This window comes from Chrysemys picta, chromosome 12 (genome assembly GCF_011386835.1).
Source record: "Chrysemys picta bellii isolate R12L10 chromosome 12, ASM1138683v2, whole genome shotgun sequence".
Lineage (NCBI taxonomy): Eukaryota > Metazoa > Chordata > Testudines > Emydidae > Chrysemys > Chrysemys picta.
The window spans coordinates 39224089-39800804 of NC_088802.1; the positions used below are offsets into that span (position 1 = coordinate 39224089).

General features: G+C 47.4%; 4 protein-coding genes across 19 annotated transcripts; all 4 read left to right on the forward strand.

Annotated features, from left to right (window-relative positions):
- The first annotated feature begins 33880 nt into the window (after positions 1 to 33880).
- LOC101933617 (uncharacterized) lies at positions 33881 to 56757 on the forward strand. 3 transcript variants are annotated; one of them, XM_065563381.1, is made up of 7 exons: positions 33881 to 34408; positions 45105 to 45242; positions 46099 to 46422; positions 48007 to 48321; positions 49096 to 49206; positions 50878 to 50937; positions 52327 to 56757. In XM_065563381.1, exons 2-7 carry the CDS (start codon positions 45155 to 45157, stop codon positions 52380 to 52382), a joined length of 954 nt encoding a protein of 317 aa, XP_065419453.1. In that variant the 5' UTR covers positions 33881 to 34408; positions 45105 to 45154; the 3' UTR covers positions 52383 to 56757. The 3 variants fall into 3 exon arrangements, with proteins under 3 accessions (XP_065419453.1, XP_065419454.1, XP_065419452.1); XM_065563382.1 differs by having other exon boundaries at positions 33889 to 34408; positions 52379 to 56757; XM_065563380.1 differs by lacking the exon at positions 33881 to 34408 and adding an exon at positions 34426 to 36992.
- A 2782-nt stretch (positions 56758 to 59539) lies between these two features.
- On the forward strand, positions 59540 to 101902 carry LOC101933891 (uncharacterized). 4 transcript variants are annotated; one of them, XM_065563383.1, is made up of 7 exons: positions 59540 to 59951; positions 69443 to 69580; positions 70453 to 70776; positions 72993 to 73307; positions 74088 to 74225; positions 75869 to 75928; positions 77356 to 78217. In XM_065563383.1, exons 2-7 carry the CDS (start codon positions 69511 to 69513, stop codon positions 77400 to 77402), a joined length of 954 nt encoding a protein of 317 aa, XP_065419455.1. In that variant the 5' UTR covers positions 59540 to 59951; positions 69443 to 69510; the 3' UTR covers positions 77403 to 78217. The 4 variants fall into 4 exon arrangements, 2 of the variants coding, with proteins under 2 accessions (XP_065419455.1, XP_065419456.1); XM_065563384.1 differs by lacking the exon at positions 59540 to 59951 and having other exon boundaries at positions 69067 to 69580; XR_010591870.1 differs by lacking the exons at positions 69443 to 69580; positions 70453 to 70776; positions 72993 to 73307; ... (1 more) ...; positions 75869 to 75928; positions 77356 to 78217 and adding exons at positions 95817 to 95954; positions 96628 to 96951; positions 97723 to 98037; positions 98817 to 101902 and having other exon boundaries at positions 59698 to 59951.
- Positions 101903 to 104497: 2595 nt separating this feature from the next.
- CD7 (CD7 molecule) lies at positions 104498 to 127687 on the forward strand. 2 transcript variants are annotated; one of them, XM_065563385.1, is made up of 4 exons: positions 104498 to 104745; positions 120749 to 121087; positions 124072 to 124181; positions 125252 to 127687. In XM_065563385.1, exons 2-4 carry the CDS (start codon positions 120775 to 120777, stop codon positions 125366 to 125368), a joined length of 540 nt encoding a protein of 179 aa, XP_065419457.1. In that variant the 5' UTR covers positions 104498 to 104745; positions 120749 to 120774; the 3' UTR covers positions 125369 to 127687. The 2 variants fall into 2 exon arrangements, with proteins under 2 accessions (XP_065419457.1, XP_005297632.2); XM_005297575.4 differs by lacking the exon at positions 104498 to 104745 and adding an exon at positions 116888 to 117156.
- Positions 127688 to 184030: 56343 nt separating this feature from the next.
- SEPTIN9 (septin 9) lies at positions 184031 to 437584 on the forward strand. Of its 10 annotated transcripts, none has more exons than XM_008163849.4 (12): positions 184031 to 184444; positions 224495 to 224551; positions 322790 to 323449; positions 401952 to 402143; positions 409321 to 409449; positions 409832 to 409913; positions 411718 to 411855; positions 422093 to 422210; positions 426662 to 426757; positions 428916 to 429012; positions 432496 to 432547; positions 434575 to 437584. In XM_008163849.4, the coding sequence occupies exons 1-12, from the start codon at positions 184423 to 184425 to the stop codon at positions 434702 to 434704; spliced, it is 1773 nt and encodes a 590-aa protein (XP_008162071.1). In that variant the 5' UTR covers positions 184031 to 184422; the 3' UTR covers positions 434705 to 437584. The 10 variants fall into 10 exon arrangements, with proteins under 10 accessions (XP_008162071.1, XP_042697114.1, XP_008162070.2 ...); XM_008163848.4 differs by lacking the exon at positions 184031 to 184444 and adding an exon at positions 200590 to 200671; XM_065562712.1 differs by lacking the exon at positions 184031 to 184444 and adding an exon at positions 212466 to 212550.
- Positions 437585 to 576716: the final 139132 nt, after the last annotated feature.

Below are 576716 nucleotides of genomic sequence, written 5' to 3' on the forward strand. Positions count from 1 at the left end.
CCCCAGAACCCCTGACCTATCCAACCCTCCCCCTGATCCCTGACTTCCCTGATTCCTCTCCACACCCCCACCCCCTGACAGGCAGCATCCCCCAGAACCCCCGCCCCATCCAACCCACCTGCTCCCTGTCCCTTGACTCACTGAGCTCCCTGCCCCGCCCCACCCCACCCCACCCCAGCTCACCTCCGCTCGGGCTCTGCCTGCTCTCCTGAGCGCGCAGCCGCCCCGCTTCTCCGCCCCCCCCCCCGGCTTGCCTCGAATCAGCTGTCCGCGCGGCAAGCCTGGGAGGGAGGGGGCGAGAAGCGGAGTGGCGTGGCTGTGCACTCAAGGCAGCAGGCAGAGGCAGAGTGGAAGTGAGCTGGGGTGGGGAGGTTCCCCTGCGCCCCCCCCCCCCAGGGTTACCTGCTGCGGGCAGCCCTCTCTGCGCCCCCCTGCCCCAGCTCACCTCCGCTCTGCCACCTCCCCTGAGCGCTCTGCTTCTCCTCCCTCCCTCCCAGTCTTGCCATGCAAAAGTCTGGGAGGAAGGGGGGGTGAAGGGGAAAAGCGGCACGCCCAGGGGAGGAGGTGGGGCCTGGGATTTGGGGAAGGGATTGGAATGGGGACGGGGTGGAGCCGGGAGCCTATGCCCCACGCAGCGCTGCCGGCGTGCTGAAGCTGCAGGGGAGTGGGGGAAGCGGGGGAGGAGCTTTTGCTGCTGGAGAGGCCCCAAGTGAGCGGCTCAATCCGGCGCGGCTGCCCTGTCAGCCGCTTTTGGGTCTTTAAATAGCCGTCCGGGTGGAAATCCTGGACATTTTTAGCTTTTTACAAATTCCCCCCGGACGGCTATTTAATTTTCTCTTACTTAATTGGCCTCTCAGAGTTGGTAAGACAACTCCCACCTGTTTATGCTCTCTGTATGTGTGTATATATATCTCCTCAATATATGTTCCATTCTATATGCATCCGAAGAAGTGGGCTGTAGCCCACGAAAGCTTATGCTCTAATAAATTTGTTAGTCTCTAAGGTGCCACAAGTACTCCTGTTCTTTTTATAGCTCAGTGAATGGTTTATAAAAACTGATGGCTCAATGCATACTTCGTTAAGTGTGCCTGGCCTGACACGGATGGCCATGATGGCTGCAGTTGCAGGCAGGTGGGTGTGTTCTGGGAGGAGCAGGGAGAAAGACCCACATGGCTCCAAGTGTTCCAGTCTAGGGAACTGGAAGGAGGAAGCTGTCTGGGGAAGAGCGTGGGAAGGAGTGTGGCCTATTCCTGCCTGACTTGCAAAGTCCACAAGAGTCCTTGCAAGGTCTGCAACAAGGGCCTCCTCTCAGCGAGCAAGTCTGAAAATGTCTGTTTTCAAAATAAGGAAATTCCCCAGGGAAAACCAAACAAAATCTGTATTGTGGATTTAAGACTGAGCAAGCATAACACTAACCTTTTGGAGAAATGTTTTTTAAAAATTTGCAGTAAACACCCTCTCTTCCCCCCATTCTACCCCAAAATATTAGAGAAACTTGAAAGCCAAAGTTAAGGCCCCACTTATGAAAACAACAGCCACCAGAAAGGATGGACATATGCAGTTAAGCTCACTCAGACAACCTTAACTCTGCCCCTTAAACACTGTCCCGAGACACTCTTATCTCCAAAGATAAGGGGCAATGGAGCTGTACTGCTTTACACCAGCTGAGGACTTGGCCCAAGATTGAACCCATCCTCAGAGAACACAGGTTTATTTTCAAGTCTATGTCTTAAGGAGTGTAACGATACTGCCTCTGGCGGGACACTACTGAGAGTATCAATTAAGGACAAATTGCTTAGAGCAGTCACAGCTGGGGTCCTTTGCACACCAAACCAGCCAAACAGAGAGGACTTCAGTTTTACCCCACTGGCTAACCAGAAGTCATACAAGCAATTCCCTTAGACACTCCAGTTTCCCTGTATCACCACCAGCGCCACTCCTTATGGGGATGAATGGTTATGAAAACCAATACCCCAGTAAAAGAAAAATGGTTCTCTAGATCCAAAAGGCCTAGTCCCAGACCCAAGTTAATATACAAGTTGGGTCTTACCCACAAATCATGCTGTTGGCAATCCTTTAGAATCTAAAATATAAAAAAGAAAGAAAGACAGATGAGAATTAAAATTGGTTAAATGGAATCAATTACATACAGTGATGGCAAAGTTCTTGGTTCAGGCTTGTAGCACTGATGGAATAAACTGCAGGTTCAAATCAAGTTTCTGGAGTACATCCACAGCTTGGATGGGTCATTCAGTCATTTCTTTAGAGCTTCAGTTTGTAGCAAAGTTCCTCCAGAGGTAAGAAGCAGGATTGAAGACAAAATGGAGGGGTTTCCAGGGCATTTTATATCCTCGGCCATGTGGAAGGACACCCCTGTGTTCTTACTATGGAAAATCACAGCAAGATGGAGTTTGGAGTCACATGGGCAAGTCACATATCCATGCATGACTCAGTTCTTTACAGGGAGAGCAGCCATTGCTCACATGCTACCTTGAACGTTCCCAGGAAGACTTTTCATGTGGATTGGAGTCTCCCAAGGTCCATTGTCAGTTAAGTGTTTCTTGATTGGGCACTTAATCTGAAGAGTCCCTTCTCAATAAGCTGGCCAAATGCTTCACTGTTGCTACTTAGAATCAAACACATTGAGATACGAGTACATAGCCAATATTTATAACTTCAAATACAAAAATGATACATGCACACAGAGAGCATAATCATAACCAGAAAATCATAACCTTTTCATGGACATCTCACTCGACAACCTTTGTACAATATTTGCTGCAAATATATAACAGTGGTTTCAACAATGATCTATACGGTTACAGTTCATGTCAATTACATCACAAGGAGTAATAACAAAGGCTGCAGTGGCTGGAAAATGGAAGGTTGGGGATGGCATGGGGTGGAGTTAAGGTCGCCCAGGTGATCGTAACTGGGTTACTACACTATTCAAAACACGTGTCAGGTTTCTGTGCGTGGTTCATTTCTTTTTGTTCCAAATGCAACATTCTTTTAAGGCATTTTCCAAAAAGTTTAGTGCTATTTCGGTGTAACTGTAATTCCCACTTGCTCTTTTATTTGCCTGCAAAGGTAGTGTATACTGAAAAAAATAGCAAACGTCAACTTGAATTTCACAGCCACAAAATCATTAACCGAAATTCAAAAGGAACTCAAAGCTGCAGAGTATCAAAAATCACAGAGTTTAGAGAGTGTCCCTGTTGTGACAGATTTGGAGCTGCCTTCAGTAATTTAGAAGTACTGTAGGTTGACTGAGTTATTTTGACGTATGCATATATTGGGCTATTTCAATAGCAGGGTGGACAGGAAATGCACCCAGGTTTGGGGAGGTGGATCCAGTTATTCACATCTCAGCAAACACCTGAGGAACAATGCAAGGGCCATTTGCTTCAATGAGCTGGCTTCTTTATCCCCCCCCCCACCCTGCCCCATGCCTGCAGGACAGGTTTCCCCAAGAATAAACTAATCCTTTTGTGGGGTGGAGAGAAATCAAAAGGCTCAGGCAGATTTAAAAGGACACATTCCCTCAGGGCCAGGCAGTTAACAGGTGCAGACTGACCCCCAGCAGTGAAGGATCTGGGGTAAGAGACTTGGTATAGGTATGACAGAAATGTGTGCAGACCTTCCGTTGTTTTTAAGATCCTTTTCTCTTAAATGTTTTGGTTGAATGAACAATACTTTGGCTTTAAGAAGGCTGTCTTGGGTCACTGTGACCATGGGTTACAGGCTTCTACAGGGAAGAACTAGAGCAGCGGTTCTCAAACTGTGGGTCGGGACCCCAAAGTGGGGCGGGACCCCATTTTAATGGGGTCGCCATGGCTGGTATTAGACTTGCTGGGACCGAAGCTGAAGCCGAAGCCTGAGCCCCACTGCCCGGGGCCAAAGCCCAAGGGCTTCAGCACTGGGTGTTGGGGCTCAGGTTACAATCCTGGGGCTGAAGCCCTTGGGCTCCCCCCCCCACCTCCTTGGGTGGCGGGGCTTGGGTGTTGGCTCCCCCCTCCCCGGTCGGGCTTCCTACCCCCCGCCCTGGGGTTATGTAGTAATTTTTGTTGTCAGAAGGGGGTCACAGTGCAATGAAGTTTGAGAACCCCTGAACTAGAGGTATCTGAACCCTGTCAGACCTGCAGAGTAAGAAAAGGCTACAGGATGCTGCAGTCCAGGGCTGCATCTGAGAGGGGGAGAATTGCATGTTTCCACCCTGAGGGGGTGAAGGCAGAAGGCTGGAGAGGGGATGCACTCAGAGCCCACATGGGGCAGAGGTGCAGCTAGCCCTGTGATCATGGCACCTGGATTTGCCAATACAGCACAAAGAGGATAAAAATACTTAAAATATGAGAAACTGGCTGGTTTAGTCCACAGTAGAAAAAAAGGAAACTTCAAAGTGGCAAACGTTTCCTGTAACTCTTCTTGCAGTGCCTGGAAACTCTAGCTTTATAAGAAATAATTAAAAGATTTTCAGGAAAAGAGAAACTACAATGTATTTCCCAATAACTTGGTGTGCCACCAAAAATATCTCATTGCAGATGTGACTTTATTGGGGAAGTAAATGGTAATTAATTCTGGCTACTGGATTTAGTTTGAAAGATCTCACTTTATCTATGTTGAACCTTCTAAGACTGTGAATTTCTTTAGCTGGCCTTTTTAAAATGCCTTTCAGATAAGGATCTCAATGGACCCCAGTGAGATAGGAGTGTATCATTATCCCCATTTTGCAGATAGGAAAATTGAGGCACAGATCTTAAGTGACTTGCCCAAGCTGTTGCAGCAGGGCAGGAGCAGAGCTGGGGAAATCATTCAGGAATCAAACTGACTCCCATGATAGACGAGACCTTTGCCCTAGGGAGGCTGCTGGGCATGTGGGTTTTATATGGGGAACCCTCTTTGTCCTGTAAAATTCCCTTGGATTTGTCCTCTTTGTTATTTACACTTCATAGACATGACAGCTCAGTGAGCAGGAGAAAAGGGGTTAAACAGAAAACAATGATTTATACCTGCAGCCCCAGCGGTAGCCAAAGGACAGTGAGTTGCTCAATATTTTCTATATGTATTATTCCCCTACACCTCAATGACGCACGATTCCTTTCTTCTACTATCTCACACATTTATTTTCCTGCAGGGCAAAAGCTTACGTGCCTGTGATTAGCATCATATTGAAACCAAAAGTCGGAATGAAAGACAATAGAGAAATGAAATCTCCTGACCACATTAATTGCAGTGCTCTGCAGCCAACACAAACTCCGTCAGGATCAGAGCTCAACAGGAAATAGATCTTGTCAGCCACAACAAACAAGGAGTGTCAGGAGACTTTGTGAAACCATAAACTGGACCCAAGTTTGCTAAAAATAGCGCAGCCTTATCAAATAGCTTTGGAAGCTTTTTTACACTGGGATTTCTTGGAAACTCTCCCCTGGTTACACTATCATTTGTGCAGTGTTAGCAAGGGGAGGGTGGTGCTAACATAAGGAGGAGGGCTCAGGTATTTTTACCTCTATGCCACCTAGATCCACTTTAGAACTAGTGCAAGGGTGGAAGGTTTCCTGGGCCCAGTGTACATTTCAGTGCACATGGGCTGCTTAAATGAGAAGTTAAAATGTTAACCTCTGTGTACCTGGAGGATGAGTCGTCTTTTATGAATGTTGATTTGCATCAGACACTCCTTGGAACTCTGTGGTTTTGGCTGCATGTGGTGAAGGCAGGCAACATCTGGAGGAAATGCGTAACTCCTCGCTTAACATTGTAATTATGTTCCGGAAAAATGCTGCTTTAAGTGAAATAATGTTAGGTGAATCCAATTTCCCCATAAGAATTAATGTAAATTCTGCGGGGGGGAGTAGGTTCCAGGGAAATGTTTTTCACCAGACAAAAGACTATATATATATATATACATATGCACAGTATAAGTTTTAAACAAACAAGTTAATACTGTACACAACAATGATGATTATGAAGCTTGGTTGAGGTGGTGGAGTCAGAGGGTGGAAGAGGGTGGGATATTTCCCAGGGATTGCCTTGCTGCTAAATGATGAACTAGCACTCGGCTGAGCCCTCAAGGGTTAACACATTTATGTTAATGTAGCCTCACACTCTACAAGGCAGCACGAATGGAGGGAGGAGACACATGGCAGTGGCTGCAAATGTTCCCAGGGGAAACTGAACGTGATGATGAACCCACACTATCCCACTGAAGCGCACCACTCCCTCCACTTTCCAAAGTGCTGGGGGTGGGGTAGGGGTTGCATGTGTGTGTGTGAGACAGAGACATACACTGTGTGTGTATGTGAGAGAGAGAGACAGAGAGAGAGAGAGAGATGCGCATTGCCCCTTTAAGTACACGGACCCTACTTTTTAAGAAGATCAGCAAGTTGAGACAGCAGCTGCTGCCAGCAAGCTCCCTCTATCCTGAGCCCTGTCATGTCCATCCCCCCCGCTCTGTGGAGGTGGGGTACAAGAGTGGGGGACAGGCGTGGAGGGAGGGGGACACCCTGACATCAGCACCCCTCTTCCCTCACCCCGTGCACAGCAAGCAGGAGGCTCCCGGGAGCAGCTCCAAGGCAGAGGGCAGGAGCAGCACACAGCAGTGTGGGGAGGGACACCTGAATTGCCTGGCAATTGATAGCCTGCTGGGCGGCTGCTGCACAGGGAACTTAGGGGAGTGGGGAGCTGATAGGGGGGCTGCCGGCCCACCCTGGTTCCAAGCCCCCACCAGCTAGCTCCAACAGGCTGCTCTTTCTGCAAGTAGTGGGCAAAGCAGGCGGCTGCCAAACAACGTTATAAGGGAGCATTGCACAACTTTAAACGAGCATGTTCCCTAATTGATCAGCGATGTAACAACAAAACAACTAACTGGGATGACTTTAAGTGAGGAGTTACTGTATTATTAAACTGGTGCCCCAATGCCTGATGGCAGCCTGGGCTCGCATGTGTATTTTAGATAAGGGTGGTCTTTTGAAGGATTTATTTAAAAAACTATATGTCTGAAGATCCAAGCATTTAAGGCTAAAGATGAATACTTAGATTATGCATCTAAAAGTCTATGCAAGGATTTTTTAGAGATGTGATTTTATAATCGTCAGCAACCCACTAATGAAATATTTTTAAAGCAAATTTTAAACTAAGGTCCTCTAGACCAGTGGTTCCCAAACTGGGGTTCGTGAACCCCTGGGGGTTCGCAAAATATTACAGGGGGTTCTCAGGAAAAAGTTCCCTAATGGCAGACAGAGCTGTCCCTAGGGACCCTGGACAGCGCCAGCAGCCCAGAGCCCCTTGACTTCCAAGAGCTAAGCAGATCAAAGCAAGCATCTCTATCACACTGAGGAGATTTCAACTTCAAGACTCCTTATAAGAAATTGACAGGGAGGTGGATATTTTTTGCTGTTTTTAAAATTAAATAGGCAACTAGTATTGTTTTTAAAATTATTATGAAGAACAAGTTTAAGCTTTGTTGTAATGTGCGTTGTTTTCCTGGATTGCTCAAGACCTGAATGCTTGTGTAGGAGGAACTCTTTGAGTTGTCCTCTTAAATACCTTCATGCTGTTTCACATCTGATACTCCTTGATGAAAAATAGGAGCCTTGTCTTATAACAGGCTTATTCAAAGTCATGCAAGTTATGAAAGTGAGATCTTGGAAGAGTGTTGCTGTTTTCATAATGTAATAAAAGTACTGTAATGATAAATAATTAATAATAGTGTGTAATAAGCATGTCATAAAAACAAATTTTATATTTCCAAGATCACTGCTTTTATAATTTATACTCAGGTAAAGGAGAAAATCCCTGGAAATATTCATTTTTAGGAGGGAGTTTGTGAGACTTGACATTTTAGTGAAAGGGGTTCACAGGCTGTTAAAGTTTGGGAACCACTGCTCTAGACTAACATGTTCTGAGTAAATATTACAGTAATGCACAACTGTTTTTGTCAGTAAATTCAGAAACTGACAGTATAAACCTGGGGGTTGGCAAATGCCTGCTAAATGGTTTCATTACCACTTGAATGGCTCTCTAACAGTTTTAATGTTGTGCTAATAGGTCTGGCAGGCTGGGGGCTTTTTTACTTTTAAGTACTAGATCCCCTCTGGAAGAAGACTCACCAGGCTGCAGCAGCCAGCTGTGGTGGGAGCCTGCAGGAAGGATCAGAACAGGGATAGGAAGAGGGTGGACATTAGGGCCTTGGCTACACTCAGCTCTGTGAAGCGCAAGTGTAGTCGCGCCGCCAGAATGCGAGAGCTGTCTCGCAGCGCTGTAAGTACTCCACCTCTCCGAGGGGAATAGCTTGCAGCACTGCGAGCGAGCGTGCAGCGTAGCAGGCTCTGATTACACTGGCCCTTCACAGCGCTGTACTCGCTGCGCTCGGGGGGGGGGCGTTTTCACACCCCTGAGCCCAGCAAGTTGCAGCGCTGTACAGCGCCAGTGTAGCCAAGGCCTAAGACCTATGGACGCCCCAAATTTCCGGGTGCCCTACGCAGCCGTGGATGCTGCGTATGCCTAAGGAGGATCCTGGAAGTAGAATAAACAAACACAGAATGCCACTGCAGGTAGTAGTGCACATATTGGAGCTTATCAAAAAAGGGAATGGGAGGTTCTTTATGTACCAAAGGAGGGACTAAAATCAGCCAGAGCACTGCAGTTGTCATACGGTGTGTCCCTTCGATGGAGTCACGCAGCCGTTATGCATCCTGCCCCACTGATTCCCCAAGGGAGGCCCCAGTGCATGGCCCTTTATGAGTTCATCCCCAGCAAAGGCTTCACAGTCCCAGCTGGGAGGTACCCCTGAGCAACAAACCAGGAGAGGAAAGGTTTGCTGGCTGGAAGCCAGAACAATGTTCAGTAGGGAGACAGGAGGCAGACAAACGGGGCAATGTCCGCTTTGTTCTTTGTGGGTCTCTCTTCCAAGTTTTATGGATTTAAGCTGTGGCAGGGAAGGTGAACTATTGTTCTGTTGGTTTGATTTCTGATGGGGTTTTTTTCTGTTGCATAAACATACGGTAAAAATAGACTGTGAACGTAGAGGGTGATTTAACTTAACCTCTGGCCCCGTGAACTTTATCTGCAGCCGCCCAGTCCCTGGACCTGCCATAGCAGATAGAGGCTAAACGGCTGTATTTAGACCGAGGACTTGGAGCAGCTGAATCATAGGGGTGAGAAATACACATTCTTAAACTAAGTGTCTATGTGACAGGCCGCTTTACAGCCCTCCCAGGGCTCTTTACTAATAGAGGGTCATTGGAGAATGCCCAGAGCTGTATTTTTTTATACTAATGTAACAACATAATACCACGCTCTTACACATCACTTCCCATCCAGAGAGCTTCGGCAAAGTGCTTTTCATGAATGAATTTCCCAAGAGCCTCTGTGCAGGAGGTAAGTATCGTTATACCCATGCTACAGATGGGCAAACTAAAATACAAAGATATGTGACTGGCCCAAAGAGACACTGCGAGTCAGTGGTAGAGATGAAATAGACCCCAGGAGTCTATGATCCCAGGATCCTGCTGCAACCACTTAACTACCCATGACAACTGACACCTTGGCTAGGGATAGGGATTGAACCAAGGACCTTTAGAGATGAAAGTATGCGTGTCTACGGCTTGAACTAAGGAACCAGGCCCTGCTAGGGCTGTAACAGACTCACATTTGCTGGGGACTGGACACACTGCCTTACAGGTTGCATTTACTCCCAGCACATTTCACAGGCTATTAAAACATTGCTTGGTCTCTAGCACCCATTGGTTCAGTCATCATCCTGGGTGTCAGATAGGGAGCTGGGAACCTGCGCAGCGTTGGTCCACATCCTCCTCACCCATGGAATGCTGACCCCCCCCTTTCCCCCGATGTGGGGCAGAGATGAGCTTGGTGTAGCTCCATGGAGGAACTCTAGTACCCAAGGTTTACATTTACGCTCTGATTGGTTTATAGTCCCCTAAAGCAGTGAGGTGAGGGGGGGGAAGGTGTTGTCTGTGCTGATTCCTTTTGTAGGTTGTGGTGATTCCTGTTTACCTTGTCTGTGAAAAGGGTAATTAAGCTACTAAAATGATTAGAAGGGAGTGGTGGTTTTGAAGAGGAGGTGTACTGTGTTTGCTCCCTGGTTTCACTAGGCCAAATTAAGGTTTTGCTGTGATGACCAACAATCTAATGTAGCCTTGGGCTTCAGTTTCTGAACATCTGACTGTTTGAGTGGCCTAACTTTTAACCCCACTCGCTATAAGTGTTACAGGTAATAACAGGGTGACTCTTCTGCTTACCTGTCCTGAACAGTGGTCATTTATTTTAGTGGATACAGGATTTTCAGTCCTTTGTGGTGTTTTAACTGAATGATAGAATTAGCAGACAAGGAGAAAGCAGTACATGTGAGCAGATGTACTCACCTTAGGCTCCTACATATGCACAAAACCCACCTCAATTTCAATTCTTGTTTTCTGCGGCTCCTGCAGGCTCTCGGTGCTCCCGAGTAACCCAGATACACCCATATCTTTTAAGCGTTTGGCTTAAGGCATAAAAACATAACATTGGATGAAGTCACTCTCAGAATCTTGCCAGAAAATTGAATTCCAGTGACTTTGGAGAGGAACACTCCTATGTGGACTGAAAACTGGCTTAGATACAATAAACAAAATTATGTAACTGATAGCAAAAATGTTGGAAGGAATATTCAACCTCTTACTTCAGGGTTGAAGCCAATCTCCAACTACCAGAGGTCAGTATGTGACCTATGAGAGGAGTTTCTAATCCCACATCTGCTCCTGTGGAGATTATATTTCCTCTGGTGCTGGCCACAGTTAGACAGGATACCAGACTAGATGGATCTTGGATCTAATCCACTCTGGCAATTCCTATATTCCGATGCGATGATACATCGGGAATGATTGAGTTGGGGGAGTTGCACAGCGGGGTACCACAGGAATCGGGGTTAAAAGTGTGTTCTTTGCTTAGCCTCTTTATTAGTAGTCTAGAAGGGAGGCATGTAAACAGCATGTTAATGCAGTTCATAGACAGTGATCCACTAGGCAGAGTTACAGACACCAAGAGGGATAGAAAAATAATACAAAGGGAGCTAGTGAGATTAGAAAAGGTAAAACACTCGAGCTGGTTTAAAACTAATCTAAAACACAGCTGTTCAGGGAGGAACTCTGGGAGCACTCTGAGCAAACCAGATACACCAGGGCTATCACCTCTGCCCTCTGAGACATACACTGAAAGAGACCTAGAGAGGATAGCGTGTCTCCGACATGAGATTAGAGTGTGATACAGCATTAAAGGCCAATATAACTTATGGCTAGCCTCCAAATTATACATCGAATATTGTTTTATGGTCCCCTGATTACAAGACGGAGATTGTTTTTGCACTCCTTCTTGCCACTCAGACAATCAGCTGGCAGAAGGGATTGGTAAGGATAAAAGAGGGAGATAGTTTGGGGAAGAGATGATTGTGGGCAGCGGGGGAAGGGAACACATGGTTTCCATTTCCTTGAAATCACAGGCTTTAAGTTAAGAAAGGGAAACATTAGGCTGAATGTTAGGAATGTTTCATGATAATACTGTGGACCAAACACCACCACCAAACTCCTTCTCCTGCTGGTCAACTTGTGTTCACCTGCTGCAGCCCAATGGCCATGCATGCATCTCACAGGAGTAGGTCATCTTTGTCCATGGGACAGCTGCAATAGCTAGGTCATATGAGCTCGGGCACATGTCTAGGGGAAGAAGAATGGACTCCACAGCTTGGAGGAGAGGTGCACCCGGCAAAGGAAAGGGCAGAGGGAAGGGCTCCAACAATAGAGACAGAGCTCTGGAGGAGGGGTATGTAAATCCTGGGGGGAGGGAGGGTTGGGAGGATTCTGGGAAGTAGGGGAGATGGCTGGGGCAAGGAGAAAGATGCATTAATCATTCAGTTCCGGCCCTGCCCCAAGCTCACTGCGTGATCTTGAGAGAGTTACTTAATCTCTCTGTAGTTCATTTCCCTATCTGTGAAATGGGGGTAGTTGATATTCCCTTTCTCCCCACCTTGGTCTCTCTTGTCTATTTTGAGTGTAAGCTCTTGGGAGCAGGTGTTGTCTCCCATGGTCACAAGTTTGATCTACATATTGAATACTGTGGCCTACCATGGATAAGGAATTAGTTGGCAGCATTGCTAACGTGGTGACATGGAAGACCTTGGCAATTATAGATCAGTGTCTCTAAGCTCAATGCCAGGGAAACTACAGAAGACCCCGATTAAAGTTAGACTAACATGGGGCTTGGGTAAGTCAAAGCAGTCTGGGGGCTGCAGTGGGAAGAATATGCCTTGCTAACCTGGGATAGCCTCTTTTATCAGTGTTACCCATAGGCATGACGTGCTTGGATTTTCCAAAGGCTGACAAGGCCTCAGAAAAGTCTAATAAAAGAATTACGTGCCAAGTTTAGTCGTGCATGCTGATTGTCTTATAGAAAACATGAAGTCATAGTGAATAGTTGTTTCTCAGAGGGGAGAGAAATAAAGCAAGTTAGTGCTGTTTGCTGGTGATGCTAAATGCCTAGATTTTGTATAAAGTATGAAGAATTGTAAGAAACTCCCCATAGAGTTCAACACATTGAAATCAATACATGGGAAGAACTGGAGCCGTGCATCTGCATGACTCACTGAGGACAAAGACTTTTAGGTCACTGGGGATAGCTTACTGAAGAAAAATCAGCAATTAGATGGGCAAATAAGATGTTTGGGAGAATTAAAGAGGGAAAGAAAATAGCACATGGTACTCTGTGTCCACTCTGGGTCTCCTTTAAGAGATGGAGCAAATGAGATTGGACGTGTCCAGAGAAAGGCAGCAGTAATGTTAGAGCTTTGACAGAATTTGTATATGAGAGATAACAAATCCCAGATTTGTTTACCCAGGAGAGGAGAAGTGTTGGAGAGACTTGGCAGCATTTCAGATTATGTTTATGGGTTTCTGATTATGAATATGAAATTCCGGGTACAGCGAGATGATCACTCCTCTTTTCCCACTCCCAGCATAATGCGAAACAGAAAGTTACCTTGAAATGAAAGGGCAGGAAATGTGGCACAGGTAAAGGGGACTGTTACATTCATTTACGCAGTTCTGTGCAATAACCAGTCATCAGCTCAAATACTATAGCTGGGACTTAAAAAACAGCTGGATAAATTCATGTCCACAAACATTAGTACCTGTCCTAGAGCCTGCCCTTATACAATGTGGCCATAGAGGCTTCGGGGGGAGAAGAGGGTTGTGCCGATTAGGGTTTCAAAGGCATCTCACTGGCCAATTTTAGGCTGCATCAGCAGGGCTGGCGTGGGAGCATAAGGAAAACGCAGTGGCGCTCCCAAAGGAGCAGCAGGGCCCCCTCAATCCCAGTCTCTCCATGTCACTGTAACATGTGTATTGGGAAGGTTAGTGCCAAAGCAGGCCCCTAGTCAGCAGCCCATCCCCCACTGAGGCTGTGGTATGCCAGTGGGCTTATTACCCGGGCCCCTGCCTCAGTCTGTGTGCTGCTGGGTGGGTGCAGTCAGGAGTGGAGACATGGTGAGCCCATGCAACCTGGGGCAGAATTTGGCTTTAAGTTAATAGGGTGACCGGTGTCTGGATCAGGAAATAACGGACAAGAGTTATCCCTGGTGTAAGCCCACGTACTTCAATAGTGTTACATCAGGATGAGCTCTTCTTTCTCAATTGTCAGTGGTGCACTGGGGATGGGCAGAGGTTCCTTTGCCTCTAGAGGCCCATGCACTGGCCACTGTGCAGAGGCAGGAAACCAGTCTAAGCTCTGATCCATTTTGGCCAGTCTTTCTTCTTCCCCTCAAGACTCAGGAATTCACTTTGTTCCCTTGAAGACTTTCCTGACTTTGTTTCTTATTTGTCAATGCAACCTGGAAATTGTGTTCTGTCAATTTTGTTCAGGCAGTTTGCCCGCTAATGGCTGAGTCAGCTGGGCTCTGTGTGGCTGACTGCATAGCTCAGGGGATTACTCATGGGCTATGGAGTGACATATCTAGGTCACCAGGTTCAGCCTTGCTTAGGTCCATAATTCACCAGAAGTTTTTTCTATGTGACAGGCCTTTGCTTGCATCAGTATGAGCTTAGCTTGTGCATGTGAGTTTATTTTCTAGTGGGGAGGTCTCCATATCTCAGCAACCCTCAACTCCACCGACACCTTTGTTGACTGTGTCAGTAGAGATGCTGAAAATAGAATGGGTGTGAGGTGAGAATTCCCATCGCACCCTTAGGGGAGGTCACAACAGGTCAGGGTTGAGGTTTTTTGGCTTGGACAATGTCAGGAAAAGCTTGCACTGTCACTGCACTCTGGCTAAGCAGAAGACCTCACTTTCCAGGCCAGTTAATCCAGCCCCTTTTACCAGCACTAAATTCATTGTTTAAAAAGTCAGTCGCTCTAAAGAAGTGGAGACGCTGGGCCAGATTCTCACTTGGTGGAACTGCATTGTATTCAGTGATGCATATGGTCCAGTGTGGAGTATTTAAATAGCACTTTGATGTAATTCTGAGCAAGTGAGGATTCCTTTCATAGCAAGAACACTGGACCACAATCATAGGAATGCCATAATGGATCAAACAAGTACTCCATCTAGTTCAGTATCTGAGAGAGTGGGATAGCGATGACACAGAAAGCAGGGAATTCATTAATAAGAATAATGTCGTATACATCCACACATAGGCCAGCATCCTTGGCACGACTCAGGCCTAAGCCTTTAAAACATGTCAAACAGCGGATGTTGCGTCCCTCAGAGGAGACATAGTTTGAAAGAGACAGAGCTCTTTGGGCACGGAACAGGCTGGAGGGTCAGACTTGGACATAGTGAGCAAGGAAATGTTCTGCTCATTAATGATGAGTGAGTTATTGGTTTTCCACATGCCATCTTTTGGGTAAATATCATGACAACAATGTGTTAGGTGTAGTGAGTATGTCAGGCCTGACAAGTTGCTGACACAGAATAGTGAACCACCAATGGGCCTGTGTCACAATGTGTCAGGCATATTTTTTGGTGTGATCCTGTTTGTTTGCAAAGGACGTACACAAAGTTCAGTTTCTCTGAACACTGCAGAAACAAACAACAGCAAGCAGTTTGTCTCTTGAAATGAACTTTATTCATTCTCTGCGAGAGGGCTGGACACTGCAGGGCAGGCGGTTTGGGGGCATTCAGGACTGGGGGTGTGACGGGGTCACCCTGCAAGTAGTAACCCAGGTTGGTGGAGACCAGGGTGTGGCTGTGGTGTAACAAGCAGGCTACAGGGTCAGGGTGCTGAACCAGATCTGCTCAGCACACGGACACTCACTGCCTGCTTGTCTGCTGCCTGGCGGTGTCTGGGCTGAGCCACAGCAGCAGAGCATTTAAAGGCACTCAGGGTTACAATGCAGCTGGTGACACAACCTCTCACTGGTCTGGGTTGCACCCCAGAATGTGACACATGTATCATCAATTTCGCCTTCGATCAGCCTGCAAGGCCCCAGATGTTCGCTAACTGCTCCCTCCGAAAGGGGCAACAATACATGATTAGAAGTACTGTATAATTTTATTACGAGGTAAAATAAATCTAAAAGGGATCAATTAAGACTTAAGAAACTATATTGAAAATTAAAGCTATCTAATTGATAATGTGACAGATCCCTGGGCAGCCTGCCCACAGAGTCCAGCAGTTAGTTTGGACCGTGCGTTGTCTATTTCAAATAGAAATGTGATCAGTAGGCAATTTATAACTGACCTTTAACAAAGATATATTGGACAAGGTATTGGTTTTGTGCTAAAGAATCTCATGCGTTTAAGTGGTATATGGAGAAGCCAATGTGAAGTGAAAATCTTTAAGGTGAACCCGCCAAAATTATCAGGCTGTAAGGAAATAGGTTGCTGATTGATCCCAGCAGGTGTTCTGTGTATGTCCCAGGATGTTTTGTACAAACTGGTATTGCCTAATATATCGTGCACAAAATGGTATGGCACAAAATATCGAAGTCCTACCAAAGCAGACCGCTGTGAAATCCAGAAAAAAAAATGAGCATACATCTATCATGACACCTTTAGTGAATCATGAATGAATGGCCTTTGTATCTTTCTTGAGAAATCAGTCATTGCAACCATGAAGCTGAGATGAAGAACCCACTTTCATGCCGGTTCCAACTAAGTAGTTAAGACAGTTCTAAACATGTATGAGATGATTTGGCTAAATGCATCTCCAGAAGTCTGCAGTGTTCACCCACCCAGGAAAAAAGACGCGAAAATGGTTGTCTGCCGTCCGTTGCTTTCATGCAGGGAGGGAGGGAGGAAGTGAGGCTGTACCCAGAACCACCTGCGACGATGTTTTTTGTCCCATCAGGCACTGGGATTTTAACCCACAATCCCAATGGGCGCGGGAGACTGCGGGAACTATGGGATAGCTATGGAATTGCTACCCACAGTGCAACGGTGCAGAAATCGACGCTAGCCCCAGTACTTGGACGCACACCACCGAATTAATGTGCTAGTGTGGCCGCATTCATTTCGACTTTATACAACCTGTTTCTCAAATCCGAATTATCTAAATTCGGATTAATCCCGTAGTGTAGACATACCCTAAGCTAAAACACTGAATGCTTAGAGGGTATGCTGTATATTTGTGTTCAACTAACAAGTTTAATCTTAGCTGTCTCGAAATTATGCTAAATCAGTAAGCAGTTGAGAGTTCTGAGTCTGGGGAAACTCGTTACACTAAGTCTAGTACTATTTGCAACAGGAAACTGCTTACCTAGTCAGCTCTGAGAAACTCTTTCAAAGAATTGAGCCTAGAAATGGCATAGATTTTGTGTCAAGAGGATTGACAGCACCTCAGACAAAGAGAGGAAGAAGCTTTGAACTGGTTTGTAATCTAAACATCATTATCATTAATTGAATCTTTGATAAGAATTTACAGTCCTGTTGAAGTTCCAGAGACCAGACAGTAGTTTCAACATCATTTCCTGCATATTACATTTCAGGATAAGTTTTGTGCATGTACAAGTGGCAAAGCTTGGCTATGAGTATCAGGTGAGCAAGGTAATTCAGAACTGAATTGACATTCTTTGATAATTAAGTAACGTCAAAACTTCTAAATTCTACTTTAGAATTGTTTGGTTCAGCTATCAGGAGCGGTCCTATGACTCCATTGGTACAGACGTGATTAGAAAGAAATAAGGATCTCTCTTTAAGGATCAGTAGTCCAATGTTGCTATCAAAATCACCTGCCCAGAGTACTAAGAGTTCAGATAAATATTTACCTTTGTAAAAAGACATTGTGATAATGTAACACTGACAGACCCCAGCGGGCAGGATCAAAGCAGGGAATCTCCGAAGCTTAGTGCACGAGCATCTACTGCATGAGCTAAAAGCCAATTTGCTGTTAGCTACAGCTGTAGAACAGACTCATTTTATCTCTCTCTTTTTAAGTCATCTTGGTGCCCTAGCTGAGACAGAACACCACCACACCCAGGAGGAGTGTGGGTTACAATAAGACCTTGAATTAATTAAATACACTTTATCAAAAGGTAATAAGTCAATCATCCCATGTGAGTTTTATTTTGACATTGTAAACTATATCTTCTAACCATCTTTATTTGGCTTTCTGTTATTTCTTAATACCTTTTGAAATGCTATTTTGACTAATAAAACACATACGTTTAAGTTTAGTCTGTACATTCTCTAAGGAATAGAGATCCAAAGACCAGTGAAAAACTAGTTGAGGTAACTGGTTAATTAACTAAAATATGTAACTTTATAACATATCTTTCTTAGAGTGGCCAGTAACAGATGCTTCAAAGGAAGGTGCAAGAAACACCAGACCGGACAGTTATGGAATAACCAATCGCTAGGTGAAGTTCTTTCTTGACCCCCATCAGAAGTGATTGATTTCTGCCCAGAAGCATAAGGGCTTCTAGTAGAGCTGCTCCTTTCTGCAAGAATATGTTGATTTTGATTAAATTTAGTTTTAATTTAATTCAATTTCAACATTTTTGGAACCAAATGTTTGGATTTTTCATTTCAAAATGACTTTTCATTTTGAAATATGTTAGAAAAAAATTAAAAAGTCAAAACTGAAATGAAATGGTTCAATTGATCTGAAACAAATATTATTGAAAATCATGGGATGCTTCAAAACTCGACATTTTATTCTGACTCATCATGAAAACAAATTCTGAAATAACAGATTTTCCCAAAAATGGAAATTCCAGTTCCTGCACAGCTCCAGGTTATAGAGCTTAACAACATTTTCCTAGCTAATGTAACTCTGGATTTTATCGTTATCCATATAAATGTCTATTTTTTTTGGTATCCCACTAAGATCTTGGCCTCAATTATATCCTTGAGTCAATGAGTTCCACAGGTTAATCATTCTTTTTGCATAAAAAAAGTTACAACCTCAATGTGTTGCCTTTCAAGTACATTGAATGTTACCTTATTCTTGCAATATGATAAAGTAAATCGAAGTGCACATGCATGACATAGTAACCCTGATTGTTTCCCATGTGTATGAACAGTCCAAATTTTTCCATCCATTCAAGCCAGTGGACTTACGCTAGGTAGGACTCTTGTCCAATTTAGTTTAATTAAAGCTTTGAAAGAAGATTTAAAATGCTCAGTATGCAAAATGACAACTGAAATTCATGGATACCTGGAGTGCTGACCTATACCATTTCTAGTCTGCCTAGCAATATCTTGGGTTAGTTAGATGTTTTTTCTAATTGGTTCCTGCTTGCATTACTAAACCCTAGACCGCTACTCTCTGCTGAAACTGGTAAACACAGTCAGAGTGACTTTAGTCTTTGGAAGCTTGTATTCACTACTGCCACTTTATGGGTTTAAAAAAAAATCACATGGGCTGACTTACTGGAAACACTTTATATTCCTTTGTTAATCAGTCACAAACAGCTTGTTATTCCGAGCCAGACTAATATGAATTATAGAGTTCAAGATAAATGTGTTTTCACTTTTAGGATGGCAAACAGATTAGATCATATTATTTTGCGGTTTTATGGCTCCTTTCACTCAGAAAGATACCAGAGGGCTTCATGAACTAGGTGTACACACAATACCAATGAAGTACAGCCATCTTGGGGGAGGAAGAGGGTAGCAGGTAGGTAGCTAACTGACATGCAGCTCATTGCACAGTATCAGAAGAAGGGCCAAGGGCACTGAGGGAAACAGTGTGATAGGGCAGTGAATGTCCGTTCAGATGGGATGGGATATTGGTTAGTTGGGTCTCATTTAAACATCCCCCATCACCACCGTCCCATACACAGAGTAAATCACATGAAATTTAATTTATCTATTTCTGGAGGATGAAGGGCTGAAAACCCAGACCATGATCAAGACAAATGGCATTCAAGTGTCTGCAGAAGAAGGGGCTTTCCACTTCCTGTACAGCAGTGATGTCCAACCAAGGCAATTGCCCAACATCTTCCTGGTGGCTCCCACTCAATGCGTGTTTCCAGTCTTGCTCAGAAGCACTTTTGCTTATCCACTTTCTGAGGAGTCCTCCTCAAATGCTCCCCATAAGCTATTGTACTAATTTCTGTGATGCCTCCTTGGAAGCAAAAAGGGGGCATGTGAAATGGACCAATAGCAGATGGCTGAGTGAAGGCCTGATACAAAAAGTTGGGTTGAACCTCTTACAAGATGGTATAACAACTACTACAGATATTAAGTAATCTCTCTACTGCCATCATCACTAAAATAAGTCCATTTAATGGATATTCACTATCTAAAAGGATTGTGAGTTCTTCTGTATGATTCTTCTATGTCACCTTCTTTACTGTTCTTAAAATGAATTAAGCAGGGCCATCCTTAGGCATACACGGCTGCGTAGGGCACCAGAAAATTTGGGGCACCACCAGAACCAGGGGTGGCATTTTTGGGGTGGCTGGCCAGGGCGGGTGCCCAGGGTGGCATGCCAAAGAAGGTGCTACGCATGTAGCTCCCCACTCCCGCCCCGGCCCCGCCTTTATTCAAATGTGGAGGCCGGGGAGCATGGGGTTCCCGGACCATGCTGGGCAGGAGGTGGCACTGTCACCCAGAGGACAGACACCCCAACCAGTGGGTACTCCTCGTTCCAGGTAAGCAACCTCGGCCTGGGTCCCACGGAGCAACTGGAGACACAGTTCCCCATGCCCCCCATCAGCACCACTGGGGGAGACCCAGTTCCCCCGGCCCCATTCCCCCCACCATCAGGGCGGTTCGGTATCCTTTGCTGCCTCGTCCTTCCCCCACCCCCGGCTGCGAGCCCAGGCTGCCACAGCGTCTGCCCCGTATGAAGCTCAGTGTGTGTCAGCAATGGGACGGAGGGGACATAGTCCATCAGCATTATAGTATGCTTCATTTTTTAAAACTGGTTTTAATAAAGTGCATGTGGCAAGTTTTCCAATACTGTAAGCTTATGTTTGTGTTGCTAAGAGCAAGTCTGGCATAGGGGTACCAGCTAGGGCCCCATAAATCCTAAAGACGGCCCTGGCATTAAGTTGTAATAAGCAAGCCAAATATAAACCGTAAACATCATGTTAAGTAGAAATGGACAACGAGGAACACAGCTAGCATCCAGATGCAGAACTGAACTTCTCCAAAGTTGGTAATGTTGGATCTCGCCTTTTTCTTTTGGCTCATCTCTAATATTAAGATGAGTTATCTGAGCTAGTAATCTCTACATTAAGGAAATGTCTTTTGCAACTGCAGAGGGAATTGTGCAAAGGAGTCTTGGCTGCTCGGACCCAGACGGGCAGACCACTTTGCTGGGTAAAGCTGGTTGGAGTCCAGCCACTCCAAGCCTGGGGCCCTGATCAAAGATGAGGGGCTCCTAGAAACTACTGCAATATAAACAAATAATAATAATTAGACCTCCAACCCTGCTGACACCACTGCGGCTGAACCTAAACCAATGCCCTATTTTAGTCAAGGCCACACATAGAACTGTCTTGCAAACTGCTAAATCTGTGGAGGGAAGATTGGATCTGAAACTTGAAGCCTTTGCCCCTGGGTTCCTCAAGAGGTTGAATGACAGAAAGGTGTTTAAGGTGCAACTGATAGTGGGATGTTGTAAAAGCTGAACTTGATAGCTCTAAAAATCCCCTTCCATGATGGTTCAAGAAAACATTGCTCGATGCAGAGAAGTAGAAATCATTCCAAGAGTAAAAATCTCAGTATTCTTGGAACGGAAAAACCCGAGACAGGGAATAAGACACAGAATTTTAAGGTAGCTCTCGGAAATCAAATTTGAGTCCCTTTGGAATGGCATACACTTCCTGTGTTCCAAGCCCAGCATCCAAAGCCTTTCACAGGGGCAAAGTTCCTCATTACAGACATTTTGATAGCGTCTCGTTTTATAAGTTGCACAGAAGAAAGGGAAAGAGAGACTTTACACACAATTAAAGGACACACTAGAAGTACTGGCTGAGAGTGGCTGAGAATAAGACTTATTTTATTCTATTCTACACCCTGCGCTCTGTCCTTATACCACGCTCATCCCCCTAGTATCTGAGCACCTTTCAGTAGTGCATTAAGCCACATGGCTATACATCTGTGCACGTGTTGTCATCTCTCATCCTCTCCCTGTGGAGGTATGTGCAGTGGAATGTCTTTTTTTGGAAGGAGTTTTTTGTTTGTTTGATTGTTTTTAATGTACACTATTGCATAGGATCATGATACAGAAGGCATGTCTTTGACCTCACCCCTTGCAGAAGGTGGTGAGGTTTGGGATGATCCTTATTTCCTGGGGGAGTTCCTGGGGGAGTTAATTCTACAGTTTTGGACTGGCCCCTGAGAAACGTCTATCTCCAGCACACACAAACTTTCCCCTTATTGTTGAGAATTACATCATGCCTGAGAAGCAAAGCTGTTGACCATGGTCTTCATCCTGGAGCACTAGGCAGTCTTCTAGATATCTTGGGTGTGGGCTGCGGAGTGCTTCATGGATAAGGACTGAGACCTTGAACCTGATAGGATTGTCTATGGGAAGCTGGTGTAGGGAGCAGAGGACAGGTTTCATGTGCTCATGGTAGCCTATGTTGCTGAGGAGACAGGAAACTCCATCTAGTATACAATGTTGCAACCTAAATGCTGAAGGCTTCATGCCCAGGTATATCCCATTGTTGTAATCCAGCCAAGCGGTGACTTTGTCTGCCAGGGTGGGACAGCATCTCCTAGGCAACCAGGGACGATAGAAAGTGCAACCCGTGGCTCCAGCTACGTGAGAGCTTAGTGTCAGCAAGGAACCCACATCGTGTGTGTACCTTTTGTCAAAGAAGACTGTGGCTGTGAACTCTTCTGAGTGCTTTTCTCTGCCCACTAGCGTTGTGCCCCGGAGAATGGACAGGGTTTAAACCAACACATCTCTATGGTACCAAAGATGACAAGCCATAGTGCTCACTCAAGCGCTTTGTTTATTCCTAGGGTAGGTGCGGCCTAGCCAGCAGCAATGCAGCCTTTCCCCACAGTCAAACCCCAGTGTGGACGGACCACATCTTGGAGTGAGAGTGTAGCTCAGGCAATGTCTCTTGAGTCCTTGGCCACTCTGCTGAGACTGCCAACAATGGGGCCAGTTCACGCCAATAGGGGTAGGTTTGCGGCTGTGGACAACTGCCCACTGGGAACTGGTCTGACACCCCCAAACTCATTCCCAACAGGCAACAGAACAACCTTCCAAAGGAAACAGTTTCCACTTAATACTCTTCTGGGCTGGATTTGACCCCGAGATCCAGGATCTCTGTCTGTCAACGGCCTCTGGATCATTTAGACCCCTGTAGATGGCTAATTGTTGTTTTTCTTTCTCTCCTACATACATGAGATAGAAACAGAGTCTGGGGAGAGGATGAGAGCTCAAATACTCAGGGCTAGTTCTCCCAGTGCAGTGTGGCTTCATTGTGCTGGACCAGAAGCAGGATTCTGGCTGCAGAGCTGGTTTATCCAGCCCTAAGAGATTCACCCTGACATAGAGATTCCTAAAACTCCTCCTTCATGCTGGTGGAACAAGGAACACAGCCAGCAGAAAGGGGGCATGGCAGGGATGTCTTTACACATCTCTAATCCCTGCAGTTTTGGCCACTTGGGGCTATTTGTGCTGGCATACACTGGAATAGCTGGTGCAGAGGTCTGGCTTAGGAGAAAGATTACCCTTAGGACCTCTTTGTCTGTGCAGGAGAAAGAACTTTCTTGGGGGCCGGTCTGAGTCTGTGGAATGAACATTCCCAGGACCTAAGGACCATTACAAACCTCCCCACCTCCCACTCCATGTGCAAATGCAGGCACATTTCTTTGATCTTGCTGTCTCTTACATAAACATATAGCAACCTGTATAATAATAAAAAAAAACCTATCAAAAAAAGACACTCCATTGCACACACTTCTCTCACTGAGGAGAACAAACAACACATGACAGATGAGTAGTCAAATTGCTCAATGCACTATTGGCAGGTTGTCAGATGCTATGGTGATGAGTGCAGTACAGAAACTTGAACAGAATAGCATATACCAGAGGTCAGCAACCTATGGTATGCATGCCAAAGGCGGCAGGCGAGATGACTTTGAGTGGTACTCACACTGCCCGGGTCCCAGCCACCGGTCCTGGGGACTCTGCTGCTGGCCTGGGGTCCTACCGCCGGTCTCCTGCCACCCGGGGTCCCATCTGCTGGCCCCACTCAGCCCACTGCCAGCCCCGGGTCCCGGCCACCAGTCCCGGGGGCTCTGTTGCCTTCCTGGAGTTCTGGCTGCCGGCCCGGGGCTCTGTTCCTGGCCTCGGCCCGGGGCTCTGCAGCCACCCCCAGCTCTGGCCCACTGGCCCCAGTCTGGGGCAGTGAGGGGTGCAGACAGGGGCAAGAAGGGGCGCAGCTCAGCACCCCCACCTTAAAAATTGTTCCAGCGCCACTGTACTGGGAAATTTTTAAGTTCTGATTTGTTGTTTACATCACTATCACATCACATGGAACAGCACAGTGCGTTTGACCTTGTGCGTACTGTCTGTCACGATTTTTTTCCACAATGACTTGCCAAATAAAGATGCGTATCTAGAATAAAAGATCTGCCTGTCTCTGCCAGAACAGTTGAGAGACGCGTAAGCGAAATGACAGAAAACATTAACAAAAAGCAGACAACTGCATTAAAAGACACAGCACTGTTTAGCGTTGCAGTTGCTGAGAGCATGGTGTGACAGGGTCAAGCCAGATGACTACAGGAGAGTGTTAGAGGGCAGATATATTAGTCCCAGATTAAGTAGATCCCTTTTCCTTGGGTAAGGTAACAGGGGCAGTTCCAGAACAAGCAGGAACTTGCTGGAACCAACTAAGGCAGGCAGGCTAATTAGGACACCAATTAAGAAGAAATTGCTAGAATCAATTAGGACAGGCTGGCTAATCAGGGCATCTGAGTTAAAAAGGACCTCACTTCAGTTTGTAGCATGCATGCAATGAGCTGGGAGCAAGAGGCACTAGGAGCTGAGAGTGAGAAGGCATATTGCTGGAGGACTGAGGAGTACAAGCATTATCAGACACCAGGAGAAAGGTCCTGTGGTGAGGATAAAGAAGATGTTGGGAGGAGGCCATGGGGAAGTAACCCAGAGAGTTGTAGCTGTCGCGCAGCTGTACCAGGAGGCACTCTAGACAGCTGCAGTCCACAGGGCCCTGGGCTGGAACCCGGAGTAGAGGGCGGGCTCGGGTTCCCCCCAAACCTCCCAACTCCTGATCAGACACAGGAGGAATTGACCTGGACTGTGGCATCTACCAGAGGGGAAGGTCTCTGGGCTGTTTCCTGACCCACATGGTGAATCTCTGAGGTGAGCAAATCCGTCAATAAGCTCAGGACCCACCAAGGTAGAGGAGGAACTTTGTCACAGTGGATATAAATGACGTTCCACGTTTAGCAGTTGTTGCAAGATATTGTGCTTCTGATGAAATCCAAGAGGAACTTTGTTGCCTAAAACCCCTGCCTGGCACAACGAAGGGGGAAGATATAGCAGAAACTTTGGAAACCATTTTGAAGAACGAGGAGTTGACATCAGAAAAATATTTTGTGTGACAACAGATGGTACTCTTGCCATGGTCAGAAAACAGAAGGGATTTGTAAAGTTACTTGAAGAACAAATTGGCCTCCTGACAGTCAAATTTCACTGTATCATCCATCAAGAAAACCTGTGTGCTAAAATTTCTAATTCAGAGCTTAATAATGTGATGAATACAGTGGGGCAAATTGTGAATGCCCTTGTTGCTCGATCTGCTTTGACTCACAGACAGTTTCAAGCACTGCTAGAAGAGATGGAAAGTCCTTATAATGACATTCCACTTCACAGCAACATTTGGTGGCTAAGTCGTGGCAAGGTTTTGGTGCACTTTGTAAATTGTTTTGATGCAATCAAGGCCTTTTTTTTTGGAAAAAGGACAAAACTACCCCGAACTGGATGATGACAAATGGCTGTGTAAGCTCATGTTTCTAACTGACATCACTGCTCACCTAAACGAACTCAACCTCCGTCTCCAGGGTGCAAGGCAAACGGTTCTGGATCTTTATGAAACCTGGAAAGCATTTGTTGTAAAACTAGCAGTTTTTTCTTGAGCTATTCAAACTTCGACTTTCCGCTACTTCCATCACATAAAAGAGCTATTGACACATTGTACTGTCAGTGTCAGTGAGATTGGAATGTACATGCAAGAACTGGAATCAGAATTTTCTGATAGATTTCAAGATTTCCAGCGATTTGGCCCAATGCTTTCTTTTCTAATTAAACCTGAAAAGTTTAACAAAAGCGACTTGGATTTGTCTGTATTTCAGTGGATGGGTGTTGAAGATTTTAACTGAATGAGCTGCATTTCAAAAAGCTCAGAATAGTGGGCATCAAAGTTTGGAGATTTGCGGAGTGCATTTAAAGCTACCGGGAGAGATCATGGGGCCTCTATTCTGACCTGCTGGATGTCCCTGCCAGTGAAATTTAACTGTTTGAAGAAAATTGCGTTTGCAATGCTTTCAGCATTTGGATCCACATACCTGTGTGAACAGGTATTTTCACACGTGAAATCTGTCCTCTGTCCCTCTCGGAGCCGGTTAAGAACTGATCACTCAGAAACCTGTGTGCAGCTTAAACGTGCCAGACACTGGAAAACTCAGCAAGGAAAAGCAAGGGCAAGGATCACACTAAACTGATAAGATCTGCATTTTAATTTAATTTTAAATGAAGCTTCTTAAACATTTTAAAAACTTAATTTATTTCACATACAACAATAGTTTAGTTACATATTATAGAGAGAGACCTTCTAAAAACATTAAAATGTATTACTGGCATGCAAAACCTTAAATTCGAGTGAATAAATGAAGACTTGGCACACCACTTCTGAAAGGTTGCGACCCCTGGCATATACCTTCCCCTCCCAATCTGCTTTCCCATCTATATTACCAAGAAAGGAACTAGAGTCACTTGGAATAGAAATTTTTATTAAATGCTGTGACCCTGATGCCTGGAGGGACCATTCTGAGATTGCTCAATCAGGGCAACCTGCAAAGAATGGGGCACACAATCCCCCAAATTGGTGGTTTGTTCTAATAATTAGATTGACCAAGCCAGCAACAAAGCAACTTCTACAATACCTTCCTGGTTACCCAGAAGCCCCAAAATACAGTTTCCTTTCAGCAATCCAGCCCTGGGCTCCCACCCAGACAGTCAAGTCAAATATGTGAGGATTACTTGAAAGCTTGTTCACCATATATAAAGTTCTACCAATCCCAAGACATCAGACACATTACCCACCAGGTCAGTGAATATTTCAGACTTTACCCAAATACACACTTACAGCCGATTCTCATTAAAAAGGTCTGAACTACAGTCCTTTTGATTTTCAACTAACAATTTCTTCATCCACATGGGATCAGATGCACTGGAGTTCACTAAGAGATCACAAGACATATCCAAAGTGTCTAGGGACAAGAGTTTGTCTGCCACCCCCCTTCAGAGATCAACTGCACAGCTGTTCTGCCTGGCAGATTCAGCTACCCAGCCTTCCCTCTGAACCTGAGACACAAACTGTTCACTTACAATGTCAGTATGGAGACGTTCCTGTTTTGACAACATTGTCACCCCAAACTGCTGGCCAAGCACAGCCTTTTGGTTGTGGGACTGTTCAAACTCCCTAACAATTTGCAGTCCATCTGAAACCTCCTTCGAGCTATCCATACTGGATCTTTCTAAAGCAAGTTCAGTATGTCCATATCCATCTGAAAGTCTTTGGCCACTAGGGGTACGTCTTTGCAACCCGCCGTATCGGCGGGTAGCAATCGATTTATCTGGGATCGATACATCGCATCTCGTTAAGACGCGATATATCGATCCCCGAACGCGCTCACCATCGACTCCGGAACTCCACCAGAGCGATCATCGGTAGCGTAGTCGACGGGGGAGCCGCGGCCGTCGATCCCGCGCCGTGTGGACCCCAAGTCATTCGATCCAAGATACTTCGACTTCAGCTATGCTATTCGCGTAGCTGAAGTTGCGTACCTTGGATCAATTCCCCCCCACCCCCCCCAGTGTAGACTAGCCCTAGGAATCAACACACCTCTCTCCCTAGAGAAATTGCAAACTATAGATAATGGCCCATCAAGAGCTAGTGGGTGCAATTCCCCGCTGCACTTATTAGGCACAACAATTGACTGACACACTTCAAAGACTTCACTAAGGCCTGGTCTACACCGGGGGTGGGGGGGGGAAGGGGTCGATCTAAGTTATGCAACTTCAGCTACGTGAATAACGTAACTGAAGTCGACGTACTTAGATCGACTTACCGTGGTGTCTTCACCGTGGTGAGTCGACTGCTGCCACTGCCCCATTGACTCTGCCTGCGTCTCTCGCCAAGCTGGAGTACAGGAGTCGACGGGAGAGCACTCGGGGGTCAATTTAGTGTGTCTAGTCTAGATGCGATAAATCGACCCCCACTGGATCGATCGCTGCCTGCCGATCTGGCGGGTAGTTTAGACATACTCTAAGATATTCCTTCCTCTCTGAAGGATCCTGAACAGAAACAGGTTCTTTCTGAGCTCCATTTGCTGTTCAGGACTCTTCAGTGAGGAAGGAATTTCTTTGAAGTGTGTCAGTAAATTGTTGTGCCTAATGAGTGCAGAAGGGGATTGAACCCATTAGCTCTTGATGGGCCCTTATCTATAGTAAACAGTTTCTCTACTGAGAGAAGTGAGCATAGACGACCGGATCAGAAGGATGAGGTGGATGAGGCATTCTTCGGACAACTAACTGAAGTTTCCAGATCACAGGCCCTGGTACTAACGGGGGACTTCAATCACCCTGACATCTGTTGGGAGAGCAATATAGCAATGCACAGACAATCCAGGAAGTTTTTGGAGAGTGTTGGGGACAACTTCCTGGTACAAGTGCTGGAGCAACTGATTAGGGGCCATGCTCCTCTTGACCTGCTGCTCACAAACAGGGAAGAATTGGTAGGGGAAATAGAAGTGGATGGCAACCTAGGCAGCAGTGACCATGAGATGGTTGAGTTCAGGATCCGCACAAAAGGAAGAAAGGAGAGTAGCAAAATACGGACCTTGGACTTTAGAAAAGCAGACTTTGACTACCTTAAGGAACTGATGGGCAGGATCCTCTGGGAAGCTAATATGAGGGGGTAAGGAGTCCAGGAGAACTGGCTGTATTTTAAAGAAGCCTTATTGAGGGCGCAGGAACAAACCATCCCAAAGTGCAGAAAGAATAGCAAGTATGGCAGGTGACCAGGTTGGCTTAACAGTGAAATCTTCGGTGAGTTTAAACTCAAAAAGGAAGCTTACAAGAAGTAGAAATTTGGACAGTTGTCTAGGGAGGAGTATAAAACTATTGCTAAAGCATGCAGGGGTGTAATCAGGAAGACCAAGGCACAATTGGAGTTGCAGCTAGCAAGGGATGTGAAGGGTAACAAGAAGGATTTCTACAGGTATGTTAGCAACAATAAGAAGGTCAAGGAAAGTGTGGGACTCTTACTGAATAGGGGAGGGAACCTAGTGACAGATGATGTGGAAAAAGCTGAAGTACTCAATGCTTTTTTTTGCCTTGGTCTTCACAGACAAGGTCAGCTCCCAGACTGCTGCACTGGGCAACACAGTATGGGGAGAAGGTGAGCAGCCCTCAGTGGTGAAAGAACAGGTTAAGGACTATTTAGAAAAGCTGGACGTGCACAAGTCCATGGGTCCAGATCTAATGCATCCGAGGGTGCTGAGGGAGTTGGCGGATGTGATTGCAGAGCCATTGGCCATTATCTTTGAAAATTCATGGCAATCGGGAGAGGTCGTGGACGATTGGAAAAAGGCAAATATAGTGCCCATATTTTAAAAAGGGAAGAAAGAGAACCCGGAGAACTATCGACTGGTCAGCCTCACTTCAGTTCCCAGCAAAATCATGGAGCAGGCCTTCTATTATGAGATAACTGGCTCTGTGGATATGGGGAAAGTGGTAGATGTGATATATCTTGACTTTAGCAAAGCTTTTGATACGGTCTTCCACAGTATTCTTGCCAGCAAGTTAAAAAAGTATGGATTGGATGAATGGACTATAAGGTGGATAGAAATCTGGCTAGATTGTTGGATTCAATAGGTAGTGATCAACGGCTTGATGTCTAGCTGGCGGCCGGTATCAAGTGGAGTGGCCCAGGGGTCGGTCCTGGGGACGGTTTTGTTCAACATCTTTATCAATGATCTGGGTGATGGGATTAATTGCACCTTCTGCAAGTTTGCGGATGACACTAAAATGGGGGGAGAGGTAGATATGCTGGAAGGTAGGGATAGGGTCCAGAGTGACCTAGACAAATTGGAGGATTGGGCCAAAAGAAAGCTGATGAGGTTCAACAAGGACAAATGCAGAGTCCTGCACTTAGGAAGGAAGAATCCCATGCAGGCTGGGGACCGACTGGCTAAGCAGCAGTTCTGTAGAAAAGGACCTAGGGGTTACAGTGGATGATAAGCTGGATATGAGTCAGCAGTGTGTCCCCATTGCCAAGAAGGCCAATGGCATATTGGGCTGTATTAGTAGGAGCATTGCCAGCAGATCGAGGGAAGTGATTATTCCCCTCTATTCGGCACTGGTGAGGCCACACCTGGAGTATTGTGTCCAGTTTTGGTCCCCCCACTACAGAAGGGATGTGGACAAATTGGAGAGAGTCCAGCGAAGGGCAATTAAAATAATTAGGGGGCTGGGGCACATGACTTACGAGGAGAGGCTGAGGGAACTGGGGTTATTTAGTCTACAGAAGAGAAGAGTGAGGGGGGATTTGATAGAAGCCTTCAACTACTTGAAGGGGGGTTCCAAAGAGGATGGAGCATGGCTGTTCTCAGTGGTGGCAGATGACAGAACAAGGAGCAATGGTCTCAAGTTGCAGTGGGGGAGGTCTAGGTTTTATATTAGGAAACACTATTTCACTAGGAGGGTGGTGAAGCACTGGAATGGGTTACCTAGAGAGGTGGTGGAATTTCCATCCTTAGAGGTTTTTAAGGCCTGGCTTGACAAAGCCTTGGCTGGGATGATTTAGTTAGTGTTGGTCCCGCTTTGAGCAGGGGATTGGATTAGATGACCTCCTGAGGCCTCTTCCAACCCTAATATTCTAACATATCAGAGATCCAGAGGGTTGTTAGAGAGGAGGACATAACAGGGCTTTTCCTTCTCTGATGTCTATAGTTCTGTGAGTTTAGGAGCCATATATTGGATACCCTGCTCTTTGACGTCTCTCTTCTACTGCACTGGGTTTGGTAGTGTTGCTTTTCTTAACTGGCCAAATTAAGGGCTGTTTTAGGAGACATGAAACCTGCTTGTTCTACATGATGCTAGATTATATGTAATCAGCATTTCCAAGACAGCTTGGCATACTGAGTAGTAAGCATTTTGCAATCTGGTCCGTGTTTAGGTGCATAAATGGGAGCTGAACTCTGCTGAAAAATCTGCCTCTGAGAGTTAGTCTGGTTGGCCCTTAGGTAGGTGCACTATGTGGTGGGGAGGGGGACAAGAAGCCTTCCTTCACTATGGCTCTACACCCTCTGTACTCGGGGGAGCTCAGGGTGGGTACTGATAGGCTCCCCCAGGGAACATGGGGTTTCAGGCAGGGAGTCACAGTTCTGCTGTCTCTGGGAACCGGACAGCGAAGCTGGCTGCTCACACTAGGGAACATAGGGTGTGCTGGTTGCTCACAAAGGAAAGGGAACTTCAAAAAGCCCAAACAAAGCTACACTTCTGTGCCAGCTTCCTCTCACTTTTCTAAAGTGTGTCTTTGTGTTTCTGAGAAACATTGTACTAACGGCATTGTACTAACAATGAATTTCTAGTGCTCCCTTTTCCTGTCGTATTCATGGCTAATTCAGCCAGTACTGCCATGTCTGCAGCCTCAAGTTCCTCACGTGGCAGAACAGAATGGGCCCAGAGAAAGAGGGACATTGAACCTTGAGTCTTGTAGTGGCTCAGATTTGCTTGTCCCATCTCTAGTTTTCAGATGATTAATCCGTTTATGGAATTACTCCCCTGCATAGAAATCTCTTAGGGGATGGGAAACTCCTTGAAATGCCAGTTCTAATGGGATTGGGACAAGGCCTATGGAAAAGTCTTTACATTTCACTGGTTGGCTTTATTTTATTGATTGGATTGCAGGATTTGATTGATGCTGGACGAGTGTGCTTCGTGCACACGCTGTGTACTCTTGCTTTTTCTTCCCCCACCCATTGCATATCTCCAGAAAGGACTGATGCTTGGCACTTAGCTTAGGAAGAGGCCTGAACTGAGGATTTGGCGAGAAAATTCTCAGCAATTGAGGCACTTAGTACAAAGGACGGTTGTCCTTTATCCTTTCATCCCTTAGGGCTTAAAATCTGAATTACAATAATTAGCAAATCTGAATGGGTTTCAATCTAATTCTCCATTTTGGGGGTAACCAATGCATGGGGAATATCTAGAGAGAAACATGGAAATAAGGTGTGAGATTGCATCAGCAGCAGGACATAGGTCATTCCAGAAGCCAAGTTCTTCCATCAGCTCTGCAGTAGGTTGAATGTTTATTTCTTTAAATCTATAGAAATGCTAGCAAAGGCACCTATCTATCTGGCCTAAGCTTTCTCCACATAACTCGGGAATATATCCTACATACAGCAGTATAATTTTAAGAGAACTACCAACTACCTGAGAGCACTGTCAATAGTAAAATCCCCCACCTTTGTGATTACCACCTTTAAACACGGGGAGGATTCATCCCCCATGCTGGTGCAGAGCATGGTTTTCATCTCTGTCAAGAAACAGGGTGAAGTCTCCCTCAACCCACAGAGCACTGCGCCACTCAGGCTGTCTCTGTGGCAAGGGACATAGGAGTGGGAGGGGCAGTGGGCCTGGACCATGGCAGATAGGCTTGGGAAAACCCCTGCAATGGCTACTTGGCTGCTCCATATACCTTGGATACAGGGTGAGAGGGGGAGGATTCTATCCTCTCAACCCCGTGCATAGGCTCCTGGACAAAGCCTATTTATCTGGGCGTTGTTTTGGAGGACAAAAACTTGCTCTTGTGTGGCCAAAGGTTGACAGAGTCAGGAGTTGAACCCAGGACTCCCATATTTCCTGTTCTAGACCAAACTCTCCAGCCTCCCTGTTCCACTCAAGGTGTGTTCATCCCCAAACTTCCCAAGCAGCAACTCCTATATATTGGAGTCTGAGTTTGGGATTTCTTTTTCAATCCTCTGCCTTCTGCTGGTGGATACACAACCATGTTGAGTCAGTGTCTGTTGCAGGGGCCCACTTGGGATCCCAGTACTACGTGCTAGGAATTAGCAACCCTGGGCCAGATCCTCCAAGGTATTTAGGCTCCTAAATCAATGAAATCAGTGCAGGTTATACAACTAAATGCCTTTGAGGATCTGGGCCCATTTGCCTGAGAACATGACCATACAATAGTTCACTTTGAAATGTGACAGAATCTTTCTAATGGAATCCACCATTATTACTTAAATCCACCACTCATTGCACTCTTCCATCTCCACGGCACATCGAACCAGATGAGAGTCCAGAAATGGCTGTCCGGGATTTCTTGTTCTATCGTCTCTTGCTGTACATATACGTGGCAGTGCAAACAGCAGGCACGAGAGCAGGGCAACATGTGTTTTGAGTCTACGCTTTGCATGAATCACTCATCGCATTCCCATTCCCTGCATGCTGCCTCGGAAGGTTTCATTGGTCGGGGATGCAGCTGAGATCCACAGGAAACATTTGGTTCAAACCATACGCTGGCAGCCTAAAGCACTGCCGGAGAGACTGCTGTACCTGAGCCTATACTGGTTTGTTCTTTGTCTTTCTAGAAACTGACACCTGCCCCTCTCCCTCACTGAAGTCAGTAGTAGTTAATGCTTAGCTTTTCCTCCAGCGATCTCAAAGCATTTTACAAACACTGGGGATGATTCTGCTTGGGTCTCTGAGTATTTCATTTGAGTAAGGAATGCAGCCTCCCAATGCCTTTGTGAATCATTTTAGAGATGAGTAAACTGAGGCATGCAAGGGCCACATGACAGAGGTGAGGCAATAAGGAATAGAACCCAGGAGTCACTGCTCAAACCCATCGAGCTGCACTCCCTCCCTCAAGAGGACATTGCAGAATAATGCTACATACTGTTTCCATTTAAACAACAATAATACTTGTATAGATAGTGCTGCTCATCCGTAGATCTCAAATCGTCCTGCCATGGCTGGTGAGCATCATTTTACAAATAGAGAAATTGAGACTCAGGGAAGTTCACTAGACTTACCCAGAGTCACACAGCCAATCAGTGGCAGAGCTAGAAAGAAGCCTCCGGGAATAGGGGTCCTAGTCTGATATCCAGTGCGGGTTCAGTCCACCCTACTGTTATTCCCCCACTGCTTAAGGTTATGCACCAGCCAAGCACCCATGTAAGAACCAGTTCTATAAATACAGATAATGTGCTTAATTATGACACTGAGTCATTTCTCCCTTTTTGCTGAGGTTGCGTCCTTCCCACAACTCGACAACCACTGGCATAGCCTCACCTTTTCTTGAACTGTACAATGATTTCTAATTCCTCTACCTGTATCCAGCATTGAAAGATAGTAACAGTTCATATTTAATTAGGTAAAAGTGCTGGCTATAGGAATGAAAGTGAAAGTCCCTTGGTGTTATGACGGGAAATCCAGTGCTTTCATTTCATTTCATTTCATAGCCGAGCTCAAAGATAAAGAACATGAAGCAGGAAAATCCCAGCTTCCACTCACCTGCCACGCTCTGAAAACAACCCCATGGGTGAAGCATCTGCAGAATAAACTGGAGTGGAAAAGTTTATAGCTTACAGCCGAAGTCCTCCTCTTGCAAGATTCCCAGCTGCTGAAAGTGACTTTACGAGGGAACGAAGCAGTCACGGATCGAAAACTTGTTTTGGATGCTTGTCAGCTTTCAGGTACTGTACTAGGTTATTCTTTTCCTAGGTCTGAACAGGTGACAGCCACATTGTTTTTTTCCATTACAAAGCTTGTGGTTTCCAGTTTAAAGAGTCAGGAATTTGTATTGAAATTCTAAGTTATCAGCTGAGGAACTCACTCTTCTAGAACATATGCTGTATAAGGAAGCTCCCTGTTGCTTCTGTTCTATGCAGGTTGCTTAGGATGTGCAAACAATTCTCTGCAACCTTGAGTATTTTCCCAAATGTTTTAATCCCACAGAGATTGCTTTTGCCTGCCACAAAATGAGACTAAGGCTACATATTCATTGCAAAATATTTGTACATTGTTTTGTACTTTGTGATAGCTAAGTCGACACACAAGACACTGTAGTTTTACCTCTTGTAATTACTTGAGATTTACTTCTGCTAGCTACATGGAGGTAAAATTTTTAGTCTGCAGTATGTGTTTATATTGAGATTGCTAGCAATGTAAAAACACACCACCTTGTTTTGCAGTGAAGACACAACCTGTGAAACAGGTGTGCTACAAATGTTCTGCATTTGCGTGCTGCTCAGCAAAACTTTTGCATGATTCTCTCCTGTCTTCACATCATTTATACTTGTGCAAAGTGGGTAAAATATGTTACCCTATAAAACGGTCCCAGTTTACAGCCACTTTACACAGGTGTGAATAACCATACAAGGGGCAAAGCAGTGGACAGTCAGGTCCTGAATCATTATAACACATCCAGAATTTTAATCTTTAGGTGAGTGTCCCCATCACACTCATGCTATTTGTCATATCCTATTAGCGGTGTTTTTGGAATGGGGATGACTCCTTTTCCCAAAGTGGTTATTTTGTAGGTGTTTTGCACAGGAATGGTTTTAAATAGTTTGCCATAACTTTACAATTAAAATTCTTGCAACTCTTGATTTTGATAAGTAGCAGGCACTGAAAGTTACATTACAACATGGATTTATACTGAGATTTGTTGTGACTGCAGCAGGGCTGGAAACAAACCAGTAACAATCTAGTTTGCAGGGATGTATGGACTTGAAATTAACTTTCCACACAGCCTCATCTCTTTTCATTTAAAATCACTTTAAAAGCTGCAAGCAGTAAACAACTCTTGAGTAATATCCAGTGGTTTGAGCAAATGTGCTTTAAAATATTCGGCTGATTTTGCATTCTTTCCCACGGAGTCTAATACAGCTTCCCCATCACCCCAGTTAATTGCTGATTTCGCTGTTTTGTTTGTCTCAGAGCCAAGTTGTGTGTTGTCTTTGTCATCATCTTTTGGGGTGGTAGCACTTATTTTGTAGAGTGATTGACAGGGAAAATTGTTTTCCCCAGTTTAGTTAATGGGTCCCAATTCATTTCCGATGTAACTCAGCAGGAATGACCCTTAAAGTGAATATAAATCCAGCTAGGGTTGCCAGAACGAAGCTGCAGACTTGGTGTGACAATTCAAGGAAGACTTTTCTGGGGCAGGTTATTTTTTTGTTGGCTCGACTTCCTTGTCTTTAATACCTCACATTTTGTTTAATGTTTTCCACTTGTGGAACGGTGTTTATGGATTGAGTCTCACAGCTAGCAGGTACTTAGGTTGGAGTGTGAGGAGTTCAACAATCCCTGAATTCTTCAGCAAGTCTAATTCAGCCACTACTGAAGGGGGTCTGAAATTTGGAGCAAGTTACCTTTTAAAAGGCTGATAGCAGCCTCCATACTTTACAGGTGATCTGCTGGGGTCTCTGTCAACCCCCAGGAAAGCAGAGATCTCCAGATCCACATCACCTATCCATTTGTTGTAGCAGACACCAAAAAGGTCATGGGATGAACACCTGGTGTGTATGTGCAATGGGGGTTGTGAAATGCAGGTGCATTTACCTAGTGTAGAGGGGATCTGGAGCCTGTTAATTGTCTATCACCCTCCTAAACACCATTTCACCTTTGTCATAAGGACATAAGAAAGGCTATACTGGGTCAGACCAATGGTCCATCAAGCCCAGTATCCTGTCTTCCAACAGTGACCAATGCCAGGTGCTTCAGAAGTTATGAACAGAATAGATAATCATCAAGTGATCCAACCCCTGTCGCCCATTCCCAGCTTCTGGCAAACAGAGGCTAGGGACACCATCCCTGCCTAATAGCTATTGATGGACCTATCCTCCATGAACTTATCTAGTTCTGTTTTTGAACCCTGTTAGTGCCTTGGCCTTCACAACATCCTCTGGCAAGGAGTTCCACAGGTTGACTATGTTCTTTCTTTTTTTTTGTTTTAAACCTGCTGCCTACTGATTTCATTTGGTGACCCTTAGTTCTTGTGTTATGAAAAGGAGTAAATAACACTTCCTTATTTACTTTCTCCACACCTGTCATGATTTTATAGAACTCTATCATATTCCCCCCATTAGTCATCTAATTCCAAGCTGAAAAGTCCCAATCTTATTAATCTCTCTTCATATGGAAGCTGTTTCATACCCATAATCATTTTTGTTGCCCTTTTCTGTACCTTTTCCAATTCCAATATATCTTTGAGATGGGGCGACCACATCTGCATGCAGTATTCAAGATGTGGGTGTACCATGGATTTATATAGAGGTAATAAAATATTTTCTGTCATATTATCTATCCCTTTATTAATGATTCCCAACATTTCTGTTTGTTTTTAGCCTGCCGCTGCACATTGAGTGAACGTCTTGTCCTCAATGCCCCTTTGCACAGATGGACACAAATTAGTCACTGATGTAACTCTACTGACATCAGAGGGTTACACCAGGAATGAATTTAGCCCTCTGCTTCTCACACACAGTACTTAGAACTGGTTCCCCGGCCTTGTTCGTGCAAGCCTCCGTGATTTAAGGTGGGAGGAAGTGTGGTTTAGTCATCAGAGTAGCAGTGTAAGTTTGGGACTCCTGAGCTGAAATCCTGGCTCCATGGATGCCAATGGGAATGTTGCTATTCATTTCAATAGGAACCATTATTTCACCTCTGCTTTGTATTCTTCTCTTTGCCATAGAATCACCTTGTGATCCTGAGCAAGGCCCATGGCCTCTTTGTGCCTCCGTTTATTTGCCTGTAGAATAGGGTATTTCACACCTACTTCACAACTGGGCTGTGAGAATTATCTGTATAATATTTGGGAAGCACTTTCGAATCCTGAGTTTTATTTTTACTGAGCCAAACCCTGCAGTCCTAAGTGTTCACTCAAGAAAAATCCCCGACTTCACTGGGTGCTTTGCCAGAGTAAGGGTTGCAGGATGTGACCTTTTATTAACATTGTATCAACATTGTATCTGCCCAGTATGAAAAGACTGATCTCTGGGCCACTGGGTTAATCTGTTTATTTCTGTCTTAATAAACATAGGGCTTGTGTATAGCAAATGAAATGCAAGAAACAAGGCAAAATCAGGGAAAAACGAGAGACACAAAAAGGTTGCAGCTGATGAACAAAATTCATGTACTCATAACCCTTTCCTATCTGAGCTCTGAACTTTCTAGTTAGGGCCAGAGAGTCTGATTCGTTATCTCCCCAACTCCCTTCCTTCTTTGGTTAATTCCCCCCCTTTCCAACTCCTCATTTCTGATGTTTGCTCTTGTGCTTCTGCAAAAGGCAGTTCACAGGGGGCCAAACCCATCACATTAATTTCAGCAGAGCTACCCCAGGGTTGAATTTAGCCCAGGATATAGGTAGCCTCGCCAGAAGGGAGGCTTATCAGAAAAACCCTCCCAAGTTTTCCAGCCCAAGTCTGGAGACACAAGAAATGTGTGTGTGGTTGAGCGAGGGACATGATACAAAATATGAGATATCTCACTTATCTGTCCTATTACACTGCAAGGCTTTAGTCAATAAAAAAAAACCAACAGGAGATGCTTTGGCTAAGCACATCATGCTGTGGCAAAGTACAAGGGTTCGTGGGATTTAGGAATTCAGTTCATGCAGGAGGAAATCTTAGGCTACATCTACACTACGGGGGGGGCGTCGATTTAAGATACGCAAATTCAGCTACGCGAATAGCGTAGCTGAATTTGACGTATCGCAGCCGACTTACCCCGCTGTAGGGACGGCGGCAAAATTGACCTCTGTGGCTTCCCGTCGACGGCGCTTACTCCCACCTCCGCTGGTGGAGTAAGAGCGTCGATTCGGGGATCGATTGTCGCGTCCCCTTACTCATAGACTTTAAGGTTAGAAGGGACCATCATGAACTTCTAGTCTGACCTGCACATCGCAGACCACAGAACCTCCCCCTCCCCCGCCACCGCTCCTGTAATAGACCCTTAACCTCTGGCTGAGTTACTGAAGTCCTCAAATCATGGTTTAAAGACTTTAAGTTACAGAGAACCCACCATTTACATTAGTTTAAACCTGCAAGTGACCCGAGGTTAGTGACACCCCCTCCCCCCAGGGTTTCAGCCAATCTGACCTGGGGGAAAATTTCTTCACGACCCCAAATATGGAGATCAGTTAGGTCCTGAGCATGTCAGGCAGATACCTGGGAAAGAATTCTCTGTAGTAACTCAGAGCCCTTCCCATCCCTCATCATACCATCCCCTCCATTAACTTCTCCAGGTCAGTCTTGAAGCCAGTTAGGTTTTTTGCCACCCACTGCTCCCCTTGGGAGGCTGCTCCAGAACTTCACTCCTCTGATGATTAGAAACCTTCATCTAATTTCAACTCTAAACTTCTTGATGGCCAGTTTATATCCATTTGTTTTTGTGTCCCCATTGACACTTAACTTAAATAACTCCTCTCCCTCTCTGGTATTTATCCCTCTAATGTATTTACAGAGAGCAATTGTATCTCCCCTCAGCCTTCTTTTGGTTAGGCTAAACAAGCCAGGCTCTTTGAGTTTCCTCTCATAAGGTAGGTTCTCCATTTCTCAGATCATCCTAGTAGCCCTTCTTGGCACCTGTTCCCGTCTGAATTCAAGTTTCTTAAACATGGGAGACCAGAACTGCACACAGTATTCCAGATGAGTTCTCAAAGGTGCCTTATATAACAGTACTAACACTTCCCTGTCTCTATTGAAAATACCTCTCTTCATGTGCCAAGTTCGGTAATAAAAATGTTAAATAAGATTGGTACTAAGACCGATCCCTGAAGAACTCCACTAGTAACCACCCTCCAGCCTGACAGTTCATATTTCAGTATGACCCACTGTAGTCTCTCCTTTTATCAGTCCCTTATCCACCTTTCAGTTCTCATATTAATCCCCATCTTCTCCAATTTTGCTAATAAGTTCCCATGTGGAACTGTATCAAATGCCTTCCTAAAATCCAGGTAGATTAGATCTACTGCATTTCCTTTGTCTAAAAAAATCAGTTACCTTCTCAGAGAAGGAGATCAGATTGGTCTGGCATGATCTACCTTTTGTAAAACCATGTTGCATTTTATCCCAATTACGGTTTACCTCTATGTCCTTAACTACTTTCTCTTTCAAAATTTGTTCCAAGACCTGGTATACAATTGAGGTCAAACTAATAGATCTGTAGTTTCCTGGATCACTTTTTTCCCCTTTCTCTACACTGCAAGCCTGAACCACGTTGCTAACTGTGTCAGGCGGTAACCATAGTGGAATCCCCAACCAGTGGCTTTTTACAGTGTAGGTGGGGCCTTACATGTGTCTTTATTCAAGTTACAAAGCTTTGCATTCAATAATAACCACCCTTAATATCAATGCTCTTTAATGATATGCATCTATCTCTGTATTAACATCTTTCAGCCATAGACAGGTAGGAGCTGTTCTCCAGCCCCCTGCATGGCAGTTTTTAATTCTCTACCACACATTAAAAGGCCCCATGTTAGTGACTATGGCTTATCTTTTTTTTTTAGTAAATCCCTTTTTATTGACAAATGGACACGAAAAGTACAGAGCATCTTGTTAATGTTCCGCTGACTTTTGCTGGAATAGCTTCACCTCTGGAGCCTCCTGAGATATGATTAAACATCTAGGATCAGTTCCACATCAGTTGTAAATTGGCATCGTGCCATTGAAGCTACACCGATTTACACATGACACTACTGATTTCAGCGTTTGTTTGAAGCCCTAAATTTGTCTGGGCCTAAACAGGTGCAGCGCCCCCTGAAGTCGATTTAAGTTGCACGCACTTACACTAGGGGCAAATTCCGACCATGGATTTAGTAGCCAAAACTCCTTGTTACCTTGGTGAAGAATTCAAAGGTGACTTATGGCTCCATCTCTCTCTCAGCTTCCCACCCTCAACTGCCATTGATGTCACTGTCAGCCGGCAGTAATCAGCCCCGATCTCACAGAATCAGGCCTGTTGAGTAGAGATGTGCAAACTGTTTCTTAGACTGTGAAAAACAGCCTGAAGCTCAGCCTTGTTCCCAAACCTCTGCCAGTGCTCAGAGGTGCCTGGAGTCTGGAGTGCAGCTGAGAGCTGTGGGGCCTGGGCTGGCAAATGATGAACTTTTCAGGTTCCCTTAGAGAGCAAAGTGCCATGAAATAAATTATGGGGCCCTAATCTTCCCTTCACCTTCATCAGTTAGAACAGGTGTTACCTCCATTGACATTACAGAGTTCCTCCAAGCTTGCACTGGGCTAAAGGTGAGGAAATCAGGCCCTAGCTATGAAGAGCCTAGTCCTGAGCAGCCGCAACTGTTATTGACATCAATGGGAGTTAAGGACCCTGCAGGAGGTGCTCAGCCCAGGACAGGTTGTAAGAGTCACTAAGTTCTGCACCTGGGAACAGACCCAACCTGAAGAACACTGGCACAGCTGATAAGGCTAAAGGCAAATTTAAACATCACACTTCTCTGATACTGATGGAGCAGAAAGTTCAGTTAGTGGCAATTCTAGCTGACTGCTCTGATTTATATCACAGTCTAATTGTTTTATTTGTAGGTATCTGGTATTGCACAATATGTTACCTTAAGGGCAGGATGGAAAATGAGGTCACTTCAAGGCATAGGTGCAAACACTGGGGGCTGAGAGTGACGTGTCACTCAGCCATTGTGCTGTTCTGGTGATAGACCTTTCAGGGCTGCTGCAGGACTCATTAATTCATATTTCTAGTTCCCTCCTCACCATTTTTATCGAGCTATCATTATTGGCATTAATGAAAAGTTTAGTTATTTGCGTGCCTGATTCTACTGGTCTGAATAAAATGCCCCACATGAAAACCTTGTAGAGATGTCCAAATATTTCATACACATTTTGTGAAATCCACACAAAATATACAGAACAGGCCACAATGTCTGTATAGGGTAGTATACGGCTCACAGATCAACAGCAGAGCTGGGAGAAATTGGTAAATGTTGGTCTGTGAAAATCCATGTACAATTTCTCATCAGTTCATTTTTGCAGGATCCCCTTTGCCTCTGGTTTCAGCCAGAATGAAGGTACATTGGCACAGCTGTGAGTAGGCAAAAAAGCTGGTGCTGCAGATCAGTGTTGAGAGCTGTGTGTGGGCCTAGGAATGGAACAGCTGTGCTGCAGGTCAGGGCTGAGGAGCCCTGGCAAAGCCGTGTGTAGATTTAGTGGCAGAATAAGTAGATGTTGCAGGATGGGATTGAGATGCGTTAATGGAGCCTGTGGGAGAAGTTTGCCCAGCATCAGCTTCATACGCTATGTCTGGCTCAGTCTTAAGGGAACCCTTTCCTGAGCACTACATTCAAATCCATGATTTTCATCAACGTGATAGGGAGGACATTGAAAGTGTTCCCAGAGATAAGAATCTGTACCAAAGGGTTTGAGCCATTCAGGAAAGAATGGACAATGTACAGACCTATGCAGAATTAAAAATAAGAGCAAGAAGTAGCCAAGGGTAAGAAAGAGGCAGATCCAAGGTACAAAATCTCCAGTACTCTGCTTGAGTGTATCAGAAAAAACACAGCCTGAAATGAGGGTAGTTGTACAGTGACAGACTGAAAACAAAGATAAAGATTACACAAGAGCCCAAGATAAACAACAAGAAGTACGTAGATAGGTCATGAAGGAGACAACTAATTTCAAGGCCCAGTATCCTGCAAAACACTTAAGCACATAAGCAACCTCACTTATGGGACTAGTCCTATTGAAATCAATGGGTGAAGTTACAAGTCCTGGGTTTAAGGGTTTGCAGGAACCGGTCCTAGTATCACCCCTCTTTGCTCCTCTCTCCTGGCTCTAGGCTGGGTTGTCTAGTTAATTATTAGTTGGTGTTTTTGCTGTAAGCTTCCCTGTACAGGGGTTTTCTATCAGAGCCGTGATAATTTCCTTGCGACAAAACGTGACATAGAGTCTGCGATTTTTTTCATTTTTTGTAAAGCTGGCACATGTAAACTGAAATGGACCACAATCCCAGACACCTTTGAGTGCCTCTGAAATGATGGCTTTGTTCAGGCCAAACTAAGAGGTCACTCCAGTCATGTAGGCTAATCATTCTGGCAAACCTGTGAGTAACAAAAAGACAGATGGGTAGTCTAGAGTTGAAAAAAAATATGGACTGTACCCAGACGGTAAGATTTCAAACACAAAGAATTGTTCATTTCCATTGGATTTAATGGCACTGTTCATTGGGGTTTGACATCAGCCAACTTGATTTTTTAAAATTTGACTCTAATTTGACTAGCTTCTGATAGCCCACCTTTGAAATAGTATGTCCAGAAATGTTTGCTTAAATTCCTTTAAAGACGTTATAACGACATTTCTGTTCCCTGGTTGATGCTTGTAAGGATCTTTATGAGTAATTCCTTAACTGAGCTCAGTGAAGTTAAGTATCTGCCTAATTTTTTTACAGGATCATGGCCAATAGACTATTTAGGGGAAACGGTCAAATTGAGTATGTACAAAATAAATACACTGAAAACACAGATAATTTTTTTTTTAAACTTTGTTCAGTGATAATAACCTTGTAAAAATAGTGGGTCCAAAATTTTCAGAGAAAAGTAATGACAAGTTTCAGAGTAGCAGCCGTGTTAGTCTGTATCCGCAAAAAGAACAGGAGTACTTGTGGCACGAAAGTAAGATTGTTTTCAAGTTAACTGCAGCCCTCTAAATAATGACATTTATTTATATACAGCATCCTTCATAAACTTAAGCGCTATGAAAAAGAGAGGAACTTCCTTAGGAGTTGCTGGTAGCCTGAGACGGGAGGATAAAGCACCTTTAGCTTGCAAAGATTAAAAGTGCAAAACAACATACATTTTGTGCGTTGTTACTTGTTAACTGAACACAGTTCGCCCTCTGGTGGTTTAAAAGGAAAAGTACAGGAATTCCATTATTTATCATCAACAAATTCAGATGAAGAATAAATACGACTTATGTTTCTTATTTTCTGAGAGTTCGATGGGGCCCAGGATAGTGATGGAGGATCCAGCATCTTAGCACCTGAGTCGCTGGTTCAAATCTCACCCAGGGTAGCAGTGCAGGGAAGTTATTAGAGTCTGAAAAATGCTCAGTGGTTTAGTAATGATTCTCAGGCCAAATTCCTGCAGGACAGATGTCCACATGGCAGACACCTGCACCATGACTGCACCACACCCTTGCCACCACTCCAGCACAGACACCAAAGGTTATCTGGGCCATGGAGACAATTACCCCCTCGTCCTTAGAAGTGGTTAATCCACAGCAGATCTGAAGCTACATTCCTCTTGGTTTTAGCATGACAGGGTCAGTAGCAATCCCTACATTTAGGATGCCTAACACTTTCTGGTATAAATGATTCTTGTGGCTGTTTTTATGAGAAGTCCCACACCTCCCTTGTTTGCAGTAGGCCTTTGATATGTGGGGAGGGGGAAACCCCTCAGACTGGAGAAGGGCCTTCCCTCCCCTGCACCAGGAAATTCCATTCAGGTTTTGCTGAGACGTACACTTTTGAAAATCACCATTTCCATGCTCTTGCTTGCATTCCTTTGTGCCCAAGACAGGAGGCCAGGGTGGGCTATGGGAGTGGGCACCAGGGTCAGGGACAGTCTAAGCCAGGGTCACATGGCATCAGAATCAGCAACAGAACCCAAGTGTCCCCACTGCCAACCCCCTTCCTTGACTAGGTTGAGCTGCCTCCCCGTGCTGCCCAGTCATCATCCAATCCACAGGCATTTGCTGTGTTGTACAATGGGTTCTTCTTTCGGCAAGAGGCTGGTGGTCAGGGCCGGCTCTGGCTTTTTTGCCACCCCAAGCAAAGAAAAAACAAAACAAAACCCACGGGCGGCAAAAAATGGCAAAGCAAAAAAAAAACCAACAACCTGTGGCGTGGCCGGAGCCAGGTGCAGGGGGACTCCCTGCGCTGCAGATGTGGGGGGGGCGAGGAGACGGGAGCGGGGGGAGAGAAAGAAGGGGGGCGGCCAGGGCTTCAGCGGGGAGCTGCCACGCAGCCCCTCCCATCCTGCCCCCTGCCGGGAGGGCTGCGCACCACTGTGCTTGGCTGGGAGTGAAGGACGGGGGCTGCCCTGCCAGGCTTGCTGCAGGGCGCACCCCTCCTCCATGCCGCCGCTCCCTACAGGGCAGCCAGAGTGGAACAACAACAACAACAACAACTAAAAAGCAGCCGTGCAGCCCTAGGATTGGGCAGAATGCCGCCTCATACAATCTGCCGCCCCAAGCACGAGCTTGCTCGGCTGGTGCCTGGAGCTGGCCCTGCCGGTGGTGAGGGGTTGTTTTGTTGCTCGTGAAAAGGAGATCAAACAGAATGAGAAGGGACCAGGAATTCTAAAATATGTAAATTAAGTTTATACCCAGGAAATTGATGTCACCTCTTCTGCTCTGATAGAATAATACCAAAACGCTGGACGTCTGCAGCATCATTCACCTCAGGATCTCATGCATCTGGAACGCCTGATGGGCTCCCTCCAGAAAACAGCCGTCTGCCTCCTGTTCCTGTTCATTTCCTCAAGTGCCTCCGACAGCCGTAAGTCACCTCATTTTACTGTGTTTGCCTCTCATCACACAATAATATGTTTTTTATGCTCCAAGGAGAAAGCTGAACTGTTAACAATTAAAACCAGCAACCCAATGAGCTGGGGCAAGGGCAAGGAGGAAACCAAGTTAGGCTACTTAGAAAGAACTAAAGCTAGAGTCTTTCGCAGAGAGGGATCAGCAGCTTGGCAAGAGAGACATTACAGTACTGATAGTCTAAAGGGATACTGCAAACCACAGCATCACCTCTTCTCTCTAACTCCACTCCCACCACAACCAGCGTGGTTTGGAATCAACCAGCAGATCGATTTTAGAGCAATGGTTATATCCCATTTGCTCCCGTGAGCTCTGCAGAGTGACACGCAGCTCAGACAGGCTGGTCACAGCTCCCACCGGCTCAGCCAATAAGGAAGCTCCAATTTGGCTCCCTTGGTAGCACCCCTGTCTACAGAGCCCCAAGATCCCAGGCTGAGGCTAAGATGTGCTAATATGGTAACAGTGCTACTCGCTCCACTGGAAATGCTCTTTGGGTAAAGGAGATGTAAATGCTGGTCATAAGTTGTCTGTCATCTTAGGGCACATTCACCCCATGTGTACTTCCACAGACATCAGTGGAATTACACTAGAGATTAGTTTAGCCCAAATTAAAATTCTTTGCTCAGTTACACCTATTTGCTTATATAGGGTTGCACAGGTGTAACTTGTGACAGAATATGCCCAAATGGTCTCTAATGGATACAAGTTTTCGCCACTTAAACCTATTCTATATTTTAGCAATCAAACACTTGTTTTTCACTTGATGATTTCTGCTTGAGTAATAATTTATTTGTGTTCTTTTTCCCTCTCAGCATTTGCAACCTTCAACTGCAGTGATGTCAAGACAGAATATAACACAACAGCAGTAATTTCATGCATTTGCAACAAGAAGATTACAAACATGGTAGTTAAGCGCTGTGAAAATTGTAAGAATCACAACTCATGCGTAAAAACTATTATTAACACGTGGAAAGGAAATTATTCCAGTGAAAACGGAAGAATTCAGTTGGTGCTACAACACGACGTTTCTGAATTGCACATACAGGAAGCAAAAGCAACTGATCAAGGAGGTTATCAATGGCATCTTTATTCTGACAATGGGGAACGCGATGGATGTACCAACCTTGAGATTACAGGTAAACTCACAGCACAGAGGGGATCATGGACACTATAATAAACCTACTCCAGATTTCAGTTACTTTTTTGAGCATTTTAATAAAGAAGTTCAGTTAGACCATGGGTTAGTTTTCAAAGGACAATTACCAGCACTAGAGGTTTTTGATAAAATAAAGAGGTTTTCAGAATAAATAAAACATTTCAAACACTGAGTTAGGCCCTGCACAGCCCCATTGTCTTAAATGGTTGAAATACCATAAAAGAATGGTGACTGTTTGGTGACCTCTGATGGACAGGTGAAAGCTCAGCGTTTATTGTTCTTGTTCTCAGCACTCCATAATGAGTGAGCTCACCAAGTGTCAAAGTTCTATAGGGACCCGGAATTGAAATGAGTTCTTCTCCCTGTTCCAATGATTTATATAATGTTAGCTTGTTTAGGGCCAGATTGTGGCCTTTACTGTGTATCCACCCAGGGTTAAGGCACGCTGTTCCCTTGTGCCTGTTGCCCATGTCACGGGTACTAGTGCAGGGTGGGAGAGCAGCCACAACAGGTACCATCACTGCTCCCCCTCCCATGAACGTGGCCAGGCAGAGAGTGGGCATTGGTGAGCATTGTAGGGAAGTTTGGTTCTGCCCTTCCGCCCAACATATCACCCAACGCAGCTGCCTCCAGCATGCCAGGGGAAGTAACCGTTACCAGGTAGAGGCCTGGTATAGATTATCCCCCCTCTCTTCCCTCTCCCTTGAGCCCTTAGGAAACTGGGGACCAAATTGTGAGTCTTTAAATTCTAAATCTGCTCCTGGGTCACTGCGGCTACATGCTGCTTTTTGCCCAGGGCTAAGCCACTATTTAGCCCATGTATAGCAGCACAGGAATAGATAAATGCTGGCAGAGAGGGCTGTGATGCATTGGTAGAGCTGTGGAGGAAAGTCTGACCTGGGATCTGTAATGAGACTTTCTGGTAAGCGAGAGGGGAAAGCGGGCACCTTTAGATCCACACAAAATGGGTTAATTCCTGGGTTTCCCTGCAGTCAATAAAGTAAGAGTTTGTTAACCAAGACTGGCCTGAAGCTAGGGTTAACTGAGTTTTCCTGCAATGGCCTTCAAAGGGCACCTACCGTACTGATCAGCAAGCCCCTCGCTGCTGAGGATGGAGCCCGTGGAATGAGGGAGCAGAGTGAGGGGGGCCAGGATCTAAAATTTCCCAAGTGGCAGCAATTGTCTAGGCTGTAGGAAAACTGGGGTTGTGACAGCCATGGCTAGAACAGCAGGAGTCACACAGCTCAGCACTGGACCAGACACAGGGAGCTGAGAAAAGGACTGAGGGCTGTTGAATTGCTGGGTGAGGGAAGCCTGTAGAGCACATGGCTGAACGAGTGAACTTTGACCCATACTTTAGCTATTAATTAGGACCCCTAATCACCCATTGAGGAAATCGCTAGGGAAAGCACCATTCAGATGACTCTAAATGCTTGCACCTGGCAGAAATCATGCAGTTGTTGTGGACCCAATCCTGCATCCAATGATTTCAATGGTGCAGGATCAGGCCCTCAAGAAGCAATGGATATTGCACAAGCCATAATCAACACTGTGTTTCTTTCAGCTCCTGAAATTGAGCCGATCCTCACTATGAACGGAAGAAAGCTCGCCTGTCTGTCATCTATAGGGCATCGACAAAGGGAGGTCCATTGGTTCGATGGACATGGAACTAACCTGACGGGCAGTGCAAGCCTGGTATCTGAGGAAGCAGAAGGTGGTTTAACCAGCCTTACCAGCACTCTCCATGAGAAACCCAACTTAACTGCCTCTGAGTATTGCTGCACTGTGCTGTATGATGTGCACACCAAGAGAAACAAAACCAAGTGCATTAGTGCCCACAAAGCAGTTGCCGATTACCTTCATTTTACTTCAACCCCAGGTATAAGATATAGCAGAAATACTTTGAGTTTCAGCCACAAATCAATCGTGTCCTGATGATGAAACATTAGCAGTTGTCATGTGCAGAATTCTTGCTCCCCAGCTGGAAAGGGGTGACTGGCAGTTCTCAGAGTACTAGTTCTAATGCCATTATTATTGAGCTCCACCAGCATATTGTTCCAGGAATAGCTGTATGCAGGTAAAGCAGAGATTTTTGAATAATATCTCACATGCGTCTGCTTCACATGCTAGATTATTCTAGATTTTTTTATAGGACAAAGGAGTGCGAGCAGTGCATTTTGTACAAGAAAGGGCTTAGGCATCTGACGCCATGAGAGGATTCACGGCTGTGAATCCCACATGGAGATTGGTGGGAAAGTATTTCCCATTGGGGACCTTAGACAGCTCCTCGCTCAGCGTGCTGGCTTTTGCAGATCCCTTTCTTAGGCTCCTAACTGTCCCCAAGCATACAGAGTTGGTTGCCTAACTCTGGGCTGTGATTGCACTGGGTAACAAGATGCCTGAGTGTCTTTGTGGATCTAGCCTGTAGCTGCTTATGTTTTATTGGAAGTCAACGGAGGCTCCTAAATCACTTAGGCACTTTTGAAAATTTTACTCCAAGTAAGCTGAAAACAAGATCACAAAAGTTACCATCAACATCTGCCGAACGTGCCATAGGACCCACAAGTAATCCTGCTGGGAATTACTGCTTTAAACAAACTACAGCTTTGGTTGTCACCATAATGTTTTTGAGTCCACCTGTTTTTTTTTCCAGATCAGGAAATTCCGAAGACCATGAAAGAGCACATTCCCATCATTCTAGTGCTCATCGTTCTGGTTCTCTGCTGTTTTGCAGCTGTTCTATACTACAGGCACCGCCATCAAGGTACAGTCTGACACACATTAAGGGTGAAGCCTGTTTGATCTTCACCTGCTGAGTTTCAAAAAGTCACTTGCTAGGAGCTAGTACCACAAACTCAGCTAATCCACACTTAATGGTGGTAGCCTGGAAGAAACATATGGGGAGTGTCCATGCCAGCCTTTGTAAATGTGTTAGCTACCACACGTTAATTGGTAACAAAAAGGTTTGAGATTAAAATGTCTAGTACAGACCAATCCCATGAGTTTAGAAGAGGGAGGAATGCTGCTGCTTACGGATATGTCTACACTGCAAACGAAAAGCTCTTTGTCCAGGTTAAAATAGCAGTGAAAACATGGCAACTTGGATTAGCATCTCAAATTCAACCCCAGGCTCCCCTGGGGTATGTCTACACGGCAGCTGGATGTGAGCCTCCCAGCCTGGGCAGACAGACTCACACTAGCTGGGCTCAAGCTCACACACTGAAATTAGCCATGTGGAGGTTGTAGCTCCATCAAGAATCAGGCCGGTCACCCGAGCTCACACCAAGGGGTCAGGTGGGCTCGAGAGCCCGAGCCACAATGTCCACACTGCTCTTACTAGCACAAGTCTGCCTACCCAGGTTGGGAGGCTTGTGCCTAGCTGCAGTGTAGACATATCCCTTTAGGCCTGCACTCTAGCTGCTATCCCAAATTAAAACCAGAGTTGCTGCATCTTCACCGCTATTTTAATCTGAGTAGACAAATCCTTAATCTCCTCTTGAGTTTACTAGCTTGATTTAGCCAGTATTTGTGTGCACTTGAACCCCTCCATGCTACAAACCAGGTAGAGTCCATTCCAGCCCATACGTCCTCATGACTGAAACCCAACACTTAATGCTACACCCAGGAACGTAATAGGAAGTTTGCATGATCCTTGGTGGAGACTGATTCCATACAAATGAACAAAGGCAAACCTGTAACACCCAACGGACCTTACCTTGCACCCCCTAAAGAGAATGAGAAATTGTAATGGAGACAGCAGGAGAGTAGAGTGTCCCTGCTCGTCCTCCAGGCAATCAAGGGTATCTTTTTCCTGCACTAAAGTACCCTGTGCTTTTCAGTCATATCCATAGAATGTGTCCTACCATGCAAAATAATGATGTTGGAGAGGTGTAACTCCCAGCCCCAATGGTCTAATTCTGCCCCCAGTAAAGTCCAGCCCCTCCATTAACAGAGAAATATGTCCCAAGGAGATGTTTCTGAGTCCCACTGAAAGTCAGTGGGACCAGGGCTCCTAAGTAACATAGGCATATTTGAAAATGTTTCCTTTTGCCATTAGTCTCAAGCCAGGCAAAAGATTAATCTCTTGCTAAATTTCAGATGGCATTTAAAGTAAAGCATTGGGTAGCAGTGCCAAATCCAGCCCAGAGAAAGAATTTCAAAAGCACACAAGACAGCACTGCCCCGGTATACAAATAACCAGGGAACCATGCAGAGGGCTGCACCAAAACACGTGACTGGCCCCAGTCAAAATCAAAACGTAGTCCTTTCCTGTGTCTGAGCTCACAATGGGATGTTGCCTCTCATTCATTGTCTTGGTCAACACGGTGAAGGCAGCACTGCTAAAATGGCTTTTCAATGATGCAATATAGTTCCTGACATTAAATGGTTTCATACATTTTCTAATGCCAATCCCTTTCACCTTTCATTTTCCTAGCAATGGCCAGAGGGAGTTTTGCAGACCTATTAAGGACCCTCCTTCCAATTTTGAGACAACGTAAGCCTTTCTATTGTTCATACTTTATCTAATCATGGGTCAAGTTCATCCAGTGTGTAATTCAGCTGAAATTAGTGGCGTTGTGCCAGGGTTGAATTTAGCCCAATATCTATGTGATGTGATTGCTTTGTTACATTTTAGTGCCCTTCATAATGAAAAGCTGATAAGAACCCAATGTCGTGCCTTGCATGGACTGGTTATATGTGCTTCTCCCCTGCAGCCCTGCCAAACACACCTCAGTTCTGACCTGCAGCAATCCAAGTGAATATATTCCAGGAGCACACATAGCTGTGTACCTAACTCCTGATCTGAAGCACCCACTGCCAGTCCTGGGACACCATACAGCTCAGCTGATGGACCCCGGACCTCCTTTTTCAGTGCTGCCACCCTCCCCCAATTACTCCTTAAAACCGCCACACAGCTCTACCCACGCATGTTAAACCTACCAAAACTCAGCTTCTGCCCCTCTATAGTCATCTGCATTGTCCTGTTCGCTTCCAATCCTGGCAACCCACCCAGCTCTCCCATTGCACCTCGTCACTGGCAGCGTGAACCAACAGACTACAGACAGAAGCCAGGTTTGCCCTGTAAAGTTTGGCCAGCATAGCTATATTGGTTGGGGTGTGAAAAAAAATAATCATACCTATTCCGGCAAAACAGCTATGTAGCTGCAGCTTATTCTGGCAAAGGGGCAGTTTTGCCTGGATGGTTTATGTTGTTCGGAGAGATGGTTTAACTATTCAGACTGGAATAAGATGTACGTTTTTAACAGTGAAGGTAACTAACCATTGGCACAAGGGCCATGGTGGATTCTCCATCACTAACCATTTTCAAAACACTGTTGGATTTTTTATTTTAATTTAAGATATGCTCTAGTTCAAAAGGAATTATTTTGAGCAAGTTTAATGGCCTGTGTCACACAAGAGGTGAGACTAGATGCTCACAATGGTCCCTTCTGGCCCTGGAATGTAGGAATCTATGTACTATAACGGCAGAGAATGCCTCTTGTCGGAACACGCTGGGTCTCCATCAGGGCTTTGCCAGTGCAGTTATATGGTATTGGCAAAGCCTTTGTAGCGTACACCAGCCCCTAGGGAACCACTGTGACAGAATCCCCCTCGGCCCTAGAGACAGTTCCACTAGGTCAGAGCTGAGGTACCTTGGCAGGGCCATGCAGGGGAAGCTGGCACACCACAGTCTGTGCTTTGCCTGTACTGTATCCAAACAGATACACATGGGCCTGATTCTGATCTAATTGACACCCATTTTACACTGGTGTAATGTCACTGACTGTCATGGATTCTTATTTACTCTGGTGTGAGAAAGAGCAGGAGCAAGCTTGCGGTCACCCAGCTGCCACTAACCTGACTTCACATTTCTTTTGTAAAGAGGGAATTGCATCGATGGTGTTCTCACAAGAGTTTCCCCCCGATTTTTACAGATGAAAAAGCAGAAGAAAAGGCACTTAACCAAGAATGTGACGTGTGAAAATAAGATGGCTCCTGAATGAAAACGATGATCCAGCCTGCACCAATGCAGCTGAATTTAAGCAAAGCAGTAGATACAGAAACTCAGAGATTCAGTACATACACGCTAAGCAATCAAACAATGTGAAGCAACTAGCATTTTAAAGACTTTTTTTGTCAGACATCCCCTGTTTTGGAGACTGGTGGCTACATTCTCCTCTCAGTTTCACTGGTGTAACTCAGTGGAAAACGTGGCCTGATAATTTGAGCAGCGTTCTTTCCCTCCCTGAAACACGGATGCTTTAAGGCCGTATTTTCCCCAGTTTTGTTGGAATCAAAGCTTTGTTTCCTACCTTAATAGCCAGCCCTTTGGGATGGGCTAATACGGCAGCTACATGGATGGAACATTTCATCCCCTGCATTATGTACCATTATTAACCTGCAGCCATCAGGACAGAAGTGCTGTGCACGATCACAAAGATCGTGTGATGCGAGTGCCAATCTAATTCACCAACCAAATGCTGTGTTGTGAGGGGACTCTGGAACTGGGAAACAACCCCTGACTCAGCACCAACTTCAATTACTTGAAAGACTTGTCTGATGAATAGACACACTGAAGAGAAAATGAATGTAAATAGGGCCCCAACTTCACAGTTAGATTGCAGAAGTCAATTGCACTGATTTTCTTCCGACACATGATAAAAAATATAGAAAGAACATGGGGAATCTTTTGTGGGCTGACAGTTACCTGGATTATTTCATCCTAAAGAATGAAAGTGTGCTGTTTGTCAAGGCTTTTAATCAGGTAATTAAAATATGGATTTAGGACACTAACTTTAGGCATCCATTGAAAAAAATCTTGGCCATGGATTTTATCCAAATGTCTTGCTATGCTGAAAGACACAGAGATACCTGCCTTCCTCCCTCTTGCTGAAAAGCTGTGGGAGATTCCCACAGGGCCAGATTTTAGTAATTTTTTCCAAACGCTCTCTGGGGAAAGGCCAGGCCTTTTGAAACCCTTGTTTAAATAATCTTAATTGAAAGTTGCACCAGTGGTTGCTGGTTATTGTAGTACCCACCAGGCTTAAACAACTTCTCCCCAAGCAGACATACAGCTGCCTAGAATGCCAGGGAACCTTGTCCTAGATAACTAGTGCATGTTTGGGAGATGCTGGTTTGTCGTCCTCTGAAATGTTCACTATTAGTTGCTATTAGAGGTAAAACACTAGCCTTGATGGGCCGCTGGGCTGAGCCTATATTCCTGTGACACTTCAGTTACCCACCAGCGACACAAGGGCCTGCACATGGATGTGTTAGAACCTGGAGGTGGGAGGATTTGTGAGACTATTCGTCCTCCTGTCACTGGGTGCCTCCATCGGTGCCCAGTGTACCGTACCTCCAGGCCAATTTGTGTCGTCTCACAGTCACACACACATGCCTGGCCGTTACCCTTTCACCGGGGGTATATTTATTCTTTCCTTACACACTGTGAGGATTTCAGTGCAGGGTTATAGCAAGAGGAGGCTTCCATGCCACCTTCACTCCTCAGCCCAGGCGCACCCTCTGAGCTCCCCTTGCTTCCTGTTCCTCCCACTTACAGCCTCCCAATTACATCGTTAGCCCAGGGGCTCATAATCCCCCGACACAAAGTGTCTAATTGGCTTCAATTAATCCTGCGCTCTTGCCAGTGCTGCAGCAAACTCAGTGACCAGGGTGCTATTAGTAGTATCCTGTCACACCTCCTCTAGCTGAGTTTTAAACCAGTTATTAGGCCCAGGACCTAACTTCTTCAGGGCAGGAAGCTGCAGATACAAAATTCCATCCAAACCTATGCAAACAGCTGGCAATCCCATGACCAGGTATCCATTGGTTTAGTCTCAGGAATCTGTTAATCAAAGAGGTGGATCTTCTTATCATTGCTATGCTGATCCTCTCTCTGTTAATTAAGGCCAAAGTTGTATCTGCAATTATACTGTATTTTACGTACATAGAATGTCATGTGTATAGAGCCAAAGGTAATGCAGACCAAAGTCTGACACTGTCCTTTCAGATTCTGGAGCATCAAACCCATAATGGCAATTCCAGTTGGCTCTTTTTGAATCTTTCAGTTGGTCTATGTTGGTTTCTAGTGCTGGGCCAGACACCAGTAGCCCAATAATGAAACTATTGCTCTGTGCCAATAATACGAGTATTGTTCTGTGCCAAAACTTTTTTGCCAGCAGAATCAGTAGAAACCAGATAGAAATTTTCTAATGGAATTTCCATTAGTGACATTTTAAAAATGTGAACCAAAGTTATTCTTTTGTCATTCAAGTTGCCACAGGAGCTTGTGTTCCAGAATTAGCTCTAGCATTGTCTCTGTCCGTGGATAGCATTTTCTTTCTTGACATTTTTTCTTCCAGAAAGGCTCCAAGCTGGCACCAACTTGCCCCAACGCTCCTCACAGCTCCTTCCCACTTACTTCTCCCATTGCCTCCCCCCCCCCCCCCCCCCCGCAACCGCTGCGGGCATGGCCCAGGCCAGACAGGGCTGTGGACACTTACTGCCAAGCAGGTAACTGTGGCTGTGGGCGAGGAAGGGACAGGCTGCTAGCCCATGATTGTTCATGGAGGAGTCTTGATTTCCCTTCACCTGTATCTCACAGAGCAGGGAGCTGAGGTGATATGTGGCGGGAGGGTCATGTGGGGTCATGTGCCCGCCCCAGATTTCTGCCAGGGTGGGAGTGGGGCTGAGCGGGGCATGCCTGAGAAAGGCACCTAGCACTCCCACTGACCTCTGCTAGGAGTTGCCCATAGCAGGGAAGAGAGACGGGGCTGGCAGTCCACCTATATGCAGCTATAGCTATGCAAGACACCTACAGTAGGAGACAGACAATGGAATATTTTTTAGTTCCTCGGAGCTTGCTATTCATACCAGAAACAAGGGCAATAATCAAAGGACATCCCCTAATAGGTCGCCCCTGTATGACGTTCAAGTCCCCGGTGATAATCAGACGCTTGTACGACCAAGGCCATAATATGCAACTTCCAAAGTATAGAAAGTTTTGAACTAAACTACTTGGCTCTGTGCCCCTTTAACCAATCCTGTAAATAACTATAATCAAAACACAAATGTAAGTTTTATAATCCAATGGATCAATGCATTCTGCTAAAATGAGAATTGCTGGCTGTGTTGTCATTTTAGCACCCAATCTACTCAATGATATGAAAGTTTTTCACATAGAAATTAAAGAGCCATTAAATCCACTTACTGGCAAGTGGAAAATTATTTCTCTAAGTTTTTAGTCTCTGGATTCTTTCTGTCGGCTGACTGAAGAGAAGGTTTTAACCAGACAGGATTTTGAAGTCACTGTTTTGATTTCTATCTTAATTATTATAGTTGGAAAGAAGACTAAAAATTGTTTAAAATGGTTTAAAAATTGTATATAAACAAGGTTTCAGGATTCTTTTCTGGCACTTGAGGCCTTTAGTATGAAGGACGGTTGTGCTTTATCCTTCCATCCCTTAGGGTTTAAAATCTGAATTACAATAATTAGCAAAGCTGAATGGGTTTCAACCTAATTCTCCATTTTGGGGTAATTAATGCATGGGGAATATCTAGAGAGAAACATGGAAATAAGGCGAAAGATTTTAAAAGAACCACCAACCACCTCTGAGCACTGTAAATAGTGAAATCCCTCACCTTTGTGATTACCACCTTTAAACACCACGGGGGAGGGGGAAGAGGAGTCTCACAACATCCACTGAAGATGATCAGATGCAAAGAAAGTGATTAAGCTCCCACCCTATGTGGAAGGCAGGGGTGGGGGAGTAAGGAGTGCACTGCTTAGGCACTCACTCGTCGCCCCAACGGCCGATTGCCACGCCTCTATGGAGCTCTTCTCTGGCCCTCTCCACTAGCTTCTCTGCTGGCCGCTCACCACGCCTCAGGTAGGGGCAGCCCATCCTAGAGGCAGGTGCACGCGTCTTTCTCCAACAGGCCGTCTAGACTCCGAATTAGTTACCCGTCACAGTCATTATCATCTGCCTTCAGACGCCCCACTATCATCGCGAAAACCTGTCTTGGTGTCATCAGGGAAGAACAGACCAACAAGGGATTGCCTCAGTGATCCTCTCTCGAGGCTCTATACGAGCTAAGAGATAGAGGTCCTGAGCAACCGACAGAAGGGTGATATATGTATCTCATACGTATCTTGTACCCCATCTGGTATTGATTTGGGTCCTGGCTTCACACCACGCATTCACTAGGTTACTGTACATGTAAAAGAATAAGTTTCAGTTAATGTTTACTCACTTCCCTGTCCCCACTTTGTAAACATCTCCCCAAATAAACATTTTCTGTTTGGTTTACATAAGCCTGTCTTCACTTGTATTATTATCCATCATAGGAAGAGGGAGGGAAATTACATGGTAGAGGGTGATATCCAACCAGATGATAGATGCTGGTCTCAGAGTAAAGGACTGAGAGCTCATTTATAGTTAGGGGGCTCCCTGCTTCCTTATCCATTCTAGTTCTTGTACCTAACACTCTCCACCGGCCACCCTGTTAGCCACTTGCCATATCTCTCCACCAGCTGCTCACTCGCCAAGATGTCTTCAGACACCCCCCACACACACACACACACACTTAACACAGCTCTCAGTGATCCCAGCTGTTAGTGGGGGAAGCCTCAGTGCTGGTACACACTAGGCTATTTCTTGTAATTGAGAGAGTGTCCCAAAGTAGATCTAATACTTAGACATAGATACCAGTGATTTCAGCTCTTCAGCATGTCATAAGACTCTCAATTGAGTCTAAATTAGCTCTTTTATTATACCATGGAGAGAGAAAGGATCAAGTGATGGCTAGGACTCTTAAACAACACCCCACACTACCTGGTACAAGTACTTGTCCCCACCCTCTCTCAACACATTGGGCTTTGGAACCCATGCCCCCTGCCTAGCGAGTGCCGTTCTGTTGAGGGTGAGTCCCTCCATTGGGGTCTGCCAGGTACAGTTCTGCTGCCCTCGGTTCACACAACAAGGATAGCAATGCTTTTTTACTCCTGCCCCAATAACAAGGAGATTGGGGATCCAACACCAGCCACAAGTGATCATTTGGGCAAGCAGTCCCATCACACTGAGCACCTAGGCAGGGTGGGTGTGTCCATGCAAATGAGATCAGCTTCTGAAGTCTTTTTCCACAGCTCACCACTAGATGTCAGGGGAGAGCTCATCCAGACTTTGTTTACACTCACACACACAATTCCATTGACGTCCGTGTGGATGTGTTCCAGGAAAAGGCAACCCGTTTGCTGACTCGAGTGTCTGTTCACTTCAGTATAAAATGTCCACTTGCTTTAAAACGTGCCAACCGGGATTCATCCCCCCCATGCCAGTGCAGAGCATGGTTTTCATCTCTGTCAAGAAACAGGGTGAAGTCTCTCTCGACCCACAGAGCACTGTGCCACTCAGGCTGTCTCTGTGGCAAGGGACATGGGAGTGGGAGAGGCAGTGGGCCTGGGCCATGGCTTGGGAAAACCCCTGCATAAGAGGTGCATAGTGGGTCACTATGACTAGCACAGCTCACTGGCTATCTGGCTGCTCCATATACCATCCTCTCAACTCCATGCATAGGCCCCTGGAAAAAGCCTATTTATCTGGGCATAGCGTTGGAGGTCAAGAACTTGCTCTTGTGTGGCCAAAGATTGACAGAGTCAGGAGTGGAACCCAGAACTCCCACATTTCCTGTTCTAGACCAAACTCTCCAGCCTCCCTGTTCCACTCCAGGTGTGTTCATCCGGAAACTTCCCAAGCAGCAACTCCCAGCTTGGGATTTCTTTTTCAATCCTCTGCCTTCTGCTGGTGGATACACAACCATGTTGAGTCAGTGTCTGTCTCAGGGGCCCACTTGGATCCCAGTACTACGTGCTAGGAATTAGCAACCTTGGGCCAGATCCTCCAAGGTTTTTAGGCTCCTAAATCAATGAAATCAGTGCAGGTTATGCAACTAAATGCCTTTGAGGATCTGGGTCCATTTGCCTGAGAACATGACCGTACAATAAGGCACTTTGAAATGTGCCAGAATCTTTCTAATGGAATCCACCATTATTACTTAAATCCACCGCTCATTGCCACTCTTCCGTCTCCATGGCACATTGAACCAGATGAGAGTCCAGAAATGGCTTTCCGAGATTTCTTGTTCTATCGTCTCTTGCTGTACATATACGTGGCAGTGCAAACAGCAGGCACGAGAGCAGAGCAACATGTGTTTTGAGTCAACGCTTTGCATGAATCACTCATCGCATTCCCATTCCCTGCATGCTGCCTCGGAAGGTTTCATTGGTCGGGGACGCAGCTGAGATCCACAGGAAACATTTGGTTCAAACCATACGCTGGCAGCCCAAAGCACTGCCGGAGAGACTGCTGTGCCTGAGCCTGTACTGGTTTGTTGTTTGTCTTTCTAGACACTGACACCTGCCCCTCTCCCTCACTGATGTCAGTAGTAGTTAATGCTTAGCTTTTCCTCCAGGGATCTCAAAGCACTTTACAAACACTGGGGATAATTCTGCTTGGGTCCCTGAGTATTTCACCTGAGTAAGGAATGCAGCCTCCCAATACCTTTGTGAACCATTTTAGAGATGGGTGAACTGAGGCATGCAAAGGCCACATGACAGAGGTGAGGCAATAAGGAATAGAACCCAGGAGTCACTGCTCAAACCCATCGAGCTGCACTCCCTCCCTCAAGAGGACATTGCAGAATAATGCTACATACTGTTTCCATTTAAACAACAACAATACTTGTATAGATAGTGCTGCTCATCAGTAGATCTCAAATCGTCCTGCCATGGCTGGTGAGCATCATTTTACAAATAGAGAACCTGAGACTCAGGGAAGTTCACTAGACTTACCCAGAGTCACACAGCCAATCAGTGGCAGAGCTAGACAGAGGCCCCAGGGAATAGGGGTCCTAGTCTGATATCCAGTCCGGGTTCAGTCCACCCTACTGTTATTCCCCCACTGCTTAAGGTTATGGCACCAGCCAAGCACCCGTGTAAGAACCAGTTCTACAAATACAGATAATGTGCTTAATTACGACCGAGTCATTTCTCCCTTTTTGCCGCGGTTGTGGCCTTCCCACAACTCGACAGCCACTGGCATAGCCTCACCTTTTCTTGACCTGTACAATGATTTCTAATTGCTCTACCTGTATCCAGCATTGAAAGATAGTAACAGTCCATATTTAATTAGGTAAAAGTGCTGGCTATAGGAATGAAAGTGAAAGTCCCTTGGTGTTATGACGGGAAATCCAGTGTTTTCATTTCATTTCATACCCTGAGCTCAGGGATAAACAGCACGAAGCAGGAAAATCCCAGCTTCCACTCACCTGCCAGGCTCTGAAAACAACCCCATGGGTCGAAGCATCTGCAGAATAAACTGGAGTGGGAAAGCTTATAGCTTACAGCTGAAGTCCTCCTCTTGCAAGATTCCCAGCTGCTGGAAGTGACTTCACGAGGGAACGAAGCAGTCAGGGATCGAAAACTTGTTTGGGATGCTTGTCAGCTTTCAGGTACTGTACTAGGTTATTCTTTTCCAGGCTCTGAACAGGTGACAGCCACATTGTTTTTTCCATTACAAAGCTTGTGGTTTCCAGTTTAAACTGTAAATTAGGAATTTGTATTAAAAATATAAGTCCTCAGCTGAGCAACTCACGCTTTTAGAACATATCCTGTATAAGTTCTTTGTTGCTTGTGTTCTATGCAGGTTGCTTAGGATGTGCAAACAATTCTCTGCAATCCTGAGTACTTTCTCAGATGTTTTAATCCCACAAAGATTGCTTTTGTCTGCCACGAGATGAGACTAAGGCTATGTATTTATTGCAAAATAGTTGTACATTGTTTTGTACTTTGTGATAGCTAACTTGACATGCAAGACACTGTAGTTTTACCTGTCTGTAACTAGTTGAGGTCAAACACCCCGACCTGGGATTTACCTCAACTAACTACATGGAGGTCAAAATTATAGTCTGCAGTAGGAGTTTACATTGAGATTGCTAATCATGTAAAAACACACCACCTTGTTTTGCGGCGAAGACACAACCTGTGAAACAGGTGTGCTACAAATGTTCTGCATTTGAGTGCTGCTTAGCAAAATCTTTGCATGATTCTCTCCTGTCTTCGCACCATTTATACCTGTGCAAAGGAGGTAAAATAATGTTACCCTATAAAACGGTCCCATTTTACAGCCACTTTACACAGGTGTGAATAACCATACAAGGGGCAAAGCAGTGGACAGTCAGGTCCTGAATCACTATAACACATCCAGAATTTTAATAGTCAGGTAAGTGTCCCCATCACACTGATGCTATTTGTCATATCCTGTTAGCAGTTTTTTGGGGGAAGGGATGACCCCTTTCCCCAAAGTGGTTATTTTGTAGGTGTTTTGCACAGGAATGGTTTTAAATAATTTGCCATAACTTTACAATTAAAATTCTTGCAACTCTTGATTTTGATACGTAGCAGGCACTGAGCATTACATTACAGCATAGATTTATACTGCTAGTGTACCTACTTCTAAGGTCCAAGGAGATCTGTTGTGATTGCAGCAGGACTGGAAGAAAACCAGTAACAATCTAGTTTGCAGGGATGTATTGACTTGAAATTAACTTTCCACACAGCCTCATCTCTTTTCTTTTAAAATCGCTTTAAAGGCTGCAAGCAGTAAACAACTCTTGAGTATCTTCCAGTGGTTTGAGCAAATGTGCTTTAAAATATACGGCTGATTTTGCATTCTTTTCCATGGAGTCTAATACAGCTTCTCCACAGAATCCCGTCACCCCAGTTAATTGCTGATTTTGCTGTTTTGTTTGTCTCAGAGCCATGTTGTGTGTTGTCCTTTCTCATCATCTTGCACGTTTCCTTTTAGGGCGGTAGCGCTTATTTTGTAGTGTCATTGACGGGGAAAAGTGTTTTCCCCAGTTGAGTTAATGGGTCCCAATTCATTTCAGATGTAACTCAGCAGGAATGACCCTTAAAGTGACTATAAATCCAGCTAGGATTGCCAGAGCGAAGCTGCAGACTTGGCGTGGCAATTCAAGGAAGGCTTTTCTGGGGCAGGTTATTTTTTGTTGGCTCGACTTCCTTGTTGTCTTCAATAGCTCACATTTTGTTTAGTATTTTCCATTTGTTGTACGGTGTCTATGGATTGAATCTCACAGCTAGCAGGTACTTAGGCTGGAGTGTGAGGAATATCTCCACAATCCCTGAATTCTTCAGCAAGTCTGATTCTGCCACTACCGAAGGGGGTCTGAAATTTGGAGCAAGTTACCTTTTAAAAGGCTAATAGCAGCCTCCATATTTAACTGGTGATCTGCTGGGGTCTCTGTCAACCCCCAGGAAAGCAGAGATCTCCAGATCCACATCATCTATCCATTTGTTGTAGCAGACACCAAAAAGGTCATGGGATGAACACCTGGTGTACATGTGCAGAGGGGGTTGTGAAATGCAGGTGCATTTACCTAGTGTAGCGGGGGGATCTGGAGCCTTCGTTATTTACTTTCTCCACACATCTCATGATTTTATAGCCCTCTATCATATCCCCCCTTAGTCATCTCTTTTCCAAGCTGAAAAGTCCCAATCTTATTAATCTCTCTTCATATGGAAGCTGTTCCATAACCCTAATAATTTTTGTTGCTCTTTTCTGTACCTTTTCCAATTCCAATATATCTTTTTTGAGATGGGGCGACCACATCTGTGCGCTGTATTGTGGGCGTACCAAAGATTTATATACAGGCATATCATATTTTCGGTCTTATCATCTATCCCTTTATTAATGATTCCCAACATTCTGTTTGTTTTTAGCCTGTCGCTGCATATTGAGTGAGGTCTTGTCCTCCATGCCCCTTTGTACAGATGGACACAAATTAGTCACTGATGTAACTCTACTGACATCAGAGGGTTACACCAGGAATGAATTTAGCCCTCTGCTTCTCACACACAGTACTTAGAACTGGTTCCCCGGCCTTGTTCGTGCAAGCCTCCGTGATTTAAGGTGGGAAGAAGTGTGGTTTAGTCATCAGAGTAGCAGTGTAAGTCTGGGACTCCTGAGCTGAAATCCTGGCTCCATGGATGCCAATGGGAATGTTGCTATTCATTTCAATAGGAACCATTATTTCACCTCTGCTTTGTATTCTTCCCTTTGCCATAGAATCAACTTGTGATCCTGAGCAAGGCCCATGGCCTCTTTGTGCCTCAGTTTATCTGTCTGTAGAACAGGGTATTTCACACCTACTTCACAACTGGGCTGTGAGAATTGTCTGTATAATATTTGGGAAGCACTTTTGAATCCTGAGTTTTATTTTTACTGAGCCAAACCCTGCAGTCCTAAGTTTTCACTCAAGAAAAATCCCCCTGACTTCACTGGGTGCTTTGCCAGAGTAAGGGTTGCAGGATGTGACCCTTTATTAACATGGTATCAACATTGTATCTTCCCAGTATGAAAAGACTGATCTCTGGGCCACTAGGTTAATCTGTTTATTTCTGTCTTAATAAACATAGGCCTTGTGTATAGCAAATGAAATGCAAGAAACAAGGCAAAATCAGGGAAAAACGAGAGACACAAAAAGGTTGCAGCTGATGAACAAAATTCATGCACTCATAACCCTTTCCTATCTGAGCTCCGAGCTTTCTAGTTAGGGCCAGAGAGTCTGATTCGTTATCTCCCAAACTCCCTTCCTTCTTTGGTTAATTCCACCCCCTTCCCACCCGTCATTTCTGATATTTGCTCTTGTGCTTCTTTGAAAGGCAGTTCACAGGGGGCCAAACCCATCACATTAATTTCAGCGGAGCTACCCCAGGGCTGAATTTAGCACAGGGTATAGGTAGTCACGCCAGAATTGAGGCTTATCAGAAAAACCCTCCCAAGTTTTCCAGGCCAAGTCTGGAGACACAAGAAATGTGTGTGTGGCTGAGTGAGGGACATCATACAAAATATGAGATATCTCAGTTATCTGTCCTATTACACTGCAAGGTTTTAGTCAATAAAAAAAAACAACAGGAGATGCTTTGGTTAAGAAAATCATGCTGTGGCAAAGTACAAGGATTTGTGGGATTTAGAAATTCAGTTCATGCAGGAGGAAATCTTACTCATAGACTTTAAGGTCAGAAGGGACCATCATGATCTTCTAGTCTGACCTGCACATCGCAGCCCACAGAATCTTCCCCCCACCCCCTCATTCCTGTAATAGACCCTTAACCTCTGGCTGAGTTAGTGAAGTCCTCAAATCATGGTTTAAAGACTTTAAGTTACAGAGAATCCACCATTTACACAAGTTTAAACCTGCAAGTGACCCGTATCCCATGCTGCAGAGGACGGTGACACCCTCCCCCCCCCCGCCAGGGTTTCTGCCTATCTGACCTGGGGGGAAATTCCTTTGTGACCCCAAATATGGAGATCAGTTAGATCCTGAGCATGTCAGGCAGATACCTGGGAAAGAATTCTCTGTAGTAACTCAGAGCCCTCCCCATCCCTCATCATACCATCCCCTCCATTAACTTCCCCAACTCAGTCTTGAAGCCAGTTAGGTTTCCCCCCCGCCCACCTCCCCACACTGCTCCCCTTGGGAGGCTGCTCCAGAACTTCACTCCTCTGTTGGTTAGAAACCTTCATCTAATTTCAACTCTAAACTTCTTGATGGCCAGTTTATATCCTTTTGTTTTTGTGTCTCCATTGGTGCTTAATTTAAATAACTCCTCTCCCTCCCTGTTATTTATCCCTCTGATGTATTTACAGAGAGCAATCATCTCTCCCTCAGCCTTCTTTTGGTTAGGCTAAACAAGCCAAGCTGTTTGAGTCTCTTCTCATAAGGAAGGTTCTCCATTTTCGGATCATCCTAGTAGCCCTTCTTGGCACCTGTTCCAGTTTGAAATCATCTTTCTTAAACATGGGAGACCAGAATTGCACACAGTATTCCAGATGAGTTCTCAAAGGTGCCTTGTATAACAGTACTAACTCTTCCCTGTCTCTATGGGAAATACCTCTCTTGATGTGCCAAGTTCGGTAATAAAAATGTTAAATAAGATTGGTACTAAGACCGATCCCTGAGGAACTCCACTAATAACCTCCCTCCAGCCTGACAGTATGACCCACTGTAGTCTCTCCTTTTATCAGTCCCTTATCCACCTTTCAGTTCTCATATTAATCCCCATCTTCTCCAATCTACCTAATCATTTCCCATGTGGAACTGTATTAAATGCCTTCCTAAAATCCAGGTAGATTAGATCTACTGCATTTCCTTTGTCTAAAAAATCAGTTACCTTCTCAGAGAAGGAGATCCCAGGTTGGTCTGGCACGATCTGCCTTTTGTAAAACCATGTTGCATTTTATCCCAATTACAGTTTACCTCTATGTCCTTAACTACTTTCTCTTTCAAAATTTGTTCCAAGACCTGGCATACAACTGAGGTCAAACTAAAAGAGCTGTAGTTTCCTGGATCACTTATTTTCCCTTTCCCTACACTGCATGCCTGAACCATGTTGCTAACTGTGTCAGGCAGTAACCGTAATGGAACCACCAACCAGTGGCTTTTTACAGTGTAGGTGGGGCGTTACATGTGTCTTTATTCAAGTTACAAAACTTTGCATTCAATATTAACCACCCTTAATATCAATGCTCCTTAATGATATACATCTATCTCCGTATTAACATCTTTCAGCCATAGACAGGTAGGAGCTGTTCTCCAGCCCCCTGCATGGCAGTTTTGAATTCTCTACCACACATTAAAAGCTCCCATGTTAGTGACTCTGGTTTATCTTTTTTTTTAATCCATTTTTATTGACAAATGAAAACAAAAAGTACAGAGCATCTTGTTAATGTTCCGCTGACTTTTGCTGGAATAGCTTCACCTCTGGAGCCTCCTGAGATATGATTAAATATCTAGGATCAGTTCCATATCAGTTGTAAATTGGCATCGTGCCATTGAAGCTACACCGATTTACACGTGACACTACTGATTTCAGCATTTGTTTGAAGCCCTAAATTCATCTGGGCCTAAGCAGGTGCAGCGACCCCTGAAGTCGATGTAAGTTGCACCCACTTACACCAGGGGCTAATTCCGCCCATGGATTTAGTAGCCAAACCTCGCTGTGACCTCGGTGAAGAATTCAAAGATGACTTATGGCTCCATCTCTCTCTCAGCTTCCCACCCTCAACTGCCATTGATGTCACTGTCAGCCGGCAGTAATCAGTCCCGATCTCACAGAATCAGGCCAGTTGAGTAGAGATGTGCAAACTGCTTCTTAGACTGTGAAAAACAGCCTGAAGCTCAGCCTTGTTCCCAAACCTCTGCCAGTGCTCAGAGGTGCCTGGAGTCTGGAGTGCAGCTGAGAGCTGTGGGGTCTGGGCTGGCAAATGATGAACTTTCCAGTTTCCCTTGGAGAGCAAAGTGCCATGAAATAAATTATGGGGCCCTAATCTTCCCTTTACCTTCATCAGTGAGACACAGGTGTTACCTCCATTGACTTTACAGAGTTCCTCCAAGCTTGCACTGGGGTAAAGGTGGGGAAATCAGGCCCTAGTTATGAAGAGCCTAGACCTGAGCAGCCGCAACTCTCATGGACATCAACGGGCGTTAAGGACCCTGCGGAAGGTGCTCAGCCCAGGATAGGTTGTAAGAGTGGCTAAGTTCTGCACCTGGGAACAGACCCAACCTGAAGAACACTGGCACAGCTGATAAGGCTAAAGGAAAGTTAAATGTCACACTTCACTGATACTGATGGAGCAGAAAGTTCAGTCTAGTGAAATGATTTCCCCTAAGAGCTATTGGCAATTCTAGCTGACTGCTATGATTTATATCACGGTCTAATCATTTTATTTGTAGATATCTGGTATTGCACAATATGGTACCTTAAAGGCTGGATGGAAAATGAGGTCACTTGAAGGCATATGTGCAAACACTCGGGGCCGAGTGTGATCTGTCACTCCCCCATTGTGCTGTTCTGGTGGTGGACCCTTCAGTGCTGCTGCAGGACTCATTCATTCATATTCCTGGTTCCCTCCTCACCATTTTTGTTGAGGTATCTATTTAAAGGACAAGTAGATCTTGGCATTAATGAAAAGTTTAGTTAAGTGCGTGCCTGATTCTACTGGTCTGAATAAAACGCCCCACGTGAAAACCTTGTAGAGCTGTCCAAATATTTCATACACATTATGTGAAATCCCCACAAAATATACAGAACAGGCCACAATGTCTGTATAGGGTAGTATACGGCTCACAGATCAACAGCAGAGCTGGGAGAAATTGGTAAATGTTGGTTTGTGAAAATCCATGTACAATTTCTCATCAGTTCATTTTTGCAGGCTCCCCTTTGCCTCTGGTTTCAGCCAGAATGAAGGTACATTGGCACTGCTGTGTGTAGGCAAAAAAGCTGGTGCTGCAGATCAGTGTTGGGAGCTGTGTGTGGGCCTAGGAATGGAACAACTGTGCTGCAGGTCAGGGCTGAGGAGAACTGGCAAAGCTAGGTGCAGATTTAGTGGCAGAATAAGTAGATGTTGCAGGATGGGATTGAGGGGCGTTAATGGAGCCTGTGGGAGAAGTTTGCCCAGCATCAGCTTCATACGCTAAGTCTGGCTCCGTCTTAAGGGAACCTTTTCCTGAGCACTACATTCAAATCCATGATTTTCATCAACGTGATAGGGAGGACATTGAAAGTGTTCCCAGAGATAAGAATCTGTACCGAAGGGTTTGACCATGCAGGAAAGAATGGACAATGTACAGACCTATGCAGAATTAAAACTAAGAGCAAGAAGTAGCCAAGGGTAAGAAAGAGGCAGATCCAAAGTACAAAATCTCCAGTACTCTGCTGGAGAGTAGCAGAAAAACACAGCCTGAAATGAGAGTAGTTGTACAGTTACAGACTGAAAACAAAGATAAAGATTACACAAGAGCCCAAGATAAACAACAAGAAGTACGTACATAGGTTATGAAGGAGACAACTAATCTAAAGGCCCAGTATCCTGCCAAACACTTAAGCACATAAGCAACCTCACTTATGGGAGTACTCCTACTGAAGTCAATGGCTTTTTTTCAGGCCAAACTAAGAGGCCACTCCAGTCATGTAGGCTAATCATTCTGGCAAACCCGTGAGTAACAAAAAGACAGATGGGTAGTGTAGAATTGAAAAAAAAATGCGGACTGTACCCAGACGGTAAGATTTCACACACAAAGAATTGTTAATTTCCATTGGATTTAATGGCACGGTTTATTGGGGTTTGACATCAGCCAACTTGATTTTTTTTTAAATTTGACTCTAATTTGACTAGCTTCTGAACTAGAAATAGTATGTCCAGAAATGTTTGCATAAATTTCTTTAAAGACGTTATAGGACATTTCTGTTCTCTGGTTGATGCTTGTAAGGATCTTTATGAGTAATTCCTTAACTTAGCTCAGTGAAGTTAAGCATCTGCCTAATTTTTTAACAGGATCATGGCCAATAGAAAAGTTTAGGGGAAACAGTGAAATTGACGATGTACAAAATAAATACACTGAAAACATAGAGAAGAATATTTTTTAACTTTGTTCATTGATAATAACCTTGTAACAATAGTAGGTGCAAAATGTTGAGAAAAAAGTAAGATTGTTTTCAAGTTAACAACAGCCCCCTAAATAATGACATTTATTTATGTACAGCATCCTCCGTATACTTAACTGCTGTGAAACAGAGAGGAACTTCCTTAGGAGTTACTAGTAACCTGAGACGGGAGGATAGGGCAATTGAAATGCGCAAAGATTAGAAGTGCAAAACAACATACATTTTCTGCATTGTCACTTGTTAACTGTTTAAGAAGAAAAGTACAGGAACATAATTATTTAGCATCACCAAATTCAGATGAAGAATAAATACAACTTATGTTTCTCATTTCTGAGAGTTCGATGGGTCTCAGGATAGTGCTGGAGGATCCAGCAGCTTAGCACCTGAGTCACTGGTTCAAATCTCAGCCAGGGTAGCAGTGCAGGGAAGTTATTAGAGTCTGAAAACTGCTCAGCGGTTTAGTAATGATTCTCAGGACAGATTCCTGCAGGACAGATGTCCACATGGCAGACCAGGGCCGGCGCAACCCATTAGGCGACCTAGGTGGTCACCTAGGGCGCTACAATTTGGGGGGCGGAGACCACGGCAGGCGGATCTTCGGCCATCCCAGTCGTCATCGGTATTTCTGGGGCGGGACCTTTCGCCGCCTCTGTCGGGGGCGGCATTTTGGGGTGGGACTTTCCACTGCCTAGGGCGGCAGAAAAGCTGGCGGAACTCCTGTAGCAGACACCTACACCATGACTGCACTGCATCTTTCCCACCACTCCAGCACAGACACCAAAGGTTGCCTGGGCCAGGGAGACAATTACCCACTCATCCTTAGAAGTTTAATCCACAGCAGATTTGAAGCTACATTCTTCTTGGTTTTAGCATGACAGAGTCAGTAGCAATCCCTACATTTAGGATGCCTAACACTTTCTGGTATAAATGATTCTCGTGACTGGTTTTTTTGAGAAGCTCCCATGCCTCCCTTGTTTGCAGTAGGCCGTTGATATGTGGGGAGGGGGAAACCCCTCAGACTGCACAAGGGCCTTCCCTGTCCCACACCATGAAATTCAATTCAGGTTTTGCTGAGATGTACACTTTTTAAAATCACCATTTCCATGCTCTTGCTTGCATTCCTTTGTGCCTAAGACAGGAGGCTAGGGTGGGCTGTGGGAGTGGTCACCAGGGTCAGGGACAGTCTAAGCCAGGGTCACATGGCGTCAGAATCAGCAACAGAACCCAAGTGTCCCCACTGCCAACCCCCTTCCTTGACTAGATTGAGCTGCCTCCCTGTGCCTCCCAGTCATCATCCAAATGCATTTGCTATGTTGTACAATGGGTTCTTCTTTCGGCAAAAGGCCGGTGGTGAGGGGTTGTTTTGTTGCTGGTGAAAAGGAGATAAAACAGGATGAGAAGGGGACGGGAATTCTAAAGGCTGTAAATTAAGTTTATACCCAGGAAATTGATGTCACCTCTTCTGCTCTGATAGAATAATACCAAAACGCTGGACGTCTACAGCAACTTTCACCTCTGGAGCTCAGACATCTGAGACGCCTGATGGGCTCCCTCCAGAAAACAGCCGTCCGCCTCCTGTTCCTGTCCGTTTCCTCAAGTGCCTCCCACAGCCGTAAGTCACCTCATTTTACTGTGTTTGCCTCTCATCACACAATAATATGTTTTTTATGTTCCAGGGAGAAAGCTGAACTGTTAACAATTAAAATCAGCAACCCAATGAGCTGGGGCGAGGGCAAGAAGGAAACCGAGTTAGGCTACTTAGAAAGAACTAAAGCTAGAACCTTCCACAGAGAGGGACCAGCAGCTTGGCAAGAACAGACACTACAGTACTGATAGTCAAAAGGGATATTGCAAACCACAGCATCACCTCTTCCCTCCAGCTCCACTCTGGCCACAACCAGTGTGGTTTGGAATCAGCCAGCACATCGATTTTAGAGCAATGGTTATATCCCATTTGTCTCCTGTGAGCTCTGCAGAGTGACACAGGGCTCAGACAGGCTGGTCACTGCTCCCACTGGCTCAGCCAATAAGGAAGCTCCACTTTGGCTCTCCTGGTAGAACACCTGTCTACAGAGCCCCAAGATCCCAGACTAAGGCTGAGACTAAGATGTGCTAATATGGTAACAGTGCTACTCGCTCCACTGGAAATGCTCTTTAGGTAAAGTAGACTTAAATACTGGTCATCAGTTGTCTGTCATCTTAGGGCACATTCACCCCACGTGTAATTCCACAGACATCAGTGGAATTACACTAGAGATTAGTTTAGCCCAAATTAAAATTCTGTGCTCAATTGAACATATTTGCTTATGTAGGGTTGCACAGGTGTATCTTGGGACAGAATACGGCCAAATAGTGTCTAACGGATACAAGTTTTCTTCACTTAAACCTATTCTATAATTTAGCAATCAAACACTTGTTTTTCACTTAATGATTTCTGCTTGAGTAATAATTATTTGTGTTCTTTTTTCCACCTGCCTCCCTCAGAATTTGCAAGCTTCATCTGCAGTGATGTCAAGACTGAATATGACAAAACAGCGGCAATTTCATGCATTGGCAACACAAAGATTACAAACGTGGTAGTTAAGCGCTGTGAAAGTTGTAATGAACAGAACTCGTGCTTAGAAACTATTATTAACACGTGGAATGGAAATTATTCCAGTGAAAACGGAAGAATTCGGTTGGTGCTACAGCACAACGTTTCTGAAGTGCAAATACAGGAAGTAAAAGCAACTGATCAAAGCAGTTATCAATGGTATCTTCATTTTGACAATGGGGAAGGCAATAGATGTACCAACCTTGAGGTTACAGGTAAATTCACAGCACAGAGGGGATCATGGACACTATAATAAAGCTACTTCAGATTTCAGTTACTTTTTTGAGCATTTTAATAAATAAGTTTTGTTAGACCATGGGTTAGTTTTCCAAGGACAATTACCAGCACTAGAGGTTTTTGATAAAATAAAGAGGTTTTCAAAATAAACAAAACATTTCAAACACTGAGTTAGACCCTGCAGAGCCCCTTTGTCTTAAATGGTTGAAATACCATAAAAGAGTAGTGACTGTTTGGTGATCTCTGATGGTCAGGTGAAAGCTCACCGTTTATTGTTCTTGTTCTCAGCACTCCATAATGAGTGAGCTCACCGAGTGTCAAGGTTCTAGCTCAGGGGTCTCAAACTCAAATGACCACGAGGGCCACATGAGGACTAGTACATTGGCCCAAAGGCTGCATTACTGACACCTCCCCGCCACCGCCCTCAGCCCTGCCCCCAGTCCACCCCTTCCATGAGGCCCTGCCCCTGCCCCGCCTCTTTCCACCTCTTCCCTGCCCCTATTCCAACCCCTTCCCCGAAATCCCCACCCCAACTCCACCCCCTCCCTGCCCCCAGGGGGGGCAGGAGGGGTGTGCAATGTGGTAGGGGCTCAGGGCAGGGGGTCGGGGTGCAGGAGGGGTGCGGGGTAGGGCAAGGGGTTGGGGTGCAGGAGGAGTGCGGCAGGTGGCTCAGGGCAGTGGGTTGGGATGCAGGAAGGGTGTGGGGTGTGACAGGGGGTTCAGGGCAGGGGATCAGGGTGCAGGGTGTGGCAGGGGGCTCAGTGCAGGGGGTTCGGCTACAGGAAGGGTTCGGGGAGGCGGGCTTTGGCCCTGCGCGCACCAGGGGCAGGGCAGGCTCCCTGCCTGCCTGCCCGCCCTGCCCGGCCAGAACCTGGGGGAGGAGAGGCGCAGGGTTGTTGCTGTTCCTTCAGGCACTGCCCCCAGCAGCTCCCATTGGCCAGGAACGGGGGACCGCGGCCAATGGGAGCTGCTGGGGGCGGTGCCTGAAGCAACAGCAACACACAGACCCTGCGCCCTCTCTTCCCCACGTTCCGGCCACTTCCCGGAGCAGCGCAGGGGCAGGGCAGGCAGGCAGGGAGCCTGCTCTGCCCCCGGTGCACGTCCATCCGGAGCCTCTCTAGGTAAACGCTGGGTGAGGAGCTTGTGGGCTGCAGAAAATAACCTCGTGGGCCGCGTGTCTGAGACCCCTGTTCTAGCTCAATAGGGACACAGAATTTAACTGTGTTCTTCTCCCTGTTCCAATCATTTGTATTATTTTAGCTTGTTTAGGGCCAGATTGTGGCCTTAACTGTGTATCCACCCAGGGTTAAGGCACGCTGTTCCCTTGTGCCTGTTGCCCATATCACGGATACTAGTGGTGGGTGGGAGAGCAGCCACGACAGGTACCATCACTACTCCCCCTCCCATGAATGTGGCCAGGCAGAGAGTGGGCATTGGTGAGCATTGCAGGGAAGCTTGGTTCTGCCCTTCCCCCCAACATATCACCCAATGCAGCTGCCTCCTGCATGCAAGGGGAAGTAACCTTTGCCAGGTAGAGGCCTGGCATAGATTACGCCACCCTCTCTTCCCTCTCCCTTGAGCCCTTAGGCAACTGGGGACCAGATTGTGAGTCTCTGAGTTCCAAGTCTGCTCGTAGGTCAGTGCAGCTACATGCTGCTTTTTGCCCAGGGCAAAGCCACTATTTAGCCCATATATAGCAGCACAGGAATAGATAAATGCTGCCAGAGAGGGTTGTCAAGCCCTCCGCATTACACGTTCACCCGCAATACAAAACAATTAGAGAAATCAATCAGATGTAATCGGACACCCATACTTACACGTATGGTCTAAGGTGCAGTTGTGACCCACCCTAGCACCAGATCCTTTAGCTCCGTCCCCACAGAAATCCAGCCAGGACTGTTGTTACAGAGCTCTAGGGCCAATTCATCCTCGACTGAACTTCAGTGGAGTTACCCACACATGCCAAGGCTGAATTTGACCGATAGGTTAGCTGTTAATTAGGACCCCTAGTCACCCGTTGAGGAAATCGCTTGGGAAAGCAACATTCAGATGATTCTAAATGCTTGCAAATGGCAGAAATCATGCAGTTGTTGTGGACCCAATCCTGCATCCAATGATTTCAGTGGTGCAGGATCAGGCCCTCAAGAAGCAATGGATATTGCACAAGCCATAATCAACACTGTGTTTCTTTCAGCTCCTGAAATTGAGCCTGACTTCACTAGGAATGGAAGAAAGCTCGCCTGTCTGTCATCTATAGGGCATCGACAAAGGCAGATCCATTGGTTTGATGGCCACGGGACTAACCTGACAGGCAGTGCAAGCCTGGTATCTGAGGAAGCAGAAGGTGGTTTAACCAGCCTTACCAGCACTCTCCATGAGAAACCCACCTTAACTGCCTCCGAGTATTGCTGCACTGTGCTGTATGATGTGTACACCAAGAGAAACAAAACCAAGTGCCTTAGTGCCCACAAAGCAGTCACTGATTACCTTCATTTTACTTCAACCCCAGGTATAAGATATAGCAGAAATACTTTGAGTTTCAGCCACAAATCAATCGTGTCCTGATGATGTAACATTAGCAGGTGTCTTGTGTAGAATTCTTGCTCCCCAGCTGGAAAGGGGTGACTGGCAGTTCTCAGAGTACTAGTTCTAATGCCATTATTATTGAGCACCACCAGCATATTGTCCCAGGAATAGCTGTATGCAGGTAAAGCAGAGATTTTTGAATAATATCTCACATGCTTCTGCTTCACATGCTAGATTATTCTAGATTTTTTTATAGTACAAAGGAGTGCGAGCAGTGCATTTTGTATAAGAAAGGGCTTAGGCATCTGACGCCATGAAAGGATTCACGGCTGTGAATCCCACATGGAGATTGGTGGGAAAGTATTTCCCATTGGGGACCTTAGACAGCTCCTCGCTCAGCGTGCTGGCTTTTGCAGATCCCTTTCTTAGGCTCCTAACTGTCCTCAAGCATTGCATACAGAGTTGGGTGTCTAACTCAGGGCTGTGGATTGCACTGGGTAACAAGGTGCCTGAGTGTCTTTGTGGATCTAGCCTGTAGCTGCTTATGTTTTACTGGAAGTCAACTGAGGCTCCTAAATCACATAGGCACTTTTGAAAATTTTACTCCAAGTAAGCTGAAAACAAGATCACAAAAGTTACCATCAACATCTGCCGAACGTACCATAGGACCCACAAGTCATCCTGCTGTGAATTACTGCTTTAAACAAACTACGGCTTTGGTTGTCACCATAATGTTTTTGAGTCCACCTGGTTTTTTTTCCAGATCAGGAAATTCTGAAGACCATGGAAGCTCAGGAAATTCCAAAGACCATGGAAGAGCACATTCCCATCATTCTAGTGCTCATCGTTCTGGTTCTCTGCTGTTTTGCAGCTGTTCTATACTACAGGCACCGCCAGCGAGGTACAGTCTGACACACATTAAGGGTGAAGTCTGTTCCATCTTCACCTGCTGAGTTTCAAAAAGTCACTTGCTAGGAGCTAGTACCACAAACTCAGCTAATCCACACTTAATGGTGGTAGCCTGGAACAAACATGTGGGGAGTGTCCATGCCAGCCTTTGTAAATGTGTTAGCTACCCCACGTTAATTGGTAACAAAAAGGTTTAAGATTAAAATGTCTAGTACAGACCCATCCCATGAGTTTAGAAGAGGGAGGAATGCTGCTGCTTAAGGATATGTCTACACTGCAAACAAAAAGTTCTTTGTCCAGGTTAAAATAGCAGTGAAAACATGGCAATTTGGATTAGCAGCTCAAATTCAACCCCGGGCTCCCCTGGGGTATGTCTACACGGCAGCTGGATGTGAGCCTCCCAGCCTGGGCAGACAGACTCACACTAGCTGGGCTCAAGCTATAACACTGAAACTAGCCATGTGGATGTTGTAGCTCCAGCAAGAATCGGGCCGATCACCCGAGCTCACACCCAGGAGTCAGGTGGGCTCGAGAGCCCGAGCAATGTCCACACTGCTCTTACTAGCACAAGTCTGCCTACCCAGGTTGGGAGGCTTGTCCCTAGCTGCAGTGTAGACATATCCCTTTAGGCCTGCACTCTAGCTGCTATCCCAAATTAAAACAAGAGTGGCTGCATCTTCACAGCTATTTTAATCTGAGTTAGGAGTGTAGACAAATCCTTAATCTCCTCTTGAGTTTACTGGCTTGATTTAGCCAGTATTTGTGTGCACTTGAACCCCTCCATGCTACAAATCAGGTAGAGTAGAGTCCATTCCAGCCCATACGTCCTCATGACTGAAACCCAACACTTAATGCTACACCCAAGAACGTAATAGGAAGTTTGCATGATCCTTGGTGGAGACTGATTCCGTACAAATGAACAAAGGCAAACCTGTAACACCCAACGGACCTTACCTTGCACCCCCTAAAGAGAATGAGAAATTGTAATGGAGACAGCAGGAGAGTAGAGTGTCCCTGCTCATCCTCCAGGCAATCAAGGGAATCTTTTTCCTGCACTAAAGTACCCTGTGTTTTACAGTCATATCCATAGAATGTGTCTTACAATGTGAAATAATGATGTTGGAGAGGTGTAACTCCCGGTCTAATTCTGCCCCCAGTAAAGTCCAGCCCCTCCATTAACAGAGAAATACGTCCCAAGGAGATGTTTTTTGAGACCCGCTGAAAGTCAGTGGGACCAGGGCTCCTAAGTAACATAGGCATATTTGAAAATGTTTCCCTTTGCCATTTCAGATGGCATTTAAAGTAAAGCATTGGGTAGCAGTGCCAAATCCAGCCCAGAGAAAGAATTTCAAAAGCACACAAGACGGCACTGCCCCGGTATACAAATAACCAGGGAAGCATGCAGAGGGCTGCACCAAAACACATGACTGGCCCCAGTCAAAATCAAAACATAGTCCTTTCCTGTGTCTGAGCTCACAATGGGATGTTGCCTCTCATTCATTGTCTTGGTCAACACGGTGAAGGCAGCACTGCTAAAATCTGTTTACAATTATGCAATATAGTTCCTGAAATTAAATCATCTAATGGTTTCGTACATTTTCTAATGCCAATCCCCTTCCCCCTTTATTTTCCTAGCAATGGCCAGAGGGAGTTTTGCAGACCTATTAAGGACCCTCCTTCCAATTTTGAGACAACGTAAGCCTTTCCACTGTTCATATTTTATCTAATCCTGGGTCAAGTTCATCCAGTGTGTAATTCAGCTGAAATTAGTGGCGTTGTGCCAGGGTTGAATTTAGCCCAATATCTATGTGATGTGATTGCTTTGTTACATTTTAGTGTCCTTCACAATGAAAAGCTGATAAAAACCCAATGTCGTGCCTTGCATGTGCTCCTCCCCTGCAGCCCTGCCAAACACACCTCAGTTCTGACCTGCAGCAATCCAAGTGAATATATTTCGGGAGCACACATAGCTGTGTACCTACCTCCTGATCTGAAGCACCCACTGCCAGTCCTGGGACACCATACAGCTCAGCTGATGGACCCCGGACCTCCTTTTTTCAGAGCTGCCACCCTCCCCCAATCACTCCTTAAAACCACCACACAGCTCTATCCATGCATGTTAAACCTACCAAAACTCAGCTTCTGCCCCTCTATAGTCATCTGCATTGTCCTTTTCGCTTCCAGTCCTGGCAACCCACCCAGCTCTTCCATTGCACCTCATCACTGGCAGCGTGAACCAACAGGCTACAGACAGAAGCCAGGTTTGCCCTGTAAAGTTTGGCCAGCATAGCTATATTGGTTGGGGTGTGAAAAAAAATAATCATACCTATTCTGGCAAAACAGCTATGTAGCTGCAGCTTATTCTGGCAAAGGGGCAGTTTTGCCTGGATGGTTTATGTTGTTCGGAGAGATGGTTTAACTATTCAGACTGGAATAAGATGTACGTTTTTAACAGTGAAGGTAACTAACCATTGGCACAAGGGCCATGGTGGATTCTCCATCACTAACCATTTTCAAAACACTGTTGGATTTTTTATTTTAATTTAAGATATGCTCTAGTTCAAAAGGAATTATTTTGAGCAAGTTTAATGGCCTGTGTCACACAAGAGGTGAGACTAGATGCTCACAATGGTCCCTTCTGGCCCTGGAATGTAGGAATCTATGAACTATAACGGCAGAGAATGCCTCTTGTCGGAACACGCTGTGTCTCCATCAGGGCTTTGCCAGTGCAGTTATATGGTATTGGCAAAGCCTTTGTAGCGTACACCAGCCACTATGGAACCACTGTGACAGAATCCCCCTCGGCCCTAGAGACAGTTCCACTAGGTCAGAGCTGAAGTATCTTGGCAGGGCCATGCAGGGGAAGCTGGCACACCACAGTCTGTGCTTTGCCTGTACTGTATCCAAACAGATACACATGGCCTGGTTCTGATCTAATTGACACCCATTTTACACTGGTGTAATGTCACTGACTGTCATGGATTCTTATTTACACTGGTGTGAGATAGAGCAGGAGCAAGCTTGCGGTCACCCAGCACCACTAACCTGGCTTCACATTTCTTTTGTAAAGAGGGATTTGAATCGATGATGTTCTCACAAAAGTTTCCCCCCGATTTTTACAGATGAAAAAGCAGAAGAAAAGGCACCTAACCAAGAATGTGACGTGTGAAAATAAGATGGCTCCTGAATGAAAATAATGATCCAGCCTGCACCAATGCAGCTGAATTTAAGCAAAGCAGTAGATACAGAAACTCAGACATTCAGTACATACACGCTAAGCAATCAAACAAGGTGAAGCAACTAGCATTTTAAAGACTTTTTTTGTCAGACATCCCCTGTTTTGGAGACTGGTGGCTACATTCTCCTCTCAGTTTCACTGGTGTAACTCATTGGAAAACGTGGCCTCATAATTTGAGCAGCATTCTTTCCCTCCCTGAAACACTGATGCTTTAAGGCCGTATTTTCCCCAGTTTTGTTGGAATCAAAGCTTTGTTTCCTACCTTAATAGCTAGCCCTTTCGGATGGGCTAATACAGCAGCTACATGGATGGAACATTTCATCCCCTGAATTATGTAGCATTATTAACCTGCAGCCATCAGGACAGAAGTGCTGTGCACGATCACAAAGACATTGTGATGCGAGTGCCAATCTAATTCACCAACCAAATGCTGTGTTGTGAGGGGACTCTGGAACTGGGAAACAACCCCTGACTCAGCACCAACTTCAATTACTTGAAAGAATTGTCTGATGAATGGACACACTGAAGAGAAAATGAATGTAAATGGGGCCCCAACTTCACAGTTAGATTGCAGAAGTCAATTGCACTGATTTTCTTCTGACACATGATAAAAAATATAGAAAGAACGTGGGGAATCTTGTTTTGTGGGCTGACAGTTACCTGGATTATTTCACCCTACAGAATGAAAGTGTGCTGTTTGTCAAGGCTTTTAATCAGGTAATTAAAATATGGATTTAGGACACTAACTTTAGGCATCCATTGAAAAAAATCTTGGCCATGGATTTTATCCAAACGTCTTGCTATGCTGAAAGACACAGAGATACCTGCCTTCCTCCCTCTGGCTGAAAAGCTGTGGGAGATTCCCATAGGGCCAGATTTTAGTAATTTTTTTCAAACGCTCTCTGGGGAAAGGCCAGGCCTTTTGAAACCCTTGTTTAAATAATCTTAATTGAAAGTTGCACCAGTGGTTGCTGGGTATTGTAGTACCCACCAGGCTTAAACAACTTCTCCCCAAGCAGACATACAGCTGCCTAGAATGCCAGGGAACCTTGTCCTAGATAACTAGTCATGTTTGGGAGATGCTGGTTTGTCTTCCTCTGAAATGTTCACTATTAGTTGCTATTAGAGGTAAAACACTAGCCTTGATGGGCCGCTGGGCTGAGCCTATATTCCTGTGACACTCCAGTTACCCACCAGCGACACAAGGGCCTGCACATGGGTGTGTTAGAACCTCGAGGTGGGAGGATTTGTGAGACTATTCGTCCTCCTGTCACTGGGTGCCTCCGTCGGTGCCCAGTGTACCGTACCTCCAGGCCAGTCTGTGTTGACTCACAGTCACAAACACATGCCCAGCCGTTCCCCTTTCACTGGGGGTGTATTTATTCTTTCCTTACACGCTGTGAGGATTTCAGTGCAGGGTTATAGCAAGAGGAGGCTTCCATGCCACCTTCACTCCTCAGCCCAGGCTCACCCTCTGAGCTCCCCTTGCTTCCTGTTCCTCCCACTTACAGCCTCCCAATTACCTTGTTAGCCCAGGGGCTCATAATCCCCCGACACAAAGTGTCTAATTGGCTTCAATTAATCCTGCACTCTTGCCAGTGCTGCAGCAAACTCAGTGACCAGGGTGCTATTAATAGTACCCTATCACACCTCCTCTAGCTGAGTTTTAAATCAGTAATTAGGCCCAGGACCTAGCTTCTTCAGGGCAGGAAGCTGCAGATACAAAATTCCATCCAAACCTATGCAAACAGCTGGCAATCCCATGACCAGGTATCCATTGGTTTAGTCTCAGGAATCTGTTAATTAAAGAGGTGGATCTTCTTATCATTGCCATGCTGATCCATTCTCTGTTAATTAAGGCCAAAGGCGTTTCTGCAATTATAGTGTATTTTACGTACATAGAATGTCATGTGTATAGAGCCAAAGGTAATGCAAAGCAAAGTCTGACACTGTCCTTTCAGATTCTGGAGCATCAAACCCATAATGGCAATTCCAGTTGGCTCTTTTTGAATCTTTCAGTTGGTCTATGTTGATTTCTAGTGCTGGGCCAGACACCAGTAGCCCAATAATGAAACTATTGCTCAGTGCCAATCATACGAGTTTTGTTCTGTGCCAAAACTTTTTTGCCAGCAGAATCAGTAGAAACCAGATAGAAATTTTCTAATGGAATTTCCATTGGTGACATTTTTAAAATGTGAACCAAAGTTATTCTTTTGTCATTCAAGTTGCCACAGGAGCTTGTGTTCCAGAATTAGCTCTAGCATTGTCTCTGTCTGTGGATAGCATTTTCTTTCTTGACATTTTTTTACTTCATGGCAACACTAATTACTTGTGCTTTATTTCTGTAAGAAATCCTTTTGAATTAATTTTGCAGTAACAGTGATAAGAATATTATATATTTTTTCCATAAGGTTTTGAACTTTCATAGGGCTGGAAAAGGCACATTGGCCAGTGGGCTAGGTCTCAAATGTTCCCATCCTGACAGTTACGTATTTACTAAAGCCATGGCAGTGCTTTCTTTATGTCCAACACAGAGGTTAACGCTGCGTGAGATCAGGGCTCAGATTCCTGCCTGAGTGTTGGCGTGTTGTCTCCACTGGGTGCTCGTGCACCCGCACAACTTTATTAGTTTTTCCCGAGGTGCGGGGGAGCTGCACCAAATGAAGCCTCAATCCTGCACTGTGACCCATGTAGGCAGACTGCAGCGCTTGTGCAAAGCCCAGCTGATGTCAATGGGCTCCACGTGGACACAATGAGATCACAATGCAGGACTGGGACCTGAGAGATGAGCATGTTGAATTGATGCACTCTGAGCCAGAAATGACCCATAACTCTTGATGGTGGTATGTGTATGTGTGGGAATTTAAAGGTTGGGGAGGGCACGTGACCACCCCATGTGTTGCCTCTGTCCCCTTTCCTGCTCCCCCTGGGCCTTCCAGAAATGCTCCAAGCCGGCACCAACTTGCCCCAACTCTCCTCACAGCTCCTTCCCACTTATTTCTCCCATTGCCTCCCTGCTGCGGGCATGGCCCAGGCCAGACAGGGCTGCGGACACCTACTGCCAAACAGGTAACTGTGGCTGTGGGCGAGGAAGGGACAGGCTGCTAGCCCATGATTGTTCATGGAGGAGTCTTGATTTCCCTTCACCTGTATCTCACAGAGCAGGGAGCTGAGGTGATATGTGGCGGGAGGGTCATGTGGGGTCATGTGCCCGCCCCAGATTTCTGCCAGGGTGGGAGTGGGGTTGAGCGTGGCTGAGGGGGGCATGCCTGAGAAACGCACCTAGCACTCCCTGACCCCTGCTAGGAGGTGCCCATAGCAGGGAAGAGAGACGGGGCTGGCAGTCCACCTATATGCAGCTATAGCTATGCAAGACACCTACAGTAGGAGACAATGGAATATTTTTTAGTTTCTCGGTGCTTACTTCTCATACCAGAAACAAGGGCAATAATCAAAGGACATCTGCTAATAGGTCGCCCCTGCATGATGTTCAAGTCCCCGGTGATAATCAGACGCTTGTAGGACCAAGGCCATAATATGCAACTTCCAAAGTATAGAAAGTTTTGAACTAAACTACTTGGCTCTGTGCCCCTTTAACCAATCCTGTAAATAACTGTAATCAAAACATAAATACAAGTTGCTTTGTTTTATAATCCAATGGATCAATGCATTCTGCTAAAATGAGAATTGCTGGCTGTGGTGTCATTTTAGCACCCAATCTACTCAATGATATGAAAGTTTTTCACATAGAACTTAAAGAGCCATTAAATCAATTCACTGGCAAGTGGAAAATTATTTCTCTTTGTTTTTAGTCTCTGGATTCTTTCTGTCTGCTGACTGAACAGAAGGTTTTAACCAGACAGGATTTTGAAGTCACTGTTTTGATTTCTATCTTAATTATTATAGTTGGAAAGAAGACTAAAAATTGTTTTAAAATGGTTTACAAATTGTATATAAACAAGGTTTCAGGATTCTTTTCTGGCACTTGAGGCCTTTAGTACGAAGGATAGTTGTGCTTTATCCTTCCACCCCTTATAGGGTGACCAGATTACAAGGGTAAAATATCGGGACGGGGGCGGAGCCAAAAAAGGGGGCGGGGCCAAAAAGGGGGCGGGGCCAAAAAATTAAGGGGCCTGGGGCATTAGCAGGCCCCGCGCGCTGCCCTCCCCGCGGAGCCTCCCACCCCCTGGCCCGCCACGGACATATGCGGGGCAGCGCGGAGCGGGCAGGAGCCGGGTGGGTGGCAGGGGCCGAATCCCCGCTGCTGCCAGGGAGCCCCGCGCCTCTCCCTCCCGCTCGCGGCTGTGGCTCCCTCCCGACGCGACGCGCCCCCCCGCTGCCCCGGGAACATGCGGCGCGCGTCCCCCGCGCCTAGTCTCCCTCCCGCCGGGAAGGAGCAGCTGGATGTGCGCCGCATGTGCGCGGGGCAAGCCGGGGGGGGGGGGCGCGTCCGGCCAGGAAGGAGCCGCGGCCCTGAGCGGGACGGAGAGGCGCGGGGCTCCCCAGCAGCAGCGGGGATTCAGCCCGCGCCACCCACCCACCCCCCGCCCGCTCCGCGCTGCCCCGGCCCGGACCCACCGCGCTGCCCCGCGGGCTGCAGGGCTGGAGCAGCCTCCAGGCTGCACTCCCGGCCCCGGGTGAGGCAGCCCGCGGGAAAAGAAGCCCTCTGGCGCGGCGGGGGGGCTCACAGCTGAGCCCACCGTCTCCCTCCCTTGCCCGCCCCCCTTTGCCCGCCCAGTGCCCGGGTGCTGGAGCTGACTTACCAGCTCCAGGATCCAGGCACCGCCGCCGCCAGTCCCTCCCTCCAGGCTTGCACCGCCATGCTGCAAGCCTGGGAGGGAGGAGGAATGCTGGGGAAGAGGCGGGGCCAGGGCGGGGATTTGAGGAGGGAGCCAATGGGGGGAGAAGGGGGCGGAGCCGGAGCGGAAGGGAAAATTTCTTCTTTGTCCCGCGTCCCGACCAAACATCGGTCGGGACGCGGGACAAAGAAGCAAATATCGGGACAGTCCCGATAAAATCGGGACGTCTGGTCACCCTAACCCCTTAGGGTTTAAAATCTGAATTACAATAATTAGCAAAGCTGAATGGGTTTCAATCTAATTCTCAATTTTGGGGGTAACCAATCCATGGGGAATATCTAGAGAGAAACATGGAAATAAGGTGAAAGATTTTAAGAGAACCACCAACCACCTCTGAGCACTGTAAATAATGAAATCCCCCACCTTTGTGATTACCACCTTTAAACACCGGGGGGGGGGAGGGGGAAGAGGAGTCTCACAACATCCACTGAAGATGATCAGATGCAAAGAAAGTGATTAAGCTCCCACCCTATGTGGAAGGCAGGGGTGGGGGAGTAAGGAGTGCACTGCTCGGGCACTCACTTGTCGCCCCAACAGCCGATTGCTACGCCTCTATGGAGCTCTTCTCTGGCCCTCTCCACTAGCTTCTCTGCTAACCGCTCACCATGCCTCAGGTAGGGGCTGCCCATCCTAGAGGCAGGTGCGCGCATCTTGCTCCAACAGGCCATCTAGACTCTGAATTAGTTACCCATCACAGTCGTTATCATCTGCCTTCAAATGCCCCGCTGTCATCGCGAAAACCTGTCTTGGTGTCATCAGGGAAGAACAGACCAACAAGGGATTGCCTCAGTGTTCCTCTCTCGAGGCTCTATACGAGCTAAGAGATAGAGGTCCTGAGCAAAAGATGGAAGGGTGATATATGTATGTCATACTTGCCTTGTACCCCATCTGGGATTGATTTGGGTCCTGGCTTCACACCGCGCATTCACTAGGTTACTGTACTTGTAAAAGAATAAGTTTCAGTTAATGTTTACTCACTTCCCTGTCCCCCCTTTGTATACATCTCCCCAAATAAATATTTTCTGTTTGGTTTACATATGCCTGTCTATCACTTGTATCATTATCCATCATAGGAAGAGTGAGGGAAATTACATGGTAGCGGGTGATAGCCAACCAGATGATAGATGCTGGTCTTAGAGTAAAGGACTGAGAGCTCATTTATAGTTAGGGGGCTCCCTGCTGCCTTATCCATTCTAGTTCTTGTACCTAACACTCTCCAACAGCCACCCTGTTAGCCACGTGCCACATCTCTCCACCAGCTGCTCACTCGCCAAGATGTCTTCAGACACCCCCACACACACACACACTTAACACAGCTCTCAGTGATCCCAGCTGTTAGTGGGGGAAGCCTCAGTACTGGTACACACTAGGCCACTTCTTGTAATTGAGACACTGTCCCAAAGTAGATCTAACACTTAGACATACATACCAGTGATTTCAGCTCTTCAGCATGTCACAAGACTCTCAATTGAGTCTAAATTAGCTCTTTTATTATATCATGGAGAGAGAAAGGATCAAGTGATGTCTAGGACTCTTAAACAACACCCACACTACCTGGTACAAGTACTTGTCCCCACCCTCTCTCAACACATTGGGCTTTGGAACCCATGTCCCCTGCCTAGCGAGTGCTATTCAGTTGAGGGTGAGTCCCTCCATTGGGGTCTGCCAGGTACAGTTCTGCTGCCCTCGGTTCACACAACAAGGATAGCAACACTTTATTACTCCTGCCACAATAACAAGGACACTGGGGATCCAACACCAGCCATAAGTGATCATTTGGGCAAGCAATCCCATCATGCTGAGCACCTAGCCAGGGTGGTTCTGTCCATGCAGACAAAATCAGCTTCTGAAGTCTTTTTCCACAGCTCACCACTAGATGTCAGGGGAGAGCTCATCCAGACTTTGCTTACACTCACACACACAATTCCATTGACGTCACTGGGACGGCTCGTGTGGATGTGTTCCAGGAAAAGGCAACCCATTTGCTGACTCGAGTGTCTGTTCACTTCAGTATAAAGTGTCCACTTGCTTTAAAACGTGCCAGCCGGGATTCATCCCCCCATGCCGGTGCAGAGCATGGTTTTCATCTCTGTCAAGAAACAGGGTGAAGTCTCTCTCCACCCACAGAGCACTGTGCCACTCAGGCTGTCTCTGTGGCAAGGGACATGGGAGTGGGAGAGGCAGTGGGCCTGGGCCATGGCTTGGGAAAACCCCTGCATAAGAGGTGCATAGTGGGTCACTATGACTAGCACAGCTCACTGGCTATCTGGCTGCTCCATATACCATCCTCTCAACTCCATGCATAGGCCCCTGGAAAAAGCCTGTTTATCTGGGCATAGCGTTGGAGGTCAAGAACTTGCTCTTGTGTGGCCAAAGATTGACAAAGTCAGGAGTGGAACCCAGAACTCCCACATTTCCTGTTCTAGACCAAACTCTCCAGCTTCCCTGTTCCACTCCAGGTGTGTTCATCCCCAAACTTCCCAAGCAGCGACTCCCAGCTTGGGATTTCTTTTTCAATCCTCTGCCTTCTACTGGTGGATACACAACCATGTTGAGTCAGTGTCTGTCTCAGGGGCCCACTTGGGATCCTAGTACCACATGCTAGGAATTAGCAACCTTGGGCCAGATCCTCCAATGTATTCAGGCTCCTAAATCAATGAAATCAGTGCAGGTTATGCAACTAAATGCCTTTGAGGATCTGGGTCCATTTGCCTGAGAACATGACCGTACAATAAGGCACTTTGAAATGTGGCAGAATCTTTCTAACGGAATCCACCATTATTACTTAAATCCACCACTCATTGCCACTCTTCCATCTCCACGGCACATTGAACCAGATGAGAGTCCAGAAATGGCTTTCTGGAATTTCTTGTTCTATCGTCTCTTGCTGTACATATACGTGGCAGTGCAAACAGCAGGCACGAGAGCAGGGCAACATGTGTTTTGAGTCTACGCTTTGCATGAATCACTCATCGCATTCCCATTCCCTGCATGCTGCCTCGGAAGGTTTCATTGGTCGGGGACGCAGCTGAGATCCATAGGAAACATTTGGTTCAAACCATACGCTGGCAGCCCAAAGCACTGCCGGAGAGACTGCTGTGCCTGAGCCTCTACTGGTTTGTTCTTTGTCTTTCTAGAAACTGACACCTGCCCCTCTCCCTCACTGATGTCAGTAGTAGTTAATGCTTAGCTTTTCCTCCAGGGATCTCAAAGCACTTTACAAACACTGGGGATGATTCTGCTTGGGTTCCTGAGCATTTCACCTGAGTAAGGAATGCAGCTTCCCAATACCTTTGTGAACCATTTTAGAGATGGGTGAACTGAGGCATGCAAGGGCCACATGACAGAGTGTGAGGCAATAAGGAATAGAACCCAGGAGTCACTGCTCAGACCCATCGAGCTGCACTCCCTCCCTCAAGAGGACATTGCAGAATAATGCTACATACTGTTTCCATTTAAACAACAACAATACTTGTATAGACAGTGCTGATCATCAGTAGATCTCAAATCGTCCTGCCATGGCTGGTGAGCATCATTTTACAAATAGAGAACCTGAGACTCAGGGAAGTTCACTAGACTTACCCAGAGTCACACAGCCAATCAGTGGCAGAGCTAGAAAGAGGCCCCAGGGAACAGGGGTCCTAGTCTGTGCTCCAGTCCGGGTTCAGTCCACCCTACTGTTATTCCCCCACTGCTTAAGGTTATGGCACCAGCCAAGCACCCATGTAAGAACCAGTTCTACAAATACAGATAATGTGCTTAATTACGACACTGAGTCATTTCTCCCTTTTTGCCGCGGTTGTGTCCTTCCCACAACTCGACTGGCATAGCCTCACCTTTTCTTGATCTGTACAATGATTTCTAATTCCTCTACCTGTATCCAGCATTGAAAGATAGTAACAGTCCATATTTAATTAGGTAAAAGTGCTGGCTATAGGAATGAAAGTGAAAGTTCCTTGATCTTATGATGGGAAATCCAGTGCTTTCAATTCATTTCATACCCTGAGCTCAGGGATAAACAACACGAAGCAGGAAAATCCCAGCTTCCACTCACCTGCCACGCTCTGAAAACAAACCCATGGGTCGAAGCATCTGCAGAATAAACTGGAGTGGGAAAGTTAATAGCTGAAGTCCTCCTCTTGCAAGATTCCCAACTGCTGGGAGTGACTTCACTAAGGAACGAAGCAGTCAGGGATCGAAAACTTATTTTGGATGCTTGTCAGCTTTCAGGTACTGTACTAGGTTATTCTTTTCCAGGCTCTGCACAAGTGACAGCCACATTGCTTTTTCCATTACAAAGCTTGCTGGTTTCCAGTTTAAACTGTAAATTAGGAATTTGTATTAAAAATATAAGTCCTCAGTTGAGCAACTCACGCTTTTAGAACATATCCTGTATAAGTTCTTTGTTGCTTGTGTTCTATGCAGGTTGCTTAGGATGTGCAAACAATTCTCTGCAATCCTGAGTACTTTCCCCGATATTTTAATCCCACAAAGATTGCGTTTGTCTGCCACGAGATGAGACTAAGGCTATATATTTATTGCAAAATAGTTGTACATTGTTTTGTACTTTGTGATAGCTAACTTGACATGCAAGACACTGTAGTTTTACCTGTCTGTAACTAGTTGAGGTCAAACACCCCGGACCTGGGATTTACCTCAACTAACTACATGGAGGTCAAAATTATAGTCTGCAGTAGGAGTTTACATTGAGATTGCTAATCATGTAAAAACACACCACCTTGTTTTGCAGCAAAGACACAACCTGTGAAACAGGTGTGCTACAAATGTTCTGCATTTGAGTGCTGCTCAGCAAAATCTTTGCATGATTCTCTCCTGTCTTCGCACCATTTATACCTGTGCAAAGGAGGTAAAATAATGTTACCCTATCAAAATGGTCCCATCTGACAGCCACTTTACACAGGTGTGAATAACCATACAAGGGGCAAAGCAGTGGACAGTCAGGTCCTGAATCACTATAACACATCCACAATTTTAATCGTCAGGTAAGTGTCCCCATCACACTGATGCTATTTGTCATATCCTGTTAGCAGTTTTTTGGGGGAAGGGATGACCCCTTTCCCCAAAGTGGTTATTTTGTAGCTGTTTTGCAAAGGAATGGTTTTAAATAATTTGCCATAACTTTACAATTAAAATTCTTGCAACTCTTGATTTTGATATGTAGCAGGCACTGAGCATTACATTACAGCAGGAGTAGGCAACCTATGTCACGCGTGCCGAAGGCGGCATGCAAGCTGATTTTCAGTGGCACTCACACTGCCTGGGTCCTGGCCACCAGTCCGGGGGGCTCTGCATTTTAATTTAATTTTAAATGAAACTTCTTAAACATTTTAAAAACCTTATTTACTTTACATACAACAATAGTTTAGTTATATATTATAGACTTATAGAAAGACACCTTCTAAAAACATTAAAATGTATGACTGGCGCGCGAAGCCTTAAATTAGAATGAATAAATGAAGATTCGGCACACCACTTCTGAAAGGTTGCCGACCCCTGCATTACAGCATAGATTTATACTGCTAGTGTACCTACTTCTAAGTTCCAAGGAGATCTGTTATGATTGCAGCAGGGCTAGAAGCAAACCAGTAGCAATCTAGTTTGCAGGGATGTATTGACTTGAAATTAACTTTTCACACAGCCTCATCTCTTTTTATTTAAAATCAATTTAAAGGCTGCAAGCAGTAAACAACTCTTGAGTAATATCCAGTGGTTTGAGCAAATGTGCTTTAAAATATTTGGTTGATTTTGCATTCTTTCCCACGGAGTCTAATACAGCTTCCCCACAGAATCCCAGCGCCCCAGTTAATTACTGATTTTGCTGTTTTGTTTGTCTCAGAGCCATGTTGTGTGTTGTCCTTTCTCATCATCTTGCACGTTTCCTTTTAGGGCGGTAGTGCTTATTTTGTAGTGTGATTGACGGGGAAAAGTGTTTTCCCCAGTTGAGTTAATGGGTCCCAATTCATTTCAGATGTAACTCAGCAGGAATGATCCTTAAAGTGAATATAAATCCAGCTAGGATTGCCAGAGCGAAGCTGCAAACTTGGCGTGGCAATTCAAGGAAGGCTTTTCTGGGGCTGGTTATTTTTTGTTGGCTCGACTTCCTTGTTGTCTTCAATAGCTCACATTTTGTTTAGTATTTTCCATTTGTCGTACGGTGTCTATGGATTGAATCTCACAGCTAGCAGGTGTGGAGTGTGAGGAATATCTCTACAATCCCTGAATTCTTCAGCAAGTCTAATTCAGCCACTACTGAAGGGGGTCTGAAATTTGGAGCAAGTTACCTTTTAAAAGGCTAATAGCCGCCTCCATATTTAACTGGTGATCTGCTGGGGTCTCTGTCAACCCCCAGGAAAGCAGAGATCTCCAGATCCACATCACCTATCCATTTGTTGTAGCAGACACCAAAAAGGTCATGGGATGAACACCTGGTGTGCATGTGCAGAGGGGGTTGTGAAATGCAGGTGCATTTACCTAGTGTAGCGGGGGATCTGGAGCCTTCGTTATTTACTTTCTCCACACCTCTCATGATTTTATAGACCTCTATCATATCCCCCCTTAGTCATCTCTTTTCCAAGCTGAAAAGTCCCAGTCTTATTAATCTCTCTTCATATGGAAGCTGTTCCATAACCCTAATAATTTTTGTTGCTCTTTTCTGTACCTTTTCCAATTCCAATATATCTTTTTTGAGATGGGGCGACCACATCTGCACGCTGTATTGTGGGCGTACCAAAGATTTATATACAGGCATATCATATTTTCGGTCTTATCATCTATCCCTTTATTAATGATTCCCAACATTTCTGTTTGTTTTTAGCCTGTCACTGCACATTGAGTGGATGTCTTGTCCTCCATGTCCCTTTGTACAGATGGACACAAATTAGTCACTGATGTAACTCTACTGACATCAGAGGGTTACACCAGGAATGAATTTAGCCCTCTGCTTGTCATGCACAGTACTTAGAACTGGTTCCCCGGCCTTCTTCGTGCAAGCCTCCATGATTTAAGGTGGGAAGAAGTGTGGTTTAGTCATCAGAGTAGCAGTGTAAGTTTGGGACTCCTGAGCTGAAATCCTCCATGGATGCCAATGGGAATGTTGCTATTCATTTCAATAGGAACCATTATTTCACCTCTGCTTTGTATTCTTCTCTTTGCCATAGAATCACCTTGTGATCCTGAGCAAGGCCCATGGCCTCTTTGTGGCTCAGTTTATTTGCCCGTAGAACAGGGTATTTCACACCTACTTCACAACTGGGTTGTGAGAATTGTCTGTATAATATTTGGGAAGCACTTTTGAATCCTGAGTTTTATTTCTACTGAGCCAAACCCTGCAGTCCTAAGTGTTCACTCAAGAAAAATCCCCCTGACTTCACTGGGTACTTTGCCAGAGTAAGGGTTGCAGGATGTGAACTTTTATTAACACTGTATCAACATTGTATCTTCCCAGTATGAAAAGACTGATCTTTGGGCCACTAGGTTAATCTGTTTAATTCTGTCTTAATAAACTTAGGGCTTGTGTATAGCAAATGAAATGCAAGAAACAAGGCAAAATCAGGGGAAAACGAGAGACACAAAAAGGTTGCAGCTGATGAACAAAATTCATGTACTCATAACCCTTTCCTATCTGAGCTCTGAACTTTCTAGTTAGGCCCAGAGAGTCTGATTCGTTATCTCCCAAACTCCCTTCCTTCCTTGGTTAATTCCCCGCCTTTCCAACCCCTCATTTCTGATATTTGCTCTTGTGCTTCTGCAAAAGGCAGTTCACAGAGGGCCAAACCCATCACATTAATTTCAGCAGAGCTACCCCAGGGTTGAATTTAGCCCAGGATATAGGTAGCCTCGCCAGAAGGGAGGCTTATCAGAAAAACCCTCCCAAGTTTTCCAGCCCAAGTCTGGAGACACAAGAAATGTGTGTGTGGTTGAGCGAGGGACATCATACAAAATATGAGATGTGTCACTTATCTGTCCCATTACACTGCAAGGTTTTGGTCAATTAAAAAAGCAAAAGCAGGATATGCTTTGGCTAAGCAAATCATGCTGTGGCAAAGTACAAGGATTCGTGGAATTTAGGAATTCAGTTCATGCAGGAGGAAATCTTATTCATAGACTTTAATGTCAGAAGGGACCATCATGATCTTCTAGTCTGACCTGCACATCACAGCCCACAGAACCTCACCCCCCCTCCCACCGCTCCTGTAATAGACCCTTAACCTCTGGCTGAGTTAGTGAAGTCCTCAAATCATGGTTTAAAGACTTTAAGTTACAGACAATCCACCATTTACACTAGTTTAAACCTGCAAGTGACCCATATCCCATGCTGCAGAGGATGGTGACACCCCTCTCCCACCAGGGTTTCTGCCAATCTGACCTGGGGGAAAATTCCTTCGCGACCCCAAATATGGAGATCAGTTAGATCCTGAGCATGTCAGGCAGATACCTGGGAAAGAATTCTCTGTAGTAACTCAGAGCCCTCCCCATCCCTCATCATACCATCCCCTCCATTAACTTCCCCAGCTCAGTCTTGAAACCAGTTAGGTTTCCCCCCCGCCCACCTCCCCACACTGCTCCCCTCGGGAGGCTGCTCCAGAACTTCACTCCTCTGATGGTTAGAAACCTTCATCTAATTTCAACTCTAAACTTGTTGATGGCCAGTTTATATCCATTTGTTTTTGTGTCTCCATTGGTGCTTAACTTAAATAACTCCTCTCCCTCCCTGTTATTTATCCCTCTGATGTATTTACAGAGAGCAATCATCTCTCCCCTCAGCCTTCTTTTGGTTAGGCTAAACAAGCGAAGCTGTTTGAGTCTCTTCTCATAAGGAAGGTTCTCCATTTTCCGATCATCCTAGTAGCCCTTTTTGGTACCTGTTCCAGTTTGAAATCATCTTTCTTAAACATGGGAGACCAGAACTGCACGCAGTATTCCAGATGAGTTCTCAAAGGTGCCTTGTATAACAGTACTAACACTTCCCTGTCTCTATTGGAAATACCTCTCTTGATGTGCCAAGGTCGGTAATAAAAATGTTAAATAAGATTGGTACTAAGACCGATCCCTGAGGAACTCCACTAATAACCTCCCTCCAGCCTGACAGTTCCCCTTTCAGCATGACCCACTGTAGTCTCTACTTTTATCTGTCCCTTATCCACCTTTCAGTTCTCATATTAATCCCCATCTTCTCCAATCTACCTAATCATTTCCCATGTGGAACTGTATTAAATGCCTTCCTAAAATCCAGGTAGATTAGATCTACTGCATTTCCTTTGTCTAAAAAATCAGTTACCTTCTCAGAGAAGGAGATCCCTAGAATCTATGAATCTATGAATCTATGAATCCCAGGTTGGTCTGGCACGATCGGCCTTTTGTAAAACCATGTTGCATTTTATCCCAATTACAGTTTACCTCTATGTCCTTAACTACTTTCTCTTTCAAAATTTGTTCCAAGACCTGGAATACAACTGAGGTCAAACTAATAGAGCTGTAGTTTCCTGGATCACTTGTTTTCCCTTTCCCTACACTGCATGCCTGAACCATGTTGCTAACTGTGTCAGGCAGTAACCGTAATGGAACCACCAACTAGTGGCTTTTTACAGTGTAGGTGGGGCCTTACATGTGTCTTTATTCAAGTTACAACACTTTGCATTCAATAATAACCACCCTTAATATCAATGCTCCTTAATGATATGCATCTATCTCTGTATTAACAGCTTTCAGCCATAGACAGGTAGGAGCTGTTCTCCAGCCCCCTGCATGGCAGTTTTGAATTCTCTACCACACATTAAAAGGTCCCATGTTAGTGACTCTGGCTTATCTTTTTTTTTTTAATCCATTTTTATTGACTAATGGACACGAAAAGTACAGAGCATCTTGTTAATGTTCCGCTGACTTTTGCTGGAATAGCTTCACCTCTGGAGCCTCCTGAGATATGATTAAACATCTAGAATCAGTTCCACATTAGTTGTAAATTGGCATCGTGCCATTGAAGCTACACTGATTTACACATGACACTACTGATTTCAACGTTTGTTTGAAGCCCTAAATTCATCTGGGCATAAGCAGGTGCAGCACCCCCTGAAGTCGATGTAAGTTGCACCGACTTAGACCAGGGGCAAATTCCGCCCATGGATTTAGTAGCCAAACCTCGCTGTGACCTCGGTGAAGAATTCAAAGGTGACTTATGGCTCCATCTCTCTCTCAGCTCCCCACCCTCAACTGCCATTGGTGTCACTGTCAGCCGGCAGTGCTCAGCCCTGATCTCACAGAATCAGGCCAGTTGAGTAGAGATGTGCAAACTGCTTCTTAGACTGTGAAAAACAGCCTGAAGCTCAGCCTTGTTCCCAAACCTCTGCCAGTGATCAGACATGCCTGGAGTCTGGAGTGCAGCTGAGAGCTTTGGGGCCTGGGTTGGCAAATGATGAACTTTTCAGTTTCCCTGGGAGAGCAAAGTGCCATGAAATAAATTATGGGGCCCTAATCTTCCCTTTACCTTCATCAGTTAGACACAGGTGTTACCTCCATTGACTTTACAGAGTTCCTCCAAGCTTGCACTCGGGTAAAGGTGGGGAAATCAGGCCCTAGCTACGAAGAGCCTAGTCCCGAGCAGCCGCAACTCTCATTGACATCAACGGGCGTTAAGGACCCTGCGGAAGGTGCTCAGCCCAGGACAGGTTGTAAGAGTGGCTAAGTTCTGCACCTGGGATCAGACCCAACCTGAAGAACACTGGCACAGCTGATAAGGCTAAAGGCAAAGTTAAATGTCACACTTCACTGATACTGATGTAGCAGAAAGTTCAGTCTAGTGAAATGATTTCCCCTAACAGCTATTTGTAATTCTAGCTGACTGCAATGATTTAGATCACGGTCTAATCATTTTATTTGTAGGTATCTGGTATTGCACAATATGTTACCTTAAAGGCTGGATGGAAAATGAGGTCACTTCAAGGCACAGGGGCAAACACTGGGGGCCGAGTGTGATGTGTCACTCCCCCATTGTGCTGTTCTGGTGATGGACCCTTCAGTGCTGCTGCAGGACTCATTAATTCATATTCCTGGTTCCCTCCTCACCATTTTTATTGAGGTATCTATTTCAAGAACAAGTAGATCTTGGCATTAATGAAAAGTTTAGTTAAGTGCGTGCCTGATTCTACTGGTCTGAATAAAACGCCCCACGTGAAAACCTTATAGAGATGTCCAAATATTTCATACACATTATGTGAATTCCACACAAAATATACAGAACAGGCCACAATGTCTGTATAGGGTAGTATACGGCTCACAGATCAACAGCAGAGCTGGGAGAAATTGGTAAATGTTGGTCTGTGAAAATCCATGTAAAATTTTTCATCAGTTTGTTTTTGCAGGATCCCCTTTGCCTCTGGTTTCAGCCAGAATGAAGGTACATTGGCACTGCTGTGTGTAGGCAAAAAAGCTGGTGCTGCAGATCAGTGGTGAGAGCTGTGTGTGGGCCTAGGAATGGAACAACTGTGCTGTAGGTCAGGGCTGAGGAGCACTGGCAAAGCCGTGTGCAGATTTAGTGGCAGAATAAATAGATGTTGCAGGATGGGATTGAGATGCGTTAATGGAGCCTGTGGGAGAAGTTTGCCCAGCATCAGCTTCATACGCTAAGTCTGGCTCAGTCTTAAGGGAACCCTTTCCTGAGCACTAAATTCAAATCCATGATTTTCATCAACGTGATAGGGAGGCCATTGAAAGTGTTCCCAGAGATAAGAATCTGTACCGAAGGGTTTGAGCCATGCAGGAAAGAATGGACAATGTACAGACCTATGCAGACTCAAAAATAAGAGCAAGAAGTAGCCAAGGGTAAGAAAGAGGCCCCGCTCTCCGCGACCGGCCGGAGCGCCCCGTCGCGCCGCCCCCCTCCAGGCACCGCCCCAAGCCCATGCTTGGTGGGCTGGTGCCTGGAGCCGGCCCTGGAAATAGTATGTCCAGAAATGTTTGCTTAAATTCCTTTAAAGACGTTATAAGGACATTTCTGTTCCCTGGTTGATGCTTGTAAGGATCTTTATGAGTAATTCCTTAACTGAGCTCAGTGAAGTTAAGCATCTGCCTAATTTTGTTTACAGGATCATGGCCAATAGACTGTTTAGGGGAAACGGTGAAATTGAGTATGTACAAAATAAATACACTGAAAACACAGAGAAATTTTTTTTTTCAACTTTGTTCAGTGATAATAACCTTGTAAGAATAGTGGGTCCAAAATTTTCAGAGAAAATAAGATTGTTTTCAAGTTAACAGCAGCCCTCTTAATAATGACATTTATTTATGTACAGCATCCTCCATATAGTTAAGCGCTATGAAAAAGAGAGGAACTTCCTTAGGAGTTGCTGGTAGCCTGAGACGGGAGGATAGAGCACCTTTAACTTGCAAAGATTAAAAGTGCAAAACAACATACATTTTGTGCGTTGTTACTTGTTAACTGAACACAGTTCGCCCTCTGGTGGTTTAAAAGGAAAACTACAGGAATTCCATTATTTATCATCAAATTCAGATGAAGAATAAATACGACTTATGTTTCTTATTTTCTGAGAGCTCGATGGGTCTCAGGATAGTGATGGAGGATCCAGCATCTTAGCACCTGAGTCGCTGGTTCAAATCTCACCCAGGGTAGCAGTGCAGGTAAGTTATTAGAGTCTGAAAAATGCTCAGTGGTTTAGTAATGATTCTCAGGCCAAATTCCTGCAGGACAGATGTCCACATGGCAGACACCTGTACCATGACTGCACTACACCCTTGCCACCACTCCAGCACAGACACCAAAGGTTATCTGGGCCATGGAGACAATTACCCCCTCGTCCTTAGAAGTGGTTAATCCACAGCAGATCTGAAGCTACATTCCTCTTGGTTTTAGCATGACAGGGTTGGTAGCAATCCCTACCTGTAGGATGCCTAACACTTTCTGGTATAAATTATTCTTGTGGCTGGTTTTTTGAGCCGCTCCCATGCCTCCCTTGTTTGCAGTAGGCCTTTGATATGTGGGGAGGGGAAAACCCCTCAGACTGGAGAAGGGCCTTTCCTCCCCCGCACCAGGAAATTCCATTCAGGTTTTGCTGAGATGTACACTTTTGAAAATCACCATTTCCATGCTCTTGCTTGCATTCCTTTATGCCCAAGACAGGAGGCTAGGGTGGGCTATGGGAGTGGTCACCAGGGTCAGGGACAGTCTAAGCCAGGGTCACATGGCATAAGAATCAGCGACAGAACTCAAGTGTCCCCACTGCCAACCCCCTTCGTTGACTAGATTGAGCTGCCTCCCCGTGCTGCCCAGTCATCATCCAAATGCATTTGCTGTGTTGTACATTGGGTTCTTCTTTCGGCAAAAGGCCGGTGGTGAGGGGTTGTTTTGTTGCTGGTGAAAAGGAGATAAAACAGGATGAGAAGGGGAGGGGAATTCTAAATGCTGCAAATTAAGTTTATACCCAGGAAATTTATGTCACCTCTTCTGCTCTGATAGAATAATACCAAAACACTGGACATCTACAGCATCTTTCACCTCAGGAGCTCAGACATCTGAGACGCCTGATGGGCTCCCTCCAGAAAACAGCCGTCTGCCTCCTGTTCCTGTTTGTTTTTTCAAATGCCTCCCACAGCAGTAAGTCACCTCATTTTACTGTGTTTGCCTCTCATCACACAATAATATGTTTTTTATGCTCCAAGGAGAAAGCTGAACTGTTAACAATTAAAACCAGCAACCCAATGAGCTGGGGCGAGGGCAAGGAGGAAACCAAGTTAGGCTACTTAGAAAGAACTAAAGCTAGAGTCTTTCGCAGAGAGGGATCAGCAGCCTGGCAAGAAGAGACATTACAGTACTGATAGTCTAAAGGGATACTGCAAACCACAGCATCGCCTCTTCCCTCTAGCTCCACCCCCACCACAACCAGTGTGGTTTGGAATGAGCCAGCAGGTCGGTTTTAGAGCACTCGCTATATCCCATTTGTCTCCTGTAAGCTCTGCAGAGTGACACGCAGCTCAGAAAGAACAAGAGTACTTGTGGCACCTTAGAGACTAACAAATTTATTAGAGCATAAGCTTTCGTGGGCTACAGCCCACTTCTTCGGATGCAAATAGAATGGAACATATATTGAGGAGATATATGTACACACATACAGAGAGCATGAACAGGTGGGAGTTGTCTTACCAACTCTGAGAGGCCAATTAAGTAAGGGGGAAAAAAAACTTTTGAAGTGATAACACCTGTTTTTCACTTAATGATTTCTGCTTGAGTAATAATTTATTTGTGTTCCTTTTCCCCCTGCCTCCCTCAGAACTTGCACCCTTCACTTGCAGTGATGTCAAGACAGAATATAACAAAACGGCAGCAATTTCATGTTTTGGCAAAAATAAGATTAAAAACATGGTAGTTAAGCGCTGTGAAAACTGTAATGAACAGAACTCGTGCTTAGAAAGTTTTATTAACACGTGGACAGGAAAGGATTCCAGTGAAAAGGGAAGAATTCAGTTGGTGCTACAACACAACGTTTCTGAATTACACATACAGGAAGTAAAAGCATCTGATCAAGGAAGTTATGAATGGCATATTTATTCTGATTTTGGGGAAGACTATGGATGTATAACCCTTGAGATTACAGGTAAACTCACGGCACACAGGGGATCAGATCCCCCCTCTCTTCCATCTCCCTTGAGCCCTTAGGAAACTGGGGACCAGATTGTGAGTCTCTGAGTTCCAAGTCTGCTCCTAGGTCAGTGCGGCTACATGCTGTTTTTTGCCCAGGGCAAAGCCACTATTTAGCCCATGTATAGCAGCACAGGAATAGATAAATGCTGCCAGAGAGGGCTGTGATGCATTGGTAGAGCTGTGGTGGAAAGTCTGACCTGGGATCTGTAATGAGACTTTCTGAGAAATCAATCAGGTGTAAACAGACACCCAAACCAACCTGGCAGAAACTATTTTTGTTTATAAACTCCCTGCCATCTCCAGAATCTTTAGTGATTCCTCGATCCACTTTTCTTTTATTGTCACTTTCCCTTTTCCCCAGTATGGTATAAGGTGCAGTTGTAATCCACCCTAGCACCAGATCCTCTAGCTCTGTCCCCACAGAAATCCAGCCAGGGCTGTTGTTACACAGTTCTAGGGCCAATTCTTCCTCGACTGAACTTCAGAGGAGTTACCCACACACGCCAAGGCTGAATTTGACCCGTAGGTTAGCTGTTAATTAGGACCCCATTGAGGAAATCGCTAGGGAAAGCAACATTCAGATGACTCTAGTTGCTTGCAAATAGCAGAAATCATTCAGTTGTTGTGGACCCAATCCTGCATCCAATGATTTCAGTGGTGCAGGATCAGGCCCTCAAAAAGCAATGGATATTGCACAAGCCATAATCAACACTGTTTCTTTCAGCTCCAGAAATTGAGCCTATCCTAACTAGAAACGGAAGAAAGCTCGCCTGTCTGTCATCTATAGGGCATCGAGAAAGGCAGATCCATTGGTTCGATGGCCACGGGACTAACCTGACGGGCAGGGCAAGCCTGGTATCTGAGGAAGCAGAAGGTGGTTTAACCAGCCTTACCAGCACTCTCCATGAGAAACCCACCTTAACTGCCTCCGAGTATTGCTGCACTGTGGTGTATGATGTGCACACCAAGAGAAACAAAACCAAGTGCCTTACTGCCCACAAAGCAGTCGCCGATTACCTTCATTTTACTTCAACCCCAGGTATAAGATATAGCAGAAATACTTTGAGTTTCAGCCACAAATCAATCGTGTCCTGATGATGAAACATTAGCAGTTGTCATGTGCAGAATTCTTGCTCCCCAGCTGGAAAGGGGTGACTGGCAGTTCTCAGAATACTAGTTCTAATGCCATTATTATTGAGTACTACCAACATATTGTTCCAGGAATAGCTGTATGCAGGTAAAGAAGAGATTTTTGAATAATATCTCACATGCTTCTGCTTCACATGCTAGATTATTCTAGATTTTTTTATAGTACAAAGGAGTGCGAGCAGTGTATTTTGTACAAGAAAGGGCTTAGGCATCTGACGCCATGAAAGGATTCATGGCTGTGAATCCCACATGGAGATTGGTGGGAAAGTATTTCCCATTGGGGAGCTTAGAGAGCTCCTCGCTCAGCGTGCTGGCTTTTGCAGATCCCTTTCTTAGGCTCCTAACTGTCCCAAGCATTGCATACAGAGTTGGGTGCCTAACTCAGGGCTGTGGATTGCACTGGGTAACAAGGTGCCTGAGTGTCTTTGTGGATCTAGCCTGTAGCTGCTTATGTTTTATTGGAAGTCAACTGAGGCTCCTAAATCACATAGGCACTTTTGAAAATTTTACTCCAAGTAAGCTGAAAACAAGATCACAAAAGTTACCATCAACATCTGCCAAACGTACCATATGACCCACAAGTCCTCCTGCTGTGAATTACTGCTTTAAACAAGCTACGGCTTTGGTTGTCACCATAATGTTTTTGAGTCCACCTGGTTTTTTTTCCAGATCAGGAAATTCCGAAGACCATGAAAGATCAGGAAATTCCGAAGACCATGAAAGATCAGGAAATTCCGAAGACCATGAAAGAACACGTTCCCATCATTCTAGTGCTCATCGTTCTGGTTCTCTGCTGTTCTGCAGCTGTTCTATACTACAGGCACCACCAGCGAAGTACAGTCTGACAAGACACATTAAGGGCGAAGCCTGTCCAATCTGCACCTGATGAATTTCAAAGAGTCACTTGCTAGGAGCAAAGGTGGGGAGTGTCCATGCCAGCCTTTGTAAATGTGTTAGCTACCACAAGTTAATTGGTAACAATATAATTTGAGATTGCAGTGCAGACCAATCCCATGAGTTTAGAAGAGGGAGGAATGCTGCTGCTTAAGGATATGTCTAAACTGCAAAAGAAAAGCTCTTTGTTCAGGTTAAAATAGCAGTGAAAACATGTCAACCTGGATTAGCAGCTCAAATTCAACCCCAGACTCCCCTGGGGTATGTCTACATGGCAACTGGATGTCAGCCTCCCAGCCTGGGCTGACAGACTCACACTAGCTGGGCTCAAGCTATTATGCTTAAAATAGCCATGTGGAGGTTGTAGCTCCAGCAAGAATCGGGCTGGTCATGCGAGCTCACACCTAGGGGTCAGGTGGGCTCGAGAGCCCGAGCCACAATGTCCACACTGCTCTTACTAGCACAAGTCTGCCTACCCAGGTTGGGAGGCTTGTGCCTAGCTGCCGTGTAGACATATCCCTTTAGGCCTGCACTCTAGCTGCTATCCCAAATTAAAACCAGAGTTGCTGCATTTTCACCGCTATTTTAACCTGAGTTACCTAATCCAAGTTAGAACACACCTCTTTTTGCAGTGTAGACACATCTTTACTCTCCTCTTGAGCTTACTGGCTTGATTTAGCCAGTATTTGTGTGCACTTGAACCCCTCCATGCTACAAACCAGGTAGAGTCCATTCCAGCCCATACGTCCTCATAACTGAAACCCAACACTTAATGCTACACCCAAGAACGTAATGGGAAGTTTGCATGATTATTGGTGGAGATTGATTCCGTACAAATGAACAAAGGCAAACCTGTAACACCCAACGGACCTTACCTTGCACCCCCCTAAAGAGAATGAGAAATTGTAATGGAGACAGCAGGAGAGTAGAGTGTCCCTGCGCATCCTCCAGGCAATCAAGGGAATCTTTTTCCTGCACTAAAGTACCCTGTGCTTTACAGTCATATCCATAGAATGTGTCTTACAATGCGAAATAATGATGTTGGAGAGATGTAACTCCCAGCCCCAACGGTCCAATCCTGCCCCCAGTAAAGTCCAGCCCCTCCATTAACAGAGAAATATTGTTCAAAAGTGTCCCCAGGACATGTTTTTGAGTCCCCCTGAAAGTCAGGGGGACCAGGGCTCCTAAGTAACATAGGCATATTTGAAAATGTTTCCCTTTGCCATTAGTCTCAAGCCAGGCAAAGGGTTAATCTCTTGCTAAATTTCAGATGGCATTTAAAGTAAAGCATTGGGTAGCAGTGCCAAATCCAGCCCAGTAAAAGAACTTCAAACACACACAAGACGGCACTGCCCCGGTATACAAATAACCAGGGAACCATGCAGAGGGCTGCACCGAAACACGTGACTGGCCCCAGTCAAAATCAAAACATAGTCCTTTCCTGTGTCTGAGCTCACAATGGGATGTTGCCTCTCATTCATTGTCTTGGTCAACACGGTGAAGGCAGCACTGCTAAAATCTGTTTTCGATGATGCAGTATAGTTCCTGACATTAAATCATCTAATGGTTTCATATATTTTCTAATGCCAATCCCTTTCACCTTTCATTTTCCTAGCAGTGGCCAAAGGGAATTTTGCAGACCTATTAAAGAACCTCCTGCCAATTTTGAGACAACGTAATCATGGGCCAAGTTCATCCAGTGTGTAATTCAGCTGAAATTAGTGGCGTTGTGCCAGGGTTGAATTTAGCCCAATATTGATGTGATTTGATTGCTTTGTTACATTTTAGTGCCCTTCAGAATGAAAAGCTGATAAGAACCCAATGTCATGTGTTGCATGGACTGGTTATATGTGCTTCTCCCATGCAGCTCTGCCAAAACACACCTCAGTTCTGACCTGCAGCAATCCAAGCGAATATGTTTCTGGAGCACACACAGCTGTGAAAAGTACCTAATTCCTGATCTGAAGCACCCACTGCCAGTCCTGGGACACTATACAGCTCAGCTGATGGACCCTGAATCTCCTATTTCACTGCTGCCATCCTCCCCCAACCACTCCTTAAAACCACCACACAGCTCTACCCACGCATGTTAAACCTACCGAAACTCAGCCTCTGCCCTTCTATACTCATCTGCAATGTCCTGTTCGCTTCCAGTCCTGGCAACCCACCCAGCTCTCCCACTGCACCTCATCACTGGCAGTGTGAGCCAACAGGCTACAGACAGAGGCCAGGTCTGCCCTTTAAAGTTTGGCCAGCATAGCTATGTCGGTTGGGGTGTGGAAAAAAAAATCATACTGTAGCAGAGCGCTAACTCATCAGCGTGGTACCTCCTGCTGGTCATCCGGGAATTAGCTTATCCAGTTCAGAAGCACCCTCCTCTGGACGGTTTCTCCCTGCCCTTACCTGCCCCTCTGCAGTCCCTTTATCTCCCCCATGTCCCTCCCAGATTACAGTACCCCTTACCTTGGGGTGCTGCCCCTCACCCAGGGAACCCCACTCTTCTGAGCCCACCTCACCTCAGTGACCCACTGACAGTCCTAGTCTAGCCTCTTTACTCAGGGGCAATCTGGAATGGCCACTCATCATTGGCTAGGGGGTTGGACCTGCTGCCTTTTCCTGCAGCCCCTGTACCTCCTTAGGCCTTCCTGTCAGGCTCAGCCTGGGAGGTCGCCAGGCCTGAGCTCCCCAGCTTAGCCTGCTCCTTCCCAGTACTGCTCTGTTGAAGGTACCCTGTGCTCCCCGGCAGCCAGGTCCTTCCCACCCCAAAGCTGGAGTGAGACTGCCTGCCTCCTAGCTCACAGTCGTTTTTATACCGGCCCTACCAGGCCTGGAGTCACTGCTACCTGCCCTCCCCTGATTGGCTCCTGTCATAACTATAAAGGGAAGGGCAGGGCCGGCTCCAGGCACCAGCCCACCAAGCTTGTGCTTGGGGCGGCACCTGGAGGGGGGCGGCGCGGTGCAGTGCTCTGGCTCCGGCCGCCGGGGAGAGCGGGGCCACGGCCGGGCTCACCCACCCTCCTCCCAGGGCTCCGGCTGCCCTCCCGGCCGGCGCCCTCCCCCCGGGCCGCCGGGGAGAGCGGAGCCCCGGCTGGGGCTCGCCGCCTTCCCCCCGGCGCTCTGGCCGCCAAGGAGAGCAGAGCCCCGACCGGGGCTCGCCGCCCTCCTCCCAGGGCTCCGGCCGCCCTCCCCTGCTGCGCTGGGGGTGGGGAGGGCTGCCGGCGGCTTTTTTGCCTGGGGCGGCAAAAAAGCCAGAGCCGGCCCTGGGGAAGGGTAACAGCTCTCCTGTGTACAGTACTATAAAATCCCTCCTGGCCAGAGACTCCAAAATCCTTTTATCTGTAATGGGTTAAGAAGCTCAGGTACCTGGCTGACACCTGACCCAAAGGACCAATAAGGGAACAAAATACTTTTAAATCTTGGGACGGGGGGGGGAGGCTTTTGCTTGGGCTCTTTGTTTGGGAGTTCGTTCGCTCTTGGGACTGAGAGGGACCAGACATCAATCCAGGTTCTCCACATCTTTCTAAACAAGTCTCTCCTATTTCAGACTTGTAAGTAAATGGCCAGGCAAGGCGTCTTAGTTTTACTTTGTTTTCTCAACTTGTAAATGTACCTTTTACTAGAGTGTTTATCTTTGTTTGCTGTACTTTGAACCTAAGACTAGAGGGGAGTCGTCTGAGCTCTTTAAGTTTGATTACCCTGTAAGGTTAATTTCCATACTGATTTTACAGAGATGATTTTTACCTTTTTCTTTAATTAAAAGCCTTCTTTTTAAGAACCTGATTGATTTCTCCTTGTTTTAGATCCAAGGGGGTTGGATCTGTATTCACCAGGAGTTGGTGGGAGAAAGAAGGGGGGATGGTTAATTTCTCCTTGTTTTAAGATCCAAGGGGTTTGGAGCTGTATTCACCAGGGAATTGGTGAAGGTCTCTCAAGGCTACCCAGGGAAGGGAATTAGCTTTTGGGATGGTGGCAGCGGACCAGACCTAAGCTGGTAGTTAAGCTTAGAAGTTTTCATGCAGGCCCCCATATTTGCACCCTAAAGTTCAAAGTGGGGATACAGCCTTGACAGCTCCTCAGGGCAGCCCTTTCCCAGAACTGGTTTTAACCCCTTTCTGACTGGAGCAGGGTGACCGGCCCGCTACAATACCTATTCCGGCAAAATGGCTCTGTAGCTGCAGTTTATTCTGGCAAAGGGGCACTTTTGCCTGGATGGTTTATGTTGTTTGGAGAGATGGTTTAACTATTCAGACTGGAATAAGATGTAAGATTTTAACCATTGGAACAATTATCAAGAGTCATGGTGGATTCTCCATCACTAGCCATTTTCAAATCACTGTTGGATTTTTTTTTTTTTAAAGATATGCTCTAGTTCAAAAGGAATTATTTTAGGGAAGTTTAATGGCCTGTGTCACACAGGAGGTGAGACTAGAAGCTCACAATGTAGGAATCTATGAACTATAACATCAGAGAATGCTTCTTTTCAGAACACGCTGAATCTCCACCGGGGACTTTGCCAGTGCAGTTATATGGTATTGGCAAAGCCTTTGTAGTGTACATCAGCCCCTATGGAACCACAGTGATAGAATCCCCCTCGGCCCTAGAGGCAGTTCCACTAGGTCAGAGCTGAGGTATCTTGGCAGGGCCATGCAGGGGAAGCTGGCACCACCACAGTCTGTGCTTTGCCTGTACTGTATCCAAACATACACATGGCCTGGTTCTGATCTAATTGACACCCATTTTACACTGGTGTAATGTCACTGACTGTCATGGATTCTTATTTACACTGGTGTGAGAAAGAGCAGGAGCAAGCTCGTGGTCACCCAGCTGCCACTAACCTGGCTTCAGACATTTCTTTTGTAAAGAGGGAATTGCATCGATGGTGTTCTCACAAGAATTTCCCCCCAATTTTTACAGATGAAAAAGCAGAATAAAATGCACCTAACCAAGAAGTCTGATGTATGAAAACAAGATGGCTCCTGAATGAAAACGATGATCCAGCCTGCACCAATGCAACTGAATTTAAGCAAAGCAGTAGATACAGAAACTCAGACATTCAGTACATACACGCTAAGCAATCAAACAATGTGAAGCAACTAGCATTTTAAAGACTTTTTTTGACAGACATCCCCTGTTTTGCAGACTGGGGGCTACATTCTCCTCACAGTTTCACTGTTGTAACTCATTGGAAAATGTGGCCTGATAATTTGAGCAGAGTTCTTTCCCTCCCTGAAACACTGATGCTTTAAGGCCGTATTTTCCCCAGTTTTGACGGAATCAAAGCTTTGCATGACTAGCCCTTTAGGATGGGCTAATATGGCAGCTAGATGTATGTAGCATTGTATCCCCCGATTAACCTGCAGCCATCAGGACAGAAGTGCAGTGCACCATCACAAAGACTTTATGACCTTGTAGCGGGGTGGTCACCTGCTCCTGCCCTGAGGGGTTTAAAGACAGCCCTGGGAGAGGGCAGGTGCAGGGGAAAGCAGCCGCAGCTGGGCCACGCCCCAATCAGGCCTCAGATGGCCCTTATAAGAGGGCAGTAGGCAAGGAGCAGTCAGTCTCTCTCTGGCTGTAGAGGGAGATGGGCCTGGCTGCTTGGAAGTTGAACAGGGTACCGGAGTGGAGCAGGGCTGGGGAAAGGCAGAGGAGCTGGGGAGCTCCAGCCTGGAAAGCCCCAGGCTGTGGCCTAGCCTTAGGCCAACAGGTACTGGGGGTTGCAGAGGGCAGCCCAGGGATAGGCAAAGGCAGCAGGTCCAAACCCAACCTTGCCAGTGATGAGTAGGCTGATACTGCAGTCTGCCCCAGAGCACGGGGGCTAGATGATGACTGGCAGTAACCTTCTACTGAGGCGAGGTGGGGATAGTGGGTGGGGGTTTGCTGGGGAGGGGAGGCCCTGAGAGAAAGGGGTTCCTGCCAAGTGGCAGCACCCCAGATAACGGGGCACCGGGTCTGGGAGGGACATGGGGGGGCCAAGTGGCAGCGGGACGCTGGCCTGCAGAGGGTGCTCCAGGCTGGAAATTGAACTAATTCCCAGAGATGGCCAGCAGGAGGCATTGCAGCAGTGAGTAATGCACCACTACAGACCTCCAGGCCAGTTTATGTTGTCTCACAGTCACACACACATGCCTGGCCGTTACCCTTTCACCGGGAATGTATTTATTCTTTCCTTATATGCTGTGAGGATTTCAGTGCAGGGTTATAGTACGAGGGGGCTCCCATGCACCTTCACTCCTCAGCCCAGGCTCACCCTCTGAGTTCAGCTTGCTTCCTGTTCCTCCCACTTACAGCCTCCCAATTACATTGTTAGCCCAGTGAATAGCACCCAGGGGCTCATAATCCCCCAACACAAAGTGTCTAATTGGCTTCAATTAATCCTGCGCTCTTCCCAGTGCTGCAGCAAACTCAGTGACCAGGGTGCTATTAGTAGTATCCTGTCACACCTCCTCTGGCTGAGTTTTAAACCAGTTATTAGGCCCAGGACCTAACTTCTTCAGGGCAGGAAGCTGCAGATACAAAATTCCATCCAAATCTATGCAAACAGCTGGCAATCCCATGACCCGGTATCCATTGGGTTCATCTCAGGAATCTGTTAACCAAAGAAGTGGAACCTCTTGTCATTGCTATGCTGATTCATTCTTTCTGTTAATTAAGGCCAAAGTTGTATCTGCAATTATACTGTATTTTATGTACATAGAATGTCATGTGTATAGAGCCAAAGGTAATGCAGACCAAAGTCTGACACTGTCCTTTCAAATTCTGGAGCATCAAACCCGTAATGGCAATTCCAGTCGGCTCTTTTTGAATCTTTCAGTTGGTCTATGTTGGTTTCTAGTGCTGGGCCAGACACCAGTAGCCCAATAATGAAACTATTGCTCTGTGCCAATCATATGAGTATTGTTCTGTGCCAAAACTTTTTTGCCAGCAGAATCAGTAGAAACCAGATAAAAATTTTCTAATGGAATTTCCATTAGTGACATTTTAAAAATGTGAACCAAAGTTATTCTTTTTTCACTCAAGTTGCCACAGGAGCTTGTGTTCCAGAATTAGCTCTAGCCATTGACATTTTTTTACTTCATGGCATCACTAATTACTTGTGGCACATGCATCCGAAGAAGTGGGTATTCACCCACGAAAGCTCATGCTCCTATAGGTCTGTTAGTCTATAAGGTGCCACAGGACTCTTTGCTGCTTTTACAGATCCAGACTAACACGGCTACCCCTTTGATACTAATTACTTGTGGTTTATTTCTGTAAGAAATCATTTTGAATTAATTTTGCAGTAATAGTGATAAGAATATTATATATTTTTTTCCATAAGGTTTTGAACTTTCATATGGCTGGAAAGGGCACATTGGCTGGTGGGTTAGGTCTCAAATGTTCCCATCCTGACAGTTACGTATTTACTAAAGCCATGACAGTGTTTTCTTTATGTCCAACACAGAGGTTAACACTGTGTGAGATCAGGGCTCAGATTCCTGCCTGGGTGTTGGCGTGTTGTCTCCACTGGGTGCTCACACACCTGCACAACGTTATTAGTTTTTCCCGAGGTGCGGGGGAGCTGCACCAAATGAAGCCTCAATCCTGCACTTTACCCATATAGGCAGACTGCAGCGCCTGTGGAAAGCCCAGCTGATATTAATGGGCTCCACGTGGACACAATGAGATCACAGTGCAGGATTGGGACCTGTGAGATGAGCATGTTGAATCTGATGCACTCTGAGCCAGAAATGACCCATTACTCTTGATGGTGGGGGGCAATTTAGAGGTTAGGGGGCAGGTGACCACCCCATGTGTTGCCTCTGGCCCCTTTTCTACTCCCTCTGCACCATCCACACCTGCTCCAAGCCAGCACCAACTTGCCCCCACTCCCCTCACAGCTACTTCCCACTTACTTTTCCCATTGCTTCCCCGCTGCGGGCACGGCCCAGGCCAGAGAGGGCTGTGGACACCTACTTCCAAGCAGGTAACTGCTGCTGTCGGCGAGGAAGGGACAGGCTGCTAGCCCATGATTGTTTATGGAGGAGTCTTGATTTCCCTTCACCTGTATCTCACATAGCAGGGAGCTGAGGTGATATGTGTGGGGGAGGGGAGTATCATGTGGGGTCATGTGCTCTTCCCCCTCCCCCCAGATTTCTGCCAGGGTGGGAGTAGGGCTGAGCGTGGCTGAGGGGGGCATGCCTGAGCAAGGTACCTAGCACTCATGCTGAGCCTTGCTAGGAAGTGCCCATATCAAGGAAGAGAGATGGGGCTGACAGTCCACCTATATGCAGCTATAGCTATGCAAGACACCTACAGTAGGAGACAATGGACTATTTTTTAGTTCCTCAGAGCTTGCTATTCATACCAGAAACAAGGGCAATAATCAAAGGACATCTGCTAATAGGTCTCCCCTGTATGATGTTCAACACCCTCAACTCCCCTGGTGATGAGCAGAAGCCTGTAGCACCAAGGCCATAATGTGCAACTTCCAAAGTATAGAAAGTTTTGAACTAAACTACTTGGCTCTGTGCCCCTTTAACCAATCCTGTAAATAACTGTAATCAAAACACAAATGCAAGTTGCTTTGTTTTATAATGCAATGGATCAATGTCTTCTGCTAAAATGAGAATTGCTGGCTGTGGTGTCATTTTAGCACCCAATCTACTCAATGATAAGAAAGATTTTCACATAAACATTAAATCAACTCACTGGCAAGTGGGAAATTATTTCTCAATGTTTTTAGTCTCTGGATTCTTTCTGTCTGCTGACTGAAGAGAAGGTTTTAACCAAACAGGATTTTGAAGTCACCTTTTTGATTTCTGTCTTAATTATTATTGTTGCAACGAAGACTAAAAATTGTTTTAAAATGGTTTAAAAATTGTTTTTTATAGGTTTCAGGAGTCTTTTGGGGCAGGTACATAGAAAACTGCCAAACCACCTTCTCAAATATAGCCTAGCTCACCGTATACCTATCACTGTGAATCACAAAGCTGCAGGGGCTTCAAAGGCAGCTGTGGTGTGAAAAGCATCTGTGAAAATGACAGCTCAGTCTTTATAGAACTGCAAAGATCACAAGGACCATCCTGTCTAAAGTGCTGCTCCTCTAGGCAGTTCTGGGTTGCTCTCCAGCCTCTGTCCAGTCTAGCTTTAAATTACTCAGGACATTGATTTCTCCAACTCAGGAGACTATTAGACCTTATTGTAAGGAATGTTTTCCCTTTGCTCAGCTTCATCCCAGTATTCCTTGCTGTACCAGCTTGGATCACCCTAAACAATTCACCCCCCTTCTTCATACAGTCACACTTCTACCTTTACATAGCTAGACTGAAAGAAAGCTTATGCTCTCTACCTACCTACCTATATGTTTTCACTTGTTTGAATCTTGTATCATAAATTCCATATTTCCGACCTAGACTAGCTCCAAGTAAACCAAGATTTTCCTTTCTGTCACCTCTGCTAGTTCAGCCTGCAGTCTAGAGTAATCCTGCTTCATACATAACGAGACGGGAATTGGCTCTGAGCCAGGAATTGCACCAAGTGGAACAGAGCACAGTTTGATCTCCTGCAGCAGTACTGGCTCTGCAGAGCAGACAATAGTAAGGTCTAGTACACCTAGCAGACATAGGAAACAACAACCCGTGAATGTAGTTTCACTTTCTGACCACAGTACCTTTGAAATATTGATTTAATGCCCTGAAGCATAAGCTAAGATGGGATGTTTAGGGCAGGATTAGGGTGACCAGATGTCTGGATTTTATAGGGACAGTCCTGATTTTTGGGCCTGTTTTTTATATAGGCTCCTATTACTCCCCACCCCCGTCCCGATTTTTCACACTTGCTGTCTGGTCACCCTAGGCAGGATAAAAAAGACAAAGGCTAAATTCAGAGTGCTAGGTTGAACGTATCTGGCAAAATGGTGGCTGTCATGGAGCACACCCGTGTGCTCTATCACTTGAGTCCAGAGAGAAGAACTGCATGACGCTCTGTCAGTGTTCAACAGCTCTGTCTAGGCAGAGATGATAGGAGGCTTAGTCATGGAGAAAAGGGATGAGCTAAGGCCATGGCCACATTCCACATGTGCAGAAGAACTCTGCCCAATGCAAGCATCATTTCTGTAGGCTAGGAGCCGTAATAAGCCTATAGTCACGGATGGAGATGGGAGAGTGAGTCAGGTCAGCAATGAGCACAGAGTGTGCGGATACCTCAGTGTCTCAGACTCTTGCTGCGTAACCAAAGCGGCTGGAGCTGGCTCTACCTGTGGGTCCAGCAAACCATCTGACAGAATACAGAGACCACATGTGGAATTTTCAGCCCCACATGCAGCAACGTGTTCACATCCTCGCCTACATGTGACAAGAGCCCAGAGTCCTGGCAAAATTGTCTGCTAGGATTTAGGAGGATGGTGTGATGGGTTCCCCTCAGTGTGCTAATTGGAACTGGGGTAGCACTGAGCCCGCCTGACCCACCAGCCTGGTATCCCTTTACAGTGTACTGCTGTGACAGGCTCTCAAGCCCCCCTCCAACACACATACAGGTAGGGACACACCCAGCTACATCTTCACACAGCTGCTGAGATCAGCTCTGCATGGGAAGACTCAGCTAAAAAACTGCCCAGTTACTCAAGAGCACACCCCCCTTTGAAGGGTAAATCCAAAATTATACCATCTTGCACTGCACAGGGAACTGTACAGTGTAAACTCATGAAATTCGCCCCCTCCCTCAATGTGGAGGAAGATACGCAACAGCTTTCTGCCCCCAGTTAGGATTTCCACACACTAGTTTTAGACTAAACAAAAACAAGTTTATTAACTACAAAAGGTAGTTTTTAAATGATTATAAGGGACAGCAAACAGATCAAAGCAGATTATCTAGCAAATAAACAAAAAATGCAAACTGAGCTTAACCTATTAGATAGGTAAAATATGAATTAGCAAAGTTTCACCCTGAGTGATAAATAGGCTGGCAGATTCTTCAGGCACAAGCTGCCTTGGCTTTGCATCTTGGCTTTCCCAGGTTTTCATACACAGACTAGCAATCTCTTAGTCTGGGACCATCACCTCCCACAGTTCAATTCTTGTTCCTCAGATGTTTCCAGGTGTGTTGTTGTAGGGAGAGTGAGGTAACATCATGCTGTCATTTCCTCCTTTTATATCTTCTTCCCACTTGCTGGAAAGCTCTTTTGTTGTGACATGGGTCAAACAGTTCCCATTGTGTAGTGCTATCTCTGAGAGGTTTCTATTGTACACTGTTCCTGGGGTAATCCTTGTGCTTGTGTGCATTTTCTCAATAAGCCATTAACATTGTTTGGCCTTTTTACTGTTGTGCCTGAAAGGCTGCTTGTGAGTGTTTTCAACCTCACATCATGTTTCAGTCACACATACATAGCCAAACTTTATAACTTCACATACGATGATAGCACATACAATCCAATGAGATAGTAATGTCTAGCAGATCAAGACTTTTAGAATGATGCCTTACAAGGCATACTTTGTACAAAACATATCCTAATTACATGACAGTGGTGAATATGGGGGTACCAGGGTGTCACAGAGGGATACACCTCTGTCACCCATACCCACTTTGGGGGTGAAATTCCCCATGTGGAGGACAAGTATGAGGTCTATGCACCCTTAAGTCTTCAAAAGAGGTCTTCAATGGGATTTAAGTGGGGCAGAGGCCTAGGCTGGCCATCAGCACTGGGGGATTTCACACCTTCTGAACATAAGCTAGTATTTTCATAAAGGCCAAGGTACCCAGCTCCTCTTGAATTTCAGAGGAAGCACCAGCCCCACCCCCTCCCGAAAATGCAAGCCACAGAGCAGGTGAGCATTTGGCCCACAGGTTAATTTAAAAAATGAGAAGGTGCCAAAAGGACCCTTCCTCTTCCACATAGCCAGGAATAAAGGCGAGATGAGATGAGTGCCACAGTCACTTTTGAAAATGGGACTTAGCTTTTGTCCCACTCAGCACTGCAAGTTGTAAGGGATTTAGAAGGCTAAATACCTTTAAAAATCTGGGCTGACATGCACAAGAGATAGGATTAGGATTCACCCCAACCTTGATCAACTTTTTTGTCCATTTCTGAACCTTTTCCAGTGGGGTGACCAGAACTGGACACAGTACTGAAGGCATGAGCATCATGGATATATATGGTGGCATTATGGAATTTTCTCTCTCTTTCCTAATAGTTCCTAACATACTGTTAACCTTTTTGACTGCTGTTGTGCATTGAAAAGAAGTTTTCAGCAAACTATCCATGGTGACTCCAAGATCTCTTTCTTGGGTGATAACAGCTAACTCAGACCCAACATTGTGTTCATATAGTTGGGATTATTTTTCCCTGTGCATCACTTTTCACTTATCAATGTTGAATTATGTGTATTATTTCAGGCACACTTAAATCTACTCCTCTACTCTGATTACTGATTTTCTGAAATATTGCTCTGCCCAGTGTTCAAAGAGAGGAAAGCGTAGCTTGTGATGAAATTGCGTCATATGCCACATTTACCATTAATTAAAGACTTGTTTAATCCACCACATGGTCTTCTGCCCTCACGGTGTCCGCTGTGGATAAATTAACTGGGTGAGGGATTTACAGTAGAGTACACATGGTGAATTTCATGGTCCGCAGAGAAAGTGACAAATAATTATCTTGTCTTAGACCCCACTCAACGTCAACCTGGGTTTGATTGACTGCGAAAAAATGGAGGCTTCTGAACTGGTTTCATACCAGACATGGAATCGGTGCTGCAGCAGAATTTCATTAGCATTTTAGAGACAGTCCACTATGAGAGTGTGAGCAGCCACAAACCATGACACATATTGTTGAGGATGAAAAATGACTCAACTTGCTGGAGGTCTTTGTGCTTTGAATGTCATTGATAAGACCACTGCGGCTTAGCGTGACCAAATTGCATATGCCAAATATATAAACACTGAATTTCAACTGCCATTTTGTTGCCCAGACATTCAATTTTTGTGAAATCCCTTTCTAACTCCTCACAGTCCTCTTTGGACTTACAAAATTATTCAAGCTAGTTATCATCTGAAAATTTTGCCACTTCACTGTTCAACCCATTTTCCAGATCTTTAATGAATATGCTAAACAGCATGGGGTCCCAGTACAGATTCTTGAGGGACCCCACTGTTCACCTCTCTCCATTGTGAAAAAAATGACCATTTATTCCTACCCTTTGTTTCCTGCCTGGCAACCAATTATTGATCCATGAGAGGACCTTCCCTCTTTGGCCATGGCTACTTAGTTTCCTTAAGACCCTTGATGCGGGACCATGTCAAAGGCTTTCTGAAAATCCAAGTACACTATATTGCCTGGCTTGCCCTTATCACTTGCTTGTTGACTACATCAGAGGATTTGGCGAAGCATGACTTCCCTTTACAAAAACTATATTGATTCTTCCCCAACAAATTGTGTTCATCTATGTGTCTGATAATTCTGTCCCTGGTATTACTATAATTTCTACCAATTTGCCAGTACTAAAATTAGACTTACCAGCCTGTAATTGCCAGAATATTCCCCAGAGCCCTTTTCAAAAAATCAGCATTAAATTAGCTACCTTCCAGTCACCTGGTTCAGACGCTGATTTCAGTGATAGGTCGCATACCAGTTAGTTGTTCTGCAATTTCATATTTGATTTCCTTCAGAACTCTCAGATGAACACGATCTGGTCCTGGTGACTTACTACTGTTTAACTTATTGATTTGCTCTAAATCCTCTTCTACTGACACATCCATTTGTGTACATCAGTATTTCAGATTTGTTACCCACATCAGAGCTATTCCTGTGGTTATCTCCCCCTCATCCTCTGCAGTAAAGGCCCATACAAATTATGAATTTAGCTTTTCTGTGATGGCTTTTGAGTGCCCTTTGAATACCTTTATCATCTAGTGGGCCTCCTACCTGTTTGGCAGGCTTCCCCCTTCTGATATACATACAATTTTTACTGTTAGTTTTTGCATCTATAACGAGTTGCTTCTCAAATGCTTTCTTGGCCTGCCTTATTGCACTTTTCCAGTTTACTTGCCAGAGTCTTGCCCTAACCCTTCCTATTTTCCTCATTAGGATTTGACTTCCACATTTAGAGGATGTCTTTTTGCCTCTAATGGCCTCCATTACAGCTATGGTGGCTTTCTTTTGGTCCTCCAACTGTCTTTTTTGATTTGAAGTATACATTTAGTCTGAGCCTCTATTATGGTGTTTTAAGTAGTCTGCATGCGCTTGCATGCATTTTACCCTTGTGAATGCTCTTTTTAATTTCCCTCTAACTAGTGTCCTCATTCTTATCTAGGTCCCATTTTTAATATTAAATGTTACTGTGATTTTTTTTATTGTTTTTTTTTAATATTTCCCCCCCCCTACAGTATGTTGCATTTAATTAGATTATGGTCCCTATTACCAAGTTGCTCAGCTAAAGTTACCTCCTGGATCAGATCCTGTGCCTCACTTAGAACTAAATCAAGAATTGCCTAGCTGCTCCAAGAAGCAGTCATTTGTAGCGTCTAGAAATTTTATCTCTGCATCACATCCAGAGGTGACATGTTCCCAATCACTATGGGGATAGTTGAAATCACCCATTATTATTACACTGTCTGCTTTTGTAGCCTCTCTACCCTTCCTTAGCATTTCACTATAACCATCCTAATCCTGAGCTGGATAGTATATTTCTGTTGTATTTTATTATTCAAGTATGGCATTTCTAGCCATAGTGATTCAGTGGTATAGTTGTATTCATTTAAGATTTTCACTTTATTTGATGCTCTGCTTTTTTTTCCAAACATATAGTGCCACTTACTCAACCAACGTGACCTACTCTAAGTATCAGTCCTATATATTTTTTACCCTGGTATTACCATGCCCCATTGATTATCTTCATTCCACCAAGTTTCCATGATACAATTATATCAATGTCCTCATTTAATGCCAGGCACTCTAGTTCACCCATCTTAGTATTTAGACTTCTAGTTTTTGGAAGTAAGCCCTTGTACGTTTTGTCAATATTTAGTTGTTTGCCTTCATGTGGTATATTTAAATGGGACTTTTTTATGTTGACTGTTCCTCAGTAGCTAGCTCCTACCTGTACTTTATCAACTTCTTTCCTTTCCTCTACACAAGGATATAGAGTCTCACCTTTAATAAATTCTTCCCTACGGGATATCTCCACCCAAACTATGTACTCTTCTGCACTTGTTGGCTTTCCTCCAACCGTTTAGTTAAAAGAATTATCCTCTACAGCCTTTTAAATTTTACATGCCAGCAATCTGGTTCCATTTTGGTTTGGGGGGAGCACATCCTTCCTGTATAGGCTACTCCTTCTCCAAAAGGTTCCCCAGTTCCTAATAAACCTAAATCCTTCCTCCCTAAACCATCATCTCATCCACAGATTGAGACCCCCTCAGTTCTGCCTGTCTGTCTGGCCCTGCACATGGAACTGGAAGCATTTCAGAGAATGCTACCATGGAAGTCCTGGACTTCAATCTCTCCTCTAGCAGCCTAAATTTGGCATCCAGGATCTCAGTCCTACTTTTCTCTGTGTCACTGGTACCTACATGTACCATGACCATTGGTTCCTCCTCAGCACTACCTATAAGCCTATCCAGATGTCTCTGGAAGTCCACTCCTTCGCCCCCAGCAGGCAATTTACTACGTGGTTCTCCCAGTAGTTACAAACCCAACTATCTATATTTCTAATAATCAGATCCACCACTGCTATTGCCTGTCTCTTGCTAATTACTGGGGTCCCTGCCTGCTCCCCAGAGGGGTATCCTCAGTGCGAGAGGATATCATGAGATCATCTGGAAGGCGAGTCCCAACTATGGGATTGTTTCCCTCTGCTCCGGCTGGATGCTTTCCTGCCCCGAGACTTTCAAACTCCTTAACAGTGCAGGGGCTGTCAGACAGGAGGTGGCTTTGGTCTTTACTTAGCGCCAGATCTGCCTCTTGTCCATATCGATGAGTGCAGATTTATCTAGTGAAATGCTGATTTAATAAAAACACTTCCCTGTTTTATGACCTTGCCAGAACTCAGAGTTCCTGCATGTACAGTGTGCAAGGCACCCCTTCCGCCACGCCAGGCTTAGCGCACCCTCTTCTGGCAGGGACAGGGCCTTGGGTAAATGAGCTCCCTCTCCAGAGCATGTCTGCCTTCCCTCTTCAGGGTTTGTTTCTCAGAGCCTTCCCAGTAGGCCTCTGGGCAGGCCGGAGGAGTGCTCCTCTGCCAAACAAGGAGAACAAGTCTATAAAGCACCAAAACAAAAAGGGAATACCTTTCCCTGGCCCCCTCACTGGGGCAGGCCTTGTCCTGTCACTGGCCCCAGGGTGTCAGTCCTTCCCCTAAACAGGCACTGGGTTTTGGGTGTCTCCCCTATGGGGAGGAGCGCAGTCTCTCACGCTGGAGAAGCCTATCTCCCTGTTACCTCTAGCTTGCAGCAGTTTGTCTCTCCCCTCACTCTCACCAGGAGAGAGATTTTAACAGGTTTCAGGCAGCTCTTAATTGGACTCGGGTATCCCTAATTGACCTGAAGTTACCCCTTCCCAGTGTTGTGGAAAAACGACCACGCGTTGTGTTTGGATTAGAATTGCCTGAGGCCTTTTTATTTACATGCATGCACGGGGGGTACCAGTGAACTGGCAATCCCCCCGACTACAGATTTTTAAATAGCTGATATAGCATAAAACCACAACTAGATAATGCATACTTTCTTATTAACATTATTGCCATATTTAGAATATATTCCCCACAAAAGGGAATCAAGTATCAGAGGGGTAGCCGTGTTAGTCTGAATCTGTAAAAAGCAACAGAGGGTCCTGTGGCACCTTTGAGACTAACAGAAGTACTGGGAGCATAAGCTTTCGTGGGTAAGAACCTCACTTCTTCAGATGCAACCTCACTTCTCTTCTCCTTCACTTGCATCTGAAGAAGTGAGGTTCTTACCCACGAAAGCTTATGCTCCCAGTACTTCTGTTAGTCTCAAAGGTGCCACAGGACCCTCTGTTGCTTTTTACAAAAGGGAATGTAGCTTAGCAAGCTTTCCTGTTTTTTACAGTCTGCCCTTTTGCGGTTTTCAAGCTTTTCTGTTTTTTACAGTCTGCCCTTTTGTGGTTCCCAAGCTTCCCCCAAAACTGTTAATGAGCCATTATGAATCATAAGCCTTGTGATTATTGATAGTTCTGCTTTTGTACTTTTCCTTCATTTTGCCTCTAAGAACCCCTCTTCTCCAATAAACTTAACTAATGTTTAGGTCTGAACCAAAGTCCAGGCCTGAGCCAACTAAAGTTTAGGCCCTAGCAAAATTTTCCCCCACACCAGCTTGTCGGAAAAAGGGCCTTTAGCATTCTAGAACTAACATGCCTGTTTCCCCAGACCCTCCTGCAGCTGTCCGGCCTGACTTTGTCACAACAGCAATAGACATTGAAAAGGATGCAGAAGTGGAAATGAAAGTGCAGTGAACTATCTGACCTTGTACATTAGACGATGTGGGAATAAACTGAACTGGATTCAACCCTGGTGTAAGTGGGCGCAAACCCACTGAAGTTAGTGGAGCCTCACCTATTCCAGCGAGGTGGAGCGTGGCCCTCCAATGGCACAAACCTGCAAGGCTCTGAGCACTCCTGTGCAGTGTGGGGGACCTAGGGGGACCAAATGTCCCGATTTTATAGGGACAGTCCCAATTTTTGGGTCTTTTTCTTATATAGGCTCCTATTACCCCCACCCCCCACCCCCGTCCCGATTTTTCACACTTGCTGTCTGGTCACCCTAGGGGGACCTGTGCTCTGGCTAATTTCAGTGGGAGTCAAGAGAGCTCAGTGCATGGCCAAACTGAGCCCTACAAACACCGATGGCTTGGGGTTTCTTCCCCCCAGCCAGCACTTTTTAAAAACAGGCAGTGGTGTTGATGCTACTCTGTTTGTTAGTGATGTGGTTAACAGCCAGTTAACTAGCTTAGCGTCACAGGAGAAACAGCTCATCAAACTCTGCCTTTCTTCACTTGACGTTGGGTGGGATTTTACACAGTAGCACAGAAATCTAGCTCCAAAGGTTTGTGAAAATGCCCTGGACACCTGTTCTTCCAGCTGCGTTTTTGCTCTTCCTGCTTTTCCAGGGTACCCCAGCCCAGAAAGGTATGTAGTGAAGATTCAAGCTTTAACTTTGTTTTGGAATATCGTAGCTCCAGTGGCTCAGTCTGTTAAATCCAAATTTGGCTTGGGGTCCTTCTAAGCTGGGCAAGTGACCTGCTGTTCACAATGGCTGGGGAGTAACAACGGGTCCCCTAGAATTCCTTTCAACTAGTATTGAAGATGATTTAGCTACAAGTGTAGATAGAGCCACACCTTTTTCATCACTCTTACAGAAAACTTATTATCCACGAAATTCCACCAGGTTTCCACGGTTATATATAGGTGCTAAGAAACCCTAGCCTAGCTTGTTATTTATTTGCACACACACCTAGTTGGTGCCTGCAATTGTGGTATTTGCGCATACATTTTTGCAAGGCCTTTATGTTATGGAAAGCAAGGTCATGATGTTCTTTACCAAACTTGCTTGGAGAAGGACTTTATAACGTTGTTATTACCTGCAAATGTACTCTCTGGGTGTTAATAGATGTTATTATCAACCGCTGACTGGGGAGAGGTGGGTTGGTTTAAAAGGAAACAAAAGTTTCAGAAGTTTTCTGAAATTTTCTGAGACTGAATTTGGTATTTCCCGGCCCATTTCAACTATCGTAGGATTGTTTTGTGTGTCATAGTAGTTTTTAGACAAAAGAAAATACACTTCAGGTGATATATTTCAGCCAGCAACCGCAAGGATAAAACCCCAACAATGTCTAACAGAGATTTCTTGGAACCTTTTTAACTCTTCAGACCATTTGTTACAGTAGGACTCATACAACTAAAAATAATTTTTGTACAAATGATTTATTACTTTAAGTTCAGTTGCTTTTCTTCCCCTGCGGTATCTCTGTCTGTGCATAAAGAGGGAATATGTGATAGTGTGGGGGTGCTGCGAGATGAAGTATTTCTTACGGAGAGTTTGGAATAACTCAGTCACCCACATACATTGGAGCCAAAGAATGAATTCTGCGAATCAGTCCAATCAAGTGGCTATAGTATAAGAACTTTGTAGCACACACATTTTGTCAGTGCCACTTATTTTGCTTGTATCTTTGTAGTTCCCCCTCAACTTTCGCCCTTTGAAACATATTTGTATTATGGAAATAATGAAACCACTGGTATGGGTTGAGGAGTGTCATCCACAAGTGCAGAATATAGATTTCCACTGGTGGTGTTCTGATTAGAATTTGGGCCACTTTGCTTAATGATGAAATGCATCCTAGAATACGCGAGGAGCTGACTGAAGAGATATCTGAGCCATTAGCAATTATCTTTGAAAAGTCATGGAAGACGGGAGACATTCCAGAAGACTGGAAAAGGGCAAATATAGTGCCCATCTATAAAAAGGGAAATAAGGACAACCCGGTGTGATGGGGCAAGGCCAGATGGCTACAGTAAAGTAGTGAGGAACAGGTATGTTAGCCCCAGGCTAAACAAATCCCTGGTACCATGGTAACCAAATGGCAGTTGCTCCAGGTTAATCAAGACACCTGGGGCCAATTAAGATCCTTCTAGAAGGCAGTGGAGATAGCTAGATTGATTGGGAGACCTGAAGCCAATCAATGACTGGCTGGAACTAGTTAAAAGCCTCCCAGTTAGTCAGTGAGGTGTGGGTGCCAGGAGCTATAGGAGGGTGCTGGGCTGGGCTGGCCTGGCCTGGCGGTAATTGTGAAGAAGATATTGAGTGAGGGGCTGCTGTAAGGCAGTGGCCCAGGGAATTGTACATGTCCTATTTCCAAAAAGTCAGCTTCCTTAGTTGCTAATTTTAGGGTCCCTGGGCTGGAGCCTGGAGTAGAGGGTGGGCCTGGGCCCCCCCTTCCCTTCCCTGATTAATCACTGATACTGGGAGACAACAGAGACTGTGCAAGGGAGGGTTGTTTCTCCTCACCTCCCTGGCTGGTTTATGATGAAAAGCCTGATAGCTTTCTTTGACAGGGTAATAAGCCTTGTGGATGGGGGAGGGAGGAAGTGGTTGATGTGGTATATCTTGACTTTAGTAAGGCTTTTGATACTGTCTTGCATGACCTTCTCATAAACAAACTAGGGAAATACTGATTATTTTTTATTGTTTTCTGAATGCCATCAGGATACTTAGTACTGTTCAAATGTAGTGGAGCACACACTCCGTGTTCCCAAGTGTTTGTTTATAATCTATGTTACTGATCTGAATCTTGCAGTACACAGTTCCTGTGGATTACTTTTGGATGTTTTATTATTATGGTGTGAAAGTCACTGGCAGCACATAAAACCCAAGCATTTAGCTGGAGTACCTGGAGGTGAAATCTACACCCCAATACAGGACCAAGGCCCTGGGCAGCTATCACAGCTCCTCCATTGCAGCTGCTACTTCAGTCCATTGCATGGAATAGTAGGTCGTCTGGACTTGTGTAAAGTCAGATCCGTGGCCCTCACCTGCCCAGTGGCAGCTCCCAACAAAACAGGAGGGGAAGCAGACCAGTGAGCAACCCCTGAAGATACTGGATGGGAGACATAAAGCCACTGGATCTCCCCTTGGAAGATAACTAAGATAAAGATGGAAGCCTGGGCCTGCTGATGGACAGGGGGGAAGTCTTGTGAGGAGAATGAGCAAATTTGTAGGGAAAGGCAGGATACGTCTGGATACACATTCACACATTCTGATTCCAAATGACCAGGTTCACCCCAGAGTGAGAGGTCTGAGCTGGTTTCAGGAACCCAGCAAAGGCAATGGAGATAAGCTTCCAAGATGGTCAGCGGAAGGGAAATGGCTTTTAAAAGAGACTTATTTGTTCACCTCTCACTTTTAGATAGGGTGTAAGGGTACACCTTACCCGGCTATCCTCCAGGTGCAGCCCTGCCTCAGTTTCCTCTCTGTGGGGTGGAATCTGTTGTAATCGCTCACAAAATGACTCAAGTTCTAACTCAAAGCTTCCCCTCTTGGGCCTTGGTTTATCACTGTATAAAATATATCCCAACAGAAGACCCCATCCACCCACACCTCCTCAGGATACCACAGCTTTCCTCTGGGCTTGTAGATAGTCCTTCGCCCTTCCTAGACTACAGGATCTTCCATGGGAAGCTCCAGAGCCCAATCCATAGGGTGTGCAGATAACCCTCTTCTTCTCGTGTCAGGGTTCATAAGTCCCACCCCTAGCTGTCAGGTTCCAGACAGCTATTGCCCCTCCTCAGGCTCTTGCTTGGAGAGGCCTAAAAATCAAGGCTGTTCCCCTTCAGGTTTCCCAGTGGGCAGACTCCCAAACACTCCCTGTCCCCGCCAGGTCTCTTTTTAAACTACGACAATGGTTTGGCCTTTTATATCCTGCTTCGTCTCCCATCAAGCCTTGCCCTCAGGCCTGCAAATCTAATAGTGCCTGAACTACAAGTCCCAGAATTCCCTTGATATAGCTCTGGAACTGTGAACAGTGGTGGATGGTGCCCGCCCTTGGAGGGCCAGCACGCTCTGTTACAAAGAGTATGGCAAAGACACTTGGCTCTGGAGCAGAGGGGTGTTTTGTAATTGGAAGAGCTTGCTAGGGCAAGGCCACCCTCCCTCTAGTCTCAAACAGTTCCCAGTCAGCCACATGGTAATAACATGTTTTCCTTTCCTCCTCTCTGCACGCAGATGTTACACAGGAGCCAGCTATTCTCATGGTTAATGAAGGAGAGTCGGTCAACATAACCTGCTCCGTTACTACCAAGGGGATGCTAGTAGGGATGTATTTGAAAAAAGAAGTTGTAAATGCCATGGAAGTGCTATACATCACAAATAATGGTCATAACCGTACCATAGACTTTCGCTACAAAGACCGCATCGAGATCTCCATTCTCCAGACAGATGTGAGGATAACGCTGCACCAGTTGCAGAAAAATGACACTGGTTTATATGTCTGTAGAGGGAGTGTTCTAGAAAATTACGAGCCCAATTGTGTGTCGAGCCAAGGCACCATATTGATGGTGAAAGGTATTGTATGTTTTTCTATTTTTTTTTAAGTGTAAATCAAATGGGTGTTTATTTTCAGTTGAAAGGGCTGAGGAAGTGTAGAACATTAACTGAATGGTTATGTGTTTCAGTATATTAGCACAGCCAAGGATGAGTTTATGGAGGGAAGGAATCTTCTTAAAGTTATGTGGTTTTTCCTATATACAAACCATAACTTTTTGATCTGAAGACAACAAGAAAGAACAAAAGTAAAGTCCACATGTGAGAGTCCAGTGTGTGTCTCATCTGTAACAGGCTGCAGCAAGTCTGAAGATGAAATGGTTGCTCTTTCTGCATTGAACAGATTTCTTTGACATGTAAACAGGCAATACACAGGAAACAAAGGCATCATAGTTTTATAGCTCCAGACACCACAGTTATTCCCTCCCAAATTTGCTCTTCAGCCTTAAAATTTAAATGTAACCCCCATTGCCTTCCCAGGTTACTTGGGACTAAGCAACTCTCTCCTGTGGTCTGGGTGCCTATGGTCATTAAGGATAATGGAAATCCTGGGGGTCCCAGCTGAGGTGGAGAATTAGGTGGGAATCTTCTAGTCCCCCATCTGTAGTAGTCCTCTTAGGTCTATGAATACTTATAGTTTGCAGTGCCTCCATCTGGACAGGCACTGTATACACCTGTGGATCTCAAACTTTTATACTGGTGACCCCTTTCACGTAGCAAGCCTCTGAGTGTGACCCCCCCCCTTATAAATTAAAAACACTTTTAAATATATTTAACACCATTATAAATGCTGGAGAAAAAGCAGGGTTTGGGGTGGAGACTGACACCTCGCAATCCCCCATGTAGTAACCTTGTAACCCCCCTGAGGGGTCCCAACCCCCAGTTTGAGAGCCCCTGATATACACCTGTGGGTGTAGCTAGGTCACCTCCAGGAACAAAAATGTAAATAATGGCAATAAACACAATTCTACTTAAAACTTATCCTAACAACACACACTAGAACATGCAACAGACTGTGATAGGTTAAGTTGTTATATCTATGCCACGTTAGTAGGGGCTGCTGCCATCGCTGAGCTAATGGCTGCAACTTTCAACAGCAAGTTGCAACAGAAACTTAACCAACACTCATGTGGCATTATAACCAGATCCACCCCAGCCCTGAGCGCACACTCTGCCTTAAGCTTATATAGTCCTGGGCTCTCTCTTGTGTAGGTGCTGAATGAGCAGGAGTTCAGGCCAGCACTTTGTAAGGACCGCAAAGCAGTCCAGGTGAACCAAGGAGTGAGGCAGTTTTGTATTGTGACCAGCTTAGGTTGCACAGTACTAGCCGGCAGTACTGGTTGTTATATTAGAGCGCAATAGCCCAGGCGTAACTTGCTCTTTCCTCAATTGTCTGTAAGCCAAATTCAGACCTGCTGCATCACTGAGGCTAGGTCTACACTACGGGGGAGGGGGGGTCGACCTAAGATACGCAACTTCAGCGACGTGAATAGCATAGCTGAAGTTACCTATTTTAGGTCGACTTACCTGGCTGTGAGGACGGCGGCGAGTCGACCGCTGCCGCTCCGCCGTCGACTCCGCTTCCGCTTCTTGCCGCGGTGGATTTCTGGAATCGACAGCAGAGCAATCAGGGATCGATTTTATCGCATCTTCACTAGACGCGATAAGTCGATCCCCAATAGATCGATTGCTACCCGCCGATCCGGCGGGTAGTGAAGACGTGCCCTGAGTTTCCAGCTTCTGCTCCCAATGCCTAGCTGTGGAGACGGAGCCCATGAGCGAGGACTCAGTGAGCGCTAACAAGTTGTCAGCTGCAGTTTAGTCTTAACCCTGCTTGTGTGTCTTCAACCCCGGCAAGAACAACAGGTCTCGGTTACGGTGTCTCCTGGGCCCAGACCCAGCCACTGCCCTCTGCAGCAGTCCAGTCCCAGAGGTGGCCCACTACTGCATCATGGACCTTGCAGTCCTTCAAAGCCAACACATACGCAGAGCTCTGTCTAATCAGGGGAGCTCTGAAAGGATTCAGAGGCGTCTCAGATAGGTGTGCCTACATAAAATATTAAGTCTAAAGCGTTTGTGAGGAATCTGTCCCTTTTGGGAGTTGTATCAAGGACTCTCAGATTCCAGTGCTGCAACTTTGCCTCTTGCACAAAGCTAAAATATCACCTGTTTGTCAGTAATAATGCTAAAATAAAAAATTATGGAGATATACCTATTTCATAGAACTAGAAGGGACCCTGAAATGTCATCAAGTCCGGCCCCCTGCCTTCACTAGCAGGACCAAGTACTGATTTTGCCCCAGATCCCTAAGTGGCCCCCTCAAGGATTGAGCTCACAACGCTGGGTTTAGCAGGCTAATGCTCCAACCACTGAACTATCCCTCCCCACAGTTAATTTCTTGCCACCACTAGGACAAGACAAATACAGCAGCAGATACTCATACTATGGGTAAATATTGGGTCTCAAGTCCCACATCCTCCCTTGGGACATATAAGGAACAGAGGAGTTTGAAACCTATGACCTTCAACTGTAGTTTTAAGGGAAAGTGATGTAACAGTTCTTCCCGGTGGCAGAGTCACCCTTACATTCCTTTATACTATATCCTGGTGACACCACATTTTCTTAAAAAGCAAGATGGATAACGTCGTTCCCACTGGTAACATTCACCCAGGATGCTGCTCCCGACGCCAAGATTGCCCAACAGAACAGGGAAGTCTGGTTACCTCTTTTCAAAGACCTACATGACATAGAGGACACCTCCCCTCGATCAACTTATTCCCACAGTCTCGCGCTGGTTTTCTATTGATATACTGCTTCTGTTCTGCCCTTTCAGCTTCCACTTAAACACATGGAACCACCTGCTCTGTTCCACAAAGGATGATAATTCCCACAACCATTTTTGCAGTACCAGACAGTACAAAGCACTACTCTCCCCTGCAGAGCGACATAACATGTTCCTCACATGAAATCATAATTCTGCTTCTCCTCTGATAAATCACCCACAGAAATGGAGCAGGCAGAGTGCCACGTGGCTTCCTGGATGCCCTATGTTCTGTCCTTCATGGCTTTGATCTTGGTTTCTGCGCTGGGATACCTCATTCTGTCTCACATAGATGTAAGTATGTCATTCGGCCACAGCCGCAAAGTTTTCCGCACTTCTGACCCTGCAGCTAGGAGTCATCCCCAAGCACAACCATGCCTGTTAAAGTACTGTGCACATAAAACATTGTGGAGCCATAAGACATGCATATGATAAACGTCTCTGACCATGTGCATCTTCTATTGTCCCTTTGTTCTTCCATCCCCACTGCTCCCATCCCGTTGTGTGCTGACATCCCCTGGTGTACAGCCCCAAGCTCATTTTCAGGCTCTATTATAATATAATAATAATTTCTTAGAGAGGAGGAGGAAAGCATGAGCCAGCCGCAAACCCCCCCCCCCCCCCCCGCAGCTTTGCCTATGGACCTTGATGTGGTAACTGCATTGAAGTCCCACCATTCTGCAGTTGCCCTTCTCACTGAAGAATGGCATCTCAACAAGCCCCCTGTTGGGATGGACGAGAGGGATGTCCCCTTCTTGCGGTGTTCTGGGGGAGATCAGGGACACCGCAAGTCATGAAGAAGCCCAGTGTCAGAGGGTAGCACAAGCATGTGTCCCTGTCATATCCTGACAATAAAGCTGCCTGAGATGGCTTGTGCAGAAAAGCCTCTTTGGAAATGGGCTGTGACTGACACACACACTCACCTCCCATGCCCTGCATGTTTATTTAGGAGAGTCATTTCAAACTGTAGAACAGGATTGGATGAAAGCCTTGCTCTGGGCCTCCTCCTAACGAGTTTACCAGGTACTGCAGTACAATGATGCCAGCGAGCCTCTCCTAAGGAAGCCATGTCTCCTCTTGCAATAATTACAAGACAATTGGCCAAAGTGGTTGCAGTCATTGATACTTTCAGCCCTCTAAAGAGCTGCTGGTGGAAGAGCCTGTATGAATTTTGGGGATTAACCCAGCCCTTTCTGCCTGTTACTCTATGTAGTCCCTTTGGGCTACGAGAAGGACTGTTTTGTTATCTCTGCTCGCAACTCCCTGCACACTGAGATGAGACCAGCTCCTTGGCAGGGGTTCTGCTCCAGCCCTAGACCTGAATGGCTGCCTGAGTGTTTGGTTTTTTGTTTGTTTTTTTGCAGATCAAGAAACACTGCCAAGAAGGAAAGGAAAAGCAAGCAAATATAGTGTACGAAGACATGTCCTACACCCTTAGGCTCAACAACTTGGCCACAGTCAACCCTTATAACAATTGTTAGCAAGCTCTTGCTAGCTGAGGCGGTGTGGACATCAGCAGCTCCTTCTCCACGTGCTTGAGCTAGAAAGGCTGACATCTGACAATCATTCCCTTTAGAGAAAAGAAAAAAATATCTGCCTTGTGTCCTGTGCAATATTTCTGCTTATTTCACTCAATTGTGAAGACCACTTTGCAGGGAGGGAAGGGGGGCAGGGAGGTTACTTTCAGAAAATGTAGAGAAATGAGTGCATCCCTGAATGTGTGAGTGTGTGTGCTGGGGAAGGCGGTGTTAGATACTGTGGTGTATAGTCGACTTGATGCAACACCTGCCCTTGTTCCTCCCGTTAGTGATGATCACCCTCCCCCCAGTGAAGCATGTGAGAGAAGTTGTATTGGGAGCACGGGGAGGCACTCAGGCCCAGATCCACAAAGGGACTTAGGCACCTCAACCCACACAGGCACCTCTAAGTCCCGGTTTAGGTGCTACTGAGATCCACAAAACCTAAACAAGCTCAGCGCCTTATTTTGCAGTAAAAGTTCCCTGGGCATCTAAGTTCCTCTGGGCAAGGGCGCACCTGTCTCCCTCTTGGTGTCTGGCCACCTAAGCCCCAGAGCAATCCAAGAACCAAGGGAAGAGGTACTCCTCCACCTATCTTGCCTATGGGGCCTGATCCAATAGGCACGCTCAGACCTTACCTATGGATTGGGGCCCATTGAAAATCTAGTTGGAGGAAAGTGGTGATGCTGCTGCTAGTGCCTATTTTATAATGTTCAGTCACTGACTATCCCACAGGAATGAAGTTGGACCTACAGTGTATATGACTGGTCTTGCTTTAGGGTAATAGCCAGATGGCTGGGATTCTTGCATTAAATTCAGGAAATGGTGAGGTTATCAGGCCCATGCCATCATGTCTTTGTGCGGAGACAGAAGCTGCTGTCCCTCTTTCTGGCTCTTTGTTTGTTTAATGTACGTTATTACACAACACAGCTCAGTAAACCCACCTCAGTGATGCTGCACTGTACAATGACTTTCAAAATACCCTGGAGGGTCAGCTAACCTGGGCCACAATCAGTAGCTAGACATCTGACCAGGGAGTGGATGAGCCTGGGCCAAAATCACTCTGAAATATTTACCTTTCTCTTGGTAACATGAGTTTGAAAACTCAGTGTGGTGAGTAAAAAACTACATTAGCTCTGTAATGGCTTATATATATCTGTTCATTGGTTAGCAGGGAAGGATTTAATCCTCTTTCTCTCTGGCTAGAGGGTAGACCACAGCTGTCTGCCCTGAGTGCAGGGAGATCCAGAGTTAGCCCAGCTGTGGTGAATTAATTAATTACCCCCAGCCCCAGCACAGTATAAAACAGGGGAAGTGGGCCTGATATTTGTTATTGGATTCAGGGTGTTTAGGAAGGAAGTTAGTGAAGGAAAAGGTTCTTTAAAGTTAAAATTTTGCATTTTATTTGACTGAGGGACACTGTCTTGTATTTGGTTTGCAAAGGGGACAAGATATTCTTTATCTTGGGGGTATACTTTGCCTTTGCCTACTTTGCATTATAAAGTTGTTCAAAGCGCACCAGTCCCCTTTCTCAGTTGGTACTGTGGGTGCTTAGCGCTTCTGAGAACTGGAAGTGAGGTGTCCCAACTTGAGCAGCCCCAATCAGGCTGCTTCTGCAAACCTTGGCTTGAGTATCTCTATGTTGTAACCACAGAATGATGCACAATAGTGTGTGTGTGTGTGTGTGTAAATCTCCTAGCTACTGAAGACAGAAGGTCCTTTTTCCCCCCCTTGTTGACAGGAAATATTGTGGTGAGTAATCTAGAAGGTGCTAAGCAAAGAGATTGTGAGATGTTAAGGAGGGGAGAGGGTACTGAGAGGGCTTTTGGTTCTGTAACACTCTGTAACTACAACAGAGTGGCTGATTGAATTAGTGTCTCATCAAAGATATTCCTGTTTTGTCACTTTTGCATGAGTAGCTTATTGAATATCCAGTATATTATTGCATGGCTGTAGTCAGCATGCTGTACTCACATATCTGCAATATTCATTTGTATGTGGGTTATGTTTCTGTCAGCTCAGATCCTGTAATCCTTGCCCAGGCAGAGCTCCTGTTGCATTCACTGGCAGTTTTCCCTGAGTAAGGACTACAGAACTGGGTCCATAATGTTTTACTGTGTAATTGTTGGAAAAATCCAAATCCATAGGTCAAACTTTACATGTGTATGAAATGCTAAATGCACATTTATGAAGAGGGCTTTGCACATTTCTTTTTGTATCCACATTTTTTTTTTCTTTTTTGTCTTTTCATGTTCTTTACAAATAAACATTATAAATACTGAAGGGACGCTGTCTTGTAATGTTTGGTTTTACTTTCGGGCTACTTTGGAGGTTTCCTGCAAAGCACAGCAAAATCTGTAGCAGACACTGCCTCTAACACTCAGTTCCCACTCAGCATGGGAAAATAGCGTCCAGTACATGTTTTTCAATTTAGAGTAAATTGGTGAAGAAACTTGGGGGGAGGATCTGCTCACCTTCTGAGTGCAGCTTTTACCTGCTTAAGCAAAAAATATCAAATATCAAGTTGATGAAGAGGGGAAGAAATACAATAGTCAACTACAATTTTGCATGACCTTTGAATAACCAGACTAAGAGGTTGCTTAGAACACTTTTCATTGTATTTTGCTGGATTCTGACTACCATAGATACAGTAACTCCTCACTTAAATTTGTCCCAGTTAACGTTATGTTGCTGATCAATTAGAGAACATGTTCATTTAAAGTTGCGCAATGCTCCCTTATAACATTGTTTGGCACTAGCCTGCTTTGTCTACTGCTTGCAGAAAGAGCAGCACGTTGGAGCTAGCCGATGGCGGGGGGGCTTGGAACCAGGGTGGACCAGAAGCCCCACTATTAGCTCCCCACTCCTGTAAGTTCCCTGTGCCACAGCCCCCAGCAGGCTATCAATTGCTGGGCAGTTCAGCTGCTCCTTCCCTCTGCCTTAGAGCTACTCCTGGGAGCATCCTGCCTGCTTGGGGGGAGGGATAGCTCAGTGGTTTGAGCATTGGCCTGCTAAACCCAGGGTTGTGAGTTCAATCCTTGAGGGGGCCACTTGGGGATCTGGGGCAAAATCAGTACTTGGTCCTGCTAGTGAAGGCAGGGGGCTGGACTCGATGACCTTTCAAGGTCCCTTCCAGTTCTAGGAGATAGGATATCTCCTTTCATTTCTGTGCGGGGGTGGAAAAGAGGGGTGCTAATGTCTGGCTCTCCCCCTGCTCCTGCCCCCCATCTCCATACAGCAGGACAGGGGCTCAGGAGGATGGAGGGAGTTTGCTGGCAGCAGCTGCTGCCTCAAACTTGCTGATCTGCTTAAAAAGGCAGTGTACTTAGAGTGGGGTCAGCATACTTAAAGGGGCAATGCACATCTCTCTCTCTGTCTCTCTTTCTCTGCCATGCTGTCTTCCCTCCCTCCATTCATGCTGCCTTGTAGAATGTGAGGCTACATTAACAACCATGTTTTAACCCTTGAAGGCTCAGCTGAGTGCTAGTTCATCGTTTAGCAGTAAGGCATTCCCTGGGAAATATCTCACCCTCTGCCTTCACTATCTCAACCAAGCTTCACAATCATCATTGCTGTGTACCGTATTAAATTGTTTAAAACTTATACTGAGTGTGTGTGTATGTATATACACACTGTCTTTTGTCTGGCAAAAAAAAAAAATTCCCTGGAACCTAACCCCCCATTTACATTTAATTCTTATAGGGAAATGGGATTCACTTAACATCATTTGCTTAAAGTAGCATTTTTCAGGACCATAACTACAACATTAAGCGAGGTGTTACTGTTCTCTGTAATCAGTACTGGCTTTTGCTGGTCTTCTGCTGGGCCAGACTATTACTGGGGGGTTGGTTCTCATATATCCACATTGCTGTGCACATCTTGACAATATTGGGTTTGTTCTTGTTGCTTGTAAATTGCCAATAAAATATTCATAAAAGCAAAGCTGTTACGCATGCTCTATGCCATCCCACATACAGCTGAGGACCCCAGTTCATGTAATAAAAGTTCAGAAAGTTTGATCCATTTGTTATTAGCCTTGGTGTAAATAGGCGATACAAGATGTTTTATAGAACCTGAGCCCAAGATGTGATCATGAAAACACTTTTGGTGTTGAGACCAATTGAACATTTCTAGTGCAAATAACTTACAGTCATGACTGTCACTGAGCTGGCAGCAGGGCTGTGGACAGAGGTCACTCGAGCACTATTACCAGTGTCCAAACATTAGAAAGATGTGTGGTTTTACAGATTCATTGGTCCCTGACTGTCCCTAAAACACTTAAAAAGCTGAGCTAGTACCAATGTAGCTGATCAGCAACGGGGAATGGCAGTGTCACCTCCCTCTGTCCAGCACTGACTGATATGTTTTGCATGATACATATTTTTCAGAGAATCATAGTCCCTAGCTTTGTAAATGACTGCTACAACTTTGTCTCCAAGTAGTACTAAGCAGGGTGATGGTTATGGGGTGCTCTGTTAACATATAGGGCCAAACTCTGTTGCAGCTGTGTGAATCCAGATGTACCCCAGATGGCAGGGGCAGTTTGCTGTATAGCACACACTTTACAGCTGCCACCAAAAGGAGCAGCATGGTTTCCTCTAGCACCTACTGCTTAGTACATGGGAGTCTGGAGCCCTAGCTGTACCTGTAAACAAATAGACAGTGTCCCCTTGCAGGGTCAGAGTGTGTTAGCCAAGCACGTGTCCCTCAGCACTGTCTAGTGCATGAAGCTGGAATCCTGTGTTGCAGCCCTATAAATACACTGGATGAGCAGAAGGAGAAGCTCCCTGCATGTTGTTCTTTACCCAATGATTATGCCTGAAAGAGAACATGATTTTACCCTGTGTGATAATCTCGTCATCCATCACTGAAATGCAGCCACCTCTGGGGTGGAACACGGTAACTTTATAGCAGTGTAAAGGAGAAGCACCATATGGCAGTTTAGGATAGAATGTAAAGAGAAAGTCAGAAAGGTGAGGAAACCATTGTCTGTTACCAAAGAGGTAAAGTTGGACAAATAGCTGCTGGGATTTGCTCTGAGATGGATTTTGCAGCTTATAGAAATACAGACTGAGCCTTACGAACATTCATGTGCACTGTCCTTACACAGTGCACTAGCCGGGGCTTTGTGCAGAAAGCCTCTTACAAGAACCATCCCTCTAATGTCGGACAGGCCTCAGATCGGCCCTTGGGCTCTGCGCAGGGGGACTGACACAGCAGCCCTTCTGATTTACAGAAGTGAGAAGTAAAACCAAGACCGCAGGGGAACCATGACCTCAGTGAGCCTGATCTTCAAAACACGCCTGGGTGAGGTAAAGGAGGGAGCTAATGAACCCCACACCAAGGCTGATGGGAGAGGAGAATATGCCATAACCAGTGGGGACCAGCTGTTCTTTTACACCAGTCTAAAAGCCTCCCCTCCCCTCGGCCTGTCTGATGTGATTCCCAGAAGTGACACTTCTGTTAGTGTGTATAATGCAGTGACGGCCTCCCCAGATAGATAGGGGGCACCTGATGTCTGAGGAAGATCCATGAAGAGTCCCGGGGGACTTGGCTTCATGACCTCTCAAGCGGAAACTGCTTTTCATAAAGGAAGCATGTTCCTGTGGAGGTTGGTGGGGCTCTTGAGTCATGGACCCCCTTGTAAATGTGACATGTGGGAACAAGTTCATCTGACCCTGAGGCCAGACAGGCCTTCGTCTGAGATGAACGGTGATGTGCAGCCAATCACGTGACAAGGAGAATTCCACAAAAACGTTCCCCTTCCTGCCTTAGCGCAGGGCAAACCCAGTGTCTCAGGAGTGCTTGGGCCAGAGAGAGGAGGAGTGCAGGGCTGGGGAATCTATCGCTGGGTGTTCCCATTAGAACAAGACTGCTCTCTCACTACCAGAATCAAAGAGGGAGGCAGCAGCAAAGAGCAAACAGGCTTGTCATATGGGCCACACGCTGGCAGTGTTTATAGTTTGTTCCTGAGGAACATGAGGTATAGCACAATGGAGTGTTGGGTAGTGAGGAAGCATAGGCCAACGGGCAGGGCAATCGCTTAGGACTTGAGAGACCTTGGTTCAAGTCCCTGTGCTTGGCCACAGGCTTCCTTACTGTCCCACAGCAAATGGCTCTTACAAAACTACTCAAAATAGTTAAGTCCCAAGCACACTGTGAAGAGCTACAAAAGGATCTCTCAAAACTGGGTGACTGGGCAACAAAATGGCAGATGAAATTCAATGTTGATAAATGCAAAGTAATGCACATTGGGAAAATATAATCACAACTATACATATAAAATGATGGGGTCTAAATTAGCTGTTACTACTCAAGAAAGAGGTCTTGGAGTCATTGTGGATAGTTCTCTGAAAACATCCACTCAATGTGCAGCAGCAGTCAAAAAAGTGAACAGAATATTGGGAATCATTAAGAAAGGGATAAATAATAAGTCAGAAAATATCACATTGCTGCTATATAAATCCATAGTATGCCCACATCTTGAATACTGCGTGCAGATGTGGTCAACCATTCTCAAAAAAGATATATTGAATTGGAAAAGGTTCTGAAAAGGGCAACAAAAACTATTAGGGGTATGGAACGGCTGCCATATGAGGAGAGATTAATTAAACTGGGACTTGTCAGCTTGGAAAAAAGATGACTAAGGGGAGATATGATAGAGATCCATAAAATCATGACTGATGTGGCGAAGGTAAATAAGTGTTATTTACTCCTTCTCATAACACAAGACCTAGGGGTCACCCAATGAAATTAATAGGCAGCAGGTTTAAAACAAACAAAAGGAAGTATTTTTTTCACACAACGCACAGTCAACCTGTGGAACTCCTTGCCAGAGGATGTTGTGCATCATTGGCCTCTCCTGTCTTTATCTATTGATCTAACCCGACTAGAGCATCCTTCCTGTGACATGGGTGGAAGCAGGACACTCACACACTGCGGTGATTCATTACAAGATTTCAAAGTTTTTCCATTTAAGGAATGGACAAACTAACCCAAGTTGTTACCAGCTGAATTTAAACACTTCCCCCTAAATGTAACATGGAAACCCTGCCCCTGTGGTCCCTGTGCTGTGTGGAGTTGGGTGCCCCGGCACCTGCCTGGGCAGGTGTCAGTGGAGTGCCCACACAGCCTCCAGCTGGGTTAAGCAATAGACATACTCTCTGCACTGAGCTCTAGTGAGCCTTGCTCTCTCCTGCTCCTACTGCACAGCAAAGCTCCCTCAACTGCAGAGGGAAACTCCTTTGTAGTTCCTTCCTTCCTTCCTTCCTCTGCAGTGCTGTTATTATCTAGTACCAAATCATGTAACTGTACAGCTCAAAGGGATACATTGGCACGTGAGACTCTATACAAAAGGAAAGTGTATGAATACTGGGGGTGAATGAACTCTCTTGGTGCTGCTAACCCATCCCCGAAGCACATGGAAATACTTCAGCATAGCAACTGCATTGCCATTGGAAGGGACCAGATTGCAGCAGCTGACGAGGTGACCCCCTGTCTCCCTGCAAGGCTCCAATGAATTTCAAATGACTCAGGTGGAACCCTCTGCTGTCCTGACTACACTCAATGTATTGTGGTCAGGAAAAAAGTCTCAGGAAGTAACCAGGGGGCTAGCCATTTCAGACTTGATTCTGACAACACAGAAGAATTAGTTGTGAATCTGAAGGTGGAAGGCAGTTTGGGTGAAAGTGATTGCAGGGGCTCTGGAACAATTTTTAAAGGGGGGGGGGGTGCTGAGAGCCTGGAACCAAACCGTAAACCCTGGATATAATGGAAACCTCTTCAAGCCAGAGGGTGCAACAGCACCCCCAGCACCCCTAGTTCCAGCACCTCTGAGTGATCGTGAAATGACAGATTTCATGATTCTAAGAAAATGAAGGAGTGGAAGCAGCATAATAAGGACAATGGACTCCAAAGAGCAGACTTTAACAAACTCAGAGGAATGGTAGGTACTTTAGGAAGAAAATCTAAGGGATAAAGGAGTTCAGGAGACTTGGCAGTTTCTCAAGAGACTATATTAAAGGCAACACTGCAAACTATCCTCATGTGAAGGAAGAGTAGTAAGAAGCCAATATGGCTCCCACAGGAATATTTTTTTAATGTCTTGAAAATCCAAAAAGAACCCTACAAAAAGTGGAAATGTAGACAAATTGCTAAGGAGGAGTACCAAAGAGTAGCACAAGCATGTAGGAGGAAAAATCAGGAAGGCTAAGGCACAAAATGAGTTACATCTAGCAAGGGATGTAAAAAGCAATAAGAAGAGATTCTTTAAATACATTAGGAGCATGAGAAAGAGGAAGGAAAGTGTATGTCCTATACTTAGTGAGGAAGAAAAGCTAATAACTGATGACATCAAGAGGGCTAAACTGAGAGAGGTTGCAAGCACTTTCGAGGTAGGGTGACCAGACAGCAAAAATCGGGACAGGAGGTGAGGGGTAATAGGAGCCTGTGGTGGGGCGGCTGCCCCACGCCCGGAGAGTGTGGGCTGCAGCAGGCCCGGGCGCCTGCGTATTCCGGCAGCCAATGAGAGAAGGGCTTGTTGCGAGCCAATCAGAGAACAGATTGGGGCCAGCCAATCAGGACCCAGCTCAGCCATATAAAAGACTACTCAGGGAGCGAGCACTCAGTTTGTCCCAAGCCTTCAGAGGGGAAGGTCTGTCTCCAGAGCTGGGAGGCCAGCACCACGGACAGCGCAGTGCAGGCCAGCCTTGGAGAGCGGGAGAAGATCCTACTCCATAGCCTGCCAGGCGGCAGGCCTTGTGGGAAAGGATCTAGTGGGAAGGAGGGCCCTTGGGGAAGTGGTCCAGAGGAACAGACAGAGGAGAAAGGAGAAGGAAGACAGCGAGGCTGTTGCTAGAGAGCCTCTGGACCGGGACTCAGAGTAGTGGGTGGGCCTGGGTCCCCCCCCCCCCCCCCGTTCCCTTTGTTCCCCTTGGCAGTACACCCAGCCATTGGCCGCAGGGAGTGGCCAGCTGAAACTACACCAGATCCTTGACCGTGGGGATCGGACTTGAAGGTGTAGGACTGTGGGTCATCCAGCCCCCGGAAGGGGGTGTGACTGGACAAAGGGACACTGTCAGAGGACAGTGTTCCAGAAGAGGACGCTGTGTATTGGGAGCAACGCGAGTCTGCACACCAACCAAAGGCGAGACAACAGGCGGGACGCCACCAGAAGGGGGCGCTCTACTGGATCGAACCAATTCCCTGAGACGACCAGTAGGAGGCGCTGCAGTGGTGAGCCCCAACCCTGTCACAGAGCCTATATAAGAAAAAGACCCAAAAATCAGGACTGTCCCTATAAAATCAGGACATCTGGTCACTCTATTTGGAGGACAGGATTAGATTTCAAAATGACCTTGACAAATTAGAGAATTTGTCTGAAATCAACAAGATGAAATTCAATAAAGATAAATGCAAAGTACTACACTTAGGAAAGAAAAATCAAATCCACAATTACAAAATTGGGAATGATTGGCTAGGTAGTAGTAATGCAGAGAAGGATCTGGGAGTTAGTGTATCACAAATTGAATATGACTCAACAATGTGATGCAGTTGTAAAAAAGGCTAATATCATTCGGGGGTGTATTAATAGGAGTATTGTAATTGTTTTGCTCTACTGGGCATTGGTGAGGCCTCAGTTGGAGTATTGTGTCCAGTTCTGGGCATCATATTTTAGGAAAGATGTGGATAATTTGGAGAGAGTCCAGAGGAGAACAGCAGAAATGATAACAGGTTTAGAAACCTGACCTACAAGGAAAGATTTAAAAAATGGGCATGTTTAGTCTTGAGAAAAGAAGACCGAAGGGGACCTACTAAGTCTTCAAATATGTTAAGTGCTGTTACAGAAAGGATGGTGATCAATTTTTCTGCATGCCCACTGAAGGTGGAACAAGAAGTAAGAGCCGGCCCTGAGGCGAGCGCCGCCGGACCCCCCCACACCCAGCGCTGCACCCACCCCCCCTCCCCCCGCCGAGCGCCGCGCCACCGGAGCCCGCCCCGCCGAGCACCGCGCCGCCAAAGCGCCCCCCCCCCCGCGGAATGCTGCGCCGCGCTCCCCCCGCCGCCCCTTACCAGGTGCCGCCCCAAGCATGTGCTTGGGTGCCTGGTGCCTGGAGCCGGCCCTGAATGGCCTCAATTGGAAGCAAATTCAATACTGGAGGAAAACTTTCTAACTATAACAGTAGCTATATTATTGAACAGGCCTCCAAGGGAGGCTGTGGAATCACCATCACTGGAGGTTTTTAACACCTGATCTAGGTTTACTTGAACATAAGGACGGCCATACTGGGTCAAACCAAAGGTCCATGTAGCCCAGTATCCTGTCTTCCGACAGTGGCCAATGCCAGGTGCCCCAGAGGGAATGAACAGAACAGGTAATCATCAAGTGATCCATCCCCTGTTGCCCATTCTCAGCTTCTGGCAAACAGAGGTTAGGGACACCATCCCTGCCCATCCTGGCTAATAGTCATTGATGGACCTATCCTCCATTAATTTAGTTCTTTTTTGAACCCTGTTATAGTCTTGGCCTTCACAACATCCTCTGGCAAGGAGTTCCACAGGTGGACTGTGCATTGTGTGAAGAAATACTTCCTTTTGTTTGTATTAAACCTAATGCCTATTAATTTAATTGGGTGACCTCTAGTTCTTGGGTTACGAGAAAGAGAGTAAATAACACTTCCTTATTTACTTTCTCCACACCTGTCCTGATTTTATAGACCTCTGTCATATCCTCCCTTAGTCGTCTCTTTTCCAAGCTGAAAAGTCCCAATCTTATTACACTCTCTCCATACGGAAGCTGTTCCATACCCCTATTCATTTTTTGTTGCCCTTTTCTGTACTTTTTCAAATGCCAATGTCTCTTTTTTGGGATGGGGCGACCACATCTGCACACAGTAGTCCCATACCCAGACATCCCTGCGAAGCCTAGCCCAGTATGTCCAGAACCCCTCTAGCCCTCCATACTCGAACCGCACCCCACTGAACTTCAACCCCTGCATCTGGAGCTCCTCTTCACCCAGACCCCCTTCCTCTGGACTCCTACCCCTTGACCCAGACCACCCCGTACTGAGCTCCCTGCACTCAACCCCCCCCCGAACCTCCCTCGCATCACTGAGCCCCCCACATCCAGACCTCCACACCACTGACCGCAAAGTAGCTGCACCCAGACCCACACCCCACCAAGCCCCACTCCCCCAGCACCCAGGCACCCCTGCTGAGACCACCACCACACCCAGACCCCTCTGCTGAGCCCCAACAACCTTCACCTGGAAGCCCCTGAAGAGTCCCATTGCCCTGAACCTGGAAACCCCCCCCCCCCCCGAGCTGCCTTCACCCAGATTGTCCCATACAGAATCCTCTCACCCTACACTTGGATCACCCTACACTTGGATCCCCCCACACTGAGCCGCTCCACACTTGGATCCTGCCTGGTTGAGCCTGCCTGCCCCACACCTGGTGCACCTGGCGCAGAGGGGCTGGGCCCCAGAGTGTTTCTGGGGTAGGTCCAGGCCTTGTGCTATGTCAGGGTTGGGTACAACCTCACCGCTGAGTCCGTATCCTGGCGGTTGGGGGGGCTGCAGGGTGATTTTCCATCTTCATGCAGCCAGTGGCCTGTGATCCCCACTGTATGCTGGAGCCTCTGCATTTATTTATTGACCAATAAAACTCGCAGAATTTTAAAATATTTGTGTGCAGAATTTTTAATTTTTTTGGCACAGAATGCTTCAGTAGTATTATTGTGTAAGTGCAACTTTAAAATGTAGTTTTTTTTTGGGGGGGGGGGGTTGTTACATAACTGCACCCAAAAACAAAACACTGTAAAACTTTAGAGCCTACAAGTCCACTCGGTCCTACTTCTTGTTCAGCCAGTCGCTAAGACAAACAAGTTTGTTTACATTTACGGGAGATAATGCTGCCCGCTTCTTATTTACAATGTCACCCGAAAGTGAGAACTGGATCCCCCTTGTCCACATGCTTGTTGACCCCTCAAAGAATTCCAGTAGAGTGGGGAGGCATGATTTCCTTTTACAAAAACCACGTTGACTCTTCCCCAACAAAATACATTAATCTATGTGTCTGACAATTCTGTTCTTAGTTTCAACCAGTTTGCCCGGTACCAGCCTGTAATTGCCGGGATCACCCCTGGAGCCCTTTTTAAAAATTGGTGTCACATTACCTATCCTCCAGTCATTTGGTACCGAAGCTGATTTAACTGATAGGTTACAAACCACAGTTAGTAGTTCTGCAATTTCACATTTGAGTTCCTTCAGAACTCTTGGGTGAATACCATCTGGTCCTGGTGACTTATTACTGTTTAATTTATCAATTTGTTCCAAAACCTCCTCTAATGACACCTCAGTCTGGGACAGTTCCTCAGATTTGTCATCTAAAAAGAATGGCTCAGGTTTGGGAATCTCCCTCACATTCTCAGCCATAAAGATCAATGCAAAAAATTAATTTAGTTTCTTCGCAATGGCCTTATCGTCCTCGAGTGCTCCTTTAGCATCTCGGTCGTCCAGTGGTTCCACTGGTTTTTAAGCAGGCTTCCTGCTTCTGATGTACTTAAAAAAATGTTTGCTATTACTTTTGGAGTCTTGGGCTAGCTGTTCTTCAAAATCTTTTTTGGCCTTCCTAATTATATTTTTACACTTCACTTGCCACAGTTTATGCTCCTTTCTATTTTCCTCACTAGGATTAAACTTCCACTTCTTAAAGGATGCCTTTTTGCCTCTCACTGCTTCTTTTACTTTGTTGTTTAGCCATGGTGGCACTTTTTTGGTTTTCTTAATATCTTTTTTTAATTTGGGGTATACATTTAAGTTGAGTCTCTATTATGGTGTCTTTAAAAAGTTTCCGTGCAGATTGCAGGGATTTCACTTTTGGCATTGTACCTTTTAATTTCTCTTTAACTAACTTCCTCATTTTTGTATAGTTCCCCTTTCTGAAATTAAATGCTACCATGTTGGGCTGCTGTGGTGGTTTCCCTGCCACAGGGATGTTAAATGTAATTATATTATGTTCACTATTACCAAGTGGTCCAGCTATATTCACCTCTTGGACCAGATCCTGTGCTCCATTTAGGACTAAATCAAGAATTGCCTCTCCTTTTGTGTGTTCCAGGACTAGCTGCTCCAAGAAGCAGTCATTAAGGTGTCAAGAAACTTTATCTCTGCATCACCTCCTAAGGTGACATGTTCCCAGTCAATATGGGGATAGTTGAAATCCCCCATTATTACTGAGGTTTTTTTTATTTGAATAGCCTCTGTAATCTCCCTGAGCATTTTGCAGTCACTATAACCATCCTGGTCAGGTGATCATTACTAAATCCTTACTGCTATATTCTTTTTATCAAAGCATGGAATTACTATCCATAGATATTCTAAAGTACAGTTTGGTTCATTTAAAATTTTTACTTCATTCGATTCTATACTTTCTTTCACATATAGTGCCACTCCCCTACCAGCATGACCTGTTCTGTCCTTCCGATATATTTTGTACCCTGGTATTACTGTATCCAATTGATTATCCTCATTCCACCAAGTTTCTGTGATGTCTATTATATCAAAATCCTCATTTAATTCAAGGCACTCTAGTTCACCCATCTTATTATTTAGATTTCTAGCATTTGTATATAAGCACTTTAAAATTGTCACTTTTCAGCTGTCTGCCATTACATGATGTAATTGAATGGGACTCTTTTTCATTTGACTGTTTCTAATCAGATCCTACCCATATTTTATCATTTTCCATCCTCTCCTCCTTACTAGGACATAGAGAATCTCCATTAATAGATCCTCCCCTAAAGGATATCTTTGTCCGACCACGTTCTCTTCTGCACCTGTCAGCTTTCTCCCACCCCTTTGTTTAAAAACTGCTCTATGACCTTTTTAATTTCAAGTGCCAGCAATCTGGTTCCATTTTGGTTTAGGTCCTGCCTCAGCGCGACACTTCCAGCCCAATCTTGCTATGATTCTAGGCCTTTCAGCAAAGGGCACCCAGTAAAAGTTTGTCTTCCAGGTGGTATTCTCTTGTTCTTTGAACCTGGCTTTCAGAGGCACTTCTGTTCCAATGGAAATGCCAATGAACCCATTTCTCAGACCCTATGGAGCATGGGGTCCATCTCAACTTAAATGTTTGTGGGGAAGGGGCCCTTATTAAAATACACTGGCCAGGTCCAATATTTTCATTCTCCTAATCACTTTCTTTGTTATTCTCCTGCTCCTTCTTTTCATTGAATGTTGGCCAAGGATCAGAGATCAGGAGCCAGAGGGTTGAATTCAAGAACCTGGCGTGACACAGAAGGCAGGAGTCTGCAGCCCGTTCTCATGCTGGGGAGCCCCTGGTCTGGGACTACTCCCCAACTCGAAGGAGTGGAAGTGTTGCGCACATGCCCTCCGAGAGAGCAGCGCCCACAGATGAGCTTGAGCTTTGCTTCTCTGAGCTGTCTTCCTCTACCCATCTTGCCTTGCAGCTCTCTGGCAACCATCCGAGTCAAACCACAAAGACCAATTTATTGTTTAGGGTCCCAGATTATAATATGTGGTTTTTCAACAGTGAGAAGTGAGACGTGAGGCACCGGCCAGGTCAGCTGCATTGCCGGCGGGTGACATTTAAAGGTGTAGGTGGTTGGTTTCTTATGTGGCTTCTCGCCGTACCAAGTGACATGGGTATACGCTTGAAGGTCCTCAGTTCTCAGAAAGGGACCGGCCTGACTAATTATCTCTGTAACATCTCTGAAGGCTTCGCTGCTCTTCTGATTGCTCTCGGTTATTTATAAGCTCAGCGCAGTGGCTCCCCCTGTTTTTCTGGAATGGGGAAGGTCAAGGACTAAATTAAAATGCCTCATGGACCAGAACTACTACATTCCAGAAAGTTCAGTTAACAGGGGCTCTGCGTGTGTATTGTGGGAGGTGAGTCTGCACCTCCTAATTCCCGTCCGGGTTTGAGGTGGAAGTAATGAAAGGTCAGACGAAAGGCTGTCCTCAGGCAGCCATATTGTCCCCTCCAGCGGCATGCATCTAGGAAGCTGACAGCAGCTGCGTGCAGGAACACCCTGGCTATCCGTGTTCCTAGGCTACCTAAAACCAGCACGTCCAGGGAATCTCACTGGAGTGCTGTTTCCTATGGGATCTGCAGCCTTCGTTTCAGTTCCCAAAGGTTCATGTAAACATCCCAAACAGAACCTCTGACACTTCCAGCAATGGACAAAGCACAGGCGTCTCGCTCTTGACAGTCTGATGCCCAGCAGAAGAGAAGGAACGTGCTGTCCAAACCCTTCGCTCTCTTGTTATCGCTCTTTTGCTAGTGAATTGAGGATAACACATGATGGGCAGTCTGTGGTGGCTTTGTAGTGGTGTCTCTCCAAATGGTGGCAAGTGACCAGAAGCCTGAGGGTCACACTTAATTGGAACTGCTGGGAGGGATAAACCACCACCCCACTTTGTAACAGGGCCAGAGAGGCAAAGGAATAGAGAGACAAAGTCAGCCCTGGGAACTGAGGGCACCACCTTGCCTTGGAAGGAGCAAAGAGGACAGCAATATTTATAACCCAAATCAGGCTGCTGCTTGTGATCTTCTTAGCATAGGCGCAATGTGCCTCAGATGGCACATGAGCCGGATTCCTCACCGAATTAGGTCAGCATGCTTTGCTGGGCTAGCACATCTTTCTCTGCTGTTGCACTGAAGAAACAGTGGTGGGGTCGGTGCAGGGGTGGTTGCTGCCGTAGCCTTTGTAGTGTTATGTTTCTATTTGACACTTTTCACAGCTACAGCTTATCTGCAAAGTGGGTTATTCTTCTGAGGTCTGGTTTGCCAGCCTACCATCTTGTGAAATGGCTCCGTGCTAACACCCAGACAAGCTGTGGTCACTTTGATTCAGAAGAGGCTGCTGCAGAGGTGATGCAGTGCAGCAAACCCAAGGCGCATCAGCTCAGTAAACAATCACCTTCATTCGCATGTCTCTGGCCCCGAATGCAGACGGAAGAGGTGCTGAACTGCGGCTCCCTGACAGATGTCTCTGCAACATGCTTTAAACGAGTGCTTGCATCTGCTTGATTGGAAATGCAATGGCAGATGGACTGTCCTGCCTAGGGTCTCACAGGACTAACAGCTGGCTGCAGACCTTTCCCACTTGGGAGCAAAATAATTCTAGAGCAGCTGAAGTCCAGGACTCTCTTTTCCCAGGTTAGAAACAGAAATGGCTAGAACACAGGACTCAGGTGGTAAAGACAGAAAGCTGACATTTATATACTGCCTTTCGTCCTGAAAGGATGAAGGATCCCGCTCTTTGTACGTAACCAAGCATGCGGGGGCCCTGATCCTGACTGGGTGCTATTGCTATACAAGCAATAATTGCAATACTGGGCCTTTATATAGCTGCCTGCTCAGAGCACTTCATAATCCATTCTCACAATAGGCCTGGGAGGTGGGTAGTATATTTATCCCCATTCCACAGAGGCACAGGTTGGGGAAATGACAGCAAGTCAGGGGTAGAGCCAGGATTAGAGCTCATACTCTTTGAGTCTCAGCTTTGTTTTCATTGCTCCAGGCATTGCTGCCTCACCACAGGCAAAAATGAATGCTTACTGGGCCTGTTGTGGTGCTATCATTAAGTACGGGGAAGTGGGATGCGGAAAAGGGGGCGGGAGGAGAGCTGACCTCATTGGGCTTGAGAGGACTGCAGCTTAATGGCTTCTGCTCATTTAGTGGTATTTTTACAGCCAGTGCTGTATAAAAAGGATACTCCAGTAGTTAAGAAGCTAACTGGGGACTTGGGGACCCTGGGTTCAATTCCCTGCTCTGTCACAGACTTCCTGGGTGACCTTGGGCATGTCACTTGGCTCCACTGCACCTCAGTTCCCATCTGTAAAATGGGGCCAATAGCAGTGTCCCACCTGGCAGGAGGAAGAAATACCTTAAAAGAGGATGAAGTGTTTTGAGTTCTACTTACGTAAAGTGCTGTCTAAGAGATAAGTATTATTATAAGTCCTAAGCAAACCTACAACAGACATCAGGGTGAACAGCAAAGCACCCCACCCCCATACTCCACGCACAAGTTGAGTGCTACCGTACTTTGCATACACATTCTGCTATTGCCTCTCAGGCTGATGAGCTCTGTGTGGAGGTTGACATGTTAAACAAGCGTCAGCTGAAATAGCACTCTTTGAGTGAAGCACCTCTTTGCCAAGAAACGCTGACACAGATTGTTATTTTGTAAGGGTTGGACTTACCCTGCCAACTCATAACCATCCTGTGGAGTGTTGGTGTGGTCTCCGACCAAGACTTCAGACATTTACAGAAGAGCTTTGGTCTATGATGCTTTTGCCAACTTCTACAAAGCGTGCTAGCATCAAGTTCCTTGCAGCTCAGACATCGTAACTGTCTCCTCTGGGCAGCACTTGTATGTCTTGTGTATGAAACCTTCAGCTCCCACCCCAACACTGACAAGGCTGCAGAGAAGGAACCCCAGAGACTGCAATGTTAAAATGAAAGCTGCCCACTAAATGGACTGGACACAAGGGATTTTTGTGTGAGGTACATTTGAGTGATCATGAAGGCAAGGGATGATAAAAATGACCAATTATTAGCATTCAGACAATGAATATTTCTGCTCCTTTATGACCTAAGGGCCCATAAACCTGTTATACAAAATCTCCATGTTTTTCTCTGATGTGAGGAGAGATCCCTGCTCCCAGGCAGTGACACTGACTATCTGCCGGGATGAGACAAAGGAAGAACAGTTATGTACAATATGGCATGATTATCTAAGAGCATCGCAGGAGAGTGGGCATTCCCATCAGGGACCTGTTGCTTCTGGGTGAATGCCCAAGATGAGATGGGCTGATGATATGGTCTGAGATGGCAATTGTTCCCGGGTACGTAGTGCAGTCAGGAGCTGAACAAGTATTTTCTCCATGGCCCTGCCCAGCCACACCTGTGCTGGCTGTCTCCCACACCTGGACTTCGCTTGGCCAGGGATGGTGCCAGTCCTACTGAATTGAGTGTCAATTCTCTGGTGGCATCAAATGCCTGTCAATTCATTTGTGCTCATCAAACCTGCTTCATGTGCTGCACAGGCATGGTGTGAATGGTAACTGCACCTCCGATTCCTCAGGCGGAGTGTCTTACAGAAATGCCCTGAAAGGCTGGTCAGCCTGAACTAGATGTAGATATGGACCAGACCCTGGATAATGGGGACCTATAGGAGCTATAAATTATCAGCTTTGAAGGAACCCTTGCGGGGGTTCAGGTCAGCTCTCCTCTGTAAGTTACTTGTGCGCACACACAGTACGAATCTCTCATGTATCTCTCATGAATCTCTCATCGCTTCTATGCTCTCTATGAGCTGAGGGGTGAAAACATTATTTACATTGTGTCCAGGTACAGAGGCCCTACCAGAACACTGGCAGGCAAGGACTTAACTCCCCCCTCAGCTTTGATGCAGGTGTAAAGGTCCAAGTAACGAAGTGCAGCTAAAGGCCTCATTAGGAGCTCAGAGGTAAATCAGGGGAGAGGCAGAACTTGGGAGCACAGTGAGAAGGGCCGATTCATCTGTATCACAAACAGGCTATTTGGTTTTCTATTTGAGAACTACGTTTTCCCTGTTAGCCCCAGAGCCGCACCCTAAATACTGTAGAGAAAAGCTCCTTTGATCCCAACTGGGCCCAATTCATCCCCTGGGGAAATTCCACTGGAGTCACCAGAATTGCATAAGGGAATGAATCTAGGCCAGGTTTCTTCTGCTTCTGGGCCATGTTGGAGGACTGCCAGCATGTACACATCTAATTCTGAACAGTGAAGCAATGTCAAACTGGAGTGATGAAAAGCCTCCTGGGAAGATGAAAGCCAGAATGCCATGAATTCTTCGACAGGCCCCTGTGCACAGTTAGAATACAGGGCACTGATCCATACTCCAGCAGACAAGACACATCTGGTCACAGACACAATAGGGCATTTCTTCTGGGAAGAAAAAGCCCAGGTGTGCATCTTTTGCCATTTGCCTTCATTTGCTTAACCCAGCCAGATATGGTCTGTGTCTTTGCCTGGTCCTCTCTCTAGCCCAGCATTTCTCACTGTGGCCACCATGGCTGCACATGGCCACTAGTGTATTTTTTTGCAGCCACGACAGCCTCCAAAGCATGGGCTGAGGCTGGGGTGTGTGTGTGCAAAGCAGCAGCCCTTCCCCGTAGCACCCAGCTCTTGCTCCTGGATGCACTGCCTTGGTATTTGCGCTGCTGGCAGGGATTGGCGCCCTGCACTGCACAGCCTCCTCGAGGACTCTGGGAAGCACGTCTGGAGACACATGGGGCCGGTGTGTGCGGCACCAGAGGCGGTTCTGGACTGCGGTGTTCAGTCGCTGGGGCACTTCCTTGGGCAACTCTCCCGCCCGGCCAGGGCGTGGTGAGCCTGAGACTCCGCAGGCGGCCGGTGAGTTCCTAGCAGCAGGGCTTGGGCTTCATCTTCAGCCAGGGGGTGGTGGGGGCTCACTCTTTAGCGTCAGAGCGACCACCAGCAAAAGTTGGTGGCTGCACTCTGAGGCCACCGAAATTATTTGTTGTGAGAACCCCTGCTCTAGCTTGTTCTCAGCAAAGTGCCAGGAGCCTCTTGGCGGTGTCTACGTCTCTGCCGCACTGTTCCACCAGCACCCAGCAGAGCCCTCTGCTGCAGATGCAAGTGGAGAAGGCCCACCTAGCCGATGTTTTAAAAATAGATGCCAGAGCATGAAGCAGACCACAGGCCACTCCCCAGTTAACCACACTTATCACATTCAGTTGTTTGTTTAAATTTCTCTTGACTGGGTTGGGGAGTAGGGGGAAAACAACAACATCTGCACAATGTGGCTTACATAGGAAAATCTCTCTCTGCCTCTGGGGGAACGTGAGCCTGCCGAGACCTTTGTCTAACAAGGCTGGAGCGCTGGGTGCCAGCACCGGGCATGCCTGAAGGTGTACGCGAGGATGTCGAGGTTCCTGGGTGAGCATGCAAATTGCTGCAGAGGCAGCGTCATTGCTGGCTTGCCTGATTATCGGGAAGGATGACTGGCCCAGCAGCACCAGGAGTTATTTCTTGAATGGTCACAATGAGTAGGATGGGAGTAACGCCCAGCAGAGCCGACTGAGATTGGAGCCCCCTTGTGCTAGGCACTGTACAGACACATGGTGAGAGGCAGCCCCGTCCCAAAGAGCTTACAAGCTAAATAGACAAAACTGTCAAATGGTGGGAGGGGAAACAGAGGCACAGAGAAGGTGGAGTGACATACCCCAGGGAACAGTGCAAGTCAGTGAGGGAGCCAGAAATAGAACCCAGGGCTGCATCCCACTGCAGTGCCCTAGCCAATGCTGGGCCTGTGTTTCACTCGCAGCCTTGCGGCTGAAGAAACTCAGCACCAGAGACACAAGCTGCATTTTCTCTTCTTCACTGTTCTTTCCTCTCCCCTTACATGTGTGTTTGCCTTCCAGGATCAGACTTCACCAACCACCACCACAACAAAACACCAGCGTGGGCTCATCACAACTCACTTTGTCTTTTTAACTCCCAAATGTGCAGTTCAAACCATGCCTAACACCCTCTGAAATGACAGGCAAGCAGCGTTTTTTCCCAGTGGAAGACACTCGACACAGCTGAAGGAAATAAGGAAGATGGTTAAAATGAAAGCCTTGCCTAATGCTTTGACTTTCAAATGCTTTAAATATTTTCTCTTCTTTTTCCTGCATCTTTAGTAAGAAGTTTGTCCTGGGGTCCACTCACCGCTAATGGCGCCTCCTCCTGGTCACTCTGGGGATTAGCTCTGGCCAGACATTCCACCATCCTCTGGTAGTGTCTTTCCTGTCACCCTCTTGCCCTGTGGTCCCGTCTCGCTCCAGGAACTGCAGCCTCCTCTTCGTGACTCAGCCATCTAGCTGGGTCACCATATGTGTTCCCTCCTTCTGGGGTAGCAAAGTCGCCCTTGGAAAATGGGTTCAGGCATCTGCCCCACTGGTGCCAGTTCGTCAGCAGCTGGTAGGGGGACCCGGGCCCACCTGCTCCTATGGATCCAGGCTCTAGGACCCTCTCATCGGCAGCCAAGATTTTACCTACTCCATACCTCACTGATCCTTCCCTTGAGCCTTGCCTACCTCTCTGGCTCTCCCCTTTCACAGGGTTTGCCAAACCACACTCCCTCCTCCCAGGGTGTAACTATAGGTTATTCGCCTCCAGCCCCAAATACACCTCCCTTCTCCCAGGGAGTGACTGGAGACTCCTTTCTTCCAGCTCCTGGGCATTATATGGGCCCCGCCTGTTCCTGTCCAGCTGAGTGTGTGTCCAGTTAATTACCTGCTCCCTGGCTCCTTCTCTGGGTACAGCCTGTGGAGTTAACAGGCCTGCCTGGCCATCTTAACCCCTTTCAGTCCTAAGTGGGGTGGACATCCCATTACCAGGTTAAAAAGATTTTAATGGCAGTTGTGACAATGGAAGATGCCAGCGATAACTTGACAGGAAAACCCCAGACTACACCGAATTGTTTAATGCTGTAACAGGGGTGAAGGGTTTTTATTAATCTTATTCCTTGTTCAGCCTGAAACAACTTCTTACCACCATCACAGGGCACCCCAGTAATCTGAGCGCTACATTGCTGACTCTCACAATGGTACATCCCCTTAAGAGATTGCGCTGCTGGTAAGTCAGTAAGCCAAGGGAAAAGGCATCTGGAGGACTGTGAGCAAGTGAAAGTGGTAATGGACTAGCGTGGACACTATAAGATGGATGAGGCTGATGAAAGAATGATGCTCAAAGGATAGCTTCAATAAGGAATGGAGAGAAGAAGACTGAAGACAGATGGGAGCCACTCAATTGTTTCTGAGGATACTGGGCTTTGTAAGACATAAATGGTGAGGTATGGGGCAGAGGAGGGGTCCCTGGAAGCATCAAGGGGAGATCTTCATCCCTACATGCAGAGAAGGAGGCTGTGTTGACTTGCAGCTATATCAGGAAGCTCACTGAAGCACCAGGGCTAGTCTGATTCCAATAGATAAACTTACTTACATCGACTGACAAGCATCACTCCTTCCAGTGTCCATGCCAGCCCAGATGGGTGTGTCTTGCTTGGTGGTCAGACATCCTGTTGAAACCACTGATTAAGTTTACCTAGCAAGCACTGGGGAGAGCAATGTGCTCCCTGGGTACGTGCGGACCATGGAGGCTGGCCGTTGTACTCCTTCAGTGTCTAAGCCACAGGGGCTTTCTGCTCATGCACACACACATCCCGGCTTCAGTCTCTATCTCATTCCCATCAAATATTCATCAGAGGAAGGTTTTCATCTGAATGTTTTGCATTATTCAGGCATGGCAGCCTCTCAGTGAATCTAGGAGACATTCACATTGCTGACATGATTTGGATACGGGGGGCGGGGGAGGAGGGGACAGATCCCTCTGTAATTTCCTTCATTTAGAAATTGTACTTGATTAGGATTCTTTTGAAGATTAGTCTTCATGAAAGACCTTTAATTCGGAGTCTTCCTCCCATTAAAGGAGGCCCACAGCCGAAAACAGTTGAGCCCATTCCAAAGAAATCCCTGCAATTTGATCATCATCCATTGACTGATAACGGAGCCAGCTGTATTCAATTCACCCAACTTTTGCCTTACCCCAGTAGGCCTGCATGGTTAACAGGCCATTCCTGTTCCTTTAAAGCCCTACTGTATAATATCAAAGGAGGATCCTCCCTAGAGCAAGGCTCTCTGATGCACTGCAGCAACAAAACAATTAGAAATAATGCTGAGCCAAGTTGGATCCAAGTTTCAAACCATCAAAGTCCAGGGCTATTTGGCTCCAAGGTTTTGGTTTGACCCATCATAGATATAAAACCTGATCTTCAAAGGGTGCTGAGCTCCCTCAACTCCCCTTTTCTTCAACAGGAGTTGTGGGTGCTCAGCACCTCTGGAAATCTGGCACACTCTAGACCAGCCACAAAATCCAGATCTGGATCTAGGTTCAGATTCCACCAACACTGCAAAGATCTTGCCAATGTTCTTTCTATGGCGCTGTATTAGGGGACGCAGCAGTGGAAGTTAAGTCAGCTATAGTGCTTGGCCACAAACAGAACAGGGTACTGAAAGTTTGGCATTATGGGTAGCAGGATCCTAGCACTCCTATATATTAGAGGTTCAGATGGTACCATATGGAGAGAAAAGACTCCACAATAAAGGAAATCTAATTTAAAAAAAAAAAGGACAAGAGAAATGTTTGCAATTAAAATCATACCTGGTGTGTATGGGTGCAGCTCTGTTGAAGTCGATGGAGTAGCACTTGCTTACATCAGGGCTGAATGAGAAGGATGTTTAAAACCCAGATTCTAAATTCTTTGCCCATGAACTGCCCTACAGGAATTCTTTGATGGGAAACAGATGCCTAATTAAGTTGCTGTCTTTTCAAGAATCAGTCATAATGGGGGAAGCTGGTAATGGCAAGCAGATTCGCAGTGTGTGTTACTCTGAGACAATCTCAGTTATTTCATTCACTCCTGGAAGAACTTGTTTAACTTTACCTGCTTATGTTGGAATCTTCTGAGATTCTCCTCCATTGTTCTGTTTGGCGCATTAACAAATTTTAGTGCGCTCGGACGAAGCAGGAATGGGGCATTTAACAGATACAAGGTGAAGCCAGCCACATGTTTTATAGCATGGGCTGGTTGCAGCAGGGTGAATGTTTTGGCTCAAAGATACAGAAACTGCAAGTACGATGTTTGCCTTTAGCCACAAGCAAAGAACAAAGCAATGTGTTAAGCTAAGCTACGAGGCGTGCAGGCAGGTCCACCTGCAGCAGACAGTCATAGGGATGAAGCAGTCCCAAGCTGAGACTCAGCAATCATGAATGAGACTTTGCAAAGACGTGCTCCAAAATGTGCGCACATGCATGCATATGTGTCCTGTACCTGCCCATTGGGGTGCATGGATGAGTGTGTGTGCATAAACCTAGGTTCTCTAGCTCCTTTTCTCTCCATTTCTTGTGTTTTCGTAGGTGTTTGTGGGTTGTAACTTTGAGCAACTTTTAGTGTCTCCAGGAAGTGAAGAGCTGATCCCTGGGGCTAGCCTGGAACAACCATAATGTGATGGAGGCAGAGGCTGGCCAGGCTTTGTACACACACTTCAATCCCTGATGTGACGCATCTCTGCTGCTGTGCCCCGGGGCTTCTCCTGAGGAGAAGATGGCCAATGGCCATGGTAATCAAGAGCCAAATTTCATGCTGGGGGCAGGATAACTCCACTGAGAGCACAGGATTTGGTCTGAAAAGTTTTCCCTGTTTTTCCAAGAGTGTGCGACAAGCCACAGAGAGTTAAAACCAAAACGATCCATTTTGAGGCTGTTAAAAAAAATAGCACGTGACAGTGACACTTTTGGAGCGTTGGCCAATCCCAGCAGTTTGTTGGCAGCAGCGCTGGGGGCATCGTGGCAATACCGAAGTGCACTGAAGGGCTGGTGACAGCGATAAAGCTTCATCTCCATGAATGCTTTCACGAAAGGGCTCCCATGCACTTCTTGCTGAGATCAGAGGAGACTGTTATTTATGGTAATTAAATAATTAACTAGTAAGAATATTTATTAAGGCTTAACAGCCGGGCCATAGATATGCATCAATTACAGAATCACAAAATCTGCCATAAATATGTTCCCCCCCATAATCAAATATGGCATAACGAGGTAATACTGAAAGAGTAGGGTTGCAATAAATAGACTCCATGAGACTTGCCTTTATAATTGGGATTTAATCAGCCAGCCCTTGTATGTTCGTTTAATAATGATTATTCTACATCTATTTACTGAGGATTAAAAACTCAGTGGTAGATATGCAAATCCCCCCATATGAAATACATCTGAAATTCTCAAATACTATTTAATGCACATTAGCGATCTGATTAAATCTAAATGGCTGGCTCACTGGAGAGCCGTCCTTCGGCACGGGGCTGAAAGCTGCTTGTTGCCTCTGTGAGCTAGTCTGTGCGTGTGGTGGGTGGCTTTTAAGTAGTTATTTGGGGTGTGGGTGAGAATGGGGAGAGAGAGACAAAGGGAAAGTGGAGTGAAAGTAGCTTACGCAATGAGCCTGTGTCTGTCAGGGGAATGGAAGTTCTCTAACAGCCCAGTCTGGCTCTGCTGATTTCAGTGCACATTTTTGGGTTTGATTTTGCCACTTCTTGAACAGTGTGGGTGGAAGGAAGAGGTCTTCATGGGGGTGCATTGGGTGGGCGAAGGAACAGATTTGGAGATCTCTGTTAGGATGACTTTCCCTAGAGGAGATGATTGAATAAGCTTTCATTAAATCTCCTTTGGCTAATCTCCAGGGCTTCTGTTGAGAAATACTCCAGGCACCAGGCTGGAACGGCTCATTTGGATCGCTCCTGCTTGGGATTTTGCTGGGGTCTGTGGTGATAATGCCAACGCTCTCCAAGATTTTATCATGAAGTATCACCCAGAACAGGCACACATTTCTGGCTGAGTGATGCTGAAGGCCACAGGTGGCAAGGCTGGCTCCAGTGGTTCTCACAATGGCCCAGTGCCACCATGCAGAAGAAGTGGTAGTGGCATAACTGTGATATGTTCATTCTTCTTCCCATGCATGAGGTTGCCAACTGTAGAGAAAACTTTAGTCAAAGATCTGATCATTCCTGGGGGCAGGATGAAAGGGATGGTTCTGCTGGCGAATGCACCTCAAGGCAACTAGAGGGGTTATGGCCAGGTTCTCTAAGCTGCTCTCAGGTTATTGTCCTCAAAGACTACATGCATGTGGATGTCCGTTCCGATGGGCCAGCATGTAGCTTTCTGAAAGAGATGGACTGCCTGGGTTTTGCTCAGAAGATTCAGAAGAAATCCCTCAGGGCCTTTGTCTTTGGACCTAGTTAAATATTCCATCTTTTCAAGGCATCCCAGTCTGATGGGTCATATACCTCATCCTACATTTCAATACAAGATCTACCCCAACCTTATCCCAGCACCACTGCTGGTCTCTTTCTCAGAGAGTGAGGAAAGCAATAGATCTCTGTGATCTTCCTAATGCTGCTGAGTTAGATGTGACTTCGCCTTCCATCCCAAGGAGCAATAACCTCAGCAACCCGGGGAGCTGTTATAATGAGCTCTTGCTGATCTTGCCAACTAGATACCTCATCTTCAACCCTGGGTAGCTCTTTGCCCAGCTAGGCCATGCTATCTCAGAGACAGTTTCTTCTTCAGTAACTCCTCATTGCAGCAATGATCCTTGGGCATTCTGTGGCTACAGGAACACAAACATACACTCAAGGAAGCAAGAGGCAGAGCTTTGGCCGTGCTGTGGGAAACAGCTTCCCAAAGCAGATCAGGAAAGCTCTACTGTAGCCATCTTCAGGTGGCAGGGAGATTCCCCTCTTTGGCATAGCACTGCCCCAAGGAGCAAGGAGAGAAGGAAACCCAATGGTGCACTCAGTGATAACAGCTTATGACTGAACTGGGAGCAGGATGGCAGATTAACCTCATGCTTGAACTCATGGGCCTGGATTAAACCTAGAGCAAGACAGAGAACTGAACTGACTTATATGAGAACCACGAGAGGTGCTTGCATTTCAGAGGATTTGCTAATGCTAAGTGTAACCTGTGGTGGGCTGGGTGAGTTGGGGTGGATGACGATGGGCCTGGTTCTCCACTGTCCCTGCATCTTGTGCTACCTCTCCCACCAGTGGAAAGTGGGTGTCAAATGGGAATAAACTTCCTTCATCTCTACCCAGTACCAGAAAAATCCAGGCAGCCTCTATCCTGTCCATTCCCTGTTGCTGCTTCTCCATACTCAAATTTACAGTATAGGTTGAGGTGGAGGGGAGACACCACAATTTACAGGGTCAAGTATTCAATGCACCTGAGAGCTAGAACTCTCTTCAAACCAACCTCCTGACATCTGGGGAATTGAATCGGCATCTGGATCCTGCAAACCGTGCTGCCGGGCCCCATCTTTACAATGAGCTGAACCGAAAACCCAGCTCTGAACTTTGGGGGAGTCTGGATCAGGTTCTGAGCTGTACAGCTTCGAGCCGTCTCTCGAGAACGCGGAGCTGTATCCGACACAAAGAAGAGTAAAAGCGATTGCTGCATTAAACGGGCTGATGCTATGTAGTGGCAGTGTGTTGGGAATGTTCAAAAGCCACTTTGAACCTGGAACCCTGTACTCCAGCGCTGCAGTAGCTTCCTTTGGGGCTCTGAAAGGATATGGGGAGCCATGCTAGCAGATCCAGCTGCAGAATCCAGGCTAGTGGCTGCAAATTGCCCCGGCTATTTTGATTTGAAAGATTCCGAGTCTTTCTTGCTTCCAGGCATTTTGGAATCCAGACGTGCACAAATGCAGGCAAGAAAAAAAAAATGTGCAGCAGCCAGTTGTCATTGAAGTCCTGCTTTTTTTCCTAGGCATGAGATCAAGTCACTTGCCATTGTGTGGTCATATAATTAGCAACTGGGTCAGTCTGGATTCAAACCTTTTATAAGTGAAGTCTTTGAAAAACTTTGCAGAAAAGGAGTATGGTGACATGAACCAGCAGATCTTGGCCATTGGCAGAGACAGGATACTGGGCTAGATGGACCATGGGTCTGCTCCAGTATGGCCATTGCTATGTTCATTGTACAACATGGCAAATAACCGGGTGTGCGCGCCCATAAGCGCATAAATGTAAATCCCTCCAGCAGCCAGACATTCTAGGATCTTACTTCCTAGTATTTATAGTCTGTACATTCAGTAATATTGAGGGTTAGCTGCTGGTGACATTCCCTATTTGCCCATCAGAGGGCAGCCACGTTAATAGTTTCAATAACACTGCTCTACAGCCAAAATGCTTCTGAAATAAATGTAGTCAAACTTTACTAATTCTACAAAAAGAACAGCAATACTTGTGTCACCTTAGAGACTAACAAATTTATTAGAGCATAAGCTTTCGTGGACTACAGCCCACTTCTTCGGATGTTAGTCTCTAAGGTGCCACAAGTACTCCTGTTCTTTTTGCGGATACAGACTAACACGGCTGCTACTCTGAAACCTTTACTAATTCTGGGTCACTAAGAATGAAAATGATGCTTAAAATTGTTGATTGGCTCTAGTTTTCAAGATATGCTATTGGGTCAGTATATACGACCCTTGACTTGGGAATGGCAGAGGATAAGTGAGTTATAAAGGGAAGGGATCTCAATTTAAACCAGAAATGATTAAAATACATCTTTGACTGGATCTATGAATAAATCTATGACTGGGTTTGGACAGTACTTGCTTTTTAGGCAAAACAATGAATGATGCAATCTGAAGCTGGTATTGCATCATACATGATATGAATTGCATCATGTTATTCCTAGAAGTCATGGATGATGCAATGATAACGAAGCTTACATCACTCTGCTGAACAAATTGCCCTATATCAGCTCTAGAAATCATACAGTGTCGTGCTCTCTTATTTGTCAGTGTTTGATTTTGCAAAGGGACACATTTCTCTTTAGTCAAAGTGAGCAGAGATGCCTCGTACTTGTGTGAACAGTGAAGATAACTTCTGCTATGTTTGTGGTGAAGTGACTTTTGCATCACAAAAGCGCAGTATAACCACTATGGTTAAGAAAGCCTATCACCTTTATTTTGGCTGCAAAATTGGAGATCAGGACAAGAGGCGGGCCCCACACATATGCTGCAACACTTGTGCAACAAATCTTCACCAGTGGTTGAACAGAAAAGGAAATCTATGCCTTTTGCAGTGCCAATGATTTGGAGAGAGCCAACAGATCATACCAGCAATTGTTACTTCTGCATGGTGCCTCCAGTTGGGAAAGGTGTGTCAAAGAAGAAAAAGTGGACTGTGCATTATCCAAACATTCCATCAGCTATACGCCCAGTACCCCACGGAGAAGGACTTCCGGTTCCTGATGCACCAGAATCATCCTGAGTTGATTGTGTCTAGTTTGCATATCAATTCCAGCTCAGCAGTCTCTCGTTGGAGTCTGTTTTTGAAGTTTTTCTGTTGTAATATAGCCACCCGCAGGTCTGTCATAGGATGACAGGACTGGGAATGGCTGAGCCATTACAAACATTGAATCTATCTCCCCTTGTAAGTATTCTCACACTTCTTATCAAACTGTCTGTACTGGGCTAGCTTGATTATCACTTCAAACGTTTTTTTTCTCTTACTTAATTGGCCTCTCAGAGTTGGTAAGACAACTCCCACCTGTTTATGCTCTCTGTATGTGTGTATATATATCTCCTCAATATTTATTCCACTCTGTATGCATCCGAAGAAGTGGGCAGTAGTCCACGAAAGCTTATGTTCTAATAAATTTGTTAGTCTCTAAGGTGCCACAAGTACTCCTGTTCTCTTTGCTAAGAAGACTGCTTTAAAAAAATATTTTTGTATGTAAAGAATTTGCTGCAAATCCCAATGCAGGACACAAGAGGGCGATGTCTCCTTAGGAATTTTTCTCCCCCCGGGCTGCTGAGGGATCAGCTTTTTCTTGGGGAACCTGCTTAGACAGAGAAACTAACCAGTTTCCAGCATTGAAATGAAATGTTCCTTTCTCTTCAGGGCAGATCCTGCTCCCCCTTTCAACTCCCACTGACTTCAACTGGAGCAGGCCCTTAATCGCCTACTCAAGCGGGTGACGAGACACGGTTAGGAGCTGGTCCCACCCTGCCCCTGACGGAGGGACCCGTGTTCATGTTTGTGCTAGAGTCTCTGCTCTGGGCCAAGAGTATTCAGGGAAGGGGATCGAGGAACTCCCCACTCTGGCCTAGGAGGAGGGCTGCTTTAACAAGCCAGGGAAAGGATGGGGAGCGTGGCTCTCCCATGCAGGGGCAGCTCCCATCTGCTTTTAGCTGCGCTTTCTGCTTAGGGACACCATGTGGGGCTGGCCTGAGCCCTGCCTGTCCTCTCCCCTCTCACACCCCGAGTCTGGGGCTGGCATCGCTGCTCACCCCCCCCACCCCCTCCCCGCACGTTCCTCAACACCCCACTTTTTTGACAGAACTGGGCATTTGTCCCATTTTCTCTTGCCAACTGATCAGTGTGCTGCAGCGAAGGCCTCAGGAATGCTAGGGGCAGGAGGCCATCGGGAGGGAGGTGAGCCGCTCCTGCTGCCCATTTGATCCTAATCCATTTGCCGCTCTGGCTTTGATTCCTGGAGAGCCAGGCCTGTCTAAACAGCTTCCAAATCGCCCCGCTCTCTGAGAGGTGATTGATGCTCAGTGAGGGAAACTATTATTAAATTCCAGCCTGCTGCCTTGTTCCTGCAGGTGAAGCACTGGGCAGCGCCTCCCCAACACATCTATTGCCCCGGCACGCCTGGCACAGGCTTGCCCCCTCTGTGGCAGTCTGTTCTGTGAGGGAGCTCTATTCCCTGCCACTGGGATTCCTCCTTTTCTTTGTGGGACCCCCAAAGAGTCTATGTTTTTGAGTGTCACTGGCCAACCCCAAATGGTTTTGGCACAGGTGCGTGGATCCAGGCTGGGTATGAATGCCAAAGGCCTGCACTCCCGAAAGCTCCTTGTTACTGGACAAGAGCCACCCGGGGCTGCAGGACCAGAGAAGAGACCATCCCGTGGTTCCTTGACTTGGCTGTGACTTCGTCCAGAAAAGCCTTTCTCAGGATACCTGGCTGTTCTCCATCTTGTGTCCCAGCCAGAAACCAGCAGAGAAGAAACCTGTGTCTGAACATCACGGCCAGTTCTGTCCCAGTTCAGTTCTAGAAAGAGGCCAGTGCTGGGGAAGGGTGTCTCAGAGCTTCTAAGCCAGTTTGCCCATCCTCACTTGCCCTCACCTCTCTCCCTTCATCCCTGGGCATAAGGGCCAGCTGAGCATTTCTGCTCCCTCCTCAGAAGAGCCCACCAGCCAGGAGATTTTTGCATGTGCTTCCCCTTCTGATCCTGAAGGCTTTTTCTGAAAGTACCACTGGGAACCAGTAGAGCACATCACCCAGCCTTGCTACCCAGCTGAGCTCCAGCTAGGGCTGCTTGGCTATTTCTGTAACAGGCACAGGTAAAAACACCTTTATACCAGTTTAACCACTAGGAGCTGCACTGATTTAACTATCTTCTTATAAAATCACCCACCTAACTGACATAGAAGAAACTGCTGTGTGTGGACCAGGACTTAAAGCAGCCTAGGAGCTGCTCTAGCTTATGCAATGGTGTATGGTTTCTCGGGACTGTCTGTCTGCTCTGCCCCATTGCTATGTGCCGTGTGCTCAGGCTGGGGACAATGGCTGGCACAGGAGCCAGATAAAAGTCCATCCCGTCCCCCCCGCCTTGCTGGGGTAATTTTCAGATGGCCAGTTACAGCCAGAATCAGTCACCAGCTGAGTAGCCCAAAGGGTCTGGATCACATAGGAGAATCTGACCCAGTGACTTTAGTCCTCCCTGTAAATTAGGGCATTAAAATAGTCTGATTTAGCCTCCACTCTCCTTACTCCTAATCTGGATTCTCTCCATTTGCCAATGCACTGCAATGACTCTGATCCATGATGTCCCCCCACCCCACCCCATTTCCAGACACAGGGCGCTCCAGTTTGCTGTGCAGAGTGGTTGGTACATTTGTTTTGGAGGGCTGCCAGGGGAGTTGTCTTTGCCTCGCACCAGAAGCCTTTGGATTCCCTCCAGGAACGAGGCGAAGGTTGATTCTCGCCCCGTATCTGGTGTGCCTGCAGAGCCCGTCAGGACCACACAAAGGCAGGCCCTGTGACTTGGCCTCTCCCTCAGCTGCCCTTCTCTTCAGCGGCCGTTGTCCACACCCCCACCCCAGCACCTGAGGAGCTCTCGGCCTCTGGCGGCAGCTGAGTCAAGCCTCTGAAATTACAGGTTTACCCAGAGACTGCCGGACGCCTCGCGGGATAAGTGATCCCTGTGTTTGGAACCCACATGACACAACGCAAGACAAATTGCTGCTGACTAAATACATGTTTGGGGTGCGTCAAAAGCTGGCAGCGTGGTCGGCCGCGATAGCCAAAAAGGGGCGGGGGGAGGGGATGGGAAACGGCCGGATTCCTTTCCCCTCACGTTACACTACAAAGAAGCCTGGAATCGTCTGAGGCCTGTTCACGGGGCTTTGGATGGGAAGAACAGAAGGGTTGAGCCAGGAGGGCCTATGCAAGGGGTCGGTGCAGCAATACTCCCAGTGAAGGGGTGTTCATTTCAGGGACTCTAGAGATCTATGTTAGGGGCAGATGACCCCCCATCTACTACTGTTGGGGGTCTTCCTGCTCCCTCTGAAGTATCGGCTGCTGGCTGATGTCAGAGACAAGACACTGGAATAGATGGACCTGGGGCAGTTCCTGTGTTCAGTCCCTGACTTGGCCTCAGCCGCCTGCCATCGCCGGGCACTTGTTCTGGCAAAATGACATGTCTGCATTTAAAGGGGCAGTTTCAGGTTAAAAAAATCAGTCTCCTTGTCTGCATTACTACTACTAAGTCCTTAGAAAATTACAATGGAAAGAATTTTCTAAAACCGAATTGGCTCTTTACATGTTTTGTTTACTTTTTTGAACTTCTGCTCAGTGGAACTAGACTGGTCAGTTTCCCTTTCTGTTTAGGGTCAGTTTCACTTTCTGGCTCTGCACCACTAGAATAAAAGATCCCAGTTATTCCAACACTGACAGCTGCTTTGAGGGGTGCCCAGGGCTGCACCAAATTCTAACATAAAATTATTCGTTTTAATAATTGAAGCTCTGTGCCCAAAATTGTGACATTAGCTTTAACCCTAATGCGGGCTTGGAGCCGAGACATGACAGAGGTGCTTTTAAATCCGGAGTGTTTGCCGCTGGGTAAAGGCTGCGTGATGGGGTGTATAAACCCCACGCTGGTTAGCAATAGGTTAATAAGAGCCTGAGCCCTCCTTTGGGGGCACCTGCAGGGGTGGTAGGTCTAATTGGTGATCAAGCCGAGCTGGGTCCTCATAAAGGCAGGAGCGCTGGGAAGCATGAGAAGGCCAAGGAGGAAACTCAGGAGAAAGGCAGCTGGGAGTTTACGCTCTGGAGCTATAACTGGAGGGTCCTGAGGGAGGAGGGAGCCTGGGAGGTGGGGGCAGTGAAGCCCGGGGCCAGAGGCGGATGGTCCTGAGGCAGGAGGAAGCAGTGAAGTCCAAGAGGCAGTGAGGATAAAGCCTAAGGGGTGTTGGGATGGAAGTGTGAGGTGCTGCAGGCGGAGAGCGAAGAACTCTGCAGTCGCTCTCTGGGGAGCAGGGTAGTGGAGATCCCTGGAAGAGACAGGAGTGGAGCAGTGGCTGACCCTGACCCAAGGGCAGGAACCAGACCCCTGGGAGGCGCTGATTGTTCCGAAGAGCCCAGGAAGGGGCTAGGGGGAAAGGCCGGAGGAAAGGCTAATGGTAGGGAGAAGTCCAGGGTAGCAGCAATAACAACAGACAGAGCAGACTTGATCCAGAGTCCCTACCCAGGAACCCAGATTAGAAGGTGGGCCTGGGTTCCCCTGCTTGCCACTGGCCAGGTGGCATGAAATCCCCTGACATCCGGGATAAGGACAATTGACGGCCCAGAGAGAAGGGTGCGAGGATCTTGGGATCACAATCAGGGGCCGTTGACCTGACACAAGGTCTTGGAATTATTTGTTGGAGTTTCTGTTACCCTGGAATGGATGGACTTAAATGTGAATCATTATTTGTGAATAACTTTTTCAATGTTAGACGAGAGCTACTATCTCTTTAATCCTCACACACATTCTCATACTGTCTCTCACACACACCCTTGGAACTCCCGCTCCAAGGCAGAAGGACATTTCCAATGGAATAAGTACCGTTTTAGACATGAAAGAGTTTCTACTAGCTGAATTGATTATCATAAATCAATAGGGCCACATTTTCAGCCACAATCGCTGACTGCACCAGCCAATTTTATGCATCACCCCCTGATGCACGGGACCACACACCTCTTGATGCGTGCAAAACAGTTGCGTGTGAATGTTGTGGGTGCCAACATTTGTGTGTGCAATTTTGTAAGCACAGAATTGGATGCAGTGGCTGAGGCTGGCTGAAATAGTGTCCATAAAATTTTAGCAAATCTAGAAGTCTAGCAAATCTAGAAGTGTGTGAAGTCTTAATGCCTCTCTCCAGTCAGGGGAGCTGTCGACATTGTCTGCTTGTTTCCTGTAAGCTCACTCTGATATTTGCCAACAGGTGTTTGTTTGCACACGGTCTTACTATGATGCAGTGTGTTGCTAACCAGCAGGGCTTACAGGGAGCCGGATATCCTGGCAGCTGGACTATGACAAAATGTGGAGATGAAAATATTTCCATGAGAAATGGCTTTCTGACCACAATGAAAATGTTAATTTTGGCCATTTTCCAGGGTTGTTGTTTTTTTTTCTTGAAAAGCTAGAAACCAAAAACTGAAGTTTTCCAAAAAGTGACTTTCCAAACCTACATTTTTTTTTGTTTACCTCAAAAAGCAAACATTTTGAAATTCCTTTTCCCCCCCAAAATTTCCCCAAAAAATAATTGGCATTTTCCAATCACTTCAAATTAATGTCACCGTTATTCTGCGAGAAGTTGAGCACACCAGCACATCTGATATAAGAATGGCCCCTTTAAAACTTTGCCCTGAGGCACAGGAAGGGCTGGTTGTCCCAGGGACATGGGGAGATGGAGAGGACAGGGTGTGGGTGTCTAGCTCCAGACAAGAGGGCTACAGCCAGCAGACCCTCAATAGCCAAGAACCTGCCCGAAGCCTGGGAGGGATAGAGCGGCTGACTGGGGATGCCCTAGGACAGGAGCCAGGAGGAGCACTGTGCCAGGGAGGAATCACCCAAGGAGGACAAACCGGAGCGGGACCCAGTATCACGGCTGCCCAGCACTCTGTGGGGACGTGAATACTGGGGCTTGTGATCTTGCACTGGGAATAAGGAGGGAGGCTGTAGCTAGCTAAGTGGGGGGACGGTCACTCTGCGTGGCTTTGCAGAGAATGGCAGAAGAGGCCACGGGAGGGGTTTGTTGGGGAACATTCACTGGCTCCGAAGACGACCAGGAGCACCCAAGACTCACTGCCGGACTGGAACTCCTGACCTCTGAGTTTAGATTCATTGCTTGGTGTCTGCCCTGTCATATTGTGGTACCACAGGGCCTGTAGGGCCTCGTGTTGTATGTAACCCTGTTTTACTCCCCTCTTCCCCTCTGTTGTTTTTTCTCCATTCATCCCTCTGGCCATCAATATTTCCCTTTCCTATATTCATTGTACTATTCCCGGATGTGGGTGTTTACTCCAGGGGGTTTGGAACAGGTGTCCCTGGGGTGGAAGGGAGTTTCCCTGTTGTGTTCCTGCACGTGCCTTTTCTTGGCCGCAGCTGCCTGCAGAGCAGACTCCATCTTGTCAGGAGGGTAGTAAAGTTATACTATTTAAAGGGATACCACCCAATTCCTATACACTACATATATATTCTTAACGTTGTGTAGAGAGCTAAGGTACAGCAGTGGGACTGACTCCTCTCAAGACTCCTGACTGGGCTCGCTTCCCAGCAGCTAGCGGATCAGTTGACCTCCTTCAGCAGCCCCAGGAAGACCCGTGAACTCAGCCAATCCTTAAAGCAGCCTAAGGATAAGCCACTTCCCTCAGGATAAACTTGGATGTGGACATATATATTTAAAAACTCTGTGACCACTCGCAGATCTTATTGTGCTGCCCACAATCGTCATCTTGGAGCTAAATAAAAATAGAAATCTCCCTTCACTATTAGCAGTATGGTGTCTAGGACATGCCATTGAGCAGTTGCCATGCCATCCAACAGAGGGCAGTGCATAATAGACAGTTCATTACATTTATATCTTCATTCATTGAGCGGGCAGTGAAGGAACATGGCACCATTCAAAGAGTTAAGATCTTAATTTCACCCCTTGGGCTTTGCTCCCAAGGGCAGACCCTGATGAATTTTCTCCACTTTGTTTCTTCTCACTGATTAAAACTAAGAAACCACACCAAAGGAGAGAAAGGGGAAAGGGATTAGGGAGTTACTCTTTGAACTGCCATGGGGCAAGGTAATGAGCCATGAATTATTGAAGTGATTTCAATCAGGACTGACAGCCACATGCACAGTTCCTGCACTGGGCTTTCCCCTATGTGTTTAGACAGATTTGCAGCTTGCAGCTTTCTTGCACAAACATACTCTTCTTACAAATATATAATATGTATATGGGTGTGTGATTGATATATAACCTCATCTGCCATTTGGTTATGTAAGCTAATGTTCCTGTGGCCAGGAAATGTTATGCCTTAGTGCATGGGGCCGGACTTAGTAGCAAGAAGAGCCTGTCCACACATAGACCCCTACAGGAGGGAATATAGCAGCACTGCAGTGAAAAGGCTAGTGGATATGGGTACCATAGTAGAATTGATCAGCAGCATGGCACAGATCCTACACGACAGGTGACCGCTAAGAGCGATACCCCTTGATCTCAAAGGGTAGGTGCATTGTTTTGATATCATGGAATAGTTTTTTGTTTGCTTGCACAGGCATAGCCTGTTGTCAGCAACTCACCATCAAAGAATAGTTCTATTCAAAGAGACTTAAGCCCTGACCAGACTGGTGTACGTTCATCTTCTAAAAATGACCTGCACCACAACTAACTTAACTTCCCCTGTTTCTCCAAGATCTAATACTGTACATAGTTGAGTAGCTGTAACAGTGCCATCTGGTGACTGCTAAGAATATTGCAATAGAGGCTTATACTGGAGTGGGAAGATTTGCGGTCTCCCCTAGCTGTTGCTGGGAGGTTCCAGATGGCCATGGAAATCAGCAGTGAGACCTGTGACATGGTACAGGAGGTGTCCATGGATATAGCCAATATCATTGGAGCTGGGCAAATATTTCATAAAGAATAGGCTCAGCTTCTGGGGACTGGAGCCGACTCTGAGCATGCCAGGGAGGGCAGGGGGGCTCCAACTCGCTCAGCCGCTGTCCCGGAAGCCGAGCCCGGGCAGGAGGCAGCCCACTGTCGCCGCAGCCAGGCATTCACCCAGGCAGCTGCTGCGCTGCACAGTGCAGCATCCTGGAGTGGCTCCAGGGCCTGGCTGCCAGGAAGAGCAGCCGAGCATGCCAGGGGGAGCCGGCACAGCAGGAGGACAGAGCCCCCCCGCAGGTAATGTGGGATGGAGAGGGGATGGGGAGGAGTCATGTGGGGAGGTCACATGTTCTCTCCTTTAGTTGGTGTGCCCCGCCTCCCCAGTATGAGGAGGCTCCAGTCGTCTCAGTTGGAATCAAGCCAGTGATCTAGTGGTAAAATGTTCTGTAACCCAGCCTATGCCCATGAGCCATTCAGGTAACCCATCCCCCTCCTCCTATCTCCCACCCCATTCAGGTAACTCTGTCTCTCTGACCTCCTATCTCTCCCACCCCATTCATTTACTAAATTAAACAAATAATGACAATGACCATTTTTGGAAAACAGACAGGTGCAAAAAATCATATCTTCCTATTCCCTTCTGAGGAACTGACCAGTTTCAGACTTGTTTTTGTGCATGCCTGTCTGGTTTGGTTTTCACAGCTGGAAATTGGCAGATGCCCATGACACAAGCCTTTTGGGAATCCTCTATTTAAATCTGACAGGCTCTGAAATCGTCATTGCCCTGCGATTGTACCAAACTGATTGTAAGTGCTGAGATTGAACACAATAACAAATGACATGATAGAATTTATTAGAGAATTTAGGTAGTCTGTGCCCTGGGTCGAGTGATTTTGCCTCATAGTTCTGGTTCCACAGAGTAAGGTTCTTAACAGTCCAGTTAGCTAAAATCCTCAGTTTGCCGGCTAGCATCAGTGAAAAGGCTTCTCTGTGGTTGTATGGGGATGTTTGCGCAGGTGCAGGGCCGGCTCTGGCTTTTTTGCCGCCCCGCGGGGAGGGCGGCCGGAGCCCTGGGAGGAGGGCGGTGAGCCCTGGCGGGGGCTCCACTCTCCCCCCGGCGGCCAGAGCGCAGGGAGCAGGGCGGCGAGAGAGCGGCGAGCCCCAGCCATTTGATCTCCTGTGGACATACTTGATTCCCTATTTAAAATTTCTCTTCCCTCCATCAAATCAGATAAGGGATCTCTCTAGCCAGGCGGTGGCCCTGGGTTTGCTTTGTGACAGGCAGAGCTGTTCCTGGCAGAAATGATGGGTGGAAACAATGCCACGAGCCGGCCCTGCGCAGGTGGCTGTTCCCACAAGTGGAAGGGCAGGACAGGAATGGGAGGCATAGGCAAAGCTGGAATCGGTCTCTGCTCCCGTACTGAGACAACTATCGTCAGCTAAAGCAGCCACAGGCGTGCAGCATGGGAAACAAAACTCCCACCCCTTAGCTCAAAAAATCCCCTATCTCTGGTTTCTGATCTAATGGTGACTCCGTCCGTGTTCAATAGGTAGCCCAGCTGTGCAAGGATTTGCCTGTTGTTTGTAGGCCAGCCACCAGAGGGCAAGACAGGAACAAAATCTTGAGCAGTGTGGAATCCACTGAGTCCAGGGAAATGCTCGTCTACCCTTAATCCATCCTATTGCAAGCAGAACGAAGATCTAGGCCTTGAATAGCAGTGGGGGCTGCAAGTCAGGTCAGCTGCGCACTGGCAGAACCATGTGTGGAAAGCTTGTGGAGCGCCTGGCTGTAGCCATCACCATCGTTCCGTCAGTGTCACGGTAACCCAAATCCTTTCGGAAAGGTATAAAAATGGATCAACCCCAGGGAGCGAACAGACTGTACCATAGAGCTCCCACACAGCAGGATATCTGCTGGAACAGTTCCCTACCCACCATAACATCCCCCATCCATTGGCACTGCCAGTCCCTCCCTTTGAGCGAGGTGAGAGCAGGGTGAGCTGTCTCTAGACTCTGCCCTTTGCCAATGGGTGAGGATGTGCATGGCCCCTTTTCCGGGGAGTCCCGCTCTTTCTAGCCCAGAGAATGTACATCCTCCCTCTGAACTCTCAGAGCCCTGGATTCCGCCTGGCACGTAAACACAAAAGCATCCATCTCCAGGGCTCTTTGGAGAACAACCTATTTTCCATCTTCCTTCAAGTCAGCCCCAGCTCCGAAAGAGATCAAAAGAGGCTGGGGGCAGGGGGTGAGGAGTAGGGAGTTCCACATTGCTACATTCACACAGCTGCTAGCACCAGCCCGCTCACTGAGTTGCTCCTGAAACCAATCCAGACTCTGAAGTCATCTTTCCATTAGGAATCCATTCATGCTCCGGCCAGAGCCCCGGTGTGGCTCCCTGCAACCTAGCAAACAGCCAAGCACTAACACAGACCAGGAGCTCCTGCCTGGCTCGTTAGAGGAAATCTACTGCTGGTCTGATGTGCGCCGGGCAGGCGGAGCGCGGCGAGCCCCCAACCCTGCTCCCCAGCAGGAGCGTCGGAGCAGGGCAATGGAGTTCGAGGGCCGGATTAAAAGCTCTGGCAGGTCAGACGCGGCCCGCGGACAGTAGTTTGCCCACACCTGTGCTAGCTTGACGACCCGGGAGACATAAATCCTCTGCACGCTTCATGCAGCAGCCGCCCTGTGCTTCATCTCTTTAGGCCCCATGTCTACGGGTGAGAGAGGGATGATCCTTCTCAATGTCCCTGGACTCTCTGAGATTTCCTACAAGGATACCACTTCCTGCCAGCTGTGCAGGTCAGTTTGGTAATGCAGACCTTTGCAGTGAGACCCGCCAAGCTGTTAGATAATAGCAGTGATTGCTTATTCCTGGCTAGACTGCAGGCCAACCAGTGCTCTTTGGGGCATGCGCTCTGGGTCTGCAAAGCCTGATAGTGTGGGATTGTTTGGGTTGGGAGGTTCTGGCCCATCGCTGGGAAGAACAGTAAGAGCCAATGCTCTGGTTTGCCTGCTTGAGCTTTAATTACCTTGCCGGCTGCACTATGCAGTGAAATCCAGATTTGGTTTAATTTTCATTTGGTGAATCGGAGTTTCCTCTGATCCTTTTTATCTCATACTTTGCATTTCTGAGAAGTCTTTCACAGCAGTGTAAACAGGGCAGTATTAACCTCGACACACACAACTTACTAGTTTGCAGATGGGGAAACTGAGGCATCTAACAGTGAAGTGACTTGACCAAAGTCACAGAGATAGTCAGTGGCAGAGCTAGAAAAAGAACCTAGCTCTCCTGATTCCCGGTCCTATGGCTCTAATCACTAGGTTACACTGCCTTTTTGTCACCAAGAAAGAGACAACCATGGCCTTGTTTTGCTTACTTCATTTTTTGTGCAGTGTTACTATCAGTGCTGCCAGCAGAGCTCTGGAAGACAGGGGCTACCTGTGAACTTGCACTGGCTTTGCAGCAGCAGAACACAAAAATATGGTAGGTCCTACAACAACTGTGGCTATTTAAAAAAAAAAAAAAAAGGAATGGAGACGGAAATAGATATTTAGCATCTGAGGTGATTCCCCAGCATCAAGGCTGAGCCTTTGGAAGGAATCAAAGAACCTGGAAAACAATTAGTGATACGTTGGCCTCTCTCTCCCCCTCTGCCACATTGTCCCTTCACCCTCGCGCTGAGGTCTGTCTTTCTAGTCCCCCTCTGAGGTGGATGCATTAGTCAAATCCATGCTATTACCTGGTGAACTGGGTTCAGTGTTTACATTACCTCTTGGCTTGTCTCTTTCAAGGCGTTTCATTCTGACTGATCAGCCTTTTGAGCTGGGTTTGCAGTCGGAGAATAGACTCAAGTCCATAGATATTACGTAGCAATGGGGGTTGGTTTGCTACAACTGGGGAGGCAGTGGAGATGTCACCAGTGACAGACAGTGACATATTAGACAGAAACCTGCTCCAGCCTCCAGGGCTGCAGTCGGACCAGCCTGGGGCTGCCCAGGGTGAAGGCATCATTTGCAGACTCCATGTGAGGGGTGTACTCCTTTTGTGCAGTGCAGAGTCCTCTCCTGGGTGTTGTGACACTGTTTGAAGGCGCCAGGCAGGGCTTTTGGCTTTATCGCAGCCTAGGTCCCATAGGCTGTAATAGCAGTAGTGGATCAGCTCTGTTCATACTCCACAAACCGGGGAAAGATTCCTAACCCACTTTGTCTCCATGGAAGCCTCCGGCATTGCTCACACTGGCTGCTGTGGAGATCCCAGACTCCATGGAGTTACAGCAGGGGTGAAAATTGGCCTGTTCTGTTTTCCACTCGTTGGTCCCAATCCTGCTCTCATCTCCATGGAATTAGATCCTTGTCCCACTGGGGCTCTCACTGGCACAGAGATCTGCACCGCATTGCTCAGCACAGGAGCAAGGATCTCCTTTGCCAGGCTAGGATGGTAACCTAATAACCCCCGGGGTAGGGCGTTAGCAGCAGGGATCAAACCCAGGAACTCTGGATCTAAATGCATGCGCCCCTACCGCCTGGGCTAAAAGAGCTGCATGTGTTAGCTCAAAGCCAGTAGCACAGAAACTTGGGATGTGGTCCAGCCCCTCACCCCACCCCTAGAGGGGGACAGAGAGCCACACTGTGCAAGTGTGGGCTACAGGGACTTACTCAGTTCCAAGAGGCAGCATGATCTGGGGCTGGGAACTCCAGGGTTCCAGCCTTGGCTTTGCCATGGACTAGCTGCATGTCGAACCTCTACGTGCCTCCATTTCCCCACCTGTAAAAAGGTGGGGGGGGCAGTAATACTTCCTCGCAGGGGTGCTGCCGGGCCTGGCCAGTGGCTGCACTGCACACCAGCGCTGGGAAGGTGCTGAGGAGTGTGAGTCACTGGTTTGACATTGCAGTGTTTGTTTTCCTTTGTAAACTTGGAAGTAACATTTGGCCTGAGCTCCAGGCTGGAAGCAGAGAAGTGTAGCCCTTCCTTTCCGCCCCCACCCCGCCCCTAGACGGGACAGAAGTGCTGAGGCTGCACTGCTCGCATCTGAGATAGCCCAGCGCCACAATACCAAATTCCCTCCTTCCAGCTTTTCCATTTCACGTGCCAAGGGCCAGTTCTGCAGCCTGGTATAAATCTTCCATAATTCCGTAATTGCTTTGGTAGCGATTATAGCCCAGCTCTTGTTGAGCCTTCTGTGGTTTTCCTTCATCCAGACTTGCTGTGTTTCCTTTTCCCCTCTTTTCCAGTTCCCTGCTTCCCTCCTTCTCCAGTTACCAGCTGGGCTCTGTGGCGCCTGTCCAGAATCTCCCAGCACAGAAACAGCTGCACAATGGGTCTGATGGGTTTCTATGCCTGCTGTTCCACAAACAGCCAGTAGGGGGAGAGGGCCTCACACCCGTCTCCCAAGCACATGTAAACACACAGGTCGAGGTCAGACACCAAGGTCAGGCTTACAGCACTGGGGAGGGGGCTGCGCTCTGGAAACCAGTGACTCTGCAGGTGGTTGTAGACAGCCAGCTGAACGTGAGCTGCCTGTGGGATGCTGGGGGGGGAAGGGTTAACACCACACCAAGATGTAACAGGGCATATACTGAGCAGGAGAAGAAAGGTGGGGTTGCCCCTGAGTATGGTAGATGTAGGATAACACTTTCAAAAGTGCCTGTGTCCCATTTCTAAAAGGTTTCAGAGTAGCAGCCGTGTTAGTCTGTATCTGCAAAAAGAACAGGAGTACTTGTGGCACCTTAGAGACTAACAAATTTATTAGAGCATAAGCTTTCGTGGACTACTGCCCACTTCTTCGGATGCATATAGAATGGAACATATATTGAGGAGATATATATACACACATACAGAGAGCATAAACAGGTGGGAGTAGGGTGACCAGACGTCCCGATTTTATCGGGACCGTCCCGATATTTCCTTGTTTGTCCCGCGTCCCGACCGACGTGCGGTCGGGACAACCGGACAAACAAGGAAATGCCCCGAGCCTCGAGCCCGGAAGTGCTCGCGCCCCCCCCCCCCTGCCCCGACTCCGCCCCCTCCTCCCCCGATTGGCTCCCTCCCCGAATCCCCGCCTCTTCCCCGGGCTCACCATTCCCCCTCCCTCCACAAGCGCTGGAGGGAGGCCCGGGAGACTCAGAGGCAGCGCGGGGCCGGGGTGAGTAACAGTCCGGCCTGGCCCAGTGCAGGCAGGACTCAGTTGGGTGGTTGGGAGAGGAGGGGGGCGGCCCGCGGGGCCAGGCGACGGGGGAGGAAGCGGCCATGGCGCTCGGCGGCTCTGGCGCCCCCGAACCCCCCGAGCCGGGGCCTGCTGCGGGGACCCAGCAGCGCGCACGCTGGGCCCAGCCCCTGGCTAGGCACGTCTGGGCTGCCCAGCTGGTGCTATCGCGCGGTGGCCCCGGGGCGGAGGCATCGGCAGCCCAGCCCCGTTCGTTCCCCTGCGGGACGGGGGGGCTGGGGCCTGCTGCCCCCACTCCGGGGCCGCCGCGGGATAGCACCAGCTGGGCAGCAGCCCAGACGCGCCTGGCCAGGGGCTGGGCGCAGCGTGCGCGCTGCTGGGTCCCCGCAGCAGGCCCCGGCTCGGAGGGTTCGGGGGCGCCAGAGCCTCAGCCGCGGAGCGCCATGGCCGCTTCCTCCCCCGCGGCAGTGGGAGCTGCAGCAGCGGCTGCTCCCGAGTCCCGCTGCCCGGGGGGGAGAACAGCCACCGCCTGGCCCCGCGGGCCCCCCCTCCTCTCCTTACCACCCGACTGAGTCCTGCCTGCTTGGGACCAGGCCGGACTCTTACTCACCCCGGCCCCGCGCTTCCCCTGAGTCTCCCGGGCCTCCCTCCAGCACTTGCGGAGGAAGGTTTTTTTTTTTTTTTTTTTTTGGCCCCGCCCCCCGCCACGCCCCCCCCCACGTCACCCCCCCCGCGTCCCGATATTTGTCTTTGGTGATCTGGTCACCCTAGGTGGGAGTTGTCTTACCAACTCTGAGAGGCCAATTAATTAAGAGAATTCCAGCTCAATTCCTGCGGGTGGCTATATTACAACAGAAAAACTTCAAAAACAGACTCCAACGAGAGACTGCTGAGCTGGAATTGATATGCAAACTAGACACAATCAACTCCGGTTTGAATAAGGACTGGGAATGGCTGAGCCATTACAAACATTGAATCTATCTCCCCTTGTAAGTATTTTCACACTTCTTATCAAACTGTCTGTACTGGGCTATCTTGATTATCACTTCAAAAGTTTTTTTTCTCTTAATGAATTTGCCTCTCAGAGTTGATAAGACAACTCCCACCTGTTTATGCTCTCTGTATGTGTGTATATATATCTCCTCAATATATGTTCCATTCTATATGCATCCGAAGAAGTGGGCTGTAGTCTACGAAAGCTTATGCTCTAATAAATTTGTTAGTCTCTAAGGTGCCACAAGTACTCCTGTTCCATTTCTAAAAGGCACTTCAGCTCAGACTGTCAGCGGTGTTTAGGACCCTGACTCCCATTGGATCTGGGCCTAGGTCACTTAGACACGGTTGAAAATTTTACACATGATCTAGTTCAATTGCAAGTTATTAAACTAGAATCAGGCATCCCTGGATGAAATCCTATGGCCTGTGCTCTTCAGCATGTCAGTCTAGATGATCATGATGGTCTCTTCTGGCCTTAAAATTGATGTGTCTCCAGTCTGAATGTATGTGTCCTGGTCAGTATTTCCTGGGGAAAGCACAAGGGGGAGGGGTTCCACTTGAGCAGAGAACATTGAGGGTCATGTGAGTCTGCCCTAGAAAACCTGTGACTGAGGCCCTGGAGAATCCAATAGGTTCCTGCTCCTGTAGGTTTATAACAAAACGATGACTTACATGATACTAACTAGTAACTGTAAAAAATGTTTGAATTTCTGTAGCCCCTTTCACCTGAGGATGTCAAAGCACTTTCCAATTAATCAAGCCTCAAATCCCTGGTGAGATAAGGTAGGATTATTATCCCCGTTTTACAGTTGGGGAAACTGAGGCACAGAACAGGTAAGTGATTTATCCAAGGTTATGCAGGGAGTCAGTGGCAGAGACAGGAATAGAAGCCAGTTCTTGGGTCTCCCACTCCTACCCTTGAAAAAAATACTCTTGAGAATGTCTGAAAAGTGCTTTGCTATTCTTCGTTTGCCAAACAACACCCAAGAGATGACTGTAAGGGAGTAGAGTACAAGACCATTAGAGCTCATTAAAAACAACAACAGATTTTAGTGCAAAATGGTGTCAATGTTTTTTGTGGGGTCGTTTTTTGGCTCTTGATTGTGAGTACTCAGCATGTGAGTGAGATGTCTTGGAGGGGCATGAGATTCGGATAGTCCTGGGCGTTCACCCACTGAAAATCAGGCTCTTTCACACGTCACAACCCAGGCCCCCAAAGTCATCAGCCATGTTTGAAACCCCTTCAAATGAAGAGGCAAAACAAAGACTTACATGGTACTAACTAGTAACTATACAAAAGTTTGCATTTCTGTAGTCCCTTTCACCTGAGGATGTCAAAGCACTTTCCAATTAATCAAGCCCCACAGCTTGATAAGGTAGGATTATTATCCCCATTTCACAGATGAGGAAACGGAGGCACAGAACAGGTAAGTGACTTGTCCTCTTGCTACTTCCCTTGGGCATCAGCCCCCCTACCCATGCCTGCTGCTTTATTTATTTATAATAGAAGCATCAGCTTTCAGTTTGGGGCTGGGGAAAAAGTTTCCTCTTATAAATACATTGGCAAGGCTGTTCTCAGAAACTGACCACTTGTGCCATAGCAGATGTTACCCTGTTTGGTAATAAAACCCTGCCCATGAGCAATTTGGCTGCTCCTTCTGGCTCACTGTAATTAAGATGAGAGGAAAGATCAAAGCCTTCTGACTTAAGCCAGGTAATTGCTTCATTAAGGTTCCTGCCTCCTAAACACATCCATTAGTGCAGGCGGTGGAGCAGCAGGGTTGCAGAGCCAGGTGGCTAGATGACAATGTTATGATGCTGTGGACCATGGAGGCTGCAGTGTCAGATGGAGCCACGGGAGCAGGAGGCAGGGAATGCATTGCTAAATTACTAACCTCCCAGCCATATGCAGTTGAGACTGCAGAGGGAGCCTGGCTGTTGTGCTATAAACTTCATCCCGACGAAGTGAATCAGGGGGTTGAAACAGGCAGTCAATGAAGGAGGGTTCAGATCATCACATCACAGTCTGCTTCCCTCTGCTATCTGAGCATCAGATTGTGATGGGGTGTTAGGAAGGCCGGAGCATCTGTGTTCTCCCATTCCAGGGGATGCGTGCTTTAACACCTGTACTATAACTGAAATGAGGGAGGGTCATTCAGAACTAGTACGGTGCAAATCTTAGCTGTTGGCATATGTGACTGTCCATACAAAAGTTCTCTGTGGTGGCAGTCCCTATGGAGTTGTGTGACCATACACACAGGTGTGTGCACACACAAATTTTGCTTTGAGTTTAGGGTATAAATAAAGCCGAAGACTCAGCCACTGCTACCCAATATCACCTGGTTGAATTTAGTTAGGGGTCAGATCTGAGCCCCACATCCAAGATTGTTGCTGCAACTTACTTCCTTAATGGGTGGGATCCAAACACCCCAAACTCTGGGGAAGTTTAGGCCTGGATGTTATCCCCAGAGTTTAGATCGGGGTTTGATTCTGCTCTGCACAGAGATGTAAAGTTTGGAGCTAGACCTAGTGCATCCCACCTCTAGCTTGGCTGGGAAACCTTACATTTGCCCATGTCCGCAAAGCCGTTCTGAGCATCAGATTTCCTACCAAGCTCCAAATGAGGCAAGTTTGGCTGTGAACATTTCACATGGCTCTAATTAGGATTGTGCCTGGACTGTAGAAAAAGGATCCCAAGCCTTCCTAGGGTTTTTCCACCCAGCCTGCCAGCTGTTTTGCAGCTGCTAATTATATATATATAAGAATGTAACGTCTGTAGGACAGGGACCACGTCTTTAGGTGTTTGTAAAACCTGATCCTGGTTAGACTTCTGGGTGCTGCTGGGATAGAACTAGTGAACAACCATTTTATATAACCATTTCAATTATTAGAAATATAAATAGTTGGATTTGTGATGACCGGGAGAACCACATGGTGAATTGCTTGCTAAGTGCAAAGGTGGCAAATTTCTCGATGCATCTAGACCAGGGGTGGGCAAACTACGGCCCGCGGGCCAGATTCGGCCCGCAAGCCATTTTAAGCCAACCCGCGAGCCACACCACGCAGCTCAGCCCCGCTCCGGCGCTCCAGCCGGTGTGCTGGGTCGGGGGCCAGACCACGCTGCTTGGCCCCACTCCGGCCAGGGCGCTGGGTTGGGGCCGCACCACGTGGCTCAGCTGGGTGCTGGGGGGCTGCACCTCGCGGCTCGCTCCGCTCTGGCCGGGGCACTGGGTCGGGGGCCACACCACCCAGCTCCTGGAAGCTGCGGCATGGCCCCTCTCCGGCTCCTACGTGCTCCAATGGGAGCTGCAGGGGCAGTGCCTGCAGATGGGGCAGTGTGCAGAGCCGCCTGGCCGCGCCTCCACATAGGAGCCGGAGAGGGACATTCCATTGCTTCTGGGAGCCACTTGAGGTAAGCGCCGCTCGGAGCCTGTACCCCCTGAGCCTCTCCCCACGCCCAACCCCTGACCCCAGCCCTGATTTCCCTCCCACTCTCCAAATCCCTGGATCCCAGCCCGGAGCTCCCTCCTGCACCCCAAACCTCTCATCCCCAGACCCAACCCAGAGCCCACACCCCCAGCCGGAACCTGCACCCCTTCCCACTCCCTTGCCCCAGCCCTGATCCCCCTCCCGCCCTCCAAACCCCTCGGTCCGAGCCCAGAGCACCCTCCTAAACCCCAAACTCCTCATCCCCAGCACCACGCCAGAGCCCACACCCCCTCCCGCACCCAGGGCTGGCTCTATGCACCAGCAAAGCAAGCAGATGCTTGGGGCGGCACATTTTCAGGGGTGGCATTCGGGCCGTGTGTGTGTGTGTGTTTGGGGGCCGGCCCTGCGGGCGCTAACCTAGGTAGACAATGTCCCGGTCCCCCAGCTGACGCCGACATCCAGGTGGAAGAGCCACAGCGGGTGGCCAAAGCTGGCCCCGGGCAGCAGCAGCGCGTCGTGCGCGGGAGGCGCCCTGGGGCCACTGCGGTTCATGCCGCCGGCTACAGCCGAGCCATCCGGCGGGCTCCGACACGTGGAGCGCGGGACACTTGGGCTGGGGGCCGCCCTGCGGGGCTCATGGAGCCACCTGCAAGTGCCGCAGGGCGGCTGCCCCCCAGCACCGCAGCCAGGGCTGGGCGAAGCGTCCCAAGCCGCCCAGGGGCTGGGGCAGGGAGGCCAGGAGCAGCAGCGGGGCCATAGAGGGGCCGGTGCCCGGGGCGCTACCATGAGGGGCCCACGTCCCACTCTCTGGGACTCCATTCCCCGCCGGCCACTCCCTCTGAGGCTGCCCTGCCCCGGCTCCTCAGCCCCCTGCCGGGGCGGTTCCCCCGGCTCTGCCCTCCCAATTCCCGGCCGGTCCTGGAGACAGGAGTCCCGGCTGGAGGGACCATGGGCTGAGGCGCAGCCCAGGAGCCCCACTGCTTATCCTGACCCTGCCAGTGCCAGACCAGCTGGAGGTGAGAGGGGAGCGGCCCTGCTTGTGTCATGAGCGGGATGCTGATGACCCACCCTGGGAGCGAGTTACCAGTGACCCAGGGCTGGGGCAGCAGGAGGGTGCAGGTGCGGGGGGGGGAGAGCCCAGGGCTAGGGCAGCAGGGGGTGCGGGGGGGGGAGCCAAGGGCTGGGGTGGGGGGCAGCCAAACATTTTTTTGCTTGGGGCAGCAAAAAACCTAGAGCTGGCCCTGCCCGCACCCCAACCCCAATTTTGTGAGTATTCATTTCCCGCCATACAATTTCTATTCCCCGCTTTGTCCCTCGGGCCAAAACATTTGCTCACCCCTGATCTAGACAGACTTATGTGCAGTACTGGGGAGGAGCTGGTGGTTGTTGTTGTCCATGTAGGTATTAATGACAAAGGGAAAAGTAGGAGTGAGATGCTGGAGGCCACATTTACCTGTTAGGTAAGATATTAAAATCCAGTCCCTCCATGGTAGCATTCTCTGAAATGCTTCCAGTTCCATGTGCAGGACCAGCTAGACAGGCAGAACTGCAAGCTTTGAGTGTGTGGATGAGAGTACGGTGTGTGGAGAAGGGATTTCGGTTTATTAGGAACTGGGGAGTCTTTTGGGAAAGGAGGAAGCTATACAGGAAGGTTGTGCTCCACCTAAACCAGAACAGAACCGGATTGCTGGCATGTAAAATTAAAAAGGTCATAGAGCAGTTTTATAACTAATGGCTGGGGGAAAGCCGACATGTGCACACAGTTCGGACAGAGACATCCCTTAAGGGAGGATTTATTAAAGGAGATTCTTTCTATTCTAGTAAAGAGGAGAGGATGGAAGTTGATAAAGTACAGGTGGGAACTGAAGAGAAACAGTCAAACGACAGAGTCCCATTCAATTACTTCACATGAAGGCAGACAACTAAATATTGACGAATTTTATAAGTGCTTGTATACACATGCTAGAAGTCTGTGTGAACTTGAGTGCCTGGTAGTTAATGAGTATATTGCTAGGTATCACAGCAGCTTGGTGGAATGATAATAATCAATGGAACATGGTGATAGCAGGATACAAAATATATCGGAATGACAGAGTAGGTCGTGCTGGTGGGGGAGTGGCACTGTATGTGAAAGAAAGCATGGAGTCTAATATTGTAAAAATCTTAAATGAATCAAATTATACCAGAGAATCTCTATGGATAGAAATGTCATACTTGATTAATAAGAGTATAGCCTTAGGAATATATTACTGACCACCTGACTAGGATGGTGATGGTGATTGGGAAATACTCAGGGAGATTAGAGAGGCTACAAAATAGAAATCTCAATAATAATGGGGGATTTCAACTATCCCCACAGTGACTGGGCACATGTCACCGCAGGATGGGCTGCAGTCTAGATAAAATTTCTGAACACCATAAATGACTACTTCTTGGAGCCCTGGAACCCACAAGATGAGAGGCAATTCTTGATTTAGTCCTATGTGGTGCACAGGGATCTGGTCCAAGAGATGAATATAACTGAACCGCTCGGTAATAGTGACCATAATGTAATTAAATTTAACATTCTTATAGGAGGGAAAATACCAAAGAAACCCACTGCCATCGTATTTAACTTCCAAAAGGGGAACTACAGAAAAATGAGGAGGCTATTTAAATGGAAATAAAGGAACAGTCACAAGAGTGAAATGCCTGCAAGCTGCATGGAAACTTTAAAAAAACAAAACACTGTAACAGAGGCTCAAAATAAATTTATACCCCCAAATAAAAAATAACAGTAAGAAGACACGAAAATGCCATCATGGCTAAACAACAGAGTAAAAGAGGTGGTTAGAGACAAAAAAGACAACCTAAAAACCAGTGGGAGAACACTTTAACCTGTCTGGTCATTCAGTGACAGACCTGCGGGTGGCTATATTACAACAGAAAAACTTCAAAAACAGACTCCAACGAGAAACTGCTGAGCTAGAATTGATATGCAAACTAGACACAATCAACTCCGGTTTGAATAAAGACTGGGAATGGCTGAGCCATTACAAACATTGAATCTATCTCGCCTTGTAAGTATTCTCACACTTGTTATCTAACTGTCTGTACTGAGCTAGCTTGATTATCACTTCAAAAGTTTGTTTTCTCTTAATTAATTGGCCTCTCAGAGGTGGTAAGACAACTCCCACCTGTTTATGCTCTCTGTCTGTGTGTGTATATATATCTCCTCAATATATGTTCCACTCTATATGCATCCGAAGAAGTGGGCTGTAGTCCACGAAAGCTTATGCTCTAATAAATTTGTTAGTCTCTAAGGTGCCACAAGTCCTCCTGTTCTTCTTTTTGCGGATACAGACTAACACGGCTGCTACTCTGAAACCTTTAAACATTGGAGGTCAAATCCTACTGAGAATATAGAAAGGACCATAAACTCTGGCAACTCATGTTAAAAGTATAATTAGGCAGGCCAAAAAAGAATTTGAAAACCAGCTAGCAAAAACACAAAAACTAACAGCAATTAGCGATTAGGAAGCCTGCCAAACAGTCAGTGGGATCACTGGACAATCAAGGTGTTAAAGGAGCACTCAAGGAAAACAAGACCATTGAGGAGAAGTGTAGTGGGGTGGTTACCCGCTCCTGCCCTGAGGAGTTTAAAACAGCCCTGGAGGAGGGCTGTGGAAGGGCAAGACACCTGGACTGATTGGGGGGAAGCAGGCTCAGCTGGGGCTCACGCCCCAATCAGGGCCCAGCTGGCCCTATAAAGGCTTAAGCCAGGAGCTCAAGCAAACAGTCTCTCTCTGTGTTGAGAGAGAGAAGGGCCTGGCAGCGGGGAGCTTAACCAGGTATCTGGAGTGGAGCAGGGCTGGGGAAAGGCCAAGGGAGCTGGGGAGCTCTGGCCTAGGAATGCCCCAGGCTGCAGGCCTGGTAAGGCCTATTAGGTACTGGGTTGCAGGGGGCAGCCCACGGGTAGCCAGAGGCAGCAGGTCCAAACCCCTTTGCCTGTGATGAGTGGCTTATACACTGCAGTCTGCCCCAGTGAATGGGGGCTAGATGAGGACTGGCAGTAGCCAAGACTGAGGTGAAGTGGGGATAGTGGGTGGGGGTTCCCCTGGGTGGGGAGACCCTGAGACTGAGGGGTTACTGCCAAGAGGGCAGCACCCCAGAGAAAGGGGCACTGGGTCTTGGGGGGGGGGGGGGGGGGGGGAGAACATGGGGGCCAGCGGTAAGGCAGATCACCGGCCTGCAGAGGGCGCTCCTGGCTGGAAAATGAGCTAATTCCCAAGGACGACTAACAGGAGGTGCCGTGAGGATGAGTCCACACCCTTACAAGAAGCTAAATTAATTATTTGCATTGGTCTTCACTGCAGGTGTCAGATCTGAGAAACTGCCCCAGATTGAGGTGTCGGTAGAGGACATTTTCAAACAAAGTGATATATTAAACAGTAATAAGTTACCAGAATCAGATGGTATTCACCCAAGAGTTCTAACAGAACTCAAATATGAAATTGCAGAACTACTAACTGTGGTATGTCCCTGATTGCTTATATCAGCTTCTGTACCAGATGACTAACGTAACACCAATTTTTTTAAAAAAGCTCCAGAGGCGATCCTGGCAATTACAGGGCGGCAAACCTAACTTCAGTACCAGGCAAATTGGTTAAAACTATAGTAAAGAACAGAATTGTCAGACACATAGATGAACAAGATATGTTGGGGAAGAATCAACACAGCTTTTCTAAAGGAAAATCATGCCTCATCAATCTATTAGAATTTTTGGAGGGTGTCAACAAGTGGAAAAGGATGATCCAGTGGATATAATGACTTGGACTTTCAGAATGCCTTTGACTACACCTCTTCCCTCACCAAAGGCAAGTAGGCAGTCACTAACTGGTTAAACGATAGGAAACAAAGGGTAAGAATAAATGGTCCGTTTTCACAGTGGAGAGAGGTAAATAGCAGGGTCCCTCAAGGATCTGTACTGGTACCAGTGGTGTTCGACATATTAATAAATGATCTGGAATAAGGGGCAAACAGTGAGGTGACAAAGTTTGTAGATGATACAAAATTACTCAAGCTAGTTAAGTCCCAAGCAGACTGCAAAGAGTTACAAAAGGATCTCACAAAACTGGGTGGCTGGACAAGAAAATGGTTGATGAAATTCAATGCGGATAAGTGCAAAGTAATGCACATTGGAAAACATAATCCCAGCTATACATACAAAATGATGGGATCTCAATCCACTGTTACTACTGAAGAAAGATCTTGGAGTCATTTTGGATAGTTTTCTGAAAACGTCTGCTCGGTGTTCAGCAGCAGTCAGAAAAGCGAACAATGTTAAGAACCATTAGAAAGGAATAGATAAGACAGAAAATATCATAATGCCACTATATAAAGCCATGGTCCATCCACACATTGAATGCTGTGTTCAGTTCTGGTCGCCCAATCTCTGCAAAGATACGGAACAGCTTCCATAGGAGGAGAGATTAAAAAGATTGGGACTGTTTCACTTAGAAAAGAGACAACTAAGGCGGGATATGATAGTGGTCTATAAGATTATGACTGGTGTGCAGAAAGTGAATAAGGAAGTGTTATTTACCCCTTCAGATAACACAAGAACCCAGGGTCACCCAATACAATTAATAGGCAACAGGTTTAAAACAAACATAAGGAAGACTTCTTTACCCAACGCACAGTCAACCTGTGGAACTCGTTGTCAGGGGATGTTGTGAAGGCCAAAAGCAAAAATGGGTTCAATAATACATTAGATAAGTTCATGGAGGATGGATCCCTCAATGGCTATTAGCCAAGATGGTTAGTTTACAACCACATGCTGTGGGTGTCCCTAAGCCTCTGAGTGCTAGAAGGTGGGACTGGACGACAGAGGATAGATCACTCGGTAATTGCCCGGTTCTGTTCATTCCCTCTAACATGTCTGGTACTAGCCACTGTCAGAAGACAGGATACTGGACTAGATCGACCATTGGTCTGCCCAGAATGGCCGTTCTTATGTGTAGAGTTACATATAACATACACAAACAGTGATGTCTATCTCAGCACCTCACAATACTCCTGTGGGACTTGGCAGGGCTGTTATCCCCATTGCACAGGTGGGGAACTGAGGCACAGGGAGGCTAAGTGACTTGCCCAACATCACACAGGAAGTGTGTGGCAGAGCAAGGAATTGAACCCAGGTCTCTGGTGCGCTAGACCACAAGGCATTATACCGTCGTTAGGATGCACCTTTGACAGCCTCATTTCCCTGACTTGGTTTCCCCAGTCAGGAATATTGTAGCCATCCCAAACCCTGGCCAATTAAACTTTTACCCCTCCCCTCCCTGCCATGTCTGACATAGCAAGCCAGCTGTGGGTGTGAGTATGTAATTTATATAAAAATATACACACATAGCTATTATGCTGCAGCGTAACGGTTTTATGGCGTGAGTCTGGCTGTCTCACTCCCGACTGCTGGAGTGGTGCGTGAGTTATGCAGGCCGTGCCAGATGAGTGCCGATCAACCCTGTAGACCTCTTCATCATTTATATTGCACATGCCACAGACTAGCTGCTACAGGAATGTGCTCAGAAATTCTTCAATCAGGACGGCTTTTTGGTATTGCTCTGAAGCCAGGTGCCTCAGTTATCATCCAAGGGCTCAGAGGGAAAACCAGGCGAAATGTGACAGCAACTGGAAAGTTAGCTGGGTGGGCGAAAATGAACATGGGGTTGGGAAGCCCGATGCTCCTAATTCTAGCTCTGAAAGTGACTCTTGCTAGGACCTCGGGCTAGCTTCTGTGCTTTGGTTTGCCCTTCTGTGAAATGGGGCCAATGCTAGCCTTAGTTCACTGCAGCATCACAAGGGTTAATTCGCTAATGTTCACGTAGGACTCTGAAGCCGTCATGCCCCAGTGTTGTTAGTAGGATTCTGAGGAGCCAGGAAAGCAGCCAGGGCTAGGGGGTGTTTGGTACTGGTACTGGCGCAGGAAGGGAGACTGTGCTGTTGGCAGAGGGGGTCTCTCTGCAAAAGAAAGGGGTAGCTGGTGCTCTGAGTGCTAGTTGTAGGATGTGGAGGATAGAGACTCTGATTCTTGGGAGTGCAGGTACCAGATGTTCCCAGTGCTGGCTGTTCTCTGGGCTTGGCCTCAGTCACAAGCAACTTCCCCTTGGCGTGCGAACAGCACGCCTCCAGCAGGGAGCAAACTGCCCTGAAAATCCGTTCCTCTGCAGCCAGGAAACCAGCCAGGATCCTATTCCAGCCCGTGATCTGCCTGGCTGGCCCTTTCTGCTGACTCAGTGCCTCCCGGCTTTTGGACTTACCGAAGTGCACAGGAGGAGTCAACGCTCCGCTGCACATCCATCAGCACCGAGGCTGTCCCTCCGTGCCTGCCAGCGAGTTCACGCTAGAGCCAACTTCTGCCAAAGCCACAAGCTCCCGTCTCCATGGGGTCCCACTCCCTTCACTCCCAGTTCAAAGCTTTGCTTGACTTTATTTTGCCCAGGTGTCTGTCTGTCTCTCTCTCTCTCTCCAGCCAGTGGGTGGATGGCACCGCTCACCTACTGTTTGGGTTGGCAGCTGCCCTCTCCACTGCTGCTCTGCTCGCTTGGACGGCCCAACAGGGAAGAGTGTGCTGGATGGAAAACTTTACAGCCGCCCTCCAGCCATGCAGCCACGGCAGAGCGACTGTGCAACCATACAGAGCTGGCAGGGTCAGACGTAAAACAAACATAGTGCTGGATGTGGCCGATTTAAAGCCCCATCACTCTAGTTTCCACCTTTACATCAGTCATGAATATTTTTCCCCAAAGAAGATGATGAGGCCTGGCCTGCTGCTGGCGTGTTAAACCCATGCACCCCTTCCCATGGCCCTATTATGCCTTTCGCCTGCTTGCCCCTCATTCCTCTGGCTTCTACTCCCACCTGAGTGGTGGTAGAACAGCCAGCCTGATGGAACAGGGCCCTGCTCCACAAACGCTCTCCCCCTGAGCCCTGCTGAGCCTCATCCTGTTCCCTAAATGCAGCTCCTGCTGCCTTTCCTTACTCATGGTGGCCTCAGTTAACCCTTTCCTGTACCTAATAATAGCCACGATGATTGGATAGCGCGCAGCATCTTCAAACGGGAGACCAGCACTAACAGCTCACCAGGCAGGCGGGCTGGAAAAGAAGCGTTCCATGTCATGAAGAGTGTCGAGGTTTTGAATTTTGGTTTCAGTCTGCACTGGAATAGCCGGGGTGGGGGGTTCCTACTGATGAGACCTGAGGTGGATTGGCAGCGCTGGGAATGGGGAGGATGGACTAAGATTGGCAATGCCAGGAGCACTGCAGGTCAGGAGTGAGGGGCATTAGCAGGGCTGCCCGGGGGCCCACGACTGCAGTAACTGGGTGCTCCAGGCTAGGAGCGAGGTGCTTTCGAAGAGCTGATGGGGGCCCAGGACTGGGACATCAGAGGCACTGCCCTTCAGGCCTGAGGTGTTTTGGCAGAGCTGCATGTGTGGGACTCTCACGCAGACAGCGCCGGTCTGCGCTGTGTCTGGAGCAAGCCAGGACTCTGATTCCCCCCCTTTCAAGAGCAATAAATCCCCTCACTTATCTTCCTGAACAGAAAAGAGCTATAAAAGACTTACCTATTTGCAGCTTGAGGGCTCTGTATTGGATTAAACATTAACCTGCCTTTCCAAGCAAAACTACTGACTCTCTGGATAATTCAGAGGCCCAGGCAGTTCAAGAAAAGGATTTTTTGTCAGACAGACGTTTCATAAAAAAATCCCTCCAGCCATTTTCTAGTTCTTCGTGTTTATTTGGCCCTGCAGTAGAGAGCTTGCCCCACAGTTTGCTGTTTGTATTTGTGCAGTCAAGCCGATGTCACTGCTCTGCACACATACACATGCATAGTCACACACACAGATGCACATAATCATATGCACACACACCTGCGCGCACACACACAATCATAGGACCGTGCATGCACAATTGCACACACCTAATCACATGCCCCCCCACACACAATTGTATATACACATGGAAATATGTGAGGCGAGCTGTAAATTGTCCCTGAACCTTCTGCAAAACAGTATTATAGTATTTGAATCAGCCATGTCTATGAATATAACCAGAGGCGCAGAGACAAGGGGGGCAGCCCAGAAAGTAGGATATTTTATTAGCATTCAACCAAGCAAGCTGTGGATTGTCTTCCTGGCTCCATCACTGGCCCACCAAATGATGTTGGGCAAGTCACTGCACCTCTCTGTGCCGTGGTTTCTCACCTGTAAAATGGAGCTAATGACTTGTAAAGCGCTTTGAGATCTGCTCTAAAGACAAGCTAGGTATTGCTGTTTAATGATGGGATGGGCTACTGGTCTCTTCGTGTCCTCATGCAATGCCAGGATCAGAGCACACCAACCCTGTGCCAGGCAGGATTGCAAAGCAACAGACTTCCTTGCAGGATATTACAGTGGGAGTAAAAGCAAGTAGGTGAGTCACCGGTCCTCTGGATTGCTGAATACTAGCAGGGATGGCCCTGGGCTCTCAGTAATGAGACATGCGCTTACACAGTCCCAGGGAGGGGAGGGGGGGGGTTAAAGCAGTGGCCACACAGCTGACAACATGGTGAGGGGGCCTTTCGCAAACCACAATGTCAATATTTTACTATTTTGTGCAAATCCAGTGCTGGTGAAAGTTGCTGGCTCAGCAGCTTCCTTCACGACACATGCAAGTGCCTCTGGGGGGTTAGAGGGCAGCTCAGGCTCCATGGCCCATTCAATCTACAACTGCTCTCCTGAGACAGGAATTGGAGCCAGCTGGGATGGTGGGTTGTGTGGTGTGGACACTTGCTCAGGGGGAACTGGACTGAGACCCAACAAACTCATTTCACCCAAGGCACCAAACACCATCAGCTGGTAATAACTAATGATTGGAGCTAGATTCAAACTGATGACCTAGAGGTGAAAAACTGTAGCTAGGAGCCAGTCAGTCCTCACACAGCATCATTTTTATCTCAGGCCTTGTCTACATGAGAAAGTTGTGCCAGTTTAACTTAAATTAGTGTTTAAATCACTTCAATTAAACCTGTGCAAACCACTGTGTGGACATGCTTAGTTCAGTTTAAATCTGGCTCATATTCTTTTAGTTTAAACCAGATCCAAATGGAAATATGTCGCTCTGAACTGAAATAAGAATGTCCATACAGGGGCTCGCACCAGTTTAACTAAAGAGGGCCGGCTTTAGGCCGATTCCCCGGAATCAGGCCCTGCAGGTAAGAGGGCCCCGCGCCTTAGGCTCACCCAGCGGCGGTCCGCTCCGGCAGCATTTCAGTGGCGGGCGGGGGGGGGGGGGAGGCGCTCCAGGGTCTTCGGTGGCATTTCAGCGGTGGGGGGGTGGGGTCCTTCAGTGCCGCGGAAGACGCAGAGCGGACCCCCGCCGCCGAAGTGCCGCCAAAGACCCGGACCGCGGAATCGGGCCCCACAGGTCCTAAAGCTGGCCCTGTAACTAAATCAGTTTCCAAATTGCACATCTTGTTAAACCGGTGCAACTTTCTCATGTAGACAAGGCTTTGGGGGAGGTTCTGCTACCTTTCCTCCTGCTGAATGAGTCTCAGGTCAATGGAAAGATTCCCATTGATACCAACTTAGGCCCTTCCCCCATAAAGAGTCCAATTCCATGGGGCAGAATCCAGGTCTTCGACCTTTCTCTTCTCAATGTTCTCCTCTTTCTGCGCTAACAATGCCTCCAGCATATTTGCCTGGCTACTGATTACCCAGCATGCACTTCACACGGCCAGTAATCAGAAGCATGTGTCTCGTCTCTGGGCTGCTGAGACACCCAGACCATGTATCAGACTTGAGCCTTTCCTCTCCCCAGATGCTATGAAGGGCAATGAGTGGACTTGTGTGTGAGGGGGGAGAATCTCCCTCCGCTTTGTGAAGCTGGTTGTCTGGTATGTGGCTGGCTGTTGGGCTGCTTCTCTTTGGTGTGATGAATGGTTGTTACACACACGCACGCACACACACAACCCCAAGGCGGGAAGCTAAGCAAATGCTTCACTTGCCTGGCAGCCTCGCCTCTCTGTGCGGGTTTGGAGAGCAAAGAGGAGATGTTTACACTAATCAGGCTGACAGGCCAGCAATGCACTTTGAACTAGAAACTGCTTCTCCCTAGAACTGGGGTGATCCTGACCCATGTAGAGGGGGAGGGGCTGAGTCAACGGTGGTGGGGTGGCTCGGGGCTCGAAGGAAGAAACTCAGGTAGATTTTGTTCCTGGCTTCACAGGTTCAATCTGCGGGAGGTTCCAGGCCCGGGAGCTGGCAGAAAGATTCTGCAGAGTGCATTTGTGTTCGGAGGGGAAAAGGTTAAACCACCAGGGAGGCTGAGCTCTCCTCCTTCCCCTGCCAATGTCAGCGCAGTTGGAACAGCCCAGAACTGAACATCAGATTAGGAAAGGTGTGTTCTAATTGCTGGGAGTGTGCTGGGCTGCCCCTCAGCTGGAGCTCCCGGTGTGTGGAGCCAGCGTACAGGAGGAGTGCACTTCCCCTGGCTGATCCCTGCCTGCGGGAACAACAGGACTAAGCCAGTCACACATCACCCTGGGGATTAGTCGCAGGAGCAACTTGGAACGCCATCCCGGCACGGAATTTTGTTCCTATGTAACATCCGCGACCGTGGCAGCATGAAGAAATCAGTCCACTCAGGTGAGCAAAGCGGGCCCTGGTTTGGTGGCTGCCGGGTGTTCTCGAATCAGTAAGCTGGGCTGTGCGTGTGTGTACAAAACCAACACTTAAAAATAACAGTATGGCATGTACAAGCCCTTCTTGCTCTAGTTCTCTCTGTCGGAGGAGAGCCGCTGTTTTGTTGCCTATAAATGAAAGTCTTTGATCAATGGAAAGGGCTTAAGAAACCCAGAGCAAACCCAGGGAGGCAGGTTGTGCCAGCCCACTGGAAATGTCCGTGAATGCAGTTCCTGTGACCTACACGTCACTGTGACAGCACACGCCACAAGGGACGGCGGTCGGTCAGCTTGGAACAAAAGAGGGACACTAAAAAGCAAAGCGGTGCCTAAGTTACCGGCTGCATTTCCTGTTCTAAGGGACGCTATAGCATGTGTGCTGTGAACTGAATGATCCAGAGTCGTGGGAGGGTGGTGTGGGTCTGAGTCAGTGCCCTCTATCCCACCCTGCTGTTTTTTTCAAGCACCCTCCACTCCCCAGCTCTACTCCAAGTCAATGCAGGCTCTTTTGCACTCACTCCTGTGGGGACAGCCAGTGTAGGTCACTGGCTGCGGTGGGGCTGCAGCTGGTTACAGTCCTGCCAAGGTAATCTTCTGCCTCCTGGATGCTGAGTCACCAGTTACAGCTCCTACCCCCTCATCTTCAGCCTTCCCATTAGAGCAGAGCCCTACGAGCCCTGTGAAAGCCTGGTAGGGTGACCAGGTAGCAAGTGGGAAAAATCGGGATGGGGGTGGGGGGTAATAGAAGCCTATGTAAGAAAAAGCTCCAAAAATTGGGACTGTCCCTATAAAATCGGGATATCTGGTCACCTTAAAGTCTGGCATTGGCAGCTTCTGAAAGAGCTGCCCAAGCCACTGCTCACAAAGAGGTGCCGCTGGTACAATGCGGGGGGGGGGGGGGGGGGGTGGCTAAAGTTAGCATGGATTCCTGACACCCTGTAAGGTCAAACTAACATATCCCTGGAATAAGTGATCAGTGGGCGATAGTGAGGGCAAATCCCCTGTATAAGACCAATCTCTTACCCAACTGACACACTGCAGTTAGGGTCCCTGCTAGCACTCAGGTACATTTTGCTCTCTACAGCTGAGTTCCACTCCTGGTCCAGCCAGCAGCCTGTGACTTTAAATTCCTTAAGCCAAATTCTGCCTACTTACACCCTTACTACCCCAGTGACTTCAGTGGGGCAGGCTGGATGTGACTGCCTGCAGAATGTGGGCTGTTTTCTACATGCTGGTCTCTTCCAAGCAGCCTGAGTCACATTTCTTGTTGGACCATTGCGTGGGTTAGCTTCTTCGCTGGTATTTTGTTGCTTTTTGGAGTGGCCAAAATACTGTGACTTATTGAAGCCACATAACAGCCAACTCGAATCCCTTCTGGGGGCTTGGATGATCTCATAAACCACAGGAGCAAGTTGGACTCGGTGCTTTGTCTTCAGAGCTCCCCAGTGGAAATGCCTCGGATTACTCCAATGCTTATGTCCATTCAGAACGTTTCTACTGTTGTGTGTTTAGTCTCGAGCTCCCGCCCCTAAAATATATCTTATTGGTGTCAATCAACAGACTGTTCTGGTGGTTTTATTATGACTTTACATGTTGGGACCCATAGCTGGTGAAAGTATTATTATTAATATAGCACCATGCCTTACAAAGCATGTAATTTAGATGGGCCATTGCCCTGGGCAGTTTTACAAGCTAGATAGGACAGCTACAGTACAGCAAAAGATGGCATGAGGATAGTAGCAGTGACCACTGTTCCTGACTGTGAGAAAGCAGGGCAAAAGAAGTGTGTTTCATGGGGGAATTTGATGGGGGAAATGTGTGGAGCATAGAAAGTGGAGGGTAAGTTCAAGGGTAGGATTAGGGCAAAAAGAAGGTGCAGAGGCCAGGATGGCAGAAGGGATTCCTAATACCTCCCTGCTCCTAAAAATAATGGGCCAGGTCCTCAGCTGGTGTTAGCTGGTGCATCCTCATTGAAGCCATGCTGAGTTATCTCTATGGAAGATCTGGCCCAATAGGTCTTATGTAGGTGGGGCAGCTAACAATGGCAAAACATGGCACACAGGTACCACAGTGATGGGCCTGTTAGAAAGGCATAGATAGAAAAACATCTGATGGGTTGCAACCCTTTTCTGATGCCTCCTGACACCTCCCAAATACTAGACAACACATATGTTCTACTTTGCACAACATGGCTGAATATGAGCATTACATATTTTAATCCCATACCTTAAGGAGCCTTGTCAGTGTGCAGTGAGCTGAAATTGTGGCTCCTTGCTATTGAAGCTGACTGTCCTGGGCTGTCATGTTTGCTTCGTACTGATGTGTGGTGGGGTAAAACTGAGTGACTGCAAATCTCCTGGCATTAGTGAGATGTGTATCTCATGAGACTGCCCCAGTGAGCACAATTCCAAATAACTACAGTACGGTTCAGCTTTGACATTTGTTTAGTACCGTCCATCCAAAAAGGGATTCAAATTGTGCATTAGAAACACTTTGCTCATCACAAAGATGCAGCCACTTCTGGGCTGGAACGTGGCAGTTGTTTAAAAAAGGAAGGGAAGTTTATATTGTTCAATGGAAACAACAAGAGGAAGGTTAGGGAGGCAGAATGTAATTGTGTGGGTTGGAATTTGGCCAGGACACTAGGGTTGAAACCCCCACTTATGTTCTCGCAATGCTTTGGAGACAACTTTTTATTACAGAAGGTGGAGAAAGTGACTAGGGGAGAGGTTGTTCTATATTTGATTCTGACAGACAGGGAGGAACTGGTTGGGAATTTGAAGCTGAAAGGCAGCCTGGGCGAAAGTGAGCATGAAATGATAGAATTCATGATTCTAAGGAATAGTAGGCGGGAAAACAGCAGAAAAAAGGCAAAGGACTTCAAGAAGGCAGAGTTCAGCAAACTCAGAGAATTGGTAGGTAAGATCCCATGGGAAGCAAGTCTAAGGGAAAAAAAGAGTTCAGGAGAGTTGACAGTTTTTTAAAGAGATAGTGTTAAGGGCACAAGAACAGACTATCCCAATGCATAAGTAAGAGAACATCCTGGCTTAATAAAGATAGCTTCAATAACCTGAAGCTCAAAAAAGAATCACATGAAAAGTGGAAGCTAGGTCAGTTATGAAGGATGAATATAAAAAACAACAACATCACAAGCATGTAGGGACAAAATTAGAAAGGCCAAGACACAAAATTTGATTAGGGACACAAAGGATACCAAAAAAAAACATTTTACAAATACATTAGAAACAAGAGGAAGACCAAGGATGGAGTAGACCCTTTACTCAATGCGGGGGGAAAGACAATGCAGAAAACACTGCAATGGCTGAAGTGTTAAATGTCTTTTTTTGTCTCCATTTTCATCAAAAACATTAGCAGTGATCAGACGACTAACATAGTGACCATCAGTGTACATGGGCTAGGATGTGAGGCTAAAATAGGGAAAGAACAAGTTAAGAATTATTTAGACAAGTTAGATGTCTTCAAGTCAGCAGGGCCTTGTGAAATACATCCTAATATACTTACGGAACTGGCTGAAGCGATCTCGGAGCCATTATCGATTATCTTTGAGAACTCGTGGAGGACAGGAGAGATCCCAGAGGCCTGGAAAAGGACACGTATAATACCTATCTATAAAATGGGGATTAAGAACAACCCAGGGAATTACAGGTTAGTCATCTTAATTTAGTACCCGGAAAGATAATGGAGCAAATAATCAAACAGTCGGTTTATAAGCACCTAGAAGATAAGGTGCTAAGTAACAGTCAACATGGAATTGTCAAGAACAAATCATGTCAAATCACCCTAATATCCTTCTTTGACAGGGTAACAAGCCTTGTGGATAGGGGAAAGCAGTAGATGTGTTATAGCTCGACTTTAGTAAGGCTTTTGATACTTTCTCACATGACCTTCTCATAAGCAAACTAGGGAAATATAGTCTAGATTAACCTGCTATAAGGTGGGTGCACAACTGGTTGTAAAACCATACTCAAGAATGGTTATCAATGGATTCATAGAAAAGCAGAAGGGTATATTAAGTCAGGTCCCACAGGGATCTGTCCTGGGTCCGGTTCTATTCAGTATCTTCATAAATGATTTGGATAATGGCATAGAGGGTACACTTATACAATTTGCAGAAGATGCCAGTCTGAGAGGGGTTGCAAGCATTTTAGAGGACAGGATTAGAATTCAAAATGATCCGGAGAAATGATCTGAAATAAATAGGATGAAATTCAATAAAGACAAATACAAATTACTACACTTTGGAAGGAACAATCAGTTGCACACATAGAAAATTGGAAATGACTGCCTAGGAGGAAGTACTGCAGAAAAGGATCTGGGGGTTATAATGGATCACAAACTAAATATGAGTCAACAGTGTAACACTGTTGCAAAAAAAGCGAACATCATTCTGGGATGTACTGACAGGAGTGTTGTACGTGAGATACAAGAAGTAATTCTTCAACTGTACTCAGCACAGATAAGGCCTCAACTGGAGTATTATGTCCAGTTCTAGGCATCAGATTTCAGGAAGGATGTGGACAAACTGGAGAAAGTCCAGAGGAGAGCAACATAAATGATTAAAGGTCTAGAAAACACAACCTACGAGGAAAGATTGAAAAAAAATGTATTTGTTTAGTCTGGAGAAGAGAAGACTGAGGAGGGACATAACAGTCTTCAAATACGTAAAAGGCTGTTATAAAGAGGAGGGAGATAAATTGTTCTCCTTATCCACTGAGGACAGGACAAGAAGTAATGGGCTTAAACTTCAGCAAGGGAGATTTAAGTTAGACATTAGGGAAAACTTCCTAACTGTGGGGGTAGTTAAGCACTGGAACAAATTACCTAGGGAGGGTAAAGAATCTCTGTGACTGGAGGTTGTTAAGAAGAGGTTTAGACAAACACCTGTCAGGGATGGTCTAGGATAATGCTCAGTCCTGCCTCAGTGCAGGAGACTAGATCAGAGGAGCTCTCGAGGTCCCTTCCAGTCCTACATTTCTATGATTGAATAAAAGGCACAGTGGATTCGATCTTGACCGTACATAATCAGAACTTGTGTATAACTCAGCCAAAAGGCTAGCGCTTTGGAGGGCAGGATTAGAATTCAAAATGGGTACAGCTCCCCATAATATCCTTTAGGGGGCTTGGCTCTTTGCTGATGCAGAAGGAAGAGTGTCACATACTGAATCACTACCATCCCCTACCAGCCATAGGTTTCTTTGGTGGTCTCCCATCCGGACCCAGGACTGGCCAGACCCAAGCCTGCTTAAACTTATAAATTGGATAACATTACAAATCTTGGTAGATGTATGGTTTTCTTTTGGGCTGGTCACAGGGAATCCTGCTGGCTTTACAAAGAAAGGTTACTGCAGCTCACTGACTGTGCAGACTATCAGAACTTGTTTGACCGGGAATGTTGGGAGAACTAATGAGAGGCGGAAGGGAACATGCCGAAACGGCTCGGCTGAAAAGATGACACCTTTCTGCCAGCACTACAACCCCCAGCACTGCGCTGTGGGATTTGAACTACAACGCCTTCTCGGCCAGAAGCAAAAGTATGGCTGTGAGAGACCGGCTAATGAACGCCCCAAAGCTACGGCACTAGGAAGCAACAAGCACGTTTCACAAGATTTGTGAGGCTAGAGAGGGGCCGCAGGGCTTAAATTCAGTCTCCCGAGGTACCAGACTTTGCCCCACTCCCTCAATGCGCTCTGAATCCTTACTATGGACCTGATCCAAAACTCACATAAGTCAATGAGAAGACTCCCATGGATTTCACTGGGCTTTGGCTCAGGCCCTGTATTTGCTGGGCACGCTGTAATGCTATTGCTGCATCTTCCTGCTGTGGGGCTATTCCCAGCCCAAGCAGGATTTACATTTTCCGAGGCAGTGCGGGGAAATCATATACATCTGCTGTGGCTTTTGAACACTTGCCATGTAGGTGTGGCTGGGCTGGAGATCCTGCTTTAGATACTTTACCTCTTACCCATAAACAGACATTCAGACCTTTGTGCTTTAGCTGCAGGCATACACAGCTCAGCCCTGCAATGTTCTGGGCCTGAGTATACTGAGGTGGCTGGAGGGGAGAGAGGCTATAAAGGGTCTAAAGATTCAGGAGGAATCTTACAAGGCAGGTTTAAGAACAAGAAGCATCCACTATGACACCAACTGTAACTCCTCACGCTTGTTTTTTCAGATCCGTGGGGAGAGGAGAGTTGTCCTGAGATGTTTCAGTTGTGCTGGGATCCTCTCTAGGGGATACTGTTTCTTTAAGGATACAATGCTCCCTTTTCCATTACTCAGATCCATGTGCATTGCCAACAATGCAATAGACAAGCAAGGCTCACGCCAAGAGGTGAGGCTGAGGCTTGACTCAGAATGACCTTCAGGTGACCTCCAAGTTTGGCAAGAATTGCTTAAGGAATGTGTATGATGCTGGGAATATTTGAAAAACGAGTGCCCTAATTACCTCCTGAATTACCCCACGGGACTGGATGTGACCCACCGGTTGAGCAGGATTCGGGGGAAACTTGCACAAAATCTGGGATTTGCAAGTCTTCAAAAACTTCCCCCGGTGGCCAGTTACACTCCGCATCCTGAACTGAACAGGAACCTCGGAATGGTTCCCTCTAGGACACTGCTGCTGCTAACAGGGAGAGGCCTGGGCCTTGGTTGGGCTCAACACAACAGGGGTCTGCCCACGTGGATGTGATCAGACCCTTGGGTTGTATACTGTAGCTCTCAATCCTTCTGAAGAACATCTATGGGTGACCAAGGGGTTTCCTGCTTGTACTGCCACTGTATAAACCACAGACTTGTTAACAGAGTGCTTGCAGAAGAAATACCTGTATAGTTCATTCATGATCAATGTACTTAGAATAAATGTAGAGGTTATTGAGAGAGAGCTGTGTTCTGAGCACTGGATGGGGAGTCAGGACCTCCAGTATGCTAATCTTGACTTTCATAGAATCATAGACCTGGAAGGGACCATGAGAAGTCATCTAGTCCAATCCCCTGCACTCAAGGCAGGGCTAAGTATTGTCTAGACCATCCCTGACAGGTGTTAGTCCAACCTGCTCTTAAAAATCTCCAATGATGGAGATTCCACAATCTCCCTAGGCAATTGATTCCAGTGCTTAACCACTCTGACAGTTAGGAAGTTTTTCCTAATATCCAACCTAAACTTCCCTTGCTGCAATTTAAGCCCATTACTCCTTGTCCTATCCTCAGAGGTTAAGAAGAACAATTTTTCTCCCTCCTCCTTGTAACAACCTTTTATGTACTTGAAAACTGTTACCATGTACCGTCTCAGTCTTCTCTTCTCCAGACTAAACAAACCCAATTTTTTTCAATCTTCCCTCAGAAGTCATGTTTTCTAGACCTTTAATCATTTTTGTTGCTTTTCTCTGGACTTTCTCCAATTTCTCCACATCTTTCCTGAAATGTGGCGCCCAGAACTGGACACAATACTCTAGTTGAGGCCTAATCAGTACGGAGTAGAGCAGAAGAATTACTTCTCTTGTCTTGCTTACAATACTCCTGCTAATACATCCCAGAATTATGTTTGCTTTTTCTTAAACAGTGTTACACCGTTGACTCATATTTAGCTTGTGATCCACTATGACCCCCAGATCCCTTTCCGCAGTACTCCTTCCTGGGCAGTCATTTCCCATTTTGTATATGTGCAACTGATTGTTCCTTCCTAAATGAAGTACTTTGCATTTGTCCTTATTGAATTTCATCCTATTTACTTAAGACCATTTCTCCAGTTTGTCCAGATCATTTTGAATTTTAATCCTGTCCTCCAAAGCACTTGCAACCCCTCCCAGCTTGGTACTGTCCACAAACTTTATAAGTGTGTTCTCTATGCCATTATCTAAATCATTTATGAAGCTATTGAACAGAACCAGACCCAGAACCGATCCCTGCAGGACTCCACTTGTTAAGTCCTTCCAGCCTGACTGTGAACCACTGATAACTACTCTCTGGGAATGATTTTCCAACCAGTTATGCACCCACCTTATAGTAGCTCCATCTAGGTTGTATTTCCCTAGTTTGTTTATGAAAAGGTCATGCGAGACAGTATCAAAAGTCTTACTAAAGTCAAGATATACCACATCTACCACTTTCCCCCCATCCACAAGGCTTGGTACCCTGTCAAAGAAAGCTATCCAGTTGGTTTGACACAATTTGTTATTGACAAATCCATGCTGACTGTTATTTATCACCTTATTATTTTCTAGGTGTTTGCAAATTGATTGCTTACTTATTTGCTCCATTATCTTTCTGGGTACAGAAGTTAAGTTGACTGGTCTGTAATTCCCCAGGTTGTAATTCCCCCTGGACTGTAATTGTGTAATTCTGTAATTCCCCAGGTTGGCCTTATTTCCCTTTTTATAGATGGACACTATATTTGCCCTTTTCCAGTCTTCTGGAATGTCTCCCATCTTCCATGACTTCTCAAAGATAATTGCTAATGGCTCAGCTATCTCCTCAGCTCCTTGCGTATTCTAGGATGCATTTCATCAGGCCCTGGTGCTTTGAAGACATCTAACTTGTCTAAGTAATTTTTGACTTGTTCTTTCCCTATTTTAAACTCCGATCCTACCTCATTTTCATTGGCATTCACTATGTTAAAAGAAGTCCAATGGCCACCAACCTTCTAGGTGAAAACTGAAACAAAGAAGTCATTAAGCACCTCTGCCATTTCCACATTTTCTGTTATTGTCTTTCCCCCCTCATTGAGTAATGTGCCTAATCTGTCTTTGGTCTTCCTCTTGCTTCTGTTGTATTTGTAGAATGTTTTATTGTTTCCTTATATCCCTAGCTAGTTTGATCTCGTTTTTTGCCTTGGCTTTTCTAATTTTGTCCCTACATACTTGTGTTATTTGTTTATATTCATCCTTTGTAATTTGACTGAGTTTCTGCTTTTTGTAGGACTCTTTTTTGAGTATTAGATCATTGAAGATCTCCTGGTTAAGCCAGGGTGGTCTCTTGCCATACTTCCTATCTTTCCTACACAGTGGGATAGTTTGCTCTTGTGCCCTTAATAATGTCTCTTTGAAAAACTGCCAACTGTCTTCAATTGTTTTTCCCCTTAGACTTGCTTCCCATGGGATTTTACCTACCAGCTCCCGGAGTTTGCTAAACACTGTCGGCTTGAAATCCATTGTCTTTATTGTGCTGTTCTCCCTCCTACTAGTCCTTAGAATCATGAACTCTACCATTTCATGATCACTTTCACCCAAGTTCCCTTCCACTTTCAAATTCTCAACCAGTTCCTCCCTATTTGTCAAAATCAAATCTAGAACAGCCTCCTGTTGCTGTAGCTTCCGCCACCTCCTGAAATAAAAAATTGTCTCCAATACATTCCAAGAACTTTTTCTGTAGCCTTGCCTTGAGCAAACCCCCATGCCTCAGTTTCCTTCTGAGTAGATGATAATACCAAAGGCAAATAGAAGTTGTGCAGATTAGTTAGACGGGAAGTGATTGGGGCAGGGACTGTGTTTTCCTGTGGGTTGGTACTGTGCCCAACACAATGGGGCCCCAAACCTGACTTGAGCCTATGGTCGCTACCCTAATAGAACTAGGGACTGATAATTCTGAGATGCTGAGCTGTGATTCAGATCAGTGGGACTGCAGGTGTTTGGTGCTTCTGCGAATCAGGCTCTTACTAGATCCAGTGTTTCTGTCTGTACTGCGTGGTACGTATTAGACCCAGTTGGAGAATAAAGATTGGACACTAAGATCATTTGCTTTGCTCCTTGTAGGCCAAGGCCTCGCTAAGCAGAGCAGCATAGATAATGATCAGCTGAACTGTATTTCTCCAGGTGCATAGGATAGCAAGCTTTCACTCCAAGGGTCGTATTTTCCGGGGCACCTAGGGCCAGATTTCACGTGCTCAGCACCCACAGTCAGAGCCAGCTCAACTACTATTTATGCACCTAATTAAGGGTCCCATCTTCAAAAGAGCCAACTCCATGGAGGGATGGTGCTAACTATTTAACAACGCACAGCAACACCACACAGCCGCTGAGACTGAAAGTGAGAGAGATTGTTTCCAACTGAGATTACATGGGGATTTTAGGGAAGCAGAATGGAATTTGGCCAGGCCTCTGAGATTAATGTTCCTCCCCCCAGGACAAGTGTCGTGGGGCTCTTGAGGGCTCAATTCTTCTCTCCTTTACCCATTGACCCAGCAGACATTTTACCTGTACAAAGCCTGGAAAATGGGATCTTTAATGACCATGCGCGGTCAGACCTCAGTCTTCAACTGCAATAAGCAAGTGTATGAAAACAGAATTCAGTGCAAACTACATCGCTGCCAGGGCAGATTAACAAACTGGTGGCATTGTTTCCACCCATCATTTCTGCCAGGAACAGCTCTGCCTGCCACTGTGACGTGCGTTCAAACACATTAAAGGCTACCCCATTATTTCTCAGGAACGGTGCCCTTAACCAGTTTCACCACTGGATGTTCAGTCAACATGACCCAGATAATTGCATACCCTGGATATTCTGTGCTAAGGCATTCTCCTCAGCAGAATCCCTTTTCTGAGCTATTTAATCTAATCTGTCTGCATTATCTCTCTGTCTATCTAGTGTCTTCATTATATTTATCACTGTGGTATCTGAGCAACTAAGAAAACAGATCCAATTGGAGTTATTCTTTGCCTCAGTTGGATCCTGATCCTGCAAAAGGATCTGCCACCAGGACACCTACCTGTGTGAAGCCCTATTGCAATTAACATGGCTTTTCATGAGCACTGGTTTATTATTGTAGGGTTGCTTGTGAGTTGCTGGGGTTTCCCACCCTGGCTTTTCACTACATGGTTGTGCTGAGCCATGTTCGTATCGAGTTGTTATTTCCATTATTTGTGTTGCTGTTACACTCCTGGACCAGGCCCCCATTGTGCTAGGCACTGTACAAACACGGGGGGGAAAAAAGACTGCCCTTGCCCTCAAAGAGTTTACACTCGAAATGCTTATCTTTGTGCCCTAGTTTGTTATTGTAGGGTTGCAAACAGGTGCTGCAGACACTGGTGTAATTTGTGGTGGTTGTTTTGGGCATGGGACTTTAGAAATACACAAGCCGTGCTTTCTGTTGCAGAGTTAGGCCATTTCTGAGCACCCATAAACAATGCCATGGAGTTTGCTAACAGATATGGGTTGGGGGAAGGGAAGCTGACACTCCTGGGAGTCTAAGGCCCCTGTTGGACATCAAGGGTGAAATCCTGACCCCGCTGAATTCAATGGCAAAGCTCCCACGAACCTCAGTGGGGCCAGGATTTCATCCTAAGTCCTCCCAGCCAGAGGAAACAATAGTGGCATAATCATCTCCCTGGCAACGTGCCCAATGCCTGCCCTGACTAGCTAAACTGCCAGTGGAGGAGTGACTTGGCACAGGGTTCAGACCATGATTTTTTGCCTTTTGTTGTTTGTATTACAGACAGAAGTTTCTCTACCGGGTTGTTTTAATTAAAACTCACATAAATGACACCACAAATCGTTTCCCCCCAGAGCGAGGCTTTCCGGGCCGAGCCCTAGAGCCAGTCAGCTAGGCCAGAATGAGAGCTTCTAAACAAACAGAGCAAGGCACCCCCTGCTCTCACCTCCTCCTGGGAGAATGTGGGGAGAAAAGCAGCTGTTGAGCTGGTTGAGGGCTCTTTGAAGTCAGTGGAGTGACTCCCAGCGATTGCAGGGGGCTCTGGATCAGGCCTTTGGGGAGCACTCAGCCCCACGGCAAGCCAGCTCCTGAGCAGGTGAAACCTGGCCCTGGAACCTGCTAGGAATTGTTTCAGGGCTCTGTGCTGGTCTTTGTAAATCTCCGTCTGCAGAAACGGACACTTTCCAATCACCCAAGGGCAGCCGTTCGCCATGCGCGACACATAGAAGGCGCTGAGCCGCCCTTGCCAGAGACCCCAGATGTATTAGTGTGTAAAAAAATCTCGTGATTTTAAGCCAGTCTCCTGATCGTTTTGGAGCCTGACTCCTGGTTTTTGAACACTGGAGGTTGGCAATGCCGCGCACGCTGCTTTGCTGGTGGTGCCAATTGCTTCATGCAGCTCCTAACCTGTGAGTCTTTCTCCTGATAATAAAATCCACTGTTTACATTACCCAAGGACCTGAACTCCATCTGCTCAGATACCATCGATTCTGCCTTAAAGCTGCCCAGATATTATACAAGCCCCAAATTCTGCCACTGCTATCCTACTACACTCACTGGGGATGCATGGAGGTAACTAGGGACAGATTTTGCCTGTAGACTCCCACCCACAAGCGTGACCCACATACCCTGGGCCTTTCTCATGGCCTCTCAGTGTCACATACATGCAGTTCCTTCCCTTGTTTGGTCCCATCTCCTGATGGTGCCTCATTCCCTTTACAAGGCTGAAGGGTCAACCCACATGCATCTAACCACCTTCTCTGATATTGACTTGTTGCTTGTTCATTAGCAGAGTCCCGGAGGCTTGGCTCCTCCCACTAGGGGGTGGAGCAGAGGGTAGCCTCCTCAAAGACATGATACCCTTCTTCAGGGGGAAAAATTTCCTGGACTGTTACATGGACGATCCTTGAAATTCCCCAATGCTGGGAGAAGTCAGAGCTTTGCTCATTTCCATTATGATATTATTTATTATCTACATGAGTGTTGTGATGCCCCAATCAGGGATCAGGGCCCAATTGCGTTAGTTGCCATACAAATTCATAGTAAGAGACAGCCCCTGTCCCAAAAAAGCTTACAATCTAAACCCTCTCTGTTCCAGCCGTCTATTGAAATGGCTAATGATGAAGGAGGGTATTGAAACATTTTAAACTTGCTTGGAAATGAGTCAGTTTTACTGAAATTATAGGAGGGGAAAAAGCCAGGGAGATGTCAAGAGCTTGTCTTCCTTTAATCTAGGAGCAGCTGATAGTTGTTGCACAGACAAGGAGCTTTGTACTTTATCTGCAGGGCACTGAAAACAAATTCTGTGGCTTGGTTTGGTGAGTCACGTGGGTTAAGAGAGGCCATAATTCACATCTGTGAGAAAGCTTGTAATATCAAAGGTCAGTCGCCCTCCATACCCACCCAAAACCCAGAAACAAAAGAGAAAACAAATAGGATCTAGTTCCCACAAGGAAAACACTCGCCCATTGTTTCAGGCAGCTGATTAGCCTGTGCCACACAGTCACATTTTCCAGCCAGTAAACAAAAGCCACACTGCCCTGTCACGTTTACACATGCTGCCTGGCAACGGCTTTCACCACTGAGATCTGACAAACTGAAAAGCACACCTCTGAACTTCCTGCGTGACTCACTTCCCCTCCCGCTGCTCCATCGGCTCTGACCATTGGCATTGGCATTGCTTTCAGCAGTGGAGTTTGTAATTTGTCTTACAGTTGCACCTCGCAGCTCCAACCGAGATCAGGGCCCGCTGGGGCTAGACGCTGCACAAACACATAACAAAAGGCAGTCCCTGCCCCAAAGCGCTTTCAAAGTAAATAGACTAGACAGACAAAGGGTAGGATGGGAAACTGAGGCACAGAGCAGGGAAGTGACTTGCCCAAGGGTGCACAGCAGGACAGTGGCAGAGCCAGGAATAGATTCACATCCCCTGAGTTCCTTCGCCATGAGCCTATGCTGCCTCCCCAGCTAGCTTTTCAATAGGCTATTCAAATTTTAAACACTGTTAAAATTCAAATTAAAAAACGCTGGGCAAAGCAGAACAGATGTGCTTCCCAGCATCCCATTTCCAGCCTGTGTATGTTACCATTAAAGCCAGCGACCATCCCAGCCTATCACAAAACACTAAGCAGTGTCTGACCAGATGGCCCATCCTGATCCCTGCACATTTTCAGGGAGACCCACATTCTTCTCAGCCACGGATGTATCATGACATGTTGCTGTGACATTGGCATTGTATATTGCTAGGGCACTAGCATGGTATGCTCCAAAAACACCAGTAAAGTGTGCTGCTCTATTGTTTGCCTTAGCCCCAGATGATGGGGCATCCACCCCACACTGGCAGAGAAGGGGTTAATATAGCCATAGGGAGGCTGCGTGGGGAGCAGCCAATAGGACAGGGGCTGCGAGGAACACCAATCAGGGCCCATAGCAGGTCCATATAAAAGTGAGCTGCCAGGCAGAGAAGTTCAGTTGCTACTGGGAGCCCAGGGAGTGAGGACTGTGACCCTGGAGGGCTGAGAGAGCTGTAAGCACCTTGGACTGAGCATTTAAGTGCCCTGAGGTGAGGGTGAAGAAGGTGCTGGGGCCATGGGGAAGTGGCTCAGGGGAATAGAGCAGCATTGACAGAGGTCAGAGAGGAGCAGCAGGAGGTTGCTATTTACAGGGTCCCTGGGTTGGTGCCTGGAGTAATGGGTGGACCTGGGTCCCCTGCACTTGCTAGTGGGGAAGTGGCTGGACTGATGGACAGAGATACCTATCCCCAGAAGGGGGAAACACAGATGAGCACTTAGCCAGAGGGCTCAGTAGAGAAGAGGATGCTGTGGTCCTGGGAGCTGAGAGAGGAGCCATAGGCGGGAGCAGAGACAGTGCCAGTGTTCAGACTGCGGACATGGGTGTCAGCCTTGAGCTAATCCCTAGCACGACCAGGAGGGGGCGTCAGTCTGGCAATGAGGGCTTCGCCCTTGATACCCCGTTAGGCATCCTTCCAAGGTCCCAGGATCGCTTGCCGCAAAGACTCTAGTATGGGTGGAATGCTTCAGTGGAACCAATTGGCTGCCATAGTGGTGCCAGTATGTATTACTGCGATGTTGGCAAAATATGCTGCTATCACATCAGTGTGCCATGTGGCTATGATGTTGGCATGGCTTCCAGGGCATCAGCATGGTGGGTGGATGTAGCATTGGTAGGACAGTCCGCTAGAGCACTGGTATGCTTTGTTGGCATGGTATGAGATAGTATTGGCAGCTCGTGGTATGTCAGCTGCTATGTCATTGGCCAGGCATGCTATTAGCATCGCTTTCCCTTCCAGCTAGTGGAAAAGTTCTGCCATAGCTAACGTGACATCCTGATACCCCTCAGGAACCAGCTCAAAGAGCAGGGAACTCCAGCCCAGCAGTAATTTACTGCTTGTACATAACACCAGGCAATTTAATGAGATGTCAAATAAAGGAGAGCCACAGCCAAAAGTTGTTGTTTATGAGGCTGACTGGGTGTGTAATCCCTCTCCTGGAGCACGGTCCTTGTTCCCGCCTTCACCCTGCCTGCCCTGGGTGAACCAGACAAAAGGCATCACGTCGAACAAGGAAATATGGCTGTGGGGAATAATTCCCCGATGAGCTAATGGCAGACGGGTAAATGTGAGGCAGGGAAATGGAAACAAATAAACCTTCACTTCTTTTCTTCTTTGCTCCTTTCTGCTGCCTCTCGCATGTCCTGTCTTGCCTGAACTCCAGCTTAGCTGTGAGTTTCCATGCACTCAGCTCACACACACTGGCCCTGTTCTGTTCCTCCTGAAGTCAACTGCAAAAGTCCCATTGACCTCAGCTGGAACAGGACTGGACTCCGTGAACCTCAGCAGGGGCATTGCTTGCCATCAGTCGCTCATTGGAAGCAGAGCTATTGACTACAACACAGTAACTGGCTCTTCCTGCATGATCATTGTCTGCCCCCTTGCAAACCACAATAGACAGAATTAGTCTTGCAGCCCAAAAGGGCTTCCCCATCTGGGGCAGAGTCTGTGGAGATGGAGAAAACTTGGCCTCTTTGGCGAAGGGAAAGAGTGACCCCTAAAGCTTTCTCCCAGCAGGTACAAATGGAAAGTCTCTTCTTTCTTTTGGGGAGCTCTTTGGTGGCTTACATGAGACGGTCTCAGTCCAGTGCAGTCACCTCTCTCAGACCACTGTCCAGGCCACAGACTGACTGGGCCAAGGAAACGGAACTCCCTTCTCATCCCTAGAGGCTACTCCTCCATATGAAGGCTGAAGCTTATTGGTGCTGGAAAACTTGTGCTGCCACTGTCTGTGCCCGGTCTCTTCTCTGGATAGGTGGACTTTGGTCTCCATGGCTGCTGGTCTGACACTTTCACCAACACCACTTTTAGAAAACAATACAGGTTTTTCCTTCCTCCCCAGCTCCAGCATCCTCGGGAAGAAATCCAGGACTCCTGTGCACATATAGTCACCATGTATGTGCAGTTTTCATATTGTAATCAGAGGCCAAAAGCAGCAGCCCAGTCAGAGAAAGTCACTGGTGAGTCAACACTTTCCCACACTAGCCGGGGATGACTTTATAATGACCAAAATGCCCCGAGACACCCTCTGAAGTGCTTACACTTCGGATAAAGATTCATTGCAGCCTGGGAATCTGCCTCCTGCTGTGTAACTCATCACCCTGGCTGGAGTTGGTGACAGGACATCACAGGGTTCAGGAAGGCCTTTCCTAGCGCTCATGGTGGAATCAATACCTAATCCAGATCTGTGGAAGCAGGAGTCATGTAATCACAGCTTGGGTTCTGACTTCTCAATTATGAAGCACCCTTCATCCCACACCAAATGGCTTTACGATCTATGGGTCACACAGCACCAGTGAAATGCAGCCACTTCTGAGGTGGAGGGCAGCACATGAGTAGGGAAGAGGAAACTTTTGGCCAATAGTGGCAGATTAAAACCCTACCGTTTATGTAAAGTGTCAGACCATGCTGAGCAGCCAGGGATTTAGTTGTAAGTTCTTGTTCAGTACTAAACTTAGCCCCGTCTGAGGGGCTGACTCAGAGCTGCCATGACTGGGGCTTGTCATTCCAGCCCAGGCAGGTATTTCCAAGCTGATGTTTAGAGCATCCCCTTCCAGTTTTTCTACAAGCACAACATTAAAGTGAAAGAGCCTGCAGGCTCCCAGTGAGGTCTGGTGACAGCTGGATTCTAGGAAACTCAGCTGGAGTGGCCAATGCAAGGGAACTGGGGGAAGGAGGAGTTTGGTTCCATGCTGTGGGATTATTTATTTACAGGAAACATTGTACAGGACTCAAAGCTTTGTTTAGCAAGGGGCTTAGAGAGAGGAGACAGTGATCTGCCTGATGGAAATTAAGAGGGGCAAGGTTATGCTCAAGAAAGACCATAATCCTCAAGGGGGAGTACTGCTGCTTTGGGGGCCAAAGGTGTTGCAGGGGTTTGGCTCAGATTCCCAAAGGGAGAGAATACTCCAATCAGGTGAGTACCTGATTTTCCAAAGAGCCCAGCTCCCACTTAGGCCCCCGAATGTAGTGCTCAGCAACCAGCAGCTCCCACTAAGAGCCAATGGACCTGAGCCCAAACCAGCTGGCACAGAGACAAAACTGAACCTCTGCAGCTGGTGGTTCTCTCTGCTCACAGGGAGACATCTCTCCTAGCAACCTATTGCATGGTGGTTGAAAAAACAGAGGCAGGCCCACTTGGGAAGCAAGCCGCAGGCTCTTTGGTAACCTGTGTGTGCAGCCCCTGGGTGTAGTTTACTTTATAGCCGATGGTATCTAAGGAAGTAGGGACTGACTAAAGTCTGGTATATAATGGCTAGAATAAACAAAGGGAACAAGATGCTCTCAGCAATTACTGCCCAGATCTGGTGTTGAATGACTAGAGCTGAGTTACAAGTGCCTGGACATGTACAAATAAGAGTTGCTAAGAAAAATAACAAATCCCCAAGAGTTACAAGTCAGGACAGGGGATCTGTGGATAGTGAGCACGGGGTGGAATCTCATCTAGTCAGCGTAGTGCTGGTGAAAAGCCCGGACCTGACAGCACTGGAGACTGGCGTCCTCTATTTACTCTCAGAACAGGTACCAGGATGGGCAGCAGCAGGACAGGCTTCCCCCACTTGCTGTCCCCTGCCACTGTGCCTCAGACCTGTCCATCAGGGGCATCCTAGGGCAGGGGTCTCAAACTCAATTTGCCTTAGGGCCAGTGCCAGTCCTCAAAACCTCCCAGCGGGCCGATAATGTCACTGAAGATGGTGTTCAGAAAAGAAAACATTTATATTGTATTTTTTATTTCTAATTTCTTAGAAATAATAAAACTGTCATACAATTTTATACAATTCTTTACCCGCCAGGGGGTTTTTAGTGTTTGCCAGACACCTGGCAATGCTTCAGTTCTGTCAGTTTGTTGATATTTGGCCTCCGTGACTGAGAAGTTGAAACCTTCAGGATTGCAGCAAGGTGTGCATCAGATAGTTGCGTTCAGTATTTTGACTTGTTTATATTCATTTTGGAAAAAAGTGACGCTGCCTCCATGACTGACTCTGCCCAGCGACTAGTGATGGTATCTCTGTCCCTCTCCCCCAGCCAATGGGAGATGTGGGGGGCGGCGCCTGCAGCAGACATTGTCGGCAGTGTGACTGCCTGCGTCTCTCCTCCACAGGCCACGGTGGGGAGGTTCTCAGGCTGCAGATAGGGTGGCCAGATCACACAGGTGAAATATCGGGACGCGGGGGGGGCGGGGGGGGCGGAGCTAAAAACAAACAAATCGGCTGCTGGAGCTCCACATCCGGCCCTCCACACCAGCATGCCTCCGCGACGTCTCCACGCCGTCTCCACCTTCCCCCTCCCTCCAGCGCTTGCGCCGCCATACAGCTGATCAGCGCAAGCCGGGGGGGGGGGGGGGGCATGAGCCCCTAGGACAGGAGACCCCTGTCCTAGGGGCTCATGCTCCAGGAGCAGTCAGCGCTTGGCCTCTCTGCAGAAGCTGCTGACAGTGGGCCCAGTCTATGGCAACTCGAGCTGGTGAGAATGTTTTTCCATCACAAAATACTGATTTGTCCAAATCAAAAAGTTTTGTCAAATGTGGCCGCAATTTTATTTAGGGGGGGGAATTGAAAAAAAAAAAAAGCTTTTTGATATGATTGAAACGTTTTGTTGTGATTTCCCTTTTTGAAAGTACTTTTCATTTCCATTTCTTTTTTTATATTATGTACTGTGCTACCAAGTAAAAATGTCAAAACCAGAACAAAATGTTTTGATCGACAAACAACAACCAGTTTTTCAGAACTTCATTTTGCAGGAAATTTCAACACATTGGTTTTGTTGCATTTCAGAAATTCCAGATCCCCCTCTGCTGTAGTAGCAGCTGTGCGGGTGGGCCTTTGGGACGTGCCATTACTCCGCTGGGAACTCGATTGCAGAGGGTGCTGCTTTAATGGAGACATTATATTATCATTTATCACCAGCTTTGCAATAGCACCGACAAGCCCCAATCATGGCCAAGTGCTGTACAAACACAGAGCAAAAAGACAGTCCCTGCCCCAAGGAACTAGCAATGTAAGTGACACCTTTACATAAAGCATCTTTCATGCTCCAGAGAGCTGAATACAGTTCCCAGTAATCAGACTCATAGAAATGCAGGGCACGAAGGGACCTCGCGAGGTCATCAAATCCAGCCCTCTGTACTAAGGCAGGGACAAGTAAATCTAGACCATCCCTGATGTGTGCTTGTCCAGCCTGTTCTTAAAAACCTCCAGTGATGGGGATTCCATAACTTCCCTTGGAAGCTTATTTCTTAGCTTAACTACCCTTAGAGTTAGAAAGTTTCCCCTACTATCTAATCTAAATCTCTCTTGCTGCAGATTAAGCCCATTACTTCTTGTCCTGCCTTCAGTGGGCATGGAGAACGATTGATCACCATCCTCTCTGTTACAGCCCTTAACCTATTTGAAAACTTAGCAGGTCCCCCCTCAGGCTTCTTTTCTCAAGGTGAAACATGTCCAGTTTTTTAGCCTTCTCCCATAGGTCAGGTTTTCTGAACCTTTGATCATTTCGTTTGCTCTTCTCTGGGCTTTCTCCACTTTAGCCCTATCTTTCCTAAAATGTGGCATCCAGCCTTCAACACAATACTCCAGCTGAGGCCCTACCAATGCTGAGTAGAGCAGGACACTTAACTCCTGTGTCTTTACTTACGACACTCCTGTTAACACACCCCAGAATGATATTAGCCTTTTTAGCCATGCCTCACATTGTTACCTCATGTTCAATTTGTGATCCACTGTAACCCCAGATCCTTTAACTAATAAGTTAGATGCTGGCAGTGCAGGAACTACAGAGGCAAATACGGTGGCCACTGCACGGTCGACAATAGCTCTCACACAAAACAGAACCTTGAATAGGCTGTTGTCTGGATTACTTTTCCCAGGTGAGGAATTTAGAGTTAGGTGTTATAACACCCCTAATCTAGCAGCTTTCTGTCTAGATCCCTTCTGTGCTTTGGGGCAGTTTTTCTCCTCTCCTAGTGATGCCTTGGATGTTAGAACCTGGTATTGAGAAAGGGATGATACACTGGACACCACTGGTATCTCCTATTCATGTCAGAAAAGGTGCCGGGAGACCCACAACACCCACCTGGGACCTCGATTTATCATGTTATCCACCATTCTACACATTTCTTCTTCCTCCTTGGTGTTTATGTCCTTCCAATACTTGAGAGACAGCATGGTCTGCAGGACCTGGCATAATACTGGGGATCAGGGACACCTGAGTTGTACACCCAGCTCTGCCACGACCATTCGCTACTCACTAACCTGCTGTGCCTCACTTTCCCTGTCTGATAATGCCTCACAGAGGTGCTGGGCGTGCACTGAGAGTAGTAAATGCTCATATAGTGTGGAGCCTTGTGTGAGCTCTAAGTATTATTACCGCTTGTAACTGGCAATCCTATTCCCTTTATCAATTCTCTTTCAGCCAAGGCTAAGTCTGTGAACAACTTTCTCTGGCTGTAGCTTTCCGTTACATTGACGTGCAAGATGCTTTGGCCGGGTACCCCTGCTTCTGATCAGAGGGAGATGCTGCTGTCGCAGTTCAGGTGCCCGGGGCTATCATGGACTGGGTGGTCTTTCCCATCCAAGCTGGCAGCTGCTGCACAGGGCTGTGATTTATTTCCTGGAGGGGAATTTTGGCAGCTAAATCCTCCTAACAGTGATGTAAGATAATCTGACAGCCGATTTCTGCAGTTAATATTGTGAACTCTGAGCTCATCCAGAGCTGGTTTGAGCCATCTGCCTGCTAAGGTTCCAAGCACTCCTGCCTGGGCATCACTGGTGTTGACTCCCCCTGTTCACTCAGACCTTCTCGGGGTGCTGGCTATTTCACATGCCAACAGCTGCCTGGGAAATCGGCAAGAGGCAATGATATGCCACAGACAATGAAATTGCAGCATACGACCTTAGGTCTCCCAGCTGGCAGGCTAGGGATGCTACAAGCCAGGAGTGGGGTATTTTGAAGGAGCTTCTGCTGCTCATTTTGACTCCAGTCTCCGCTGTCAGTCACTCACTGCCCTGAACACTATGTTGATCCACAGATTTGTAGAAAAGAAACCGTAGAGCAGCTTCACCAGAGAGCGAGGTGAGCGCCTTCCCCCGTCGCCCCAGTGGCAGACATGTGAGTCATGGCGCGTCACTCTGCGCCATTGGGTTTGCACGGATGGGATTCATAGGCATCTTAGGCATTTCTTCAGCTCTCTCTTAACATCCCCGGGAGTTCACGAAGAGGGACCACCAGGGACCGGAAGCCAACCAGACTCCGTTTGTTTATAGGCCAAAACTGGTTAGCTTTGGGAGGGGAAACAAGGAAAGCATGAAATCTTGTAAAGATGCAGGGGAAGACATGAAGACAACAAAGACACAGCAGGTCTTTAAAGGGACAAGGGCTAGAATGAATTAAAACAGGCAGTGCTTTTATTGGAGGCCCAGTTGCGGGAAGGGGAGCGAGAGAAATGATAGCCTTTCGGGACACTACGATGCACAGGAGCTATTTTGTTGGATTCGTTCCTGTGTTTGTTTAAAGACGTTTTTATTGCAATGGCTTCTACTTTCAGAACAGACCTCACAGCAAAGTCCGACATCTGTGTAACTAACTTTATAGCCCATAAAGAGTGTACAGTGCATAGCTCTGCCTTTAGAGCTTCACTGGCATAATCACGCTGTGACATAACTGATAAAAAATGTACTAGTTAAAATGATTCTGCACCTTTATATCGAAGCGTCATGCTCGGGGCAGTATATTTACTACCTACCTTCTCAATTTGGGATGGATTTTTTGACTCTTTGTAGCCTGGCAGTTGGTATCAGAAATGAGAGCTGCGGGTGTTGAAGGACAGTCAGGGGAAGAGGTTCATTAGTATTTTGATTTTTTTTTTAAATGTCTGTCCGGTGCAGTTGTATGGCAAAGTGAGATCACCACTAAGTGAGCCAATAGAACAAGGGTTCAGAGGAGAGGAGAAATGGCACGTCCATAACTGACTGCCACTGTGCTCGGCGAGGTAGTGAGATATGGCTCCTCCTTGTGGCGTTTGGACCACTTCAGCAGAATTTTGATGTTTCAGGGATGGCCAAACTGTAGCTTGTGAGCCGTATGCCCCTTCCCCAACTAGACTGGGGGCGGGGGGAGAGTTAAGGACCTCTGCCTTGCAGCAGGGTGGTGGGGTAGGGGCTTCTGACCAGCAGGGAGGGAGGTGTCAAGGCTTCTGACCAGTGGGGAGGGGGGTCTCAGGGCTTCAGCCCCATGGGGCGCTCCTACTGGGCCTCGGGGCTTCAGCAGGAGCGGGGCTGAAGTCCTGAGCCCTGGCAGATGCACCTCGGCTCTCGAACTTCTGAAGGTTGTTGTATGTGGCTCGGAGAGTTAGTAAGTTTGGCTACCCCTATATTTGTAGCTTTTCTCGCTCCTCATTCTCCCTTCCAGTTCATCCTCAACTATAACCTGTACAGGGCACAAGCACTGGGAAAGTTGCTGTACCAAAGATCTTGCTTTCTTCTCTTGATGTATGGTTAGGCTGACCCTGTTTAAGTGAAGACCTCTTGGAGAGTGTGAAACCCGCCGGGTTGGGTTTGCCTTGTGTGTCTGTGTAGTCTGTCTGTGTCATGGCAGGAATCTGAGCAGGGGCCCCCAGGCTTAGTTGGCAGGAACTTGCTCAACTTTGAGGAATGCAGCACTCCACGGTAATCTCACCAAAGGGGTGGCTTGGTAATAAAACCAAAACCAAATAGTGCTGCCTACTCTGGGATGGCTCAGCTCCAGGTTGGTGTAAAGGCCTATAAACAAGGGGCCGGAGCCAAGGAGCTTTCCTGATTCTGCTGTAATAGAAAGGGGCAGGGGGGCAAGCTGCCAACCCACAGAAGAATCCAAATGAGGGGAGCAGGCTGGCCTGCCCCCGGGCAGAGCTGGGGAGTGTGCCAGCCAGCCAGGCCCTAAAGAAGCTGGGTGGCAAGAGGTCAATGGGCCGCAAGCTCAGTGGTTTGATCATTGGCCTGCTAAACCCAGGGTTGTGAGTTCAATCCTTGAGGGGGGCACTTAGGGATCTGGGGCAAAATCAGTACTTGGTCCTGCTAGTGAAGGCAGGGGGCTGGACTCGACTCAATGACCTTTCGGGGTCCCTTCCAGCTCTATGAGATAGGTATAAGGGATACTACCTTATTCCTCTACCCTACAAAGGCATGTTCCCCCCACCTTCATTGTGTACCGCACAAGCCAGGTCATTCAAAATGTTATAACAGTCTCTGCTTTGCACTGAGTCAGTGCGATATCCAATGCCGTGTTGCTTCAGTGAGGCTGAGGGAACCGTGAGTGGGTAAGAGGACTGAATTTTGTTCTGAGATGATGCAGCTGACTTGAATCGCTTTCCACCCAGCCAGAGCTGATTTCCCCCTTCTGGGAGTTAGTCCCTTTTCCAAGGCAGAGCCTGGCTTTGATTTGTGCCTTGAGGAGATGTCAGGAAGACTAAACAGTGAAAAAGTCCTTGGTTTCTCCGCCTGACCCACGGAGCTGCTCTGGGGGAAGTGAAGGATCAATAGCCCCTCTGCTCAGCCCTGACATGTCCGTAGCAGCCTGACAGTGAGAGGAGATGGACTTGTGGGACACATACTTCCCCAGGGTGAAGCTGTACGACACTGAGGCTCCGCAGCCCTGGCTATGTTGAGGTGGCCATGGGGCAAGTTGCCACTGGGCAGATGGCTTAAGTGCCTTATGGCCCAGCTGAGGATTCTGCATGGCAACCATGCTAGCCATTATGTGCCTGGTACAGACCCATGAATAGGCCCTTATTTCAACTGTGACAGATCTGAGATTATCCAGCAAATGGCAACACCATAAATCAGCTCACGTAGGCCCAGGGTCACTGGAAAGGCTCACAAATCTCCGCAAACTCTTGGGTGAACCCTCCAGACCACAAGAGTTTTCCCTGACTGTATCCTAAACATTTTTCACAGTCTCCACATTCAGGTACCTAGAAATTCAGGGCCTGAGCTGGTTCCCATTGAGAACAGTGGGACCCTCACTATTGATCACCATGGGAGGCTGATCAGGCCCCTTAGTAACTGTCATTAGCGTTGTTTGTTATGAGCCTGATCTAAGGTCCATTGACATCAGTGGGGTTTGGATCAGGCCTTAAAATAACGAAGCACAAGGAATTTCACTTCTCCTGGTGAGTACAAGCAGCTAGAATTGTTCCTCCCCAACCTGTTCTCTCTCTCCCCACAGGCCCAAAGCTTGAACCCCCCCATAAGTAATATATTTTTTCTTTAAATACCCTCCTGATTCTGAAATGTCTCTTGGCCCCTCTGTGACCCAAGGGAAGAGAGAGTGAAATCCCTGCTTCTGGGCCTCCTTCCCCTCCCAGTGACAATGCCCTAGTGCTCTGTATCTGCGGGTGGGGGGGTGCGTGGGTCTCTCCACCAGACCCCTCCTGGGTCTCCCATTCGCAGGAGCTGACTGTGGGATTGAGCTGTGTGAGTCTCCCGCTCCTCCCGGTTCTTCAGGGAGACCATGTTCGTTTTGGCCCCTCTTGGCCTGCTTCATGAGAAAGAAGCAGACGGATGGGCAGTCTGAGGGATGACGCAACCACAGGCCAAAACACAGCTGGGAGATAACCCTGTAGGTCAATAGCAGCCTTGGCAGTGTCCCTCGGAGCAGTCTGGAAGCGTTGAACCTCTGCTGTCTATAAATTACAGGCCTGGCCTTTCCCAATAAGAATTTGAACCAAATGGGTCCTAACGCTGCTAGGTGCTGAGCACCCTCAGATACCACTGACACCCTCCAGAGTCACTCAGCACCTTGCAGGATCAAGCCCTTTATCCCAACCCTGTCTCACTGGTTTCTTTTCCAGATTTTGACTGTGTCTATTGCTGGCAAAAGAGCCAGGCCTGGGAGAGCTGGAGACTGAAGGCCTCTATTTACAGGCAGCCAAAGCAGTGCCGCCTTGTGGTTCATCTTGCCCCACCCGGGGTGAGGGACATGGCTGTCTTCTAACCTTCCTCCCATGGCGCACTGGTGTATGTTTGTCACCATCTCGCAGAGTGCCCACGTCACAAACAGATCCCACCCACAGGGAGTTCTGGCGCTTCCACTGGCTGAGCTTTGTAACTAAAGATATATCCCACTTCTCTAACACCTTCCATCTGAAGGCCCCAAAGCCCTTTACAAGCACCATTTGGGAGGGGACGGTGGTATACGCCCCATTTTACAGATGGGGAGCTGCAGAACAGAGGGGTGAAGAGACTTTATCAAGGTCACACAGCACCACAGCATCAGAGTCAGGCATCCTAACTTCCAGCTCCTTGCCTTACCAACCATCGAGATAACTTAGGCTCTTATTTGGCCCTCATTAGCGCAGTATCTGAGCACCTCTCAGTCTTGAACATAGTTATCTCGCAACACCCCTGTGCGGGACAGCAATGCTATTATCCCCATTTTGCAGGTGGGAAACTGAGGCACAGAGAGACAAAATCACTTGCCCAAGGTCACACAGGAAGCCTGTGATGGAGCAGGAAATTGAACCCAGGTCTCCCAAGTCCCAGGGTAGTGTCTTAACAACTGGAAAATCCTTCTTCCCTAAGCTGCATCCTGAAAGTGAACAGCTGTTTACAGCTGGGGCTAAGCCCTTCTTATCCTTCTGTCATGTTTGTTCAGCAGGTTGCTGGTTTACACAGTGGCTGTTAAAGGAGCTGTTTTGCTTGAACTCACCTCAGGCCATATGAAGTTTTGAAAATAAGCGACTGCATGCTCCAACTTAGAGATCCCTAGGTGGGTAGGTGATGCGCTGCCTTCCCAGCATCCTGTAATATCAGTGGACCAGGAACGGGTCAGTGGCACAGGGCACAGCTGTTCATGAAGCAAACTGTGCCATGCTAGAGACTGACCCGGTCACAGACCTGGCACCTCAGTACGATAAAATAAACTTGGACTGAGCCAGTGGATATTCTTCAGTGGCTCAGGCTGAGGCTGAGGTGACGTGTTCACAGGGAGAGGGGCCAGCAGTTCCTCTTGAGACAAAGCAGAACCATTTTCTATCCATGAACTCAGCTGCTTGAGATAAGTTTGGAATTTTAACACCCATTTAAGCATCCTCCCTCCACCCCCTGTCCAGTCCTGGTGCTTACATCCAGGCATGAGAGATTCCATCCTGTCAGTGGACATGTCCTGGAGAACAATACTGGAGACAGGTTTGGAATGGCACTGCCTGAAAATCCCTGCCTGACAGGGTGTTCTGGCACCCTCTCGAATAGGAAAGGGTGGAAAGCAGCCGAAGCCAGGTCATTTGCTAAGTCACAGAGTCTGGCAATGCCCAGGTGCCATTTAGTGGACATCCATAATCACCTGAGAGTCCCAACCAGTTGGGAAGGGAACCGCCAAAGGCCTGTTGGGCCACAGCTGAGTTTAACATACTATGTAGCTGGTCTGGGATTATAAATGTCAGAATGCCCTGCAAAAAGAACAGGAGTAGTTGTGGCACCTTAGAGACTAACAAATTTATTTGAGCATAAGCTTTTGTGGGCTACAGCCCACTTCTTCGGATGCCCTGAGCTGCCTGAGAATTACTCACAGCCCCTTCTCATTTCTTATCACCCTTTAACCTCCCTGATGTGCAGGCAAAGGAGACCAGCAGTACTCCAGAAAGTGACCTCAAATCTTCAAGTCCATAGAGACCAAGAATGTTCTGATGGGGGCGCTATTAACTTGTCTCTTTTTAAGCCTGGACTGCGTGACCATTGCACCTTCTCCTGCCGTCCAGCTTGTCTTAAAAAGGAGGCCACACAGCACTTGTGTTGGATTCAGGCTGTAGAGATCACCTGCCTCTCATCCTTTATGGGCTACAGTCCTCAGTCCTTCCTAGCATATAAATGTTGACAGCGCTGGAGCCTACCTCCAGCTACTACAGTGCAGTACATCTGGGTTGCTGGGGGTGGAGTGTGAGCTGAGATGAAAAAGAACAGCCCAGGGTGTTGGGGTCCTTTCCATTCCACAGGGGACTCTATATATTGAACTCTTCCAACCTTTGGAGCCTGGATCAATGCACCGCATTGTTCGATGCAGTCATATAGACCTTCCTGTTGCAAAACCAACAGCAGCAAAAGGCAGGTCTCAGTTCTCTGTGTAGGTGTGTATTTGTGCTGCAGAAGTGACAACGGTTCTTTAGGGAAAAAGGCAATTTTCCCACCCCAGGCAGCATAGCTGGATGTGTGGCTCATGAGGGTGGAGAGTTTAGGCAACTGGCATTCTGGGTTCTAGTCTTGACCTTACCGCTGGGTAAATCATGTTAATCTCTTGGGCTCATGGCATTGTTGCCAATGCAGCCTGGCTTTTCTAGGAGGTCATTAGGGCATCCCCTGTCTTATTCTCCTGTCCCCAGCAGACTATGTTATATTTGCATGACACTGTATTTCAGCACATGCTCGGGTTTCTCTTGCGTGAACTTTCCCTTCATAAATAGATGAGTGATGAATCCGGACCCATGTTCTAAGTTTGCAGGTGGCAGCTCCACTCACGCTTTTCACGTGAGCCAGTTCATTTTGCCTTGCAGGAGAGTTTGATTGTTTAAGTAGACGCCAGGTGCTTTATTCTTTCCCTAATACTCCCACTCTTCAGCTGCAGCTGGAGGAGCCCATTAGAGCAGCCGGCTGCTTAGTGACCTTTTGGTATCCATGGAGAGGAGAGGGTAACCATAGAGTAACATCAAGCAGTATTTCCTCCAGCTGGGCCTGTTTCAAGGCACCACTCTAGGGTGCTTTCTTCCCACCTCATCTAGGGAGCTGACTTCCAAGGTGCAGTCAGATGAGCTGCACTGAGGCCAGAGTTGTTCGGCCTTATTGGAAGCCGAACTTAAAAGGACACAAGTGGCAAGGTAGTTTAGTTAAATAATTGTTTCCCCCTTCCTGTTTTGAGCAAACCCCCTGTACCTTGATCCTAACACTTGCTTCCTTGTTTTATTACTATTATTTAAAGCTACTGTGGCTCAGTGTGGGTTCAGGGCTGCCCTTCCCCCTCCATTGCTTCCCATGCAGGATTGGGGCTTCTGGAGGGGTCAGGTTTTCCAGAGCTCAGCATGCTGGGTGTTGAGTCCTTTTGCATATTAAACCCTTAGTTAACTGCCTGAAGGGGAGCTGTCTTGTTTGGAAAGCCCGGGCTGCTGAGTGTTTGTGGAGCTGGGATTAGGGCCCAGATCCTCACAGATACGTAAGACCCTAACTCCCCTCGCGGCTCTGTGCCTAGATCATTGTGCTCCAGTTCTCTGCCTGTGCCTCTGTCCATCTGCATGGAGCTGAACTGACCGAATGCAAACACAGCAAATCCTCGCTGTAGGGCTTTTTCCATAAAACCTGCCACAGACGAAGCCAGGGCAGCTCTGTTTAATAAGCTAATAACATTCTTTGCATGTTTTTCCTTGTCTTACAAGGATTTTCAATATTAACTGTAAGAGGGGGGCAAAGCGGAGTAGGGGAAAAACCTCCAGATGCAGGGAGTCGCATAGCAGGATATTCAAAAAGCGCCTGGCTGCATCTTTAGGCACCCAAATCCCTTTCAAAAGCTAGTCCTCGGTTCTTTTTTTTTTTTTTCTATTCCGCTTTGCCCTCCTCTTGCAGTTAGCATTAAAAATCCCTGTAAGACACACGGAAAAACATGCAAAGAATGTTATTAGCTTATTCAGTGGAGCTGCCCTGGCTGTGTCTGTGGCAGGTTTTATGGAAAAAACCCTACAGCGAGGATTCAAAGCTTCTTAGCATCTATAGTCATAAACCTCCCTCTGCCAAACTGCTTGTGGATAATAGCCATCTCCGCCATTATCTATAAGTAGTTCACACCTACCAAGTGCTTTATGGTGCTAGTAACAAGTACAGACATTCGGGAATAGATCCCTGGGCTGCCCTATAAGCAGGGAAGTGTTATTCACCCACTTTTGCAGATCGGTGCCTGGCAAGAAGAATTGAATTGCAGTGAGTGAGTCAGTGGCCCAGCCATATTTAGAGCAGAGCGGTTCCTGACTCCCTGGCTAGGGTTTGCTTCTGCAGACCACACTGCCTGAACAGCTGATCAGCTGTTTGCCTCTTCAAACCCTGCAACCTTATCCCTAGGGGACATTGTTGCAAGTGAATGGAACACCAAGCTGTGACTAGGGATGGGGCCAAAACTGTAAAACAGCCATCTGGATGCTCAATGTCCCAAGGGGCCAGACACCATCTGGGCTCAAGTGACTGGCTCAAGGCCACTGAAGGAGTCTGTGTCAAATCTGGGGCTTGAATCTAGGTCGACCAGCCCCATGATCAGAATGCTAGAGACCACAAATCCGAAGGAGACTTAACCAAGAGAGGTCCCGATTCACCAATGCACCTTGTGGGGCCGCTTACAGAAGTGCAAAATAAATGTAAAATGCTCTGCCTGTGGTCTGATTGTGTGTTACATCCACACTGCATTATGTAAATAACCACACAAGCTATGGTGAAGCGGGCCCAGGTAAGTGACTGCAAACTACTGACGCCGAGGGTGCTTCAGGGTGAAGAGCACGATCCTTTTAGATTGTTTGTGCGCTTGTGTCTGATTTTTTTTTTTCCACTTGGTAAGGTGAGAACTTGATTGAGTGAGTTTGGTTAATTGGTTTTGAGGCCCCCTATTCAAGGACAGATACACTTAACAAAGGAGGCGCTGAGGAGAGTCAGACACCTCTTATAAGCCTTCTCTTCTTTAAACACTCCATCCTCCTCTGGGAAAAATCAACATTTGTCTTTCCGAGTCTGACAAACAACAGCATTATGTACTCCATCCTGAAAGCAGCCCTAGGACTGCAGCTTTCTGGTGATCAATTCTGCGGTGTCAGTCCAGGGACTGGAGGGGGGGGGAACCCTCTAAAATAGAAGCCAGAGAGCGCTGCGTGTTTGAAATCAGAGCAGGAAAGCACTGAAGGGCCACTGGGGAAAATCTGCAGCTGAAAACCAAAAGCATCTGTCGAATTGCACAGAGCGTACATGAGGAAAGCAGGAAACAGAGTTTTTTAAATGCCTGTATTTTTGAGCCGCCCATTGCTGCGCAGTGTTACAAAGCTCTGCAGAATGTCAGAGTGCGCCGAAGCTTTGCCATGGGAGTTTTCATCCCTAGCCAGAGCCTAGAATAGTATGGGGCTGAGGGCAGGAGGGAGGAGTCTTGGGACCATTTGATCTCCTGTGGACATACTTGATTCCATATTTAAAATTTCTCTTCCCTCCATCAAATCAGATAAGGGATCTCTCTAGCCAGGCGGTGGCCCTGGGTTTGCTTTGTGACAGGAGAGTTTCAGAAAGCTTGGTGGTTCGGCTGGGTGATGAGCACCCCAAAGTTTGAACACTGAAAGCTCTTTGGGGGTAGGAACCAACAGTTTGTTCTATGTTTGTATAGCGCCTAGCACAGTGGGATCCAGCTCCTACATGCCTCTGCAAGATACATAATTCCATGAATTATTATTATTATTTGAGGCTCATAAGGCTGCAGAGCTGGGCTGAAGGTCTTGTGAGAGCTGGTTACCATAGATGTCCGGTATTTTCTCCTTCCAGCCTGGCCAGAAATTGGAGATGGGCTGGAGCCATTTGTTCAAACACCCAGGCCTGTCCCCAGAACATTGTTGGGGCTGATAAAAAGTAAAGGGCAGCCAGATCTCAACCACTCCGAGTTTGGTTTTGCAAACTCTGACTGAAGGTTTTTGTTTGTTTTCTTCGTTTTTTTGTAAAACCAAATTCACCTCTGAGTTTAAGTCCATCTCTCATGGAAATAGCACAAGAGCAGCATTTCACTTGGCATGTCACCCCCGCCATTTCTGAGTTCGAAGGGAGCTTGGAAGCGTTGTGTGGTAAATGAGGGGCGGGGAAGTTAGAGGAACATCAACAACTGGGAATCTAGTAGAGAAGAGAATTACAAGTAATTTCAGGCATGATACCTGCCCCCGAGTCACCTTCCTGATTGTTATGGTTTCACACAGTATTATTTTCCTATTCATTTAAAAATGTTTCTCTCCCCTATTGCTGTCTGAATCCCTCACGAAGAGCAGAGGAAATGGTGAAATTGACCCCCTGCACAAAGAAGCTATTTCTCCAGTGCCTGGTAACTGGTGTAATTATTTACATTTGTACAAAGGTGTATTCAGAGAGTGTGATTTGTCAGTGAAGTCACGTGGTACCATTTCTGCTACCTGATTGCGTGACTGATTTTTAAACCAGAGAAGCACAAGTGCTGACTGACACCCTTTACAGTACAAATAATCGCTTGTGCTAATATTTTTGGTGCCTTCATAACTCACCAGCATCTTCCTGAATAGATGGCAGATGTCCAGGCACTCATGAATAATGAATAACATTCCCACTAACAACAACGAACAGATCCAACCACTCCCATCTGTGGAACTATTTGTGACTCCCGTTTTGTATGATTCATCCAGCCCTCCTCCTCCTCCCTGTGTGTAGTCTGGCCTGAAATGGTCTCCGCAATACCTAGAGGCCATTTTAACCTTTGAACACCTTACCATGGCATGTGGTGGATTCTCCATCACTGGAAATCTTTAAATCACGACTGGATGTCTTTCTAAAAGACATGAACTACTTCGACTGCAAGCGAGTGGGCATGATGCAGGAATGGGCGGAGTTAACGCAGGTCAGGCAGATGGTATTGATGGTCCTTTCTGACCTTAAAATCTATGGATTCGTTAATCACTCTCTGATCATAACTGGAGAGGAACTCAGTTTAAAACTCGTTTGAGCATTGGCCTGCTAAACCCAGGGTTGTGAGTTCAATCCTTGAGGGGGCCACTTAGGGATCTGGGGCAAAATCAGTACTTGGTCCTGCTAGTGAAGGCAGGGGGCTGGACTCGATGACCTTTCAAGGTCCCTTCCAGTTCTAGGAGATAGGATAATTCCTTTTCTTGCTCTAAGCTTGGGAAAATTCAAGTCTCAGCTTTGCAACTGGGGCTCACCTCCATCCATAATCACCGTTTACATAGTTCTAGCTTTTGGCCACTGCTCAGTGGCAGAATGATGACCTTCCAAGCGACACACATGGTAGCTAGTACCATGCGACATGCCCAGTGCGAGACATGTGGGCAGTTTATTCATACCAATTCCACGGCAGCTTGCTGGAGGGATGACTGTGCTCCAGCTGTTGGCCAGATTCTGAGCTGCTGTAAATCACCATAGCTCTATTAAAGTCAACAGAGCTTGGCCAGTTTACACCAGCTTAGAATCTGACCCCTGATCTGCCCAAGGTTGCTGAGCACTGACAATTCTGCCAGTTAGGCCATACAGTGCTTGTAGGCAGCAGTGCACCTAGGCACGTGCCACAGTCACATGAGCACACCGGCAAGTAGCTGCATCAGAAATGGGCATTGATCCATGCCTGAATCCATTACCAGTGTAAACTAGGGAACTGCAGATGCAGCCCTGCCTCTCTTCCAGTGAGAGGTCTGTTTGCAGCACGCTGCTGCTGCTGCCAGAGACATCTGATCCAGGATGAAAAGCAAAAGAAACCATACACATGGGTTGTGTTTTTGTCCAGCTGTGCTCAGCTTATTTGGAGAGTGTCTCCATTACACAGAACTTGGGGAAAGTATCAGGTTCTTCAGTGCGTGTTTCTGATTAGGGCTGGAGCTCAGTTTCACATATTCCTTTTTGGGTTTAGTGGTAAGAGTGGATTTAGAGCGAATGAAGGAGAAGTACTAATTGCACTGGCTGGAGTCAGGCATAGATTTCTGCCCCCATTACCTGCAATGTTCTGCAAATAAATGCCACTTCTAGCCTTCATCAACTTTGCTGCTTCCAGGCTGTTCCAATGCAGCTCCATCCTCACCTGCAGCACCCTCTGCTGTTCCACTTCTAGTGCTCTGTTGAACAGACCTGGTCAGGGTTGTTGAGCTACCGGAGAACCTCAGAGTTATGAACACCAGAGTTACATACTGACCAGTTAACCACACAGCTCATTTGGAACTAGAAGAACACAATCAGGGGGCAGGAGACAAAAAGAAAAAAGCACCTACAGTTCTGTGTTAAACGGAAACTACTAAAAAAAATTGAGGGAAAGCAGCATTTTTCTTCTGCATAGTAAAGTTTCAAAGCTGTATTAAGTCAATGTTCAGTTGTGAACTTTTGAAAGAACAACCAGAACGTTTTGTTCAGAGTTACGAACCACCTCCATTCCCAAGGTGTTCGTAACTCTGAGCTTCTACTGAATGTGTTGTGGGCAAACAGGAATGGGACTCATCCAACCCATTTTCAGTTATGTCCCGAGCCAGCATTTGAACGTCACTGCTTGGGCAGACCCCCAGCATCCAGACACCAGAGAGAACGGTGAAGAAGTCATTGAGGACCTGCCTATGCACTGTGGATCAGCCCTACTGCAGAATTTCCCTTTTTGTATTATGAGCTTTGGTCCCAACCTTCAACAGCTTAACTAGCATTTCCAGAGGTTGTTCATAAAGGCAGGGTTTAGGGTCAGGTTTTGCATCGGTAGTAACCAGCTGAGACAGTCATTTTCCACCAGCGGCAATTCCTCTAGAGACACTGGACCTGATTTCCCATTGCCCTACTCCCCACCCTGGCCCTGGTATCATTTACACTAGTGCAAAATGGGATTTGGGAGCATTTTACACACACTTTGCGTTGGTGGCACAAGAGGTGCCAGGCAATGGGGAATTGGGCCCTGTATTGTCTGGAGATTGTGAGACTGCCAGAGTGACTGGACCTGATTCTGATCTTGCTCAAACTGATGCAACCCCATTGGAATTGTTGCTGGCTTGCACAGCTATAGAAGGGATCCCAGTCAGGCCCAGCATGCTATGGGGATGCCACTGTATTCACTGCGTTCCCTATGGGCCTAGGCTGCAGGTCTGGGAGTGATTCTGCCTTGATTACAAACTGCAACAGGATACTGTTCAGCCAGAGATCAGTGGTAAGCATCCCTAACGCTATCCTTGTGCATAACAGGGTCATGTCAATGCAGGGGAATGAACTGCTCTTAGACTGTCCTACTTTAACTGATGGACTGTTACATTTCAAAATTACACTGAGGGACTGTGGGGAAACTGCCTTAATTTCAACCAGATAAGATGTATTTAATTCTGTTTCTTATTCCAGTACTTTATAGCCTGGGCTGGAGGTGCTCCTGCTGCTATTAGAGGGAAAACTCATAGACAGAATGTGTAGGATAGAAGCCTTTGATTTTTGCTTCCTAGTCCCATAGCCCAGAACCAGAGCTGTAAATGCCTCCGTGCTATAAATAGAGGTAACCCCAGAATGCCATCTAACATGCTGATACAGTGTCCACCCCACCTGCGCTGCACTCTTTACAATGATCTGGGGAGAGGAATACATTTTGCATTTATGACAGATTCTCTCTCCTGTCCTGTGGGACTGGAGTCTTTCCACATTGCTTAATCGCCCTCCCATGATCAGTCTTGACAGATTGTCTCTCTGTGGAGAAGTCCAGAGGATAGCACACTGGACTGGGAATCAGGAGACATAGGTTCTATTTTCGGCTCTGCCTCTGGTTTTCTAGCTGACCTTGGGCAAGTTACTTCACCCCTCTGTGCCTTAGTTTTCCTGTCTATAAAATGGGGATAATAATACTTTGTAAAGCACTTTAAGAGCTACCGATGAAAACCGCTATATAAAAGCTTGATATTATTGCTTTTAAAGCTTCATATGGTGTCATCTAGTGGTTAGAGCAGCCGACTAGCTGTCAGGATACCTGGGCTCTAATCCTGTCTCTGCTACTGACTTACTGCGTAAACTTGGGCCAGTCACTTTAGCTCTCTGCAGCTTGGGTTACCCAACTACTAAAAGGGGATAATAATCCTTACTGGCTTCTCAGAAATGTGAGAGCTAGATCATACTAGCAACATGTTTGGAAGTCTCTCGATGACAGGTGCCATGTAAGTGCAAAACACTGTGTGTGTGTGTGTGTGTGTGTGTGTATGTGTAAATAGATACATAGCTATATTGCAAGTTCAAGAATAAGAAACGCCAAATGCAGAGGGCTCTGCCACACTGGACATTGCGTATGTTTTACATTTAATTTTTATCTTGTTACCAGGGCTAAGAGGAATCAAATCTATTTCCTATGTCCAATCCTGTCCAAGCTTTGAAGTTCCTTACTTTGCCTCTGTTTGCCAGCAGAGTGAATATAGCCTTTGACCCCAAAAGGATAGATTTAACTAGCTCTGCATGACTGCACATCTGTATGTCACCCAAAAGGGGGCAGTTACTCCTATGTATGCAGTTTTCAAATGCTTGTAGCTTCTGTGAACATTAAATCATTCTCTCCCCCTGCCCAAACAAAGCAACAATGCTAGTCCTCAAGGAGGAGCCCCTCCTTGCTAGGTTTTAGCCTATCTAAAGAAGTGTTGTTTAAAATTATTTTTTAACAAAGAAAATGTGTGTGTCAAAAGTGAAAACAAACTCCAAAATATCCAGTCCAACTTCCTGAAAAAAATCCACTTTTGGGCCAAAATCAAGTGAAGAAGATCTCAGGGGAATGTTTCCGAAGGTGGTGGCAGAAACAACCCCAAACACAAGAGATTGCAATGCTGTTTGTGTGACATTACCACCTAGAGGCCCCAGGTGAGGTTGGGGATCCTCTGTGCTAAGCACGGTGCAAACACCTGGTAAGAAGCAAAACTAGCCCCGGAGAGCTTACAGACTAAATGTAACCCTTCTGCCAGGCGGAGCCGGCAGCAACCAGGGCCAGGTTCAATATCGAGGGGTTCCTTTCCATCAAAACTAGGGTTACCATATTTTAAGGGTCCAAAAAGAGGACACTCCATAGGCCCCGCCCCCTGCCCTAGCCCGGCCCCTTCCTGGCCCCGCCCCAACTCCGCCCCCTCCCCTGGACGCTTAGCCCTCCCCTGCTTCTTATTCGCTCTGCACCGCCGGCCCCAGGCTCCGCACCGCCAGCCGAGCACCCCTGGCCCTGGCCGAGCATCGCTGGTCCCTCCCTCCCTATTTTCCCGGACATGTCCGGCTTATTGGGTTTTCCCCCCGGACGGGGATTTGAGGCCCAAAAAGCCAGACATGTCCGGGAAAATCCGGACGTATGGTAACCCTAATCAATACAACACAAAACCGGCTCAAGCCCCCACCCAGTAACCTGGGAAAATGATACACCACCCCTGGGAGCCTCTGAGAGGCAATACTTCCCCACTCACAAGCACAGAGTCTGAGTATGGAAAATAAACTTTTAATAAAAGGAGGGAAGTAACTGGGCGTTAATTTGGGAAAACACCACAAACAGGCTTCATAAACATAAACCATGAGCAAAACACCCACCCCCAAGTAAGTTGGGCAGTGTCCTTTCCCCTCAGGTTCTTAAGTCCAGCAACTCAAAAATCCCTTTAACATGCCTGTCCTTCTCTGCACCCCACTCACAGTTGCTATCCTTGGTCAGTGCAGTCACAGAGTTAGTCCTCCTGTTCTTCTTTTTGCGGATACAGACTAACACGGCTGCTACTCTGAAAGAGTTCAGAGGTGTATCTGCAGAGTTCACCTCCCACCCTGGGTGGAAGTAAGGAGGCACCTTATTCGCTCCGCTGCTTGGGCACTCCCCCACCGCTTGCTGTGCCTCTCTGCCAGACGCCCTGCTGGCCACTCATGGTGCCTTTCTGCCAGATACCTGGCTGACTGTTCGCTCTGCCTCTCCGACTCCACCAGCCACTCATTCGCCAGCTAACTGTCAGTCAACTTCTGCTGTTATCTGCCATGATCTCTGCACATCAGTATCTTAGTGATTTTCAGCTCTTTGCAGGCTGGGTAGAGACAGTGCCCCAACTCAAGTGATTTCAGCTCTGAGTGACTGAGGATTTAAAATAACAAAAGAGGCACCTAATGAAGCATATTTCGCTCTTTCTTTGAACAGTGGGGAGGAACAGATTAACAAGGTCTTTCAACTGACGGTGACCCCCTCATTTGGGACAGATTAAGCACAGTCCTGTTTCCCTGTATTCCTACAATAATTACAACATTGGTAACCATATTTCACTAACTCAGCATTCAGTACTAAGGTGATTTGTAACCCAACACCAGCCAAAGTTGATCACTTTAACACCGCTCTATCCGCTGAGCAGGAGCAACTGTATTTACATAAACACGCCCAAAGTCTCTCTCCTTCCCAGCTAGCTGTCAGGGGAGCATTCATTCAGACCCTGCTTACATCCATAGACAAGGAAACAGAGAGGTGCCCAAGGTCGCACCGAAGATCAGTGGCAGAAATGGGAATAGAACCCAGGTCTACTGAGTTCCACACCAAAGTCTTGTCCACTAGACTCCTGCCTTGTGCTGTCTGATAATGGAAGTTGTTTACAAACTGAACTGCTGGGAGTTCTATCAGACCCCCACTGATACAGATACAGCTGTTGAAGGGACAGGCTTTCTTCCATCTGCATTCACACATGCACAATAGAGCAGTGTTTGCCAGTAGGGGGGGAAACATCAGTTTCAATTTTTTCCTTTTCAAAGCTGGACTTTTTACTCTCCCCCTTGCACAGGGTGATTCTGCCATGGGGGCTCTCCCTCTTCCTCCTCCGGGGATGAGGAACAGGGTGCGTCATCTTGGAACTGGCCCAGGGGTTCAGCTACGTGGCTTTGCAGTCATAGAGACTTTTTTATATTACGAAAGGAAAGTGGAGAAACGCACCCGCACGGCTCTGAGGATGAGGCGCTTTTTCCAAGTGGAGTTGCCAGCCAGAAACCCCTGACCCAGGGCAGTTAGCATGAGGTTTGCTGCCTTCCCCACCTCCCTCTTTTTTTTTTTTTAATAAGACACAAGCTGTTCCAGCTGAGAGGCTGGAGCAACAATACTTAACCCACTGTTTCTAGGCTCTGGGATGTAGGTGCACCCTGGTTTTCTGACTGGTTGCTGCAGGGTGGGAGGAAAAGACACTTATTAGTGAGCTATCTCTTATCAATGAAGTCTGCATTGATTAAAAAGTGGAGAGTTCCAAACCTGCTTGCGTCCTGCAAGTTGCAAGTGGGCTGGGGATCTTAGTGGAAATTCCTGTTCAAAATGCCCTAGTGGCCAATGAGGGTTTGAAAAGAGTAGTGCATCTACTTGGCTCCTAGTTACTGGGACTACTGGATCTTAGAGACATTGGTCGTCCAGTCTTCTTCTTAGCATATGCACAACATGCCTCAGGTGGCACATGACCAGGATTCATCACCGAATTTGGACCACTGGTTGGATCATTAGGTCCCCGGCTTGGGCTGGGTACTGATGAGGAGTGCGAAGTGAACATTGATCCATGCCCCCCCAGTTTCCAGTAGAAACCAAGAGAGACTGAAGGATTCTGTTTGGAATCTCTTGGAATTTCCAGTATGGGGAATTGTAGACCGTGGGAGCCAGATCAGCTGATCCACTGGATCCATGATGTAATTGCCACTGCTTGTAGCATCAAGGCACTGTGGAGTCAGTTAGAGAGGGGCAGCCTTGATTCCTGGATATGGCCAATTTGTTTGTTTGTTTTAAATCAGAGTTGGTTAATAAGGCAAATTTAACGCCTACAGCACAAGTGGAAGATGAATGGTTGTGGCTATCCTCACATGGGCAATTTGTGGCACAAGGAGGGTAAGTGACTTGCCAAGGAGTAGGTAGCAGAACTGGAGACAGAACCCAGGAATCCCTGCTTGCAGTCCGTTGCTCTAACCAGTAGACAGCACTGCCTTGCTGACAGTGCAGCATCACCCAGCTCTATGGAGGAGTAGTACTCTCTTTCTGGAATGGGGGTGTGGAATGGAATAACGGAGAGATTCTGTCACTTTCTAAAGAAAAATATGTTCCAGGATGGGGTAAACTTCTCTGTAACTATCTCCCTGCCACTGTTTGGGTAGCAGCTGGGGTGGTTCACACACACTGCTATGGAAAGACTAATTCATTAAAAAAGGCCCCTCAAACCAAGCGAAACCAGGTGTGTCTCTGCTGGTTGACCATCAGTCCACAACACAGGGATGTGTCTAATATTTCAGCCAGTTTAGCCACACTAATACAGATGCTATGTGATAAATTAGTTCTATCTGGTCCTTTTGCATTGACTTTGCTGGTGGAACGATCCTCTCTGACAGGCATGGAACTAGCAGTGGGTACCACTCACTAGGGTCCCGGCACAGAATGTCTCCAGGGACGTGTCAGGAGCATGCTGTGGTCAGGGAGTGTGCTCTGCAGTGCTGCACAGAGACCACTGCAGCCCCCTGGGCTGATCTAACCTGCACCAGAGGCCGAGCTGGCTCTGGGCAGTTCCAGGATATGGGAGGCACATTTCATCCCTTCTTAGTCCCTGTACCATGCATGCACACACTGTGTGCACGCGCCAGCCTAGACATTGATTTGGGCCTAATGTTGTTGTGTTTGCATGTCTTAGCAACACTCACTTCACTGCAAGATCCAGGAGTGGGTATGTCTGTGTGTTCCTGTTGGAGAAAACATTGCCCTGCATGAATATCTATCGTAAAAAAGTCATAGATTGAAAGGGGTGTGGGTGTGTCCCCTACTCCATTAGTTCAGGACTTTCTTCTCCAATGTCATGACCATTAAACATGCTTGCAGTTTCTGATACTGCAGAATAATAGTAACAACCACTAACAGCCATTGTGTACTTCAGGGGCAGCTGAAGGTTACTAGTGAGGTATTTCTCCATTCAAAATACCCATTCTTGAGTTTTCATAGGTAATGTTTCTGTACAAAGCAGACACCAGCAGAAGAAGGGTGGCTTGGCAGATCAGGAATCACAGCATGGACACCAAACCAGGTTCTCATTAGCTAGCCATGCGCCTTATCACTGATTTTTCTTGCTCTAGGAATCGCCAGGACCTCCAGTGGGAGACTTCGGCGACTCGGTGACCCAACAAGTCCAAGTAAGTGGCATTAACGCACCTGTTTCCCTGAGTCGTTCTCCTCTAATAGAAAGGTCGCCTCTCCCATGCTTGCCTCTTGGGGCTATCAGAGAGAATCTCTTCCGCCTTCCATCAAACAACAAGCACTGCTAGAAAGGAAAGCTGGCTGCTAACAAATGCAGAGAAAGGCTTCCGTACCCTACGTATTCTACACTATAGAATTAGAGATGAATTACCTGCTGAATGATGGATCCGCACATCAAGTCAAGGGTCCGACACCAGTGAGCAGAAAGTGAGAGTGCCCTGAGGTTGAATTACAGTTCCGGTAATTAATGGCTCTCTCTCGCTCTCCTAAGCCATTATTTTTTATTGCACGTGGAGATTTACGGATTATGTGTGCTTGTGCTTTAAAATGACATTCTTAATTGCAGCTTGACATGATTTAAGTGGTTTCCCCCATTCAGGAGGAAGCCGGTGGGAGGGTTTCTCTCTTTAAACAGGTGTCTCCCAGACTCATTACTGCACAGCTCTCTTGTCCCCCTTCGGAGGCTTTCAGCATTTGAGCCCCCCTTGCTCTGCAGCCCCGTCTGTATCGTATGTGCTGAGCTTTAGAGTCCTGCTGATATTAACTGTGTGAACTCAGCCCAGACTAGTGAGAGAATTATGGGGCAATAGGGAAAATGCTGGAGGGCAGCACCTACTTTAAGCATAGGAGATACAAGCAGTTATAGAGTCATAGATTTTTGAGGCCAAAAAGAACCATTAGATCTAGTCTGACCTGGTACTGCCCAGAGCCAGCTTGAACCCTGGTGTATCTTACACCCAGCCTGAGGGCTGCCTAGCTTGCAGCGGTCCCTGGAGGGCTGAGCTTAGCTAGGAGGCCACATCTGAAATAGCACCATGTTAGCACAGGAGTCCCAAACGTCCCTCTCGTCCAGGTCTCAGCAGGAGGTCAGTGGAATCTGGCTGGAAGAGCAGAAGGGAATCGCCTAGTATGGGAGATGTTGCAGAAGTCCCCAGTAGGAAGATGCTCACTGCAGCCAGTGCAAAGGATTCTGAGGCAAGGCTGGGCCTATTTGATCCTGTCAGAACGGGGGGCAGAAGCCCACTAGAACGAAAGGCCCAGCTGGGTCCCAGAGCCCAGAAAACTGATTACAGGGGACCAAAAAGAAAACCGGAATGGGAGTGAAGGTCAGAGGTACAAAGGAAGGGTTCTGGCTGGGGCAGGGTTGGAAGGGACAGAGGTGCTATGTTTAGGCCAACAATACACCTAGGGCCAATCTTGCTTAAGGGATCCTAGTGACTAAAGTGATGGTTGAAATCTAAATGCATCCTCGCTACAGGTCCTCCCAAGACACTGACCCTTTGACAAGTACCCCCAGCTGCTCCTATTCCGGTGTCTCCCTTTCTAATAGCTGGCAGGGTTGTGGCTTGTGGAATAGGGTGACCAGTTGTCCCGATTTTACAGGGACAGTCCCAATACTCGGAGCTTCTTCTTACATAGGCGCCTATTACCCCCCACCTCCTTTTCTGATTTTTCACATTTGCTATCTGGTCACACTATCATGGAACCTTTGTGCAGTTGCTTCCATACCCAGAAGCCCTGGCTCCAAAAGATGGCACTTCCTCCTGTAGTGACGTGGCTGAAGCTTGTCTCATGAGAACTCCCATTAGCATCTATAGGAGTTCCATGCACAAAGGACTCACAGGATTATGGGTAACACTCTATTCCCTGTTCCCATCCAGGATTTTATGCTTGCAGATACATGTGCCTGTAAATGCTGTTGGTGCCTTATTAAAGACTGGCTGGAAACTTGTCCCTAAAGCTTCCTTTTCTATCTATTGCAGTAGTGTTATTACAGCTAGAAGGAAAGCAGATTAGAAACTGTGCCACTGTTTGTCTAATGCTGTCCCTTTTCCAGCAAGAACCCTGCCGGCAGCTCCTCAGTTACAACTATTTAATGCCCAGGTGTCCCAGCCACGTTCAGAGCTTCATGGTTATAGGCACTGTACAAATCCAGGGTAACAGACTTTGTCTGCTCCATGGGAGTAGACAAGACAGATGATGGGAGGGATGGGAAACAGGCTCAGAGAGGGGCAGTGCCTTGCCCAAGTTCACCCAGCAGGTCAGTGGCAGAGGCAGGTTTGGACTCAAGATCTGCTCAGTGCCAGTCCGCTGCCCCATGTGCTGGACCGCACCGCCACTGCAATCAAGGAAAACAAACCCCATGTCAAATGAAGTGGACATTTTTTTGCAAGCTGGGAAATGGCTTCTCACTCCAACCGCTGCTGTGCTGGGGAGCGTGGGCACAGCTTCTCCTGAACAAACCTCCCAGTTGCAGTGGGAATATGAGGAGTGGGGCTGGAGAACAAGGGTCAAGGTTCAGTTTTAGCTCAGTGTGGCACCAGGGGGCTCAGGAACCCAGCCAGGCCCAAGCTGCTTGCGCATAAAACTCTAGAGCCCCAGCACTTCACACTGTCCACTCAGCATCCATAACAGATATCTTAGTTCTACTGCTCCGGCTGCCTGCTGCACCGCTTACTGCTAATACAAGTAGAGCGATGGTTGGAGAATCCAGGCTGTTTCTTGAATGTAATGTTGCTTTACATCAGGGTCATGGTGCAATGCACTTGCAGGAGCTGTGGGGTCTCCACCGATGAAGAATCCGGTTTTGTACCTGGCTCCTCTGCACACAGTCACAGCGAGCAGTAGCCATCTTGGGTCAGTCACTTGGGGGGAAGAGAGAACCCTTGTGGGTTTCATTCCCTTAATGGGAGCGGAATCCTTCACACCCACACGCCTCATGTGCTGGAGCCAGCTCGCCAAGGTGGGCGGAGTTGGATGGTCACCTTTCCCTAATGGCTAAACTGAAATTCCTCCATTTAAAACACCCGTGTGGTCTTCCAGATGGCGGGCCTGTGAAAGCATCGCCGGGGACATGAGCGCTGGGATATGGTGCTCTTGACTGGGCTGTGTAATCCAGGGAGTGTTTCGCCAATCGATCTGGCATGGAACTTACTTCTAGACCTTTCCCTAGCAGCTGCATTCCCAGTTTGGAAGCTTTTTCTGGAGGAGATACTGAGGAATAGAGAGAGAGAGAGCTGGCAGCTGCTAGCCTCCATAAATCCATTTCCACAAGTATTTGCTGGCGACATTTATAGTCACAGGGCTGCTCTTTGAGCTTGAATGCTCATTTTCAAAGAGACTCTGGCTTAGTTGGTTTTTTAAGCAGTACCAGGCACATGCAGCCAGAGCTCATAGTGCTGTGACTCTCCTTGGGAATCTTCTCTCTGCCTGGCTATCGGACTCAACAGCCAGTCTGTGGACACCCATTTCCAGCTCTAACCGACCATTGCTTATACTTTGTCACCCAGGCTGCTTGAAAAACAGATTTTTTTTTCCTTTGTGAAACAATCAAGAGAAATATGAAGCCAGTGGGGTCAGCCTGGAATGTTTGTTTGGTTTGGCAACTCCTTTATTAGTCTCTCGGCATCTGAACATGGGTTTTCCCGCACCAGGACTGGTCCTCCACCAGAGGCTGAGATGAAATCATGCTCCCAAAGCTCCTTTTATAGCCCTTCAACTCCCTTTCGATTGCCACAGCTGTTCTCTTCCCTCTCTGCTGGGATGGGGGTAGCTATGACCTGCCCCGTCTTAGGAACTAGCAATGAGATGGTAGCACTTAGGACAGCACAATCGCTGCCACTGTGCCCTTGCACAGGGATTGGGCACAAAAGTGTGAGGAGGCTCCCTGCACTTTCTTCATCCCCTTGCATGCACCACTGTAGGGCTGGGCACAATCAGGCCATATATAGAGAGAAATCACCTATTGCAAGAAGCCACAATACAAATCTTTGTTCTGTTTGCTCTGGGGAAGACCATAGGAAAGTAGAAATAACTTACCATTTTTAAGCGACAGACCTGCTAAAAAAACCCCTATTTTTCCATGCACTGAAAGTTAAAATACAATAGAAGAAAATGGACTTGATAGGGGTGTAAGCCCAGGGAAAATACATTTTCAAACCTCTGACACTGCCGGGTCTTGGTGAAGGAACGTCATTTGGGTGCATTGGAGTTATTAGTGTAACAAGCTTGTCAGAATTTTATTTTCTCACTCCGTTTGTTTGTAACACTCTTTGGCTAATGGCCATGGACAATGTGCTATAAAAGCAGGACTGGGATATTTGGCGTCTATCTGTGTAGACTGTGTGTTTATAGTCTGTCTCCTCACCTGGATGTTAATCCCAGATGGCCTATATAAAGTGATGTTTTTAAAATAAGCCCCGACTCCTTTTAAAGAGCACAGCACATGCTGAACTCAATGAGAAAGTGACTGAAATGGGATGGATCCCTGTGGGAACATATGGGAGCACGGGATGTGAGGAGTTTCCCACTGACTTCCAATGCAAATCTGATGTTCCCATCCTCCTTGCCCCTTGGGGAATTTTTCATAGGCTGACATGGTACTTCCTGCAAACATTCCCTCCCCCTCACTAGACATGCTGTCCCTCTGGGGTCTGTTCCAAAGCCCCCTGAAGTCAATGAGAGTCTTTCCATTGGTTGAGGTGTGCTTTGACTCAAGTCCTTAGAAAATCCACAAATACTGGTTATCAGGTCAATGTAACTCTCTTTAGATCTCAATCTATCCTGCTTCGCAGGCCCTACTGCTGGAATCTCCATTAAAGGACTCTAGTTTCCTTTGTCCTTGCTGGCCTCAGTTCAGCTCTCTGGGTGAGACAGGTATCTAGTTCCCAGAGGAGAGGCTTTCAGCAGAACATTACAAGCGACCTGCTTCTGCTGCAAGGCCTACAAGAAATAACCCAGCCTTTGATGATGTGGCGGGGGGAGGCAGCTGGGAGGAAGTGGATATACCTTTATGTAATGCGACGCACAGGGAAAACAGCAGGTGTATGGAACAATCTATCTATCTGATAGACTTCTTCTCTCCCCTGTCTCTGCCTGATGCTTGTCTCCTTAGTCTGTAAGGTATTCTGGGCAGGGATCCACTGCCTGCAGAGCACCGAGCACAGTGGGGCTCTGAGCCTGATCGGGGCCCCTGGCCACTACCATGATAGAATAAATATTGGCACCCCTGCTTTTGGTGGCCTCAGTATGGGGGGGCCCAGGACTGACTGGGTCTGGAGATGGAACTAACCTTTTAGCCAGGCACCAATCTTGCAAAGCCCAATCTTGCACCTACTGGTGTCAAGGACATTTTGTTATTGTCTTCAGAAGGGCAAGATCCGGCCTGCTATGAGTGGAGCACTGAACACCTTGCAGAACTGGGCCCCCAGAAGCAGATTCCTGCGAGGCAGAGTTGCCCCACTAAAGGTAATGCCTGCCTTGCAATGACCCACCCCACACTCCTCTGCTGAAGGAATAGAGGGTTTTGGTCTTCAGGGCTAAATTAACCAACAAGAAGCTTCTAACAGAACTAACTTCTGTGCTTTTACTTGGTATGATCTTATCATCTCTGGAGCCTGCTGGCCCCTGTGTTATCATCCCTGTGTTCTGTCTGTGCTGCGCTGTATCCCAAGGGGCTGAGAGAGGTGTCCCCTACCACTGCTCGGAATTCTGGGAAGCTCCAGCTGCCTCAGGGCTTTGCCCATTGCAAACTTTCTTCTTTTCATTACCGCTTTTGGTGTGATGGTAACTTTCTTTCACATTTCTTCTGTCTCCCCAGGATATGTATGGACAGCTGCTAGCGTCTCTTACCCCCATATTCCTCCTTCTCTCCGGAATGCTGAAGAATTTATCTAATTTTTAATTATTATTTTAGGAATGCTTATCACTTTTCAATCAACAGATCCCCTGGAGAACTCCCACTCTCTCCTTGACACCTTGCTACATCTCTCCTTGGGCAGTCTTATGTTCACAATCTCTCTCCCTTTTTGCTTGCTTTCTTGGCCACTTGTACCTCTTCCCAGTCCTCATTCCCTGGATGTGGTGTCTGAGATCTCAGATCTTCTTATGGCAGGTTCTTGCTGCTCTTCCTGGTGCACACGGGAGGCGAAAGTTATCCTAACAATGATTTCCTGGAGCAATGACTTAACTACAGAAAACGTGCTGGAAGTTTAATTAGATGCATAAATGCTTTGCTAGATCATGGCCTTGGTTCAAATTTGGTCCTTGGCAGATACTGGGTCAAGTGACTATTCAAAGGCTACAGCTGAGTGTTCAGGCTATGGTTGTCCCCAAAGGATACACTGAAGGATGCTTCAGAATGAATATGCACCTGCTGATACTGTGGTATTGTCCCATGATGTCACAATGTTTACCTCTTCCTGCCCTGCGGATGAGTCTATGGGTGATGATGTTGCATTTTCATAATGTTTTGGTATCTTGATGCAAAGACATGATCGTAATAGGACACTGTCATAATCCCATAAGCCCTGAAGATCCCTCTTAAAAACTCTGATTCTCCTGCAAATTTGGGGATGGGAAGTGACACTAGTCTGGATGATAGGGGTTCATGCACTAAACCTTCACCTTGGGAAAACTGGCTTCAAATTCTTGGCCACCAGTGGAATGGTCTGTAGTCAGATCTTAGTTTCTAGTGCACTTTAATTCATTTCATATGCAAACACAACGATGCTGTCTTGACTTCTGGTGTGGTATGTCCTCATGCAGCTATATTCAAAGACAGAAGGGGGACTAGGAGTGCAGAGACGCTAAATTGAAAGACACAGAATTAGTCTGGTTTCTTCAGACTCTAATTATATATTTTCCCCTTTTTCTGGTGTGAGCCCTTTTTAATTTTAATAAACTTTTTCATGTTGAGAATCTTAACGAGCAGTTCAGTGCTTTGGTTTACGCTGCAGTAAATATTTACAGCTCCATATAACTGCAGCTCCATTTCCCCTCATTTCAGGACCAAATTTCCTCTCTCCCCTCTCTTGCCCTGCACCTCGGAGCATTTACAACTGGGACAATTGTGGTGTTTCCCCTATAACTGCTGCTCAGTCAGGGATGGCGTGGGGCTCTTCACCACCCCAAGGTGCCTTTCCACAGCCATTGCACCTGTGGGCCAGATTTTCAAGAGTTCTGGCCATAAGCAATGGGGGCTGCTGGGGGCTGAGCGCTTGTAGGTCTGGCCCTGAGCCGACTTGAAAATCTGGTCCTGTGACTCCATCCTCAGCTTCTCTCCTCCCTGTACCAGTGCCATTTTGCCATTGCCAGTCATCTAAAAGCAGGCCCGCACCTCCAGTTCCAGGACACTAGCACAAGGGAGGTCCAATGATTAGGGTGCTACCGGGGGACTTAGGAGAGACCAGGGTTCAATTCCCGGCTCTGCCGCACACTTCCTGTGTGACTTTGAGCAAGTGACTTGTCTCAGTTCCCCATCTGTTCCCTGTGGATAACAGCGCTGCCCTGCCTCACAGGGGAGTTGTGAGGATAAATGCATAGACATGTTTGTTTGAGGTACTCGGAGACCTTGGTAATGGGGGCCATATGCAGACCCTGGATAGAGCTGCCATTGCAGCCGGTGTATGGGGATTGACTAAAGTTTGATCACTGAAGCTACAGAGCTGGACTTAGTGAAGCCTATTCAGAGGTGGAACAGAGACAAATACAGAATTGTTATTAGCCCTCTTCCCCACACCCACCTAGGTGGCCCTCCCGCACTCTGCATGGTCACTTGCTCCGATTCCCCACCCCTCAAACTCCAGATTCAGCGTCATTTGGGAATTTGCAACCTCTCTTTCCTGCGCAGCCCAGGAAGGATGATTAACAAGACTGACTGCTGAGTTTCAATGCTCAGTAACCACGGTCAGCAGCACTGCACAGCAAGAAATGGCTGCTCCACAAGAGTTGGAGGGGCCCCTGCTGAGAGTCCCTTGGACGCACAAATGTCTGGGTTTGGCAATGTCACCCGACAATTAAACAAGGGAATACAGTCCATCAGGCTGAGTAATGTGGGAGGCTTGGGGTCTGTATTGAACATGCAATTGGAAACAGGCGGCTCCTCTCTAGGAAGAGTGGCGGCTGGGCGGGAGGAGAGAGAAGAGCAGAAGCCCTAAATCAGAAATTCCATGGCAAACTCTAGCTCCCAACCTAACATGCCATTGAAATGTGTTTCCTGCAGGGGCGGGGCTTCCCCCACTGAACCTTCTTCAGATTCAGCCCTGACGAATGCTAGTGAGTGAAAATATTTGCTGACACTTGCCAGCCAGGCAGGAGTGTATATTACCTGGCAGGTCCGTGAATAGCCCCAAAGCACCTGAGTGGAGAGAATCTGCATCTTGGGACGCCACCTGCTCTGTACTTTGGTTTCCTTCCAGGCTACTCTCTGGCTTTTTGTCCAGAGGAAAGAACATCTCTGGCGGGGGGCTGGTGCAGCACACGGATTGGGGTGCAAGTAAAGCGGTATACTTTTGGGGCGCAGGCAAGCCCTAATGAGAAGAAGGCCTTTAAGTCTGATGCAGGGAAACTTTCTTTACTAGAGCTGTTTCTGGATCAGGTGTTTTGTTTGTGAGAACTCCCACAGGGGTAAAAGAGGAAGAGGTGCCTCATGTTTCCCTGCTTTTGTTCTCTGTCTTGCTGCATGGCTAGTTAATTTGCAGCCAGCCAGACCAATAGAGAGGCATTACACCGGAGCCAGCTGCAATACAGGGAGGCACAGTGAGTCTGTCCGCGAGAGGCAGAGAGTGCAGGCAATGTCCCTAGTTTTGCATCATCAGCACTTGGCTGAAGACCGACCGCAGTTTATCTTGAGGCTGCTTGGAAGCGCAGTGCATAATTTAGAGAAGCACAAAACTCAGGCCCAGCTCTCTGGGTTGCATTATAAAGGGCCCTCGCCGACGGCATGAAAACCTTCAGTCGAGAGGTTTGTCTTTTACTCTCAAAATGATCCTACTGGACACAAGGCAAGAAGCACCATGCCCAAGTCCTGTTACCCTTCATTCCCCTCTTACCTTGGGTGGGTTAAGGGGCAAAGGGACCAAAAGTGCGATCGGAGGTGAGGGAGTATGGGATGGCATCTCATGAGTAGGGGCCTCCAGAGAACTTAATTCAAAGACCTCATGAGACTGATGCTGGGGACAAAATGAAAGGCTGATGTTCTCTACTGAAGTCTGAGCAGACCCTGTAAAATCCCTTTCACTACAAAGTGTGGCATTGACATAGCCGTGGGAGGGACCCAGGAGTGGAGGCACTAGAGAGGTCAAGGCAGGTCAGGCCTGAGCGCTGTCGTGGGGGTTCACAGCTCCTGTCCACAGCTAGTGCTATAAAGTCACTGCCCTAGGCAGCGAAATCCATCCCTAAGCTCAGAGACATTTTTTTAAAATATTCAAGTTCCGGGAGAATGAAAATCGTAGAACAACTCAATCCTTTCCCCCACCATTAAGATTTTTCATGTTTCTGTAGGTCAGAGGAGGAGTCATTTTTCATGGACCTTCGCTGAACTAGGTTCCAATTGACAGTATTTCCCAGGCCTGGCAACTCCTTATCAGAGCTACTGCTCTTATCTCATGGCTTTAAAGAGCAAGAGGACTGGAGTTATAGATGGAGCAGGGAGAAAATGTTTTACCTGCAAATGTAAAACTTTAACCGTGATTCCCTACCAGCAAAATGTCCGTTTATCGGTATAGCTTATCCCAGTTCCCCTAAGCAAGACAATGATACCAGCAGAAGGATCTTGCCACTATAACTGCAGCTACACTTGGGCTTTTGCTAGGATGGCCAGGTCAGCACAACAAATGTCCAGCCCTTGTCCCTAGAATATGGTTCACCAGCTTCATCAAGGTGTCTCGTTGGGGGACGTTCTTTCCAGTGCACCTGCTGTGCAGCCTTGCCATCCTCAGGCCTGGGCTGCGCTGGGAGCTTTGCTGCCATAGCTAGGTCAGTTGGGGAAGGGATTTTTATTTCTTTATTTTAGTGTTTTGCTGACCTGGCCATCCTAGCAAAAGCCCAAGTGTAGCTACTGTTATAGTGGCAAGATCCTTCTGCTGGTATCGTTGTCTTGCTTAGGGGAACTGGGATAAGCTATACTGATAAAAGGACATTTTGCTGGCATAAACTGTCTACCCTAGCAAAGTTTGCCAGCAAACTCTTTGAGAGCAGAGCAGGCTTCACTTCCCGTTGCTTCAGGAAGTGCAAGAACATAAGAACGTAACAGCCATACTGGGTCAGACCAAAGGTCCATCCAGCCCAGTATCCTGTCTGCCAACAGTGGCCAATGCCAGGTGCCCCAGAGGAAATGAACCTAACAGATAATGATCAAGTGATCTCTCTCCTGCCATCCATCTCCACCCTCTGACAAACAGAGGCTAGGGACACCATTCCTTACTCATCCCGTGTGACCACTCCAACTGGAGGTCAGGACACGGTGGAAGAGTAACAACGCCTGACATATCTGTAAGACCTTCCACTCGGGGTCTCAAAATGCACTACATGTATGGGAGCAAATTCATCCTTGGTGTAACTCCTTTGAAGCCAATGGCATTACACTAGGCAATGAATACCCCCATCCTAGATTCTGTGATAGTGTGATTTGAACCATTATAGCCGAATGCTTAGAAGAGTAGTTTTCAGCATGCCACTGCCACTCCAATGGAGACTCATTCAGCTCGATAGAGTACCCTACATTTTTGCATCTTTCAAGTCTCTTGGGTCTGCTAAAAAGAACTGGAAATCTCATGGCAGCATCACTGTGAGAGATCCCACAGGAAAGGATCTATTGTACAGTTGGGGATGCTGAGGCCAAAACATTTTACAGGGTCTGTGAATCTGGGATGCCTTAATGTTAAATGGAGCCATGTATGGCCTGCTGGTCAGAGGGGCTGAGTGAATGGAGCTGTGGGTGTTTACACCTTAACTGTCAGGCAACCAAAAATGGAGGCAACCCAAAATGAGCGCACACTTTTGAAAGATGAGGCTTAAGTGAATACCCCAAGGCCATGTGAGTTCATGGCAGAGTGGGGACTAGCGTCCAGGGCTCCTGACGCTCAGGGTCCTGCCTCCCCCATAGGACCATCGTCACTCTCTTTATGCCTAGAAGCAGTGAAAGGGTTAACTTCAGAGATAGGTTGGAATTAGGAAACAGGTGAGACAATGCTGTTAACAAAACCCAACCTAAACATTTGTCCAGAGCTTCAGATGACCCCAACTTTTAACTTTCATTTAGTCATTTTCACAGGCCACTGCCAACATCAGGTGATCAAGGCTATAACTATAGCATTTCCAGTCTCACCAGAAGCAGGGATGATCCGAATGTCTCCTGAGAGACTTTGCTGCCATGAGATTTCCAGTTCTTTTTAGCAGATCCAAGAGACCCGAAGGATGCAAAAACGTAGGGTGCTTTATCAAGTTGAATGACTTTACATTGGAATGGCAGTGGCATGCTGAAAACTGCCCTTCTAAGCATTCGGTTATAATGGTTCAAAGCACAGTAGCTTAGATTTAGGGGTATTGCAGTGTTTGGGGCTGAGACTGTGATACTGATGACGCTCATGCTTTGAGGCCGGGCCTCTGACCTTCACTTTGACACAGCAGCAAAGGAGTTAACAGCTGGTTGTTGAAGCCTGGTTGCCTTGAACATGTTCCTATATGAGGTCATTTGAATTTCCTGGGGCAGTCTCTATTCCCTTTTGTTTTATGCACCAGGCGGGCTACCCCAGCTGTGTGCAGCCCTGTGCCAAAGAGTGCCCACATGTGCATGCGTCACTCCCTCCTCTTAGTCGCTAGTGCCAGGCTGGCATTTGAAATGTGTTCTCTTTGTGTTCCTAACTGGGCAGAGGAGGATGCGGGGACAGAAAACAAAGGCTAAAGCTGCATCGTTTGGATGCAGCTGTGCACCAAGTCATGGCACCACTCACTCACTTTCGGCCCCACTATGACAGACGAGCTGCGGTGCCAAACCTGCGGGGGGTGGGTCGCGGGAGGCCAGTGCTGCTGCTCCTCACCACTGTCATTGGGAGAGTCCAATGCTGCTGACTTTACCCCCGACAATGATATGCACCATGCGTAACGTACATGCGGCTGTGGGCATCACCAACGTATCTGATGGTTTGCAGGCAGTAAGGGAGGTTCTGGTGTCCAGGATTGTGAGGTTTATAGTGATTTATGTGTTCATGGCTAAGAGTTTCAGAAGTGACTAGTGATTTGGGGTGCCTCGTGTTATACTCACAGCATTCACACAGAGAAGGTAGGTAAAACCATAAAGGATTCCTGCTGGATGGTTGCAATGTAAAACTACTTTATTTTTTAGAATTCAGATAATACACAAGAACCCAAAAACAGAGAGAGAGAAAACAGGCTGCTCCCAAAGGCAGCAAGGCACAACTCACACCATGTTGCTTTGAGCTGGCTCTTTCCAGACTAACTTTTGCTGCCACTGCTCATGTCCTTTGCTACTGAGCCCTGTAAGTAGGACCCAGGAACTGCCCCCCTCTTCTTAAAGTGATAACTTGCAATTCCAACACAGTCCTCAATACATCACACCTCAGGTTTTGAGTGCCCAACCTGAGACCTCTTAAAGGGGTCTGACTTCTTGTGGAAGGCAAGTGCTCAGCACTCTCTTTACAGTATCTCTGGTTGCGACCCCAATATCGTGAGTCATTTTGGTTTGTTAGATATATGGGGTGGTCCAGGTGGGAGGGGTGGTATAAAATATTGAGGAATATTTGAGGCTTATTGATTTATGGGGTATTCTGGGTTTGGCGTGATAGGGTCACAGAGTTTAAGGCCAGGAGGCACCATCAGACCATCTAGTTTGACCACCTCTATGTCACAAGCCACCAATATCCACCAGCACCTGCACACTCAGCCCAACAACCGAAATGAGACCAAAATGTTATAGCCCATGGGAGACTAACCCGTTCTGTGCCACAGGCAGAGAACAGGAGGGAGTGAGCTGCACTACTGTCAGAGGCCCCGGCAATGATCAAGTGAGATATACTCAGATAACCCTGGCAAGTGACCTGCACCCTCACACTGCAGAGGAAGGCAAAAAAATCTCGGGGGGGGGGGGAGATTCCTTCCTGACCCCAACCATGGCGATCAGTTAGACCCAGAGCATGTGAACAATAACCATCCAGCACTTGAGAGAGAGAGAGAGAATACTCAGCACCACCTCAGAGCTTTGACCCACCCTATCCAGTGTCCCATCTCCAGCTGTGGCCATCCCTCATCCTTCAGAAGAAGGAGATTTTAGAAACACCAACAGAATACATTGGAGGAGGGGAGATGGGAATCCCTTCCTGACCTCTGCTGTGGCCAGCTGAAACCCTGAAGCATGAGCTTTCAGGAATGTATGTGTCACGGAGTCCCCGGGCGATGCTCTGGAACTGCTCCCTACGAAGCCAGTCAGGACTCTGGTGAAGTCGCCTCTCTGTGAGCAGACTGTTTTCAGGGCAAGGAGCTCACACAGCTTCCACCTTCCTGGGTTTGACCTTTGGAGCATTCAGCATCCTTTGCCCCTCCGTGCGCTTCCCAGAGCGAGTCCGTCCTGGGGGGGTCCTGGGGAAGCCACGGGGTCCTGCACCCCCACTTCGCAGTCAGACATAACTTTTAACCAGCCAGTAAAACAGAGGTTTATTAGATGACAGGAACACGGTCTAAAACAGAGCTTGTAGGTATAGAGAACAGGATCCCTCAGCTGGGTCCATCCTGGGGGGCAGCGAGCCAGACACCCACGTCCACACTCACTCCCCGTCCCTAGCTAGCTCCAAACTAACTTACCCTCCAGCCCCTCCTCCTCTAGGCTTCGTTTCTTTCCCGGGCCAGGAGGTCACCTGATCTCTTTGTTCTTCAACACCTTTAGCTATCTCCTTGTAGGGCAGAAGGGCCCTGGCCATTAGTTGCCAGGAGATAGCGTGGCGGCCATTTATGTGCACTGGCCCTTTGCTCTGCAACAATCTCCCCCCTAGAGACTTAAGAAATGCATAGGGGAAACTGAGGCACCCCTACAGTAGTCAGAGGAAACATTAAGAACAGTCCCCCTTCGTCACATGTATGATATAAACTGGAAGTGAGTTGCTGTCCCTTGCCCCCTACCATCACAAGCATTCAATTCACCATCTGTGAAATGGGGATAGTGGTATTTCTTTTCACGCACTCTTTGGCTGTCTTAGCTGTTTAGACTGTGCTCTCTTTGGGGCAGGGTCTCTATTACAATGTGTTGGTACAGTGCTTAGCACAACAGGGCCCTGATCTGGGCTGGGGCCTCGAGGCATTACTGAAATACTGTTGCCTTTGGACAGGCCATCAATCAGGTTCTTTATAGTCTCAGTACCAGCCAGCCTCTGGAGTAAACTCCTTAAGCTATAGCCCTTTCAAGTGACTATGGCAAGCTGCTGCAGCAGGGACAGACGGGGGGTTGGGAGCAGAGAAGAGAGGAGAGGAAGTCGCAATGGAATTTAGTTTTGTCTGGTTTACTTTGCTAGTCTCGTTCCCTTGCAAAGGCAAAACAAAACAATCCCCCTTAAACCGAACACAGTGCACCCAGAGAGAGAGACGCACGCATTCATTATCAACCCTCCCAGCGCCAATATGTATCCAGTGAGGAACACAACAACCTTGATGGGGGGCAGCGGTGGTAGAAGGCACTTAGCCTGCCTGAAAGCACCGCAAACTACTTCACACGCGCAGAAGCTAAGCAGAGAACGAGGCTGCAGGCGGCTTCTCCGGTGTCTGGGGGAGAAGAGGTGAAATATTTCCAACCAGGGTGTTGACAGGTACTGTTGATTTTGTTTGTTTGTGTGTGTGTGTGTGTGTGTGTGTGTGTGGTGTGTGTGTGTGTGTGTACACGCAGGGAGGGGGATACAGCATGATCCCACCTCTTCTATATAGCCCAGGAATGCATTCAGCAGCATAGAGTGGGGATCAGGTGCGAGGAAGGAGCTGTCTGGCTTCAATCAGAGAGAAGCATGACTAGCATGCCATTGTCTGAGCGAGCTTGGTGCTAGTTCCTAGGTAGCTATGTTTAGTCAGGAATCCCCCTCGCTGCACATGTTTGTCTTGCTCCCATGATTGCTTTCTCCCACTTCTTTTCACCTCCACAATGGCAGTTTGCAAACTCTTCTCAAGGGCTGGTTGTTGTGAGACCTGCTGATGGGCTCTCCGCGCTCTCTCTTCCCTCCTCGGCAGTCCTGTGTCTTGACGTCAGCCGGGGATAAGTGGCAGTTTCCAGGACTCTGGCTTGCTTGGAGAAATCTTGCTGGCTTCACACCACAGGCATGCTGTGAGCCTCCAAGGCAGGAACATCCGGCTACCGTCTAGTGTTTATCGAAACCCCTAATTGTATCTTAGGCACAGAGCATCCATTTACCCACCTCTAAATTTGTCCTCTAAGCAGGGCTGCAGAAGAGATGGGAACACGGCCGCTCTCTTCGTGTCCTTATCGTTCTGGTTGGATGACTTTGCTGTTTACTCTGCAATGGAAGCAGGGGATCAGCTACTGTGGACAGTTGACGCTGAGCTGCGAGGCACTAAAAGATGTGGATGGAATTCTGGGAACCATGAAAATCATTCCTGTGGGTGCCGGGGCGGATCAGGTAGCAAACTACATCTCTGACTCATGGGACTTGGATCAGCTCCTGCTGGCCTGAATTTTTCCAGTTGAATTCCTTGTGCCTAAAAGCAGGCCTGATGATCTGAGAATTGCCCAGGCCTTCAAGATTCTGCCACTCTTAGCAAGCCCCGTAGTGTTGCCAACCCAGCCTGGCTTTTGCAGCATAGTTCCTATTTTAACAGGTGGGTCTCTTCTGCTAGCAGGACCTGAAAGACCACTGACAAGACCCAGAGGCTCCCTTGGGCCAGAGCAATAGCATCCTGCTATGGTACCCCATGGCGAAGTTTCTTTGTGGTGTTGCCTGGCAACGCGATGATGGCCCTTGGAATAATGCAGTGGCACAAAGCAGTGAAATCCATCCTGCCGGGGCAAACTGCTGGAGGTGGCCGCACTGGCTAAAAGATGGGAAGGGTGGCACCCAGGAACGCCCCTCTCAGGAGAGTGCCCTATGCACTGTGATGTGTGGGAAGGGAAGTCCCTCCCCCAGAAAGCTGTTCTTGTAAGAAGTCGGAAACCAAGATCTCACCAGGCCAGATCTTCAGCTGCTGTAAGTCAGGATAGTTCTGTTGATCTCGGTGGAGCTACTTGGATTTACACAAGCTGAGGATCTGACCCACAGTGGCATCTGACTGTGTTGCATTCAGAAAACACCTGTCATAGGTGTCTGGCTACTCACATTGTTGTTGTAGGGCAAAAGCTATGCGGCCAGTCCTGCTCCCTGATCATTACACCTGGGACAGTCGTAGGTTTCACCTGGGCAGGTCTGCCTTGCTGGGTTGCAGAGGGAGGACAGTTGCCAAGGAAGCCAAGCCCTGGCTTATTAAGAAGGGCCTTTAATAATAGAGCTGGGTCCTTGAATTGTATTCAGAATGAACTGGGAGCCATGCAGTGTGCGGAGCCCGGGTGCAATCAGCTGCTTTCTTTGCGTAAGAGAGAGGGTGATGCCCATTGTAGAGGTTAGGCTAGTAGCTCTCCTGTGGCCTTCATTCTCCATCCTAGGTCAGAGCCGTTGCAGTGACCTGACCTGGAGGGGATGAGAGCACAGATCACAGTAGCTAGATCCTCATCCAGCAGAGGACCAGGTGCAATCAAACACAGGACCGTGCTTTGTCCCATCAGCCACTCAATGTGGGGCGGGGGGAGGGGAGCATCCCAGCCCTTTAGACACTCGAGCAAGGTGCTGGGTTGGGTGAGTAGAGGAGATGGGGTGGTACTGAGAAGACAGGGCTGGGTGTGAGGAGGGGAAGCTGAGCAGAAATGAATTAGTAGAGTTCACACTGCTCAGGAATTGAAACCAGATCCCACGAGGTCCTGAGTCTAGTTGTTCCGCCTCCCCTTTCATTCTGCGTTGCCAGCAGCTATTAATACATCCGCGCATTAATTCTGAAGTGTGAGCAGAAAGGCTGGAGAGGATATGCTGGGGATTTCCTGCCCTTCGAAGGGAATCAGCCAGGGTGGAACAGCGTTCTAGCCAGCAGCTCCTCTTAAAGAGACACACACGCTGCTAGCAGCAGGAAGTGAAATCGAGTCCAGTTTGTGAGAGCATTAAATAAATGTTCCATCCGGGCCTGGGGACATGAAGCAAATGCTGCTAATATTTAACAAGAGGCTGCCACTAAAATGTCCCCCCATAGCCGATGATAAGCCTGTGATCAGGGGTGCCTGTGATCTCAGGGCTGGGTAGGTAAGAGCTGAGGAAATGTACACACTTGTTTTCCTATTTCAAACAAATATGCTTTCTCCCGAAAATAACAAGGGAGGGAAGTAGCAGCACTTGTCAAACAAAGGTTTATAAAGAGCCATGTGCTGGGGATGTTTGTCCTCCTGGGGCTATTGACAGAGCAGCGCCGCATTCAGCCTGTATAACTGGGAGGGGCAGGGGGAATTTCAAGACCTAGCGGGGGTAGCTGGGGTTCTCCTCCTCCCTCAGTGTAAACCTATATTTTAAATACATGGCACCTGGTGCAATCTGGTCTTCAGAAGCATTTTTAGGAGCCCCAGGGATAAGTCATCTCTGGCAGGAATGATTCAGCAACATCTCTGAGAGGGGATGATTGTCCGGGATCCACCTTTCAAAGGAGTGGTAGAATTCCATTAAGAGCCTCCCCAACCTTCACGTCGCCAAGGACGTGCCAAATTATTCATGCGAGAAGGGGGTTCTTGGAACAAATGCTCAGTGGATGCTGATCTAACCTGACGACTCCATGGGCCAAATTCAGCCCAGGTGTAAATGGGCCCAGCCCTGGTGTAAGGGATCACACCACACCTGAATCTGTATTGCTACAGCCAGACATGTTCCATTGCACATAGTGTGGGTCAAACACATTCATCCACAACCACCCTGCCTCCTGCCCTCTCCTCCTTTCACTGCTTTCCAGGCCACTACGCAGAGAGTTTAAGGCCAGAAGGAGCCTAAGTGCATGGCCTTGTGCTTCACACTGTTGAATTTCCTCCCGTTTCCGGTGCTCCACACTCCAAGGTACTATGGATGTCTGAGAAGTAAAGGAACTAGCTGAATCCATGGCAGCCCAACCTAGGGGCCTGGAGTCTGTGCATTCGCATGCAACACTCCCTTGCCAGCAGCCTGAGTGCTGGGGCAGGAGCAGGAACTGGAGCAATATAACCCAGTTAGTGTTTTATGGGAAGAAGATGGAGGGAGGGAGAGTGGCAGCGTCGTGTGCCAGAGACTTTGTGTCACTTGCTGGTGTGGCACCTAGTGCATTGGGGCCCTGGGGGCTGATTGGGGGCCGTAGGTGCGGCTACAGTAGGAATAATGAAGTGTCAGGAAGGATGGACTCTTGGGAGCTTCACTGGGGGAGAAGGGGATTGAAGCAAACTGTCCCAACCAGGTGATCTTTGCGCTACTCTAAAATCCATGCGACTCCAGTACAGCCCATAATAATATGGGTTTACAGACTCCCCTCCCCCCAAAATGATGTAGATGCCCAAATCCCATTAATTTTAATGGCTATCCAAGCCATCTAGACAGCTTTGAAAATCTCAGGCTGTAGCCCTTGGACTCATCCCATCTGAGCACCAGTTGTGCTAGAAAATAATTCTCTCCTTAACTGAAAGAAAGGAGGAACTCAGCCCCTCTGTGTCAGGCAGCCAGGTGTCATGGTGATGCGCATGCTAGGAAACCTAGAGAGCCAGACAGGAGGACCTGCTAATAGACTTTCTCCATGTCTCATCCCAAGGTCCCTGTGGTGGCCACCAAGTTGGTAATTAAAGAACCGATATGTACTGGATCATCTCAATGTCCTGGCTAACAGTCCCGTCTCGGTGCAATGGGATCCAGCATCCAAAGCTGTGTGTGAGCTTTCGCTGACCACATAATGGCTGCTTTATTTGTCCACAGAGTCTCTGCATTGCCAGCACCCAGCTGGTTGCCTTGCAATGTGCTCCAGGGTCTCTTGACTCGGGTGTGGAAGACACGCTATATATAAACCCCAAACTCTAGCCTCTAATTGGATTCTGTTTGTTTTCCTGCTTGCCGTTTCCTCCCTAACGCCCCATCGGAGAGAGATGCCTTGTGTCTGCAGCCCGTCGTAAATAGCAAACACGCTGGTTGCGGGGGAGGCTAAAGCGTGGAAGCCACACGCTGTCCCCCGCCCCCGACTGGCTCAGCAAGCGCAAAGGAGGCTGGGAGATCAAGGTTCCTATTTGTTTAAGCTTCCCAGCCCCATATGGAACTGGAGGCTATTTTCAAAATGGTCAACAGTTCTTCCCTAAAGGCTGCTCCTAATTTGCCCTCTCACACAGCTCTATTATTGGCCCTGTGTAGTGCCACCAACTGGACCTTGTGACTCCACCTGTATTTTTTAACAAGAGTTTTTAATGTTTAAAAAAAGTTCAGGCACAAAAAAAACATCAGATAAACCTCCAGTGGAGCGGCCAATCGATAACGTCCTAGGCCTCTCCTGCACTTGGTCAGTGTCTCTCAGGGGGCAGACACAGCACCAGGATTAGGGCTTTCCTAAAAGGTCATCACAATGCGACAGTCGCCATTTTGTTCTGGGATACTTCACACACACACAGACCCAACCCTGATTTTGGCTTTCATAAAATATTTGCAGAACAGCCAGTTTCTCACAAGGAGCAGCAATTCCAAGGATGGTCCACGTCCTACTAACATTGAAAAGTCCCAAATGTCAATTTTGTTCTCAAAAATAAGGGCCCGTTTTCATGGATTCAAAATGAGATGCAGAAGCCGTTTATTTTGAGATCCACATTTCATGGTCAGTACTGTGCACAGCCCTAATCAGAGTGGCTCCATTTGATGTCAGATCCCTGTGACCTTCAGTGCCCCTCTTTCCCCAGTGCTTTCCATCAGGACAACTGATTTTAAAGTGCCTGTAGATCTCTAAAATAACAGCATCAGTGAGAAGCCCCGTCACCAGATCACGTTTTACTAACCTCTTCCTTAGAAATTATTGAAACACACAGCCGCTATTGTATTAGCGCCACCCCTCACCCCCCGCTTCAGAAAACCATTTACACACATGCTTATCTTAAGGTCATGGATGAGTATAACAGTTATTCAGCAAAGCATGTGCTTAAACATAAGCACGTTCTTAAACGCATTGGGGTCTTAGTGGCGTTCTTTCAGATGCTTCAGTGTTATGCAAAGGAGCAAAAACAAACAAATAATCAAAAATCTACATTTTCACCAACAGGTGCTGTTAGCAATTGCTATGTATTTTGTTTTACTTTATTTAGATTTATACAATTCCTACATCATAAAGCACCGATTGAGGACTCTAGGCTCCTTTGCCAGCTGTTTAAAATACAAATATGAATGCAAATAAAAGCAAACTCCATAAACTCTCCCAAATCAAGAAGGAAAAAAAAAGCCGGAGCACCCAATTTCCACCCCTTGGCACAGCAGCCCCTGCCCAACAACCGTGAGTCACTAGATCCATGCTATTTCCAATCCTAGGGGAGGGGAGGAAGAAAATCCCGCACATAGAATACCTGGCTAGTAGCTACTGGTTGCCGTACCCACTGCAGCTAGCATGCAGTGAGAGACGATGTCTCAGGTTGGCAGGTCCAGAGCCATCCAGGTCTTGATGGGTTAAAACCCATATGCTGCAACATTTGTGCTGCTTTGCATCTCTCCTTCCTTCCCATTCATCTATTTCCTCTCTCGATATTTCCCCTTAACCTTTCCTTTCCTCTGTAGCTTTCAATTGGCTTCCTGCATGGAGAGACTGTCAATGAAGACTCCCTATGGGAGGGAATGGATTGGATTCTGTGCTGCATGTAGCTATGCGCCACTTACAGCTTTTTACCCTTTTACATTTCGGACAGGAAGTACAGAGTTGCTCTTTGTGGATGGAGAAGCATCACCTATTCTCCTCTAGACATTGAGAGGCAACGTACCCTTAGTGAATAGGGCACTGGACAGGGATTCTGGAAGTTTGAGTTCTGTTCCTGGCTCTGCCACTGACCTGCTGGGTGACTGTCACTGATCCGTGCTTCTGTAAAATGGAGATAATATTGACCTCCTTTGAGATGTACTGGTGCAAAAGTGCTGTAGAAAAGCTAGAGATTATTATTATATGAGCCGCAAGAATATCCAGAATTCTCATAGTAAAAGAATATGAGAAAGAATCTAATCCCTACCTCTTCAGGGCATAAGCCAACTTCTAACTATAGGGGTCAGAAGGAAACTCTCCATGGGAACAGGTTATCCCATAACTGCTCCTGCAGGGTTTCTTGCATCTTTCTCTGAAGCAGCTGGCACTGGCCATAGGGGCCATTGGTCTGATCCCCTGCAGCAACTCCTTTCTTCCCCTCTCTGGCTTTGGCAGCAACCAGATTCTATCATCCACGTGTTAGAAAATGTGTAGCTTTGGGGGATTTTTTAGTACTGCTGCCATAAACCAATGGATAGTAGATTCAACCCAGAAAAAACAAGATACGTTTCTTGACAGCTCCCTTAATCCAATGATTCTTTCATGGGAAGCTTATTCATCCAGACAGATAATGGCTTAGGGGCTGTCTTTTTTGTTCTGTGTTTGTACAGCGCCTAGCACAATGGGGTCCTGGGCTATGATCAGGGCTCCTAAGTGCCACTGCAATACGAATAATAATCATGAGCTAATCCTCTGTCATAGTCCACATTACTAAGGGGCATATGTCTGATGCTATTGCAATACACATAATTTTCCATATAGATTGTACACATTTTGGGGCAGGGACTGTCTTTATTATAGGTGCATGTACAGTGGCTAGCACAATCGGGCCCTGATCCCTGATCAGGGCATCTGTGCTACTGTAGTAGAAATAATCATCCATATAAGAAGATTCCAGGATTGTCCCTCAGTGTGTGCCCTCCCCCCCCCCCCCCCGATGCCTAGAATGTCTGTTGAGTCCGTGTGAAGCGATGGAAACAGTAAGGAACCTGGCTGAGAGCTCTATTTGTTTGGAATCTCACCACGCTGAAGCAGCACTGGGAGTCATGGCCTGTTACCATCCCGTTTTTAAGTTCTCAGCCATGTTTGGCTTTTTGGCGCACCACGCTTTACAAAGAACACCCGTGCGACAGGTGAATAACAATACTGGCTTTCCATTCCTTGCCACCTAGTGGTAGTCCCTGCTTTCTCATTGCGGGGCCGGGCCTCTCTTGCATGCACACTGAGGGGAGGGGCTGGAGCCCTTACATCTGGCCAGTTGACTCACGGCCTGAGGAATTAGCCGAGTGTTCTCATTGCCCAGCTGATGAGTGTCGTGTCGGCTGCTGGTACCCTTTGTGCTTCACCACTTAGTGCCATCCTCTGGATCTGCTGCAGTCACAGAGACGGTTCCGGGGTCATTCAAGGCCGTGTGTCCCGTGGACAGAACGGCTTGTGGCTTGGGTAGCGAGCAGTGTGATTGCTGCAGTAACAGAAGATGCAAGCATAGCTCGCTCCCTACAGAGCCAGAAGGCTGTGGGTTCAAGTCCCATCGGGGGGGTGGCCTTATTCCCATGCTGAGGCCCCAGGCAGTATGTATTGAGCTGGTACAGGTGTTCTCTCAGGGGGAGGTGTTTAACCAAGGTCTCTTCTGCTTGGCTTTGGCAGCTGTCCAGGTGGCAGTTTCCACAAAGAGGTGCCTCCAGCCCCAGAGACCTTGCCAGCATTCTCCCTTCCTGCCCTCAACAGAAGCAGCTCTAATGTCCAGCCTGGCGCATGAGCTCATAATGGCTGCTCCATTTACTCTGCCCACGCAGTGCACTGCCAGCCCCTATCTCATCGCGGTGCAGGAAGGGAGTACGTGAAAGGTGCTTTCTGAAGCCCAGCTCTGTCCATTCGAGGATGACAGGGCAGCCCCTGACTCCCGTCACCGCTGGGTTAGAAGGGGAGGTTTCACTATCGTTTTCCAGCTGGCTTCAGAAATCTCTTCTCTTATCGCTTATGTAGCAAGGGGAGGGCCTGGCATAGCCGGCTGTTCATGTGAAGGAGAAGCAGGGACTGCTTGCCAAGATTCAGCAGTAAACCTCTCCAGCAGGGCTCTGGTGGGAGACTAAACATGTGCAGCAGTCGGGTCCTTCCTGGTAGCAGGCAAACCGTGATGCCCTGCCTGAGGATGAAATCAGCCTTCATCAGCGGAATAGTTTATGCATGAATCGAAACTTCAGACCTGGCTGGGTGGGGGAACAAGCAGGGTCTTAGTCCTTTAAAATGCTTTAGCCACCGAAGGAGGAGGGCCGGGGATAGAGGAAATAGCAACAAAATAAGACTGGGGAAGCAGGGAGAGATTTGAGAAGCTGGATGTGTTGCTCTGTTATTCCAAGGAGTCAAGTTGTGTAAGCATCTCCTGGTGGATACTAAAAGGAGTCAGCCGCGGAGACGGCCACAGCCTCCTGGATTTGCGCATGCTGCAGCTTTAAGACTGTGCTCTGGAGAACTTGGGCTTTGCCATCGTCTACATGCGCTGGAGTATTTCGGGGGGTTGTTGATTTTGCGGGTCATGTACCTCCCCTCTTTTTTTTTTCTCTCCCTTTCTGCCTCAATCTTTCTTTTCATTTCAAAGAGACAAAGCTACTTCAGTTTGGAGCACAAACATATGATCAGCACATGGAAATGTGGTAATTTGGATGCATTCATGATTGCAACAGATTGAAGAAATTAGACCAGACAAAGAGCTTTTTTTGGGAAGAGGAGGAGGAGGAGGAGGAGGCAAGGAAAGGAGGGAGGGAGGGAGAGTGGGTGAAAGAAGGGGACGCCACCGAAAAAAGGGACGGCGTGACACGCGGATGCTAAATATATCCCGTAGTAATGGAGAGGGACCGCATTTCAGGTAGGCTATTGATCGTTTTATCTCTGCTGTTTTGTTACTCTCCTCTGCTCCCCCTCCACTTCCTCCAGAGTGTCTGCATGTTAAGAGAAGAACCAGCCAAGCTCTGGTTTGATTTCAATGGTCCCTTTTATTTTTTATAATGTTCTGCTTTTTTTTTCATCCTCCTAAGTTCTCCAGACAGACTGTGTTTCCAACAGAAGCAGAGGAGGGTGTGGGAGAAAGAAACCGTTTTCTGGGTCTGGATTTCATTTGAATCTCTCCCTTGCTCTCTCTCTCTCTTTTTTTTTATTTTCCAATCTGCTGCACCGAGTGAGGCAGATGAATGCTGAGACTGTTAGCTCAGGACTCGGAGTCAGGGAGAGAAAATATCCTGGCTCTTGATTTAAGGATGCCTTTAGATCCTGGAGGTTGGCTGCTTAGTTCATATGGCTGTGTGTTGTGGTTTAGCTCTCTTGGAATGCCAAAGCTTGTGTTAAAGACAATATCTTCCTCTCCAATAATGCTTGTATTGCTGCACAGAGACTCGGTCATAGGTCAGGAGTCTCCTGTTGCTAGGACAGGGCCTCCTGGCTGCATGTGTTCCCACGTTGAGCTGGGGTTGGTTGTATAACCCTGGAAAAGGGGGTTGATTTCATGCAGTTGGCATGTCTTCGGCTTCAAGTTGCTAGTGAAGTGTGTGGATTGGGATTGGGGTGGGGGTGGGGAGAGAAGGGCGACTAAACCGGATACATCCAACTCCTGTCCTTCCCTGCAAACCCCAACTAATGGCGCATGTCCGAGAGATTAATCCCAAAACTGCTGCCGATTGGTCAGAAGGCGTCAGGTAACCGCGGCTCAGCAAGCAGCTTTGCAGCATTGCAGGACTTGATGCTGAGCAGTGGCTAAGGCCTTGACAACTATTCATTATTAAAAGCCACGGGTGGGGATGGGGGAATGTTTGTCCTAGAACTTGAGCCCAGAGACTGAGACTAGGGCTGAGTCCATACAGAGCTCTGAGGGTCCCAAAGAGAAGACAGGAGGCCCTCCAGCAAAGGAATCCCAATGCATTTGGAAAGACCAGGGGTGCAGGGGCTGCTGCTTTGAACGGGCTGGGACTCTGCAGTCATTAACTCAGTGTGTGGTTCCCTGCTTTTTCCCTGTTCCCCGCCCTGCTCAGGGCCAGGGGGTGTGCTGGGGTGGAGAGCAGATTGCTTCTTACCTGCCCTAGAGCCTGCATGTTCTTCTGGCCACTCTGAGTTGGCCTGGGTAAAGCAGCGACCGGGTGGGGTGAGGCAAGCAGCACTATGCTACTGGGCATCAGGGTTGGAAAGAAAACCACAAGGACGAGAGGAAGCAGTCGAGCAAGGGAGGGGTGGGGGTGAAAGTGGGGGACTGTGGGGCTCTGCAGTTGGAGACCTTGAGACATCTGTAACTCCTCTGCTGTCTGTCTGGACACTAGTCTGTGCCATGAAGTACCACCGGGAAGGCCTTTCTATACTCCAGCCAGGTGTGTAACAGTGCTCGACAGGGAGCACAACCCTGATGGAGCACAGACCAGCTGCGATTGCCTAAGGGCCTGATCCTGGTAGGTGCTGGGCACCCGCAACTCCTGCCATTGCTGTCAATGGGAATTGAGAGCGCTCCCAGCTTGAGATTGGCCTGCGGGAGCGTTCTCCCCCTCCCAGCCCTTTTCCAATAAGGGCAGCTCGGATGACGCGTGCGCTCCTTCTCTCTTGCCCTCTCTTCCCCACATTCCCTCCTTTGCTTTGAGCCACTTCAAAGCATTCCTGGGAGCTGCCCTTGACCCAAAGGATGGAGTGTGTATGTGTCAGTAATACCAGTGCTCCAACGTGGATAATCCTCTATCGCTGCAGCACGGGCCTCGGCCAGGCAGAGGATAAACAACAGAGGGAATGGGACAAGTTCTGCAGAACAGGGCCAGTCGAACCCAGCACTGAACCGATCTTTTAAATCCGCTGCTGCTTTCCTTTTGCGCTGATATTTTCCCAGGACAAGGGGGCCTGACAAACAGGAGTGCTGGCAAGAAACTGGACTTTAATTTCTGGCCCCAGTCACGTGCTCTGAGGCTCTTTTTAGTCAAGAGAAGTGCCAGATCTCCGCTCCCTGGAGCCCCTGCTCATTTTGGGAACTACTCAGTACAAGACACTTCATGCAATCTACATGCAATAGTTAACTGTAGCAAAGAGCCCACCTAACTCTGGGTGGGATACCTCCTATCCACGCTGATCCTTGATATGCAAGGGAGCCAAGGGCAGGAAAGACCCTGGTACAGTAGTCCACAGATGCAGCAGCTCTAGTTAACCTCCAGTAGCCTGGCCCCTTCCTAAGGGTCACTAGCAAAGTATGCAAACTGTCGTGTCTGCTGATGACTTAGCTGGGGTGTGCCAGCGACCCCTGCTGGAATCTGATAGGCCTATGCAGATTTCAGTTCCCTTGATTTAGTTGTGTCATGCAGTTGTTGGCAGGGAAGCCAGGCAACAGAGCCCCCAGTTAAATCCTCATCCTGCCTGTGGATGACAAATAGTTGTGGTATGTGATATGTGCTAAACAAGGGTAGTAGCTGTATGTCTCTTAACTCAGGGGCACAGAGGCAGGTTTGCACACACAGCTCAAGCTCACACTTGGGGCCGTTTCACTGGGGATACGATACCCAGTACTCTGCTCTTGCTTCTCATGCTCGCTCTGTTCTGGAGGCCGAAGCTGTCAGCAGTCTGTGCTGGGGAGGAAAGAGTGCACTGCAGAGTTGCCAGGCAATGAAGCTCTGTCCAAGCGTGGAGAAAGAAAGGGACATGACTAGAGTCAGTTCTTGAATGACTCATCCTTTCGAAAGCCCTGTCTCAGCAGCGTGGGAGAAGGAAATGCAGGAGGGTTATGGGTATACGTAAAGCCCGAGGAAAGAGTTAAAATCCAATGACATCGATTTGTTAAGAGTAAACAAGATTTAAAAGCTGCGATTCAGGGAGGAATTTCAAATGTGCTGGGTAAGCACTTTAGAGACACAGTAAAGTAAGGGTTAAAGGGAACATAGGAAAATCTTGTTAAGTGAGGTTCTGGGCAGTTCAGATTATGTTGTCAGTTTTCCAGGTTTATTCTCCAGCACTGACTCCTGGGCAAATCGGCTCAGTTTGCCTGCCAGCAGACTGAGCTGTGCCTGGTACCTGGCAATCCGGCTGTGATCTGTGGATCCGATTCTTACTCGGGGTCTGACTCTGATCTCACGTACACCAGAGTCACTCCATCGGCGATACTCCTGCTGCACACCAGCAGGGCTGATGGAGAGGGGCAGCTGTACTGGGGCCCTATGCCCGGGGGCCCCCCCAAAACATTTGTAACATCTAGGTAAATAAAAGGAAATGGAGGAGGTGCAGCCCCAGCTAACATTATTGTACTGGTGCCCTACATTTCTCTCGATGGGCCTGCATACCAATGAACAGGAGAGGAGAATCGGGCCCCCCAGTTTCATCTGAGTCATGGCCTCATAGTCTGGCTGGTCGTGCTTCAGCCATCGTGATAGGAGTTGGCAGTTCAGCGGCTGGTGTCCCAGGCAGAGGAGAAAGCATCCTGCTCTCTCTCAGCTCTGCTGGCTCTGCAGTGTTGGCAGCAGGAAAGAAAAAAACCCTGGTTTTGGTGAATCAACGAAACATGACTCAGATGGAGAACAGATCCACGCGGTGCTAGGCGGCCACGTTTCCTAGGCACTCTTCTGGCCAGAAACATGCTTTTAATTAATATTCTACCACTGGAGCTTCACAATGCGGAAATAAAAACTCCCTGTCTGAATTCTCCGTGTGAAGGGGCCTCAGCATGACTGAGAATCAAGCCTCTTCTCTTCCGTAAGAGTGCTGCGCTCCTGCAGCTACTGTAAATAAGCATTCCTGAATCCTACAGGCGCTCCCCACACTGGGAGAGCACAGGCCTTGCCACGTCAAGGCAGATCAACAGCTTCCCTAATTGGCTCTCCTGTCTCTGACAGTGGCCAATGCCTGATGCTTCAAATGAAGGTGCCAGTCCCTGTAATACACTTAGTTCTGCGCCCGGTGATCCTTGAAGCGCGAGGCTATGATAGTCCTTGTCAATTGTATTGTAGCTTGTTTAAGTACAGAGACATATTCAGATCATGGTCCTTTAAAATGTTCTAGTCTCTCTAGGTTCTTACATTGTACCTATCACCATAATATCTGAGCACCCTCAGCAGTGCAGCAAGCAACATGTCTGATGTTTGTTCTCTCATCCGCTCCTCAGGGGAGAAGTGTGTGTAGGAAAGTGTCTTGTTTTGGATTTGTTTTATATACTATATAAATGTTGCTCTATGTTTATGTTAGAGAAGGGAGGTCAAAGAAATGCGCCTTGCACTTGGAGCGGAAGGCGGTGAGCATTGTGATGGTCCTGAATTTTTATAGGAGTTAAAAACTCGGGGAAAAATTAAAAAACCTGGTATGGTGATGGCCAGGCCAAACCTGAGGTTCTGCTCCCTACACCTCTTGCACTGTTGCCTATCAGATGGGCATTTTTCTTTCTGCCTTTCGTGTTGCTTTCCACAGTATGTACAATGGGCCATGATGTCTGCATTCTCAGTCAGTCTGCCTTTGTCCTGCTTCCTGGGTTCCTTTGGCTTGAACTTGAGTACTTGTTCTGCACTAGTAGCTGTCATTGCTTTGATCCTTTCTCTGGACAGTTCAGCTGTGCTTGCTATTTGGAGGCATTTCTCTAGGATTAGATCTGTTTCTTTCAGCAGTCTCTCCTGTAAACTAGAATTGTGTGTCCCACAAACAATCCTGTCTTTAATTAGGGAGTCTTTCATGTTTCCAAAGTTACATGTGGATGTCTGAGTTCTCCACTCTGTAATGTAAATATCTAATAATAGAATATCAGGGTTGTAAGGGACCTCAGGAGGTCATATTGTCCAACCCCCTGCTCAAAGCAGGACTAATCCCTAGACAGATTTTTGCCCCAGATCCCTAAATGGCCCCCTGAAGGATTGAACTCACAACCCTGGGTTTAGCAGGCCAACATTCAAACCACTGAGCTATCCCTCCCTCTTCTGTTTCTTGGTTTTGAATTTAAAAAAAACCAGTCTCATTCTGTCAGGTCTCATAGCACTTATCAAATACCTCTACCAGCTCTTCCAGTGTTTCAGGCATTATTCCTTGCAGCAATGCCTCTCTTACTTCTTTTTTCCCAATGAGCAGTAAAAGCTATCCTTTCATTTTCTCATCTTTATCTCCCCAGGAGCAGATCTATGTACAGACTCAGTTCCAGCTTCTACTGTTTCCATGCTTGTGCAAGGCTTTTTGTCTGGGAACCCAGCTTTCCCGGTGGACTGAGTCCCTCCATGCTGCCTGTTTGTTCTGGTTCTGTGTACTACTTTGTTTTCCTGTCAATCACACTCTGTTCCTTGACCTGGAACCTAGACTGACCACTGCCACCATGTTTCATGTCCCTCATGCTGGGTAATAACAGAGAAGATAACATTGCTTGTAAAACTGAACTGTCTCTTTACTAAGAGATGCTACAACTGCGGCTAGCATTCTAGCCCTGTGAACACAGGCTAACTTCCTGGTGCCTCCTGAAACCTGTTCTCCTCCCTCCAAGTTCCATGCAGGTTGCTACAATGGTGTGATATCATTCCTAGAAATGGTGCTTTCTAAAGGCTCTGCTGCCAGGAGTGAAGTCTGAGATCAGCTGCTTGGGGGACCCTCCTGGGAGTTCAAAAAGAAAAACAAATGTGACCACCAGGTAGGAGTGTGGAGAGAAAACTAGTTCCTCCAGAAACCAACAGATTGGTTCCCTTGTTAGCAAGAGCCTGATTTGACCTCAGTTCCAACACGAAGGTTCAGCAACTTCCTGATTTCCACCCGTAATCATGTGCGAGGGATTTCTTCATTTCTTTTTAAAGGGATGCTGCCAGGTTAAAAATCCTTCATTAAAAAAACAGAAACTCATCTATGGTACAAGTAACATTAGATTATTAAAATGGAAAGAATTTGAGCAATCTAGCTCATTTTCCTCTATGCCGCTTTGTATTTCTCCTCCCCCCGGCCTGTACAATGAACATGCTGCAGACAGAATAGCCTGCTTCACTTTCACTGCCTATAAGCAATGTGTGCATGAGAATCCATCTTAACTGGTTAGACAGTTGTACTGCACTGATCACTGAATGAATCACTCCAAGGAGACTGTGTGCATGGCTGTCTCTCTCTTTCCATGGGGTTTGTTTGTTAATTTCATGGAAATGGTTCATAGTCTTTAGGGTTTTTTTTCAATTTTATGCCTGATTTTTCCCTTGTAGGGGCCAGATTTTCAAGTGCTCGGCACCTGCAATTGGGGGCCTATTTTCAAACTAGCTCAGCTCCAATTAGGGCCCCAAATTAGGGCCATTTTCAAACAAATAATCCTTAGCACCCAACATGACAATCTAGCCACTTATTTTGGTGCCCAAATGGGAGCTGAGTTCTCTGGACATTCTGGCCCCGGCTGTGGTGCTGAACACTTGGAAATCAGCCCATTGGCTACTCTGCAGACTAGCAGCAAATTAGAGGTTCAAACTCCAGCTCCAAACCTGTACTTTGGAGAGAGACAGGGACAATATGGGATTCCCACCTCCTGTTCAATGACGATAGCTTTTTACTAGACCTGTTTTTATCTCATCCCAAGAGCTGGAGTTTGAAAGTATGAGAAGGTCTATATGGGTCCCAGCCCTAAGAGTTCAGGATTTTTTATCTAGTGTTTTTCATGGATGCCAGCCTATACCTGCAGGTGGCTTGTTTTATATGAACTGACCTTTGGACCATGCTACTTCAGAGTCAAAAATATGACGGGAAACTAAACCCACAATAGAAAGTATCCGATACAAATATCAGATCTTCAGATACATGCAGCTGGGCTCTATAACTGGCCCCTTCTCCTGAGCACCACAGGTCTTCACAGGGTGAAGATTTACATTAAGAATAGAAGAATGACCATATTGAGTCAGGCTAATGGTCCATCTAGCTCAGTATCCTGGCTTCCAACAGTAGCCAGTGCCAGACACGTTAGAGGGGATGAACAGAACAGGTCAATTATCGAGTGATCCATCCCCCGTCAGGCAGTCCCAACTTCTGGCAGTCAGAGGCTTAGGGTCATCCATAGCATAGGTGCCAACTTCCCCTCAACCCCCACTTCCGCCCACATTAGCTATCTGCAGTCATTTGGTACAGAGGCTGAATCAAGTGATAAGCTACGTACCTTGGTTACTAGTTCTGCAATTTCATATCTGAGTTCCTTCAGAACCCTGGGGTGAATACCATCTGGTCCTGGTGACTTATTACTGTTTAATTTATCACTTTATTCCAAAACCTCCTCTATCGAAACCTCAATCTGGGTCTGTTCCTCAGATTTGTCACCTAAAAAGAATGGCCCAGGTGTGGGAATCTCCCTCACATCCTCCGCAATGAAGACCATTGCAAAGAATTAATTTAACTTCTCCGCAACATCCTTGTCTTCTTGAAGTGCTCCTTTAGCATCTCGATTGTCTAGTGGCCCCACTGATTGTTTGGCAGGCTTCCTGCTTTGGATATACTTTACAAAAATTGCCGTTAGTTTTTGTGTCTTTTGCTAGTTGGTCTTCACATTCTTTTTTTGACCTGCCTAATTATACTTTTATACTTGACTTGCCTGAGTTTATGCTCCTTTCTGTTTCCCTCGGTAGGATTTGACTTCCAGTTTTTAATGGATGCCTTTTTGTCTCTAACCACCTCTTTTATTCTGTTGTTTAGCCATGCTGGTGGGTTTTTGTTTGTTTGTTTTGTTTTGTTTTTTTGTCCTCTTACTGTTTTTTTTATTTGGGGTACACATATAGTTTGAGCCTCTATTAAGGTGTTTTTTAAAAGTTTCTTGTAACTTGCAGGCATTTCACTCTTGTGAATGTTCCTTTTAATTTCAATTTAACTAGCCATCTCATTTTTGTGTAGTTCCCCTTTTTGAAGTTAAATACTATTGTGGTGGGGTTGGGTTTTTTTTTATATTTCCCCCCCTACAAGCATATTAAATGTAATTACAGTATGGTCACTATTACCGAGCAATTCAGCTATATTCATCTCTTGGAGCAGATCCTGTGTGCCACTCAGATTGGAGGAAAGATAATTGCGAGTAAGGCTCTGTACTGAGATTCAGCAGATCTGGAGTCACTTCCTGGCTCTGCCACAGACTTCCTGTGTGATCTTGGGCAAGACACTTACTCTCTGTGCCTCAGTTCCATTTCTGTAAAATGGAGACAATGCTAGCCTTCACCCACCTTTTTGTCTGGCTGTTCTATTCATAGATTGTGAGCTCCTGACTCTTATTTTGTGTATGGATGTACAGTGTCTAGTACATCTGTGTTGTGATTTCTAGGTGCGACTGTAATATAATTTACAATAATATACTATGATTTCATACTTCATGATTCTCCTCTCACATGGGGGATCAAGTAGAATCAAGTCTCCAGCTGTCAGTTTTCCTATCACCACCTCACATGGCCTTGAATCTGCACTTCAGGGCATTTCCAGTTTTCAGAGTCCCTTTCACAGTGATTGATCCTGCTGCACGACCGAGACTCAGACATTGCTGGGGATGAAGGGAAGAAGTATCTCATGCAAGTCAAAATGCTTCCAAGTTCCAGAGTCCAGCATACCAAGATGCTGAGTATTTAAGAAGCAAGTACGTAGTTGGGGAAGTATGTCTGAATCAACACGTCTTCTGTAGTCTTAGCAATCCCAGAAACACAATGTCTGGGTGTCCTGTTGGCTTCTCCACTAGGTACGTGCAGCTGTTGCTAATGCCATCGGTACACAGTAATACATTAAAGAGAGCAGCAACACCTCCTGCTATAAATCCTAGTATCAGGTTATGTACCCTACATAGAAGAGACCTGCTTTCAACCATACCTTCTCTGGCTGGTATTAAGAGAGGAAGGATAGCCCAATGGTTAGAGGGGTAGCCTAGTATCACAAGTCCCAGGTTCAATTCCTTGCTCTGCCATAGACTTCCTGTGTGACCTTGGGCAAGTCACTTAGTCTCTCTGTGCCACAGTTCTCCACCTGAACAATGGGGATAATAGTCTGTCTGTGCTTGGATGGAAAGCCACAAAGGAAACTCAGGAGCTACAGGCAATAGGATGGGTGAGTCAGTGCTCTTCCTTTCACATCACTTCCCCCAATGATGAGTTTCATGAGAGAGAGGCTCTGACCGCGTCTGGTTACCAAAGATCCTACGGCATTTGTTTGTGAGAGCAGCACGGCCTTACCAAATACCAATCTGGGTAACTAATTTCCCTTGCAGTTGGAATGGGATATTGCACCTCCTGTCCTAAACCAAGGGGCATCATCATCATCATTATTTATTTATTTGTATTGCAGTAGTGCCTGTGAGTCTCCATCCTGCACTGGGGCCCCATTGTGCTACAAACACACAGTCCTTGATGTTGTTAAACACGTGCCATTTTCCACCCCTGGCGTGGCTGCCATTTGAGTGGCTGGCCAAGAAATCCCTGTATATCAAATTCACCGAGCTCCTTGGGCTCATTAAAGCTGAGAGATACTCTTAAGAGCTGTGCAAACGTCTACTTCCCCTGGCCTGGGGAGGTTATATGTAATTTGACAGGTGAGTACAATATCATTAGCTTTGACATCATTACCACGATAAAAGGGCCAACAAGTAGATTTTGTGGCTGGGCTGGTAAATGGCCACGACAGATTTGCAAAGCTGTGCTGTATAAATGTAAGATCCTTACTAATTAACTGATTCCATCATCACCAGGTATGACGGGCTAAATAAATACTTCTTGGAGCAAACTGCAGGTTATGTGGTATGTGGTAATTAGTTTGGGGCCTAACAAGCATAATTACTCACTCAGCTATACCCAGCAACTTAGTATCAGGGGGTTCACAGGAAAAGCCCCATTAGGGGCCAAACCCCCCCACGGGGCAGGTTCGGGGTCACGGTTTATAACCAAAGACTGGTCGGAGGTTTATGCTTTGGCACAGTGGAGAAAAGCTTTTACAGGGTCATGTTCCTGGCTGTCTGGTAGAGCGGCCCCAAAAGTGACCCAGTAGAACTACTAGGGTCTGTTATGACACACTGCAGGCAACAGCAACTCATTCAGGTTTGAAATGGTCTGTGCCAAGCATGCCATTCTCTTATCGAGGGCCATCCAAGCCAGATTCCAGAGGTGCCTCTTCTTTCTCCACATGTGCCATTCTTGGTATAAAAGCAAGATTGGGTGTGAGTCGCATGGGACTCATAAAGCAGCCAGGGCCCAGTGAGTGCTGGAAGGCGGCGTTAGGAGGAATAGGCACTGCTGTAGGGAGAAGCTTAGGCCCAAACATGCAAGAATGGGGTCTGATTTGGGCTGCCTTGCTGGAGATACCTTGGGTCTCATTTCTGAGGGCTTGAGCACCGGGGGATCCCACAGGCTTCTGAAGATCAACCCAAGGCACCTCAGACAGGCTCCCAAAAACTGAAACCGCTGTTCAAGTGATCCCCTGCTAGAGGGACCTCCAACACAATTCCTCTCTCACATGCTGTTTCCCCCTTTTCCCCTCAGGTCCTCTGGGCCTGGTTTGCAGGCTCCTTGGGCCAGCAGCTCTGCCCATTACTGGCCACCCATCCTCCACTCTCCGGTCCTGGTCAGCTGCGGGTGACTCTCTCTCACTTTTGGGAAAGAAAAGGACGTGTGTTATTTATTAGTTTCAGATGCTTTTCTTTCCAGGGCTTTTTTTCCAGGGCTGGATGTTTCAAGCCCTGAGTCACAAATGTGGAATGGTGGTTTGGGGGCTGTATACAAACCCTCTACTAACAGGGCCGTGAGTCTGACCGGGGAGGATTGCCACGGGGCACATGGTCGGTAGGCGCTGTGCTTTGTACAGGCTTTTTATCCTTTCTGGTGGGGAGGAGTGTCTGGCTCCCGCTGACATACATGACACAAAATGATTCACACTGCTGAGCAACATAGTTAAGCCAGTGGAGATGTAGCCTAAATTAATCTCTTTGGGCATGCAGCTGTGTGTTTGGGTCGCTCTGAAAAACAGAAATGAAAGGGTTAAGCTCCCATCGGCTCAGCCAGATGCTTTTCCTTGAGAGAGTGCCTATGAAACTAGCACGCTGTCGTGTAAAGATCCAGACCCAGATCTTAGCTCTGTGGCTAGGGCCCATTTCTACTCTAGGCTCAATCTGAGAAAAGTGGCTGCATCTACACAGGAGGATTCCCCTTGCAGGCAGACCAAGGTAGCATGTTCTACTGGCTAATGACCTGAACTGAGACTCAAACTGGGGTTTTATTCCTGCCACTGCCCTGCTGCCTGAGCAAGTCACATCATCCCTCTGTTTCTCCATCTACAAGGTGTTACCTTATGCTTCAAGGGTTAAAGCCCATCTCTGTTAAGGTACATCCACACTGACGGCAGCCCATGGAGTACAGACACTGCACTCCAAGCTAGCATGGGTGTAAATAGCAGTGTAGACGGTAAAAAGAACAGGAGTACTTGTGGCACCTTAGAGACTAACAAATTTATTAGAGCATAAGCTTTCGAGTGTAGACGGTGAGGCTCTGCGTGGGTGAGTAGAAGAGTAGAGTGCCTGAACCCCCAGGCATGTACCCTACACAGTTCTCTACACACTCAAGCCAGGCCTCGAACAGCCATACTGCTGTTTGTAGCAGTGTAATGTCCCACTGCCGGAGCCTTTCCCTGCTGTAGGGAAAGGCTCCAGCAAGGAGGAAAGGCTCTGGCAGCTCCCTGCTGATGGAGCCTTTCCCCACTGCCTCCCCATTGCCAGAGCCTTTTACTGCTGCATGCAGCAACACGCCACAGTGACAAGTGTGGACAGAGGCTGCCTTTCACTGCGGCGTGTAGCTCCACATTCCCTGCGTGCTGCCCGAAGTGTAGACAAGGCCTTAGAGACCAGCGTGAGGCCTGAATGAGGGACAGATTATCCCACACTTGCCTCTTGTGGGGTTCTTACACGTTGCTCTGAAGCATTGGGTGCTGGGTGCTGCCAGAGACTGGATAGCTTGGGTCTATCCAGTATGGGAATTCCTCTGTAAAGTGCTTTTGAAATCTACTAATTTAAGAAGGCCTATATAAATATAGAGCATTATTATGGTGGTGGTTTGTATTATCCATTGCCTAACCCGGGAGGGATCTTTCACTTGGAGGTTCGTCCGTATGAACAGGCAAGCATAGATTTTGCAGTTAATGCTAATACTTTAATAATACTCTAAATTCTTTAGGGCTGGGATTTTGTGTGATAGATGTGTGTAAAGAACCTAGCACAATGGGGCCGTAGGCACTACTGCAATCCAGAGCATATTAATCACAACCCTCACTCACCACGTTCATATCCAAAGGGTTCCACTTGCTTGGCAAGCTGCCGAAATAAAAGGCAAGAAGAGGGTCGCCGTGGCAGGGGGGAGTCTGGTGGAAAATTGGGGAGAGAGACTGTCAGAGGACAGTAGGTTGTGGACATGCAATTGCAATGCAAGGATATTCTAGCCTGTTGGGCCTGCCTTTGGGTGGCCAAGAGCTGGGACATAACTGCAATGTAATCTCTGTCCTAGCCACGCTTCCTTCCCATGTCTGTCTGTGGAATGAAGAATAAAGCAGAGAGTGAAATAGTTTTTCTTGAGGCTTGCAGGTCTGAGACTCCCAGGTGACCATTCCCAGTGAACTGCTCCCTTTGCCAGCTGTCCCACAGAGGGCAGAGAGGGTGTATGTGTGTTGGTGCCGATGATTCCCACCCATCAGCTGTGTCTTGCTCTCTGTTTCTATAGGACAGGCAGGGGGGAGGGAAGTAGCTGCAGAGGGAGCTGTTGGAAGGCATTGCCCTGTGGCAGAACATTGGCATGTTCAATCTGTGCAGCCCCTGGACCAGACCACTCGGATGCAGGAGTCAGGACGGTGGCTGCTTTGGATTTCCTTTGAATCCAGCGTTCCTGTTTAGGTTTTGTTGTACCTGTGGGATACCTTAAGGCTGCCCCAGTGTGGGCACTTGCAGGGAAAGTTCAGTGAAGGGTGCTGACTGCAAAGGGCAGAGCTGAATTTCCCCGGGGTTTGAAAGTGTTTTGTATTGGGCCCATTTTGAACATTAATATTTATTATTAACTGCAGCAGAGGCCCCAGCTGGGTGCAGGGCCCCCTCGTGCTAGGCGCTGCACACACCTAGTGAGAGGCAGTCACTGTCCCTTGCAATCTAAACTGACAAGGGGTAGAAGGTAAACGGAGGCACACACAGGCGAACTGATTTGCCCAAGCTTGCACAGCTGGGAGTAGTCAACCCAGGTCTCCTGACTCCCAGTCCAGTGCCCTGTTCACTGGCCCATACTGCCTACAGGGGTGAGGGGAAGTGGCATCTTAACCCCTTCCGGTTTCTTGGGGGTTGGTCTCTGCACCCCTGAGTCCTTTAAAATGTTCCAAAGGCGAATGGGGGAGGAGGGCAATCCCTCCACATAGGCTGATTGATGGCCGTGCTGACTTCATTCGCCCACGTGAAATGCCTGAACCAGGTAGTCCAGCAAGCAGGTAAATCTGCAGGGCAGATGGTATTTAACTCGCTGAATGGACTTCATCAAGACCATGGGTAGAAGCAGAAAAGGTGTTTCATTGTGAACTATGGTGGTTAGTTGTTGGAACCTAGCAACCTCAGTCCTGGGCAAAGGGGGAAGGTGCCATCTCCAGGGGCATCAGCCTTGGCCTCTTCTTTCAGCAGAAGTCATCCATTTCCAGTGACTCGCTCTCCACGCCCAGTGGGTCACAAGGGCTGGGAAGGCTAGGAGTGAGGAGAGGGGGAGCGTGGAACTAGACGTTGAGCGAAGCAGGCATTCATCTGGAAGAGGCCTGAATGGACAGAGAGAGTAGCCAGAATGCTGTCTCCTACTCAAGCTGACCAACCGGCCACGGAGACCATGATGGGAGGAATCCCTAAGATACAGGAAAATAACACAAAGAATTGACAGGCTGTTTCTCTACGCTGGTTTGGTGCCAGTAGATGGCAGTATGAGCTTTGCAATAGGATCCCAGGCCCGCTCTGAAATCGGAAGCCTTGGGGATGCTTTATGGGTCTGTGCCTTCACATAATTCATGGCAGAAGAAATAGCTGCTGCACTGTTCCAGCTTCAGGGGCAGTGAACGTGAGGGGGTGGGGTGGGCAGTACGGGAAATAGACAATGAAGAAGGGGAAGGGAGAGGAAGAACAATAAAGGGAGGGCGCCCAACAGGGCACTGGCTAAGAAAGGGGCCAGCGTCCCACCCCCCTGCTCCAGACCTCCGAATGTGCAGTGCTCTCAAATAGGTAACACGCCAAAGATCTTCCCACTGTCTTTGCAATGCGCCTAGCGCCAGTTTATTGTGGGAGCTCAGTGTTTGCTCATGTGAGCCTCTGAGTCCCTTTAAAAGCTCCCGTAACCCCACAGCCGAGGCTTTGATTACACATCAGCAGAGAAGAGGACAGAGGATTAGAGTTCTGTAGATATGTAGAAGCGGCAAAGAATTAGTGAGGATTACAAGAGGGGATTTGAGCTAGAAGGAGAGAGAGCAAGACTAGTAATTGCCCATCTGTACATTTCTCTGGCTGGCACTACAAACAGCCAGGAGACTGTGACACATTTCTGTTTTCAGTCTCCTTAATTTCCCAGGGGTTACTCCATATGGACCCATCTTGCCTACAGTTACCCCTGCTCTCAGGATGCCCCAAAATCCCAACATGGAGCTCTGGTGGAGAAAAAAAAAATCCTAGAAGTTAAAGATGAAAAGTCCCTGTTAACTTGTCCCAGTCTCTGTCTTGATTCATATTTGCTAGTGCTTTGTCCATTCTGCTTTTAGAAATCCCAAAGGCTGAGGGTTTCTATCCCAGCTGTCAGAGTAGCAGCCGTGTTAGTCTGTATCCGCAAAAAGAACAGAAGTACTTGTGGCACCTTAGAGACTAACAAATTTATTTGAGCATAAGCTTTCGTGGGCTACAGCCCACTTCATCGGATGCATGCAGTGAAAAATACAGTAGGAATGAATATATATATATATATATATATATACACAGAGAACATGACCCATTGTTCATTGTTCTCTGTGTATATATATATCTTCCTACTGTATTTTCCACTGCATGCATCCGATGAAGTGGGCTGTAGCCCACGAAAGCTTATGCTCAAATAAATTTGTTAGTCTCTAAGCTGCCACAAGTACTTCTGTTCTTTTATCCCAGCTGTGGAAATTATCTCACTCCCGCTTTGAGCTCATAGTCAGGAAGGGTTTGTTTTTTTTTGCGATCCATTTTTCCCCTTTTCTTAACTTCATCCCATTTCTCCTGGTTCTGTCGAATGGGGTGCCCTAAATAAATCCTGTCCATCTTTGGTATTCATACCCTTCAAATACCTGTCAACTGCCATTGTGTTTTCCCACTCTGACCATTCCCACTCCCCATTGGAGCTATCTTCTAGGCAAACATAAGAACATAAGAACGGCCATATTGAATCAGACCTAAGGTCCATCTAGCCCTGTATCCTGTCTTGCGACAGTGGCCAATGGCAGGTGCCTCAGAGGGAATGAACAGAACAGGTAATCATCAAGTGACCCATCCCCTGTTACCCATTCCCAGCTCCTGGCAAACAGAGGCTAGGGACACCATCCCTGCCCATCCTGGCTCATAGCCATTGATGGACCTATCCATCATGAATGTATCTAGTTCTTTTTTGAACCCTGTTATAGTCTTGGCCTTCTCAATATCCTCTGGCAAAGAGTTCCACAAGTTGACTATGCGTTGTGTGAAGGAATACTTCCTTTTGTTTGTTTTAAACCTGCTGCCTATTAATGACCCCTAGTTCTTGTATTATGAGAAGGTGTATATAACACTTCCTTATTTACTTTCTCCACACAATCATGATTTTAAAGTCCTCCATCATATCCCCCATCTCCCTCTTTTCCAAGCTGAAAAGTCCCAGTCTCAATCTCTCCTCATATGGAAGCTGTTCCATACCCCTAATAATTTTTGTTGCCGTTTTCTATACCTTTTCCAATTCCAATATAACTTTTTGAGATGGGACGACCAGATCTGCATGCAGTATTCAAGATGTGGGCATACCATGGATTTATATAGAGGCAATATGATATATGCAATGCACATTTAGTATTCTCTCTAATATTAAAAAATGACCATGCTTGTTTTCTGGACTAACGTTCCAGGCTGACATTGCAATGCCACATCAGGCTTTTATGGCCGCCCTTTCTCCACTGATCTTTGTTTTCTTGGCAGCCTGGTGCATGCACCTATTCGGAAGCAGAGAGCCCCAAACAGCTGGAGGCGGGTACTGTGTAGGGAAGTGAGCCTTGTAGCATTGTTAGAGATGCCTGCACTCAGGTGTTGGTCCTTTGGTTTCCCCTCTCGCCCCAGTTATAATATGGGGTGTTGTGTGCATGCTGCTGGCATGTTGTGTGCATTCTGTTTCAGTAAATTAGTGAGGCACTGAGAAGCTCAATGTGAGAGACATCTTTTACCTTTTATCATCTGCTACCCATTGTGAAATTGGCCAGCAGCTCTCCATGTGGACTAGCTGGGCCCCTCTCCTATGCACTGGTCATTGTCCGGTTTTGTTTTGATATTGGCACTTTTTGGTTAATGTCTTTATTTTTTACCAGCAAGCCATAGTTTAACCCCACACTGAAGGGAATTGTCTAGTGGCTACAGCAGAGCTCTGGAAGTTTGAACTCCTGGATTCTCGTCCAAGCTCTGTCACCACTTTGCTCTGTGGCCATGCGCTAATCAGTTCACATGCGTGCCTTGATTTCCTCAGCTGTAAAATGAGCCTGATACTTACTGCCTCCCAGAGATAAGCACTTCGAGATCCTCTCCCAATTGGTAGCAGGCGGGGCTGCCATAATACAGCTGGAAACTCCAACGGCTTCTGTTGCAAGCACCCCCATTTTCAGGGTAGGCAATGGGACTTTCTGAGTGGTGAAAGCAGCAGTCAATCCTGATGCAAGGAGCAGAGATGGAGAGCAGCTGTGGGGGTTTGGCTGCAGACATGAACAAATCTCCCTGACTCAGCTTTTGGCCCATTCTGGGGAGCCCAGGCAGATGGCTGGGTCTGAGATTCACTCCCCAGGGTGCTGCCCACCTCTGTATCAGACACGGTTAGAGTTTGAGACCCCAGCCAAGGTTCTCCCTGTGGAGAGTTCTCTCCGCTCCATAATCAGGAGCCTGCAGCCAGCCGCCGCCTCAAGGTATGTTCAAGGTAACACAAATCATGTGTCTGCCTGTCTCTGTTCCTCCCATTAGCTGGAACTGTCCAGCGCCCATTCTATCACCGGGGACTTGCAGGAGGAGACAGAAACCAGCTCATCCTTTTATGGCTCCTCCAGCCCACAGTTTCTGGAGACAAGGAGACGTTCGGGGCCTTGGCTGGTGTCTCTTTCAGCCCCTGCCCCTCCGCGCAGAGAGAGATCTCCAGTTAATGGCCTACTCTTTCCATCATGGTTTTTTCATTTGTTCCTGTTTAGCCGCTAAAGCATTTAGCAGTCACTCAGCTGCAGGGGCTCTCTCTTGCTTTCCCTTGCCCCAAGGCTTCTCTGTGCTCTGTGTTTTGCAAGCCAGGCCTGAAATGCCACGGCTTGCAGGGAAGGTTCAGGTTTAAATGTGCAGTAATTTATCCTGGTAGAGGAAAGGGGTGCAACCTTGTGAGTGGCTGAGCTGCCAAACTCAGGGAGCACAAAATCTTTAGGACCAGATGTGTACCGGTATTTAGGCATTGCGCTGCTCAGCACTGCAACAAGACTTCGGCTCCTGAGGCTCGGATCCCCAAAGGTCTTGGGCTCCTAACTTCCCATGCGACCCAGCCATAGTTAAATCACATGAGCCTTGCAACTGCTGAGCAGAGTAGCATCTGAATGCCTTAGCGCTTAAAACAGTTACCATTATTTCGCTCTCCTCTAGTAATCCAAAGGGTTCAAATACAAGCTGGTCAAAAACGTATTGTCCAAACTGTTGGAGGGTTTTTAACTAAAAAGGGCGTTTTGACAAAACTGAAAATGTTGTTGTTTTTGTAAAGGCTGTCGAAAAGCTGAAACCCCCACTTTGGGGAGGTTTCGGTTTTGTGAAGAAAACCCTGAAAATAGTCATAGAAAATTTTTGATAAAAATGAATGTTTTTGTTGAACATTTTCAGTGTGAAGAAAAATAATTTCCCATCCAGCTCTGTTCAAAGGTATTTTATAGCACTTCACCTATATAGGAATTGCTTAGGCCACCCATCAAATGCATCTACCTCTGAGGTGGAATACAACAGGGAGGAGGGGGGAAATATATGTGTCATGGTAATTATTTGTATTGGAATGAGGCCAGTACATCAGACTTAACTCCTGCTCTCACTAAAAGTGTCATGGATCTCTAACGCCCACAAGTGTTCAGTATCTCAATGATGTGGGTGTATGTTCAGCTCCATAACAAGTCATCCTAGTTCAGTGCACAGAGATCTTTCCCTCTGATGGTCACTTCCTTCCATGCCTGAGTCAGGGGGGAGGGTACAGGAAGAAAGGAAAATGACAGAGTTGAATTTCCCACAGAAGATCCATGCCTGGAGTGAATTGTCGTCACAGCTGGAGACAGACCCCGTTAAACAGAGAGAAGGGGCAAATATAATAAACCACTGCTCTTTGTATGACGTAGAGGCCCCAGCAGAGATCAGTGTCCCATTGTACTAGGAAGTGTCCCAAAAAGCTTACAGTCCAAGAAGACGAGACAGGCCACGGATGGGAGGGGTAATGGACTGCATGTCCTCTCAAGGTCCCTTTCAGGCCTACCATTCTGTGAAATGGAAAACTACTTGCCCACAGTCATACAACTGGTCATGAGTAATAGAACCTGGGTCTCCTGAGTTCCAACCCAGTGCCCCACTAGTGGGGCCAGACTGCCTCCATTTTAAAACTGCTGCTAGGATCAACCAGTGGGATAGGCACAAAGCTTGGTGAAGGTGTTTTCTGGGGCGAAGGGAGGTGTGGAAGGGTGGATGGAGAGGTAGTTTATCATCATGAGATCCCGTCCTAGCAATCTGTGGATGAGATGGACTGGGCCCTTATAAAAGAATACAATTCTCTACAGCAGCACTAGCCCAAGGCACAGCTGTTTACAGTAGGGTCCATGCAGTGCCCAGGGTCAGCAACCTAATAATACAGCCAAGGCAGGCTGTCTAACACTAACCCTTTGGAGGCTGGCCCCACCAGCCATAGAGTCTGCAGCTACAACCAGCTAAAGGCGATAGATGCTTGTGCTTTTGGTACTGCAGGCCACAGGTTCTATGCCGAATGAGCACCATGGTAAAGAACATTACACGGGGGGTGTTAAAGATGACTGCATGGGAAAGTCCAGGGATCTGAGGAGATCAGGAGAGAAGGTGGCTACACAGGCCAGAATTCCACTGCATTAGGTCCGTTGTTCCACATGCGGGAAAGGGGAACCCTACCCAATTCCCGTAACTGTGAACTCCTGGATATAGTGTCTTGGGACACATCCCAGAGCTGATCACCAAGACAACCCACCTCCCCTTCCCTATCTGGGGCAGAAGGAAGTAAGTCCCGGCCTGCTACATGCAGCTGGGGAGGAAGTGGAATCTTGCCCTGTGCAAAGCGGGAACTGACAGCCAGCAGCAAGGTTTGCCAGGGATTTGACCAAAGGGAATCTGCGAGGGTGGGAAAGGGGGATTCAGCGCACGATGCAAGGAGCTGTGCAGCACAGGAGGCCGAATGGGAGGGAAGCACGCACAGGGCCAGGATAGCTAAGCGGACCTCGCTGACCTGTGGGGAGAGGTGATCAAGGTGATCATTTTTATCAAAGTTTTATCCACATTTCATGTTGCATACAGGAAGCCCATGACTCTGGGCCTTTCAGAGCAGAGAGAGTGGGAGCCCAGTTTGACCTTTGCCCTCTCTTTGCTAATGTCCCCACCTCTGCATGGAATTTTCCTCGCTCCACCGCTCACCTCTGCTCACCCCCCCAGCAGGGGCCAGGGACTCATTTCACTCCCCGCTCCGCTTCTGGAGCTTCAGAAGTCTCCTGAGCATTGCAGGAAGCGGGGCTCCTGGAGCCCCTGGCAGGCCCTGTCCTTGGCAAAGGAAGGTGTTTTCTGTTGCTGTTCATTAAAAGCCGAGCGAGCACAGCAGGCGCTTGGATCTTGCTATCAAATGCTAGCAGCGCACAAAGAGCAAGCACTGAGCACAGTTTGTAGCTTCCGGTTTCCCAGGCACGGGAGGGAGGGGATGGATTGTTTAACTAAGTGGCCAGATACAGCCCATCAAGTTACGCTTTTGCTTTAATAAGTGCCTGTCCAGACCGTGCTGCATTTTCCTAGCTCACGGCTCGCTACCAGTCTCTACGCCAAGCCTGGCTGTGCCCAGACAGTGGCAATTTTAGCCACATTCCATGAGGACAGGTGACTGCAAATCCAGTGGCTTCTCTGAGCCTGATCCTAACTCCATGGACAGCTTGGATGTACATCACTGCTCAGAATCTCCTGCAAGCATGAGATAACCAATGTTTCAGGTTGACTTACAAGAGTTGCCCCATAGTGCAGGATTTCCAATCCAATCCCACCCCTGCTGGCCTGAACCCCCTGGTGCAGGGGTGTGTAAAACTGGGGAATAAAAGTTACCAGTGAAGCTCCACAGATATTGTTTTAAATTAAATGGGAATACTGTCCCTTTAATATTAAACACATAGCGCTCCATTGACTACACCTGCTGAGGGTCTGCTCCATAGTACTTTTGCAGCACTTAACATTTCCGGAGTGCTTTGCAAACATTTATTAGTCTCCTAACAACTCTGCAGAGTAGGTAAGAGGTTGCTTTTATTTGTATCATTATCCCCATTTTATAGGTGGGGAAACTGAGGCATGGGGTCTGTGAGGTGCTGAGCAATCCAGCAAGTTGCTGATTGCCTCCTGCGAGATCCTGAGCTCCACTGGGAGCTGGAGGAACTCTGCGTTGCTCAGGAGGTGCTCAGCATGTCACAGGAATGGCCTCAGAGAGGATGGATAAGGCCAATGTTTTCAAATTGGGTGTAGAAAGCTAGGTAGCAAATTCCATATAGAGGCCCCTCCTGGTAAATACATAGTCTGACTTTCAGATGGACTGATCACCTGCCAATGCCCATGATGTTAATGGGAGCTGAAAATTGGCCACTTATTTAGTTATCCTAATACATCCCTAAGTGCCTAACTTTAGGCACCAACCCAAGGCCCCAGAGAGAGTCAGTGCTAGCAGTGGGAGTAGAAGGCAGGTATTCTGGGCTCCAAGGCATGGACTTAGTCCACTACTAGATAATGCTGTCTTAAAAGCTCTCCCCTAGATAGTCTGTGAATTGTAGGAGGAGCCCTTTCCAAAGAGTAGTTCTGAGCAGCCCATGAGCATGTTCTAGGCTCAGGCCCGAAAACAGAAAGGGGCCAAAACCATCACACTGAGTCTAACTTCCGGTAAATCATTGATTCTGAATTAACAATATTGATGCTTTTCTCCTTGGTGTGTTGCAGCTGCTGCTGCTGAAAGCTGCAAACAAAAGATAGTTTAGGGAAGGCTCCAACCTTTATTCTGTTCACAAAGTTTTTTCCACTAAAGCCCCAGAGACTTTCCTTGGTGACTTTGCTGGAGCCTTTCTCTGGTTGTAATTTGAGCTTACATCTCCCTCATTCACGGATGTTCCCACAGGCCTTGCCTGCCTTTTGCTAAGCTGAGTTATGGGTCAAGCTACTGATCTTGCTGTTTTCCGTGACTCCACAAACCCCTCTTGTTGGTGGGATTGTCTTTGGACCTCCGTGATGCATGTCTAGAGTTCTGGCCTGTGCATCGGATTATAATGAAGAGTCTGTGCTTGTTTCTTTTTCAGTGGCCCCCAGGAAATGTACTATCCTTTGAGCTGGCAGATAAGGAGGATGCTACACCTTTGGGACATTCAGGGGACTGGATGGAGAAGCGAGATGCATGATTTGCAGGAGCCTGGGATTTGTATCTTTCATAGGTCAGCCTATAAGGCAGATGCATTTCAGGATTTGGAATGTGGTGCCAGGGGTTCCATAGGATGGGGTGAATGACAATAAATCCAGGCCATAAATACTAGCACTGTTGTCCTCCCAGTGATTGCTGACTTTTATGATAACAAATGTAGCATCAGGCTTTCATCTGCGGAGGATGTTCTTGGCTTCCAAGCTGTGAGAGAGACCGTTCCAAGTGGGCTTGGTTGCATGGAACTCACAGCCTTAGGGCCAGGGTCAGAGCGAAAAGGAAGCCAAGGCGCAGATAGGATTTTGTGTGGCTCTCCCTGTCTGGCTTGGGATTTTGTTGTCATCAGAACTTGTCCCCCATCCTGTGCTCAGCTGAGGCCATTGGGTGACACCACGCTTGTTGCCATGGGAATCTCCAGTGTCACAGACTCTGGGGATCCCTTTCAGGTTCAGGGGCACCGTGCAGCTGTTTGAGACTAAAACCTAGGTCAGATGGATGCGATTCTGAAAGCCGTGTGATTGATGGGGCTAGAGTCTGGCTCTCCAGGCAAGCAGGTGCTGGGAATGGTGCTGTGGAGGAGGAGGAAATGATTAGATCAGTCCCTTTGTGGATTGGAAGTATGGAAATGAGAGGCATTTGAAGGGAGTTCCAGCCACCTTCCTTGCAATGGGGAACTCTGTAGGAGGAGATAGAAAGAGAGAGAGCACATCCCCGGGGCTCTGTCAGGGCTGTGAAGATGGAGATTGCAAGGGGGTGCACTGTCAATCTCCTGCTAATACATTCCAGACTCCGGTGCCCCCTGCATGAACAAATTGACACGTGAGCCTTTCCACATGGATCTGGCCCTGCCCAGATAAACTCTTGGTGCTCAGTTAGTAGTGAGATTCCATCTGCAATCTCCTCATGCCATCTCCTGCACTGTGCTCACTCTGACTGGCTCGTAGGCCCCAAGTCCCATGCCAAAGCTTTGTCAGCTCTTTATCGTCCTGTTCTCTAGTAGCTGTTGGATGCAGAGGGGAAGTGCTGTATAAAATGGACACCTCCCTCACACCTGCTCTGGCTCAGGAATGCGAGGAGGACTATTTGATGGGTCCTGTGTGCCATCATTGCTGATTTCACTTTAAACCCAGTAACTCCCTAGGAGATGACTTGAGGCGGACAGTAGAACGAATGCTATAGCATGGGTTGCTCTCTGGGTTGGAGATGGGTTTCTTCACATTCTTATGATCTGAGTAATGAGCGTCACAGAAGCTCAGAATCTCTAGCATTCTAGTGGTGGGCTGGTCTGTCTGCCCTCTCTAAAGGGGTGGCATAATTCTCGCTACTCTGAGTAACCCCACCCAACGGCACTCACAATCTCACCTGCAGTTAAATAGATAACACTGAGCCCTCCTTTGGGTCTAGAGCCATCATGGTCATGCCTAGCCTTTAATATTTTGCAGTGGGTAGAGAACGCACCACAGCCTTTCCTACCTGGTCCGCCATACAGTTTCGGAACCCCAATGTGGCCCTCAGGCCAAAAAGTTTGCCCACCCCTGCTCTAAAGTAACTGGGACGTAGGTCTAAAAAAGCCTAGAGGCCTTGCCCATCTGTTAGAATGGCAGAACAATTGACGCGGATGGAAATTTTGTCTAAGGAATGGGTGCTGACTTCAAGGTTTGGCCTCTAGTTTGTAAGAACTATGGCTGCTGCTTAAGAAAACTTTTGAACCTTACACATACTGGAGCGATTTCTCCATCGGTTTATTACAGCTCTTGTTGTTGGCAGAAGAATGACATGAAATGGATGGCTATTTGTATACCATATGTCCAAAGGGACATAGCATAATATAGGTAAATGATGAGGAATGGATGAGCCTTATTTTGAACCTCAGTGGGACTGCTCTCCTGTCTGAATATTTCCAGGATAAGGGCCTCAGCCAGCACCATCGCCCACCTTGAGCTGAGTGTATGACCTCTGCAGTGATCTCTTCTCATGCTGCCACATTGCCCTGAGACTGGCTGTGGTCAGTGGAGGACTGGACTAAGCTGAGAGAAGCCAGGTGCAAATTAAAGGGACCTCCGTGGGATTGGAGGCTGAAGTGAGAAGTGAAGCAAAACCGCATTTTCTCATGAGCGCATCAAAAGTTCTGAGTGATGCAATCAGATTCTACAAAGAGGTCATGAAAGGGACACTCCCGAGACAGATGCAGACACTGCTGTGTGACTGTAATAACCTGGCTGGCAAAATAAGTATTCCAAACCTCTCTAAAGAGTATTCTTAGCCGGCAGAGGAATATGATGCTGCCATTAGAACAACCCTTATCTTGACATTCAGTTACACTGTTTTCTTTAAAGTTCACCTTGAACACCTCTCCCATTCTCCCGGTCCCATTGCAGGTCTTTATTGTTGGCATCTGATCAAGTAGGACTGTGTTTGAAATATCATAGGTTGAAAGTTGTGGATGGAAGGGATTGACCGTTATTGTTAGCCAACTGTGCGCAAAGCAAAGAGTGTTATCTGGAAAAGCACTGAGGAACACAAGTCTGGCCCACTAGGAGCGAAGATTCGGTGCTTAATCTGTAATTGCTGTGTCACCACTTCTGTTGTAGCCAACATCAGAGACTTGCCCAACATTTTCAGTGCAAAACCCAGCTTATTTTACTGCCTGTCTCCTATTAGGCCCTAAACTTTTGGGACCTGATTTGCAAATAAATAGAATACATTTTATATCTATAACACATATAGATGGATAGATTTCATGCCACAGTATGTATTTAGATTTATAGTGCTAATCTCCTGCCCTTTACAAAATTGATAATATCCAGGATAAAAATTCCAATCACTAAATATATTCAGCTGCCATATAAAATCCCCAAATCAATCCCCGTCTTCCTATCCCCAGCTCACACACACCACCTCTCCCCAGATGTCCCAGAAAAACATGCCCACCGCTAAGGTAGGCTTATAGCTATTACTACAAATAAGTGGCTCAGAGGTTAGGTTTTTAACATTGTTCATGATCAGCAATGTGTCACAAGGGGAGCTGCTGGGTGATGGGCACTTTTGTAAGTCTAGCCCTTATTTAGCTGCCCAAGTGGGAGCAGAGCTATTTTGAACATTAGATCCTGAATCTGGGTGCTGAGTGCTTGAAAATCTCACCACCGGCTCCTTGGGGAAAATCTGGCTCTTGGTGCTAATGACTCTTCCTCCAGATGACATATGGTGTTGTGTAGGGCTGCCTGCCTCTGGGGATAAGAGCTGCAGAGTTCAGTTTTATCCCTTGGCTTCTCTGCTGTGCTGCCAGTTTGTACCAGCTGGGCTGTGGACAGGTGGGCTCCTAGGATCTGGCCTGAGACCCATCAGCTTGTTTCATGTAGACCACTGAACTGCTATGAAACGCTAACAGCTTTCAGTCACTTCTGATGCACATGACATCATAACGTGATGGCTCTGGTTTGGATTTGTATCACTGCACTGTGACTGGCTAAGTGACTACGTTGTACAGTGGCTAGCTAGCTAAGTGGCTGCTAAAAATAAGATGGTGTTTGCCAACCAGTAGCTACTCTTGATATCTGCACCACTGCTTACCCTCCTGGTAGAGTGTCTGGAGGTATAAATAGATATGAGGTGAGAGCTCTTGCTGTGCGTTAATATGGCTGGCAGCAGAGATTCCCAGCATGGATTAAACATGAGCTCTGCAAGAAAGGCTTTTTTGAGCAGACAGAGAGGCTTGGTGTTGCAGTGCAGCCGCATTCATCCTCTGCTCTGATGCAAACATCATTATCAGCCTGTTTATAGGGGGGCTTGGCTGCAAAACGGCTCCTCCTCCTCCTCACTGCGGGAAGGTTTTTTTCAAGAGGCTTTATGACTTTTCTAAATGCCCCTTTTATTGCACTGCCAAGGACTCTGGTGGAGTCCAGTCGCAGAAGGAGTGGCCTGTTTGGCCTTGGTAACGTCAGTGCAAGAGGTTCCATTCCCAGGGGTCCTAAAAACTCTTTCCAGACTGGTAGGTGTCCAAAAGGGGGCCCTTCCCCCCAAGTACCTATGTCAACATTAAAAAGCAACAGAGGGTCCTGTGCCACAGGACCCTCTGTTGCTTTTTACAGATTCAGACTAACACGGCTACCCCTCTGATACTATATCAACATTGACTCTGTACATGCAACTGTCCCTTTAACTTCTTCTGCCTGGCTTAACAGGAGCTGGAATGGCAGCTGCCCTGAGGCCGCCCCATCTACCTAATGCTCCCCACTGAGGCCAGCATTCCAATGGAATCTTGACAGGTCAAGAGCCCTGCTGAATTCTGCCACCACAGGGTGGATGCTGCAGAGAACCAGGAAGCCAGTAAATGACCCGCTGTCACTCTTAGGAAAGTGTGAAAAGCATCTTGTATTGCTCTTTACGCCTAGGGACATTTGCATGAGGTCAGGATCATGAACTGCAAAGGCAAACTCGAAGTTGTTAATGTGTTTGTAGCCCATCTTTGTGATGGATAAAAAGTTGGTCTCGGTGGTTTGTTTGTTTGTAAGAAAGGAAAAAGATTTTTTTTTCTGGTTGTTTTTTTAATATCTGGACTCCCCATCATTCATTTGCTGGAGGACCTTTTGGAGGGTGGAGAAATGGAATAGGAGAGTGACCCTGCCCACAATGGTCTGATGCGCAAGCTGCAGCTATCTTCTTATATGGCCCTCATCACCTCATATGAGACTGCCTCACAGACATAATTGAATTGTTCTTCACAACCCTCCTGTCAGGTAGGGAAATTATTTCCCCACCCCCATTTTACAGCTTTGGAAACTGAGGCATGGGGAGATTAAATAACTTGACCAAGAGCATACAGGAAGTCTGTGGCAGAGCCAGGAACTGACCACAGATCTACTGACTCCCATTTCAGTGCTTTTTCCTTTTTCTCAGTCCTCAGTTGAGTTGGACAATGAAATGCTGAGGCTTCCAGAGACAGTCACTCCCCCCACCCCTTTTCACTGTCAGCTGTTTGAGTTAAACAGGTTTTAACAAAATAATTCCATCCCTTCCCACCAAAAACTAATAACCAAAGAGTCAAATTGTACTTTGTGATGTAAGTGGAGCTGCTCTGGGTTTGCTGTCTTGAAGTGAGGCTTGGAACCATGCTCTGGCTGGCTGGCTGGCAGTGATCTCCTCTCCGATAAACTCTGAGCAAGCATTATTGGCAGGACCCTTATTTGGAAACTTTCAGCTATGGAAATGAATCCACATTGGCAGACTTTAGCAATAACCTTTGGAAATCTGGTGGCATCTGTGGTGTCCATTGGCCTTCCAAGATATGCTGAAGATCTATTTCTAGGGAGCCTGAGCCAAGCATCTCCACTCCAGAGATTAAGGATAATGCCTTGAGTCTGCTGAATATGGTTAAAGGGCCTTCCCTGTATAGGAGGGTCTCTCACTGGTATGTCCAAAGGTAGGGTCATGGCTAATGCGTAATGCACACAATTGTTTTCTTTTTCAATTCCTTTCTAGGAGAAGGCATTTAGAAGTTAAAATCAATCAAAGTGTAACTCCTTCAGATCAGGGGTTGTCTGAGTCTATGTGTTCGCACAGCCCCTATAGGGTGACCAGACAGCAAATGTGAAAAATCGGGACGGGGGTGGGGAGTAATAGCAGCCTATATAAGAAAAAGACCCAAAAATTGGGACTGTCCCTATAAAATCGGGACATCTGGTCACCCTAACGCCCTATCACAATGGGGCCATGACGTGGATTGGATCTTCTGGGTGCTATTGCAATGTAACAATGAAATAATAATGATGAGACAGTGGGGGAAGTCACCTGCATTGCACGGGCTGGCTGCTGAGGCCAGTAACTGAACAAATGCAGCCTGCCCTACGTGTTTGAGATTGCGGGATGGATTAATGCAGGTGAGCACCTCATACTTGTCTCACCAGGCCTGTGTGCTGCATTCCTGTGTGCAGGGACACTGATAAGGTTTCCTGATCAGGACAGGAGTTTGCCCAATTACACTTTGCTGCCTGCAGATGAGCCCGGTGGCCAGGGTGTGACCAGGGCATGTGCTATGTACACAGGTCTATGCATGTGGAGATGAAACTGCACTGCTCTGTTACTGCAAGGGGACAGCCAATGCATGGCTTGCTTATCAGAGCAGTTTGGCTCTGCAGCCTCCATTTGAAACAAAAGCAAAGCTAATGACCCCAAAGCCCACAGCAAGACATGTGGAACCGAGATGTTAAACAGCTACAACAACGGTAGTTTGATTTAGGGGGCTGATGGATGAAGCCGCTTCCTGTCCAAAGAGCACTGTTGGCTAGAGCAGCTTACGACAGCACATTGTAGAGCAGACGCAAAGCCAAAAGCTGTTTTCAAACCCATGGCTTACCCCATCCCAAGCTTTTTTCCCTCCCGCCCCCATACACACCCATGTAAGCCAGGCCAGTACTTACTAAGGGGCATTCTCTGCTTTGGTGTCTTTGACTCTTATATGGTTCCAAAGCCCTCCGAGTCAGCCCATCTCTCTGGTTTCACTCTGAGGGGTTAGAACCTGGCTAGTGGGTTGCATGGAATGTCAACTTAGCATTATCCTCTTCCGGTTGCGGGGCTGTAAATCTCGCTTCCTCTCCTATTCTCCATCGCCTCCCGAATCTCCCGCCTGGCTCAATGCTCGGCCTCCCTCCATCTCACATGCCCCATGCGCCGCCATCCTCCATCGCTTCCCGAATCTCCCGCCTGGCTCAGTGCTCTGCCTCCCTCCATCTCACATGCCCCTTATGCCGCCATCCTCCATCGCTTCCTGAATCTCCTGCCTGGCTCAGTGCTCTGCCTCCCTCCATCTCACATGCCCCATGTGCCGCCATCCTCCATCGCTTCCTGAATCTCCTGCCTGGCTCAGTGCTTTGCCTCCCTCCATCTCACATGCCCCATGTGCCGCCATCCTCCATTGCTTCCCGAATCTCCCGCCTGGCTCAGTGCTCTGCCTCCCTCCATGTCACGTGCCTCATGCTTCCGGTTGCGGGGCTGTAAATCTCGCTTGCTCTCCTATCCTCCATCGCCTCCCGAATCTACCACCTGGCTCAATGCTCTGCCTCCCTCCATCTCATATGCTCCATGCTCTTCCCTTCCCTGCTGCAGGGGAAACACTGCAAGGGACCATCTGGTACCCAGGAACCACTTCACCCCCACTCCCGCCAGTCATCTCACAGCAGACGAATCTTTATTAGGATCCCCTCTGTATTACGGGAGCCAGCTTCCACAGCCCCTTGCTCTTGAATGTGCAGAAAGCTGCTCGTGCCAGTGGAAGAGCTTCCACGAGCAGAAAACCAGAACAGTCGGAACCGGTGGCAGCCAAGCTCTTAGCACAGCCATGCGGAAGTCTTGGGTTTGATTCTCTCTCTGTACCGCCCTGCCTCCGTTTGGTGGGGGCTGCGAGTGCTGAAATGGGAGTTTCTGAGTAAGAAGAATTTGTTCTCAACAGGAAAGAGTAGCCTAGGCCGTAGAGTGGGTGGTGTGGTGGATCGGTCTGTGTGTGTGTGGACAGGGGGTGGGGGAGTCCCCTGAAGCCTGGGACAGGGCTGTAGGGAGCCTCTAAGGAAAATCACCTAGGACCATGCACATCATACTTGTGTGGCACTGCACAGAGTCGGCCGGTTGTATAAATATTACCCTAGGCACGTGATGCACTTCACAAGCCAGTAAAAAGCAAAGGTCCCCGCCCTGTGACCTGACAATCTGGGGACAACCTGGTTGCCGGGGAGACACGCAGCCAGCTTCACTCTTGGTGTCCCTACTCTTCCCTGGGTCTTACCATCCCTGATGTCCCATGGAGGGGCTACTCAGAGTCAGAGCTGGATAGCAACACCTCGGCATGCGCTGGGTTTGGCCCTGCTCCATTGGCCATGTAGAGTGGATTACTACGTTACTGCTGCCTGGGGAGCCTGTTAGCTGAGAAGTATGGAACCGGCCCATTAGTATAATGTGGTCTGGCTAGCACATGCTTCTCAGTTACGCTCCCTTTATAAACAGTGCCTGTCTCCTTTACCACAGAAGGCTGGAAGAGTGGGCACATCTGGGAGGTTTGCTTGGACATAGCTTCACGTCTACATGCATGCGCGACTCAACTTTCTACATCCTCTTTTGTTTGGAGGGAGGAAGGATTAGCCAGTGGTTAGGACTCTAGCTTGGGACTCAGGAGAACCTGCAGGCAGGTCCCAAGTCACCATGCTAGACTATAGTCCCAGGCCACAGGGAACATGCTTTCTCCAGATCAAGAACTCTCCTTCCCACTGTAGGTCCCCTCCATTGACCATTGGCTGGCCTGCTAAATGGTCTGTATTTTTGCCTAGATGGACACAATTTATCGTGCCCACCCAAGCAAAAATACAGTAGAACTTCAGAGTTAGGAACACCTCCAGAATGGAGGTTGTTTGTAACTCTGAAATGTTGGAAACTGAACAAAACGTTCTGGTTGTTCTTGCAAAAGTTTACAACCGAACATTGACTTAATATAGCTTTGAAACTTTACTATGCAGAAGAAAAATGCTGCTTTTAACCATCTTCATTTAAATGAAGCAAGCACAGAAACAGTTTATTTATCTTGTCAAATCTTTTTTTAACTTTCCCTTTATTTTATTAGTAGTTTACATTTAACACAGCACTGTACTGTGTTTGCTTTTTGTTGTTGCTGCCTGATTGTGTACTTCTGGTTCCAAATGAGGTGTGTGGTTGACAGGTCAGTTCATAACCCTGGTTGGTGTTGGTAACTCTAAGATCCTATGGTACAAGCCATTTACCTAGGGTGACCAGATGTCCCGTTTTTAAAGGGACAGTCCCGTTTTTTGGGACTTTTTCTTATATAGGCGCCTATTACCCCCCACCCCGTCCCATTTTTTTCACAGTTGCTATCTGGTAACCCTACATTTATCAGACATGTCCCATGGCTTCCTGCACCCGCACATCATGGACCACTTGCCTTTGTCCACACCCGGTATCAGTGAACACCAGCTCCTGACTGACAGACTCTTTGACAGATGTTACTTGTGCAGTAGCTGGAGCGAGGATACTCATAACAAGAAGTGTGCAGGGCAAAGGCTTGCTTTCACCATTGGCTGAGTGCCAGAACGAAGCTGACGCTCCGATGCCACAGACATTGGCTGCACCAGAGAGCAAAGATTCAACAGGCTGCAAGGAAGAGGAAATAGTCTAGCTCCTCTTGCTTAGCGTGGGCGTGGAAGTTCTGTGCTGACAAGGCTTCCAAGACTCACTTTCCCTCAAGGGGGGATGGGCGTAGGTGTACAAGTGCAGAGCAGAGGTGGAGGGATAGGCCGGCCTGTGTGGATTGCTGGGATCCTGCCTATCTAGACACTTGTCACCGCACTCCTAATGATGCACACACCGTGGTTTGGTGCTAGTTTGGACTGGAGGCAGAGCAAAGTTCGGTGGTTGCCAGGAATCTCCCTCACGCTGCAGGATTTTAAACAGCTGAAGGGCACTCAGCAGCTGCTTATGCACTTTGTGAGGCAGGTGTACTGTGTGCCCAGTTGCAGGTGAAAGACATTTACAGATTAACTAGTGGGGGCGTGTGGTGTTAACCAGAGGGCATGAATTAACTGACAGGCTGCACACTCTGATGGACAGGTAAAGAGGCTGTATTATAGGGTTACCATATTTCAGCAAGCAAAAAAGAAGACGGGAGGAGCCCCGCCCCTGCCCCTCCCACTTCCCCCCCTCAGAACCCCCAACCCTCCCCCCGCTCCTTGTCCCCTGACTGCCTCCTCCTAGGACCCCTGCCCCTAACTGCCCCCCAGGACTCCACCCCCTACCTAAGCCTCCCTGCCTCTTGTCCCCTGACTGCCCCCTCCTAAGACCCCCCTCTAAATGCCCCCCAGGACCGTACCCCCTACCTGTACCCTGACTGCCCAAAACCTTATCCACACCCCCACACCCAGAAAACCCCCCCAAACTCCCGACCCCCTCCGTCTCTTGACTGCCCCCTCCAGAACCTCCCTGCCCCTTCTCCGACCCCCTGGCCCCCTTGTTGCTGGCCTTAGCCTAATGTCTCTGTGAGCTTGCTCAGGAACGGCCTGAGCCTCTCATCCCGGCTCGCTGGGCAGGAGGAGCGGGGGAGGAGCTCCAGACTGCCGGAGATGATCTGCGAATGCAGGGAGGGAGGGAGTGAGCTCTGCTGCAGGGAGGAGGAGGGGCTCTCTCTGGCTGTCAGAGCCCCATGTAAGTGGCACCATCCGGCCGGCTGCCCTGTTAGCTGCGCGCGCTCTGCATGGGGGGGGGGGGAGTCCGGACATTTACAAATTCCCCCCGGACGCTATTTTTAGCTCAAAAAGCCGGACATGTCCGGGGGAAGCCGGACGAACGGTAACCCTACTGTATTACGACGGGCATTTGGTTCTTACTGATGCCAGTCCCTACCAGGAGTGGCGGATGTTGATGGTCTGGCACCACCGTGAGTTATACACAGCATCATATGTAACAGTTTCCCACACTAACCCTGTTCCTTTTGCTTATCTGGCCTCACGCTGTTTTGCAGAGGGGAAGTACAGTCTAGTGATTAAAATACAGGACTGAAAATCAAGAGACTTGATTTCTGATTTGGCTCTATGACTGCTCACTGCTCAACCTGTGGCAAGTCACTCGATTATGGGTATTTATATTGCAGCAGTGCCTAAGAGCCCAAGTCCAGGACCCCATTGTGCTAGGCACTGTACAAACACAGAACAAACCTTCCCTGCACCTTATTTCCCTTATGTGCTTAACAAGGATCAGGCTATTTCTCAGCGAGGCGCTAGGAGGTTTGCTTCATGGGTGTCTGCAAAGGCCTGGGAGATCTTGGGTGGGAGGGTGCTTGCAGGAGAGGAAAGATTGATTTATTTTTCCCTTCCTTTCACTTTTTTCCCCTACTCTTGCTTCTTTTACTTTCTTACTAAGGTAAAGCTACCATGATAGTACCGTGCCTTCTGCAGAGGAAGCTGGGTGGGTACATAACTGAGGAATTGTTCTTATCGGCTCCTCGGATGTTTTTTTCTAAAAAAAAATCTTTAAGGAAAAGCGGTTGAGGAGACACCATCGCTCTCAGGGCCTGCTCCACCCTGTTGCACTCCCATTGACTCAGGCTTTGGATCAGGCAGCCTGCAGTTTGTGTCTATAGATCTTCACGGTCCCGAGAGATGCCATGTGGGGCTTGGAACATCACTGGAGCCTCTGCAGGGTGGGGAGAAGCCAAGCAGGGACTGGTGTATGTAGCAGGAACCACTGGAAACGGCCTCATGGCAAAGCAGTAGGGAGCTATAAAAGAGGAAACTCTCCAGCCATTTGCTGGCATATTTACGACTGGAAAAGTTCTGGGTTGAAAAGGTCACGAGCACACTGCTGAAGGAGCTGCTGGGGCAGCATCTCTACAGGCTGACTCCCCGGCTGGCTTGTGTGTTGCTCTCTGGAATGACATACCCAGCTGGATAGGAAAAGAGCATTGCACTACCGCCTAGCAGCCTGGTGTAACTTGAGAAGGAGCGCAGAGGGAAGGATGGGCGACAGACAGGCAGAGAGGGGGAAAAACTAGGCTGTGTATGTGGGAGGAGAGATAGGGGCCAGGGTTGTTGTATAAGCCGGAGTAGCCAAGGGTAATCTCTGCAGCACCTCAGCATGGAGAGCCGTCTTCTTCCTACATCGCCTCCTTATCCTGAAGGAAGGAGCTCGGAAGCTCTCAGCTAGAGACCAGCTGCAAAGGAGAGGGAGAAACATCTGGCAGCAAAGCATGGGGGTTACACTGGCTCATTTCTTCCTCCGAGCCCTCTCTAATTAGGGGCTGCCAGGAAGTTTTCAGTAACCAAAGTGGCCTGCTTCTCTGGGGACCAGGGTCCCAAACTAACCTTCCCCCCACCCCATTGTCCTTTCCCTCCACAAGCAGAGAGACATGCACAATGTCTCCTGCTGCGAATGTGAAGACATCTTCTCTCGCTCAAGATAACGGCCCAGCCACTTCTAACAGAGTCCGATGCCTCTGACAGCTGCACGGGAAGGCTTTGCAATGGGAGGTGTGTGTGTGTGTGTTAAACTCCTCGGGGGCCATGCGAAGGGTTCGGACCTCTCGGTTCAAGTGTCCTTGCCATGCTGAGTTTTGCGCCTGCCTGTTGTAATGTAGGGTAGCCCCTACATTATTTCTATGTGCGCAGCATGATGCATTGTCAGCTAGTTCCCCTTGTGGGAGAGCCCGCTTGGCCTTTGTTGTGAAAAGCCAGCCTCCAATAAGGCTGCACCTTAAACAGAACTTTTATAATGAGCGCTGAGCTGACAATAAACAAGCTGGAGGAGAGTTTCAGATTGACCTTATTTTACCATGAAGGCCGCAGGGTTTGGGTAGATATAATCCCACTTCCCCTTCCACTCAAGAATCTCAAAGCATTTAAGTCTCCCAACCTCCCCCCCATGAGGCATGGCAATGGTATCATTTGCCTATTCCCCCCCTCCCTGAGCCATACCCTAGTGGTGCAGGTCTGTCTTGGGCTAAGGGAGGCAGCGAGCATGCTGTGTCAACACTGCCGCGTTGGCTCTGCTGGAGTGTCCGCGTTCTGGCGAAGCTGGGGAGATCAGCATGTCCCTCTGCACAGGCTTCGGACAGTGTTTTTGTTTCCCAGCGCCTCGGTGCACACAATAGCCGGAATTGACGGCTCCACGTGAAATGTTTCCAGCTGGGCTCTGACACTGATGCCATGAGTGACTCATGTGTTTGCAGCATGAGGTCCGTGTGGTCAATAGCAAACTCATTAAGTGCACACGGGTCGCTCTGTGTAAATGGACAAATTGCTCATTCAGGTCAATAAGGCTCTGAGTGCTGCTGGGAGCGTCGCCTGGGGAGGGGGGCGCTTCGTGTCCGTGTGCAGCTGATAGAGGCAGCAGCAGAGTTTCTGTACGGAGCCCACTGGGCTGTAGGCCACTCTCTCTGCCCCCTGGCATGCTACTGCTGACCCCCCATGTGTTCCATTATAGTCTGTAAAACTAGGCCCAGGTTGCTGGCATAAACAAGGTTTCTGTTGCAGAGACAGTGTAGCTCTTGTTAAACAGAACTGTCAGCTTAGGGTCCAATCCTGCAGTCCTGAGATGGGAAAACTGCCATTAAGGTCTAAAAGAGTTTTGCCTGCGTATGGGTAGCAGGACTGAGACTCAAGTCTGAATTCCAGACTCCAGTCTCATTCACGCCATGTAAATCCAGTATAATTCCTGCTGAAGCAAATAGGTTTAGGGCCAGATTCTCATCTCAGTTACACCAATGTAAATCCAGAGAGACTCAATTGAAATCAAGGGAGTTATTCCAAGTTGCACAAGAGGAGGACTTGGCCCTTTGCATATTGTTGTCAAGATCTGGTGTGCATGATGTACACATGGAAGAGAAAAGGCACGGCTTGATTCTCTGACTAAGTGAGCAAATTTGATCTGGAAACACTGATGGAAAATAAGTATCATTGTTACAGAGTCACTCTTTTTGCTGTAACTGTATTTTAGTAGCACGTATTTTGTTTCAGGCTAAATTCATTCCTGGGTCCCGAGTTTTAAAGGAATTCAGGGTCAGGTTTTGAAATGCTCGCACCCACAGCCAGAGCCAGGACCAGATTTTCAGAAGAGCTCCCCACCCAGATGCAGCTGATGTGCTGACCCCATTTGAAAATCTCTGCCACGAACACACTCTCCCTCAGTTTCCCCACCTGTAAAAGGGAGATCACAGGGCTTCTTCCTAGGGGTGTTGTGAGCAGAAACTTTGTGGCAGAAACCTGAGCACACATGACTCAGAAGATGATGGGTGCACATGGGTGCATGGACAATGACCAGTTTTGTAGTCACTTCACTGACTGTAGCGGCATTTAAAGCCCAGTTAGAAAGGAAGCCCAGCCCAATTTAATGACACTCCTTCCTTCCTTCCTTCTCTAGGAAGTTGCAAACCTTTCCTTCCCTGTTCCCTAAGCAGCTGGCTTAAGATTCCATTGGGTGATGTGTGTGTTTGCGTTCACTGCACTGGATTTGGTAGGGATCCTAGTTCTGTCTAGGGGCTGGAATGGGCAGGAAAGCTTTCCTGTGTGCTGGCTCTATCTTCCAGAGTTCATTGGTGGGGGAGAGCAGCTAAGGAGCAGTGAAGTCACCTGGGCTCCTCACTCCTCTGTCCCCTGATAGTTAAAAAGCCCCCTCTCCTTGGTTTTCCACTTCACTGTAGCTGTTCTGTCCAAAGCAGACAGGATGGATCAGGCAGCATTGCTCCTGCATCAGCCACAGGGGGAGCTATAGAGCGTTCCGAGCCCCAGCCTTCTCCCTGCAGGGCACAGAGGCTGGTGGGTTCTTCCTATGGAAATTGAATTGTCTCGTTAGCACTGACCCCCAACTTGGTAAGGCAACTCCCATCTTTTCATGTGCTGTGTATATATACCTGCTACTGTATTTTCCACTCTATGCATCTGATGAAGTGGGTTTTAGCCCACAAAAGTTATGCCCAAATAAATGTGTTAGTCTCTAAGGTGCCACAAGGACTCCTCGTTGGTTTTGCTGATCCAGACTAACACGGCTACCCCTCTGAATCCTATGGAAAGGGAGCCCTGGCCTGGAAAGCTGTTGAGGGCTGATTCATCATGGAACAGCTGCAGATTCAGCTCAGCAGGGGAGGCGTCTGACTGCCCGATGTGAACAGCGGGTCCCCTCAAAGGGTTCCATTTTCTAATTAGAGTCAGGGGAGGGAAAAGAGGGAGATGCGGATTAATTATCTGCTACGGTTTGCTGGATAATTTTAAAAAACATGCCTACAGGATTCATTTAGCCACAATGACTCAGGCCATCCGCTGCAACTGAGCCTGGCTTTCGAGGTGGGAGCAGACTGTGAGAGCGATAAGGGGGGACTCCGAAGGGTTTAGAGACGAGAGCGTACTCGCAGTGTGACATGTCACTCCTCCCTGCCCCTGTTTTATACTACAGCTGTTTGGGCAGTCCTCTGCCATGCCATGGTCCCTGGCATCTCCTTCCCATCCCTGTGCAGCTGCAGGAGCTGGAGCACAGGAATTGCCCAGCCTGCATGAGACCAGAGATCTGTCTAGCCCCATATCCAATTAACGACACTGGCCAGTACTAGCTGCTTCTGAGGAAGAAGATTGCCATGGGATTTGGAAAACTCAGGCTCCAGCGTGAGCGAGGATGCACACAATTGACTGGGGAGATTGGAGATTTGGTGGGGCCCAGCACAGAGTCAGATGCTATCCTGGTAGTTGATTTCAATGAGAGATTGCATAGCGGGGTTAGCACCTCAGTCTCTTCATTTCCAAACTCCATCACAGCTCTAGATGCCCTCATCTGGGCCTAGTGATCTGTTGACAGCACCTCATCTTTATTACCAGCAAAGATTAGATGTGGGGTACCCATCTCCTCAATATCTTCTGTGGTGCAGACTGATGCAAAGCAACTGCATAGCTGAGATTATGTTAAGATAGCTGAGTTTGCCCATTAGACAAAGTCAACCTTTCCACCAATCCTAGCAGACCGGGTAGATCTGGGAGACCACAGGAATAAATCTGGCATTCAAGGAGTTTAGGGGCAGATTGGAAACTAGGAAGAGATGAGGACAGCTGTATGGAGGAAGAGAGGAGATATCAAGTCTGCTAAGAATCTACAACTCTATATCTTAACCCAACAAAAGCAAAACAATTCCAAATGAAAGCCGCCTCTTCCTTCTCCAGTCCTCTCATTGTGCCCAGTTGTTACACCCCATCTGGTATATAATTCACTCACTGTTCTCACACCCCTGTGCTAGTGACAGTGGCAGCCTTAGCTCAGATATTGGTCGCTTTCCTCAGAGATTAAATCAAACCCACACAAGCATTATCAGTTAGGGTTTTATTCAATATTTATGGGAATGTCTATGCTGCAATTAGACACCTGTGGCTGGCCCATGCCAGCTGACTTGGGCTGGAGCTAAGGGGCTGTTTAATTGCAGTGGAGACATTCCAGCTGGGGCCTCGGCTAGGACCCTGCAGTGAGGGAGGGACCCTAACATCTACACTGCAATTAAACAGCCCCTTAGCCCAAGTCAGCTGGCACAGGTCAGCCGCGGCAGTCTAATTGCAGTGTAGGCATACCCCAAGTCTGAGTATGCTGCATGCCACGTTAGCTTTTCTAATATTCCTTTTCTGTGTACCACTCAGTGTGCTATTAATAGAGCAGATGGCATTTAGCAGCCTTATATGAAAAGTAATTCTCTAAGGGAATGGAAGAAAAAAAAAAAGGAATCATCTGGAAAGCAACAAGTTGCAATGTGGCCATACAAACCTCTCTCCCTCGTCTCTTCCCCTGGCCCAGGTTGTGCAGTGTGAGGCAGTGGAAATTTTCCCATTTCCTCCACAATAGGTATCATTTTACCAGATAAACAGAGAGAAAGGGGTTTGATTTCCTGTTGATGACTTAATTTCCCCTATCTCTGTATTTATGGAATCTCCCTGTGCCTATCTCTGTTCTGGAAACTGTTTCCCTCTATATCACAAGAGGTGTATTTCCCAGAGAAGCTATGAGTCCAGGCTCTGGCTCTGTTGTCATTGAGATAACTGGCATTAAAAATGTATCGAACTAGCAGGTTTTTCCACTAGCTAGTTCACTCCCTATTCCCTGACCCCTTCCCCATCTCAAAAACACAGATTCCATCACAGTACAACACTATTACCTGGGTGACATATTTCGGAGGGTAACATCAGACTCCAAACAACGGACCCGGCTCATTGAGGGTCTCAGCAGTCTCCTCTCACACTGAATTCAATGGGAGTTGAGGGCACTGTATTGTTCACCGGCACTATTCAGCCCCTCTGAGGGCCATGGGTTGTTTTCCTTCCATATTTCTTTCTTTCTTTGCTTGCTCACTTTATTTTTTATTTGTATTCCATCCCCACCCCCATCGTGACAATTCACCAGAGGCTTATGCCCATTAGCAGTGCTCATCTCAATCTAACTCAGGTTATACAGCTCCCAATACTGGGAGAATTCTCCATCAGTCTTAGCAAGGCAACTTTTCTCTACCAATGGTTTTCAATCTGGATCCGTGGTCTGCAGACAATGTCTAAGATTTCCAAAGGGGTCCGCACCTCCATATGACATTTTTTAGGAGTCCGCAAATGAAAAAAGGTTGAAAACCACTGTCTTATACTAGCCAATTGTAAATCTCAGACTCTGGGGTTTGGGCTTTTTTTGTCCACTTAAAATGGATTGTGGATATAACCCCTGCACTTTAGCACCATACAAGAAGGAAGCACAAGCTTCCTTTCAAAATTGGTGCCAAGGCCACTGGTACAGGTCAGCAGCATTGGATTCTGTATAATGTAACAATAGTTTCCTTTCCCCAAAGACTCAGTGTAGATCTGAAAATGGCAAGGGCCCACTACTAAGGATGTGAGATTAGCATCACAAGAAAGGCAATTCGAGCTGTAAACCCATGTGAGCTCATGCCATTGTCTAACGCACTTGGAATGTATAACTGGGCTCATTTAACGTGGGCTTCCAAAGAAAGTTGCACTCATGTATTTTTGAGCAAGCTCACATGTTATCAATGCAATAAGCATCTACATTATTTTTAAACCTGTGATGGCAAGGAGGCAAAGTGCAAACCTCTCTGAACTGTTTGTGGTTTACCAGTTCCGTGTAAAGAATTCAAGACACGAACATTATTCTTTTTAAAGGGAGGCTGTAATGTCTGACAAGCTGTTTGTAGCTTAAAATACCATATTGCTGTTTTAAAGGGTGCATTAGTCAGCTTGTTTAAACAATCATGTTGTTTTTTTAAGGCAGTCCTTCCATGTATTAGTAATAAAACCTCAGATTATTAAAACTGGGTAAAAAACAAATCACCTATTCTGCCGCTGCTTTCATATGGCTTAAAACCAGCAGTGTTAAATACCCAATCTAGACTGGCGATCCATTTGTTTGGTTCATGTGATCTGCCCTGTTACATGCTAGGGCACAACCAATGTCATCAAATCATCAACTGAACATCACTCAGTGAAGTCCTGGATTGGACAGCAGTGGAAATCAGCTGTGCTTTTCACCCTTCACTCATTTGCCTTTTGGATTTCCTGTAGCTTTAGACAGCTTTGGGCCAGTCCGTTTCGCTTTGGGGTTCCTGTGTCCTAGGACAAGTCTCTTTGGTGTTTGGGGGGGGGAAAAGTCTTAGACTTAGAGACTTAGAATATCAGGGTTGGAAGGGACCTCAGGAGGTCATCTAGTCCAACCCCCTGCTCAAAGCAGGACCAATTCCCAACTAAATCATCCCAGCCAGGGCTTTGTCAAGCCTGACCTTAAAAACCTCTAAGGAAGGAGATTCCACCTCCCTAGGTAACCCATTCCAGTGCTTCACCACCCTCCTAATGAAAAAGTTTTTCCTAATATCCAACCTAAACCTCCCACACTGCAACTTGGGACCATTACTCCTTGTTCTGTCATCTGGTACCACTGAGAACAGTCTAGATCCATCCTCTTTGGAACCGACTTTCAGGTAGTTGAAAGCAGCTAACAAATCCCCTCCTCATTCTTCTCTTCTCATTAAAAATTGTAAAATAAAATAAATCTGCAGATGCGCCCCTATTGCAGCAATGGAGGATTAGACCCAGACTGCTCTTTTTCAAATCGCTTCCCCCATGGCCTAGCAGAAAAAGAGTTACATTGGGTCTGTTTTATGCTACTTTTCCTGCTACTGTCTCTGAACAAATTCAGTGGGTTAGGGTAGCACAGTCAAAATGATTCTGGGGGGAATCATTGGTTGGGAGAATGACAAGACAGAGGGCCAGATTCTGCCACCCCAACTCAGATGCTACAGGGTGAAGAGTGCAGCGTAAGAATCTACCTAGAATGGAACAGAACGTGCCGAGTAGTAGCCTTCTCTGGGGTTACATAGACCCGGTCTGAGTAAAGGTTGTAGTATCTGAGTCACAGTCGGAAGAGGAAAGCAGAAGGGGAGGGCAACATACAGATGGGGGCGAGATGCACAATCCGAGAAGAGGGGAGGCAGAGAGTGACAAAACGGAGTCAGAAGCTGCACCCGGGCTCCAGGGCCAGAGTATATCAGCCTGAAACCACCCAGTTGCGGAAGACTCAGTCCCTAGGGAGATGCAGCATGATGATGTCTAACTGCTCTGTAGCAATCTCTGATCAGCTGCGGGAACATGCACTGATGCTATAGTGATGGGCATATTCTAACCAGTTAGACAGAGTGAGTGGATCATAAGGGTCTCTCCTACAGAAAGGCGGTTACTGGCACAGCGGGGCTTGAAGCTGTTGGAGGAGAGACTACAAGGGGGAATTGGGGAGGTAAAGCAAAGGAAGAAGGTCCTGTGTAATCCAAAGAAGGTTGGAAAGCATGAGGCCTTGTCTATGAACTAAAGTTGCACTGGTTTAACTCACTGCATTGGTACAATCCTTAAGGCCCACTCTACACCCATTGTTTGCCCTGACTGAACTAATTCTATGATGGCCATGGTTTTCTACCACCCTCCCCCAGCGTGGTGGCAGCTAAGCTGGTTATAGCAGGGTAGTTTCTCCCCTGAACTTAACTGATGTAAGAGTATCCACCATATAAGGGTGGATTGCACCCGTTTAACTACAGGCGGTTAAATCAGTGTCTAAACCCATTTTAGTTACTGTTGCATGTAGACAAAACCTGAAACAAAGATGCGGGGGTATAGAAGCAGTGGGGAAAGCCTGTGTCAGTACTGGGCATAGAGAATGAGTCTCTCCCCCCCCCGGAAAGGGGTTGCAGGGTGGCATGTTCCCTGTCCATAGTGGCAGAAGGTGATTTCTCCCAGTGGCAGGGAGTGCGTGAGGGGCACCCCCAATTGTAACAGCATCACCCCAGCTCAACCCAGCTGAGCTCCGGGGTCCTTGCTAGCCCGCCCCAGCCAGCGCGCCTTGCACAGCGTGTTTGCAAACACCGGCACGACTCACTTGCACTTTCTCGGGGAGCGAGGAGTGATCGCCGCCCTCCCGCTCTGTTTTTCCCCTCTCCAAAGGGCCGGAGGGCGGCGAGGCAGCAGCCGGCGGTAGCGAGGTGGCTGCGTGCCCCCCGATCTCCGAGCCGGGAGGCAGGTTTGACGGGCGTGCCGAGCAGCCAGTGCGAGGAGGGGAGGCTGGGACTGTGCCCTGGGTGTGTGTGAGCGAGCGGGGAGGGCTCCTTCCCTCTGCCCTTCCTCCATTCATTCAGCCCGAGCCTGCGAGCGGGAGGGGGCCCCAGAGGGGCTCCGGCGAGCTCAGCAGCGAACCTAGCCCGTGGTCGCTGGGATCCTGCTGTCCGGCCGGCCAGGGGCTCGGCAGGAGTTTGGCCGCAGCGCAGCCACCCCCGGCCGGGGGCTTTATTTGGGGAGGGGGTGGGGGCAGCGCGCCGCGATGTCAGACCCGGCGGTGAACGCGCACTTGGAGGGCATCATCTCCGACTTCGAAGGTAGGAGCCTGCACCGCGGGGTAGCCCCCGAGCACTCCCGGGGGGGTCCCACTTAGCGCTGGGGGGGGATACTGCTATCAACCCCCCCACCCCACCCCCCAGGCGCGCAGAGGGGCAGCCGGGGGAGAAGCAGCAGCAGGAGGCAGCGCCTGGGTCGAGGCTGGATTGGGGGGGGGGATCTGCCGGGACGTGGGGAGGGGGCCGCTGGCTCCTGGGCTGGAGGAGCGCACGGGGCTGTTTGCGCGCTGGTTAGTTTCCAAGTGGGCGCTTCAGCTAGGACGCTCTGGGCAGGGCTGGGTCTGCGGTGAGGCGCGGGGCTGGGAGCGGGGCTGCCCTTGTAGCGGGTCCCCTCCCTGCTCTTGGGCCGGTGAGTGGCAGGCGGAGTACCCGGGGGGTCTCAGCGCTGCAGCTGCCTTGGGGGCTCTGTGCGCCCGAAGGCCTCAGCAGAGGCCGGGCTCTCAAGGGGGCAGGACAACAGCTGGCAACTACCCCCACCCCGTCTCCTTCCCCGCCGTTGTGCCTGCTCGGGCCGGGCCTGCCACCCCTCCAGGCTCCAGCCATCTGTGGACGGGGTGGATCCAAGAGCCAGCGTCGCCTCCCTCCCTCCAACCTCCTGTTGAGCTGTGTCTGGGGCAGCCTCCTTGACAGTGCAGGGAGTGGGGCCCTTCTGTTCCTGGGTCCTCGTGGGAGGGGGATTATTGCCAGCTCCTCCCCCTTCCCCCAACCAGAAAGAGACCTGGAAATATTTGCGTTATTCCAGCAGCATCTGTGCTCAGCAAAACTCCTTGAGTTCCTGGCCCTGGGTTCTCCTACAGGGCAGCATAGCGAATCCGCAAGCAGATCAGTCCGGGATTGCTAGGCACTCTTTGTCTGCGGGGTAGTGACTGTCAGGACCCTGTCCCCAGCACCTGCTAGCACCAGGGGGGCTGAATCAGGTGTGGCCATGGGATCTGTGTGTTTGGCGCTCATCCAGTGGTGTGTAAAGTATTAGCTTCCAGTTCGCTCCTCCATTGTGGAAGAGTTGGGGACTGAGCCCAGATCTTTGAGTCCCAGGGCCAGGCCAACGTCATGCTTCTTTTCTTCTGGGAAATGTGGCAGGCTGTGCTTTTAGGGTGTGGAGAACAAGGGGATTGCCATTGCCTGGAAACAGCTGCATTGAGTCACTATCACTGGCCACGGCTGGAGACTGGACCTCTTATGCGCGCGGGAGGGCAGGGGACATACTCGGTAGGGTTCGACCTCTTCTTCAGCAAAGTGAGAAGCGATTGGCTCCACTTGTTGACTTGTCCGGGCTTCTGTAGGTAGGGCTGGGGAGGCTGGAAAAATGGAGGTGTCTGAACCTGGCCGGCTGCCATCTCACATCCTCTGGCAGCTTTTTGGGGAGTTCAGAGATGATTGCTCTCAGTTCTGAGTGTATGGAGGTGGTGTGGGTTTTTTTGGTTCAGCTCCGCGCTGCACTCTGTTGTTATCTGCTAAGGGAAGATCCTCAGGCTGGATTTTTCCTGTCTTTTCTTACTCTGTTTATGTAGGTTTTTAGTCTGAAGTGCATGCCTGACATAATAGAGAAGGCTGTGACTCTCCAAGCACAAGAACAGGAGTACTTGTGGCACCTTAGAGACTAACAAATTTATTTGAGCATAAGCTTTCGTGGGCATAGAATGGAACATATATTGAGGAGATATATATAGATCAGGAAAAGGTGGGAGTTGTCTTACCAACTCTGCGGATACAGACTAACACGGCTGCTACTCTGAAACGAAGCACAAGCAGGGCTTGCCCTTTGCTTCTCTTGAATGCCAGCACAGCTTGGAGATAGCTGTGAGATGCCCATAGCTAGAGCTGCCGGAGGAAGCTTCTTTCGTGAACTGGGTTAGAATTTCTACTGCCTGTTACAGCATCGTTACTTTGTGGCAGCCTGAGCCTCTGGAGAGCGTACGAAAGAGAAGGAGTATCTCCTCCTCCAACCCTTGTGGAGCGCAGAAGAGTTTTGAGGGATGCCTTTGAACTGAGGGCTCTGGGCATATGCCCAATGTGCTGACTTTTCAGGAGAGCACAAAGGACTAGCCTAGTCAAGTCTGGACTCTTGCCAGAAAGGCATGTAGGCCAGAGACAGGCAATGACAAGGCAAAGGGACTAATCTGGAATGGGCCTGGAGAATACAGGTGTGATTTTAAGATCAGGGGGATTGTTCTTCCTAAAAATGGTGCGAGTTCTCGAAAAGCAACATTTTCCCTCCAGAAGCACTGGGACTTAAAAGCCAGCCATGGTCCAAAGAAACTGAGCTTCGCACAGTGGGCTGTAGAAAACCAAGAAATAGCAGGGCCCTAGGGATGGGTCATGGCTTTGGGTCTGTCTGTCTAGATACTTCTGGGGCCTCTGTAGCCATAGTTTCACAGCACTTCACAGACCCTCATGAATTGAGTCTTGTATCCCCTGCAGTGAAGCAGGGACATATCTTCATTCCCATTTTGTAGTGGAGGAAACTGAGGCACAGCATGTCTTGCTTCAGGTCACATACAGCTGGGAATTGAACCTGAGTCCTAGTTCAGTGCTTCAACCACAAGATCATCTTTCCCCTCCTGTGAAAATCAGGGGCATGTCCTCCCCAGTGTGGCCACCCCTTCCCCGCAATCTTTTACCCTGCAGGACTCCAGTCTCTGCAGCAGCACACTGGGGGTGTGTGTGTGTGTGTGTGTGTGTGTGTGAGAGAGGGGGGGGGAATACAATCTCATAACAAAGTAAGTGCTGGTGGAAGTTTGGAGTGAGTGAAGCTGCCCGACTGCTCAATCAGTTTTCCACTCTTTGTTTCATCTAGTGCGTGTATAACTACCCTTCAGGGACTTGCACTCACATCCCTGCTGAAGTACGCTCAGGCTCTGATTTAATTACAGTCCTCCCCTTTCACCCACCCCAACTGCATTTAAATCTGTCTGCAGCCTGAAGTAATCCTCCACTCAGAGAACAAACTGAAGACGGTAAAGGCCCTGCGATGAGCCTGAAGGCTGTTAGTTGCAGAACGTGAATGTTCCCCCCCAGACAAGGAGCTGCCCCCCAGTGGGAGAATTTTCATGCCAGTGTGGGTGTTCCCAAAAGGGCAGCCCCTGTCCGTGTAGTGAGAAGCAGAGCGAAAGCTGTGGATGCATCTGGCCAAGAGTCCTGGCATTGCCCTGAGCTGGGATCCAGGTTAATGGTTCACAGCTTAATTAGCTGTCGCGACTCTGCGGCGGCATCCCAAGCAGGGACCCTGGTAGTGCCAGTTCCAGTTATTCTCTTAACCCTGTCGATAGTGAGCCTAGTGTTTGACTTCTGGGCGGGCATCTCAGCCTGACCTGGCCCAGGGCCAAAGTGAAAGATCTGGCCAAAAAAGTCACAAGTGACACAGACCCCAGATCCTCCGGAAGCTGGAACCCTCTTTGTTCTTGCAAACTGCAGGCCTGTCAGCCCTGCAAAAAATGTTCCCTTTGGCCATCCCTGTCTGGTTCCTCTCCTAGTGTCTTTCGCTGGCTTGGGCCTGACACTTTACCTAAGGCTAAGTCTACACTACCCGCCTGAATCGGCGGGTAGAAATCGACCTCTTGGGGATCGATTTATTGCGTCCCGTTGGGACGCGACAATCAATCCCCGAATCGACGCTCTTACTCCACCAGCGGAGGTGGGAGTAAGCGCCGTCGACGGGAAGCTGCAGAGGTCGATTTTGCCGCCGTCCCTACAGCGGGGTAAGTCGGCTGCGATACGTCGAATTCAGCTACGCTATTCGCGTAGCTGAATTTGCGTATCTTAAATTGACCCCCCCCCGTAGTGAAGACCTGCCCTAAAACTACAGAGTAGCAGAAGGGAGCGAAGTGCTGCTTGGCATGAGGGGATGCTATTCCTTCCTCTCCTCCTTCGCCCCCCGGTGCAAGTGTAACACACTGGTTGTGAGTGTTCTGGGCATGTGCACAGGGAATAGGAGTCGTTACAGCCCCCAGCCTGGGCTCTTTAGCTCAAGCCGTAGCAGCTTGGGGGGCTTCCCGATTCAATCCCAGGGCGTGGACCAAGAAGGTGGCCGTCACTCAAACATGAGTCCCTGCTCAGGGTGTGGGGATGCCCTGGCGTAGTGCAGGTTTGCGCCTGGGAGCATTGCCACTTCTCGTGAGCCAGCGTGGTGGGGTTGCAATGCCGCTGCTGAGGGGCGTGGGCATCCTTTCACAAAGCACGTCATCAGGAGGAGGAATGTGAGTTGTTGCAGTGCCGTTTGATGGACACCAGCAACCAAACCAGAGCATCAGCTAGAGTGGGGAAACCCCTGTCCCCTGTGATGAGGTTGGGGGTAAAAGTGGCTCTGCCATGCTCCTGTGGGCAGTGCCACAGGTGGTGGGGAGGAAACAATCTGATTTGAATTGGGCGGCAGCACGGCCATCTATAAGCATTGGTGGGCTAACAGGTATGGCGTGGGATACTTTAATCCCCAGTATGTGATTGGCAGAGACGTTGTCTCTTTTAATAAGCAGAGAAATCTTTTCTCCCCCCTTCCCCACATTGTTTGGAGTCTGATTTGCCAAGACTTGTGCAGGACCAGCACAGTCGCACTCCTGAGTTCAGAGGTTTTGGCAGGTCCTCTGAAGAGTTCCTCCTCTCACAGCAAGCTCAGCCCTGCACTGTGCCAGTACCCCCCCAGCCTCACCCCCGTCAGATAGCTCCATCAGCATCTTAGATTGCCCAGCACTAGCACAAAACTAAACAACCCCCCCAGGCCCAGCCAGCTCCACAGTGCCCTTAGGGGCCTGGACTGCAGCTAGCTCAGCTTTCAGTAATGTCAACTAAATACATATGTGCAGTATGGTATGGAGACACTCTTCCAGCATTTGAACTACATAACATGACCACGTGCTGCTTGCTTTTCAGTATGGGGATCAACCTGAATCTGTCCTAATGTCAGGTTACACTAGAGAACCCATCCCTGGAGTATCCAACTGCTGACTGCAGTATTCACGAAGATGGGGACAGTGGGGAGAAGTGGGGGGGTTCTCACCAGTATTAAGTATTACTCAAGGTGGGTTAGTTCAGGGCACTAGTAATGTAATAATACTTTGCACGTATCACAGGGCCTCTCAAAACACTGAGCAAACATTATCTGCTGAAGTAATGTCCCTTAGAGAGAAAGAGCGAGAGAAAAAGAAGAGGTCCATTCGTGAAGTACAGCCATATCTAGGGTGGAATACAACTGTTGTTGAATGACACATGAACAAAGGTGTGTCTTCACTAGAAGTTCATGGAGTTGAGTTAGCAGACATGATGCTGAGTACAACTTATCTTTCTCCACTCTTGCCATCAGTTGTGGTCAGCATCAGCTCCAAACATGGGATTTCCTAATGAACACATGACCCAAATGGGGAATGAGACCATAATCACTTGAAACTGTAATGTAAGGAGGCAGAATGTAATTACCAGAGTTAGCATCTGATCAGGACGCTAAGGCTAGCACCTTTGCTCCAGCAAAAAAATGCAAAATAAGTTCCAGTTGTCACCAATGGTTAGATCCTTGGCTTTACAATCTATCCCAAAGACTTCATCTCCAGCAGCGCAGTGACACCCTGCTGGGCCATCGGATCGGCACCGACTTACCGGGACAAGTGTTGCTTACTGACTCACCCGCTTCTTCTTGTACCTGGGTGGGCCTTGGCAGTCTCCCATCCTAGCCTAGTCCTGCAGAGCTCGTGAAATCTGACAGCATCAGAGCGCAAAAGTAGTGTGGCTTCGGGCTGCCAACATACTAGAGTGGCTTCTTGTGTAGTTTGCTACTTGGCAGAGAAGAGCTCCTTTTATTAAAAAAGAAAACAAGAACCAATCAGAACGTGTAACTCACAAAAGTAATAGCTTTTACAATCCAATGCAATAGAGCTGGCTAGAAGCAGGCATTACGTGGGAAGGTAATTTATAACAGCTGACAATGCACCTCGATTCTAACTGGCAGTACTTTCTCCTTTTCCAGTCCCGCCCCCAGCTCTGCCAGTGCAGCTCTATCCCGCCCTACATCAATCCCTGATATTCCAGTCATGGTCTTCACTTGAGCAAGGTCCACCAGTTGTACCTGACCTCTGTGGTGGTTTTCAGGGTCAGTGGGAGCTAAAAAAAAGGCTGCCAGGTCATGTTGACAAAGCACCCAAGTAGAAATGGATCCCAGGGCTTTCCAGAGGCCAGAGTCTTGTGGGCTCATCCAGCCCAACTTCTTCCCTAAAATCCAGTTCAGCAAGTGTCTGGAATCTCATAGGGACACATGGCTGGGGTATGCATGCTAAGCCACTCGGTGCACACATTCTTCCTGCATGCTGCATGAGGGAAGCAGCTGCTGCTTGAATGCTGCAGACGCTGAGTATCAGCCATTATGCTAATATTAGAGAGCAGTATGCCAGAGGGGTGGCTGTGGTGTTATGTGGAGAATGTGACTTGAACTCAGTATGGTGCAAAGCCGGGGAGAGGAAGTGCACAAGATCTTCATAACATTTCATTTGGGTACAAACTGACTCGATCAAGAGCATGGGCTGGATGCCATGTGCATTTGGGCCCATGGGATGGGCTCTGATCCATCTAGGATCATGAAGCATGGAGTGGGGCCTACTTAGGGCTTGTCTACACTTACCGGCGTATCGACGCTGTCATGATCGATGTATCAGCGATCGACTTAGCGGGTCTAGTGAAGATCTGCTAAATTGACCGCCAATCGCTCTCCCGTTGACTCCTGTACTCCATCTGATCGAGAAGAGTAAGGGGAATTGACGGGAGAGCGTCTCCCGTTGACATCGCGTAGTGTGGCCCCCACAGTAAGTAGATCTAAGCTATGTCGATTTGAGTTACGCTATTCATGTAACTCAAATTGCGTAGCTAAGATCAACTTTTTCCTTTAGTGTAGACAAGACCTAACTAAAGTCCCCACATACTGAAGCAGTTCTATTATTCCAGCTTCTTTTGCACACATTCAGGGAAGTAGATGCTAGAAAATCTTTCAAGGTGCATCTCAGAGCATCTACAAATCTTGGGTGGGAGGCTTGGCAGGTAGGTATCCCTGCCCCCGATCTTTTGATTTCCTAGAGTATCCAACAAATCAGAGTGAGATGGGCCCCTTCTTGCACTCCTGATGCCGTACACACATGCCTGACACTAACAAAGACCTCTTCCCCAGCTGTTTGAGGAAGCTTAATGCTCAGATTGACCGGTTAGATTTTATATAATCCTCAAATGAGACCTCTGAGGGTTGTCTCTGTCCTCCACCTTCCCCTTAACAGTCTTCTTGAATCCAAGGCAAAAAGATGGTGTAAAATGGAAGCGCTTCCCCCAAAATAACAAACATTTTGGGAAGTGAAGTGGCTGTTTGAGCAAAGGGAAGAGGAGGTGGCTCGTGGAATGCCTGATGTTTTAGCACAACTGAGCTGGTCAGTAAGAATGGAAGAAATCACATACCTACCTGCTTAGTTTTTGGATTTTTATCTTTGTCCTGCCAATATTTTTCTTTGGGAGCAAAGCGCATCAAACTGGAGGAGGTGGAGAGCTGAGCTGTGGGGCGACTGCTTGTCTTGATTTCATTAATTTTGTAGTGAGGTGAGTGGGGATATGAATCTGGATCACTGGTTCCTCCAGCCCAGTATCCTGTCTTCTGACAGTGGCTAGTGCCAGGTACTTCAGAGGGAATGAACAGAACAGGCAATTATCGAGTGATCTGTCCTGTTGTCCATTCTCATCTTATGGCAGTCAGAGGCTAGGGACACCCAGAGCATGAGGTTGAATCCCTGACCATCTTGGCTAATAGGTCCATCAATGACTATTTTCCATGAACTTAGCTAATACTTTTTTGATCCCTGTTATAGTTTTGGCCTTTGCAACTTCCCCTGGCAATGAATTCCACAGGCTGACTGTGCGTTGTGTGAAGAAGTGCTTCCTTTTGTTTGTTTAAAACTTGCTGCCTATTAATTTCATTGTGTGACCCCTAGTTCTTGTGTTGTATGAAGAAGTAAATAACACTTCCTTATTCACTTTCTCCCCAATGTTCATGGTTTTATAGACCTCTTGTCATATCCCCCTTTTAGTAGTCTCTTTTCCAAGCTGAAAAGTCCCAATCTTTTTAATCTCTCCTTATATGGAAGCTGTTCCATACCCTTACTCATTTTCGTTGCCCTTCTCTGTACCTTTCCCTATTCTAATGTATCTTTTTTGAGATGAGGTGACCAGATTTGCCTGCGGTATTCGAATGGTGGGCATACCATGGTTAGAATGTTCCTAAGAACAGCCTTTCTCATCAGATTTCTAGCACTGTCTGCCTCTAATTAGGCCAGAATTACCACAGAAACCATCTGTCATGGTACTTCAGCAGTTCTGCTTTCAGCTGGCATCAAGGGCAGCAGAGGTGTCTGTGAGGACAGGGCGGGTACCTTTCTGCATCTCACAAGAGCCTCTGCTCAGGTTTGTTTGAGTTTTGGGTAAGGGTCTCATGGCTTTTCTTACTCTGTCGAGGTTGGTTTGCCAATCTCTAGTCTCCGACAGATGTGGAAGCAGCTGGTCACTACAGTAGCCTATGGACATCAACCTCTAGTAATAGTCATAGAAGCTGGGGGTGGCACAGGTGACTAATAGTCCTGGGCATGCAGGTTCCTGGAATTTTCCCGTTTGTAAAGTTAATTCACTTGGAATAAGTAAGTTGGGGGCGGGGAGGAGGAAAGAAAAGGGTTTCTGTGCCTGTGGGAGCTAGACTCTGGTGACAGCCCTGGCCTTGTCCCTAGTTAGGAAGTGGGATCGTCCAAGGGTCTCTGGTTGTGGCAGCCTATGCAGTAGCCTACACTACAAAGCACGGATTGTTCTGTGGCACCATGCTAGGCCCTGGAGCTTCCAGTGCTGCAGACATGGCGAAATCCCAGCATCTTTGGGTGAGGTCAGCAATGGGAGAACTCTAAGAACGGTTTTGCACTAGCACAGGAGAAGCGTTTGGGAGTGGGGGGGATGGGAAAAGGCCTATGGCTGCACATCCCAGCCCAGAATGTGCAGGTGGTTGGGCAATGCAAACGGGCCGAGGCCAGAAGTGAGGAGTATCTTTGGAGCCCGCACTGTGAGTGCCCCCTGCCGTCCGAGGCCCCTGCGGCCCCTCATTTGGAGTCCCCCCAAAGGGCCTGGTATGCTGCCCTCTGAAGTCTGCTCTTCCATTTTATTCTCTGCTCTTTGCCCTTAGGTGGCTTATTTGACCTCCAGACCCCCTTGTGGGTAGAGTGCGGTGGAAGCAGCTTGTTTTGTCTTGTCCCAGGCTAGGAACCGCTGCTCCTTTCAGCCTGGCAAGTGTCAGCAAAACCGCAGTTGTTAAAGGGATGTGAAGCCTTGGTGTGGCCTGGCCTGGCTGTGTCATCTGGGCTCTGCTTTCCTGCTTCCCTTTATTTATTCTCTGGTTCCCCCTCTGCGCCCCTGTAGGGTACATGGCCCATTTTCCTGGGAGTGGGACCAAGGGCAGCAGCAGCAGCCAAACCCTGGGTTCGGGACATACTGTAAATTCAGAGACAATAATGGAGACATCAGATCCCAGCTTCACTCCAAATATTTACATTACTAGCTCTACTATTTAAATGAGGAGACAGGGCGCTTGCAGCTGGCCCAGCCCTACAGCTATCAGCTGTGCTTTCCCTCCCTCCCCCCCCCCCCCCGCCTCTGTCCCCACCCCCCTCTTCCTGCAGGAGCAAACCCCAGACAGCACTTTCTCCACTGTTAGAGAGATGAGGGGGAGATCGAGCCCAGTCTCTTGGCGGTTGGGTGACGTGAAAAGAGTGGATGGGCCCATGTCTGGTTCGCAGTGGGAGCGCATTCGTATTGCTGATAGTGGGGACAGTGCTGGTAGAGAGGCCTAGGCCTGGCTGGTTTTGTCCCTGAGCTGCTGTGCCTCATCCTTCCACTCAGTGCTGGGGCACGCTGCTGCGCTGCGTGTCTGCCACCTTTCCTTTCACAATCGCTGCAGCCCATTAGCCCCACTGCCTCACCCACGTCGCCACCCCCGGGCAGATGCTGGCAGAGTTTAGGGTCTGGTTGCTCCGCAGTTGTCTTTCACCAGCGCACTCTAGCACTCCCTTTTTCCTTCCTTTGTACGTGAAGGACAGCACTGAGGAAGAGGAAAGGGACCTTGGGCGAGGAAGAGGTTTATTGTTATCCCTGACGTGGTCCGAAAAGCTGCCCCTGGATTAATGAAAGCTCTCAGTGCTTCGCAGCTGTGACTCAGGCGTTCGCTGTGATTGCTTTTCCAAAGTCGTTGGCCGGCGCTCAGGGCTGATTGTCCCAGCAGTACATGCAATGAGTTCTGGGTGTCCTGGGCTCTCGCCGGACCAAAGCTCCCACTGACCGCTAACTATAATTACTAAGGCGACCTTTCTCTTCAACAGAGAGGGAACATTTCCTTTTCTACTCTTAATGTATTTCTCTGTAAGGGCTTGACTTCACTGTAGTGCTAGCTTGCGTGCTGTCCCTGACCTGTCCACACGCAGAAATCTGTAGCTCATGTTAAGTGGGGCTTTAAACTCTAAATAGCGGGCCTCTCTGGGGCATATGGGTTGAAGCTTGAGTGGCGATGGTTGAGCTAGTAATGCAGTGGGGAGGCAGCTACAGCTCGAGGTAAGACCGCAGTGAATTTTCATGGTGTTGGAACGTGTGTCCCTAGAGAACGGGGAGATTGGGGAAGTTTCCTCCACCAATGTGCCTGAAACCTGACCTGCAGGGACCACCCTCAAGGTGGGAGGGGAGTTCTGTCTCCATGGCTCTTTCAGTTCTTGCCACCTCTGCTCCCCTTGCCGGTGCAGACACCATTGGCTCAGGCGGAGGAGTGAGGAACATGGATTTCTGGCAAATGGGCCATTACAACCCCTATCCCTGGTGATAATGCTGGAGATGGGCCTGGGTTATGTGTTTTATAGTGTTTTGAGTCTGACCCTCTAGTTCCAAACTGGCCTCAATCTGTAATAATGATCCAAATGCCACTGAAGCTGGTGGGAGAGAGGGGCTTGGAATCCAGATTTTGCAGCTTGGTCCCTTTTCCATGTGACAGGGATATGGCAATAAACCAAAGGACCCCTCTGGGGAAGTTCAGAAAGAGCATTATAGATTCCGGGAAATCAGGCCTGGTGGCATCTAAATTCCAGGGCAAAGGATGTTGGGAGAGCATCTGCCACGCAACCAACAGAGTGGTGGATAAGCGCCACCTCCGTTTGCACAGAAAATATTAACTTGAGTAGCCACCATGGCCACGCCACTCCTTGATCCTGGTGACTTGCGCAGCATTCAGCCTGATCCGGCTGCAGGGGAGGCATAGCGAGGGCTTGCAGAGACAGAGAAGGCAAACTGGATGAAACCTGCAAAGATCATTTGAGAGAGAAACTAGCACTGGAGAAAGGGATTGTTGCAAGTATCGGAATTCCCTGCTGGGAGCCCATCGCTTGTATATATTTATTTTAATTGCTAATGGAAAAGTACATTTTGAGCAAGGGAGAAAGGGCCATTTTAGATCTTGGATTGATCATTCTTTTGAAGCAACTTTTAGTTCATCAGATGTTTCAAGCAGTAGTGTCCCAGGGAGGGGAAATGGGAAAGGGATGAGGGTTGGGAGGAGAGAGAGAAAGGGAAAGAATCCCTCCCAGTACTACTTGGCAGCAGCTGCCTCCTTGCAGCGCTGATCTTTCCCCTGCCCTGTCGAAGCCAGTGCTGCTTGGGATATTAAGAGTGACTGATCGGCCGCTCCTTTGCTTTCGCTCTTCTTTCCCCCTTCCTCCCTCCTTGGTTTCCTGGGTTGTTGTTTAAGGAGAGTGGCATGATGGTGTGTTTATAGTGCTGTCAAATTCTGGGCAGCTTGTGTACATGTCACGACTGCTAGGAACAAGCTGCCTCTGAAGAGCATGGCCTCCTGTGGAGCCAGTGTGGGGAGGCAGAGGGCTGGTAAAGACGCTGGCAGGCTTTCCCCAGTTGTCTCCTCTTTCGCTGCAGTTGATCTGAATCTTCACCTCTTCTCCAGACTGGAGCTCACCTGTGAGATGAGTTTGGCGGTCTCATTAGAGTCCCCATGGGACACTTGTCCAGACCTCAAAGTGGCAATTCTTCAACAAAAAAACTTCAAAAACAGACTCCAATGTGAAGCTGCAGAACTGGAATTAATTTGCAAACTAGATACCATCAGATTAAGCCTGAATAAAGACTGGTTGGGTCATTACAAAACCTAAACTTAGTTTCCCCAATACTAATTTCTCCCTACTGTTACTCGTTACTCACACCTTCTTGTCAACTGTCTGTAATGGCAAAAAGAAGAACAGGAGGACTTGTGGCACCTTAGAGACTAACAAATTTATTAGAGCATAAGCTTTCGTGGACTATAGCCCACTTCTTCGGATGTGGGCTATAGTCCACGAAAGCTTATGCTCTAATAAATTTGTTAGTCTCTAAGGTGCCACAAGTCCTCCTGTTCTTCTTTTTGCGGATACAGACTAACACGGCTGCTACTCTGAAACCTGTCTGTAATGGGCCACTCTCTTACCACTTCAAAAGTTATTTTTCCTCCCTTGGTATCCTGCTGTTAATTGATTTATCTCGTTAGACTGACCTCACACTTGGTAAAGCAACCCCCATCCTTTCATGTATTTATACCTGCTCCTGTATTTTTTACTTCATGCATCTGATGAAATGGGTTCTAGCCCACGAAAGCTTATGCCCAAATACATTTGTTAGTCTCTAAGGTGCCACAAGGACTCCTTGTTTTTTTTGCTGATACAGATTAACACGGCTACCACTGAAACCTGTCACAAAAATACTAGTTGATTCTGTAGGATTGGCTCTTATTGCGCAGGAGAGGATTAGACCTGGAATAGCGTAAGGCAGGGGTTCTCAAACTGGGGGTTGGGACCCCTCAGGGGGTCGCAAGGTTATTACATGGGGGGTCACGAGCTGTCAGCCTCCACCCCAAACCGCGCTTTGCCTCCAGCATTTATAATGGTGTTAAATATATAAAAAAGTGTTTTTAATTTATTAGGTGGGTCGCACTCAGAGGCTTGCTATGTGAGAGGGGTCACCAGTACAAAAGTTTGAGAACCACTGGTGTAAGGTATAGCAGGGCAAGATTGGGGGGCATTGCCAAAGTTGTGAGGGGTCTCAGGGCAGGACTGAGGGGCAGTGCTCTGTGCATGTGAGCGGGGTCCCCAGGATCGGAATAGCCAGCAGGCCCAAAGGGCACCGGCAGAACTGTGAGGTGGAAGAACTTGTACAGCTCCGCGCTATATTTGGCTCCAGACAGATCTGTTAAACCCTCCCTCTTCCCAAGCTTGCTCAAAGCTGCTTGGTGGCACTTCTCCCTGTTAGGACACGTTGTCAAACAAAGATTTAGTAATTTAAACTATTGAAGGTGATGAAATCTCCTTTCCAGAACCTGGCATTAATCCCCCGTCGCTCCATGCTCAGCCACCCACCGCAAGTGGTCTTGACATTTCTTTTGCTCCCACGCCTTCCCCTCAGGATACGTGACTCGCATCAGAGATGGCATCTGTCAGCAGAGTCTGCCTCTGATGTGACAGGGGACCTTTAGCTTCATTAGACAAGGGAGACAGGCTATAGCTACACTCGAGAGCGTACAGCATTGGTGCAGCTGCGCCGCTGTACGCTCTCGAGTGTAGCTGCTCTAAGCCGACAGGAGAGAGCTCTCCCGTCCACTTAATTAACCGACCCCCAATGAACGGTAGTAGCAACTCGTCCACTGACCAAGCACTGCCCACGCCGGTGCTTAGGTCGGTGTAACTTATGTTGCTCAGGGGAGTGGCTTATTGGCACCTCTGAGCGACCTACGTTATACCAACGTAAGCCGTAAGGTAGACATAGCTCAAGCCATGCTGGACAGTCCAGAGCAATGGTTGCTCTCAACCCTTTGTGGCTGTTTCCCCACGTGTGCCCAGCACTGCATTGCCAAAATAGGAGTTGATGCTGTCTGCGTGATGTACAACAGCGGTCATGATGCAGGTGACCAAGGTTGCAGACGAGGTTAAAAAAATAATCTCTGGAAAAACAGCATTGTCCCCAAGGAAGAAACAGAATGAAAATCTCCAGCACAATTGTGGTATTTTCTGCGGCAGGGAGAAGGGTGGCTTAAGTCAATCAGCCAAATCTTCAAATGCATCTTAATTTACAAAGACAAGTGAAAATTGGGTAATCCCTTTCCCTTCCTAGAGAATTGTTGTCTCAAAAGACATCTCCAAAATTTAGCCGCCTTCTACCCCTGACTTTCTAGGATATAACTTTGGAGATCTTTAGTACCCTCAATCCAAGGATCTCAAAGCACTTTAGTGAACTAAGGGCTAGTCTTCACTTACCGGCTGGTCCGGAGGCACGCAATCGATGTTCTGGGATCGGTTTATCGCGTCTGGTTAAGACGCGATAAATCGATCCCGGATCGATCCCGGAAGTGCCCACAATCGGCGCCGGTACTCCAGCTCTCCGAGAGGAGTACACGGCGTCGACGGGGGGAGACTTCCGGCCGCGTCTGGACCCCGGTAAGTCCGGACTAAGGTACTTCGAATTCAGCTACGTTATTAACGTAGCTGAATTTGCGTACCTTAGTCCGAAGTCCGGACTAAGTGGGGACCAGCCCTAAGCCTCACAATCCCTCTGTGAGGGAGGGAAATATCACAATCCCATTGTACTGATAGGGAAACTGAGGCATGGATAAGGGAAGTGACTTGACCAAGGTCCCCCAGCAAGTTGATGTCAAAGCTGGGAATAGAATCCAAGGGGCTGATTTTTTCTGTTGCCTTACACCAGTACAAAATAGGTGTAAAGTGCTCCCATTCTTATTTGGTAGCATTTTGTCCAGGTGAAACGACTTTCCCCAGATGAGAATTGAGCCCAAAGCCTTTTTGTCTATCCAGTACAGTAACAGACAAGGTCTGAATTTGACTTAATCTGGGAGCTGTTTGTTGCTGTTCTTAATACTTGAACTCCTCTGCTTTTCCACATTCAAATGGGCATCTGGTAAAATGATGCAATGGTTCCTAGTGGCTGAGTGTACCACATGGACTATTACAGGTAATCATCATAATTTAAATGAACACATGCGGAAGGGACGTTGCTTGGAGATGTTTGGTTTAGATGAGATTTCTGCGATTTCATTTACTGCCACCTTTTCTCTTTTTCTGTTTACATGCTGTCAGCGACCCCCACTTTACAATGGTCCTAACGTTAATCTGCCCATCACCTTAAACTGTTGTACGTAACGCGTGTGTCCGCCTGGGAACTACACTGAAGCCATTTCAGCTCTGTTCTGACACTCGGTAAAAGGCATTATAAAGCGTGTGCGCTAACTGAGGGCTTGGCTGCACAGCAAGCGACTGTGCTGCAGTAGTGTCCGGACGGGACGTTGCTTGGTGGCAAGCGGATGCCCTGTTGATTCACAGTGCGAGTTCCTGTGCAGTAACTTGCTGCGCAGACAAGCCCTAAGAGTCATGTGACCATCCCAAATGCATGCTGCTTGATGCTATTATACCACACCAAGCCCTTGTGTCATGTGGACGTGCCGCAGCAAGGCTGGCTGAGCAGGAGAGTGATGTGGTCTCCTCATCCAAGCACAAGAGTAGGATCCAGGAATTCCTGAGTTCTATTCTTCTCTCTCATGCTGATTCACTTGGTCTCTTTGGGAAAGTTGCTGAACTCCTCTGCCTCCATTTCCCTCTCCGTAAATTGAGGATCATAATATCTCCTGGGGGTGCTTTGATGATCAGTCAGTGAACGTTTGCAAGGCAGTGTACCTAAGTGTTATGGTGACCGTCGACCATTTGTAACTCGTTTTTTAGCGTACATGTCAGGTCCAGACTAGATGTTCTGTGCAAGCGTAACCCATGGTGAGCGTCTGTTCCAGGTTCCCTTCTGTGTCCCAGCCATAAAAGCTGTGACTTTGTTACCGCACTCTCTAGGGAGATTAGCACAAGCTGTAGCAGTTTATGCTTTTAGCTCTGGAAGTCCCCAGTTCAATCCCTGGGCTGTCTACCAAGATGGCAGCCATCACACAAGTATAACTCCTAGTATCGTTGGAAGGAAGCTGTGAATGACCTGCATGCACATTATTAACATATCTAATATTCCTATACTCTTTCCATAGCCCTTTACTTCACCTGGCACTAAAATGCAGCCACCTCTGGCATAGATCTTGGCCGCTGTTTACAAGTACAGCAACCCCACACAACAGTTTAGGATTGGAAGTGCAGAAGAATGTCATGTCCATTTGAATGTAGGGGGGGTCAGTGAAGTGTAAGAATGTAATTATTCAAGCTGGAATATGGCCAGAAAACTGGGGCTAACATCCTGCCATTCTGGTAACAAGTGTCCTGGGATATTTAATGACCACGAATGGGTCGGATCTCAGTTCTATGGCTCACTGAAAGACGGCACCTACAAAAAAGCTCCCTCTCCCTAGGAACCCCAGCTCACCATCTGGTAGCCCTTTAAAGAAAATCAGTGTTTTGGAATAATACTGTTGTATATTCTGAAATAAACAGTTTAACTGGCTCTGGCTTATTCCCATAAGAGTCTCATGTATCTAAAAATGCAATGAGAGCTTTCAGTGCTTAAGCAAGCAAACAAACATAACCCTGAGGTTACAGAAATCATGTGCGGGATGTTTAGTGGGAAGCTGCCGCCTCTGCTTTCAGCTCTGCAGTCTCTGCAGAGCCTGACCCAGGTTACAAAGCAGTTAGCATAGGTCCTGTAGGAAACGGCATCCCTTTCTGTTTGTTTACTTTGGTCTCCTTCGGTGCTTTGTGAACAGAGGTTTCCTTGTCCACGGCATCACCTCAGCTGGGACTTGGTGTCTTTTTGTTTACAATATATCCACAGATGTTCGCCTCCCCATTCCCCAGGTGTCACCCAGAGATTTTTGCCTCCACATCTAAAACAGGGTGTTTGATGTCGGACATTATTTCACGTAGCACAGAACAGATTGGGGGTGGGGGGAGCTCTCTCATGAAAACCCAGCAAAGATTTGTATTGCAGGCCAGGGGGAGGGCAGGAGCCAGTGAGCCCACTGATGTCAATGGGAATCTTTCCATCTACTTCAGTGAGTTTGGATCAGGCCCTACAGAGAGTCTTTCACTCTGGGAGAAAGGCACATGCTTTGCCCCCGACTTCGTTTTTGATGATTTGTCTGTTTTGCAAATGAGTGGGATTTTCCCAGAACTTTGTTGCTCAGCCCTATTTCCTCCTCTCTGTGTGACCCTCACGGGGAGATCCTAATTCTTAGCTTATGATTCCATGGTGTGTGATGACAGGCGTGCCCTGAGTTGTCGCAAAGTCAGCGTTACAATGACCTCGGTGCAGCAGTGGGAGGGGTGGACAGGCTGGGAGATGCACAAAAATGATTGTTCATCACTTAGGTTGCAGTGTGCACAGTTACGCTGGTGCACAGTCATAGAGCAGGACACGTTTCCTGTGCCAACGTAATACTCACAATCGCAGGGCCTGGTCCTGCCACCTCACATTACTGGGCGTGGTGCTTACAGGAGCCCCACAGTGTGAGTGTAGGTGGCAGAGTCAGGTTATATAGTGTCTACACTCCTCTGCCTCCTGGCGTTTGCAGGATCAAGCCTTAGGAGAGATCTGAGAAACATAGACAACAGTTCCATCGAGATGGGATGTGGAGTGATTAAAGCTGAGAACCGCCAGGTCGGAAGGCTTTGTGGAGGAAGTAGGTTTTAGAGAAGGATTTTTTTGGTGGGAGAGAGCATGAGCAGTGAAGGGAAATTATGAAACCGACAATACAAATCTGTTCCCTTACATATTTCAAAGCATTTTCCGAGGACCAAGGAACACATGCATACACACACGTTACCATTTACTGTATTAAAGGAAGCTGTGCCCCGACTTTCTGTTTGAACACGCGTTTCCTTATAGGAGCAAAGAGTTGCTGCATTTGTGTGTAGTAAACTAGGCTGATTACAGCAAGGTGCCTTGGAGAGAGACAGCTGCTTTTCCCCTGGGAATCCACACTGGGGGGATTCTTTTTTTCAGTATCATGATCGTTTTCACTCTGACCACCCAGTTACCCTCGCAGAGCCAGTCCCAGAGTGGGGGCCAGGATGGTAAGGTGAGGGTGAGGTTTCAGGTCGCTACCCCTTCCCCCCCCCCCCCCCCCCACAGGATAGTTTTGCTTGCTGAGCCCAGATGGGGGATCAAGATCAGGGCCAGCTCCAGGTTTTCTGCTGCCCCAAGCGGGGGGGGGAGGGGGGAGCCACGGCAGCGCAATCGTGCTGCTCCACTCTTCGGCAGCAATTCGGCGGCAGGTCCTTCGCTCCGAGAGGAACTGAGGGACCCGCCGCCGAAGACCCGGATGTGCTGCCCCAAAAGCGGTCGGAGTGCCGCCCCTTGGTACTGGCCACCCCAAGCACCTGCTTCTTTAGCTGGTGCCTGGAGCCGGCCCTGATCAAGATGGATCCCGTCCAAGGGTATTGCAAAGGACATGCCAATGTGCACTGCATTTGGCGCTCCTAGAAGCATTCTCTGCTGAAGCCCCTGCAGGCCTGATGATACACAGGGCAGAATCCAGCACTTAGACAGAGCTGGAGCTGCTCATGTTATCTTTTAAACTGGGTAAACAAAAACACACCAGAAAACAGAAACACCTTTTTCGTGGCTGTATGCTACTTGGCTTTATGCAGATGTTGCACTGTCAACACAAACACAGACAGCTTTTGGGGGGAGAAGGGGGAGAAAGAGATTCTATTATCTCTTCCTACTATCATGGACAGTCTGTCCTTGATAAAGTGAGCAAGCACAAGGCAGCCAGTCATCATACATCAGTATACTGCATCCTGTACAGGTAACAGCAGTAATGTACATTTACAAGTGTCTTTCATCCCAGAGGCTTTACAAAACGCATACAGGCATAAATACACCCAGCACTAATATGCAGCCACCTCTGGGGCAGAACTTGGCAGCAGTTTAACACACAATGATATTATGGAAACTGCCTAAGGTCTTCAGGGTGAGGCCCCGTGTGGAATAAGTGCAGAATATGCACTCCTGAGAGGTCAGTGCTGTTGATAATTGATTTGTGGTGCAGGGAGGTTTCTGCCCTGTCACAGGTAGGGAAGAAAAATATAATGGAATCTGCAGGGGAAAGGCAGAAATTTGGGTTGGTGGAATGTGCTGCTATTAGACCACTTATAAATGAACCCCTGTCTTGGGAAATGAAGGACTTGGGGGGGGGGGGGCTACATAGGGGGTAAGGACTAGATTTTTAAAGGGGAGTTAGGTGCCTAAATGCCTCTAAAAATCTGGCCCTACGAGTATTAGCCATGCAGTGGTGGGAGAACCATGCAACGAATCTGTAGACGCAGCCCCTTTGGTACTGTGTTGTGCTAGGCACCCAGGAGGACTAGCACCCAGGGCCTGCCTGCAGGGCTGATCTATGGCATTGGCCTTTATTTGGCTGTTATTGTTTTAATTAATAAGCCAACTTCCCTGCAGGAAGCCAGGAGGCGGGTCCTTTGGAACACGGGCTGTTTACTTCCCTTCTCTTGGCTCCGGGCTGCGCAGGCTATTTTTAAACTCTCCCATGGTTTTTTTTTTTTTTTTCTGGGATTGTTTTGCTTCCTGAGGTCTTTTTTTCCCCCTCTCTCTCTCTTGCCCTTTTCTTTGCTCAGCTGCTGTGTGCAGGGGTGTGGTGACGCTGAGCAGGAAAGAGCCAGAAAAAGAGGCAAGCAAAGCATCAGGGAAGCTGAGAAGGTGAAAGTTTGAGCGATGGGCTGACGCAGCCCTAAAGCCAAGGTGATCTCGGGCCCCATGATGCTTTAGATTAGAAGCATCTGCCCAAAGGAACGTGCTTCCGCTTGCAGGGCAGAAATGCAAGGCCCATTTGTCAAAGCCACTTTCCTTCCTTCACGCCAGGAGCATGGAATACTTGCCCTGCCCAAGACTAAAGTGGAGTTGGGGTGGGTCCCTCCTGCGCTGCTCAACAGTCTGTATCTGGCTTTCCAGCACAGTTTGTTCTGTGTCTTTGGAGTCGTCTTCTGCATTCCTGGGCTGGTTTGAAAACCTCTTCAGTCGGACCAACCAGCTCTCTGCTTTCATGACCCGGTATTCCTGCTTGTCTTTATGGAAGAGGCTTGCAGTGATTAATAGGGATGAAACCAATGGGGTTCTATAGAAACGTCTCTCAAAGCCTGTAGAATCCTTTTTGTGGGCCTACTTCAGAGCCCAGTAAGGTCAGCAGGAAGACACCCATTGACTTGGGTGGACTTGAATCGGGCCGTGTAGGAGTTCTGAGCAGTCCTATGGAATTCTGTGGTTGGGCTGTGAGGTTCTTTGGGCTGGTCCAAAGAGTAATTGTTTTCTGTTACATTCAGCTGGTCTTTTCAGACCACTGTCTGCCTAACCCTCACCCTTGGTCTGATCTTGGTTCAGTGGAGTTGGTTCTCTCTAGTTTCCAGGAACTTTCAGGGAGGTTTATGGTACAGAAAAATGAGTCTGCAAATCACCCCTTAGGACTGCACATATCGACTGGGTCCTGCAACAAACTGAGCACTCCGGCCCCGATCCAGCGGAGCACTGAAGTGCATGAGCGATGCCAACGGAAGTGCTGATTTTGGCATATGCTTTGCTGGATCATGGCTAGAAGAGTCAGAACCTTGGAGGATTGAGCCTGATAGGTCTGAACCTACAGCCCTTAGTCACACAGGTTGTTTGTTCCTCCTCATCCAAGTACTTCCATGGGAATACTCACCTGAGGGAAAGTTGCAGGTTCAGAGATTTTCAAGGCCAGAATAGACCATTGTTATCATCTACTCTGACCTCCTGTATATCGCAGGCCAGAGAACATCCCCCAGTAGTTAGTTATCAGGCCATGTTCCCCTCTACTTGCTTGTGGAACTCCCTTTGATGTCTCTGCGAAACTAGAGTATATCCCACGTGCCTTGTCCCAAATCCTAATCTAGTGAGTTTATGACAAACTATTGAATCCTTCTGTCAGCATTGCAGAGCTAGCATAATTGCACCGCAGCCTCTCATTGGCTGTGCTGGTCAACAGCTAAGTAACCATTGAAATTCTGATTCCAGAATCTTTAATTCCTGTGGTGCTGGTGATTTTCGTGCAGACTAAACTCTGCTGAAACATTGAGTCAGCTTCACAATCCACTCCCATGCGTGATTGGCAGTGCTGTTCGCATAGACGGCACGTTACCAGAAAAGGAACGTAAATCTTGCAGCCTGCTCATAGAGTGAGATCCACAAATGGAGTATTGCCTAAATAAAGAAACTTTCCAGTACTCATCAAAATGTTGCCATTTCCTTTGCTATCACATTTGTTGGGAGAACATTATTTACCTTGGAATGTCTGATCTTCCAGACGCATCTGTCTTTACATGAGCAGGCCGCTCGGTCCAAGGGAATAAGATGAGGTTGAAGCACTCAGAGATCATAGTGATGAGCATGGTTTAAAACTCCCAGCTCACAGAACTGCGGTAGGATCTGTCACAACAATGGCAGCGGGTAATGATGGTGTCCTCATCTGACCTACTTCCACCCTATCCCCACAGCAGTCTTGTGTAGAGAGGGTGGTGCAGTGAGCAGTTCAGATTTGAATCATACTTTCTGCTTTCCCATTCTCTGTTGTGCCTTCATCCAAAACTCAGACTGACCCTGAATCAATCTTTTATAAAATAGAGATTGGGGGGGAAAGGGGTTAATCATTAGAGGCACAAAACAGGAAAGAAAATGGCAGAAAAACTGGTGCCCTTTGGCTCTCCAGCTCAGCACTGGAGACTTGAAGGCTTTGGATAGTTTGGAAAAGCTCTTGGAGTCTGGACCTTTATTTTTAATTACTGTTCGGAATAGGACATTGATGATTTCATCAAGAATTAACTGCTGAGCATCAGTAATGTGCTTGGTGGTGGCGTACAAGGCCTGGCTAGCAAGACAGAGTCTGCCTGAAAGAGCACACACGAGAAGCTAAGCCTGGGGCTAACACTTGCTTGGCTGCCCCATAGGGGCTTAAGGAAGGCAGGGCACAAGAACCTCTCCCCATTCTCCTTAGCAGTAGCCAGGTGCGGTTGCAGACCATGTGTTTTTCCTGGAGTGTCCTGTAAGTGTACGACACCCCTGAGTGACCGATGAGGGAGCCTATGGTAGAATCCTTCCTAGATTCCTCCCTGAGGCAATGCGACTCTGCACCACCTCTAATATGCACCTGGGCCTATATAGTAGTGTACAGCTCACAGCTGCTCTCATCATAGAAATGTAGGGCTGGAAGGGATATTGAGAGGTCAGCAAGTCCAGCCCCCTGCACTGAGGCAGGACCAAGTAAACCTAGACCATCCCTGACAGGTGGTTTGTCTTAAAAACCTCCAATGATGGGGATTCCACAGTCTCCGTTGGAAGCCTGTTCCAGAGCTTAACTACCCTTGGAGTTAGAAAGATTCCCTAATCTCTACCCTAAATCTCCCTTGCTGCAAATAGAGCCTATTACTTTTTGTCCTGCCTTCAGGGGACACTGAGAACAATTGAGCCCTACCTCTTTGTAACAGCCCTTTGCAGATTTGAAGACTATTATCAGCTCCCCCCTTCCCCCTTCTTCTTTTCTCCAGACTGAACAGGCCCAGTGTTTTTTAACAATACATGTGGTTTTCTGTGGTGGGCTTCCTGGAAGAAATGGCTCACCAGAGGGATTTGAATGAGGAGAGGGGTGGAGTCTGGTGTACTGGGACTGGCTAGTCAGTCAGAGTTTAAAACCAGGAGGGACTACTGATCATCTAGTCTGACCTTGTGCACGTCCTGCTGCAGGCCACTAAACACCACCCCCACACCAAGCCAGCACCCAGAATTCAACCACAGCACTACAGCCCTTAGAAGACTAAAAACGGTTATATGCCACTGGTAGAGAACAGGCCAAATGCTCTCTGTCAACCTCAGGCAACCAATTATTTAGGAAAAAAGAACAAGAGTACTTGTGGCACCTTAGACTAACAAATTTATTTGAGCATAAGCTTTCGTGGGCTACAGCCCACTTCATCGGATGCATGTAGTGGAAAATACAGTAGGAAGATATATATATATATACACAGAGAACATGAAACAATGGGTGTTACCATACACACTATAAGGAGAGTGATCAGTTAAGGTGAGCTATTATCAGCAGGAGAGAAAAAGAACTGTTTGTAGTGGTAATGAAAATGTTCCATTTCCAGCAATTTACAAGAAGGTGTGAGGAACTGTGGGGGGTGGGGTGGGGGGAGAAGCATGGGGAAATAGTTTTACTTTGTGTAATGGCCCATCCACTCCCAGTCTTTATTCAAGCCTAATTTAATGGTGTCCAATTTGCAAATTAATTCCAATTCAGCAGTCTCTCGTTGGAGTCTGTTTTTGAAATTTTTTTATTTAGGCTTAGCATTGGTATCCTCGATAGATTGTTTACTCTCTTATAAGAGATAAAAGAGGGGTGGGAAAATTTTTGACTTCAACTATGGAGCTGCCAACCTGAAAAGGTTGAGACCCACTGCTCCGGAGTATTAAATTCCTCCCCTTTCTTCCCTCTGCCTTCATTACAAGGATTCTTTTGCCCCAGCAGAGATAATTCACTCTGGGTTCGGAATGGGGCAGGGGATAGCCTGATCCAGTATAGCCAACCCTTCTGGTCCATCTGTCCAATATCACGCCTCCAGAAGTAGCCTAGCATATCTGAGAGATGCTGCCTAGCATGTCCCCTTTCATTCCCAGATCACAGGGGCCTATAACAAAGGTGGATGTCGTTAGCTCCACTTTATGGGTTGAATAAGTGAGGCACAAAGAGATCATAGCGAATCTGTGCTCTGGAAGTAGCGCCTAGTCTCCTGACTCCCAGCCCTTCTCTGCTGGACTGCACTTGCCCCTCAAAGTTAGGCAACAAATCCTATAATGCCTCCAGCCAAACCCCACAGGGGCCTTCCTGAATCCCACAGGCCTTCAGCTTACACCCTGAAGCCCGACATTTAGTAGCTTCCTCCCATTGTTCCTCACCTCAAGTCCATGCTGCCAGCCTGGGAGATGGTGTTCTTCCTCACGGCACTGCATACAAAACACACAATCCTTTCCCAGCCCTTCTGAGGTTTGCTTGCTGCTTAATTGCAAGACCCCTGGTGGGACGTTCTTGTGCTGAGCTGATCAGTCGCAAGGCACGGGCTGCTGGTGGAAAGACCTGCCTGTGGCAGGCGTCTAATGCACAGCAGTGGGGCTCGGCTCTGTCGCTCTGGTTAATGGCATCACTGGGGGACAGTGGCTGCTTCGTTTATGGGAAGAATGCTGGGAGGGAGCCAGGCACTGCTGGGGTGCTCCAGGGCTGCATGGCACACCCCATGTGTGCTCATAGCTCTGTCAGTGCGGGGAGTGGGCGGGGGCGCAGAGGCAGCAGCAGCTTTCATGACAAAAGTGGTCATATTGCAGCTGAGTGTCCATTTCAGTCCCAGTCTCATGAACACAGGCTTGGAAATTTTAGCAAGAGGCTCCCGTGAGACCCCCTCCAGTTCATCAGTGGAACCAGGACCAGGCAAAATGAAGGGAAACCGACATCTTTCAAGGTTTTAGTTAGGATTTGCTGCTTCTAATTTCCCCAGTGTAAATGGCCCTGATGATTCTCTTTCCTCTGAGTCCATATTGAGTCAGTGCCCGGCATAGTGCTGGACGACACCATGCTGCTGCATGGGTTGCCTTTCCCAGGAGAGGTAAAACCAGGCCACTTGTGGGTCTGGAAGATACAGGTACAGGGGCTTTAACCATTGCTAAATGCCAGGGCAGAGGATATTCTGCCAACCTCGCCCCCTTTCCCCCTGAAGATTCGATTGGACGAGTCTTTTGTGCGGCATGCCCTGAAGTGTTGCTGTGTTGTGTTAAACAGCTGCCGTAGTCCACCCCAGCACGGTCTGCATTTGAGCGGTGGATGAAGCAATCTAGCTCATCTGATCTTGATTTACATGGCCTGCCATCATAGTATCTGAGCACTTTGGGGTAGAGGGTGCTAGAAGAGGCTGGGTATTGTTGCTTTGTGATTGTGATTGGAGTCGGTGCCGGTCTGGGGATTTCGTGTGGATGCTGTGGTCTGTACCTCAGTGCTTCGGAAACCCTCCTTCCGTATTGCACAGTTGGTTCTTGAGAGCAATAAAGACTTGATGCTTTCTGAATGGTAGTTCCAACTGAAGAGGCACTTCACCTCTTTCATGAGGTAATACCTCTCATTGCATGGCACATAGAGTATGCAAACAACTGTTTATCTTAGTTGGCGGTAATGCATGAACCGGGCAGGTTAAGTGCAATGTTCAAATAACAGAGCAGGGTTCCCAGCCTGCAGTGGAGTTGCTGTACTGATGCAGGAGTCAGTGTGATGCTGTAGAGAGCTTGGTAGGGCAGGGACTGGCTAGACTGTGTTTGTACAGTGCCTGGAGATGCTATTGGAATAAAAATGCTAACGGAGCAGCCCATAGTTAACTGTCACTTCAGGGTAGGGAAAAGTGATATTTAATGAGCTCTTGCTTCTCTTTGAGTAGCATGTCTGGTTAGGTATCTTTCCCTGTTAGACTGCAGCACACTCCCTCTCTCACCCCTCCCCCCCTTTTTCTCCCCCAATAACTAAGGCTCCTACCTAAAATTCTTGATCCTGGCTTCTTCAGAACTGCATCTGTCAACGTCCGTCTGGGGCCCCGTTCGCTGCACTGTCTGTGTATCACGCAGGCCTTCATGCACTTAGCCTCTCAACGGCTTTGAAATTGTCTTGTTGGCCAGGTTGAAGGATCGTGATTCCTGTGCTGCAGCGAAGGGAATGGAGGCGCTGAGAGTTTGTCTCTTGCCCACGATCACACACGGAGCCTGTAGCAGACTTCAGAATTGAACCTGATCTTATGAGTCCCTGTCCAGTGCCTTAAAACTACAAGACTGATTGGCCTTCCCCCCCTTCATGGCTGCTCTGGCTGGGGGAGAGGTGTCTGTGGATTCTTCAGCTGCTGAATACTGCCTTCCTTGTGGTGCCCCATGCATGGCTACTGGGAGAGGCTGCCAGTGGCAGTCTGGTCCCCAGGCCACTGTTGCTTCCCACCAATCCCTCTCAGGGAGTGCACACGGTTGAGGCTTGTGGGAGGGGGAATGTATCCTGTGGACTGCTGAGTAAGAGGGTTCTCCAGAGAGAGTGACTCTCTCCCTACACCCTGGCGAGGGTATAGTGCAAAGCATCCAAGTGAGAGCCCTGGGGCTCCACCCACGTGAATATTGAGCAGCCATGATCATGCTCTAGTGCCCCCTCTTGGGAAGATGTGTATGAAAACAGAAGTTTCTAATCCCTACAGCACCTCACCAGTGGGGCCTGTAGCGTCTCTGGGTCCCGCGAGCCCTGCTCGTGGAGTTGAAGGTGATGTAACTTGCATCATCTTGTCCCTTCCCAGACTTGCAGCCACTCACCAACGTGTAAATACCCTTCCCCTCGCCCCTTACATGTTACCTCTGAGCATGGCCAACCCAGCCTAACTGATGCGTAAGGGCCGTGTTGATGACCGAATGGGAATTCAAACCCACTTCGAGGGGCCTGGAAGATATGACATCAGCAGACTCCCTTGTACACCCCTTTGAATTGGTCCCAAAAACTCCAGCTACGCCTGAAACGTGGGGCTCATGGCGACCCCAGGCGCTGCAGATTATGCCAGTAAGACATGCAGCTTCCACACGCCTCAAATCCGGTTCTGCTCATAGCAGACCCAAGCGTGGGCATGGCTGTTTAATCTGTACAGGGCTCCACCATCTCCCTGCAGGATAACCCCTCAGACTGAGCCGCTGCAGCAAATCGGTGCAATCTCCATCACAGCCCCACACCCACCTTCCCCGTGCTAGCTTGCAGCTGCGCGCTTTCCCAGCAGTTGGCTGGCCTGTACTTTGCAGCACTCAAGCTCATGGCGAGGGGAGGAGGAACCTTCTGAACATAAGTGTAACTAACGAATGGTTGGGCGGCGGTGTGTCAGCAGCTGCATTTACAATCTACTGGCAAAGTGGCGCTGGAGTTCCTGCCACGTGGAATGCTTTCCTGACCCTGTATGCTGGAGAAAGCTGGAGCAGATGGTTCCCATTGCTGAGCGGGGAGGCTGCTGCTCTGACAAATACATGTGTCAGAGGGACAGAGTTCACAGGCCTCTCTTCCTTCTCCTCTGGGTTCAGGCGTTCAAAGAGCTTCCCCCAGGAGACAGAATGCAGGGGATCCACGCTCCGCTGCAGGGAAACATTTGTAAAAGTTTTTCCAAAGGAGAAAGGAGGGGAAGGATGGTCCAGTGGTTAGGGCACTGGTCTAGGACTTGGAGACCAGGGTTCATTCCCTGCCCCACCAGAGGCTTCCTGTGTGACCTTGGGCACTTAGGGTATGTCGAGACTGCAGGCACAAGGATTCTAGCTCAGGAAGACAGAGCAGAGCCAACTGTAATCTAGCTAGCAAGGGTCCCAAAACAGTAAGCCGCAGTGGCATGGGCTAGTCCTGGGAGGAATTACCAGGTTTCTGGTTGGGTTCTGTACAGCTCATGTTGCCATGGCTTCCAGGGCCCAAGATAGCTAAATTAAATCTAGATCAGGTATATTGGCACTAGCTGTAATCACACCTTGCGATTGTAATTGAGATGTACCCTTGGTGCCGCTGTGCCTCAGTTCCCCCTGTGTAACGGGGAGAGTAGCCCTTCCCTACCTATGAAAACCTATTTCCCTATGCTAATTTCCCCCCCTACTGTTACTGACACCTTCTTGTCAACTGTTGGAAATGGGCCATCCTGATTATCACTACAAAAGTTTTTTTTCTCCTGCTGATAGTAGCCCACCTTAACTGATTACTCTCGTTATAGTTGGTATGGCAACACCCATTTTTTCATGTCCTCTGTGTGTATATATCTTCCTACTGCATTTTCCACTGCATGCATCCGATGAAGTGGGTTTTAGCCCACGAAAGCTTATGCTCAAATAAATTTGTTAGTCTCTAAGGTGCCACAAGTACTCCTCGTTCTTTTTACTAAAGACTGTACGGTGCTTCGATACCACAGGGATGGGGCCCAGATAAGTACCTAAGAGAATGTGTGTGAACTAGGGATGTATCTGGCCACTGGGAATTCAGGTGTTTGCTGAACAGCAGCATATTCCTCTCCTCCACTCTGGAATTAATACATTCTAGACAAGGAAACGCAGTGGATCTAATTTACCTCGATTTCAGTAAGGCATTTGATACGGTTCCACATGGGGAATTAGTAGCTAAATTGGAAAAGATGGGGCTCAATATGAAAATTGAAAGGTGGATAAGGAACTGGTTAAATGGGGTGACTACAACAGGTCTTACTGAAAGGTGAACTGTCAGACTGGAGGGAGGTTACTAGTGGAGTTCCTCAGGGATCGGTTTTGGGACCAATCTTATTTAATCTTTTTATTACTGACCTTGGCACAAAAAGCGGGAATGTGCTAATAAAGTTTGCGGATGAGACAAAGCTGGGAGGTATTGCCAATACAGAGGAGGACTGGGATATCATACAGGAAGATCTGGATGACCGTGTAAACTGGAGTAATAGGATGAAATTTAATAGTGAAAAGTGCAAGGTCATGCATTTAGGGATTAATAACAAGAATTTTTGTTATAATATGGGGACGCATCAGTTGGAAGTAACAGAGGAGGAGAAGGACCTCGGAGTATTGGTTGATCACAGGATGACTATGAGCCGCCAATGTGATATGGCTATGAAAAAAGCTAATGTGGTCTTAGGAAGCATCAGACGAGGTATTTCCAGTAGAGAGAGGGAGGTGTTAGTACCGTCATACAAGGCACTAGTGAGACCTCATCTGGAATACTGTGTGAGGTTCTGGTCTCCCATGTTTAAGAAGGATGAATTCAGACTGGAACAGGTACAGAGAAGGGCTACTAGGATGATCCGAGGAATGGAAAACCTGTCATATGAAAGGAGACTCAAAGAGCTTGGCTTGTTTAGCCTAACCGAAAGAAGGCTGAGGGGAGATATGATAGCTCTCTATAAATACATCAGAGGGATAAATACCAGGGAGGGAGAGGAATTATTTAAGCTCAGTACCAATGCGGACACAAGAACAAATGGATATAAACTGGCCATCAGAAAGTTTAGACTTGAAATTAGACGAAAGTTTCTAACCATCAGAGGAGTGAAGTTCTGGAACAGCCTCCTGAGGGGAGCAGTGGGGGCAAAAGACATATCTGGCTTCAAGATTAAGCTTGATAAGTTTATGGAGGGGATGGTATGATGGGATAGCCTAATTTTGGCAATTAATTGATCTTTCACTATTAGTGGTAAATATGTCCAATGGTCTGTGATGGAATGTTAGATGGGGTGGGATCTGAGTTACTACAGAGAATTCTGGCTGGTGAGTCTTGCCCTTATGCTCAGGGTTTAGCTGATCGCCATATTTGGGGTCGAGAAGGAATTTTCCTCCAGGGCAGATTGGCAGAGGCCCTGGGGGTTTTTCGCCTTCCTCTGTAGTGTGGGGCACGGGTCACATGCTGGAGGATTCTCTGCACCTTGAAATCTTTAAACCACGATTTGAGGACTTCAGTAGGTCACACATAGGTTAGGGGTTTGTTACAGGAGTGAGTAGGTGAGATTTTGTGGCCTGCGTTGTGCAGGAGGTCAGACGAGACGATCATAATGGTCCCTTCTGACCTTAAAGTCTATGATTCTATGCCTCACAGTCAAGACAAGCACCTCTGCTTCTGGGATATATGGGACCAAGCTGATGGGACAACTCCTGAGCAGCATATGTGTCGTCGTTTATGGGCCAGACTCAGACATGAGTATTGCAGCACCTGGTCCTTTGCCTAATTGTTGTTGAGATAAAGGAGTAAGTGCACCCTGATCTGGGGGGCAGGGCAGCAGGCACCATTCAATAGCCATCCTATTACAGAAAGGCAGATGGCCCCCTATTTGCTATGCCGCCACGGTAGGGCTGCTACTTCCGAGACTGGCCCTGTGTTTTCTAAGGAGGAACTGGCAGGTAGCAGACCTAACTCGTTGCCTGACTAGAAAGACACTGATCTGTCCTGAGGTTCTCTTGCCCTTTGTCCCTATCTCTGCAATTGCACAGTAGCAGGCTCCTAGGGGACCCAGCAAGAGCTAAGGCTGCTTTAGGCAGCTGCTCCTGGTCAGAGCATCCATCAGGTTTGGAAGGGCTCATGCAGCTGCATGCTGACTCTACCCTCTTTTGCTCTCAAATTTCAGTGGAGTCCCAACCCCAAGGAGCTCATGCACAGAGGAGAAGCAGGATTTGGTGCTGATGCCTTCTCCACACCTCCTTGGCCTGTCCCTGTCATTGCATGTGGCAGGTGGGGAGACACCAGGGCTTGTTTCTCTTCCGTGAATTCTGGTCCCCTGGCTAAGGGTGCTGTGTTGTTAAGTAAGTGGGTTTTAGGGCATTACTGTAGCACAGGGAGGCTGAGTAATCGAGAGTAGCTATGTTTTCTTCTTTCCCTTTCCCACTTTCCCTCCTGCTGTGCGTGTGCTGTTCACCTCTTGCTCCCTGTGCCTGACATACAGGGACCCACTGTATGGGGCCGTGAAGTTGATGCCTTCTCATCAGGTGCCTATTCCTTTAACAGGGGCTAACACCAGGGGTGGGCAGGGTCAGTCATGCCTGGCCAGTCTGACGCAAACCAGGCTGGGATCTGACCCTGGGCTATTGTGGGGTGGGATCATCAGGTTGGAGGAGTTTATAATAATAGTTGGTGGAAGAGAGATGGATTGATGTGGATGGACCCAGCCTGCCAGGATACTCTGTGCTTCCTTTGAATTCTGAAGTGCAGGTCCAGCGAACTCAGGTTTCTGGGGCCACGCAATACTTATTGGCTTTCCCCAGACAGATTCCTGGGTCATGGATTTCAGAGTTGCCTTCTTAGTGGGAAAACTGTCTCCATGTGTTAAAGGGGCCAGAGGGAATGCTGTGGGCCCCTTGAGACTGGGACAGCAAGAACACCAGAAAACTTCACTTCCAATAACATGCAGCTTTGTAGCGCCTCTCAGACAGGCTGATTACTCAGCTCTGGTATGCGAATGACTGAAAGCAGTGGTGTAAAAACATTCTGCAGTCTATTGATTAAACCAAAGCACTCCATGCTAAGGTCACACTGAAGCCTAAGCCTGAGAACCAGAACTCACTGTCGGTGTGCAATGCTGGATGAATCACTTAGCAGCTCTGTGCCTCAGTTTCCCCATCAGTAAAATGAGGCTGATCATGGTTGGTTCTGTAATAGTGTCTAGAGGCCCCACCGGCACATCCCTGCCCCAAAGTGGCTGTGGTGAAGCTAAATTCCTTAACGTTTTAAAAGCGCATTGCGATCCTCGGGTAGAAGGCTATCGAGAAATACAAAGTATTGTTATAGAAGATTTATTCAGAGTCTGATCCCTTGTTATTAAAATATAACATAAGTGTCTCTCTCAGTGGTATGTTTATCGGGGATTTCTTGGTCTTCTATAGTTGTTTTGGACACTTTCATGAGGGTGGGTTTGGATTACTTTGCTCCAAGTGAACCACTCGACCCTCGGAAGTTGTATATGTACCTCTGCGCCCTTTGAGGTGGAATCGCAGTGGCTGGCTACTCAGAGTGTAACCAAGCTAAAGCCAGCCAGCAGGCCCCCATTAGGACCTGGTTCCAGTCTGCCTTGTACCTTGTGAAGTCATTTATACCTGTGCAAAGCAGGAGACAAAACGTTACCCCTAGGGTGAGTGGAGAATACTAATAAGGTGGCAACCTGTACTAGAGGTATAAAAGATACTCAAGTTGCAAGGCCTACATGTTGAGTGGTTAGATTTCTGGGAATAGGGATTCCTGGATTCTAGTCTTATTTCTGGCACTGACTCGCTGTGTTTCTTGGTAAGTTCCATAAGCTCTCTGTTTCTCAGTTCCCCCAGGTGTTCAGCCGGGGTACTGATCCTTACCCACTTCTTGAATGGGGCGATGGGGAGGTCTTGAAAGTTCATGAACATTGGTAAAGTGTGCTGTGATCCTCTCATGAAGATGCTGTTGTTGTTAAATTCTGAATTCCGTTCATGTATTTCAGCTCTGAAGCGATCTTTCGAGGTCGAGGAGGTAGACCAGTCTCCAAACTCCTCCACACCGCAAAGACGAACCCCGAACCCTCTCCTCAGGTCCACCGTATCCAGCTCCACACAGAAATTCCAGGATCTCAGTGCCAGGAATTCAGAGGCACCTGCCAGACATGCAGACTCTCCAGGCCAAAGGTCACCTAAGTCGTCTCTGAGGAGGGTGGAGCTCTCCGGACCCAAACTCCCTGAGCCTGTGTCACGAAGAACAGAAATCTCCATTGATATCTCATCCAAGCAAGTGGAAAACTCCACTCCAGGGTTATCAAGGTTCGGCCTCAAGAGAGCAGAGGGGCTGGGGCACAAACCCCCTGAGCCCACTCCAAGAAGGACTGAGATCACTATAGGCAAGCCTCAGGAGCCCGCTGTCCGGAGGATGGAAGCCCCCACCTCAAAGATCCCGGAGCTGCCCCAGCGGAGAGCCGACACAGCCAGTGCCCCTGTGCCGGACGTTGCCACCAAACGGGTAGAAATCCAGGTGGCAAAGTCTCCAGAGGTCCCAGTCCCACCTGTCAGGCAAGTGGAGAATTTGGAGCCTTCCTTGACCAGTCAACATCTCCAACCAGAATCAAAGCCGCAACCAGTAATGGCTGAAATCCCTCCAAAGAGTCCAGAGGGTAAGTAGAGCCCTGGGCACATGCTTGTGTAACATCCTGGCTAAAGTATATGTCTGCCTATGTCGCCCTCTAGTGGCTGTCCCACAAGGGGGGCAACAGCCTGCTACTTGTTCACAGCTAACTCTTGCTCCCTTCGCTCATGGGGTGAGGTCTGGTGCTGAAGGTCCCGGGTTTTGTACCCGCTGGTGTCTGAATGAATGTAGTCACGGGTCTGTTATGCTTGGATTTATTGAGTCTTATGGAACTGCTGGGGGCACTGCAGAATTTTCATTAAGTGGCCCCATGAGACCACAAAGCTTGCTGCAAGTAGAATGAGAAAATATCCTCCTCCCCCCTTACCTCAGCTGTTTGCCAGGCTTGTAAAATGGGACACTGCTAACATTTTTTTACCCTAATCTTGGACCCACCCACCTTGAGTGTGTCTCCTTAAGAGAAGCAGCCATTGGGGCGATGTGGAAGTGCGGACATGGCGCCTGCATTGCTTGCTGTTTCGTTGCGGTGCTGATGCTTGTGGGACTCCAGTACTGTGTCAGCAATTATTGTCCTGCTGGGGCAGCCACCCAGCCTCTCTCTTAGCAGGAATCAGGAGCTCTTTCCCTCTGGCCCCTGTAACCAGATGCTGTAATTGTGTCATGGACTGGAGCCACTGTGAAATTGGAGCCCTGTTTTACATTAGCTCTATCTTGTTTTTGATTAATCCTGCATTAGGCATTGAAGCTGGCTCCCCTCCCGCAGCGGCGCCGGGGCCTTTATTTCCCCCCCCCCCTTCTGTTTTAAAGAGATTTTGTTCTGTTCTAGCTCTTTGATTATTTTTCCATTCCTCAGTCCCCTTCTCTGCTAGGTGCAGCTTTGGCATTGGAGGCCATGACCTTCCCTCCTCACCCTGTTCTTCTCCACGCAAATGGATCCATTGTGGGGTGGAGTGTTACAGCTGAAACGCGCCCCTGGGCGGTCTTTGTATGGCCAGTGAGTTACGCAGCCCGCCCTTCTCTCGCCCCCCAACTCAGCTCAGTCCAGCCAGGAGTTAACCAGACTGCCTTACAAGGCAACGTCTGTCGGCCTGTCCAGCGCTATTGTTCAGTTGCTTTGTTAGCTCGGGACAGTGGTTGGAGACGACAGAAGAGCTGCCTTCTTCTTCGTGCCCTCCCCTTTCCGCCCCAGAGCCTGTTCCAAGCCTGTCGCTCGCAGACCCTGCCAGGGGTGTCCAGGCCTTCTGCGGCTTCTGCCATTACCTGTCAGGAACCTCCCTGCCGCCCCTGCTCTACGCCTCAAGCTGGGCTGCTTGGTTGTGGGAGCGACAGCTGCCAGCAGAGGCTGTTAGGGTGGTTTTGCTTGGGGGAGACCTGGCCTGTAGTAACACTTGGACAAGTAGAGAATGTGTGTGGGGAAATCACACACACACATTCTGCCATTGGCTGCTGGACCCGTTCATTGGCATTACGCCGGGGCTGCAGAGATGTGCCTTGGCCTGAGGACCTGGCCTCTCAGGTGTTAGTACCGCTCCAGTTGGCCTCCCATTCAAAAGCTTCCATGGAAACAGGAAAGCCATGTTATCTGATACCAAAGCTGTGCTGGGCCCCTCCCCAGGCTTGGGCCTAGCCCCAGGAGGGCCCTGTGTGAAGTCAACTGCACAGAGCCCCATCCAGCTCATTCCCCTTTCACTTCCATGTACCTTTGATTACTCTGCTTCCCTCTGACCCCCACCATTCCTGACCTGCTGTGAGACTCCCTGATCTCTAGCGAGCCCTCCCTCCCCATCTGTCCTAGGGCATGAGGCCAGTGGTGCTGAAGGGCATCTTTTAGCAATTGGGTGCGAGCGTGTGAGGAGTGGGTCTCTGCCATTGGACAGGAGCTCAGCTCCCACTGACCTTAGTGGGAGCTGCGGATGCTCAGGGCTTCTGAAAATCAGGCTCAAAGCACGTCAAGTTGGGCGCCCAAAAGCTGAGGCGCCAAGAGAGGCCACGTTGTTGATGCAAGTGACGTGCCCAAGATCTGAGGGTGAGTCAGTGGCAGAGCCAGGCTTTGAACCCGCAAATCCTGACTCCCAGTCCCATGCGCTAACCATGAGCCAACAGAGTTTACAATATGTGGAATGAGGAAATGGTGAAGTCCCCCTTATCCCAACTGTGTGTAACCTTTGTAAGAAGAGAGGAACAGCCCTGGTGGGACTGAGGGAGGGGAAGCCGCCTAGGACAGCTGCAGTTAACTCAGTAGACAAACTTTGATTGTCTGTGGCTGAGTGACATCTAAGAAACAGCAGAATAAGCCATAAATGCACTGCAGGCCAATCCACTTTGCCCCATCCCGCTCTGGATTTAACATAACCTGAGTAACCCCAGAGAGACCATCTGCTCAGTGAGATGCTCAGTGGGTCTGATCCTGCCAGGCGTGGAGCTCCTTCAGCAAGGCGCAGAGCCCTCTCCGCTCCCACTGACGCTGAGCACAACACCACGCAGGATCGGGCCCTTTGGTAGGGACTGGAGACAGCGTCTAAGCTGCAGAATCCCTGGACAGCTGCCTGGAAGTGGGGGTGTCTTTAACTCAAAGGGGGCTCCAGAATCCCAAGACAGCTGCTGAGGGTGAGGTTTACACAACAGCACAGCTGTCTGGGGTACGATTTACAGAACAAGGCAGCCATGCTCGGTGGGATTGATACAAAGGGGGCTTTCAGGCCCAGGGAGGCCCCGAGTCCAATAAAAGAGCCGAGAAATTGAGTTGAAAAGCTCATCCTCCTGGTCCCTCTTTCCCAGCTCAGATTTACCACCTGAGAGCTAGTGCAACATCCCCGCTGCTCCCCTCAAGCCCCAGCACCTTTCCCCCTCCCTCACTGACATCTTAGCCGCGCTCCACTGGGAACTCTAAGCTGCCTATGCAATCACGGCTCCTTGGACCACTTTCCCAGCCAGACCCCATTGTGGGGCACTGCCTCCCTGTGAATGGCTGTGTAGGGCCCGCTCTGGAGAAGCGCTCTCTGCTGGGGCCTAGTGGGGCCGTCGGAGGTCTGGCGTTTTATGGGACTGCCCATTGTTTGTCCTACCCGGCAGCGGGGGAGCGTCCTACCCCCTCAGCCCTGTGGCGGGAGGGGCACTGATCGGCACCCTGCTTGCTGAGCGTGGGCAAAGCGAGCAGAGCTGATGTCTGGAGAAGCTGTGGACTTTGAGAGCCAAGGGGGGGTCCCTTCAGTGGTAGGAGAAAGAAAGAAAGCTTCTCGGAACCCCCTGAGAAGGTGTTACTACTTAATTCCCCCCAAACACACACACAGTCTTTGGGGGGGTAATGAGATGCTTCCCTTCCCTTTCCAAGATGGAAGGAGTGGCTGGGGTGGGGGCTGCTCTGCTCCCCACTCTTAAAAGCCCCCAGGGCACCACTGGTTGCCATGATACAAAGGCTAGGACTTCTCAGCTCAGCTGATGCTCTGTGTCCAAGCTAGTAGAGTGATAATGCAGGAAAGCCTGCTCTGATGAGGAGGTGAGGACTCACCACTCCAAGTGAGGCACATGAGGTCTGATTTTTTCATAGCTCCGAGTTGTAGTACAACTGGATCTGCTAGCAGGGTGGGGACTGTAATGGGGTGCCGTCCTGGAAGAGATGTGCCCAGGGCCTGTATGTGAGTGCAGAGAGGCAGGCCACGGCTGAGCCCCACAGAAAAGAAACTGGATAATCCCTTACCCAGTGGGGTCTTGGTAGGTGGCTTCTCTCATCTGTGTTGAAGGGGCCGTGGGACAGACCTGTCATCCAGACTGTCCTTCCCTGGGATTGAGTTTGGTGTGGGAGGAAATCGCTTCAAAGCTGCACGTGGACCTGAGACAGAACGAAACAGCCCAAGAGAAAGACAAGCTCTCCCCTTAAACAAATCCATCCCGTTGGGAGCTGGAAACGGGATGGATTTACACCAGGGGTGAATTTGGCCCCGTGACTAAAAGAACCTAGCTTTGATTTGGAGGGCGATGATAGCTTGGCGACTCAACTGCTTCCTGCCCAAGGGAGCCAAGGGCTGCAAACACAGACTCGAGTTCTTGTCCGAGAGCCAGGACTAGGAACTGCCGTCCTCCCGAGTTGTCTCTGCACTGCAGAACAAAGTGTGTTCCCCTTGGAGATGTGCGGCTGCCTGCAGGTGAAACTGCCAGGTCTCTAGGCTCGCTGCAGCTGTGCCCCTGCAGTGGAGCCTTGAAAACAGACCAGAAGCAATTAACCCCTTGTGCCTGCCTCTAGCTTGTTGAGATTTTATTTCCCTTAAGCTCCAGCTGTCAGTGACTCGTCTGGGTTCTCATGCTATTCCCCTCCCCCTCACCCCACGGCTGCTGTCACCACCACCTTTGCTGAAGGTCTTCAGGAAAGTGTGAGGCAGGAAGGATGCTGGTTGGAGAGAGCTGTCACATGGAGCTCAGCATCTCTGAAAGAAACCGCAGGGAAAGGAAGCCAAACAAATGGAGCAGCTAGCTGTGGTGAAACTGCCATTGTGAAGGGGGAGGGGAGCGGTTAGTTTGTATTGAGATTGCGATGCAGCAGCGATTTCCACCTGCATAGCTTCAAAAGCCACATGGCAGTTTGCCAGGCACTGGAGGGCTGTGCCTAATTTGCATTTTAATTTACATGCATATTTAAATCCAAATATTATTGTGCACAATCTGATTATCTGTCTCTTGCTTTTATTCCTCCTCTACATCTATTTTCATTCGTTTAATGCTGCTTTGACAGCCCTGGAGACTGAAATCCCCAATAGCCGCTATCCCTAGGATAAGCAGCGGCCATGCCAACTTTTCCTCCCTTCCTTTCTTGTGCCCTGCCACCTGACCTGACGGGATCTTTTCTTGTGGAGGACGGCATAGTCAGTCCTCCAGGTCTGTTAATTCCTTGGCTTTTCCTCTGAGAGCGACAACTCTTGTGAGGGCGCCATCCACTGCATAGACGATTGTGACTGTCTATTCGCTGAATGTGACAGCAGCCAGCATCAGATGGTGGTAACCTTTGGTTCCTGCCACTTACCTACCCAGGATTTGAACTGATGACATGCTACTTCCGGTCCGCTGGAAGCGTGGTCCAGTGGTTAAGTTGTTAGGCTGGGACCTGAGTTCAGTTCCTGCTCTGCCATACGCTTTTTTTGTGACTTTGGGCGAGTCACTCAGGGTAAGTGTGCGCTGCAATGAAATACCCGCGCCTGGCCCAGCTCAGCTGATTCATGCTCTCTAGGCTCAGGCTGTAAAATTGTGTTGTAGATGTTCGGGCTCATCTGCAACCCTCAGCTCAGACTCCAGAGCTCAGGCTCCAGCCCACGCCCAAATGTCTCTACTTCAATTTTACAGCCCCGCCGGAGCCTGGCCTCTGGAGCCCGAGTCAGCTGACATGGGCCAGGTGCAGGACTTTAATTGCAGTGCAGACATATCTCGAGTCTCTCTCTGCATCAGCGCCCCCATCTGTAAAGTGGGGATAATAGCAGTTCTGTCCCTCGCAGGGGTGTTTTGGGGGATAAATGCATTACAGCCTGAAAGGGGCCCAGATGCAATGGTAATAGGCCCAGATAAGTACCTAATGTGGGCTGAGCAGTCCAATCCCCCGAGCTTCCTTGACAAATGAGCAGAATGTGCAGGTTGGTTCAGTTTGCCAGCAGTAACTGCCTACTGCTGCTAGGTTGTGTCCTCACTCTGCAGTTCTGGGCAGAGGATGGTTCCAAATTACATTGTCTCTCAGGCCTTACATCGAGGGAGACACATGAGGGGCTGAAGCAGGCCCTGGGAGGATGGAGGGGGAGGGGAAGTAACGTTATCAGCTAGACTGTTCCACCCCTGCAGTAGGTGACAGGAGGCAGCCTCGGATGTGGTATAGTCTATAGGCAACAGCATCACTGTAAACAACGTGCAAACAGCTTCCTCAGGGTTACCGCAGGCCTAGCAAGCCTGCTGGGGAAAGCCTGGATGGAGAGCACAGCTGTGCACCAAAGGGTCACGTAGCAAACCCCTACTGTTGGGCCAGAGGTTCCCAGAGTTCACCAGCTCCAGGGCAGCTTTCCACATGTCCAAGGGATACATGCACCTTGCATAAAGGAGCCTCTTGAAACCAGCCTCTTTAATACAGGCAGGCCATCCTTGCACACTGCAGTTCCCAGCACACTGTGCTCCATCCATCTGAGTGGCTGGCTGGGCTGCACCTCGAAGAACGTGTCCTTGGGGGTGCGCTGTAGAACTCTCTAGGCATGTGGACTGAACTTTCGGTATGCTGATGCTGGGCTGACACTGGGGTTAGGGCAGAGGTGGGAAAACTACAGCCCACGGGCCACATCCGGCCTGCGGGACTGTTCTGCCTGGCCCCTGAGCCCCCGGCCCCTCCCCTGCTGTTCCCCCTCCCCCGCAGCCTCAGCTCACTCCGCTGCCGGCGCAATGCTCTGGGTGGTGGGGCTGCGAGCTCCTGGAGTAGCGCAGCTGCAGAGCCTGGCCTGACCCGGTGCTCTATGCTGTGTGGTGCATGGCTGGCTCCAGCCGGGCGGCATGGCTGCCTGTCCTGGTGCAGGGGGGGTCGGATAGGGGGCGGGGGCCGGACCATGCCTTGCTGTTTGCGGAGGCACAGTCTCCCCTAACCAGCCCTCCATATAATTTCTGAATCCCGATGAGGGCCTCAGGCCAAAAAGTTTGCGTGCCCCTGGGTTAGGGAATGAGTCTGACGATGCATCTCCCCCCGCTGTGGCCCTTATGGATCTGTGGAATAGATGGGCAATATTGTCCTTGCTTCATCCGCTCCTGTCTCTCCTGATCCACTCCAGAATATCCCCTGGGCTGGGAACTTCTGAGGAGGGAGGCTTTGTGCTTGGTGAGGGGGTGCTCTGCACTGGGAAGGGTGTTCACAGCTGCTTTGCTGCCCCTTTCCACCAGTTCAAGGCAGGCAGGACTCTGCCCCAGGTGTGTTAGTGCCTGGTTGTGGATCCCTGCCCCAGTGGTGACCGAGCTGGAATTGGTCAGCTCTAGGATTTCTCTTCTCAGGTGTGTGCTTCATTACTGCCTTCCAAACAGCCTCTCGTCTGCTGCCTGTTGCCAGGCGGCACCTCGGCACCTGCCTTCCTCACCGCCTCCACAGTGCCCCTCTCCAAGCCTCGGGAGGCATGTGTGCTTCACAGCTGCTGCATATTGTGTCCCTTGATGTCCAGTTGCCGGGATAAACCAGGAGGGGAGCACCTGACATTTTAGGGGGCAGGTTTTATCCCCTCCCCCTGAGATTGTGCAGTGCAGCTGTTGTCATTTGCCTGAAGCCCGGATAGTAGCTCCTTGGCCTCTGTTGGCTTGGCAGATGGTGCGAGGGGAATTGTGTTAGGTGCAGCACTGGAATTTCCTTCCATGTTGTCACTGGGACAGGGGAACCGGGAGGGAGGAGTAGAAGGGAGCCGTGTGCATATGAACCAGCATATCACATCCATAGACACCCCCAGGCCCTTCTCAATGGAGGGATTTTGAGGGCTTCCCTTTGGTTTGGATGGGTGCCAGCCTAATCCTTTAGGAAGAGACTCATATAATTTGTAATGACTAATTCTGCAAAAGCCCTCTTGTCTGGGGAGATGAGCAGCATGTCTCAGCTGTTTCTGGTATTCATGGTTCCATCCAGTGCCTCTTGTCACTAATGTTGCAATTTTGAGTGCTCTAAAGCAGGGGTGGGCAAACTTTTTGGCCTGAGGGCCACATCGGGGTTGTGAAACTGTATGGCGGGCCAGGTAGGGAAGGCTGTGCCTCCCCAAACAGCCTGGTCCCCACCCCCTATCCGCCCCCTCCCACTTCCTGCTCCCTGACTGTCCCCCTCAGAACTCCCAACCCATCCAACCCACCCTGCTCCTTGTCCCCTGACTGCCCCTCCTGGGACCCCCCGCCTCTAACCATCCCCTGAGATCCAACCCCCCCTGCTCCCTGTCCCCTGACTGCCCTGAACTGTATCTGCCCCCACCAGACCGCCCTGGGACTCCCACATCTATCCACGCCCCCTATTACCCATCCCCTGACCACCCCCTGCCAGAACCCCCAACCCATCCAACCCCCCCTGCTCCTTGTCCCCTGACTGCCCCCTCCTAGGACCCCCTGCCCCTAACTGCCTCCCGGGACCCCATCCCCTATCCAACCTCCCCTGCTCCCTGTCCCCTGACTGCCCTGATCCCTATCCACACCCCTGCCCCCTGGGACTCCCACGCCTATCCAACTGCTCCCTGCCCCCTTACCATACTGCTCAGAGCAGCAGGAGCTCGCACCCCCGCCACCTGGCTGGAGCCAGCCACGTGCTGCCCGGCAGGAGCGGCAGGCCAGAGCGCAGGCGGCACAGCAAGCTAAGGCTGTAGGGGAGGGGCCGGGGGCTAGCCTCCCCGGCTGGGAGCTCAAAGGCCGGGTAGGATGGTCCCGTGGGCCGGATGTGGCCTGCGGGCCATAGTTTGCCCACCTCTGCTCTCAACTCTCACACACTCAGTCTACACACCTGAATACAGACACACAAATGTATCTAGACACACGTGTGCACAAATGCATACGTACACATCACAAATATATATTCAAACACATGCTCTGCACATGCACATAATACATACACGGATGCATTAGAACCACAAAAATAGCTGGAGACGCTCCAGGGATAGATGACCTGGGCCCAGATGCCTCTACAGTTGAAGCCTTTCTATGTCCAGTAGATATCTGCTTTTTATATAATTGTTGGGAAAGGGTAGGTTCGCCTGCTGGATCCCATGGCAAGCATTACACCAGGGCAGGGAGCAGCAGAGTTTTTCTGTGCTTACAATAGAGGTCTAGAACTTCTGGGTTCTCTCACCTCCTCTTCCCCTCATTTACTTTGTTACCTTGGGCAAGTTATCTCCTCTCTCTGGGCCTTGGGATTCCCCTCTGTGAAATGGGTGTAATTCTTTTGAGCTCCCTCTTAGGGGTAGTGCAGCTTAATTCATCTCTTTATATTGTATTGCTTTGCCGTCTTTGGTGAAAGGGGCTCTGTCACGGTGCCCAGCGGTCGTGGTAAAGGGTAAGGAATCCACACAGCTCTCTCAGAGCAGATCTGAGTACTGGAGGCAATGGGTTTGATACAACACATGGATCGAGGTTCAAGAGTTTGTCCGTGTCACTCAGTTTGCAGCCCTCTTGTGACAAGTAGAAGATGGTCAGTCTCCAGGATGGTTGAATAGGCCAGCAATTTCCCTGGCAGTAAATTTTACTTTGAAAATTAAAAGGTAAATAACAGAATAGCCTGTCACCGGTAGAGAGAGAGAGAGAGAGAGAGAGAGTGTGTGTGTGTGTGTGCGCACATTGTGTCAACAGGTCATTCATGAGGAAAAGCATCCAAACCTCCAGCTTTTATTCTCCTCAGTGGACTCACTGAAGACGTGTTGGAGCGGCTGTCTGAAAGTCAGAACTCCTGGGTTCTCTTACAGACTCTGCTGCCAGCTTGCTGCATGAGGCAAGTCTCTTTTTGTCTCTGCCTCCGTTTACCCATTAAATGTGGGGGACGGACACTTAGCCACAGAATAGCTATAGGACAGGCAGGGGCAGAGCAATCATCTGCACTCCTCCCTCTACATCCTCTGCTCCAGGGACCTCTTCTGCAGGTGAAAGGATAGTTCAGTAGCGCAGTTTCCCATGTCCATTCAGTCATTGGCCTCTGCTGAAGACACCTAGAGAGAAAACTCATGAACACTCAATGTAGAAGATCATAGGTGCTCCTGGAACCTGGTAAATGTTTTCTTCATTAGCCAATTCTTTCTCATTCTGGCCCCGGCTCCTCCACGCTCAACCCCTGGGTTGTATTTGGAGGTGAGGCTCCGTTGCAATACCTGGTGCATCTGGAAATCTTCCTTGATCAGATATGAAAGTGATGTGAAGTGGCTTCTCCTCGAAAGCACATGCTGTGCCTTCAGTGCTGGCCCAGCCTCTTGGAAAGTCGTCCTAGCCGCACGCTGCCAGCAAAATGTGTCATATTTAGAAAGCCACCAGCTTGAGGTTGGCGCTGATGAAACTAATTTTCTCTCTTTGCTCTTTTGCCTGATTGTCCTTCCTGCCAGCTCTAACTGGCAGTGGAGCAAGGAGTTGAGCAAATCCCTGGTTCTGGAGAGGTTAGATAGACTCCCTGTGTGTCACCACGAAAGGAAAGAGTTCATTTGCCGGTGTCACTGAGAGCCCCATCTCCACACTTGCCCACAAAGGAGAAGAGGGTCTATTTGACTGGGTCTGCTCAGGAAAGGTATGGGGGTCCTCAGGTTTGTAAAGGGCAGAAGGGTGTTATAACAGAAGCCATTGGGTCAGTGGCTACTGACCGTGGCCACGTGACGGGGGTATAACCTTTGTCTCATTCTGACCCATGGCATATGCTTGGGGCCAGGAAAAAAACATTAGTCTCATACCAATTCTCTCACACCTTCACTACCATTATCTTGGGGCTAGTTTAGTCCCCTCAGTCTCCACCCGTGGGGTCTCTCAGTGCCTTCGTTCATATACTCTAGGCTGAGGACACAGCACAGTTTAATGTTGTCTCTCCACAGAGTCATTGTCCTGCCCTGGCCCAGTACTAGTACCTCATTCCCTTTGTCCCTCCATTTTCTGGCTGCTGTTCTCTCCAGAACTCTCCCCAGCAGGGATGGAGGAACCAAGGCAGATAAGATAAACTAGTAGCCAGGAACCTTCCCCCAAAACATGAACTCAGCCTTCCTCTGAAGCTGCTACTACTGGCCACTGTCAGGGACTAGATGGACTTCAGATCTGATCGGGTGTGATATTTGCTGTATTCCTATGAGCCTGCCCTGAGTCTTGGTTTGGCTTCCAAAGCTTTCCAATAACTTTTTAAAAAACTATTTTTTCTTGGAAGTAGCCTCTGCCCTTCCTGGCTCCCACTGGGGAAGTCGGAGAAGTGCTAGGAAATCTGATGGGAGGTGAGTGAGGTTCCCAGCCCCGTTTTGCTGTCACAGGAGTTCAGGAATTCAGAGAAGGCATGGTGAAGTGTCTGAGCATTTGGGTGCTTCTCCAAACCGAACCCCAAACTCCAGTGCTGTTTGCCCACTGCTCTGTAACCTAGGCAGCCACTCAAAGCTGATAAAAATGGTTGCCCGGGGAGGCAAAATCTCTGACCCTCTCTGTGAGGAGGGACGTCTTCAGAAAAGGGCCTTTTTGCCCTAGGAGGACTCTGAAGAGGACACTGCCATTGAGAAGAGGGCTCCATTGGTTTGGGGGAGGTGTGGGCGCCTGGGGCTCTCCTCATCGAGAGAGGTTTGGGGATGGAAAGGTGGAATGTGCTGATCAAACACCACTGTGTCTATTTTATCAAGGCCCTCTTGGGATGTGGCTCTGTGGCCTAGTTGTAAAGGGGGGGGGGGGGGGGAGGGGAGTTAAAGAGATTTAAAAGACAATAAACAAAGCAACTCTACCCGAAATGAAAAGGCCAGGGTTGAGTAATCCTTTCCAAGTCCCTGAGCTGCACAGCAATTTAACAGAGATTAAAGCTGTGGGGAAGCATTTCCTTAAAACCAGCTGACACATTGGGGCTAGATTGGGTGCGTGCGTGCGCGCGCCTGCAGCCGGAGATACCCGAGAGAGACTGAGAGCAGGGAGGGGACTGGGGAATGAAAAACGCACCAAGTCCAAATCTGTGTGTATGTCGTAGGTGCCAAATATGAGATAATCTGGAAAAAAGGAAAATCTGCAGCGCCAGTTATTTGGAAAGAAAGAGAGAAAAGAGGAGAGAGTGCAAGGGGGAGATGTGCCTGTTTCACTGCAGAGGTTGCACACAATCTGGAGAGCAACATGAATTTGACAACAGATGAAGCTCTCTGTTCATCCTCTATTCCCCCACCCCAGGGCAGGTACCACATAGGCAGCAGCAAAGCAAGCTTCCCCCTCCTCTGCCAGCGTTCCTTGATCTTGCTCTGGAGTGGCAATGGGAAATGGGTCATTCAGTCTCCAGGTTCATTTAGACTTGAGACTGTCTGCTGAGAATGCCGGTGAAGGTGCCAGCTGTGATGGTAGTTTTTCTGATGTGGACGCCTGCCCTGCTGAGAACTGATTTGAGGCCTGCTGATCTCGGCTCACCTGGGCCATCAAGTGGTGAATAACTTTGGTTGCTGGCGACCTAGGGGTGGAAGGCTCTGAAGTCAATTACCAGGCCCCCAAGCCAACATGGGCAGGGATAAGGAGCTATATTTGGACACCAGAGATGGTCTAATATGATTGAGCCAAGATGCAGAGCATTAAATAGGAGTGTGATTGCAGGCCAGCGAGGCCTCATTACTGACTCAAGCTGTTATTAATATTGTTTGACATGGCAGATTCCCCCTCCTTCAAACCAGCCCCTCCTTTCCAGTGTGACTCAGGGCCAAAGTTTGGATTTATTTCCTTGTTTTAGCAGATTCAGTGTCTCCTTTTCTCATTTCAGAGTCGGCCAAACTCCAGATAAAAGAAGGAATTTGTTTGCCCCAGTGTAAGTCCCTGTGGGTCGGCAATGAAACGGGTGATCTCACCAGCAGACAGATCTATTGTACTGTGGAATAGTCTCCCAAAAGAAGTGGTGGGAGTCCTGTTGTTTGAGTTGTTTAAAACTGGACTGGATTGAGCTGGATCTAGGGACCATCCTGCAGTGGGCTGGATGACCTAAATGGCTCTCTCCCATTTCTAGTTTCTATGCATCAGCATGATGTTTGCCTCCAGGAATTTCCAAAGAGGATGCTGGGATCAGTGTACTTGGGATTTTTAAAGACCCCAAGTGGTCAAGGCCTCTGTTTTCTCCATCAGGCTGGGGCACTGGCTCCTTGCAGACCTAGGATATGTCTACACTGCACACTAAGCCTGGATTTGGGGTACCTGGGCTTGTGGACTTAGTGTTTCCAAGTCCACGCTTGAAGGTTCACACTGCATTGTAAACCTGGGTAAACAGTTGCTGGGCCCACGTCTCAAAAGCTGTGCTAATGCATCCATCCTGTACTACGCAGACCTTCTGCCTTGGGTCTGCAGCTTGAGTTGTGTCCACACTGCAAAATTACATGGCTTGGACCTGAGTCCCAGTGGGACTCTGGCTCTGATCCACCTCGCCTAGCAGGTTCCTAGGGCTCTGACCCACCTCCCCTAGCAGGGTCCTAGGGCTCTGACCCATCTCCCCTAGCAGGGTCTTAGGGCCTGGGTCCTGAGTGCTCGCTGACCTGAGTCAGACTGATTGGTGTGTGGATAGAAGGGGGCTTGTGCTCAAAGCTAAGTCAGAGCGTGGGCTTAGGGTGCAGTGTAGAACTACCCTGCGAGGGACGAGTGCCCCCTCCTGAATTGCCAGCACTCTTAGATGCCAGATCCTCCACAGCTTTGCACCTTGTGTCATCGTTTACACTTGTGCAAAGTGGGCATAAAACACTACGGATGGTTCTCATTTCTACTATGCTCTGACAGGGTAACAGTGCCTCAGAGTAAAGGAGAATCAGTTCCTACCATAGGTGCAAATGATTACCCAACGTGCAAGGCGGTGCAGATCCTATCTGCTAATTGGAGGTCTTCCATCCCCGCACCGTGGAAAATCCTACTTAGCTCTTGATAACGGACACAGTCACTCTACAAGATATGGTTCCCACCTCTCCACTCTTCTGGACGTTCCACGGGCTCATGCATTTGGACAAATAGTCTTGCAGGCTGATAAGAAAAATAGTCTGTTATCTTGGCAGAGATAAGACAAAAATTTCACTGGGGTCTCCTTCAGTATGGGTTGGCTATTAACTTGGACTTCAATGCCTTCTGCCAGTAGGGCACTTTGACTGTTGATAAAAGTAGGATAAGAATTGACTTTTCCAGATTGAACAATTATCTTTTAAACTATTTATAGATCCTTCCTCCTGCCTAAGCTTGATGCTGCTGTTGGCCACTGCTTGACAGGACAGGATAGGTCAGGTAACCTGCCAGCGCAATAAACCATATAAGCCGAGGCAAAGGAGTGAATTAAGATTATGCAGAGATAGCTTTGTTTTGAGAACATCAAACTTCATTGTGATCAAACAAGATAATTTGACAATTGGCCAATTGTGTTCTTCACTACTCCCTCCAACAAACACACACTTCATTTCCTAGAGTCCAAGATGTTGCAATGAAGCTGGACTGAACATGGCTATAAATGGAAGAAGCAGCTCTTCTTGGATTGGAGCCTGTGCTAAGACTTTCTTAGGCTCAGTTTTTGTTCCATCTGCCATAGAGTTTAAAGACGGGAATTGGGGAAGGGGGCTGCTTTCCTTTAGGTCAATTTAAATAGTACATTCATTTCCGGGGTCCGAGCAGGAGTTATCTGGATTTCTCCAGGGTCGCATGCAAAAATGGTTCTCTTCATTGGATTTCATTCTTTCGTGGGGTGTGGATAGATCTAGACAAAGCTGAGAGCCAAAACTCTGCCAGAGCGGCTGGCTCAGTACTATGGACCAAAGTACCATGCAAACCACTGCAACTAATGAATTATACACATATGAAAAAGGAAAATACATAACATGCCTTATACGGCTCTTACAGCTATCAAGAAGTATGACAGGATGTTCTCACTGGGTTGGTTCTTCCTTGGCTTGGCTTTGCCTATGGTTCCTTCAATAGGGGAAAAAAGGCCCATCAGTCTTGTTGCATAGCAAAGGCAACACTTGGCAACTGGAATAAAAACTGGTTGAAGCAAAGAGGGATTTTGCAGGGGTTGATGCATTGGTGGGTTGGGGGTTACATTGTGTTAGTGTTCTAGCTTGTCACCCCTTCAGAGGCTTATGTTAAAACTCTTAGGTCCCCAAGTGAAAATGAATCTGTTGATCTCATCATAATCCCCAGGTATACAAATGGCGAAACATTTTGTACGGTTTTCAGTCTGCTCAGGAGAGGCCTGGGTTTGTATTGGCGGGGATTTATTTCAGCTCAGAACTGAGGTGCGCTTGCAGAACTGTTTGCAGGACTGGACCAGCATGGCCGATCCTGTGCTTCTGATCTGAAGTGCAATGAAAGGTGTGTGTAGGGTTTAGGACAGAAAGTGCTGGGGGATTTTCAGGCCAAGGCCAAGAATCTGTGGGGAGAGCTTTTCATAGACTGACTATGCCTGGCTTTTCGGGGAGGGGAGGAATTAATCTCCCGACTTCATGAATGCTAAAACTTCACATTCAGATTAAGGACCTGTTCTAAAGTAGTACTAAGCAACTTTCCCAGGCTCAGGCCCTAGAACTAAAGAAAGCGGGGCTGCTGGTAGGTGTTGCCTTTGTAAGTTATATACCTGCAACATGTTACAAGCACACATTGTACATGCAAAGGCTGCCTGTGTCATGCATGTGACATGTCTGCTCTGTGGCTGACAAGGGCTGAAGGCACCCAACCCTCATGCCTTTTCAGTGAGAATTGAATGGCAATTGGAAAATTCCTGCTTTTGTTTTCCTCTGAGAATGACAGCAGAAGAGGCCTGGACTGTGAGTATTTTCTGATGCATTCCACTCTCTCTATATGTTGTCTATTATTTCCGGAGGAAGGCCAAGGGGAGTAGAGGTGATTAACAGACATTCCAGCATTGCAGAGCTGTGTAAACTACCAGCCCCTTGTAATGTTCGGCACAGTGATATTTTGAGCACCTCTTTGTGACTCTGGCCTCATTATGTCATGCAGTGCTGTGATCAAGTCATGTTTAACAGTCATCTACTTATACAAGGGAATAATGTTTCTTTGATGTTTATCTGCAGCTCTTGAATTTTATGGTGGCAACATATTCCCCCTCCCCCGCAAACAGATCAAACACAATTCACTCACTCAGGAAACAGTCTGGCCTTGAAAAGGCAGAGAAAGATGAGATGGGAATCCGAAAGGGAGGGTTGTAGGGAAAGGGGGACATTGGAAACAAATTGACATGCTTTCTAAGGGTGATTGAATCACAGCTAAAGTGTTAGGCAGTGCTCCTCAGACAAATACGGTAGATCTGGATAGATACCACATATTCCTTGGGATCTAGAGTTTAGTCACTGTGCTTGGGCCCCTGGCCATGTTTGCTTTCCGTGGACGTTTTTGCTGGCTGAGAGTGATTTGATGCACTCAGGTATTCACAATGAAAAAGGTCTCTGTGACATGGGATGGGACAGCACTTTATTAACACAGCAGGGAGGCAGGGTTCCCCAAACCCTTCGCCAGAGCCCTGTGGCAGAGGCATTAAGAAAAGATGGATGAGGATCGGAAGCTGAACCCTTCACAGCTAGGAGCATGCGGGCACGCACAGTTTCTGCACAGGGGAGCTTTCTGTCTGTCGCTCTCCTCTATGAAGCTGGAGTCAATGGGAGTTTTCGCTAGTGACTGTTATGGAAATGGGGTCAGGTATTCTGAACATGAAACACAGCATGGCCTGGAAGAATAAACAGAAGGTTGGGAGAGCGGAGGTCCCAAGTTCTGGTGGTGACTCGTACCATTAAACTGTATAGCGTAGCCTGGGGCAAGTCACGTCACCAATGTTCCAGTTTTCCCACTCTGTAAGACAGGGCATCATGAGACTTTCTGTAGCTATCTGATGGGGGTGTGAAGAGGGTTAATTAGATAGAGCTGAATTTTGCCATCCTTGATTAGGACCTCATGCCTCGAATAGTCCCACTGGGTTCATTGTGATTGCTCGTGGAGTATGGCACTACTCACCATGAGTAAGGGTTTGGGTGACTGAAGCCGGCCCTGATGTCTGCACAGCTCCTTGGAGCATTATTATTCCATGAGAGCTGCTGGCAGTTGTCTGTGGGGAAGGGGAAGATGCCAGCCAATGTCTGTATCTATGCAAAACAAGCTCTTTCCAGCTTGCTCTGAGATTCTGCCCTTGTGTCCACTTTCTCAGGGATCTAGGAAACAGCTGGCAACTCACGGCCAACTTCAGAGAGCCCTTGGGTTTAGAATGACATCTATTTTCTGGGTTGTTTTTGTCATTTTCCTTGGTGTTCGATTGCTAGTGTTGTTTTGGGATACGAGCCCACCCAACAGACTCTGCAAACAGAATCCTTCTAAGGTCTTGTCTACACTGGCACTTTACAGTGCTGCAACTTTCTCACTCAGGGGTGTGAACCCCCCCCCACCCCCCGAGTGCAGCAAGTTTCAGTTCTGTAAAGCACCAGTGTAGACAGTGCACCAGTGCTGGGAGCTGCGCCCCTTGTGGAGGTGTTTTTGGTTTTCTTAGAGTGCTGGGAGAGCTCTCTCCCAGTGCTCTGCCGTGACTACACAAGCCACGTTAAAGCGTGGTCACTGCAGCACTTTAACATTGCCAGTGTAGACTAGCCCTAAGAGGAAAGCAAATAAGGAAGGTGCCAATATGCAGTGTGTGGATGCGGGCTGGTTGGCAGCGGTTGCAGATTAATGCAGTAGCTAGGAGAAGACCTGGATTGGGATGGTAGGGGGTTCTGCAGATCAGGGTTGGGTGCATCAGCAGAGCTCTGTGTGGGCACACCTGGAATAGCATGGCATGCTGTGGGTCATAAGAACAGCCGTACTCGGTCAGACCCATGGTTCATCTTTTATGACTGTGGCCAATGCCAGATGCTTCAGAGGGAATGAACAAAACAGGGCAATTTTGAGCGATGCATCCCCTGTCGCCAGTCCCAGCTTCTGGCAGGTGGAGTTTTAAGAACGCCCGGATCATGGGGTTGCTTCCTTGACCAATTTGGATAACGGCCCTTGATAGACCTATCCTCCAGGATGGAGCTGCATTCATCCAGTTGTGTGGTGGAAGAATTACATTGTGCCTGACTGAACTGTGCTGGCTTCTTATGGAAGGGACACTGATTGCTGCTTCTTTATAGCTCTGTTTTTCAAACGTTGATTAAACCGTAGAGCATTCTCCTTGTTCCCATCTTGCACTTTGCTGTGATACTATTGTGTCTCTGGGGCAGTTTCTGGATTGCTTGTGGAGCAGCAGGAGTTCTGGTGTAGAGCACAAAACCGGGTTGACCTTTTATTCCATTTCCTCCCCAACCTAGCTCACAGATCCAGGAAATGCTGAAGGTATCATTAATTAACTGTCCAAACGTTCACTGCTGACCCTCACTCTCACCATAGATAGTGGGCAAATCATGTACACACGCAGTATTCCTAGGTGAAATCTTGACTTCGTTGAAGGCAAAATTCCCCTTGACTTCAGTGAGACCAAGATTTCATGCAATGTTGCCAACCCTCAGGATAGTTGATGCTTTTCTTAAAGCCCCAGCTCTTGGAGGCATGTGGTTAGGTGAAAATCTCAGCTTTCGTTTAAAAAAAGAAGAAGCTAATCCTCATGGGTGCAGAGAAAAGCTTGAGAACATGATGTTGAGTGCACCCCAAAGGCTCCAAAACCAGAAGACAAAAAGGACCTTTGGCTTAAAAATCACGAGAGTTTTTTTTTTAATCTCATGATTTTGGGGGCCTGCCCCGTGATTTTTCGATCCTTGGGAGCTGGTACTCTTGGCCAGATTGGGCTCTCACAGGAAGCGTGGAACACTCCCTGCAATTCCTGTCCAGCGCGCTCCCTCCTCCACCTTTCCCAGTAAGAGAAAGGAGGGTGAAGGCTTCCTTGGAGTTGTCAGGATTTGCCTGGGAAAGGGAGGAGATCAGAGCTGCTTTTCGCATAAAACACAACGTGTTTAGACAAACTCTGGCTGAACTCGTTTCCTCTCGCGGCCCAGCATGCTGATAAAGTGGGGCTTGGGGGAAATTACCTCACACGCTGCTTGGGCCTTCCCTGGGAGTCACCCCGTCATCGAGATCCAACGCCCACCCTCCCTTCTGCTGCCCTGAGGGGGAGGGCAGGGTGCAGGAAGGCACTTGGCACCGGGCTCATTAGCAGGCCAAGGCCTGCCACCAGTGACAGTTACTGTTCTAATTTATAGTCCTGAAATGGAGAGGGTGCTGCGATATAAAGTGCATTAGTGCCATTAGCTGGGTAGTTAATGTAAATACCAGCCTCATCAGAGGTCACTGTAGGATCAGTTGTAGCTAGTCAGCTACAGCTCGGCCTTGTTTACGTTTCACTCTGTTTTATGTATGTGGTGAATTTCCTCAGGAATGTGTGAGCCACTCAGCACATTCGAACTAGCAACTCCTACCGTGCTCTGTTATGGAGTTCCATTGTGCCGCTCTGTAGCTCAGCCGGAAACCTATGCAGAGCAATGGCCAGCTCCCTGCCCTGAGGAGCTTCCAGTCTAAAGGCACACGCGTGATATGAGAGAGCAACTGCAGAATGGGGTATGGCCGTTGGAGCTGGAATGTAGTAGGGCCAAATCCTGCTCCCGTTGAAGTCAGTGGGAGTTTTGCTGGTGGGTCCACTGAGACGGGATTGCAGCGTAGTCGTGGTTTTCCTTGCAGTTATCGTCTCTGTCTCCTGGGGAAATAACAACCCCCACTGCCATCTACTTCGTAGGGCAGTAGGCTGGGTTAAATGTCTGAGAAGGGTTTGGAAGATGTAAGTGCCCAGGACGAGAGCTGTGCACTGCTTTGCTCCCCAGCACCTTGGGATCTTTGCTCCCCAGCACCGGGGGCCGGAGTGCTCTGTTTTGGTCTGAGCTCCTTGTAAGCAGGGACTCAGCAAAACTAGGGCTTTTTACATGGGCACCGGGGTATTGTTTTGCTTCGCTGGAACAAGGCCATGCATTCGTCCCCCTCACCCAGACGGTCAGAGGTGTGGCAGACTAGTCACATGGAAGCACAAAAGGAGGCAGGGATTGCTGGGAGAGGGTGATTTACTGACAGTACTTGTGAGTGTAATTGGGCTTGTGAGACTACAGGGCTGAGCCCTGCCCCACTGGGTCACTGTAATCTTCATGGGCCTTGCACCAGAGCTCAGGTGTGAGTTCTCTTTTGCTTGAGATTTTTCTGTTTATTGTTCATTTGGGAGTGAACCTAGTGTTGGTGAAAACAAACAACTGATAGCACCGGTGAGGGTCTGGCAGAGTGTGGTCGGGTGCGAGCTGAGGTCTCCCCCCATTGCTCTGCCAGTGCACCTCAATCCCTGTATTCTCCCCACTGCTCTGCCAGTGCACCTCAAACCCTGTATTCCCCCCCACTGCTCTGCCAGTGCACCTCAATCCCTGTATTCCCCCCCACTGCTCTGCCAGTGCACCTCAATCCCTGTATTCCCCCCCACTGCTCTGCCAGTGCACCTCAATCCCTGTATTCGCCCCCACTGCTCTGCCAGTGCTCCTCAAACCGTGTATTCCCCCCACTGCTCTGCCAGTGCACCTCAAACCCTCTATTTCCCGCACTGCTCTGCCAGTGCACCTCAATCCTGACCAGCAGTGCCCCCACTGTTCTAGTCCTGTGTTCCACCCCCAGCTCTGCCAATACGAATCCACTCGTGATTCATGTCACTTGTCACCCAACTGGGATTTGAAGCCAAAGGTGAGAAGTCGGCTCTTCTTCATTAAAATTTGTGTTTGAATAGAAAGAGATGGGGAAGGAAGGGAGTGGTGCAAGAGGACCACAGGGAGAGAGAAAGTAAGTGCTTGTGTATTCCTTCTCCTCTTGCTCTTCTGGCCTTTTCCACAAGACTGTAGATCGATGGGCTGTACCCTGCAGAGAACATGCTTCAGCAGCCAAAGGGAGCTGCAGGCTTTGAGCCCTTCATCAAGGACCAGGAGCGTCTGTAGCGTGGCCCATTGTAGCAGCTCATCTGTCCGAGCCTAGTGGAGTGATCTGTGCATACCTAATGCCTAGTGCTCCCACTTCTCAGCATTGGGGCAGCTCTGGTGGGAAGGACGAGACCTTTCAGCTGAGGACTATATATCAGCCCAGCGCTCGTTACCTTGCACTCAAAGGCATCCCGGTGAAAAGCATGCCAAGAACGCTGGCATTTTGCTGGCTGCCAGCTAGCTGAATGCCTAGGAGGGTGAGCTCTGAATGCAGCAAGTGTCTGCAGGCCCCAGAAGGTTAATCTGGGTTACTCAATAGGCAGCATTGACCTCAGGAAAAAAAGTTCTCAGAGCTGTCTGCGGATTCTCACTGCAGTGTCCAGGCAGCAACATGCACAGCCCCTGGGACTGCACATGCTGTAAGGAACTAAACTGTAGGACTGCAAGAGCATGAGGCAGGCCTGCCCCACCCCCTGGGCAAGATTAAGAGGCAGGCAGGCAGATCTGATAGATCCATGGTTGAGCTATCCACTGTCCCAGGGCACCGTTCACCAGGCCAGCTCTTAAAGCAAAAGAGCACCCGAGGGCCATATTCTGCCTTCACTCACATCCGTTCAAATCTGGAGTAACTCTTCTGGCTTCAACAGAGACACACTGGCTTGGCACTGGGGCAGATTCTGTCCTTAAGGTCCAGAATACATGGAGAGCAAAAATGAGGCTCAGTGACTTCCCCTTGGTTTATCTCTGCTACTTAAAACAGGTCTCTGCCAGCCTTTCACATGCAATCCTCCTATTTGTTCCTATCTTTATGGACCCCAGTGGTATCAAAACTCTGGTGGGCAGACCTGGGTGAGCTCCAGGCCCCCAAGGGGAAGCCAGATCAGATCTGGGCTGGTTTTGTGAGCCGCATGGCCCCAAGCCTCTGGAACAGGGGTGGGGCTGAACCGGGAGTTTTTTCTTTCTCCAGTCCCATTGCTGGAAGGCTGCAGCCTGTGGGTGTGTGAGTCAGAGTAGGTCTTCGGGATCTGAAGCAGTGGTGTGAGTGTTGTTTGTGGCTAGGGTGATCAGATCACACAGGTGAAATATCGGGGTGGGGAGCAGGGAGGGGGCGGAGCAAAAAAAAAAACAGCCGCCAGAGCTCCACGCCCCGCCCCACCCCCCCCAGCTTGCCTCCACTCCGTCTCCACCTCCCCCCTCCCTCCAGCGCTTGCGCCGCCATACAGCTGATCAGTGCAAGCCTGGGAGGGAGGGGGAGGAGGAAGAATGCGGCGTGCTTGGGGAAGAGGCGGGGCCAGGGCGGGGATTTGGGGAGGGATCCAATGGGGCAATGAGGGGCGGGACTGGAGGCGGGGCCAGGGCGGGGATTTGGGGAGGGATCCAATGGGGGAACGAGGGGGTGGAGTCGGGGCAGGGGGGGGAGCCCTCTCCAGGCTCTGCTCCGCCTGTGAGCAGAGGCAAAATATCGGGACAATTCGCGTCCCGACCGAAAGTAGGTCGGGACGCCGGACAAATAAGCAAATATCGGGACAGTCCCAATAAAATTGGGACATCTGGTCACCCGTCACCCTATTTGTGGCTAAGGCAGCCCTGTTTCACAAAGGGGAGAAGCTATTATCTGAAGCATCAGTGTAGAGCCTTCTGTCTGCTCAGAGGAGAGTGAAGAGCATCTCTGAACTTGTGTCAACCACTAGACTGGTTTGTGGGACAAGGTCTGTGAGGGTCCCTAGACAGATCGGTGAGAACCAAAGTGAGTCGTCTCCTGACCCTGCTGCAATGAACAGCACAAGGAGTTGAGGCAACCTCGTAATCACTGGCTGTCTATACAGAATGGGTGTATTGCTGGGAGCAACTGCTGGGGGACGCCTGGCTGAGCGCCAGCACAGCTCCCTGGAGAGGAGAGGGCTCTAGCCAGTGTTTTCTAGGTCTCTGGTTTTCCTTTTGATCTCCAAATATATAGTGCTCATTTAGCTTTTCAACAGTCGTCCCGTGGCGGCTGTATTCTCTCTAGGTGAGTTTCTGCCCAGTGGAGCTGTGGACTGGCTGGGTTTAAGACGCTGGATTCATCCTGCCCAACAGAAGCGTCCCCTCCTGTGTAAGTCACCAGGCTGGCTCCCATGCTTTGCATAAATAGTGTTGTACTTCGGGGTCAAATGTCTATTAAGTGGTGGTCAGTGGAACACAGGAAATGGCTTAAGTTTCCAGCTCCCAAAATAGCGGGAGTGTGAAAGCTTAGAAATAGAAGAGCATTAGATGTCAGACTTCCTGCATAGCAAAGAAAAGTCAGTTCTGCGACCCCAGGGCGAAATGCAGGATTGATGGAAAAGCCTTACCCACCCTGAGCCCGTGCATGGTTGTTCCTTACAAGATAGATGCAGATTTTGGTGCTGTTCAGGAGTAGTAGATGTTGGGGGGTGGGGTGGTGTTTCAACCTGACTCCTCCCCACCCCCGCCGAGATCTTTAGGATTTCTGCAGGGGAATCAGGGCTGAGTTGAGATCTTTAGGATTTCTGCAGGGGAATCAGGGCTGAGTTGAGATCTTTAGGATTTCTGCAGGGGAATCAGGGCTGATTGAATTTCCTCTTCTGCTCAGCCTTGCTCTCTATTAACATGCCCAAGGAGAGCTGTTCACAACTATCCGCTGGGGCAAATCTCGCCCCCATTGTGTGAGCACACAAGACCAACCTGCAGCATAGCTTGGGCTGCAGAGAGGCTGTGTGGTGGGGACCCCAAATCCCTTGCATTGCATGGAGCAGTACTTCGTGGCAGCTGTCTCTGCAGCAACATGGGGGTGAGGGTGTTGTAAGTGGGGTAGGAGAAGGGGAAGTGGAGGCAGGCTGGAAAGATGCAAATCCAGTGGCTGAACCCCCATGTAGGGGGAATGTATTGGCTAGTGGGTAGCTGTGCGGCAGCTCTGAGGATCGAGGTGGAAGATTCCTTCCACCCCGGTAGGTCTGTTTCCTTGGGCTTTGCATGGAGGGGAGGATTTCACTCCAGTTTCTTGAAGGACCTTTCACTGCTAGCCTAAGCTGTATGGCAGCTCTCTTTAAATAACCCCCAGGTTGCACCACAGCTATGCACACGATCTGATGTGAACAGTGGCAGCTTGGTTGCATTGTAATGGTAATGGCAATACCGGCCTTTAACAGCCCGCTGAGCTGACTGGGGCAAGCTGAGCCCTTCTCTGAGCCCTCTTGTTTTAATCTGTTTGGCTGCAGACTCTGACTAGGTCACAGCGGCTCCATCTGCAGCCAGAGGGGCTTGAAACTGCCAGTTGGAAATGGAAGTTGAGGGTCTGGAGTCAACAGGAGATGCGGGTTTGAGCTGATATTCACTTTGGGCTGGACTGGCACCTTCCACCCTGACAGTCACAATTCAGCCCCTGCTTCCCCTCTCCATCAGGATGGAGGGAAATTGTGCCAGACTGTTTTGCAGCACAGATTACATCCCACTTCGCGCTGGGTGAGCTCCACCCACTCCCCACCCACCTGCTTGGGAGGGGGAATAGAAGCCTGGAAATGCAGCCCTTTTTGCCCCCCTATTCATGGTTGATTGATATAGAAGGAGGCGCATGTGTAAGAGGTGATAGAATAGAACTGGTTGCCAAATTAATTTCTGGTGTAACTCTAGTGAAGTCAGTGGCATGAAGTGTGTTGGGGTGGGGGGGGGGGAGAGGAAAATGGATGGATGGAGGAAGGGTAGTAGACATATAGTGACTTAGATAGAAGACAGGAATCGCTACAAGAGAACAGACTAAGGCTAGTCTCCAAGGCCCTGCAGTTTGGACTACAGGTGTATGAATTGCAGCGCTTACAGCAGGAAAGGCGCTGGGTCCAGCAGCTGCAGTGGGGATAGCTCCACAGGGATCGACAGCGCGTCATGAGAAAAGTTTCTGGGTGTGCCCCTCCGAGTGCTTAACTCCATTGGCCACTGCGGAATTCCTGGGCTGAATGCAGAACCGCACCGTGGGAGCTCTTCTAAGGCAGGTCCGGCATGAACTGGGCACTATCCTGCACCCAGGTCATGCCTCTTTTTGGCTCTCATCTTAACCCCTTCTTTGCTACACTCTGCTGAATCGGACTGTTGCATGTGGCCTAAGTTATTCTGGGACCTTTCAACCTCTTACAGGAGGCAAGATCAGACAAAGTGAGGTAGGTGGCATGCCTAGCAGGACGCTACATCCCTTGCAGTATCGGGAGCACAGATAGCTTGTCTGGGGACCTTTCACTTCTGCAGACATTAGTAAAAACTTGTATTAAGTCCCCAGCAGCAAAGCTCTCCCCATTGGAGGCCGTGGGGTTTCTCCTGGGGACAGGCCCTAGCTTTCACAAAGCTTTTCCACAAGGCAGTTTTCACCAGCAAAATCTACATTTTGTTTTACAAATCTGGAGTGAAGGGGGGAAAAAACCCTGAAACTGGGCACAAATGACAGTAAAATGTACATGGTCACTGCCACTCAGCGTGTGAGGGGGGTAATAAACGTGGGATTTGAAGACTGTGCCCAGTGGAAAACTGACGGACACTAGCCTGCATCACAAAACTTCTTGCGTGGGCTTGCAGAGCTTACTGCCTCCAGTCCAGCCCTGGGAGAACGGAGTATTTGCATGGTCTAAGCGGGCAGAATTGGTGGGAAACCAGGACAGCATAGCAGTGAGATTTGAGGTGGATTGGCAGAGTTGTATGAGGACTCAGGACCGGAGTAGCAGGGGATACTGCAGCTAAGACTGCAATAATAATGATAAATAAATCCTAGCTCTTATGTAGCACTTTTCATCCATAGAGCTTAAAGTGCTTTATAAAGGAGGTCAGTATCTTTATCCACATTTTACAGATGGGCAAACTGAGGCAAGGAGGTGAAGCAGCTTGCTCACAGTTATTAGAACACAAAAGGAGGCTCGAATCTCCACTTCCTTGCACCACTCTGTAGTAATTTACGCTAGTGCCACTGGTGTGTGGAGTACTGTGATTTGGTAGGGTTGTCACCAGTGTAAATGACTTCATAAGATGCCCGCAGGGAAGAATCTGGCCCTCTCTGCCTGGCTCTCCAGGGGGCTCTTACCCCTTCTGCCACCAGTGCTGAAGTTCCACTTCATTCACATACTGCCGGGGGTAGAAAAGGGCGGCTTGTCTCTAATCCTGCTGACTCAAAGCTAGCAGCTGCTCTCCGGTTGTGTTTCCTGCCCTGCATGCCTCTGACGATGAATGATGCCTTCAGGAAGCAGTGAAAGAGTGAATTACGTATGTATCCAGTCCTTCTCCCAGGGAGCCTGTGGGCTTTCCCAGGGAGAGAGCAAGTTCCACAGAGACTTAATCTGTAGGGGAAAAGGTCCTTCCGTGGCTCTGCTGAGCAGCAAGGGCTGAAGTGTGGGGGTGAGGCGGACAGGGAAAGCTTTTGTATAAATCACTATGGAATTGATTATTTGTCGTTTCGTTTTTGACCGCCATCCATCACCTCCATATCTGTTGAGTCCCACATAACAGCAGTCGGCCTGTGTGAACCAACTCGCCGTAGACTACGTGGCTCTTCCAGCCACCGGTCCCCAGGTCAGATTGCGAAATCTGAGGCTGCAGGGTCGGTTTGCAGTTACTGGAAAGAGGGAGATTCACCGACGCACTTCGGAGCAGGATATTAAATATCTCCATGACATGCGCAGCCAGATCCTCCATAGAGGGGTCAGAGTGCAGCACTGGGCACTTTGCCAATCGAGGATGAAGTCCTACCGAGCCTGCCTTCAAGTGAATCCAAAGTGAAGGTGTTTCCCTCCCAGTGAGTGAGTCTTGGGTGGTCTCCATGAGGGGCATGGAGGTCCCTTCTTGATCTACCTAGTCCCTGCCTTAAACATCGATCAGCCGAAGAAATCGAATGGAAGGACTTTTCCCTGCCGCTGCATTGCTCTTGCTTTTGGGAAGGGGGATTGTTCCCAGGCTTGGTTTGTGGTCACCCTTCACAGGTTGGGTTCAAGAGGATGATGAATCCTGCCCAGCACAGCTGTGGAATGTTACACAGAGAAGCTCATGGTAAAAAGTCATGAGCAGGACAAGGAATGCAAAGGGACCAGATCCTGCTTTTAGGAGAGCATTGCTGCACTCCTGCCAACTTACTCTACCTGCTAGCAGGATTAAAGCCTACGAGGGCAGCGTGAAGCTAACATGAGGCTTTGGATTGAATGTATGTTTGCAGACCTGCCTGTTGCAGTACTTCCAACCCCAAAAGTTCAAAAATCCAAAGTGAGGCTCCCTCAAAATCACATTAGCTTCAAAGCATGAGATTTTTAAAAAAATAATAAATGCTGGGGTCCTTTAACTTGGTTTCTGAGCCATCAGGTTCCGTTTGATTCATGTTTCAGGCTTTTCTCCACAACCATAAGGGCTAGACATTTACTTTTTATAATGAAAGCTGAGATTCTCATGTGACAACATGACTCCAGGAGCCTGGGGCTTTAAGAAAAATACCAAATATCATGAGATTCATAATAAAATCTCGAGTTGGCAACATCTGCCCCATCCCTTTTTCACTCTGCATCTCTAGGGTGCAGATTGCGACACCGGGCACGTAACCTGACTTGCACTCTCACACGGAACCTTCTTTGTGCTTGTGCTGGAGCACTGCACTTCACACAGCCCTTCAGGGCATCGGGCAAAGGCCCAAGTGAAGGAGGGACATATAGAGGGATCCCAGCCATCCTAAAAGCTGCTTTTGGGACCTCGGACCTGCATTTCAGTTCTCTTCTCTGTAGGACAGGAAACATGGAGAGAGATTAAAGATCAGCTCCAGTCAGTGAAGAGTTTCTACCAGTCTGTAAATTGCTAGTAAGAATCTAATAATAACAATAATTAATAATAATAAAGGAAGAGATTTTCAAAAGCACACATGGGGGAAAGCACTCAACGTCTCAGCCCTCACCGAATTTCAATGGATTGGGCACCTTAACTGCCCTTTGTGTGTCTGAAATTTTCCCCAAAAGTCTTAACATCCAAAGAACCCAGTCAGGATTAGCACCCCATTCTGCTTGGTGCTGGGTAAACACAGGTAAAGAGATGATCCCTGCTCCACAGAGCTTATACTCGAAAGGACCCAAGTACAAAGTTGTGTATTTTTCATCAGCATATTTTATTCTTAGGGTGGGGGCAGGCTTCCGGGGATTTTGGAAAAGGGCTTCCAAATAAATGATTTGCCAGGGCAATAAAGGCTCAAGGGCTGTTGAGATGGCATCTAATCTAAACTCCTTCCATCTGTGAGGGGGTATTCTCCACCCACTGACCTATTATAGCTTTCCCTTATCTGCTTGTTGTTCTGCACGCTATTTATGGCCAGGGTCCCCCTCCTGCTGAGGTGTGGCTGATGAAGGTTGGTGATTAGACACTAACTAATGCAGTGTGTGCAGTATCCAGTCTTTTCTTTTGGGTAGCAGAAGTTCTTGGTTAGTTTCAAGTCATGAATCGGGAGTCTCATGTAAACGGCCTCTCCTGCAATTTTCTTTTTTCTAGAGATGTCTGAACATAAATCCCTGATCCAGACACTCCTGAACTTTGGGTCTGGATCCAGGTTTAGAAACGCCTGTTGATTGTTTCTCATCAGAGCCCAGACCCAAGGGATCTGACTTCCCCTGGGTGGTTATCGTACCCATGGGCTGCCTGGGTCCCATTGGTGGCTAGAAGCACCGAGCGGACTGCAGCTCACTGAGGCAGACATGGCTGTGCCACAAACTCTGGGCCTCCTACTAAAACGCTGAGCCGAGAAACTGCTCTGCTCTTGGCTACAAAACAAGTGTGTCAGAAACAAAAGCTGTATCCTGTAGAACTGAAAACCCCAAACCAGCAGCGGTTGTTACCTTTAAGAGCCTGCAACAATACTGCAAATCAAGTGCTCTCCCTCTATCTGCAGAGCAGATCTCAGAGCCACTCGCTTGCTGGGTTGAAACTCACCCTTGAGTTGCTTGTAAGGCCTCCTTGCCCTGGGGCTCCCCCCCGTGCACCAGTCTAGGATTAGAGTTGCAGAGCCGGGGCGGAGGATGCTGCAGTGGGTGGTTGGTGCCCCCTCGGCAGTTAAGTATAGCACACCTATTGAATCAGGAAGCTACATCTGCCCCTGTGGCTATGCTGTCTGGCAGCCTTTGTGGGGAAGGCAGACACCCACTGCAGAGGTTTCTGGTGGTGTTAACTCTCTCCTGGCCAACCCCTGGATTGGCTGCATCCAGTCACTATGGCAAGTTGAGGATCTTGATGCTGTGGGATGCTGGCTTTGTGATGCCAATGACATGGGGCTAGGACTCAGGAAGCATTTGGATTGGCTAGCGATTGGCTCCGTTTCTTTCATTTTTAGGTGGGGCCAGTACCGTTGAAAAGTCCCATCACAGAGAGTCAATCGTTATCCCCATTCCAACCCCTTCCTTCGCGTAAGAGCTACGAGGAGATTGCTTAGGGCAGCAGCTTGACGTTTCCTTGGGCTGTGCAGCGCTCTGCCTCCAATAGACAGGAGGCATCCCGTGGAAATCTGGTGGAGAACACATGGAAGAGTACATGTGCAGAGTGATATGGGGGGGGGGGAGGGAGGAGACATTCCACTAAATCATATAGGGAATTGCCCAACCCAGTTTCCTTCCTCCTATGATAACAAATACCCCCATCTCCCAAGTTCAATGGGTTGGGCTGGTCCTAAGGGAATCACTGACAATCCTTGTGAATGTTTGGATTCACGTGTGTGCATCTGAGCACAGGCTGGAAATCAGAAACTGCAAGGGTGTTTTCACACATGGCCAGATTCTGCTCTCACTAAAACCTGGTGTAAGTCCTTTGACTTCAGTGGGGCTCCTCTGGATTTACATCAGTGCAGCTGAAGTCCGAATGTGCCCCAGCGTGACACACACTCACCATATCACAGAATTAGTGACCCTTTCACGAACAATGGTGTGAGCTGACAACAGTACCATGTCGTTCTTCTATAGCACTTCTCATAGCTATGAAAGTGCTTTACAAAAGAGGACAGGATCATTATCCCCATTTTACAAATGGGGAAACTGAGGCACAGGAGGGGAAGTGACTTGGCCTCAGCAGGCCAGTGGCAGAGTTTGGATTTAAACCCAGGTCTCTTTTTAGTCTTAGTCCAGTGCACTAGCCACTGGGAAACACTGCCCTGCAGAGATGAACCTGCTACAGTTTGGGAAGTTATCTTCCTTCCTCTCTGCTCAGACCAGGTAAGCATAGCCACCCCTTCAGAGTCATGTTATGAGGTTTCAGTCACTGACTGTTGCTCAGCCATTTAAATCAAAGCTTTCAGTTTTATTTGGACTTTCTCCAGGGGGGACAGCAGCTTCAATGTGGTGACTTTGAGCACTGTGGGTGGCTGTGATTCCTGGCCAGAAGCAGTGAGGGCAGAGCCGCTGATGTACTGCCGCCCTTCTGCTGAGGAAAGTAGATGCACACCAGGAATTCCAGCACCAGGGTTGAAGGCTGGCTGGATTTTCAGACCGGAGAAATGCTCTTTTCATTACAGGTTTCCAGGGGCCATTTGGTGCAACTGGAATGTAATTTTCATGGGGACTGCTAGGTGTATTGTTTCCAAAGTACGAGGTGCCCTACCTACAGCGTGATTGGGAATAGCGGACAGAGGGAGATGTATTCTCCAGCAGTGAGTGCATTCTTCTGCTTTGAATTTACTCAGATCCGTCCCTAGGCATATGCAGCATACGCAGCTGCGTAGGGCACCATGAAATTTGGGGCACCAAATTGCCCCAAATTTCATGGTGCCCTAGGCAGCTGCATGCTGCAAACCCGGCAGCACTAGCCCCGGCGACCCGCCCTATCCCTCAGCCTGTCCCGTCCCCTCCCTCCGCCTCCCCCCCCCCAGTGGCCTGCGCTCACTGCAAGGGGCAGGGCCGTCCCTAGGGGGATGTGTGGGGTCCTGGACAACTCCCTCCGCCCTGCTCCTTACCCTTTCCCCCTGCTCCGCCCCCAGCCCGCCCCTATTCCGGTGACTGGGTCGGGGGGATCCCTTCCCTTCCCCCAAGCTCCCTCCCCCGAGCAACACAGCTGCAGCAAGGGAAGTGGAATGGGCTGCTCCCAGCCCCCCGCTAATCCCCCGGGCCACTCTGGGGCTGTGGGGCCCCCAAAAGTGGCCCCCCACAGTCCTGCCTCCCAGACCTTGGTGGGGGGGTTAGGGAGAGGCCTGGGGCCCCCCCCCCCCCCCCCCCCTCCCAAATGGCTAGGGATGGCCCTGAATTTACCCATCCATCCTCTGTCAGCCTGTCCCTCAATTTCAAGTAAGGATGGGTGATCCACAACGAAAAGGAGAATGGCCCAAACTCCCACTGGAGGATGGACACGCACAAAGAAAAGGAAAGGGAAAACTGAACTCCACACTATTTGCTTTGATTTAGCATTGGAACCATCTGCTCGGACCTGATGTGTTTATTAGCTGAATTCAGCGTCTGAGGAAATTGCGCATGCTCTGCTCTGCTTCTACCTGTAGGAGCTCAAAGCAAGAGGAAACCATGCAAGAAAGAGAGAGGAAGTGAACCAAAGCCACAGGAGAAGCTTTTTGGGTCACACATAACTCTGGCCTTTGCTGAATACATATCACGTCTGATTCTCTGCACCGTTTGATGTCAGTAACTGCATTGCTCTTTGTTCATTATGGCCCCAATTCAGCAAAACACTTAACATGTTTCAGTTTAAGCTCATGAGAAGTTCTGTTGAAGGCAGCGATACAACAGCGCTCACACGCGTAAGTGCTTTGCTATTTCAGGGCCTGCATGCTTAGAGAAGTGACCGCATTGCAAAGCTGGAAGCTAGAGCTAAGCAGGAAAGGACCAGTCACTATCCAGGCAGAGGACTGGTATGAGCCAGGCATTTAGGCTGTGAATGTGAAATGAAGACTGACAAGGAGACTGAGTTATCAGTGGTGTTAAGGGTATTTAATGTCTCCGCCTTGAAAGATTCCAGAGCACTTTGGAAATGACTGGCCTGCTCCTGCTCTCATTGTGGTCAATAGGAACTTTCCCCCATCACTGAATGCAGCCATGTCCAGGATGGAACATGACAGCTATTTAACCATGCACACCAATGCCACACAATCCTTTTAGCATGAGACCTGAAGAATGAGACAGCGTGTCCCATTGAAACCACTGAGGAAATTTAGAGAGAATGTATTTAGCTGGTGGTGGGAAGTGGGCCAGGACCTTGCAGGTAGCACCCCGTTCTCCAGAGAGGAGCCATGGGAACGGTAAGGATGAGTGCTTAGGTACTGCGTCTCATACTAGATCCAGAAGGTGGCAAGTGAAGGTGCATTGTTAGGTTCACTTTCAGCCCAGGACAGGATGTGGCACATCAGAGTTACACTACACCCGGCATATCTGATGCTGCAGGATTTGGCTGTGAATCGATGTCTGTTGCAGAGACAAACCCCAGCGAGACTGATTAAAAGGAAGTTCTTGTGGACTCTTAGGGGCGGCTATGCAACGGGCAGTCCCAGAGCTGTAAAGCTGTTTACTGCAGGAGCGAGGGGACACAGGAGAGTGAAGCTAAGCCTTGACGGAGCGGGCACAGTACTTTGGGAGGGTCCAGTTACAAACTGGCTTGAATCACAAGTGAAGTGACTCCTAAGTAAGCTGCTTGGGAAATAGCTTGGACAGTTTAGAGCAAAAATGGCTGCCTGTTTGGGTTAGAGGGAGAGAACCAGGCTCGGAGGGTTATGCAGACAGATCTCTCAGCCCTTCAAGGAGACAAGAGACAGGGCCACCCAGCGCTACCAGCATGAGAACAAGCTTTTAAGAACACTTGCTATGAAAACAGAAAGAGATTTAAATGATAACCTGAGGCTGCTTCCTGTTTACAAGGCAAGAACTAGATGATCTCCCAGGAGGGAGACAGAGGTGCTTACAGCCCTGGGCACCACTCCATGGGTTCTGAGTACATGTGATCCTTCCTCTTGCTCCTGAACTCTGATTGGCTCCTGTCATGCTCTCTGGTCTGATTGACTGTCCTCCTCAAACTCCTGCTCCATATGCTTACCCCAAACATGGAAACCTCAATTTTTGACCTTCCACCCATTTTGTCACCATAGAATCATAGAAGTGTAGGACTGGAAGGGACCATGCCGAATCCCTGTCTCCTTTGTCTTCCCCATCCTCCTCCTTGTGGTGTGTATCCTCCCCACTACTCTCAGCCCAAATACAAATAATTCCTTTTCTGGTTAACTTGCAGTTAGTATCAGTGACAGAGTGGGGCAGGGGCCAGACAAGTTTAGTGTGGGCATATGGATTGAGATCTGAAGGCAATGACTAATGAGAGTACAGGTATTTGAATAATTATCAAAGGGTTACTGAGAAATCATTTGAGAGCGATTATGCAAAGCACTACCCATCAGCCAGTTAGAGTGTATATTTGAGAAATAGAGGCCCAGTTATGTGTCGCATCCCTCTGTTCTGACTGGCTCTGGTCTGCATAAGAACTGTACAGTCTTTTCTCATAACCATGCAAATGGTTTTGCAAATCTCTGCACTCTGATTATCTCCTGCCCTCAGCAATCTCCATCCATATGCCCAAAAATTCCGTCTCGGTGCAATTTGGGATAGGCGCCAGCCTGCACGGAGAACATCTGGTATCTGTGCCTTGAACAGTATTAATCACAGCACAGATTCAGCCAAGTGTAAGATGGTACAACATCCCTCCTTCCTACCAGTGAAGGTCAATTCAGTGTTTCAGCCGTAACATTAACATAGTGGTCTGGGCAAATGATAGTCTGGCAAGAACAACTGCTGGGTGGGATGAAGAGATGGACAGCACTCTTAAACAAGCTAAAAACCATGTGGTCCTATGACTTTTGAAATCCCCTGCGGCGTTTGAGCTATTTCCTAACAATTCCTAAGCTCCTTCACTTCAAGCCTAGATCCATGAAGGTTTCTTGTCACCCTCACTCAGGCTGCTCGCTCGTCTTAAATCTTTTTCATTGTGTGTAGCGCTACTGAAGGACCAAATCCTGCCATCCTCCTTACTCCAGATGAGCAGGACCTTACTCCGTGATGTAATGGGATTCCTTGCATACCTATGTACCGCTCAGCCTATGGGTGGTAGAATTGTCACTACTAATTGTATTCCAGTAACAGTACTGGAATCAGGCCCCATTGTGCTAGTGCTAGACCCTAGCCCTGCCCCAAATAGACAAGACAGGCACAGGCAGTATTGCTGTCCCCATTTTGCTGGGAATAATCATAGCTTGGGAACTGGAGTACCTAGAGAAAGTGGATCACATCCTCACCTGGTTAAAATCCATGTAGCTCAATTGAAGTCACCCAGCATCTGGCCCTAAATGATTAGCTCAGGGTTATGCAGGAAGCTTGTGACAGAGCTCAGAACTGAACTTACATCCCTTCAGGCTCAGTGCGGTCAGTGCCTTAACCACAAGGCTATCCACCCTCACTGAGAAGTCTGCCCTGCGTGAACAGCTGCACCTAAGGGATATTAAGCTCATCATGTGATACCTTAGATGTGGGTGTTTCCCAGCAGTGCCCATACAGGAAGACTAGTCCTCCTGGAGAACTGTTCTGGGAGGAGGCCCAGGAACTGGTTGTGATGCACAGAGGAGCACTGATGAGGGAGCCCTGCTAAAAGGGAGTGTCGAGAAAGGTTGGGAAGCTCTAGAAGCCTGTAGATTTAAGCTGGGTGGGAAATGGATTTTCTGTTCCCTGGTAAATTCCATAATTTCCAATTTCTTTCTATTCTAAAACAGAACAGAAACCAAATCTTTTACATTTCCTGCAAACGGAGATTCTGGGAAGGGGGGGGGAAGGTTTTGGGTTGATTAAAACATTTGGTTTTGGTAAAATCAAAACATTTTGCTCAGATTTTGACCCATTTAAACTACATACAACTTTTTAATATTAAAAAAATGAATTTTTGTTTGACTAGTGTTTTGAAATGAAAAATCATAACATTCTGTTCCAGAAATGTTGAAGTGGGATGTTTTGACATTATCAAAATGCTTCGTTTTATTTGTTTAAAACTAAATGTCAAAACCACCCTTTTAAAAACATTTTGATTTTGACAAGTATCATTTTCCATTTAAAAAAAAATGTTATGAAACATTTCCAGCCAGCTCTACTGTAGAGATGATTAATAAAGAGCTGCTGTCTCCCAATCATCCTGGAGCCTCTGCGGACTCTGTCCAGGGCTTATTCTCCTATATGTAATCCTTGGCTGAGTCAAATCTCTCTGCCTGACCTCTCTATTCCCCTCACGTCAGGGAATAAGGAACAGGGGAGGAAGCTGCTCAGGTTTTTGTGGCTTTGTGCAGCTACAGGAGTGTAGCACAGGAAGTCAGAGCTGTCATGAGATGCCTGGAGTGTAAAGGAAGTTGGAAGATGGGGAGAAAGTGGCTTAGTCTGGGGGAGGGAGAGAGGGAGAAATACCAGGGGCGTGATGCAGGCATCAGCACAGGAAAACGCTCCTTTGGCAGAGCCGGAGTTAAGCAAAGCCCAGCAATTTTTGACGTGTGATATTGAACATGGTCTCTGCATGCCCCTATGCAAACTAGATGGTTGTGCCCAGAACTTAGTGATCTAAGCCAGGCCTGCCTCTTCCGTTTTCACAGTAGGGGGAGGAGGAAGCCCCTGGGGAATAGGTTTGGTTATCATTGCACCTGGTTTTGGGTTGCTGAGCAGCTGGGTATCAGAAGGGAAAGAGTAACGAATAAGCCTGTGCTCTGCTTTAGGAACGCATGTAGTGGACATTCCTAAATGAGCTGCTACCTATTGGTCTCCTGATTTCCTTACAGGGCTGCTGAGCTGTCTGCAGCAGGGGCCAGGGGAGCAGGGAGTGTATGTAGCTTTAAATGGATTGTTCTCTGCCAAAGGCTAGGGTTTAAGGATCTCTTCAACCCCCCCGCTCACCTCCCCCCCCGGGAGTGGGTGCCCAATTCCTCCCATTAATGTCTCATGGGAATTGGGTGTCCAGATCCCTTAGCTGGCTTTGACGGTCTCAGCATCGTATCCTTCCATCTCCCTGTTCCCTTCTACTCTGGCTCATATGGGGTGGATTATGTGAAGTGCTCAGCAAGTCCTGGAGGCACTGAGTGTCCTCCAGTTGCTCAGGACCTTGCAGAATTGGTCCCCAAATTGCTTAACCTTTCTCCTCCTATTACAAAGCTCTGCCCACTTACACTGCAAATTACAATCAGAACATCTAAAGGGCACAAAGGATGGACATGATGGTAGATTTAACAATCCTCTTGTATGTTCCCTGATTCTGTTTTAAGCGCCCTGACAGCAGAGCTCCAGGAGCAGGGGGAACTGGACCTCCTTTCCCTTGAGTTGCTGGGAGGAGGGTTCTCTTCAATAGGTGGGACCCTGTTGATGCTGGTTTGTTTGCCTGCTATGGTTACTGCAGCTGCCCTAGCACTTCCCCTATGCCCTGTTGTTTGTTTTTAGGTCCAAGCCCTCTGGAAGGACAAAACCACCCAAGGACCTGGGTGGATTAAGGAATACGTCAGCTTGAGAGTGATTATTTTAAGGAGGAGGAGGGGGCAGACGCTTACACTCAGTCTCCCTCTCTTTGAGACCGAGGTCTTGCGTGGCAGGCTGGTCCAAGCAGAGACACAACCAGTTCCTCAGATTGGTTCTTGTCCCTGAACTGGGGCATGCTGGAAAGAGGAGAGGAACCTGGGACTCTCTGTTGGCAGGTTCACTTCCCCATGTCGAGCTGTGAATGTTTCACTTCAGTGCTGCTGCAATAAGCATCTCTCCTCTGCAGTTGTATTTTATGTGACCACTTTGGAGGCAACCTTGGAACCTGGGGAGTTCTGGGCTACACTATCCCATGCAGAAATAATGGTCACTCATTCTATGGCCTGCAGTGGAGCAAAGCTCCCACACGCTACCTCCCAGGCTCATTGACGTGTATTGCTGGTATGATAACCTGCCTCTGTATAACATCCTCCCCAGCTCTGAGGGGCTGGCTTTTGAGAACATTCCCCTTGGCAATAGAGCCCCATCTGTAAATCACATGCTGCAGACGAGGAGTGACCATTGATTCTGATGATCCTGACTTTCTAATCCAGTGTTCTGGTGTTGTCCAAGACTGTCCAGCTCACCCAGTCCCATATCGGACGGACAAGTCAGATGCCAACCACAGATCACCCTGGCCAATTGCAAAATTGCTGTTACACATATTCCACTGGGAAGCATATTTCTCTCTAGCAATTTTGCTTGTGGACAATTTAAATATCTGTATAAAGGCCACTGCGGCAGGAGCCTGGTCTCCCAAATCTCCCCCTGGTAAGGTGCTTTGCTCTGTCAGTTGGATAGTAGAAAGAAGCTATTATGAGAGGAATGGTCAGGAAGCAAACTCCCTTCCTCCCAGTACTGGATGGGCTTGAGTCGTCCTGCTGGCGGTTTAAGGTAGCAGGGATGGGTTAGGGCAGGGCGAACTCCTCCCCAGTGCATCTCTATGGAGTACTAGTGACTGATATAACTTGCCTGGCCCCTTGTTAGGGCTAGGAAGAGATGGCACCAGAAGGATTCCCCCTGTCCCCCGCCCTGCCCCAACAGCTTTAGTTGTGAGAACCTGCTTCCCGAAGGGGGTTGGAGGAATCTTTGTTTTTTCTCCTTATCTGTTTTTGAGCTTGTTCCTGCATGAATGAGTCGGGTGGTTCAAAGGCCAGCCTTTCCCCCGCCCTTCCCATGCCTCAGTGTGTTCTTCGCTGCATGTGAGAGAGATTTCTCACCCCAATGAGAAGCAAAGGCCAGCCAAAGGATGGAGAAGACCGACTGTGGCCAGTAACCCAGAGAGGCTGCCTGTGCGCAAACCCATTGATATGTCCTGACCTGGACAAAGGGCTCATGCTGCGTCGAGCTTTTGCCCGTGGGGTTGGTTTAGGAGCAGATGTGCTGTCAGAGTGCGAGGTACGTTCAGCTTGCAAATGGACAATGGGTAGCAGCAAAAGCCTGGCCCAAAGGCATGTGTTACTGTCCATCTGACTTATCCAGGCTCACAACCATAAGCGCCAACTCCGTGGGTGCTCCAGGGCTGGAGTACTCTGCACCCACTGGCAGCCAAGCTCCCCTCACCCCCTGCCCCACCGCCGTCTCCTCCCCTGAGCATGCCACATCCCTGTGCCTCCACCTACCTCCCAGCACTTCCCGCCAGGCCGTGGCCAAACAGCTGTTTGGCAGCGTTAGCATGCTCCAGGAGTGGGGGGAGGAGTGGGAACGTGGCACACTCAGGGGAGGAGGTGGGGCTGGAGCGGGGATTTGGGGAAGGGGTTGGGGCAGGGACTTTGGGGAAGGGGTTGGAATGGGAGCGGGACAGGGGCAGGGCCTCATGAAAGGGGTGGAGTGGGGGCAGGGGCAGAGCGGGGGTCAAGTACCCACCAAGCTCACTGATCCTGTGCCAATGTGCCATTTGGGCAAAGGGGAGTTAGTAAAAATGCACAAGAAAGGGAGTAGTCTTAGGTGAAGCCACTGTGAATGTTCATTTGTAGATTGCAGTGTGGGTCCCTGTGTTATGCTATGGTTTGTGATTTGTGTCAGAGCCAGAGACTAGAGCATTTAGGAGAGGGTGGGGGTAGGGAGTGGTCTGCCTTCCCATGTCCCAAATTATTCACATAGCACCAGTACAGTAGAGATTCGGCACTTGAAAAAAGATGACAGGGTCCTCTATTCCCAGGTAGTCATTCTCCAGGTGTTTCCAGGTACTCTCCCACAATGGGACTCCAGTCCTGATCAGTGTTCCCTCTAATTTTTCCCATGCATGTGCGGATTGTTTTTTGTTATGTGCACCAACATGGAGGTGATGTGTGATATATCACCTCCGTGTTGGTGCACATAACAAAATTAATGTGGCGGGGTGGGGCCGAGGGGTTCGGCATGTGGGAGGCGGCTCAGGGCTGGGGCAGAGGGTTGGGGTGTGTGTGCGCGGGAGGGTGAGGACTGCGGCTGGGGGTGCAGGCTATGGAGTGGGGCCGAGGATGAGGGCTTTGGGGGGCAGGCTGCCCCGGGGCTACAACGGGGAGAGAGGACTCCCCGTGGGCTGGGTGCCTCTCCCCATCGCAGCAGGGCTGGGGCTGGGGGAGGGGTGCCTCTCCCCCAGCTGCAGCAGGTCCGGGGCTGGGCTGGGGCCAGCAGAGAGAGGCACCTCTTCATCCAGGACTGCGGGAGAGGCATCTCTCCCCGCTGCAGTCCTGAGCGCCTGCGCGGCGCTTAATAGGCTGCTGCACAGCCGCGCAGCTTAGAGGGAACTTAGGTCCTGCTTAATGATGGGCTCGATTCACCACTGTCCTGCACCTTGTGTCATCCTTGGTAGGCAGGGAAAGCAGACAGGTATCCTTTTACGCCCACCTTGCACAGGTGGGAAAGCCAAGGTAAACGGCAAGCTGGTGGAGATTTGGGCCCAGTGCATTTATGTCTTTACTAGCCCGAATCTGCTGAAGTTCCTTGTCTGTGTATTTATTTCCCAGCAAAAGTGGTTCATAAAACTAGCCTCTGCTCATTCACCTTGTTCAATAGATTGTCCTGGCTATGCTTGCTACATCTTGTTTCTTAGCTGGGTTGGTTTAAGGGCTGGGCCTGTTCCAGCCCACCAATTCCTCTGGCTTGATTACTCCCAGCAAAAGCCTCCCTACTGCTCCAAACACAAGGGGCTTGACTTGGCACAGGGGATTCCACACAGGCCAGGGGAGAAGGACTCCTTAGGCTGCAGTAGCTCCAGTTGTTCCTGCACCTGCTAATCTGGGTGGGGCTCCATGTAGCCAAGGTACCAGCAGCCCTGCTCCCACTAACTCTGCTGTCTGAACATGTGCAGGGAGCCCCTATAGCAATGTTTCCCAAACTTAGGACACCGCTTGTGTAGGGAAAGCCCCTGGCGGGCCGGGCCGGTTTGTTTACCTGCCGCGTCCGCGGGTCCGGCCGATCGCGGCTCCCACTGGCCGCGGTTTGCTGCTCCAGGCCAATGGGAGCTGCTGGAAGCTGAGGGACGTACTGGCCGCCACTTCCAGCAGTTCCCATTGGCCTGGAGCAGCGAACCGTGGCCAGTGGGAGCCACAATCGGCCGGACCCGCGGACGCGGCAGGTAAACAAACCGGCCCGGCCCGCCAGGGGCTTTTCCTACACAAGCGGCGTCCCAAGTTTGGGAAACACTGGTCTATGGGATTGAACTCCACTGTGCACAGAGGGTGCAGGACTCCTCAGATAATGGCCCCCTCCCTGTGCAACAAAACCCAGCAGCTCTGTGCCTATGTGGCCCTCATGTTCGTGGAAAAGGACTCTTGGTGAAGTCCCAGTGTTGAACTGGAGACATCAGAGTCCCCTCTGTGGCAGTGGGTCGGGATGTAGGACAAACTATGACTAGAGGGCAGGCATAGGCATGGGAAAGAGGGGTGTGGGGGGTGCTGCAGCACCCCCAGGTTTTGTGTGAGGTCACCGGCCCCGCACCCAGGGCTCCACTCCCCAGCTCATGTCCCGGGAGTCGGCCCCATGCCCCACTCCTCAGCTGCTGGCTCCACGCCTGGGGCCCTGCTCCCGGCCCTCCATGCAGGACTCCACTCCCCGGCCCTCTGCTAGGGTCCCGGCTGCCAGCCCCACTTCCTGGCTGCTGGCCCTGTGCTCAGGGCCTATGTCCCTAGTCCCGTGCCCGGGGTTCTGCTCCTGGGGCCCCGGCCTCTGGTCCCACTCCCTGGCGATAGGGCCACGCTTCCAGGCCTCCACTCCCAGGGCTCCACGCTCAGACCCCTGCTCCCAAGGCTCCACTTCTGGGGCTCTGCTCCTGCCCCCCTCCACTCCCCCCAGCTGTGGCCACAGCCTTGGCCCCCTTATGCCTGTCCGGGCCGGGGTCCCTGCCTCCTGGAGACATAGCCCTGCTCCCAGCCTTAGCTTGGTGCAGGGGGGTGGAGGGTGCGGACAGGGGCAAGGGGCTGGCTTTCAGCACCCCCACTACTAAAAATGTTCCAGCGCCACTGAGGGCAGGATCAGGCAGCAGGAGGAAGAGCTGGCTGGGCTGGGAGGAAGATTGTCAGGGGTTAGAGAAGATCAGTGAGGTCACCTTGTTCGTCTCCCAGCCAAATGCACAATGCAAAGTGCAGTTCAGCCCAACTACCATCACTTACAGCAGAGGAGCGGCCAACTAACCTGCTGTATTGGCAGCAAGGTGATGGTCCTGTGCCTAAAGCATAGGGCTTGGCATCAGGAGATCTGGTCACCATTCTGCTACTGATTTCCTGCATGACCTTTGACGAATCCCTTAACCACGGTGTGACTTGGGATCCCCCCACCAGTGAGATGGGGATGATAATACTTAGCTGAGTGGCGGGGGAGTTGTGAAGCCCAGTTCATTCACACGTGTGCCGTGCTTTGAGATCCTGCCAGCACTGTGGGATGAATGCTTCCTTTTTTCCGGATCGCCCCTGCGTGATAGCTCCCTGAGTTTTCAAAATCCCCATAAGCTGAGTCAGCGTCACCTCCTCTCCTTTTTAGAGCAGAGACTTTCCTCTGAATTACTGTGTCACAGCGTTTTTATTTTTAATTGGCTCTTTTGAACTCTCCCCCCCCCCTCCCTTCCTCTCAGCCGGTTCCACTCCACTCTCTGCACCCTGGGCAGTAATTATCCATCTGCACTCCCAGCCCCGGTCACTGCCTACCTCTGTTGCACTGTGGGGTGCGTATTATTCACAGAGTGACAAAGCCCCTTTGATCATTGACTAGCACTCTGAACCATGTGACCCTGAAGGGGGCGGGCCTTCTCTGCTAACATAGCCAGGAGCCTAGAGTGCTTCAACTGCTTGGGTGAGTCTTCTCATTCTCCCTTTGTTCTTTCCAATAATCCCCCTCCTCCTGCCTCGCCGAGTGCTGCACGGGGACTCGCGTCTCTCCGGCCACAGCTTCCCTCGCAGGGCTGTGGACCTGCATGCCCGGGTAGGGATGGGGGAAGGCACCAATCCTACATTGTGATCGTGGGCTGCTCTCAATGGTAACGTGCAAGGCTCAGCAGAGCAGGAAGCCTTCACGCTTCTGTCCCCCTTCTGGAGATGGGCAGGTTTCAGCAGCTCTAGCCCAGCTAGACGCTTTCAGCCTGCAGGCTGAGTCATTGTAACCAGAGAGAGAGAGAGACAGGGATGGGGGAATTTTGTTTCCATGCTCCGACCAGATTCCGCCCGAGAAAGAAGAAAAGAGCTTTGTGCTTCACAGCTATCTCTTTGTAAATATTTGGCCAACTGAGCCGAGTGCTTTAGTTTCTTTCTCTTTGGTGGTTTCTTGCCCTGGCTTTGGAAGGAGCTTGTTTTGCTCTCCTTGCGACGGAGACTTAACTGTAACTTTCCTCTTGCCTTTATCTAACAATCTCGTTTGAAAGAGCGCAGAGCAAGTGGCTGTGTTTTCCTGTAAGCCCTGGAGGTAGGGGGGGTGGGAGTCCCAGGTCGGTTTGTGTTCGCTTGAAACTCAAATGACTGATTTTCTTTACGCCGTGTTCTCAGGTGTCGCTTTCAGTCAGTGTTTCTGCTGCTGTGTTACCCTTTACACGCCTTTTAATGATGGAAACTTGGGCTGCAGGGAGATCTAGGGAGGGGGTTGGGGGAGGGCAAGACGTTTTCTTTGCCACTGACTGGGAGCTCCTGATCACTTGGGACAGCTGATGGCAGCAGGATCATTGACGATTGGGAAACAGTGTGTTTATATGGCACTACGGGAAAACCGTAGTCCTACTAAGTAAATGCTTTTCCTGGGACTTCTCAGACAGAGAAGTGCTAGGGCGTGGAGTCCTTCTGCAGGTACAGAGCTGGTCCTGGAACCATTGCCTTGCAATGAAAGGGCTTGTTTGCAGGAAATGCACTCTGTCCTTCCAGTCCTAGTATCCCCAAACAACTCATTGTGACCTGGCCCTTTAAAATCCAAACAGCGGGAGCACCAGATTCTTCGGGTGGTTCTGCTCCCTCTGCTACAATATGCCTGTGCTGCTTGAAGCCAGCATCCTTGTTGGGAAACCAGCCTTGTTCCAGGAAAGTTTAGACTTTCCTTTTAAAAGAGGCCAGATTCATTCCTTGGGTAGCTCCACTTCAGCCAGCAAAGTAGCATCTGGGATGAATCTGGCCGGATCTATCTAGTGCCATGAGTCTCTGCTGAGACAGTCTTTACCCTTTATGAAGGATGCTTTCTTTTCCATAACAGGGGGGGCTGAGCTGAGTATGTAAGTGTGCCATTGTTACTGGCAGAGTGAGATTGTTTCCAGGTTTTTCTGTAATGACCATCGCCATAGTATGCAGGATGCATTCATGTTATTAATGCAGAGAACTGAGAATGGAAACCAGTTTCTGAGTTCAGGTCCAGCTGTGTTCTGGTTCAAACCCACTGGCTTAAGGTGGACTACTCTTTTATGTAAATTCCCCACCGTTGCACTGGCACAGATGCCATGTGGCTCAGATAAAGCAGGCCATCTGTAGGGGTAGGGTTAGGGTACCACTGCTCCAGTGTTTTAAAACTGGCTATCTAACAGACCTGCTGAAGTAATCTACCATCCCAGGGGGTTGGATTTCTCCTGTTAGGAAGCCTTGCGTGTTAAAATCTAGATTCTGGGTTGGATTCTGCTCTCAGATGCATGAGCATAGATCTTGTGGTGCAAGGTTTGCTTGTACAAGCACATACAGGAGCTGCTTTTAGTGGATATACGACCATGTATGTGGGTCTTGTGTTTTTAGGGGACCAGATCTATGTAACTCTTTTAAGCACTTCGGTTCAACCCCTTCCAAAATCTAGTACTGTGTTCCTTAAACCCACCCCTCCCCCAAAGGTTAAAGTGTAAATCCATGAGTGTAATTGCACAGGGCCAGCTATGACTTAGCCCTGACCCTGCTGTGAAGAGCATCGGATAAGAGATGTGGATATATATGTTCCCCATTCTCAGCCTTCTATTGGAGCAATGTGCCGTAGTGCATAGACTGGGATTCAGGAGACCTAGGTTCTATTCCTAGCTCTGCCACTGACCTGCTGTATGACCTTAGGCAAGTCATGTCCCCTCTCTGTGCCTCAGTTTCCTCAACTATAAAATGGGGACGACGATATGTCTTTTGTAAAGTGCTTTGAGATCTACTGATGAAAAGTGCTATACATGTAGTATTATTATTACATCATGAGTTCATCTTGCACTCAGAACAGTTTCCCACTCCTCCTGTGCCAAGGTGTGCCACACTCCCATTGGAATTGGGGCAGTAATCAGTCCTGCATTGCTTCCCTCACAGTCCCCAGTGTAGGGGGCATGCCAAGGGCAGGGCCAGGGGGACCTGTTGGGAGCAGGAGGGGGCATATTCGTAGCACAAAGCACTACGGAGATTCTGGGCTGGGGCACAGCTCATATAGGCTATTCTACACTGCAGTTAGATGCCTGCGGCTGGCCTGTGCCCGCCACCTCAGGTTTGGGCTCTAAGGGGTTGTTTCATTGCTGCATAGGCTCTGGAATCCCCCTCCCACCTTTCAGGGTCCTAAAGCCTGGACTCTAGTCCGAGCCCGGAAGTCTACACAGCAATGAAACAGCCCCGCAGCCCAAGCCCCATAAGCCTGAGTCAGCTGGCATAGGCCAGCCACTGGTGGCTGGTTGCTGTGCAGACATACCCATAGGCAGCCCATGGGAGGAGAGCAGTCTCAAAAACTGCTCTAATTTATGCCTGGGGCCGCACGAGCCGTGAATCTGGGCCGCACAAAGGTGCGGTGAAGTTACCTCTGACCCCTCTCCTGCTGATCTCTGCCTTCTGTGCTGAGTCTCCAAAAGGCTCAGCACAGAATGAGAGACCCTGTGTTTTCCAGGAAGCCTTCCTGCCTGGTTCGATTCACTGATCCTATCCCCACATTGTCCCTTACCTGACCCATTGCTCTGTGCCTAGTCTTGGCTTGCTGAACTTGTAAGCTCTTCAGGGTATGGTGTGTGTCTGACACTGTTTTGTAAAGCACCACGTATGTTTACAGTACTATAATAATGATGCTTAATGCTATCACAAAGTAACTAGTGCAACCCATGTAACACTTTTTAGTTAAAGTGAATGGCTCTTACTATGTTAATACAGCAGAAAGTCTCCGTGTCTGCTGGTGGAATAAAGTCCATCTCCTGGAGAGGACATCAGAGTGCAGTATCCAAGAACTGTGACATCATAGTGATTAAATATGACTTTTAAAGTCTGTCAGTATTCTAACCAATAGGATAGCTGTATACAAATGAACTAAAGTCTAACTGTATTGTGATTGGTTGAGTAATCAATGATGTCTCACTCCTGCACTCAGCAATCAGCTGTTCCTAACTTTTTTGAACTCCTTTGTAAGGGAGGGACTTTAAATGTTTACTTCTCTCCCCTTGAACAGAACACTACAAGAGAGATTTTACATTGTAAATTATTTTAATTTTAAATACCATGTTTTTTTTATTAACATAGTGTGGTGCCCTATATTCAATACCTAACACAGGAACCCCATCCGTGATGGGGGGTCAGGGGTTAAGCATGCATATCAGGTTCCAATCCCCATACAATCCAGCCAAGCCTCATTCTGGTTACCACACTCTCCAAGACTACAGTGCTGTCTTGTTGAGTAGTTCAAGCGAACCAGTGAGAGCCAGGACTGGGTTTTATTCCTGACTCTGACCGTGCCGTTCTGTGGCCTCAGGCAAGTCACTTAACTGCTCTGCACTTCAGTTTATTAATCTCTGAAAGAGGGTTAATACTTTCCTATCAGGAGTATAGAGAGGCTTAATTAATTCACAAGAGAAAATCCTGCTGAGTTAATGTTGCCAGTGCATTTCAGTGGAGCTCAGATAACAATCCCTCCAAAAATTCTACCCTGGGTTGAAATGTGGCATGTGAAATTTCAAGGGAATTGGATTCTTTTAGGGAAGCTGAGTAATTGCTGGCTGAGGGCTTGAAAATCAGGTTTGTACCAGGAAGTTGGTTTCAGCCTTAATTACAGTTACCGCTGCTCCATGACGCATATAAAGCACTTTGAGATGCTCAGGTGACAATTGTTCGAGAAACGCAAAGGATCATTATCACATATCCCCTGCTCAGTGCGTGTGGGTATGGTCTTCTGACTTGCAGTCAGCTATAATTGGGACGTAGCTATTGCTCTCAGCAGTATGTGCCCTGGCTTCTACTGGAAAGTCTCAGTTGTGCTCAAGAGAGGGAAATGGAAGTCCATCCTCACCATGCCCTTGAAATGGTCTTCCATACGCCCTGAAAACTGTGAGGTCCCCTGAGCAGGGTCCTCCTTTCTCAGAATTCTGGGACTCTGTGGAACTGCAGCATAGGAATTTGCTTTCCAAGGGGTTTGCTATTGTGAGGAGACTTCAGGATCCTACAGAGCAATAATAGATCTCCCACTGAAATAACTACCTGTAATCCCCATCCTGTTTATAGAAAGAGTCGCAGCCTCGTTGTTCACACTAGAACTAGGCAGACAGCATGCTTGCTAGTTCTCGCTGGGTCATTGAATTCCATGGCCTCTGTTACCTTAGAACAATGATGTCCAAATTATGGTCAGTGCAGAGCTGGCTGGTCATATGGTCCTGGCTCCTCTAGCTAAAAATATATTCACTCCTTTTTTAATACACATTTTTCACGTAATAAGCAATTGCTGTCATTGCCGCGGGGCTGTTATTTGATTGACAGCAGGAAGGGAGGTGGCCGGGAGATTTCTTGTGATGTGGTTAAACTGTTGCATTCTGGGAACTCCTGCTCGGGGCTCTCACTCCTTTCTCCTGCTCTGAATTTTTAAACTCTGTTAAGATCATAAATGATGTCGAAATCTCCATCCTCATCTGTGTTGCCCCCAGGTGTGTTTGTTCTTTCGAGGGCCAAGTACTCAGATCTTAGGAACGGGAGCTAAGGTCCCAGCCAGGACCTTTGGTGCACATGTTGCTTATTGACAGTCTCTTGGCTTTCACAAGGGTCCGGAGAGCACTGCAGGATTGTTCCGCATCAGGCGCTAAACCCCTGAAGCACAGATTTACATGCCTGCTGGTTGAAGGGGCCTTTGGAGCAGAGAGAAGGAAGAATCAAAGTCTTCTTGAGCTGCTGTTTTAGTGGCGGCTTCTCTGTATCTTCACTTTCATGGTGGCTTTTGATTTGTTTTCTGACAGGAGGAGACACTGAATGGAAGACAAAAAAAACATGTTCTTCAGTGTTTGGGGAGGATTGTCAGTTACATGGAGGCGCCATTTGCTGTGGGCTTTCTCCTCAGCTGGAAGAGGTTAATTTTTTCCATTCCCCCAGTAACGCTCTTTCCCCAGGATGATTGTGAGGAGCAGAGGGGAATTGCCGCTGTCACTTGCCCAGGGAGGGCTGGGCAACAGGGAATGTCTGTAGCTGATTCTCCTGATTCATAGATTACAAATAGTAAGAGGCAGCCCCTGCTGGACAGTCCACAAGAGGTGGAAAGTACGAACACTGGAAACCAGACTGGACAACAGACTTCCCCACAATGTGTGTGAGACCCCGGGGCACTGACAGCTCAAGTTTTATGCCCCCTAATGTGGGTTTCTGCTGAGTTTCTTTGGCATCATTTCCCCCTCTGTTTATCCCCTCCACGTCTCCCCACTGGTCAGCGACACTCACTGTAGGTCTCCTCTCCCGGAGCCCTCCCATTGTTCGCCACTGACCCTGGAGCATCTTCAGATGATGTCACGATCCTCCGTTTTCTGCCAGCCTTGTCTGAGCCTGGAGACCTTCATCTCAGGGTGGTTCTTGTCCTAACCACTGGGGCTCAGAACTGTATTGTGATCCTGTTTTCTTAGTGCAGTGTGGGACTTTGCTTTCCCATCACAAACTGTAGGCAGTGGCCAGCCAATCTCACAGTGGCCTTTGATACCCCTTCAGGACTGAGGGCAGCTGCTAACTGGTGCTGTGTCGGACCCCTTAAACAGCAGAGCTGCCCCCACTCTGCCTTGGGCAATGGGACTCCATTCAAATGCCTCCTTCCCCCCTGCCAGTGGGCCAAGCTGTTTCCTGCTCTGGGCTGCTTCCCTTTGACCCCTGGGCCCATGCTGGGCTGGGCAGGCTCTGAATCAGGCCAGCAGGGGCTGTGGGAGGGTGGGGCAGGCAGGGACAATGCCAGCTAGCAGGCGGGAAAAGTAGAACAAAAGGCAAGGCCTGTATTTTTGTCCCTGGTGGTTGGGGCAGCCAGCTGGCTCCTCCTTCGTGGGAGCCCGGCCCCAGCTGCTGAGCAGAAGAGGCTTCTCCTTGTTCTCTCTTCCGCAGAGGAATTACCATATGAATACCACTCTTTCCCAATCCCAATGAGGCTGGCTCCTCTGGCGCCCAAGGAAATGCAGATAGCAAGGGTGAGGCCCGGGTTTAGGCACTTCTGCAACTGCATCTGCACAACAAGGCGCTGCTGCTTGGCAGGGAACAGGAGCCCTTCCTCCCAGCAGTTCCATGGGAATGTGGATATGCGACTTGTGCTCTCTGCAGAGAGCCGGTTTGCAGGGCATGTTCTCTTGCCAGGAGGACTCGATCAGTCAATTAGCCACAGGCAGCAGGGTAATCCCAAAGCAAAAAAATCCCAGTAGAAATGGGACTGCAGTAAATTCCAGATCCAGTTTGGGGAAGGCTCGGATCCAAATCAGAATTTTGTCACCTGCTCCACTCTGGAATGGCCAGACTGAAGCCAGCGTAGTTCTGTGGCTTGGGCACTGCCCTGGGAGTCTGGAGTCCTGGGTACTAATCCAACCTCTGCCATTGTCCCACTGTGTGACCTGGGGCAAGTCACATCAGCTTAGTTTTTCCTCTCACTCTGCCTGTCTTGTCTATTCAGACTGGAAGCTCTCAGGCAGGGACTGTGCATACAGAGCCTGCTGCACTGAGGCCTGATCACAGCCGGGGAATCTAGGTGCTGCTTTAATACAGATAATAATGCTGACTATCCGCTGGAAGTTGGGATCCAGATCGGCCTGCACCAGCCAGGAGCCAAGGACGTGTGTTGGAGAAGGAGTGCTGGGCTCTGCCCATCTGGGAAGAGAATCATAAGGTGCTTTCTCTTGGTGAGTTGCAGCTAAGAGGAGAGAGGGGATTTCCCTTTTGGGTCTGAGTCAAACTGGCATGAGACGCTCCCAGGAGTGCCTCTCTGCTAAGTTGAACGCTAAGATACGGTGACCCTAAAGCAGAGCTGGAAATGTCTAGGAACATATTTTCTAGTCTCTTCTGAGACCGAAGAGGGAAGGTGAGACCTTTTGAATTGTTGCTGGAATCCCAACAGTTGCACCCAATTATCCCCCGCTTAGACCCCTGTCCTCTGCCCAAGAGTCAGTTGAAGGTTTGGGGCACATCAGTGTCACTCATTAATCAGCCGAAGGGGCCACTTTCATGCAGTCTGGGCCACCCCTCCTTCAGAGGTTCAGTGTGTTGCCTTCACAGGACTGGGGAGATGCCAGCCGGGGCTGTTGCACGTGGCCATGCAGCATGCCTCTGCTGGGTCAGCTGAATGCATTGTGATTTCCTCTAGTCCTGCCTCGGGGGCGGCGGCGGTGGTGGTGGTGGGGCTGCTACCATCCAGCCTCCTCCGCTTCATACACTGGAGGGCTCTGAGGATGCTAAACTGGAGCCTTCTACCTAATTCAGCTCAGAGCCATGCAGCATGTGATCGCTGGAAACTCCCCCGCTTTCCCGGGGACAGAGCTCTAAATATCAAGTCCGGAAGGTCCAGCTCCTAGTCTGTTTCTAGGAATCAACGCCTCCTGTGCCGTTCGGTGACATGAGTGTAAGCCATGAAGCACAGCAGGGCACGTGCTGGTGTCGTATGCACACAGCAAGCAGCTGACACTGTCACAAGTAGCTCTGAGCCGTGCTGTGTGCTCCTGCCATGGCCCATGCTCTCACTAGGCAGCTTGGGATACTCCTGAACCAATGAGTTTGCTCTGCCAGGCCACAGTCTACAGGAGCCTTTGCAGCTGGGGAGCAGTGAAGCACTTCCCCTCCCAAGAGAGAGGCTGAGGTGGAATTAGTGAGCTCCAGAGTTAACCCTTTAGCTGCTGGCCTCCAGAGCTGTCTCTATGCTAGGGTGAAAAGTGGAGCATTTGCACTTCAGTGGTGAGACCTAGGACACGGGGTGGCACTGGAGATATGCTTTGTCTTAGGTGGATGAGAGTGTGCCACAGGGGTTTCAGTGAAAGCCACCTCCCAGGCATAGGGGTGAGGTAGACACCAGCTTTACCTCTCCTGTAAGGTGCTACCACTAAGGCTCAGTGAACTGACACTTATTGGAGCACTTAGGGGTCTGATCCTGTGAGGTACTGAGCATCCTCCATTCCCCTTGAAGCCCAGGATGGTTGAGGGGGCGCAGCACCTTACAGCTTCAGAACCTGCACCTTTGAGCCCCAGTCCTGTTGCCCAGCAGCAGCGTGGGATGTGCCGCTGCACCCACCCTGTGTAAGGGCTGGTGCATTGAGTTCCCAGGGAAGTGCTTCCTCAAGGAGGAAGCGGGTGAGACTGGCAGGGGCGAGGGATGTCCTCCATTGAGCATTCACTCCCTGCTGGTGCTGCAGCGCAGAGATAAACAGGAAGCTTGTAACAACTCATTTATCATCACAGTGAGCAGGGCTGACACAAGGGGCTGGGACCAGCCCAGGGTTCCCACTTGGGTTGGGTAAGACACTGTGCTGAGCCTGAGGAAACAAAATGATCCAATGTTCCCCCGGGGGTGCGGGCCGAGGGGGAGATATTATAGGGGTATCAGAAACAATGGTGATGGGCATGACTATAAGAATGTAGCTAGATAACGCTGCACTTACATGCTTGGGCCCTTTCCCCCATCTGCCTCCACCCTTACTCATGGTTGTCTTAGATATACAAGTACAAAGCATTATTATTAGCAGAACAGCACCTGCATCAAATGACAGGGCTGGTTCTATAAACAACCTGGGATGACAAGGCGCTGTTAATTAAGCTCTAGAAGATAGAGCAGCACCGTGGCAGCTTTAATAGGATTGTAGCTAAGAGTTTTCCCCTCTCTTCAGTGTTGGGTTTTCCTCCTTTCTTCTGGGTTGCACAGCACCAAAGGCAAGAAAATCTCTCCACCATGGAAATCTCTAGGGGCACAAAGAAATGCCCCTTCCACCTGGTTTGTACGTGTGCGTGTGTAGCGTAGTACGTTGACAGTCATGAATATATAGGCACAAGAGGCCTGTCCTACATAGCCCTTACTCAGGTGAGTCAGAGCTCTGCATCGGTGGGATTTACTTATGTGAGTAAGGGCAAGATTGGGGCCAGCTGTCAAATGTGGATGTCTCTATCAGGGCATGCAAAAGGCAGTAAAAGATCAAACTGTCTGTACTGGGCTATCTTGATTATCACTTCAAAAGTTTTTTTTTTTCTCTTAATTAATTGGCCTCTCAGAGTTGGTAAGACAACTCCCACCTGTTTATGCTCTCTGTATGTGTGTATATATATATCTCCTCAATATATGTTCCATTCTATATGCATCCGAAGAAGTGGGCTGTAGTCCACGAAAGCTTATGCTCTAATAAATTTGTTAGTCTCTAAGGTGCCACAAGTACTCCTGTTCTTCTTTTTTAAAAGAATCAGCACTCAGGAGCATTTTAGCCATATACATGCCTCGTGGAGCCCCCAGTAACGAACCTAAGTTCTCTTATGCAGAGAAATGTCCTAACAAAGACCAGCCATGCTGTATGCTGTCACTAACTCTGTCCTGAGACTGGGGAAGTGCTGGCTTGGTCAGCATTGACAACAATAGTCCAGAAACCGCCAGTTCTGCGTGTGCACAGTCATACCTCAGCCGGGAGTATTTGTACTGAGACGTAACTGACCGCCTTTGTCTGGCCCGTTGTGGTAACACACCGCTTTGAGCAGGCATCCCTTTGTTTCCTGATGCTGTAGCATTAGCTGGACCTGCTACAAATTGTGGTTAAAAATAATGAAAGGCTGAAGAACTATGGGGAAGTTCTCTGCTATTACTCATGCTTTGTGTTACAGTAGTGTCTGGAGGCCTCAGCCGAGAACGGGACTCTAGTGTGCTAGGCGCGGTACAAACACACGAGACAGTCCCTGTCCTGCAAATCTTACATCCTAAATAGAGAAGGCAGTCGAAGGGTGGGAGGGAAAATGGGCTGAGAGGTCAAGTGACTAACCCAAGGTCACCCAGCAGGTCAATGGCAGAGAGCCCAGGTCGGCTGATTCCCATTCTAGTGCCATGCGTCCTCTTTGTAACTTATTTGCTTCCATGATTCTCTTTTGCTGTTCTCCATGACTGCTGATTCTCCTCAGTAGATAGGGGCAGAGCGAAGGGAATTCAGAGTAGAATGACAATAATAATTAAGGTGACTGATGAGGAGCTATTGAGAAAATGAAGGGCCTTGTACTGCATCCACTAAAAGCAAATTGAAGTTTTTCATGTTGACATCAATAGGGACAAGAATGGATCCTGTGCCGCTTGGTCAGGTAGCAGATAGGGGTTTGTATGCATGCAGTTTTCACACCAGTCTAACTACATGGATAGAAAAACCAGTTCAGTTAAAGCCTCCAGATGGACACACTGATCCTGGGATAAAGGTGCTTACGCGTGCAGAGTTTGTATTGGTTACTGATATACAAAGGGTTGGACTGGTTTAAGCAACATAGTGAAACCATTGCCAGGTCTGTGTGTAGACAAGATTGAAGAGAAATGTGGTTAAGCCATTTCAGAAGTGTGAGAGAGGTGCCATGCGGACAGTAGAATTTTGGTTGGTACAGAAAGGCCTACCTAGGAATCATGGGATGAAAGTTAGCGTGGGAAAGTCCAGGCTGGCTATCAGAGAGACGCTCCTAACGGGGAGGTCTATTTGACTTTATAATTGAATTTATAATTTATAAAGTTTATAATTCCTGGGGGAATTGGGGCAAGCCACAGTGCTGATATCATTCAAACTCTGATGGGGCAGAGCACTGAAGAATCTTACTGTAGAGCCAGTCATGCTGGATTGAAACGGTCCAGCAAGCCCATTTTGAGTCTGGGATGACTTCCCACACTTCACTGCATTTATTTGTTCACCAAAAAAAATATTACAAGATTTTCTTAAAATGTGCATTTTCCCCCTCTCCCATTTAGTGCCTGTTGGATGAGAACTGATTGTTACTTGCTGAGTGCATTTCCTGTGTGTCTTTATGCAAATCGCCTGTTGCTGTTTTTAGTTGTCCATAAATTAGGCTGCTAGTGGTTAGAGAAAAGCAGGTTGTGGTGAAGTCGTGCCAAATCACTCCAAAATTGTCCTGAGTTTGTGGGGGAAGACTAGCTTCAAGCGGCTTTGCAATGGTTGTGCTGGGCAGTGGGAGATGTGGCACCTGATTCTCCATTCCTTCTGATCTCTGCTCCATCCATGGATAGAAGATTTTATGGGTACGTCTACACTGCAATAAAAACCCCGTGGCACTGCGTCTCAGAGCCCGGGTCAGCTGGATCGGGCTGTGGGGCTAAAAATAGCAGTGTAGGCATTCAGGGTTGGGCTGGAGCCAGGGCTCTGAGACCCATCCCCATTACAGGGTCTCAGAGCCCAGGCTCCAACCCAAGCCCCAGTGTCTACACTGCAAATTTTAGCCCCTCGAGCCCAAGCTCCAAGAGCCTGAATCAGCCAACCTGTGGCCATGGATCTTTTATTGCATTGTAATCGTACCCTAAGCCACTGCCCCCCTCCCTGTGTTCTCAGCCGGGTGTAAGCGAGAGCAGTCTGAGGGAGCAGCAAGGGGGAGTGGCATAAAGCAGTTACAGTGGGGTTATTAGCCAAGCAGTCCGTTCCGCTACTGAACAGCTCCTTTATGCTGCTGGAATGGCTTAAAGTGGGCCTTGTGGAACAGTGAATTGGGAGCTTGGTGCATACATTTTTATGGGGCAGGAGGCTACGTGGGAGAGCGGTGACTAGCCTTAGAGCCCAGGGAGAGGGAACCCAATGTTGGGGTGCAAGGGCCCCTTCAGACCAGATGATCCATTCAATCTCTGGTTAATCAGCTGCTGACTGCAGTTAGCATTTGGATGACAGTGGCAGATGAATTTCCAATGTAGGGTGAGGAGTTAGCTACTGATGGTCTCCTCTCTAGGTTCACGACCTCCCTACCACGAGTAGTGGGACAATACTCAAGTCCTCACTGCAGGAGGGGAGCTGTTAGCTGCCCATCAACCAGAAAAACACTGGAAGACAGAGGCAGCTCAGAGGGAATGTGGCATGAGCCTTAGTCTACTCTCTTCCTCAGCAACGGCAGCAGATCTCCAGCTGTGGCCCAAAGAGCAGGGCTCCCCACCTTCTGTAGGTCTGAGCATCACTCTCTCCAAGGTGACCTTTGTAGCTGCGACACTTGTTTGACTAACGATGTCTATGTGTAAAGGCAAATCAGTAGCTGTTGCCCTGATCCTGTCACATTCTAGGTGTCTCCTGAGTGCTCTCAACTCCTGATGATGTCAGCATGTTGCACTACCGAGCTTCTGTCCTCTGTGAGCAGAGGATGATGGGAGAATCTTTCTCCTCTGCTCCCTGAGTATGTGTCTGGCCATGGGCCTGCCTCTCAGCAGTGATTGATGGAGCACAGTTAGAGGTCACTGGCCTAGTGGTGCTGCGGGTCTCCCTGCTGCTAATGGGCCACGCTGGAAGGAAGGGTGCTGCTGCAGTGGCAGTGCTGGGTGAAGGGAAGTGAGTCACGCCCTCTTGGCAAAGCAGCTGACACATCTCAAGGATGCAGAGCCGGCTTTGCATATCGACTGATGGCAAAATCCAGAATGATTCCTTCCTTCCTTCCTTCCTTCCGTCCTGTGCCTGCTTGTGGACATGAGCCAGGCTGGAGGTGTCAGTCTGTGGGAGCTGTTCTTTCCCCTTCTTAGCCAGGGGTCAGGCAGCCAGGCCTAGCTCACTGCATAGGAATGTGTTTTTTTTTCTTGAGAGACAGAGCTGAACCCAGCCCCAGTTCCTTTTCCCAAACTCGCTGTAGTTTCACCTGAAAGGGTTGAGCAATGCAGAGGGTATGTCCAGAGCTGCCCGTGTGATTTGTTGGGCTCTTAGTCATGGGAGGGAATCAGGCTGTAAATTGGATCTCCCTCCAGTACTTTAACCAGGGGTGTGTCTGTGAGAGAGCGAAGGTTAGACTGGCCCAGGACTTGCAGAGTCTGAAGTGCCCTAATACGCTGCTTGCCCTGCTCCTGTTTTAAGACCAGGCTTGAATTTTACGGAGCAGGCTGTGGGAACGAGCTGTCCGAGCGGATGCATTTCCCACACAGATGCTCCCTGCACTGCAGCAGGAGGGGGAGAGATCATAGGTGGCAAATGGAAAACTGATGCTTCTCCAGAAGATACGAATGATGCAGCTTAATGAATTCAGGGAAACAAGTCAGAATTGCTCCCTGTTTCTTGCCAATCAAAACAAATTCACAACTGCAAAAGTACTTGATTCCAAAAGTTCCCCTCACTATCTGAAGTACTGATATAGTCCCTCACAGTCTTTAGTGCATTTACCTTCCCAACACCCCTGTGAGGCAGAGCAGTGCTATCATCCCCACTTTACAGATGAGGGAACTGAGGCTCAGAGACGCTAAGTGACTTGCCCATATGTGACGAAGTGGGAATGTTCTTAATGTGTTCTTTGAATACTGACTGGGGAGTATTGACCTGGGAAGGTTGCAGGGGAGTTTTGCTGGGCCTGTCTGCATTGGGGATGGGAGACTTTTCTTGAGGGAAGATACCTGAGCTCGTAACATGAGAACCCAGGAGGGGGGTTGGAGGCCAGGTAACACCTCTGCCCTGGAAACTGGACAAAGGCTGGGGGAGGAGCCAGGGGAAGGCTGAGTGAGACGGCTGGAGGGAGTTTCAGTTTGGAGCTGGCTGGGAAAATGGAGGGGAGCCCAGATGGGGCTCTGGTCTCCCAACGGGGCTCTGGCCTCCCTGCCTCCTCCAAGATGGACCTAACTGAGGGGGTCCTGTTGTCTGTACCTGCAGGACCTATCTTGGACTGTGTTCCTGTCGTCTAAATAAACCTTCTGTTTTACTGGCTGGCTGAGAATCATGGTGAATCGCAGGAAGCGGGGGGTGCAGGGCCTTGTCTCCCCCACACTCCGTGACACCATATTCGCACAGGAATTCTGTGATAGAGCAAGAACTTGAACCCAGGTCTTCCAAGTCCGAGGCCAGGGCCCTAATCACTGGACCATCTTCCTTTCACTCTTCAGTTTCCCCCCCACTCGATGCTCCCGTCCTACGCTGCGTTCTCCTGACTCTTAGAACCATTGATAATGGAGTCTCTTTACCCCAGCATCAGGGGGGCAAAAAAATGTACGGCCAAAACACTGGCCAAAAAGATGACTGGTGAATAACCAGCGACTGCAAATGTCTGGGGAGTTTTTCATGCGGTCCAGAGTGGAACATCACCGTTTTTCGTTTTAAATCTGGTTTCAGACAGGAGCAGCGAGCTAATTAGTACAAGTCTCTGCTCTCTGCACTGCTCCTGGGGCTGCCCCGCAGTGGCAGGACGGGTCTTGTTTGCTCTGAATCCTTGGGAGTTTGGATTGGGTCCATTCACCCCAGGAAAGCATAAGGTATCCCTTTTGTGGGATTAAGCCGCTGAGTAAATTTCTGCTTGCAGCCCTGTTTGGAAATGAATGGGGTCTTTGCACAGGCCCTGGCATATGCTAAGCAAGGATTATGCTGTTAAATAGGGAGTTCAACCGTTGCCAAAAACTGACAACTTGAAGAAGAGAATTGCATTTTATGTAGGAGGAGGGACTCAGGGCTCTGCCACAATTGAATGTAACAAATACTAATAATATCGAATTCCGATATAATGATTACACCTAACTCTTATATAGTTCTCTTAACCCATAGATGTCTAAGCGCTTTACCCAGGAAGACATGTATTCCTGTCCTTCCATTTTGGGGCTAACTAAGGGATAGAGAGGTCAAGTGTCTTATCCAAGGTCTCAGTGCAGGCGAGTGGCAGCTGATTTATTGATTCATAGATGACAAGACCAAAAGGAACCATTGTGATCATTTGGACTGACCACCTGCATATCACAAGCTTCCCGGAATTAATTCCTGTTTGAACTAGATCAGATCTTTTAGAAAAACATCTACTCTTGATGTAAAGATTTCCAGTGGTGGAGAATCCACCGCAAACAATTCTTAGTGGCAACTAGTGGGGAGGGACACAAAGGGGGCACCAGCCAAAGGGGGGGCATGTGGCCTCACCATGTGACACCCATACATGACTCCTCCCAGCCCAGGGCCCCCATGCTCTCCCCATCCTGTCTCTTCCCTATCCCATGTTACCTGGTGGGGGAGGGGGGACTCTGTCCCGCTGCACCATGCCGGGCAGCGTCAGTGTGGCCGGAGGCTGCCTGGGACTCGGGAGAGTGCTGTCACCCCATCCCAGCATGTTACCTGGCATGGGGGGTGGGGGAGAACTCTGTCCTGCTGCGCTGAGCTGCTGCACTACGCCGGGAGGTGTCCGCTCCCAGGCAGCGTGGGAGAGTGCAGCAGCCGGGCAGCGTGGCTGGAAGAGGAGAGGCTCTGGTCCCACCTTTTCTCTTCCAGCCCTGGCCCTGCCAGCTGCTGGCCCCTTGCCCCCCCAGCATTTGGGGAGGGTCATGTGACCCTCTGGGCCCCTCCCACCCGTCGGCCTTGAATGGTTCCAATGGCTAATTACCCTCACTGTTACAAATTTGAATTGCACTGGATAGAATCTGATTTGCAGACCAGGGTCCTTCCCTGTTCAGTGGTTCACACTGGCTCCTATTGACTTTAATGGAGCTTCACTATAGTCTGAATTTGCTCCATTTTCTGCTACTGATCTGAGAATTGCAATACAAGCGGCTGGAGTTTCCAAGGTGCAGAACACCTGCAGCACCCATTGAAGCCAGTAGGAGTTATGGGTGATTGACACCTCTGCAAATTGGGCCATTTTGTTTTCCAAAAATAAAATACAGTTTGGTGTCTGAGCCCTATTGCTGTGCGGTAAACCAGGGATCAATGCGATGTGCACCTATATGGATTGGAAACCAGTCTTCAGAGCTCTGTTGTTAAGAGCCGCAAGGCAGAACGTCTGGCTGCCTGCACCTTGCACTCTCTGCTGTGTCCAAAATAGCGTATAAATTGCAGAGTAAAAACTAGAACCCAGCAACCCTGCCTCATAGCCTGGTGCCTGTCCAGTGGCCATATGGCCACCCGTTCCACGGTAAGCAGCAGCAGACCCTGGTGCAGCCGTTGGATGGGATTGCCCCAAGGAAAACCTGGGCTCCTGTGGAAAGTGCTAGTGGCATTGTTGATTCATTACTATAGATGCCACGGAGTCTTCTCTGGGAGCTGGTACTGAACCAATGCCCCAGCAGAATTTGTGGCACCCTGGGCTGCTGCTGGGCCTGATTCTCCACTGCCTTGTACCAAGGGGATATAAAACGTTGCCATTGGTGTGCGTGGAGAATTCTGCTCTGGTCTAGTTTTACACCCACACCTGTAGGTGGCTGTGCAAGGTGCAAGGCAGGGGAGAATCAGGCCCAGTATTTTGGAGGTGATGCAATACTGATGTGTCCCTTTGTGCTTAATGCACATCTGTGACGCTTCTCGTAAGAACATGGGGGTTTGCCCAGAATTATTCCTAGCCCCAAAGTTCTGAGAGAGAGGCAGGATGATCTTGTGAATTATGACCCTGGACCAGGGTGCAGAAGTCCTGGGTTCAATTCCTGGATCTGCTATAGATGTCCTGTGTGACCTTGGGCAAGTCACTTAATCTCTATGTTGCTCACCGGCAACTGGGGATAAGAATCCTTCCTGCCACTAACCTGTTGTCATTTTGGGCAGTAAGATCTTCAGGACAGGGACTGTCTCTTCCCATCTCCATTTATAGAAACTAGTATAATTGGGCCTCAACCTCAGAAGCCTGTAGGTGCTACTACAGCACACATATGAGAGGTGGTTGTGTTGCGGTACAAGTGATACCTCTGTGCCAGTGATGCTCTGACTCTGAGCCGCAAATGGGTCTTTCATGGGTCGCTGGAGCCTCTTTACAGCGCATGATATTAAAACACACTGTGACTTAATTATTAACCAATCAGGATGCTTTTACTATGTTATTAACCAATTGTAGTTGATAAAATAAGAATTCTTGGTCAATCATTTTGCGTGAGAATAATATATGTGGGGATATATGTAATCTAAATATTTCCCCCTCATACTGTTTAAATATGACTAGATAGTACTGTAGTAAATGAAACCATGAGTTCACATGACTGTGGCTCTTTTGGGTAATATAGATTGCTAATTTGGCTCCTGAACCACTGAGGTCTTGAGTATCACTGCTCTATGCAAACAGTCTACAAATAACTTTGATGAAATGTACTGTTCTAAATACCCAGTATGTCTCTTTGGTAGAGTCAGGGGCTGTCTCTTTTTATAGTCTTTGTGCTCGGGTGCTCATTCTCCCCACCCTTCGATCATTTTTCCGGGTGGGCTTTTTGTGTTGCCTCTGCAGCTGAAACAGTAAGTGCACTCGAAAGAGCGTGTAAGAGTTCCATGATACGTGAGCTACCAGTCCCACGGTATGTGAGTTACCAGCCACGTTGCAGCATTTGTAGATGCGCTACAGTGCTTGACTGGTTGAGGGGAGAAACTTTTTCTCCAGTTCTCTGCTGCTCACAAACAAGGCTAACATCACAAACCCGAGTCTGCATGGAACAGTGAGGAAAGCAGTAAGGAAACAGACTTCAGTTTCAAATATAACGGGCTGGCCAAGCATGTTGTGTTCCCCCTCCAGCAGCTCACCCACCCAGAGGATAAGTACTTGCTACTGCTAGCAGTTCATAGAGTTACTCCTTTAGTTCAAGGGGTAAAAGTCCATGCTGTTTGGGTAAAGATTCTGGTTCAGTCCCTGCTCGTGACCCAGAGTAGGGACGTTCCACAAGCATCCAGGAGATGGTTGTAATCCTCAGTGTGTGTAATTGTTTTAATAATAGTGAAGTGTAGAGTAGCCACCATTTATAAAGTCAACACACATCTGAGAGACCTCACTAATTTCCTGTTCTAAGCACAGATGGAAAGTGCTGCATCTCAGACACAGCTGGGTGCTAACTTGGCACATGATGGCTTTTCAGTGGCAACCATTTTATATTGATAGCTCTGTGTTCGAAGGCCCCGATCCTGCCTTGTTCGAAGCCCCGATCCTGCTCTCTGTGAGGACATTGACTTCAGCATGAGCATGACTGAGCCTTACATCAGCAAGGCCCTGTCACGGTGCAGGTCAGCCTGCTGGCTTGCATGACCCAGTCCTGGCCCTCAACCTAATGCAAACCTGCAAGGAGTTACCTTAAAAAACGACGGGCCCAGCTGCTACTGGGCAAGGCCCTGTTTGGCATCTAGCATAGGATTTTCACTATTAAGGAGATTAAAACACTAATGCCCATTGATAGGGGTTCGAGCTTTATTGAGTCATATAAAGTGGTGTAATCCAGCTGCAGCGTAAGCAGACTGAGGCTGGATTTCCGGCCTCGGTTTATACACAGTGACGGCACTTTCTCAGCAATTGTTATTTGCGGTGATCAATAAAGTGAGGGGCCGGAATCAGTCCTGTCCAGCCTGTTTTACAGCCCGTCTTCAGAGGGATACATGCCAACTTCAGCAGCATTGGCAGCCTGGGGAAGAGAAGGGAAGGCAGCCATGGGGATGAGCGGGGTTAACGTCGCAATTGGCAGGGACCTACCACCGGACAAGGGAAATAAGGCGGCTCAAGCCAATTCTTAGGGGAGAAGGAAAATAGAATGTGAGTTATAGAGCTTGCCACGGACAACAGAAACCAACAGAACAGGCACAGAATGCTACTTGAAGACCTGGGGTTTAGGCACCAATTGGGTTTGGGTTGCAGGGCCTTTGGCTGATTTTCGTGTTGAAGAGCATTTCATACACAGCTAGGATCCCAGAGGGCTAGTGGCATAGCAGCAGCTCCTTTGGTCTAGTATCAGAAATCTGTCTAAGGGTTTGATCTTGGAGGGGGGACTGCTGATGCTGATAACACGTCTGATCTGTGTGTTCTCCTTGCCCTGTTTCAAAGCAGTAGGGGTGCACAGTTTGATCTGTCTTCACCTCTTCAGTGTCCTATGATCCTGGTCCTGCAATGTACTGAGTGTCTCCTGGGATAGCTTTTAAAAAAAAAAAACACCCTGAGGATCAAAGAATCTAAGCAACAGTATCAGAGCCAAGACAACCAGGTCTCAGAACAAGGGAGCCATATCTTGGCTTTAGTCTGGGGAAGACAATGGACTTTGAGAATAGAGGAAGGAGTTTCCCTACATTAATTTGCTGAGCCAACCAGCCTCAGCACGTCTCCAATTCCATGGTCTGTGTGATCTGCTGCAGAGATAGCAGACTGGCAGGCAGCGCCCACGGTGCAGTGACCACTCCGGAAAAGTGCTGGGCACCAAAGCCTTTTCCATTCATCCCAGGACCTGGTCGGTTAGAGGATAGCGTCCTGGCTCGGACTGCCTAAGTGCACCAGTGCAATGACAGCAGTGGCGTCAGGCATTCCAGCCTGGCCATTTTACATTGTGAAATCTCCAGGAATCCCGCCTTCCTGTTTGCACAGGAGGAAGTGGAGGCTGGGGAGGCCCTTCTAATGCAAATATTTGAGGATGGAGGCTAGGTAATGTTGGGGGTGGGGTGGGATGAAGGCTGCCTTTGGGTTTGTTTACTGTAGCAGACTGCTGTGTGGTTGAAATAATCCAGGCTAGGGTCTGTGAAAAGCGCAGCCAAGGAAGCAGTTGCCTAGAGCATCAAGGTGAAAGGGGCGCTCCCAGGGGCTGCCCGGCTTTGTATTCCATCCTGCTAAAAAGTCCCCGCTTGCTGCCATCCCTATAACTGTGAAAAGAGCCTCTGTTCGCACAGCAGGCCCCAAGCCCCTATGCTACTAGGCACCCAGAGGCGAAGTGCCAGCCTCACCCCAAGGATGTTAACAACATCCTGCTGCCTGTACAGCTGGGAGGGGACCGTAGCTCCTGCTGGCACCCTGGGTTGGGAACGCAGGGGAAGGACCAGCAGGCACGTTGCCCAAACTGAAGCGGTGATGCTGCATCAGGAGGTACCGTCACAGCATGCAACCCTCTTTGGGCGGTTTTGAATGTGGAGTCTGCCCTAATGCCCTGTGTATACTTGTCAGTGCTTTTTAACCCTGGTGGAGCCACAGTGTGATGGAACCCCGCCCTCCCGGTGTATATGCAACCATGTAAAATGGGGCTTACTCCAGTGCGATTTACCCTGGTAAGTCGCTGAGGTAAGTTTCACTGTGCAGTGTGTCTTCGCTAGAGGCAGCTCCATGTCCATGGATGTCTAGACAGGGCCTGAATCGATCTCTCCTGCTGACGCTGTTTCTCAATGAAAATCCCTGCTAAGACGCTGCCATCCCTGATAGCCATCTAGTCCAATCTCTAAAGCTGGCAAGCACCCTTCAAGGGAAGTGGTCCCTATCACTCCATTGAGGGCATGCACAGTATACACAGTACAAATACAGGCCCAGCCAGCCAACGAAACAGCTTGGAGGGCCTCTCTCAGAACAAATGTCCGGGCCTTTTTGGGTATGTCTACACTGCAGTTAAACACCATGGCTGGCCCATGTAAACAGGCTTGGACTGTGGGGCTGTAAAACTTGCAATGTAGACATCTGGGCTTCGGATGGAGCCTGGATTCTGCAAGGAGAGAAGGTCCCAGAGCCCATCCTCCAGCCTGAGCCTGGATGTCTACACAGCGAGTATTTAATTACAGTGTAGACATGCCCTTTTTCGGCACAAGCCTTAACTCTCCAGGGGCAAAGTTGTTTGCAGTAGGACTACTTTGAAATTGCCCTGCAATGCAGCAGCCTCCCTGGCACAGGCAGGGCACTTTCTACCCCAAACGGGTGGGGTGAGAGGTAGGGAGAGCATGGGGTGGTCCATCTCATTGCAGGGCATCCTAGGAGGATGGGTAGGCATATATAAGATTCTGGTAAAGAGAGTTATACGCCCTTTCAAAAGCGGCCGTGGGAGGAGGGGTGGAATTCTGTTGACTGTGAGGATGGTGGCAGGGAGCAGTAGGACAGGAAAAGGAGAGTGCTGGGAAGCGAGTCCCCTTTAAGAAGATGTGTTTGCAGGCTGACTGCAGCTAATCAAGGGGGAGCTCACCATCAGCACAGAGCAAGGCAAGTGGAAGGAGTTAGTTGATTAGGGGGAGGAGGAAATCATTGCAAGCTGACTGATGGAGGAGAAGCAGCACCAGCAATAAAAGCAGCCCCAGGGTAAGTTGCTGTTTCCTTTCTTTGCCGAGGTTTCTGCTTGCATTGTATGCAGTGTTGAAGGCAGGATGGAAGAGGCTCCTGGTAGCCTGTGCAGTGGGCTGAATTCACAGCAGGCTTCTCTGCCTATAGCCCAGGGAGGTATTTTAACAGTACTGTATCTTAAAAATTCTGGAGTGGAGTAGCTTGATAGCAAAGTGTCTGAAAACCCATGGGAGTCCCCTAGTTAGTGTAATGGATCCAGGCAGATGGGGTCAGGGAATAGCGGCTCTCTGTGTTTTAAGGGTTTTGTACCACAGGGGCTGCCAATACTAAAGTGTATAGAACTACTCCGTCTGCAGGGCCTGAGACAAAACCCCCTCAGATCACATGCAAGGTTCAACTGGTAAACACTTAACACAGGGACCTCTCCCTCTCGGTTGTCCGTCCCTTGTATTTATAATTAATTAGCTCAACAAGACGAGCTGTTGTTTCTTCTCCCTCCTCAGTTGGAGCCCTGCTTACATGCCCAGTATTGTTTGGGATGGAATGAATAGGAGGTTGTATTCCTAGCAGGAAGATGGGAAAGCCTCGATGCCGGCTAGCACAGGGGCTGCAGTTGGAATGAAGGGGAAGCAACTGCTACAGACTGGTCAGGCAACCCAGATGGTAATGTGGGGGGAAGCAAAGGGGGGATATGTGCTCTGCTGATCTCGGTGGGCCAGAGGTGTTCCATAGCCAGTCCAGGACTAATGTACCCCTTGTATAAATGAGTTGTAACCCTAGCCGGAGCAGCATTCTTAGTAGCAACCACTGTATTCTAGGCCTCCCTGTCTTGTCCTCCTCCCACATCCTGCTGCTTTGACCTCTAATCGACAGGGAGGCTCCCTGGACATAACTCTCCTTATTACAGTCACAGAGGTTTTAAATACCCCGCAACAGCCCATTGGCTGCCCTTGAACGCCTGCCAACACTGATGCCTGTGGCTCGTTTTACTCACCCAAGTGGCCTTGTAGAAGTCATTGGGGCTGCTCAGGTCCCTCAGATGCAGGTGTGTAGGATTGGGCTAAGTCGTGCAACCTGCTTTGTCTGTGGCTGTAGCAGCTCTTACTCTGAAGGTAACAGTGCCTGAAGCTGAGCAAAGAGAGATGGAGAGTCTCTTCCAATGCCGCTCATATTTAACAACCTGCTTACTCTTTTTTCAGCTAATTTAACTAGGGTCTAGGCAATTACTTCACTTTTTAAAGGGAAAAATGGGACTAAAATTCTGCAGTTAAAGCCGGTCTGTGTCCTTTCTCTGTCCCTCCTCTGCTGACCTCTGACTCCTGGAACAGGAGTACGTGCCGAGGGGCTCTTCTCCCTGGGGGGAGGGTGAAAAGCTTTGTGTCATTCATTTAAATAATCATCCCCCAATCACTCCACTCCTCTTCTCAGTGGGGAGTAAAGTAGCTGGCAATGCAGAGTGTCTTTCTGGATATAGGGTGTCTGGGAGAGATGGCTTTTTTCCTGTATCCTGGCCCTTGCAGGGAGTTCATTGATCCGACCAGAGAGGATTTTAGGGTATGACTATGCCCCATCCTAGCTGATGGCTCTGAATGATGTTATACAAGTAGGACTTAACTGCACTTTCAGCTGCACCTGGCTCCAGAACCCACGTTCAGAGTGCTGAAGGCTGGGTATTCTGGGAAATCAATCCAGGGATGTTCAAGAGAGTTAAGCCATGTGTCGTAACTTAGCTTTTTCTCTTGGAAACCACCTTTGAGAGTGGGAAAGGGGAATAGGCTCAGTGACAACACTTCTTGTTTTCTGATGTCTCTAGAAATGTTGGCTTCCTGCACCTTTATCTGCCACTTGAGATGTACTCTCCTGTGGTTAGAGAAGACAGGGCATGTGGTTTCCTGTCCTTACTGAGAGGACTGGTGTGTGGGTTAGAAAGATGTTGAGTCCAGCAAAGTGAGACTGAGTCTTAGTAGCTGATGCATAGCAGGAGGGTAGATGGGCAAGACTTACATGTCCTGTTGGAAGGCTCTCCTTCCTTCTCACACAGTCTGAGATTACAGCATTTCCCAAGGTGCAGAATACAACCAACTGGCTGGAGACCTCTCAATTGTTCTCCAGAATATCAGTTCTAATTATTTTAAAACACCAGCTGGAGACTGTCAAGAAAATCTTCAGCACGTGAAGCAAGTGTAACTGAGGCAGAGACCTCTGCCTGAGTTTGCCAAGAGCCTGAAACAGTAGCTTTCCAGTGTGAATGGCCCTATTCATTTCAGTGTGTGCTAACTGAGACCCCAATGACGATACTTTGATTGCAAACAGAAACGGTACAGGAATCCTAGGTGAGGTTCTCTAGCTTGTGTTAAGCAATAGGTCGGACCGTGGGATCAAAATGATGCCTTCTGGCCTTTAAAAGAGGAAATTATGAACTCTCTTAACTGTTGATCATAGAAGATCAGGGTTGGAAGGGACCTCAGGAGGTCATCTAGTCCAACCCCCTGCTCAAAGCAGGATCAATCCCCAGACAGATTTTTGCTCCAGATCCCTAAATGGCCCCCTCAAGGATTGAACTCACAACCCTAGGTTTAGCAGGCCAAGCCAATGCTCAAACCACTGAGCTCTGCTTATCAAAGCATGGAAGAAAGGAGAGGAAGGGTCATTTTATGAACTACATCAGGGTTTCCCAAAGCATGGATAGTGAGAAAGGAGGGCATGTATAAATTAAGATGTGGGGGCCTTTAACACTAGCAGGATTGCAAAGGACCTGTAAGTGGCTTTAGTTTCCTGCAGGGAGACTCACTTTCCAAAGCTTGGGTAATGCTGGGCTGCCGGAGTCCTCCACAACACCTCTAGGCGTGGCATTTCTTGTAGGTGGATTGAAGGGAATATATAGCAGTTCTGGTTGGATAACAGCTTCCTGTGGGGAACTAGTGGCTACTCCCATCCCTGGTGCTGCCACGGCAAAGTTATTTTCTTTCCTCACTTGTGTGTGTGTTTTTTGGTTTGTTTTTCAGTCTTTCCCTTCAGGCTCTCTCTTTTTTTCTTTTTCTTTTCTGTATGTTTGTTTCCTGTTTTTTCTCCTATCTTGCTCAGTCTTTTAGGTCTGTCTCTTGTGCAAGGGCCAAGTTCCTCCTTGCCATGTGCACTACTGGTAGATCATGCTTTTTATCCCAGAGACAGGGGACAACCCTGCCCGAGTCACAGGGGACTGAGCACAGGAGCCATGGGACACAGCAGAGGGCAGCTGGTGCCCCGCAGCGTGGAGTTCCCTAGCTATAGAAGCCAGCTGGAATGGTGAACAGCAGTTGTTGGGATTAGTGTGAGTTCCTCTCCTGGGAAATGCCCCCATGGGATAGTGTAGCGCTGACGGAGTTAAACTCTCTTACTGTCACAGAACCTCCCTCTGGGGAGAAGCAACAGGAGGAGAGTGGGAATTGCGAAGCAAGTTGCAAAACTTCTGCTTCTCTTGCAAATGAATGAGTGAGAGATGAGCCTCAAATGGCCACTTCCTGGTGAGGGAACAAGCAGTGCGGATCAGGAGGGTTGGAGCCATTTAACCCAAGCTTCTCCCCAACTCAGTAACTGAATGTCTACACTGCAATTAAACACCCACGGCTGGCCCTGACCCTGGCTCGGGCCATGTGACTGCAAAATTGTGGTGTAAATGTTTGGGTTCGGGCTGGAGCCTGGGCTCTGGGACCCTCCCTCCTCATGGGGTCCCAGGCCTTGGGCTCCAGCCTGAGCTTCAATGTCTACACCGCAAGCCCAAGTCAGCTGACCCCAGGCCAGCCATGGGTGTTTAATTGCAGTGTAGACATATCCTAAAGCAGTGGCTCTCAACCTTTTCAAATTACCGTATCCCTTTCAGGAGTCTGCTTTGTCTTGCATACCCCCAAGTTTCACCTCACTTAAAAATGACTTGCTTACAAAATCAGACAAAAATACAAAAGTGTCACAGCCACACTATTACTGACACCTTGCTTATTTTCTCATTTTTACCATGTAATTATAAAATAAATCAATTGGAATATAAATATTATATACTATACACTGAAATGTAAGTATAACACAATAGAAACAAGTCACTTACCCCTAGTTGAGAACCACTGTCCTAAAGGATCAGGGGCTCCCATTGTGTGTTTAAGCAGGATGTCGTTTAGCTTGAGTTCAGTTCCTTTCCGTCCACTTTCGAAGTGCCACATGCTGGATTGGCAGGTTGAACAACTCACTCCATAGCAGCATCTGCATCACCAGTGTGCCTCCCCATCTGGGAATGAGAGAAGAGGCCTGTCTGCAGGTTCACTTTTGGCCTGGTTTCTCTGCAGAGGCTACCAACACGGGCACCTCTTTGGGATGAGAGACCCCCCTCACTAGGCTCTGGACAGAAACCATCACCTTGATCAGTGTATATATACGGCAGTTGTCTGGTCATCTCACCAATCGACCCAGGAGGCAGAGACGAGATCCTTCTCCCGTTTCTGGCTTATGGCTTTTGTGGTGGGCATAAGAACCTCCAAAACTTGAAGCAAGGGTAACCGATGCCAGCTGGGGCAGATGCCCCTGCAGAGAGTCTGAAACGGTAGCTTTGAGGCATGAATTGCCCCGTTCACTCAGCTGCCCAGTCCTCTTCCACCTCTGCATCAGATGGTCTAAAACCAAAGCACTGAAGCATATTTCTTACTTACCTTTTGACTTCATTGTATTGCCTTTGGCTTCAGAGGTTCTGCAGACAAGACTCAGAGTGCTCCTAATTCAGGAGCAGCCGTCTTCGCGGCCATCCCTCTTCGAGATTGTCCAATGGGGTCATGCTTGGCGTCTCCCATGTGGCGTCCCTGGCACCAGGAGCAGCCCCATGGCATTCGTTTCTTGTGGGCTGTCTGTTTTTTAGTGGGTGATTGTGGGGAGGAAGGGGAAGAAATGCTGTGGAGGGGGAAAAGGGCCATGAAATAATTGCCTCGTGGGGTTAAGTGCAGTCTGTGATGACCATAGAGTTCTCCTAATCCCCATACATTCACCCATAGTACCTCTGGACATACATTCTGGCTTGATTTTTCAAAGGAGCTTAAGCAAACACAGGGCCCAAATCCCATGGAAAGTCAATGGGAGTTAGGAACCTCCCTCCTTTGAGAACTCCTGGCCCCTCTGCTCAGGAAATGCCTGGGCTTCAACAGCAAGCTTGGCCTAGGATGGAGCTGCAGGATGAAGGTAGGGGACCTAGCCCCTGTGCGTGCTGTGCTTGGTCCATGGTGCTGAGTCTGCCTCTAACCAGCCGAGTGCTTTAAATGCACATTCGGGTTCTAAAACACATCCATGCCAGCAATGGCGTCATGGGATTGCGGCGCCCAACAGTTCAGAGGTTAGTTGGCCTTGGTCTGTACTGCTCTCGTAGCCATTTGTGGATACCTGACCCTGAGAAGCTGTTGCTTTTCATCCCCTCAGCTGACTGATACTGTTGGTTCAGCGCTGTGCATCCCACATGCGTGATATGATGAGCCCACTGGACAGACCTGTGTGTTTCCCTGTCACACCCATGCCTGAAACACAGAGAAAGATCATTTGTAGCAGCTGGTAGCAACTCCCCCTTCCCCTTGTGGGGTCTGGAGCTTCTTTCCTTCGCTCTGGTACCTGTAATTGAGAGGAATCCAGGAGGTAATCAGGTGCTAAGTGCAAACTGAAGATTGAAGGCCAGCAATAGAAGGAAACTGTGGGGAGAGAAATGAACTCTGTGGAGGGGAAATCCTGCCTGTGCAGATCTCCAAGAAGAAGAGGGGAGAATCAAGTTGTCTTTCTGCGGCAGTTTTATACCCTCCAAGGTGTACAAACCTCTGTGCTAATCCGAGTGAAGACTGTGACCCGTCTAGAGAAACGCGCTCAGTACTGGGGGGGGGGGGGAGAGAGTGATTAACTGGGCCGCACAGATCCCACAGAACAAGGCTCGAGGCCCACGAATGTCCCAGTGGAAGGTGCTGTTGCTCCTTTAGAGGTGCATGATGGTGCTTCGGGCAGTTTAGCAGCAGTGCTTCTCCTGGCTCCTTTGAAAGGGAGAGTTTGTTATGGGCCCACTCTTCTGCCTTTAGCTCCAGTAACCTTGGCAGAGGGGGCATTTTGTAGCCAGAGACGTGCATAGCATATGGAGGGTTAAACCATGGCAATACATAGGGATGATGCTGAATCATGTTGCATGGTTGGGTGCTGCACTCTGACATAGCTGTTGTGTAGGACTTGAAACCAATTTCTCTGGTAGGGCTTTAAGCAACATCCCTCAGCTTGGCTTCAATCTTTAAGGGTATGTCTCCACTGCAATTAGACACCCACTGCTGGCCCGTGCCAGCTGACTCCGGGTTGTGGGGCTCGGGTTAAGAGGCTGTTTCATTGCGGTGTAGATGTTCAGGCTTGGACTGGAGCCCAGGCTTCTAGGACTCTGTGAGGTGGGACGGTCCCCGGGCTCGGGCATCTACACTGCAATTAAACAGCCCCTTAGCCACGTGAAGTATTATATTACATTTGTTGGTTAAACCCCTTTATAAAGGGCAAAGAGGCACTAATATTAATGATATAAATAGGGGTATATTGCAATATGATACAGGCTAAATTAGAGGCTACTGATTGGCTAAGATTTAGAAAAATATTACTTTTTCCCTCCCTACCCCAAGTTCGTTAAGGAGGAGAGGCTGAGGAATATTAAAAGTTTTATTTTTAGGTAGTTTTGTTTAGTTTTCGCAAGCTATTTATTTATTTATTTATTTATTTCCGTATATATTTGCCTTTACCTTCCAGGGCTTCAATATAATGGTAGGTGATTCAGTGTAGCCTTGCGGCAGTCTGGTCCATGTATATTGAAGCCCTGGAAGGTAAAGGCAAATAAATACTGGCTTTCTGGGTGAGTGGGAATAGAGGAAAAAGGCAGAACACAGATCCACCACTGTAAAGTAGGTCGTTGTGGGGGGAATGCAGGATAGGATGGTAGCAGGGTTAGGGACAACAGGGAACAGGGGATGAACAACAGAGAAATGTAACCTCTCTTCTTCCCCTAATCTCACATATGGCACGCTAAACACCAATCCCAGGCTTTTTAACCGGCAGGATAGGGGAATTACATTTGCTTGTGGTTTGGATGATGATTCCCTGCCGAATCAGGGAAACCAAAACAGGCCGGATCCCCTCCTCAGCAGCCTTAGAAAGGGGATACTGTGGGATCCTGGGAAGGGGCTTATTTGGGTCCAACCGAATTTTGACTGGTTGCAACAAAGCAATACAACCCACTTGATTTGCATGGTCCTCCCATAGTGATGGGGGGACTTGGGTCAATATTTCCTGCTGGGCTGGGGAAAGATCCGATCTTGGCATCTCCTTTGGGGAAACAGCCTGCAAGACCCCCAGGACCTCCTGTTGGGAGGTCTCAGGAGCCTCCAGGAACACCCCCTTTGGGGTGCAAAAGATGGAACAATTTAGCTTACAAAAAAATGGGTTAGTGTGTTAAAACACCGATAAACTGTAATTAATGCCACATTAGGGACCATTAAATTCACACTGTCCTTATCCAGTTTTCAAATTACATATTATTTCCGCCCTTAGTGCAATAACCCAAAAACTTCTAACAAAAAATGGTATTAAGTATCAGCAAGTCTAAAAAGGCATTGCAGTAAAATCTAACATGTTCAAAAGTTTAAAATTTTCTAAATAACCAGCTCACGGCCGTTCAAAGCAATCTTAAACATCAGGTGTGGCCTACTGCCCTTACAAACACCTCAAAAGTACCATCTAATCTGTTGCCATGAAGACATACTTAAAAATGTTCTGGGTAAAAGTGCAAACGTTGGCAATGCTCATCCCAAACATATGGGCCGGTTGGAGGGGTGTGGGCTCCCACATACCAAATCCTGCCAGGTCCATAAAAAGAATGCATGTAAAATTGGGTACTTCACCAAAACATTTAAAAAAAATAAACCTCCTGGTATGCCTAACCAATTTATAGTCAGTGCTCCTAAAATAACACCTAATATCTAAATAAAAAAAAAAAATCATTAAACACTCTGGCCATTAAAGTCTCCACAGCTTCAAACCCCTTCCCCAGGCCCTACTCTTCCCCGTCACCCAGCCCAAAAATAACAAGGCTGAACTCAAAAAAGTTCAGCACGCGCTGGAAGCTAAAACGGAGGTTGTAGGCCCACTTAGTGTCAGTACCCCTAGCATTAACTCCCTTAAACATGCCGGCACCAATCGTAGCACTCCCAAGCTGGCCAGTTCACGATCCTCAGCCGTGTCCAGCAAAAACAGATCTTGGTGATGCCTACACGGCATCCGAGGAGGGAAAGTGTGGGGGAATAGGCCTGGTTGGCCTCCCTTGCACCGATCAGAACATCAGCGAAGACTCATATAGGCCCGCCCTGCAGGCCACAAGCCTGAACCAAACTAAGTGTTATGTTCTCTGCCAGTCTCGGTCAAGGGTCATGACCAGAGGAGGGAGGGGGCAAAGAAGGAAAAAAATAAAAAGCCCCAGCAGCAGCACTAATAAAATATGTTCATGGCTGGTAAAATATAATAACCACTTGTGTGAAGCAATAGGTAACTTTAGCTGAATGCAAACTGACTAAATGCAGCTTCTCCTTTGGGTGATCTGTGACCCCCCTCCCGTGATTCCAGCTAAATGCAAGGTAGCCAATCATGATTCTCTTCTGGGTGCTCTGTGACCTCCCCGAATTTCTAGCTAAATGCAAAACTAGCCAATCACGTCTCTCTTTTGGGTGCCCAGTAACCCCCCCGGTGCACTATCGGTAACACCCCGAAAAAGTAACATGCACCCTACCGAGAATGTACCCTAGCTGGTGCCAAGTTTTAACCGCATCAGGCTTCTCAAGAAGCCCTCCACCCTAATATGCACCCAATTCTTAAAAAATAATAAAAAAGGTGCCGGAAAAGGAAACAAACCCTAACTCTTTTTATTTTTGTAAATAACGGATAATTTGTACTATGTTTGCGGTTTGCAAAAATAAAAGAAGCCTGCAAGCTCTGATCGGGGGCGTAGTTTCTAACTGCAACCCCCAACGCGTTGGTATGTATTGCAATAAACTGGCCTCAGGCTTAAGTCTGTAAACTAAAATCAATGCGTGGGTGACTTTTTCCACGACATAGACATACCCTAACTCTGCCATTCCTGATGAACACTTTCCTTGCATGGAGCGCCTCTCAGACTCCTCATAAATAGAGGCAGCCTGATCTAGAGGGCGGAGCAGGGAATTTCCAGCTTAAAGCCATTTTCCTGTCTTTAAAATGGGGATAATTGTGTTTATCCCCCTTTGTAAGGCTCTGAAGAAGTCACGTGCAAAGTGGCGGGAAGCCTGCAAATCATCAGTGGGGCAACTGTACTATCAAGGCGCCAAAGGAGCCTCAAGGAAAACAAGGCTATTACAGAGAAGCTCAGTTAATTCTTTGCATAGGCCTTCACTGCAGAGGATGTGAGGGAGATTCCCATACCTGAGCCATTGTTTTCAGGTGACAAATCTGAGGAACTGTCCCAGACTGAGGTGTCAGTAGAGGTGGTTTTGGAACAAATGGATAAATTAACCAGTACCAGGACCTGATGGTTTTCACCCAAGAGTTCTGAAGGAACTCCAGTATGAAACTTCTGAACTACTAACTGTGGTATATGACCTATCACTGAAATCAACCTCTGTACCAGATGACTGGAGGGTAGCTAATGTAATGCCAATTTTTAAAAAGGGTTCCAGAGGCGATTACAGGGCGGTGCGTAACTTCAGTACCAGGCAAATTGATGAAAACTCTAGTAAAGAACAGAATTATCAGACACATAGATGAACATAGTATGTTGGGGAAGAGTCAACACTGCTTTTGTAAAGGGAAACCATGCCTCACCAATCTATTAGAATTCTTTTTTTTTTTTGGCGGCGGGGGGGGGGGGGGGGGGTGTCAACAAGCAACCAGGCAAGGGTGATCTAGTAGATATACTTGCATCTGAAGAAGTGAGGTTCTTACCCACAAAAGCTTATGGTCCCAGTACTTCTGTTAGTCTCAAAGGTGCCACAGGACCCTCTGTTGCTTTCTAGTAGATATAGTGAACTTGGACTTTCAGAAAGCCTTTGACGGGGTCCCACACCAAAGGCTCTTAAGTAAAATAAGCAGTCATGGGGTAAGAGGAAAGATCCTCTCATGTATCAGTATCTGCTTAAAAGATAGGAATAAAGTATTAGTTTTCATAATGGAAAATGGTAAATAGATGGGTCCCCTGAGAATCTGTACTGGGATTTATGCTGTTCAACATATTTATAAATGATCAGGGAAAAAGGGGTAAACAGTGAAGCGACAAAGTTTGCAGATGATACAAACTGCTCAAGATAGTGGAGTCTAAAGCTGACTGGGAAGAGTTACAAAGGAATCTCGCAAAACTGGGGAGTGGGCAAGAAAATGGCAGATGAAATTCAGTGTTGATAAATGCAAAGTAATGCACATTGGCAAACATAATCCAAAATATACATGCAGAACGATGGGATCTAAATTAGATGTTTCAGAGTAGCAGCCGTGTTAGTCTGTATCCGCAAAAAGAAGAACAGGAGTACTTGTGGCACCTTAGAGACTAACAAATTTATTAGAGCATAAGCTTTCGTGGACTACAGCCCGCTTCTTCGGATGCATATAGGTGCAAATTAGATGTTGCCAGCTCGGCCCCGCATGGGTAGCAGGTGTGCTCTCTGTGCCAGAGGTGAGCTTTTCATGTTGATACACAGATGTTGAGTTTGGCTTGCGTCCGGTGTGTGTGTGTGTACATACTGCTATCAACCATCCCAGGGTCTCTGGCAAACTGAACTCCTGCACAGCTGTACTGGGTCTTGTTGCTGCCTGTAGCGTAGCACTTGGTTTATTTTGTTCTTGCTAGTGCGGTGACATTCTGATGATCCCCTATCCATGTATCTCTGAAGAGCGCAAACAGCATGCAAAGTAACATGCATTTCGTCAGCTAGCTGTCACCACAAAACTCATGGGAGGGTTGCACCTGGTTATCCCAGGTTATCCTCAACTAGAGGAAACAAGACCTCTGTAATGAGCTGGATACTGTGTATCCACTACCCTTTCCAGAATGCAGTTGGAACTGCTTGGCTATGTGTCAAAGGCCCTAGACCGAGATTTTCCTTTAGCGCAAAGGGGTAGGGGCTTTTGGGGCGCGGAGGCATCTGAGATCCGTCTTAGCTGTTGCTATGAGTTCTCTAGGTGGGCAGCATAGTGACAACCATGAATTTCTTAGGCAACCACAGATTTGCATCAGTATTGTGTAGCTTGGTACATGCCCGCTTCTAGCACTCAGACCTTCTGGTTAGTGGTGTTGATATGAGTATTATGGAAAGTTCTGCCGCTCTGGCACTGTTACCATGATCAAGAAGATATGTTTTAAATACAAACAGGAAATCCTGGCAGCATGTATTTACAGCCAACTACTGCATCTGTTCAGATTTAGTTCTGAGGCTGTTTTATACATGTTTGGCGAGAACACTCCCCCAGCCATAATGGAAAGATCTGCCTGGAGAAAAGCAGGAGAGCCTATTGTTCCAAGAACTGCTGCAGGCAAATTACTCATGCTTCAGAATGTCAGAGGAATCCTGGATACAGATTGGCTGGTGAGAATAAGGCCAGGACACAACCAACCATGCCAAAGTGGGACGCTCGAGTGCACCTATTGACGATGACTTTTTGTTAGTTAATTGCTGGTTATTAAAGGAACACTGTCAATTTAGAGTCACACATCTTAAAAATTGTTCACCTACATTTGCAACAAGTAACATGTATGGCTACTTGCAGCACTGGTAAGTCAAATGAAAAAAATATTCTCAATTTCTTTGTTACAAAAATCTCTCCTGTGCAGTTGAGAGCACTGCATACAGAGTTGGTGACACTGCTTCACCCTGTAGGGTCAGTAACTTTCCCCTAGTCAGGTTGAGCTTTCAGACCACAGCAGGAGGAGAGAGAAACATTTAAAAGAAATTCTTTCCGATCACATTTTCTTATAGCCTGGACCAAGCAGTCGTGGAATGAGCTGCTACCTAACTGCATTGCCATACGCTAGCTGGCAGCAAGTCATTACGATTTGCACCAATAGGATGTTGTTTGCGTTTCCTCTGATGTAGGGCTTTTATCTGGTCTTCTGAAACATGAGCACCTTGGTGTAGTCAATTGTGGACTTGTGTGAGTTGGGTTGGAACATCCCAGCTCGGTGTGTCTAGTCCATTCCCTTGCACCATATGGCGGTTTACCTTTCTGTTTGCCAAGCACAGACCTATGTACCAATGAATGTTGCATTCTCTCATAGCATTGCAAGCATTGTTAGAAGCTAGGTGGGTTGGAGAACGTGGGAGCAGATACTGTAGGTTCATTTCCTTTGCTGCAAATGGAGAATAACTCTCTTCTCCAGATATTTTATTTCCCGGTTCTGACTCTTAGAGTACAAACAATGCGGCTTCTTTAGTTGAGCACAGAGAGTAAACTCCAATTTCTTTGCTATCAGCTTTCTGCTCCAGGGCTGCCTTATTGCTCCCCAATCCTATATGCTCCCGTACATACATGAGCAATCCACACAAACCACCCCAGAATCGTACAGGTTTAGGGTTCAGTCCTACTGATTTCTCTTACCTAAGCTATGCTTAAAAGGGTGCTTTGTATTATTGTTTCTGTGACTGCAACAGTTAAACCCTTACATAGCCCAGTATTTCTCCTAGCGGGCGCATTCTTTCCAAGTGGATTTGTTTTTTCAAGTGGTATGTAGGATTTTTTTCCAGTCTTGGCTTTGCCATTTTGAAAATGGCACTAATTCAGGATCCATGGAAAGACTTCTGGCTTGCTGGGTCTATAATTTTGCAAGGAGCAGTGTTGGGGCCAGCAGCCCATTATCAACATGGCTTTTTGTGGCTTTGGTACAAAGCTATGCTTTGAAGGAACGTGCCGCTACTGTGCATATAAAAATTGGTGTGTGTTCTCTACTGGATCGGTGTGTAACTCTGTTCTCGAGAGCCTGGTATTTTGTGTGTGTGTGTGGTGTTTTGTTTTTTTGTTTGTTTTGTTTTTAAGTTCTAAGTCATCTAAATGCATTTGTGCTGTCAGTTTGTATTCTGCAATGTAGGATTGAGTATGTGAAATGTGTGCTACTTGGGAGAAGTGAATGCTTCCCAGTGCCAGATCCATGTGAGTCCTGATTGTCTGGCTTACCCGAGGTTACAAGTTTTTGTGGCTCACTGGCAGAGAGGGGATGGTGGATGTGAAAGTGGCTGTGTTTGGATGTAGGCTTCTTTAGTTCAGCTAAACTCTCTCTCACACACACACGTACACACGTTTTTGGACTTAAGGAGGGGGGGGGAAAAGCACCTAGCACATCATAAAAGGCCAAAAATAACAGCAGAGTGAAGCAAACAAGCCAGGAGCGGGTCTGATGTCATCCTCGCTAGGCCTAGCACCAGTGAGGGAGGAATGTGTCCAGAGCCTCTGAGATTTCCCAAAAGGCATTGATTACCCCAGAATAGAGAACAAAGCACTGGCCCTAGACCAGGGGTTCTCACAACAAATTTTTTGGTGGCCTCACCAAATCTTGCTGGTGGCTGCTCTGACCATTTTTCCTAAAATACCTTAGGAAAAACAAATAAATATGCACATACATATGTCCAAATCATTGTAATTTATCTACGTAGGGGTTGGCTTTTTTGCAGGCTCAATAATAAAACTAATGTACGGTTGTCTCTGTTCTTTACTGGAACTAAACAGAATAGAAACACAAATAAGGTGCTTTGAGCATTCTTGTCTTTTTTTCTTGGTGTTTCTTTTGCTTTACTTGGTTGCTTTTTTTGTTTTTGTTTTGTTTTAAGACTTGCTGGCTACTAAGTGTGCTGTGAAAAGTGATATTAACAAACATCCAAATATCATTTTCACAGCAGACTTACTCAGCCCTGGCAAGCCCGGGGACAAATTAAGCCCTGGGTACGGAGGCAATGGGGGCACTGGGGGAGGCTAAGGGGGGGTAGAGGCTAAGGGGGTTGAGTTCGGGACCAGAGCCTGCCACCACGCAGCCAGGGGACAGGGCCTGGAGGCGGAACCCAAACCCCCTTGGCTGGAGCCCAACCCCCACCCCGCGAAGGTGGGGAACTCACTGGCTGCCTGTTCCTCCAGTTTGTGTCTCTCTCCAAAGGAGGGCAGGGTCCAACCACTGCTGGTGGCCCCTGGGGAGGGGCTGCTGCTTTGCTCCCCCTCCCCCCCATCCAATCACCACCCAGGAGGCTGTGGCCACAAGAAAAGCCCCTGGTGGCCGCATTTGAGAAACGCTGCCCTAGGCTGCAGCTTCCAAGACCCAGGCTGGTGGGGGGTGGGGGGGGGGGCGGTTGAACATCCTATAGGGTGGCAGCTTTTTGGCTTCTACTGGAGTTTTTCTCTAAAAACTGAACTACTTTGGCTCTCATTGCAGGCTCTGGTTCCTTCTGGGAAGGGAGAATTCATGAGCTACTTTAGTTTGGGTGGCCCAGAAATAACACACTGGCCAATTGAGCAGGGTTCTCACGTGTGGATTGGAGATGCAGTTTAGCTATTCCCCTTTAATTTACAGGGTTTCCCTGATCAAGCCACTTCCAAACGAAGTGGGGCACACTTGTGCATTTTGTGATTGCCCTTTACCAGCTTAAAGTTGCAGTGTTTCCTTACAGGTCGCATGAACTTGCCGCTCTGTTAACATGTGGGTGTGGGAGTTACTAGCCACTTGTTTTTTCTTTCTACACAGACTAATTGAAGCTCTTAATACCCACATGCTACTTCCTCCCCCCTGCCTCCACGTACACTCTTAATAGTGACAATACCATGGAACTTTACTAATTCTTCCTCTGCTAATCCACAAACCCAACAACGGTTTCTCAAACCAGGCAGTCCCGCCCCGTTTATAAACAACAAGTTAGGGAGGGGGTTGTCTACACGGGGAAATTTACCAGCAGAACTACACCAGTATAATTATCTCTGCAACTATGCAGTGTAAACCAACACCCCCACCCCACCTTGTGTGGATGCTCTTTCAGGATTTAGAGTGGCCTCTTTTCAGCCTAGCTTTTGTCTCTTTGGAAGCAGTTGAAGCAAAACTAAGTGCGGTATAATACTACCACTATGGCTGAGTCAGTAAATTTCCCCACGTAGACAAGCCCTTAGTAGCAGGGTCTGTACTGAGATCTCATCTCACTAAGACTTCATCGATCTTACTAAATATTCTGACTAGGACACTTACAGGAAGGTTCCTTGGCTCTGGAATTCACCTCCCTCCTTGCTGTGATTGATTTGCATCATCAGATTTCTGATGACCTTTGGGATATGATGCAAGAGCAGCCTGTTCTACCAGGCAGCTCTTGTGAATGGAGGGTGGGGGGGAATGGATGGGGGTTGGGAAGATACTGCAGGAGGGGGCTCTGGTATGGGCCTGGTTGGACAACCTATTATTCCATTTTAAATTGCTTTAAATAAGCTTTGTAATGTGCCTAGACCCAGAGTTGGGTGCAGTGAATGGTAAACCAAGCTCACTGCACTCCAAGGAAGCACGGTCTGTGATGCATTATCCATTTTTAACCCGTCTGTCCCCTTCACTTGCAGTGATTGGCTAGGTTAGTCATTGCCACTCATGCTCAGGGCATCTCTTAACTTCCAAGCTAACGGGCAAGAGGATGTTTGTTGCTGTCCCCTCCCGTTGCTCTGCACTCAGCATTTACTTCCCAGAGTTCCTCACTGCTCTTCCTTCACTTCCACAGGTCCAGAGGCAGTTCCCAGTTACACGCCCAGCATGACAGACGCCCCCAGAGACGCCGGCCTCAAGCAGGCGGCACCACCGCGGCCCGAAAAGCCGGCCCCCGACTTCAGCTACGTCGGGATCGACGCCATCCTCGAGCAGATGAGAAGGAAAGCCATGAAGCAGGGATTTGAGTTCAACATCATGGTAGTTGGTGAGTTCCCGTCAGACACTGCTCTCCGAGGAGACGCCGGCTGCGCTGTGCTTGGTGGAGGACAAGCTGTTTATTTTATAGTTCCTTGGCAGGATTATTCTCCCTGTAGCTTCTACAGGAGCAGCTTCTAAGATTTAATGCTGGGATTCTTGCATTGGGAGTCAGCAAACTCCCCTTCCACTTTAAGGGGCCTGTCTTGCTGTCAGTTGTTAAAGTGCAGAGTGGGTTGGAATCAGTGTTGCCAGGCATATCTCTTAGCATTTAAGAGTTTATGTGCCCTTAAATCTAGTGGGGGCTCTCCACGGCCAGATCCACGTGGAGTGCCCCCACTTGTGCCGTGGACCAAGATGTCTTTCCCCTCTCTGTTCCTGTTTTGTCCCCAGTGCAGTTGTTTGATGGTATAAGTGGGAGGCCAGGAGTAACTGCATGATTTCAACCTCTTCCTGTGAGTATGTACAGCTCCTAGCACAATGGGGCCTGGTTTTCAATTGAGGCCTCTAGGTTTTACTGTACTACAGACAAACAAGGAGTAAGCAGTGATTCTGCCTGCGGCGCCTCCTGCTGGTCATCTTGGGAATTAGCTCTCCAGCCTCCATAGCGCCCTCTGCAGCCGGTGTCCCGCTGCCGCTTGGCCCCCGTGTCCCTCCTGGACCCCAGATGACCCTTTCTCTGGGTACTGCCCCCAGGCAGCACCCTCACCATTTCTGTGGGTCTCCCCGCTCAGGGGAACCCCTACCCACTATCCCCACCTTGCCTCAGTATTTGGCTACTGCCGGTCACCATCTAGCACCCGCTCACTGGGGCAGACTGCAGTGTCTCAGCCATTCATCATAGGCAAGGGGGGTTTGGACCTGCTGCCTCGGCCTACCCGTGGGCTGCCCTTTGCAACCACAGTACCCAATTGGCCTTAGACTAGGCCGCAGCCTGGGGTTTTCCAGGCCGGAGCTCCCCAGCTCCCTTGGCCTTCCCCCCCAGCCCTGCTCCCCCCAGATACCTTCTCCACTCCCTAGCAGCCAGGCCCTTCTCCCTCTACAAACAGAGAGAGTGTGTCTGTGCTCCTGGCTCAAAGCCTTTTTATAGGGGCCTGCTGTGGTCTGTTTGGGGCGTGGCTCCCAGCTGTGTCTACTTCCCCAATCAGCCTGGAAGCTGCTTGCCCCAGCCACAGCCCTCTGCTGGGCTGTTCTAAGCCCCTCAGAGCAGGAGTGGGTGACCACCCCGCTACATTGCCCAAGTTGTACGGAGAATTTCCCCAGATCTGCTGCATTTACCAGGGGATGCCAGGCGCTGTGTGAGATGGTGCTGCTTGTGAAACAAGGCCTCAGAGCAAGGCTCTTTCCCTGAAAGGCCTGGGGGAAGGGAGGGAGAGTGCAGTTTACAGGTGGGGTGTCCGAGGCTGGAGATGAAGAGGGGTGTGCCGGAGGGGGGCTGGAAACCAACACCATTATCAGGATAGTTGCTGTGGTGTAAGCAGGGCCTGTGCAGCATGGCACAGTGTGGCCCTGGGTCTCTACTCCCCTACAGCTGAATTCTTGATGTGTTATGATGAAGAGGAGGGGCTGTTGCTTTGCATCCCGGTTGCCTTCCCTTTTCCATTGCTGTGTGGGTGAGGCACAAACCACTTGGCTCTCAGAGCTGGACTGGGGGTGCAGCAGCTTTATAAGCAGGGGAGGAAATAACACTGAACAGTCGCTGATGTAATTAAAGGACCCCAGCGGGGCTGGCCTCATTTTGAGGCTCCTCTGGCTGGACCATTTGCCAGCCTGAGTGGCCTGCAGCATATAAAAGCTTCCCCTGGGATCCCAATATGCAATGTTCACTGGGATTATAGCATCCCTGGTGCTTGTGGTATGTGGGCAAGGGGGAGGAGCTTTGCTTTTCCCTCTGGCCTTGTGAATGATGAGCTTGGTGCCAAAACCTGATAAGCCGACAGACGTTCTTGAGCTCTTGTTATCCCTTTGAGAATGCAGTGGATAAAGGACAAGGAACCTGGAGTCTTCCTTCGGTCCCCTGCCATCCCCACCACCACAACCCACCTGCCCTCACTTGGGGGCCTCCGGTTTCCTTACTGCTGCTCTAGCTGCAGTTTTACTTCTGTGGTTATCAAAGGTTCCGTTTGATAAGCCTCTAATGTAAGAGGTTTACAGCTTGGCTCTGCCGAAACTTGCCTCAGGTTAAAGCTGTCTGTCTCAGCAGATATCAATTGAAATCCAAGCACGTGGACTCCATAGGTTTGGTTATTAAGGGGGAGGCTTTACAGAAGAACAAACTTTGAAGCAGCATCTGTCTGTAAAAGAAATGAGCACAGCCAGTGCGATTTGTGCTCCCTGCGCTATCCGTGTGTCTCTGTAGAACTGTCATCGATGCTCCGTGCTTTGCAGTGGTACCCAGATCTAAGCAACTCACCTTGCAAAGTTCAAGGTGGTTTGCCTGGCCCCATGAAACTCAGCCTGGGATCTGGAAGTCAGAACCCATTTGATTAGGGTGAGCATATGTCCCGTTTTGGTCAGGACAGACCCCCTTTTGAAACTCTGTCCTGGATGTCACAACTCTGGGCATTTCTCCCATTTGCTCTTGCCCTAGGGAAGGTGCAGAGGAACGTTCAGGTAAGAGCAAACGGGAGAAATCCCCAGTTTTGCTAAAAAAGTCATGATGCCCATGATGGGTGGGGGCAATGCCAGGCCGGGCTCGGGCCAGCCCCCCACAGCTACACCCAATGTTCCGTTTTCAGTTAGGGAAATATGATCACCCTACACTTGACTCCTGCATAATCCCCAGGAATAAGGGCTTGCAAAGCGGCTTGTCCCCTCCTCAGTTCCTCTTGAGCAACTGTAAGCAGGACTTGGCCAGGCAACTGTAGATAAGCAGTCTCAAAGATGACCGCCCCGTGGCAGAGTGCAAGGAGAAGAGAACGCAACACTGAGGCTGTGTGGAGCGCAAGGCCTCTGGCATGGTTATTTTTCCCTGTCCCTCAGTGCCTCCTGCTGGTGGGGATGGAGCGGGACAATGTCTGCTCACCCCTCATGGTGGAGGGTACAAAGCGCTCTTTATCCTGGATTGGTGAAGCACAGAAGGAAAGTCTGGGGGTCGAAGACTACTGGAGTGGCTTGGCTAACCTGCGCCATGTGCTATCACTGTCACTTTCCTCTGACATCCACTCCCCTGGGAGCCTGATTCTGCACCTGGCTTCCCTGCCCCCAACATGTAGCTCTCTTGCTCTCTCTGCCCTCATCCCTTTCCCACATGCACCTGGACAGCCGGCGCCTCCTTGCCGGTTACCATGGTTAGCCCCAAAGAGCTGTGCAGCGAGCCCAAAACCAGGTCTGGCTCACAACAAACCTAGAACTTGGGTCAGAGTCACTAAGGCTGGTGAGCTTGAGCTGGTTTTGGGGGGTTACAATAGCTTCTTCCCAAATCAGCTGCAATTTCAGCTGAGTTTCTGTCCCCCAAAGATCAAGATTCTTCATGAGATCTGAAGTTGCATGATCTGAGACCCATAGCCCCTGCCAGGGCTGGACTTGCTTCTGCCCTGTCCTGGGATACCCTGAGCTCACAGCTTGGGGGTGTTGCCCCGGGGTTCCCAGGAGCCACAACTCTCCTCTTGCCATCCAAGGGCAGGCTGCAGTGGGAGGGCACCTCTTCCTTCTGCAGTTCTCGTGGTAATGGGAGACTTTTAAGAGGGGCCCGGACTTCCATGCCTCACAGAACAGAAACTCTGTTCTTTCCTTGGCAAGCTCCCGGCTGAGTGTTCACAGGCTGGGGAATTCGTGGCAGTCTAAACAAGTGCTGAAACTCTCTGCCGATCACAGGAAAACACAGGGTATGCAACAGAGCGTGCGGGCGGTGCTCAGTGCATGTGAATGGGAGGGTAACCCTTGCGATGGATCACTGAGCTTTATAAGGACAGGTTGGACAATCATCTGTCGGAGATGGTCTAGGGTTAGCTGGTCCTGCCTCAGGACAGGGGGCTGGACTAGATGGCTTCTCAAGGTCCCTTCTAGCCCTACAGGTCTGAGTCTGAGGCCCCAGGATGGGATCTCCCATCATCCCCTCACTCTCTCCTGCCTGATTAAATACCACAGCAAGTTTGGGAGAAAACAGGCTTCCTGAATCTGTACAGATAAGGGCAAGGGGATGGGGCAGCTGCTTATTTCAGGGCTCCCTCAGAACTGAGGTAATACTTTTGGGGTGTGTCTGTCTGACTGACTGACTGAATCTGGGAGTCTTGCCATGTTCCTGAAACTGTCTGGAAGCCACCCACAGGTCTCTGGTTCGGGCAGACAGAAGGGAGAAATGAGGAGTAGCCAAGCAGTTTCAGTCCTTCTTCCTGATGGGCTTAGTCTAAAGCATCCACTCTGTGGAGTCCATTTGAATGCAGCTAAGTGGGATTCTCGGGGTTAGCCTAGTCTTCAGGCAGTGCGGAGCACCCAAAGAACCTGTATCGGAGAGAAACTTCCCAGGTGACTTGCTTACAGGAGCTGAAGAGAAGCACGCCTTCCCTGGACACGTTCTTTCCAGTCAGCTCTTTCTTGGTCCGTCCTCTGCCTTTCTTCATTAGTGCTCAGCTGGGCAGCCCCACAAAGAGCCAGACAACACCTCACTGTATTGCCCAGACCCTTATCTAGGTATAATATAGCCCCCACTCTGGCATTTGAGCACTTGCAAAGACAGGAGCTATTATCCTTGTTTTACAGCTGGGGAAGCGAGCGAGGGGCAGTGAAGTTAAGTGACTTGCCCCGAATTACACGGGAAGCCTGTGGCAGAGCTGGCAATTGAACCCAGTTGTCCTGTGACCGTCTGGTGCCTTCAACACAGGACCATCCTTTCTGTAGAGCAAATCTCTCTGGGGACCTTTGCCACCGTGGGCACTACTAATGTCCTCTACAATACTGTTGAGAGCTTTGATCAGATTCCTGGAAGTGTTTAGCTCGTGGGTCAGTCTGGATTTACCAGAACTACTTTAGTCCCCTAATCCCTGCCACTAAGGTGTGATTACAGCCAGGAAAAGGTCTATACAAAAAATGACTCCTTACTCCGGGGTATTGAGAAGCTGCAAAGTAACTACTTTCCTGAACAAAATCAGCATAGTACGTGACCAGAGGTGGCTAAAAAGCTTCGCATTCCAACCTCTGTCTCTGCTACCAGCTCCCAGGAGCTGCTCTTCTCTAGTGTGTTTCACTCCAGCTAATTAAACAGTGTCAGATGCAGGAACAGACTAGCACAGGTTGCAACAATGTATCACCTCTTAATTAGAAGCATATGAGAAAAACTAACAAGATCCTAAATAGAATACCTAGATCAGCCTATTTTGTTTACAGTTCAGGCATTGTTAACCCTTCTGTTGCTTGATGAAACTCTGCAAAGGGCAAAACACTTGAACTGTATTGGTTCCCTGTGTTTCTTTTGCACCCATAGCTGCTCTGCCTACTGACAAAAACAAGACTTCCTTCTGTTGGCCCGGCTAAAAGCAGGTGGGGAGATACTATGGGAGAGCAAACCAGTGCAAAAGGTTTTGGGACCTGTGAGCTTTCTGGATGTTTGGGGGGAGGGGAAGGGGTGTATTTTGATCTTCTGGGTCCTGGAAGGGTGGGCGTGGAGGTTGGGTGTGGGGCAGAGGCTGGGAGCTCTGACAGACTAAGCTTACTCTGAAGCACTTTTGCAAATTTAGTTAGAAGCTAGTGGCCCCGCTGGTTAGCTGAGGCTTGTCTGACAGCATTTTTCCTAGGAATTTTCTAGCACTAGCATTGATCTAAACAACAGAGATAGTTTTAGCCCAAGCTGCCATGTGCTGCCCAAATCTGGCCCTTAAGAGAACCTCTGATCCTGTTAAATGTGACTGATTTCTGGGGCCAGAGCCAATGCTTCATCAGTCTAGCTGAAAGAACCAACCAATCCCCAAACCTAATTTATTCCCCTTTGTGATCCCAGCCATAAACCATTGGATTGTGTTTTTAGCCCAGGCCTGGATCATTCGTATCTATCCCCTGCAGGATTTATTGAAGAGGTTGGGGGAACCGGTCTGTCATGGTGGATGATCAAAAACATAAGATAGTTTAGTGTGTCCTCTTTAATATCAGCTGAGATAAAGCTAGAGGGAGCCTTGCAAGGAATGGAATTCATGTGGGACAGACAGTGAAGGAAGCCTGTAGATCAGCCCTCCTATGGGCCATTTCAATCTGTAAGTCCCTTTAAGAGAATCTTTATTGAAGGGGTCATGGCAGAGGGAGAGCTTGTCTGCTTCCCATCCTCTTAAGGAGGGAAATGGTTATTGCAGGCTTATGGGGGCAAATAAATAACTCAAGATGACTGTGTGGCCTCTGTGTTGGCTCAGTTAAGGTTAATAAAGGGGTTCTGTAAACATTAGCCCTTCAGTGCTATGTGTATCTCTGCCCTTACGGGTCGTGTGAGCCGCTGCTGTTTAGCTTACTGACAAACTAGCTATTCACATGCTCCCCAATGAGTTTGTCTAGTTGTGCCCAAATGGGCCGTGTTTTCCGTCTAGCGCATCTTCAACCAAGCGAGATCTTGTTCCATAGTGGAGGGAGTCACTTGTGTGACTTCATTCTACGGGGTGCCGGATCCCTGCGCTTTCCATCCCACATCTCTGGGCAATGTCTTCAAACACACGGGTTTTGTGTTCCACTCTGAACAGGGACAGGGAGCAAAGAACTGTATTGATTGCAGGAGGAAGCTGTTTCCACTGAGTGTGTTGCCTCATTGAAAGCAAAAGCATCCTTAGTAAAGAGGGAGTTGCAGTTCCAGTGACCCACACCCGCAAGCTGAGGTTACTTGACTAATGTGTGGCATGAGCAGGAGAACCTTCCCCTGTCAAAACAGACCTGGGCTGAATGGGCTACAGGAACCGCTTTGCTATGTCATCCAGCAGGGGGCACAAAACATGAGCCGGTCTGAAATGTTTGCTCCAGTAGAGGGTGCCAGCACACATGTACCCAAGCCAATATGCAGCCATCTCCTTGTGTGAAGAAATATCCCAGAGGGTGTGGGAAATACTGTTAAGTTCTGCAAAGAAACTGTTGGTATGCGCAAAGCCACTGCCTGCGGAGTTGGCCCCACCCTAGTTAGCAGAATGTGTTCTTGATGCATGATGTGAACGGGAAATTCCCGTAAAGGTAAAATGGAGACAGTTCCAACTCCAATTCTGACTCTCCTTGTCCTCCAGGTCAGAGTGGCTTGGGGAAGTCCACGTTAATCAACACCCTCTTCAAATCCAAAGTCAGCCGGAAATCCGTTCAGCCAGCTTCTGAAGAGCGGATCCCCAAAACCATCGAAATAAAGTCGATCACTCATGGTGAGTCTCTTGGGCACACACGCAGCTTGGGGGTGACAGAGTTCTAGAGGCTCCTCCTAGGCCAAGAGAAGCTAGAGCATCTTCTCCGTATCCACCAGCCTAGACTCCTTTATGCCGGAATGCAATCAGCTGAGATTCCTGGCAGGGTATCGTGCCTCACAGGGGGAGGAGTTATATGGATTATTGAAAGAGCCAAGCTGCATAGTCTCTTCTTTATAATGCAGTTGAAATGCCACTGATGTGATAGGATGCTGCATCTTTGGAGGGCTGCAGGTACCAAGCCTGCAGCTGCTTGGAGAGATCTCTGGTGGTAAGGCAAGGCTGCACGCTCGGCCTGTCTCTGCTTGCGGCCTACACCATCCCTTGGACGTTTCTGTTTCAGATATTGAGGAGAAAGGCGTCCGTATGAAGCTGACCGTCATCGACACCCCAGGGTTTGGAGACCACATCAACAATGAGAACTGGTGAGGAGAACACTGCAGCCGAATGGCCCCGGGCTGTGCTGCTGCTTGGCTGGCATAGGCCTTCTGTCATGCAGACCACCTATGGGGGTGGGGGCTCACTTTGCACCGCCCTTCCTTTGGCCCGGGGCATGGAATGGGCCATGGCACATTGCAAAGATGTGGCTCTCATTCTGCCCAGCTTGGCTGTCGAGGGGCGGGGAGGGAGGCTGGAGATGCTGAACAGCTGGGCTGATGAGCTGCAAAGGGAAACCAGATAATCCTGCCAGCTTCCTTCCCCAGCAGGCTCCAGTGCAAAGGGCTGTGGTTAGTCAGCATTCTCTGCCCGGGGGTGGAGCCCAACCATCCCAGAGTGTCGCTTTGCGGGCAGGGCAGGTGTTCCTCTCCCCCCCCCCCCCCCCCCCCCCAAAAAAAAAAAAAAAAAGGCTGAGGAATCCTGCTCTTTGGGCAAAGAACCTGGCCAAATGGTGTGGAGATGGCATGGGGAGAGCGGTGACCCACTGGTGGTTAGTTACAACCATCCCCTCCCTCTGCCCCCCACACCTCAGGGCCCTGGGGCAAAGCGCTATGTTGCACTGCTCTCAGCAGGCCGAAGGCCAGACTTTGCCCTAGATTTCCTAGGAAATGGCCAGGCAGTTCCATCAGCAGCTGTTAGAGAGCACCCAGCTGCCACTGCTAAGGAGGCCACCCGTCTCCTCAGCCCCAGCATCCCCATCATGCTGACACGACTGATCCCCTAGCCCTTCCTGTGTCTGCTGGAGAGTTAGCAGCTATGGGGAAAGTCCTTGGACGTTCAGAGGCGGTGGCTGCCCCATGTGTTCCACTCATGGGGGGAGGGTGCAAAAATAATCAATTTATAAATATCTATATCCCCCCCCACACACACACACACACACACACACAATGTGGTGATGAGGTTAACCTTGGAAGCATACAGACAAATTTGAGTGTGACCAATCTCTGGGGTGGGGGCACACAAGCACTTTTTTTTTTCTTCCAGCCACTCCCCTGCCCCCCAACCTCTCTCTAAATACATTGTCTAGGAAAGCACTACAAACTCTGTTAAACTTTCTGGGGCACTGGCAGGTCTCCCGCAGTCCGGGCAGTCGATGGCTAACTGCTCTGCTGCCTTTCCCAGAAGTGATTCCTGGTGAAGGGTTATGGCTGGGATCCTGGGGTGGATGGGGAAGAGCAGGAAGATGGCAGGGCTAAGCTGTCAGGCTTTCCGGGGCTTATCTGACCCTCCTGGTGTTGTTCATTAATATTTCTGTTCTGAAACGGGCCAGAGCCTAGTTGGTCACAGGATGTCCATTACTGCAGCAGTAAAGGGCCTACTGTGGGCACTAACACTTACGAAGCCTGCTTACCATTGTGAGAGGCTCGCATTTGGATGGTGGAGCCCAGTTGTCCTCGTGAAGTGGTTGCAGGCTCTGCACTGCCTCCTAGCGCTAGAGGCGGAGTTCACAGCCAAGAAGCTGAGCTCTCTTGCTGCCACGCATCCTAGTTGTTTCCCTTGTTGAGTGCCGGGACTGGGAGGATTCCCAGAAAACTTGGCTCCTTTTAGAAAGGTGATAAAACAAGATTTGCCATTCACACAGGACTTGGGGGATTCTTTTCTTAGCTGCCTGCAGCTGTGGTAGGAAACATTCCCGTGCTTTTACTTGGAGGCCCAATTCTGCAAGATGCTGAGCACTGTCCACTCCCAATGACTGCCCCTTTCAGAATCCAATGCAGAGCGTAGCCTGTGGGTGGTTTTAGAGTCCCTGCATGAGTCCTGTCTCACCTGTGTATATGTCTTTCTGCACAGCTGGCAGCCCATCATGAAGTTCATCAATGACCAGTACGAGAAGTACTTGCAGGAGGAGCTCAATGTTAACCGGAAGAGGCGGATCCCAGACACCAGGGTGCACTGCTGTATATACTTCATCCCAGCCACCGGCCATGCGTATGTACCCTCCTCCTCAGGAGAATGATCTTTCCTACTGTGGTGTGTGTGTGTGTGTGTGTGTGTGTGTGTGTGTGTGTGTGTGTGTGGTGGGGGGTGGGGGGGGTAATGATCAAGATTGAACCTACTTGCCCCTCTGGTGCTAGCTGTCTCTGTCTTTAATCTTCCCCAGAAGTTGCTAAGAAATTCAAAATCACTCTGGTTTGTGTGACCTTACAATAACTTTTTCCAGTCAATCATCTTTAGTGCAAATACTACATCCTGTTTAGCCAGGTTCTGGTCACTTCCTGTATGTTGAAGCATGCACACATGGACTGCTAGGTGCTCTATATACAGTCCCACACAAGTAACATATGAATGCAGTAATTCCTAATGCTTATAGCTAGCTCCCTTCCCCATCTAGTGCTGCTAGTATTAACACAAAGCAATCCAAGCCAGGCATAGGTAAAACAAATATGCAGGCATCACTTCATTTCCCCCCTCCCCCACCTCCCTCCCCCCAGGGACGAATTAAACAAGTCTGTAGCATCCCAAGAGTCCATGTGAGTAGTGACTAGAATCTGATAGTAATGTGCTTGCCAACGTTTAAAGTGCCTCCCTAGCATGCTATCCGTTTTTGTTAAGCAAGGATCCAGTTGTCCTAGCAGTATAGAGCAGATCGAACCAGTTGGTACTGAGCCTGAAGGGGGTATTTATAAATAGAGCTTTTAGCCTGGAAGTGATCATGGCCTATTTCATGTGTAGCCTCGTTTCTGTCCCTGGCACCTCTAAAAAGCGAGTGTCCAAGTGTCGGGACCTAGAATTTTCATTTGGTTTGTGGCGATTCCTTCACTCAAGATCTGGCCTCGTCTACATGGGAGGTTTCTTCTGTATAAACAAGGTATGAACTTAACCTTATATAGCAACAGAGGGTCCTGTGGCACCTTTAAGACTAACAGAAGTATTGGGAGCATAAGCTTTCCTGGGTAAGAACCTCACTTCTTCAGATGCAAGTCAACCTTATATAGTTATACTAGTCTAACCCCCTGTGTGGACACTCTTGTTTGGATATGAGTCACATGTTTTGGTTTCACTTATATCACTTGGGAAGGGGCTTTAGCTAAACCAAAAAAAAAAAGTCACTCTTCTACTGGAATAATTGTCCTAGTGTGGAAAGTTAGACAGGTATAACTATACCTGTGTAACTGACCAAACTTTCCCATGTAGACAAGACCTTAGAGTCCCCTTCTCCATTGGCTTTAGAGAAAAAAGTCCGTGTCAATGTGAACGGCCCTGCACGTACATTAGCATAGAGCAGAGATGGTTGCATATGTGCCATCTGCAAAGACCCCAGGGTCCTTGGATTGTCTGATTGGGCTGCTTGCCTGGACTCTTTATCTGTTGTAGCCTTCTGTTAGGGGCAGAGGGAGCTGATGGAGTTGTCTGCCTCGGGATGATCAGGTAGAATAAAAGGCCTTTTCTAGAGAAGACTCTAGGTCTGGTGACCTGGCAAATCCCACTCTTCGGCAAAAGAAGAAAAGGAGGCTGTGAGCCCCCCGCTTGTGTGCAAGGAGCCATTGGAGCTTTAGAAAGGGTGACCACGTGCAGGCCCTTGAACCCTTAGCACTGCGGCTGTGCCACTGACCCGGTCGTGCACCCAGCAGCAGGAGTCTTGAGGTGGAGCAAATGACCTATTCCAAGGCCCCCTCCCCCCTCCCTGGGAAAGCATGGAAAGCGCCGTCATTCTGTGTGTGGCCATCGTGTGTGCGGGGGAGGGCACTGACATGTTAGGCTCATCCCTCTGCCTGTGCCTCTCTAATGGCATGTTCTGGTTTCTCTCACCCAGCTGCTCCCAGGGTAACAGTGTTTGCATGGAAGTCCGACTCTCTGCTTCCTTCCTCTCGCTCTTTCTCTCTCCTCCCCCCCCCCCCCGCTCTCTCTCCAAAGAACATGTGTTTCCAATATAAGAAAATGGCCCTGCAGTTCGAGAGGCTTCATTACCACGCTGCACGCAACAGGCTCCTTCCCCTGCAATAGCCTTTGGCTGCGTGTAGCCTGATACCCCAGCTGGGGGTTAGAGCCCGCTAGCTTGGCTGCCGTCTCAGGTTGCTTCTCTTAGGGCCACGGTTTCCTGCCCAGGTGTCAAAGAGGACATCTGGCTCCTGACTTTCGCCTCCCGTTGGAGGATGCATATATGCCGGGGAACAGCAGGACGCACTGAGGCCATAGACTACAGCTCAGGGGGAGGGAGGGCCTTTAATGGGAATGTGGAGTGGATGGGAAATGCGGGCTCTCTGAGTTGTAACGTGCAGCGTTTGAGTTCCTGATGCCACTCTCTGGTTAGTTTCAAGTCTACTTTCTCATTGCCATTGGCACTTTCCTCCTGCCCTTCATAATCTCCCCTGCTCTTCTATGGAGTTGCCCCATGCTCAGAGATTATGGGCTAGCACAGGGTGGACTCTCTCTTCCCGCTGTAGAGTGGAGTATTGTTTGAAATGACCATAAGCCTTTTCCGAGAGTGGTGAGCAGGGAGGCAGCTTCCTGTAGTTTTACGTAAGCAAGGCACATCCCTTCATGTTGGCTTTGTGCATCTCTAACACAGGTGTGAGCTGCAGATGCTAGTGTAACCCACACACCTTCTGGGTGTGGTGTTTTGTCCCATCTAGTGGCACTGAGACCACAGAGAGATTAATGAGTCTGCTCTGCAGCCATGTGGCTTTTAGCTCAGACAGTAGAGACTCATGCATTTAGCTCCAGATTCGATCCGGCCTGCCAACGTTATACTAGCACTGTCTTGAATATGCCACAAGTGGAGGGAACTGGGACTAGAACCCTGGATGCTTCCGCTCTCCAACCTCAGGCCTCTATCACTTGAGCCACCTTAGGAGGTAATGACAGGTATTCCTTTCATTCTGTGGATCCCCACTGGGGGCAACATCACACGGATCGCAATGGGATGGATCACTCGATGATTACCTGTTCTGTTCATTCCCTCTGAAGCACCTGGCATTGGCCACTGTCAGAAGACAGGATACTGGGCTAGATGGACCATTGGTCTAACCCACTATGGCCAGTCTTATGATGCTCACCAGAGGTGTCCACAGAAGGGATAACTCGAGTGTGGTGGTTCAACCTATCAGGATGAATAACCTGCTTTAATTTGGATCCCAGTTTTTCTTGGCAGCCAGCTCCCTCTCCCCAGTCTCACGGACATATCTTACTACTGTCAATCATTTGCACCAACTACAGAAAACATGCTAGAGGGCTTAATCCCGATGTCATTCTGAAGCTCCCAGCGCTGTTCGGATTGTCCTTTTCAGGGGCGTTCTGCCTCTTCATTGACAGTGGGAAGTGCTGCTTTCCAGACCTGATGATTCAAGGACAGAGCATTACTCTTATCTTCCCTTCCCAAACTGCACAGCAAGGATTCCTAGCACCCTCTTGGCAGCATGTGGCTGCTTCCGCAGCCAGCAGTGTGCAGAGGGTTAGTTTAACCTGCAGTACCTTGTGAAGATGGGGACCAGCTTGGAGTTAATTCTGCTTTCTGTGCCAGTTGCATTTGGATTAATCCCTGCTCCTCTGGAGCTGGGTTTTTTTTGTCGCCGTCATAAACATTTAACATACATTCAGATCCCACCAAGACTGGTGAATCCCTGAGTGGCTTTTACGAGACTGTTGAAGATAGCACTCCAGTCTGTGAGCCAGAGATATCCTATCCCTTTATAGCCCTGACCCGATAGTCTGCTCGGTTCCATTTCAAACTCCGCTGTAGACGTTGAGTAAAAGGTTTGTCTATTCCTCCCATCGAGTGGAATCCAAGGGTGAATCAGCTGATGACTTTTCCATCTCCTAAGGACACATCCTCAGCTCTGTCTCCCATCAGTCAGGAGTCCAGGGCAGACAAAACTAATCTAGTGTGTGCCCTGCCCTCCTCGTAAGGCCCCAGTAAAATGATGTTTGCAAAGACTAAGTAACATGCTGGCAGGGGCTTTTGGCCATGGAAGTAAAGCCCCAAATACTCACCACCCAATAAATTCCACAGCAGGCTCTGCATGATGTCTGGAAAGCACGGCTTGACTCTGAAAAGTGACTGTGAAATATAGCACTTTCTCACTCGCCAGGTGTGCGGCCTGTGTGTGTTGGAGCCGCTGCTTCTGACTGTACTGACACCATCCAGTTTCCTCTCCTGTTAGTCTCCCTGCTATGGGAGAGGGAGCTAGATTCAGTTCCGGCTTGTGCCTCAGCAGGTTCCTGTTGCGCACTTAGGTATGTCTACATGGAGCTTGCTTCCTGCATGGGTAGACAGACGCACACTAGCTCTGCTAATGACTTGCCCGAGTGTGTCCTCAGGGGGGGGGTGGGATTGTGCTCAGGTGGCTAGCCCAAGCCCCGCCCATGCCACAGCAGCCAGGTGCTATTTGTAGCACCCTAGCTCGAGCAGAGCTAGCATGCGCCTGTCCACCTGTGCCGGGAAGCACCCTCCCAGCTTCTGTGCAGAGGTTCCCTTACTGGCGGTGGTGGTGGAGCCCGGTGTGACTCCGCACAGGTGTATTGCTCAATGTACCAGTCGGAAGATTTTATTTCTTGCTGCTGGTTCAATCTGAGATGCCACTGACAGGGTATTCTGTGTCTGGTCCTCACAGCGGCTTTTATTCCTTAACTGCATTGTAAGGGAACAAGCAAGAGCTGAGTCTGCCCTACAATGCTCCTTCTAATTTTTTACATCCAGGTGCGGAATGAATTTTATGTGCACCAATATGGAGGTGATGTGTGGCGGGGAGGGGCCGAGGGATTCGAAGTGGGGAGGGAGCTCAGGGCTGGGGATGCAGAGGGGTGAGGGCTCTGGCTGGGGATGCGGGCTCTGGGGTGGGGCTGGGGATGAGGGGTTTGGGGTGTGAGAGGGGGCTCAGGGCTGGGGCAGAGAGTTGGGATACTGGGGAGGGGTGTGGGCTCTAGGGTGGGGCTGGGGATTAAGGGTTTGGGGTGCAGGCTGCCACAGGGCTGAGGTGGGGAGAGAGGACTACCCCCACCCCTCTTTTGCCGCGGCAGCTCCAGGGCTGGGGGAGATGCACCTCTCCCCGTCACAGCCCTGCATGCCCCAATTTGCTCCCCACCCACCCCCTACCTCTGTCCTCTCCAGACCCCTGTGGCTGCGCACCTGTGTGGTCCTTGATAGTCTGCTGCGTGGCCATGCAGCTTAGAGGGGAACTTGCCTGCCCAATCCCACCTGGCGAGCCCAGTTGTAGATAACCTGAAGGGGCCATACACAACCCCAGCAGTAATACCCCATTCCCTCCCGCAGCCCCAAACTCTGTGGGGCTGAGTAGTGGTCACATAACAAAAAGGAAGGGAAGGGTTTTATAGCCACCCAGTGTGTATATTTCAGCTACATGGAACAATCCCCTGCCACAGTTCCACTCAGCTGTGGCTTGTCCTCTTTCTCTAGAGATCCTTTGCCTGTGAGGCAAAGGCAGTTTCTCTTGTACGTGTTCAGTCACAGATCTGGGCTTCCAGAGAACATACTGGGAAAGAGTTAAAATATAATCAGTTGCCTCTTGTGAACTGCACCCACAGTCTGCTTATGACTCTGGAATGCAACACTGCTCACAGGAGATCCTGCAGGCTTTTGTACTGTGATCATCCATCTTTTCTTGCACGCTTTATTCAGCAGTGAAAAAGTTAATGTGAGCACCAAAATGTTCTTCCTTAGGTTCCAGAATCAGCCCCCCATAGAGACAAATAGGAGTTCCCATGCCGAGAGTGCATGTGCCCTGTAGACTGAAGCAAACAGCACCAGCTACTCTACACATGCTTTTCACCACCATAAGGGCTAGTTATTAGTCACTGGACCCCCTGCACAGTACCCTGAGCCAAAAACGCCTGGCTGTGCTGCTTTGCTCCTTGCAATAGGGAGCAGGGATGGACTACCTGAGGCTAGAGTAAGCCATCTCTTCCCACTGCTGCTGCAGTGGCCATATCTATCGTGCATGTAACATCTATGAAAGGGTTAATTTGTGCGTAAGCCGGCTCCCAGTGCTAGTGACTTCTCAGGTGCATTCAGCCAATGAATTTGTTCTGCTTTACTGTTTGTAACTTAGTCTAGCACTAGAGCTTTCCTGGCTAGGCTTCCAGTGAAAGGGCCTCCTTTGGGAAAGGCCTATGGAACTTAATAGAAAATGGTATTTTTCTATAGGGTTTTTTTTGTTTTTTGTTTAGTTTTTAAACTGTCCAATAGAATTTAATAGCAAATTGTATAGGATGGTCCAGAAAACAGACAGAAACATGATTTGCTCTGTGTGAAACTCAGTTACTTCTCTAGAGCTCTATTTGTTTAATCCCTGTGACTTTCATTTGATAGGAGAGTAATAGCATTTTCAAAGCACTTTATAAAGGCAGCCAATCAAGCTTCCTAACACTTTGTGTGGGAGGAAGAGAGGGAAGTGGTCCCCACGTTAAAGGTGAGGGGACTGAGACAGAGGATATACCGGGTCTAAGACCACACACCTTTAAATTGTGTCAGTGGCAGAGCTGGGGTTTGGCTTCAAAAGACCCGGATCATCTATCTTATTACTGGACCCTGCTGCCTATAGGCTCAGAACCGGCCCTGTGTGCTCTGCTACTAGCAGGGAGCTGTGACAAAGTGTAACTCCCCAGCAGCCAGCCTGGCTGTCCCATGCCCTGTCCTGGTATCGAGCCCCGAAGCAGGAATGCTGCTCGCTGCGCTGGTGTAGGAAGAACTGCTGTTTGGGAAAGTCCGCTGACCTCGGTTCTCCAGCAGTGGGAGGAAAGAGCTCAGCAGGATGCCAGGAAGCTCTGCCTTGGGGACTCTGGGAAAGCACAGGGCCCCACAGTGCACAGAGCTTACTCCGTTTGGTCTCTTCTGACAGTGTCTTACTATGGGGGGGTGTAGGTTGGGGGATTACGGCTTCATGGATGGCCTAGGCCTACTGGGGTCAGATAGAGGACCTGGCTGATAATAGAGAAGAGTTTGCATCTCTGAGTCCAGCCGCTGACCCTACAGGGCATGAGGATTGAATTGCACACATTGGAATTTGTCTGCTATGGTGGGGTAAAAATCTTCCTATAGACTCAGGGCCTTCTTTTCAAAGACCACACTGGGTGAATGCTGGGAGCAGTGCAGCCTGCCTCATGGGATCGGGTTTCTGCTCCTCCAGCCTCCCCTCTGGTCTTTCACACCATCTCACCATTCTTGGTGCAGGAGCCACCTTCCTGGCAACTCTTGCCACCTGGAACGGCTTTTCTGTATCTCTCCAAATCCCAAGTCTGCCTGTACCTCTCTCTGGAGATATGCTGGTGTTGCAACTGTGTTGTTTGTCAAGTTAGAGCATCGATGGAAAACCAGTCATCGGAAGGACGCTACAGATTGAAAGGTGTCTGGTGCTCTTAATGCTGTAAGATCCTTAAGATCAGACAGGATTGGGACCTCTGTTTTAGGGCTTGTACGAAAGGCAGCAGTGCCCCCTATTGCTGTGCAGGAGCATTGCTGCAGTGTTGAGCTAGAGGGGAAAGCACCACGACTGAGTCAGAGTGGGCTGGTGATATGGGATGCTCGTAATCTTGCAGCTGTGTGTGCTCTGTCAAGAGCACCTCCTCTGCCTCCTCACCCCAGTATTAAGTGTGCACAATCTATATTGTACATAGGAGACTGTCCTTGGCTGTTAAGAATACCGCAGCACCTAGAGGAGATGCATTGCTGTTGCCCAGTCACCCAACCCCACTGGGATGGGCTAAGCGTGGTGTGTAGATGCCAGCAGATCCAGAGCTATGCAGCTGGCTGATGTCGGGCCTGGGTGCAGATGTGGATGTGTGGCTTTGCACGCTGCTGTTAGAGTAACAAAGGGCAGCCCAGGCCCCTACAGTTCTCAGTGGACCCAGGCAGGCTTGATAACTGGTCTCCGACATTGAGATCAGAGTTAAAATCCAACACACTTCTGATTGTGACTCAATCTGCATTGGCCACATACACTTCCCCTTCTTCCATCTAAAACAAAAGCTGATGATAGAGGCAGGAACATCCTGTCAGCGGGGGGGTGGGGGGAGGCTTTTTTAAAGGGGAAAAGCTGTTTGAAAAATTGCAAGGAGAACAGGAGGGAAAGAAGTTCTTGGGGAGAGAAACATAAGAGTGATGTATCCCAGGAGGGTTGGCAAATATATTCTGCAGAGTTCCAACCAGCACTCACCAACAGGGGTCTGCTCAGATGTGTCCTTGGAGGTTTCCTTTCCAAAGCCAAACTAAGCTCTTGTTTTCCTGGAGCTCAGAGCAATCTGTGACTGCAGAGTTTGTATTAGGACCTAGCTCTCCCTAATGCTACTGATGTGATCTCTAGGCTTTTGGGTGTGTTTGCCCCACTACCACTGCTCTCTGTGCAGTAGAGAACATAACCTCTCTTGTGTTGAATCTCTCCACGTCCTCCATGCATTGTGGCCACAGCTGCACTGTGGCCAGCTGAATGTAGAAGAGGAATTCTAGGCTTGCACTGGCCACAAGGCATCTGAATGAGACAATGTTGGCAACTCAAAGCTAACCCCTGCCTTTCAGAGTTGGGATTGCTACAAAGCTTTGTAGCAATCCCAGTTGTGAAAGGCAGTGGTTAGCTAGCCTGGCTCCCAAGCAGGAAGTGGACTTGCCTACCTGGGAGGCGAAAGGCTTTGAGTTGCCAACATTCTCTCCTTCCCTGAGTACAGAGGGGCCAATCTCCCGGCTTACAGAACAAGACTGGGGTTTGGGAGAGCTGGTGTGTAGACCCAGTTCTGTCGCTAAGTCAAGTATGGCCTTGGGCAAGACATGTTGGCTGCTCTGTGCCTCGGTTTCCCCAACTGTGCACTGGGGATAAATGCACCCCCATCTGTGAGGCAGGACGGTGAGGCCAGGATTGATTAATGTGAAGTTGCATTAATTTAGTGTTAGCCCTTTGGCTCCAGCACTGGCCTGGCTGCGCCCTTTCCTCACTCTCCCTGCCTTCACTACTACCCTGGCGTGCTCTGACCAGTTTCAAGCAGGCAGATTCCTTGGGATTTCCCTCACCCAAGGGACTTCAGTGCTCATAAAGTGTCCCTGTTTCCCAGCACCATACATGGCAGTGTGCTCGCTTCTTTCCAGTAGTTTGTTCTTCTTACCACTCTGCTTCCCAAGCTGTCTGGGGTCCCCTCAGCCCCATGGGAATGGTTTGCTGTCCCTGGCACCATGTCTGGTTGCCTGATGAGGCAGTCGGAGCGGGCGGGGGGATCGTGCCTCACTCAGGCCAACACAAATAGCTGCAAATCCAAATACTCAAATTGTGTGTGTTCTTCGTGAGGGGCTGGAGCATTCAGGACCCCAGCAGCATCCAGGCCAAAAGAAACAGCCATGGCCTTGTGTTCCAGCAGTTTGCCTGGGTGGATGGAATTAGCTCCCTTACGCTGTTGGGCAGCTGTCAACGAGACCGGAGGCCACGCTTGGTTTTAGACGGCCTTCTAGCTGGGGTCCTAAGAAGGACAATCATTTGGGTTGTGAATTCTTTGTAGCTTTGAGGCATCTGGTTTTCCCTTTATGCTTCATGTCCTCTCTAACCCTGCTGTGGAAGTAGAGTCCACTGCTACTGCTCAGTGTGGGGATTAACCAAGTCCTCCTTTTTATCTGCACTGTCAGGTCTGTTGTTTTGGGTGAAATTCACCCCTGTGCAGTGGGGTCAGTACAAAGCGTGTGGTCCATAGGCCAGTTACTCTGTGTGGGGGGAAGGGTCATGATTCCACTTCATTCTGATCAGGTGCCAGGATGGGCAAAGTTTTATACAATGGGTCACCCTTAAACTGTCCAATTCCATTGCACAAGGAAGGCAGGAGGATGGCTTAGCAGACAGAGCCCAGCCAGGAATGCCTGAGTGCTAATCCTAACTCTGCAAAGGACTTGTGTAGCCGTGGCAAGTTCCTTAAAACCCTCTGTGGCTGAGAATCCTCACTAAGATAAAAATCCTCTCCTCCTTCACAGAGTGTTGAGGGTTAATAAATGATTGCAGGGCACTTGGAAAATGGAACCTGGCATGTTTCCGTATTTGTGTCTGTCTCTATCCCTCTCCTGCTTTTAAGGAAATGTTGGTTGGAGGGGGATGTTCACCAGCGTTACAAAATTACTTTCCCGCCCACCCGCCTTTTCCTAGGCTCTGAATACCCTTTCTGTGCTGGGGATTCTCCCCCTGCAACAGCCCCAACGTTGCTATTGTTGACGTCTGATTCCCTTTCTTCTCTGCTGTGCTTTTAGCCTCCGACCGCTAGACATCGAATTCATGAGACGCCTGAGCAAAGTGGTGAACATCGTGCCAGTCATCGCCAAAGCCGACACGTTAACGCTGGAGGAGAGAGACTACTTCAAAAAACGGGTAAGGGGATGGCAGCCGCTCCCCAGCCGGCACATCTTCTCCCTCCCTTCCCCACCGCCCCCTGCATGGCTGCAAAGCTGAAGGACTGGCCTGGAGCCCAGAGCATTCCTTGGGCTGCAGCTCTGAGTGATCCCATGTGGCAGGAGGAAGGGCCTTCGCCTCCAAACAGTTCCTTGTGTTTCTCTTGGATCTCTGTCAGCTCACAGTGGATTTCAAGCTCTTGGTCTCCCTCTGCATGGCTGTTTTATTTTTCCCCCCAAGTCTGCTTTTATGGTTTTTAGGAGGCTGGTCCTGCTGTATGTCGAGCCTCTAAACCCTTTTTGGGGAGTCTATATTACTGCACATACAAAAGCCTGTGCTGAGATTCTGTATCATTGCAGGATACAGTGATGATCCAGAATGCAGGCCAAGATGTATGCGTGCTGAGCTCAGCTCTGAGATTGACGGGGGAAGCAAACGATGCAATTCCCTTGTCTCAGTCTACAGCCAAGCGTGCTGTTTCCTTGTGGTGCCGCTGCTTTGCTTTGGCTTTCAAAGGGCTATAAATCCAGTAATGTGACCGATGATGTTGCTGCAAGCGTGATGGTCTCAGCATGTGCTGCAGAAATAAGCAAGCCGCCAGTCGCCTCTTGGATTGCTGCTTCTCGAGTCTGAATTGCCATTCTGAGCATAAATAGCCTGGGTTTTGCCAACCCAATAGCTCAGCCAGCGTTCCATAAATATCCCCACGGAATGCAGCAAGGCTGACGCAGGAAGGAAACGGGCAAGGGGTGGAGTCAGGTAGGTGCAGGGAAAGGGGTCTCAGGGTTGTCCTGCTGACTTCAGGATGTCCTGGTCCTCTAATCCAATATTAACCCATAAGAGCCCAGCGGGGAGGAGGGCTTTGTATGTGGTAGCAAATAGCTTGAGGTGCAAGGGTTCATTGTAAATCCAGGCTCAAGGCAGTGAAGGAGAATATGAAGCACAGCTAAATCCACGTGCTCAAATGTCTCCATAAGCATCTGACTTGGAGCAACAGAAGCCAAGAGATGCCCAGTTTGATTCCAGCCCATTCTTGCCTTGGGCAATATAGCAAGGCTATGGGGAGAGGGTTTGCTAACGTTCTGCATGAGGAGGGACTCTCTGGGTGGGGGGCAGAGCACAGATTGTCGTATCCAGGTCATCGGGGGATGCTATGGATGGTGGAGGGAGGCTACAGAGCTCTGAAGCCTGCCTGGCTGGAGTCTTACTCAAAGCATTGCTGCGGAAGGGGAGGAGCTGCCCTGCTCACTGAACGTCATCTGCCTGCTGGGGTTCAGAGCTGGCTTGAGCATCTCCCCGCCCCATCCATGGGAGAGAGGGCCATGAACTGAAACCACCGATCTGACTTGTGGGGTTGAATCCAGATTTCACAGCTGGGTCCATCTCTACAGTGGGCCAAGCAAAGTTTTGGAAATGGAGCCAGATCTTGTGGCCCAGCCCAGGCTGCGCTTTATCAGGCAGCCCGTGCTCTCGGGGACAAGTGAAGAGCGGTTGCGGTTGGGGAAGGGTTGTAACAGCGACGGTCTAGCCTGCCGTAGTCTGGTATTTCCCGCTGACTTTTCCACAGGCCGTTTGCTCAGTTCAGAAGGTACAAGGCGTGTGCACGCGTGTGTGTTGCTCCCTCTCCGTCTGCCTAGCTGCTGGAGCTAGAGTCAGTCCGGAATCTGAAAATCCAGCTTGGCTCACTGTGCCTCAGATATCATCCTTGGCAAGAAAAGCCTGTGCTTTCGGAACGGAGCTGACAATGTTGACGCGTCAGGCGCAATAGAATCCAGCTGGCTCTCCCGGTGCCGTATTGGCTTTGTCAAGGAAGCAGGAACAGATAGAACTTGAACACTCAGCAAATTTTGCCCTTCGCTGTTTCAGCGCTGTACCACCCTATTCACTCTAATCTCTGAGCAGCACTGGGCCCTGGTAGCAGGAAGGCAGGCTAAGCAGTTCCTCCTTTTTATTGAGTTACATTTTTTATCATAACCAGACTCTTAAAATCCTTCCCAAAGGGAGGTAAAAACGTAACGGTGTTGGTCTATGCACCATGTGAAACTGGACCCCTTGCACCCTTCTGCAACTGGCTCTAATGGAACCAATCAACAGCTCCGGATCCTCAGCTGATGTAAATCAGGAGACAGTGGAGCTGTGCTGTTTTACACCAGTTGAGGATCTGGCCCCCAGTGGTCAAATATGGCTCTGGCAATACGGGTTAGGGGTGTATGGGTGTCTCTCTCTCTAGATCTATATACACGGGCACAGCTGTAATATGCAATGGCCTCATCTGCATTAGGTGGCCATAGTGTATTGGAAGGTGATTTAGCTGGAACTGCCTTTAAACTCTGTTTTCTGGCCCACCAGCGGCTGTGTTGTCCCCATTCAGATCTCAGTAGGTCCGGATTCTGTTCTTGCTTGGGTGGGGATAATTCCCATGGGCTGGGTGGCATTATTCCAGATTTACGCCAGTGCTCTGTTAACTTACACCAAAGTGGAGTCCAAAGACCTGCACAGTTGTTCCTTCCCACATTAAAGCCAAGCCTGCTCCTGAAACCGCAGCATGTCTTTGCTGGTGTTACGTGACTTCCCCGCCCCCAAGAATGGAGAGTGCTTTCAGGTGGGGAAGTTTGTCAGAGTGGATGTTTCTGGCTTGGGGGAGGGAGTTCACCTCCCCTGAAGTCCAGGGCTGATATAGAGCCAGTGCCAGCCTCACAGCACTGGCACCATTCAGACTTGGATTCAGACGTGAGTTTTCTTCAAGGCAAACAACACAGGTGTGTTCTGGTGCTGATGGCACCCGAATCTCCCTCCAGGAAGCTGGTATCCTGGTGTGCGTCTAGTGCATGCACCTCAGCGAGATGTTCACAGCACTGGGGAGTGTGGGCCAGCACACTCTGCACGCCCCCCCGCTCGGTGTCAGGGTTGCTAATCCCGTGCACATTAGAGGATTCAGGAGCTTGAAAATCCCTGACACTGATGCCCGGTTGGATTCAGGAGCTGAAAATCTGCCCTTCTCCCTGGGTGAATGGTGCAGTGCCAGTGCTTGGTTTAAACCTGACACTGATCTGGCGTAACAGACCATCCACCTGCGTGGGTAGGATGCTCTGCCCTTTAGGCCTGGTGTGGAGGAGGGAATGACCTCAACTGTTGAACGACCCAATGCTACCATCTGCTTAAGGCAGTGAGGAGCAGTGTGTGGTGTGCCAAGGGGAGTACGAGCCACCCCTCCACCTCAAACCCATGGATCTGGGGGGTGGCTGAGTAGCTGGTGGAGGATCAGCCCAGTGTCTAGCAGGGGAGAAGCTCTGGTGTTGTCTCAGACACATAGCAGGTCCCAGACTGCGAAGTGAGGCTCCCTCAGAGCAAGTCTCCTGGCAGATGGTTTGTTTTCAACTGAAATATGTTTGAGATCCCATTCCAGGCTCTTCAGCCCCTGGGGCTTGGGTGTCACTACTCCACTGTGCTTCTCGGAGCAGGGTGCCTCTCTCCTGTGGTGTTATCCTGTGCAGGGTCCATGGTGGCGTAACCCGCTGATCAGTGTGTGTCTGTCCTCCTCTGAGCTCGATCCCCAGAGAATGGGAGTCTGTTACTCTGCCCAGCTACTGAGCACGACCCTGGAGTCTGCAGCTTTAGCTCATGCTTTCAGCTCTGGAGGCCGCTGGCTCAGTTTGCAAGGTATCAGCCAAGATTGCAGCCATTGCAGTAGCCAATGCCATGGAGCAGCTTGGTTTTCTCCCCACGGTGTCAGGCTGGACAGAGGCACACTGTTCCTGGAGCGGGATTTCCCACACCGTCTGTGTTCTCATTCATGGCCAGCTGCAGCGCCTACCTGAAGGGACATTATAAAGGTCTCAGATAGAAAGAGCAAGTTCGTGCATCTACAGTTCACTGTCCCCACAGGATCCCTCTCAGGATATGCAGCACCAGATCTGGGGTTCCTCTTCCAGGGAATGGGAGCAAGACAAAAATACCAAACAGTGGCTTGCTAACTTATTCTGGGGCACCCAAACTTGCCCACCTCCAAGTCTCATGAGCACGTGCCTGGGAGATGCATGGTCGCCCTGACTTGCTGCAGATGGTGCAGGCTGTCACTACCCTTTGTCTTTTTAATATGAAGGCGGGGCCCAGCTTGCAATGCTTCATCTTGATCTGTGTGGCCTTCTGCTCCGCTCAGAGATGGACACTATCCTGGGGGCGGTGGGGTGATGGAGAGAGGATCTTCTAGAACTTCACGGGCTGCACTTCAGGCTGGGTGGATCAAACATGTGTCCTTCACTGAGCAGTAAGGAGGGGAGGGGAAGCAAGGTTGCCTGACTAGTTCCAAGCTGGGAAGGGCTTTGCGTTACTCTAGGGCCATTCAGTATTGTGCAGGATGCAGCCTTGCTATGCAGCAGCCGTGGTCATGGAGTCTAACGTGGTGTCCTTTCCGTGTCCGTCTTCTTCAGATCACGGCCGACCTGCTCTCCAATGATATTGACGTGTATCCCCAGAAGGAGTTTGATGAAGACTCTGAGGACCGGCTTGTGAATGAGAAATTCAGAGTGAGTGGACGGTGCTTTCATCCTGTAGCACTGTGGCCCAGAGCTCTTTGAGCTGGGCCCTACGGCTCCAAAGGCTTGTGAAGATTTTGTGGGGGTTCAGCAAAGTGCCTGTATTTCCTATCCAAGGCCGGTGCACTTTACCCCTGTTTGTGCACAGAGACTGGAGACAATATAGAAAGAGAGGGTGGGAGATTTGCTCCCAAGGGCATGAGTATTGCCTGATTTCAGCCTTAGCCTGGGATGCTGAGCCCCGTCCTCCTGGCAGCAGGCTGGCTGGGTGTTTGCTCCACTTCCCTCCCACAGGGATAGGAAAGTAGGTAGAGTGGCCTTCCTTCTTGTGTTGTGTCCCTGACACCACTGGTCTGGGCCTTGGGGAATATTGGCCGTTGCTGCTCTCCGAGGAGCAAGCAAAGGCCTCCTGCAGCTGGCGTTTGGGGGCTGGGGCTGTGACTTGTTTCCAGATGGCTCATTGAGAACTGGCCTGGCAGTTAGAGTCCGGCTCCCTAAATGTGACACGCTGGACCATGGTATTCGCCCAACAGGGGCCCTGGAGGCAAAGCCAGGCTGGGAAGCTAGGCTAGGAAGAGGAGGACTCTGAATGAGAACATTTCCCAGCCCTTTGGCACCCACTGATACTTTCTGACTCTGAGATGCGACAGCTGGCAGTGGGGCAGCAAATCAGCCATTAGCGATGGGCTAGTATCATCTTTCTGCCACTCTTTCAAGCCCTCTTGCCCTTTGAGGTGTCGCTGCAGCTTCCTCGTAGGTCAGGGGTGGGCAAACTATGGCCCGCAGGGCTTTGGATCCGGCCCACGGGATTGCCCCCTGTGGCGCCACAGGCCCCGTGCCGCTTTCAGCAGCGGCCGGCCTGACGTCCCTGCGGCCCCTGGGCCCTTGCCTCCAGGCACCGGCCCCCGCAGCTCCCATTGGCCAGGAACGGGGAACCACGGCCAATGGGAGCTTCGGGGGAGGTACCTGGAGGCCCAGCAAGGGGCAGCAGCGCTTCCTGGAGTGACGCGGGGCCGGGGCCAGGGCAGGCATGCAGGGAGCCTGCCCTTGCCCCCGTGCATGCTGCTGCCACCCCAGAGCCCGAACCCCTCCTGCACCCTGCCCCCTAACTCCCTGCCCTAAGCCCCCTGCCTGCACTGCGCACCCCTCCTGCACCCCAGCTCCCTGCCCTGAGTCCCCCTCGTACACCTCGCACCCTTCCTGCACCCCAACCCCCTTCCCTGAGCCCCCTCCCACATCCTGCACTCCCTCCCGCACCCCAACCCCTTGCCCCAGCCCTACATACAATTTCCCCACGCAGATGTGGCCCTTGGCCCAAAAAGTTTGCCCATCCCTGTGCTAGGTTATGATTCTCCCTCAACAGCCTTTAACAAGTGGGCAGAGGAGCCCCTCCGCGCTGTGCGCTGTTGCCAAGCCATGTACAGGCGATGCCCTTTTCCTGTCGTGCTCTGGGTGGAGGCATCCTGTTCTCTGAAGAGAATTTCCCTCTGGCGGCACTATTGGTTGGAGGCTTTAAATAGTAAGAGCTAGCCGAGAGGGGCACGATTGGAAGGGAGCGGTCAGGATAGAGATGCGTTGGCAGATTTTTATTGGTGTCTATGACTGGAGCAGCAGGGGGCATTGCAACAAATGGTGCTAACCGCATTCACAGAGCTGTGTGTGAGGCCCTGCCCAGCGCTTGCTGAGGTGATCCGTCCCCTCGCTTTGGTTTTCGAAAGCCCCCAATCCCCCATTTTTAGTCCTGGCTGCCTGCCGTGTTTCACAGAGCTACCACCCGTCTCCCAAAGGGAAGCCGAGGAAGTTGGGCCCTTCTTGGGAGAGCAGCTGCGGTTGGGTTGGCCTCACACATGGCGGCGGCGATGTTTCTAGCCTCCGTTGCTGTGCCCCCATTAACGTGCATTGGAAACAGACAAGTCAAACCTATGGAGATGTTCCTGTGAAACTCGTCAGTAAAAAATCCCCTCTGTAGATTTCTCTGGAGGAGAGACCCACAGCCCGGAGACCAGAGCTCTTAAACACTTACCGGACCGGCTTTGCCTGCCGGGCTGGCTGTGGATTATCCTACCCAACGCCGCTCTGCCCAGTTTGGTTTACCTGCTGGCTTCCTGGATGAAGCCATTAACCTGTGCACTATGTTCTGTCCCTCCAGGAAATGATTCCATTTGCAGTGGTGGGCAGTGACCAGGAATACCAAGTTAATGGGAGAAGAATTCTTGGAAGGAAAACAAAGTGGGGCACCATTGAAGGTAGGGGCTGTCGTCGTTTGCTCCCACCACCCCCGTGTCTGTCTTCTGCAGTGTTTGAACGGGAAGTCAAAGGGTGGTAATTGGAAGCATGTGTAATATGTGGATAGAGCGCGCACCACTGCCCTCTCCAGAATAGAGCAGGGTCCAGTTCTGGGGTTTTGATGGGAGTGGATCTTGAAAGCCTTGTGACACTGCAGAGCCCAGGCCAAGCATCCCAGAGCCTGGGGTCTCATAGCTGGTGGGCAGCTTGTGTGAAATGACTCTGGCAGCTCTCCATTCACAGCGAAGCAGACACGGGTGAGGTTCCCTCCAGAATGGTGCTGGGGCCCTACAGAGGAGATTACATGGCTGCTATTGAAGGAGAAGCACTGGTGTTTGATAAGTGGTCATAAGGGAGGCAGTATGGCCTAGTGGTTAGGGCATCAGTCTGGAGTCCAGGAGACCTGGGTTCTGTTTCTAGCTCTGCCACTGAGCTGCTGTGACCTTGAGCAAGTCACTGGCACTCGTGGAACCTGTCTCCCCTCTTACCGCTTTCTCTGCCTTGTCTGTTTAGACTGTTAGTTCTTTGGGTCAGGCACTGTCTTAGTGTGTACATGCCTAGCACAATGGAGCCTGATCTCAGCTGAGGCCAGTGAAGGTGCTACTGTAATACAGATCAAGAGCTCCCCCTCCTACGCTTCCCCACAGGCCTTTGAAATATTTCAGTCTCTGATGCCTGTTCCATGCTCCCCTCACCCCTCTTGCCCTTCCCTCCGCCCCCAACGCAGTGCATCCCCGCACCTCCCAAAGCAACATTCCCACCGCTGCCCTGCAGTGTCATGGGAGTTGAAGGACCAAGGAAGAAGAGGGCTCCTGAAGAATCCCTGCGATTGAGGGTGAGAGCAGGGTCATTTCTGAGCCCTTTCATTGTTCTCCTGACTGCTGGTTAGGAGGGGAGGATCCTCCACTGCTCCCGTTGTTTTCCTTTCTGTTGTCTCCCTTCTCTCCTGTCTTCTGCCCTGATGCCAGCATCTTTCTCTTGTTCAACAACTGCCCCAAAGGAGGGGCCTGGCTGCAGGAGTGCCATGTAAGTGTGGAGATTCTCTTAACAGGCTCTAGAAATCTGTTTTCCTAGCCTGCAGCCATTATTGGTGCAGTTGTGCCTGGAAATCTGTAGTCCAAGGTGACCTGAAACTGCCGCATTCTGATGGAGAGAGACAGGAAGGAAGCACGTGAGGGGATGGGGATTCCGTGAGCATTTTCCACCAGAAGCATCTGGTCTGCCCTAGAGACTAGAGAATGAGGGAGGAGAAGATGATATTCCAAGAGAGCTATTGTGGGGGGTTGGGCTGTCCCTTGTTTAACTACAAGGGCCAACATACACTGGAGAGAGAGCAAGCCTTTGTTACATATTCACCCCCTTTATCCCTGCAAGGTCCTAGAGCTCCCCATACCCATCTCTGCTGCCTCCCAATGGTTCTCCAGAGAAGACTGGACACGCCTGCTATTGCTGAGGAGGAACGTGTGCCTGTTAGGAGGTGGCACTCCCATTCAACAACTTCTATCTGTCCAAAGGAACAAAAATGGGCACAGCCCCAATTTAGCACTTTTTATTTTATTTTATTTTGCCAGTCACCTTCAGTGGATTCAGCTGCACTAGCAATAGCCACTGTGCTCAGTTGGGACTTTCTCTGCCCCACGAAATAGTCTCCATCCACCTACCCCCCACTCCCTAATCAGCAGAGGCTGGGAATGAAGGATACTGAGTGGTGCCATCTTTTGCCTCTCTGAAAACGCTAGGATCAAGTTGAATGGGGGCGGGGCCCTTCTTCCCATCCCCCCAGTGCCTGCAGGGGGCACACAGCCTTTTTTTCCATCTTGCTGCTTCATGAAAGGGCCCACAAATAGCCGTATCCAGCTCCTCAGGCCCTCCCTGCCTTGCATCTGGAAGGGACCCTCCACGCACCAGGCCAGTCTCCTCAGTTGCTTCAGGAGCCTGAAACCGAATGCTGGCTGCCTGCGGGGGGGTTAAGGGGGGTGTCTGTGCAGACGGGCAGCCTCTCAGCACCCGCTGGGGTGTTTGACTAGTCCTGTCCAGGACTCTCGCGGGATCTGTTCTTCTCTCTTCCCCACCACGTGCTGAACCTTCCTTTCTTCTTCCTCCTTCCACTCTGCTTTCCTCTTTTCATTTCTTTTTTTTTCTCTCCCTTCTTTCCTTCCACAATCAGTTTCACGCCAGCATTTCACTGGGGAAGCATACCTCTAACAGACGACACATACTCTGCTCTGGGTAGCAAGGATCCCAGAGGCACAGTCCATGTGATTTCACTGCTCCCTCCCTCTCTTCCCCCCCACCTTCCATTTCAGAGCTTTTTCGATTCTTTTTATAGAAATCCTATTTTGAGTAAGCGCTTAACAAAGATGCCAGAGAAACCCATTTTATTTTAAACCCTCGGATGCCCTCTTGTGGCCCGTTCTTGGTAACTCTCAAGGCTTGGCAGTGATGGTCCTAGGTGGGTTTGTGAGAAATGCTGGTCATCCTTCAGGTGGGGGTATCTGCCTTCAGTATAGGGAGACTCAAGGACCCAACATTTGCCATTGGCTATGTTGCAGAAATAGTGTTGTTAATCTGCTTGCTATTTGAGCATTGTGTTCACCCATGTAGAAAACAAAGGGGATCCTTTGCCCAAGGATGTGTCCCTCTGAATTAGATCAAGAGCACTGTTCAAACACACAATGTACTGAGAGCAGGACAGAGGATGATCACACAGCACTGTGATCTTTTTTTAAAGGCTTTTCTCTCCACGCAGCTTTTAATCCAAACAGTCCCAAGATTAGATCATGTCATTCCACAGCATGAATCAAGATTGGGGGGAGGGGCGGACTAAGATCCAGAGATCTGCTCCAGGTCCCACAGGAAGTCTGTGGTAAAGCCAGGAATTGAATCCAGGGCTACTGAGTCAAAATCCAGCGCCTTAACCACAAAACCATTCTCCCCTTTGCCTTTCTGGTTACCCCAGGCCATCCCGGGAGACACTTGCGTTGAAACAGATTTGTTGTTTGCGAGGAGTCACTTGGTGTCCCTTGCCTTGGTGACGCAGTGAAGTGGTAGGGGGCTTACACTGGAGTGTGTTCACTCCAGCAGCGAGTGAGCGTGAGCAGAGGAAACAGACATGAAAGCTCTTCCCGTCTCTTGCCAGCTGTTCTTTAGGCAGGTAACAGCTAATGAGCCTCTGTGTAAATATCCTGGCTTACGATGGCAAAGAGGCTTTTTCCTCATGACAGGCAAACATTGATTTTAAGCCCGTGGATTCCCTCAGCTGAGTGACCCTTCTGCTGGGCTGAAGCCCCTGCTCCAGGCTGTTTGCAAGCCCACCGTGCACTAGTGCAAATTCTGGAACAAAAGGCAGAGTCCCGCTTGTCCTGAAATTGCTGCCTTGGTCAGGAAACGTGGCTGTGTTCTGGGCTGCGGCCTAACGGTTTGCCTCCTCTTCTCCTTTCCAGTTGAGAACACGACACACTGTGAGTTTGCTTATCTGCGGGATCTCCTGATCAGGTCGGTATAACTGCTCTTGGGTGAGAAAGAGACTCCATTGTTGTGTTTGTCTCACTTCTGCCAGCAGGTGGCATCAAAGGGAAGGGCAGAGCTCTGCCCTTGCTTCTTGCAGATCACAGTAGCAACAGCTGCTGTGCAATCCGTAGCCTCTTGAATGAGGACGTGAACTAGGGGGCTTCCCGTGTGAACTAGGGGGCTTCCCGTGTGCGCTGGCCAGCAGGAGAAGTTAGGGAGTAGGGAATGGGAAGGGAGCCCTGCTGTCAGACTAGTGATACCCACGATAGAGGCATCCTAAAGATTGCTTCGGGCCCAGTGTCTCCTGCATCAACGTGCCAGCTGCCCAATGCCACAATACATCTCCATGCCCTCCAGTTGGCTGCTGTAGCACTGGGCTCATACTAGTGAGTGGAATCCCAGGTGTGGTTCCCTACAGTGGCAAAGGTGATGCTCTAAACCCTGTTTAAACCCTTCTGAAGAGTAACCACCTCCAGGCCTAAAACTTCTGCACAAATAAGACTAGTCCCTGCAGTCACACCAGCTAGGTTAAAGTGATAAGGGGCATTGGACTTGTGTATCGTCGCTTAAGTTGATTGCCAGCTTGGATGGGGGAAACTTCCCCTCATGATATATGGAGTCTAGGAATTCCAGGCCTTTCCCTGAAGCCCCTAGCTCTGGTCACTGTCGGAGGTATTACACTGAAGTGTAAAATGACCAGGGGCCATTTGGTCGCTCCTGGGTGAAAGATATGACTGACACACAGCCTGACTTTGAGACGGGCCCAACCTGCTGTTTGGGTGTGAGTCACACTGCTCTCAGAAGTGCTTTGCAGACTAAAGGGCGGGTAGCAAGTGGAGAGAGGGGCGTGCTGGTTGCAGAGTTGTGCGTAAGGGCCCCTGTGAGAGGAAGAGCCTTCTCCACAGGTAGCAAAGCTGCAGAGCGCTCTGAGCTGGGGAAACCTGTGGCGGCCATTCCTTGCCAACGCAGGCTGCTTCCCTGAGTGTATTCCACCACTCCCCATAACCCCCTCTAGGCAGTCAACCCTGAGGTATGGGCTTTCCCCACCCCTGCAAATAGTGTGCAGGGCTCAATACCTCCCCCGTGAGCCAGGCTAGATCTGCCCGGAGCCTTTCCTCCAACAGTAATCCCATGGCCAAGCCCTTCCTTGCCATCGCATTGGATCACCTGTCAATGCCTGCCTCAGAACAGCAGGGAATCGAGAGAAACTGAGAGTTGTGGGGAGGGGGCTGATGGAGGCTCTGTGCTACCACCTGCCTCTCCCATATGAGTGATTCCTCCCCCAGGGGAATGGGAGGCCAAGCTGCTCTTGTTCCCCCTCCCCGTTATCAAAGTTTCCCTGAGCCAATGGCTCATCAGGCCAAAGTGGTTAAGGCACATCTGTTTCCTAGCCCACGGGACCCAGGAGCAATGTGCCAGCATTGCCTCCGACCGCCTTTGACTGCCCTAAACGGATGGGGGCCCATTTGGGGGCCTCGTGAACTGGAGGTGGTCTTTGCATGAGATTGAGCAAGACTTGAACCCATGACTTTCAGAATTGTACTTGAGTGCCTCAGCCACTCCACTACCGCACCTCATGGGAGGAGGGCGGAGATGCAGAGGTTAAGGGGGTGAGAGAGGCAGTACTCTTCCAAGACCTGCCTATACTGTAAGCTCTGCCCACTGCAGATGCTCCGCCTACTTGCAGTCTTCAGAGGGTCAAAATATGAGCCTGTGGGCTCTTTGGGCTGGGCTCTCTGTAGAGGGGACCACACACGTCCGTTGGGGCAATTTTAATGAACAGGGGCAGTTGGCATCTCTCAGGGCTGTTGTTCCAACTGCATCAGGTACATTGGGGTTATGTTCTCGAGGTTCCCGGAATAATGAGAAGGGCTAGAGACCTTGAAATTGCGCGGTTTGAGGTGGCAGCATGGGAGAGGTGGTGGCAGACTCTGCTGCCGTGAAAGCCCCATTGTGGGGCCACGCATCTGCGCACAGAGATCTCATTTAACCAGTTTCTCTGCTTCCCTCAGGACACACATGCAGAACATCAAGGACATTACCAGCGGCTTCCACTTTGAAGCCTACAGAGTGAAGCGGTTGAATGAGGGCCGGAGTGCGCTCTCCAACGGCGTGGCCGACCAGGAGGCCAACGAAATGTAACCGTCTCGCTCCGTCGCCAGGACCCAACGCGCTCGCGCTCTCATTTCTTCCCCTCCCCCCTTTATTTTTATATAATTCTTCTGCCACTGCCACCGTCCCCCTCCCCCGCGCTGCCGATGTTAACTGACCAAATAACCCGATGCCGTATCTATCGTGAAAAGCGTGGTGACTGCCAGTCCCCTGGCGCTGCCCGCCTCGTGGCGCAGGGGTTCCGTTCTCAGCTCCTGTTGGGCGTAACGAGGGGCAGCTGGGTGGTTAGACAGGATGGCAGGGGAGGGAGAAGGGAGGGGAGGAGATGACTGTCCCAAGTCAGAAGTCAGGCCTTGGCTACACTGGCGCTGTACAGCGCTGCAACTTCCTGCGCTCAGGGGTGTGAAAACACACACCCCGAGCGCAAGTGCAGCGCTATAAAGCACCAGTGTAATCAGCGCTGCACGCTCGCTCGCAGCGCTGCAAGCTATTACCCTCGGAGAGGTGGAGTACTTGCAGCGCTGCAAGACCTCTCTCGCAGCGCTGGTGGCGTGACTACAGCCGCGGCAGCGCTGTGAATCCCCAAGTGTAGCCAAGGCCTCAGTCTCTATTTATTCTCTAACACTAGCCCAAAGTGTAACCCCAGGGTAGGTGGAAGAGCCCCCTCCTCGCGAAAGCCTGCTCCAACTAACTCTACCTGGCTTCACCAGGAGCTGGAGCGGGCCCCGAGGGTTGCTTTATAATGAAATCCAAGCCATTAGGTAGGGGTGAGTCTCCTCCTCCTTGCTCATAGGAGCCCATCAGGAAATTAATCTGATTTCTCTCTCCTCCGTGTCTTGAAACGGCACCATGGAGTGGGGCCGGGGGCTGCCTCGGAGAGGAGGCGGCCTGCCCTCCTTGCTGCCATGCATCATGTCTGTAAAGATCGTTGGAACCAGATGGCTTTGCCCTGCGTCACGTGGCTCTTTTATTTTCTCCTCCGTCCATTAAAGGCAAGGCTTTCTCTAAGTAAACGTGGCCTTCATAAGCGAGGTGCGGGCATGACGATAGATAGGGAAGGTGATCACAAGCTTACCTCTGCCTCCTCTCTTCTGCCCCCAGCCCTGTGCCTAGCCAACCCACTCACTCCACTCCCTGTCACCTGCCTACATGCAATAAGCCAGGAATGCCACGGGGTGACTCACAGATCTCTAAATCCCAGCCCGCTCTGAGAGAAGTGCCTTTGAATTCAGCTCCCATGCAATAGCTAGTTTGTCTGTGCAGCCTGCCAAATGCCAATTGAGATTGACTCTTCAGAGATTCTTCTTCCCAGTTTTTCCCTGTCACTCAGTGCTTGGATCATACCTATGGCTGGTTTCCTGGGAACACTTGTGTATTTATTTTTAATTCAGTGTCCTTGTTGAAGGCTCAGAGTACGTTTGTGTGTGAAGGGGGCTGAGAACAGAACCATCTCTGCAAAGCACGGGCAGGGGGCCGGAATTCTTTGTACTGTGTGACTTGTGTGTTTTATTAGGTTTTAAATAAGCCAGAGGAGGTTGTTGGATCAATTTGGTTTATTCCTTTACCTGGGCAACTTATATGTACATAGCCAGTTCCTTAATCTGGCAATGCTTTCTCTAGAGAACCATGTGCGTGCACACAGACCGAGCCCCGCATGCCACACGCATGTTAGAAGCCTTCAGCTGTAAGAAAGGCTAGGCTGGTATCTCACGCAAGCTTTGTAGTATAGGGTCCTTGATCCCCAACATGGTCTGTTGACTTAGATCAGCTACCGTAAACGCCAAGTGTGCTTAAATGAAACTCCATGCAGGGACAGAACCACCCATGTGCAAGTCGATCTTCGAGCAGAGATCCAACGCTCTGCCTTCAACTTCTGTCTAAAAGCCCAGCCCCAAGATTCTGGTGCCTGCCCAACATCATTTTTCTGAACCCCCGGGGAGGTGTAAGACTGTGCCCAGATTGTTTCCTCTTGGTGCTCCCACTAACTGGCAAAGGTGTCCCAACTTCCAGCCTCACGGAGACTCCTGCAGAGCCCCCTGAGGGATGAGACCAGTTACACGTTTACAGTTGGTAGGAAGGTTTTGAAAAGGGCTGCTGTTCTCGCCTTGATTCAGAGGCCCACACGCTCTTCTTCATCAGTGGAGTATCTGCAGACTGCTGCTGCTCCCCCCACATCACTCTTCAGAGACCCAGCCATAGAGGGTGCTCAGGGCTGCATCCCTCCACGCCATTTCCAGCTGTCTTACTATCCATGCCAGGCTGGTTGCAACAGGAACCCATTGCAGGCACATTAAGTTTACCAGGGCCCAATTCCGCATGCTAGCAGAGGGAAGTAGCATCTTGCAAGATCGCCCCCCTTCGTGCCTGTGTGGGCAGATGTTCTATACTGGTGGGTTTGGTTATGGGACACATGATGTGTCTGTGCAGGTGTGTTTGCCTTGCAGGTAAAATCCGTACTCCCCTTTAACTCTGTTTTGCCCCCCTCCTGGAAAAAATGTAGGAATTTTTACAGAGCTGTGTTAAGTTGAGGAAAATGAATTATTTACTTGCTGACTTGCTATATTTTAGCAAAAACAAACTATTGTGTATTAACTGAAAAATGTATGAATTTCAAGTGTTAAGAAGACTATTAAAGGGGAGGGTAGAAAGTCTTTTCTGCGTGATGCACTTCTGCAATTATCACCATCTTAAACTCCTTTCCTAGACAGTATCTCAAGCTGGGCCAAGCAAGACATGCCGCTTTCTCCTTTGTAATCTAATTTTTGGGAAAAAAAATGTTTAAAAAAATTAATCCAGATCTATTAAATATGGCCGTTTGGGTGTTATATGCATTATGACAAATTTAGTCCTTTTTTGTATAAATAATAGTGTTTAATATGTATTTCCCAAAATAAATGTTTCAAATGCAAATGGAAAGAGGCTTACTTGGAAATGTTTGGTGGTTGTTTTTTTCAGAGCCACACAACCTCAGGAAGGTTGATCTTGTGTCGGAACTTTTACTATGCAAGGGCATTTCTTCCTGAAGGCAAACCCAGGGGCTGCAGGGATTGTGTTAGGGTCTCCGTAGGTGGTGCTCTTATTCGAATTGCTACGGTCCCAGTGCCACCATGCTGGGGTATTGGGGGTGCCACTTTTGAATAAGACAAAAGAAGTCCTGTGGCTAATAAAGATCCCTCTGGTTCTTCCAACAATAATAAGGATATTGGGCCAGATCTGGGATATAAGTGGAGATGGATGTTGAGCAGCCATAAAAATCTGGACAGGCAGCTGCAGTGTCCTAGCCAAATTCTATTATGGGTGACGAACCTCCCTCAGCTCCTGTATTGTTTCATTCTGCTAAGGTATTCCCATTCCTGTTACTGGTACGGTTCTAACAGAGGCTGCATTTCACTTGAGGCAATACCAGGAGCCTTTACTGGACCAACACTCGTTAGTAAAGACCAAGAAGCTTCATTGAACGTATTCAGCTTCACCGGTGCCCGTCAGTCCTGTCCCAGTATGGTCAGGTCTTGCTGGGACCGAGCAGAAAAGGGTTATTAGGCTAGGGGTCCAAAGAACTGGAACCCATCAGCTGCACTATAAACCAGACAGGAAGTGGAAGGTGAGGGGAGCAGTAATTCAGAGTCCAGGGTACAATAACCGCTGTCGAGGGGAAGGACTCGTACATTTTCACTGGGTTTGTAAATGGGAAGGGGAGAGTCTGGCTGGAGCTGGCTGAGACACGAGGACCTGTAGGTGCTGTGATACTTACGAGGAAAAAGAGACCTTTTAAGTAGCGTATATTCTGCTTCAACACCCTCTCCAGAGCAGTGTGGTAGGTGGCAGCAGCGGCCCTAGCCATTTTGCGGGCCAGCATGGAAAATGGTTTTGGCGTGCCCCTCCCTGCAGCAGCTGAGCCAACCCACACCCACCCCGTACTTGCAACCAGCCAATCAGCAAAGCAAACAAAAAGACACCTAATCACAGCATGGCAAACGAAACCAAAAAGAAAAGCCCAGCAGTGTGCCACCTTAAAGGGAGCAGCCTGCCCCACAACCAGCCCTGGTTGGTGGGGGAGGGGGAAAGAGTTGCAATGGTGAAGGCAGCAGAGATGGGAGGATTTGAGGGCAGTGGGATCCAGACAGGAGATACTCAAGGGAGAGGTTCCTGAGCAGTCTGTCAATGAAGTGATCATGGATGGGCCCCACTTTTCAGGCACACCATGCACTGGCTAGCATAAGTATAGCTGTTCCCTGAGACTCTTAAGCTGCTTGGATGAGTGTTTGGGGGCAAGACTCTTAATGAACATTCCCCAAAGGCTGCAGCTCCACTGGAGGAATGAGGTCTGGCCTCAGGGAAGGACCCTGGAGTCCCTGGGTGGCGGAGCTGTAGCATGGAACTGGAAACAGGTGGTTGGGAAAGCAGCTGGGTAGAACCCTGGTGCTGGGAGTAGGATGAGAAAGCCATTGTTCAGAGGCTGGTCTGGGGTGGGAAAGAAGCAGGTGCTGATGCAGGAAGAGAGGATGTACTGACCTGAAAGCACTGAGTTGCACTGAGGTGATACTGGGATGTGCCTTTCCAACCCACAGTCTCACAAAATGGGCAAGTGCTATTCTAAGAATGGCCATACTGGGTCCACCAATGGTGCGTCTAGCCCAGTGTCCTGTCTCTTATAGTGGCCAATACAAGACCTTCAGGGAGAGTGTAAAGAACAAGCAATTGGAGTAAGCCACCCCTTGGCTTCTCCCAGCTTCTGGTAGTCAGGAGTTTTTGGGTTGCTCCAAGCATGGGGTTACAGCCATGGCCATCTTGGCTAAAACCCATTGCTGGACCTATCCTCCATGAACTTATCTAGTTCTTTTTTTAACCTGGTTATACTTTTGACCATCACAACATCCCATGGCAATGAGTTCCACAGGTTAATTGTGCTTTGTGTGAAAGGATTTCCTCTTGTTAATATTAAACCTGCTGCCTATTAATGTCAGCAGGTGATGCACACCCCATTTTTGTATTGTGGGAAAGGGTAAATAACACTTTTTCCTCACACCAACTATGATTTTATAGACTTCTATCATATTGCCCCTTAGTCATCTCTTTTGTAAGGTGAACAGCCCTAATCTTTGTAGTCTCTCCCTGTGTGAAAGCCATTCCATATTTTTTATCCTCTTTGTTGCCCTTCTCAGAACCTTTTCCAGTTCCACTATATCTTTTTGGAGATGGAGCAACAAAAACTGGACACAGTTCTCCAGGAGTAGGCACACCATGGATTTATATAGTGGCATTATGATATTTCCCGATATTTGTCTTCCTTGAGTGCTCTGTTAGCACCTCAATCGTCCAGTAATTCCATTGCCTGTTTGGCAGGCTTCCTGCTTCTGATATCCTTAAAAAAATGTTTACTGTTAGTTTTTGCAACTTTATCAACTTGCTTCTCAAATTCTTTCTTGGCCTTCCATCTTATACTTTATACTTAAACTGACAGAGTTTTTGCACCTGATAGCCTCACTAGGCTCTGACTTGTAAAATTTAAAGGCTGACTTTTTGCCTCTAAAAGCCTCCATTTCTTTTCTGTTTAGCCATGCTAGCATTCTTTTGGTCCTCTTATTATCTTTTCTGATTTGGGGTGTACACTTAGTCTGAGCTTCTGTTATGGGATTTTTAAATAGTGCCTATGTTGCTTGCAGGTATTTAATCCTTGTGACAGTGCCTTTTAATTTCCAGCTAACATCCTCATTTTTGTGTAGTTCCTCCTTTTGAAGTTAAACCTTACCGTGGTGGTTTTTTTCATATTATCCCCACTAGAAGGATGTTAAATGTAATTACATTATGGTCACTAGTATTGAGCAGTTCAGCTACCGGATCCTGTGCGCCACGTGGGACTAACTCAAGAATTGCCTGTTTCTTTGTGGGTTCTTTGTGCTTCTGTGTGGATGGAAGTATATTGTCTTATAATTGTCAGATGTGAAATATTTCTGTCTAGCAACTCTGATATACAGTAGAACCTCATTTATCTTGCAACCCCCTTTTAGCCCAATTTAAATAGTGGCGGGGTTATGTCCATTGCTGAACACTTTTTGTATTAAAGTTCCTCCCATTTCTCCAAAATCCAATTAGTCCAGATAAATTCTTGGTCCCCCATTCTCTTCCGACAAAGGAGATTCTACAGTCGTGAAACTGTCTGCACAGAGCGTCTCATTGTTTTAGTGAATTGCAATGGGCAGATGGCCACTTGAGCTGAAGTTCTTATGAAAAAGGACTGATGTAGATGATGTAGCACTTACGAATGAGCTGGAGAGCTTCGCCTAGAGATGTGACTGCAGTAATAGCCCCCTCCCCCAGCTCCCACAAGCGTTACCTCATCATGCAGGTTTTCCCTAAGATCCTATTTCAGCCTGTAAGCAATTTAGTCCTGCACAAAGCAAAAGACATGGGAGCAAAGGGTGCCCAGCACATGGCAAGCTCCAACCCAGTGAGTGCACAGAGCTAGCCCAATGTTTCTGTTGTATCCAACAAATGTTCCTGAGCACGATGCAGAGGGCTGCTGGGAAACAGCTTGGGATGGGCAAAATTCCTCTTCTCCGAAAAGGGGACTGTACTGTTCAACTCAGCTGAAGAACCGTTCCTCTGGGTCAAAGGCCATTTCACGGGAATGGCACAGCGAATGGCTTCCAGCTGTTAGGATGCTATGGAAAGGTGGTTTTTATAAAGGAGACAGCAATAAAGCAGCTGCTCTGAGGAAGCTCTGATGCGTTATGTACAGTCTGCTCTGCTGGCTGCAGCTGGACTGTTAATACAATATTGCTCCCCCAAGATTTAAAAACCTCCCTACTTTTATTTATGAAAAATACAGAGCTGCCAGTGTGTTATGAGAAGTGTACAGTTCCCACCCCGCCCTCATTGCAAGCGCATACCCAACTCAGGGCTAGGAGGCAGATCGACCCTTTGTGAAATCTCACAACTTCTTGTCATAAAACGTTTGGCCCAAAATAGTAGAAATCCTGGGAGCTCAGCTGTTTGTGGGGCTTCAGCTGCCTTGAAGCAGGAACTGGTTTGGAACTGAAATGTAGCCCCATGTTAATCTAGGTTAGAGAGAGGGATTTTGGCTAGTTTGGATATGGGGTCCTCAAAAAGTGAAGGGATTTGAATTTGATTTACCTGGCTGGGTCTGCAAAGGCCAGGAAGGAGTTAACACAGCCCCAGGGAGAAGCAGAAGGGGGACCAGCTGAGTTCAATTACAGAACCATGGTGAGGAGGCCTGGCCCCTCAGTGCTAGGGCTGAGTTAGGAAAGTTCTTTCTGAGAACCCTGAGGAATGACTGAAGAGGCATGTGCTGAAGGACCCGACCGGAGGCTCGGACAGCAACAAGAGGTACTCACTGTGGCTAAAAGAGATCTGTGGCTAACAGGTTCACTGGGCACTGGCTGGAGCCACTTGCCCCCTCATACCTTGCTGGCTACAATAAGTCCTAAGGGTCTTTTTGCCCACCGGCAGCTCTTGGGACCGAAGGGGACAACTATACACAAAGGTTAAAGTAAGCAGGAATTGGGGGTATGGTAGCATAGCGGGAGAAGGGCTCACCTCTCCTGAAAACAGAGGGGAAGATTTCCTTCCTTTCCTGGCTGGGGAGCACAACAATCCCCCTTTTAGACTGGTACCATGAGAGCTCCTCCTCTGGTTTCCATCTACTTTAACTGCTGGTTACATCGGAATGAGCCAGTTACAAACAGAAAAGAGAATGAGACTAAAACTTCCCATGCTGAGCTCCATATAAAGAGTTGGTGGCATTTCTGAAAGGGCTCAATAGAGGGAGGCATTCCCCAGTGTATTCTCCAAAGGGCCTATGATCTATTAAAGAAACCAACCCACAATAGTTATTTCAGGCTTTGCTCTAGTAACCCCCCTGTGTTAGCAAAATCACAGTATAATGATCTTTAATTCAACCTGAGATTTACCCTTCCAGGGGAAGGCTGGTCTAGTGGTTAGGGTGATAGTCTTAGACTCAGAAGATCTGGGTTTAATTCTCAACTTCACCACCCACTTCCTGTGGGAGCTTGGGAAAGCCACTTAGGGCAGGTCTTCACTATGGGGGGGGGGGGTCGATTTAAGATACGCAAATTCAGCTACGCTATCGTAGCTGAATTCGATGTATTGCAGCCGACTTACCCCGCTGTAGGGACGGCGGCAAAATCGACCTCTGCGGCTTCCCGTCGATGGCACTTACTCCCACCTCCGCTGGTGGAGTAAGAGCGTCGATTCGGGGATCGATTGTCGCGTCCCAACGGGATGCGATAAATCGATCCCCGAGAGGTCGATTTCCACCCGCCGATTCAGGCGGGTAGTGTAGACCTAGCCTCAGTATCCCCGGCCTTAATTCCTCAGCTGTGAAATGGGGATAGCAGCACTTGCCCCTCTCACAGGGGTGTTGTGAGGACAAATACATGAAAGCTTGTGAGGTGTTCAGGTGCAATGGTAATGGGACCTGGGGGCACTAGAAATACTTAAGATAGATATTATCATTCTTTGTTAACAATTGATTCTTGTGCTGAACTTGGGTGCTGCGTCTCTCAAATAACAGCCTCTGAATTTAAGCACACAAACCTCAGGGTCTTCATTTAGGAACGTAAAAGTCTCAGGGTGCAATCTGCTTTATTTTTTTGTTTGTTTGTTTTGCCCCCTAAGGAGGTCCCAGTTACTACCAGGCTATCCTATATTCTATACTTCTAGCTTGCAGGACATTAAATGACACTGAGCTAACTTTGCAGGCCTATGTAATATCAGTAGGTTTGGCAGCATTTGATTTTTATTTTTTTAAATATATTTTTGACAGGTATTGATGTTTAGTTTCAAGATTTATTTTATCTATTTAAACTTTTGTTCACAGGTGTGTGAAATTAGGGGTTACGCTTTTCAGTTTTTAAATGGATTTAAATTGTCATAGTTGCAGGAAACTGGGCAGAAATTGGGGGAGGGTTAGACAATAATTATTTAATGACAGTAGATGTTTGAGATTCAAAAAGTTAAAGCCTTATTACTGTTAAAACACAAATAGTTAACATCACAATATATGAAGTAAATAGCCTGAAATCAAACTAAGGGCAGGTCTTCACTACAGGGGGGGGGGGGTCGATTTAAGATACGCAAATTCAGCTACGCGAATAGCATAGCTGAATTCGACGTACCGAAGCTGACTTACCCCGCTGTGACGACGGTGGCAAAATCTACCTCCACGGCTCCCCGTCGACGGTGCTTACTCCTACCTCCGTTGGTGGAGTAAGCGCATCGATTCAGGGATCGATTGTCGCGTCCCGACGAGACGCGATAATTCGATCCCCAAGAGATCGATTTCTACCCGCCGATTCAGGCAGGTAGTGTAGACCTAGCCTAAGAAGTTCTCAAGCAGCATTTTTCTTCCTCTGCTTATCTGTGAATTTCTGTTATCAATGGAAATATTTTTAATCAGTTTTTGTGTACAGTGAAATCGATGTTTATTAACATTTATTGATTAAAAATCTCATCCTTCCAAGCTTAAATACCAAGGAGTGGTGTTTGGATAGCAACTTCACAACGATTGCTGTTTAACCTCTTTCCTGCTAACAAGCGGGACTAAAGAGTTTAAGGGTGGATGTCATGTAAATGACAGCCTGTTGAAAAAAATGTTGTGTGTGCCCTGTGATGACCTGGAGAATTTATCTACGTACAGTTCATTCTGGCTGGTGCTATGAAGTTATTCTGAAAGTGTTGGATCATGGAACGCCTCAGTGTGACCGTGTTGTCAGTCATCTGCTGTCAGGGTTATAGCATGTCCCTCCCCGACCAGGTACAGTGGTGGGTCATTAGACTGTTAATGGTCATCTATTCAGGTGGAAGCACCTTGGGGCAATGGGCTGGCTGAGGCCTAGGGAAACCAGTTTGACCAAGTGTATCTGCAGAGGTCTGGAGAAGTGGAGAGTGGAAGATTCCCAGTAGCAAAACAAAGAAATCAGCTGCAGGTCATGGGACATAAAAATCTGAGAGATTAACAGAGCAAGATGCAGGAAGCTTGGGCAGGAGAGCAGAAGGCCACTGATTGCAGAGGGCAGAGAGAGACTCCATGATTCTCAAAGCCATGAGCTGCAGGAGAGGAATCCTGGACCCCACAAAAACTCTTCAGAGTGGTGAGGAACCTGAGGCAGAGAGATGTGTGGGTGTGTTCAATATTTTGTCCAGATCTGTGTATTTCTCATGCTAAGTAAACAGTAATAGTGTGTTAGAATCCTGTGCACATGTTGGAAAAGGTGAAGAGCTTTCTGATGAGATTTAAAGCAGTTTCTGAGTAGTATTTGGACATGAAAAATCCCCTAGTACATTCTTGTAAAAACAAACGTGTGACCCCTAGTGTGCCAATTTTCTAGGTGTCCAATTACACTTTGGCCTTTCTACATTTCTTTTTCAGTTTCAAATGGATACATTATTTTTAAGAGACACTAAAGACAGAAAGACCCTCTGGGGTCATCCTTCTCCTTGCTGATGCAAGAGGCATCCACTTCCTGTTCTAAACTCTGATTTAGTATTGCTGTGCAGCATTAAATAGCTGCTGAGTAGGCCTTGGAAGTCGCTGCATTTCAGTAGTGGGAAAAGCAAGTCTTGTGTACACAAAGGCCAAATCATGGAAAGTTTAACAGGAAAATCCATTACTAAGAGAGTCGGTGACAGATCATCAGAAGCTGGGTTGAGGGTTTCATGCCTGCAAAGCAGGCAAGGAACATATCCCTCCCTCCTGGATGCTCTGAGATCCACTGTACTGCTTTAGCTGCTGGTTGCCAGACTAGTAAGATGCTTTCCATCTACACAGCACCTTCCAGCCCAAGCTCTCAAAGTGCTTTACAAATGTGGGTTAATTCCTATTTTACAGGTGAGCACTGAGAGGCAGTGAGACACAGGGTGGTTAAGTGACTTGACCAAAATCATTTCATGAGTCACTGGCAGAGCTGTGCATAGAACACAGGAGTCCTGATTCCTTGTACTAACCACTGGACCACACTCCAGTAAACCTCTTGCCCATGCCCTTTCCTTTCCTCTCCTGTTTGTCAAAGGGCTGAACTACACTATGGGGGGGGGAATCGATCCAAGATGCACAACTTCAGCTACGCGAATAGCATAGCTGAAGTTGAAGTAACTTGGATCGAATTACCTGGGGTCCACACGGCGCGGGATCGACAGCCGCGGCTCCCCCGTTGACTGCGCTACCGCCACTCGCTCTGGTGGAGTTCCGGAGTCGATGGTGAGCGCGTTCGGGGATCGATATATTGCATCTTAACGAGACACAATATATCGATCCCGGATAAATCGATTGCTACCCGCCGATACGGCGGGTAGTGAAGACGTACCCAAAGGTTAACAAAAAGGCAGCACCAATTACCTGCCAATCCCTAATACTTAGTATATTCTTCTGTGCAAAGAGTAAAGTGAAAATAAGTCTCCCTTGTTCTCAGTGGGACTAAACATTCCCTGAAAAGGTGGCTTACCAACACTGCACTGGGACAGCAGGGGGCTCAGTGTGGATGACTTGTTGAGTGGCCTCACTTTAATAAATGACAGAAAAGAGGGACAGTTTAATGACTAAGCAGAGGAGGGCTTTCCGTAGCTAGCGACTTGGGTGGAAATTTTCACTTTAATTTGTCTTGCCACCAGAAAAACCAGCACAAGTGAAACTTGGCTTCTGAGGTTTTTTAGTCCCGCCCCCCCCCCCCCCCACACACACACACACACCCCACACCCCGCTTCCAGTAGCTGTTAAAATTACTGGCTCTTACGGAGATGTGTACTCAGCAAGCCCAGCCTGGAACTGGCTTTCTGTTCAGGCTGAGTGGCCAACCCCAGAAAGCATCTCCCTTTCCAAAGAGGATGACTATAAATAAGAAGAATAAAAGGGAGTATAAATAATTAAAGCCGCTCATAGTGAGTAGTTTCTGAAATGTCTGCCTGATTTAAAAACTAATTACTTTGAGGGTAATCATCACCAGAAGCAGCATATATTTACCCACAATGCTGCACTTCTTTCGCCTTCCTCTCTCTCTCTCCTGATTGTTATCCAAGGCATCGGTATTCGCTTATCATTCATCCACAGCACACAATAAACTTTGTTGTACTCTTCCATCTCTCTCTCTGATTAATAACTTCATTGGAGACCTATTTCAGAATGAAATAAATCCTCTCTAGATAATAATGCAGGTGCCAACAACAGGGGAAATCTCAGATACGAGACACCAGGGAGTAGCGCTCTCACCTCTGCAAGGGAGGGGAATGGGGCTCACGCTGCATGGCAGTTTAGTGCTAAGAGCAGGCTTTGCAATCAAAGGGACCAACTGCAGTGGTTGAGGGGCAGTCCCTTTGAAGGTTCCTTCCTGCCCAGCTCATGTGGGCTGTGGGGCATATTTTAACTCTTCTGTCCTGGACAACAAAACCATGTTCTGTGATCCAAGATGGAGTATAATGGATGGGGCAGGGGGATGCCGATAAAGTCTCATCTACACTGAGGTTCTGGTGAAATTCACTGGGGTAGACCAGCTGCCAATGTTTTTATCACCATGTCATCTATACCTGCTTGGGCAGGGTGAGATGCTGTGGGGGGTAAAAATGCCAATGGGTGGTCTATGCTAGCTCTCCCACTGGTGAAGCTACACCAGGGCCAGGACACCCATGGGAGAGTCACAAAAACTTCCCAATTGAGGCAGCGGATACTTGATAGTAACTCCGAGGAGACTGCAAAGATTTGGTTAGAAGGAGTGTCATGATAAACTCCGCTCATCTCCCCTCAAATTCGGGGACAAAACACATCACTGCAGGTTTGAGCACTTGATTGTTTTTATTTTCCACGCTTGTGGGATTCTACTAAGAGCTTCTAGAGCATCTGCCCCAGGGTTAGCTGCCGTTTAAAACTTTGTGTGACCAATGGCCGGCTAGTCTATAGTATGTTTGAAAAGTAACACTGACTGGTTTCAGTGCCTCAATTTGGGGGTCCCAGTTTGTAACCTTGGGCCTGATTTTTCAGAAGGGCCGAGTGCAAACAGCTTCTGGAGCTGTAGGTGCTCAACACCGCTGAAAAATGCACTCTGGGTGTTAAGTGGGACAGCTTAAATGAGTGGTGCCTTTTGAATATATTGCCCTATATTATCCATTACACACATGGTTCTCTTTAGTGCAATTGTATGCATTTCAGAAGCTAAAAACAGCGCTCACTAACTGGCCAGAGTTTCAGCACAAAGCTCCTTCTCCTCTCCACGGTCCTCATGGGCTGAGTACTCACTCTTTGCTTTTCACCCCCACTGCCTTTGGGAGTGAGCAACTCCACCCAGGAGCTGAACCCCAGGCTCCAACACACAGCAACACAAGAACCCAGAGTTTTAAAGCAGCAGGTGAATGCCATGGTTCTGGACTGGCCTCCATGGGAAACAGCTTCTTCTGCTGTGAAGGATGAAAAGTGAACCACAATGGGCACGTTGTAGAGTGATGTTTGTTGTGACTGTGTAGCACTGTAAGACAGGGTACGTTGCTACATGAGGGGCTGAGTTCTGATCCCACTTACCCCAGGGTTACTTCAGTGGATAATAGAATCAGGCCCTTTTTGCCTAAGTAGCTCTCCGCTCATGCAAAATTCTCTGAGTGTTAAGATCTAGCTGCCAGGCTCATTGCTCCTTTTAAAACCTAAAGCAAAGGTTTTCTCCCCGCCCTGCTAAATGAAAGTTTGTAACTCTTTCCTCTGTTTTAATTTGTTTTTAATCTTGTGAACGGTGCTCCACAAATTAATAATCACCATTGAACTGACTTAGAAGCAGTATTGTGCCATGTTGCCTCATTTAGGAAAACAGAATAATTTATTTCAAACTTATGGGATTCAAGAGAACTGCAATCACAGACCGCAATATTTTCTCATTAACATTAACATTACCCATCTAGGCTAAAAACTGCAATTTCATAAGTCATGCTTCCTTCAAAGGCACCTCACAAGCTTCCCAGGGACTCAAAAAAATTACTGAAGCTTAAAAGGATATCTCCTAGCATGCAGCAGCAATGTACCGAATTCCCTTATCTGATTAAAACCATCTTCCCGTGCCCATTCCCCCAGAGCTCTCTAATGGGTTCTTGAGCCATTCCCTCACTCTGATAACATCTGATATCCCAAACTAATGGGTGTAGGGCAGTTCCTCACAGGCAACCCTATAAAAACAGCCTAGAATGCACAGCCCAGCACTTGTCATGAGTAGTCCTTTGATAGCAAATAAGCATCCACAACCCAGCTCCATTACAAACAGCCATACGACAACAAACTGGTGAGGAAAGCCCAGCATTCATTAGAACCAACCCTGCAATAACAAACCAATCTGCAGGGAGCCCAGCCCCTTTCAAGCCACCCTCAAGAATAAACCAGTGTGCCAAACCTTGCTTCATTACAACCAACCCTAAAATAACAAAGCAATGCTCAATGGCCAGTGCTCTTGGTCAGCCCTGCAATAACAAACCTGTGTTCAAAACCCACTCTGCTTCTCTTGAGCAACCCTACGATAACAAATAAAAGTGCGCACCTCTTCACGAGCAGCCCTGCCATGACAGAACATCAGGCGTCTGGCATCTCTGGAACAAAATAGAATATTTCATTAAAGAAGCAAACTTCAGTCCTGGCTTTCCAGGGGGTTGTTCTAAACAATCAAGAATTAAAACTGATTTGAAAATACCTCAACCTCGTCCCTTTGACTTTAAAAGCTGCTGGTCTGAAGCGCTGCTCCTCTCTTATCAGTGCTACCTCTGCTGTTAGTTTGGCACTGGGATCAGCTGCAGGGGGCCTTCTTTCAAAGTAATTCCAAAGTAACGGGTAACAAAGGACGATCTAAGAAGAACAGGAGGACTTGTGGCACCTTAGAGACTAACAAATTTATTAGAGCATAAGCTTTCGTGGACTACAGCCCACTTCTTCGGATGCATATACCGATCTGCACTTCTAATGCTATTGCAGCAGAAGCACGGGAGAGCTGCGATCACTGTGACCCTCACAGCTAACAGAGTAAAAGAGTGAATGGGGGGAGCAGGGCAGCAGTAGCAAATGTAGAGAGAAGCTAGGAAGCAGCTAGGGTGAAAAATTGGGACAGAGGTGGGGGGTAATAGGAACCGATATAAGAAAAAGCCCAAATATCGGGACTGTCCCTATAAAATCGGGACATCTGGTCACCCTAGAAGCAGCAGTAGGAGAACGGGGTTGGTGCCAGGCAGCAAAAGTATGGGAAAGGGGAAATGAGAAGAGTAGGATGTTGGCACTGGGTTAATAAGGGCTGGGGAATGGAAGGAACCATCAGTGAGAAGTTGATAGATGGGGTGTTGCAGGGAGATGGCTGAAAATTATTAGCCAGGAAACAGAATGGCTTACAACTTGTTTTTGGGGTGCAAGCCAAGCTGTGGATATAACCTGCAGCCAGACTAAAGAGGGCTTTATCAGAGCAGCTGACTCTTGCTCGGTGTGATATTGAGAACTGCCCGGGCCCCTTTGTTAATAGGCATTGATGGATGGCAAGGCGGATATCCTCCGGAAAGGGGGGGCACGGCTATGAAGCCCTGTTGGTCCACCAGACCCTGCGTGTGTTGATGTTTAGGGCACAGGGCAAAGTTTGTCTGTTCCCTCAGGTCTCTGTCTGTTGGGCTGCGTATTTAGGTTTCAGGAGTCCTGAGCACCCAGAACTCCAGTAGAAGTTAGTGAGGGTCACCTCTGATAATCAGGCCCAGGGTTTATTCTAGGGGGCGGGAGTCTATGCAAACTGACTTTACTTGACCTGTTATAGCTTTTAATGCTGTGCATGTGCTGTGATCTGGGCCTTTGTCAGCTCAAGGACAGACTATTGCAGTGGCCATACACAGGTGGCAGCTCATCCCAGTTTTAGTGATTTTTCATAACATTTCCTGTGAAATGGACTATGACTAACAACTCACTGCCTGGAGGCAGGTCACGGGCAACAGAAAATCTGACACCTTGGACCCCTGTTATCCTAAATGGGATTCAAACCCATGAAAACCCCATAACCCAATACCAGTGTCTGAGCTATCCAGCCCGCTTTAGCCAAGCCACCTCTTAAAAAGGGTTTACCACAAACCCTTCTCAAAAACTCCCTTTAACCGGATCTACAAACCTGGCTTTAAAAATAAAATCTGCACAAAATGTAGCCCTTTAAGAAACACACCCTAACATGTCCTTATTGATTACACTGATATGAAAGTAGGAAGAACCAGTTAGTTCCCTTTTATGTTGCTGCCACATTTTATATCCTATTAGCTGTAGGTGTATGTAGGGGAGCGATTTCTTGGAGATGATTTCAGTGACTTTCCCCCTTTCTCCTACCACCTCAAGAAGAAAGGTGAGATTGCATATCATAGTCCTAAAGCAAAATTACACATTGGCGAGTCTGAGCTCCCCTCGGGAGGATCAGAGCATTCCTGTATAAATATCTGTCTCCGTATATGTAATTTGCAGATGAAATTAAGTCTGTGAAGAAAGAGAAGTCTGTCTTTTTATGTGTGGGCTGTCCAGCTTTTGCCTTGAATATCAAAGTGAAGTGAGTTACAAAGCATTGGCTCTCCAGGATTATCTAAGAAACCTTGTAGATCCCAAGTGACAGTGGTTACCAGATCAAAAGATGCAGTACTTATGTAGAAAACAGCTAGTGTAGTTCTTAGATCAGACCCTAATAGCCAAAGTCTTAGGTCAGTTTACAAAGCTCAGAGATTTCCAAGGTAACAAGGAGATAAATGAGAAGCCAGGGGAGGTTGGGGGTTTCATGTGGATTTTGGATTAAATATTAACTCACTGTATTTGACCATAAGAATAAACATCTCCATTAATAATGTAGACACTCATTATTATTGTGACAGTGGATTGCTGGAGCTAAGGTTGCATAAGCAATTCCATTCTAACCCCCTGTTGTCAGTCACTTATAACTTACCAAACCTTCACTTTTCAGGCTATGCCTCTTTGGAAGGTGATTGATTAATTTAAACCATTATTATTTGTTTATTTTGAAAGCTTGGCCCAAAATGGTTGCATTTGAGAATGAAGAAAATGCACTTTTCATCAATTAAAAAAAATCTTATGATGTTTTTGTGCAAATGCTACATTTCAAGGAGGCAGAAAAGTGAACTTCAGCCTGGAGATAGTCCCCATGGTGGAGATATGCCTAAGTTGTGCTAGTGAAAATTTATTTTGATATTCATTTGATGACCCCTTTAAAATCACAACTTGTCCACATGCAATACCTTTTGAACAGGTTTCTCTTGCTAAGTGTGTAAAGTGTACTGCTTAAGGATGGCTTTGGAGGCCTACATGAGTGGCCAACTTAGGGGTGTAAATGAAAAGTAGTCCAAGATCATGCGATGAGATTGTATTGTAATTACAGACAGTTGATATTTGTGGCGTAAAAAGTGTTTTGCTGAAAAATGATCTTTTCCTTGTTCTTGGTTTTTTTTTCAAATTTAAACATTTTTGTGACAACTGGTTTTATTTTTTTCACATTTTTTCAAAACGTTTTGCCTGAAATTTTTCACATATTGTTTTTTCAGTTTTTCTTTCTTCTCTTTCCTTTTTTATTATTCTTCTATCTTTTTTTTGCTCCAGTCATGTTTCAAAATGGCTGGCATATGGGGAAGGGAGAGGGGGGAAAAAAAAAAGAAATACATGAAGAGATTTTAAAAAACAATAAAAAATAAGGCTGTGGTAGAGGGGCTAGTTCTGTCATTAAGTGATATTAGATATGGAGCAAAATTATTGTGAAGATTGAGTTATGCACGTCTGCAGATTACTTTTCTAAACCCAGACAAAAGATATTGAAGGAAGCTCACCTAGCAGACAAGAAACTGTCTGATACTAAACATTTGAAGGGCTTGCACTAGTATCTCTAATGACCATCTTCCCAAGATGGAGAGGATGCAAAGATTTATAGACTCCTGCTATGTGTAGCTACCTTCAAAAGGATTATTTAGGGGGGAGGGTAGGGAAGGAGATTGACTGCTAAAACTGGAGAAAGGAAGGTAGGAAAACCTTTGGGAGCTAAACCTGGGGGACATTAGCTGAATGAAGAGAAAATGACCATTGTGTGGGAAACAAAGAATTGTTTATTTCTTTAAGACAGTCTACCTGATTAAAAGTTGTTTGTGAAAATGCTGATGCAACATCACCCTGATATGATAATGAACTCTAGCAATTTGAAGGCGAATTTATTTCCTGCATACTGCCTCATAAGGTAGCAAGGAAGGAAAGGGGGTGAAGGATACAGGTATCTGCAACCTTAATCCTCACTCAAGGCCTATTTCAGAGGGGCATAGACAGATGCATCTTTTCCCATTAAGATGTGTTGCAAAGCAAGGCGGGTCATTTGTACTCAAATGGAGTCACCTGAGGATGATGGAGGAGATGAGGTTTGGTTAGGAATGCATGTGGCAGGGCCCAAGTGCAACCCTGTGTAAGAAAAAGTATTTTCAAATGGCATTAAACTGTTTTTCTGTTTTTTGACCAGCCCTAACTGCAGTGCATACATGAGGTATTGGAGTTAAGGTAACACAGCCCATCTTCACTTCGACATTTCCTGATTTCCGAATGATTCTAGCCAGGCATCCGTAATAGTCTATTAACATTGACTTTTCTGATGGAACGATACACTCTTTGTGCTTCTTTCTTTCACTGTGCTAAGGATTTGGGCACTGTTGGAGAAAAAAAGATGATTGCAATAGTGTTTTTTCTGTTGTCGTGCAGGTCAATATGACATATGATAAATATCAACATTTGAAAGCTAGGAATATTGGAGAGAAAACTAGGGAAGCACCGGTGAACTCCACTGACGCATGCTTGGCTGGGAATGCTTGCAGAGGAATCTTGATGTACAAGATGCTAAGGAACAATGATTGACGACTGCTGATGGCTTGGAAGCACATGTGATGATGGAATGAGTGAAATTATGGTGCTGTTGCTTTGTTCACCAGGTATTTTTAAGGCTGATAGTAGCTGCAGCTGCTGCTGCAGCAGGTTAATATTAAAAGTAATGAAGGTTCATGCGGGCGAAAATTCAAAAGGGTCACAGTCCTCAGAGGTGTGCACTGAGGGCCTGAAAACTAAGCTATGGAAACGAAGGGGAACTCGTTGTGATCTGTTTTCATTTTATTTTATCCACTATGGGCCAGATTTTCAAATATGCCCCTGCACCCAACATGCTAAGCTATTCTGAAAAACTGGCCACTTACTTTTGATGCTTATATAACCCTGTTGGGGTTTAGCGAGCATGGCCCCTTTAAATCTTTTTTCTAAGGGGGGAGGGGGAGCTGTGAGAGAAAGGAGGGAAACTCCAGGGTGTGGCTCTGGCAGTCTAGAGAGAGAGAGAAGGGCTCAGGCCCTGGCGAAGTGTAGCGAAGGAGCCAAGAACCTGCCTGAAGCCTGAGAAGGACAGGGCCAATTGGCGACAGCCCAGGACAGGAGCCGGGAGGAGCACTGTGCCAGGGAGGAATCGCGCGAGAAGGACAGGCTGGAGCTGGACCCAGTATCATGGCTGCTCAGAGCTGCATGGGGCGGTGAGTACTGGGGCTTGTGACTCTGCATTGGGAACAAGGAGGGAGGCTGCTAGCTAGTTGAGTGGGGAGGTGGCCGCTCTGTGTGGCTTTGCAGAGAGCGGCAGAAGAGGGCACTGGAGGGGTTTGTTGGGAAAAGTTTACTGGTGCTGAAGATGACCAGGAGCACCCAAGACTCACCAGTGGACTGGAACGTTGCTCAGGACTCCTGAACTCTGGGGGCAGACACATTGCTCAGTGTCTGCCCTTTCCGACTGTGCTACCACTGGGCCTGTGGGTATGTTTGGATGCAACCCTGTTTTACTGCTCCCCTATATTTTCCCTTGTTGTTTTTCTCCTCTCATCCCTCTGTAAATAAATATTTCCCTTTCTTATATCCACTGTACTTTTCCTGTGGGTGTGTGTGTTCACTCTGGGGGGTTTGGAACAGGTGCCCCTGGGGTGGAAGGGATTTTTCCTGCTGCATTCCTGCGTGCGCCTTCTCTTGGCCAGAGTCTTGCAGAGCAGACTCCAGGTTGGCCATGAGGGCGCTAAAGTTACACTTAAAATAAAAGTGGAGCAATTTTGAAAAATTTGGCTCCAATTGTGAGTGTGGAGTATTTTTAATTTTGCATGTCTGAATTTACATTCCTCTTTGCTCACAGTCTGACCTCAGGAACCCACCTGGAAAACAGGACAACACAAATTAGAATGCAACAAAGCTCAGATGGAAGAGAATGTAAAACTGTCACTGAAAAGAGGCTGTTAAGAGCTTGTCTATTTGATGGGGTAATATGCCTTAAGGGGTGTGACTTGTAAAGCACAGGAACATGTTACACTTTAACTGGTCCATGTAGGTGAGCACAGAAGGGACCATCTCTGTTCAATATCTTCATCAACAACTTAGATATTGGCATAGAAAGTACGCTTACTAAGTTTGCAGATGATACCAAACTGGGAGGGATTGCAGCTGCTTTGGAGGATAGGGTCATAATTCAAAATGATCTGGAGAAATTGGAGAAATGGTCTACGGTAAACAGGATGAAGTTTAATAAAGACAAATGCAAAGTGCTACACTTATGAAGGAACAATCAGTTTCATACATACAGAATGGGAAGAGACTGTCTAGGAAGGAGTATGGCAGAAAGGGATCTAGGGGTTATAGTGGACCACAAGCTAAATATGAGTCAACAGTGTGATGCTGTTGTAAAAAAAGCAAACATGATTCTGGGATGTCTTAACAGGTGTGTTGTGAGCAAGACATGAGAAGTCATTCTTCCGCTCTACTCTGCGCTGGTTAGGCCTCAACTGGAGTATTGTGTCCAGTTCTGGGCACCGCATTTCAAGAAAGATGTGGAGAAATTGGAGAGGGTCCAGAGAAGAGCAACAAGAATGATTAAAGGTCTAGAGAACGTGACCTATGAAGGAAGGCTGAAAGAATTGGGTTTGTTTAATTTGGAAAAGAGAAGACTGAGAGGGGATATGACAGCAGTTTTCAGGTATCTAAAAGGGTGTCATAAGGAGGAGGGAGAAAACTTGTTCATCTTAGCCTCTAAGGATAGAACAAGAAGCAATGGGCTTAAACTGCAGCAAGGGAGGTTTAGGTGGAGATTGGGAAAAAGTTCCTAACTGTCAGGGTGGTTAAACACTGGGATAAATTGCCTAGGGAGGTTGTGGAATCTCCATCTCTGGAGATATTTAAGAGTAGGTTAGATAAATGTCTATCAGGGATGGTCTAGACAGTATTTGGTCCTGCCATGAGGGCAGGGGACTGGACTCAATGACCTCTTGAGGTCCCTTCCAGTCCTAGAATCTATGAATCTTTGAGTAATGCACTTTAATATTGTGCTGTTTGAAGCATTTAGTATGCACTAGCAGTGTTTACATGGCCAGTTAATGCACAACATGTTACTGTGCATTGCTGCTCCGCATGGACAAGCTCTTAGGTGCCCATTTTTCCAAAGATTGCAGCATTCCAGTGTAGTGCAGTACTCTGATTTAGATGATAAATTGGGTTTACTAGCAGCACACTACTGATTCACCCAACTCTGGTTACCAATCAGCAGAATCTGTGCTAACCACTGTTTTGTTGCTCGGAACAGGGTGCATGCATGATAATTCCTTGTCCTCTAGTTTAGGGTCCATTCATTTTCTGGAGACTCTGCTATGTTCTCTGGGTTAAAAATACACTCTGCATGTGCGCTCATGTGCTCACTGGCTCTTCGTATTGAAAACCTCTATGCAAAACTTAATTCAGTTAAGAGTGTATGTATGGAATTTCCCTGCCTCTGATGGTATTAATTCTTCTTTGACAATGTGTCCATAAGAATGAGACGAAAGGTCCAGCTAGCCCAGTATCCTGTCTTCCGACAGTGGCCAATGCCAGGTGCCCCAGAGGGACTGAACAGAACAGGTAGTCATCAAGTGATCCATCCCCTGTTGCCCATTCCCAGCTTCAGGAAAGTTGTGGGTTGGAATTTCTTAAGCCCACAGCACCTTATCCCTGCTTCTGCAAAGAAGAGAACCATTAACATCTGTTTGAAATGCAGAGCTTACTCTGCTGACTCATCTAGGCAGACAGATCAGGTATATCATGTTAGCCCTCACTGAGTTTATTAAAAAAAAAAAAAAAAAGCTGAGAGCCTCTCTGAAGCAGAAAGATGTAGGGTAAGAAAGGAAGCACTGCCAGTAGCTAGCTTTGGGATGAGCCAGCTGAAGAGTTAACTAGGACCATAGTTTACATTGACCAGGTGCAGGCCTGCAAAGGCTTTTGTTTGAGTATAAAGTATCAGAGGGGTAGCCGTGTTAGTCTGAATCTGTAAAAAGCAACAGAGGGTCCTTGCACTTGCATCTGAAGAAGTGAGGTTCTTACCCACGAAAGCTTATGCTCCCAATACTTCTGTTAGTCTCAAAGGTGCCACAGGACCCTCTGTTGCTGTTTGAGTATAGTCACTGAGGAAACCAAGAACGGTAAGGGATTGCATTCTCAAGAGCCTGTCTGCTTTGTTGTTATGGAGTGGAAGCCTCTCTGGATGCCACTAAATCATCAATGCCACAGCTTACTGTCATCCCTACTCATACAGACACTTCTGAAGATCACATATTTACCTTTTCTGTGTACCACATTGTACCAAATGGCACATACAGTAGGTCTCTTCAGTTCAACATTCATTGCTCCATGTAACTGCAGTAATGTTAGGACAGGAGCGGATGTGAAATCACCACTTAATGGAAAATATTTGTCACTTATTGGCACCCACTGTATTATGAAAAATAGCTTTAGGGATAAGATGGCCCTGAACCACTGCCCTCTTCCTTCTACAAGGGTTTTTATCCTTCCTCTGTAAGTTATTCAGAGTCAGGACAATGCTAAGCTGTCAATAGATCCAGTATATGTGTTAAGGAATCAACTACCTAGAATTCTAACAGGTGTACAATAAACTTGTTGGATGAAGTTATGCTGGGATTGGGTAGGAGATGGGGTTTTGATTCAGCAGGAAAACAAGTGAATCCAGTTCAGCAGTGACTTGCCTACTAGGCCTCTCATCGATCGTGATTACCCCCATTATACTTGTCCTTCCTATCAAAATAAAAACACTGGCAAGACTGCAATAAGCACACCAGAGTCAGCAATACTGAACGTACTACAAAGGAAGGTTTCCAACTGAGTCAGTGCAAAAAAAGATTCTAGTCACTTGCATCTTGGGAGAGAGGCCTCTTCCTTCAGGTGAGGGCGGGGAGCCTTGTCCTAAATTGGCTCACTGGGAAGATGAAAATGCACCTGTCTCCTCAAATCCCTTGCATGTGACAAGTGATCAAACCACAGTCATTTGAATATATAACCCTAGCAAGCACTAAAAAAAAAATCCTCTAAAAAACCTGGGGCAGGCTATTTTGAGCCCAGGCTGCATCACTTGGGAAATGGTCTTGTCTGATTTGGCTTGTTTAAATCATCTTAACAGTTCTTAGTGAAATGGAGAGAAGGGGGAAAAAAACCCTCTGCATCCTCAAGGCGAGTATATTTGGGCAAAGCAATAAGACAGACTTGAAGAGGTTTGGAGGTTACAGTGGGAAACAGCAGTTATTCCCAATAAGCAGTGTTTAAATGGAGTGCTGCTGACAGTACCCTCAGGCAGGTTCAAGAGTTCCAAGATTTGCAACTAAAAGATTAACCAAAATAGATGTCTTATTACAGGCGAGTTTGTATCTAAATCATTTAAAGTGCCTTTAGACTCTGTAATGTTTTTCCGCCTAAGTACTCGTAGTATTTCTGCCGGTTCCTCTCGGCTTTTAGTGAACAAGTAATGAAGGGCCCTTGATCTAAGGAAGCCCGAGACCCTTCTGATAACCACAAGGACCTCAGTATGTCTGACGCACTATGACTGAGTGGGAGACTGTTTGTTTGTTTTGTTCTTTAGGTCCAGGGGAGGGGGGGGAGGAATCCTTGGCCAACTTTTTTCCTCCTTTCTGCTGTTGTGTGGTGTGCTATGCTGTCTGCCTGGATTATGTACGCCACCCCGGAGGGGATGCATTCCAGTGCCCCTGCACATATATTGAGCCAAATTCTGTCTGCCACAGGCAGAGAGGGAGTATGGGGTGGGATTTTTGTGCCTTGATTCTGGGTATCTTCCTAAACCAGCAAAAGGTCACTCCAGAGACCCCAAGGTAACAGAGGAGCATTTGGGGGTCAGGCTTCTACAGTATGCCCCCTATATCAGAATGGGGACCACAGAGCCCCACTCACACAGTTTATTGCTGCTTTGAGCAAAGGGTACTGCTGGTAATCTGGGTATACTACAACCCTGCGTTGGCAGGAGTAACATGTGCCTAAATTGGGATCGTTTCCATGTTTGGGCCATAATTTACAGAGCTCGATAGGATCCTTTGGAGTGGGAGGTGCTGTTTGAAAATGCCAATTCTAATTACCATCCTAAGGCAAAGGTGAACATAGGGGATCTTGGTTTCCTAGGTATTGCCATATTACTGAGAGCAACAAAGTCTCAGGTTTACCGATAGGTTGAGAACATATCCAGATGGTGGTAAATCCTTATAGTCCCCCAGGATTTGGAAAGATAAATCTCTTAAGAGGAGGCCAACTTGAACAGGAAAGAAATTGGAAATACAAGCTTCCCCCCCCCCAAGCCTGTTTCCAAGTTCTAAAGCTAAGTGACGTTTCTGTGTCATTCAGAAAACCTGAGATTACTTATTTTTTGCAATATGTCCCAGATAATCTCCCACTTAAAAATGGCTCCAAATCAGTTTGCAATCAATTTTATTTAAAAATAAAAAGGGACTAGAATTAAGAGTTCCTGTCAAAAAGTAGATCTCTGCCTTATTACCTGAGCACAGTGTGTTCTGATGTGTCCAGTGGCCATTTCAAAAGCATCAACATCATCCCCATGATAACTCTCAAAAGGACATAGCTTCCTTGCAGAACAAGAACCACCAGGACTGATCTATAGTTGGTTCCTTAAGACCGTCTGGCTGGATCTTCAGTCTGTGTCCATCATTGATGATTATATCGTGCTACTGAAGCTTTTGGAGCCCATGTGATCACCAGCTGGGTAGCAGCATTCCCTTGTAAATGCACTTTCTAATTCATTGGTCTTCCATCCTAATATGTCTATAGTGTATTAAGGAAGCCACCAAAGCTGAACCAGTACTGGTGGAGGTGGTTGCTGGGATTGGTACGTTCACATCATGTTTATACAGAAGCCACCTGAGACAATCTGGTTAATTGTCCTTGTAGCCAAAATGGCCAAGAGTTTCTCTGTCTCTGAAGTGAAAATGATGAGTGAAAACCTTGTCAAAGCACCATTCAGGTATCCAGTGTATTGGTGGCAGAAGCCTAATGAAATAAGGTCTAAATAGGCAAAGGTCAAATTCCCACCTTCTGTAGCAAATTAATGTCTCATTTACCTTGGTGTGTTTAGAAGGAGGCTTCAGAGCGGATTCAGCTGCTGAGGATGGCGTATATATGGTGCTAACACCGTCACCCCACAGTGCCAAAGCATGCTACAAATACTTAACACTTACCGTACCCTTGTGAGATGGATACATGTTTTGTCCCCACCATTTTAAAGATGGGGAAACCAAGGCACAGAAGGCAGCATGATGTGCTCCAGGCCACACAGCAAGTCAGTAGCTATTAGTTTTCCTGCTCATTAAAATGATGAGGTGTCAAATAGTATGGTGATGGGTGCCAATATAAGACAATACTTGGCCCGCCATGAGCCTTCGTTAATGTTTGTAATGAGCTGTGGGATCCTCAGATGAAAGTTACAGACTGTTCTTACACAGAGCATTATACATATATTCTCTAACTGTATAATAAGAGAGAAGAGCATGGAGGTTGCAATACCTAGAAAGTGCTCTCCTTACCCCAGCTGCTACCACAGAGGGCATCTGATATAACTGACAAGAGCCACGTTCCTGAACCAACTGCACTGAAGATACGGGCTGTGTTATTGGAAAATTAGCTTTTCTGGGTTCTCAGAAATCTCCCTTTCTCTGTCTCCACTGCTCTCACATTCTCTGCAGGTTGAATCACTGCCCCTTTTTCTGTCCACTCCAGGAGTCTCTCCCTGAAGGGTAGAATCTGCTATAGGATCTGCGTGGGTGCATCCGCTACATGTGTAAGGAGTCCCATTCAAGTCAGGCACCACCCATAACATTTTTTTACAGTCAATATTTCATTATTGTATGCAAATTATTTACAGAAATGTAAATGAAGTAATACATAATTTGCATAAAATGTCCTGCACAAAGCTTGTGAGTTATGTCTCCCGGATAAGAGGGCTTTACAGGCCTCCATGTCGAACACTCTCAACAAGACACTAACGGATCCTCTTCTGTTGACTGCGTGATGTAGACTGAGGAGAGAGGGCTCCATGATTCTAAAACTCGCCTTCCTCTTTAATCCCTCACATCCCTCCCTTCCCCACCCTCTCTCCACTTTTTCTCCCATCCAAGCCAAGAGATGGTCCTGTGCAGGGGTGAAAGTAGAAATAGGGACTTACTGGTACGGGGCTGGGTTGGGGCTGGCTCTGGCCCCCGGAAGGGACGGGGCCTCGGGCGGAGGGGCTGACGGTGGGGGGGGTCAGAGCCAGCCCCGGCCCATCCTGTACCGGTAAGTGCCCTCCCCCGTCAGGGTAGCAGCGGCAGTCGGGTGCTCTGGCAGCAGTTTAAAGAGCCCAGGGCTTGGCCGCTGCTACCGCCCCGGGCCCTTTAAACCGCTGCCGGAGCCCCCGGCTGCCGCTGCTACCTCAGGGCTCCAGCGGCTATTTGAAGGGCTGGGGCCCTAGAGGCAGCGGGAGCCCCGGGCCCTTTAAATAGCTGCCGGAGCCCCGCCACCGCTACCCCAGGGCTCTGGGGGCTATTTAAAGGGCTCAGGACTCCCCTGCTTCTACCGCCCTGGTCCTTTAAATAGCCCCCGGAGCCCTGGGGTAGCGGCGGAGGGGCTCCGGCGGCTATTTAAAGGGCCCAGGGCAGTAGAGGCAGTGGGAGCCCCGGTCCTTTAAATAACCCCCGGAGCCCTGCCGCCGCTACCCTAGGGCTCCAGCAGTGGGGCTCTGGCGGCAATTTGAAGGGCCTGGGGCTCCCAGCAGCGGCTGGAGCCCCTGGCCCTTTAAATTGCCGCCTGGAGAAGCCGGGCTGCCCCGGTATGGCGAACTGGCTCTTGCTGGTTCACCATACAGGGGTGTACCGGCTTACTTTCACCTCTGGTCCTGTGGTAAGCAGCTTCGCTTGTATCTGTTCTGACTTATCTTCTCTGTAGTGCGTCTTTCACTGACGAGAAGACCCACCCACCCACCCAGCAAGGGATGCAGCTGCCATTTTATGTTCAGGTGCACCCTGTTAAAAAGGAGACTCGTGCACACACACTGTGCTCTTTCCCAGAGCCTTAATTTTTGTTCTTTCTTTTTTTGTTCTTCCCTTAATTAAAAAGTGAAAAGGTATTGAGATGAAAAGAGTATTATTGCACTTTAGGGCTGGAAAAACCTAACAGGCCCAAATCTAACCCTCGGATCTGAACCCTCCTTCACTTTGGGGGATTTTCTGAGCTGAGTCTAGATTTATATCCTTGTGCTGTTTTCCCTCTAAAACACTCTGACAGCTTCCCTTCTGAATGGGCCTCCTGGTCTGTTATAGTTGGAGAGGGAAGTTAGTCTTTGCCTCATTGCTGGGTTCTAAGTGAAATGTCCTGTGATTTTATTGTGGGGGACTCAATACTTTTTCTGAAAGCACCAGAGAATGAGATTTGATTTTTTTTTTAAAGTAAGTTTCAATCTGTAACTTAGGCTTGGTCTACACTACCCCCCTAATTCGAACTAAGGTACGCAACTTCAGCTACGTGAATAACGTAGCTGAAGTCGAAGTACCTTAGTTCGAACTTACCTTGGTCCACACTCGGCAGGCAGGCTCCCCCGTCGACTCCGCGGTACTCCTCTCGCCGAGCTGGAGTACCGCAGTCGACGGCGAGCACTTCCGGGTTCGACTTATCGCGTCCAGACTAGACGCGATAAGTCGAACCCAGAAGTTCGATTTCCAGCCGTCGAACTAGCGGGTAAGTGTAGCCAAGGCCTAAGGCTTTTGTTTGCCAGAGTGAGACCCTGAGCAAGAGTGGGGGTAGGGGTTGTGGGTAATGAAGCCGCAGCACTATAATTTGGCAATTAACGTAACCCACACTTGCAAAGTACATGATTTCTCAAAAGTCTCGCTGGTGCATTTCCCCCCTTTATTTTAATGTATTATTTGGAAAGCTGCCCTTTTAACCCTCCTGGCACTAAGGGGAGGACACTTATGCATGGCTTCCTTCTCCCAAGAGTTAAAATGCTTAATTTAAAAAGGTATTTTCTAGAATTTCTGCAACAGACACAAGCATTTTGTCCTTTAAACAAAGCACCATCCAGGCTCTGAATTCCCTGTGCTAATTAACTGCACATTCTGTTAGGGCTGGTGAATTATTCATTGCGACTGGAAGCCAGGATGCCTGGGTTCAATTCCTAGTCCTCCGAGTCCCAATGACTTTGTGCCATAGAGCTGTGTGACGTTTTGGGCAAGTCACCTAGCCTTTCTGATCCTCCTGTACAGCGTCTGTCCAATGGAGGGAATAGCTACCTACGTCATGGGAGGCTGATGAGGCTGATGAAGGTGGCTGATACACTTTGAGAAGTAAAATGCCCAGGGTTGTTACTTGTGGTGCAGTGGGCGGTATTTATTCATTGCATTAGCTGCTTTCACAGGTTCCAGGGGTTTGATACTTTAGTCATTTCCAGCTACTTCACTCCTTACCTTTTTTTTTTTTTTTTTTTTTTTATGATCTCCCGTTTCTTTTTAGTAATGGTGGAAGGTGGTGGCTTGACAGCCCTGGTGACTGAGTAAGCACAAAACAGTAACCTCAGTGAACAATTGCACAGCAGGCCAGAATATCCAAGGTGATGGCGAATGCCCCTCTCTGGAGCTATTGCAAACTAGGTGAAACCCTATGGTATGATAGGTTTCAGAGTAGCAGCCGTGTTAGTCTGTATCCGCAAAAAGAACAGGAGTACTTGTGGCACCTTAGCGACTAACAGTTTTATTAGAGCATAAGCTTTCGTGGACTACAGCCAAGAAGTGGGCTGTAGTCCACGAAAGCTTATGCTCTAATAAATCTGTTAGTCTCTAAGGTGCCACAAGTACTCCTGTTCTTCCTATGGTATGATGTGCTGCATGGAGCCTGAAGGGCCATCGTCATATAACACAGGAACCAGGGGTCACCCAATGAAAATAAGAGGCAGCAGGTTTAAAACTAACATAAGGAAGTACTTCACACAACACATAGTCAACCTGTGGAACTCTTGCCATGGGATGTTGTGAAGGCCAAAAGTATAACTGGGTTTAAAAAAGAACGAGATAAGTTGATGGAGGATAGGTCCAGCAATGGCTATTAGCCAAGACAGTCAGGGATGCAACCCCTTGCTCTGGGTGTCCCTAAACCTCTGCTGGCCAGAAGCTGGGGCTGGAGAACAGGGTTGGATCACCTGATAATTGCCCTGTTCTGTTCATTCCCTAAGAAGCATCTGACACTGGTCACTGTCAGAAGACAGGATACTGGGCTAGATGGACTGTTGGTCTGACCCAATATGGCCATTCTTATGTTCTTAAAGGTGCCAGTTGATGGCAATTGTAATTGGATATGGGCATGGGAAAAACCCCTGGCTTGGTTCACCCCATTGGATTTTAAATCTCAACCTGTCCTTCCTGAGAGTGTAGAAAGAATCTGGCATATAATGGGAGATACTGGAAATAACTAACTAAAATAATAATGTTAACTCTGAGTGTGGAATATGGCTTTCCTTGCTTTATAGGCGCTAAAGCTGCCACCTCCAAGCACTTATCACTTGCTCATTGTAGAAATGAGACTTAACCTCACTGATACTTAAACCACAACTACCCTGGGAGAAGAGACGTTTGGAACCTCCAGAAAGACATTTCTATTTAAAATAGGGACTAGTGAAAACTGCGACATACCTAGCAGCAGCTAGAAAGCCCTACGTGTGGATTACATGACATGTTGATTGGTACATGCTTTGTGCTTAGCAAAAGCCTAAAGCAAAACTGTAGAGGTAACATCCTGAACTTAGGGAAATTTGGGCCCAGATATGAGTTTTGCACCTTGGGCTCATTCAGATCAGGGCAGTGAGTGTATTTGTCTCCACCTCCCATGCAGACCAGAAATCTAGTGTTCATGCCTTCTATGTTCCAGGCACCATATTTCCAAGCCCTCTGCAAAGCCATGGGTCGGATACTATAAGCAACACACAGGCAACTGCGACAGCCTATGTTTTTCACAATAGCACCATGGACATTAGAATATGATTTACTGAGAGGGGGAATGTTAGCTGGGGGACATGAGCTATACCTGATTCTCTTCAAGATGTTTCATGGGATCTTTAACTTCCACTGGATTCTGGCAGAAGGGGCCTCAAATGAAGTATAACACAATGTTTTAAAAGCAGGAAATCTGTAACAGCTGCCATGATTGTAGTCAGGCCAGAAACTGAAATGGGACCTGGGCTGTGGTGGCAGTTAACTATTAAGTAGGGTTACCATATGTCCGGATTTTCCCAGACATGTCTGGCTTTTTGGGCCTCAAATCCCCGTTCGGGGAGAAATCCCAAAAAGCCGGACATGTCTGGGAAAATAGGGAGGGTGCTCGGCCGGGGCTGCTGGGGCTGGGGCCAGCGGTGCGGGGCCGGCGGTGCTCGGCAGGGGCTGAGGTCGGGGGTGCGGGGCCGGGGGGCCGGCGCGGTGCTCGGCCGGGGCCGGGGGCGCGGGCACTCGTCCGGGGGCCGGCGCGGTGCTCGGCCAGGGGCACGGGAACTTGGCCGGTGCCGGGGTGCTCAGCCATGGGCCAGGGCTGGGGTGCTTGGCCCGGGGCCGGGGCCGGCGCAATGCTTGGCCGGGGGGCGCAGGCACTTGGCCAGCGCGGTGCTCGGCCGTGGGCTGTGGGCGCGGGCACTTGGCCGGGGGCCGGCATGGGCACTTGGCCGGGGCACTTGGCCGGGAGCCGGCGTCCCGGGGCACTTGGCCGGGGGCTGGAGCCAGAGCCTCTCGGCCTGGGCCGGCCGGCCACCAGAGGGAGCTGCTCGGCCAGGGGGGCCAGAGTGGGCCGCACCGCACCCCGCCCCAGCCCCAGCTTACCTGCTGCCTCCCTGTTTCAGGCTTCCCGCGAACATTTGATTCGCGGGAAGCAGGGGAGGGGGAGGAGCAGGGGGTGGAGCGTTCAGGCGTGGGGGCAGAGTTGGGGCGGGGCTGGGGGCAGGGAAGGGGCAGAGTTGGGGCGGGGCCGGGGCCCCATGGAGTGTCCTCCTTTTTAAAAATTAAAATAGGGTAACCCTATATAAAGACACATTGGCAGGCAAGCTACTGATGTTTTGGATTGGATTGAGCTGGAGAGGAGATATTTGTGCCCCCAAATCATTAGCCAGGATGAGTTACTGGGACAAAACTCTTAACTGAGACAATGCAAAAATAGGTCTTAAGAGGGAAACTCAGGGAAGGCATGTGTGTGAATCTTCAAGGCTTTGACAGGGACACGAAGGAGATCAATAAAAAGAACAGGAGTACTTGTGGCACCTTAGAGACTAACAGATTTATTAGGCAATGGAAAAGGAAAAGATGAGATCCTTACAAGAGTTAGAAATTCAATATGACCTTGTGAGGGGGTGTATAAACCCCAGACAGTTTATGGACGTGGAAAGGGTTAAGATCCTTCCTTAGAGTAACAGAAGGAAACTCCCTTTTCCCCCCATAGTATTACCTCAACTGTGAGGACTGGAGGCCAGTTGCCCCAGGTGAAACTATTTGAGGAAGCTTAGCAAGGAGGAAATCTACTGGGATGGGTAATTAAGTTACCCGGCATATATACAAAGAAGAACCAGGGAATTTTTCTTTATCTGCGTGATTTTTTAAGGAAAAAATATATCAAAAACATCCAGCTTTCTTTTTTTTAACAAAAAACTGAAACAAAAAATTTGGGGGGAGAGGGACAGGTTGGTGAAATTTCTCAGTTTCTGAGTTTTTGGTTGGGTGTCTTGGTGTATTAGCTTCTTTTAACAACAAAAACAATGGAAAACTGACCAAAATGAAAACTTTTCACAATTTTGTTTGGTTTTGTTTAAAAAAAAAACAAATTAAGAATTTTTGTTTAAAGGTGACTAGTTCTAATTTAATTCCCTTTAAAGGCTCTGAATAAAGATCCCATCTATACTATACAGTGTTTGTGGCCTCTTAGGTCAGGAACAGGGAACAGGACCCGTAGGGTCTGGAACGGGCCTGGGAGCAGATAGGAACCCCAGGACTCTCATTTCCAGGCTGCAGCAGGCTGTTTCCCCACTGCCTCCACCCCCACCGAGTCTCAGTACCTCTCCTTACTCCCCCTCCTATTCCTCTGCCCCCATTTTCAGGGAGTTTCCTCTCCCCCAATATTCATGAGAGGGGAAGAGGGAGCAGAAAGAGCCTAGTAGCTCAAGGTGTCTCTGCTCCCTTCTTTCTCGCTACGAACAGTGGATCAGTCTGCTCTCTGCCCCTCTGGCCCTAGGGAAGGGGGAGGGGGCGAAGAACCTCTGGAGCCTAGGGTGACCAGATAGCAAATGTGAAAAATCGGGACTGGGGGTCGGGGGTAATAGGTGCCTATATAAGACAAAGCCCCAAATATCGGGACTGTCCCTATAAAATCGGGACATCTGGTCACCCTGCTGGAGCTGCACCATGCCTCCAGTTCTTGGAAGAGGCTGAAGAAGCCCATGCTGCAGCTGCTCCCACCCTAGGTCTGGGTGAGGGGACTGGAGAAGCTGCAAAAGGATCAGAGGTTCACTGGGGACAGAATTGGGGCAGAATGGATGTGGGGGATGGGCACGTCTGGGGATGAGGAGGATGAACTAATTTGGATTTTTGGTGTCAGGGAGAAGCTGGAAACTTGGCACTGTTAGGGAGCATTTTGTACCCTTCGGTGTGGTTTGATCTTTGTTCCAGTGAGCACTCCTGCACCCTCTAAATGTGGGAGAGTTGACAATACGGTCATGCCACACACATGCACTGGGAGTGGATGGGTGTGTGTGTCAGAAATCAGGAGACGAATCACATCACACATTAAAACCTTTTCTGTGTTATGATTTTTTAAATACAATTTTAGGGCCAAACTCCATGAGTATTTGGGGTCTGACTGGTGATGTTTAAACTTTAGGGATTGGCAATACTGGCAGCTACGACCTGGGGTGGATTGTACCGTGTTGACCAGAGGTCCACCTTCCAAAATGGAGCCTCCCCTACCCATACCCAACAATAACAACTACTCCACACTGGCTGGGAGGAGGCCTAAGAGGCAGATGGACTGAAGGGTCAGGAACACCAGAGAGGGAGAAGTTCTTATGGACTTTGGTAGAGATGCCTGAGGTGGATAGAGCTGTTGGGGGATGGGTTTTGAGGTACCTCAGAACAGTTGGTTTTATGCTGAAGGGACAGAAGTAGCCAAGTCTCAGGGGAGCGTTACAGGACAAGCAGAGAGAAGAAAAAGGTCACAGACAAAGGGAGCCAAAAGGTATACATTGAGCGTTGGCTTCCTAGTTCAGGGCCCATTGGCAGGGCTTCCAAGAGAGGGTGGATTTGGGAGGAGCTGTGGCATGGAGAAAACAAAGAGCATCTGTTGGAGGCACTGTATGCTTTGGATTCTTGCTTACCCTGGAAGTGTGGAGTTTTCCTCGTTTAGCCAGAGAATTACATTTAAGCTACCCCCACTAGCTATGGAGAAACGGGCTGCCCCGGCAATGGACATACTGGGTTATTAATAGTGTCTAAACAATTTTACAGAATCCCGCAAATTGGAGATAGAAAAGACTTACTTGCTCCATCCCCTGACTAATGCAGAATTTTTCCTCTTCACATCTTAGCACAGCACGCTGTCTAATGGCATGTCCAGTCCAATTTTAAGATCTAAGCTAGGGGGCTTACATACTTTTTTTGATATTCATCCTTAATTTCCCCCCACTTTATTTTTTTCCCTTTACTTCTTATTACACCACTTTATTACCCTATCCCCAATTGCTCTTTTGCTTTCTTGGTGTTTATATACTGTGATCATATTCCCTTTAGTTGCTGTCATTTAGCCAAGCTGTTCATATTTAATAAAAAATATTTTGCACATAGAGACTTTAATCCAAGGCTCTCAAAGTGCTTTATGTCTCATAACACAGCTGTGAGGTTGGGGTTGGATTATCCTTGTTCTGCTGCCCAGGGTACTGAGGGAAGAGAGAGAGTGATTTGTCCAAAGGCATATAACAAATCTGTGATAGAAACAAGAATAGATCCAAGGTGACCTGGCTCCCACTCTACTCTAACCACTAGACCACACTCCTTTAGTTTTAATCTTTCTTCATAAGTCCTAGGACCACAGGAATTTCCATACAGGATCAGACCAGTGGTCCCTCAAGTCAAGTATTTTCTTTCTGACTGTTGTCAGTATAAGATGCTTCAGAAGAAGATGCAAGGAACCCCATATAACCTGCCCACAGGGACAAGTTTCTTCCTAACCCGAGACTGGGTAAAATATGATTGTTTGTATCCCTTACATTAGATAAGTTTAAAAATAATTGATTTGTGGAAGTTTCTGTTATATAGAACAATCTAGTTGGGTTTTATACTCCTCCTAATTTCTTGGCCTCAATAATATCTTGTGGCAGGGAGTTTCACTGGGTAAGTATGCATTATGTTTTTTTAACAGTTTTAATTTGTTGCCTTTCACTTTTATTGACTGCCCCATTGCTCTTATATTATGAGAGAGAGTAAATAGAGAAGTAGGTCAGGCACTCCTACCCCAATCGTTATTTTGTGTACCTCTTTCATATCACCTTTAATTTGTTTCCTCTGTAAACTAAAATAGGCCCCATATTTCAATCTTCTATATAGGCTTTGCTTATACTGTGCTCATCACTGTCATGTCTGAGCACCTTCCAGTAGTGAATTAAACAACATGACTAATATTGTTCATTCTCTCTCTCCTCCTCTCCCTAAGGAGATAACTGTGTGCGCACTGGAGGGTTTTATTTTGGTAGGGCTTGTTTTTAGATTTTTTTAGAATGTACATGCTGCTCTGTGTGCGTCAGGGCTTGTCTACACTCACGGCACTGCAGCACTTAGTGAAGATGCTACCTACACCAATGGGAGAGCTTCTCCTGTTGGCGTACGTACTCCACCTCCTCGAGAGGCAGTATCTATGTCAGTGTGAGAAGCCCTCCTGTCAACTTAGCGCTGTCCGCACCAGAAGTTCGGTCGGTATGACAGGCACCAACTTTCTAAAATGTCAGGAGGTGCTCTACCCCCAGCTCTGCCCCAGATCCCGCCCAGTTCCGCATCCTCCCCCAAGCACACCTTGGCCTCGCTCCTCCCCCTTCCTTCTGCACACTGCGAAACAGGCGGATGGGAGGCGCTGGGAGGAAGGGGAAGGCGCTGATCCATGGGCCCGCTGGTGGGCGGGAGGCACTGGGGAGGGGCTGATAGGGGGGCTGCTGGTGGGTACTCAGTACCCACCATTTTTTCCCTGTGGGTGCTCCAGCCCCGGAGCACCCACAGAGTCAGTGCCTATGGTTGGTATAACTGATTTTCTACAGCCCTGAGTGACGTAGTTATACTAGCATAAGTTTGTCATGAAGAAGACCAGGGCTTTGAGAAAGCAGGTTGAGGAAGTGCGCATTGAACTTGGAGTGGAAGGTGAAGTTTCTCTTTTCTGGAAGCCTCCCCATGCCTCTAATAACTTTCTTTGCCTATCTCTGGGTCTCTTTTAGTTCTGAACTATCTCTTTAGAGACATTAGCCACATTTTACTCTTGAAGTGGAAAACTTTTAATAATAAGAGCTCTTGCAAGGAATCTTTAGAAGGCAAGCCTTCATTGTTTGCAAAGCAACTTGGCAGTCTTGTTTGTTCTGTGTCCCGGTATATAATCCAAAATTAACAGGAGGATTGGTACAATAACGAGGACAGTCAGACAGGATGGCATTTTTATTTTTAATGTGAGTACATTTAATAAAAAAACTTAAAATGTGTTGAAGAAATAGACATTAAATGATGTTGTTTATATAACACCTGATGAGCAAGTGTTAGAGAGGAAACTCAGTGTGAAAACTAGCACATCATGAGCAATAGCAACAGACAAAGCCACAACTGCTAGCCACAACTACAGTGCTTTGCTAGAGAGGGAGAATGAGGGTGCAATTTCAGTGCAACAGAGAAGAAAGAGGTTTGAAGACAGTTTTTAAATTATGGCATGAATGAGGAGGAGGAGGATAGCATTCTGGGGAGTAGAGGTTGAAGAGGAGAAGCAAAATATTTAGGAATAGCATTGGAGGCATGAACAGTATTGAAATGAGAAGCTGGTACTAGTAAGGTGTGACAAAGAAAGAGACCTGTTTAGGAAAATAGTGCGGAAAGTAAAGCCAGGGATGAGCTGCCAATATTTAAACAGGAATTCCCACAACATGTGTCCATCCCCTGTCATCCTCCACTCTCTGGCTTGTCCTCTGAGGGCTTGTCTACCCAGAGACTTAGTGCTCAGCAAACCAGATTGTCAATCTACAGCTCACTAGCTAACCACACATTAACTAGCCATGTGGATCCTACTACCGTGCACGAAAAATGTCCCTAGTGTGCTTTGACTGCTGTAGATTTACACCTTGGCTTGCCACACGCCAAATCTCTGTGTACACAAGCCCTGATAAATGTTTATGAGGGTGCTGCAGAAGCCACATACCTTTCAACTTGACAAGGCCCAAATGTGGAACACACTGTGTGACAGAAACCTAGGATGAGGGGACACAAGTTATTCACTAAGAAAGCCTAAAATAGTGAGGGATTCCCTCCTTCGGCATAAATGACTCTCTAGCCGTTCTTCCATGGTTCGTTTATTCTGATGTAAATAATCCTCAGCAACGAAAGTGAGGGGATACCAAATTTATGTGGGACCTTGCTAACTCTGGGACTTATATGAGTGAGGTCCCTCAAAATTGGGGATACGTGAGAGATTTGTGTGTAGGGGAATGGCCTGGGAAGAATTATTTTCTAGTTTAAAATGCCAGCACTACTTCATAGCCAAGGAGGTAAGAGCACTTGAAGTACAAGGGCCACCGTCTGGAATTGTCTCTGAAAAACCTATGAAGTATTTTGCATAGCACATAGGGGAGAGAGAGAGAGAGAGAGAAAAGATCGTGAACCTTGAGGGTTCAGCTGACTCTGGCAGGGGTAATCCAGATGTGTGGCACTCCTCTGGAGATAGGGAAATCACCTTAGCTCTCCTTTCAATTTGAGGGTGATCTCTCAGTGAGGTACCCTAGTGGACTTCTCCAGCATGTCAATGTGTATAAGGCTGTGGAAACAGCTGTTGTCAGCCATGGCTCTATTTTCTAGGGTAATTACAAATAGTGCTTGGGTGAGAAATTAAACATGGGAGAACAAGAGATTGAGAGGCAGAGTGAGGAGAAGACAGGTGAGATGTGCCAGCTGCAGGGCAAAATGAGCTAGGTGGGCAGTATGATCTTGAGAAGACTACAGGGACAACTCAGGTCAACAGCCCCGCATGGAATCGTGGTGCTGTGGGATGAATATGCCAAGCTTTCACCTCTGGAGACCCAAGTTCAAAACTTCCTTCCAAATAAATTGAGAGGGTGGGGTTAGGACTGGATTAGCAGGGGATGCAGTCAGCTCAGTGTTGACGTGCATTGGCAGAGTCTGAGGGGGGAGAGTGTTGGTGTAGCAGGCCAGGTTTGGAGATCACTGGCAATATCCAGAGGGATGTGCTACTGGAATGGCTTTGGGTGTAGCATTTTGGGACCGAGTGTGCACTGGTAGGGTTGTGTGCATCAGGGAGTTTTTATAGCACTTGTCCATCTCATGCCTTTTGCTGGCCAGTGCAATTCAACCTCAGCAATACGTTCACTCACACTTGAGCAAAAAATGTTTTTCTCTCCAAGTCCCAGCCATCCATTATGATAGGTCAGCTCTTCTGTTCCTCTGATCAGTGACATGTGAGCAGGAGGGTGGGGAATATACGTTGATGTTTTACTCTGAGCTTTGACTCTTCTTCTTTGTAATGGTTTAATATTTTGGCTTAGTAAACAATCTGCATATGCAAAACAAAACCTTACAACCCTCCCCAACACTGGCTGGCTCCTTTGAGCTCATCCCATTAACTTCCTAAGAGCAAAACCCTTTTGAACAGCCATTTCGGAATGTGTGAAATTGATTTCATATCCATCCTTCTCAGTGAAAGAAGATGGCGGCACAGAGCTGTGGGCTCTACGAGCTCCTCTTTCTCCCCCTCCCCCCCCGCTTTCTTGCTTTAGTTTTTGAGAGATCCTATTCCCACAGCTCATCTCCATGGTACAAAACAGATGGCTTTCAGTCTCACTGATGCTGTGCCTGGTGCCTGCAGGTTAGCCACATTGACTTAACACACTGTTTCCACCCTGTACCGTCTGGTGAGAAAACAATAGGAAACAAATTTATAACTGCCCCTCCTCAGGTCATTTGCATAGTGCAAATTCCCCCACTACTTTTCATCCTCACCCCCCGCCCACAAATGTCTTCATGTAATTAATTAATACAGCATTCATCAGCGCTTAATTCACGTTCCTGTAGTACCCCAGGATGGCAGGGGAAGGCGGGGGGGGGGGGGGGACCCTACAGAGGAGGACAGTAATACACTCCAGCTTCGCTGTTCTATCGGTGGAACTTAATTAGTCCCCATGATAATATCTGATCATTTCCTGCAGCCTTTGGATCACATGATTCAAAAAATTTTTAGTGCACCCTAGTGTATAGTCCGTTCCAAACAAACACCGCAGCATCTTTCCCTTAAGAGTCGGTGCACGGGTTTTGCTTTTGGATTTTTTTTGGGAGGTGTCAGGTAGGGGGAATGTATGGAGAGGCAGGACAATCTGTTGTAACAAAGCCTCCCTCTTTCTTTCCAACTTTAAACCCACAAACCCACAGTGTTGAGACTGGTGAGGAAAAGAAGCAAAATAACCTGATGCTGCCTCCTTAGATATAGTCTGTCTCTGGGTTTTGACATTGGAAATGGGCAAGGTATCTGGTGTGCCGGAGTTAAAACTGTGTCAGGCTGTAAAGAGTCCAGTATATTCATTTTTGCTCATAGCTGTTACTACTGGTATTGCAGGCTTGCTATTCTTTTTTCTTTTTTAAACATGACCTGCTTTCATATGCAGTACCTCCTGTATTGCAAATTCTTACTTCCTTTGCCCTGAAGGGGACCACAGCTGGAAATCCAGTGAAGGTGGGGGGAGGGCGAGTGGGCCCGCACTTTTATTTTTTGACTCTGGCAAAATAGCAAACTGGAAAAAAAAAAAACCAGAAAATTTAACCGATGTGGCAATTTTAAGAGGCGAGCATAACTTCTCAAGGACCTTCTGCAAAGGCATCCAATCTGCGAGGTAATTTCCTGCTGGTTAATTAGCATTGGTTTACAGAGCGCATTGGAATTTAAGCATGTGGTTTTTCTAATTTTTTTAATCTTGAAAAGGGAAAAAAACAACAACCCCAAAACAACGTATGCCGGCAGTCCATTCCTTGGCAGCATACAAACGAGGTGGGGGCAGAGGCTTGTAAGTATGGACGTGAATGCCAGTCACTAATGCAAAAGAGTATGTCTTTTATTTGCACGTTGTCTTTGGAGAGAGACTCACGACTCTCCTCCCCTTAAAACAAAACAGTCCCCCTTTGCTTTAAACATTTTGTACGGTCAGCGACTGCGAAATTCAGATTGTCTGGACACCACATTTAAAATAAAATAAATAAAGGGGGTGGTAGATGGGGAGAGAGAGGGTGAGGGAGAATTGGGGGGGGGGAAGAAAAACAAAAGCGGAAAATATACTGCCTGGCATGCCGAGGTGTTTAGCGGTGGATCAGGCGCCTTGCCAAGAGTGCACACAATAAGCAGTTGTAGCATGCACAGTGCCCTTGTCTTCACTAATGGCAGCTGCAAAATAAAAAGTCGTGAGCATTGATTACGATGGAGGGCAACGTGTTGGGGAGGGGGGGAAAATGGGCGGGGGTGTGGGGATGCGGAAATATAGACAGGCAGGTTTGCGTGTCTCCCTCTCTCTGCCCCACTGTTTCCCTTAGATCCAAAATGGCTGGCGATGTTCCCTGAACACACACCCACCTCCATTTCCTCCCCCCCCCATTTTCTTCTCTCTCTCTCGTCCTCCCCCCTCTCTCTTTTCAAGGATCTTGGTGTTAATGCTGTAGGTCTTTAGCTTGAATGCAAAGGCTGTTTTCTGTCAGTTCGGCACACCAGCCTGTGAGATGCCATCTCGCTCACATTCTTCCCAACGCTAGACAGAACTGAGGAATCTGAAAGGCATTATTGGTGCTCCGGCAGCCTGACGCGCCCTGTGCACTTGACTCGCTCGATTTGCATATGCAATGCAGCCATACTTAATGAGTGTGAGTAATTATGCCAATCATAGGGTTGGTTTGTGTGGGGCGGTATTTTTTCCCCCTTTCTCCCCTCTTTCTCCCCGGCCTGCGGCATTGAAACTTAGCTACCTCTTTGGTGGTGGACTTAAGAGCGAAGGGGGAGGGAAAAAAGGGGGTCAGTTGGCACAGCAACTGTTGTTAAGGGAGAATAGGAGGCTTTCTTAGATACAGTAGCAGCTGCCAGCCAGAATAGCAAATACGAGAGACTTGGCACCACTCCAGCTTCCTGGAGGGTTTCAGAGGGATGGTATGTTTGAGGGTAAGACTAGCTAATTAATCTTCCGGCAGGGAACAATGTAATATCAGACAATTACAAAGACAGAATGAAATGACAATAGTGGGAAGGCTGGCATATGAATTTCTCAAAGGGTCCATTCCTCAGCCCACTGCTGTATACTTTCAATGTGGGGAAAGCACCGACTGCACTTGCATTTTTGTTTGAATTGAATGATATCCATTTAAGGGAGAGGCTCGGGGGGACGGTGGGAAGCTAGACTTGATTGCGTAAAGGTTTTCAGGAGAGAAAGGGAGAATTGTTCTAGTTGAAATGGGTCCCCACTCCACACGCCATACTCAGGAGGCAAAAAATGTGTTATCAGCAACCCCATAGGTTTGTGGGTTTGGGTTTTGTTCCCCCCATGCCCATCCCTCCGGTTATCCTGCGATGATGCCATGGTGTGAAACAGAGATGCCATTTTGGGGGGGAATGGCTGGCTGGGCTGGGGCGGTAAAGCCTCTCTCAAAGCCCTGCTAGTTGCTGGAAGTTATTGGGGAAACACACCTACTAACCCAGTGGCAGTAATTGCCAATAATTAGCTGTAATAACTGTTACCTGCAGTTGGGATGCTGTGATGAATAGGGCAGCACAAGTCACATGTTAGAGGCTCCCCATCTGTTTATTTGCAGTGGGGAAAGTATTAAGAAAGTCTCATTTATCCTGGAGCTTAGGAAAACATCAGCGGGAGTTCACGGTCTCTCCAGTATTTGCATGAGAAACCACTCCCTCCCCCTCCTCCCCGTTTCAGGGCTTTACGGCTAAGCTATTGAATCTCTCTCCAGGCACTGCGATCCCAGGATGAAACTTAATTCAAAGGGGTCTCCATATAGGAATGATTAAAAATGAAATAAAAACAAAATTAGTCAAATTCTGTAAATGAAATATGTATTTCTGGGGCTCAGGCTGACCTTCGTCAAGTGATCACTTCATAATGTGGCCTGTGCCATGTGGCTGGTACCAAGGGGGATGCTTTGCAAAACTGCCCCTTGGCAAATCATCCAATACAACACAGAAGAGAAAAGGCTTGTTGGATCTATTCCTTCTTGGTCAGTCTCCCTCCTGTGTGAGGGAACTGTTTGTTTGGTGCCTATGTACAAAAGGTCTGATGTCACAGGCAAGGCTTTATAAAACCCCTTACGAATTTCTGCTCACCTGTGATAGGGAAACCTTTCTCAACTGACTGGGTATAGACAGTGGGATCTGTGAGTGCCAATTCCCACTAAAGTTATTGGATTTAAGATATTGTAAAATAAGGAGAAATTAAAAAAAACGTTGCATGATTATTTTTTAAGGTAAACTAATAATGAAAAATGTCCGATTGACAACCCTGGGGCCCAGTTCTCCGGGCTGCAGGATACCTGTCTCTCCTTTTGATAGCAGGGAAATAGGGTCTCTGGAAATAGTTCGCTGCTTATCGACAGATACCTCGCAATCTGTAGCAAGGCAAGTCTCTCTTCACACCACTCCCTGATGCCCTGCTCTAGAGGGAATATCTCGAGAGTAAAAAGAAAGTTCAGTCTCCACACATGACACGTTCATTCCTTATCATGTCACCTGAAGATCACCACCAAAGGCGCTGTTGGTGGGTTTTGTAATATGGACATTTGTCCACCAGCAGCGAGGTAGAGACGTTCAGAGACAATGGAAACCGTTGCTGCCTTGGTTTCATTGGGACTTTGTCAACAGTGACTCCACCAAAAGCCTTTTTGGTCAGTTTCTTGTAAGGGTGAGTAGCTTTTTGTACAACTTCAACAAAGAAAAGGAAATGTGAAGCCAACATTCGCTGTGAGCACAGTTTCCCTGATGAGCTGTGGGGTATGCAGTATAAAAGCTTCTCCATACCAGCCCTACTTGCTCTGGGCCAGCTCTAACGCCTTCAGCTCTGATCCATGAAACTGAAGTCATAGAGCTGTGAAGAAAGGATCTAGATTACTGAAGGGGGAACCTGAGAAGGCGCCATTCGCATCATATTTTGTATTTATACAGATCCTTTCTTCTGAGGATCTGAGAGATTTTTCACCAGAGGGTATTATTCCCATTTTACAGATAGGGAAATGGAAGGCCTGAAGGGTTAAGTGAGTCCCCCCTAAGGCTATGCAGCAACTCAGTGGCAGAGCTGGGAAAGAGCTGGTTATATCTCACTTGACGTTTATACCATACCCGTCACCATGGTAGCTGAGTCCAAGTCTTCTGACTCCCAGTCCTCTGCTCTAGCTCTTACACCTCTTAATCCTGACCTGCCTATTAGAAACTCAACGAAATCCCTTGGGACTGCATATTTGGGCCTGGAACTCTTGCAAGACCAGCCTTTTCAGAAGATGGGTAGACTACCATCCCAGCTTCTGTGCAGGTGCAAAATACCTCAGCCAGCCTTTCTCAGGAATCTGATGGTTTTTACTTCAGGGCCCTAGCTGGAACCAGGATGTGGAGAGAGAAAAAAGCAAAAGGAATCTGATCATTTTGATACTCAACAAAAGGGTACATTTGGGTTTGGTTTGAATCTTGGGGAAAGGTTTGTGATGGTCTGTACTTTACCCAAACTATTCACCATTCATGATAGTAGATTTTGTACCCTTGGAGTCCTACATACCAACTGACTATTTTCTGGCTTTGCTCAGCCTTTGGTTATGTGTATATCAATCTTGTTGATACCAGTGGATCTGGACTTGACTTTCTGAGGGCAGAATTTTCACCTCTGTGTTTACAGTAGAGCAGTTTAAAACAAAAACATGCATGAAATTTTACAGAAACGGCTGTAAATTCACAGGTGTCTTTTGTTTAATTCTAGGTTTGTGCTTCCTGAATTTTTTATGGATATATATTTTTAAATGGAAAAATTCTAGTTTTGAATTTTTTGTCTTAAAAAAAACAAACAACCTCTTTCCCCATGTGACTAAACTGACCAATCAAGTTACAAAGGGCCATACACGTCTGGTCCTGGCCTGGTTTTTTGCGTGCCCACTTTCACACTACGCAACTGACTCTGACATTAAGGTGGGCATATACAACCTGCATTTGGGTGCTAAAGCAAAATGGGTGGATTGTCACTTCCATGGTCATAATCCATTGCTCATCTGAAGCAGGCATGCCACATGGGACATTGGGACTGGAAATGGAGCCAAATACATAGATACAGTTATAGCTAATCTGCGGGTTTTTTTAACCCTTTGATATATTCAGGCTTCAGAACAGTGGATCTTAATCTCAACCTGCTCCGTGCTGAGACCCCATTCCCATTACCTTTTCCATACTGGGATCCTCTATCCTATCTAGCCTATTGGAAGAGCAGGGAGACTGCAACTCCATGACACGTATTTACAACCCCCAGATTGAGACTCCATGCTTTCGTTCCTATAGCTAGCAAGATGAAATGGGTGATCTTAGGGATGTACATTTTCTGCTTGCCACTGAAATGTAAGAGAATTGGTACTCTGCTGAGTGGGGCATGGTGGTTAGGAAAGGGTTAACAAAGCCCTGAATGCCTTCCATTCCTGGGGGGAGTGCATCTGTGCATTGCTGAAGATCTCCTGTTTACCACAGTGTGCCTTCCTTTGTATTGTGCCGAGCCTCTTCAAGTCAACCACTTGAGTTAGGAAATGTAATTTGTAATAAATCTGTATTACTGTACTGCATTACTGTACAAGTAAATCTGCTTCAGTGGTTGTAAAAATTAATTCCTTATCCTAAACATTATTATATAGCTTTTAAAATGAATTGACTGTGGTTGGTATCTTAGTATGTGCCATTATTGGTAATTAGCCTAACAAAATAATGTTGCTGTAATATATTTCCTTCCTGCCCCTCCCTCTGTTAGGAGCCGTTTCCTATTAGACAATCAGAATTGCAAATGTGATGCTTGCATGCAAACCTCTTGCTTTGATTTTTTTTTTTTTTTGGAAGACAATCCCGCCTGCTCTGCATCTTGGATTGATGTTTTGCCAATAAGTTTTTGATTATGAATAAGCATCAAAGTCACGGTGCTTCAAGGCCCGGTACCTCATGATGCTGATCATTCTTCTGAACTTGGATTCTGTTCAACAGAAGCTGAGGTTGCTTAGACCTCCCAGGACCTGGCCCATACTTTGGGTAGCACCTTTCCTACAAAGCGGATCTCAACAGGCTTTACCATGATACATCATACAGGCATATTTTGGGCAGATTCATCACCTTCACAAATTGAGCTTTCATTAAAAGTTTCCATCTCTTCTGATGGTGAAGTTATGCAGGGTACTCTTTTTAGCCTGCTGGCAGACAGCCTGAATAGCTCAGGGAGTTGTGATCTGAGAAGAATGGGGTGTTAACTCTGAAACCTAATGGCACACTGAATGTCACTCTTTCTAACTATTTCCCTGCTGGTCGCTTTTGCTGAACTATCCAGCTTCTCAGACAGAATTTAAGTACAGAACTTTTTCTCTCCATAGTCTGACCACCAGTTAAACAATGTAAGTGGGAAGCATATGGTACAAATAGAATCACATTCCACATATTCTCTTTATAACAGTGTTTTACATATTTGAAGACTGTTATGTCCTCCTTCAGCCTTCTCTTCTCTAGACTAAATATGTCAATTCTTTCAATCTTTCCTCAAGAGGTTTAGAAAACCTGACCTGTAATAATTCGTGGTGTTCTCTTCTGGATTCTCTCCAATTTGTTCACATCTTTCTTAAAGTGTGATTCTCAAGGTCTTCTCATGGATGGCTACCAAAATGACACGTAGTGGGCAGCTTTTTAGGATTAGTCAGGAAATTGGTTACATTTTCTCCTTCATGTTGGTTTCTTAAGTGAAATTTTTCTCTCTTAGCTAAGGAATTTTGGGGGGAGAACATAGCACTTTTCAAACACTTTGATCAAGTCATCATAGTCCAAATCACCTGGCTCTTGAGGGAAATTCTAAGCCTTTCAGGACTGCAAATGTCTCTCTTTTTCCAACCACAGTTAGGCATTTAATTTTATTTTGCTACGCCCCCTAGTTACAGGGTGGCTGGCCCCTGTAAATAAAGTAGGTCCATCTCCTCTCTGCCAGAACAGGTGCTACTGTCCATTTGGCCAATTTAGAGGGTAGGGGAGCTGTTGGAGCCTATAAAGGACTAGGGAGAATCAGAAACAGGGAGAGGCCTGGTAAATCAGAGTTGCCTGAGAGGGAGTCAAGGCAGACGAGAGCAGTTTGGGACCTGGGAGAAAGCTGAAGGTAGAATAACAGCAAGTGGGTTTGTTGGCTAATATCCCCGAGCCTGAGAGCTAGGGGCAGAGGGCTGGAGAGGGCTAAAGGCAGGAGAAACTGCAGAGGGAGATTCCTATTGGCTCCAAGCCAGAGAGCCAGAGCCAAGGACGAGGGAAGGCTGAAAGCAGTGGACCAGCGGAAGAGCTTATCTTCTGACGTCTCCGGGGCTGGAGGGCTGGACTCGGAGGAACCATGAGAGGGCCAGGGGGAGTGAAGGATGCTCTCTTGGTAAACATGATCTGCCAGCAAACACGCTGCGGGGGTTCCCACTGGGAAGAGTGGGATTATGTTCCAGTAGGAAGGGCTGGTACAAGAATAGTGGAGGCCTGCCAGAGAGTCTGGATAGGGTCAAAGGGACTGGTGTATGTGATATATGGAGTGTCATGAGACACTGGGTGAGCTTAATGACTGCACAAGAGTGAGAAGTGAACCGTGTGTTTGGGTCTTATGTTTTGGACCATTTGCACAATGTTTTATAATAAACCATCCCCAAGGACAATGTTATTGTGTCAAGAGAGCTTACGTGGAATTACTGGGGCTAAATTTTTGTCTACATCAACATGTTTCCACAAAAGTCTTTTGCCTCATTGGCATTTTCTGATGGAAAAATTGTTCTGTCAGAAAATTTCCACCCAAATCATCATCTTCTACATGATACATCCAACCCTGCTAGGTTCGTTCTTGCTTTTGGGCTCCAGGCCAGTTCCAGCTGCAGTGTTATCAACTGACAAATCTTTTGATCTCTGACATGTGGAATATTCCAGACCTTGAAGGTTCCATTACATGGTCACCACAGTTTTTAAAGCTCCATATACCACTGTAGGTGCTTTTGTCTGGAATTCAAACACAGAAATCCCTCAAGTGGGCCACCATATGAGCATGCTTTAACAAAGATATACAATTCCTGGGGTTAAAATAGGACTTCACCATTGTCCACAGTCAGTTTCTGAACTGGTAAAGCCTGAAAGAAGTGAGGAAAAAATTCTAACATATTGGTGATACATCTGCACTAAAGTATCATAATAATAATAATTAATAATCATAATACCTAGCTTTTTATAAAGCACCTTTTATCCTTAGATCTCATACTGCTAAACAAATGAGGTAAGTATGAGCTCTGAGTTAATGTCTTCTGTTATAGTGCAGCCCAGATGAAGGTGTCTTGTGTATTATCTTTTTCCGTGTGCTCTTGCAGTAAGAGAGTTTGGGGTGGATTCTCTCTGTGACACTGGTTAAGGCAGCGGGGAGAAGATGGTTATTGTAACTTGTTTCCTGCTTTTTTGAGTTAAGGGGATGTGTCCCAAGTTTGCTTGTTTGGGGTTTTTTTTTTATAGGAATATACCAAAGTAACCGATGTTACAAGAAACTTTAGATCACATTTGGATAATCTTGAATTTTTAAAGTATTTTTTTTATTTTTTTGTCTCTGGTTGTATGAAAGGTCAGACTTTTTACAACTGCTGTAAAAAGGACAGAAAGATGTTTACATTTTATATATATTTCTGTGAGAAATCTATGTGATAACTGGCTCATTTTGCTTATTTAGACTTTGTAATTGTGTGTCTGAATTTAAAACAAGGGTTTGCAAATTTTGTTTACTTTGTGGACCATGATTTACCTTGTGGCACAGCTCCATTCACAGCCTCCTGACCCTAATTCCAGATCTTCCTTGTGGCACCTACAAGGCTAGGAAGAATTAGTAGTGGCACAATATTCTGAAGACAGAATACAAATAAATGCCACTGCTCTACAGCCAAAATGCTTCTGAAATAAATGTAGTCAAACTTTACTAATTCTGGGTCACTGAGAACGAAAATTATGCTTAAAATTGTTGATTGGCTCTAGTTTTCAAGATATGCTATTGGGTCAGTATATACGACCCTTGATTTGGGAATGGCGGAGGATAAGTGAGTTATAAAGGGAAGGGATCTCAATTTAAACCAGAAATAACTAAAATACATCTTTGACTGGATCTATGAATAAATCTATGACTGGGTTTGGACAGTACTTGCTTTTTAGGCAAAACAATGATTGATGCAATCTGAAGCTGGTGTTGCGTCATACAATGATATAAATTGCATCATGTTATTCCTAGAAGTCATGGATGATGCAATCATAAGGAAGCTTACATCACTCTGCTGAACAAATTGCCCTATATCAGCTCTAGAAATCATACAGTGTCGTGCTCTCTTATTTGTCAGTGTTTGATTTTGCAAAGGGACACATTTCTGTTTAGCCAAAGTGAGCAGAGATGCCTCGTATTTGTGTGAACAGTGCAGATAACTTCTGCTATGTTTGTGGTGAAGTGACTTTTGCATCACAAAAGCGCAGTATAACCACTATGGTTAAGAAAGCCTATCACCTTTATTTTGGCTGCAAAATTGGAGATCAGGACAAGAGGCGGGCCCCACACATATGCTGCAACACTTGTGCAACAAATCTTCGTCAGTGGTTGAACAGGAAAAGGCATTGCAGTGCCAATGATTTGGAGAGAGCCAACAGATCATACCAGCAATTGTTACTTCTGCATGGTGCCTCCAGTTGGGAAAGGTGTGTCAAAGAAGAAAAAGTGGACTGTGCATTATCCAAACATTCCATCAGCTATACGCCCAGTACCCAACGGAGAAGGACTGCCGGTTCCTGATGCACCAGAATCATTCTCACTTGAGTTAGATGAGGAAGAGGAAGAGGATGAAACTTCTGGTCCTGAACCATCAATGTCACAGGACCCCCATTTTCTCCCATCCTCCTCCTCTGAATCACACCTCATAACACAAGGTGAACTCAATGACCTTGTCAGGGATTTGGCACTATCATGAATGGTGAATAGTTTGGGATTTGGAACTACCCAAGAGTAAGGCAGAGCAGTTGGGCTCCAGACTACAGCAGTGGAATCTCCTGGCAGGTGATGTTAGGGTTTCCATGTTCCGTGACCGTCAAAAGGTCATGGAAGGTGATCTTGTAGCCTGCAACAACATCGATGGTGTGATGGCAGCCCTCAACATCATTCACGATCCAGATGAGTGGAAACTGTTCATTGATTCATCGAAGACGAGTCTTAAAGCTGTTTTACTGCATAATGGCAATGTTTTGCCATCAATTCCAGTTGGTCATGCAGTCCATATGAAGGAAACCTATGACAACATGAAACAACTTTTGAGGTGCATAAACTATGACCAACATCAGTGGCAGCTTTGTGGTGATTTGAAGGTTGTTGCTCTCTTGCTTGGTCTGCAGACTGGATACACAAAGTACTGCTGCTTTCTCTGCGAACGGGATAGTCGTGCAAGAGATTCCCACTACATCAAGAAAGATTGGCCACTCCGACAGTCATTGGAGCCTGGGAGGAAAAGTGTTCAGCATCCACCACTTGTTGAATCAAGGAAGATTTTGTTACCACCCTTACACATCAAGCTGGGTCTGATGAAGAACTTTGTCAAGGCCATTGACAAAACACAAGCAGCTTTCAAGTACCTCCGTGGAAAATTTCCAAGGTTAAGTCAAGCTAAGATAAAGGAAGGTGTCTTTGTTGGTCCTCAGATTCGTGAACTTCTTTGAGATGATGCATTTGACCATGCACTGCGTGGCAAGGAAAAGACGGCATGGAAAGCCTTCCAGTTAGTGGCAATAAATTTTCTCGGAAACAACAAGGCAGACAACTACAAGTTGTTGGTGGAAAACCTCCTCAAGGCATACAAAAGCCTTGGTTGCAACATGTCACTAAAGATGCATTTTTTGCACTCTCATCTAGATTTTTTTCCACCGAACTGCGGAGCAGTGAGCGACGAGCACGGCGAGCGATTTCACCAGGACATTGCAACAATGGAGAAACGCTATCAGGGCAAATGGAGCCCATCAATGCTTGGAGACTATTGCTGGACAGTGACAAGAGATGCTCCATTTAATGAATACAAGAGGCAAGCCAAGATGCGCCGAGTAGACACTGAATAGGACTAAACTATGTACAGAATAGTTTTTTGCCTTTTGTTTCATAATAAATTTTATTTATATAACCCTTTTGCTGATTTTTAAAGTGTTACATAAACAGGACAGGTGAAATATTATCATGTTCTTCTTTTTATCATGTTAAAGCAACCATAAACACATGAAAAGACCTAGGTTTACAATTTATGATTAAAACTCTACTATCTACACAATATACATAGACATAAAATGTAAAAACTTAAATATCTTAGAAACAGTAGCCAATCAGTTGTTTTAATTGTCATATTTGAATTCAGCACATTAAAATACATAATAAATAGCACATTTTATCTCTGAAGCAGACAACTTCTCAAAAATTGTAGACCAGTGTTATCTTTAAAGTGTTGTGTATGGCTTCCTGGTTGCATCAGTCCCCCCCACCCAGTTTTTATTTATTTATTTGTTTGTTTGTTTGTTTTTGCATCAGTGCTACTTATCTCCATTCCTTGATCAATCCTGAATCACTTTCTCTCTGCAGCAGGCTCCTACTGCTGTTAGGAACTTTGCAGAGAGAAACCAACTGGGATTAATCATTTCCCACATCAACCTCTTTGAAAACATAAACTGCTTGCCATCCAGCTCCCAGCTTGTTGCAGAGGGGAGACTGACTTATCTTGCTCATGCTGTGTTTGTTTGCTCTAGCCTTTTTTTTTCCTGAAAAATTTCTCACTGTTGCTGAAACCGGTTCAGACCTCACAGGTGGCTAGTAACAGTGGGAGCCCTAGTGTAGACAGGATTCCAAGTAACTGCCAGCATTTTAAACCATTGTGTTATTTAAACCTAATCAAAGTGGGTCTACCTGACCCAGTGTTAAAAACATCAGTGTCCACAATACGACTCCACTAGCATTTGCAACCATTTCTGCTACCATGGTGTTAGTAACTGTGGGAAATTTTTCAGGAGAAAAAGCCAACAATATTTTTAAAATCAATTAGGCAAGTTTAATCTGAATTTCCCCCCCCCCACACACACACACACTTGTTCATGACTGTACCGCAAAGGGTACACTATTCATAGTTCAAGTTTCAAAATTGACCTCTTGTTTCATCTACTGGTGGTTGTCAGTTCTCTCCCCTTTCCCCTCCCAACATAGAATCATAGAAATATAGGGCTGGAAGGGACCTCGAGAAATCATGTCCAGCCCTCTGCACTGTGGCAGGACCAAGTAAACCTAGACCATCCCTGATGGTGATTTTTTTCCCAACTTATTTTTGAAAGCTTCCAATGATGAGGACTCCACAACCTCCCTCGGAAGCCTATTTGAGAGCTTAACTACCCTTATAGTTAGAAAGTTTTTCCTAATATCTAACCTAAATCTCCCTTGAGGCTGATTAAGCCCATTACTTCTTGTCCTACCTTCATTGCACATGGAAAACAATTGTTCACCAACCTCTTTATAACAGCCCTTAACCTAGTGGAAGACTGTGATTATGTTGCCACTCACTTTTTTCTCAAGACTAAACATGCCCAGTGTTGTTGTTTTTTCAACCTTTCCTCATAGGTCATGTTTTCTAAACCTTCTGTCATTTTTGTTGCTGTCCTCTGAACTCTTTCCAATTTGTCTATTCCTTTCTAAATTGTGATGACCAGAACTAGACAGTACTCTAGCTGGGGCCTCACCTGGGCCAAGTAAAGAGGGACAATTACCTCCTGTGTCTTACAGATGACACTCCTGTTAATGCACCCCAGAATCAAATTAGCCCTTTTTGCAGCTGTATCATATTCAGTTTGTGGTCCACTGTAATGCCCAGATCCTTTTCAGCAGTTATTCTCTAGTTTTTTGTAGTTGTGCATTTGATTTTTCCTTTCTAAGTGAAGTACTTTGCACTTGTTGCTATTGAATTTCATCTTGTTGAATTCAGACCAATTTGTTAAGGTAATTTTGAATTTTAAACCTGACCTCCAAAGTGCTTGCAAGCCCTCCCAGTTTGGCCTCATCTACAGATTTTATAAGCATACTCTCTGCTCCAGTATCCAAGTCATTAATGAAAATATTGAATAGTATGAGACTTGGGATTGACCCCCACAGACCCTACTAAATACACCCTCTTAGTTGGACAGCAAACAATTTATAACTACTCTTTGAGTATGGTCTTGCAACCAGTTGTGCACCCACCTTATAATAAATTCAACTAGACCACATTTCTCTTGTTTGTTTATGAGTATGTCATGCTGAACTGTGCCAAAAGCCTTACCAAAATCAAGGTATAACACATCTACTGCTTCCCACATCCACTAGGTCAGTAATCCTATCAAAGAAGGAAATTAAGTTGGTTTGGCATGATTTGTTCTTGACAGATCCATGCTGACTATTCCTTATAACCCTGTTATCCTCCAGGTGCTTATAAACTGATTGTTTAAGAATTTGTTCCTGTATCTGTCTAGATTTTGAAGTTAGGCTAACTCGTCTATAGCATCATGTGAAGTAAGAAAGGTTGAGAAGTTTTCAGCAGACTTCCAATAATAGGAAAGATCACCTTGCAGCTGAGTTGAAAGATGCAGAATTTCAGTCCAAAGGGAGGATTTTATTTTAAAGAAAGTTATGAATGAATGAGAATGGGGTTTATCTCTGGAACTGTTCTGTAATCAGAACTGTACTATTAATTATATGTCAAGAAGGGGAAGAATGGCCTTGTGGGTAAAGCCCTGGAATGACATGCAGGAGATCTAGGTTCAATTCTTCACTCTATGTGGCTGCCTTAGTGACCTTGGGTAAGTCACTTCTCTCCACTTTGAGTCCCATCTGTAAATGAGGGTAATACCGCTTCTGTTTTACATCTTGTCTGTGTAGGTTGTAAGCTCCCTGGAGCAGGGACTGCCTCTTGCTATGTGCTAGGCCCTGTATGTGCACAATCTTGCGTGGGCCCCTAAGTGCTACTGACTTACAAATAGTTTACATTGGATAACTTACTATTTTGTACTAACTGATGCACATAAAGTGTAGTTGCCTTGGTCAGTTGTTCAGTGGCAGTATGCGGTTAAAAGCCCTGCATGAACAAATGCACAATTTGCAATCATACTGTATAGATACTACAACGACTCCAAGAAAGATCACATAAAGGGAGCCTGGGTAGTAGCTGGGGACATGCTGAAGAACACAATTTGCCCTTAATTTAATAAATGGTCCATTCCCTAGAGAATATATTGTAAAGTTCTCTCAGGTTGGACGGCCTCCGATTGTGCCTGGCCTTTGAAGTGCTGATTAGCTGGGCTGGGAACACTCTGATAAAAAGTTAATTTCTATTTGCTGTTGCTTTGTAATTGGATGAACACGAAAGCAATTAAAATATTAAAACATACAAACAAATAACGAAGTCACTGTAATTAGCCAAAGTTTGATCACTGTCATATTTATTTAGGAGGAGATGATACATCTCAGCAGGTGACATTTTAAATACCCTTGGCCGCTTTGGTGGTGTCTTCAGAGAATGCTGAATAATATACAGAGGATTTAATTAAACCCCGTTGTAAATCAGCTGTGATGACAAGGAAGTGACAGCCACATGTTGAAAAGAGAATTAGGCCTCAGCAAGAGATATTAATTAACTATTTTCTATAGGGTTCAACCTAGACTTCTTGCTCTGAGGTTTCAGTTTATGTGAAAGGGGGAACTTGTTTGTTGCAGAGGGTGTTCGCTTATCTTTATAAAAAGTTTAATTAAATTTCTGATGTGATCCCTAGAACACTGTCTTTCATCCTAGGATCTAACAGCCCTTTAAAAAGGTGAGCATGTGCTGTTATCCTCATCTGACAGTTGGGGGGAAACTGAGGCACAGAGCAGTGATGTGACTAGTCAGTGGCAAACTGAGCACTGAATCCAGTTCACCTGAGTCCCATCCCAGCATGCAGAAGATGTTTCTGCAGAAGAAACTGTACTGAGGGCTTTCACAAATTGGAGGGAATGGATTTATTTTTCATTACCCATTGGTGAATATTTTGAGAAAGGAAACTTTGTGGGCATTGAGGTCTGCTGCTCACCAGCTGTGTCTGAAGTTCATGGGAGTATGAGATCTTTATCATGTCAATGGACACTAGGAAAGAAGCTCATCTGTTTGTGTGATAAATGAAGGAATCCTTTGGAAATGCTGGTGTGTTGCTTTGTGCCTTAAAATAAAAGGGAAAGGAAAGGAACCTCATGGGATTTTCTCAGCTTCGTTTGTGTGAGCACAACTGAAGGTTTGTTTGCCTGTATGTAGTGTTGTCCAAACATCATTGGGCTAGAGATTTCATAATAACAGGCTTTCTCAGGGTACTTCTGTCACTGGTCAAAGCCATAAAGTACAGTGGCTCCCCTAATTATGCCAAACAATTGAAGTTAACCAAATCTTGAATATCAAAGAGTTTCATTTGGTTTGAGTTGGAGGTTAATTTTTTCAGTTGGTCCTTTTCCCAACTAGTGATACACTGATTTTTAAGTACATTTTAGCAGACTCTAGACAGTGGTTAAAAATTGCCTGCACCCTTGAGATTATGGGGGGAAATCGTTGCGATATCTAACACGATTGAGCCTATGGGGCTGTCTAGTAAAAATAACCAGTGTTGGCCAAAGGACTGCCCAAACAAGAAGTTGGTGTAGAGATTTCAGGGGATGAAGGAGTCAAAGCCTAAGATGCCTATTTTGGGAAAGAGAGACAAAGGGGAGCTATGGTAAAGCTATATGAAATAATGAATGGTATGGAGTGTGCCAGTCAGGTACTCCTGTTTGCCTTTGCCCATAACATAAGAACAAAGGGGCAGGTAGAAATTAAATGGCAACAAACATATAAAAAGAGACAAATTTTTACACATCATATGATTAATTTATGCAACTTGCTGCTGCAGAGTTTTATTGAGGTTATAAAGCCAAATACCTTTGAAAGGGTTAAAAACAAGATTAGACATTTGTACAAATAACAGTAGCACCTACTGTTAGAGAATAGTGAGAGGGAAAATTATTAGGGCTACCAAATTCTCATGCACTAAGGCATACACTGATCACTAATTGGGCTTAGGAATCAGTTTCACTCTATACCATAGTGTTGCACAATGAGGTATATTATGGGGGTTTCACACCATCCTCTGAAACATCTGGCATTAGCCACGACCACATGGGACCGGAAACCAGATTAGAATGGGCTGTTCTCCTATGAAAACAGATAAGCCGGGCATTTTAATGACTCTAGCTGAGTCTTATGCGAGTGAACGTTCCTCCACCCAGAGTCCTACTTAGGGGATAACGTACAATGGACCAATGACTGGCTTTTGTGAACGGTTAAGCACTTGAGAGCAGATGAGTGGGCTCCAGTGCCAGGAACCTTATTTCTACTATGACAACGTAGAAGGAAGTGGGGGGAGGGGGCGCGGGCCCTGATTCAGCAAAATACTGAGGCATGTGCTTAATCTTAAACGTATGAATAGTGCCACTGATGACATTTTAATTACTCATGTGATTAGTGTTAGGGATATGGTTAATAATCTTGAAGAATTGGGGCATAGATGAAAAATTGTTCATGGGCAGGGCTCATGAGTGAAAGACAGAGAGTGACCTGTGGGGGAAAGGAGTCATGTGACTGGCCGCACACATGGTACGGCTGTCAGTGCAGTTTGTGAGAATTTTAGCTGTATTTTCCCTTCCTGTCAAACCAAACATCTCCCTCCTTTCTTTCCTCCCAGGGGCACCACTGAACTTCAGGGGCCCGCAGAGAGGATGAATCTGAATGGCGCTGTGTGGAAAGATCAGCACCGAAGTGTCTGTAGTCCTTCCCGGTCAGGTAAGGTGACCCGTTATCTCGGATTGCCGCGCACAGGTCTCCAGCACTACTTTTGCTGCTGGATGTTGTGATTTGCACAGGTGACTTTGCATTCCAAGGGCCTGATTCTCCTCTCACTCTCACCAATGTAAATTGGGAGTAAATGTACACACTGGAGGGGAAAAGTTGTACTATGCCGACACCTCGCAGGGCTGTAAATTTTAATTGTATGAGCTCAAGAATGGGACTTGGATACCACTGTGGACAACTCAATGAAGACTTCTGCTCAATGTATGGCTATGGTCTGAAATACAAATATGATACTAGCATGCATAAGGAGTGGGAAGGAGAATAATAAGGAAAATTTATAATGCTATTATATAAATCAGCCTCCTCTGGAAACTATGTGAAGAACAAATCATTCCATTTCAAAAGAGATATTGCAGTCTTAGAGGGGACTCAGAGAGGGTGACAAGAATGATTAGGGGCCTGGAAAAAGTCTCCTATGAAGGGAAATTGAAAAGATTGGGATTAGATTAGAAAGGAGACCAATAAGAGGGGATGTGACACAAGTATATATTAAAAAAAAGAATGATACAGAGGAGGTATCCGGGAACTTCTGTTCTTTCTGTCTCATAACAAGAACAAGGGAACATTACATGAAATTAAAAGATGGCAAACTCAAAACTGATAAAAGGAAATAATTTCAGGTTGTGTGAAAAAGTAAACTGTGGAACTCATTGCCACAAGATGTTGTTGAGGTCAAGAACTTAAAAGAGTCAAAGAAGGTTTGGACACTTTATATGGATAATAAGAATATCCAGAGTTGTTATAGTTATTGTTAACAAAAAAAAAACAGTCTTGGAAGGGAGTTTAAGCGCTGAAATGTGAGGTTTTAACCAGTTTTTAACTATTGGGGTTTAGGATGAGGCACATTACTCCACATCAGCCCACTGTGGTCTTCTTGTGTCTTCCCATGAAGCTCCTGGCATGGTTAAAGACAGGACACTGGTCTAGATGGACCAGTATGGCAATCCCTATATTTCTGTGTTGATTGAAGTTCAATGGAGTTAGACCAGCGTAATCCTGCTATGAAGGAGAGAAGAATCATGCACTATAATTAAGGCTACATTTTAGTCATGGTATTTTTAGTAAAAGTCATGGACAGGTCACGGGTAATAAACAAAAATTCATGGCCCGTGACCTGTCCATGACTTTTACTAAAAATACCTGTGACTAAACCTTGGACGGGGGGGTCCCTGCTGGTGGTGTGTGTGGTGGGGGGTGCTGGGCCATGGCGCATGGGCTGGGCCCCCGCTGGATTCCTCACTCTTTACGCTGAATTTCCAGACCAGAACATGACAGTTGCTAATAGTGGATATAAAGGAAGCCATCTGAAGTGCACAGCAAGAAGTTTTATGGGTTCTACAATACCCAGGAACTATGCTACGTATTCTTGAGCACCATCTACTGGCACTTTATCTATAGATTATAGCCAAAACAGTACGTTAAAAGACCATTAAGGTTGTAAAGTCAAACACTCAAAAGTTTAGAAATGGAGGAAATAAGATTGTCCAAGCAATCTAAATTCAGCCCCTTGTACAATACAATCTTTAAATACATGAACACGTGCTATTCTTTCCACAGGACCCCGCCTCGCTCTGTACACAGGATGGACGGTGCTCAGTTAGTGAATCAGGGCTGTGAAGCAAAGGAGGCACTTATGTATAGGACTCTTGCCTCCAGACATGTCTCTTGGGTTCGGCGAATTGGGGCAACTGCCCCGGGCCCCGTGCTTTGGGAGGCCCCGCGCTTCAGGGGGGGAGGTGAGGCGAGTGGGTGAGTGAGCGGGGTGAGGAGGTGAATGGGGAGGCGAGCAGTAGGCAGGGGTGCAAGGAGGAACCCTCCTACCAGAGCCTCCCCCTAGCGCCTCCTGCCTGCTGGTAGACCCCGCCAATCAGCGCCTCCCTCTCCCTCTCAGCGCCTACCGCAGATCTGATGTTCCGTGGCGTCAGGAAGCGCTGGGGGAGCGGGGAGAGGAGCGAGGGTGAAGCACACTCAGGGGGAGGGGGCGGAACTGGGCAGGGAAGAAGCGGGGCAGGGGTGGGAAGAGGTGGGGTGGGGGTGGAGCCTTGGGGCAAGGCGTGGAGTGGGAGCAGAGCCTGGGTGGATCCGGGGGGGGGGGACCCTCCCCCCAGCAGATTAGAAACTCGGCACCTATGTCCCGGGCCCCGCACCCCTCTAGGGAAGGCCCTGCTTGCCTCATCTGCTGCAGAAGTTGTAAGGTGTGCAGTGAATGAGGCAGGGAACTGAAGGAAGAGGAAGGATAGTCTCATGGTTTAAGGCAGTTAAGGAAGTAATTTGAGACATGAAGAAGCAGCAATGGCATGTTACGCCAGGAACAGTAGGGAAGCTAAATGCGGGAGAAATTGCCAGGGAACTGTGTACAGAGAAGGCTGCAACAGAGGCCATGTGGAGCAGGGTTATAACTGTTGGACATTGCAGCTGGGTTCAGGTCTGTGTGGAACTTGTGGGGAAGCAGCATGTTTAGGGCAGGGAGTAGGTTCAGACGGGCCCCAACAAGACACACCCCTAACTGAGCCAGGCCTGAAAGCCTGTAAGTTCCCACAACTTCAGCCCCTAGAGCCTGTAAGCGCTAGCTCTTGTGGGTCTCAATAACGACTCGGACATGTGGCTAAAACAAAATAGGTCTGGTGGCTTAAGCAGTTACAACTCAAAGTGAAATAGTTCTTATCTGAGCCCCTGGGCAGGGGGACAGTCCAGCTGATGGCTAGGGCTCTTCAGGCCTAGTGGCTGGAGTGTCCTCTCCAGTCCAGTCTTCTGTTAAAACCAAATAACTTGCAGGCTTCCGGGCCAGGATCAGTTAGTGTGGTGAGTTTCATTGGAGCCTCATTGCTCCTTCCCCAGTAATTTCAACCCACTGCTCAAACGCATAGAGATGCTACAGCTACCCAATGAAATGGTAGCAAGATGTTTTTAACATGTAAAAAATGACATATTCCTCCTCTAACCTTCTGGTCGGAAATAGCTGAACCACTTTTGCTGAAATTTTCAAACAAAATTCAGTGTAAGACATGATGCCCGGGCATAGGTGCCAACTCCATAGGTGTTGGCTGATCCTTGTTCTTGTCTGATCATCTCCCCTTTCTTTGCACCCTTTGGGTTTAAACAGCTTCACGGTCTAGAAATCCTGAGCCAACACTCTCCTCAGCTGACCCCCTTTTATGCTTTGCTTTCAGCTTATTTGTAAAATGACATGAGAATTTAATTTGAAAGCTGAAGTTAATTGACCTAAATAAACCAAGAGCCTTCTATCTATCTATCTATCTATCTATCTATCTATCTATCTATCTATCTATCTATCTATCTATGTAGCCCCAGCTCTCGTGCTTAACCATGTTTCAGATCAGATTGCCTAATGCATATTGAAGCAGCTGTTGTTTTAATAAAAAAAAAATATGGTAACATCTAGACACCTTACCTGAGATCAGAACCCCATTGTCCTACGTACTATGTCACCTGAACTAGAATCCATCTTTAACCTGGTGCTTTTCTAATGAGGGGGGGTGGAAACCCAGAGGGACAAAGGGTTCCCGCCTTATGCAAAAGATATATAAAGAGGTGGAAGAGAACAGAGGGAGGAGCCATCATGAAGAATCCCCTAGCTACCAGCTGAGCTGGAACAAGAGCTGTTCCCGGGGAAAGAATTGTGCCCAGATCTAGATGGTGTCCAGTCTGATGAAAAAATTTACTGAAGCATCTCTAAGGGTGAGATTATCTGTATTTAGTTTGATTAGACACAGATTTGCACATTTTATTTTATTTTGGTTGGTGACTTACTTTGTTCTGTCTGTTACTACTTGGAACCACTTAAACCCTACTTTCTGTATTTAATAAAATCACTTTTTACTTATTAACTCAGAGTATGTATTAATACCTGGGGGAGCAAACAACTGTGCATATCTCTCTATCAGTGTTATAGAGGGCGAACAATTTATGAGTTTACCCTGGATAAGCTTTATACAGGGTAAAACAGATTTATTTGGGTTTAGACCCCATTGGGAGTTGGGCATCTGAGTGCTAAAGACAAGCACACTTCTGGGAGCTGTTTTCAGGTAAACCTGCAGCTTTGGGGCAGGTAATTCAGACCCTGGGTCTGTGTTGGAGCAGACGGGAGTGTCTGGCTCAGCAAGACAGTGTGCTGGAGTCCTGAGCTGGCAGGGGAAATAGGAACAGGGGTAGTCTTGGCACATCGGTTGGCAGCTCCCAAGGGGGTTTCTGTGATCCAACCCGTCACATACCCATTGTAGATGTCCTTAAACAAGTTTAGTTTAATTCAGTTTCCAAAATAACCAAAACCAGTATAATCATGACTTAAAAGTGGCTTAAGTGTATCTACATTAGGGGTTTGCTCTAGTGTAAGTGCACTGATTTAAAATTGGTTTAGTTACATGGTGCAATTTTTCTACTCTAGATGAGCCCCTAGTCCAACCTGGAAGGTGGGTGCATGGCAAGTATGGGGAAATGGGTGAAAAGAGAGGACTGATCCTCAAGGCTCAGATGGGGATCCCTGTGAAACACAGGGCTTGTCCTTACATCACAAATGGAGGGGAGGCAATGCGATCCAGTGGATAGGGCATGTGGCTGGGAGTCAGGAGACCTGGGTTTTATTTTTTGACTTTGCCGCTCACCTGCTGGGAGACATTGGGCAACTCACTTCCCTCCTCTTTGCCTCAGTTTCCCTTCCTTCGTAAAGCACTGAGATCTCTGGATGAAATTTTCAGTTCATGTTCTATAGATAAATGAGCCTAAAGAAAATAATCTTCAAACAAAAGACTGGCCACAAATTTGGATCAAAATCCAAGTGTCCTCACAACATGGAGAAGCTCAGGTCTGAGATTTTGGTGGGAGCCCTGCCCTCCTTCCCCCTCCCTGGCTTCAGATTTATTAAGCTTTAGATAATTTGCACCTTGTGGAAACGTGCCAGTGGAGAGGGCTCTCCGAGAGCGCACCGTTCTCTGGACAGGAAGAAAGCAAGCTGTCTAGTTTAGATGACGAAATGCCACACTGCCTCTAGCAGTTTCTTTTAGGGAGCCCTCTTGTGGCAAATGCTAAACATGTCTGAGGCTTTCTTAGAATGCTGGCTTGGTACTTGTAAACAATAACAAACTAAATAAACCTACAAAGAAAACGTGTCTGAACAGAGAATATTCCCATCTCCCCGCCCCTTCTCCCCCCGCCGCTGTTTTGAGCGTTCTCCTTGTCCACAGACTAAATAGCAGTAAAGAATAGTGAAGCTTTGTGAAAGTGAGACAGCAAACTGTTACAGAATCAACAGCACTCCCCCTTTAAACTTGGTGGGAAGAGAGGGGCTTTGGTGATCCCTTAGGCAATTTAGTTTAATGCTGTTCTATAATCTCCCTAGAATCCACATGGTGTCTGTAGTGTGTAGAATGTACATGTTTTGTACCTCTGCCGTTATGGAATATGATGATACAGAACATGATTAAATTAATCACTTTCCTTTCATGCACCTGGCAAACTGGTGGGACTTGTGGGGAGGGGCGGAGTGGGGGGGGGATGAGGTGGGAGGGAAGGTGTCTTTGTGCTGATAATTTGGACTCATTAAAAATCTCCAACCTGGTGGGGGAGCAGCAGTGTTGCTGTTCAGAACACTGTAAGGTGATATCAGGAAGCAACTTTGGAAACAATCCTAATTGTCCCTGTTTGCTCCAGTTTGATTGCATGGTACATTTCTTTGGCGCAATTAGACTGAATGGGAAGGGAATGAGATCTGGTGCCACAACAGTTGCCTAGGCTAGGGCCAGTTGTTGCTCCCATTTCAAACCAAAATCAGGTGAGAAAGAGGATGGTCCTGCATCTCTTGGGGTGGAAGACTGGGTGGAGCATTGTCACATCTTGGTTAGCATCGTTCCACTGAAGGCTCCATTGCTTGTGGCTCATTGTTGTTTTAAATACTGCTCTTGGGGGTGTAGCAGCAGGTGGCACAGTTTTGAACAGGCAATTACTCATTTTATTAGTACAAATCCATACAGTGCAGACACACAAACTCTGTGGGTACAACTTCAGGTAGGTGTCTTCATCGGAATGTTTTTGCCATACAGATATATTAGAATTGCCTTTGTTTTTAGGGGGATGTACAGAATTGCATGACCATAAGAAACTGCTATGAAGGAGAGTAATAAAGTATGTTTGCCCTTCTATGGCAGGCAAGGATCTCCAACCTTGTACAAACACAAATGAAAGTTTTGTAGCATTATTCCCATTTTACTAAAGAAGGAGACTGAGGCACAGAAAATCTAGTTAGCTTTCCCAAAGCTGCATAGCGAGTGTGGGAAAGAACCAGGAAAAGTTCTCTCGACTCCCAGGACGAGGCAAAAGGACACCCTCTTCCCTCTGGTAATTCGAATGTCATGCCTCCCGCCCTTCCCTACACTCTTTTCACTTCTTCAGGGGCTGGTGACTTTCAGATAAAAGTTGGGAAGGTGACACAAAGACCTTTTAAACTTCCTCCACTTTCGGTCAAATTTCTTTGACAGATTTCTATATAGATCTTATTTGTGAGTGAAGCTGACAGAACCCTGAGGGCTCCCTGTTCTTTAGCAAGCAGCCTTCTTTCCCTCTCATGCTCTCTATATTGTCAATTGGGATAAGACCTTGACTGTGACTTTTTCCCCTCCTTCTGCTGTCTCTTCCCCATGCCCGATGATGACTGCCTGTTTATACAAAGTGGAGATGACATCTGCACTGGGAGTTCTTTATTTCTTCCACATGTTATTGTAATGAGCAAAATAAAAATGAACAGCATTAGGTAATGTCATCTGCTCGAAAAGCCGGGCTAGGACTTGTACCTGTTGCTGCGGGGAGATGGCCCTGCTATGCTGATTGAAATAATTAAAGCCCACTGAAACATTGGGGACATCTCTGGCTTGGGAATGTCGTGTTAGACTGCAATAGAAAACAGATGTTCCCTACTACATTTATTCTCTAAGTGAAAGTATAGCAGATGCAAAACAACATTAAAATGGTATCAAGGCTGTAAATACTGCTCATAATTACTGCGCCAGCCAGGTAATGTCGTTTGCAGCAAGCCGGCTTTCTCCAAAGGATGCTGCAGGCACATCCCGGATGCATAATGTCTTTTAAATGACAGATTTGTGCATTTTCCCCCTCTTTTAACATATGTGCGGGTAAGCTTAAGTGCCCATGGGGGAGCTGAGGAGAGTGCTGGATAGTTAGATGTAGTGGGCAAGATTCTGCACTCGCTGGTAGGAGACGCACTGGGAATGGAGAGTAGCGAACAGCTGCATGTTAGTTACAACAATCGTCCTGCTGGCAAAGAGCAGGAATGGCTCAGGCTAGACAGCCACAGTGTGGTGTGAAAAGGAGCAGTGTGCGCTCCTGCAAACAGACACAAGCCAGTAGGGTCACTGCTATGTAAGAAGGGGAGAAGCAGCAGACGCTACCCAGATAGCCTGTGGCAACAGTGACACTAGAGTCCTAGAGGTGAGGAATATGCAGGAGAGACATGAAACGCGTGAAGGAAAAGGTGACTAGGAACTGGAACCGCATGAGGAGGGGGAGTGAGGGGAACAGAATGGGGAGGGAAGGGAGATGAAATGAAGAGGAAAAAGGAGACCGTGCTTAACTTGTCAACTTACATTAAGGGCGGGGGGAAATCAAACATTATAGTGTAAAATTTCCAGTGCACTTTTTTTTTTTTTAAACTCAGCACCGCTTTAACTTTAAGAATTCAAAAGGGACTGTGAGTAGAGACTGAGTGGGGAGGTAGCTGGCATGGTGAGCAGGAGGGGAGGAGTCCATGAGTTTTTCTCCCGATTAAGAGGAGCTACAGAAAAGTGTGAGCACCCCTTTATGTTGGGGCAGCAAAAGTATAGTTATACTAAAGAAAATGTCCCACAGTAGCACAGTAGTTGACAGACATCTGCCCATCTTAAGGTTTTATACTGCACCCATCACCAGAGTATCTAAGCATCTTGCACATAAAACCAATAGCAACAGAGAAGCTCCTAATGGACTCCATGGAGTCTCTGGCACATCTCCATTTTTGGTGTAAAACCTCTATGTGGGGCAGGGTTCCTTTTTATTTTAAAATTATTAATTTACTTTGCGACCAGGGGCTGCTAACAGGGAGTTTCACAAGGGAGTTAGGAAGGGGGCGAGGGTCCCTTGCCAGTTCCATCTGTTCTCTTGATTCCCTTTAATACCTATAAAGCAACTACATTCATAACTTTTTGCTTAAACAACCCTTTCAGCTGACAGGGGGCTTCAGACAGGAGTTTGACAGAGGGAGGCTTACGATGGTTAGGAAGACCCGCAACACCTGTGCCAGCACTGCTTCTGTCTCCTCCTCCTGCGCCTGTAGCCAGACAGAGTGCCTAAGCATGGATGCCTCTACCCAGATCCTGGTGTGGTTTTGCAAAGACTGTAACTTGCAATTTCCACTTACTGATATCCAGGCTGGGGGGACCATCCAATGTGAGAGGTGCCTGCTGGTGGAATCTCTCAGGCAGCAGGTGGGAGAGCTACAGGAGGAGGTGGCTAGGTTGAGGAGCATCCATATCCACGAGCAATTCCTCGACAGTGTCCATGTGGAGACAGCTGAGGTAGCTGTCCCAGTACACAGGACTGCTGATACACCACTGGTGGAGGAGGAGATGGCTCAGGGTGGACACTGGCAGCTGGTTACTTCTGGCAGCAGGCAGTGCTCCACCCTTGCTCCGAACCCTCCTGCCGTGGTTATAGGTAACCGTTATGCTCTTCTCGATACAGGAAAGAAGGAATCACTCCCTACAGTAGAGGAGGAGAAGCCTCGTACCCCTAAGGCTGGAGAGTCTGCTGCCACCACTGCGAATAGGAAACGTAGGGTAGTGGTGGTTGGAGACTCTCTGCTGAGGGGGACGGAGGCGCCCATCTGTCGCCCTGACATTTCATCTCGGGAGGTATGCTGCCTGCCGGGGGCCCGTATCCGAGACGTTACGGAGGCATTGTCGAGGATTATCCAGCCCTCTGACTACTACCCCATGCTACTCATCCATGTGGGCACAAATGATACTGCGCGGTGTGACACTGAGCGGATCAAGAGTGACTACAGGGCTCTGGGAGTACGGGTGAAGGAGTTTGGAGCGCAGGTGGTATTCTCTTCAATTCTTCCTGTCAAAGGTAGGGGCCCGGGCAGAGACAGATGCATCATGGAGGTGAATGCCTGGCTGCGAAGATGGTGTCGCCAGGAGGGCTTTGGCTTCCTAGACCACGGGATGCTATTTGAGGAAGGACTGCTAGGCAGAGATGGCGTTCACCTTTCGAGGAGAGGAAAGACCCTATTCGGACACAGACTGGCTAACCTAGTGAGGAGGGCTTTAAACTAGGTTCGACGGGGACAGGTGAGCAAAGCCCACAGGTAAGTGGGGAACATGGAGACCGGGGAGATGGGTCGGAAACAAGAGGGAGTGTGGGCTATACTGGCAGAGAGAAAGGAGAGTCAGGACAAAACTGGGAGGAAAGATCAAACCAGTATCTTAGATGCCTATATACAAATGCGAGAAGTATGGGGAATAAGCAGGAAGAACTGGAAGTGCTAATAAATAAATACAACTATGACATTGTTGGCATCACTGAAACTTGGTGGGATAATACACATGATTGGAATGTTGGTGTGGATGGGTACAGCTTGCTCAGGAAGGATAGACAGGGGAAAAAGGGAGGAGGTGTTGCCTTATATATTAAAAATGTACACACTTGGACGGAGGTAGAGATGGACATAGGAGACGGAAGTGTTGAGAGTCTCTGGGTTAGGCTTAAAGGGGCAAAAAACAAGGGAGATGTCATGCTAGGAGTCTACTACAGGCCACCTAACCAGGTGGAAGAGGTGGATGAGGCTTTTTTCAAGCAACTAACAAAATCATCCAAAGCCCAAGATTTGGTGGTGATGGGGGACTTCAACTATCCGGATATATGTTGGGAAAATAACACAGCGGGGCACAGATTATCCAACAAATTCTTGGACTGCATTGGAGACAACTTTTTATTTCAGAAGGTTGAAAAAGCTACTAGGGGGGAAGCTGTTCTAGACTTGATTTTAACAAATAGGGAGGAACTCGTTGAGAATGTGAAAGTAGAAGGCAGCCTGGGTGAAAGTGATCATGAAATCATAGAGTTTGCAATTCTAACGAAGGGTAGAAGGGAGAACAGCAAAATAGGGACAATGGATTTCAGGAAGGCAGATTTTGGGAAGCTCAGAGAGCTGATAGGTAAGGTCCCATGGGAATCAAGACTGAGGGGAAAAACAACTGAGGAGAGTTGGCAGTTTTTCAAAGGGACACTATTAAGGGCCCAAAAGCAAGCTATTCCGCTGGTTAGGAAAGATAGAAAATGTGGCAAAAGACCACCTTGGCTTAACCACGAGATCTTGCACGATCTAAAAAATAAAAAGGAGTCATATAAAAAATGGAAACTAGGACAGATCACAAAGGATGAATATAGGCAAACAACACAGGAATGCAGGGGCAAGATTAGAAAGGCAAAGGCACAAAATGAGCTCAAACTAGCTACGGGAATAAAAGGAAACAAGAAGACTTTTTATCAATACATTAGAAGCAAGAGGAAGACCAAAGACAGGGTAGGCCCACTGCTTAGTGAAGAGGGAGAAACAGTAACAGGAAACTTGGAAATGGCAGAGATGCTTAATGACTTCTTTGTTTCGGTCTTCACCGAGAAGTCTGAAGGAATGCCTAACATAGTGAATGCTAATGGGAAGGGGGTAGGTTTAGCGGATAAAATAAAAAAAGAACAAGTTAAAAATCACTTAGAAAAGTTAGATGCCTGCAAGTCACCCGGGCCTGATGAAATGCATCCTAGAATACTCAAGGAGCTAATAGAGGAGGTATCTGAGCCTCTAGCTATTATCTTTGGAAAGTCATGGGAGACGGGAGAGATTCCAGAAGACTGGAAAAGGGCAAATATAGTGCCCATCTATAAAAAGGGAAATAAAAACAACCCAGGTAACTACAGACCAGTTAGTTTAACTTCTGTGCCAGGGAAGATAATGGAGCAAGTAATTAAGGAAATCATCTGCAAACACTTGGAAGGTGGTAAGGTGATAGGGAACAGCCAGCATGGATTTGTGAAGAACAAATCATGTCAAACCAATCTGATAGCTTTCTTTGATAGAATAACGAGCCTTGTGGATAAGGGTGAAGCGGTGGATGTGGTATACCTAGACTTTAGTAAGGCATTTGATACGGTCTCGCATGATATTCTTATCGATAAACTAGGCAAATACAAATTAGATGGGGCTACTATAAGGTGGGTGCATAACTGGCTGGATAACCGTACTCAGAGAGTTGTTATTAATGGTTCCCAATCCTGCTGGAAAGGCATAACGAGTGGGGTTCCGCAGGGGTCTGTTTTGGGACCGGCTCTGTTCAATATCTTCATCAACGACTTAGATATTGGCATAGAAAGTACGCTTATTAAGTTTGCGGATGATACCAAACTGGGAGGGATTGCAACTACTTTGGAGGACAGGGTCATAATTCAAAATGATCTGGACAAATTGGAGAAATGGTCTGAGTTAAACAGGATGAAGTTTAACAAAGACAAATGCAAAGTGCTCCACTTAGGAAGGAAAAATCAATTTCACACATACAGAATGGGAAAAGACTGTCTAGGAAGGAGTACGGCAGAAAGGGATCTAGGGGTTATAGTGGACCACAAGCTAAATATGAGTCAACAGTGTGATGCTGTTGCAAAAAAAGCAAACATGATTCTGGGATGCATTAGCAGGTGTGTTGTGAGCAAGACACGAGAAGTCATTCTTCCGCTCTACTCTGCTCTGGTTAGGCCTCAGCTGGAGTATTGTGTCCAGTTCTGGGCGCCGCATTTTAAAAAAGATGTGGAGAAATTGGAAAGGGTCCAAAGAAGAGCAACAAGAATGATTAAAGGTCTTGAGAACATGACCTATGAAGGAAGGCTGAAAGAACTGGGTTTGTTTAGTTTGGAGAAGAGAAGACTGAGAGGGGACATGATAGCAGTTTTCAGGTATCTAAAAGGGTGTCATGAGGAGGAGGGAGAGAACTTGTTCACCTTAGCCTCTAAGGATAGAACCAGAAACAATGGGTTTAAACTGCAGCAAGGGAGGTCTAGGTTGGACATTAGGAAAAAGTTCCTAACTGTCAGGGTGGTTAAACACTGGAACAAATTGCCTAGGGAGGTTGTGGAATCTCCGTCTCTGGAGATATTTAAGAGCAGGTTAGATAAATGTCTATCAGGGATGGTCTAGACAGTATTTGGTCCTGCCATGCGGGCAGGGGACTGGACTCGATGACCTCTCGAGGTCCCTTCCAGTCCTATAATCTATGATTCTATGATTTAAACAAGTTATTTTTGCTTCAGGTATGGTTTTTCTGTGCTTGGGGGTTTTGAGTAGAAGGGGTGCCAACGTTAGGTATTCTTAGGGTGGAAAGGCCTCTTCAGAGGAAGGTTTTGCAGTGTTTCCCAAAGATGGTCAGACTCTGGATTTGCCTGATCTCCTCCAGAAACTTGTTCCATAGCCAGATCCTCTTGACTGGAAATACTTTCTTTGACTCCTAAAATCCTGCCTTGATCTTGGGGCTTTATGATCTGGTTTGTCCCAGAAGAGGGCAACTGTCACGATGGTTCATAGATCTAAATTTGGTCTTTAATATAGTTGGGCCTAGTCCATTAATTGCTTTGAATATGAGAAGCAAAGGCTTAAACTGGCATTGGACACTGAGAGAGGAGCCAATGGAGGGATGTGAGCATGGGCCTGATATGATCACAGTGGCTGAAACTATGGAGAAGATGGGTAGCCACCTTCCATATGAGCTGCAGCCTAGCGTCTTCAGCTTCAGCTACCATGAATTTCTGTAGTGCAGCCTGGAGGTGGATGAATGCAGGGATCACTGGGGTTAAGTCCTTGCCCATGAGGAAGAGATGAAGTTTCCTAGTGAACTAGAGGTGAATGAAGGCATTTTTAGGTAGTGCATCAGGGTAGACAAACCTCATTCTCTAGGCAGAATGAGAGCTGCAGAACAATCCTTCTCTGAGTTTCCTAGGGACCTTTTCCTTACTAATCCTCTTCCAAGCACTGTGCTTCCCTTTTCTTGTTGTTTTTTATACTTTTCAATAACTAGCTTGATAAAATGCAGCTTGCAGAACTGTGTCCGTAGCCTGAGAGCTGCCCTTTGTTGTTTCTGTGTAGCGCACAGCACTGTGGGCATCAGGAGCTAATGGCTTAAGATGCATCTCAATCTCTAATACCAGCAGGGCAGGCTATGCACTAGAAAGCCGATGCTATCAATTTAGCTTGGAAGTGTGGCTAATAACCTACCTGGGGGTAACCCATTGCTCTGCTATAGGTGAACTGGTCAGCAGTTACTGCTAATCCCTCTCGTAGGGCATGGTATGTTTTATAGGAAGATGTAGCCTGCTGTGGGGAGTTTGAAGTCTATGGGTTTCAATAGTTAAAGGTCAAAAATGCTGCATTTTCTTTTCTTTTCTTTTCTTTTCTTTTCTTTTCTTTTCTTTTCTTTCTTTTATAAAACCTTTGCATTTCTGCAAATTATATTCCAAAGGGTTGGGTCTCCCCTTGCTGTGTGTTTGTATCTCTTGTTAATGGCTATGGCAGTAACATACGTGCACTGAAGTGAGAATTCTTGGGAAAGTAAAGTACTATATTACAATGTAAGTATTTCTTCACACAACGCACAGTCAACCTGTGGAACTCCTTGCCAGAGGATGTTGTGAAGGCCAAGACCATAACAGGGTTCAAAAAAGAACTAGATAAATTCATGGAGGATAGGTCCATCAATGGCTATTAGCCAGGATGGGCAGGAATGGTGTCCCTAGCCTCTGTTTGCCAGAAGCTGGGAATGAGTGACAGGGGATGGATCACTTGGTGATTACCTGTTCTGTTCATTCCCCCTGGGGCACATGGCACTGGCCACTGTCGGAAGACAGGATACTGGGCTAGATGGACCTTTGTTCTGACCCAGTAGGGCCATTCTTATGTTCTAGTATGAAAAATCAGTGGAGGATTTCTACCCACTTGGAATTTCTTCCAAACTTTATTGTGAATTGCTGACATTTCAGCAGCCAAAACTTCAGTTTTTCATGTGTTAGGGCTCCCACTCTGCTGACTGCAGTCCTTCATGGAGCATGGACAGCACAAGAAGCAGCAGCAGGACCAGAGAGAGTTTGCCTCTCCCTACCAATGTCTCTCTGACACTGAAGTGGAAGGGACATTTTATTAAGCCCCCAAAAGAACTTCAGACTGCCCAAGCAACATCTACATAACCTCAGGGCGTGTGACGTGCAATTACATAACCATCCCATTGCATCACACAAAACATCATGATACTGTGTCAGTGTCTTGTGGTATGCACACCGGACTAAATTCACTCAGGGGTCATGCTGGTTTTTGCAATTTGCACCTCCCTGTGCCTGTGCGCATGTGAATGTGGCCCCCACTCTTTGTGACGTGTGCACACAGACCCCCCAAACACACACCCACTCTAACATGGTTACAGCTGCAATAAGATTTTCAAAACAGAAAATCCCCTGCTGAATCAAATTATCTAGAGAGATCAACCAAATGTGCATTAACTAATCAAACTGTGATTTCAAATTGATTATTGCAAATTGCCAACGATAATGGAGTTCTCATAATGGGAATAATAAAAAAAAAAGTAGAAGCTTTAGCCAGCGCCTTGGCTAACCTGTCCTTGGCTGCTGGCTAGGGACGAATTTATGTCCCCTCTCCCAATACAGAGATCTCTCTGTGGGTTAATAACCTTGGATTACTGTCCTAATCTGAGTGTCCCCATTAGCAATGCTGGCACAGATGCTTGGCTTGTTGTTTGTTTGGTGCCCCTCCCCTACTCCTCTCTTAGAATGCACACCTCGCAGTGTCCTGCCAACTGCATGGTGAGGTTGGCGATAATTGGCAGAGTTCCAGCGGGGAGTGCTGGGCTGCTGATTACAGGCATTTCTGACACTTCGCAATGTGGGCAGCAGCCCTGTGCACCTTCACGCTTGTTTCCTTGGCAACCAAATCACTCTGCCAGAGCTCTGCAATGTCAAAAAATAAAACAAGATGACACCACAGCTCCTTAAAACACCTCCCCTGCCCCCCCAAATCTGTCGCTCCCTAAAATCCTGTGTGTTTCAGAGCCACCATGTGCTAGCTGGGCATGGCTGGCTGTTAGAAAAGGAGTGAAAGAAATCACTCTTCCTTGAAGACCGTCTGCCGACATATCCAGATCAGCCAGATGTTTAAGGACTGTTAGACTGGAAAATGGCTTCTGAGCAAGCCAGGGAACGTGTACAGTTTCACACTTGTAGGAGACTTCAAGTGGCTTAAGATGGCTGCGCCAGCTGCTCCCCCTTTATAGCCCCAGCCAAGTTGCTGAGCAAGGTACAGAAGAAGTAGAATGGTTTTGTGGCTGGGGCAGTGGCCTGGGCATTGGGAGACTTGGGTTCTAATCCTAACTCTACTACCCATCTGCTGAGTGTGACTTTGGGCAAATTAATTCATCTGTTTTCCCTCCCATCTTCTGTCTGGCTTGCCTATTTGGATTATCTGTTATTAGGTATTTGAACAGCACCTCGCACAGTGAGGACCTGATCTTGGTTACGACATCTAGGTGCTATTGTAATACAAATCACGAATGATGAGCTACCACTCAAGCTGACAAACATGTCAACTGTTACATAACAAGATGGACCTTCTATTTACACCCAGTGCTCTGGGCTCATTCTCCTTCTAACATTTCCCTATAGCTTTAACCATATCTCCACCTCCTGAAACCTGTGCTGGCAAGTGGTAGGGTACATAGAACTGTTGCTCCCTCCTGTAAAATGCCTAGGCTAAATGTATGACTGTTTTGCAAAGTGCTGACATCCTCTGATGGAGGGCCCCAGAGCAGCACAAATTATTATTACCTATTAATAAAGATACAAACTCTTCTTTCTTTGTGGTGGCACTTAATGCCACTTACTGTCTTCTCAAACTATATCATCCCAGATTAGAATGGTTGACTATCTTTCTGATTTCTTCTTCTTCTTCTAACTTTGGGTTCCCAATTCTGGTCTTGGAGCAATGTTTTCCACTGAAAGCTTTCATGTAAACCCCAGTTCAAACATCCATAACTCTCACGCCCCCTTGCTCCCCTATTGCATGTCAGGTCACCTGTGCTTTTCAGTGGTGGTTGGTGAAAGCAGCTTTGGAGTCTGGACACCAGCTGGCAGTCTGATGTATTATCGACACATAGAACAATAATATTTAAAGAGACTGTTCTTACTGGATCAAGACATGGGCAGTTTATTTTTTCCCCTCCCCACTTTTTAAAGAAAGTACAAAATAGATGCTCGGGGAGAGGGGGTGTTGATCCGCACAACTGTCTTAGTAGGAGAAATTCTGCATGTAACTAAATATACAGGGACTTTGGTAAATGGAATGCAGAGCCTTTTAATTTCAGGTCACTGATTTTAGTGCCACTTAGTGTGGTGAAATGACGAGAAATGATTCTGGTGGCTGTTCAAGGGTAGCTCATGTGAGGTGAGTTGGTGGTGTCAATCCATTGGCTACTGTAGACGGGCCCCTACCCTTCCCCCCCACACCTCCACAAAAGAAACCATCATCAGCATTAACCACCTGGTTGGCAGTTTCTCTAAGTAGAGTCGTAAGGACTGACAGTGCATGGAGACTGAACTGTGCCGTCACTCCTATGTGTGTTCCTTACAGGTCACAGGAGAAGGGCTGGGAAGCTTGTTTCTGCACTGGTCATACTGCACCTCTTGTGGATTAATCAAGAAATTTAGTTTTGTAGCCTTGTCAGTCTGGCCCCTTTCACCACTCTGACGTTTACTTTAAAAGTACAGTTGGACAGGTTTAACATACTTTCCAGGGTATATTGCATTCAAGCCCCCCTCACCTGAAAGCGTTATCAGGACAAAACCATTCTCCATGTCACAAGGATGCCATCTTAATACCTCCCCCAATGCACACACATTTGGATTTAAACTGTTATGAGCATGTTCTTTAATCAGATTTGCATCCCAGCTTTGTCATGGTACCTATGAAAGCAATGCTTTGTAAGAGGAAATAGCATCTTTCTTCCATTGGCAGATATGGGGTGTCTTTTTATATTTGTGTGTATGTAACATACTGGCCAAATGTATATGTCCCATCTGAGGCTGTTCCATAGACTGCAGTGGTTCTCAACCAGGGGTACATGTACCCCTGGGGGTACACGGAGGTCTTCCACAGAGTCCATCAACTCATCTAGATATTTGCCTAGTTTTACAACAGGCAACATGAGCATTAGTGAAGTCAGTACACACTAAAATTTCATAATGTTTATACTGCTGTACATACTATACACTGAAATGTAAGTACTGTACAATCTTTATATTCAAATTGATTTATTTTATATGGTAAAAATGAGAAAGTAAGCAATTTTTCAGTAATAGTGTGGCTGTGAAACTACTGCATTTTTATGTTTGATTTTGTAAGCAAGTAGTTTTTAAGTGAAGTGAAATTTGGGGTACGCAAGACAAATCAGACTCCTGAAAGGGGTACAGAAGTCTGGGAAGGTTGAGAGCCACTGCCATAGAGTAGTGATTCTTGCTAGTGCTGTCAGCTTATGTTGGCTCCATTGCTTGAGGTCTGTCCTTGAGAGATATAGGTGCCTGGTTCAATCCTGGCGGATGTCCCCCTATTTATATATAAACCTATTTTATTAAGATGAGAGTTTATATTCACAAGTGGGTATGCCCATGTTGCCTGATACTCAAGCTTACCTGTCGGGGTTTGAATGTAATCACCTCCACTCTGATTACCATAAACACTTTGATAACCTACCCTTTACCAGCTGTCAGAGAAGTCTTATCACTCTTTGCTAGGGAATTTGCTCCTGTGATTCTGGAATACCTGTCTAATGTACAGGAGATTATTTCTATGGAGAAGTTCGTCCTGTTTGTACAGGACAGGTCTTTGGACTATAAAATTACTGTGTAGGCATCATGGTGTGCTTGTGTGCAGCAAATTAGCCGTTGCATGACTAAACCACTGATTCTGTCTTCATCTGATCATGCTGTGTGTCAGGAGGGGTGGGTTGTGGCTGGGAGCTATTTCCTTCCTTCCTGGGGTTCTTTAGTATGAAGATCCACCACTCTTGTGGCCATACTTCACAAGGAAAGGAATGACTTCCCCCTTGTTAAGACAAGTGAATTGTTTAGTGTGAGGGGAGAAAGCTCCCTGTGCTATGAGTCCTGCTGGCCATACTGGGTCAGACCAAAGGTCCATCTAGCCCAGTATCCTGTCTTCTGACACTGACCAATGCCAGGTGCCCCAGAGGGAATGAACAGAACAGGTAATCACCAAGTGATCCATCCTCTGTTGCCCATTCCCAGCTTCTGGGAAGCAGAGGCTAGGGACACCATCCCTGTCCATCCTGGCTAATAGCCATTGATGGACCTATCCTCCATGAAATTATCTAGTTCTTTTTGAACCCTGTTATAGTCTTTGCCTTCACAACATCCTCTGGCAAGGAGTTCCACAGGTTGACTTGTGCATTGTGTAAAAAAATATTTCCCTTTGTTTGTTTTAAACCTGCTGCCTATTAATTTAATTGGGTGACCCCTAGTTCTTGTGTTATGAGAAGGAGTAAATAACACTTCCTTATTTACTTTCTCCGCATCAATCATGATTTTATAGACCTCTATCATATCCCCCCTTAGTCTCTTTTTTAAGATGAAAAGTTCCAGTCTTATTAATCTCTCCTCCGATTCCAATATATCTTTTTTGAGATGGGGCGACCACATCTGCACGCAGTATTCAAGATGTCGGTGTATCATGGATTTATATAGAGGCAAGATGATATTTTCTGTCTTATTATTATGTATCCCTTTCTTAATGATTCCCAGCATTCGGTTTGCCTTTTTGACTGCCGCTGCACATTGAGTGGATGTTTTCAGAGAACTATCCACAATGACTCCAAGATCTCTTTCTTGAGTGGTAACAGCTAATTTAGACCCCATCATTTCATACGTATAGTTGGGATTATGTTTTCCAATGTGCATTACTTTGTATTTATCAACATTGAATTTCATCTGCCACTTTGTTGCCCAGTCACCCAGTTTTGAGAGATCCTTTTGTAGGTCTTTGCAGTCTGCCTGGGACTTAACTATCTTGAGCAATTTTGTATCATCTGCAAATTTTGCCACCTCACTGTTTACCCCTTTTTCCAGATAATTTATGAATATATTGAATAGGACTGGTCTCAGTACAGACTCCTGGGGAACACCACTATTTACCTCTCTCCATTCTGAAAACTGACCATTTATTCCTATCCTTTGTTTCCTATCTTTTAACCAGTTACCAATCCATGAGAAGACCTTCCCTCTTATCCCGTGGCAGCTTACTTTGCTTAAGAGCCTTTGATGAAGGACCTTGTCAAAGGCTTTCTGAAAATCTAAGTACCCTATATCCACTGGATCCCCCTTGTCCACATGCTTGCTTACCTCCTCAAAGAATTTTAGTAGATTGGTGAGGCATGATTTCCCTTTACAAAAACCATGTTGACTCTTCCCCAACAAATTATGTTCATCTATGTGTCTGACAATTTTGTTCTTTACTATAGTTTCAACCAGTTTGCCTGATACTAAAGTCAGGCTTACCGGCCTGTAATTGCTGGGATCACCTCTGGAGCCCTTTTAAAAAATTGACGTCACATTAGCTATCCTCCAGTTATTTGGTACCAGGTAAATGATACGTTACAGACTACAGTTAGTAGTTCTGCAATTTCACATTTGAGTTCCTTCAGAACTCTTGCGTGAATACCATCTGGTCCATAAAAGACCAGGAGGAACTTTCCATTCATATCCCATCAAATGTTTCTCCTTATTGTTCAGAGCAATGTAAGAGAGTAATTCAGCTCTTAGCTCAGGTCCTGGTCACATTGCCACCGCTGCATCCTCAGCTAGGGTTGCCAGGCATCCAGTTTTAAACTGGAACACCCAGTCGAAAAGGGACCCTGGCAGCTCCGGTCAGCACTGCTGACCGGGCTGTTAAAAGTCTGATCGGTGGCACAGCGGGGCTAAGGCAGGCTCCCTGCCTGACTTGGCTCCGCGCAGCTCCTGGAAACAGCTGGCATGTATTGCTCCTAGGTGCAGGGGCCAGGGGGCTCCACGTGCTGCCCCCGCCCTGAGCACCAGCTTGCAGCTCCCATTGGCCAGGACCCACGGCCCCTCCCCTCTGCCTAGGAGCTGGACATGCCGGCCATTTCCGGGAGCAGCCTGAGGTAAGTGCTGCCCGGCCGGAGCCCACACTCTGAACCCCCTCCTGCACCACAACCCTGAGCCACCTCCTGCACCCAAACTCTCTCTTGGAGCCTGCACCCCAACCCTCTGCCTCAGTCCTGAGCCCCCTCTTTCACTCCACACCTCCTCATCCCTGGCCCCATCCCAGAGTCCACACCCCCAGCCGAAGCTTGCACTCTAACCCTCTGCCCCAGCCCTGAGCCCCCTCCTATACTCCGAACCCCTTGGCCTAGCATACCCTCTGCACCCCAAACCCCTCATCCCCAGCCCTACCCTAGAGCCCTCACCCCCTCCTGCACCCCAACCCCCTGCCCCAGCCCAGAGCCCCCTCCTGCACCTTGAACCCTCATTTCTGGCCCCACCTCAGAGCCTGCACCCCAAACCAGGGCCCCCTCCCCCTCCCACACCCCAACCCCCTACCCCAGCCGGGTGAAAGTGAGTGAGGGTGGAGGAGAGCGCATGATGGAGGGAGGGGGGATGGAGTGAGCGGGAGGCGGGGCCTTGGAGAAGGGGCAGGGCAGGGGCAGGGCCTCAGGAAGGGGTGGGGCAGAGGCAGAGCATGGGTGTTCCTTTTTGTGCAATTAGAAAGTTGGCAACCGTATCCTCAGCGCATGCCCACTTAGAGACCTGGAGGGTTGTGCTGAAAAGGAAAGGAACATACTGCATGGCTAATAGGCTCATTGTCTCCTCCCATGTGAGCCCATGGCAAAGTAATCATTAAATGTGTGATCACAAACTCAGTGCAATGGCAACAGACTGATGTCATTAGCACTGCATTAGGGCTCCAATCTAGAAATGGAGCTGGAGATACTGGACTGTGATGAAGATTCCCTTACATAAAAACTACAAGTGGCTGAAATATTTTCAGCACAGTCTTTCTTCTTCTCCTTCTCCCTTCTCCCCCCTCACCTCCCAAAGTGGCCTTTTAATTTTTTGGTGAAAAATTGCCTGTTTTCAAAAAGTTTTTCACAAAAATTTATGATTTTTTTTTTTAGAAGTTTACATCAGCCCTTCCCATCCCCGCCCTTTTTCTTTTTGTATTTCGTTTTTTTCCTCTTGCTTTTTCAAGTCATTTTAAAAAACAAATTATTGGGAAAGGAAAAACCAAAACAACAAATGAAATTTTTTGAAAATCTATCACAGCAAATTTATGGGGGGGAATATCCAATAATGGTTTACTTTGAACAATGTGAAACAAAATCAACTTCAACATTTTGACTTTTTTTTTGGTAGTTGTTTGTCCAGTTTTTGACTCGCTCTATTAAAACGTCAATAATTTACCCAAGACTATTAAAGATATTCAGGACACATCCCATCTTGTTGTTAATCAATAAATGGATGTTTGGTGGCCTGTGGGGAATGAGTTGATGGTCTAAGTCCAGTTCCCAGTGAAGATACGGCCAAATTGCAAAACCCTAACTTATTGCTGGCAGTCTCAGCAGACCAAGTGTGAAATCCTGGCTGCACTGAAGTTAATGGCAAAACTCTCACTGACGTCTGTAGATTCAGGACTGAGGATGCATGAAGAGTGAATTCTCATCTTGGGGTGGTCCTTCCAATTCAAGCATGGGGGAAGTTCGCATTGCAGTTGTCTGTAGAATACTTGAGTTTCTGTCCCAGCCCAGCAGTTTTCACCTGCACTTAACTTATGCAGGGTTTTTGGTTTTTGTTTTATTTAAATCCACGAATTTCTTCAATGAGCACAAAGGAGAGGGTAAGTGCAGTGATCTCCCTGTAAGTCCTTTATCTCGTGTGCTTCTCTTATGAAAGGACGTAAAGTGCAAAGGTCTCCTTTTTAAAGTTGGGGAATGTGCTCATGTAAAAATGTCTTTCCAGGCTATTGGGACGGGACTCATTGCTAGACTTTATGAATTCCCAAGGATGTTTGCTAGGAGCCTGATCCAAAGCCCATATGCTTTTCCATTGACTCCCGTGGGCTATAGATCAGGCCCGAAAGCAGGGAATGGATCTGTTCAGCTCTAAAGGAAGGAAAGGGGCTGACCGTCAGGAAGAGCTTCTGTGATGTCATGAAAGATGGAATCCTCCCTTTGCTCTGTGTATGGTGTAGACTGGTTTAAACTTCTAAATGATGCCAGCACTATGGTTAACTACCAAGCAAACCTGGTCTCTTGGAGTGGAACAATGGAGAGGCTAAAATAAGAGGCTGTCTGGGACGTGGGGAGTCGTGCCAGCATTTTCCTTGGTCTGTTTCCAAACAGATACAGTCTATGCTTGAGGAAACAAAAGAGATGAGTCATTCCTCTCACTGAAGGTTATTATAGGAATCTCTCACCGCCTCCAATTTAGCCTTGGTTTGAGTGGTTAATTTTCTTTTCACTGTCCTTTCTGAAAAAGGGGAAGTAAAGTTCTAGTTCTAAAACATCTTACTGAGTCTATTAAATGAAACAATTTCTGACATAGGCTTTGATTGCCTCCCAAAATAGTATGGAGTTGCTATAGAGCATTACAGGATTAAAGCAGCAAGGACAAAAATTAATATCTTACATATTTAAATGTAAGAGAGAGCCCATATTTGAATCAGAGGCATCTGAATCTCTCATGTGAGGAGTTTTGCATCCAAAAGGAGATCGGCAGAGGGTCTGTAAACTGAGAAATGTCACGTAGCTTTGAGCACATGGCTTGTGCCAGGACTGGCTTTGTACGTGTGGAACTCTGGAGGAGAAATGAGGGAACAGTGGGTTCAGTTCTCCAGCCCAATTGGTTGAATTACCCACTAGCAGTGGCTGGGACACTCGGGATAATAGCTCGGGCTTCAAGGGCTGGAGGAAAATTTGGTTTTGCAGATGCTTGGGACCTAACTGATGCATTGCTTTGAAATTGCTGCCTTAGTGTGGCAACTGGCTCTACTTGGGGCCCTGTTTATCAAATTTGCTGCAAGCAGAACTGCCCCTCTAGGAAGCGCTGAAAGGACAGGAATCCAGGAGGGATTTTTCAGATCCTTGTGCTGCCCAATAAGCCATCAGGCCTGCCATTTGCCTTCTAGATTGCACTGATGATTGCACTGCCGCCTCCCAGCCAGGTCCTTTCAGGCAGAAGCCGCTCCGTCCCGCTCTCCACCCAGCTGCAAGGAATGATGGCCAAATATGCAGGGGGCAGGTGCAGAGAGATAAAGAAAGAGAGCCCTTGCCCAGGGGCGGCTCTAGCTTTTTTGCCACCCCAAACATGGCAGGCAGGCTGCCTTCGGCGGCATGCCTACACGAGGTCCGCCGGTCCTGTGGCTTTGGCGTACCCGCCGCCGAATTGCCATTGAATCCGTGGGACCGGCGGACCTCCTGCAGGCATGCTGCTGAAGGCTGCCTAACTGCCACTCTCGCAGGGACCAGCAGGGCGCCCCCTGTGGCTTGCTGCCCCAGGCACGCGCTTGGAGCGCTGGTGCCTGGAGCCATCGCTGCCCTTTCCCCTCCCAAAGGTAGCATGGGGCCAGGAGAGTGCTGCAGTCCCAGGCTGGGTTCAGGGCGGGAGGGGTCACTGGACAGGGGAGACATGTGGGGCAGTCACGCGTCCTCCCCTTTAGCTTGTGCCCCCCCCCCAATATGGGAGGCATCACTCGTCTATGGTCTTGCCATGGAGTCAGACAGACTGGAATGCCCAAAGCAAGCTGGACTATGTGATAGATGGTCACTTTACACCAAAAATCACAATATTCAGGTTCCTCCTGGTCCCAAAGGACCAGTCACTCAGCCCTGCTCAGTTGTACTCGGATCTCAAACCAAAGACAATGCTTGTAGCCAATCCTGTAATAAACCAACTAAAGTTTTATTAACTAGGAAAAGGAAATGAGTTATTGACAAGGTTACAACAGATAAGTGTACATACACAAATGAGTTACAGTAAAAGAAAGGTAATAGAAACTTTGACAGTAAGCTGACTGCATATCTTTAAGGGCTAATCCAGGCAAAAGAACTATGGACTCCTTGCAAATGCTTAGAAATCCTCACCCCTCAGAATTCAAACAGAATAGGTATAAGAAGTTCTCCTTAACAGGTATTTTTATTCCCTTGCCCCAGTGTTCAAGCTGTGATGGGACGAGGGCTTGGGCATGTACCCTCTCCAGGGCTGTGGGGGAAGCAATCAACAGTCTTTTATCAACAGTGGCTTCTCTGATGTCTGTAGACCTTATTTTGTTGGGGAGGAGCTAACGCCTCTGGTGGTGAACTAGTATTTCACACTTGGTAATGCTTCTCCCCTGACGGTGGGGGGGAAATTTTATAGTTACAGAGCAAACATTTAAACATTACCTTATAACATGAGATACAGACATTTGTAAGTAGGATTAATACATGCAGCATCCTACAAGCTGTTGATAAGGTCTAAACACATTCTTCTCAATTTAACATCTATTTTAACAGGTGACCCAGAATGGTTCCCAACTATGCATTTGTCAGTGTTCAGTGAGGCCCAGGCCTTGGAATGAGCTGGCACCTGGTCTGCCAGCGTCCCAGCAGGTATGTTGGTTACCTGCGCAGCCTTAACTACTGCTCTCCAAACCTTACAAAAAGTCCATTTTATGAATATAAACAACCTAACCGGCAAACTTGGTAGCTTAAATTAAGGCAGGCAGTTCTATGTTCCTACTGGCTGTAAGGTATAATGCTATGTACTTACAGTTAGATTTGATGTCTCTGTATGATGTGCAGTGTTTCAGAGGGGATGTGCATTTCCTTTGCGAACAAGGGTGATAAAGTTGGGACTCAAGCTGTGTGGAAGCTTTTTCCCCCCCTCATATCTGTAGCTAATAGTTGTTTTAATGAACACCTCCTGTTTCAGAGAGGCACAGATTCCATATAACATGACATTAGGTTCCCAGAATGAGGACTTGTCACCTAAGTACAAAATTGACTACCCCGTTTTGAAAAATGGCCCATTCCAGCTTGTCTTTAAAATGCGAGTGCATTTGTACTGACTTTTCCCTTTAACGTATGTTACATTTAGTATCCGAGACATCTGGATGAAGATTCACAAATTTTTAATTTAGAATATCCCAGGAGAAAAAATGATTGCTTTTCTCCCCCAGTAAAGAACTGGGAACTTCATACTGTATGCTGAACTCCAGTTGTGAATTTGGATCAATCTGGTAGAATTAGAAGAGGCAATTTTCTGGAATATTCCCTGCTAAAAAGAAGGAGCTTGTATGTATTGGTGTTGTAATGAATGGGGTAATGGGTACCACTACCCTGCTTGGAATCAGAAGTGCTCATTCTGTGTCACAGGCCTGATAGTTCTACCAAGAGCAGGAGATTTCTCTGTTAGTTCAAATGGCAGGGGCATGAGGTTTTAGAGCAGGAAGATCTCAATTATGTCCTTGTAGTGTCCATGATGGACAGTATAATATAGTAAGAAGAAAAAGTCTTAGATATCATAGAGTAGTTAAAAACATAACATTGTTTCTTACTTAGAAAGACATCTCAGAAAATGAATGTTAAGTTAATACTAAGCAAAAAAATTCTCACTCCTCCTTCCTGCCCCCGCAAGCTGATTTCAAAGCCCAAACCCAGGGTTCTTAGAGTTTCTCAAGGCACTGGCACCCATTGTCGGCCATCTGTGCTATTTAATTCTGAACTACCTGTTTGTTACTCGGCTGCATTAAATACTGCTGCATACTTTTGCCTATACAAGAGCTCAGTAATACAATCACGTGCTAATAAATTCATTTTCTACTTGACTGCTCATTCGTTGAAATATTAGTACATAGGAAGAATACAATCACGGAAAATGTGGGATTGACTAATCAATGCGTAACGAATAATCAGAAAATACAGATGTCTGAGAAAGATGATGGCAGTGCAGAATGACTGCACCAAGGAAGGGAGGAGAAAAGCAGGGAGAACTGCGAGCAAAACATGACATTGCGCCCCTCCTGCATCCCCTAAATGTCCCAATTTCCTTAGACACATCAAGGTGCTGCTGATTGGGTCATAGCTCGAAGTGCACCTCATCGTGACAGAATCATTCTGCGAGGTTGCCATATTCAGTTGACAATCTTGGGGGCATTTAAAGGATCTCTAGTGACAAAGGAGAGTCATGTTTTTTTTCTACCATTGTGTTATGCAAATTTGTCTTATTCTGCTTTTCCACAACCTGTTGTTTCCATGTGTAAACTACACAGGCTAAATTCTAGTGATGGCCTAACTGTTCTGGAAACACCACCACATCCCCCACCTTTGTCTGATTCCAGAGCTGAACCCCAGCCAATCTGTGTATATGCCTGCAAGACTGAAAATATTCATATGTAGGTTTTTGTTTTTTCTTCATTATTTTTCTTTGTTGCTGTAACTGTGGGTTCCCCCTGGGAACAGAAGCAAAAGGATATGAACAGCAAGAGAGTTGTTTGCTTGTTGTTTTCATGAAATTCCCAACCCAGTTTTGCAGCCCCAGAAAGTTGGAATAGTGTGGTTAAGTGTATAATCTTCTGGGTGCTGATGCAAGCTGGATCTCTGAACCTCAGCACCTACCCTGGAGGTGGCAGCAGGGTTCCTTCCCATAATGCGGCTTGTAAAGTGCTTTGGGATCCTTTGGAACCGAAGTTGCTAATCACTACGTAAATGATAAGTCGCACATGCTTCTTTCTAGGAATGTTTTGCATCTCTGCTGGAGCCCTGAAGGTGCCTCCTCCACCTTTTCATGGTGCAATATATCCCACCAGCCATTCCATTTTCTGAGCACCAAGTCTGGGCTACCCTCTCATTCCCAAAGAGTGCTCAGATTGGCTCCACGGAAAGCTCAATCAACAGCCCTCCTTAGCATTTCAGAGGGAAGGATGAGGTGTAACAAGTCAAGAGAGAGAGAGAGAGAGAGAGAGAGAGTGTGTGTGTGTGTGTGTGAGTGTGTGTGTGTGTGTGTGCATGTACACGCACATGCAGCTGCCATCTGAAGAATGGAATCAGAACTGCTTGAGTGCCTTCTTTAATCTGTCTCTAGTGGTTGAAGGCAGGGGATGTAAGACCTCTACCGTAACTGGGTGCATTACAGGGTGTTGTTGTGAGTGCTGTGGTACATGGTATACCTGACCTCTCTAGATGTATGTCTACACAACATGAGGAGGGCGCTTCTATGACATTCCAGGATGCAATCCAGACTAGTTGGGGGTTCATGTCACCACTTGCCCTGCACCTTAGGTGCCTTACAATGCTTTGCTGCTGTAGCTCCCACCTGGGCCTCTCACATATAGCCTGCAAGTCACACCCTGAGTATCTGTGTGTAGCTGCAGCCTGCCAGCAACACTCCAGTCAACACTCTGGCTTCCACTTGCAGGGTGACCCCAACACACTCCCAGTCCCAGATTTTCACCAAAAACATGGATTCTGCACTATCTAGCCCTCTCCTGGACAGTTCAGATATTAGAGGTTCGATGTCTCTGTACAACAGTTTGCTACCTTAACTGGAGTTACCAAACAATTCAGTTTAAACACAACACTAGATTAGTTTTGATTAAAGAAGAAAACAAGTTTATTTAACTACAAAGAGAGAGGTTTTAAGTGAGCACAAGTGTAAGGTATTAAAGTCAGAAATTGTTACAAGAAAAATAAAGATAAAAACGCTTTCTAGTAACTAAAACTTAACAAACTAGACTCAGTTCAAGGTGAAATCCTTACCACATGTTCCCAGCAATAGGGCAACCAAATTCTCAGGTCAGAACCCTTCCCAAAGTCTAATGGCTGGTTCCTTTGTCTTCTCAGCTGAGAGAGAGAGAGAGAGAGACAGAACACCTGGGGTGTTTTTGCTCCTCCCTTTTATGATCCAGTCACCCTTTGAAATACGTTTTCCAGAGGGGTATCCCTAGATAAAGTTCATTCTAGCTGTGAGGATGGACATATGGGGTCTCGTGGTAAAAGAGGTTCCATGTTTGTTGTTTGTTAAGATGCAGATCCACCTATTCCTTCCCTGCTTCACTGCCAAAGAATGGCCACTTGATTAGTGACTGCCAGTCAACTTTGACACCTGGCTAGAGGTGTTACCTTCTCCTTTGTCTTTGAGAAACTGATTTACCCACTATCCTGACTTGTCTGGTAAACACATTTCAGTCATAACTTCAATTTATGTTCAGAACTGTACATATAATGTTGCTACACACATTTCACCATGATATTATTGACCAGCAAGTTATTAGTTTTCAAAAGATACCTCACAAGGTGTATTTTGTACAAAGATTATTACAGTGGTGTGTAGGGTGTGAATACAGGGGTGTATTTGGTCACAGCTTCCCAGTGCTGGCAGAAGGACACTCACTAGCTCTGCTTCAGCTAGCATGCTAAAAATAGCAGAGAGAGTCATTTCCCTGTGGGCACGTACTGCACTAGTGGTAGGGCATCCAGGTAGGGCATCCCTTTCTTCCTATCCTCTATATTAAACACTTGGCAGCATTGCCAGTGTTCCACTCTCCCAGGAAGTATGAAAGCAAGGACATAGAAAGATTCAGGCCTAGTCTTCACTTACCGGCTGGTCCGGCGGCACGCCATCGATGTTCTGGGATCGATTTATCGCGTCTGGTTAAGACGCGATAAATCGATCCCGGATCGATCCCGGAAGTGCTCACAGTCGGCGCCGGTACTCCAGCTCGCCGAGAGGAGTACGCGGCGTCGACGGGGGGAGACTTCCGGCCGCGTCTGGACCGCGGTAAGTCCGGACTAAGGTACTTCGAATTCAGCTACGTTATTAACGTAGCTGAATTTGCGTACCTTAGTCCGAAGTCCGGACTAAGTGGGGACCAGGCCTTAGTGAATGATCATTCAGTGTTTCTTCATGCATCTTTTCATTGTTCCTCTTTGTAAATCTTAAACCCACAAGCCTGGATGGTGCTGATGGGGCATATTCTAATGTTTATACTAGGAAATATTTTTAAAAATGTATAACCTTAGTACCTCTCCTGCTTATACTGGGCCAGAATCTGATCTCACTAACTCAGGTCTAAACTTCAGAGTTAACTTGATGGGAGTCATTTTCATTCAAAGGCATTATTATATGTTGGGTTTACACCACTGTGACTGAGATCAGAATCTGAGCCTTAGAAATGACTCTCCCTTCTTAAAAATAACGGAACTGCGTCCCCATTTTTGGCTCTCCCAAGTCGAGGGGGTGAGGCAGCCTGTGACCTTTCTGCCTTTGTTCCAAAACAAAATAAGATTCAGACTGGGAATGGCTCTTTTGATTTTCATAAGCAGTTCAGTGATCCTGTCGTGTGAAATGATTCCTGCTGGCAGAGATCAGTGCAAGTGATGGGCAGGGTTATTAATGTGTCTGTGTGATTAACCCCAAAGGGGTGTGTGTGTGTGTGTGTGTGTGTACATGAGTATTCACTGAAGTTTATCTCTCTCCCACCTCCCTCTCTAGTAGACATATGTTTGTATATTCACTCCAGTTCCAGATTATCTTTCTAGAGGACCCTGTTTTGTGTGATAAAAAGGTTATTCACTTTGGAGGGGGGGGCAAGGATGAGGTTAGGAGTGAGGTGTGTGTGTGTTTAGATAAATTCATAATAGCAGGAAACTAGAGCAGATGCTAATCAGGAATATGTGTGTATTTTGGAAATGTAAGCAGGATGGGCTAGGGAAGGTGATAGAAGGTTACGGGGTAGAACTGACTGGGGTAAATCTATTTTGTAAAGCATAAAAGAAGTTAATCTTGGTTGGCAGTTGTGTAGGGGAGAGGGGGTATTTTTTCTTCTCCTCTCTTTCTGCCGACCAGTGTTCTTTATCGTCTCTCTCAGGTAGATCACTCATTGCTATAAATTTTCTTATCTCCAGTGCTTTTCCAATTATGGATAACAACAGAAAAGCAGTCATTGGTTTCTAAAAGGTCATCAAGATATAAGGCCCGATTGGGAAAGGAATGACTTATGGAGTTGGCTTGTGTAAATCTGGGAAGTTTTATGCACAAGTCAGGCACAAAATGTAAGTGAGATTAATAAAAAACAGAGATTTACACTGGTTTCAGTTAGTAGAAATCAAGATGCTTATGAAAATTTCCTCTCTTCTCTAGCCCAGTGTGTATGCAAAGAAAAAGCAGTTAAAAGTGGTCTTTCAAGTGAATTTAGTGGTGGAGACGGTACCACATTGACAGCTCGGGAGGATGGAAACCTCTGTTTTTCCAAAGATTACTTATAGTGTAAGCGACGGTAAAACAAGCCCTCTCCTCATACCCTGCTCTTCCAGTGACCTGGCGATGACCTCTTTGGATGAGAGGGCAATTCAGTCTCCTCTGCCTCTCTGCTAAGACTGCCTCCTGTGTCCCACCTGTGAGGATGGTGATATAGACGCTTGTCCGCTAGGATCAGGATTATTTCCGCCAGCTCATTTCACACACAGCAGGTCACTGAAGGTCCGTTGGTGTGGCTGTGTTGCTCTGCTCGCTGCTGCCGATCACTGTCAAATTCACACTAATCTAGAAGCAAAAGCCTCCCCAGCTTATTACTGGGGAGAATCCCCTTCCCCTCCTTTGTGCTTAGTCCACGTAGAACACACAGTGTGGAAACTGGGTAAGAATCGATTTCCAAACGTGTAATGCAAGGGTGCTCGTTCACAGCTCCCAGGGCTGTTCTGCAGGGCGCAGGCCCCCGAATGAGAGGACACAGTAAAGAACATTTCTCCCAGAGTGTCCCTGGGTCTTTCCCAAAATCTCCATTAATTGCCACCTAAGTTTTCTCCCTTCGCTTCTCCCCCTGTACTGCTCCAGATCCCTCCCTTTTCTCTATTGCTCCCAATGCCTTCCCTTACTCCTCTTGTCTCCATTGCCCCTATGCTCCATTCATCATTCCACTCTTCCCCCCCCCCCCCCCCCCCGCAGCACTGCAGCCAGCTGCCTCAGCAGTCCCCAGGCCTTCCCTTTCCCCAGGTTCGAAGCAGCTCTTGGAGCGCTCCAAGTGTTTGGACAGCACCCGCTTTTCTGCCCATCCAAATGTAAATGAGGGGGAAGCATTCGCACAGCACAATCAGGTGCCACAGCACTTTGCACGCAGATAAAATGGCTTTCCTGACCCAAAGGGCTTCCTGGCTGAATAACACAAACCTACAGTAAGACATAAGGCAACCTTGCAGGGGAGAAGAGGGTGTGTGTTCACACAAGTGTTAAGGAGCCCTTGGGTCAGAATGATCCCAGAGAGATAGAATGGAGCCCTGCCATGCTGGGTGCCTAGAGGATGATGCGGGGAGGGAGAAGAGGTTTGGCAGCTGTGGGAGAGGAAGCAAATGGGCTCTCCCTATCCATAGCCAAACAATATCCCTCCTGGCTGCCCTATGGACTTGCAGTGTACAGCAGGCCCTAGAGTCAATGGACCAAGAAATAAATGTAGGATCTTCCCAATGCTCCTATGTGTCAGACCCTTATTGCAGGCAGGGGAGGGTGGGTGCAGAAGAGCTGGTTGTAGGAGCTCACTGGGACCTCTCATGGCTCTGCTGGGGTTTATAAACATTGAGGCCCAACCCTCATATTTGTAATTCAGAAAGAGACAGAAACCTAGGCCCAGGAGACAGAGGCATTCCCTCTTTCCAGACACATGGATGCTCTGTTTTAAAGTATACTATATATTCAGGCCCTGTTTCCAATGCATGTTACGCTGTAGATTGTGGCAACCTTCCTTGGTCTTCCCAATTCAATAAATATTGATTTCCAGAGGCTTGGGTGACAAAAGGCACCAGCTGTGAATCTCCAGCTCAGATGAAGAACACAGTGGAACTGCTCCTCAGTCTGCTTGGAAGCTGTATGATCCTGAACCAATACAGAGGTGCCTGACAGCAGCAATAGGTAGTGGGAGCGGCCATGAGCTACTTAACCTGCCGACTAATGCACGAAGTCATTTCTGCCACAGCTGTCGGAACAATACATTTGCCAATTAAGTTAATTCAATCAAATCCCTTGTATCTACCACAAAGGAAAGAGCAAATCCAGGTGAAAGAGAGAACAGAGTGTAAGCTCTCCTGTATGTCACACAAAAAAGGGAAATTTCTATATAGGACGTGTGTGTATGACTGACGTGTGGAGCCACAGAATCAAAGCCTAGAAATCTTGACTTAAGGGGATGTGTTTTCCTGCATTTATGCAGGGGCTGGACAACTCAGGGAAATGGTGATGGCTGGAGGCAACTGTTTCACCCCTAGTTCACTTGTTCAAATGCAACCCAGGGCAGGAGTGATCTAAAACTAGTGACGTGCTGTCCGCTGGGTAAGAGAGAGTTCACTGGAGTTGCTTCTGAAAGATGAGCAAACTCACCAACATGTATATGAAGCTGCTTTCTCCTGCTGTCTTCTCAACTCTAAAGAACCACTGTACCCATCTTAGCTTGAGTGTCTAAACTCTATGAATGCAAACTATTCCCATTACTCACACCCTTCGCTGGTGACCCAATCTTTTAAGGACATGCTTCTTTGCATTCCTCTGGATGTGAACATCCATTATGAAGATTTACTATGCACCAACAATGAACATGAAGCTGTATCATATATAGACGACATACTCCCCCGGTCCAAGGGTGCTGTAGACAGACAATACAGTTCAGACCTATAATACAGCTGTTTACCTGATAAAGGTGCAATCTCCTTAAAGAGTGCAGATTTTTTTTAGGGAGAGATCCCCAGCTGCTGTAAACTGGCATTGCTTCTTTGCCTTTAAAGAGTCAATGGAGCTGTACTGACTGGCCCATTGACTTCAGTGGAGCTCTGCCTAAGGACACCAGCTAAAGCTCTCACCCTCTCTTCCTCAGCCCACCCCACCCTACCCTACCCATTTTTAGATCAACACTTTTTATGACACAAGAACAAATAATAAGCGAAGCCGTCCTCTATTCCAGTCTCCCGGGAAGTCGGGAGTCTCAACTAGTCAGGGCTTGTACAGCACTTCTCAGTGCTAAGCATTATCATGACTTTAAAAAAACAAAAAGAAAATCAGGGCCGAATCTCCCCTCACCTACTGGTACAACTCAAGTGGGGCTGCCTAAGGTCTAAGTGAGGCCATGATATGGCCCCTATCCTGCAAAGGTCGGTCCTTCAATGGGCAGCCCAGTTGCTTGTTTTGCGGATACAATTATTAAATGGTTTTTTTGACAGGTATATGCCAATTTGGAGTATTACCCACCTGTCCTGCCATTTTAAACTTTTCTTTAGCCATGCTGAGGTGATGGCTAAATACAGAAGACCCCAGCTCATGTAAATTATCTTCCCTGCCTCCCCAACTCCTAAGAACTCAGAAGAGCCGATCAAAGTGGCTGTGTGCCTCATACAATGTGGGTGCTAATATGGAGCCTTGTTTGAATAATAGTTCTTTATCACTGACATGAGACAAGGAGGAGAGAGGCAGATTCCCAGCATCAGTGCTTTTTTTCCCTCCTGCAGGACAAAGAATGGGAAGTGTGAGTGAATTTGCTGGTTTCCAGATTGACACAGAGTGAATGCAGTCACTGGTAATCAGTGCATACAAGAATTTATCACCTCTGCAGATTATAAAGTGGGGAGCAGGTGTCTGACCTGCAATGACAAAAACACAGAGTGGCAGTGGGGGAGGAAGTTGGGGGGGGGAGAAAACAGATAAGATGTCATTTTTCAGCACAATTTTTCTCTCCTTAATGTTCTTCTAGATTATGGGAAACAATCATGGGACATGAGATGCTGGTGTTTTATGGTGTCAATGGGGTTTAAGGTTTTAGGTGCAAAAAAAATTTGACGTTTAGGTTCCGTATATTATGGGGCATTTATAGGGCACACTAGGTTTTTTATCATTATTTATTTACTCGAGGCAAGAAGGATAAATTGGATTCTGTATCCAAGCACTCGCATCTAAAGGAAATTAAAAGGAATGAACTTGGCCTCCACTCGGGGCAGAAATCAGCACAGGAATGACCCTCACTAGATTAAAGAACTACTCTTGCCTCAAAGAAAATGCTGAGAGTTACTCAGTGCATGAATCTTTCCCTTCCCATATGTTGTGTTTTCTGGGTTTCCCTTTCCTTATTCTTTGTTGGTAGGGATATTGCCATTAAAAAAAGAAAAGGATCTCTGCTCCCGTAGAGTTCTTTTGCTCCCTCCTGTAGGCGCACGTCTCCATCTGACAAACTATTCTACTTACTGTGGATGTGATTATGTTGTCACTGAGCAAATTCCAACCTCTATGCAGGTGTCAATCCATTGACTTCAGTGGAGTTGCACCTGATCACACTAGATCTGAAATCACCCCATACGGTTAATGAGATTGATACTTTGCCCTGTTTTAGGGCCTTCCAGCTGAGGATGACAAAATGTTTTACAGACATTCATTAAGCATCGTAGCACCCATGGGAGTTAGGGAAGTATTATGTTCATTTTACTAGAGATGTTCTCAAGCTGCAAAATTCAGATGCAGCTCCCAAATACTCCATAGTTCAGAGCTATTTGGATCCAAGCTTTCAATATAGGTTCACCGTTGCATTTTATAGGTGGGAAAAGTGAGGCGCAGTCAGGTAATGTGACCTTACAGAAGGTAACACAGTCTATGTTAGAGCCAGAAACACAATCCAGGGCTCCTGTCTCCCAGTCCTACACTAGACGTTAATCACTAGATAATCCTTCATCTCTTAAGATGGGGAATTGGTAAAAGAAGCAGATGAATGGTTAAAGATCCCTTTCTCTTGCAAATGTGCTTAATGCTGAAAAGGAATTACAGAAGCAGAATCTGCCCCATGACTTGGTAACTGGGCATGAAGCACCAACATTTTATGAAGCCACTAGAATTGCTGAGACTTCATAGACTCAATGGCAAACAACATGCTGATGACACCTAGCTCTATCTATCCTTTGCTACATATGACAATACCACTGTCACTGAGCTGGCCCAGTGCTTGCTCGAGATCAGCTCATGAATGAAGCATACCTGGTTGAAGCTGAGCCCAAACAAGACGAAGATGAAGCTAGCTGACAGAGGGAAATGTTTTGAGACATTTGTAGCTACTTTGTGGTTTCCACTGGTTGAAGATTCACAACCGTAGCTGGTCAACTGAGTTGACAGTGTAGGAGGCACCTGGATTCCTTGCTGATGTTGAGCTCTCAATAGCAGCATCTGCAAATAATGCACTCTGTCATCTACAACTGGCCTGGAGGCCATATCTGATCCTACAGAATCTGAACTCAGTTATACGTGTTTTTGTCACCTCCAGAGACTGGACTGTCTCTGCTGCCACTGAAGTGGTGACAACCTGGATTTGACTCCTAAGAAACTTTTTCATTAACTGTGCTGCATATGTCAATTAATTTTATTTGCTCATTCTCCTAATGCTCTAGAGCAGGAAACTCCCAACTAGCACAGAAGGCAGCAGTCCGGCTCCTCCATAATGCAGGCAATGGTGAGCACATGGACATCAAACCTGTTCTCTGCTCTCTACCTTAGCTTTCCATAGACTATTAAGCAAAATTAAGGTTGCAGCCTTTGTCTTTGAGGCATTCAAGGGGTTGGGCTCGTGGGCTCGTGGGCTATAAAAGATCACAAAGGTCCGGGATGAGGACTGGAGTCCACAGCTCCCCTCTTTAGGCACAATGGAGCTTTCCACCATAAGGATAAAGTTTGTCTTTCTTGGGGGGTGGTCCCAGACTGTGGAAAGAGCTCCCACAGGATCAAAGACATGCCGTAAATCCCGTTCCCTTCTGCTTCAAGTGCAAGGTGCACTTCTTTGACCTTGGACTTCTAATAGAAACACATAGCATAGTGTCTGTACAATACAGTAAATACAGTTAAAATAGTAAAGGTAAAAAAATCTCCAAACAGTTTCCTTTGGGGGGGAGGGAACCACAGGTGCCACATGCTAGTCATGTCTCTTAATGCCTTTCTGCAAACTGTTCAGATACTATGGGGATGAGGGCTCTGTGAGAGCCCAGATATAATAGAATTTCAGTCACTTTGTTGCTGGGTCTGTGCCTATTGCACCCACATCCCTCCCCGAGCAGGTTTCCGGGGGGGGGGGGGATGCCAAGCAGGGCCAGTGTTAGACTTGCTGGAGCCCACGGCAGAAACCTGAAGCCCTGCTGTGTGGGGCTCCCAGCCCTGCAACCTGGGGCTGAAGCCAAAGCCTGAGCAACTTAGCTTTGTGGGGATGCCTGTGGCGTGGAGCCCTGGGCAATTGCCCTGCTTGCTACCCCCTAATGCTGGCCCTGGCTTTTATATGCACAAAAACAGTGGTTGTGGCACTGGTGGGCTGTAGAGTTTTTATTGCATGTTGAGGGGGCCTCAGAAAGAAAACCGTTGAGGATCCCTGCTATAAACAATGGCACAATGGAGTAGGGTGACCTCCCCAGATTCAGTTCAAGAACCCCACCTCCTCTTGACATGCTGATGATCCCGGGAACACTTTCCACTCATGGGAGTTGCTCGCAGCTTTTTGTATCACTCTTAGTCTAACTATATATAATCAAACTTTGAAGATGGCACTTGTGGGAGTGCAGGGTTTTGTTTTACCTAGATTTACAACAGCCCTCCTGCTAGTAATCTGAGCAGGAATAATCATTTGAGAGGGAAGCTAATTAAATTAAAAAGACGACCAAACTGGAGGGATAAAGCTTTTGATGAAGAAGGACTGGGGAAGCATATAGGGATGGGGAGGAAGGCACATATCTCTTTGAATCATCAGTGTCTCAGGGCAAGGTTGCTTCAGCCATAGTGAGTATCCCTATGAATTATCTCCTGCTTTTATTGTCTATTACCACCAGGAAAAGACGGGTGGGGGGGAGGGTTGGGGAAACTAACTTTTTTTTTATTTGGACAGACTTAAAGAAGTGGCATCAAATTTGAAGGGCACCCAATCAATCTGTTGTCCTAGCTGCATGAAATTGTATTTCCCTGCCACTTCATATCTTATTTGCAGCAGCTGGGCTGTAAGTCATTGGTGATAACATTCTTTATTATGCAGCCGTGTTTATGAACTGTGCCTGGAAAGAGATGATAGAAATATGCAGCAATATGCAAAGGGGGGGAAGGAGGGAGGGGGAATAAATGCTAGTTGCTAGGGCAACCATGGGGCTATTTTGGGCATCAAATTTTGCAGATGATGAAAAGCATTTTCATGTGATGGCTGGTCTCTCCAGGAAAGGAAGGGGAGAGAGGGCACACAATAAACTGGGAAGATAATATTCAAGAAGGCAGCCATTTAATTTTTTCAGTAGTTTCAGCTTTTAAAAAAAGTATTAAAACCAAAAAAGTTGATATAACCTAGTTAGCAGGAAAGCTGGGTGTTTTAAAGAATAATAGGAAAAGACAGCCTAGGAATTTAGAAATCTTCACTTCAACTTCTTACGAGCACCAAGTGAGACTGTTTAAATCTAGCAAGTGCTGTCAACCCTGGGGGTCTGTAATTGCTTTCGTTCATAACCAGTCCGTTTCACAATAGACAAATGCAAACTTTCCTTCCTAAAAAAATCCTACCTGCCTCATAAATCATGATTAGCCTGTGTGCTTGGGCTGAGCCCCCACCCCCCTGCATCAAGAGCTAAAGAAGTGAATTTCCAAAGACCCACTTGGACTTTTCAGGGACCCTGGTTTGTCAGAGGGAGAGAGGCAGCTATTTTGTCTCCACCTTTAGCTATATAAATACCACTGATCTCTGTTAAAATTCCAAAGTATCTAAATAATGGGAATTGTTCTAGTCACAGATCAATATTTCTAGAGTACCAGTGTTCGTCAAGATAATGGCTCAACTCACTATCATTTAAGGGCTAGTTTTCTGTTTCTTTTATTTTAAATAGTCTACAGTGAATTTAATGCTGATGAAAGGTGTCAGCGCAAGGACTTTGTACAGGATTTGAACCAGGGTACCTCTCTCACGCTACATAGAAGTTTCACCTCAAAGCCTAGAAGGTGCTGAGGGCTAGAGTGGAGTCACTCTGATTTGCACCAAGTGAGGCTCTGGCTGGAGTCATCTGCAGCTGTTTAAAGTGGGTGTGAAATGCTATTAGATCAGAATTCTGCCCTCACATCTGTGGTAGCATTTTACACAGGTGAAAAGAATTGCATGAAGAGGCAGGTAAGGGAGAGGTAGGCTCTCAAACCATAGAACAGGAGGTTCCTCACAGGATCTGTTTGCATCTAGCAGACTGAGTGAAGAATCCCTTTATAATCCTTGTATCTAAGGTTTGTCTGTTCCGTACCATGAGAAATGCTACCCCCATCCCAGTTGCCCTAGAGAATCCTTTTCTCCAGCTTGATATTGCATAAATTAAGCAGAATCCAAATAAAAAATAGCTTATGGCTATTTTGTGCAGCTTGCACCTCACCCTGTCCTGCCTCTAGAATTCTGAATGTATTGGCAAATTTATCCAGGAAAAGGAATTGGAATAAGTTTTCAGCGAGGAACCTCCTCTAAGTACTATGTCACATGTTGGTGTTATTGCTCCCTGATTGTGTTTTTAATTAAACAGTTAGCAGTGGTGTTGAGATTCTCCTTCAATAATTAAATCACAGTAGTGAATAATTATAAAAGTGAATTGTTGAGTTCAACAGTCTCCAATTGAGGCAATAGGACCTGTTTCATTAAATTAATCCAAGTAATGCATGTTCCCAAGAATGTAGAACGATATGGAAGTAGATATCCATCATTCAGACCACATGTCTGCCTCTTTTAGGTGAAGTATATTCCCAATCTCATCATCTTGTTCTTTCACCATTTCCTTCAGTTCTCTTCTCCAGAAACAAATGTTGCTGCTGTCTTTTTTTATTCACATACAGTGTGCTCTCAGCTTTGCCCTGTAATGCATAGATTTTTAAGGCCAAAAGGAAATATTACAATCCTCTTAGTCTGACCTCCTGTATAACACGGGCCATGGAACTTCACCCAGTAAATCTTGCATTCTGCCTCTGTTTACTCCATTTCTAACTGGCCTTTTGTGTTAAACAATTCTCTCTCATCTGGATTACCTCACTTTTAGTGAAGATGAGCCTAAGGTGGAACTGGCTCTGACCCCTTGAACTCTGGTGTTTAAATCTGAATCCAAACTTCTTGGCTCCCCCTAATATTTAGATTGTCTTCTTTACCTTTTTAAAGCCCTCACTGTTATATTTTCCATACACAAAATGCGAACAAATTGTTTCAGTCAGAATGACCTTTATTTGTTAAGAGAACAAAAGTAAATTTTTCATGAGAAGCGCACACAGTATGTGGATGTCTCTTTTGTTACAGTCTGTATTTAACTGAACACACAATGGGTGCCTGTCTCTGCAGACATCAGTGTCCTTAGCGGGTAAAAGAGGCAGTGTGGGAAATAAACCCACATGGGGGGGAATAATATTTCACCTCAACGTTGCTAGACCTACATGATTTTGAAAACCTGTTTTAGTTCATCTCACGGCCTTTCCCTTCTATCCAGGGAGAATAAATCCAATTCCAATAACTATTGTGCAGATCTTAAAATAATTAAGCAGATTCCAAAATACTCTGGTGAAGAATTTCAACGGCAAAAATAAGAGGTGCCAAACCCCCTTTGACTTTCACTGGGAGTTGGGTTCTTAATGGGGCTTTGAAAATGTCCCACAGTATCTTCAGCATTTCACAAGAGAATTTGCCAGTTAGGGTCTAATTAATGACACTGCATGCTTGATTGTACATTTATATTTATTCTTTATCCATGTCAATTTCTGTAGACAATGTAGCTGTCGATGTATTGGGCATTTATGTTCATGGAGTGGAATTTTCAAACATTTCAAAAAAAACAACAAGGAGTCTGGTGGCACCTTAAAGACTAACAGATTAGTGCCACCAGACTCCTTGTTGTTTTTGTAGATACAGACTAACACGGCTACCCCCTGATACTAAACATTTCTAAGTGATTTAGGAGCACAAGCGCCTTTGATAGTCACTTAAGTGCTTTGGAAAATGCGATTTAGGCTCCTAAATTAGCCATTTCAATGCTGAGCTCAGCAATTCCTAAATGCCATTAAAAATCTGTTTGCAGTGCTGTTGTAGTGATGTTGGTCTGAGAATATGAAAGAGATAAGGTGGGTGAGGTAATATCTTCCATTGGACCGACTTCTGTTGGTGGAAGATACATGATTTTGAGGTACACAGAGCTCTTCTTTAGGTCTGGGGAAGGAAGCACACTCTCCTTCTCCAGACCTGAAGAAGAGCTCTGAGTAGCTTGAAAGTGTGCACCTTCCACCAACAGAAGTTGGTTCAATGAAATATGTTACCTCACCCACCTTGTCTCTCTCAAAATCTGGGCCTTAGTCCCCCAAAAGCCAGAGAACTATGAAATGCAGCTGTTGAGAAACTTTTTTTCTTCTGCAAAGATCTCAAAATTGATAATGGTTAATGACAGCAGGAGATTGGAAGCTCAGATTTCTGGGTACTGCTTCCTAATTTTGCTGCTGACTTCTATGTGAATTTGGAAATATTGTCTCTCTGTGCCTCAATCTTCCCATCTGTAAAATTGTATAATAGTATCTTCCTTACAGGAATGGTGTGAAAATGGCAATTTTTTAAAGTGATTAGAAAGCCTTGGGTAATAGGTGCTATAGAATTGCTAAATATTCTTTGTTATTATTAGAGCTGGTCAGATTTTTCAAATATTGATAAAATTTCAAAATCTGAAACAGAATCTGACAAAGTTCTCACAAAATTTGTCCTTGTTTTTGAGCAGCTACTGACTTGGTTGAAATTTTCCAAATTTCAGAATGTAAAATTTTTCAAGTTTCAGAAAAGAGGGGGAAATTGTGTGTGTGTGTGTGTGTGTGTGTGTGTGTGTAGATAATGAAATTCTCCCATCCCTTTTTTTTTTAAACCCGTTCTAATCACCCCTCTTTAATGTGAGCCAATAGAGGTGTTGCAGAATTGGAAGCATTGTTTGCTGTATTATTGAGCTCTGTTCCACTTGAGCTACTGGATTCTACAGGAAACAATCACCTCAAAATTGCAGCCATCTTAATATTCACTATTCAGTCTTTTATTACTGGGAGCATGGATATAAACCTTGAAACTAATGCAAATTCAATATTTTTTTTTCCAGGACATGGATGCTGCTTGTGAATTTAAAACCAAAGACAATCAAGATCTTGGAGAGAAAGAGAAGGTCAGTCTCATAGCTTTGTTTAATCAAAATCAAAATTGTGACATCTGTTTTCCCAATCCTCATTTAAAAAATACATCACTTCATTTTATGGGTTGCATAAGACAGGAGGCACAGAAAGGTTTAAAAGACGTTTTCCCTTCATAGTTTCTGCAAGTGGTCGTAAGGGAGAAAGAATGACCAAGAGTTTAGGGTGCTAGTCTGGAACTTGGGAGATGCATGTTCGATCCTCTGTTCTGCCAAAGACTCCTTGCGTAAGTTTGGATAGTCATGTACTTTAGACTCTCTAGCCCAGATCAATGAATCCACAAAACCCCTGTGTGGTTGCCACCTAAACTAACTCTGTGCCTAAGTCAAAGTTCCTCAGTGCCTACATTTCTGCAGTGGGGCATGCACACTGCTGCCTCACTCTATACATGTGAACACCTGTCTCCCACCTGAGCCCCTGTGTGATCCACGAACTGGGGGAAGTGAGGTGGAGGAGTGTCTATCTTGCCTGCAGGGCCTGATCTGGCAGTCATTGGGCCAGAGAGCAAGAGAGAGACACTCGAGTCCAGTGGTTATGGCACCCACTTGGGAGGTGGGAGACCGAGGCTCCAGTCCCTCTGCTCCAGGCACTCTTTCGTTATTCTACAGTGGAACAGCTTCAATAGGAGAACTTAGGGAGCCCCACGTCCTAATATTCCATAGCTCTGTGGTTAAAGCATCTGTGTTCAAAACTTTTCTCCCCCATTAGGCTGAGGGGGGAATTGAACCTAGGAATCCTGCATCCCAGGTAAGTGCTGGAATCACTAGGTTAACCCTGTCTCCTCCTCCAGACATTTTATATGGAATGAGGCATTTACCTAACTCATTCTCACAAGAGATGACTTAGGCGCCTAGGCCACCAGGCTCCAGGAGGTAGGTTCCCAGTTGTGGTTGGCTAGCAGTCCCTTCAGTCCAGTCGTAGGCACATAACTCTGTGAGACAGGTGGGGCTTAGCGTACACCCCTCTGGCAAGCTTAGATGGGGAGTTACTTGCGTGCTGGCTTTTATGGATTGCTTTCTAAGGCATCTAGTTCTCCCCATGCATTGTAGAGACAGCTGAGGCACCTGGCTCAGGCTTTGTGGATCACAGTGTTTCAGTGATTTTTCTAGGCAACCGAGTCCTTTTGTGGATCCAGACCTCTGTGCCTCAGTTTCCCATCTGTAAAATGGGGGTAACAGGGAAGGACTATCTCAGAGGAGTGTTGTGGGGACAACTATATTAAAAACACTGTGAGGCACTCAAATACTAAGGTATTAGGGGATGCGGGGGGGGGGGGGGGAGGCGGGACATATAAGTATCCTAGATTGATGGCAACTAATAGAACAATTTAAACTCCAGGAATAAGACAGTTTGTTAAAGGGATGAACTGAAAAATGACAAATTTATAAGTCAGTCCTCTTGGGGCTTGCAAAGGCCTCAAAGGATTGCTGGATCTTTCAATGATGGCATTCCATTGGTTCATAGCAAAGCATTAAGGCTAGGGCTTCTCTTTTAAATGCTGTTGTTTTATTTGAAGGGGAAAGGACGTGGTTGTTTGTTTTTTAAAGCTGTTCAGTTGTGTTGTCTTTGGCTAATTGCTAGAGCTGGGCAAACAATACCAATAAACTATCTGTGAATATTTGTTTGAAAAATTTTATTGCTGAACTTTCTATTTTTATTGCTATACTTAAACCACATACTGGATATGGAATGATACATTTAATCCAAACTATTACAAAAGCGGTAGAGATGTTATACGGTATTTCAGCATAACAATATTTTTTGCCAATGTAAGAGCATAAGAGAAGATACAAGTAAGAAAAAAAGAAAACACATTGTTGAATCAGTGTTTACCCATTAACTAAAAATTTGCAGAAACTAAACAATTCTGTTTCCCTAGGAAGTCCTTGAACCATGCCAGAAAAAATCGTTTCTGTACATCTATTTTTGTGTGAAGGGCCTTCAGTTAAAGTAGCCTCCCACAGCAAGATTATCACAGTTTAATTGAGCATTTTTGAGATGAAGTTTACTAATAACTTAGCATGACAGAATCAGGGGGTAGCCGTGTTAGTCTGTATCCACAAAAACAACACTTCAGAAGTGGTTTTTTACCCACGAAAGCTTATGCCCAAATACATCTTTTAGTCTTTAAGGTGCCACCAGACTTCTTGTTGTTAGCATGACAGAATTTGCACAGTAATGGAACATTTTTACATTGCTAAACTCTGTGACAATTAAAATTTATTCCAGAAAGCTGGGAATTTTAATATGAGAGATTTTTAGTTGGGTTTTGTTTGTGTACATCATTTTACCTCATAGTTACATACATATTGAATGTTACCAAGTTAGACGAATGTTCCTAATGAATGGTCTTGGTACAACATACCATGCTTGGAGCTAAGCATTTAAAATATATATTATATATTTTTAAAAGTTGAGAATACTATAGCAGCAATATACTAGTACCCAATGGAGAAGAAAGGAGCTACAACACCTGAGTCTTGAAATGTGAGCAGCTTTGGTCAAGGTTTAATTTTAAAAAACATCCTTGATGGACTCCATCTCTGACTGTATTCCAAATATATAAATCCAGGAGAGATGGGCCTGAATCAGAGTCCTGGATCAGAAAATCTTCACACTTTGAAATTTGGATCCTGAGCTAGATAGGAATTTTGTGGCTGGCCCTTTATAAATATCTTTTATAATGGCCTGAATTAAAACCCGGAAAACAAAACATCACAGGAGTTTGTGAAAGTTCAGATCCAGTGTCTACTTTGTAGCTAGGTCCCATCTCTATACATTTTGCAGACATAGGATATGATAGATGTATTTTTAAAGTCCACTGGCTGCACCCGGGTTACTGAGGAGATGATTCATACAATAATAACCACTATTAAAATATCATAAAATATGTATTAAAAGTGAGAAAAATGGCATCTCTGACAAGTATGTCTGGGATACCTTATAAGGCATCCTCTATACAGTAGTATGGCACTTTAAATAAGAATGCATCAAATATCAGAAATGAGTGTTGAAATAGGGGCTGATCCTGGAACACTTGTAATCAATGAGATTACTGTGTGAGTAAGAATCACTAGCATGAGCAAGGATTTGACAGTACCAGCCATATTGTGTTCATTGTAAATGTGGACTTGCTGTAGACCGCAAGCTCTGTTGGGAAAGTGACCAGTCAATCATTTCTGATGCGCAGCCCCGTGATTCATTTTCTCTTGTTATCAGACGTCAGGGCAAGACTCCCCAATAGCTGTCAGCTCTTCAAGTTTCTCTCATGTTGGTTTCATGACTATTAATGAGCCTCCATCTATAGGCAGAGTTGTGGTGAGGCCTATGTTTTTATTAATGGAGATATCCCATCTCCTAGAACTGGAAGGGACCTTGAAAGGTCATCAAGTCCAGCCCCCTGCCTTCACTAGCAGGACCAAGTACTGATTTTACCCCAGATCCCCAAGTGGCCCCCTCAAGGATTGAACTCACAACCCTGGGTTTAGCAGGCCAATGCTCAAACCACTGAGCTATCCCTCCGTGACTGTGGGGTTTTGGTTGGATGGTTGGTTTAATCCTCTCAGTGATCATCCCATTTTCACGCATAGCTGGAGCGGGTTTTGTTAAATGTAATGATGATTTTTAATTTATGAGAGATTTAAGAGGCTAGAATTACAAAGTAAGGTCCAGATTCTGGAACCTTCACTAGCGATGAGTGGGACCTCCCTCCACAAGTAGTTCCATAACATCAATAGGCCTACTTACTGAGTAAGGTGCTGTTCATATGAAATAGGAAGCAGAGCTTTACAGGCCCTATCCAAGCAACCAGCTACGTGGTCTTCTGAGACATATAAACCTACCTCTAGTGGATACTATAGTGAAAAACCTTCAACTGGTTCTTATAGTTTCCACTTGGCAACTGGGTTTTAGAACAGAGCAATAAGCCTATTGGTGTACTGGCCCCTGGAGCTACTGGCCCTCCAGCTGACCCAACAGAGACTAGCAGAAATCGGTAGAGACCAGACGAAGGACTCTAATAGAGTCTGCACAAATTAGCTGTAGGAAGGATAGGGGTCCCATAACTAGGTAGACAGGTGCTCAGGGCAAAATATAAAATCTACCAACTCTGCAGGCAGGAATAGATGAGATGTAAATAATATCCCCATCTTGAGCATCCCTACTATCTACTGCATTATCCTTTTCCTTTTCTCTTTCCCACTCGAGCTTGCAGGGGGTGGGAATTTCTCCTGGAGAAAGGGAGCTGCTTCCTTGGCCAAAGGTTGTAGAACCGTGTTGAACAGAGTTCAAGGGAAATCAGTGGGCTGCTCATGTCACAGGGCTATTTTAGTATTATGTCTACCGTGCTCAAAAGTGTGCCAGGCACTTTACAGACAAAACAGAAAGGCATAGTCTCTGCCCCCCATATGGTCCAAACTGACATGTGACAAGTGTAGGTAGCAAAGCTTACAGCACATAGTACTTTTGCTAGCTATTTGATTCAGCTGATGATCTTGATGGTACAGGTAGTTTAATACCTAAAATATTAGTGACTCCATTCTTGTGGACACCGTGGAAGAAATCAGTTTCAAGAGAGTGTGGTGGTTTGGAGGACCTGTAATGGGACAGCATTCTGTGCATGAGGGTAGCATGGCTGAGGGAGAAGCAGACAACTTAGGCTTTGAGGTTGATATCGCTATGAAGTTGGAGGCTGGGATAATAAGAGAAGCGATTAAATGGGAGATGTCAGTTGGGGCTGAGTTACGGAGAGCCTTGTAAGTGAGGATCTGAAGTTGAAACTTGATGTAGTGGAGGAGGAGGCGCTAGAGGAGAGACTCACAGATGTGGTCAGACCAACAGGCAAGGAAGATAGTTATGGTGGTTGTATTTTGGGTAGACTGGAGAGGGTGATGTGGGTATTTGGAAGGCCAGCAATGGGTACGTTTCAATAATTGAAATGGGAAATAATCAGGAGTATAATTGTTGGGATAGAGAGGAAGGGTCAGATCTTGGAAATGTTGTGAAGGAAGAAATGGTAAGATGTGGACATGGCCTATTGCTGACAATGTTCTTCCCCAAAAGGCTGAATCCAGACGTTAAACTTCATTATTTTCTCATGCATCTTCTTTTAATTCTAAAACACTAGATTCTTGGGTCACAGAAATGTCACTCCAGAGAGTGAGGCGAATTTCACTCAGAGGTTCTAGCAGATTTTTAAAACATGTCTTTAAATAAAAATTATGCAGGGTTGCCTACCCTCACCCACATTCTCCCATGATACAATGAAGCAGGTAGCACTGTTTGAGTGAACTTCAGGCACTTATGCTTTGAAAAGACCCACCAGTGCTGAAATGGGCAATTCCACAGTTGTGATAGGACGAACAGGATTATGTTGACTTCGGGTATAGAATAAACAGCAGAAGCAGGTGAACCAATGGGGGGAAAATAAATACTATTCTAATTTCCTGCTGATGACCATAGTGGTGAAACACAAGCAAAGAAAAATACTGAAAATCTGAGCCCCACTGTCATTTAGCAGATACTCTGTTTATTTGGGTTCTGCATGAGGATGTGCAATTCTTTAAAGGACAGGTAAGATGATAACTTGCATGTTGTTTGATTTTACCTGTCACACTACCTGTTACTCTACTTTCCGGTCCTTGTGTACCTTCATGTCCTAATGGAACCCCTTAGGGCAGAAACCTCAGCCCCTTTCTTTTGCCCAGGACCAGGTAATAGGCTGTAACCCATATGAGTTAATTACCTACCTCTCTTTAGAAGATGGAGATAACTTTCTCTCTGAAATTGTCAGAATGGACCCTTTCCTTTCAAATAAATTAGCTATAGCAAGCTATCTTTTGGTTTCTTAAGCACCTTATGTTTTTAACATCAAGTTAATCTAAGAAAGAGTGGTATTACAGAAAATAAAATTTAACCTTTAGCCACATCACTTTAAGAGAGGCCTGGGGAAGTTAACCTATTAGCTACAAAAAGGATAGGAGAGATTATGTATTCTGAGATCTTCACTCCATTGGAAAGCACTACTCTCTCACTATCCTCTTATTTACATTGAGTCTCTGCCTCTCATCACTTCACTCCCCTCCTGGACACCTGTCCCTTTTGCGGCGTGAGGGAGACCCTGGCGCACATATATCTGGAATGCGCCAGGTTGCAGCCCCTATTCCGGCTCCTCTTGGATATATTAATACGTTTTTGGTTGCACTTTTCCCCTCACCTGTTCATCTACGCACTCCCCATCCGTGGCCCCACAAAGTCGCGGGACCTCCTTGTCAACCTCCTCCTAGCCCTGGCCAAAATGGCCGTCTACAAAACCAGGGAGAGGAGGTTGGCCGATGGGGTTTCCTGCGACTGTGGGGCCTATTTCCGCTCCTCCGTCTGTTCACACATCTGGGCAGAGTTCTTCTGGGCGGCGTCCGCTGGCTCCCTTGATGCCTTCGAAGAGCAGTGGGAGCTGCCTGGAGTTCTCTGCTCGGTGTCCCCATCAGGTTCCCTTCGTTTAGCCCTGTCACCTCACTCCCGTTCCTGTTATTTCATTAGTTGTTCCCCGCAATTGTTTGGTATCATGGACCTGTGGATCCTCCCCTTAGGCTGGGGGGAGGTCCTTTAGCAGTGGGTGGGCTCTGCCTGCTCATTTACTGGATACCAACAGGACTATTCTGCTGTTCCCAACTGGCCTTGGTCTATCACTAGCTATATCTATATCTATCTATCGATATAGATAGATATATAGATAGATAGATATAAAAATCACTTCCATCCCCTGGGATTTATCTTCCTCCTGACTCTGGTCTACTTTCATATAAGTTGAATTCCTTCTTCAATTTCCCAGAGAAGGTAGGAAAGAATAACATTGGCAATACTCCTGCAATACTGGTTGATCTGCCTTTAGGATCCATCCTGTCTGACTGAGAGCCTTTTCCCTTCAGACAATTCAAAATTTCTTTCTGAGTTTCCACCTCCCCTCTTCAGATGTGCTGTACAATATCTCTCTACAGGATACCCACTGAATGTATAATTTTTAACCACTCTGTCTGTCAGATCCACAAAAGCTGTTACTGGAGGTGTTTGCATAAAAGAGCTCCTCTCTAGGTAACAGAGCCGTTGGCAATGCTCTAGACAGTATCCAACAGGGCTGATCGGGACTGGATGCTTTAGTCTCCTTGACTTAATGGCTATGTACATCTTCTTACTGTATCCTCCCCCTCAATTCCCTTCTGCATTAGCATTCTAGTTGTGCCCAGCCATGTAAAGAAATGAAGTCTGGAAGCTCTTAGTTTCAGACAAGACAGATTCTTATATTATCAAAAATAAAATTTAAATCATAAGTAGAGATAAATCAGAGAAGAGAATGGGCTTGATCCTTGGGTTTGGCTGATCTCCTATCAGTGCAAACCTGAGCATGCTGGGGAAAAGACAGCTTTATATCACACACACACACACCTACCTACCTACCTACCTGCTGAGGGTCACTCTGGCCTCTGAAGCAACATAAAGCAGCCTAGGATTTGCTCTAACTTGTGCTGGCTGATAATAGTCCCCCAAGGGACTATTAAACCAAGTAGGGATCATTGGGTCACAGCAGTGTTCATGCTGTGTCCCTGATGCCAAGAGTTGTGACGTAAGGGAAGGTGCAGAGGCAGGGAGTTCTCAGCTGGGTTATTGAGCCAACTTTATAGCCTGTTTGGGCAGCCAGAACATCACAAAAGGGCCTTAGCAGGGGCAAGATCCTAGCCCAAATGGGCATACTGCATCACCATGCCGCTCATCTGTATGTCACAATCAGAAATCAAATATTTAGTTAAGCATTGGATGTTTGGATGGACTCACAAACAGACAAAATCAGAAATGACCCAAAGTCATTACCCAAGATCTAAAGGCTTTTAGGGGTCCTCTGTGAGATGAGTTGGAGGTCTAAGTCCTGTTCTGAGTGAATAGACATCCATGGGATGGAACCACCATCTGACAAATACCTTTTAAAGTCCTGGATTATATTAGACCATGGAATCTGAATTACTTTTATTTTAGATTAAGAAAAACCCAGCTACAAGAAAGAACAGAAATAAAGTCTCCAGGAGAGAGCACAACGTGTGTGTGTGTGTGTGTGTGTCTGTGTGGAATAGCGTATAGCAACACTGGGAATAAAATGGGTGTGTTCTCTGTACACAGGCGGAGTTCTTACAAATGCAAACATTGATCACAGATTAATAGCTGCATATACCTCATTAACATTTGTTAGTTACTGAATCATCCTTAACATTTAGTTAAATAAATTTCTGGCAACTTAAAAATGTCCATTTTGCCTAATTAGAATACTGTCCTGCAAATGTGTACACATGTGCTTAACTCTAAACATGTGAATATTCTCATTAAAGGCAATGAGTTTATTAATATGCTTAAAGTTAAGTGTGGTTATAGGTTAATATTAAAAGTTAAGATTGCAAGTTCTTTGGGGCAGGGACTGTGTCTAACTATGTGTATGCTCAATGCCTCGCACAACACGACTCCCATCTTGGTTGCAGTCTCTAAGTGCTACTGGAATACAGATTTTTAACTTAAAATAGTAAAAAATAAAGACTCAGTGAAAATGAATCTGAAAGATGCAGTATTTAAGACAATAGGTTAAGTGCTTTGATGGCTGTAAGTCAATAGACAGAGAGATGAGTGCTATTTTGGTACTGTACTTCACTGAAAAATAACCATGTTGCAAGATGTCAATCCCTGGCAGGCTGATGGCGCAATATGAGCTGCAGAGGGCTGATTTCCGTTTGTGCACAGTAGAATAGAAAAGCGACGATGGTCCCATTTTTTTTCTCTCAATTACACTGTTGTCAAATCAGAGTAAATTCTCTGACTTCATTAGAGTTACTCTGGATTTATACTGGTATGAATCAGAGCAGAATTTGACCCTAGTTCTACCAGCTGTTGTTTAGATGGACAATCCTGCATTCTGCTATACGAAGTAAAAACAAGTAGAGAAACCTGTTCTTGGTACCACACAAGGTTTCTGTGAAAACTGAGCCAGGCAGACCTGTTGTCCCCTTACAAGCTGCAAATTACACAGGCAAATGTAATTACCCATTCTCTTTGTTATTAGCTTGAGCTAGGAAAGCTTCAAGCAATCGTCCCCTTTCAATGTATTTCAAAGCTTACTCACAAGATGCATCCCTGATATTGAAGACAATGAGGTCCCTTTTTTAAAAATTCAATTAAACATTTGCCTACTGTGACTCTTTATTCACTGCAAATTGTCTCTGTAAATAATCTTCATCAAAAGTCAGAACCAATCCCCATTAGTTGTTTAGATTAATTAATGAGTCCCCCTGGAGCCACCCAGATGAATTCAATTTAAACGTCAACAACTTGGCTATGGAGTTTCCCAGGTTGGCATTAAGACAATATTAAACCTGCAATAAGTCACATTTAAAATGTTAATTCGTAGAAGCTCACCATTTAGAGCATTTAATTAAATCCTTAAATAAACTGCATGGGCTCAGTACCAGATGGTTCTGCATTTTCATTGCAGCAGAGAGCCTTGAAGTCATTGAAGGAAGTAATATTGGAGGCATGGTGAAGATAACCAGGATATATAGTGTAATAAAATCTAATCTTGTTTCCAGCAGGGAAATTCAGTGTATGTACACAACCCAGGCTAAAATTGTAAGTTAATTACATTAACCCCAGTGTACTCTGGTATCTGAGCAGCCAGAGATGAAATTAGTCTTTTCCTATCATAAGATTCTTTTCAACTTCACTATATTAATTTTTAGCCAAATACTTACTCATAAGGAAAATTGAAGTTAATGTAACCAAAGACAAAGTAATGCAGTCTTAATATTCTGAAGGGATTATGGAGGGCCGTGAAAATACACTTTGCAAATGTCACTCACTTAGAATGGATTTGTGGTGGGAAGTTGGGGAGAGAGAAAAATTATAGCTGTGATCTGCACCATGCTGGGATTTAATAAAAGTCATGATTTAAAAAATTCAGACCTGTGGGGAGGGAAGAGGTGGGGGAGAAAAGGTAAAGGCCTCTGTCTGGTGACCTAGATTCCCAGATAACACTTGGTCAGTTGGCATCTCTACCAGATGGGAGAGGAGTGAGATCTTTGCATTTCAGCTTGAAGTTCTGTACATCAGTTTGTGTCAGTTGTTTTACTCCGAGATTGCCCATCACTATCACAAGGAATGCTTTTTTTATTAGAGGCTTGAGACACACCTATTTTGCTCAATGAAGGGCTTCTAGAGTACACAAGTTCAAAAGTGCTGATTCCTCAGTATAGAGTTCAGAACTCTAAACTGTCTTGGAAAGTTTTAGACTTAAAATAGTGTTTCAGATCTTTCTGTTGAAAATGGACCATGATGCTGAGGTCAGCTTTTCGGAGGCCCTTTTCCAATTATGCTTTTGCTTTTGTCCCTTTTTAAAATCTCTGGCTGACATTTTCAAAAATGACTAGTAATTTTGCATCCTTCTGTTTCTGAATGCCCAACTTAACACCTTAAAGGAGCCTGATTTTCAGAAGGCAGGCGCTCACCACTTTCAGAAAAACAAGGCTACTTTTAAGTGGCTGAAATTGGGCATGGCTGAAATTGGGCACCTAACATCTCTAGTCACTTTTGAAAATTTAGGCCCATCTTTCCACCACCACAGAATGAGTGTCTCACTCAGATGACTTAGTAAGAAGAAAAAGACCACTTGGCTCTTAACCTTCCAGTAAAATAACGCAACGTTCAAAAATGGAAATCCTTCTGATTGTGAAATCAAATACGGCAGGGAGCCCACTTTCCAATCTCTTGCAGATTTGCACAACTGGCTTCTGCAAGAACCCAAATAAAGCCCAAAACAGGAGGACTTGCGTAAACCCCAATAGAGTTAGATACCTCAATATTTGTATTTGTGTTTACATTTTCATTGTCATCTTTATTGCATAAAGCCACCTAGATAGTGAGAGTTAGTCCATTCAGGAACTGGAAGGTGCTTCAAGAAGACTAGATCTTTCCTGATTTAGGCTCCATAAATGACTCTGTGGGTGGTTTAAAAAAAAAAAAACTCCCTGGAAAAATGAAACAAATACAAGTGCTTTAAGTAAAAATAACAGATCCCACCTTCAGCCCTATTGGATACTCCTCTCTCATCATGGTGGGATTACAGAGGAAGTCACATTTTAATAGTTCGATCACTGCCAGTAGAAGGCTCAGAAATCCAATTAACAGTTTGTGTGCAGCATGTTGCTCATTGTGTGAACTTTCAGGCTGCTGTGCTGAGCAGAATGAGGACAGCTCTCTTTTCATACATGTTTTCTCTCTCTCTCTCCCTTCCAACCCCCCACTCTCTCCACCACCACATTGTAGCTAAGCGCACAGAGATTCAACCCTCCCTCTTCCCCCCCCCATCCCATATCATTAATGCTCAGACTTGCCATTTGTGTCGTATCTCTTTATCAAACACTCTGCCTAAGCCAGGATGTGGCCAGCCCTTGTAATAGGGTGTATGTAAATGAAATTCTTCCCAGGAGGCCTTGCTGCAAACTATTTGTGGTGCATAAGGAATTTGTGGTGGGGGGGTGGGGAGAAGGGACTTGTTACTTCAGTAATCACAAGCTCCTGAGCTCCCTCGAAATTGGAGAAGCAGCAATAATAATCCATCCTGCACCGTTCCTAGTGCTTTCAGTCACTCCATCAGAGGAGCTTGCTTTGCATCTAAATTAGCTGTGACAAAGGGAGAGGAGAGATGATTTTTACATAATACAGGGATGGTAAGAAAACTGAAAACTTTCTTCCCTCTGTCTCTGTCTCATATGAAACTGCATCAGTCAGTGCCTTGAAAACACAGGAGTGCAGATGGAGGAATGTGCAGATAATACAGCAATATACCTGCTGCTCATGAATATTTGATTCTGTAATTATTTGGGAGGGAAAATCCCATTCTGCCACATTTTAGCCTTTTACTCCCCTGACTCCTTTCTCCAGTACCACTGGCTGTGATTGCACTGTGGAAGTTTTAGAGGGGTTACTTTTGGAGGAGTCAGGGACAGGGAAAGGAAAGTGTGTGTGAGAGAATGGGGGGAGAAGTATCAGCAAGATTTTTAGAAATGAACGAAAAAGCAATCACCATGAACTGGTTATTAGAGCTCTGGCAGATTTGACCATTAAGCACAGCAGTAGTTCAGTTGAGAAGTAAATCCAGGTCCTGGCCATGTGGGATCATAAAAGATTCCAAGATGTCGTTTTTTGCAAGAGATAGGTGTATTTGATCGGGCATCCTGGACAAATTCTTATTTGGGTAATCCATCTATGTACATTTTTCATTAATTTGTTGCTATGTTATTCCTCTTCATTTCCTGTCTGGAACTGCTGGTTGGGTAGCATTTCAGGATGCCATTTCTGTAATGGAAGGTAGTTTTTTCTTGTTCTTTCCTTCCCTTACTGGGTTCACCTTCCTGAAAAATGTGTTGTGTTGTACCTATATATACATTACTAATAGCAAGACTCTGGAATAGTCCTTCAAAGGAACTGGTGGAAACCCCATAATTTGGGATGTCTAGGACTGAATTAGACAAAGCGCTCAAGAATATATTTGATAGTCCAGTTCTGCAGCGACAGGCTATAGAAAAGATGATCCAATAGATCTTTCTAACTTCCATTTCTTTAGAGGGGTCCTAAACAAAAAATGTTTATTGGAATTCCCACAAATTTTGGTTCAGATAAAATGTAACCTAAATCCAAATTGCCGCAGGTTTGCCAAAGCCAAACTCTGACCTCCTCAACCCATTTCAGATTATGTCTGTGATGCTGGTATTCCCCTCTCAGAACTGGCATTTGGGATCCTGAGTTCCAGTACAATGTTCCTAACATTTTTGTTCTTGTATCAGAGGGGTAGCCGTGTTAGCCTGAATCTATAAAAAGCAACAGAGGGTCCTGTGGCACCTTTAAGACTAACAGAAGTATTGGGAGCATAAGCTTTCATGGGTAAGAACCTCACTTCTTCAGTTGCATCTGAAGAAGTGAGGTTCTTACCCACAAAAGCTTATGCTTCCAATACTTCTGTTAGTCTTAAAGGTGCCACAGGACCCTCTGTTTCATTTTTGTTCTTGTTTGCTTGTAAAGCAACTCCCTCGTGGGATGAGCTTTGCTGGCAGCATGAATCGCATAAAACATGAATTGCCCCTGTGTCAAAGTATGTGGAACTTAAGTGCATCAGAACCTGTTGCTGGATTCTGCCTGAGGTAAGCATTTGATTTTGTAGTTTCCTTCTTTAAGGACCTCAACCCTGATTATCCACAGGACTTGGGGGATGTCTGAAACATTCAGCTGAGTATTTCACATGTCCCCCAGGTCATATGGATAATCAGGATTGAGACCCTTAAAGAATGAATCAGATAACTGGGGGGATTGGCAAGCTTTCATCCTGCAAAGCTTAGTAGCTCCCCACCTGCAGAGCACCATCTCTGGTAGGCACATGAAGTAGCATTGACTGGTTTTGGAAGGAGCTACTTTAAGCCTTCCTTGGAGAGAAGGTCACTGTAATGTGACCACAGGGCAGGGATCAGATTGGAGAAAAATGGTGGTGATGCTGCACTCACAAAATAAGCGCCACCCATGGGAGTCACCACAATGAGGTGTTGCACACAGTAGAGTGTGCAGATGTTAAAAATATGACTGTGTGCACAGCTTAGCTCCACTGGGTTCTTTGAGCTTTGCTCCTCCTCAGCGGAGATTGAACATGCCCATGGGCTCTGCTAGGCTCCATAGGCTTGACTCCATATTGAGGAAGGGGGAAGTTAAGGAGTGACGGCATCTCCCAAATGCCTCCCACTTGCGGCACCAACTTGGGCTGTTGCTCTCAGTAAACCGTGGAAATCTGACACTCTTCCTCTCCTTTTCATGTGAGGAATGAAATAACTAACACTGCTGACACTTAAATGATCATCACAGGATCTCTGAGTTCACCCCTCACTGAGATGAATGGGGCACTTCACCTCTCCAAGCTTTTATCCCAGGCTCTCTGCAGATTCATTGCTACATCAGTTACTCAGGTAATATTTCTGAGGTTTTCTTTGCAACCATAACACCTAGAGACTTCCTTCTTAAAAATATGCTTCAGAGAAGTGTGGTGCATACATGTTTACAGACTGTTTCCAAGCCTGGCCATGGGGCAAAGAGACTGAGGAAAACATTTGGTGGCTGAGGATCTTGGAGGACTCTCTCCTCACTTCGTTCCTGCTCGAAGAGAAGTGATGGCTTTTCTCTTACTATAGTCAGCTGGCTTTAGGAGCCATTGTAAATCGGAAAGGACAGGACCTGGGGAAGTGCCTGATCTTTGGTTTTGGTTAATCAGAGTTCACCTGTATACCAGGGCTCTGTTGCAAACACTTCTTAACAGCATGACACTCAGAGGCCAGCAGCTCCGGCCCCGCCTGGCTGCACCGGGCATTGTCTTCCTCTCCACATTCACATCTCCAGCTTACTGTGTGCTCATCTTAACTGTCTTGGTATCTGTTGTTCTGTATCCTGTGGCTGGGGCTCTGATTGCTGCTGCTTGATTGTTAGCTGGTGCCGTGGGGATACGAAAACAATAAGGGGAAAAATAGCCCCAGAATAGATGCTTCTATTACCAAGTAAACTGTTTCCCTGGCAACATAACCCTCATGTTGAGATTGCTCTCCAAACGTCCTCCCTGTTCAAAGGGGGTGTTTTCAGAGTGTTTGAGATGTTGTAGACTGGGCAGAGGAAGCAGATGTGCATGCTGGTTATAGACTTGTACTGGAAAATAGAAGAGTCGGGAATGTCAGTGCAGCTGGGCTGTCCTTGGTGTGATGTTATTCCAAACCATTTCTGGCTGGTTTTGATCCAGCCCTCTTAGGCCCCCAGTCTGGCATGGTGAGCCTTGTTGTCTTTTCTAGGTGTGTGTGTGTGTGTGTGTGTGTGTGTGTGTGTGTGTGTGTGTGTGTGTGTGTGTGTGTGTGTGTGAACGTGCCACAAAGCAGCATGCCAGCGAGTCAGACAAGATACTACAACTGCCATTTACTGTGCTGGCTGCAGTCCTGAAGAGCTGTCAGACTCCCCATTTTTTAGCACAATTTTTAAGTGTCAAAGCTATATAGAAGCTTATGCAGCAATTGTGTCTCAATGGGGAGGCGCTGGTTAACACTTATTGTGTATTTAGCTACGCCTTTTACAGCTCTACTTGACCTACTCATCGGCAGTGCTATTCATTCACCGAATTGAAAGTAACATGTTCTAGCAGCGTGTGTACTCCTGCAGTTTATACTGTGAATGGGGTGTTAACAGCTGAACTACTTCCATGTCCTTTGTGAAGTTTTTGGAAGTTCATTGGCCTGCACTTACCTGCAATTTCATCTGTCTCTTTGACTCCATCAATTATGTTTGTCCTTCCCTCTCCTGGTCTCTGCTTACTCTCATCCCTACTTCTTCTTTCTGCTGTATTAAATTGCAGGCCAGATTATAGTCAAAGCCTCTTTCATTTCTCCAGGGCTAGCTGGGCAGTGATTTACGACTGTCTTTAATTCAACAGAGCTTAGGTGGGGAGAATTCTGTCCTCCTCTTGATGCTCAGAAGTAACTCCCAGTATTTATTTCGATGTGTTTATAAAGTCTCCTGAGCTGTCAGTGCTTAGATAGTTATTTAGAGTTTGCAAAATGTGGAGATAAGCATCCAAAACCAACTATGATTTGCCAACAAACTAATTCCAACTCCCAAGGTTGTAGGAGGCCAAATAAAGAAGCTCCCACATCTGTACCCAAGTCTCTATACAGCTGCACCCCAAAAGCCCTTGGACAAAGGAATGCACGTTGAGGCATTAGTCAAACTAAAAAACACACACATGGCTTTTAAAAAGAAAATTAATGTTTTTTGAGCTGTGTTCTGATTTTTTTTTCAGTGTCTGTGACTAGTAGTGAAACACAATTTTGGCCACCACATCCCTATATCAATTAATTTTGTGCTCAATCCGCCACATCAATTCTGCACCCTACGCCCCAAATCAATTAGCCTTGTGCACCACTCCACCCAGCCAGACACATAACAATCATCTGGCGGAAAAATACAAAATGTCCAATAAATTCTTGGAATATGTTGGGGACAGCATCTTCTTTCAGAAGGAAGGAAGTAACTGGAGGGTGGGAGCAACCATTTTAGTTTTGATTCTGACTAATGGGGCCATTCTTTGTGAATTTGAAGGTGGCAGGGAGCTTGGGTAAAAGTGATTATGAAATGATAGATGTCCTGATTCTAAGGAAAGGAAGGAGTTAGAGCAGAAGAATAAGGACAATGTACTTCACAGAAAAAGCTGACTTTATCAAACTCAGTCAACTGGTAGGTTACATCCCAGGGGAAGAAAATCTAAGGGAAAAAGGGAGTTTAGGAGTTTTGGCTGTTTCTTAAGGAGACAGTATTAAAGGAACAATAGCAAACAATCCTGACACAAAAGGAAGGATAGGAAGAATTGTATGAGGCCAATATGACTGCACTAGGAGCACTTTACCTGAAAATCAAAAAGGAATCCTACAAAAAGTGGAAACATGAACAAATTGCTAAGGATGAGTACAAAAGAACAGTGCAAGCACTTAGGGACAAAATCAGAAAGGCTAAGTCACGAAATGAACGAGACCTAGCAAGGGATATAAAAGGCAATAAGAAGAGGTTCTTTAAATACGTTAGGAGAGAGAGAAAGACGAAGGTCCCCTTCTTAGCGGGGAAGGAGTGCTAATAACTGATGACCTCAAGAAGGCTGAGATGTTTGTGGTGTTTATTTTGCTTCAGTCTTCACTAAAAAGATTAATAATGACTAGGTGCTTGACAGAGTTAATGTTAACAAGGGGGAAGGAACACAAGCCAGAATAAGGACAGAACATATTTTAAAATATTTAGAAAAGTTAGATATAGGCAAGTTGGCAGGGCCTCATTAAATTCACTCTAGGGTACATAGGAACCAGCTGACGCAATCTCGGAACCATTAGTGATGATCTTTGAGAACACGTAGAGGATGGGTCAGGTTCCAGAGGATTGCAGAAGGGTAAACTCAGTACCTGACTTTAAAAAAGAGAACAAAGAGGACCAAGGAAATTATAGACTAATAAACCTAATTTCAATACCTGGGAAGATACTAGAACAAATTATTAAAGAATCCATTTGTAAGCACCTAGAGGGATAATAGGGTTATAAGGAATAGCCAACATGTATTTGTCAAGAACAAATCATGCTAGACCAATGTAATTATCTTTTTTGATAGGGTTACTGGCTTAGTGGATGGGGGGAAGCTGTAGACATGATATATCTTGATTTTAGTAAGGCTTTTGACAAAGTCCCTAATGACTTTGGAAAAATCAGTTTCACACATACAGAATGGGAAGAGACTGTCTAGGAACGAGTACGGCAGAAAGGGATCTAGGGGTTATAGTGGACCACAAGCTAAATATGAGTCAACAGTGTGATGCTGTTGCAAAAAAAGCAAGCATGATTCTGGGATGTATTAACAGGTGTGTTGTGAGCAAGACACGAGAAGTCATTCTTCCGCTCTACTCTGCTCTGGTTAGGCCTCAGCTGGAGTATTGTGTCCAGTTCTGGGCACCGCATTTTAAAAAAGATGTGGAGAAATTGGAAAGGGTCCAGAGAAGAGCAACAAGAATGATTAAAGGTCTTGAGAACATGACCTATGAAGGAAGGCTGAAAGAATTGGGTTTGTTTAGTTTGGAAAAGAGAAGACTGAGAGGGGACATGATAGCAGTTTTCAGGTATTTAAAAAGGTGTCATAAGGAGGAGGGAGAAAACTTGTTCACCTTAGCCTCTAAGGATAGAACCAGAAGCAATGGGTTTAAACTGCAGCAAGGGAGGTCTAGGTTGGACATTAGGAAAAAGTTCCTAACTGTCAGGGTGGTTAAACACTGGAATAAATTGCCTAGGGAGGTTGTGGAATCTCCATCTCTTGAGATATTTAAGAGTAGGTTAGATAAATGTCTATCAGGGATGGTCTAGATGGTATTTGGTCCTGCCATGCGGGCAGGGGACTGGACTCGATGACCTCTCGAGGTCCCTTCCAGTCCTAGAATCTATGAATCTATGACATTCTCATAAGTAAACTAGGGAAATGTGGACTAGATGAAATTACTAGTAGATGCATGGTTGAAAGACCATACTCAAAGAGTAGTTATGGTTCTTTATCAAATTGGAGGGACATATCTAGTGGGGTCCTGCAGGGGTATGTCTTGGGTCTGGTACTATTCAGTTTTCAAGTACACAAAAGGTTTTTACAGGGAAGAAAATGAAAAATTGTTTTAATTAATCTCTGAGGATAGGACAAGAAGCAATGGTCTTAAATTGAAGCTATGGAGGTTTAGGTTGGACTTGGAACATTAGGAAAAACTTCCCAACTGTCAGGGTAGTTAAGCATTGGAACAAATTGCCTATAGAGGTTGTGGAATCTCCATCATTTGAGGTTTTTAAGAACAGGTTAGACAAACACCTGCCAAGAATGGTCTAGTTATTACGTAGTCCTGCCTTGAGTGCAGGGGACTGGACTAGATTACCTATTGAGGTCCCTTCCAGTCCGGCACTTCTATGATTATATTCAGCATTTTTATTAAAGACTTGATAATGGAGTGGAGGATATGCTTATAAAATTTGAGGATGACACCAAGCTGGGAAGGATTGCAAGTCCTTTGGAGGTCAGGACTGGAATTCAAAACGACCTAGACAAGTTGGAGAATTAGTCTGAAATCAACAAGATGAAATTCGATAAAGACAAGTGCAAAGTACTTCACTTAGGAAGGAAAAATAAAATGCACAACTACAAAATGGGGAATAACTGGCTAGGCGGTAGTACTGCTGAAAAGGATCTGGGAATTATAGTGGGGCTTAATCTGCAGCAAGGGAGATTTAAATTAGATATTAGGGAAAGATGTCTGTCTATAAGGGTAGTTAAACTCTGGAATAGGCGTCCAAGAGAAGTTGTGGAATCCCTGTCACTGGAGGTTGGACAAACAGGACAGGTTGGACAAACATCCATCGGGATGGTCTAGGTTTACTTGGTCCTCCTTCAGTGCAGGGGGCTGAACTAGATGGTCTCTTGAGTTCCCGTGCTGATATAGGTGCTGGAACTAGTGGTGCTGGGGGTGCTGCTGCACCCCCTGGCTTAAAGTGGTTTCCATTCTATACAGGGTTTACAGTTTTGTTCAATGGCTCTTGGCACCACCACTATACAAATTGTTCCAGCACCCCTGTCCATCCAACCCTAAATTTCTGATTCTATGAATTCTGCACCCCATTACCCCCAGCCCCACATCTGCCCTTTGTCCCCCTACACACCTCTGCTCCTCATGCAGTTTCAGGGGTTCTTCACAGGCAACCCCTTTCCAGACTTTTAAGGGCTCTTCATACCCCCTTCCCAGTCTTTAGGGAGTATTCAGATTAAAACAGAGCCCTCTTCTCCCCCTTCCCAGGCCTGGCGTTGCAGCTGAGCAGAGAGATTTTTTTCTCTTGGACAATCCTTAAAATCTCCTTTGGTATGTCAAACAAAAGGCTGCAGCAAACCCTGCTTCCAGGATGGAGCAGACGGCAAGAATGGGGTGGCATCGGACGCAAGCAAGGAGGGGAGATGGGAACTACCTCCATCGCTCCCAGCCCATTGTCATTGATGATAGAGTATTTGCTAGAAAAAACTAAAACCCAATGGCATATATAACTGTCATGGCTAGATGGGATTTTCAGAAGCACTCAGTGTTGGCCTAACTTGGCCCTCACTGAAGTCAGTAGTAGAACTCCCAGTGGGAGCAGGGTGCAGCCAGTGCTGAGTTCTTCTGAAAACCGCATCTATCGTGAACAGGTGACTCTCACCCTGGCATGGTGTAGAGGTTGTATACACAAAACACAAGGTTGCACTGAAGTATTTATATGGTCCTTTCTGCTAGTGCACATTTGCCGCTTTGATGATGTCCCTTTCTCTTCCAACCCAGCCATGCTTTTCCTAAAGAAAGCAGTTGCTGAATGATGGGTAGATTTGTGTGCAGCTAACTTTTCCCTTAAGCAGTTACGGGAACGTAGTCAGGGGCAGTTTTGTTCATCACGGTCAACAAGAGGCTCCCTAAAATGGTAGAAACTGTACCATGGGAAATGTCACAAGCTGAACTGAAATGTGGAAAAAATAATGTATTTTTCTGATTGCTTTGTAATTTACATGCTCCTTTTCAAATGAGCTCGAAAACCAAGATCCTCATCATTTCTGGTCATTAAATATCTTATGGCACCTTTCATAAAAGCAGAGTGTCCTGGTGAAATCCTGACTCCGTTAACTATATTTTACTTTCCTAAATTCTCCCTACTCTACTTCCTTTGTACTAAATTAGAATGTAGTGTTGCTGTGTGCTTTTGAAAAGCAGTTGCATTTCAGTGTTGGATGAAGTATCCAGTAAATAGTTAGTACATTAGCTTGTTGTGTTCGCAAAGGGCTTTTGGCGATGAAAAGTGCTATAGAAATGTATGTTGTCTTATTAGATACATGTCTAAGTTGGAATTAAGGGTCTTATTCTGGTCAGGATACACATGAGTTCATCTATGGCTGGAGAAATTGTCTAGGACCTCATAAGAATGGGCCTACTGGGTCAGACCAAAGGTCCATCTAGCCCAGTATCCTGTCTACCAACAGTGGCCAGTGCCAGGTGCCCCAGAGGGAATAAACAGGACAGGTAATCATCAATTGATGCATCCCCTGTCGCTCATTCTCTGCTTCTGACGCACAGAGGCTAGGGACACCATTCCTGCCTATCCTGGCTAATAGGCATTGATGGACCTATCCTCCATGAATTTATCTAGTTCTATTTTGAACCATGTTATGGCAAGGAGTTCCACTGGTTGCCTCATCCTGCAAAACCTCACTGACTTGAATCATCCTTCAGACTTCCCTTGCTACTTCCTTTACTCAGGTGGGAAAGGTGATATAGCACCTGGATCTCAGTGTTGTGGACATCGGGCACTAGGCTCTGTAACAAACAATGACACTGGGCTCAACCCAGACAAAAAAAAATTGACCTGAATTACCCAAAATGCAAATGGAGCCTTTTTTGAGCTTCCCCAAAGACTTTTTTCTAGTCAAGTTATTTTTCATTTCTGAATGCAAATAAAGGCATTTACACTGCAGTATTATTATCATCGTTGCAGTGGCTCCCCAGCAGTCCCAATCATGGACCAGGACACCAGTGCGCAAGGTGCTGTCCAATTGCAGTGTGTTACGTTTTTCAGCGGGGCCCACCAGTGGCACAATCCTAGTAGACTCAGAACCACGCACAGTGGAACTCAACAAACCACGAGAGATGCTGCTCTTATAATACTATTGGACCAACCAGAATCAGAAAGGTACCGTGACTCCCCTGCATGAAGCTGTGCACTAGGAGTTGGATCGCGTCTCCCAGAGCCACATGTGGAGTGGATCTGTCATAAGTGGATATGCGTGGATATGCCTCTACAAGTGCAGAAGAGGCACCCTTCCCCTGGCCAAGAACCTGCTGGAGAGCCCTCATGCAGGGGTGATAGAAGAAGAGGATCAAAACGAATGGTCCAATAAAGTTTCCCCCAATCAAGAACATGATGAATTTGTTCATAAGTGAGTAGATGTTCACTACTGTGGCCTACACCCTTAGAACTTGCGTAACTGTGTAACCTTACTATAACCTACATCCTCCCTTTCCCTCCTCTCTCCCACTTGGTTTCTGTTGCTCTTGTTCATTGATTTCTACTTAAAATTAGTTTATAAGCTACTTGGGGCAGGGGCCATGCAAAACATGTAGTGCAGCTGGTTTTCTGTGTAAACAATAAATTCTCCTGCTTGTGGGAGTCATGTGGAGAACAAACGTTTCTGCCAGCAACTGAGCTCTGCATGTGGGCAGTTGCTTTTGAAGTTACCGAGATCCATCTGACCACACTGCTGCAGAGGGATATCTCAGTCCCATCATTGTAACTGATTAATTAAATGTTTAAAATGATTTAATTCTGCAAACCCAGACATGTTTTCATGCTTCACACAGGAGCGGGGGGAAAAAACCCTGAGTAGATTGGGGAAAAGTCCCACAAATTTCTATTAAATTAATTTCAAGAAATAAAAGAAGAGTCATACCATGGCTGCTGCAGGGAGATGGTAGTGATGAGTATAAGGTAATAGCATTAGCCCAGATCCTCAGAAATACCTATGCTCCTAACTTCCATGGAAAACCGTGGAAGTCTGGAGCCTAAATACTTTTCAAGGTCTGGGCCATACAGCCTTTGCCTTGAGGTCATTGCTCAAATCCAGCACTGGTCCATAATGAATGAAGGATGCTACCATCTGCTGATTACTTAATTGACTATATGAAATTAGCTTGTTTAGACTTGAAGCATCATCTAGAGCTCTGAGTGTCCATCCTCGTGCAGAGGCCAGGCTAATTTTCTGTCTCCTTCCAATTTTAGTATCTGTGCTGCCATCTGGAGCCCAAAAGGTTGGCCACTGCAGTACCAATTTGTAGAGAAGGTGGTGCCACAGTCTCTGCTTTTCTGAAAAGGAGACAAGTGAACATTACAATTTTGCCTTTATAGTCGCCACCAAAGACGGGCAAAAGGAACCTCAAAGGACAGTTCATGTAACAGTGAAGCACTTGCTTCTGTTGCTGTCAAGCTGTGTCAGCACTGGGTGGAAGCTCAGGTCCTGTATGGGACTTGAACTCGCCGGCTTTTGTCCTCCAGGCTGAGACACAACTAAGTGGGACAGGATTAGGCTAGTTCAGTTTCCCAGAGGGATTGGTATCCACAGCACGAAAGCCCTGCAGCACTTGGCACTAGAATTGTGTCCTTTGCTGGCCCCTCAGCAAACAGAGTGAATGGGTGCAGATGCTGAATTACCTTCTGACTGTGGAGATGATCTCTCAAGGCAAGGCTGAGACATGGCAAAGGGCAGCAACTGGGGATGGGGAGAGGAAAAACCAACTCTGGTGGTGGGGGGATGGCTTCCATTTGTACCTGTTCTCTGGATAAACAGGGGACTCTGCTAAAACAACAAGGAGTCTGGTGGCACCTTAAAGACTAACAGATTTATTTGGGTATAAGCTTTCGTGAGTAAAAACCTCACTTCTTCGGATGCATAGAGTGAAAGTTACAGATGCAGGCATTATATACTGACACATGGAGAGCAGGGAGTTACTTCACAAGTGGAGAACCAGTGTTGACAGTGCCAATTCAATCAGGGTGGATGTAGTCCACTCCCAGTAATAGATGAGGAGGTGTCAATTCCAGGAGAGGAAAAGCTGCTTCTGTAGTGAGCCAGCCACTCCCAGTCCCTATTCAAGCCCAGATTAATGGTGTTGAATTTGCAAATGAATTTTAGTTCTGCTGTTTCTCTTTGAAGTCTGTTTCTGAAGTTTTTTTGTTCAATGATAGTGACTTTTAAATCTGTAATAGAATGACCAGGGAGATTGAAGTGTTCACTTACTGGCTTGTGTATGTTACCATTCCTGATATCCGATTTGTGTCCATTTATTCTTTTGCGGAGGGACTGTCCGGTTTGGCCAATGTACATGGCAGAGGGGTATTGCTGGCACATGATGGCATATATGACATTAGTGGATGTGCAGGTGAATGAGCCCCTGATGGTGTGGCTGATGTGGTTGGATCCTCTGATGCTGTTGCCAGAGTAGATATGGGGACAGAGTAGGCAACAAGGTTTGCTATAGGGGACTCTGCTGTCAATCCTGCTTGTTTCAGAAGCAATTATTCTAAAATAAATATATATTTTTTTAAATCCCCAAATACCTGTAAGTTATTGTCCAATGTAATAAGCCCTTGCATGGGATTTGTCAGCCTGTGTCAAACGCAACCCTTTAATAGCAGGATTGCATTGCATATACATGAATTTAGGTTCCTGGGAGTGACCCACTCATTCCAATGACACTGGGAAGTGAAGACTTCTTGACACGTTTGTGGCTTGTCAAGCACAGCTCAGTTCTGGTAGCTTCTCCCACCTTTGACTAATTGCTGACCTGACATCTTTCTGATAGTGACCTTGTTTCAGCTAGTAATTCAAATATCTCTGTGTCAGAAATAATAAGTGCCACAGTGAGATGAACAAGCAGAGCTTAAGTTGAGCACAGATTAATGGGGTTTTAATATTCCTAATTTAATCACTCCTTTCTGTCTGAATGTGTGCAACATGATGTAGCAGCTAATTATTTTTTTAACCATGATGGGGAATCTTTCCTAATCATTTTTATATTTAACATGAATGAAGGGAGGGCAGTGATTAATGAGGGAATAAATCTTACGAAACAGAAGCAAGCACATGATCGGTTAAAAATGCGGCTGTTTGATTCTCCCCTTGCTGGAAATACTTAACCAACTGTACCTTTTCAATTCAAATGGCAAGCTGTTTTCAGCCTGAAAAAGGGGCTGAAACTAGGTTTATCCCCATGATCCCACCAGAATCTCTATGTGTGAACATCTTTGTGGCAAATACACAGTTAGTTTTTCTTTTTCTCTTTAAAAAAACTGATTCACAAATAGATACATTAATGGGTGGATAGATGTCTTTTGAAACATTTGTTCTTGACAAGGTGTTTGGAATTGCAGATGAGAAGCAAACCGGCTCTGAGCATCTGTCTGTCGCTCCAAATGCAGTAAACTACCCTACGTTTCCATTGTGCTAAGGTAGCGAGACAAAGCCAGGCAACTCAAAGCTTAAATGGACACTTGAGATATTTGATCTCTTCTAAAGTCCTTTTTTTACATTTTTTTTCTTTTCCTCCCTTCATTGTTTTTTCTTGAATCAGGAATCTGTCCTTCATCTGAAGTTCCATCTGAATGTCCCTCTCCTTTGTATATGTCCTCAAGTTTGTTATTGTAGTGTTTGTGAGCTGTGGGTTGTGCACCCTAGTTTGTTATTGTTGAATGGCTCATGAGTTCTGTGCTGCACAGTAAAGATTGTGGGTGGTGAGTTGCTTCTGAAGGTTAGTGCTTTGTTGTTGTAGGTTTGTCTATAAATGCGGGGTTGCATCCATGGGTTTGTTAGTGTAGGGCTGCTTGTGCATGTCAGTTTGTTTTTTTGCAGGGTTGATTGTGAGCAGAGTGCTGCACAGACAGATGGTTGCAGAAGGCTTTGGCTATGCATAGTGGATGCTTATTGCAGGGTTCTTCCTGAGTGCTGGGTTTCTGGCATTGGTTCACACAAAGGTGTCACACAAACTGAGTAGTTTCCCTCTTCATTAACTACTGTAGTGGATAATCTAGACTCTAAGAAATGAAAGACCATTCTGGGTGCCCAAATCTGCTCTTCTACCAACACTTATAATAATAATAATATATATGGAGATATACCTATCTCATAGAACTGGAAGGGACCCTGAAAGGTCATCGAGTCCAGCCCCCTGCCTTCACTAGCAGGACCAAGTACTGATTTTGCCCCAGATCCCTAAGTGGCCCCCTTAAGGATTGAACTCACAACCCTCACAACTTACAAGCTAATAAGAACTTTAATAACCTACTGCAATGATTTCCCCACCGCCAGTGCCCAAGCAGCCCTTACAGGTGGCCTTAATTCCTCTAAATCTCAAACAGGTTGTAAAACTGGTTTAATTAGCTGTGAAAAGCGAGAAGACCTTCTTAAATACAGCTTTTATAGATTAAAATACTATAATCTGTTGCTTATTGTGATGGGGTGTATTGGCTCTTTAAGGTTGAAGGGGGCCAGAAGACCCCATTCCAAGCACATTGGAATATAGAAAGGCTTGGAAACGGCATTGTAGCCGGAAGATGAGGTGTTCCCAAGGAATTAGTAGTAGTTGGATGGGAAAACCAGTATACTGTCCTGGGATCAGGAGCCCTGTAGTGTACAGCTCGCCTCTTGGCCCACCAGTTGTGGGGAGGTCTCTGAAGGAGGAAGTATGTATATATGCTGCCTTCTCGCTCAGAACAGGGAGTGTCCTGACAGGGAGAAGGAAGCCAGTAAAGAACAATCCTGTTACAGGGTGACATGCGCCAAAACACAGGTGCGCCACGTTTTGACCACTGGTCGTACATTTCAATGACCTGTGACCCACATTGACAGGTTTCAAGTTGGAGAGCAATGCCACCAGGGGAATTTATTATTATTTGTGTTGCAGTAGTGCCCAGCAGCCCTAGATACAGACCAAGGCATCACTGCTAGGTACTGTGCAAACACAGAACAAAAAGGCAGTCCCTGCTCCAAAGAGCTTACAGATTTGAGCATAGGATGAGACAATAGGTGGAGACAGACAGATGGGGGAGCCCAAGGAAGCAATAAGACAATACTGGATTTGTATTCCAAGCATTTTAGGAAGGTATTCTCAAAGGCAGTTAATTAAAATTCTACCCTTGCAGGCCTCAGATTCAAATGAATTTTATACTGTTCACCTTTCTATTTATTTATTTTTCTGTTAAAAATAAATTAAAAAAATACAGGGAAAAGTGTTATCACTTTGTCTGACTTGCGATGGGGAACATGCATCAGGATCAGATGGAACATTTTAAGCTACCAAGATCCTGTTTATGTTAATATGTGCCTAGTAGTAAAGGACACAGGAACGGAGACCTACAAAGCATAAGCAGATTTGTTTCCAAATAGAATTTTTTGCCCAAGTTCTTTCCATGAGGTCTTCTCAGCCACTCCGTATAGCATTGCAAATGGTGGTATAATTGCATTTGTCTTACAAACTGTCTTTCCTTGAGGGCAAACTTCACTTTGCTCTTGATTTGATTGTGTACTTTTAATCTCAAAGAAAAGCTAACACATAAGTATTCATTACAAAATTGCATTTTACATGGTCAGTGTCCTCTCCTATAATTACAGGTCCCATCTGAATGGCATTTCTTTTTCTGTGTTTTCAGCTGTTTTTTCAGCACAGGAGTTTAGTTCTCTCCAGCAGTTACACATTCACTGGATAAATAAATAATCACACTATTTCTGCTGTCAAAGCTGAAAGCATGCACAGCTGTTTGCCACACGATACGCTGGGACTACAAGGTATAACATTTCTTAATTAGACTGACCTGGGTTTGCGAAGCAGCATCATTAGCTCAGGAAACTTAATTGCAAATGACAAGCCAAATTCTGCTCTCAGTTACTAGGAGAGGTACAATATTTCCCACTGGGGGCATGATCCTAAGAGGTGCTGAGCATTTCTCTCTCCCCATTTCACTTCAGTGGAAGTTGTAGGTGTGTCCAGCACCTCTCAGAATCAGGCTCTGAATTAGCACAATCATTAGAGAGTGGTTAAAGCAGCAGTGATATTCCAACTTCAGAGGACTAGTCTATGCCAGAGAACTGCTCTGCTGGTCACTGGACAGGTGGGATATCCCTGGTGTAAGCATCATCAGCGCAAAGTATTAGCACTAGCCAGGCTTTTTTGGCTGTTGATTACTTGCAGTTTTGCCCCACATCCACCCAACGTGCTGTGCTATTCTGTTGCATTTGTCCTCTGGATACCTGCCCCAGGGTCCTGGCACAGCTTCCTGAACCATTAGCTCCTGGGAGATTTGAAAAGGCCTCTGGGAACCCAGGGAATTGGGGGGGGGGAGGTAAAACTCCAGTGATTTCTGGGGAAATCATCAGTGCCCTGATCCTGGTGCCATTTTTTATCTCCAAATAGAGGCCAGAAAGAGTGCTCTGCATTTATTCCTGACTTGGCAACCAAGATTTTTCTTCTAGAGCTTTGCAAAAGCAATTGTGTGTCACATGAGGTAGCAAAGCAGCAGAGAAGGTTCTGGTGGAATATTCAGAGAGCCAGAGACTGAGATGAAGTGTTTAGAGTCCATGAGGCAGCAGTGGTATACTCTCCACTACCCAAGTATCTGGCTCGGAGTGATAATTGAGGATGATATTCACCCAAAGAGGTCCAGACCATGACCATGAGATCTAACTGTTCTCAACAGCTGGGATGAGCTTCAGTGGCTGCAGAACTTCAAGATAAAATAAGGAATCTTTTCTGCATCTCTGTGATGAACTGGCTGGATGTTGCAGGGCCATGCCACCAGGAGGAGAGGCGGTCTTGTCATGGAATAGAAAGTATCGATTGCCCCGTGGGTGTTGGCTACTACGGATAATTTATTGGTCAATTGGGCACCAGTTTGTGGTTGGGGAAGTCCATGAAGTGTGATCCTTTGGAGAAGGTGTCAGAGATTAACCCGTAGCGTGTTGCGGGGCGTCTGAGCAAAATGGCCAATGAGCCAAGAATGATTCAGGATTTAAACAGTTGGGGTTTTGATGGAATGCACTTGGCTATCCTGTGAACCCCCACTCCAAGTGATCCCAGAAGTATATTAACACAAAGGGTTTTCACTTAATAGTGGTGCAGGTGTTAGGGGTTAATTGTGGCAGATTCATGGACTTTTACATGAGTTAATGGGGAAAGTATGTTATGCCAGAAATGTCAAAGCCTCTGGACTTTTCAGAAGCAGGAAAAGGGTTACTCTATTTCCATCCAACACTGGCATTAATGGTGTTTCCATCCTCACCATGACTCTAGATAACCCTGCATACCTGCTCTTGCCATGGCAAATTAAACCTTTTCCTGATTGCACAAACTTGAATCCAGAGATTCAACTATGATAATGGCGGAGTGTGCTTTTTGGCAACTGAAAGCAAGGTGGAGATGTCTTCTGACCCTCAATGTCGGTTCAGATCCACCTGCTGCATTTGTCATAATGTGTCTGAAAGCAAAGGTGACCTTTTCAATGCACAGTGCAGTACTGAGGGAGTGACCTGTGTGCAACACAGGGGTGCCCTGATCCTGATTGGAAACTTTGGGTCTTACCGTAATACGTCTAATAAAAATGCATTGAACTGGTACAGCAAGAATAATGGGAGGAGAAGCTTTCCTTACATTCCCTGTTCCTTACTAATTTACCTCAAACCTTAGCAGGGGGTGACCTCTCATAGGAATGATCAAGGAGATAAGTGTCAAGGTGCCAGCTGAAGTGGCACTTTTTGTGATAGACACTTGTAAGAAGATTGAGCCCTTCATCTCAGTTCACACGGGGCAAAAAAACTGCAGGCAGCCTGTTATCTCTGCCAGCCCAAGATGGATCCAGACCAGTGGTCTAGAGGCAAAAGGTTCTATATCCCATTACCAACCTCCCCACATCATTCAGGCCCCTGACTGTAAGAATTCTGAGTAATTCATGTCCCTTATTAGAATCTCAGGCAAGAAAACGAGAGAATTTTGAGATGCCTGTGACACCGGAGTTCTGCTGCACAGCAAATATAGTCACAGGGCTTCATCATATAGAACACTCTTGGAGCGAGAGCATTCAGGTAAGGAAATGAAGGGCCGCAGGGCTCAGCTGTGCAAGATGAAAATAATTAGGGCATGTTTATCTCACGCTCAAATCTACAGAGGCGAAAAGCAAGGGGCGGGCATGTGGGTTCAGAGAAAGGGGTGAAAAAAGAGAGTTAGTTCATAGACGACTAATCCTATTTGAGAGGTGTGTATCCTTTGGATAAATGCTCCCACCCCTTGTCCCATTACCCCCCCTCTCCCACTCCCCAAAAGGCCTGATCCTTGCCTATACTGCTGTCTGTCCAAGTCCACTGTAGGTCTGTCTCTGTCTGCCAAGCTGGGTGCTATTTTTAAAATGTGTGAGGCCTTGGCTACCGAGAGACGGGGATGCATTTTAAAAGGAGCGCCACTGACCTGGAAGATTCCCCAGCATGGATAAGAAATGAACAGGGCTGCCCAGAGGATTCAGGGGGCCTGGGGCAAAGCAATTTCAAAGTCCCCTTCCATAAAAAAAAGTTGCAATACTATAGAATACTATATTCTCGTGGGGTCCCCTGTGGGGCCTGAGGCAAATTGCCCCACTTGCCCCCCACCCCTCGGGCGGCCCTGGAAATGAAGTATGCAGCTGGCACTGCACAGACTTGCTGGGGTCCCATGTTGCATTTTGCAGAATGTTGGTAAGATTATTTGCTTGGAGATGGGGGACACAGAGGAAAGAAAATCAGGCTTGGGGGCAGAGGGGTGGAGGAACAGTAGTCGCTCACTCCAAGGTGGGATTGCTCCAGCTGAGAGTTGAGGAGGAAAGGATGGGAGCAGAACTGGGTAGTAAGGGGGGAAGCTTGAGATAGGGGACAGCAAGGGCAATTTAAGTGCCAGGAGCTGCAGCTGCAGGAGTCCCAGAGTCAGGGCCATGTGGGGGCAAGCTGTGGCTTTGAAGAATGCAGTAGGATAAGCTTTATAGAGGGACCTGATCCCAATCCAATGGCTTTGCAGGAGTCTCCAGTTTTGGTTGCAGGAAGGGAGGAAGACTCAGAATGGTGAGATTAGCATTTGAACTCATGGGGGCCACTCCAAAGCACACTGAGCTCTCAACCATATGGGGCCTTGTCCCATCACAAGCTTCGTGTGGTGAAATCATTCCACAGTCCTTGTCTGCACAGTACAGAGTGCTCTGCACAAGCACAGCCACCACACAAACTACTCTGCAATGCTGCGGTTTCTTCTGCTGTTTAGTGCATCTATCTCTGGCCTTTCATAAGGTCAGGCAGTGGAAACTGCAGCAGAGCAAAGCAGTCTGACACTGAGCTGTGTTGATCTTCAGCAGGAGAGGTTATCAGTAGTTGTACTTTACCTATACGTCTTCCTTTGCTCACCTCCTAACAAAAAAGTGCACACAGTTTTCACATCAGTCACTAGGAACTTTGCTCATCATTCTTGTGAAATGTGCAAACGTGCATTCCACAATCAAAATGGCATTTTCTGATGGCAAATCCTATTAATTATCCAATTCCTTTTGTTCTTGAAGATACTCCTGGGCCTTCCAGGTCTCAGCACAGACTCTGATGCTTTGCTTGGGTATATTTTGTGTGTGCTAACTCTACCACCAGCTACAGCAGCACAATCTCCTTGGCATTCTGCTGCTTTAGCTCAGATACAGAGCGCTATCAGATAGTGGGGAGTGATTATTTTTCCATTCCAGGCTTTGCCACAGTTCTGCAGAAGGCCTGAAGTCATCTAGTCCATCATGTCTCTTTCTTCCTGTTCCCCCTCCTGCTTCAGGCTCCAAGTCATGGCTACCTTCCTATCAGCTGAGGTAGACTAGATGGATATTCCGCTGCAGCCTGTCTGCTCTGCTTTTTCATTGATCCCCAAGCTCCACATTCGGATAACAAGTCACTCCACCCATGCCAGGGATGAATGTGAATAGCCGGGGTTGCTGCTGGTCAGGGCTGAGGTGCATGGGCAGAGCTGTGTGGGAGCCCGGGACTGGAATATCAGGGGATGCAGCAGGTGATAACTGAGTTATATTAGGAAGGTCTCTATTCAGAAAGCTTGACTAGTCCCTGCCGGCACTTTGCCCAAGGTCCAGCTAATCTATTCAGAGTCTTGTTTTCATGATCAATAAAATTAGACCTAGGCCTGATCCGAACACCGTGAACTCTCTGGGTTTCAGGAGCCAGGTGATGCTCCAGGCGATCCGTCCATCTCTAAGGAAAAGACAACAAAAGTGTCCACATGTATTTTTTTTTTTTAAATCTAACTGCCTATCTACCAGCTGATCAGGAAAGAGGACCAGAGGTTCATTTGAGGGGGACCCAGCAGTGGATTTAGAGACCTTTTCTCTCTCCTCCTAGGAAGTTGTGGATTTCCCCACTCCCAACATGAGAAAAGGAGTCAGACCTTAGTTTTTACAGATCATCTTTTCACCCACAAATTATATTCTATTTAACCTCTTTGTACCCAGTGTGGGATACAGCTTCCTGTTTCAGTCCTGTCCCCACAAAGGGGAAGAATTTGTAAAGGTCTCAGCTTGGCCTGGATTTTGTGTGATGTGATCACATCCAGAAGATGGAAATCCATCTGATCAAATGGCAAATCTCTGAGCCTTGGCAGATATGCCTCCTGCTCTGCAAAAACACGTTGTCATGGCTACCACTCTGTGCGAGAGTCTCTCTCCTCATCAAAGTGCTGTTCCTCCCGCCAGGGTCGCTGCTTGCACTCAATAGCGAACTGGGCAAGGGGCAAGGTTTGAGCCACGCCTCTGCAGAAACACGATGGCATCAAATAATAGCTACTAAATAGTCTGGTAATTTGAATTAGAGGTGGATGAATAGTCCCAAAAAAATCTTGGAACCCATCAGGAGTTTGAAAGGTTTGTCAAATCCAGAGACTCCATTTACTATTTGGGAACAATAAAACTGGGAGGATACTGTGAGTGTATTGCACTGAGAGATGAGAGGCCTGGATTCTAGTCTCACCTTGGCAACTGACCTGCTGTAGGACTCCCCTCTATGTCACTGCACCGCTATGTGCCTCAGTTTCCTCTATATAACAAGGATAATATTTACCCAGTTTTCTACAGCAGTTTGTGATTTGTAGATGAAAAATCTTATCATGAGTTATACTTGCTTCTGAAAGCAGCCATCCTATCATGCAGTAAGTATTGTTGCCTCAGTGTTACAAAAAAGTATCCTGCTTATAGACTACATTTAGGAAACACCAGTTTTAGAGTAAAAAGTAAAAGTTTTAAAGCTCTGAGTTAGAAAAGGGCCCAAATCCAAATCTCCAAACTCTGGGGTTGTTTGGGTCCAGATTCAAACATCGCAGCTCGGACTCCTGACTAGTTGTCATTATTAACAATTAAAAATGGCATGTGGGATGCTTTATAACACAAACGAAAATAAGCTCTTGCCCCAGAGAGCTTCCACTCTAGTACTGAATGTGAGGCCATGAGTGAGGATGACACTCAGTGGGAGGGGGCAGGCTACAGCTTCCAACCATAAGTCTCTGCAGATGCTCGCTCTAAGCATATGCACAGCTTGGCGTTTCCACAGAGCACTAAATATTATGCTAATTATTTTGGTGAATTAACTTCCTGTAGACAGAGCAGCTGAAATGGGTCTAGAGGAGCATGTTGGCAAAGGCAGTAGAGCAGCACATTCTGCATGTAGCTATTCCTTCTATAGGGGCTTAATCCTGCTCCCACTGAAATCAATGGGACAGTTTTGCCAGCCACTATAGTGGGAATAGGAGCAGGCCCCTTCACTTCAGATGCATTTTTTCTGCTGCTATCTGAGTGTCTGGCTGTGTGAGTCTGGCTACTGGAATGTCTCATTTGGACTTGTGTGACTGGGTGCATGAATCAGGGTCTCAAAGCCACTTCAGTCCCCGAGAGCCCTGTGTGATGTCTTGATTAGCTACTGGGTGCTGCTGGCTGCCCACTCTTTTGTATCGCTCCTTTTACTTACAATAAAGAGGTAAAGTTGGTGACACATATTCTATAGTCTGGTAGCTAGCACGTCTCCAACCCAGTCCTTGCCCTTTGCTTTTCTATTGCAATGCAAGGAAACCAGAGAAAATGCATGGGGTGGGGTTCTTTGTGTGCCACAGGCATCCATCAGCCTTCAAGGCTTGCCAGTTGGATTCATTTTTTTTTTCTCTCCTGGAAAGAGAACACGCTAAAATATTAGTAACATTGGGCATTCGGGATCCAGGAAAACCAGGGTCTAAGCTCCCTCTGCATTCAGTAGAAATGAGGATGACAGTGGCTAGCAGATGTATTGAAGGGAATGTTATGCTGATGGAGATTCAGAGCTTTCATCCCCTTTCCTTTCTCTCCCCCTCTCCTGTACTCATTCGTGTGAAACTGCAAGATTCTTCCAGTGGCCGGGTGAGGAAGTTGCCTCTCAGCAAGGACAAAAGGGAAATGAGGGAAATTTTACAAGGTGCGTGAGGAATGTGTTCTCCCCAGGTGTGTGGAGTTTATCCTGGAGGGGGGATTGAGGTCGCGTCTGTTTTCTCTTCTGGTTTTAATTGAGTATTCTAATATGAAATTGCAGTATATCTACTTATTAAAGTGGCTTTCTGCTGATGCAGTTGCAGTATTTTATAGAAACCCCTGAAAATCCCCTAAGCTGTGATGTGGGAATCCAATTCTTTTTAGTGGATGATTCTGTAAACACATTTCCCAGGATTTGTAAAAACCATATCAAGCATTTCAATTATTTGAATAAAGTGAAAGAATATCTGATGGTGACTATTCCGCTTTGCATATTCAAAACTTGCAGCCTAATTCCTGGGCTGTATCCTTTTCAGATGAATGAACTATCAAAAGGCAAAGAAGCAGTGCAGGGGATTTAGCCAAAGATCTTCTATTAAAATTAGTGCACGCATGCATTTTTTAACAGTATAAAGGAAGCTGCATAGCGATGGGTGACTCTCAAAGGGATCCTTGCCATTCAGTTTCACTTCAAATACTACCCCTCCCCCAATAAAATGTGGTGCTGATCTTTGGCCATGTCTACACTACGAGGCATATAGCCGCATAGCAACAGCACTGTAGCTGCGCTGGCATCAGCTCATAATGTAGACACAGCCTACAGGGACAAATGGCATTTCCATCGCTGTAGGAAAACCACCTCCCTGAGCAATGGTGGTGAGGTCAACAAAAGCACTCTTTCTTCAGCCTAGCTGCATCTGCGTGAGGGGTTAAATTGGCTTAGCTACGGGGCTGAAGGGTGTGGATTTTTCAAACCCCTGAGCACCATAGCTATGTGGACTTAAGGTTTAAGTGTAGACCAGACCTTTCTTATTGAGCCTGACATCATTCACTTCAGTGGGTGTTGAACTTGGCCTGGTAGCTTCTGTGGGCTCGCACATGCGTAACTCTAGAGAGAATCTGGCCCCTTGGGTTTGCAATATTGGGCTGGAAATCTTGCAACAGCAGATTTTTTTCTGTCACTTCCAGCCACGCTCCCAGTCAGGAATGGAAGGGGGAAAATGTTCTCTGAATCTTCAAAACAGCTAGGGGAGAGTTTGGTCCTGGAAGGGGGTGAAGTTTTGAGGAGGAGGAATTCCTATTTATTCCAAACTGGTTCTCCCATCTCTAGTCTGCAGTTCTTTCAAATAACTGGGGCCCATTTTAAAGATATTGGTCAAAACGCCTAGTGCAGCCAGTTGAAAAATACCAATTATTTTTCACTGAATATTAAAAAAAATCAGAACTCATGTAAAATGTTTTCATTTGTTATAAAACAAAACCCCAGAACATCTTCAGTCTTTAAAACAGATTTTCTTTAAAAAAATGATTTTTCAATCTTAAAAAATGTGGTTTTTGAAAACCAAAACCTAATTCTTTTTACCAAAAAAAAAATTTTATTTGCAAAATTTTCTGTTTTCATTTTTTTGTTGGAAAAAAACAGAATTTTTTAACCAAAATTATTTTTTTTTTGCAGAAAATTTTCATTTTAGTTAAAAAGCCATTTTCCACCAAAACATTTTTCAGTGAAAAAATTTGAACTGACTAAAATACCCTGACCTCAGTCCTGAGGAACAGCCTAAAGCTGGAAACGGGGGAAGAAATGGAGTAAGACAAGAAATGAGGGTGAAAAAATCAGAAGAGGACAGAGAATTGGAGAGGAAAAGAAGCCGAAAAAAGGAAGCAAAACTAGAAGATAGTCAAGAAGAGGGAGAATTAGGCCAGGACGGGAAGAGGGAAAGCAATCCATGCAACATAAAGAGCAGAATGAAATAAAACACAAGGAAGAGAGCAAGGAGCCAGAGAGACGTGAATCATGCGGGTAGCTGTAATAGATGCACATAAAGAAAGAATTGTAACAGAAAGTGAACCAAGAAGAGAGGAATGAGAGCAAATAAAAGCCAGACACCCAGCTGTGAAATCTGTTTGTTTTACTTATTATTAGTAAAAGGCAAAAGCCTATAAATGATCTGAAATAAATTCACTCAGTGGCCAGTAAAATGCCAGTGTTATGCCATGCTGTCCATGACGGTAGTTGTAGTCTTTCTAGTTCTGCAAGTGGAAAAACCCTCTTGGGCAACAATTTCAGAAGTGGCCTCTGCGTTGGGGTATTTTTTTTCCCACAGAGGTGCTAAGCAGCAGTGGCTTCATTTACTTTGATTGGACCTGTGGGTGCTCTGCACCTCCGGGAAATCAGGCCCAAGCTGGACTAGTGAAATCAGTGGCTGTTGTTAAAAATATCAGGGCTTGTCTACACGAAGACTTAACATGTGGCAGGTGCAGCTTCCTAGCTTGTCAAGCACCCAGGGTCGGCTCTAGGAATTCGGCCGCCGCAAGCAGCCAAACAAAAACACAAAAAAGCCGCGATCGCGATCTGCGGTGGCAATTCAGTGGAAGGTCCTTCGCTCCGAGCAGGAGTGAGGGACTTACCGCCGAACAGCTGGACATGCCGCCCCTCTCCGAAGTGGCCGCCCCAAGCACCTGCTTGGTAAGCTGGTACCTGGAGCCGGCCCTGCAAGCACCAACAGGCCATGTGGATCCTGCTACCACACACTACAATTCTGTAGGTCAAAACACGCTAAGGACTCAGGATCCACACGGCCAGTTAGTGTCTGGCAAGCTAGCGTGCTGTAGATTTACATCCCAGCGTGCTGCGCGCTAAGGGTATGGCTACATTTCGACCTGGGCCAAGACTTTAGGCAGGTACTCGGGGCAGCTAGGCCCTCATGTGGCTCACGCTGTCATGGCTATGCTGTTTTTAGCATGCTAGCTCAATCAGAGCTAGTGCTGATATGTCTCCTTGAGCTGGGAAGTACACCCCCCGCTAAACATGTAGATGTATCCGAAGTCTCTGTTGGATATGTCCGCACTGCAGCTGGAAGTGAGTCTCCCAGCCTGGGTAGACAGACTCACGCTAGCGAGGCTTGTGCTAGTGCACTAATAATAGCAGTGTGGATGTTGCTGTTCGGGCAGCAGCTTGGGCCACCTGACTCCCTGGATCTGAGCTCAGGTGGCTAGCCTGAATCACTGCCTGAGCTGTAACGACCACAGGTGGGAAAGCTCACTCCCAGCTGCAGTGTAGACATACCCTGTTTGTCTCCGTGTAGACAAACCCTTAGGGCTTGATTTTTTTTCACCAGTGTTAGGGCTCGCGCCTCCCATGAAAGCCAATGGAGTCTGTGAGCTCTTGGCACCTTTGAAAGATCCGTCGTTAATGTGATAGGCCCCACCTGTTCAGGTGGGTAGTCTGATTTCTGGGTTTGGCACTGAAAGCGAACCAAGGTCCCTCTTCAGGTAAGCCTACATTACAAGTGCTACAGCAACACAGCAACGGCGCTGCCGCTACCCCACTGTAGTGTATGTACTTGCTACTTTTTTGTCACTGTCATAAATCCACCCCTTTGAGAAGTGGTAGCTAAGTCAACAGAAAAATTCTTCCATTCACCTAGCACTGTCTACACCAGGGCTTATATTGGCTTAACTATGTCTCTCAGGGGTGTGAATTTTTCACACCCCTGAGTGACCTAGCTAGGTTGACCAAAGTTTTAAGTGTGGACCAGGTCTTTGTGGTTTTTCCCAGCTGGTTATGGTTTGTACATTCTAGGGCTAACGCATAAGAAAATGTTCACACACCAATGAGTAAATGATTTACAGTCAAATGGGTTCAGTGTTAATTTGCCAGCGGTTTGGCCTCTTCTCATTTCCAGAGGATCTGCCCATGCTAGTGTTCCAGCATCCACTCAGGTTGGAGTATCTTACGGTGTTCTAAATGGGAAAGTAGGAGCATTTTTGATCTCGTTTTCCAGTATTTCAGCTGTGCCATAATCTATTTACCACACAATTTGTGTCACTTTGATAAGCGGCTGCTTCAAGACTGCATTTATTAAAATCAAGCGCAGGGACAGCTTTCAAGTCTCTCAAGTGTTGTAATAAATGTTTGAAATTAGTCATTACAGTGTTTGCCATGGTTCATATCATATACTCTATCTAAATGACAAACGATCATATCCTGGACACACACACTTTTTCGGGTGATGCTTTCAGGGTGGGATGAAGAAGATGACTCTGCACCAACCCAACAAGGGAGGGACGGTGTATGGGGGGGGGAAGAGGGACTTGGGGGGAGTGGTCAGTTAGAATTATGAGTAGAGTTCTTATCACAGCCTCAGGGCCACAGCTTAGACCAGTGAACTGCTGGCTCGTCTTTTACTTTCCTGAGGAAAAATAAAATAAACCCAAAAGATGACGAAGGGCCAAGGAAAATGCCTTTTGTTTTTTTGTGATGTGGAACCATTAGTTATCTGCATATACCAGTTCTGATAGGGTACAGCCACCCCCCACCAAGCAGCTCGAGCACAGCAACTGTATTTCTATTGTAATTTGTTTTTTGGTTATTTTAGCTGGTTTCTTGGTGTGTGCACACACCGGAGTGTTTATTTAGAAAACTGTTACTAGTTATGAGCATGTATACACACTTATGAATGGCTAATTATATATGTGTGTATCCAGTTTTTTATATATAGGTTCCATGGATTTAAACACAGATGTATTAACACATACACCATAGAAAAGAGACAATTATTAAGACAAATATTCTGTCTCAATTCATTTCATTCTTCATTTTCCCATCAGGAACGTAATAGCTAAATTTATAGTGTTGAGTCTGGGCTATCAATTCTATTATTTTCAGTGACTATATCAGTTATGTTCCTTGCAAGGGACCCTTAGGGGAGGGGAGGAAAATTGGAGACAAAATCTTTGGAGGGTAAGAAGGGAGCGGGTGGAAAAGCAACTTTTCCCCCTTTTCCTTGCTCATTGTCAGTAACCCAGCACTTTATCCCTAGAGAAACCCATCTGCTCAGCTTCTTGATCATCCAGTTTGTAACTCAGCCCTGTACACAACACATCTAAGATCACAAGTCTGTCACTATGGAAATAATTGTGCCACTACAAACACAGGTGCTGGGCTGAAAGGGGGAGACAAGCGAGAACAGGAAATGGCCTGATTTGAATATAAACAATGTTTATTTTTTTAAAATGTATGATTGGAAAGGGAAATAATGTATCCAATTAAAGAGAAATCGAGCTGTGTATGAGTATTAGTCTCTCCTGCCCTTGACTTGAAAGTGATTTTTAAAAAAGGTCTTTCACACATGAAAGGAGAAAACATTATTACAAGGAGCAGTTTATTGAGCTGGTAAGCTCTTCCTATGTTCATTCCCATCCCTTTTTAAGGGTTTTCCATTCTGCTTCCTCACCTCAATCCCACCACAGTCATAAGCCTGCATTTGTGACATCAGTCTGTTGCTATGGAAATGACTGAATTGTGCAGCATGGTCTCGTCCTATAAGGTGCTGAATGCCTTCCATTCTCATTGACTTGGAAGTTGAGGGTACTTTGCACGCTAGAGAATTGGGACCCTATGACATAACTACTTCTGGAACTTAGAGGGTTAGAAAAATGCTTGGGAACGAACACGCCGATTTAGATATTAAAAGATTATCCAATGCAGAGAGGGTAGCAGAGTTAGAGGCCCAGCTTGCATTGAAATACATTGTACGTTGAGTCCCTACCTCCCTTTGGCTCCTGTGCAAATCTCAGCCCTAAATCTTCCTCCCAAACTCTGACTAACCTTGACATTTCTCTGAAGTTTTACAACAATCCCAATAATATTTCAGAACAGGCTTCTGGACGTCCTGTCAGAATAGAGGAAAAACTCCCATAGAGGCTGTTTGTGGATGTTTTGTGACCCACTCACACAAAGGATTTGTTGACCTTCAGGAAAGGCTGCAAAGCCTACTTTTTTGCTCATGCTTTTGGGGTTACCTCAGTGGATACTTGAAATAAGTTATTTTGGGGTAAAGGAAAGTAGGATTTTTCTTAATGTGTTTTATTGCTAAGGGTTGAGTTACGTGTTGGATTTAAGTTTTTGTCCTATTATTTGACTCCATATGAACCCTGCAATAATGATTTTTATATATATATAGATATATATAGATATATATATGAAATGAGAACCCCTGTAAGCCTCAGGCAAGAACATATTCTTGTTTGTATTCCAGGCCGTTATATTGTATTGTTATAGATGAGGGGGTAGTTTAGTCTCTGTTGCCATTCAGTCATTAGTCCCTTTCTACTGATACTATTAACAAGGAAGCCAGTAGTGGTGATATGAACATCTGCTCCCTGTGGAACTAGATTGAGACCACCAGCTCATTTCAGCTGGCCTGCTGATAACCTTTGGTCATTACCAAGCTGAGCCATATTCCATCTGGTAACCTAGAAGCAGAAGGGTCTACCAATCCATGAAGTCATTTGGGCAATACAGTTCTCAAAAAGTGCTTCAGTAAATCATAAGTCCCTTCACCTTTCACATGGTTTTATAATTTCTTTTGCTACTCTTTGTGATCATCTAGTCCAGGGGTGGGCAAACTCTTTGGCCTGAGGGCCACATCGGGTTTTGGAAATTGTATGGAGGGCCGGTTAGGGGAGGCTGTACCTCCCCAAACAGCCAGGCATGGCCTGGCCTGGCCCCATCCCCCATCCAACTCCCCTGCTTCTCTCCCCCTGATGGGCCACCCCCAGGCTCCTGCACCATCCAACCCCCCCCCCCATTCCCTGATGGCCCCCCTCGGACCCGTGCCCCATCCACCCTCCCTGCTCTCTGTTCCCTGACTGCCCCCCCCGGGACCCCTGCCCCCATTCAACCCCTGTTCCCCGCCCTCTTACCACCTCAACCCCTATCCACACCCCCACCCCGTGACTACTGCCCCGAACTCCCCTGCCCTCTATCCAACCCCCCTGCTCCCTGCCCCCTTACTGCGCTGCCTGGAGTACCAGTGTCTGGCGGCGCTACTGCCGCACCGCCCGGCTGGAGCCAGCCATGCCACCGTGTAGCACAGAGCACCGAGTCAGGCCGGGCTCTGCAGCTGCACTGCCCCAGGAGCTCACAGACCCACCACCCAGAGCATTGCGCCGGCAGCGCAGTGAGTTGAGGCTGCGGGGAAGGGGGAACAGCAGGGGAGGGGCAGGGACTAACCTCCCGGGCTGGGAGCTCAAGGGCCAGGCAGGAGGGTCCCGCAGGCCGGATGTGGCCCACAGGCTGTAGTTTGCCCACCTCTGATCTAGTCTAACCTCTCATATAACACAGGCCACAGAACTTCTCCAAAGTAATTACTTCTGAACTAGAGCATGTCTTTTACAAAAAAATAACCAATCTTGATTTAAAAATTGCCAATGATAGAGAAATCCACTACAACCATTAGTAAATCGTTGCAATGGTTAATTACTCTCAGTTAAATTTTGTTGCCTTATTTCTAATCTGAATTTGTCTAGCTTCAACTTCCAGCCATTGGATCTTGTTATACCTTCTCAACTAGACTGAAGAGCCCATTATCAAATGTTTGTTCCCCATGTAGGTATTTATATACTGTGATCAAGTCATCCCTTAATCTTCTCTTTGTTAAGATAAATAGATTGAGCTACTTGAGTCTATCACTATAAGTCATGTTTTCTAATCCTTTAGTCATTCTCATGGCTTTTTTTCTGAAACCTCTCCAATTTATCAACATCTTTCTTGAATTGTGGACACCAGAACTGGACACAGTATTCCGGCAGCAGTCACACCAGAGCCTAATACAGAACTAAAATAACCTTGCTATTCCTAGTCAAGATTCCCCTGTTTATGCATCCAAGAATCAGATTAGTCCTTTTAGCTACAGTGTTGCGCTGGAAACTTGTGTGCAGCTGATTATCCGCCGTGACCTTTTTCAGAGTAGAGTCCCCCAGGATAGAGTACCCCATCCTGTAAGTGTGGTCTACATTCTTTGTTCCGAGATGTATACATTTATATTTAGCCATATTAAAATGCAGATTGTTATCAAGGATATTTGTTTAAACAAAGGTTTTTCCCTCATTGCCTAGTTGCTCCTAAAAATATTTTCACTGGCTGTTAGAGCTGGAAAGAGAACATACAAAAATTAATGAATGTCATGCTGTCTTGCTGAGTCTGCAGAGGCGGACATAAACAATGCACATGAGGTGTGTGAACAAACTCCATTCACCTCAATGTGGTGTTGACTCTGAATCCTCACGACAACATGTCAAAATAAAAGTTAACTGTCATTGCTGATAATTTCATAAGAAATGTCTAATTATTCTGAATTGTGGGCATGGTTTGGGTAGAGTTCCCTTTCCCCCCTTCTTATGTCTGTTGAACTGGCAGTGAAATCATAATGCTGAATTTATTACTGGTGAAATTTCCAAAATCACCTGAATGACTTAGGAGCCTGAGCCCCGTTTTCAAAAGTGACTTAGGCACTTTGGACCCTAAATCCCATTGACTTTCAAATTGCCTGTGCCACATTTGAAAATGGGGCTTAGGCCTTTTTGAAAATGTTACCCTCCATTCCTATGTATTTTCATGACAAAAGACTGATGTTACTTTAGGAACAGTGGTCTGATTTAGCAAGGTCATTCCTTTATGGTCCATGAGATATTGGATTTCAGTTTCCAGTGCTTTCACAAACACAGCATTCATTATAAAAGAAAGAAAAGCATTTTTTTTTTAAATTCCGAATTCAGGAGAGGTCAGTACATTAAGCAGGCTGTCTCTCCAGAGTGCCGACCATTGTACAAAGTGTTAGCACTCGCCCCCAAAGAGGGGAAAGTTGACATCCCCAAAACACTGCGGTCTTCAAGCATAATATGGTGTGTTGGGCATGGAGTTTTACTGCCTTGCTGGTGCATCTCTGCTGTGACTTGAAGGGACAATTCCTGCCTATGTCCCCAGAAATCACCACTGCAATTACCTTGGCACGATGGACCAAGTTCAGGACAGATGGCTTTGAATGTTTGAAAAGAAAAATAGTATTTTTGTTCTTTGGTGGTGAATATTGATGCTGAACTGACAGCACTAAAACCCTTTCTCTGCCAATACAGCACCGGTAGTGGAGGTTCCACATTTCTCCACAGCCTCATTCCATGTGCCTCATACCTGTTATGAATGGTCCACTTTGCCATTTTGACCTTGCCTACTCTGCTGAGATTTGCCAATGAATACCAGTTGCGATTTTGCCCCCAAATCCCAGTTAAAGGGAGTTGGTTTTACCCTGTTTGTTTTTTTATTATATTTTTCCTTAAAGGATATTGTATGGGGAACATCAAGAGATGACCCGAGTTACCTTTATAAATACATTTTTTTTTAACTTGCTGGGAAGGCTGTAAAAATGTCATCTTGGAAATTCATGCAGATGATATTTAGACATGCAGATATGCACTCCTGTTTTGCATGAATGTTTGACCTTGGGCAGAGCTGTTCGATGCAGGATGGATGTGTTGTGGCTGCATTTAATCATCTGAAGCAGAGATGAAGCCTTGAAAAACCTCACAGACCCAATTCCCAATTCCCAGCCTCTGGATAGTAATGAACTTCTGAGAAATAGCTAATCAATAAATTGAACAAAAGACTCAGGCAGCTAAACCACTTTGTCAGGGCCTTAATTACAATTGCAGAAATAAATTGGGGGGTGGGGAGCCTTTGCTAGACAGAACTAACCCTTTATTCTCATAAACTAACCCTTTATAGGCAGAATGCAATGTTTTAATGGGAGGTTGTGCTTCTTCGATAGGCTTTAGATTGGATCCCTGAGTGCGCAGATGACACTGGATGATCATCTGTGCAATGGCAGGGAAATTTTTAGTGTTTGTTTTCCTTGCTGTCCTTTTTATTTGTAAAGAAACACATGCTGCTGCCTAGAAGTAGCTTTGAATTGCGTCAACCAGACCTTGTCTAGGAATGGCTGATGCTGGGTGTCTTGCAGAGAAGGGCTCAGGGACAAATGGGTGCAGTATAGACTGCCTCAGTGATTCAGCATCACCATGATCCTAGGGTGCTGCTGTGAGCCAATGGGAGGAAAGCTTTAGGGACTAATGAAAATTCTCAGTGCCCTAGATCTGTAAAACCACCCAAAAGCTAGAAGTGAACATACTTGTCAGGAGGTGTGGGGTAAGGCAGGGTGATTTGGATCCAGGGTCTTTGGTCAGAAGGGATCCTGAAATAGCTGTCAGAGTCAGCAGCAGGAGGTGCTGCAGCACACAGGTGACTGCGGCTGCTGGCTGTCTGCTAGGGCAGACTGGGCTTTCTTACTTGGGAGGTAGATTGAGAATTTGGGAGAGGGGAAGACAGTGTACATGCCGGCGGTTTGTCTGTTGGAGTTGGATTGTCTGGAGAGGGAACTGAACTGAACCCAATCCAGCCCCATTGCTAGTACAATCACAGTAACAACCACTTCGTGTGCATTTCAGTTTATTCCCAGGAAATAACATGGCTGTAAAAAATTAAAAAGTGTTGTGTCCTGATGGGATTGGCCGGTAGATGTGGCCTTGTGTTAAGGGGATATTAAAATAGCTGGTGTGTCCTGGGATGAGCTACTTGATCATGGCGAGTCTGGCTCACATGCAGTAGGGTTGATTCTCATGTCTGGGGCAGGAAGGGAATCCCCCTTCCAGTCTCATTGCCTCTTCAAGGCATTTGGGCAGGGACCCCGAGGGGCTTTTGCCTTCCTCTGGGGCAGTGAGCAGAAAGCTTCTGTTACGATCATGTAGGCATATCCCATACAAATGACTTCCTGCCACTGCAGCAGAGAGAAGTCATTGATGGCCTTTCAGCCTTCTCCCCTTCTGTTACCATGTTCCTGTGACTTGGCAGAAAGGAGACTAATTTGCTTAGTTAATTGAGATGCATAGTTAGGAGGTTTCAGAATAGCAGCCGTGTTAGTCTGTATCCGCAAAAAGAACAGGAGTACTTGTGGCACCTTAGAGACTAACAAATTTATTAGAGCATAAGCTTTCGTGGGCTACAGCCCACTTCTTCGGATGCATATAGAATGCATATAGAATGCATCCGAAGAAGTGGGCTGTAGCCCACGAACGCTTATGCTCTAATAAATTTGTTAGTCTCTAAGGTGCCACAAGTACTCCTGTTCTTTTTATAGTTAGGAGGGAGGAACTATTTTAAATGATGGTTTGCTGCAAATGAACAGCTATGGCTGCTCTACAGTGAAGTCAGCAGACTCTTTTGTGTCCA

Excerpts from the sequence above, each read along its gene's own strand:
- LOC101933617 (XM_065563381.1), top strand. The coding sequence starts at position 45,155 with ATGCATCTGGAACGCCTGATGGGCTCCCTCCAGAAAACAGCCGTCTGC. Across the intron at positions 45,243-46,098 it reads CTCAAGTGCCTCCGACAGCC|CATTTGCAACCTTCAACTGC; the intron begins GTAAGTCACCTC and ends TTTCCCTCTCAG. Across the intron at positions 49,207-50,877 it reads CTACAGGCACCGCCATCAAG|CAATGGCCAGAGGGAGTTTT; the intron begins GTACAGTCTGAC and ends TCATTTTCCTAG.
- LOC101933891 (XM_065563383.1), top strand. The coding sequence starts at position 69,511 with ATGGGCTCCCTCCAGAAAACAGCCGTCCGCCTCCTGTTCCTGTCCGTT. Across the intron at positions 69,581-70,452 it reads CTCAAGTGCCTCCCACAGCC|AATTTGCAAGCTTCATCTGC; the intron begins GTAAGTCACCTC and ends TGCCTCCCTCAG. Across the intron at positions 74,226-75,868 it reads CTACAGGCACCGCCAGCGAG|CAATGGCCAGAGGGAGTTTT; the intron begins GTACAGTCTGAC and ends TTATTTTCCTAG.
- SEPTIN9 (XM_065562712.1), top strand. The coding sequence starts at position 212,481 with ATGAGCTGCACTGAGGCCAGAGTTGTTCGGCCTTATTGGAAGCCGAAC. Across the intron at positions 409,450-409,831 it reads AATAAAGTCGATCACTCATG|ATATTGAGGAGAAAGGCGTC; the intron begins GTGAGTCTCTTG and ends TTTCTGTTTCAG. Across the intron at positions 429,013-432,495 it reads AAAGTGGGGCACCATTGAAG|TTGAGAACACGACACACTGT; the intron begins GTAGGGGCTGTC and ends TCTCCTTTCCAG.
- CD7 (XM_005297575.4), top strand. The coding sequence starts at position 117,084 with ATGCCCTGGACACCTGTTCTTCCAGCTGCGTTTTTGCTCTTCCTGCTT. Across the intron at positions 117,157-120,748 it reads GGGTACCCCAGCCCAGAAAG|ATGTTACACAGGAGCCAGCT; the intron begins GTATGTAGTGAA and ends CTCTGCACGCAG. Across the intron at positions 124,182-125,251 it reads TCATTCTGTCTCACATAGAT|ATCAAGAAACACTGCCAAGA; the intron begins GTAAGTATGTCA and ends GTTTTTTTGCAG.